We start from the raw sequence: 576,716 nt of genomic DNA, 5'->3' as shown, positions 1-576,716 counted from the left end.
CATAGTATTGGAGACCTTTCCACAGCAATTGGGCAAGAGAAAACTATGTAAGACATCCAAATCAGAAAAGAAGTAAAACAGTCACTATTTTCAATGACATGATACTATGTATAGAAAACCCTAAAGACTCCGTCTAAAAACCATTAGAACTAATCAACAATTCAGTACAGTTGCAGGTTACAAAATTAATATATGGCAATCTTTGGTGTTCCTATACACTAATAACAAATTATTAGGGAAATTAAGAAAACAATTTCTTTTACAATTGTATCAAAAAAATACCTAGAAGTAAATTTAACCAGGGAGGTGAAATACCTGTACACTGAGAATTATGAGACATTGATGAAAGAAATTGAAGAAGATATAAATAAATGGAAAGATATTCTGTGCTCATGGATTGGAAGAATTAATATTGTTTAAAATATGCATACTACCCAAAGCAATCTACATATTGAACGCAATCCTTATCAAAATTTCATTGGCATTTTCACAGAACTAGAACAAATAATTTTAAAATTTGTGTGGAACGACAAAAGATCCTGAATAGACAAAGGAATCTGGAGGAGAGCTCAGAAATAAACCCACACATATATGGACAATTAATTTATGACAAAGGAGCTGAGAACATACAGTTGAGAAAGAACAGTCTCTTCAATAAATAGTGTTGGAAAAACTGGACAGCCACATGTTAAAGGAATGAAGCTAGACCACTATCATACAACATATACAAAAATTAACTCAAAATGGATTTGAATTGAATGTAAGACCTAAAATTATAAAATTCCTAGAAGAAAACATAGGCAGCAAGCTTTTCGACATCAGGTTTGGTGATTTTTTTGTGGATATGACTCTAAAGCCAAGGAAAATAAAAGCAATACTAAACTAGTGGAACTATGTGAAACTAAAAAGTTTCTGCACAGTGAAGGAAACCATCACCAAAAAGAAAATACAACTTACTGAACGGAAGAAGATATTTGCATGACATATATTTGACAAGGGGTTAATATCCAAAACATATTAATAACTCATACAACTCAACAACATAAAAAGAACGACCTGATTAAAAAATGTGCAGAGGATCTGAATAGTCATTTTTCTGAAGAAGACATACAGATGGCCACTAGGCACATGAAAAGATGTTCAACATCACTAATTATTAGAGAAATGCAAATCAAAACTTCAATGAGATATGACCTCACACCCGTCAGAATGATTATTATTAAAAAGGCAAGAAATAACAAGTGTTGGAGAGGATGTGGAGAGAAGTAAACCCTCATACACTGTTGGTGGAAATGGAAATTGGTGCACTTACTATGGAAAACAGTCTGGAGATTCCTAAAAAGATTAAGAATAGAACTACCATATGATCCAGCTATTCCACTTCTGGGTATTTATCCAAAGAATACGAAAACATTAATTTGAAAAGGTATATGCACCCTAATGTTCACTGCAGCATTATTTACAATAGCCAAGATATGGAAACATCCAAAGTGTCCATTGATGGATGAATGGATAAAGAAGACGTTGTATATATACACAATGGAATACTACTTGGCCATAAAGAAGAAGGAAATCTTGCCATTTGTGACAACATGGATGGACCTCGAGGGTATTATGCTAAGTGAAATAAGTCAGACTGAGAAAGACAAATACTGTATGATTTCACTCATTTGTGGAATCTTAAAAAACCAACAAATGAAAAAACAAAACAAAAATAAACTCATAGATACAGTGAAGAGATTGGTGGTTACCAACAGAAAGGGGTTGGGGTGAGTGAAATGAGTGAAGGGTGTCAACTGTATGGTGCTGGATGGTAACTAGACTTCTATTGGTGATCACCTCGCAATGTATAGTGATGTCGAATTATAACATTGTACAGCTGAAACTTATATAATGTTATATATCAATTTTACCTCAATTAAAAAAATAAATAAAAGGCACACTAATTGGAAAGGTAGAAGTAACATGATCTCTGTTCACAGATGACACGACGTTATATGTTGCAAACTCTAAAGATTACACACATACAAAATTGTTAGAGCTAATAATTGAATTCAGCAAGGTTTCGGGATGCAAAATCAACAAACGAAAATCAGTTGCACTTCTATCCACAAACAATGAACAATCCAAAAGTAAAATTAGAAAACAATTCCATTTATAGTACCAATAAAAAGAATATACTACTTAGGAATAAGCTTTACCAAGGAGATGTATGATGGTTAATTTTATGTATCAACTTGAAGGCTGTTTTTGGATAAGAAACATTTAAATTGATAAACTTTGAGTAAGCAGATTGCCCTCCATAATGTGAGTGGGCCCCATCCAATCAGTTGAAGGCCTGAATATAAAAAAAAAGCAGCTTCCCCAAGCATAAGGGAATTCTCCATTAGACTGCCTTCAGACATCATCTGCACCATTGGCTCTACTAGGTCTCCACCTGCTGGCCTTGTATGTATATGTATACATCCAATTGTTTCTGTTTCTTTGGAAAACCCTGATTAATACAAGGTGAAAGACTTGTACACTAAAAACTATACAATGTTGCCTAAAGAAATTAAAGAAGACATAAATAAATGAAAAGACATCCTGTATTCATGGATTGGAAGACTTAGTATTGTTAAGATGGCAGTGCTACCCAAAGCAATCCACAGATTCAATACAATACCTATCAAAATCCCTGGAATGTTTTTTTTTTAGAAACAGAAAAACCAATCCTAAAATTCATATAAAATTTCAAGTGACTGAATAGCCATAGCAACCTTGAAAAAAAAGAATGAAGTTGGAAGACTGACACTCCCTGTTTTCAGACTTTACTTCAATATTACAGTAATCAAAATGGTAGTGTGATACCAGCATAAAGACAGACACATAGACCAAAGGAATAGAATAAAGAACTAAAAAAATAAGCGTTTGCATATATATTCAAATAATTTTCAACAAGTGTACCAATATCATTCAATGAAGGAAAGGATAATATTTTCAACAATTCATTCTGGGAAAACTGGATATCTGAATGCAAAAGAATGAGATTGGACACTTACCTTACGGTATATACAAAAATTAACTCAAAACTGATGGAAGACCTAACATAATTGCTAAAACTATAAAATTCAGAAGGAAGCATACAGGAAAATCTTCATGTCCTTGGATATGGCAATGATTTATTGGATGTGACATCAAAAGCACAGGTAACAAAAGATAAAAATAAATTAGACCATCAAAATTAGAAACTTTTGTGCATCAAAGGACACTATCAAGAGAGTGAAAAAGCAACCAAAGGATGGGAGAAAATATTTACAAATCATATATCTGATAAGAGATTAATATCCAGAATATATAAATAACACCTACAACTCAACAAAAAAACAAATAGTCCATTTAAAAATGTACAAGACTTGAATAGATATTTTTCTTAAAAAGATATACAAATAGCCAAAAAGCAAATGAAAAGCTCTTCAACATCACTAACGATTAGGGAAATGCAAATCAAAACCACACTGTAATACCATCTCATACCATTAGGATGGTTATTACCAAAAACATAGAAAATAAGTGTTTTTGAGGATGTAGAGAAATTGGAACATTGTGCATTGCTGGGGAATATAAAATGGTGCAGTCACTACGGAAAAGAGTGTGAGGGTTCCTCAAAAAAAAATTCAATTTAGAATTAGCACATAATCCAGCAATTCTACTTCTAGGTATATGCTCAAAAGATTTGAAAGCAGTGACTTGAGCAGACATTTGTACACCAATATTCATACGGCATTAGTCACAATAGCCAAAATGTGGAGATAACCTAAATGTATATCACAGAGGAATGGATAAACAAAATGTGGTATATACATAAAATGGAATGACATTTAGCCTTAAAATAGAAGGAAATTGCGATAGATATTATAACAAGGATAAATCCTGAAGACATCATAGGTGAAATATGTCAAATGCAAAAGGTTGAATATTGTATGATCCAACTATATGGGGTACCTAGAATAGTCAAATTCATAGAGACAGAATGTAGATTATGGGTTACCAGGGCTAGGGAAGGGGTAAAGGGGGCTTACTGTTTAATAGGTATCGAATTTCAAGTTGGGAAGGTGAAAAAGTTCTGGAGATGGATAGTGGTGATGGTTGCACAACAGTGTACTGAATGCCACGGAATTGTACCCTTAAAAATGGTTAAAATGGTAAATTTTATGTTATGTATATTTTACCACAATAAAAAACAAGATACAAAATTTCAGGGGCAAAAGATTTTTTTAATTTAAAAATTAAGGTGATGGATTGTGAGTTGTCAGAGGATACAATGAATGGATTCAGTGTGGGGAAGGGATGTGAGATTGGTACAGACTAGGAGATGTAGAGAGCAGAATGGAGGCAAGAGGTAAGTGGCTGAGAGATGACCTGGGAACCTAGACTTCCTGTGGTGATTGAGGTAAAGAAAGATGTAGGGAGCTGTAAGTGGGGAGGTGATCTGTGGGAAGGGTGATCTCCCTGAAAAAGCCTTGAGATGTCTGCGTTTTATTAAAGCATGATAGTCCAATAAAGGCAATAGAGAAAAATTGTTACTGTCATGGAATTTCTGACTTCTACCAAAACTAGATTTGAATCATGTTTCTGCTACTTACCTCCTGTGTAGTACCTTGGGCAAACTTTTGAAACTAGTTTTCTCAACTGTAAAACAGCAATAAGACCTAACTGAATGAACTGTATGGGTCCAAAGAAATTACGTAGCTAAAGTACTTAATACATTGTCAGTACTAAATAAAATGGTAATTTGCTTTGATTGTTATTGTAATTATTGCTATATTCACCATCATCTTCTTTCTCTTTTACAGAAGAAACATAACACAATAGTGTGAAAGACCTGGGAATCTTGAAGGGAAAGAGGAAGGCATAGGAAAGAAGTTGTTGGAGGTTAAACTAAATCCACTTACCCATTTTGATTTGAGCTGGCTCTGTTCATGTAATTGATGGAGAAAACATGGTCAGGACAAGGTTTAGACATGCAAATGGAAGAAATATGAAAGTTAAAGGCTTGTGGCTCCACACAGTTGAAGATTCTATTGTATCAAAAGAATAAAAAAGTGTTTTTATTCATTAATGTAAATGATAAAACACTGAGTATTCTAAAAATTCTTTCCTACATTGTAAGAACTGCATTTTCACTATTGACAGTTATAAATTTCAAGTAAGCAGAATGAAAAAATAAGAATGACTCATGATCCTAAAATCCAAAGATAACTACTATTTACTTTTGATGCATAGCCTTCCAGCTGTTTTCAACTCATATATAAATCTTTTATTAAAAATAAGATCCAACTCCATATTCTGATTTAAACTTGAGTTTTTCACTTAATACAAAATTTTGAACATCTTCTCATGTCAATAAACTAAAAATTGTGTTATTACTTTTAAGGTATGTAGTACCACATTGTATAAAAGTACCATAATTTCTTTAATCCTCTCATTGTACATTTAGTTTATTTTTGTTTTTCACTACTAAAAGCAACACTGTTTTAAACATCCTCTTAAGTAAATCTATCTACTTTGTATCATTTCCTTTAGATAAATTGCTAGAGAAAGACTTCTGAATCAAAAGCCATATAATGTGTTAAGGTATATATATATATATGTAAGAATGAAAAGAGGAGTGGCTTCAAGGCATTTGAAGTCAGAAAGGCATGAGTTGGAATTCTAGCACCTAATTTTACCAGCTGTGCAACCTTGAGGAAGTTTCTTGACCCACTGTGCTTCTGTTTCCTCATCTACAATAAAGAGAATAAATAACTTCCTGCCACATAAGTTGCTGTGAGAAAATACAGAGGAAGTGCTCAGCACAGTGCCAGGCACATAGCAAGTCCTTGTTGAAATATATATTAATATATTTAAAATGTATGTATTCTTACGTATAAACCACTATAGATACTACCATGCAAGTGGTCTTAGAAGTATCAGTGAGGCCCCTTCGAAATCCTAAATTACACTAATAAAGGCAACACACAGTGGATGAGCTCAGATATATGCAAATATCACAAAAGAAAGAATGTCTCACAAGCCAAAAGTTGGAAGAAAGTACTAGACTGCAGCTTAGTCAATGGTATTGACAATGCTAAAGATTCTGATAACAGAACGAGAGTGGTCAATTTTGAAATAGCAATATTGAGAAAGGGTATTATAGAGGTACAATCCAGGAGAAAGGGGCAGGTGAACTGACATGAATGTGTGTTCAGTAGCTCTACCCCTCCAGTGAAGGTGGGTGCATTACTATCCCAGCTGGATGACAATAGCCCTGAAAGCCCTCCAGCTCACTCCCCTTGCTCTATTCCCAGGGTTATTTAATCACTTTCTGATTATAATGTGATATAATCCCATGTATACTTTCCTGTGGAGAAGAGAATGCACTGACTAAATCTAAGTATTTCAGCCCGTGTAACCAACTAAATTAGTAAATCAGTATTGTGCTTTGTATCTCAGATTTGAGTTTTTTGTGAACTTGGGGAATGTGAGCTATTCCCCAAGATCATAGTTAGCTTTGAGAAAGTGTTAATTCTCAGTTTCTGACCTTGCAAGGTGGACTCTGGACCAAAATAAATTTATCAAGTTATGTATTAATACAGGCATCCATTTCCCACCCTCTTCCCTCAAAGTCATTTCTAAATCTTGGCGGACAAAGGCACAGAATAGGAGGAAATACAGCTTGGGTCATTATCACTTATCAATGCTTGATCCACTGACATGGATATTGTTTTCTCTAATCCTTGGTTTTCAATCCTCACAGATCATGCTGCTTTTGCCCTTGCTTCTTATGTCAAGGTCTCTTTAGTTCTGGCTTTCCCTCGGGTATCTTTTGCAGCCTCCTGGGATGCACTAGAAATGTTTTTTCTTCTGCTTCTGCGCCATGCTGTGAGACTCTCTCCAGGCCAATCTACCAAGAGACATCACAAACCATTTCCACTCTACTACTTCTCTCCCATGCTACATGTAGGATAACTCTGCCAGTCTCTGTTAGCTTATCTCTGCCAAGATGGGCTAGGTAGTCCATCCTGCTCTGTGCCATGCCAGAGTGTGAGGGAGTTCCCCCTTGGAAAAATGGCATGGGGCCTAAATCACCCCAACCTATGTGGACAGCTTATTATCCCTACTCCTCAGAACTTGGAACAGGGTTCAGGACACAGGGCTCCTTCTCAGAGACCTACCAGTTTCTAATTCCATTCTTCCCCTTTCTGAAACTTCTCTTCCCCAAGCCAAGGGACTCCTTAATTCCTCTAAGACAGGATAGAAAACTCTAACATCATACTATCTTCTGAAATTATTACGTATGACATAAACCCTATACCCCGAGACATAGGCTTCCAAAACCAAAAAACATTTTTATCTCAAACTTTTTGTATCTGCCCTGAGTTTCAAAAGTCTATATTAAAACATAAAAGCCAATGATTGCCTTTTTTTTCCCTCCCCAGTCTGCTGTAATAACACTTTATTGTTAGGCCTGTAATTTCAGAATCTTTCCAAACAAAGGCCTTTGCATCCTAGAAAATGGTATTGTGTAGCATCTGAGAGGCTGGGTATAGCACAGCCAATAACAGAGGGAAATACTGTCCATTGAGCTCCAATATTGCCCCAGATCACTGAAAGCATTCTTGCTTTTCATACAATACATGATGGTTTTGGTGACTTTTGTATGACACCCTGATAATTTATTCACCCTGCACTGTACTTTCTGTCCTTCCTTGTATTTTACTTCGACCTTTCACTAATTGCACATTCTCTAACTGCCTTTATATTGAGATAAAGATAAGTAAGTACCGACTTCTTCATATGAACCATGTGGACCTGTTCTAGCACAGGAACACAGCTATTTTGATACCTCTGATGCTTCTCCTCTCTGGAAAAATCATCCTTTTTGACTGAAAGCAAGTTTGGGTGCAGAGAGGGCTGAGGAGATGGATTTGCTAAATTGATCCTACTAATCAATGGGATGATAAATATGACAACAACCTCGTCCTCTTATTCAAGTACAACCTCCACTAATGGAAAAAAATACCTGAGATGTAGACCCACTCACAGAAAGTCAATAATATCTTCCTCCTACTCAAAATGACAGGACTCATCCTGGGATACATTTTTTTCAGCTTTATTGAGGTATAAATGACATATAAATTTTTAATATATTTAAAGTGTACAATGTGATGATTCCATATATGTATACATTGTGAAAGGATTCCCACAATCGAGTTAATTAACATATTCATCACCTCATGTGTGTGGTTAGAATGCTTAAGATCTACTCCCTTAACAAATTTCAGATATACAATACAGTACTATTAAGTGGAATACATTTTTAAAAACCAAATTCCATTAATCTTTTTGAAATAGGTAATACATATACATGGTACAAAATCCAAAACAAACAAATAGGTATTCAGTGAAAATTGTCTCCCCTTTACCCAGACATCCAGTTTCCCTCCTCAGAGGTAACTGTTAACAATTTCTTGAATATATTTTCTGACATATTCTATACATATTTACATTTTTTCATACAAATTACAAGATAATATAATGACTTTCTTCTTTACTTAAAACTACCATGAGGATTGTTGAATATCACTAGAGAGCTGTTTCAATTCCTTGATGGCAACGTGATATTCCGTTTTATGGATATATCACAATTCACTTAACCAGTCCGTTTGATGATCGATATCTAAGCTTGATTCAAAGCAGTCATATTATACCATTGAGATCTTCTTTTTTCTGCCTCCCTCTTCCTGGCCCCAAAGGTACTCAGTGCCTTCTTGCTGTTCTCTGGATTCTCTAAAATCTGTGTATCCTTCCCCAAATTGGCTCATCAATGGAAACATCTTTCCTCTACTGACTTTACAATTACCATTCATAGCATAGCATCTGTCACAATGTGCTCCATAAATATTGGCTTTATTTCCTCAGATTGGTTATATTAGTTGCTTTGTTCCAGAGGGAAAACAATCCGATTAACCAAATCACACTAATGTGTAAATGATCAATAACACATCTTCTTGTACTCCTTCTAGATATATTGCATTTTAAAATAAGACTTTAAAAAAAACAGAGATGAATCTCCTAGGATTTAAATGACAAATTAATGTAAATAAATCAGGCAATGTGGGATAGATACAAGTATCCTAAGGGTCATCTTTTCAACATATCTTAAATGTCATTAGACAAATTCTTATTCTGTTTATTGGTAACTCTTTGCTTTCAAAGGCTGGCTCTTTATTAAATGATCTCTAAGGTACCGTCCAGTTCTAACTTTCTCTGATTCCTAATTTCCATTACAGAGGAGCCATATTTGTAAACAAGATTTTAACATAAAGGATTAAGCCAATCACAGCCGTAGTTTGATTTTTGCAAAATTTATGCTAATTTAAAAATATCTCAATAAAACCACCTTTAAAATATATCAAAGTTTTATATTATCAATATATTAATAATTAATTAAATTGAAATTAACTATTGCTTTGCTAAATGAGACAATGGAGTCTACTCATTCAACAAGCAGAATTACTGGAGTACGTGAACACCATGAGAGTAACTGCTTATTTAAATTTTGTGCCCTAGGCACCAGACTTGCCTCACCCTAATACCAGGCCTAGTCTTTGCCATGAGGTAAGCTTAGCTCTAAGAGATAAAATAAGACTTTGCTTTCCCCTTAGTCCTAGGCCAGTGATTTTCAACTTGTGTGTCCATCAGACTCACTGGAGGGCGCTTGTTGAGACAGATTGCTGGACATGAGCCCCAGAGTTTCTGATGGAGTAATTCTGGGGTGGGGTCTGAGAGTTAGCATTTCTAACAAATTATCAAGTGATGCCAGTGATGCTTGTGCACATGCGGAGGAGTAGGGGGGACACACTTCGAGAATCACCGTCCAAATAACAAACGCCTAAGTGTCTTGCCCTGCAACTTCATGCTCTAAATTTCAAGGTTCAGGCCCTATCAACTGAAGGAAGTCTGCCTCAGTCTGTTGCTATTGGTGACTGGGCTGCTAATTTTATTTCTAGGATGAGTATTAGGAAGCCCACTTGCCCACAGAGATAAGTCACATTCTCCAATATCAGTTTTGTCAGTGGTATAGGCAATATTTTAGATTCCCATCTTCTGACTCTTGTGTCTCAATAGGTTCAGAACACCTGTGGGAAAGAAAAATGTCACTCTTTTACTGTCTCTTCCCCCAAGACCCTAACATACACCAACACAATATCAGACATATGAATCTTTTCTAGAATATCTCTATTACCTCTAAGTGGATATTTTCCAGAATTTGGAAATATACTTAGAAGTCTGTAGCTGAGGAAATCTACCAGTGGTAGGGGTAAGATTACTCTGTCAGCAAAAACAATTTTTGCTGTACGAAGTATTTATTCATACACTTACTTGGTTGTCAGTCAGTCTTTTTATCAAGAACAACAAAAAATTAAGTATATTATGCATGCCAGACACTTGTATGTGTTGAGGAAAAGTGACAAAAAATTAGACAAGGTCCCTACTGTTGTGGAACTTACAATAAAATAAACATATATGCAAATAAACAACAAAGTATGAAGTAGTGACAAGTGCTGCGATGAAATAAAATAGGAAGTGATTGGCAAGATATATTAAGTGGAGAAAAGACACACTAAAGAGTTAAACTTTAACCTGAGCACTGAATGATAGGTGAGAAAAATACAACCTGATACAACCAGGCAAAGCTGTGGGAAAAGAAAATCAGGGAGACCATTTAAAAGATTCTTGAGGTAGTTCAATGAGAGATGATGTCAACTAAGACTGTGAGAGGAGGGTAGAGGAAAGGGGATACCTTCAAGAAACAATCAGGAAGCAAAACCCATGATGGACTGGATATAGGGAGTAAAAGGGATGGAAGTACCAATCTATGAAACCTAGTTTCTGGCTTCAGTGAATGGGTAGTTGGTGAAGCCATGTTCAAGACAAGGAACAGTATAGGAGAAGCAACTTTGGGGAAAATGATGAGATCAGTTTTGAGTGCATTTGAGGCACCACGAGACATTTACCTGGAGACGTCCAAAAGACTGTTGGAGATTTATACATATATATGGATCTAGAGTTCAGGAGAAAGGTTTGAGCTAGCATTGCTAGTTGTCAGCATGGTAGACAGTCATTTAAACCATGTGTATGAATGAGATAGCTCAGTAAGTATGTAGAGGAGGGGAAAGGGCCCAGGTCAGAACTTGTAGACTAATAGAGAGTGGGTTAAAAAGTGTGTCTCAAACACCATTGAATTGTGAAAATGGTCATACTCTTCAGTTATAAGATTATCTTAAAGTAATACCATACAAAGCAGAAAAGAAACATTGTCTTTAATTAAATATTCCAAAGATCATTTCAAATCTGATGCAGTCATCTTTCCCACAAAACCAAGTCATAGACATATACCTATGTTTATGTGTTTATAGTTTGACTATTTTTCTGTATTATTGTATTTTTATGTTTAGTAATCCTATTAATTCTTTTTCTGAAAAGTCTCTCGCTCCCAAAAAACAATTCACCTGATAGTTCCTTCAAGCTGTGGTCAAGTATGTTGGTTACCATTATTTTCCTCATGCGTTAGTTCAGATATGTTGAAAAGTTGATACTAAGATGGGATTAGATGTGTAAGAGACTTATTGGGAACAGGAGAAGGGTGGGAGAGACTTCACACCACAATCCGGGTCTGACACTTGTGAAAGAAGAGAAGGAAGGAGCGAGATTGGGTAAGAAGAGTCTTCAGTTGCAGCACAGTTCCAATAATGGTTCAGCCAGGCCCATGGGGAGTCCTCAAGCCAAAGTCTCCATTGAAGGAGTCCTGCATCTCTCAACAATTGTCTTGCTTTAGCATGTCCATAATGCTTAGTCATTACCTGGGAGCAGCTCCCAGGAAGCATTACCTCATCATGTATGCACCAGTGAACCCAGAGCAGTCACAGTTGGAGCCATAAGTCACTTGTGCTCCTTGTATGTAGCAGGAGATCTGAATGACATTTTTACATGGCTGCCACACCTTGATAATACTTAGTACTGTGTTGTTGACAGATGCATTAAACATGGATTATTTTTTCACATTCTAGCTTCACCTAGGACTTACTAACTATATGACCTTCAAAAACCATTAAAACTTTCTGGTCATCAGCTTCACTATTGGTAAGATGTGAATGACAATACCTGTTCTCCCTGCTTTAATAGATTTGTAAGGATCAAATGAGATGATACATAGAACATTACCATAATGTTCCACACTGGCATAGTTCAATATGGTTGCCACTTGTGGCTACTGTGCTCTTGAATTGTGCCTAATCTACATTAAGATGTGCTTTAAGTGTAAAATACACAGCAGATTTTGAAAACTTGGTACAAAAAAAGAAATAAAATATCACATTAATATTTTTTATATTGATTATATGTTGAAATGACAATATTTTGGATATATTGGATTAAATGGAATATATTACTAAAAATAATTTTACCTGGATTTTAAAACCTTTGTTTAATTTGAGGAAGACTAGCCCTGAGCTAGCATCTGCCACCAATCTTCTTCTTTTTACTGAGGAAGACTGGCCCTGAGGTAACATCTGTGCCCATCTTCCTCTACTTTGTATGTGGGACGACTGCCACAGCATGGCTTAGTGGTGCATAGGTCTGCAACTGGGATCCGAATTGGCGAACCCTGGGCCACTGAAGCAGAATTTGTGAACTTAAATGCTGTGCCACCGGGCCAGCCTCTGCTCATTTGTTAATTGCGTTGTTAGTATTTTTTTTTGTTGAGATATATGAGTTCTTTATGTATTTTGCATGCTAACCTCTTATCAGGTGTATGGTTTGCAAATATTTTCTCCCAATTATTAGGTTATCTTTTTATGTTTTTGATGCATTCCTTTGCTGTGCGGAAGCTTTTCAGTTTGATGTAGTCCCATTTGTTTGTTTTTTCTATTGTTTCCCTTCCCTGTCAGACATGGCACTTCAAAGTATGCTGCTAAGACCGATGTTGAAGAGCATACTGCCTATGTTTTCTTCTAGAAGTTTCATGGTTTCAGGTCTTACATTCAAGTCTTTAATCAATTTTGAGTTAATTTTTGTGTATGATGTAAGATAATGGTCTACTTTCATTCTTTTGCATGTGGCTGTCCAGTTTTCTAACACCATTTATTGAAGACTTTCCTTTCTCCATTGTGTGTTCTTGGCTCCATGTTGAAAATTATCTATCAATAGGTGTGTGGGTTTATTTTTGGGCTCTCATTTCTGTTACATTGATCTGGTGTCTTTTTCTGCACCAGTACCATGCTGTTTTGATTACTATAGCTTTGTAGTATATTTTGAAATCAGGGAGTGTGATACCTCCAGCTTTGTTCTTTTTTCTCAGGAATCCTTTTGCTATGCTGGGTGTTTTGTTGTTCCATACAAATTTTAGGACTCTTTATTCTATTTCTGTGAAAAATGTCATTGGAACTTTGATAGGGATTTCATTGAATTTGTATATTGATTTAGGAAGTATGGACATTTTAACTATATTAATTCTTCCAATCCAAGAGCATGGAATATCTTTCCATTTCTTTGTGTTTTCTTCAATTTCTTTCATCAATGTTTTATAGTTTTCAGTGTACAGGTCTTTCACTTCTTTGGTTAAGTTATTCCTAGGTATTTTGTTCTTTTTTTTGCAGTTGTAAATGGGATTGTATTCTTAATTTCTCTTTCTGCTACTTTGTTGTTAGTGTATAGAGAAACAACTGATTTTTGTATGTTGATTTTGTATCCCACAAGTTTACTATATTCATTTATTCTTTCTAAAAGTATTTTGGTGGGTTCTTTAGGATTTTCTATATATCAAATCATGTCATTTGCAAATAGCGACCGTTTCACTTCTTCCTTTCCAATTTGGATCCCTTTTATTTCTTTTTCTTGCCCAATTTCTCTGGCTAGGACTTCCAGTACTATGTTATATGGTGAACATGAGCATCCTTGTCTGGTTCCTGTTCTTAGAGGGATATCTTTCAGTTTTTCTCCATTGAGAATGATATTATCTGTGAGTTTGTCATCTATGGCCTTGATTATGTTGAGATACTTTCCTTTTATATCACTTTTATTCAGAGTTTTTATCATAAATAGATGCTCTATCTTGTCATGCTTTTTCTGCATCTATTGAGATGCTCTTCATTTTGTTAATATGGTATATCATGTTGATTGATTTGCAGAAGATAAACCATCAGTGCATTCCTGGAATAAATCCCACATGATTATGGTGTTTGATCTTTTTACTGTATTATTGTATTTGATTTGCTAGTATTTTTTTGAGGATTTTTGTGTCCATGTTCAGCAGTGATTTGGGCCTGTAATTTTCTTTTTTGTGTGTGTTGTCCTTGTCTGGTGTTCATGTCCAGGTAAAGTTGGGCTCATAGAATGAGTTAGGAAGTTCTTCTCCTCTTCAGTTTTTTGGAAGAGTTTGAGAAGGATAGGTATTAAGTCTTCTTCGAATGTTTGGTAGAATTCACTAGGGAAGCCATCTGGTCCTGGACTTTTATAGTTTGAGAGGTTTTTGACTACTGTTTCAATCTCCTTACTGGTGATTGGTCTATTTAAACTCTCTATTTCTTCTTGATTCAGGTTTGGGAGGTTGTGTGATTTTAAGAATTTATCCATTTCTTCTGGATTATTAAATATTGGCATATAGCTTTTCGCAGTATTCTCACAATCTTTTGCATTTCTGAGGTGTGCATTGTAATTTTTCCTCTTTCATTTCTGATTCACTTGCCTTAAAGGACACATTAGACCAGATGGACTTAGTAGATATATACAGAACATTCCATCCAAAAACCACAGAATACACATTCTTTTCAAATGCCCATGGAACATTCTCCAGGATTGATCACATATTAGGTCACAAAACAAGTCTCAATAAATTTAAGAAGATTGAAATTATACCATGCATCTTTTCTGACCACAAAGGTATGAAACTGTAAATCAAAGAAAACCAGAAAAGCCACAAAAATGTGGAGATTGAACAAAATGCTACTGAACAATGATTGCGTCAATGAAGAAATCAAAGAAGAAATAAAAAAAATCCTGGAGACAAATGAAAATGAAAACAGGACATGCCAAAATCTGTGGGATACAGCAAAAGTGGTTCTACGAGGGAAGTTTATAGCAATTCAGGCCTACCTCAACAAAGAAGAAAAATCCCAAATAGACAATCTAAAAGTGCACCTAAAGGTACTGGAAAAAGAACAACAAACAAAGCCCAAAATCAGCAGAAGGAAGGAAATAATAAAAATCAGAGCAGAAATAAATGAAATAGAGACTAAAAAAACAATGGAAAAAATTAATGAAACCAAGAGCTGGTTCTTCGAAAAGATAAACAAAATTGACAAACCCTTAGCTAGACTCACCAAGAAAAAAAGAGAGAAGGCTCAAATAAATAAAATCAGAATCAAAAGAGGAGAGATTACAACGGACGCCTCAGAAATACAAAAGATAATAAGAGAATACTGTGAAAATTTACACACCAACAAATGGGATAATCTAGAAGAAATGGATAAATTCTTAGAAACATGCAACCTTCCAAAACTGGACCAAGAAGATGTAGAAAATTTGAATAGACTGGTCACCAGTAAGGAGATCGAAACAGCAATTAAAAACCTCCCAAAAAATAAAAGTCCAGGACCAGATGGCCTCCCTGGTGAATTCTACCAAACATTCAAAGAAGACTTAACACCTATCCTTGTCAAACTCTTCCAAAAAATTGAAGAGGAGGGGAGGCTTCCTAACTCCTTCTACGAAGCCAATATTATCCTGATACCAAAACCAGACAAGGACAACACAAAAAAGAAAATTACAGGCCAATATCACTGATGAACATCGATGCAAAAATCCTCAACAAAATACTAGCAAATCGAATACAACAATACATTAAAAAGATCATACATCATGATCAAGTGGGTTTCATTCCGGGGATACAGGGATGGTTCAACATCTGCAAATCTATCAATGTGATACACCACATTAACAAAATGAAGAAAAAAAATCACATGATCATCTCAATAGATGCAGAGAAAGCATTTGACAAGATACAGCATACATTTATGATAAAAACTCTAAATAAATTGGGTATAGAAGGAAAATACCTCAACATAATAAAGGTCATATATGACAAACCCACAGCAAATATCATTCTCAATGGAGAAAAACTGAAAGCTATCCCTCTAAGAACAGGAAGCAGACAAGGATGGCCACTGTCACCACTCTTATTTAGCATAATATTGGAAGTCCTAGCCAGAGCAATCAGGCAAGAAAAAGAAATAAAGGGGATCCACATTGGAAAAGAAGTGAAACTGTCACTCTTTGCAGATGGCATGATTTTATATCTAGAAAACCCTAAAGAGTCCACTAAAAAACTTTTAGAAATAATAAAGGAATACAGTCAAGTTGCGGGATACAAAATCAATGTACAAAAACCTGTTGCATTTCTATACACTAACAACGAAGTAGCAGAAAGAGAAATTAAGAATACAATCCAATTTACAATTGCAACAAAAAGAATAAAATACCTAGGAATAAACTTAACGAAAGAGGTGAAAGATCTGTACATCGAAAACTATAAAACATTGTTGAAAGAAATCAAAGAAGACACAAAGAAATGGAAAGATATTCCGTGCTCTTGGACTGGAAGAATTAACACTGTTAAAATGTCCATACTTCCTAAGGCAATCTATAGATTCAACACAATCCCTATCAAAGTTCCAACAACATTTTTTACAGAAATAGAACAAAGAATCCTAAAATTTATATGGAACAACAAAACACCCCGAATAGCCAAAGGATTCCTGAGAAAAAAGAACAAAGCTGGAGGTATCACACTCTCCGATTTCAAATTATACTACAAAGCCATAGTAACCAAAACAGCATGGTACTGGCACAAAAACAGACACACAGACCAATGGAACAAAATTGAGAGCCCAGAAGTAAACCCACACGTTTATGGACAGCTAATATTCGACAAGGGAGCCAAGAGCATACGATGGAGAAAGGAGAGCCTCTTCAATCAATGGTGTTGGGAAAACTGGACAGCCACATGCAAAAGAATGAAAGTAGACCGTTCCCTTACACCATGCACAAAAATCAACTCAAAATGGATTAAAGACTTGAATGTAAGACCCGAAACCATGAGACTTCTAGAAGAAAACATAGGCAGTACGCTCTATGACATTGGTCTGAGGAGCATATTTTCAAGTCCCATGTCTGACAGGGCAAGGGAAACAAAAGAAAAAATGAACAAATGGGACTACATCAAACTAAAAAGTTTCTGCACAGCAAAAGAAACCGTCAACAAAACGAAAAGACAACCTAACAATTGGGAGAAGATATTTGCAAACCATATATCAGATAAGGGGTTAATATCCAAAATATACAAAGAACTCATACAGCTCAACAACAAAAAAACCACCGATCCAATTAGAAAATGGGCAAAAGATCTGAACAGAGATTTCTCCAAAGAAGAAATACAGATGGCCAACAGGCATATGAAAAGATGCTCAACATCATTAGCTATCAGGGAAATGGAAATCAAAACTGCAATGAGGTATCACCTCACTCCGGTCAGAATGGCTATAATTAACGAGACAGGAAACAACAATTGTTGGAGAGGGTGTGGAGAGAAGGGAACCCTTGTTCACTGCTGGTGGCAGTGCAAACTGGTGCAGCCACTATGGAAAGCAGTTTGGAGTATCCTCAGAAAATTAAGGATAGATCTACCATATGATCCAGCCATTCCACTGCTGGGTATTTATCCAAAGAACTTGAAAACACAAAGGCATAAAGATACTTGCACCCCTATGTTCATTGCGGCATTATACACAATAGCCAAGACTTGGAAGCAACCTAGGTGCCCATCAAGGGACGAATGGATAAAGAAGATGTGGTACTTATACACGATGGACTACTATTCAGCCATAAGAAATGACGAAATCCAGCCATTTGTGACAACCTGGATGGATCTTGAGGATATTATGCTGAGTGAAATAAGTCAGAGGGAGAAAGTCAAATACCATATGATCTCACTCATAAGTAGAAGATAAAAACGACAAAAAAAAAAAAACAAAGCACATAGCATTAGAGATTGGACTGGTGGTTACCATTGGGGAAGGAAGGAGGGGGGAGGGCAAAAGGGGTGATTAGGGTCACATGTGAGGGGATGCACTATAATTAATGTTCGGGTGGTGAACATGATGTAATGTATCCAGAATTTGAAATATGATGTACATCCGAAAAAAATAAAAATTGAAAAAAAAGAATTTATCCATTTCTTCTGGATTATTAAATATTGGCATATAGCTTTTCGTAGTATTCTCATAATCTTTTGTATTTCTAAGGTGTCCATTGTAATTTCTCCTCTTTCATTTCTGATTTTATTTATTTCAGCCTTCTCTCTTTTTTTCTTGGCAAGTCTAGCTAAAGGTTTGTCAATTTTGTTTATCTTTTCAAAGAACTAATTCTTAGTTTCATTGATTTTTTCTATTTTTTTAGTCTCTATTTTACTTATTTCCATTCTGATTTTTGATTATTCCCTCCTTCTACTGATTTTGAGCTTTCTTTGTTCTTCTTTTTCCAGTTCCTTTAGATGCACTTTTAGACTATTTGTTTGTTGAAGTAGGCCTGTATTGCTATAAGCTTCCCTCTTAGTGCTGCTTTTGCTGCATCCCATAGATTTTGGCATGTTGTATTTTCATTTTCATTTGTCTCTAGGTATTTTTTGATTTCTTCTTTGATTCCTTCATTGCCCCAATCATTACTCAGTAACATTTTGTTTAATCTCCATGTATTTGTAGCTTTTCCGATTTTCTTCATATAGGTGATTTGTAGTTTCATACCATTGTGGTCAAAAAAGATGTCTGAAATTATTTCACACTTCTTAAATTTATAGAGACTTGTTTTGTGGCCTTATATGTGGTCTACCCTGGAGAATGTTCCATATACACTTGAAAAGAATATGTATTCTGTGGTTTTTAGATGGAATGTTCTGTATATATCTAAGTCCATCTGGTCTAATGTGTCATTTAATGCCAATGTTTCTTCATTGATCTTCTGTTTGGATCATCTATCCATTGTTGTTAAGTGGAGTGTTAAAGTCCCCTACTATTATTGTATTGCTGTCTATTTCTCCTTTTATATATGTTAATAATTGCTTTATATATTTATGTGCTTCTATGTTGGGTACATAGATATTTACAAGTGTTATATCCTTTTGTTGGATTGTTCCCTTTATCATTATTAGGGCCCTTCTTTGTCTATTGTTACAGTGTTTGTTTTAAAGTTTATTTTGTCTGATATAACTATTGCTACCCCAGCTTTCTTTTCAGTGTCTTTTTCATGGAGTATTTTTTTCCCTCCCTTTACACTCAGTTTGTGAATGTCTTTAGGTCTGATGTGTGTCCTGTATGCAGCATATATAGAAGGATCTTGTTGTTTTATACAATCAGCCATTCTATGACTTTTGATTGGAACATTTAGTCCATTTAATTTAAAGTATATATTGATGGGGCTGGCCCCGTGGCCGAGTGGTTAAGTTCGCGCGCTCCGCAGCAGGCGGCCCAGTGTTTCGTTGGTTCGAATCCTGGGCGCGGACATGGCACTGCTCATCGGACCTCGCTGAGGCAGCGTCCCACATGCCACAACTGGAAGAACCCACAACGAAGAATACACAACTATGTACCGGGGGGCTTTGGGGAGAAAAAGGAAAAAATAAAAAAAAAAATCTTAAAAAAAAAAATAAAGTATATATTGATAAGAATGTACTTATTGTCATTTTGTTACTTTTTTTCTGGATGTTTTAGTAATTATTCTCTGTTCTTTTCTTCTTCTCTTGCTCTTTTCCCTTGTGGTTTGATGGCTTTCTTTTTGTATTATGTTTGGCTTCCTTTCTCTGAATCTTTTGTGTATTTATTATAGGTTTCTGGTTTGTGATTACCATGAGGTTCATATATAACAATCTATGTATATAGAAATCTATATTAAGTTGATGGTCTTTTTAGTTTGACTTTTTGCTAAAAGCTCTACTCTTTTACTTGCCTCCTCCCACATTTTATATTTTTAATATCATATCTAATCTCTTTTTTTGTGCATGTATATCTGTTACCCTCTAATCATGGAAATAGAAAATTTTAGTACTTTTGTCTTTTGACCTTCATTTTAGCTTCATAGGTGGTTGATCTGCTACCTTTACTGTATATTTGCCTTTACCAGTGATTTTATTGTTTGGTTTATTTTTTTGAATAATTTTCTTATTCCTATTTGTGTTCTTCTCTTCTTCACTTAAATAAGTCTCTTTAGCATTTCTTACAAGGCTGGCTCTTGGTGACAAACTCCTTTAGTTTTTGCTTGTCTAGGCAACTCTTTATCTCTCCTTCCATTCTTCCTTCCATAGAGTATTCTTGGCTGTAGGTTTTCTCCTTTCAGTACTTTAAATTTATTGTACCACTCCCTTCTAGCCTGTAAGGTTTCTCCTGAGAAGTCAGCTGATAGCCTTATGGGGTTTCCTTTGTATGTAACTTGCTGCCTTTGGCTTGCTGCTTTTAGGATTCTCTCTTTATTTTTAATTCTTGACTTTTTAACTGTAATGTGTCTTGCTGTGTTTCTCTTAGGGTTAATCTTGTCTGGTTGTTTCTGTGTTTCCTGTCTCTGGATGCCTGATTCCTTCCTTAGGTTAGGAAAGTTTTCAGCTATCATTTCTTCAAATAAGTTCTCTGGCCTTTGTCTCTCTCTTCTTTTTCTTAGATACCAATAATATGGATGTTAGTGTGCTTGATGTTGTCCCTGAAGTCCCTTAGACTGTCCCTATTCTTTTCAATTATTTCCTTTATCAGTTCATCTTAGATAATTTCCTCTAGTCTTTTGTCCAGCTCACTGATCTGTTCTTCTGTATCATCTACTCTACTACCGAGTCCCCCTGGTGAAGTTTTCATTTCCAGTATTGCATTCTTCATTTCTGATTAGTTCTTCTTTATATTTTCTAATTCTTTCTTGAAGTTCTCACTGAGTTCATCCATTCTTCTCCCAAGATCAGTGAGCATCCTCCTGACTATTAATTTGTATTCTTTGTCAGGTAGATTGTTTATCTCTGTTTCATTTAGTTCTTTTTCAGAGGTTTTGTCCTGTTCCCTTACTTGGAATGTATTCCTTTGTCTCCTCATTTTGCCTCTTTCTCTGTGCTTATATCTATGTATGAGGTAGGTTAGCTATGTCTGCCAATCTTGAAGAGGTGGTCTTATGTACGAGATGCCTTATGAGGCAACACCAGCAGTGTGCTTCCCTCTCGTCGACAGTTCCAAATGTTCCATGAGTGTATCCTGTGTGGGCTATGTGTGTCTTTCTGTTGTGGCAGCATTTCTTTTACTGCAGATGCCCAGGGAGGCTGGGCTGTCCTCTGGCTGGCAGGTTGTAATGCTCAGGTCTATGTGGCTGCTATGGTCCCTTCAGTCACTTTATGGGTCATGGGGAGCCCCAGAACAGTAGGCTTCAGGATCTAATAACACATTCCTGTTGCAGTTTTTCTGTTAAGTGAATAACCCAGCAGCATGCCTGAGTGCTACGCTCAGGGGATTACAATAGATGTAGGATTCTAGCCTGCAAGGCTGTTGTCAGCTCTCTCAGGATTGCAGCTGTGTGGACCTGGCCCCAGGCTTGGGTGCACCCAATTGTTTCAGGCTTTGGAAGGTGGGGCTGACCCCCTCTATGTTGTTGTTTGAGAAGCACAAGTCTGCCGCAGCTGACCAGCCCCACCACTCACAGGTCCACATACCCTGTCAACATAGTCCTGCCCTATGCGCATGCCCTGATCCACTGAAGTAGATCCAGTTGCCCCACTGCAGAGGTCCCACACACTCCACTAATGCAGGCCTGCCCTTCATGCATGCCCTGCCCCACACAGGCAGACCCACTCACCCAGCTACAGAGGTTCCAGGCACCCAGCCTATGCAGTCCCAGAAGTTTACTAAGGGCTTGCTGTTGGGTCAGGCCAGTCCCTAGGGTGGGCTGCCTGCTCTGACTGAGCTGGATTAAATCGGTGCTCTAGTGGGTGGGACTGACCCCTAGGCCAACAAGCTAGGGGAATAACTCCAATAGCAGCTATGAGCATCTGGGTCAGCATGCCTGTACTAGGTCACAATAATGGCTGCCACCAATGTCTCAGTCCCTGGAGAGGAGGTCCCAGCCTGGGGAGGTTTCACCTCTCACCAAGATGTGCCTAGAGCATGTCAAGTGAGTCTCTTTTCACCAAAGGACTGTACACCTTTCTTTCTGGTGATTTTAGGTTACTTTCCAAAACAGGTGAAATTGTGCGTGGGCTCTTTAAGAGCAGGCTTTTCTTTCCTTTATGTCTGATAGTGTTTCTGGGGCATTCCCCATTGTAGTTAATAGCCAGCAAAGCCAGACGTTATAACACTCGTCTTCATCGTGCTGAGTCCAAAAGCTGCTTATTGTGGTAATGCTCCCCAACTCAAATCCACCCGCATTCCTCCATGGAAGTCTTCATAATTTAAGATTGTTCCTGGTCAGCAGTGGAATGCCATGGCTAGGAAGTGGCTTTTTCTCTCCAGAAAGGAATTTCTGCCTCTTCCACCTCAGTCAGCACTGTCCCTTGTTGTGGGGGTTCTTTTTATCCAGTTTTTAGTTCTCTCTCATGGGTAATTGTTCCAAGAGTAGCTGTAAATTTGTTGTGTCCATGGGAGGTGAGTTCAGAGTCCACCTACACTGCCATCTTGACACCATCTCTCCATTCACTCAATAAATAACATGTTAGCTGAATGTGTCTAAACTCTCCAACCTTCAGGATGTTACTCTCTCTTTTATCAGACACATAACTCTCTGATGAAGGACTTCTTCATCTTTTATTAGCTTCTGCCTACAAGTTCCAAATATCTGTATTTTTTAAAAAATAAAGATTGTATATGTTTAAGGTGTCCAACATAATGATTTGATATACATATACATAGTGAAATGATTGCTACAGCCAAACTGGTTAACAAAGGTGGAGAGGTGGGGGAAATGGGGAGATGTTGGCCAAAGGTAAAAAGTTAGTTATATAGGGTGAATAAATCTAGAGATCTAATGTACAGCATGATGACTATAGTTAATAATACTGTATTGACTGGAAATTTGCTAAGAGAGTAGATTTCAGGTGCTCTTATTACAGAAATCTGTCTTAATAGTCACTTATCACCTATTCCTTCAGCTGTCTTCTTTAGGTTTCATTACTGATAATCACTTCTTCACCATTCACCAGCATAATGGTGCTCAACCTGATCTTTTCCCCCTCACATGTGTACTCTCCCTTAATTTCCAACAAATACAAGGCTCTAGCTTTAACTAAAGGTTACTAGAAACCTGGAGGTAACATAAGGAAAATACTACATAGAAAAAGAAAACAGAAAACTGAAAATCAAATATGAATAAACACTTTCATAGGGGGTCCCCAGTTGGTCATTTCTTTTTCATCCCTTGTCAGCTGCCACCTGTCCTACAGGAGTTCCTTTTGACCAGTCCTCCCTCCTAGGTCTCCAAGCCCAGGTTTCCCTGACTTCAGAAAAGGATGGAGGTGTCTACACAGTCCAAAGTCTATCTCAATTCCTTCTGAAAAGTGGTCAACAGTGGTGATATACACTTTCTTCAATGGTCCTGCCTTATTGATTCAAGCAAATCAATGAAAAAGTCAAGTCTTAAGTAAAACTATATGCAAGACACAGTCAGGTTAGAACGAGATGTGCAACACTAAACAATCCAGTGCCTTTCCAGCATTTTCTTCAATATCAGTTGAAGAAAATATCAGATCTTCACACTCCTCTTGCCAGGGTCAGATCTGGTTTTTCTATCTCTTATTAGCAAACAAATGAGTAAAAATGATATTCCACCTCCTAAGCAAAAAAAAATTAATTCACAGATATAGTCCTGGAAAATATATATTTAGAAAAAATAAGAGCTCTGCAAAGGAAACAGTGCTCTTAAAAATAAAAACAGTTTATATTACTAAACAGAATAGCCATCTAAAGTATCTGCATTTGGTTTCATTTCATAGTCAAGGGCTTCCTCAAGAAAAATGAGAAGGCATTTGCCTTAGGTTTGTCTGACTAAAAGGATTCAACAAAGGAATCCCCCTCCCAGAATAAATGATGATCCCAACTTCTCCAAGAAACTCTCAATTTCTCCAAGAATGCAGAAATCACTTGTGTTCACCCAAATCAGATACAACTCAATCAAGTGTTGGTCAAAAGCCACTAACCCACCTCATTCAGTATGATTTTGCTAACGCATTACATTTTGGTGAAAGTAGAGCTAGAAATAAGGAATTATCCCTCCATGAATGGCATGTGAGCTGTGAAAAAGGGAGCATCACGCAATAGAGTTGCAAAACCCCCCAACACTTTAGGAAATTCTTTTTTAGAGAGATCTAGAAGGATTGCTGTGTTAGATATTTAGTTGAAGGACCACATTTAAAAGTCCAAATCAAGTGCATTGCACTTGAATCTCAATAGCCCTTATGCATTTTGAAATGGGGTTGTGAGTAAGCAATCTAGAAAGTTTAGGATGTAAGAAATGTTCTAAGGTAAAGAAATATACTATGTCTTAATTCCAAGAAGCGCTGGACTGTTTAGAAGGGAATTAGTGGTTTTCACCTTTAGATTTAAGGACAGTTTATTATTAGATTCATGTAGTTGAGAATAATATGGTGAAGATTTAGGATTTCTGCAGTTCAAGAGGACTCCTCAGGATCTTTCCAAGGCCTCAGTCATCTTTAGAGGCTTATTGAAAGGATAATAGAGAATTAAAACTACTTAGAGGTCCTTGTTTATCAATTGAATTTGGAAGGACTTTGAAAAAGGATTAGAATTGACTCTTTAAGGTGCTAGATATCATTGTAAGAAAGAAGATTTGCAAATATCCATTGATAAATGTCAATTTTATTTCAAATCTCTAATAAGGATATATGTTGTCTCAATAAGGGGTGAGCACAGACCCAGAGAAGCTTTGTTCACACACCCACTGATCTCTTAGTGCTAATTTCAGATAACTAAGGGCACTTTGTGATTTCAATAAATATAGAATGTTTTTTAAAGGCTCATCCCAGGGTGCTGAGCCCCTGACTGATTTGACTCAATGTTATTAGATCAAATCCAGGATCTCCTCTTGAGGGGCTGATGGCCTGAGTCATCCATGGGCACTAAGAGAGGGGTGGTATCTGCTCCTTGGGTTCAATATTGATGTTTTCTGATTCTAGAAAGTGTTTTATATTTCATCCTGACTCTCATTTGGAATTCTTGAAGATGGATAATATCAAGGTTAGAGAGAAGATAAACAGGATGTTTCTTCCTTCTCCTCCTCCCCTTCCACCTCCCCCTTCTTCCTCCTCCTCTTTTTTCTTCTTGGATTTACTTATTGGAGCCTATCCAAACAAGGTGGATATGCCATTCATAAACTAGTCTTAAGCACCCAAGTGGCTAGGAGTATGTGTATGGTGTATCCACCAATACTACCATATTTCTCCAGTCCATTCAGTATCTCACCTTCACATGTTTTCTGTCTTCTAGCCTCCAACAGGTGCTCCTCTATCTTCACTCTCAGTTGATAATCTTGTTTCTAATGTCACTAAGAAAGCGTCAGGAGAAACTTTGCAAGGCTCTCACCACATCTCACCACCTATCTGAATCTCTGCCTATATTCTATGACTTCTCACCTATTATGACAAATGAACTCTGTGCTCCTATCTAAAAACAGTCCTTATGATTTGTGTACTGGATGCCAACTGTTCCATCACAAGCCCAGCTGGGCTAGGAAGGCAGGGAATCATGCCGAGAGACTGAAGAAATGACCCAGAGACTGCAAACGAGACATATAGGTTTATTGGGACTTACAGGGACAGTGTCCAGTGGCTGCCGGCTGAACAGAAGTATGTACGTGCCCACACCCACCCCCTAAGAGAAACTTGTTTAAGTGGGCAGAGGAACAAAGGCTTTGTGCTTGCCAAAAGGCTGTCCTTGGCATGACCAGCGTTCCAAGGAAGAGTAGCTCACATGGAGGGGCTCTGCATCCCAGTAAGATGCAATGTTCTTCTCATGGGATGAGGGAGGATCCAGACTGGCCAGGTCCAGATCATTACAAATCCCAGTAGCTGGGCTGCCTGCCAGAAGGGAGCCAGAAGGACACATGGTTGCAATGGGCCTGGGGGTTTCCACTGAGCAAGCAAGGCCCAGGCCCTACACTCCACCCGCTATGTGTTCCAACATGTCCTTACAATCTTATCACGTCATTCTTCCGTGGAGTCCCTTGAGCCAGACACATAGAGGAGCATTTTAACTAGATACTGTAACAGCTATAGATAGTACAACACGAGAATAAAAGAAATAATAAAAAGACGAGGATACCAAAGAAAACATGTTGCCAGGTGGAGGGGAGAGAGTGGATCCAAGCGGATACTGGGTCAGTGGACAGGTTGTCAATGGCCCGTATGTGAACACTTAAGGAGGCCATTGCAGAGGAAACATTGTGGGCATAATCAGGATATATACACAGCATTCTACTTTTATTAGGACACAGGTCCCCCCTTGGGCTGCGGTAAGCATGTCCAAGGCCATTCTATTTTGTAACACTACTTGTCTCATCTGGGAGGTTTCTTCATTTAGTAGAGTTATTTCATGTCTGGCATTATTGAGGGCTGTTGCCATGTGTTGGGCTAAGGCAGACACTTGCCATTTTATGTTCACAACTGCAGCTTGTGGAGACAAGATGGCAAGAGGGTAAAACCATCTAGCAGTACGTCGCACACGGTGGCGTGCACAGACTGCCTCCACATTAGAAGGAAGCTGTTGAAGGGAAGACAGGATGCATGCAGGGATGTAGTGGGGTCCCCATGTGCATCTGCCAGTCCAATTATAGGGCAGATAGGGCCAGCCAGCTGTGGGCGCCACAAGCCCACAACCACCCTCAAGGAGAGGCATAGGCCCCTTTCATGGTATTGTTTTGTTTTCCCGTCCATATATCAGCAGTAATGATAACTGTTTGGTTACACATTGCTTTAGGTATCCACCCCATATTTTTTGAAATACTTTCATTTGATGGTGTGGAGTTATTATGACATTCAATGAACCAGGGAAGGAAACCCTTCAATTCTATTTGTACAGCAGTCATCCATCCTACACCATCAAAAACAGAATACCCTACCCTTGGAGTTATATTAGCTTGCTCATGCACAAGCTGAAAGATATACTTTCATGTGGCAGCATAAAAGGGTAAGGACAGGTTGCTTGACAGGAGGGGGGTAGAAATGGGAAAGTGGGGGGGCACTTTTCCACTCTTGCAGGGCTCTCCAGTCAGAGGCATTGGCAGCTTGGAGATGCCACGGTAACCCCGTGGTTGAAGAGAGAGGCAGCTCGCTGCATACCTAGCAGTTGGAGTGATTTTGTATATCAGCAAAAGTGTGTACCCAAGCAGCTACAAGGTTGGCAGACATTGTCCTAAGGATGAGGAGTAAGATGTTTATAGGGGACCAGAAAAGGGAGGTCATGACCGTCCAGCAAGACGCATCCAGTTGCAGTGTCTTGAGTCAGTATATTACCAGCCTGTGGTATCAAACCAGGCCGGCAATCATACTGCTTGTCCAGCTGGTGTGGGCACCACAGGGGCAGTAGTATAGGATAAGGGAGGAACAACAACACACCAGAGGGACAGGACAAATGTACCTTGAGGAATTGGAGGCCCTGGATTAGTAAGTTTGGAAGTTTTGGGTGACCCCTCCCATGATAAAAGGCTTCACTGTGATAGCCTGCTCTAAGCCTGTTCCCCAAGGAGCTAGGAGACCACACCAGCGAGGCCCCATCTGCCAGTCCCAGGGCCAAGTGACCACATGGGTACCGCTAGGGAGTTCTTGTGGCAGAGGCAAAAGCAAGTTGTTCTGAGTGCCTATCTGTGGTTGTAATTTCTCTCCTTGATTTGCTCTTGTCTATAGACATACTGTTGTATCAGGTCCTTGGGTCAACATCCAATATGCACTGGGACGAGTGCATCTCTCATGTTCATTTAGCTGGCATATTGCCATTGTCAGGCATCTCGTCCAGTGGGCCAGAGTCCTGTCATCTGTCCTTAGTTGTTGTTTCAGCAGGCTATTCATTCGTTTCACCGGTCCCGTGGCCGTGGGGTTGTATGGCAGGTGAAAATGCCAATGTATATCCATTTGAGCAGCCCACGTCTGTACCTGGTGGCCAGTAAAATGCGTACCTTGGTCACTGTCGATGTCCATGGGAACACTGTATGCAGCACAGAGGTATTCCAAGCCTCTGATGGTGGTTTCTGTGTGGTCCTTTTGCTGGGATATGACTGCAGCAGTCCTGTGTACGTTCCACACAAGTAAGGGCATACTGACATCTACCAGAGAGAGGCAAGGGCCCGGTGTAGTCCACTTGCCAGCATTGAGCAGGCTGGTTGCCTCTGGCTATTTGGCCTGTGTCTCAGGTCTCCATAAGGGTTTATTTCTGGGCCCTTCATTCTCTTCTATTGGTCTATGTGTCTATTTTTATGCCAGTACCATACTGTTTTTATTGCTATAGCATGTAATATAGTTTACAATCGGGAAGTGTTATCCCTTCAGCTTTGTTTTTCTTCCTCAGAATTGCTTTGCTTATTCAAGGTTTTTCGTTATTTCATAGTATTTTTAGGATTATTTTTTCTATTTCTGCGAAAAATGTCATTGAAATTTTGATAGAGATTGCATTGACTCTACAGATAGCTCTGGGTAGTGTGGACATTTTAATAATACTCGCTTTTCCGATCCACGAACACGGAATCTTTCCATTTATTTGTGTCTTCTTCAATTTTTTTCATCAGTCATTTAGCTTCAGTTGTACAGATCTTTCACTTCCTTTGCTAAATTTTTTGCTATATATTTTATTGTTTTTGATTCGATTGTAAATGGGATAGTTTTCTATATTTCTTTTTCAGATATTTCATTGTTAGTGCATGAAAATGTAGCTAATTTCTGTACGTTGGTTTGTATCCTGCAACATTAGTAAATGTATTGATTATTTCCAACAACTTTTTGGTGGAGGCTTTAGGACATTTTTATCTATGAGATTGTATTGTCTGCAAACAGAGACAATTTTATTTCTTCCTTTCTGATTTGGATGCATTTTATTTCTTTGTCTTGCCTAGTACTCTGGCTAGGATTTCCAGTACTATATTGAATAGGAGTGGTGAGAGTGGACATTATTGTCTTGTTCTTGATCTTAGAGGAAAAGCTTTCAGGTTTTGTCCATTGAATAAGATGTTAGCTGTGGGTTCATCATATATGGCCTTTATTATGTTGAGGTAGGTTCCCTTCTACACCAAATTTGTTGAGAGTTTTTATCATGAAAGGATGTTGTATTTGTTAAATGCTTTTTATTCATCTATTGAGATGATTTCTTAAATGTTTCATTATATTAATGTGGTATAACACATTTATTGATTTGCATCCTTGCATGACAGGGATAAATCCCACTTGCCCATGGTGTATGAGCCTTTAATTGTGCTGTTGAACTCAGTTTGCTAGTGTTATGTTGAGAATTTTTGCATCTATGTTCATCAGGAATATTGGCTTGTAGTTTTCCTTTCTTGCAGTGTCGTGATCTGACTTTGGTATCAGGGTAATACTGGCCTTATAAAATGGGTTTGGGAGTATTTTCTCTTCTTGAATTTTTTTGAAGAGTTTGAGAAGGATTGGTATTAATTCTTCTTTAAATCTTTGGTAGAATTCATCAGTGAAACCATCTCGTAGTAGGCTTTTCTGTGTTGGGAGTTTTGACAACTGTTTCAATCCCGTTACTTGCTATTGATCTGTTCAAATTTTCTATTTCTTCGTGGTTCAGTCTTCATGGTATGCTTCTAGGTTTGTTCATTTTTTTCCAAGTTATCCAATTTTTTGGTGTATAATTGTTCACAGTAGTCTCTTATGATCATTTGTGTTTCTGTTGTATCAATTGTAATGTCTCCTTTTCCATTCTGATTTTATTTATTTAAATCTTATCTTTTTTTCTTAATTAGTCTAGCTGAGGTTTTGTCAGTTCTATTTTTTAAAAAATCAGTTTTTAGTTTCATTGATCTTTTCTATTACTTTTCTGATCTCTTTTTCATTTTTTTCTGCTCCGTTCTTGGTTATTTCCTTCCTTCTACTAACTTTGGGTTTAGTTTGTTTTCTTTTGTAGTTACTTGAGGTATAAAATTATATTGTTTATTTATCTTTTTATCTTTCTTTTTTAACGTAAGCATTTATTACTCTTAACATACCTCTTAGAACTGCTTTTGCTGCATCCTATAAGTTTTAGTATGTTGTGTTTTCATTTTCATTTGTCTTGGTATTTTTTTATTTACCTTTTGATTTCTCCGTTGGCCTATTAGTTATGCAGGAGTCTGTTGCTTAATTTCCACATATTTGTGAATTTTTCAGCTTTCCTCCTATTATTGATTTCTAGTTTCCTACCATTGTGGTTGGAAAAGATACTTGACATGATTTCAATCTTCAATCTGTTAAAACTTGTTTTGTGACCTAACAGAGGATCTATCCTGGAGAATGTTCTGTATGCACTTGACATGAATGTGTATTCTGCTGCTGTTGGATGGGATGTTCTGTGTATGTCTGTTAGGTCCATTTGGTCTAAAGATTAGTTCTACCCCAATATTTCCTAATTGATTTCTGTCGGGATGATTTATCCATTGTTGAAAGTGGGTATCAGAGTCCCCTATTGTTTATGTATTGTTGTCTATTTCTCCTTTCAGATCTCTTAGTATTTCTTAATATATTTAGCTGCTCTAGTGTTGGATATGTATATACTTACAACTGTCATATCTTCTTGATGAATTGACCCCTTTATCATTATGTAATGATCTTCTTTGTCTCCTGTTACCATTTTTGGCTTAAAGTCTATTTTGTCTGATATAATTAGAGCTACCCCTTCTCTTTTTTGGTTTCCACTTGAATGGAATATCTTTTTCTATCCCTTCACTTTCTGCCTTTATGTGTCCTTATTCTGAAGTGAGTCTCTTGTAGGCAGCATATAGTTGGGTTCTGTATGTTTATCCATTTAGTCACTCTATGTCTTTTGATTGGAGAATTTAATCCGTTTACATTTAAAGTAATTATTGATAGGAAAGGAGTTACTAATGCCATCTTATTAATTATTTTCTGGCTGTTTTGTTGTTCCTTTGTCCTTCTTTCTCTTTGCTGGCTTCCTTTGTGAATGGTGATTTGTCCGTAGCTGTATGCTTTAATTCCCTTCACTTTATCTTTTGAATATCTACCATAGGCTTTTGTTCTTTGTTTACCATACAGCTTACATAAAGCTTCTTATAAATAAAACAGCCTATTCTACAATGATTACAACTTTGCTTCTATCACATCCAAATCTTTACCATTTTACTCGCCATCCCTTTTATGTTTTTGACATCACAATATACCTCTTTTTATAATATGTATTCACTAACAAATTATTGTAGTTATACTTATTTTTAATACTTTTTCCTTTAACCTTTGTACTAGTGTTAAATGGTTAACACATCACTACATTTCGGTATTATAGTATTCTGAATTTGACTATATACTTACTTTTACCAGTGTATTATATAATTTAATATGTCTTCATGTTATTAATTATCAAACTTTTGTTTCAACCCAAAGAACTTTTTTCAACATTTCTTGCAAAGTAGGTCCAGTGGTGAAGAATTCCCTCAACTTTTGTTTCTCTGGGAAAGTCTTTATCTTGCTTTCATTTCTGATGGACAACTTTGCCTAGTATAGTATTCTTGGTTGATGCTTTTTGTTCTTTCAACACTTTCAATATATCATCCCACTTTCTCCTGGCCCACAAAGTTTCTACTGAAAAATCTGCTGATAGGCTTATTGGAGATTCCTTGTATTGTGATTCATTTTTTTTATGCTTCAAAAATTCTCTCCTTGGCTTTGATTTTAGAAAGTTTTGTTATCATGTGTCTTGCAAAAGATCAGTTTGCATTGAAATTTTGATGTGACTTGTTAGCTTAATGAACTTAAATTTTGAAATCTCTCCTCAGAACTGGGAAGTTCTCAGACACTATTTCTTTAAATAAGCTTTCTGCCTCCTTCATCCTCCTTTCTCCTTCTCAAACTTCAATAATTTGAAGATTGTTTCTTTTTATGGTATCTCATAATTCACATAGGTTTTCTTCACTCTTTTTTCATTCTTTCTTCTTTGTTGTCTTCTGATTGGATAATTTCAAAGGTCCTGTCTTCTACTCCACAGAGTCTTTCTTTTGCTTCATCCATTCTCATGTTGACACTCTCTACTGTATTTTTATAGATTTTTCAGTTTTGTTCCTTTTTATAATTTCCATCTCTTTGTTAAATGCCTCATTTTGTTTATGTATCGTCTTTCTGATTTTCTTGAGTTGCTTTTCTCTTTTTCTTGTAGCTCATTGAAGTTTCTTAGAAGAGCTATTGAATTTTTCATTGGGTAAATCACAAATCTCCATATCTTTGGGTTTGGTTAATAGAAAAGTATTGTGTTCTTTTGGTGATGTCATGTATACTTGATTTTTCATGTTCCTTGAGGTCTTCCCATGTTGTCTTTGTATTTGAAGTACCAGTCACCTCCTCCAGTCTTTACTGACTGACTTTGGGAGAGAAATACCTTTGATCAGCCCTGTTAAGGATTCTGAGGTTTCTAAGACCTTTTCTATGGGTACTCCTGCTACATACTTTTTGTTCTCTCTTGCAGCAGAATTTTAAAGCTTGTATACCTTCTCTCAATCCTGCAAAGCCAGGCCAAGTGCTGAAAACCTCCCTTTTGCTCTCCTGAGGGTGGTGCTAAATGCACAATTTTGTTGTCTTTCCCAGGCTCACAGATTTGGTCTGGATTTTTGTGTGTACCCACTGCCCATCTGCATACTTGAAATTTTCTAAAAGGGTAGAGCTTAAGTGTTCTCATCACACACACACAATAGTAAATAGTAATTATGTGAGATGGTGGATATGTTACTTAGCTTGACCATGGTGGTTGCTTTACAATGTACACACATATCAAATTATCAAATTTTACACATTAAATATATACAATTTAAAATTTTCAATTATAATTCAATAAAGCTGGGGAAAAAAAGTGATACTAACAAAACCCCACAGGCTCTAAAATCAGATTGCCTGCTTGGATCCTGGTTTCACCACGTACTGGCTGTGTGACCTCAGGCAAGTCACTCAACTTCTCTAAGCCTGTATGTTCATGTGTACAAATGGAGACAATAATGGTATCTATTTCATAGAGTGGTTATGAAAAGAAAATGAGAAAACAGCACAGTGTTTGGTATGTGGCAAACAACTCAATATATGTTAGCTATTAGATATTATACATATTAATGAAGATTAATAACCAGAGGTTCAAGCATTTTCTTCTCCCATCCTTACACTCAACTTAGAAATCAAAATCAGTGTTGGGACTGGCTCCATGGCCGACTGGTTAAGTTTGTGCACTCTACTTCAGTGACCCAGGGTTGGCTGGTTTGGAACCTGGGTGCAGACCTACACACTGCTCAACAAGCCATGCTGTGGCAGCATCCCACATAGAAGAATTATAGTGATTTACAACTAGGATATACAACTATGTGCTGGGGCTTTGGGGAGAAAAAAAAGGAGGAAGATTGACAACAGATGTTATCACAGGGCCAATTTTTCTCACATACAAAAAAAATTGCTTGAAAAAGAAAGAAATCAAAATCAGTACAAAGGGAGAGAAAAGTAGACAAAAGAATAGAATAAAGTTCATATTACCCACATTTCACTAGTTGCATTTCCATTCAGTTGTTTTCCAGACCACCTTACTCTAGTTTGTCCATAAAATATGTATTATACCATAATTAGGCCAATATCATTGTATTCTCTCTTTTCCTTGGCGGGCGGGTTGCTTTCTCAGCAGCAAAACAAAAACTGCTTCTTGTGCTTCACTACTGTGTCCACAGCAAAATTGCAAGTATTTTTTTGTACCTGCACTGCTGTCAGTGGAAAAAAATAGAAAGTCAGGAACATAATTTCAGCACTAACACAAGTATCAGAATGATTTACCTGTCTGTTCTGCTTCACTTTCATCTCAGGTCTCAGAGCTTCATTCATCAATATTTTATTTACACACTCATATCTCATTTTTACACTGTTTCTATCCCCACTGCCAGATGGCTGTGTTGTGTGCATAGTGTTCATCAAGGAGAGTGAGAAAGATACACAGCTACATAATATTGGCATCAGGGTGGGGCTCAGATAATCACATTTTATGGTGTGAATCTCTCATGAATAGTGGGTCAGACTGAAGCAAACATTTGTTTCCTATTGAAGAAATACTGGGCAGTGACAAAACAAATGAGCAGCTTGATTCAAAAACATGAAGACCAGATATCAAGGTATACTATTAAAAATTTTAAAAACCTAAAAAACTGATGAGTTCAATTCCCTGTTCATATGGAGTTTTTTCAAGTGACACATAGTCTAGTGCTCTATATTGTCCACGTCAAATGACCAAGGGCATGAAGTTGCTACCACTTCTGGAAAGAGTCTAATAGATCTCCTGGCTGCGTTATTGTTCCTAACTGCCAGGCTTAAAGATGTCTTACAAAAGAAAAAGACATAGTAAGTTTGAATAAGTGTAGCTATTTCTTTGTTAGTCATAACGAATTTTCTTTTTTTTTCTTCTTTGAGCAAGATTGGCCCTGAGCTAACATCACTTGCCAATCTTCCTCATCTTTTTCTCCCCAAAGCTCCAGTACATAGTTGTATAGCCTAGTTGTAAGTCCTCCTAGTTCTTCTTTGTGAGATGCCACCACAGCATGGCTTGAAGAGCAGTATATAGGTCCATGACAAGAATCCAAACTGGCAAACCCTGGGCCACCAAAGCGGACCGTGTGAACACAACCATTATGCCACCAGGCCAGCCCCCGAATTATCTTTTAAAAAATTATATTAGAAAATCTGTCTAGCAGGAGTTGAGAACTGTCAATGTAAGTAATCTGTAACCAATCTATAAATCAAAATTTGGATGAGTTTATTATGAGCCAGATCTGAGGGCTAGCCTGGGGCTCTCCTTCCTAGGAAGGGCACCAAAGAAGTGGGTTGTACACAGTGGTTATATACCATCTTGGAACAAAGAGTATACATCACATATGATAGGGATGTCCCTTTTACAACAGTCACGAGATTGCCTAGCCAGCACATCTATTCACACAGCAGGTAGAAGGTCTACTGTCTCAATGGACACCACAGGTAGTAGGTCTGTTTTCTCGAGCTGGGTGGTCACAGGGTGGGCACAGCAATCAATACCTAACCTAGGGAGAGATGCTTATCTTTAAGGAAATGCCAGTGTGGGGGAAGTTGCGTTTTTATCTTAAGGGCATTTGTTCTTGTCTTAGGGACACTGAAAATGCTTAAAGCATATATACAATGCATGCTCAATAGCCATGTCAGGCCCTTTTGGAAAAACAAGGTCAGGCTGAATTAGTTTTACACTAAATGGCTTCCTCATATACTCCACTATATCCTATTGCTTGCCATTTATTCATAATTTTCCTCCTTTTGATCTAAAATCTTTTAATAGAAAGCGTTGATGATCAAAAGATTGTCCTGTGGTACCAGGTTGGTTGCTGCCTGCCCTAGGTCCATAATGTCCCTCAGTGCTAGGCTTTCATCTCATTTACTTGCCAGTTGTCCACTTTGGGGGGAAGGAGTTAGATTTAGTGGACAAGTATAGAGGTATATATATCAACAGAGGAAGCATTGCATAGGTTATACACTTTTCAGTTAACTTTAGATTGTTGCACAAACTTTGTACATATGCTTTTCTATGACTCCTTATGTTTACGTTGTTCACAATTACAGAACAAGTACAGCAAAAATGATAATTCAGCATATTTGAGAACATTAGTTTAAAATGAGCTCTTAGGCATAGTCCTCATCAGAAAAGGATATTTGTCCAAAGTTATAGGATTGATCAACCATCTCAAGTCACTGAGAAACCATTGCTCTAGCTTGTATGCCAGTCTTATAACACTGAGTAAAGAAAACAGCAATTAGTTTGAATATTATGACTAGTACAAGAATTCCAAGAAGTAATAGAAATAGGAATTGCAATCTAGATCAAAAGAGGGAACCGATACTGGAAGGGAGCCAACCGAACAAATCAAGACTGAGTATAGGCTCTCTTAAGGCATTCACCTGTCTTTTCATGTGCTTTAGCACAAATGACACATTGGAAGATTCATCACATGTAAAAGCATAGCATTCATTTTGAGTGATTGTATATGTACCACCTTGGGATGCAGTTAAAATACCTAAAGTCATTCTATTTCGAAGGACAGCCTTTTTTCATTAAAGAGAGTTTAGTAATTAATAAGGCTCTTCCTGCTGGATTACCATTAAAGGCTTCTGTATGCGATAATGGCATCTTCCAGTCCCAAAGAACTACTATAGCTGCTTGGTTGCCATACAAGTGGAACACCAAATGAACCCATCTGGCCTTAAAGAAAGAGAGATTGGCAACAGGTGTTAGCTCAGTGTGACTTCTTCCCTGCTTCCAAGGGAAACTCAGGGTACAGTGTTTTAGCCATCCAATCAGTAGCAAAAGCCAGAGATTTGTTCCACATAACCACTGAATTTCATTAGGAGCCACCTGATAAATGTGTGGCCTCCAAGACCAGTCTGTTCCAAATCAATCACTTCCCTTAAGTGTGATAGTATTTTGAAACCTTAAATGTAACAATTATAAAATATGAACACAGTTTAAGCATAACAAAGGTTTAAATGAGGGTATATAAATTTGGGGATACAGACCTGGTCCGGAGTCTTGGGACAGCTGTCTACAACAGATGCCATCTTCTTCTCATCCTGGTATGGTCTTTTCCAACAGGGCTACAAAGATTCTTTTATTTGATGCCTCTTCTGATAAATATATTCTCCAGGTTATAGTCCATGATCCTTAGGGTCTGGGAGCTCTCTGTGAAAAGAATCAGCTACCAACCTTTGATTTCTTTTAAGCACCTCGATGAGACCCTGACAACAATGTAATATCTCCCCTTAAGCAAAGTTGGCTCATATATTTACTCATCTGATGGCATGGGCTGTCCAATTATTATTTCAAAAGGAGACAGCTGATGTTTACCAAAAGGTGTGGATCTAAGATTAAGGAGCACTAGTGGAAGAGCTTTTGGCTGTGAGAGAGTAAATGCTTCTGAAAGCCTTGCCAATTGAATGTCAATTGTACCATCAGTTCTTTCCATCAATCCTGAGGGTCAAGGATGGTAAGCACAGTGGAAATGCTGCATTGTTGGCCAAATGCTACAAATAGATTTAATTATTTGTCTGGTGAAATGTGTTCCTTGGTCACTGTATAACTCAGTAGGAATTCCTTAAACTGGAATTATTCTTTAAAATCATAATTTGCCTAAAGCCATCGCTTTACTGAAGGAAAGGCCTCAACCCAATGTGAGAAGGCATTTGGATGAAGTCCAATTGCCATACCTCAAAGGGTCCCTTAGGAAGGGGAAAGTGGCCTTGCAATTCATGAAATAGTTTCCCTAGATTATATTTTGGGCATATAGCACAACAGGTAGAGCCTTTGTCAGCCACTGTGGGAGAAAGTTTCTAAAAGTATTGTTTTTCCCCTTTTGTTGCCACCTTTATTTTTTTCTTCCATGGTGATTTCTTGAGCTTGTAGAAAGAAATCTTTTACTGGGTTAGCAGAGTTAACAGAAAGTAGCAGGCATTCTTGAGGCTGGGCAGCATATCAAGTTTGATGACATCCTTACTCATTGTTTAAATAAGATCCACCTGTAAACCAATTAAATAATAGAACGCAGTCATGGTCTTTCCCTCATGATGTTGGAAGCAAGGTAGCAGGGTTAAAATAGTGAATAATATTTACCTACACAATATAATCTAAGAAGATTTTTCATCATTTACTTGACAATGCTTCTCATGCAATTTAGTATACCAAACAAGCCTAGTTAGTTTCCGCCCCCTCCCCCCTCCCCGGCCAGGCTTTATAGAAAGAGAGAACAAATTTCTTTGAGAAGTCCCGGGGGTCCTCTGAAAATTCTCAAATAAGAAGGTCAAAATAAAGACTTCATTTAGGATATGAATTATGGGGAGCTTGTCAAAAATATCAAAAGATTTTAAAATACTTGTGGAAATGAGATCAAGGGGTTGCTGATCTCGTCACCGTGAAATAAGAGTTGCTGTGAATCAATGCTCAGTTATCCATTTAACCAAAGTGACAAAAGAAACAGTCAAGGGCAGAGTTAAAACAGTCAAAAAAAACCTTAACGGTCTTTTTGAACATACGAAATTATTTTAACAACAATAGATGTTCTGTCTTTTAGGTACACTTACTCAAAAATAAAAATCTTTTATAACCCCTTTATAAAGAATATACTGAGAGTTTAATAAAATTATCCCTTTTAAGAGAGAAAGCCAAACTCTAATTCTTGTACCAGTTTACTTTTTATATTAAAACTCATTTACTTAATTATATTTGTTTCAATCTTAGCCAACTTGACCATGTGCAAAACTCCTCAGAGTTTTAATTGCATCAACCTTCTGTCACTTTCTTTTTACATTCAGAATTTGTCCTGTGCCTTTCTTTTTTCCTCTTAGTACTTTGGGACAAATTTAATTTTCTTAACAAAACAAGCAAAATATTTCCATTCTTTACTGAAAACATATATCTTTCCTTGAATACAAATATATTTTCCTTAATGTTTAGTAGCTTTAATCATATATATTAGAATTTTTTAACACTTAGAACCCTTAGTTTTTAGTAAAAACTAAGAAGTAACTAATTATAAACTTTCTTTTATATTAGCATTTTCTGGCTTGGTCAATTTATAAATACCTTTTATAGTTTCTAAAAACATGTTACTTCATAGTACAACCTTTTATTTTTTTTTAATTTTTATTTTTTGAGGAAGATTAGCCCTGAGCTAACTACTGTCAATCCTCCTCTTTTTGCTGAGGAAGACTGGCCCTGAACTAATATCCATGCCCATGTTCCTCTACTTTATTCGTGGGACGCCTACCACAGCATGGCTTTTGCCAAGCCATGCCCTGTCTGCACCCAGGATCCAAACCGGTGAACCCCGGGCCACCAAGAAGTGGAAGCTGCAAACTTAACTGTGCTGTGCCACTGGGCCGGCCCCAGTACAACCTTTTAATAAAGTACAAAACATATTTACTAATAGACCTAAACACCTTTTAGTTTTTCTTTAATAAGAAGCCAAGAATAGATAAACTTATATTTAATAGTTAATGTCTAATATTTAATCTTATTTAGAGATGATCTAGATAGTTAATGAATTTTTATCATTTAAATTAACCTAGCAAAATTTCAAAGTTTCAAATTACAAAAGAGATTTTAGAAGCTATTTTAAGTACATACACCATAACACATAATTATTAAAATATCACCCAACACTCATCTTTTTCACATCTATTTAGTTACTTGTTCTCAATAATTATTTAAATTGCCTATATGACTTCATCAGACAAAATTGGCCATCATTTTAAGCTGTCATTTTTGTGAACCAGTTTTGTAATAGAGGTAACATCAGCTTATTTGATCAATAAACATAGAATAAAGGCTTCATGTCTGCATCATATCCAATGTTGATAACTCTGAGGACAATCCTATTTTAGCCAAAGCAATGAACTTAAATAAGCTTTCATTTACCAAAGATTACTTCATATCACATTAACTTGAAAGACATTTGGGTTAGTTGCATTTGGAAGAAAAATTTTGTAAGCGCCTACTTTAAGTCAGTTGAATAGAGCTCTTTAGAAATTATACCATCCGGAGGTGAAATATCACACATTTATAACACACATGTAGCCACACGCATAAACAACAGACAAACATGACATTTTCTTTAGATTTTTGGGCAAGGGTGTTTGATAGCAGACCATGTCTGTAAAAACTTCTTTTCTCATTTTTTTCTTTCTTTCTTAGGAATCTGGGATGGAATATTCTCTTTTGTTAATCAATTGCAAGTCTCAGCATGAAACCAACCAGAATTTGGAGGAGAGGCCACCCATTCGAGAAATGGTTGGACTTTTTTAGAAGCTCGATTTCTTGACTTTCTTTTAGTTTTGTTTTGCTATAAAGTCTGAACAATTCCTATGGACAGTGTAGTGGGTCAGACGTGTGCTGCTTGTTAGTGTTATTCCCTAGAGAAAGGTTGTAAACACTTTCTTACATGCCTCGGTTTCTCTCACCAGCTGTCTAAAACCACTGTGGGAGCTTGGAGCTTGGACCAACCCTCATATGAGCTTCCCCAGATAAGCCTTTAGTTAATTAACATGAAAGATAGTGGAGTTCCCTCTGGGGCCACTATATGTCGTGAGGATTTGACCGTCCAAAACTCCCGCTAAAGTTCTAAGTCACCTGACAAGGTCTTTCGACCTGGAGGAGCAGTGTCCCTTTCCTTCAGAGCTGAATATGTTCAGTCTCTCATTTCTCTATCAAGCAGTTTGTTCAGATTTTATAATCACATCTTTTTCCAATTTAAAGCCAAATTAAAAAGGTCAGCCTGTCCCATTCACTCCAAAGTTCCCCCTAGGCTCCCCTGGCCTAGGAAATTCCCCATAGATTTCTCTTTCCTAGGAATTCTCCCCCTAGGTTCCTCTTACCTAGGGTATGTACCAGTACCCCCTTAAGTCTTAAGATATCTTAAGATACCCCCTTAAGATACCTAGTCTTAAGATTTGAAACTTCCCATATAAACTCTGGACCATCAACTTAAGGAAGCCCAGGTTTCAGGAGAACTCACCAGGGTCACCTAAAGAATGTAGTGATCTGGAGGGGCTCAATGAGTCCTTATTTGTACCAAATGCCAGTTCAGGGTAGATTCCAGGTGATCTCCAGTGAGTTGCTTTGAAATCTTGCTGACTAAACCAAGAAATGTTGATGAAAATAATCTATAACCAACCTATAAATCAAAATTGGGGTGAGTTTATTATGAGCCAGATCTGAGGGCTAGCCCAGGGCCTTCCTTCCTCAGGAGGTCACCAAAGAAGTGGTGTGTACAGAGTGGTTATATACCTTCTTGGTACAAAGAGCATACATCACATGTGATAGGGATATCCATTTTCCAACAGCAGTGAGATTTCCTAGCTGGCATGGCTATTCACACAGCAAGTAGAAGGTCTGCTGTCTTGATGGACACAGCAGGTAGTAGGTCTGTTGTCTTGAATAGGGTGGTCACAGGGTGGGCACAGAAATCAATTCCTAGCCTAAGGAGTATGCTTAACCTTAAAGAGATGCCAATGCAGGGGAAGTTGCATTTTTATCTTAAGGGCATTTGTTCTTGTCTTTGGTACATTGCAAATGCTTAAAGCATATATACAATGCATGTTCAATGGCCACGTAGGCCCTTTTGGAAAAACAAGGTCAGGCCGAATTAGTTTTACACCAAATGGCTTCCTCATATACTCCACTATATCCTCTTGCTTGTCATTTACTTATCAGAGCTGTAGTCAGGCAGGCCTGGGTCAGAATTTCAGCTCTGCTAGTTTTGAAACCTTGGACAAGTCTCAACTTCTCTAAGCCTCATTTTGCTCGACTGTAAGTGGGCACAACAACTACAACAACAGTAACAAAAATGCCACATATTTTGAAGAGGTTCATTGTGAGAATTAAATCACAAAACACAAGTAATCACCAGGACAGTGCCTGGAATAAACACTAAATAAATGGAAGTTATTTTTTTTGGCAGGATTGATTTCTGAGGTAACTAATGTTTTCCTTCCCTAGGTTTTTCTGCCTCCATGAGAATCTCCACCTACTGAATTGTTGGTTTTCAAAGCATCTGGAGACATTTTTCACCCAAAGGAATGAGGACACAAAGGAATCCAAAGAAAACGAAGCATTCAAATTTCTAAACAGATTTTTAAAAACTTTTAGAAGAGATAATAGCTTTGAAAATCAAGGCACTTATGAATTGCAAAAGCAAGCCTTCTGAGAAGGAAGAGTTGTTATATTTGTTTTAGTCTCAAAAGCTTTATTTTGAATCAAGAGCCTAAGGAATTTTACATCCTAAATAACTGCTGCGAGTTGATTCTAAAGTATAAGTGTTTATACAATAATATACTATACTATATAGCCATGGTTTTCTGAGTGTGGTCCCTGGACCAGCAGTATCAATATCACCTGGGGGACTTCTTAGACGTACAAAACATTGGGCCCTATCCAAGACCTACTGAAGCAGCAACTCTGGGATGTGGGCCAGTGCTGTGTTTTAAGAAGCCTTCCAATTGATTCTGATACATACTCAAGTTTGAGATATACTGGCATATAGTTTTAGTATAGATTAGGGATGCCTACATGACGAAGTTAGAACTAGCCTTCACACCCAAAATGAGCCAAAGTCAATTGGTGAAGCCAAACAGAGAATCAAAATACCCCAGACTGTATAGCTTAAGCAATAAAAATTTATTTTCTCACAATTCTACAGACTGGAAAGTCTAAGACCAAGGTTCCAGCAGAGTTTGGTTTCTGGTGAGGACTCTTTTCCTGGTTTGTAAACAGTTGCTTTGTTTTCGCATGGCCTTTCCATTAATTGCAAAGAGAGGGGAGAGAGTGAGCTCCCTGGCATCTCTTCTTATAAGGACAATAATTCTATTGGATCAGGCCCCAAGCCTTATGACTTCATTTAACCTTAATTATCTCCATAAAAGCCCTACCTCCAATTAAAATAACATTGGAGGTCAGGGCTTCAACATATGAATTTTGGAGGTACACAAACATTCAATCCATACCAGCAGATTAACAAGTTAATCATTGGTCTGAGACGAGGTTCTCTGCCTTATCTCTCCACTCTGTGTTGAAACCTGGCTGAGGGTCATTGTTAGAGGTAGCAGAGTAAGAGAGAAAACCAAAATACATTTGGGGGAGTGGAGGACTCAGATCAGAAGAGATCCATGTCTTGCTTTGCAAGATGTAGCCCAGGGAAACTGCAAGTCTTGTAGAGAAGCCTCAGGTCCAGTGTGGCATAGGATCATTAGAGTAATAATGATTGTGAAGTATCTTAGCAGATTGGCATGAGGACTGTCAAATGACAAAAGTAAAACAATTTAGTAATGAGTTTGATGTCCTTTATTCAAGGAAAAACAATCCATGGATTGGGAGAATACAGTGCCTCACAATCAGTGGAACACTCTTCCCAAGTGATTTGCGGCGGGAGCAAGTTTTATAGAACATTGGAAGAGGCAACCCGGAAACAGGGCATGACTGGCTAGGAGGTCGGGGATTTCCTCATAAGCTAGCAGGTCCTATTTTCTAGAGTGAGGTAAAGTAGCTAAAGCTGAGTTGGGGGATTGTGGTTAGTGTGTGCTAGGATTTCTTGACAGGTGTTTCCCATAAATGCAAGCTAACTTAGGTTAGATTTGTGACGTGAGCCGGGCCACTATGGTGGCCTCCACTTTGTGGGTCCCAATATACAAATTGGCTTTATCAGGACAAAATCCTTTTTGCTCCAGCAAGCAACAACAGAAACTGAGATTCCGTATCCAACACATGCACACAAGGGACACAGGAGGCCTAAGAAGAGTCCAGTGAACCTGAAGGGTCTCACTGTTGGGAAGAAGGATGCAGAATTAAGGGGCCTGCCAGGAAAACAAAATGGTGACACCACCGGCACCCAGAACATAATAGCAAGACGTGATGTGTGTATGTGAACATACCTGAGGACTAGACCCTCAAACTTCTCAGTGGAAGCCAGTATTTCAAAGACATCCGGAGAGAACCAGATGCCCTCCCTCAGCATGATATGTAAGTTCTACTACCTCTAGACCTTATAACATCTCTTAAGGAAAAGTGGAGAAGGAGGAGGGACAGACCATTAACTGACTACACTTAAATCTTAAATTGAAAGGGCTTGGTAAATATCAGATTAATTTTCTTGCTAGTAGGCAGAAAAAGAGCTCAGAGTCAAAAAATGAGTCATAGTGAATGAAAGAGGGTATGATTTTTGCACACCTGAATTTATGGCTGAAAATCACCAACTGCTAGATTATTATTATTACCACTAAAAGTAGTAGCAGCAGCAAGAGGAGTTCCCTCACATAAAAGTGAAGAAGTGCTGGACTTCACATACAATTGAAATAAATGCCATACAAATATATGGAGCAAATCACTGCTAATTTTTGTCAAGAGTATAACACAATTTGAACATACAATTGCAACAGTTTCCTCTCAGCTTTGCTTCTCATCTGAGAGGTTATCAGCAATTTCAGTTTTACACTTCAAGTTTTATGCTGTCAGTCACTACCAGATGCATATAACTGACATTACAAACACATTTATGATTTGCTATTCATATGTGTGTGTATACACACACACACACATATATATACACATATAAACAATTTATGTAAGTTAATGAAAAAAGTTATATAGTGCAATGATTTCTAAGCAATGTCTTGTAACTAATAACCATAGGTTTGAGTTTTCAACAATATCATAAAATCCATCAACATTATTTAGTCTTGTCCAGTCTCCTCCCAAGGTCTTCTGAGGCTTACCAAGCCTTTGCAACTGTGATTGTGAAGTTGTGTGGGACTTAACCTCAAGCCATAGTTCCAAGCCACTACAGAATTGATTAGCCCCTACTCATTTATACCTTATTGGCAAACCAATCATCAAAATGGAAGGGGAAATTATATTCGCTTACTGGATTTTCCTATTAGGAATCAATTTAAAAAATGTTTTATTTGGAAATAAATTCAGACTTAAAGATATGCAACAATAAAAATAATGCAAAGAACATCTGGATCCCATCTAATAAGATGTATCTGTTATTAATATTTTACCTCTTTTGTTTTGTATTTGTGTGCTCGATCAATAGATGGATATCAATACACGTATAGATAATATAATTTTTTCGGAACAATTGGAGGGTAAGTTATATGCATCATGGTCCTAAAAATATGATATAATACTTTTTATCTAATGTATGTTTCATATTCTAATGTTGTCAGTTGAACCCCGAGTGTCTTTTATAACACTGCTCCCCTCCAAATAAGAATCCAGTCTAAGCATGAAGTATCACATACCATTGTCACATCTTGTTAAGCTCCTTTAATCTGGAACAGTTCCACAGCTTTTCTTTGACTTTTGACCACTGAGTCAAGGTATTGCCTGATTTCTTCCTGGTAAAATTACTGTTTTTCTTTTCCTTTGTAACTAGTAAGCAGTCTGTGGGGAGTCACCTTAAGACCATGCAAATATCCTACTTTTCATCATGATTTCTCTAGAGATCCAGTCTCCACTGATAATTATTGCATATCCAAACTTTACTAGGATTGTTGGAAAATAATTTTTCACCTTCAATACTCCCTCTACATTCACCAGATAGACCTCAACATTCTACTTTAAGAAAGAGTCCTTATCCCATTTTTATTTATATATTTATCTATTATTATCAGCGTGGACTCATGAATTCTTATTTTTATCAATGGTTTACTTAATTCTGTTGCTCAAATTGTCTCAGATTTGGCCAGTGGACACCTTTTCAATCATCCTTGTGACACATTCCCAATAAAATAAAAAATAAACATTATATTTTTGGTATAGTGAGATGTTCTAGGTTTCTCTTATGTCTACCCTACTCTAGCCCTGGAATCAACCATTCCTCCAAATATCTGAGAAACAGTTTTTTGTTACTATAATTGTTGTATTGTTACATGTTTTGAGAGAGTTAAGGTCTCAGGATTTAGTTATTTTATTGGCAATCCATTTTCTTTCATCTTTTCACATTTTAATGACATTCCAGTATGAATGAGTCACTCTCACTGGGTGGAAAGAGACATTAACTTGGACATTCCCCACTAAAAACTTTCTTCTCACTCCTTTACGTAGATCTGAATTAGCACCATATCTAATTTGTGGGTGCAAGAATGTGTGTGCCAAAATAGACAAAATGTATCTATTTCACTTTCAGTTTGAGTATCTATATAGTTTTGTGTATGAATGCCTATTGAATGTATTTAAATATATATATTCACCAACATATATAATGCAAGAATACAGAAGTTAAATTAAGCTATTTCCTGTTTCCTCCAAATTGCATAGGATGACTTTTAAATGCTTGGAAGGAAGGACAAGACAAAAGCAAATGAGAGTGTGTAATTCTCAATGTTTAAAAAGCTTTTTCAGTGCAACTTTTACATCAAGAAATAAATGAATAACCTGAATGTTTTGTGGTACTGCCTGGGGCCCCAGGTATATTGTGCATCACCACCCTGGAAGAGAAGACTTGTTACAAACCAAAGCCCTAGACAAGTAAAGATTCTGTATGAAACCATTTAGTTATAGCAAACCCTTTTTCCTGGAGCAATCTAATAGGAGGTGAGGATGGCAGTGCATCACTTATGGGAAGGCAGAACAACTGTGATTTGGTTGATGAAGTGCCCTAATCATAGCATTTCTGGCTCCAAGAATAGTCCATGCTAACAATAACTATCCTTTTTGAAGCTAGGAGAGGCTGAGAAAATGAATATGAGCTCTTTACCACATAGAGATGAGGAAGTTCCATTTCTAGGGAATCATTTTTCTCTGTCTTGGAAGAGAATAGCCAGGCTATTGAGAAAGCAATGAAAAAGGGGAGGTTGGAAAGTTGCATGCACGCTGAAGTGTGCTCTGCTGCAGCCAGCCCTCTCTCATCTTAGGGAGGAGTGCAGGGTCATTCACAGGAAATTAAAATTTCAAAGGATGAATTTAGCTATGTAGTAGAGAATGGGCTTCAATCAAAGAAGACTATTGCCATCTGGCTGAGAATATCTTCATTATTAATTTCCCTTTTTTTGTTTCAAGACTTCTTGTGTAAAACAATGCAAGGTGAAATTCATAGAAAAAAAACGCCCTGCCAGCATTTGATGGTGTTATTTCTCCTGGTACCAGCATCTGCCTTTGACCTATGAGAGACAGCAATATCTCTCAAAGCAACTTTAAACCTAAGAAGTTATATTGCTTCTCGGCCTTTTGGCTAAGAGCAAGTGTAAACCTAAGAAGTTATGCCTTGTCCAAACCAAATCTAAGAAATAACTTCGGCATTAGCTAGGATATCAGATTGCAACATTGCACCTACTACAGAGGCCCTGAATAATCATGGAAATCTATAGCTGCTTCTCTGCAGCTCTGCATGAGAGATACGTTCTATGTTAATTTCCCAAATAAATCTTTTTTGTTCGTGACAGCAAATCTTCACCCTCAGCATTTTCTTCCTTGGAACATTTATTAAGCAACTGTGTCCTAGTCAGGATCTACCTTAGGAATTGTCATAGTAGAAAGCAAGTCCTTCATGGTTGGATTTATGGACACATCATGTGAACTGATATTTCATAACTACAGACTGTGCTTTCGGGCCCTACAGCATTTCCAACTACCTGCTGAAAGTCTCCATTTGGATGTTCCTCAGATACCTCACACTCAGTAAGTCCAAAAATGAACTCATCTTCCCACTGAAGCCTGCTTATCCTTTTGAATTCCTCCTGGGCTTGAAAACTTCAACATCTCAGTGTCATCTTTGACTCTTCTTTAAACCCCAAATTCAGTAAGAATACACATTCTGGAGATTCATCCTTTACAGTATCTCTAACACTCAACTCATGTTTTCAGTCTCCATTGCCATCAACTTGGCTTAGGCATTACCACTTCACCTGTGAATGTATGCCACTCCAAAATGTAGACTTAATACCACCCACTCCTGTGTCCTAGGAGGAAAGCTCTTAAGTCAATACCCTCTCCCTTTACCCCCACACAACTAACAGGGGGCTAAAATGTTGAGAAAGTCCCTGTATAAATATAGATCATGCTCTCTATTCTACATTGTGATATTAGAGTATTGCCTCTGGGAAGAAAGGCCAGCAGATTGTCTGCCAAAAGTTTCACAGGATAGTCTTCTTGGTGTGTCAGAAGAGGATTCTCTGTTTCCTCCTTTCATTTAACTATTTCTTATCCTCATCCATAAGTAAGGAATGAATCTATTAAAATTATGCAAAAAAGTTAAGCTTGAGATATGATCAGTATAAGAGAAAGGTTGTTTTGCCATAAGGATAGTCCACTTGAAGAATCCAAGAGATGTAAGTAACTTCTTCAGAGGACTATAAGGAACCCTTATTACCACACAGCAAGTCTGATTTTGTCAGTTGTATTTGGATGCCTTGTATCCACTGTTGGAATCTGAATAGCTCCCATCCAGGAATTGTGTATGTCAGGACGAATGACATATAGGCTCCTATCAATATGAAATAAAGTTACTACTCACATAGTAAACAGTAAAAATGATTCCCCAAAGAGAAGGGCTCAGGTTCACTGCAGAGTGAAACAGAACCCAAGAGGGGAGCCCATGGCTTTGGGTTTTTATTGTGCTTGGTAGGGGACAGGGTGAAGGGATCAGGTTTGAAATTTCTGCCAGTGTCAAAAGCTAGAGGGAGTGTGGGCATTCTTATCAGATACCCCAGATGTGGAGTAAAAGGGAAAGAGACTTGAAAACTGTCAAAACTTCAGTCTTCTAATTTACCACAATTCACCCATGATGGTTAACTCATAAGTTCCAAGTTTAATTGAATTGAGTTTAAATTTGCTTAAGGATGAGTTTTAAGAGCCTAATAACTAAATACCATATTATAATTAACATGAATAAACCTTGAAATAAATTTCTAATCAAATCATCTTATGCTGAAGAGGACAACCAAGAAAATAAGTCAGTGGGAACACATGACATTTGTTTAAATATTCTAGTAATATTATTGACCACTTTAATTTTTCTTGAATGATTTTAATAGAGGATTTGGACGTATCCTGATTGGCTTTAATAATTTTAGCTTGTTGTATGATGGTGTAAGTACCAAGAGCAGCTCCTCTTGTTAGAGCTAGTACATGAATTCAGCTAAGTTGCAGGATACAAAATCAACATGCAAAAATCAGTTGCATTTCTATACACTAATAAATGAACAATCCAAAAAGAAAATTAAGAAAACAATCCCATTTACAATAGCATAAAAATTAATAAAGTATTTAAGAATAAAATTAACCAAGGAGGCAAAAGACTTGTACACTGAAAACTACAAAATATTGCTGAGAGAAATTAAAGACACAAATAAATGGAAAGCTATCTTGTGTTCATAGATGGGAAGACTTAATGTTGTTGAAATATCTGTACTATCTGTATTAGTCAGGGTTCTCCAGAGAAACAGACCAATAAGTTGCGTATCTATACTTATATCTGTATCTATCTGTCTCTATAGAGAAAGATAAATAGATTTATTGTAAGGAACTGGCTCACATGATTATGGAGGCTTGTGAGTCCCAAGATCTACAGTCAGCAAGCTGAAATCCTGAGTTTGACAGGCTCTAGACTCAGGAACAGCCAATATTGTAGTTAAAGTCTGTAAGCAGGAAAAAATGATGTCCCAGATCAAAGAAAGTCAGGCAGGAGGAGTTCTCTCTTACTTAGCCCTTTTGTTCTATTCAAGTCTTCAACTGATTGGATGAGGTTCACCTACATTAGGGAGGGCAATCTACTCTACTCAGCCTAACAGTTCAAATGTTAATCTCATCCACAAACACACCCAGAATAATGTTTGAACAAATATCTGGGCACCCCATTGGCCTAATCAAGTTGAAACATAAAATTAACTATCACTCAACCCAAAGCAATCTATAGATTCAGTGCAATCCCTATCAAAATCCTAATGGCATTTTCTGCAGAAACAGAAAAAAAAATCTTAAAATTTATATGGAATCTCAAGGGGTCCAATATAGTCAAAACAATTTTAAAAAGAAGAATTTGGAGGACTCACAATTTCTGATTTCAAAATTTCCTACGTCTATAGTGATCAAAACTGTTGTATTGGCATAAAGACAGGCATATACATCAATAAAACAGAACAAAGAGCCCATAAAAAAATCCCTCATGTGTATGGCCAAGTGATCTTTAACAAGGGTGCCAAGACACAATAAGGAGAGTACAGTCTCTTCAACAAATTATGTTGAGAAAACTGAATATCCACATGCAAACAACAAAGTTGAACACTTACATTACATCATATACAAAAATTAACTCAAAATGGTTTAAAGATTTAAACGTAAGACCTAAAAATATAAAACTTCTACAAGAAAATATAGGGGAAAGACTTCATGACATTGGATTTGGGAATGATTTCTTAGATATGACACCAAAAGCATGGGCAGCAAAAGAAAAAATAGACAAATGGGACTATATCAAACTTCAAAACTACTTATCATAGGAAACAACAGAGTGAAAAGGCAACCCACGGAATGTGAGAAAATATTTTCAAAACATATATCTGATAAGAAATTAAATTTAGAGTATACAAAGAACTCCTATGACTGAACAACAAACAAAACCATTAACATGTGGGCAAAAGATCTGAATATAGATTTCTCCAAAGAAGATATACAAATGGCCAAAAAGCATTTGAAAAGATGTTCAACATCACTAATCATTAGAGAAATGCAAATCAACACCACAATGAGATATTACTTCATTAGAATGGCCACTATCAAAAACAAGCAAACAAACACAATACAGTAAGTGTTGGCAAGGATGTGGAGAAATTGGAACGCTTGTGCACTGCTGATGAGAATGTAAAATGGTGCAGCTGCAGTGAAACCAGTATGGGGATTCTTCAAAAAATTAAAAATAGAACTACCATATGATCCAGCAACACCATGTATGGGTATTTAACCAAGAATTAAAAGCAGAATCTCAAAGACGTATTTGCATGTTCATTGCAGCATTATTCCAGGCAAAAGGTGGAAACAACTGAAATGTCCATTGACAGGTGAATGTTTGAAGAAAATGTATTATATATATATATGTATTCAATGGAATGTTATTCAGCATTTAAAAAGAAGGAAACCTTGTCAATGTCCTCATGGAAGAACCTTGAGGACACTATGTTAAGTGAAATAATCCGGTAACAAAATGATACTGTATGATTCCACTCATATGAGATATCCAACGTAGTAAAATTCATAGAAATAGAAAGTAAACAGAAAGCCCCTGGTGGTTTCCGGAGACTGGGGAAAGGGTGAAATGGGAGTTGTTTTTTAATGGGTATATTGTTTCAGTTTTGCAAGATGAAACAGGCATGGAGACTTGTTTCAAAACAATGTGAATATACTTTACACTACAAAACTGTACACTTAAAAATGGTTAAGATGGTAAATTTTATGTTTTTTTACCACAATATAAATGAAAATTTTAAACGAACTTATTCTATGAAGAGTCACTGTGGAGGTTCAGGGGGTTTTGACAACCTCCCAGGAGCCCAGACCTAATTGGCAGATTATACAAGTTATATTGGGGAGGAGTGCCCTTTGGGATAGAGAGGGGTGGCAAAACTATAATCCTAATGGAGCTTTAATTTTAGTTTTGTTATTCATGGGTAATAAAAATTTAAAGGATTTACAAAATGCTTATTTGGGCACAATTTTAAGCCATCCTTTAATGGGGGGGTCTCATATTTTAAAGGGGAGACTTGGCATACAATTTATGATAATTGAACATTTGGGGATAACTATAAGGCAATGGAGTGAGCAGAAATATCTTCAATAAAAATTCTTGGAAGGTCAGCAGGGTAGTCAGTAATTAGAGAAGGCAGGGCCAATGAGGGACCATGGAAATCCCAACAATTTGCTTTATGAAGGATGTGGGCTGTAAACTTTGGGTGCAAGAGGAAAAGGAGGAGAAAAATGGGTCCTATAGATTGAATGTTTGTGACATCAAAAATTCATATGATAAAAACCTAATGTGATGGTGCTGGAAGATGGGGCCTTTGGGAGGTGATTAGGCCATGAATGGGGAGCCCTCATGAATGGGATTAGTGCCCTTATAAAAGAGGCCCCAGAGAGATCCCTCACCCCTTCAGTCATATGAGGTTACAGTAAGAAGACAGCCATCAACGAGGAAGCAGGCTCTCACGAGACACTGAATCTGCTGGTGCCATGATCCTGGACTTCCCAGCCTTCAGAACTGTAAGAAATAAATGTTTTTCGTTTATAAACCATGCATTCTATGATATTCTGTTATAGCCACCTAATAGTCTAGGACAAGGGGAAATTTTAAGATCTAATTTTGGAGAGATTTGAGGGGTAGTAAGCTATTTAGAGGTAAGGGTATGAAGGGAGAGAGGGGTTATACCTGTGGCAGAGCAAATGAAGGGGAAGATGACATGGGAGTCGCCCTTGGAATTATGTCTAATGATTGAGATGGATCTCGAAGCTGGATTGTAGTCACAATCAGGGATGAATCTGGAAGCTGGTCTGAGGTTAGGGATCTGAGAATACTCTTGCTCAAATTTGTAATATAGTAATTTTGAGCCAAATCTATAACCTATAGATTTAGAAACTTATCGGTCAGGGTGTCACAAAGAGATATGACTGCCATCCAATAGGGTGCACAATGTGCATTTTGACAATGGCGGTTATGTTACCTCGTAGATATAAGAAGACCTAAGGTTCCCCAAGTATTTGGGTAGTCATTTCTAGTATTTTAAAACAACTTTGCCAATAATATTAACACATAATGGAAAGAAAGTTAGAGGACTTGCATGGGGAAAATCTGTCAAATTTTGGGCTTTGTGTTGTAAAGTGCAATTTCACTTAAAATTTTAGATTGCTGGGAAAATGATGGCGTAGGTGAACTCTGAACTCACCTCCTCCCATGGATACAAGAAATTTGAAACTCTCCTTGGAAGAATTATGCCTGAGAGAGAACCGGAAATTGGATAAAAAGAACCCCTACAATAAGCAACAGTGCTGACTGAGGTGGAAGAGGCAGAAATACCTTTCTGGAGAGGAAAAGAACACATTCTAGCTACAATGCTTCACAGCCAGGAGCAATATTATAGTATGAAGCTTTTCCTGGAGGAGCCAGGGATCTGAGTGGGGTAGCTTTGCCACAATAAGCAGCGTTTGAACTCAGCACAATTGAGATGAGTGTCATAATATCTGGCTTTGCTAGCTATTAAAAACAATGGGAGGGCAAGCCCCAGTGGCCTAGTGATTAAGTTCAGCATGCTCTGCTTTGGTGGCCTGGGTTCAGTTCCTGGGCATGGACCTACACTCCTCTGTTATCAGCCATGCTGTGCTGGTGGCCTACATACAAAAAAAGTAGAAGACTGGCACAGATTTTAGCTCAGGGAAAATCTTCCTTGGCAAAAATAAAAAGAAAAAGAAAACACAATGGGGAATACCTCCAGAAAAGCTATTAAGCATAAGACAAAGAAAAGCCTGTTCTTAAAGGGTCCATGCACAAATTCACTCATTCTGGAAAGCAACACAAAATCACCAGAAAGAAAGATGCACACCCCTTTGGTGAAAGAGACTCACTTGATAGGTTCTTGACACATCTCAGGGAGGCGGGAGGTGGCTGAGACCACCCTCCTAGGGACTGAGACATTGGCGGCAGCCATTATAGTGACGTAGTACAAGCAAGCTGATACAGACACTTGCAGACACCATTGGAGTTCTTCCCTTGTCCTGTTAGTGCAGGGATTTGACCCACCAACTAGATCACTGATTTAATCCAGCTCAGCAAGGGCAGGCAGCCTGCCCTGGGGACTGACCCCACCGACTAGCAAGCTCTTCGCCAATGTGTGGGCCTGCAGAGGAAGAGTGTGTGGGACCTTTGCAGCAGAGGAAGTGGGTCTGCCTCTGTAGGGTAGGGTGAGTTCAAGGGGCAGGCCTGCACTGGTAGAATGTGTGGGGCCTCTGCAGTGGGCAAGTGGGTCTGCTTCAGCGAGGTGGGGCTTGTGCACATGGTGGGACTGTGTTGATAGGGTATGTGGGCCTGCAGGTAGTGGGGCTTGTCAGTTGCAGCAGACTTGCACTTCTCAAACAGCCATGGAGGAGGCCAGCCTCACCTTCCAAAGCATGAAACAATTGGGTGCTGCCATGCCTTGGGCCAGCCTCACTGAGATGCACTCCTTAGAGAGCTGAAAACTCCAGCAATTGTGAGTCCCTGGGAACAGCAACTAGCCATGCTGGGGACCTACTCAATTAACAATAAAACAGCAGCAGGTATGTGCTATTAGTCCTTGAAGCCAACTGTGCTGGGGCACCCCCAACCCAACCAAGAACTAAAGGAACTGTAGCAGCCACACACAGCTGAGCCTTATAACTAGCCAGCCAGGGAGACAACTTAGCTTTCCCATGCACCTGAAGTGAGAGCAACCCTGCCACAACAGGATACATGTAGCCCATACAGGGGCCACTCCTGGAACATTTGGAACTGGTGATGAGAGGAAAGCACATTGCTGAGCTTCATAAGGCATCTCTTACATAAAGCCACTTCTCCAAGATGAGGAGATGTAGCTGATCTACCTAATACAAAACTATAAGCACAGAGAAAGAGGTAAAATGAGGAGACAAGGGAATATGTTCTAAATAAGAGAAGAGGATAAATCCTCAGAGGAAGAACTTAATGAAACAGAGATAAACAATCCACCTGCTAAAGAGTAAAAACTAATAGTCATAAGGATGCTTACTGATCTTGAGAGAAGAATAGATGAATACAGTGAGAACTTCAACAAAGAATTGGAAAATATAAAAAAGAACCAATCAGAAATGAAGAATTCAATACTGGAAATGAAAAGTTCACTAGAGGGACTCAATAGCACAGTATATGATACAGAAGAATGGATCAGTGAGCTGGAGGAAAGACCAGAAGAAATCACCCAAGCTGAAAAGAAAAAAGAAAAAATAATTAGAAAGAATGAGGACAGTCTAAGGAACATCTGGGACAGAATCAAGAATACTAACATCTGTATTATAGGTGTCCGAGAAAGAGAAGAGAGAGACAAAGGGGCAGAGAATCTATTTGAGGAAATAATAGCTGAAAACTTTCCTAACCTAAGGAAGGAAATAAACTTCCAGGTACAGGAAGCACAGAGAGCACCAAACAAGATGAACCCAAAGAGGACCACACCAAGACATATTATAATTAAAATGTCAAGAATTAACGATAAAGAGAGAATCCTAAAAGCTGAAAAAGAAAGGCAACAAGGGATACCCCATAAGGCTATCAACTGACTTCTCAACAGAAACCTTACAGGCTATAAGGGAGTGGCATGATATATTTAAAGTGCTGAAAGGAAAAAACCTACAGCCAAGAATTCTCTACCCAGCAAGGTTATCAATCAGAATGGAAGGAGAGATAAAGAGTTTTCCACACAAGGAAAAACTAAAGGAGTTTATCACCAATAAACCAGCCATACAAGAAATGTTAAAGGGATTCATTTAAGTGGAAAAGAAAAGACCACAAATAAGAATAAGAAAATTATCCCCCAAAATGCACTGATAAAGGCAAATATACAATAAAGTTATCAGATCAACATCTATGAAGCTAATATAAGGTCAAAAGATGAAAGTACTAAAATTATCTATTTCCACAAAAAGAAGTTAAGGGATACACACACAAAAAAAGGTTAAATATGATATTAAAAACATAAAATATTCTGGGGGGATAAAAGAGTAGGGCTTTTAGCAAGAGGACAAACTTAAGAGACAATTAACTTAATACAGATAGCTATATACATAGGTTATTATATATGAACTTCGTGGTAATTACAAACCAGAAACCTATGATAAATACACAAAAAAAATTAAGAGAAAGGAACCCAAATATAATACTAAAGAAAGCCATCAAACCACAAGTGAAGAGAGCAAAAGAAGAAGAAAAGAACAGAGAAGAACTACTAAAACACCCAGAAAAAAAGGAACAAAATGGCAACTACATTCTTATCAATAGATACTTTAATGGACAAAATGTTCCAATAAAAAGATATAGGATGCCTGATTGGATAAAAAACCAAGACCCATATATATGCTGCATACAAAAGACATACTTCAGACTTGAATACACTCACAAACTGAAAGTGAAGGGACAGAAAAAGATACTCTATGCAAATGGCAGTGAAAAGAAAGCTGAGGTAGCAATAGTTGTATCAGACAAAATAAACTTTAAAACAAAAACTTCCAGAAGAGACAAATATAGGCACTACATGATGATAAAGGAACAATTCAAGAAGAGGCTATAACACTTGTAAGTATATATGCACCCAACATAGGAGCACCTAAATATATAAAGCAATTACTAAAAGACATAAAAGGAGAAATAGACAACAACACAATAATAATTGGGGACTTTAGCACTCCACTTACATCAATGGATTAGATGATCCAAAAAGAAGATTAATAAGGAAACATTGACCTTAAATAACTCATTAGACCAGACGGACTTAGTAGATATATACAGAACATTCCACGCAAAACCCACAGAATACACATTCTTTTCAAATGTACATGGAACATTATCCAGGATTGATCACATGTTAGGCCAAAAAATAAATCTCAATTAATTTAAGAAGATTGAAATAATTTCTGACCACAATCGTATGAAACTGGAAATCAAATACAAGAAGAAAACTGGAAAAGCCACAAATATGTGGAGATTAAACAAAAAGCTACTGAATAATTATTGGGTCAATGAAGAAATCAAAGGAGAAATCAGAAAATACCTGGAAGCAAATGAAAATGAAAATATGACATGTCAAACTTTATAGGATACAGCAAAAGTGTTACTAAGAAGGAAGTTAATAAAAATACAGTTCTACCTCAACAAACAAGAAAACTCTCAAATAAGTAATCTAACAATGCACCGTGAGGAACTAGAAAAAGAGGAACAAACAAAACCAAAATCAGTAGAAAGAAGAAAATAAAAAACCAGAGTGGAAGTAAGTGAAATAGAGACTAAAAAAATCAATGAAACTAAGAACTGGTTCTTTGAAAAGGTAAACAAAATTGACAAACCTTTAGCTAGACTCACCAAGAAAAAAAGAGAGAAGGCTCAAATAAATAAAATCAGAAATGAAAGAGGAGAAATTACAATGGACACCTCAGAAACACAAAAGATTATAAACGAATACTGTGAAAAGAAATACACCAGCAAATTGGATAATCTGGAAGAAATGGATAAATTCTTAGAATCATACCAAAACATTACAAACTTGAATCAAGAAGAAATAGAGAATGTGAGTAGACCAATCACCAGTAAGGAGATTGAAATAGTAGTCAAAAACCTCCCCAAAAATAAAAATCCAGAACTAGATGGCTGCCCTGGTGAATTCTACCAAACATTCAAAGAATACTGAATACCTATCCTTCTAAAATTCTTCCAACAAATTGAAGAGAAGGGGAAGCTTCCTAACTCATTCTACGAAGCCAACATTATCCTGATACCAACACCAGACAACGACAACACACAAAAAAAGAAAATTACAGGCCAATAGCAGTGATGAACATCGATGCAAAAATCCTCAACAAAATGCTAGCGAATCGAATACAACAATACGTTAAAAAGATCATACACCATGATCAAGTGAGATTTATGCTAGGGATGCAGGGATGGTTCAATATCTGTAAATCATTCAACGTGATATGCCACATTAACAAAATGAAGAATAAAAATCACATGATCATCTCAATAGATGCGGAGAAAGCATTTGACAAGATACAGCATCCATTTATGATAAAAGCTCTGAATAAAATGGGTATAGAGGAAAAGTGACTCAAGATAATAAAGCCCATATTCGACACACCCACAGATAATATCATTCTCAATGGAGAAAAACTGAAAGATATCCCTCTAAGAATAAGAACCAGACAAGGATGCCCACATTCACCACTCCTATATAACATAGTATTGGAAGTGCTAGCCAGAGAAATTGGGCAAGAAAAAGAAATAAATGGGATCCAAACTGGAAAGGAAGCTGTGAAACTGTCACTATTTGCAGATGGCATGATTATATATAGAGAGAACCATAAAGAATACACCAAAATATTTTTAGAAAGAATAAATGAGTACAGTAAAGTTGCAGGATATGAAATCAACATACAAAAATCAGTTGTGTCTCTATACACTAACAAAAATTTAGCAGAAAGGGAAATTAAGAATACAATCCCATTTACAAAAAGAACAAAATACCTAGGAATAAATTAACCAAAGAGGTGAAAGACCTGTACACTGAAAACTATAAAACATTGTTGAAAGAAATTGAACACACAAAGAAATGGAAAGATATTCTGTGCTCTTGGAGTGGAAAATTAAAATAGTTAAAATGTCCATACTTCCTAAATCAATCTACAGATTCAATGCAATCCCTATCAATGATCCAAAGACATTTTTTCAGAGAAATAGGGCAAAGAATCCTAAAATTTATGTGGAACAGCAAAAGACCCTGCATAGCAAAAGCAATTCTGAGAAAAAAGAACAAAACTGGAGGTACTATAATCCCTGATTTCAAAATACCCTACAAATAAATAGTACAAATAAATAAAACATCATGGTGCTGGCACAAAAACAGACACACAGACCAATGGAACAGAATTGAGAGCCTAGAAATAAACCCACACATCTATGGACAGCTAATTTTCAACAAGGGAGCCAAGAACATACAATGGAAAAAAGGAAGTCTCTTCAATAAATGGTATTGGGAAAATTGGACAGCCAGAGGCAAAAGAATGAAAGTAGACCATTATCTTACACTACACAGAAAAATTAACTCAAAATGGATTAAAGATTTGAATGTAAGACTGGAAACCATAAACTTCTATAAGAAAACCTAAGCAGGACACTCCTCACCATTGGTCTTAGCAGAATATTTTCAAACACCATGTCTGACCAGGCAAGGGAAATAAGTGAAAAACCAATGGGACTATATCAAACTAAAAAGCTTCTGCACCGCAAAGGAAACCATCAACAAAATGAAAAGACAACATTTCAATTGGGAGAAGATATTTACAAACCATATATCTGATAAGGGGTTAATATCCAAAATATACAAATAGCTCATACATCTCAACAACGAAAAAGCTAACAACCCAATTAAAAAATGGCCAAAAGATCTGAACAGACATTTTTCCAAAGAAGATATACAGATGGTCAAGAGGCACATGAAAAAAATGTTCAACATCACTAATCATCAGGGAAATGCAAATCAAAACTACAATGAGATAGCACCTTATGCCTATCAGAATGGCTATAATTAACAAGACAAAAAATAACAAGGCATGGAGAGGATGTGGAGAAAAGGGAACTCTCATACACTGCTGGTGGGAATGTAAACTGGTGCCGCCACTATGGAAAACAGTATAGAGATTCCTCAAAAACTAGAGCTACCATATGATCCAGCTTTTACACTGCTGAGTATTTCTCCAAAGAAAAGGAAAACAAGAATGCTTAAAGATATGTGCACCCTTATCTTCACTGCAGCATTATTCACAGTAGCCAAGACTTGGAAACAACCTAGGTTCCCGTCAAGGGACAAATGGATAAAGAAGATGTGGTATATATATATAATGGAATGCTACTCAGATAAAAAGAAAAAAGATGAAACCTGGCCATTTGTGACAACATGGATGGAACTTGAGTGTATTATGCTAAGTGAAATAAGACAGGTGGAGAAAGTCAAATACCATATGATCTCACTCACAAATAGAAGATAAAAACAACAGCAACAACAAACAAACACACAGATTAGATTGGTGGTTACCAGAGGGGAATGGGGGAGGGAGGAGGGTGAAAGGGGTGGCTGGGCACAGGGGGATACAGGGGGGATAGTGATGGATGGTAATTAGTCTTTGGGTGGTGAACGTGATGTAGTCTACACAGAAATTGAAACATGATGTACACCTGAAATTTATCTAATGTTATAAATGAATGTTACCTCAATGAAAAAAAAATTAAAAATAAAATTTTAAATGCTGTTAATTGAAAAATCTAAACAGAATTTATATTGTTGGAATTTATTCATTATTTTAGATTCTAAGAAACTATAACCCCCTGCAAAACATTGAGTAAATTGAATAATACTGTGTGGCAGTCATTCCAAAAGATGGCCCATTGAATACTGCAGAATTGGGTGGGATCTTCTCAGTGGGTGGCAGTATCTCAGATCTAATCTATAAATCAAAGTAAGCAGAGTCAAGCAAAAGGTAGTTAGAAAGTCAAATAGTGACATTTTTGGTGCAATGGCATGGGTTTGAAGACCTGAGAGCCGGGGACACCATAACTTGGAATAGATATTATTTGGGCATCTCATTTAATATCCACATACTCAGGAAGATTTCAGAGCATCTTCTATTGGAAGGCACTTTGTGATGTGCAAATTTTAATTCTTAACTTTTGTGATAGAAATTATTACTAATGTTAATTATGCATTTCATATTGTAGGTAAATCTTGCAGTATGTAGGTCCACACTGTGGGGCTATCAAAAACAAAGATCAAGCCCATTTGGAATTTATAATTAAGGGTTCATATTTAATGATATTCACCTTTGCTCTTGATCTTGTCTCCCTTCCTAAAGAGATGAAGTAAGACTGAAGTGTGGAAATTTCATCTGAGTCCTTTGCTCAAGAGCCTACCATTTTGTATTTTGTCAGGTTGAAATATGAATCATTTTTCACTGTGTATTAGAATGTTATGAGGCAATACATTTTGCAATGCTCTTTTTATAAGTGACAACCCATTGGCACAGCTCAGGAGTCAATAAAAAGTGTGGAAAATGTCCATGGTTGCCCAGAGTATCTTCTGATACTAAAACAAAAGCCTATAGTTCAGCTAATTTAGCTGACCCTTGGGTCCATACTTGGTCAGGGATGTCCTCAAGAGGGGATGGAAAACAGCTGCTCTCCAGTGGGCTCCATCATTTGTGATAGTGACTCTGCCCATCTGTAAAGTGTACAAACTCCTTTTGTTGTTCCCCAACATGTCCCATCCCTGCAAGTGGCTGATGGCTCCAGAAGAGGGGTGACATCCTTTAACATCATAGTCGTTGTCAAGGAATTGAAGACAAGAAGAAAGCATTTCCTCCTACAAATGAAAATCCCGTATAGCCCAGATCTGGCTTTGTCCTAAAGATGTCCTTTTTATTTTAGCCAGAGGACTTATGTTGCTGTACCAAGCTGATGGGCCACTGCCTCTGTGACTCAAGGCATAATGGGTAACTGGGGCCAAAGGGCCATTTGTTTAGGACCAGTGATCTTCAGTGTCCAATAAGGCCTAATATGTGGCCAGCAACTCCTAATAGAGTATTTCCAGGAGCTGAAGAAGGCAGTTTTTGCGCCAGAAACCTATGGACAAACAATGGCCATCCTGAGTAGTCCAAAAGCTCCAGGAAACATGAGTAAGGGTGACTAAGGCTTTATCTAGAAAGGTGTGGCCTGGTAACTTTAAAGAAAGTGTTCGTAGCATAGTACAGCCTCTAGGGCTTGTTGGTGAGTCAGGCTTCATTTATAACAAGCAGATGTATGAGTAATAAAATTTGTAAATGGGAATATGTCACCTCAAAAATCCAAATAAGCACTAGAAGTGTTCTTAGAAACCTCTTTAATGAGTATTTGGATGTCTACATAGAAAAAGTGTTATCAACAAAATGTCATACCTGGATTCTGGGAGGGAACTGCATGTGACTGAGGTCTTATCTGCATAGTCTACGTGATGGTATCATGGGGAGCCAAGTAAGGGTGTATTGTGCTCCTTGGAAGAAGAATGTAAATTAAGGCCGGGGGGCTCTTGAAAGAGGCACTGAATAGAACATTAGCAAAATCTATGATAGCAAAGTATTTTTCAACAGCTTACCTAACAGAATTTGTTATTTCAATAATGTTTGGAATTGGAGTTTTATAGGTGGCACTGTGATAGGAGGCATTATAATAATTCATAGAATCAATTCTTTTTTATTCTGTCTTAATATAGGTCAAATGGGACTTGTGAAAGGGAAAAACAATTGGAATAATTATAAACTTCTTCAAGAAGTATTAGAGACTGGTCTTGTTTGGTGCCCTTTATTAGTTGTAATTTTTGAGTGCTATGGCATATGTTTGGGGTCTCATTTAGTGAGATTGACCATTATAACTGAAGATTTAATTGTAGGTAATCTATTGTATATGGTCTGGACCATAGACATAAAGTCAATTATTCTCCCTTTCATTATTATGCAGTCTTATAATAAACTTTGAATTTTAGTCTAAGGACTTTGATTTGACAGAACAAAATTTGTGTTATTATGATAATGATTTCTTTTTTTACTCTTGGTAATTTTTCTTTACTTTTTGTAATTTAGAACATTTTAGGGGAATTTTGAATTTTATTTTAATTTTTTCTTCTCTGAGGAATCCCCCAATGTGGATCAGAATATTGGAACAGAATTGAGGCCAGCTACAGAAATATACGTACATTTGACTTTGCAGAGCTTTAATGAAACATCTGCCGTTGGAAGCATGGAGCTCTGAATGCCACATGGTAACTCTTCCTCACAAAAGCGACTGCTTGAGAGATTCCTAGCTATTTACAGGCAATATTCTGGAAATGCAGAGGTCACTGCCTAGCCACGATACAGACCTGTGGCTCTATCCTCTCCAACAAAAGGACCTGGCACCTCCTAGGGTATGGTGAGCGATCAGGTTCCTCAGCCTCTATTCCCTTTTATGTTCCCCTAACCCCATTTAACATCAGGCTCCTCATCCCTGTTTCCCCACTTGTAATGTCAGGCTTAGACATTAAATTTGAGGCAAAGTCTTGGTAGAACCCAGGAGACCAAAGCGGCAGCCCTCAAGTTGCTGAAATAGCACTACACTTCCTTCAGTCCTAAATGAATCAGGGTTGTGTTCTGCCCCGATTTGGGAAAATGCCTCTCTCCACAATTTGTGTTGTACTCTATTGCCTAAGCGTGAAAGTAGCTCTGCTTAAGCCCTAAATCCCCAAAAGCCTCTTTTACCTTGAGGCTAGGGCTCCACTCTCACTAATGCTTAAACACAGTACAGTAGTTCCCCCTTATCTGTGGTTTCACTTTCTGCAGTTGCAGTCAACCCTGTCTGAAAATATTAAATGGAAAATTCCAGACATAACCAATACATAAGTTTTAAACTGGGCACCGTTCTGAGTAGTGTGATGGACTCTCTTGCCATCCCGCTCCATCCCATCCAGAAGGTGAATCATAGCTTTGTCCATACTGAATACTACTAGCCAATGAGTCATTTAATAGCCATCTTGGTTATCAGATCAACTGTCATGGTATAGCAGTGCTCAAGCAACCCTTATTTTACTGGATAATGACCCCAAGGTACAAGACTAGTGATGCTGGCAATTCTGGTATAGCAAAGAGAAGCCATAAGGTGTTTCCTTTAAGTGAAAAGGAGAAAGTTCTCCACTTAATAAGGAAAGGAAAAAAATCATATGCTGATGTAGCTAAGATCTATGGTAACTTTTATTGCAGTATATTGTTATAACTGTTCTATTTTATTGTTATTGTTGTTAATCTCTTAACTGTGACTAATTTATAAATTAAACTTTACCATAGGTATGTATGTATAGGAAAAACATAGTATATATAGGAAAAAAATAGTATATATAGGTTTCCATACTATCTGAGGTTTCAGGCATCCACCGGGGGGGGGGGTGTTCTAAGAACATATGCCCCCATGGAAAATGGGGGACTACTATACATGAATTCAGGCTGGAGAACAAGTGTCAGGCATTCCCCTCCATGTTCCTGTTCCCTTCCACCCACTCAGCAAGTCTTTCAAGCAGAGCTCCTTTTCCCAGGCTCTTTTCTAGTACAAAAAGATGGTCAGTGCATCAGAGAGCCCAGACACTATTGTTTAGGCTCAGCCAGTATCCCTAACAACAGTCAAAAGTAATTCATTTTAAAAAATTGGTCTTTATTGCTGATGAAATGCCACATGAGCAACAAAAATAAGTAGTACTATTACTGCTGCTACAGTGTAGTTACCCAATTCTGTTAGCTAGCAAAAACTAAACCAAACAAAAAGTTTTATGAGCATAAGATCAGTGCAAGAACTGGTCATTCTTAGGATTTGATTAGGTGAATTTTCTCTTGGTTTCATTCGTCCTAACATCTATTAGTGATATCCCTTTAACCAGGTTTCAGGTTGTACTCGCACAGTGAAGAGAGAGTTTTGTGAGTACTATCCATAACTGAAATGAGTATAACCCTTTATGTCTTTCAACATCTGAAAGATGGCCCTGCTCATTGGCAGGTCATGAATAGACTTGGAGTTCAGGGAAAGATACAAAATATTAATTTTCTGAGTTGCCTTTCAGTTCACTCAGAGTCACCCCATATTGGCATCTGGGAATTCCATTTCCTTTTGGTCTCTCTCTCACTCTTCATTTTTAGCTCTCTTCCACCCTGCCACAGTTCCAATTCTAGTCCCTTGGTTACAGGAACAGTCATTCCTGACTCTTTCTTGGGAGGATTTTGGGAGATGGTCATAGGCCTATGTATGGAGAAGTTTAGTTCTTTCAACTTCTTTTAGAATTGAACTAGAATTACAGCAAATAAGGTAAAGGGGCTGCTTTCCAAAAGGGGGGTTTTAAGCTCTTTCATGTTGACTGTTTGCTAATATGAAATTGTTCTCTATATCACCCAAAATGACCACTGTTAGCGTTTTGAAATTTTGATTAGTTTTCACTCACTCAATAATCTGTGCATGTGTGTGTGTGTGCGCACAAATAATATACAAACATACATAGTTAGACAAAATTTAAAATACCTTTTTCTTTTCTTCAAGTATGAATGCTTTCCAAATATAACTAATCTTTGTTCTTTTCTTATAGTCAATGGGATGATTTGATGTTCACTTATCTTCTGTTCTTATTTCTCACCCAAAAATAAATTTTGTAGCCATTTCAATTTTCTTTTTAAAAAGCACAGCTCTCCACAAACATTATCATTAGCTGGAGAATAGCATTAAGGATCTTACGGGATTGCCAATGGAATATAGTGCTTTTGCTTCTACAATTACTGATCTCACCAAGCTGAACATCCTCAGCATTTAATGGTGAGCATGGAAAGCCCTGTAGGTAATTGCCAACATTACTACCTAACCAGCACTAGTAATTAATTTTATTGGAAACACCAAGGACTACTATCAATACCAGAGGAAACTAAGACCTCTTCATTAACTGATCCAATTCCTTTGGCTCAGATCTTCCTGTTCTAATTAACCGCTGGAAACATCGACAATACAGAAGTGGTAAATAAATTACCCATTGTTTGCCATGAACACTATCAAGTTGCCAAATGGAGTGCGTAATATTTTCTGAGATGATGCCTTTATGAAGACGTAAAATTTCTGGAAATATTGAAATCATGAAACAGGAGAGTGGGAGAATAAGAAACATAGGAGAATATATACAAAATTATATATTTTATATTATTCTTTACAAATGAAGTCACTCTGTTAGTACAGAAATCTAGAAATATTTGTAGCATAATTTACTTTGTCTATAAAAATGTCATGTTTGATTTATCTAGAGATATAAAGGCCCAGGTAAATCTGTCAGGATATTTGTGGAAAAGATTTCTCTTACTTTTTTTTCAAATCTTTTCTTTTTTTTTTTTAAGATTTTATTTTTTTCCTTTTTCTCCCCAAAGCCCCCTGGTACATAGTTGTATATTCTTAGTTGTGGGTCCTTCTAGTTGTGGCATGTGGGACGCCACCTCAGCGTGGTTTGATGAGCACTGCCATGTCCGTGCCCAGGATATGAGCCAAGGAAACACTGGGCCGCCTGCAGTGGAGCGCCCAAACTTAACCACTTGGCCACGGGGCCAGCCCGTCTCTTACTTTTTTTGAAATTGCAATGTCCTTGGTTTTGGGGGAGTTGAAGAAAGGGGATGATACTTTTGATCACAGATCTTTCTAGTTGCCTTGAATTCTTCACAACATATCTTGATTTTTGAGTTGGGGTGAATTGGGTTAAGGAAGAGATTTTCAACTTAATAAAGTGCTGAGGGGAGTCAAGGAAGGAAGAAAAAATTAATGTTAGTTGAATACCTACTGTGTGTCAGCAGTTCCCTAAATGTTTATCTCATTTAATCCTTTGCATAACCATGCAAGATCGACGTTACTTTCAATTTTCAAGTGAGGAAATAGCCTCAAAGAGAATGAGAGACTTGTCAGGGTCACACATATAGTAAATAGGGACATTTTCCCCAAAGCCTGTGGGTCTCAGATTTTAATGTGCATAAGAATGACTTGGGGAGCTTGTTAAATACAAATTCCTATGACAATACTGAGATATTCTGAATAAATACATTTGAAGCAGGGCCCAGGAATATGAATTTTTACAAGCACATCTCATATATTTGATGCAGAAGCTCCTTACCACAGTTTGAGAAATACTGTCATAATCCATATTTCCCCAGACAAAAGATAGTTTTCACTGAGAAGGCGTAGCCTATAGATGTGTTTCACCTGTTTGGAAGAGTACTCCTGGGCCTTAACAGCCAAAGCATATACTTCTCACTCTGTTCTACTTTTAATAAGAGCTTTTTACATCAAACAGAAACTCTCAGTCAAGACTAAGGCAGATAGAGATGATCTGGAGGATAGAAGGAATGTGTTTTCCCTAAGCTTCCTACGTCAACTGCCACCTACTCCTGCCTGGCCTTGGTTGCTTGAAATGAGATGTCCGACCCTAAGCAGCCCCCCATGCCAATAAAAGCCAAGCCCCAGTAATTATTCTAAAAGCTGTTCATGCTCACCAACTCCACCCCCAAAATTGGCTGCATACAAAAGATTTATAATCAAATTAGTGTCAGATTTTTCAGTAGCAACACAGAAAGCTAGAAGACAAGAGAGCAATAACTATAATAATAATAATCTGAGTGAAATTATTTTTCAACCTAGAATTTTATAACTGGACTCAATAAAATATGAGGGTATAAATAAGATATTTTCAAACATTCAAGGACTCAACAGCTATCTTCCATTGTGCCTTCTCTGGAACCTAAAAGAGGGTCTATTCCACCAAAAACAGAACAAACCAAGAAATTTTTGCTTCTATGTATGATGTAGTAGGTCATAGTAGACCAGTACCTAGAGTAAATCAAGGCAACAGTCAGAGAAAAAAAAGATAAAATTTCAAACCACACTTCAAAACGTAGGAAAGAGAATATATTAGTGAATAAGCCAGTCATAGCTTTGCCATTATAGAGCTTATAATTTAGAATGCTTTCCCCATATTCCTAAACACAAACTGCTGAGTCATTTTTCTCTAGATCTCCACCCACTGAGGTGCCAGGAACCATCCTTTCCTTTCTTCCTTGTCTCCTTTGAATTATTCGATGTAACCACACCATAGGTTTAAGTAAAGAAATTAGCATAGGATGTGAGTGTAAGACGTGGAACTTTGTGATATGAGCCATAGTTATCCAAATAAAACTTTTTCAAAAGGTAGAGTAATTACAATCATGGAATTTTATGTTAACATACTGACAAAAACTGGAAAGTGTCATGGATGAATGAACACAGTAACCTGTTGGAGTAATGGGATTCTGGCTGAATCATACCTTTTAATACAATATTATTTGCATAATAAATAAAGACATGGAAGAGGGGTGCGAGCAGCAAGGACCAGATAAACTGAAATTCCAGAAAGGGAAGAGCTCTTCCTGAGAGAGTTGATGATCATTAGCCAATTCTGTGTGGGGGATGAAGATTGTACTTGGCCTAGGCAGAGGGACTTCACTGGAGAAAGAGAAACTAGAAGAGCTTATAGTGGTTGTGCAATGCTAGTAAGACAATTGGAAACTGGAGGAGCTCGAAATGAATGAGCTTGTTTGAGGAGTTTGTTTCCCCCATAGGAATTTGGTAAGATTGGGGCAGTGTAAGTGGCTTAGGGGATGGCTTGGAAGCTTCTAAAAGGACACAGAAAAATCTACTGATGTCTCATGGTGCTTAAGAGATAAGGGCCTGTTTGGGAGTTGGCTACTACAAACACAGAGCAAATATCCCCTTCAAAACATTTGACAAGTTTTGAAGCTGTGTAGTACAGGTGACTAAACAGCTAAACTAAAATCCTCCAGTTGGTAAACCTGAATCTCTGTAAGTCTTTTGGGGCTGAGGAGACAAACTCTTGCCAGGTTTTGAATCAAAAGTCAAGAAGGGCAAGTCATAGGGAATAGAGATGAACCAGAGATGAACTGAATCTTACTAAAATTGTAACACACATACAACCTGGATCAATCTCTTATACTTACGTGATTAACCTCTCACCCTATCTGCCAAGGAAATAGAGAATCTTCTCTGATCAGTGATATCATCTAGATCTTCTACAGTCTTTTTATACACAATGTCTGATATACAATAAAACATTACTAGACAGAGGCAGGAAAATCTGGCTTATAATCATGAGAAAAAAATAAGCAATTGCATAACCACAGATTATCCAAATGCAGGAGATGATAAAGCCTGTAAAATATTTATAATTAACAGATGAAGGTAAATAGATAAAAAGATGGACAAAATGGAGGAGAATGTGCAAAAATTCATCAGATGGTTGAAATGTATAAAAAATCACATTGTTCCAATAAAGACAAACAGATGGCCAAGAGGTACATGAAAAGGTGTTCAACATCACTCATTACCAGGGAAATCCAAACCAAAATCACTTCATATCTGTTAGAATGTCTATTACTCAAAAGACAAGAATCGATAACAAATATTAGCAAGTATCTAGAGAAAAGGGAACCCTATTGGCGGGAATGTACAAACCCCACCTACACCTAGGTACTACATAGGTAGGTGTAGGAAAATTACACCTAGGTACAACATAGCTAAACTGTTAAAAAGTAATGAAAAAGGAAAAAAAATTGTAAAAGTAGCCAGAGGAAAAAAGACATATTCTCTTCAAAAGAACAGTAATAAAACTAACAGCTGATTATGTAACAGAATGTATAACCAAGAAAGAAAGTAGAATATCTTTAAAATGCAAAAAGAAAAAAAGTAATAAGCTAGAATTCTATACCCAATGAAAATATCTTTCCAAAATAAAGGTGAAATAAAGACGTTTTCGAACAAGCAAAAGCTGAGAGAACTCACTGCCAGTAGACATTCCCTATAGGAAATACTAAAGAGAAGTTCTTCAGACGGAAGGAAAATTATCCCAGAAGAAATCACAGAACTTCTGGAAAGAATGATGAGTCCAAGAAAGGGCGCATATGTGGGTAAATAAAAAAGAATAGTAATTAATTAAATCAGCAATAATAATTATGTTATTTGGGATTTATAACATATAGTAGTAAAATTATGGCAACAGTATCATTAATGTTGGAGGAATACTGGTGATGAAATGTTGTAAAGCTTTTCCATTTTTTGAGAAATTGTTAAAGTATTAATTTGAGGTGGAGTATAATTAGTCAAGGATGCATATTGTAGTGATAGGGTAGTTTAAAAATACAAGAATATATAACTAAAAGCTAACAGAAGAGACATAATAAAAATCTTAATTAGTCCAAAAGAAAATAGGAAAAGATAAATAAAAGAGCACAAAACACATGGGACAAGGTGAAGACAAATAGCAATATGGTAGATACGAACTACATACACCAGTATTCAATGTAAATAGACTAGATATTGCAATTAAAAGAAAAAGATTGCCAGACAAGATTTAAAAATATAATAATATGAAATGTACTTTAGATATAAGGACACCAATAGGTTAAAAGTAAAAGTATGGAAAAAATATACAGTGCAAAAAATAAACAAAAGAAAGCTGCTCTGGCAGTATTAGTATCAGAAAGTAGAACCTAAGACAAGAAGCAAGTTTAGAAATAAAGAGTGGCATTCCATGATGAAGTATAAATTCCAACAGGAAGCACAGGAGTCCTAACTTCACATGCCTATCTTCAAAAAGTATAAACCAAAAATTAACAGAAGAAAAACATAGGCAAATCCCAATCATTGTTGAAGATGTTAACACAGCTTTCAGTAACTGATAGATCAATCAGACAAAAACAAAGAAAGAATATAGAAGATACAAATAATAGAATGATAAAAATTGACCTGACATACATAGACACCAAATAACTGCAAAATAAACATTTTTTCAAGTGCATATGGAATATTTACCAAAATGAATCCTATATTAGGCCAGAAAGCAAGACAATAGATTTCAAGGGACTAAAATCATATAGAACATGTTCTCTGAATACAGTGAAATTAAGCTAGAAGGTAATAACAGAAAGATAAAAAGAAAATCCCCAAATGTTTACAATTAAAGTATATACTTTCGAAAAACCCATTGGTCAAATAAGAAATCATCATGGAAATTAGATAAATTTTAAACTAAATGGTAATGAAAATATGACGCATCAAAATTTGTGGGAATCAGATAAAACAGTGCCGGAGGAACATTTATAACTTAAAATGTATATGTTAAAAAAAGAAAATGTTAAAAATGAATTATTTAAACTTCTATACCAAAACCTTGGAAAAGAACAACACACTAAACCTAAATAGAGCAGAAGGAAGGAAATAACCAATAGAAGAAATCAATAAAATAAAACACAGATATAAGGTAGAGTCAATTAAAAAGCCAAAATTGGTCCTTTAAAAGGCTTCATAAAATCAACAAACCTCTAGCAAGACTGATCCTGAAGAAAAAGAGGGACAACACAAATTACTGATATCAGGAGTTAAAAGGGAGATAATACAGATTCTAGAGACATTATAAAGATGAGGGGATGATATAAATAACTTAAAGCCAATGAATTTTATAAGCTAGATGAAATGGACTAATTTCTTCAAAAATACAATTTGCCAAAATGGGACAAGAAGAAATTGAAAATATTAGTACCCTGTAACTGTTAAAACCCTTGAATTCATAAATTAAAGCTTTCCCATAAAGAAAATTCCAGATCCAGAGAAAGGGGAAATATTTAACAACTCGTTTTGTGACGTCAGCATAAACCTGATACCAAAACCCGATAAGGACACTACAAAAGAACAAATATAAAAATAGACATTAAAAATGCCAAACAAAATATTAGCAAATTTGAATCCAGAAAAACATAAAAAAGATAATGATCAAGTGAGATTTCTCACAGAAATAGATTGATTTAACAGAAAAACCTACCGATGTAATTAATCGTTGTATAGAATCTTGTATCTTTAAGCTACCCTAACACTACAACATGAATCCTTGACTAATTATAGTCCACTTCATATTAACAGATTAAGAAAAAAATCTTATCTTCATCTCAATAGATGCACAAAAAGCATCAAGTGATCAAGTTCAACAGCTGTTCTAACATGAACTCTTAGCAAAACTAGGATAAGTAAACTTCCTTATCCTTATAAAGGAAACTTACAAAAACCCTACAACTAGACTACTCAATTGTAAAATAGTAAATATTTTACTACTAACATCAAGAATAAGCATGTCCACTATTACCACTTTTAGTCAACATTGTGCAGGGAATGTAATACGGCAAGGAAAGTACATAAAATGTATAAAGACTAGAAAAGAAGAAATAAAATTGTCTTCATTTGCAGATGACATGATTATGTACAAAGACCAAAAAATAATCTACAAAGCAGCTATTAGAGTTATTAAATGAATTAAGGAAGTCCTCCAGATACAAGATGAATACACAAAAATCGATTGTACTCCCTATATAGTGACAATTGGAAAATGAAATAAAAAATAATATTTACCTTAGCATCAAAGCACTTCAAGTGACGATACAATATCTAACAAACTGGAAGACATTTACACTAAAACTATAAAACAGTGCAAGACTTCTATACAAAGAATGTAAAACTATATAATTTTGAAAGACCTAAACAAATTGAAAAATACATCACGATTTTGAATTAGAAAGCTAAAGAATATTAAGATGTCAGCTTGTCCAAACTATAGGTTAAATGCAATCCCAATCAAAATACCGCAAAGATATTTTTTATTGAGGTATAATTGGCATACAACAATATATTAGTTTCAGATGTACAACATAATAATTCTATATTGTGAAATGATCACCACCATAAGTCTAGTTAACATTCATCACCATATGGAATTAGAAAATTTCTTTTTTGGTGTTGAGAACTTTTAAGATCTACTCTCTTAGCAACTGTCAAATATACAATACAGTATTATTAACTATAGTCACCATGCTGTACATTACATCTCCATGGCTTATTTATTTTACAACTGGAAGTTTGTACCTTTTGACTGCCTTCACCCATTTTTCCCATCTCCCACCCTCTCTGCCTCTGGCAACCACCAATCCGTTCTCTGTATCTATGAGCCTGTTTTTTTTTTTAAATTCCATATATAAGTGAGATCATATGGTATTTGTCTTTGTCTAACTTACTTCACTTAGTTTAATGGCCTCAATGTCCATCCATGTTGTCACAAATGGCGAGATTCTCTTCTTTTTTGTGGTTAAATAATATTCCACTGTATATATAAAGGCCACATTTACTTTATCCATTCATCTGTCAATCGATACTTAGATTGCTTAATTTTTCTTGGCTACTGTAAATAATGCTGCAATGAATAAGAGGTTACATATATCTTTTTGAGTTAGTGTTTTTGCTTTCCTCAGATAAATACCCAGAAGTGGAATTGCTAGAAGATATGGCAGTTCTATTTTTAATTTTTTGAGGAACCTCTATACTCTTTCCCATAGTGGCTGCATCAATTTATGTTCTCACCAACAGTGCACAATGGTTCTCTTTTCTCCATGTCCTCACCAGCACTTGCTATCTCTTGTCTTTTTTTTTTTTTTTTTTTAAAGATTTTATTTTTTCCTTTTTCTCCCCAAAGCCCCCTGGTACATAGTTGTGTATTCTTCGTTGTGGGTTCCTCTAGTTGTGGCATGTGGGACGCTGCCTCAGCGTGGTCTGACAAGCAGTGCCATGTCCGCGCCCAGGATTCGAACCGACGAAACACTGGGCCGCCTGCAGCGGAGCGCGCGAACTTAACCACTCGGCCACGGGGCCAGCCCCCTATCTCTTGTCTTTTTGACAATAGCCATTCTAATAGGTGTACGGTGATATCTTATTGTGGTTTTCAATTGCATTTCCCTGATAATTAGTGCTGTTGAGCATTTTTTGTGTAACTATTGGCCAACTATATGTCTTTTTGGAAAAATATCTATTCAGATACTCTGCCTATATTTAAATAAGATTTTTTTTTTGCTATTGAGTTACATGAGTTCTTCACGTATTTTGGATATTAACCTCTTATCAGATATATAATTTGAAAATATTTTCTCCCATTTCATAGGTTGCCTTTTCATATTGTTGATGGTTTCCTTTGCTGTGCAGAAGCTTTTTAGCGTGTTGTAGTCTCACTTGTTTATTTTTGGTGTTGTTGCCTTTGTTTTAATATCCAATCCAAAAAATCATCGCCAAGACCAATGTCGAGGAGCTTACCACCTACATTTTCTTCGAGTAGTTTCATCGTTTCAGAGCTTATATTCAAGTGGTTAGTGTATTCTGAGTTAATTTTTATGTATGGTGTAAGATAGTGGTCCTTTTTCATTGTTTGGCACATGGCTGTTCAATTTTCCACAAACCATTTATTGAAGAGACTATCTTTTCCTCATTGTATGTTCTTGGCTCCTTTGTTATAAATTAATTGACCATATATGCATGCGTTTATTTCTGGGCATTTTATTCTGTTACATTGATCTGTGTGTCTGTTTTTATTCAAACAACATACTGTTTTAATCACTGTAGCTTTATAATATGGTTTGAAATCAGGAAGTGTGGTGCCTTCAGCATTGCTCTTCTTTCACAAGATTGCTTTGCCTATTCTGGGTCTTTTGTGGTTCCATACACATTCAAGGAATATTTGTTCTATTTCTGTGAAAAATGTCATTGAAAATTTGATAGGGATTGCATTGAACCCTTCTATTTTTTAGGTAGTATGGACATTTTAACAATATTAATTCTTCTGATTCATAAACATGGAACATCTTTCCATTTACTCACGTCTTCTTCAATTTCTTTCATCTTTTTCTTATGGTTTCTGGTGTGTAGATCTTTCACTTCTTTGGTTAAATTTATTCCTAGGTGCTTTTTTTCATTTTGATGCAATTGTAAATGGAATTATTTTCTTAATATTTTTCTGATTGTTCATTATTAGGGTATAGAAACACAACAGATTTCTGTACATTGATTTTATATTCTGCAACTTTACTGAATTCATGTATTACTTCTAACAGTTATTTGGTGTAGTCTTTTGGGTTTTCTATACATAATATCATGTCATCTGCAAATAGTGGCAGTTTTTCTTCTTCTTTTCCAATTTGGAAGGCTTTTATACTTTTTCTTGCCTAATTACTATGGCCAGGACTTCCAATACAATGATGAATAAGAGTGGTGAGAGTGAGCATCCTTGTCTTCTTTCTGATCTTAGAGAAAAAGCATTCAGCTTTTCACCATTGAGCATGATGTTTGCTGTGGGCTTGTCATATGTGGCCTTTAAAATCTTGAGGAACATTCCCTCTATACCCACTTTCTTGAGAGTTTTTTATCATAAATTGATGTTGAATTTTGTCAAATGCTTTTTCTGCATCTATCTAGATGATCACATGATATTTATCCTTCATTTTGTTAATGTGGTATATCACACTGATTGATTTGCAGATATTGAACCATTCTTGCATCCCTGTAATAAACCACACGTGGTCATGGTGTATGATCTTTTTAATATTTTGTTGAATTCAATTTCCTAATATTTTGTTGAGGATTTTTGCATCTGTGTTTATCAGGAATATTGGCCTGTAATTTTCTTTTCTTGTGGTGTCCCTGTCTGGTTTTGATATTAAGGTAATGCTGGCCTTGTAAAATGAGTTTGAATGTATCCCTCCTCTTCTGTTTTTTGGAAGAGTTTGAGAAGGAATGGTATTATTTCTTCTTTAAATGTATGATAGGATTCACCAGGGAAGTGAACTGGTACTGGACTTCTGTTTGTTGGGAAGTTTTTGATCACTGATTCAATCTCCTTACTGGTAATCAGTCTGCTCAGATTTTCTATTTCTTCATGATTCAATCTTGAAAGGTCGCATGCTTCTAGGGATTTATTCATTTCTTATAGTTTGTCCAATTTGTTGGTGTATAATTGTTCATTGTAGTCTCTTATGATTCTTTCTATTTCTGTGGTATCAGTTGTAACATCTCCTTTTTCATTTCTAATTTTATTTACTTGAGTCCTCTCTCTTTTTTTCTTGGTGAGTCTAGCTTAAGATTTGTCGATTTTGTTTATCTTTTCAAAGAACCAGGTCTTTGTTACACTGATCTCTTCTATTGTCTTTTTAATATCTATTTCACTTATTTTTACTGTAATCTTTGCTATTTCCTTCCTTCTACTAACTTTGGTCCTCATTTATTCTTCTTTTTCTTGTTATATGAGGTGTAAAGTTAGATTGTTTATTTGAAATTTTTCTTATTCCTTGAGGAGGGCATTTATCACTATGAACTTCCATCTAGAACTGCTTTTGCTGCATTCCGTGAGTTTTGGTATGTTGTATTCCCATTTTCATTTGTCTCAGAGTATTTTTTTATTTCTCTTTGATTTCTTCATTGACCCATTGGTTGTTCAGTAACATGTTGTTTAATCTCAAGATATTTGTGAATTTTCCAGTTTTCTTCTTTTGATTGATTTCTAGTTTCATGCCATTGTGGTTGCAAAAGATGCTTGAAATTGTTTTGATATTCTTAAATTTGTTAAGACTTGTTTTTGTGGCTTAACATATGATCTATCCTGAAGAAAGCTTGATGTACACTTGAGGAGAATGTGTATTCAGCTGCTTTTAGATAAAATGTTCTGTATATATCTGTTAAGTCCATCAGGTCTAATGTGTTGCTTAAGGCTGATATTTCCTTACTGATTTTCTGTCTGGATCATCTATCCATTGATGTAAGTGGTATATTAAAGTTCCCTACTATTATTGTATTGATGTCTATATCTCCCTTTAGATCTGTTAATATGTGCTTTATATATTTGGGTGCTCCTATGTTGGGTGCATAAGTATTTACAAATGTTATATTTGCTTGTTGGATTGACCCCCTTTATCATTATGTAATGCCTTTCTTTGCCTTTTATTACAGCCTTTGCTTTAAAGTTAATTTTGTCTGATATGAGTATACCTATACCAGCTTTCTTTCAGTTTCCATGCCTGGAATATCTTTTTCCATCCCTTCACTTTCAGTCTGTATGTGTTTTTACATCTGAAATGAGTCTCTTGGAGGCAGTAGAGAGATGGGTCTTGTGTTCTTTTAATCCATTCAGCCACTCCATATCTTTTGATTGGGGAATTTAGTCCACTTATGTTTAAAGTAATTATTGATATTTTACTTATTGTACTTATTGTCATTTTGTTAATTGTTTTCTGGCTGCTTTGTAATTCCTCTGTTTCTATATTCTCTTGCTCTCTTCCTCTGTGGTTGGATGACTTTCTTCAGTGGCATGCTTAGATTCCTGTCTTATTATCTTTTCCTTATCTATTATAGGTTTGTGCTTTGTGGTCACCAAGAGGCTTACATATAACAACTTATATTTATGAACTGAATTTTTAATAGGAAATTGACAATATAATTCTAAAATTTATATGGAACTGCAAAGGATCTACAATAGCCAAGAAATCAACCCAAATGTATAACAGCAGGAGGATTGATAAACAAACTGTGCTATATTCATACAATGGAGTACTACTTAACAATAAAAGGGATGACTCATGACCTGATGAGTGAATCTCAAAAATATGTTGAGCAAAAGAAGCCAGCCACAAAAGAATACATAGTCTATGACTTAATTTATATAAACTTCTATAACAGGCAAAAGAAATCCATAGTGATAGCAATCACAATAATGGTTGCCTCTGGTGTGGAGAGTAATTTACTGGAAATGGGTATATGGGAACTTTCTGGGGGTGATCGAAATGTTCTGCATCTTGATTTAGAAGGTAAGTAAATGTGTACAAATAGCTGTCAAAACCCATCAAACTATACGTTTAAGACCTATACATTTTATTTTAAGTAAATTATACCTCACTTTAAAAAGAAAAGAATCAAGAAAGAGGAATACATAAGACCCTGGAAACAGGGGATCTAACATAACCAAAAAGGTAAGAGAATTTCTAGCATGATGCCAAAGAGAAGTCCCAGGATGATGGCTGAGCAGAAGGCCCAGAGAGCAACCAGTCCAGATTGAGCAGGAGAGTAGTGGTCTCCAGGAGAGAGGCTTCCCAGGAAAACTGAAATTGGTGTATTGCCTAATGTATTTGATTACTTGGAAAATTATATTAATGTGTAACAGACCTGACAGAGCATGAAGAAGTAATTAACAATAGATACACAGATGACCAAACAAGTAAAAATATTGGGCAATTACTATCTCTAGAGGGAGACTATAAAAGACAGGAAACATAATTACAGTACATTACTTGGCCTCACAGATAATGCTTAAATATTCATAATAATGTAAACACTGGCTAATAGTTTTTTGAAATGTGAGATAGCTATATTTGGAGGATGAGGGCAAGGGAGGTGTGTGTGTATGTGTGTGTTGAAAGACAGCTAAATTTCATCTACAATAATATGAAATCAACAGTTGTTGAAATGGAAACTTTAATAAATAGTATATTATTTAGATATATAAATTTAGAACCCCCCAAAAACAGCTAAAATAGTGAAAAATTGTTGCTTTTGGGGAGCAGGTATTGGGGTTGTAGAGGAATAGGCAGGGTTTTTATTTAATTATAAGCCTTTTAATAATAACTACGCATATATTTTTAGGTTGAAAGTGCAAGTTAACTTTAAAAGAAAGGTGACTGTTGTATGGAGAATAATGCCACCAAAGATGTCCACATCCTAATCTCCCAAATCTGTGAATATATGTTACATGGTAAAGAGGAATTAAGGCTGCAGATGGAATTAAGGTTGCTAATCAGTTGACCTTAAAATAGGAAGATCATTCTAGACTATCTGAGTGGGTCCAATGTGATCACGAGTGTCCTTAAAAGTTGAAGCGGGAAGCAGGAGAGAGATCAGGGTGATGTGATGTAAGGACTCAACTGCTATTCTTGACTTTGAAGATGGAGGAAGGGGAAACTAGACAAGGAATGCAGGTGGCCTGTAAAAGCAGTAAAAGGCAAGGACATGGAGTCTTTCCTAGACCCTCCAGATGGGAATGAAACCTTGCCAAAACCTTGATCTTAGCAGTGAGACCCACATCAGACTTCTGGTCTACAAAACTGTAAGGTAATTCGTTTGTGTTGTTTTGAGCCACTAAGTGGTGGCAATTTGTTGCAGGAGCAATAGAAAACTAACATAGTGACAAGGTAACAAAAACTCCAGAACAAATATCTGTATATTTATGTGTATATTTTCTTATGTACATTAAATGATCTTGTCTTTTCTTGTATGTTTAGGATTGGCTTCCAAACACTATGTTACACAAATGCCATTAATAAGAACAATGCTGACCAAAGCTATTAAGGCAGTCATATACACATCTGTTTCATAATGACAATGATATTTTACTCCATAGATGTAGTCAATTATGGCATAAAATTATTCCAGATTCATAGACAAGATTATCCCACAATGGTTTCTAATTTACTTAAGCACCTATTAACTAATGTAATAATTCACTAGTGATTTATGCTATTATAATGGGTGTATTATGAAAGAAATTATTATTTCTACATACTTACCAAACACATTTGTTAGATCACTGCTTTTTCATTAAGGTTTAGTGCATCATCACCAATATATTATTAAAGAAGGTAATGAAAGACTTTTCTAGACCTCAGTGTCAAAAACACTAAAGGATTCATATTATCCTTACATAAGAAATCTTATCTCTCTCCTGTGTAAAGTCTTTCCCTTTCAAATCTTTTCCAGTTCAAGGGCTAGAGAAATATATGAAAGAGGTTGTCTAAAAATACTATATCTAGTCAAGCAGATGAGAAAAATTGAAACTTTTAAGATGCATTGTTTATGGTTACCTTTTCAAGTAAGAAATACAGATAATAATACGATTGCTCAGAGCTGTGTTTTATTTCCAACTGAAAAGATTCAATTAACGTGTAATGTATATATACATATATACTCTGAAGTGTGTGTGTGTGTGTGTGTATATATATATATATATATATTCTGAAGATTAAATCAAAATGTACGTTTAGGCTGTTTGTCATTATGGTTGGTGAAGAATTCTAGCAGTGGCCTGTGTGGTTTGGGGAGAAAAATCTCCTGGCAAGGTTAGTAATTGCCTCAAAGGATGCCTTGTGTTTTGATGTCCCCTTTTTTCAGAAATGATGAGTGGGCTATATATTATTAGTTATTATAGTGTATATAGTTATTATGAGTAGAGTCATATGCTTATGATGTCATTAGCACTGACAGGGATCATAGAGGTCATGTAGTTCATTAAAGATGAGCGTACTGAGCTTCCAAGTTTCTGGAAAAAAATTGAGCAGACATTTTTGGCATTTCTTCAGGCTCTCTGACTCGTTCATGAAGGGCTTTCTTAAAATAGATCTCCAAGGTGCCAAATAGTTCAGGGCTCTAATGGTCTTGGGTAGCTTTGGAGGTCTATGAATCATTCTAGATTCTAGTATTGTGGACTGGAGAGACACTGGCACGAGTACCAGCAGGTTTTAAAGGGTGCACATTGGCCTCATATCATACTGTTTGATGGCAAGGATTTATAAACTCCAATGCTGTCACACCCCAGGGGTATCAGAATTAATTCACTTTTTTCTTCACTATGTCATTGTAGCAGGGGATAATAAGATCCTATGCTAACCAAGAAAAATTAGGCCCCTCCATCTCCAGCCCTGGAAATGGTAGTAATCTTGAAAAGTGCACCTTTTGACCTCCTCAATGAATCACTCGGCAGCACACAAATAATATACCAGTGAGAATTTAGCTTCTCAGAATGAATCATCTCTATTTTCAGCATTAGGAATCCACATCTCTGACCCTCTCCAAGGTAGCATACTAAGAGCCAGCTTGAAAAAGGTGGGCTTAGGATTTTATTTTCTTTCAATTTTGTCTAACTTCTGTGGTGTGCTCTTTCAAAAGATTACTATTTTAAGTAGCTAGAGAATGGCAAGGACATATGTTCATTCCACAGCTCACACAGGCATGAAACTATTCTTTATATGTCTATTTAAATCCAGACCAAAATACATAAAAGGGTTCATTCTTGGATAGTTAGCTTTGGAAAGGCTGTCTCCTTAGGAGCCATCACTGCAATTGATATTCAGATGTGGGCATCAGTTTGAACAGATCAGATGATAACTCTCTCATACTTTACAGGATAGCTGTTAAGTAAGACTGCCCAAAATAACCTCTGGTGTAAATATATGAAAATGTAGGCATTTCTAGTGGATTCATCCTTCTTTTTATTTCAAAGTAAGTTTTAATCATGTCATGACATGCATGAGAAAATTTATGTATTTGGTTACTTTGGAAGAAAAAGTTATTCAAGAATGCTTCATTTTATGCCATATATGCTTTCTATAAAAACATAGAAATTGTATCTTTAATTTGGACACATTTTTTGAATGAAAAAATACACGATTTCAGGGCCTGGCCAAGTGGTGAAGCAGTTAAGTACGCACATTCTGCTTCTGCTGGCAGGGGTTCACCAGTTCAGATCCGGGTGCACTCATGGCTCCACTTGTAAAGCCACGCAGTGGTAGGCATCCCACATATAAAGTAGAAGAAGACGGGCACGGATGTTAGCCCAGGGCAAGTCTTCCTCAGCAAAAAAAGGAGAAGGATTGGCAGTGGATGTTAGCTCAGGGCTAATCTTCCCCCGCGCCCCCCCCCCCAAAAATACATGATTTCAGTGCAACCTGGACTGAACATACCATTTCAAGATTATTGTGAAGTGAGATCTTCAGGGCTTGAATAAATTTAGAAATATGGAGAAATTTTCCACGACATCATTAAGCCAAAATTTAAATCAATTATGTGTTACATAGGCACCTAAATTTGCCATTTGACTGAATTTATTATTCCAAATTAATATAATTCAATGGCAATTTATTGAATATATATAGAATGTTTTCTGTATCTCTCTCAATCCCAAATAAATTGATCCTTCCAAGGACACATCATCTTTTTAGGTAAAAATCTTCTATAAAGTACCATTTTCTTACTAGTATCACTCTTCTAAAGTAGCTATATTTTAGACCAGCATGGACCAGGATATGAAGATAGAGCAGGCAAAGAACCAAGATGAGGTAAGAAATAAAATGAATTTCTTTCCATAGTGGCTGCACCAGTTTGCACTGCCACCAGCAGTGAACAAGGGTTCCCTTCTCTCTACACCCTCTCCAACATTTGTTGTTTCCTATCTTGTTAATTATAGCCATTCTGACCGGAGTGAGATGATACCTGATTGTAGTTTTGATTTGCATTTCCCTGATAGCTAGTGATGTTGAGCACCTTTTCATATGCCTGTTGGCCATCTGTATGTCTTCTTTGGAGAAATCTCTGTTCAGATCTTTTGCCCATTTTCTAATTGGATTGTTGGTTTTGCAGTTTGGAGTATCCTCAGAAAATTAAGGATAGATCTACCATATGATCCAGCCATTCCACTGCTGGGTATTTATCCAAAGAACTTGAAAACACAAAGGCATAAAGATACTTGCACCCCTATGTTCATTGTGGCATTATACACAATAGCCAAGACTTGGAAGCAACCTAGGTGCCCATCAAGGGACGAATGGATAAAGATGTGGTATTTATACACGATGGACTACTACTCAGCTATAAGAAATGACCAAATCCAGCCATTTGTGACAACCTGGATGGACCTTGAGGGTATCATGCTGAGTGAAATAAGCCAGAGGGAGAAAGTCAAATACCATATGATCTCACTCATAAGTAGAAGATAAAAATGACAAAAAAAAAAAAAACACATAGCATTAGAGATTGGACTGGTGGTTACCATTGGGGAAGGAAGGAGGGGGGAGGGCAAAAGGGGTGATTAGGGTCACATGTGAGGGGATGCACTATAATTAGTGTTCGGGTGGTGAACATGATGTAATGTATCCAGAATTTGAAATATGATGTACATCCGAAAAAAATAAAAATTAAAAAAAAATGAATTTCTTGAAAGCTCTTAGAAAGAAAGGGCTATTTCACATACTTTATTATAGTCACAATGCAAGTGATCAGTAAATGTGACTGCATTATTATAATATTTAATTTTCCTGATAACCCTATGAGGTCAGAATATCATTTATCCTTATTACCCTCAGTTTACAGATAAGGAAATTGTGGTTATTTCCAGACACTTACTCTTCAATATGAATTAAAACTCATTTAGTTCAGTCCCAAGGAAAGTCACATTCAGGTTATGGTTGGAACTCAATTAACTTAAAAATTAGTGATTTGTTATTGCTAGTATAGAGAAAGAGTACCACTATGTAAGGATGCGTATATCAGGATGTGATATGCAGCCTGACTTTTAATAGTACAAAAACAGTAGTGATCTGAATGACCGTCAATAGAGGAATACATTATGGCATACCCAAATTACAGATTTTTGTGATCCTAGTAAAAAGAGTGCATTATATCTCTATATATTGACCTGGAGGGATGTCCAAGATATTTTATTAAGTGAAAATGCAATTTAAAGGGCCATGTGTGTAGTACGATCCCATGTTTGTAAGAGAAAGGTGTGGAAAAGCATATACCAGACTGAGGACATTGGTTACCTCAGTGGAGTGCACATGGTGAGGAGTTGGTGGAAGATTATTGTTTATTGTTTATATTTCCTTTTTTATACAGATTACAATGACCATATGTTACTTTTGTGATTAAAAAGAAATAATAATAATGTCTTTTTAAAAACTAGAGGAAATAGCAAAGTATTATAGTGATTTTCCCTAAGTAATGGAACATGGCTGCTTATATTTTGCATATTTTTTTACTTTTGCAGCATGAATAAAAGTTATTTTATTGAAGAAATAATACATATCTCCTAGGATTGTTGTGAAGATTAAATGAGTAATGACTATGAAGCCCTTTCCAGATAGAATAATCTTAATGATGATAGCTGCTTGCTCAGAGGGGTAATAGTTCAGTAGAGAAATAATTTGTACTTAGTTATAGAGATAAAGAAGGTAGAATTTGAGATGGCTAAGATTTGAAGAATAAAGTAAAATTGAAGAATGGGTAAGATTTCCACAAGTGAATGTGGGGTAATGGGTAAGGAGATAACAAACATAAGATGCATTGAGGGAAATTGATTGGAAGAACTGTGTTTTAAAAAATTGACGTGAAAGAAAATAAAAGGTGATAATGGTAACTCAAAAGAATTACTGGGTCCAGGAAATGTATTTTTGGATAGGAAGAAACTGAGAATGTTTGCAAGCAGAAGAGAAACAGAGATTGAAGATCAGATTTGAGAATCAATAACTCCTTGTTGGAACAAGGTATAGAGGATACAGATAGGGATGGAATCAGGACATGAGTAGAGGTCCAGCTTTGGCAAAGGGGGATATACTTTATTATAAACACAGAATAAAAGTAAAGTGAGGATTCAAAGTAATTTTTAAGATGGATAGAAAGAAAATTGAGAGAAATTCATATTGGAAACCTTTACTTTTTTCAAAAATAAGGAGGCAAAAAAAGAATAAGAAGGCTATAGTGAATTTTGGTACTTTGAAGAAAACCAAGAAAGCTTGGAACAATTACAAGGGAGAAGACCATAGAGAGTTACTAAAGACACTTAAAGGGACTGGTAATCAGCAGCAAAAGCCTAGCTGAGATCAAAGCACATAATCAGCATGATTTAGCAATTCTTTCACCAAAGCCCTATTCCTAAGAATTAAGAGTGAATGACAAGCATCATCCACAGCTGGAAATTAGTGTGGCAGTAACTGCTGGTGGCCCCCCAATATCCACTCCCTTCTTTTTCTATAGTAATAGAGCCCATGGATTTTAGCTGGACACTTTGATACTCAGAATAAATCTATGTTTCCTAGTTTTCTTTGCAGTTAGGTATGGCTACACGACTCTGTTCTAACTAATGAGATGTGAGCAGAAGTGATGCACACAAATTCCAGATTGTGTCTTTAAATAGAAAAGATATGCCTTCCCCTTCCTTTTTACCCACTTCGAGCAGGTACTAGATGGAATGCAGATATAGGATGGGTCATTATGGACTCTGTGAATGAGGAGAGCATCTTAAAGATGATGGACCATGAAGATAGAAATAATTTGGACCCCTAATGACTTTACAGAGCACAACATACTAACTGAAGGGAATTGACATCACCAAGATGGTGACATAGGTCATTCTTGACTTTGCTCCCTTCACAAAAAAGCAAACAAACAAACAAACAATTATTCAAGAACAAGTCACCATTAAGAGAATCCTAGAACATGAGAGTAAGTCTGAAGCAGCCTCCTGCACCACAGAGACCAAGACAGACTGCATTAGAAGGGTAAGAGAAGTGGCTAAACATTGACCACTTTGCCCTTCCCCTAGGCCAGTGCAGCACCATAAGGAGAGGTCTCCCCTGAGCCTCCAATTCTTCCAATGGGAAAAGGGAACCCAGGGAGGCAACAAGCAACCCCCAGCATTGTAGATCACTTTGTGACAGTTTCTACTCTGGTCTCACCCCACAGAGATTGCAGGGAAAACTACAAGGCTTATAGACTAGGAATCTAACTGTGATGGAGAAGAGGGGAGAGGCTTGCAATAACCAGCACAGGATCTTGGCAGACTGAGTTGATAACTGCAGGTCCTAAGTAGTAATCCCAATCAGTGGCTTTGCTCATCAGCAGAACCGAGTCAGTGGTGCACTTTGACCAGGGAACTTAGTGGGGTGCAGATCTGCCTGATTTGGATTCTCAAAGGAGGAGTTTTATCAGTCCTAGAGCCTGGTTTGCCCACACCCAGGCAAGGAGCTAAGTCATAGTCCCATCCAGTGTGGAGAGTGTCTCCCAACCACATCTGACCAGAGGGGTTATCAAAAACACCTGGAAGCTATGCAGCCCAGCAATGTTTGAGTTGAGAGATAGGCAAGCAGAGCTGATCATCCCCAGAGCAAAGCCAGTACCAGGAACAAAGGATTCCCCTGCTATGCACAGGCAGGGGGAATAACTCATAGCCAAGGTTAAGAGTAACTCCTGGTCCCTTCCAACCAGAAAGCCTATTTGGGAAATTGAGTTGCCTGCAGTGACCCTACCTTTTCCCACCCAGGCAAGGGAGCTAACAGATAGCTTCACCCACTGTGATTCTGGCCCCGTCTGACCATAATGGCTGGTGAGAACACCTGGAATCTGTGCAGCTCAGCAGTGTTGAAGCTGAAGAAGAGAGTCAGAGCTGATAGTTTGCAGAAGGAAGTCAATGGATCTTTTCAGCCAGGGAATTTGAGGTGCAGGTTGGCTTAATTAAGAAAACAAACACAAAGTTTTTGCCAGCTTTGGAGCTACTTCTGCCACTGCCCATAGGCAGAAAAACTAATTCCTAGCCCCACTCATTTATGAATACAGCCTCCAACTTTCCCTACCAGGGAACCTAACCAGAGCACACAGGGAGCTGCATAGCTCATCTAAGAGGCATGCTTACAGGAGCATTTGAACAGAGAGCACAGCCTGTGGCTTTCCTTCTCTGCAGAGCAAAACCAGTGGCCCAAACTGATTAGGAAATTCAGGGCACACTCTTATCTGATTCAGGTCCCCAAACAATGAGCCATATAGGCTCTGGCTCTCATCCTGTTGCCCTGCCAGGGCAGGGAAGCTAATTCATAGTCTTATCTAGTACTGAATATAGTAACCAATCCCAGCCATCTAGTAAGCCTGACCAGAGAATCTGGGAAATGGCAGAGCCCATCCTACAGCCTCACTTGTGTAGGGAACCAAGCCAGCAGTCCTACCCAACTGTTCTCAGCCAGTGGCACACAGCTTCATCCCTGACCTCAGAGCTTGAACAGTTGCCTAGCCCAAAAATAGACCCTAATAGCAGGCCCCGCCTGCTTAAGGACATTAGCAGCAGACACTCCTTGAAACCAAACTGAGCTGACAGGTGAATATCTGTCTCTGACAAAGCAAACCTGCAAAGTTGGTAAGAGAAGACCACTTACTCAAATGTGCAGATACAATATAAGTAATCAAGGATCACAAATAACCAGATAAATATGACACCACCAAAGGAAACTAATAAAGTTCTAATAACTAATCTTAAAGAAATGAAGATCCATGAACTATCAGACAAAGAATCCATAATAATCCTCTTAAAGAAGTTTAGTAAAATACAAGAACACACAGACAGACAACTAAACAAAATTAGGGAAACAATATGTAAACAAAATGAGAAGTTCAGCAAAGCAAGAGAAACCATTAAAAAAACCCAAAACACAGAAAGCCTACAGTTGAAAAATACAATAAGTGAACTGAAGAAGTTAATAGAGAGTTTCAAAAGCAGACTTGACCATTCAGAAGAAGGAATCAGTGACATGGAAAACAAGACATTAGAAATTATGCAGTCAGAGGAGCAAAAAGGAAAAACAATGAAAAAGAGTGAAGAAAGTTCATGAGACTTATGGGACACAATAAAAAGAAACAATATTCACATTATGAGAATTCCAGAAGAAGAGAAAGGGACAGAAAGTATACTTAAAGCAATAATGGCTGAAAGTTTCCCGGACCTGAGGAGAGAAATGGACACCCAGATCCATGAAGCCCAAAAGACCCCAAAGAGGTTGCACTGGAATAGGACTACACTGAGACACATTATAACTAAATTGTCAAAAGTCAAAGGAAGGAAAGAATTTTAAAAGCTGCAAGATAAAAGAGAAAAGTTACATACAACAGAGCCCTCATAAGATTGTTGGTGGATTTCTCACCAGAAACGTATCAGGCCAGAAGAGAATGGGATGACATATTCAAAATATTGAAAGAAAAAACTGTCAACAAAAAATACTATACCTGGCAAAGCTGACCCTCAAAAATGAAGCTGAAGGAATTCATTACCATGAGAACTGCCTTACAAGAAATAATAAAGGACATTTTTTAATGGAAATAAAAGGATGCTAATTAGCATGATAAAAACATAACAAGGTAGTGTAAAACTCACTGGTAATGGTAAATATATAGTCAAAGTTAGATTCCATAATTTGGTAGTGGTGGTGCATTACAATTCTAGTTTAAAAGTTAAATAAATGAATGTAGTAAAAATAACCACAGCTACAATAATCTGTTATTAGGTACACAATATAAAATGTATGTAAATTGTGATAGCAATAACTTAAAATGTGAGAGGGAAGAGAAGTAAAAGCATAAAGTTTAGGACTTATATTCAAGTTAAGTTGCTATCAGTTTAAAATAATGTGTTACAATTTTAAGATATTTTATGTAACTTCATGGTAACCACAAGGGAAAAACCTGTAGCAATTACACAAAAGGACATGATGAAGAAGTCAAAGTACACTGATACCAAAAGACATCAAAATATGAAAAAAGACCACAGGATAAGAAACAAGGAATAATGGATCTACAAAACAATCAGAAAACAATTAACAAGATGGCAATAATAAGTACTTACTTTAAATGTAAACAGATTAAATTCTCCAGTCAAAAGACATAGAATGGCTGAATGGATAGAACAACCCACAAGATACAACAATATGCTGCCTAAAGGGACTCATTTTAGCTTTAAAGACGCACCTAGACAAACTAAAGGGATGGAAAAAGTCATTTTGAGCAAATGGTAACCAAAAGCAAGCAGAGGTAGCTATATTTATATCAGACAAAATAGACTTTAAACTAAAAATGGTTAAAAGAGACAAGGAAGGTCATTACATAATGATAAAGAAGGCAATCCATCAAGAAGATATAATAATTGTAAATATTTGTGCACCCAACATTGGAGCACCCAAATATGTAAAGCACAAACTAACAGAGCTACAAGGAAAAATAAACAGTAATATAATGATAATTGGGGACATTAATACCCCACTTTCAACAATGGATAGATCTAGGCAGAGCATCAATAAGGAAACCGTGGATTTGACCAATACTGCAGACAAAATGGACTTAATAGACACATATAGAACACTCTATCCTACAACAGAATAGGTATTCCTCCCAAGCACACATGGAACATTCTCTAGGATAGACCATATGTTAGGCCAGAAAACAAGTCTTAGCAAATTCAAGAAGATTGAAATCATATGAAGTATCTTCTCTGACCACAATGGCATTAAACTAGAAATCAATAATGAGGAAAACTGGAAAATTCACAAACACATGGAAATTAAACATTCTCCTGAACAACCAATGTATCAAAGAAGAAATTAAAGGGAAAATAAAAGTTTCTTGAGACAAATGAAACTGGAAGCATAACATAGCAGAACTTATGGGATACAGCAAAAGCAGTTCTAAGAGGGACGCTCATAGCAATAAATGCCTACATTAAGAAGCAAGAGCAGGGCCAGCCTGGTGGTGCAGCAGTTAAGTTCTCACATTCCACTTCTCGGCAGCCCAGGGTTAACGGGTTCAGATCCTGGGTGTAAACATGGCACCACTCGGCAAAACCATGCTGTGGTAGGTGTCCCACTTATAAAGTAGAGGAAGATGGGCATGGATGTTAGCTCAGGGCCAGTCTTCCTCAGCAAAAAGAGGAGGATTGGCAGTAATTAGCTCAGGGCTAGTCTTCCTCAAAAAAAAAAAAAGAAAAAGAAGTGAGAGAAATCCAAAATAAACAAGCTAACTCTACACCTTAAGGACCTAAAAAAAGAAGAACAAACTGAGCCCAAAGTTAGCAGAAGTAAGAAAATGATAAAGACTAGAGCAGAAACAAATGTAATAGAGAACAGAAAAACAATAGAAAACATTAACCAAACAAAGAATTAGTTCTTTGAAAAGATGAAATTGACAATCTCTTAGCTAGACTAAACAAGAAAAAAGGCAGAGGAACCAAATCAGGAAAATTATAAATGAAAATCAGACATTACAAATGATGCCACAGAAATACAAAGGGTCATAAGAGGCTATTACGAACAACTATATACCAACACCACACTGGACAACTAGAAGAAATGGAAAAATTCTTAGAAACATACAACTTACCAAGACTGAATCTGGAAGAAATACAGACATGCACCACACAACAATGTTTTGGTCAACAATGGACTGCATATAGGACAGTAGTCCCATAAGATTATAATGGAGCTGAAACACTCCTATTGCCTAGTGATGTAATAGGCATTGTAACATAACAATGCAATGCGTTACTCATGTGTTTTTGGCGATGCTGGTGTAAACAAACCCACTGTACTGCCAGTCATTTAAAACTATAGCACATACAATTATGAACAGTACATAATACTTGATAATTGTAATAAATGACTGTTACTTGTTTATGTATTTACTATGCTATACTTTTTATCATTATTTTAGGGTGTAGTCTTTCTACTTATAGAAAAAAGTTTACTGTAACACAGTATGCCTTGTTACACCGGCAGCAGTCTCATATATCTCATGTTTACTGTTTCTTGATTGCATCATGTTCTCTCGTGCTTGACTTAATCTTGTGGTTTTTTGTTCATCATGGCCCCTAAGTATACAAAATTCACTGCTAATGTTGCCAATAAGAGGCCACATTGAGTGATTGATTTGGAAACAAAATTAAAAGTGATTAAGGACTGTGAAGGTGTAATGTCAGTGAGGGTTATTGTTTGCCAGTCAGGCACGTCCTATTCCACCATAGCTATGATCTTGAAGAACAAGAACAAAGTGATGGAAGCTGTTAAAGGATCTGCTTCATTGGAGGCAAGAAGGCTAACAAAAATTTGAGAAGGGCCTATATCAGACATGGAGAAACTTCCAGGGACCTCGATTGAAAACGAGACACAGCCCTGTATCCCTCTCAGCACCATGATGATCACAGCCAAAGGAAAAAGTTTGTTTGTGATATTGAAAGAAAATGCTGCACCCAACTACAATGTTGAATTTACAGCTAAGTGTGGGTGGTTTAAACAATTCAAGAATTGTTATTCATTACATAATGTGAAAGCGAGTGGTGAGTCTATAAGTGCTGATGTGAAGGCAGCTGAAGAATTTTTGGAAACTCTGGATTAGCTGATTATGGTGGGGAATTTCTTGCCAGAGCGAATCTTCAATATGGATGAAACTTCCCTATTCTAGAAATGGATGTCTCAAAGGACTTTTACCCATAAGGAGGCCAAGTCAATGCCAAGTTTCAAGGCTTTTAAGGACAAGATAATAGTCTTCTTTGGGGCAATGTTGTACGCTATAAATTGAAACCCTTTGTGATCTGGCACTGTGAGAACCACAAGGCCTTCAAGCATATGAATAAGCACACACTGCCAGTGTACTACACGAGCAATAAGAAGTCATGGATGACCCACCTCCTCTTCCAAGATGCCTTCCTGAATTGCTATGCCAGCAAAAAGAAGTACTTTTCCATAATACCTTTCAAGATTTTTGCTTATTGTTGATAAAGCTCCTGGACATCCTCCTTTTATTGGTGATCTTCATCCCAATGTCAAATTGGTGTTTTTCTCTCCAAACACCACCTCTTTGACCCAACCAGTGAATCAAGGAGTTATAGCTGTTTTTAAGGCCTACTACCTGATAAAGCTATTGCTGCAACTGAGGAAGACACTGACAAGGCACTGATGTGGTTCTGGAAGGATTATAATATCTATAACTGCATCAAGAACCTTGCTTGAGCTTGAGGTGATGTCACCAAGGAGTGTATGAATGGCATCTAAAAGAAGACACTCAAGAGGTTTGTCCATGACTTCAAAGGATTTGCCAAGGATGATGAGGCCACAAAAATCAACAAGGCTGTGGTTGAGATGTCAAACCACTTTAAGCTGAATGTGAATTTCAAATGACATTGAGGAGCTCCTAGAGGTGGTTTTTGAGGAAATGACTAATGAGGAGTTGTTGGAACTGGAACAGGAGTGCATAGTTGAGAAAGAGGCAACAGAAAAGGAAACTGCAGGAGAAGAAAAAGAACCCCCAAGAAAATTCACAGTGAAGCATTTAGCAGAAGCTTTTTCAGATCTCAGCAATTGCCTTAAAAGTTTGAAAACATGGATCCCAACACCAAAATGTTTTCAATAATAGAGAGGAATGTCCATGGTGCATTATCTGCTTACAAGCAAATCTATGATAAAAAAAAAAGAAACAAACCACCATGGGCATATTTCTGAAAAGAGTGACAGCTCCTCAAGAAGAGCTTCAAGCGGATCTTTCAGGATGTGTTCTCAAAGAATGCATTGTTATAGTAGGCGATGACGGCTCCATGAGTTTTATTGCCCTTGAAGACCTTCTAGTGGGACAAAATGTGGAGGTGGAAAACAGCAATACTGATGATCCGGAAACTATGTAGGTCTAGGCTAATGTGTGTGTTTGTGTCTTAGTTTTTAAATAAACTTTAAAAAGTTAAAAAAAATGTAAGTAGACAAAAGCTTACATAAAAAGGATGTAAAGTAAGAACATATTTTTGTACATCTATACAATGTATTTGTATTTTAAGCTGAGTTATTACAAAAGAATTAAAAAGTTAAAGAAAATAAAAGTTTATAAAGTAAAAAAGTTACAGTTAGCTAAGGTTAATTTATTACTGAAGCAAAAAACATTTTTTTTTATAAATTTAGTGTATCTTAAGTGTACAGTGCTTATAAAGTCTACAGTAACATACAGCAATGTCCTAGGCCTTCACACTTACTCATCACTCACTCCCTCACTCACACAGAGCAACTTGCAGGCCCACAAGCTCTATTCATGGTAAGTGCCCTATACAGGTGTACCTTTTTAAATCTCTTATAACATTTTTACTATACCTTTTCTATGTTTATTTATGCTTAGATACACATATGATGACCATTTTGTTACAATTACCTACAATATTCAGTACAGTAACATGCTATACAAGTTTGTAGCCTAGGAGCAATAGGCCATACCATATAGTCTAGGTACATAGTAGGCTATTCCATCTAGATTTGTGTAAGTACACTCTATGATGTTCACACTATGGCAAAATCACTTAGTGATGCATGGCTTAGAACATATCCCCATTGTTAAGTGACACATGACTGCAGAAAATCTGTTTAGATCAATTACTAGTAAGGATATTGAATTAGCAATCAAAAATCTCCCAATGAAGAAAAGCCCAGAACTAGATGGCTTCACTGGTGAATTTTACCAAAAATATAAAGAAGAATTAACACCAACCCTTCTCAAACTCTTTCAAAAAATTGAAGAGGAGGGACTACTCCCCAATTCATTTGACAAGGCTAGCATTATCCTGATAACAAAATCAGAAAATGACATCATTAGAAAAGAAAACTACAGGCCAAAAGCCCTGATTAAACTAGATGTAAAATTTCTCAATAAAATACTAGTAAACTGAATTCAGTGGCACATTAAAAGGATCATTCACCATGGTCAAGTGGGTTTTATCCCTCAGGTGCAAGGATAGTTCAATATATGCAAATCAATCAATGTGATACAACATATTGATAGAATGAAAAAAATCATATGATTATCTCAAAAGATACCCAAAAAGCATTTGACAAAATTTAACAGCCTTTTATGATAAAAAAAAAAAGCTCCTAACAAATTAGGGATAAAAGGAATGTACCTCCATGTAATAAAGGCCATATATGACAGGCCCACAGCTAACATCATACTCAATCGTGAAATGTTGAAAGCTTTTCCTCTAAGATCAAGAAAAAGACAAGGGTGCCCATTCTCACCACTCCTCTTCAACATAGTAGTGAAAATACTAGCTAGAGCAATTAGACAAGAAAAAGAAATAAAACATATCAGAATTGGAAAAGAAGACATAAAATTGTCTATTTGCAGATAGGATGATTTTATATATAGAAAATTCTAAAGGGTCAACCAAAAAACTACTAGATTTAATCAATGAATTCAATAAAGTTGTAGAGTACAAAATTAACATTAAAAAATTAGTAGTGTTTCTATACACTAACAACAAATCATCTAAAAAAAATAAGTTGTTTCCATTCACAATAGCATCAAAAATGATGAAATACTAAGGAATAAATTTAACCAAGGAGTTGAAAGATCTCTACTCTAAAAAGTATAAGACATCCATGGAAGAACACGGAAATAAATTAACTGTATCACGTATTCATGGATTGGAAGAATTAATACTGTTATAATGTCCATACTTCCCAAAGCCATCTATAGATTCAATGCAATTTCTATCAAGATTCCAAGGGCATTTTTTGCAGAAGTAGAAAAAGCACTCCTAAAATTTATATGGAACCACAAAAGACCCTGAATATAAAAATAAATCCAGAGAAAGTAGAACAAAGCTGGAGGCATCACACTCCCTGATTTCAAGTTATACTTCAAAGCTATAGTAATCAAAATAGTAAGGTACTGGCATAAAAACAAATAGACCAATGGAACAGAATCGAGAGCCCAGAAAAAACCAAACATGTATGGTCATCTAGTATTTAACAAGGGAGCCAAGAATACTCAATAGAGAAAAGACAGTATCTTCAATAAATGGAGCTGGGAAAATTGGGTATTAACATGTAAAAGACTGAAACTTGATTATCTTACACCACTCACAAAAATTGACTGTAAGTACATTAAAAACTTAAATGTAAGACCTGAAACCATGAAACTCCTAGAAGAAGACATAGGAATAAAGCTCCTTGACAAGGGTCTTGGTAATGATTTTTTTTTGGCTATAATACATAAAGCAGAAGCAACAAAATGAAAAACAAGTGGGACTACATCAAACTAAAAAGTGTTTGCATAGCAAAAGAAACCATCAACAAAGTAAAAAGACAGCCTATGGAATGGGAAAACATATTTGCAAACCATATATCTGATAAGGAGTTAATATCCAAAATATACAAAGAATTTATACAACTCAATAGTAAAAAAACAAATAATTCAATTAAAAAATGGGCTAAAGACCTGAACAATTTTCCAAAGCAGATACACAACCTTAGCAAGTACATGAAAAAATGCTCGACATCACTAATCATTAGGGAAATGCAAATTCAAACTACAATGAGATATCACCTCATGCCTGTTAGAATGGTCATCACCAAAAAGACAAGAGATAACAAATGCTGCCACGGATGTAGAGAAAAGGAAACTCTTGTGCACTGTTAGTGAGATTGTAAATTGGTGCAGCCACTATGCAAAATAGTATGGAGGATCCTCAAAAAACTAAAAATAAAACTATTATAGGATCCAGCAACTCCACTTCTGGGAATATATCCAAAGAAAATGAAAACACTAATTTGAAAAGATAATTGCACCCCCATGTTCTTGGCAGCATCATTTACAATAAACAAGACATGGAAGCAACCTAAGTGTCCATCAATGGATGGATGGATAAAGAAGTTGTCATATATATATATATATATATATGTGCAAAGGAATATTATTCCCCCATAAAAATGAGGAAATCCTACATTTGCAGCAACATAGATGGACCTTGAAAACATTAAACTAGGTGAAATAAGACAGAGAAAGACAAATACTGTATGATCTCATTTATATGTGGTGGAATTTTTTAAAAATCTCATAGAAAAAGAGAACAGACTTGTGGTTACCAGAGGTGGAGGATCAGGAAGTGGGAATCGGAAGGAGGTAGTCACATTGCCAGTTATAAGATAAATAAGTACTAGGGCTGTAGTGTACATCATGATGACTATAGGTAACACTGCTGTATGATATATGGGAAAATTAAGTTGTTAAGAGAGTAAATCTTCAGAGTTTTCATCACAAGGAGAAAATTTTTTTCCTTTTTCTTTTCTTTTTTTTCTATCTATATGAGAAGATGGATCTTAGCTGAAACTATTATGGTAATCATTTCACAACATATGTGAGTCAAGCCATCACGCTGTACACTTTAAACTTATATAGTGGTCTATGTCATTTATTTCTTAATAAAACAAAAAAGATACTAACTTACATTTTTACATTAAGATGAAATAAACTTCTATCTCTTTTAAGTTGCTATTATTTTGGGTCTCTGTCACAACAAACACATTTATATACTAGAAAGTTAGTGAGCCAGAATTTAAAAGATATTCTATAGTTGAAGTGATAATAATGATGACAGTGAGGCAGTATAGTTACTTAATCTTTCTGAATCTAAATTCTTTAATCTTTAAAATTAAATAATATTAGTACATACCTCATAGTGTTGAGATAATTAAATGAAACAATGCATATAAAACTCCTAACACAGTGTGTGCCACATAGTGGATAATAAATAAATGGTAGCTCCTCTTATTATTGCTGGCATAGAGAAGATTAAATCAGATAACATGAAATATGCTTAGCACATCGTAAATAGTAAGTGGTAGATTTGTTTCTGATGTTGTTTTTATTGCTACTATTATTATATTTATTGTTACTGTTATTGTTATTGATGACCATGGGATCCATATTGCATAAGAAAGCAATTAAAGCCTGAATTATTTTGAGATAAAGGAGGGATCATTGGAACAAATGTCACAATGAGTACAAAGATCAGATTCAGGTGTGAGTGAATAGCAGCAATAGAAAAACAAGGAATTAAGGTCAGAGAGAGAAAGAAATTTACAATGGAATCTGAGTTTACACAAGCCCCACCAGTTATGAGTGCAGATGATGCATATTAATAATAATACTTGAACTCTACCAGCTTTTGTTCCCATCTACTCATGTGTAGTCTCAGTCCCCTCTAAAGTGCCACTACCACTTTTTCTCCCAAGCGTTTCTAGAAACATATAGGTAGCATTTTACATGGTGCTTATGAATACACATACTCCCTCTCAGCACTGTTGCTACCAGACATTCCACTGGGCTGATGCTGGGGATTTTAGTCTCTACCAGACCCTGTGGTCTCTGCTGAGCGCTGCTATTGACTCTATCGGGCACCACAGCTTCCCCTAGGCATCATCACTGAGAAACTACAGTACTCAGTGCCAAAGCTCTACAGAAGTCGGTAGAGCTCATGTAGAGTCTACATGAGGTAAAGATTGCCTTTCTCCTCTCCTGTGTTGTACTTTCAAATGGAAGAGGCAGTGCTGCTTTCGCCCTAGTTGTCTTGCAGGATATTTAGTAAAACAGCCTTTTCAGTTTTATTAATATCTCTCCTGCTCCCCTTAGGCCCCGGACATGAGTATTTTAGGGGCCAGCCTAAGAAACAATCAGAATTAGAACCACTATATTATACTTAGAATTGTTTCTCCCTCCAGGGATTAAGGATTCATTCTGGGTCAAGGAATCATGCCTGGTTCTCTCTTCCTCTAGGCAGGGTTACCCAAGAAAGACTTGGGTTTCTCTGCAAATGTACTTCTGTCAGGCAATCACACTTTCATCAAACATGTTCAGAAAAATCTGAATCACAGCTTAATTTAAAAATCTGGTCTATCTCTTCACTCTTTTGCAGATAAGCTGGGGCCAGCCCACCAGACATCTAGTTAGGATGGAAGCAGTAGTTGCAGCTGAAAGATGCCCTGGGATGAAAGGGAACAACCAAAACAGTGGGTGATGCCAGGGTCAGAAGGGTAAGCTAAGCCTAAAACCATGCAGGAAATCTGCAGTCCAAATTACCAGGAAGAGAATAAAGAAGTGTGCTATTACCAAGAGAGACCAAAGACAGGTTTTAAAGCCAGAGTACAGAGCCAAGAGTCTGGCAACAGAGAAACGAGAGCAAGTACAGGCAAGTTCATCTCAAACAGGCAGTATCCTGAACAATTGTCTAATGTCAATTTATGTATGCTGCTTCTTTCTGGGGTCTAGTGAGGGCAAGATGTGTGGGTGTATCAGTCTGGTTTGAAGCGCCAGAAGTGAGACCGCCACTCTTACTCCCCCAAACATCTTTCCTGGATGAAATAAGGCTAGGGTTGCCCTGTATTCACTTGATGGACATCCTTGACATATTCTCTGGCATTGAAAACAATTATACAACTTTATTAGTATGTTTTGAAATATAGAGAGATAAAAGAAGAAAAAAAAACAAAATAAAATCGTCCATAAACTCCCTAACAAACTAAATACATTGACAATTTTTTAAAGGAACATGTGAATAAACAGTACAGAAGGATTTTAAAAAGTACAGAAGGACATAAAATAAAAAGTAAAGACTCTGCTCACTCCCTCAATCCTTCTCACCAAAGGTAAGAATTGTTAACAGTTTCTTATAATTATCCCCAGAAAAATTATATATATAAATATTGCTTAGAATTGTTTTCCTTAGTCTTAAAAATAAATAAATTAATAAATAAACTTTTCTTGGAAACTTATTTACTTATTTATTTACTTTGTGAGGAAGATTGGCTCTGAGCTAACATCTGTTGCCGATCTTCCTCTTTTTGCTTGAGGAAGATTGTCACTGAGCTAACATCTGTGCCAATCTTTCTCTATTTTTCATATGTGGGATGCTGCCACATGTGGCTTGATGAGCAGAGTGTAGGTTTGCGCCCAGGATTCAAACCCATGAACCCAAGGCTGCCAAAGTGGAGCACATGAACTTAACCACTATACCACCAGGCCAGCCTCTTCTTTATTTTTTAATATTTAAGTATTTGATTAATCTGGATGTGCTTTCAGTGTTAAGAATGAGGTAGAGAATCAGTTCAATTTTCCCCAGTTATTGTAATACCATTTTCCTTTCCTTTCCCCACAGGATAAAAATGCAACTCTATTGTAAACTAAATTGCCATATACATTGGTTTTTTTTTTTAGGCTTCTCTATTCTGTTCCATTGATCTATTTCTTCTCCAGTATCAAGCCATTTTAATTATTATAACTTAATAATATGCTTTAATGTTTGGTAGGGTTTGTTGTCCTTCACTAGTCTTTTTTTCATATTTTTTTCTAACTATTTCCCATGTTTATTTTTCCAGATAAAACTAAATATCATTCTGTCATGTTCTAAAAAGACCTTGTTGATATTTTAGTTGGGATTATATTTAACTTTAGAGATTAATTTAGGTAGATTTATTTAGGGAAATTTATTCCTTTTTTCCAGCTTTATTGAAATATATTTGACAGTGATGTTGTGTAAGTTAAAAGTGCACAAAGTGTTGATTTGATACACTTATACATAGCTAAGTGATTACTGCCATAGTGTTAGTCAAGAACGCTGTGCCCCTTATCATCTATTTAAAGTTTCTTTTATGTGTTAATGGGGTTTTAAGGTTTTCTCATATGGCTCCTTCACATTATTTGTTTAGTTACTGCCTGAGTATTTTATCTTTTTGATTGCTTTATAAATTGAATCTTTTCTTCCATTATATTTTTTAATTGAGTTGATGGGCTATCACAGAGCAGTTTCGGGCCATCATATTTTGGAACAATAAACTATAGAATAGCTCCTCATGAAAGTTTATTTCTTTATTTCAGAAATGAAGTTCAGGTGTAGGCCCTTTGATGCTGGTATTTTTGCTTCATGGTCATCAAAGAGCCAAGCTTTTTCTATCTTATTGCACTGCCATCTGTAGCACATTTCTGTGTGCTACAATATGCTATACAAATGGTTCCAAATAACTGCACTAGCTACACTCTTCCCAACAGGGTGGTTTCATTGCAATTCTCCACATGGCATGTATTCTTTGTCTGCATTCTAGACAACAAGAGGATGAAAAAGGACAAGAACCATGAACCTCCTCCAGTCTAAGGAGGCTTCCCGGAAAACCATTACCTTTTCCTTTGTCTCATTGTTCAGAATTTAGTAACAAAACCGCTCAGAGCTGTAAAGAGGCTGAAAAATGTCTTCTCTTCAAAGAAAAGGTATGCCTATCTAAAAAAATTAGGATTTTGTTACTAAGAAAAAAGAGAAGAAGAAATGATGGGGGGGCAGCTAGCCATCACTGCCGTCCCTCTGCATCTACTCTTGTCCCCTTCAAGCTACAGCCAAAGAGTTTTCTGAAACACAGATATTATATCCATCTATTTGCTTACACCCTTCAGTGCCTTCTGCACCATAGTGTCAAAGACCCTGCATTGTCTTGATTCTACCTCCTTTGCAGACTCTTCTGCCCCTCTTTCCTCTTGCTTTCTGCACTCAAGCCTCTCTGGCTTTTTTAAAGTTATTTAACCATAACATGGATTCTTCTGCCTCATAGCTTTTACCCATGTTGTTCTCTCTGTTTTGGATGATCTTCCCTCTGACTAGCTCACCTAGCCAAACCTTACTTACCTTTCAGATCTCAGCTTAAAGGTCACTTCCCCAGGGGTCTTCACTGAGACTCCCTCCCAGAAGAGATCATATCTCTCTTGTTATATGATTTCACAGTATTTGTATTTTTTACATCATAACATTTATTTCAGTTTGCAATTTTATATTTGTGTGATTATTTTATTAAGTAATCTTTGTTTCCCCCAGGAGATAGTAATTCCACAAGATCAGAAACAATGTGTATTTAGTTTATTGATGTACCCACAGTGCCACACACAGTGCCTAGAACATAGTAGGTGATTAATAAACATTTATTGAATGAATTAATGAAATTCATCACAGTATTATACCTTGGATGTTTGGGGATTAGGACCCAATATAATGGTTCCTCTAGCTTTTCAGGTCCAGAATTTTAAGAGGTCACTGTGGTCAAAGAGTAGGATTTAGGAATTTAAGATTCAAGATCAATGTGGTTCTGGACAATAAATTTCAGGGTGTGGCCATGTTAATGAGTTATTAAAATTAAGTGAAGATGTACATGGTTGGAGTCAATCAGTTAAAAAAAATTAAAGCTCACTTACATCAATGGATAGATCATCAAAATAGAAGATCAATAAGGAAACATTGGCCTTAAATGACACATTAGGTCAGATGGACCTAGTGGATATATATAGAAGATTCCATTCCAAAACCATGGAATACAGATTTTTTTCAAATGCACATGGAACTTTCTCCAGGATTGATCAAATACTAAGCCACAAAACAAGTCTCAATAAATTTAAGAAGATTGAAATAATACCAACCATCTTTTCTGACCACAAAGGTATGAAACTAGAAATCAACTACAGGAAGAAAATCAGAAAATCCACAAATATGTGGAGATTAAACACAGTGCTACTGACCAACGACTGGGTCAATGGAGAAATGAAAAAGGGGTCAAAGGGGAAATAAAAGAATACCTGGAGACAAAATGCAAAAACTACATGCCATGGATCTATGGGACACAGCAAAGGCAGTTATAAGAGGGAAGTTTACAGCAATACAGGCCTACCTCAAGAAACAGGAAAAATCCCAAATAAGCAATCTAACAGTGCACCTAAAGGAACCGGAAAAAGAAGAACAAAGAAAGCCCAAAATCAGTAGAAGGAAGGAAATAATAAAACACAGAGCAGAAATAAATAAAATAGAGACTAAAAGAACAATAGAAAAAATCAATGAAACCAAGAGCTGGTTCCTTGAAAAGAAAAACAAAATTGACAAACCTTTAGCTAGACTCACCAAGAAAAAAAGAGAGAATGCACAAATAAAGGAAATCAGAAATTAAAGAGGAGAAATTACAACAGACATCTGGAAAATACAAAAGATTATAAGAGAATACTATGAAAAGCTATATGCCAAAAATTGGATGATCTAGAAGAAATGGATAAATTCTTAGAATCATACCAAAACATTCCAAACCTGAATCAAGAAGAAATAGAGAATTTGAATAGACCAACCACCAGTAAGGAGATTGAAACAGTAATCAAAAATCTCCCCAAAAATAAAACTCCAGGACCAGATGCTTCCCTGGTGAATTCTACCAAACATTCAAAGAAGACTTAATACCTATCCTTCTCAAACTCTTGTAAAACATTAAAGAGGAAGGGAAGATTCCTAACTCATTCTACGAAGCCAACATTACCTGATACCAAAACCAAACAAGGACAGAACAAAAAAAAAATTACAGGCCAATATCACTGATGAGCATTGATGCAAAAATCCTCAAAAAAATACTAGCAAATCAAATACATCAATACATTAACAAGATCATACACTATGACCAAGTGGGGTTTATTTCAGGGATGCAGGGATAGTTTAACATCTGCAAATCAATCAATGTGGTACACCACATTAACCAAATGAAGAATAAAAATCACCTGATCATCTCAATAGATGCAGGGGAAGCATTTGACAAGATACAGCATCCATTGATGATAAAAACTCCGAATAAAATGTGCATAGAAGGAAAGTACTTCAACACAATAAAGGCCATATATGACAAGCCCACAGCTAATATCATTTTCAATGGAGAAAAAATGAAAGCTGTCTTTCTAAAAATAGGAACCAAACAAGGATGCCCACTTTCACCACTGTTATTTAACATAGTATTGGAAGTCTTGGCCAGAGCAATCAGTCAAGAAAAAGTAAGAAAAGAGATCCAAACTGGAAAGGAAGAAGTGAAACTGTCACTATTTGTAGATGACATGATTTTATATATAGAAAACCCTAAGGAATCCACTAAAAAAACTTTTAGAAATAATAAATGAATACAGTCAAGTAGCAGGATACAAAATCAACATACAAAAATCAATTGGATTTCTATACACTAACAACGAAGTAACAGAAAGAGAAATTAAGAAATACAATCCCATTTACAATTGCAACAAAAAGAATAAAATATCTAGGAATAAACTTAACCAAAGAAGCAAAAGATCTGTACACTGAAAACTATAAAACATTGTTGAAAGAAATTGAAGAAGACACAAGAAATGGAAAGATATTGCATGCTCTGGGATTGGAAGAATTAACATTGTTAAAATGTCCATACTTCCTAAAGCAATCTACAGATTCAATGCAATCCCGATAAAAGTTCCAACATTTATCACAGAAATAGAACAAAGAATCCTAAAATTTATATGGAACAACAAAAGACCCCGAATAGCCAAAGGAATCCTGAGAAAAAAGAACAAAGCTGGAGGTAGCACACTCCTCGATTTCAAAATATACTAAAAGCCATGGTAACCAACACAGCATGGTACTGGCGCAAAAACTGACACACAGATAGATGGAATAGAATTGAGACCCCTGAAATAAACCCACACATCTCTGTACAGCTAATTTTCGACAAGGGAGTCAAGAACATACAATGGACAAAGGAAACTTTCTTCAATAAAAGGTGTTGGGAAAACTGGAAAGCCACATGAAAAGAATAAAAATAGATCATTGTCTTACACTATACGTAAAAATTAACTCAAAATTGATTAAAGACTTGAATGTAAGACTTGAAACCATGAAACTTTCGAGGAAAAGATAGGCAGTAAGCTCTTCGACATTGTTGTTAGCAGCATATTTTCAAGTACCACGTCTGACTGGGCAAGCGAAACAATAGAAAAAATAAACAAATGGGACTACATCAAACTAAAAAGCTTCTGAAAGCAAAGAAATCCATCAATAAAACAAAAAGACAACCTAACAACTGGGAGAAGATGTTTTTAAACCAAATATCCGATAAGGGGTTAATATCCAAAATATATAAAGACTCCTACATCTCAACAACAAAAAAACCAACAACCCAATTAAAAAATGGGCAAAAGATCTGAAGAGACATTTCGCCAAAGAAGATATACAGATGGCCAACAGACACGTGAAAAGATGTTCAACATCATTAACTCTCAGGGAAATGCAAATCAAAACTACAATGAGGTATCATCTCACTCCTATTAGAATGGCTCTCATTAACAAGACATGAAACAACAAGTGCTGGAGAGGATGTGGAAAGAAGGGAACTCTCATACCCTGCTGCTGGGAGTCCAAAGTGGTGCAGCCACTATAAAGAACAGCATGGAGATTCCTCAAAAAACCAAGAATAGATCTCCCATATGATCCAGCTATTCCACTGCTGGGTATTTATCCAAAGAACATGAAAACACGAAGGCATAATCACCATAGCCAAGACTTGGAAGCAACCTAGGTGCTCATCAAGGCATGAATGGATATAGAAGATGTGGTATATATACACAGTGGAATACTACTCAGCCATAAGAAATTAGGAAATCTTGCTATTTGTGATAACATGGATGGACTTTGAGCATATTATGCTGAGTGAAATAAGTCAGAGGGAGAAAGTCAAATACCATATGATCTCACTCATAAGTAGAAGATAAAAACAACAAACAATTCCGTAGAGACAGAGATTGGATTGGCGGTTACCAGAGGGGAAGGTGGGAGGGAGGAGAGTGAAAAGGGTAATTAGGCACGTGTGTGTGGTGATGGATTGTAATTAATGTTTCAGTGGTGGACGTGTTGTAATCTACACAGAAACCAAAATATATGATGATATACACCTGAAATTTATATAGTGTTATTAACCTATGTTACCACAATAAAAAATAATAAAAATAAAAGATAAAACAAAACAAACATACAAAAATTTAAATCTGAGTTAAGGCTTTTGATAAACTGCCATCAATGTGTCCATCATGTCCATGACGATGACAATAATGGAGACAGAAAGATTGAATCAAGTGCCAGAGTCTCCAGGGAATATGAAAGAGGGATCAGGGGTTTGATAAAGGAAGAGAAAGAAGATGGGGCAGGGTCCTATAGTTAGAGTTTCAAAAGAGGAAAGGCTTTTGAAGAAATATGGCAGCATAGCCGCCTGCAAGTGGCAACAGGGAGAATGTTAACCCTGTCTCACAGCCACGTGATATGTGTACTATAAGACAATAAGCAGCTTTAGCACAATAGGGTTGAACTGAAAGTGATGTCTTCTGGATAGCCAAGTTTCAGTCAAGACCCGGAGGCACAGACAGGGTTTTGAGAAGAGGAAGAGAAGACAGGGGAGTTTAGTTATAATGAAAAGGGAGATTTCAGAGCACAATAGAAACATGAGGAAGGAGGGGAGCAGGGGGAGGATGAGACATAGGAGAAGAAGGAGAAAAGGGAATAGGTAGAAGAGAAATGCCTTTAGAGGATTTGTATCTGGATCAGTGGTCGAGTGGGATTGCTAAAAGGTATTTTGGATGACCTAACTTCAAGACTCTGAGACCTGTTTGGTATCAGAGGAATGATGAGTCTAGTTGGCTGTGACTTGAGCATGAGTCTGTAGCTTTTCCTCAGAGACCAAACCAAAAGTTTGAGAGGAACTGTTTTGATATCCCCAAAAGAGTTGAAGTGAGTCCAGCTCGAGTAGTTAGGAATGAATACTTACCAGCTCAGAGAAAGATTGTCACAGAGAGAATCTTGTTTTACAATAAACTCTCTTGCTGACTATACCTCCCATTTATAATGCTGAAATATTACTTCATAATCATCATCAAAGAACTGAATCAATTATGTCTGCTTTCCTCCCAAATTTTAATCTTTGTTGTAAAATCATGTGACCATAGTCTTCTTTACTGTCCATGTAGCAGTTTCCAGCTTATGCCTAAACACTTTCCCCCCATAATTTGGCAAGTTTATAGTAGTGGCAGGGCTGTTTCTTTAGGTATATGCCATGCTTCATCAGTCTAATATACCACTGGCTGTAAGTCACACCATTATTTTAGGTACCACTAAGAAAGAAAAGATAATGCTTCCTATGATACAATGCTTCCTTATCACTTATGAGTTGCATTTTACACTTATTTTAAGAACTCTTTTAGGATCATTCAGACAGATTTTTATTATATATCACTCTTTTACATACATAGAAATGAAAATATAATCAAAACACATAAGTAAGGAATTCCTGAAACTTCTTCACATTCACAATCTAGCTTTTTTCAGTCATATTTTGACTCAGAGTTACTGATGTCCATGTATTTTTCTCGCAGAATCACTCTCTATGTCATCAAGAGCATTGATGATAAATCATTCAAAAACAACAAAAAAGACGGAGAGGTCCTTTGTTATCTCAGATTTTCTTCCAACCCAGTGACACTCATTTTGCAAGTCTTGATGCTGGCAGTTACTCCTCCGGTGATACATATTTGCTTCACTAATATAAAATTTACACCCTCCTCTTCCGTTTCCATACCTTTCTGCTTCCACAATCACATTTTGTTCAGATGCTTAATGGCAGTGTAATCTTTTTGAAGATATTTTAAATGGCAATTAACACACGTAGTACCAACAATGCATATAACTCAACTGGAGTGTTGATATGATGAACAGCTATGACAAGGTTTCCACACGTATATGCGATGACAACTACATCACAATAGCTACCCAGCCAACATTGGCTGTTGAGACACATTTGTTAAATGTAAATCCTAATGTCAGAGACATATAATTTGTTGAAGGTAAATCCTAATTTCAGAGATTTGTCACAGAGAAAATGTGACAAATAGTGTGTCTTAGAACTGATGAAATAAGGCATTTACATGAGAATTGATCTTAAGAAGAGAAAATTGATCCTAAGAGGAGAGACCATTAAGGTTTACTAAGTTGTCCCAAGGCAATGAAGTAAGTTCAGAGGGAAGCAGTGGCTTAGAATAATAAGATGACTCATTCCAAATGTTCTCTGGGCCAGTAACCTTGGACTCTTCCTGAATCTCAGGGTAAGGGAACTACTCTCAGTGCAAACATTGGTGGGCATCAATCTATTTGATGAGAATAATCGCACCGTCATTGGTGGTGACAAGAGACATTACCACAACAGGCCTGAGTAGGAGAGACATCTCATTAATTATCTAATCCCAACCCATCCCCAACTTGCTTCCCATTATAGAAGCTGGAAAGCCAAAGACTCAATTTCTCATACTCACTTACAGATAGATAGAGTGACAATGTCACTCAGTTCTGGTAGTGAGACACTAATCAGAAGTCCGCTGACACTGACCCTTTCCTCTTCCTTCCTTCTCTCTGCCTTGAATGTAAACGTGATGTCTGGAGCTTCAGCAGCCATCTTATGACAATAAGGCAACAAGCATAAAGATGAAAGTCAACATATTAAGGTTAGTGGGTCAGGAAAAAATAAAGCTTTCTTGAGTCCAGGTGGCTCAAGAACTAAATCAACACCAGCAACAACCTACCTCTGGACCTGTTTTTATGTGAAAAAAATAAGCCCATTATTTGCTTAAGCCCTAACTGTTCGGTTTGTAACTTGCATCTGAACATATTCTTAATTAATATAGAGGCTAATGGCAGCTGCCACTGAGTGGCCAAAATTTCTAATTTGTGGACCATATGATATACTACCCACTCTCCTCACCCCTCAGTCTCTACAGATACAGAGTACTTAGAGAGAAAATGATGGTCTGGAGTTCATGCAGAATGTTCATGCATATTATTTATGGATTCTGTAAGGAAATTTGGAAAGGCATTATGCTAATCTGTGTCATTCAAAAACACAAATAGGTCTATATAATAAAATAAGTTTAAGTATGGACTATGCAAATAATAAAAGTATTTGCAATTATACAGTATTTTTTTCTGAAATGGGGCCCTCAAAAACCCTCCAAATGCTTTCACAAATAAGAATACCTATGATTTACCTAATGTTTCCATTTTCAATTCTCTGAGATAATTTATTGTTTCAGGAATATGTTAATTACATGGTGCACGGATTTGTATTTACAATTCAACAAATGTGCCAGCAATCTTATTACCTAGTGAGCTTTGAAAATGTAGCTTGTAACATGCCTCAGAAACTGAGGAGCCCTGCTGAGCTGGGACCATTTCTCCCAACTATTACCTACAGGGGCAAGAGAATGAGTTTAATGACATTCTGCAACATGCCACTACCAACGGAAAAAGAAGATCCTGATTCTTCTAGATAAAATTCTAGCTTGAAAACACCCAAAATTAGCAGATTAATATTCCATTGTAGACCATCATGCAGATTTATTTTCAAAGTATCTTTCATATAAATTACATTTGAGTCATATTAGTTCTCAAGATATAAAAGCCTAGGGATCCTATGGTCTTAATCCATTCTGTAGCACAAAAATTTCAAACATCTAAAAGTTGAGATAAAACAGAAATATAGGAGAGAAATTTAAAATTACAAAGAAACAGAAAGCTTTAGAGTTCCGGATGTATAAACATCATCACTATGATCATGCTTTTCTTTTCTTTTCTTTCCTTTTCTTTTCTTTTGCTGAGGAAGATTAGCCATGAGCTAGCAGCTATTGCCAATCTTCCTCTTTTTTTGCTTGCGGAAGATTACCCCTGAGCTAACATCTGTGCCCATCTCCCTCTATTTTATATGTGGGACGCCACCACAGCATGGCTTGATGAGCAGTATGTAGGTCTGTGCCTGGGATCCGAACTGGCAAACCTCTGATCACTGAAGCAGAGCACACGAATTTAACCACTACACACCTGGGCTGGCCCAGAGGATCTGCCTTTAAGGAAGAGATAATAACTTCATGTTGGACATGTTGAGTGTGAGGTGTCTGGTGAGACATCTAAGTCAGAACTTTGTCTGAGACAAATTAGTTACAAGACATGGAGACTGATTCCCTCAGCCCTCAGCATGGCTGGGATTTTCCTGGGGCAGCTAGAGTCCTCATCTGATAAGGCTGCACACCTCAGGCTGTACACTGCCCCATGCATTAACTTCAATGTGTTGTATTGTATAATTATTTCCATTTTCCACGTGTGCCATGCCATAATAGAATTTGGGAAGCATCAGTCTAGGTGATGGTGCCCAGTTGGCTGCTGAATATATAAGTAAAACTTAGAAGAGCTATCAGGGGTGGAGATACAGCTGTAGGCATCATCCACGCACAGATGCTTGTTAAATCCAGAGAAGCTGATGAGGTAAAGAGATGCACAAGAAAGAGTTGATAAGGAACTAGTCAGAGAGGTCCAATAGAGTGAATTCAGTGTATTTCTGTTGTGCAAATGGTACATTAAATAATAAAAACAATAATGGCTAACATTTTTGAGCAGTTCATGTGTCAGGCATTGTTCTGAGCACTTTGCACTTATTTGATTTACAGCCATCCCGTGATGTAATAAGCATTATTGTTATCCCCATTTTACAGAGGTACTGAGAAGTTAAGTAGCTCCCAAAAAGTCCAGTAACTAGGAAGCAGAAGAGCCAGAGACTAACGTTATTAGCTAGTCAAATCATGCAGCTTTCTCCACTTGTTCAATATCTTGGCTCAACAAGCAAGCTTTTGATAATGTTTTGACTTCCCATATAAGCTACTGGGAGAGGATGGGCTGATCAAAGAATGAGTGATTATGATCCCTTTGACAATTATAACTATCATTATAAAATAATGAGCCAATGTTCTGATTTAGATGCCAGTCTTTGGTGAAGTTGCTGAGTGTTAAGTCAGCACTTTAGAGACTAATCACCTTTAGAATACTCACAGGATTGAACATTTGGCCTTGAAAAGCTCATTGCCGCCTCTAGATTCTGAAAAGTATCAATACAAATGCTACCCATTAAGGTCTCTAGGCAGCTGAAAGACTTCTGGTAAGGCCTGACATAATTTTCTTTTGCATTTCAAACTATAGAAGCAGGAAAAAGGAAAAAGAAGGCAAACTAAATGAAAGAGATGTGGGTGTAGCTTTCTTTCTTTCTTCTTTTTTTTCTTTTTAAGATTGGGACCTGAGCTAACATCTGTTGCCAATCTTTCTTCTTCTTCTTCTTCTCTCCAAAGGCCCCCGGTAAACAGTTATATATTCTAGTTGTGAGTGCCTCTGGTTGTGCTATGTGGGATGCTGCCTCAGCATGGCTTGACGAGCAGTGCCATGTCCATGCCTAGAATCCGAACTGGGGAAACCCTGGACTGCCGAAGCAGAGCATGCAAACTTAACCACTTGGCCATGGGGCCGGCTCCTGGGTGAAGCTTTCTGTATGCGGAACCCATTGGTGTAGTGATCCTACTCACCAGGATCTACACAAGATGAGGAGGAACCCAGGCTTTGGCTCAGTAAATAGAGCAAATTGTTTGCACAGGTTAATACTAGAAATACTGCATTCAGAGCCAACTATGTCGTTGACAAAGAGCAAACCCAATACGATTACACATGTAGTTTGCATTTGCTTTTTTACATCTGTCAATCAGGTTTGCAGTCAGACTGGAAGGCCAGGAACCCCAGTCAAAGAAAAGTAAACGACAAATGGATTGAAACTCAGAAAAAATGCCATTGTTAATTGGTGAGTTGAGTAGCTCAGAATTGTTTTTCCTTTCATCTGAGAATGAAGAGGATATTTTCCTCTTGGCAATGATGCAAAACTCTATGCTGTCTCTGTTATACTTTCTTAAGTAAACATACTTTCAAGTAATCAAGAATCAAGAACAAGAGTACTAAGCAAAAAGGTCAAACTTTATAAAGAAAAATAAAGAAATGTTAGATGGGATTTTGTATCTTATGCATAAATATTACCTGCAGAGCAAATTACTTAAACTCTTTAAACCTCAGTTTCCTCACCTATAAAATTTGAATAATGATAGTTACTTCACAAGATGGAGATTAAATGGAATAATTTGTGTATATAAGTATCCAGCACATGCTGCCTGACACATGTTGGACAATCAATAAAAGATGAATATAATACACTCTGTGCAAATCTTCCCACACATAATGTGATTAGAGTTTTCCTTTGAAAATGTAAGTCATCTCACTGTTAACCACATACAGTGATGACTTCTTAGAAGTATTTAGAACAAAGTTTTCAGGGTGTATTTAATCTCAGTTTTCCTTTAAAATGCTCTGTGGCCGCTGCCTGGTAAATCTCACGCTGGCGACCTTGTCATATCAGTGCCTATTGTTTGTATACAGGTTTTAGTTGGTGACATCATCCCATCTTGAAACTACTCCTATGCAATGAAAAGTTACTTTTCTTTCATTTTTCAATTTTCAATTCCCTTGAATCCAGACCTGCCTTATACTGCCATCTCCTGGAAGTGTCTGGTCTTGAAGACCGTCTCAATTTACTTAGTGATGTTTTGCTGGTCAGTGGCTTGCTATCAGAGATCAGTGTCTACACGTTGGTTTTGATCTCCCTAGTGTCCCTTCTTTTAGATTACAATCTTAGTGATCACTGGGCAATAAGCGTGCAGATTTTCTAGAGTGCCTCATGACTTGATCCTTAGGCAGTGGTATCAACAGAGGCATTGTAAATGAAAATGGCCAATAAAGATTGAGCTTTTTTTTTTCTATAGCAATTTCTGCTGGCTATAAGGCCGAGTGAGATAAACACAATTTTATAAATTATCAAACGTAATGCAGCTAAAATCTACAAGATAATTTCTTTAGAGGATCGTTGGGGGAAAAAAACTCAATGAAAACTTGAAACTAAATATTCATTCCAATGGACCTTGCTTTCAGATGATGACCCCTAGCAGTATGGCAAAGTAAAAGAATATCAAGACTAGGAGTCAGGAGACTGAGATTCTAGGTCTTATCTTAATAGCTGTGTAGCCCTGTACAAGACAACTCCTCTTCCTGGGCCTCAGTTTCCACATGTTGTAAAATAAGGGAGTAGGATTAGGTAATCTATAAGTTCATTACAAGGATCTCACATTCTGTGGTTTCATGATAGGTCCAGATGACATTGCGCTGAATCATATCCAGTGTAAGGAGACTGTTTTATCAAAATGGTGTTGCTGAGTCTTACTGAGACGGGGGGAGTGACACATATATGTTTGCCCATAACTGCTATTGCAAGAAAAGATATTGGTAATAATGGGTGTATGTAAGAAATTTGACTGTGATTATGTCTTACATCGAATACAAGTTTTCTGGTTCTCTTTAGATGTTACTACCCTTTTTGTTGCATTCTAGTATCAGGAACCACAGTTCTGCTATCTGAACACAGGTCAGCTTACACATTAATAGCCACCTAGGAGGCAAGATTCAAGAATCACAGGTCTAAGACACCTGTGGGTTGAAACACCATTGGGCCCTGATAAAACGTGCTTACTAACAAGGACACAAAGTCTTTATTGGTAACTAAAGCCTTGATTTGAGAAAATTTATCGTTTCCCTAGCACGGCAGGGTTCTACTGAAATTGGGACATTAGACTATGAAGTTCGAGAGCCAGCAGGAAGACAAGAGCAGTTCAAGGTACACTGCCATGGAGGAATGAAAAAAATGACTACAATCAACTAGTTGTAGAGGTTAGAGGAGACAAGATTGTGAGTATAAACAATTGTCATTTCGTGAACCTTGACTGTGAAGGGAAAGAGAGAAGCTAGACTGCCAGGAACAATGGATAACGCCCCATTTTTTAAAGTCATCATGCCTTAAGACCTTTACAGTCATTCAACCCCATGATGTAACATGGACAGGAGACTAATAAATCTGTGTAAGACCATCCAGATGAGATCCAGATCCACTAGAGGGAAGCACTGAGAAGATGTGTGCTCCACATTAATGGACTCTCTGTGTCCAAGCCAGCTGTGCAGTTGAGTGCATCGACTAGTGCACAGCCTCTGCAGTTGGACATTGCACCTCATTCAAAGAATTGGACCCAATTCACAGGGACTTTTGATGGCCCAATGTATTAGCTTCCTAAGGCTGCCATAACAAAGTATTACAACTGGGTGATTTAAAAGAAGACAAATTTATTTTCTTACAGCTTTAGAGGCTAAAAGTCCAAAATCAAAGTGTCAGCAGTCATGCTTCCTCTGAGACTCTGGGTAGAATCCTTTCTCGCCTCTTCCTAGCTTCCCATGGTGGTGTTAATCCTTTGTGTTCCTTGGCTTGAAGCTGCATTACTCCAACCTCTACCTGTGTCATCACATGACATTCTCCCTATGTGTCTCCCTGTGTGTCTTCTTCTCTTCTTATAAGGAGGACAGTCATATTGGACTAAAGGCCAGCCATATTTGAGTAGGACCTCATATTAACTAATTACATCTGCAACAACCCTATTTTCAAATGAGTTCACACTCTGAGGTACTGAGAGAGGTACTCAGGTCTTCAACATATCTTTTGGGGGCACACAATTGAATTCATAGCACCCTACATGAAACAAGACACTCTCCAATAGGAGACCATTTGCAACAGAAGATTGGCTTCTTTTTTCCAGTTTTATTGAGATATAATTGACAATTAGAAATTGTATATATTTAAGGTGTACAAATTGATTTGATATACTGGAAGTTTGGCTTCTTCATCTCCCAGTCTCTCAGTGTTCCTGGGACATATTTTGTGTGTACATTTCATCTCTGGCTTGCTCACTATCCCTCATCATTTCCCCCAACACACACACACACATACCTCCTCTAAAATCCTCCCCTAAGGGTGGTGGATGCCCTTATTCAAATGGAAGACTTCATCTCCTAAACTGACTCCTGGTCTACTTTAGCCACCAGCATCCTACCTGTCAATTCCATTGCCACCTACCTAATATCTGACTGTCATTTCCAATTTGTTCTCCGGTTCTGGAGGGCATTGTTCAAGTTCCTAAAGTCCAAGTCTACATAAAATCCACTCACTACTCACAGACCTGTGCCCAAATACAGTGTAACAAGCTGATACTTGAGAAATACTCCCTGTCATCTCCTACTGAAAACACTGCTGGTGTTTCTAACTACAGAAAAATGCATTGGTAAGAATTGCTTGTATTTCTCCACCCAGAGCACCCCCTACTACAACAACTATGGCTGCCACTCCTGCTTCCTCCATATTCTTGACAGCGTTTATGACTGAGCAGCTAGGAAGTATGTAGGAAAGCCTGTTGAATAGCTGTTCAGCAGTTGAGAAGAAACTCTTGGACACCACTAGAGGGTTGTTGTAAGAATTTCATGAGATAACGAATACAAAATACCAAGTACCTTACCTGGCACACATGGTAGAAATTCAATGAATGATAATATTTAAGCTATTATTATTTCTCTACCTTCATATAAAAATACCTCCTCTGAGGATCATCTCATCTAATTATACCATGTCGTTGCAAATGGCACAATTTCCTTCTTTTTTATGATTGAATAATATTCTATTTTACATATGTATCACATTTCTTTATCCATTCATCCTTTGATGGATGTTTAGATTCTTTCCATATCTTATTTTTTGTGAATATTGCTACAATGAACATGGGAGTGTTTTCTACTGTAATCTTCAAACTTCCAGGGCAATCCCAACATTCATTGAGGACATTAACTTTCTCTCCATATCTTTTCTTGACACCATCCAGGACAACCTCAATGTCTATGCAGATTATTCTAGTCAACCTTCTAGCCTTACCTCTAGCCTTGATCACTTCAACACCAAAGGATTTCATTACCACTTCTCATCATTCACCCATTTCTATGACTATCACTTAAATCTTATAGTCCAATATTGCTTCATCTCTGAAAATTTAAACTCCAGTATTCCATGTTCTGACCACAATCTTTTATTGTCCCAGTCATCTCATTCCTTTATTACCACCTCATTTAAGCTTCTGCCTGGACCCTCCTTTCCCTGGACCTGGGTCCCCATTGATCAGCTCACTTCCGAATTCACTTCTGTCTCTATCCAGTCTAAATCCTATAATCTTAATTTATTCATTCATTAAACAAATATTTTTAAAGGTGCTTACTGTATGGTAGGCTCTGTTCTAAGGACGTTGGATATAGCAGTGAAAGCAAAAATCCAAAGCCTCATAGAAATTGCATTCTACTAAGAGAAAGCAAACAATTAAAAAATAAACAAAGGACAATATAATATATCAGGAAATAAGTGCTATGGAGAAAATCAGGTAGCAATGGGTACATATGGAAGGTGGTAAGTTGATATATGAGAATGACTTAAAGGAAATGAGGGAATAGTGTTTCCAAATTCCTGATAGATGTTAATCTTTGTAATACAGGATCAATAAATTGGAATTCCTGGGAATTCTCAGAAGTTTCTGAAATCATAAGATACTCAGTATTTTTCATATCATTTACTTCCATGTTTCTAATTAATTGGGATTTTCTATTGTAATAAACAATGAATCATTTTTCTCTGTTAACAAGTTTCTGTAAAATAAAATCTCATATAATATACATGAATGCTTTATTATTATTATGAACCAATATATTGTGAAAATATTATATATTTTATTACATGCAAAAATTCTCTCTACTTGATGTAGACAATTTATAATAGAAAACATTAAAAGAAAGTAAAATTAACACAAAAATGCCAAATAAAAATCATTTAAAAACTTGAAAGATAATGCCACAAATTTTAGTATTTTAAAGATTGCATTCTTATAATAAAATTTAAATAAATATATTGCACTAATTTTTTCCAGCTTTATTGAGGTATGATTGACAAAAATTGTATATATTTATGTTGCACAACATGATTTTTTTAAGATGTACAGCATGATGATTTAATATATGCATATCAAGTTAATTAACACATTCATCACCTCACATAGTTATCTTTTTTGGTGTGTGTGGTAGGAACAATCTACTCTCTTGGAAAATTTCACGTGTACAATTCATTATTATTAACTATAGTCACCATTCTGTACGGTAAATCCCCAGAACTTATTCATCTTATAACTGAAAATTTGTGCCCTTTGAACAACATCTCCCCATTTCCACCACTTCATAGCCCCTGGCAAACATGATTCTACTCTCCAGTTCTATGAGTATGACTTTTTTAGATTCCAGAGACAAAGAGAGAGACTATGAATTTGAGGAGTGAGAGAAAGTAGTCATAAATGATACTGAGGTTTTTGGTCTTCAATAGGAAGAATAGAATTGCCATTAACTGAGATGGGAAAGACTGCTGGAGCAGTAGGAATTTGAGGGGACGTAAAAGTGCTGGGAGGATCTGGGGTAGTTTTAGGACATGTTAATTTTAAGATACCGGCAATACATCCAGGTGGAGATGTTTAATAGATAGCTAGATGTTTAAGTCTTGAATTCTGGGAAGAGGTCTAGGCTACAGATATAAATTTGAGAATCATAAGTGTTTAGATAATATTAAAAGCCATGCAACTGGATGAGCTCTCCAAGGGAACAGGTATAGAAAGAAAAGAGAAGATATCTTAGAACTGATTTCTGGTACTCTGTAACATTTATATGCCAGGTCATAAACAACAGTGGCTAGAGAAGTCGGAGGAAAATCAGGAGAATGTATTATCTTGGGAGCCAAGTGAAGAAAGTATGTCAAGGAAGAGGGAGCAAACAAATGTATCACATGCTTCTAATTTTTCAGGTAAGATGAGGACTGAAAATTGATCATTGGGTTTAACACCATGGTGACCTTGACAGGAACAATTTCACTGGATAGGTAGGGACAAAGCCTCCTTGGAGAGGGTTTAAGAGAGAAGAGATGGAAAGGAAATGAATATAGTGAGTATAGAAAATTCATTCAAGGATTTTGGCTGTAAAGGGGAGCAGATAAATAAGATTAATTCCTTTCTACTTCCATTCCTTTCCATTGACACCCACTCATAAACTAAAATCTTAGAATAATCAAACTATTCAAATACTGTTTCTATACAAGAGCTGCTGGATCAGTTGGAGACAACCACACAGTCATGTTGATTGATACCACCAGATATTCATGGTCTTCAACTTTAGCTGGAGTCCAAATGCTTCAAGGCATCCTTTCTACACACCCTAAACAGCTTTTACTTCCATTATAAAATTTTACTTCTTTCCTCAAACTCCCCCAAACCATACTCCTCACTCTCTACTTAATCCCCACAGGTAATCAGTTACCAAATATTGTTTGTTCTACCAGTGCAGACCCACTGTCACCTCCTTAATGATTTAGTTCAGTCTAGTTTATCATCTGGTTTATAACAGTAGCTCACCTGCCTTCAGACTGTCTCATTTGTGGTGCATTTGTCCCACTGCTGCCTGAGTGGGCTTCTAAAACACAAATATGAGCATATCACTCTGTTTAAAGGACCTCAATAGCTCCCTGTCATGAATAGGATAAAGTTCAAACTCTCAAGTTTAGCATCTAAGTTCCTTCAAGATATGACACATGCTGTTCATTCATTTATCCATTCAAAAAATATTTCCTGGGAGTCTGTTCTGTTCCAGGTTCTGTGTCAGTTGCTGGTAACACCAAAGTGAATACATCCTGATCTCAATTTCAGTGAGCTCACAGTTCAATTTCATTTCGGTATCACTCTTCAGTACCTACCATTACTTACAGTCAGACTTTACTACTTAGGGTTCCTGAAATATGTCTTACTGCTTCAAAAGCCTTTGCTTTTCTCTACCTAAAATATCATCCTTCTTTCTTCAGATCCTGGTTAACTCCTTTAAAATTCAACTCAAGCATCTCATCTTCATGAACACCGTTCTCATTTAAAGGCCCTTCCTCTGTCTTTCCTTAGCACTCAGTGCTTACCTCTATCATACTATTTATCACACTGGACTGACGAAATTGATTTATCTGCCTCCCCCAGTGAGACTGTGAGTTCCTTGAGGAAGTATGTCTTGTTTATCTTTGTATCCTCGTCACCTAGCCCAGTGCCTAATATATAGTACATGCTCGATAAATGTTTGAAAACTTGAATGAATTAAGGAAAATGTAGCATGCTTTGCTTAATCTCATTAAACTTTTACCCTGTAGAGAGCTTTATGGATCCTGATTCTTTCATTTTGCATTTTAGCTTTCTTTCCAAGTTTTGTATAACCTGCAAATCTGATCTGCATGCATTTTAGTAGTGTGACACTGCTAGAGACCTCCCTCTAAACTTAGCATTCGTCTGTTAATCACCACTCTTTGGCAAAGGTCTTCCAGCTATTACCCTCCTGGGCAATGCTGTTACCCAGATTAGGTTATCCCAGGACCTTATCAAATACCTTGCTGAAATCCAGATATTTTTTAATCTACAGAATTCTTATCATCTTTCTGTCTAGTGACCTGATGAAAGGTGAAATGAGGCTAAACTGACCTCTAAATTGGTTACCCTTACTAAAGCCTAGATTTCCCTCCACACTCCATCTCCAGTCCATCCCTCTCTTCCATATTTAAACACAGGGAAGATCATGTTTTCCCATCATTCCCTCATATGCATGCCTTTTCTCACACTATTCCCTATGTCTGCTATCACCTTCCCTCTTCTCCACTTGTTAACGTTATTATTCAAGATCAATTTCAAATTCGACTTCCTCCCAGAACTCCTCTAAGAATCCCACCCCTCATTTCACCTTTTATAATGAGGTGAAATGGGATTTTCCCTGTTATTTTTCTGTAGTCTGGGAAGAAAATGAGAGATTTGAGGAAAGAAACTTGGTCCTGGTGTCCTTTACAGTCAATTATGGAGCAGGGAGTAGGACAAGAATCTCTTAGTATAATAGAGTCAAAATTAATAGTCCACATAAAGTATGTTTAAAACTTTCAAATTTACCAGATAGGCCATATGGGGCTTGGGGGAAGAAGACTCATTTTAAGGTGTCAGATATGATCTACATTAAATTTATTAGGAGAGAACATACTTATAACCCTACCCCTATGCTTACCCATACCCACAGAAGATATCTAGAGATGAATTCTGAAGGACATAAAAGAGTGATAGAAATCTATTGCATGGATTCTAATATATCATGTATCTTATAAGCTGCTTTGCATTATAGTAAGTCATCCTTGTGTTAATTCCACATCATACCACCCTACATACACTAGAATATGTACTGCTTGAGTTTTAAGACTGTCTCATAATCACTGTTGTAGAATTAAATTCTTTTGTTTCTGAACATGTTTCCATGAGAACCTAATTTCTAAGTAATTCTTAAAGCTTACGTTAAAAAATATCTGACAAGTTTTCAGTTTGAAAGATTCACTACTATTCTGTCTTCTGTGTTGGTGGCGATGTCTATAATTGTCTAATCAAACAACTAAATAAAGGACCAGGGTTTTTTCAATCTTTAGGAAAAGTTCTTACCTCAGTTTCTGCCTGATAGTGCTACCTTCATATGTCCTTACATGTTAATTTAATACCTTGAACTTTCTTCCTTTAAGTTTAAATCCTGGGTCTACCACTTATTAGTTGTCTGCCCTCTGGCAAATTAGTTATCTCTCAGTCTTGGTTTCTTTATCAATAAAAGCAGGAGCATAATTCTTACCTCAAAAGATTTTTGTAAAAATTGAATGAGATAATATATGTGTAACAGGGTAAAAAATATTTAAACCTCACCTTAAATATAACTTCTCTTGCCTCCTAAGGTGTGTGTGGTGGGGGAAGGGCGTTGGTGGTGACATACATTTTCATCAATAAGAAAATTTGTCTTTATTCTCTTCCAATCTGTATTAGTTTCTTGTGACTGCTGTAACAAATTACCACAAACATGATGGCTTAAAACAATATTATGTAATAAAATGAGAAGCATTAAGTTTGGAGAGACTGACTCTGGTGGAGCCTGGCAAACAGCTTAGCAGGAAGATGTAAGGGGAGCCTTGAGGGCAAGAGGGCTGAGCAATATGGAAGCGTCCTGGAGCCTGGGAAAAAAGATGACCAGAGAAATTCCTCATAGCAGTATAGCCAAAAGGCTTGCAAGAAGTGGCATGTCTAAAATTCAGTTTCAAGTTGCTCATTTTGAATCAGTATAAAATCTCTCTTTGGTTCCAAATTGCAAGTAAGGTGTGCTCTTTACTATACATTGCTTGTATGAGCAGTTAAGGAGAGAATCAATGGAAAAGAACAGAGTACCCCAACTGGCTAGGTGTCAAACAGAAAAAAAGAGAGAAACTGAGATAGAGAGACTACTGGAAGCAGGAGCTCAAAACCAGATTTGACTGAGACCATAATTCCCTGAGGACTCACAGAAATCACAGGGAGAGCATTGGACTTCTCTGCAATGTGTGCCAGAAGACTTGTGCCAAAATTATGGAAATCTCCAAGCACTAATATCAGCTGACATCTGGGTAGCACATGCAAATTTCCCAGTACAGTGCCTGATGTTTAATAACCACCTAGAAAGTGATGGTTTATTTTTCCCTTTCCTCTTCTTAATACTGATGAGGATGAGTGGGTCTATCTAAGAGTTGAAATAAAAAAAACTTTTCAATAAATTATGGCTGGATAAATATTCGGCTTAATCTTTTGTGTAGTATCTAATACTTTAGTGTTCAGAAAGAAAAGTGCGCACTATTTAAAAATAATGAGCTTCAGGGGCCCCAAGAGCAGTGTGAACATTTTGTAGGTTTTAGGTAAACTAGCAGAAGAAAAATAATACTCTTTTTTGGCATAGTAATTTAGAACCCAAAATTTAGAAATCACCCCAAAACCATAAAATGAAGGCCTGCCACTGGAAAGTTCTTGAGGCTTCCTTTTTCTCTGTTTTCAGTAGCTCAGCTACATACTACAGGCAAGAAGTAGGAATGCATTTTTTCCAAATTTGGCAGAACATGAAGCATCTTCAAAAATGATATAAATCAATCATATGTATTTAGGCTCTTTGAAGTTTTGCAGCCATGAAAGCCCCACAAACTTACAGATTGTGGAAGTTAATAACAAATTCCAGAAGCCTCAGGTACCCTCTAGAATTCTATTGAATAGGAAGACATGCACAGCATCTCATATGAAGAATGACAGTCCAGCATTTGGGGAATGTTTTTCTAGCAAAGATTCAGGGAATCACAGCCAGCACGCCTATAACCTCAAGGAACGTCAGTACAGATAATTAAGTCTTCCATAAGAGCCTAGGTCTTCTTTGGACAGTTACATGGATGTCACTCAGCACTCCTATCATTTCAAAGATTCTGCCTTCTCCTCACCCCCATCCCCACAGAAATGGAAATCCTTCCAGCTATTGCTAAGTAAAGTTTTATTACAGAGCAGAAAATTACGATGAGCTCCTCCAACATAACTACTGATGAGAGAGATGGTTCTTAACTGAGTCATTACCCCCTGAAGGAGTGAAGCAAATTCTATTTCTTTAAGCTTAGTTTCGAAAATTATTTCAGGACTGCTGAGGGCAGCAGAAAGAAGATCACTTGCACTTGGGAAGCTCATACCTCCTCAATACTTACATTTTTCAATTGACCAAAATCAGTTCTATAGTGGCCCCCTAGTTAAGTAGCATAATTGTCTGATTGCAGATATTGCAGCTGACACAGAATGAAGTTTCCAGCAGGCAATATGAAAGGATTCCTCCAGACCAAAGCATTGCATGAAAAAAATTGGATTGGAAAGTAACTTTGTAAAAAGAAGCATTAAAGATGCTTAGAACTTTTATGATGGAAAGATATGCAAGACATAAGTGGAAAAAAACAGAGAACCATGAATAATATCCAATTTTTGTTAAAAAATATATATATTTATTTATATACACACACATACACACACATACACACACATACACGAATAAAATGTCTGGAAGTGCATATACCAAATTCCTCACAAATATAATCTCTTGGTTAAGTAATTACTGGGGATTTTTTTCCAATTTGTATTTTATACATTTTCAGTAATGAGCATTATATATGCAATAATAGAATAGTAATAATATTTTTGAAGAAAGAAATTCAACTATTCAAATCCACTTCACATTTCAGCATCCAGGTGTTACTACAAAATTTATAAATTTGTAGTAAGATTTGTAGTAAAATTTATAAAATTTATAAGCTTTCTATAGGATTTGCATGCCTTTTTCCACAGAGGACCACACTTGTCAAACCCTTGGCTCCTTTCCCCACTTTAAAAAGTAAATTTGGTTCGTCAGTTGAAAAATATTCACTGAAGATTTGGTCTACCATCTTGGTCTAAGAAGTGGACTAATTCTCCCTACTCTCATTGCCTTAAACACGGGATTTTTTAAATGGAGACTTCCTTTGCTCAGTAGGATAGGTCGGTGCACCAATTACTTTGAAAGCTGCTGTCCCAGTCTCTAGAAGAAAGGTTTTAACTAGAGTTTTAAAGTAAAAAAGGGGCATTGATTTCAGGGAGAAGAAAGGGCTTTTCAGGATGAAATGGTGTCTTTGAATAATGATAACTAGTATTGATTAAGCATGTGCCACGCATTTTATATGTTTTTTACTTTGAAACCCTCAAAATAATGTCTTTGATGTAAGTGCAATTGTCCCTATTTTCCAGGTTAGGAATTGAACCCTTACTCTATACCTTTCTTATCATGATAAGTGAGCACCAGAGAGGGAGCAAGAAACACTGGATTTAATTTCCAACGACTCCAGGGACAAATTTGGGGTGCTTATCTCATTGTGCCCTGGAAGGTAGTCTAATTAAATCATTCCCGTTTTCCAGCTGAAGAAACATATACAGAGGACATTGCTGTAGAGTTAACAAAGCAAAAGAAAAAGAGAGAGAGAGAGAGAGAAAAGAATTGATTTCAATATATTTAAAGAATTGTATAACAGGGACAAATATCAGTTTGCAAAGTATATATTATATACATATACATATATTAAGTCTGTACATATTAAGGTCTCTGGACATATGTAAATATAAATAAGAAAATTTAAAAATTCTATGATGTAGTATTAATTTACATGCTTTATCCTCAAAATAATGCTTTTGAGGTAAGAACAACTGTTCTTATTTTCCAGGTTAGGAATTGTGGCTTAGAGAGATTAAGTGACTTGATAAATAAATAAAATGAGAAAAAATAAAATACAAAATAAAAATACAACAAAATTTGAAAAATAAAAATAGAGAGATGACATCAGCAAGATGGAGGGCTAAGAGGTCCCAATGTTCATCTCTCCCACAAAAACTACAAAAACAATAAATAAACTACAAACTGACAAAAATAGCTTTAGAAAGCTCTGGACTACAATGAAGAATCAGCAGAAACCCTACAGAGCTCGAAAACTGAAGATGGTCACATAGAAAAGCATAGGAAACATTTTTATGCACCCCAATGTTTATTGCAGCATTACTTACAATAGCCAAGACATGGAAGCAACCTAAGTGCCCATCAACAGATGATTGGATAAAGAGGACGTGGTATATATATACAATGGAATACTACTCAGCCGTAAAACAGAACAAAATTGTCCCATTTGCAACAACATGGCTGGACCTTGAGGGAATTATGTTAAGTGAAATAAGCCAGTTAGAGAAGGACAATCTCTGTATGACTCCACTCATATGAGGAATTTAAAAATGTAGACAAGAGAACAGATTAGTGGCTACCAGTGGAAAGGGGGGGTGGGGGTGGGCACAAAGGGAGAAGTGGTGCACCTACAACACGACTGACAAACAATAATGTACTACTGAAATTTCACAAGATTGTAATCTATCATTAACTCAATAAAAAAAAAAAAAGAAAACCATAGGAAACATTTTACCTGTGTCACCCCAGCCCCCAGTCCAGAGTAGCTTGGCACCAGGAGGGATCCCCTAGGAGGAATTTCACTCCGTGGGGGAAAAGGAGAGCAAGAGAACCCCAATAAGCCTCACCACCATGGATGTTTGCAGCCTTTGCTACTGAGGATTCCCAATGTATTCATCAATGCTGAACCCAGCTGATGGAGCTGCCTGGAGTCCCTGCTGGCTGCATCTTCTTTCTGGGGTTGGAGCTATTGCTGCAGTGAGACTTGCTCCCAGGGAGCCCAGTTGCTGCTGTGCCCAGCTCTCTGGCATCAGGACACTACAGAGCCTCACCATATACAGGACCAGAGTGTCACTGCTCTGCACTTCACCTCTGGGGCCCAAGTTGCAGCTTTGACCCACCACAAACAGGACTGCTTATGCTGCTGCTCTGGACCCTTACCCCAGGTACTAAGTCAGGCCCATGACCCACCATTACTGGGGTCACACTGCTGCTGCTTTGCACCCAACTCCTGAGTGCTCCTTACATGCAGCTTTAATGGGACATCATCAGGCTGAGCTGCTGCTGACCTATGGCTGTCCCCTGGGGCCATAGTTGTACTTTGACCTACTTCCCTGGGGTGTGTTGCTACTGCACCCTGTCCTGTGGACCCAAGCCACCACCACACTTACCCATCTTAGGGTCTCTGCCACTGCTGCATCTCCACTCCCCAGGACTGAGTATTTGTGGTGAGACTCAGAGACTCAGGTCCTTCTTCCACGGGAGATTTGTATATTCCTGCATCTCAGACATTGGTACCATTATTGTAGCAAGTGCACCTGCGACCCAGGACCCAGGGGCTGTGGTAGTTCCACACATGCTTAATTCCAGAACCCAGGTTCTGCTTCCTTTCAGAGTGCAAGCATGCAAGATCTTCCACCAACACATATCTCCTCAGCTAGAACTTTCTCCTACAGACAAAAAAAGAGAACAGGAAGACCCCAGCAGCCTTTGCTTCCAAACATCACAGCAATCTTAGCCACCACTGCCACCTGCAGGATCTCTAGTGTCTTTATCACAAAAGACCTCTGCAGTCTTTGCTGATGTTGACCTCAGCTGATGGAGATTCACGGAGACTACACCATTGTGTCCTCCCAGGAAGCAGAAACTGTGTGTCACACAGCCCACATTTCACATCAGGTGAAATTCTTTGTCTATCAAAACCAGTTTTAAAAGGCTGGAAGAGGTGACTGCCCCTGTAAATGTGCAGTCATCAACACAAACCCATTCAAAAAAGCAAAAGAACAAAACAGAAATTCTCAAGCTAAAGAACTGAATAAAGGAGATGAAGAAAGCATTGGAAATAGAGCAGATCATATGGAAGATAGAATTAGTAATTGAAGATAGAAACCTAGAAATAATGCAGGTAGAAGAAGACAGAGAACTAAGACTTTAAAAAAATGTAGGAATTCTATGAGAATTATCCAACTCCATTAGAAAGGCAAACATAAGGATGATGGATATCCCAGAAGGAGAAGAGAGAGAGAAGGGAGCAGAAAGCTTATTTAAAGAAATAATAGCTAAGAACTTCCCAAACCTAAGGAAGAAACTGGATATACAAACCCATGAAGTTAATAGAACACTCAATTATCTCAACACAAAAAGACTTTCTCTAAGACACATGGTAATAAAACTGTAAAAAATCAGTGACAAAGAAATAATGTTAAAAGCAGCCAGGGAGAAAAAGAAGATAACCTACAAGAGAATCCTCATTAGGCTATCAGCAGATTTCTCAGCAGAAACCCTACATATGAGGAGAGAGTGGAAAGATATATTCAAAATATTGAAAGATAAAACTGTAAGCCAAAAATACTGTATCCGGTAAAGTTATCTTTCAGACCTGAAGGAGAAATAAAGGCTTTCACAGATAAACCAAAGCTGAAGGAGTTCATCGCCACTAGACATGCCTTAAAAGAAATGTTGAAAGGAGCTCTCCATTCTGAAATGAAAAGACAAAAGTATACAAAGCTTTGAGCAAGGTGATAAATAGACAGAATGAGAAAATTACAAATCTGTATCAGAATAGGATATCTTAGACATAATTATAACAGGTTAAAGGGGAAAGAAGCATTAAAAATAACTCTAAACACTTCAACTTGGTAATGAAGTCACGATACAAAAAAAGATAATCAACAACAAAAAATATAGAAGAGGAAGATGAAAAGAATGGAATCTGCATAAGCAAATGAAGATAAGATGCTATCAGCAGAAAAAGGACTACCTATGGGACCTTTTGTACAAACCACATGGTAACCAGAAAAAAAATTCAGAGCAGAGTCACAAAACATACAAAAGAGGAAACTGAGAAACACGTCACAGAAAACCAGCAAACTGAAATGGCAGATAGAAATCAGAGGAAAAAGAAACAATGGAAATATAGAGCAATCAGAAAGCAAAAGATAAAATGGCAGTATTAAGTCCTCATATATCAATAATCACACTAAATGTACATGTATTGAATTCACCAATAAAAGGACAGAGCATCTGGATGCATTAAAAACTGAGAACCAGGAGCCCAGCCTGGTAGCATAGTGGTTAAGTCCATGCACTCTGTTTTGACAGCCCAGGGTACACAGGTTCAGATTCTGGACATGGACCTACACACCACTCATCAAGCCATGCTGCAGAGGCATCCCCATACAATGCAGAGGGAGATTGGTGCAGAGGTTAGCTCAGGGACAATATCTTACACACACACACACACACACACACACACACAAAATGAGACCAACAGTATGCTGCCTCCAGAAGACCCATCTCAGCTCTAAAAGACAAATGCAGGCTCAGAGAGAAGGGATGGAAGATGACACTCCAAGCAAATGGCAACCAAACTAAAGTGAGTTTAGCCATATTTATATCAGACAAAAAAAACTTCAAGCAAAAAAAAGGAATAAGAGACAAAGATGGACACTATAAAATGATAAAGAGGACATTCCACAAAGAAGACATAACATTTATTAATATATGTGCACCTAACATAGGAGCACAAAAGTATATAAAGCAACTATTAACAGACCTACAGGGAGAAATTGACAGCAACACAATAATAATAGGGGACTTTAATACCCCATTTATATCAATGGATATATCATCTAGACTGAGGGTCAACAAGGAAAGATTGACCTTAAATGAAACATTAGACCAGATAACTTAATAGATATATATAGCATATTCCATCAAAAAGCAACAGAATACACATTCTTCTCAAATGCACATAAAATATTCTCAAAGATAGACCATATGTTGGGAGACAAAACAAGTCTTAATAAACTCAAGAAGATTGCAATCAAATCAAGCATCTTTTCCATACAATTGTATGAAACTAGAAATCACCTACAAGAAGAAAGCAGGAAAAGTCACAAATATGTAAAGACTAAACAACATGCTACTGAACAACAATTGAATCAATGAAGAAATCAAAGGAGAAATCAAAAATTACCTGCAGATAAATGGAAATGAAAACACAACATACCAAAATCTATGAAATGCAGCAACAGCAGTACTAAGAGAAATGTTTATAATAATATAGTCCTACTTCAAAAAACAAGAAATATCTCAAACAATCTAACATTATACCTAAAGGAAATAGGGGAAAAAAGAGCAAATGAAGGCTAAGATCAATGAAAGGAAGGAAATAATAAAAATCACAGTGGAAATAAGTGAAATAGAGACTAAAAAGACAATAGAAAGGATCAATGAAACCAAGATCTGGTTCTCTGAAATGATAAACAAAATTGACATACCTTTAGTTAGACTCACTAAGAAAAAAAGAGTGGAGGCTCAAATAAATAAAATCAGAAGCAAAAGAGGAAAAATTATAATGGATACCACAGAAATAAAAGGATTATAGGAGAAAATTATTAAAAGCTATATCCCAAGAAACTGGATAACCTAGAAGAAATGCATAAACTCCTAGAATCATATAACCTTTCAAAACTGAATCAAAAAGAAATAGAGAATCTGAATAGATTGATCATCACTAGCAAGGAAATTGAAAGAGTAATCAAAAATCACCCAAAAATAAAAAGTCCAGGACCAGACAGCTTCCCTGGTGAAGTCTACCAAATATTCAAAGAAGACTTAATACCTATCATTCTGATACTTTTGCAAAAAACTGAGGAAGAGGGGACACTTCCTAACTCATTCTATGAGGCCAACGTTACCCTGATACCAAAACAAGACAAGGACAACACAATAAAAGAAAATTACAGACCAATATTGCTGATGAACGTAGATGCAAAAGTCCTCAACAAAATATTAGTATATCAAATACAACAATGCATTAAAAGGATCATACAACACGATCAAGTGGGATTTATTCCAGGGATGCAGGGATGGTTTAACATCCTCAAATCAATCAACGTGATACACCACACTAACAAAATGAAGAACAAAAATCACATGATCATCTCAATAGATGCAGAGAAAGCATTTGATAAGATTCAGCATCCATTTATAATAAAAACTCTCAATAAAATGGGTATAGAAGAAAAAGACCTCAACATAATAAAGGCCCTATATGGCAAGCCCATGGCTAACATCATCCTAAATGATGAAAAACTGAAAGCCACTCTCCCAAGAACAGGAACAAGACAAGGATGCCCACTTTTACTCAACATAACATTGGAAGTCCTATCCACAGCAATTAGGCAAGAACAAAAAGAAAACATACCTCAATTGGAAAGGAAGAAGTGAAACTGTCATGATTTGTGGATGATATGATTTTATATATAGAAAACCCTAAAGAATCCACGAAAAAAACTATTAGAAATAATAAATATAGTAAAGTTGCAGGGAGCAAAGTCAACATACAAAAATTAGTTGTTTCTGTACACTAACAACAAACTACCAGAAAGGGAAATCAAGAATACAATCTCATTTACAATCATAAGAAAAAGAATAAAATACCTAGGAATGAACTTAACCAATGAGGTGAAAGACCTGTACACTGAAAACTCTAAGACACAGTTGATAGAAATTGAAGAAGACACACAGAAATGTAAAGATATTCCATGCTCATGGATTGGAAGAATTAACATAGTTAAAATGCCCATATTACCTAAAGCAATTTACAGATTCAATGCAGTCCCCATCAAAATCTTAATGACGTTTTTCCAGAAATAGAACAAAGAATCCTAAAATTTATATGAAACAACAAAAGATGCCAAATAGCCAAAGGAATCCTAAGAAAAAAGAACAAAGCTGTAGGTATCACATTCCCTGATTTCAAAATATACTACAAAGTATAGTAATCAGAACAGGATGGTACTGGTAGAAGAAAAGACACACAGATCAATGGAATAGAATTGAAAGCCAAGAAATAAATCTGCATTTATGAACAGCCAGTTCTCATCAAAGGAGCCAAGAGCATACAACGGAGAAAGGAGAGTCTCTTCAACAAATGGTGTTGGGAAAACTGGACAGCCACACGCAAAAGAATGGAAGTAGACCATTATCTTCCATCATACACAAAAATTAACTCAAAATGGATTAAAGACTTGAATGTAATACCTTAACCCATAAGACTCCTAGAAGAAAATATAGGCAGTAAGCTTTTTGACATTGTTCTTAGCAGTATCTTTTTGAATATGTCTCCTCAGGCAATGGAAACAAAAAAAAAATAAACTAATAGGACTACATCACACTAAAAAGCTTCTGCACGACAAAGGAAACCACGCCAAAATGAAAAGACAACCTACCAACTGGGAGAAGATATTTGTAAATCATATATCTGATAAGGGATTAATATCCAAAATATACAAAGAACTCATACAACTCCATAACAAAAAACAAACAACCTGATCAAAAAAATGGGCAGAGGATCTGAACAGATATTTTCCAAAGAAGACACACTAATGGTAAATAGATACATAAAAAGGGGCTCAATGTCACTAATCATCAGGGAAATGCAAATCAAAACCACAATGAGATATCACCTCATTCCTGTTAGAATTGCAATCATCAAAAAGACAAGAGATAACGAGGGTTGGCATGGTTGTGGAGAAAACAGAACCCTAATACACTGTTGGTAGGAATGTAAATTGGTACAGTCATTATGGAACACAATATGCAGATTCTTCAAAAAATAAAAAATATAACTACCATATGATCCAGCAATCCCACTTCTGGATATATATCCAAAGAAAATGAAACCAATATCTCTAAGAGGTATCTGCACTCCAATGTTCATTGCAGCAACATTCACAGTAGCCAAGACATGGAAACAATCTAAATGTCCATCAATTGATAAATGGATAAATAAAATATGGCATATATATACACAATGGAATATTAGTCAGCCATAAAGAAGGAAATCCTGCCATATGCAGCAACATGGATGAAACTGGAGGGCATTATCCTAAGTGAAATAAGCAGACAAGAAGACAAATACAGTATGGTGTTATATCTGGAATCAGAGGAAAAAAGGTGATTTCATTGAAGCAGAATAGAGTGGTTGTTGTCAGGGGCTAAGGAGGGAGGAATAAGGAGATGTAGTTTAAAGGGTACAAACCTTCAGTTACAAGGCAAATAAGTTTTGAGGACCTAATGTACACAGGGTAACTATAGTTAATAATAAGGTATTATATACTTGAAAGTTGCTGAGAGTAGATCTCAGGTGTTTCACCCCTCGTGAACAAGTTAACTATGTGAGGAGATGAATGTGTTAATTATCTTGATCTTGGTGGTCATTCTTCAATACATATGTATATCAAATCATCTTGTATACTTTAAATATATACAATTATATTTGCCGAGTATTTCTCGTAAATTTGGAAAAAAATATTCTGATAATATCAAAAAGTACGAAGGGAGATCTATATTTGAATGATAACCTAATCCTCTTCCAATACTTATTCAATTCACAAGGAAAATTCTCTAATGTATACAAATAAGGGAATAAAAACATAATAATGCTTCATTCTTATGAAGCACTTCTCTTGAGGGCTCAAAGCACTTCCAAATCCATTCTCTTCCTCCCCACACTGACATGTAAGCAAGTATATATTTTTAAGAAGTTGTAAAGAAAAAGATCGTTAAAAATTGCAGAGCGAATAGGGACAATAGTTAAATTTCAACAGTAGGTGTTGCTGCTTTCTGAGGCGGGATCCCCAGCAGGAGTTAACGAACACTGTGGTCTCATTTCAAACTTAAGAAACCTATTTTTAATTTGCCATAAACTTTACCAAAGAAAAATGATTAGCTCAAAATAATCCCCCTCAATTATACCCACAATTACATCTCGTCATCTGAGAGATTTGTAAGGTAACAGCTCTTGGCTGATCCTGTTTTTCGGTATAAGGCAAACAAGTGAAGTCAGCAACTACTGTATTCAGTAGTGTTGTATATTGACAAAAGGCGTCATCATAAGTGTCAAAAACCACATGAAATTTCTCATTCATTCATTCATCTGGTTTGAATCTGAAGCAAGCCATACCTACCCTGCATTATATATATCAGGGGATACTCTGATTCCTTGCTCTCCCCCAATCCCATTTCTCCTTGAGCTCCTTAGTTGTTCTACAGTCATTTGACACGGGTTTAACCTACCGCAGTTTTTGCTCTATTAAGGTACTGTTTGTTCAAAGCCTGTCTCTCCCCTGCTCTGCCTAGCCTTTGTTTGAAATCACTAGCTGAACCAACACAAACACCTAACAATCAAAGGTCCACTGTGGCTTAGGGGTGGGAGAAGGTGCAGGTGGAAGAGGGTATTGTAAAGGTTTCAGTTCTTATAATTTAAAAAGTGACTTTTGACGTTCTGCCAAAAGAGGCCCCTACCTCATGATAAGTATTGCTTTGATAAAGCTCTGTACAAATGTTGGAAATGGCAGAGAAACCTTGCTCACAGATTCAAGTACATAACAAGTGAGGGTAAAGCCTGAGCTGCACACAGCATAGTAGTTTCTGGGAGGTTAACCCAGACCTCTCTCAGGATCCAAACATGCTCTGGAGTGAGCAGCACAGTCAGCGCTTGCATAGGAGTAGAGCTAGATTTACAATTTATGTAGATCCATACAAACGACTATATGAGTGATTGTGCCAAGCACATCAAATGAAAGCCTTTAAAGGTTAGAATGGACTTTGAAGGGCATCTGGTTCACCTTTCTATCTCTAACCAGGATTATAGCAGAATTATCTCACAAACTCACAGCTATTGTTTCTTGTTTCTTTAAAAAATCTCCGAAGAGTTGTCACAAACACTTGGTGGTATGTTCCAATCTTATGCTTCTCATGCAAATATCTTAACCCTAATAAAGTCAGAGTTATCACAGTAAATAATTTCCATTTCCATCACTTTGTGCAGTGAGCAGGGCAAACAACGCTATCAACAAGAGGCCTTGTACATGGCATGCACCGCTGCTAACAAAAGAACAGATTATATGCACATTTAGCTCTGAAAAGATTCTAAAGCATAGAATAATCCTTACACAGACACACACACCAGACTAATCAGCTAATAATGCAGAAGCTAATCATGAGGATGTCTGTAGGAGTCGTTCACATTTATAATGTTTAACATTGTAGCCTTTGTTTCAGGAAATGTCCCCTGCTTTTAAAATGGGGCTGAATTCCTACTCCTTCTTGCAGCAAAATTCAGACCTTGCTGGAAGATCACAGCTCCCACCAGCCCAGTTCTGCCTAAAGGGAGTTTCATCCCAATGGTCTTTGCTTCATAGAAGCCACTTCCCCTAATGCATCTGCAAGGATTAAGATCTGCAAGGATTAAGACCAAATGGCAGCCCTAGATTTAACTGGGATTAATAGCCATAGGTCCCAATCTAAATCATTATGAAGACGAGAGCATTTAAGCAAGCATGCACACGACACCCTTTCAGAATTGTTTCCACAACTTGTGAGAGGCTTGGGGGTTTATATTCGCAACAGAAGAAACTGAATCTATGTGTAATTTAGGGGACTACTTTGTGAAGACTGTGTATCAACTGAGGGGCTGCTCTGTCTCAGACTGATGTCTGAGACATTAGCACCTCTGAAGAAAAGGGCTGGCTTAGCCAAGGCCATTGCTTCTGCTTAATTTATGTCCCACCATTGTTGGTCCACCATATGCTATTGGGATTGCCATTCCCTTACTCTCCAGGGTTCCAGGGCAGCTGCCAGGTCCTCTAATAATACACCGTGTTTCTCCTGACCAATGTGTTTCAAGAGACTTAACACTACCGCAACTGCTCTTTTTGTATTCTGATCCTAAATACTGTTGAGCCTGACCTCCTCTAGCTAGAACTTTGCTCTTTGCTAGGGTGTTTTAGTTTGGCTTTAAACTGCCAGACAGAGGCCTTTCTTCTCAGAACTGCTTTTCAAAACATCAGTGTGAGACAGAGCAGCCCCTCAGTTGATACACAGTCTTCACAAAGTAGTCCCCTAAATTACACATAGATTCAGTTTCTTCTATTGAGGATATAAACCCCAGAGCCTCTCACAAGTTGTGGAAACAATTCTGAAAAGGTGTAGTGTGCATGCTTGCTTAAATGCTCTCATCTTCATAATGACTTAGATTGGGACCTATGGCTATTAATCCCAGTTAAGCCTAGGGCTGCCATTTGGTCACTGACTCTACTGTTCTAATAAATGTCTGCTCTCCAAGACAGAGGTGTCTTAACCTGGCTACATATTCAGAAACTCCCAGGAAATTATGAAAATGCGTATTTCCAGGTCCTACCCCAGTCCTCCTTAATCAGAATACTCATTTTTTTAAAAAACTACCTGGGCTAGAGTTTGGAATGACATAACCAAGATGGCAAACTAGAAAGCTCCAGGCCCTCATTCCCCTACAGAAATACTGCAAAACAACTAGATACTGACTAAAATAACTTTATAGGCGCTCTGAAAATCATTGAAAGATGTACAGTAACCAAGCGAACATCAAATGAAGAAAAAAGCCACATCCAAAACGGTAAGAAATTTTGTGACGTTTTTACTTGCTCTTGTCCACCCTCTCCCTGGTGATGATTCCAAATCCCTTTCCGAGAACTGGAGAGCACAGAGCAGACCAAATTTATAATTTTCTGACCTGTCTGTGGGCTACCTGAGAGATTATTCTCTGTGTAACCTAACTCAAATGTCGGACAGGAAAAGCCACAGGAAGCAGCAAGCATAGCTCCAAATGTCAGCTGATGTATGAATGGATAAACAAAATGTGGTATAAACATATAACAAAATATTATTCAGCCTTGAGAAGGGAGTTCTGACACATGCTATATCATAGATGAATCTTGAAGACATTATGCTAAGTGAAATAAGCCAGTTACAGAAGAACAAATACAGTATGGTTTTACTTAGGTACTTAGAGTAGTCAAATTCATAGAGACAGAAAGTAAAAGGGTGGCTTCCAGGGACTCGGAGGAGGGGGAAATGGGGAGCTATTGTTTAATGGGGACAGAGTTTCAGTATAAGAAGATGAAAAAGTTTTGGAGATGGATGGTTGCACAACAACGTGAATGTACTTAATACCACTGAACTATACACTTAAAAATGGTTAAAAAATGGTAAACAAACTTCCGAATGATTCTGAACCAGTCAGATTTAAAAATCACTGCTCTGAAGTTATCCTTCTTAAATCCCCTCTCGTCAGAAACTTAAGTGAAGAGTGGAAGATCCTAAAGAGTGGCAGGAGTGAGAGGGTTAATAGGTGAATGTGAAAGAAAGACATCTTTTGCCACCAAAGATTCAAAGGAACGTCTTCTGTCTTAGAGCCACTTAGTGCTCTAAAAGTCACTGGTAAGCAGGCTATCTCAGTCAGAATGGAAATTGACATTTTGTGTCTTGCGGTACTGGTCAGATCTGAGAGATGCCATTTTGGATTTCCCAATGAAAGCCATTTGCTATTTCCAGCTCTGTAGATCCTGATTTTGGCCTGAAGCATTCTCTGAAAAGGTAGTATATGGCTTGAGTCCAAAATTGTCTACTAAGCCCTTTGAAAGCCAAACAGTGATTTCTCTGCCAATTACAAAATATTTTCAATGATGTTAAATACTGTCCTTTTCAAATCACTAACTTACATAAACTAGAAAAGCTTTTAACTCTAATCAACAAATTTTGCATCAAATAGATTAGTAAAGACCTGACACACAATAAAACAATGTGAAGACAAAATCAGTTTTTTTTTTTAAATCACTGCCTCGAGCATTCTGTCTAATTTAAAGAATCTATTAACAAGTTTACCTAACACCAAGAGCTATCCCTAGGCAAAACTGAAAGTAGTCATCAATGCAATTTTATTTCTGCCTCCTCTCCTTTTCTGGGTTGTTTCCTCCTTTTTGAGGTCCCTCAACCCCACCTGTTTCATTAGTACCTACTATTTAGAGTGCCATGTCTTTTCACAACTGGCAAAACTATTTCATGTTACCATGCACTCAGGAGCAGTATATAAAATTAATATTTGAAACGAGACTCTCTGGACACTTTAATTAACTGAAAGAAATGACTTACTAAATGGTTGAATTTTAGGTACCTGAAGAAGTCTCCAGGAAAGGAGAGAGTTAAGGGATGAGAAACCTTCGATTTCTCAAACCATACCAGGTACCAAGCAGCCTAACCATAAAGACGGCCCCACTTTCACTTTCTTTAACCACAATTTTACGTATCTCGCACTCATTTAAGACGAGCAATTCTCTGATGAAGTTCTCACATGTTTTGTTTCTTAGAAGTCTTTATTAGCCGAAAAAGACACCAGGAACTCCTTTGACTGTCGTTCTGCTTGATTCACGGGGAAAAAAACATGTTTTTATCTCCTCTCCCACTTATTCTTTTCAACCTTACATCCTAGGGAGAAGTTATTCTTTTTCAAGATAGTTAAGAGGCAGATGGATGGACCAACCTCAAGGAGTTGTTGAGTCTCATCAAGACTCTATGTGCCACTATATTTTTGAAAACCCCAGTATTTAAAATTGGCGACAGAATTTTAAAACTTAGTGTTTATACGCAGTTTTTCGCCTAATATAATGGTGTGTTTATGGGATTCCTAATGTAAAAAATATTCTATTTTTTTGCTTTTGATGCTCTGCTCTGGAGGGTTCTTCCAAAATCAGGCAGCATTTAACAAATCATGATTACTTATGAAATGGACATTCCTTTTAACAATGCCTCATTGATACAAGAATTTTATATCTCTCAGCATTGTCCCAAGATTTACTCTGAACAATAAAAAAAGAATTGATTGTTCAATTGGAGCTGTATTATTCCCCCCCCAAATCATTGGCTCTCTTGCTTTCATCAAACTCTTTCCTCCCAATAATTTAAATTTTGTTGCCATTTGGTCCGTGGAAAATGGAACTTATAACCACTGTTAATGTACTGATTATTAATAATGGTAAGGAGAGAAATAATTTACTTGTGCCAAACCCAAAACTCAGACTGCTCACTCAGGGAACTTATTTTGGTATATTACAGGAAGCAGGTTACTCCACTTAAAAATATCTGTTAGAGATCATTTAGGTAATTAGACTAGTTGGCAAATATTTTCATTCTATGCCCATTTCATAATTATTTTTTCTCTAGAGTATCTACCATTCCTCCTTTATTCAGTTTATCTTTTCTTTTGTAATACTGTTACATTTTTCTAGGGCACTAAAAAGAACTACAGATTTAATTTATAACATAATAGAATCTGATAAAACTGTGATGCCAGAAGGTTTAGCAAAAATCCAGTTAAGGCACGCAGTTGAACCACATACAAATCCTCATTTTCTTTGACAGAAATTTTAGTAATGTCAATAAAATGCAAGGAAGAACTTGTTTAGTTCAGAATACTTTTGATATCATTGAATATATATTTTAACTGCTGGTAGGTCATGCAATATTTTTCCAATAAATCACTTTATTAATATACCTTATGTTTTGTAATATTTCTGGCAGCTAATGAAAATCTTGATGCCACTTATTCTCTTTTTAAATTGTTCTCAATTGTCGGGGTTTTTAATGTAATTTTTGAGGTATAATTGACATACAACATTATATTAGTTTAAGGTATACAACATAATGATTCTATGTTTGGATATATTGCAAAATGATCATCACGATGGGTCTAGTTAACATCCATCACCACACATGGTTACGTAACATTTTTCTTTTGATGAGAGCTTTTAAGATCTATTCTCTTAGCAACTTTCAAATATACAATACAGTATTATTAACTATAGTCACCATGCTGTACATTACATCCACATGACTTATTTATTTTATAACTGGAAGTTTGTACCTTTTGACTCCCTTCACCCATTTGCCTACTCCTTACCTCTGGCAACCACCTATCTGTTCTCTGTAGCTGAGCTTGGGATTTTGTTTGTTTTTTTAGATTCCACATATAAGTGAGATCATATGGCATGTGTCTTTCTCTGTCTGACTTATTTCACTTAGCATAATGCCCTCAAAGTTCATCCATGTTGTTGCAAATGGCAAGATTTCATGCTTTTTATGGCTAAATAATATTCCACCATATATATATACACATACATATACATATATATATACACACACCCCACATTTTCTTTATCCATTCATTCATCAATGGACACTTAGGTTGTTTCCATATCTTGGCTATTGTAAATAATGCTGCAATGAACTCAGGGGTGCATATATCTTTTCTAATTAGTGTTTTCAGGTCTTTTTGGATAAATACCCAGAAGAGAAATTGCTGGATCATATGGCAGTTTTATTTTTAATTTTTTGAGGAACCTCCATATTGTTTTCCATAGTGGCTGCACCAATTTACATTTCTACCAACAGTGCACAAGAGTTCCCTTTTCTCTACATCCTTGCCAACAGTTGTTATGTCATGTGTTTATGATAATAGCCATTATAACAGGTGTGAGGTGCTATCTCATTGACATTTTGATTTGTATATCCCTGATGATTAGTGACATTGAGCACCTTTTTGAGTCCTTATTGGCCATTTGTATATCTTCTTTGGAAGATGTCTATTCAGATCCTTTGCCCATTTTTTAATCGTGTTTGTTTTTTGCTTTGAGTTGTATGAGTTCTTATATATTTTGGATATTAACCCCTTATAAGATACATGATTTGCAAATATTTTTTCCCATTCAGTAGGTTGCCTCTTCATTTTATTGGTGGTTTACCATTTATTTTCTTTATGTACTTCTAGATCTCCTTTGAGGCCGAACTTGCTAAGTGACAGGAGGAAAATATCATGAAAGGAAAGTAGTAACTCCCTTCAACCCCACAGGGTGAAAGCTCTCTTAAGATGCCTCTAAAATAACATAGCCTAACCTTTTTCTTCTTGCAATTTTATTATTTGATATCTGTCTGATATACTGTATAGTGGTTGCTCCCAAATAACAGTTTATTATTTGACCAGTGCCAGTCCAGCAAAGTGAGAAAAATGAGGGCCATATATTGCATTTTTCATAATACAAACTGTATCACATTTTTCAATAGGCTGTCTTTTATTCTAAAATTGTGTCATTTTTACCTGTGTGAAATAATAAAAGTGAGTTATAGTTGTAATGATCTTAACAAGTAAAATAAAAAATTGGCGTGGTAACCATATATTGGTCACTATAATTTTGGGGGAAATTCTACTGGTCCATGAAATCCCAGAAACTCAAAACCATTTCAGAAAATTACATTCACATGGTTTTTGAGAATATGATTTTTTTCTTTTCCTTTGGATCCCTGAAGAACATTACATTTTTGTCAGTGATTTATTTGTACCTGATCCCTTATGTCCCATAAGTGTTTTCTTGTAGTTGTCATTGACCCACCCAGACTCTCAACCTTATGTTCCGTTTACTCTTTAAATTTTTCAATTTTGCTTGGTTAAAATTCCAAATCTCTTGCAATCATTGTACAACTGTGTTTTTTCTTAAAAAATATTTTTAGAACATTATTTTCAAATATTTCAAAATAGTTCCTAATACTAACAGTAGATGGTGCTAGTGACTTTCTAACAAAATAGTTTCACCCTTAAATTTACTACAAAATGGGGAAAAAAATGGATGAATCACAACTTGAACAAATGTCCAAAGTTTTAGGACTTTATAAGGAGTCACGGCTAAAATACTAAGTTAATTGGTTAAAGCATCAACATTTGTTACGTGGAGTACAACAAAAATTGTCACATCAAATCTCTTTTCTCTGACTTCAGCGCCATTTTATATCCGAAAATGCCGTGAAGGTATTTTCGAGGTAAAACATGAATCTAAATGTAAATTCCTGACTATTTTTATAGAGAAAAGGACTTTTAGAATATCGCTAAGGTAACTCCCAAAAGGACCCTTTGTGGCATGTTGAAAAGGGTACATTCAAATCGTTAGGATTGCTCTGAATAGAAGAAGTAATACATACGAGTCACAAGCATTTGCAGTTTGGTATGGCTACTGAGAAATAAGCGAGTTACTTTTTTTTTCATGTGAAATGGCTAACAAAAATGTAACTTTCATTTATTGTTATCCTCAGGAATAACCCGTTTAAAAATTGTGAGCTTTCAATGGAAACGCATCACATGAAAAAGAAACACCTTTGGGATTTATAATGCACCTAGTTTGTGTGATAATGTGATATTGGCAATGAAGTTACCATTCAGTGATCGTGCTTCTGAAAGTATTTTTGGCCGAGATATATTATAAAAGGGTCATAAATTACAAGCAATCTCACTCTTCCAATTTTATTTTGATTCACATTTTTGGAACCTGGATTTCACAATGCATTTCTAAAATTAAACACATATTGTCCCGGGAGGTCTGAGCTGATCTAGGCTGGGAGAGGAGGGTGGAGAGGCTTGAAATGACTCGTTATTTTGTTCCAGTGTTTGTCAGCATTAAATGTTGAACTGTTTTTGTTCCCCCTAGGGAAAACTAAAATAATGTGCCTCCATGGAAGCAGTAGAATGTGAATCATGTCAAAACTATCTAGCGAAGCTTTTTTAAAAACCAAAGTTTTTACATGCACCTTTAAAATGATCATAGCCCATCAATATCCCATCCATGTCTCAAAAAGGTACACTTATGGAAACTATTATAAGCTGATTCTTGCCCATCCACAAATGCTATACTCATTTTTTTTTTCTTTTTTGGTGAGGAAGATTTGCCCTGAGCTAACATCCTTTGCCAATCTTCCTCTTTTTTTGCTTGAGGAAGATCAGCTCTGAGCTAACATATGTGCCAGTCTTCCTCCACTTTGTATGTGGGATGCCTCCACAGCATAGCTGATGAATGGAGTACGTCCATATCTGGAATCCAAACCTGCGAACCTGGGCTGCCAAAGTGGAGCATGCAGAACTTTTAACCACTCAGCCATGGGGCCGGCCCCATTATAATCATTTTGAGAGTGAAAAAAATGAAGGAATACATTTACACAAGTTTATTAAAATGAACTAGTTAATTCTCTGCCATAAATCACTTGCTTCACTGAATTCAGTTTTTAAGCTAGTAAGTTTAAACAGTCAAAGAAATCCAGGGTGCCGGGCTCACGGCCGAGTGATTAAGTTTGCAGGCTCTGCTTCAGTGGCCCAGGATTTCACCAGGTCGGATCCTGGGCATGGACCTAGCACTGCTCAGCAAGCCATGCTGAGGTGGTGTCCCACACAGTGGAACTAGAAGGACCTAAAACCAGAATATACACCTATGTACTGGGGGGCTTTGGGGAGAAAAAGAAAAAAAAGAAATAAGATTGAGAAGATTGGCAACAGATGTTAGCTCAGGGCCAATATTTAAAAAATGTAAAAACATAAAAAAAATGAAAAGAAATCCAGATACTATAGGCTATCTTAATTTGTGAAAAATCACTAAAGCTTTTTCCACATAAGAAGAAGATCCATAAGGACATAACTTGTCAGTACCCTAGGGACCTTAAGACTGTTTTTACACTGGCAAAGTGAAGCATTCAAATTTATAAAACTCGGGAGAATGCCAACTTTTCTTCTTAAGCATTTTGTACTATTTGCAAAATGAAAGCTCTACTCTCAGACACTTTTGCAAATAATCCACTGAGCCCATATGGAAAGCATCATGCATTTTGGAGGTGTTGCATATAATTTATTTTAATTCACCATTACAGAAACCACCACAATGATTTAATTAGAATACAGTTTTTTTGTCTTGTGTTCCTCCAACTGTTTTACCTGAAACCCCTAGTTCCAGACTAATTCTTGAAATTGTCTTGAATTGTAATGTGAAATGGAGTGAATTAAGTGTACAATTCCTCTTGTTACTAGAAAATATATAGTTTTGTGTGAGAGTTCTATCAGAATTGAAAGTTCTCATTTTTTTCTAATTTACAAAACTGATTATTGTATTTAAAGCAGTAAAACCTCCTTTATTTCAGATTATTATCTATCTGTAGTCTCTAAAATTCTACATTGGAAATGTAACCCAGAGGGAATAAGAATTAGCCCAATTGTTATCATATGGCAGTCAACGCAGACACTATACCATTACTGTTAGGTGGTATGACTACGAAAATTTCAAGGCCTCAATATGTAATCATTTACTCGAAATGTTAAAAATAATAATAGTAAGAATTTACATTCTAGCCTTGTGCATTTTAAGCAGGAAAAAAATAGCCAAATGTCATGCTGCTGCTTTAACATGAATGTCACCCAGGAAGCACATCCTCATTCTATGTTATTATTGCATTATTAATATGAAAATATATTTGAAAAGAGCAGGGACAGGATGAATTAGAAAAAAACCACATTTTTACTTGGACTCATTTTGATAAATCATTCCATTTAATATAGCACCTTAAACATATTTACTTAATTTCATTTATGGATTTGGAAAAAAATTGTAATACAATAGGGCAAAGATCCCTCATTAAAGAATGGGAGGGAATGAACATTTTCTAGCACTTATTGTGTGGCAGTTTCTTTGCTAGGTGCTTTATATCTATTATCTCCCTTATAGATATCTATGATCGTTGTTAGTGGAAAATGATCCCCTGGAAGAGTTTGAGATAATTGATTTTTATGTTCCTGTTTTTAACAGGAACCTCAAATACTGGTAGGGTACAGGATAAATGGGATCTACCTTAAAACTAGAGTATCAAAATAGCTAATCGGAGTTTAAAACAGCTATGGTTTAAGATCAGAAAATAATCACCTTGGTGAATTATATGTTTTATATGTGTCAAATCTGAAAGATAAATCTTTGACCTCCCCAGGAATCTGAAGATGTGGGCATACTTAGATCCGATGGGATACATTCTTGGGTATTAACTATTTACATATAAGTAACTGTCCTCTATGTAAAGAAATATTTGTGATCAACAAGTGTTATAAAATCTCATGACAGTGCTAAAGCATGCAGTCCTGCCTCTGGTTAGTGGAATGCAAGATTGAGTTTAACCAAAGCAAATGGTGTTAAATAGAATTATACCACAATTCCTTTAGTGCAACTGCTGTTGAGCTGGGTTTAATAAGTGAAGGGGGAAAGGGAGAAATAACATATATTATTTTCTTTTTGTTCTAAGGGAGCATTTACAGAAGGAGCATTTTAATGTAGGTCATCACTTTAAGCTAGTTCAATGAGCCTAACCAAAATATGAATGCATAAATTTCAAAATGTCATTAAAATTTCTATACTACTGAAAGTGATCTACAGACTCAATGTAATCCCTATCAAAATTCCAATTTTTTACAGAAATAGAAAAACAATCCTAAAATTCATGTAAAATCACAAAAGACCCTAAATAGCCAAAGCCATCTGGAAAAAAATGAATAAAACTGGAGGCATCACCCTTCCTGATTTCAAACTATATTACAAAGCTATAGTAATCAAACAGTATGGTATTGGTATAAAAACAGACCCATAGATAAATGTAACAGAATAGAGAGCCCAGAAATAAACCCATACATTTACTGTCAACTAATATTTGACAAAGAAGCCAAGAAATACTCAGTGGAGAAAAGACAATCTCTTCAATAAATGGTGTTTGGAAAACTGGATAGCCACGTGCAAAAGAATGAAACTAGACCCTTATCTTGCACCATACACAAAATCAACTCAAAATGGATTAAAGACTTGAGCATAAGATCTGAAACTGTAAAACTCCTAGAAGAAAACATAGTGGGTTAGTTCCTTGACATTGGTCTTAGCAATGATTTCTTGAATTTGACACCAAAAGGAAAGGTAACAAAAATGAAAATAAACAAGTGGGACTACGTCAAATTAAAATGCTTCTGCACAGCGAAGGAAATCAACAAAATGAAAAGACAACCTATGGAATGGGAGAAAATATTTTCAAATCACATATCTGTTAAGGGATTAATGTCTAAAATGTACAAGGAACTTATATAACTCAATAGCAAAAAAGTCAAATAATCCAATTAAAAAATGGGAAAAAGACGTGAGTAGAATTTTCCAAAGAAGACATACAAATGGCCAATAAGTACATGAAAAGGTGCTCAACATCACTAAGCATCAGGGAAATGCAAATCAAAACCACAATTAGATATTACCTCACACTTGCTAGAATGGCTATTATTAAAAAGACAAGCTATCGATAACAAATCCTAGCAAGAATGTAGAGAAAAGAGAACCCTTATGCACAGTTGGTGGGAATATAAACTGGTACAGACACTATGGCAACAGTATGGAAGTTCTGCAAAACAATAGAAATAAACTACCATATGATACAGCAGTTCCACTTCTGGGTATATATCCAAAGGAAATAAAATTATTATCTCGAAGAGATATCTGTACTCCATGTTTACTGCAGTAGTATTCACAATAACCGAGGTATGGAAACAACCTAAGTGTCCATCAATGGATGAACAGATAAAGAAAGTGTGAGATACATATATATACATATAATGGAATATAAATCCGTATATAGTGGAATATTACTCAGCCTTAAAAAAGAAGGAAATCTTGCCATTTGTGACAACAGGGATGAACCTGAAGTGAAATAAGGCAGACAGAGAAAGACAAATACTGCATGGTTTCACTTATATGTAGAATCTAAAAAGAAAAACAAGTTGATCTCACCAAAACAGAGAGTGGAATGGTGGTTGCCAGGAGCTGGAGTGTGAGGGAAATAAGGAGAGGTTGGTAAAATTGTACAAAGAAATTAACAAATCAAAATGTCATTTTAGTCTTTGTGTTCTTATGCACACTTGGGCATATAGTTAAACGTAGGTGGAGATGACAAGGAATAACATTCTCACGTAGTGAAGTCACCATTGAGATGCCACTTTAATTGTGAAATTATGTCTCACCCTTTCTTAACTATAAGTCAATAAGTCCTAAGGGCATTGTTTAATGGACTAAAGCTGACGCCAGATAGGGCCTCTCAATTTGAATTTAAAGTAGCAAATGGAGAATGTAACGATTGTGACTGATTGTGTTGAGGCCCAGGGTGGAAATTTTACTAGAAAAGCCAGGGCTGGTCCAGGCTTTATGTCAGCTGTAGACCTAACAAAGGAGTAATGGCAGGTGCCTTTGACAGAAGATTTTGTTGATTGCAAAATCAACATTTGTAACATCCTCTTATTTGTGTGAATTCTTGGCTCTGGCCTGTAGTAGAAAGGGCAGCACTGAGATGTTCCAGAACATGGGAGAGAAATAGGAAGTCAAAACCAACTGGCTAAGGCGGGTGTCATTTCAGGATTCTGTGGGCTATAAACTCTGCAAGGACAAGGACCATTCTTAATTTGTGATTTGCAACCCCATATTGCCTAACACAGGAATCTACACCAAGTGCATGTGCAATAAGCATAGGCTACTGATGATAATCTTGATGCTAAAGGGTTAAGATGATCTGCAACACAGTGAGAAGCAGTTGGACAACCACAAACTTTGAGAAAATGGAAAATAACCCTTTTACCGAGTGACGTGACCTACTCTTTAAATATTTGTGTCAGGTATCATTCAAGGCTGCTGTCCTCTAGGAGTCAGTCTGCTCAAATAGTAACACACATTACACAAACCCAACCAAACATTTATTCCAGCCCTCTAAGCAGTATCCTTAGATTTAACAAATTTGAAGTGGGTTATCAGAGTAAGGGGAATTCTTAGAAAAATTTCAGGGAAACAAAAGTATATTCTAGCGTCTTAGTGAGGGAAATATCAGTATTGTATTTATTCTTAATAAATGGTGAATATCCCAGCAATAACAATTGTTCCAGAAACTACTCTTCATGATGCACAGTGAGGTCAAACGTAGGTAAATGGAAGAAATGACAAGACAGTGGGCTCTATTTCCCCTCCTCAAACATCTAATCATCAATGATGTAAACCCAGTTCATGTCTGGCCATTGAGTAGAGGAACTGTCGTAATTTTCCAGAGAAGTCTCATCAGGAAAAGCCAAATTGAAAGCAAGTTTTCCAAGACTTCCATCTTTTTTGAAGATGGCCAATTCTCATTATAAAAATACTTACCTTAGGGTTTGTATGAGATGTTAATACATTATGTTGTTACTCGACTATGCTGTTTGAAAAATAATCTAAGAGAATAATCAAAGAGGCTACATTAATAGAAAAATATAAAAATAGCATTTAGAGACCAAGGAAAGCTTATAGGAGCAAACCTTGATGTAGATGAAAAACAGAAAGATATCACAAGGAAAGAACAGCTACAGGAGAGAGTGTCCTTCTTGGAAAGTAAGCAGGACTTGGGTAGAAGGGAAGTCTTGCTATATTGTGGGTATTGTGGGAATCACAATTATGTGGTTAAGGAAAAGTCTAATCTTTGTTTATACTAAAGTAGTAGAGACTTTAAAAAGTCATTGCCATAGAAAAAATATTATTTTAAGGTGCTAGTATACTGTGAAATAACCAGTTATGCACAATCCTTTTCTAAAGCTAATTTTAGAGAACATCTCATAAATAGAGACAACTTCTCTGCAAAGGAAACTGCAGGGAAATAAATGTTACATTCTTCCAAATCTACAGAAAACCGTCTTCTGTTCTTTCTCCTCTATGTCTGAGGAAGTGGTGTTTCTCCTTTCCAGGCTTTTTCCACTTGTGCTCTTGATTCCATTTCTTCTCAACATCTCTGGGGCCTTGCTCCATCAGTTGCCCTTTCTCTCTGTGTGCGATCTTCAATTTCATCTTTTCTACCCCTTCCTTTCTCTTGACCTACATGCATGCTCTGGTTTTCTTACCCTCAAATTGAAATAAACAAACAAAGACTTTTTTCTTGATCCTTTGACTTCTTTGAGCTCTATTTCTCTTCCTCTGTTCTATAGATAAGCTTCTCAATAATCTGCACTTGCCATTTTGCATTTTGGTTACTATCCCACTTCATTTTGCTTCCAGTCATTTCTTGCAATTGAAACTACATTCTAAGCAGAGGTTCATAGCCTGGCATTCACACACAAGAATTCAGGGTTCTCAGAACTTGCATCAGAAAAAAACTAAGTTTAATTTTCATTAAACTCTAACTGAAATTTGACATTTCCTTCTCCATGAATATAGGCAGGAAACCACAGTAGTATTAGCAGTACCTGTGACTCTGTCACCAAGAGAAATCACAGATATATTCATATCACATAATTATCATTGCATATTTCTTAAAATGCCATTTACACTCGTCACTACTTTGGAATTAAGGTAGTTATTAGATTATACATAATTGCAATCTTCCTGTCTACAGAAGCTTAGTCCACATAGACAGCCAACTATTGGACAATTCCTCACCTGCTTGTCATTCAGCCACCAAACAGTGAAGTCAAATGTTCTCACAATGGTGATATAGGCATATAAATTACCTTCTGATAGTCCCTATCTATAATCATTAACTGATCAATACACAAAAGGAGGTGAGCCAAAGATCACTCCAGAGTTTAGTGTCTTCATTCAATCTAAGTAACAACCACCTTCACATCGATATGTCTTTTGAAAAATAAAACCTAACCTTAAATTGCCTGTATTTTAAATGTGTTATCTTATTCAGTACATCGATAAATTAGACATATGTTACTATATAATCAAGTTTTAAAATATTTTGATAAGTAAATTTCTCTTAAAAGCCTACATGTTTTATTTTATGCATTTAAACACATCATTCTGAGAGGGATCTATAGGCCTTACCAGTCTGCCAAATGGCCCATGGAACAAAAAAGGATTAAGAACCACTGCTCTGTAGGGTTACAAATAATGCTTCAGCCAATGGCTTTTTCTCCCAGTCAGTAACGAGAATTGTTCTTGTTCTTCTGAGATTTCAGCTAAATTGAAGAATAGCGAAAATTTATTCTTTCCTCTTCTTATTTTTAGAACTTTTTTCTTCCATAGCCTCTGGCACTGTTGCTCACCCCCTACAACTTGTCAGCCTCTCCTCCACTGGCTCACATGATATCGTAATGCCCCGATTCTCATCATATTTCTCTAGTTGCTTCTCCTTAGTCTCTCACATAGACTTCTTTTCATCATCCTATCCTTCAGTTTTGAAACCTCAAGGTGATCTTTGACTTTTCCACCTCTTGCAAAGCCAATATCAAATCGATTTTGAAGACCTGTGAATTCTTTCTTATTAATAGTGTCTCTCATACATATCTCTTACCTCTCATTATCACTGCCACTGCTTTAGTCTAGGTCCTCAGTACTTGGTTCTTAAGCTACTATGACAGCCTCCTAACTGGTAGCCTTCACTTTATTCTCTCTCCTTTCTAATTCATTCAGCATAGTCTTTCCAGAATACTGTTTTTAATACCTCAGTTTGATTGGATAATTCCCCTTCCTTAACTTTGCCTTCAAAGTTTTTTTTTCAGTGTAAAACTGGTTTACTTTCAAGCTTTCATCAGGTTCTTTGGTGTAAACAACAAAATTGACTGGCTAACTGAAGAAAAAAAGGAAAAAATGAAATACTTATTGGAAGGACATAAGGTAGTTCACAGAACTGAAGGATCAACTGAAGAGACTAGGCTTAGAAGGAACATAAACTAGGAAAGATCCAGGATTTCAAGTAGGAGAAGAAAATGAATGAACCAAGCAATAATTTTTCTCTAATTATTTTAGCCTGCTCAAAACCCAAAGTCCAGGAGAACATCAAATGAATCTAGCTTGGTTTACAGGTCCACACTTCAGCTAGAGAGAGCAAGACACTTTCATTTACATTTCAAGACTATCCATGTTAGAGAAAAATTAATTCCACCATAGAACTTCTAAAAGAGGAAATATTTACTGGACAGTCCTACACAGTAAATGTCTACTTTAAAGGTTCTTTTCTTTTATGGCCACAACATATTTTCCAGACTTATGTCTACTTTCATGCACGCTCAATGCTTTAGTCAAACTGCTCCACTTACTTTTTCATGGGTCATTCCTAGTACTTTTCTGTCTTTGTAACTTTATACATATCATTCCTTTCCTTAGGAAAGTATTGGTCTTTCCCCTTCTTCTGTTGAAATCCTGTTCACCCTTTAAGATTTAAATCAAACATCTGTAAAGCCGATCTGGTTGAATTTAGACAAAAAACATCTCTCACTTTGTTAGTATCATTTTAGGGTGGTTATCTCATACTGCCTGTATTGTAATTATGTTTGAACAAGGTTTCCCCCCTACTAGAACATAATCTCAGTGAGGATTGAGAAACACAACATTCACCACAGTGCTTTAGATAGAGTAGGTGTTCAGTAAATAGTTTTGTAAAGAATAAATGAATAAGTGAGTAAAAAAGTGAAAATAAATCTATAGTTTTGGGCTCCTGGAACCATATCAGCAATATTGTATTGAATTTAGTAACATGAAATGTACCTCTATCTACCACAAGTGTAGAAGAGACATTTTCAAATTTGACCAATAAATTAGTGTGTTTTGTTAAGAAGCACTAACATATCTATTTGAATGATTAAATTGTTTTTCTTAATAAATCAACTTATCCCCCCAATCCACCAGTTACTTCACTGCCATCTCCCAAAACCTAAGAGTAATTCTAAAGAACTTCAGAACGAACATTTCACTCAGTGAGAATCTGGAATCTCAAAGCTGTAATGTTCCAAACAGCAATTACAGAAAATATGAAGCTACCTCCTCACTAAAACAATTACAAACCTTCTTTTGTAATGACAGGTGGGGATGGTGATATGAGTATAACAATCCCCATCACTGCAAGAATTTGTGACTTCTGAATATGACTATTGACTTCCACCTACATTGCTCAGTCCAGAACTGTGAATTGTAAACATCTAAATAGATGAGTGAGGCTAAATTGAGTCTCCAAACAAGATTTTACAAAGGAGTGTCCTTCTAGCCTATAGAAATGTTTTCCCCATACTCCCTGAAATACTTTTAAGGCTCTCTCGTACTACACAAACTGTTGGAAGTTTTCAACATCTATGTTTTTAGATAGGTGTTGTGTTGTGTACTACTATGCTTATGACTGGATTTAAAGGTTCCACTTTTCTCTGAGATTTGTGTAGAACAAATATCCTGCTGTAGAAACATATTTTACAATGTTTGAATTGGATGTTTTATGTTAAGTTGTTTAGCCTTTATGTTTTCTTTTAATTGGTAATAATCTCTCTATCTCTTTGTCCTGATGCCTAAAAAGTTTCCTATTATGAAGGGTTAAAAAAGACAAGGGAGTTTGGAGCTGAATTGCAATTGCCTATTACCAGAGGAGGTACAGGGAGGGACAGGGAGGTTCCCCTAATCATAGCAAGAATTATGTAGCAGCAGAAATAACACTGAAATAAACCTTTTGTAACAAAGATCATTCTCTCAAACCTCCCCAACTGGTTAGAGTTGGTTTCGGCTGAGGTGGAGCCAGCTCTGCCATTACATTGTTGTTGTTATTACTGATAATTATTTTTATTGTGCATGCATATCTACATGGTATTTTATAGCTTCACAAATAAAGACCAGGTCTCTTCCTTTCAGTTCTTGAAGTATTACTTGGGGGAAATACTCAACTGTGTGGGCTTTTAAAAAGTAGGATTTAATGTTAATTTTATATGCATCTTATTTCCCTGTTGAACTCCATAGATATTTACTAGAAACTTTTAATACTTAAAATGAAATATGTGACAAGACCTCTCAACACAAATCTAACAGCTGCCCTTGGCATACATCTCACTTGAGGGAATCAGTCTTTCTTCCTCCATTCCATTAATTCATTTATCCATTTACTCATTTATTCAAAATTTTCATTTGGTCTATTAGAAGAAAATAGAGGGGTCTATTTTGGAAGTTTCTAGATTGCAAAATGTTTTTTCAAATGACAACCATTTGAGCAATATTCACTTATATTAATGGGGGGCTTCAGTCAGTTGCTTTTAGGTAGTGCTTGATATGAGTAGACAATTGAGAGAAATATAAAATATAGCCATTTATATGAAGCCATCCATGATCCACAAGGCTTTTCTGATATTTACATAGACAAATAAATTACTTAAGACCAAAGTATTTCCATCTACTCAGCATCAAATTAGAAATATTCCAAATAGAAATGCTGAATCAGTGAGCAAAATACCTATCATGAAACCTAAACTGACTCTAAGAATGTTACCAAAAAATATAAGGAAACCCCATACGTGGAAACACTTCAGAATGGTTCATCACAAGATTGCCATTTTTGTGGGTCAACACAGCCCTGCTTAATATGGAAGAATAAAGACCACAGCATTACATTTTCCATGTTTGGCTTATTAGAAATGTCAAGATGCTTTTGTAGTGTGTATGTACATATCTATCATGTTAAGAACAATCAAATTTAAGACATTTATTGCTTCAAGACTGTCTTCCATTTTTTTCTCTCTCCATAGATAGATAGATAGAGATGTAGGTAGATAGAGAGAGAGATACATAAATGTAGATATATATACATGTAATTTGCTAGTGAGCTTATTCGTTATTTCCTAGGTTTTCACCACATATTATTCTCTAAGCATATAAAGCCTAAAACTAAGTACAAATTACAAGGTTTTCGATATCCTTGTTTTAATCTCCTTGATGAAAACATCTAAATTCTCTGAAATGATTTACGTTTTCTTATAGCACTTTAATGCCTCTAATTAAATATTACAGGAGAATTGTATACTATACCAATATATTATATATTAAAAGTTTGTTCATTTATATTTATTATGCTATTTTTTCCTGTGATATACTTCACATTATTTATAAATTAGGATTTTGAATCTACGTCATTGGGTTCAGGTGTTAAAATACAAATTTTAGCTTGATGATTTGATTTATAATGCCCTGACCAAATTCCCCTATGGTGTTCTGATTTACCAATGTCATAGGTAGAAAATAATGAATTCTAGAAAATATAGCGGATTTTTCATAATATTTTTGGATTAGATGAGGTAAATGTTGAATTTTTATAAATCCTGGGGTATTTCATAAGAAGTTACATCCACAGTTTTCTTCGTATATTATAGTGAAATTTAAATTATTATTGGTAAAAGAAGAAGCTTTTTATTTATGATGAAGATACTTTACTAAAACCTTATTCACAATACTGGTTCCCATCACAAGATATTTAGACTCAAGATTTTAATTTCATTGCTCAGCATGTGAGTAAAACCGTTTTCATGAATGTCAGACACACCCAACTAAACCAGCTTTAAATTTGTACACACTTGCATTGCTTAGATTGACAAGTCACAGCATGCTACTGTCTAGTACATTTGTGAGTCATGAAAAATTTTTGAAAAAGGCTTCTGGAATTCCACCTTGTCAACACTGATGACAATTAGAAAAGAAATGCAATTGATTTATTCAAAAGTAGAGTCACTTAAAATTACATACCATCTTTATCATCAGTTACACTACTTCAAGTATGCTGGCCTGTAAGAAATAAAATGTTTTTATCTCCCGCAGTGCCAAATGGTTTTACCATTAAGTGGGATAATTGATTTCAACAGTAGACTTAGATGTCACTCTTATCCTTACCAAAAAAATTTTCATTATATAGTTAAACTAAGCAGCTAGTTTTGAAGCCTAAATCTTCTAAACCACTCAGTTTGGGTTAGCTCTACAAGACATGGTGAGTACAGGACAACTACACAGAAAGGAGCCAGATGAATTGAAAAATGGTTAACACAGTCACAAGTTTGTGTTCACCAAGTTGTTTTGCGACTGACAATTAATTGGAGTACATCATTGAAAGGATTATCCATTTATTTTTACTGAGAAAAAAAGATAGCACAAAATAATGCGATAAGCTTCTCAGAGGTCTGGGCACACTCCATCCATTAATTCATCTGTTCATTCATTTATTCATTTATGCAGCTAACATATTGTGTGCTCCATCTCTGTGTGACTCCCTGTTGTTCTAGGTTTTAAGAACTCAACACATTTACAATGCATTGTGATAAATGTTATGATGGGTTTAAGTACGGGGTGCTGTTAAAGTATGCAGGAGGAGAACTTAATCCAATCTTAAGACGTCAGGAAAGGCATTTTAAAGGAAGTGACATGTAAGCTTAGATGTGAAGCCAGGAGAAATGAAATGAGTTGGGTGTTTCAGATGGAGGAGCAAGCAGTGTATACACAGGACTGTAAGAAATGATTTTAAAACCTAGAATTCATTATTTTCTGCGTTTTCTCCACATATTTGTAGTCTCTAATAATGCAAAAGCCTCTTTCTCTTTTCCCCTTGTGGCAGAGCTCAGCCAGGTAACTGTATTTGTTTCGGGTTTTCTTTAAACATTAAGATGCAAATGCAATTGCAACAAAATGCCCGTATACAGAATACAGAGAAAGTATTTCAAGAGCGGCAACCAGTATTCATGGAACGTGTATTCTTTCACAAAGTTTCCTAACCCGATTAACTATGTGGAATACACAGGAACCTGACTGTGAGAAAAGTTGATTAAATCAGAGAAGCTGACTTTTTAGACGAGATATTAACCAGATCAATTTTAATGCTCCTGATTCCATTGTCTAGTATGCCTTCAAACAAATTTCAAGTGACTGATAAGATAGCCTCTGTCTCTTGTCTAAGTCACCTAAGCATTTCCATTTTCAGCTATGTTGGCTGTTAAATAGCTTCAGAATGACTTTAGAGAAGAGGCTGAGAGGATAGAGGACAGGGAAAGCATCTGACACAAGTACATTCAATCTTTAAATTTGAGTCATTCTATAGGGTGTTTCTATTGGAGTTTCTATAGATGTTTTTATTGGGAAATGAAACATTGTTCCATGCTCTATCTCCCTGATAAAAATCATGTACTATATTTTTATGGGAATGATACTTGTTAAATGTCAGCATCAGCTTAAGGCTCAGTCTTAGCCCGAATAACTTTACCCCTAAAGCTTGAATCTTTCTGCCACATAGTTTCTGTAACTGAGTGCCTAGAGCAAAAGCTGCATCAATGGCTCTATTGTCACAAGATAGTCCTTTATCCTCCAAGCGTCTTCTCACAAAACATCTCCTTGTTCAGTAGTAAAACACTAGCTACTTCATTTACTTACCATTAGAAAATCTTGTGCTGAACTGTTTGAAATCTCCAGGGAGGGAAGTAAATGCTATAAATGGAATTTGTTTTCTTTTGCATAAAGTGGGACCCTCTGGGAAGGGCCTGTGGTTATTGTGAGGAGGCTTTAGGAGATCCAAGGTGTTATATGAGTTATTTTAAATTTTGGTCCCTAATTTTTTATTTATATTATGGATGTGTGCAGTTAATTTGGCCCTTCGCATTCCTCAAGTAGTGTTAAGACAATGCTAAATGCTGAGGCAAATTTGAAAAAAAAAAAAAAGATACAGTTTGTGTTTTGGAGGGGTTGTTAAAGTAGAATGAATTTAGTTAGAATCAATCTTATCTATAAATCAGACAAGTGCATTTTTTTCTTTATGAGAACCTTGATGAAGAATTTAATACCATGAACAAGTAATCAAATTGCTGTCTTTCCACAAATTATCATAATAACACTTTCTACCATAGAGACATTTCCCTAGATACGCAAACTATACTGATATTATCTAATCTAAAATTTGAAAACTCCTTTGACACATTGAGCACCTGAGAGTTAATGGTGAAATAACTCTTTGTTCAGCTTTCATAAAGATAGCCACAGAAAGGGGAGTTCAGGAAAAATCTGGGAAAATAAATTTTGGGAGAAATTTCAAACCTCAAAATTGAATAGCTATGAGGCAGCAAATTGTGGTATAAAGAACTCTAAATAGGAGCCAAGAATGCTGGGTTCAAGTCCTGGCCTTGCCACATATCAGCTGGGTGAATTTGGGCAACTCACTTAACTTCTGTTGATCTCTGTGAATCTATAAAATGATAAGATTGGAATAGATTATCTCTAGCGTCCCTTCTGGATCTAATAGACTCTGATCAATCCATTACCTTTTTTGAGTGCTTGAATTTTTCTAATTCTTCTTGCAACATCAAATAAACAAGGTTTTACTTACTACCATGTTTTATGAAGTCTTAGAAGGGGTTTCTGTCCTGAGAATGGGTAGTGAGGCAAAGTATAGTTTAAGGGACATTGCTTTATTCAATTTATATGAAATATGACATTGGAATATAATTCTACATAAATCAAATTTCCACACAGTTTTGGCTTATTTAAATCCTTTGGTATTCCAGATTTGAGTATGAGAAGATTAAGAGTGAAGGCAAACCTATTCCTAGTTTGTTGACTAAATACCATCTCTAACCCCTTCCTCCAGCAACCACTAAGGAAAGGCTGGTGTCACTCAGATTTATGCCCTATTAATACACACACGCACATGCACACGCACACGCACACACACACACACACAGGCTTTGGCATCCAGATTTGAATGATAAAGCTTTCTCTTTCTCCCTCCTCTCTCTCTTCTCTTCCTTCTCTCTCCTCCCACCTCACCCTTCTTACCAAGCACACATCAGGTTTTGTGAGGGTAGGGGAAGGGTAAGCCAACTGATGAAGCAACAGGGGAGCAGTGCCCTCAGATTAGTCACTCAGGTATCTGTTTTGAGGGTGACATTAACCACGATTAGAACTTGACAGGGGCTGGCCCCGTGGCCGAGTGGTTAAGTTCGCGTGCTCCGCTTCTGGCGTCCCAGGGTTTCGCCGGTTTGAATCCTGGACGCAGACATGGCACCGCTCATCAAGCCATGCTGAGATGGCATCCCACATGCCACAACTAGAAGGATCCACAACTAGAAATACACAACTATGTACCGGGGGGCTTTGAGGAGAAAAAGGAAAAGAAAAAAGAACTTGACAGAAGTGTCTGCAGAAACAAAAAAATGCAGTCTTTGGCAACAATTGGTAAATATAGAAAATAGAATGAAATATTTGGTTTTTCACAATAAGAGCAAAATAGCACAAGTTGAAATGATCAATTATCCTCACTAGAATATATCAAAAGAATAACAGCATGGTCTCAGAAGATAATCTAGTCTGATAGGAGTTGGGAAATTTTTCCCTTTAAGTCTGAACTTGTGTTGAATGCCTGATGGGAAGGGATAAAGAGTAGAGTTCTTTATTGCGTCTAAGAATATATTTCAGTAAAAATGTTAATAATGGATTTTAAACTGAGATTTGCTAAAGAAACCTGATTCCCACTCTTAGAAGTAAAATATTGACAGGAAACCTTGAAAAAAATGTATCTGTAGCAGCGAGACCAATGCCTTGAATGCAGTAGGCTTTCAAATATGTATTAGTCAGTGGAATGGTTAAGTTTTAGAAGTTGGAAAAATAATGAGAGAGTCTAGTCTAGTTCAAATTTTCTCATTTTACAAATGGAGAAACTGAAGTTCAGAGAAATAAAGCAACTCGCCAACGTTCGTGTAGCTGTGAATAAGTTCATGCATTGAATTTCTTATGTGAAAGATACCAAAGGCAGTATTCTATCAATATCGGTTGTAAAAGATGATTGTATAATTAATAGGTACACATTGTAATTATGGGAAATTATGAGGAGCGTTGCTACAAAAGAACCCACTAATGCAATTATATAATTATTGGGATAAGTGTTTTCTAGTGAGAGTTTCTTAAAGAGAGAGAGAGAATGTACTTGTGGTTAGCAACAGCTCTTTTGAACAAAATCTTTTTTTTTAACTAGAAATGGAAACAATAAAATTAAGCTGTATAATTGAACATATCTTTCCATTAACTGCTATAAAACCTTTGCTTTGATTAAGTAATTCAATTTTAAATCAATAACCAAAGTTTTGATCCCCAAGAAAAGGTGGGAAGAAAAGGACTAAAACACATTTAGCAACAACCTGACCTATGGTTCTGAGGTCCTCAAAGTTTATTACTAATTAGCTTAATTTGCCCCATTGTCTATCCACCACCAAAATGTGCATATGTAAACTTGAGTAAAATGATAACAGCTAACATTTCTCAAGTGTTTACTGTGTGTCAGGCACTATTCCATATGCTTTACATGCATAACTTTGTTAATTCTCACATCAGTTTTATGAGATTAAATACTATTATTGTCAACTTGTTATTACATAGGAGGAAATTGAGGCACCCAGAGAATAATTTGTCCAAAGTTACACAGCTCATAACTAGTGGCGCTCAGAATTAAACCTAAATAGCTTGTCTCCAGCACTCCACGTTTAATTATTTATGTGAATAGAGATGAGTAGAAACTAGCCTTTATTTTCTGCTCACTTCCTAATATGATGGGTTTTCATGATAAATTAAAAAATAAACAAATTTATATTTAAGTATTCATTTGCATTGTAAATTTTGAAAAGGGTAAAGAATCATCATCAAAGAGAAATATTATCTTCCCCAAAAATGACATTTTATCATGAAAAGAGTGAAATTGTACATTTTTTAAAAAGTGAGACATTCACCTCTTCATCTACTATGAATCTCAAAGTTTATAAAGGAGAAAAATATCTTCAGTTAAAAAATGATTTATTCATCTGGATGAGAAAAATAAGGTAGAATAACGGAATACTTGGTCTTACTTAGTGAACTAAGCTAAATCAAAGCATCAGACACTTAACAAGATTGCATAAGAAATGCAAAGAGAAAACCTCAAGCCTCACAAATATAGAATCTATGATCTTTTACATTGGTCTTTGGTTACAGTATAAGAGAAAAATACACTAAGAAAATTAACAAAGAAAATTTCTCTCCTTGCAATCTTAATTATGCCAGTTAGCACAAAATATTCAAGTATGTTAAAAGCACTCATTTACATATAACGTATTTGTACTAATTATAAAATGTTCTCATTTATTCATTTAATTAAAGTTATATAGACTAATGCATGATAAAGCACATTGCAAGATACAAATACATTACAAAATATAAGATTTTAAAAATAAAACTGGAGGGGCTGGCCCCGTGGCCGAGTGGTTAAGTTCGCGCGCTCCGCTGCAGGCGGCCCAGTGTTTCGTTAGTTCGAATCCTGGGCGCGGACATGGCACTGCTCATCAGACCACGCTGAGGCAGCGTCCCACATGCCACAACTAGAAGAACCCACAACGAAGAATACACAACTATGTACCGGGGGGCTTTGGGGAGAAAAAGGAAAAAATAAAATCTTTAAAAAAAAATAAAATAAAATAAAAAATAAAACTGGAGACTGGACCTCTTCTTAGTAACTTTGTTGAACAATCTATTTGCATGCCTGAGATTAGGAGCTAAGATAAAATTGTTCCTATTATCTACTACATTCAGGAGCCAGGGGAAATAGATAGCTGTCCTTTCCCCTTCTCCCACCTTTTTGTTGGCATTCTGAAGCACTTTAGACCTAAGGCTTTGGTCTATCCGCCCAAATAACTTATTCCTCCTGTTTCCTCTACCTGAAGTGTTTGCAAGTGAATTAAGATGATTAAATACCTGTTAAATGGGAATAAGATACTTTCCGGCTGCATAAGACCCCTACAATTCCCTTGGGCAGCTCGTATTTGGATGCTACTCTAACACGTGGTTCTTTCTTTCAACTTGTCCTCGCCTCCCACCTGGGACCCACACAATGAATAGAGGCTGCAAAGCCTGTGAGAGGTAGCCTGATGAGAAGCTAAGGCACTAGAGACAGACCACTGAGGCCTCAAACCAGCTCTTCATGTAACTTCTTCAGCTTCAATTTCCCTATCTGTAAAATAGGGATCTTGATAATATCTCCTGAATGGATTTTTTTGTGAAGCTTAAAAATGAGATGATAAATGTAAAAGCATTTAGGATCATGTCTGGCACATTGTAAGCACTCAATAAGTTTCAAGTAAAAATATAAAATAATAAAAAAAATAAGGTGCAGATCTCTGCTGACAAGGAGTTCATAATCTACTAGGGAGACAACTTTGAGAACAGTGTTCATAAGATAAAAAATAAAAGTGATAGCTGAAGCAAGTATAAAGTATACTTTTGGGGTAGTAGAAGAGGGAGTGACGAGTATTTTAAATTATAAGTAAGCAAACGAGTTTTTGAAAATCATCAAAATGAATTTGAGCATTCATATTTTGTTCATCTATTTTCCCAGGCAAATTCTTTCTTCATAAATCAATTTCAGTCCAACCTCCACATGAATCAATGCATATTTTGAATTTGATGAGTATAAAATAAGGTGTAGCTTTATTGTATTTTGAAAGCTGGGACTTGATTTAATAATATCATTTTCTTATGGTGTTACCTTAAACTCTTCCTAAAAACAGAACGAAGTAGTGGCAGAATTATCTGAATATGCCATAGGCATACAGAAAATAATGCCGCTAACTGAAACGTTTTTTTCCCTTGAACTAACTCTTCAACAAAATATCAAATTTTAAGCACTTTGCCAAGGCAGTTTCTTCATCTAAACATACGGATCACATCCAGATTAGAATAGCTGAAACCTAGGATTTGGTGCTTGATTTGCAACAGAATTTTAACTGTGCCTCTTCTTTTGAGATGTATGTATGTACAATATCTCTTTGTATGGATGACGCATATATTTATTTTTTAACTGATGCTATTGATTCACTGAGTAGGCCAAAAACAAAACACAAGAATCCTTTTGTCATTTCATTTACTTTTAACTAGAATTGTTGACTTTATTGTCTCAAAAAAAGGTGGCTTAGAGAAAGATGATAGTGACAAATTGAAATTATAAAATGTAACATTTTATAGCTTATTTTGAATTTGTTTGGGAAACAAGAAAAATACATCAGTTGGTAAACATGGAGCTGAGAGTGAATCTCAATGTTTAAACACATTGGAGAAATGGTGAAAGATATTAACTAATACATTGATGATTTATTGGGTTTCCTTGTATAGGAAGAACTGTAGTTCAAGGAGTGACCCTTTGCTTAGTAAATGGGCTTTTTGCAGGAGTACTTCGTATGTGTCTTGGGCCATTAATCAACTATCTGATTTGATGCTACAATTACAGCCCTAAATCCATAACAGCTGGTCTGCACAAGATCCATACTTGAACACTAGAGGCTTTATTCAGAACAGTTGACCTTTGGAAAGCATTGCTAAAATTTCCAGTCTAGTGTTGCATGTTCCTCTTACTAAAAACGAGAGAACAAATTTTTCAAAGTTAACAAATAGCTCTGAAAAGACCCATTTTCACATAGTGGCTGGTCTTCATGACCCTTCCAATCCTGAGCTCACCTGACATTACTATAGTGAGACAGTAATTTGGCATGATGTCCAATTAGTCAAAGGTAAAAAATTATGGGTGGGAAATAAGAAATCATGTTTCTGAGACCACTCCACTAAATCAATCTACAAGTCGTTTAAGCATAAAAGTGCTTGAAAAAAATAAAATAAGTGTTCCTAGAAAATAACGTGACAGTCACAGGTAACCAAGACACTAACACTCATTTTCCTTTCTAGATACAGTGTTAACGTGTTATTTTTATTTTTGCCTGTTAAAGTTATATTCCTTAGATTTGACTATTAAACCATTCTATATTTTACTGCTATCACTTTCATACTTACAGTGAATAAAACCATTTGCCTGTTTGTATCATAAGGCCCGGTTTATTTTCTTGAAATTGACACCAAGTAGGAGTCCATACACCTTCAGGATTTGGGCCTCAGTAAAGCAGTTTAGCATGGATAATAAGACATTGGAATAAAAATTACAAGACTTGAGTGCCTGCAGACTTTGCCAGTGATTTATTCTGCAACCTTAAATAAATTGCCTAGTTACTTTTAGTAGCTTGAAAGTGAAATTCCTCTTACGTATCTAACGTGATGCCTTGCTATTTAAACAGAAAGTGTTGCAAAGATCTTTGGGGAAAGTATCTTGTGAATGCACAGGATAAGTTTTGTTTTTCCCTTCCTCTCAGCTCCATTAGGCACAGCCAGCTGACTCCAGTTGCTATTGGTGGGTAAATAGCTAGGGGATTTTTATAGCTAACATTTACTGAGAACTTACTCTTTGCAAAGCCCTGGGCTTGGTGCTTTACATGCATTATCTCACATCCTCCCAGGATAACTTTATGAGATGGCTATTTAATTACAGGTCTATGGCAGCAGTCAAGGAAGAAATAGCTCCAAATTGCAATATATTGCAGAGTAAAATTGTGAAGAAAGATCTCTATCTTTGATGACTTTTTGTCTTTTTTCTTTTAGATAAGCAACATCTCCCCAGACTCTAGCACCTAAAATACCAAAGTATAAATGACAATTAACAATTTAAAATGTTACCTTATCCCAGAGAATGTCCATTTTAAAGGGAATAAAATTTCACTAAAGAAATGACACTCTACCAATGAGACTTTCAACATCATATAGTATGGACACTTTGCAGTAGATATCAGGAAGTACAGGCAGATCAGAAATCACATGACATCAGAATTACCCACTGTTGTTGAGATTAATTTCTCAGGGAAATTTCTATAAATATTCTCTCTCTCTCTCCCTCCACAGTAGCCAAATAAATCTTCTCATTTTTAACTACTGAGTTGTTTAAGAAATGTGGGATGGACATCAAAGGGTTGATCTCTTAATAGTTAATGTTGAGGCATGCCTCAGGAAAGATTCCTATCTCTTAGGAACACATATTCCAAGAAACTTGTTTCCTCACATTCAAAAACCTTCAATTTAGGTAAAATCTCAAAAGAGCATGCACAGTCCTCAGCCCTGACTAGGAGGGAAGTTGTAGCAGCATCAAGCCATGAGCAGCAGAAAAGTTGTATACTACAACTTCCTTAGGAAGTCTTTCTCTGTACTCACTCACCATGTTCTCCAAATTATTCTCCACCTGCCCCCGCCTTCAAACTTTAAACTTCTGTCCATAGTCTAGAGAAATAGCTTTTGCATGCCATGACGGCATCTAATGACTCAATTTATCTGTTACAAAGTCATTCATATGTAGGTGCATCCCAGGCTGTAAACATACCTAAAGAATCATTTTAAATGATTGGGCCATTATTTCCCACTTAAAGTACTTCCAATATACACATTCACCAGGACGTCATTAGATTTCAGGGCCGCATATTTAAAATCTCTGTTTGCACAGTTGATTGTAATAGCCTGAAAAATTTGATGTGCCTGTTTTGAGAGTATTACTGAAATAAAGTGTTTAGATTTCATATTGTCTGCTCTTAATTATGGAAATATTGTGGGGGTTTTTTTGAGGAAGATTAGCCCTGAGCTAACATCCACTGCCAATCCTCCTCTTTTTGCTGAGGAAGACTGGCCCTGAGCAAACATCTGTGCCCATCTTCCTCCTCTCTATATGTGGGCCGCCTACCACAGCATGGCCTGACAAGCAATGCCATCTCCACACCCGGGATCCGAACCGGTGAACCCCGGGCCGCCGAAGTGGAATGTGCGAACTTAACTGGTACGCCACCGGGTCTGCCTGGGAAATATTGTTTTAAATTCACTTTAGAAAAAGCAAAGAGATAATCAAGATGATTTCATATATGCTAACTAATAGCATTGGCTACTAACATATGTCATGTGGTTATCACAGGCAAAGAACCTGCTTGAAGTTGCTTCTACTTTAAAGCGTTTGTCAGTGGAGATGCCCAGAAAAATACTGAATTTCAGAGAACTCCATTTAACCACTATCTTTGATTACAAAATCCACATATATAATTTAACAACCACTTTGTAACAGAAACAGTAGCATAACCATTCAAGAAGGAAAACAATTCTGATTATGAGAGAAGTGCCATTGTGTCTTCTTGAATTCAGAAACAGACACAGCAAGTCAGAGAAAACAATGGAATATAAATATTGGTCATTAACTGGAACAACGTCCACATCATGACACTCAGTCAGTCTTCCTCATTCTGAATAGTGGTTAGGCCTATTGTTATTTAGTGTTAAGCGAATTGATGCCCTCGTGTCTTTCATTTGATTCCATCATCAGAATCATCAAAATAACATGGCCAGGTGTTGTCATAAAAAAGATAGAAATAATTCATGGAGTGCTTAAGTGGGAGTCAGGTTCTAATAATGGTAGAATTTGTCCATTGTATAGCACATTTCAGTGAAAAAGAGAACATTTATGTGAATTATCTCTTTTAATCTTTGGCACAATTCTCTAAGGTTTGTCTTATTATCTTCCCTGTATAGATAAAGAAATTGGGGCTCAAAGAGAATAGGAGACTAACTGGAGAGCTATACTTCAAACTCAGTTCTCCTATCTCCAAGTCTAAGACTTTGTCTCTTACCCTACAGCTCTGCCTTCCTGTCCCAGTACTGATGCCAACTACCTCAAATCACATGGTCCCTTTGAACCTAATTTTTTCCACCTGCAAAATTGGCCATGGGGTGTGGAAAGTAAGGATTGAATCTCAGTAGTTTTGAAACTGTGAACGAAGGATTCTTTGTGGTAGTAGTGGGGAAGGACTCAAAAATATTTCAAGGTGTACATTAATTCATATGTCCATTAAACATAGTCTTTACAGTACATAAATAACCTATATTGCAATATGTGTATGTAAATGCTGTTGAAATTAATAAAATACACATTCACTCAAAACCGATATTAAATCCATTGCAGCTATTTGTTATCATGTATTTTCTCAATCAACGACTACTAAAAGTACCACCATTATCTTGGGAGAGCCACCAAATTTGCAATGTTAAAAAGAGTCTCTTTACTGGAAAGATCGGGAATCTCTAAACTAGATGATCTCCAAAACATCTTTGAGCTTGAAAACTCTATGAAATTGTTATTCAAACCAGACCTTATTCAGTCATTAAGACAGAATAGGACTGATTAATTGTGATCCAATTGGCTCTGTGGCGATTGACTCATAGTACAAATGATCTGATTAATCATGTAAAACCAGCTCAAGTATATTTTCATCTAAGAAAGCAATCAGGAGAGGGTGAGATATTTGATAGAACAGTGGTTTCAAAAAGAAGAATATATCATTATCTTCATAATTCTCATCTACACTTATTTTCTTATGATTCTGAGTTGTAGTTGGGATAAGACCACTTAACTATATTGGGGCTTGAAACTTCTAGGGGCTTGAAATATAAGATCTTTATTACTCTACTGCTCCCTCTCATGTCTTTTGAAATATTTCTAGAATATGACCAATTCTCACCACTTCTTGTGGTCCAAGCTGCCATAATCTCTTGCCTGTAGTATTACATCACCTTCCAAATTGATTTTCTTCAGCCCTTGTCCCCACTATAGTGTATTCTCAACACACAAGCCAGAGTAATCTCTTTAAAACAGAAATCAGATCATGTCATTCTCACTCTCACAACTCTCCAATGATGTCTCATATCATTCAAAGTAAAAATTGAAGTCTTTCAAATGGTCAGGTGCCCTATATGATTTTCCCCTTACCTTCTCTCTCTCTGTTATATTAATCTCTTCTACTTGATCCTTTCATTTGAGCTGTGCCTGCTTCCATTTCTGGAACTAAAATTTCCAGGGGGTGGTTTTTACTTTGTGCTACTGGTTCTCTATGGCTACCTTGCAATAAATTATGGTGGTATGAACAAGTGAGGTCACTTCCTTAGTGCAGCAGCTCATATCTTGGGGCAAGGCGTTAACACTTTGATAAGAAAGCTCTATTTGCGATGGCTTGACTAGAAGTGAATCTTGATTCCCCAGGTAACCAAGTAGTAGTAAAAGTAGCTAACAAGTCCCACCTGTTTGTTTTATCTGGTATTTCCCAGGCACCTTTGACTTTTATGTTTTACATTGACTTTTATTGTTTTATGACTTGAGGATCACAACTACTCTTAAACTCAGGGAAATTTGACAGACATAATGAATAATGTAAGTCTTAATTTTATGCATGGATATTACACATTGTTCAAACTGGAATGGATGATAGTCAGGAACAAGTTACAACATGCACTTAATTATGTGTCATGCAAACACATTACCAGGGCAGTTTCTGTAGGCACAGCTCCAGTAACAACGTGAGTTCGTGCTAAATCATATTTACTACAACACAGCGAAGTGTGAGAAAGAAACTCCTAAACAAAGATTTTTTTCTATTAGCATTTTTGCTACTATCATGAGCACAATAAAATAGAGATTTCATTCCTTCTCCAAGTTCACAACTCTAACCTCAGAGAAGAACTCTTGAGTATTCAAATATCAAATGATACACCTCTCCGATAACGTATAGTACAGAGCACCTTCCAAAAACCAATGAGCAAAATATAATTTAAATATATAATTTAAAATATAATTTATATACAATATAAAACATGAAATAAGGAGGAACTGAGATGGAGTGGTTGGAAAACTCAAGAATATATGTAATGATACAACTCTGAAGAACCTGTTTTTACATGAGACTTGATTTGAATCATCAAAGCTCAGCTATATTTAAGGGGAAAAACGTAATGGCAGGAGATGGTGAGAAAAAGCTTGGGTAAGGAAGGAGCCAGCTTGAATGTTATGACTACGTTCTTGTGACTCTCTGTATTCAGAAACGGATTCACGGGTATAGATCCCTTAAAAGGGATATTTTATACAATTTCCTCAGAGCCAATTAAAAAGAATACAAATGCTAGGACAAAGGAAAGGAGGAATTAAGCAAGAGATGGAAGGCAGGATAAAGGAGGGAAAGAGGGAAAGAAGAAAGAAAGAAGGAGGCAGAGGAAAGAACGTAATATTTATTTTCTGCTAAATGCTGGGTACTTTACATACATGTTCTCACTTAATGTTCACAATAACCCAACAAGGTAGGCATTGTTCATTTATTTTGAGAAGGGGAAACTGGGGCTGTGAAAGGTTAAGTGATTTGTCTAAGTGATCTTGCAGTCACTAAGTGACTCAGTTAGAATTCAAGCCTAGGTTTGCCTGACTCCATGTCCATGTGATCATTAGAGTATGTCACACTTTTGTGATAACTCTGACACAGAACTCTGGTTTGTAAGTTGTGGTCCATATTGGCCCTCCAGGTGGCCCACAGGCTATTGTATACCATTAATAAAAATGTACATTACCTATTCTTTAGTTTCTGTTATGCATTCAGAGTTTCTGTTTTTAATAAAAAGGCAGACATAACCTCATCGCGTCTCATCAAAAGTAAGGCTTTCCCTAATTCTGGGGACATTTGGTTGAATTTTCTGCAGAAAGGCAGGAACAAGTAGAGTAGGTGGTCCATGAAGTCTTTGCCCATCAATGGACTTAAAATCTTTTACAACAACTTACCCAGGTATATTTTTAAACCAGATAAAGGAGTCGCTTTAAGCTCTGTAAGTATTTTTTAGAAATGAGGGCAAACGTACTACTGAAACAGTAGAATTTGACATGGTGGGACAAGTCTTAAAAGTATAACTTTGGGTGGTAGCATTGGTATGGAAAGAAGTAGTCATAGTTTATTAATTGACTCCTAGATTTGCTACCATATTCTCCTTCATTATATTTTTTTCTCTATTGATCTTTTAAAAGTTAAAAACAAATAAAACATGCACATAAAATCCAAACTATAGAAATGGGTATGAGGTTTCTTTTAGGGAGGATGGAAATTTCTAAGGTTAGGCTGTGGTGATGACTGCCCAACTCTGTAAATTTAATATAACTCGTTAAATCATACCCTTAAAATAAACAAATTTATGGTATGTGAATTATATCTCAATAAAGCTGTATAAAAAAGGATTGAATGTAAAAATGTCCAAATTACACAGAAGAGTACATAATAAAAAGTAAAAAACTACAATTTAAGATCAATTAATAAATATACTAAATGACAGCCTTAAAAAGAATGAAAGAAAAATATTGCTATATAATGCTATGAGACACAGAGATTGATCAGTTCAAAATTTCTTTTCATCACAGTGATAATCTAAATAGAAATAGCTAAGAGTATCAATTATGTACCATATACCTGGGACTGTTCTAAGCAGTTTACAGGTACTATCTCAATTTATAGCCACCACAATTTTACGAGGTAAGGAGTATTATTAATATTTCCATTTTACAGATGAGGTAATTGAGGCAAAATGATTAAGTACTTTCCCAAGATCACAATAACCAGCATATTTTGAAATTAGGGTGTGTAATCCAGGTAGTTTGATTCCAGGAACTTTGCTCTTAACATTTCTAATAAGCTAATTAAATTCTATCTAATTTCAAGACCTAGCCCATGTGCCATTGCCTCTGTGAAGCTATCTCCAGGTACCTCTTTCACTTCAATACTCAATACCACACAGTTTTGTTTTTAGCTTGTTTCATGTATTTGTGTGTCATCTTACCAGCTAGACTCGTTGAGGACAAAGAGAACATGAATAAGTCATTCTTTTATATCCTCCACAATGCTTAGTTCATGACCAAACATACAGCACATGCCTAATGAACACATATTTATTAATTGGCTGTTCAGGAAAATTCACTATTATGAATATATAATCTGTCTATAAAAGACCAGTAAAGAAGAGGCTTGAGGCAGTTTTGTAAATTCATCACACCAAAAGCTCAGCAATTGAGGGATTAAAACATTTAATTTGAGGACCAACATTAGTAGTGACATTGATTAAACTCATTAGATAATTACTCTTCTACACTCTGCCTGAGTAGACCTACTGAGGAGAATATATTTCTGGTATCAATCAAAAAGATGCATTGTGCCCACTTCATGCAGAATATGTGTGTTGAAGCCTTTAATATCCCACTGTTCTTCTGGATCCAAATGAGATAGCTTAATAATTAAAACACCCTTCTATGGAGGTCCTCTCGGTACTTCGTTGCCTGAGAAACTAAGAAGAACATGTCTTATGCAAAATTCCTCTGCAAAATGAAACAAAAAGTTTTACAATAAGATTGCAGTGTATCAAGTTTTGGGTAAAAATAAAAAGACATGTAAACATGGTCCTTGCCCTTTGGAAGTATATATATATATATATTTTATATATATATATATATAATATATATATTTAAGATTAAAAAATGTTCTCTAGGGGCCGGCCCAGTAGCACAGCAGTTAAGTTCTCACGTTCCACTTCTCGGCAGCCCAGGGTTCGCTGGTTCGGATCCCGCGTGCGGACATGGCACCGCTTGGCAAGCCATGCTGTGGCAGGCGTCCCACACATAAAGCAGAGGAAGATGGGCACAGATGTTAGCTCAGGGCCAGTCTTCCTCAGCAAAAAGAGGAGGATTGGCAGTAGTCAGCTCAGGGCTTATCTTCTTCTTCAAAAAAAGTTTTCTAAAGTGGATGGGAAAGATAAACACGAAACTGTTAGCAATAGCTACTACTGGGGAGTAGATTGGGATGGAAGTGGGCATGTCTAAACAGACCTGCCACTTTTTATTGCATATACTTCTGTAGTGTTTAAATTTTCTACAGTAAGATGCGTTCATGTATTATTTGTGTGACGTTAAAAAATTAAACCGGTCATTTAAAATAAAAAAAAAACTTTCCAGCTTTGTGATTGTTATTTTAAAAGGTGACAGATTTCGATGAAAAGGAGTAGGTAGAAGGTATTGCTAGGAAAAAGTGAAGAGAAACCCAGCTACCCCAGCAAACTCTCTCTCTCTCTCTTTCACTTTCTTCATTAAACACCCTTCCTTCTTCTCAATCCCTCCCCTCAGATTATCCGCACTTTGGAAAAAAAGAATTGAAACAGATTTTGCAAGTCCAAAGTCTTGCTGGTTAAATAGCTGAACTTTTTTCAGTTGAACCAAAAACTTAACACTGAGTATTGTTCTACTGTTTATGTATTTTTGAGCTTGAAAAATGATGTTTAAATAAATCGAGATTTGCAGTCAGAGAAGGAATCAGAAATTTTTCCAAGTAAAAATTTCAGGAAGAGACTTTTTAGTTTTGTTTTCTGACATTAAAAAAGGTAGAGAATCTGTACTAACAGAGTAATCAAGATGCCAAGGTCCTATTGTTTTCATCTTTTGAATGTATTTATTTATATTAATTGGTCTTCTCTGCTGGAATAATTTTTATGGACGGATAGAATCTGCTATTTTCTAGCCCCTGGTGAATACTTTCTATGTGGTTTTGTAAGAAATCTTCACTTCAAGGCCTATTGGGTTAGGGCACGAAGCCAACTTGAGGCTTCAAGTTGATTATTTTCAGATGTTCTTTCCAAATAATGTGATGTGGCCAGGAGCAACAAAAAGACAGAAAAGAAACAAGACTATCCTTATTGTAGCAAAGGTACGCAATTCTAACTTCTCTTTTCCTAAACAAGATAAACAAACGACTCTGTCTTATTTGCTTTCCAGAAATGAAAGAGTTAAAACAGTCATTCCCTTCCCCTCTGATTCCCACTGTGTCTATGACCTGCCCGTAAAGGATATCATGACATATTATGGGCTTTGTTTGTTAGGCTCTTAGATGTGATCTTTAACCATGTTTCCTAAAAGCTTCAGGGCTCTTAGCTTAGCTTAGGAAACTTACTTTAAATATTAGTTTGCATTAATGTTAAAATGTGAGAAATGCCAATCACAGAATAGCCATGTAAAATGATAGAACGAACTACAAATATAGGCCATCATATCCCACATGAATCATTCAGTACACTTTGAAACCAATCAACATAATGACATCCTGGATTAGGAACGTTAGGAACCCAGCTAAGACTCCCTAGCCCTTGCTGGAGGGAGATAAAGAGCAGGCACACTCATCTCTCCAGACCGGAGGATGACTATTATGTTACATCTCACACGGCACATTTTTGCTTGCAATATGCTAAGACCTTGCAGCTATTACCTGTCTTGGAAAAAGACTAAATTAAAAACAAAACATAACAGCAAGAACAACAACACTGAATAAAATTTGTATCTCCAAAGGTGTCCTTTTCTCCAAAATACTTCTCAGCACAGTCCCACTCATAAATTTATGATAAAAAGCACATACATTATGTCTTTTGAAGGCAGTGAAAATTCAACTTTCTTCTCCAATTGAGTAATTCAAATAAAGCTCACACTCTGAACAAACATCTACTAGGTTCTATGCTTTTTAAGGACTCTACTACTTTGTCTCTCAGGTTACAGTAAAACTGAAATAATAGGATGGATGAATTTAACTCTTTCTTTCTTTCTCTTTCTTTCCTTTTCTTTCTTTCTTTCTTTCTTTCTTTCTTTCTTTCTTTATATTTTCTTTCTTTCTTTCTTTCTTTCCTCTCTCCCTTCCCTTGCTTTCTTCTTTCTTTTATTAGTATAGTAAATAATTATTAAGTACTTACTATGTGTCAAGTACTGGCTAGGTGACAGGTATATAAAATAAACCTGACCCTTGCCCTCTAGGAGCTCACAATGTATGGGAATTTCCAGACTAGTAAATCTAATAATTATGATATAATGTGATAAGTACCAGGATAGGTAAAGTATGAGATGTTCTATAAGCATGAAAATTGTATTTATCCAAAGTCAAAGAAAAAGAAGAAAAAACCTGAAACCTGGTGGATAAATATGAGCTGGTCTATAGGCTATTGTATGGTAAAATGTTTTTTCAGTTTATTAATTGAATGTTTCAGTTTAGCTACAAATTGGAGAATGGATTTGGGGAGAGACAAAACTGTAAGAAAGGCAACCTATTAAGAGATTGTTGCAGTAGTCCATATAAGAAATACAGGTAACTTGATCTAAGTCAGTGACAATGGGTTTGAAAAGAAATCGATAAATTGAAGACCTATTAAGAAGATAGAATCAACCTGATTCAGCAGTTGATTAAATGTATGAGATAAAGAAGAGGGAGGAATCAAAGATGACATCCAGATTGTGAATTGGGCAATTAGGTAGGCGTTGGTGGTATTTGTTGGGTCAGGGAACACAGAAGAACATATTTGAGAGTTATTTTGAAGGTGAGTTCAAATATGGATGTGTTCTACTTGAAATGGTTGGGAAACATCCAGGTGGAGATGCTCGGTAAGCAACTGGATATTTGGTCTGGAACCTAAGAGAAATATCTGGGATAAGTGATAGAGATTTGAGAGTCATCAACAGAGATAGTTATTCCAATCATGAGCATATATGAGATAATCTATGGAGAATGGGTATGGTAAGAAAAGAAGACCCAGGATACCAACATGGACCCAACTAACAGACTAGCCAATTTACAGGAGGTGGCACATCTATCATAATGTATATGTTCATCTGAATGCTTATTAGGTTATTTATGCATTCATTCAATGCGAATTTATCAAGTGCCTACTATGGGCCATACATAGACAAGTATAAAAAATGCACTTGCTGTCACCATGACAGAACATATGGGTAGTGAGAAAACAAAACCAAGACCTATCATGAAGGTGCCCATTTGCCTTTAACAAAAGTGCTTGACAAGTAGCCTAAAATAATCCTTTTTTAGAAAATCAAATTTTGCATTCCAGTTCTTTTATGAAAATTAGTAAAGAAAATGAAAACACAAAAATGGTTTAAATCACATTGCCTTCAGAGGAATATAGAGATTTCATGATACGATTCTTTGTAAAAGACAAAACTTGACTCAGGTCTTATATCAGAATAAGTAGAGAAAATGAAACCTAGCTCTTCTGTGGCCTTGTATCAGATTGCTTATGACTCCACTCATTGCATCCTTCAGGTCATCATAGAGAGTGATTGAAGAAATCTGCACTGATTAAGCACTATTCCTCAAGAAATTTCCTGGAACCATCCTACAGAAAGATGATGATAATGATAATTTAGCCTCCAACTGATGACTCAGAATCATTATATTAATCAGGTCTAGGAACCCCGCTACACTGTGCTGAACTTTGTTTAGAGAATTTTGTCTTTTATTTATTAGTTAGGATGTATACTGTTAGACGGAAAAGACAAGGAGACAGTTGGAAGTATTGTCAGCAATATTCAATGTTATCTTTACATTTATTATGCTAGGTAACCACTTATGAACATAAATATTACATTGTACCTCAAGTATAAGACTTGCTCTGCTACAAAATATGCAAGAAATAGAAAAATTAAAAGGTAGATGCATGTACAAATTAAAGAACATAGACATTTTCCTGAAAAATATAGGTGATTCTAAGGAAATCAAGGAGAGTTTAGTTCAAGTTAAAAATTAGAATTGGTAAAAAAAAGTATAAGCAGATTATTCTTAATAATGCTTTTTTAAAAAGTATAAGTAGGACCTTAACGAAAGGTACATATTGTTGTTAATTTAGACACTTTACTGTAAAAATTTTGGAATTCTTTTGTTTTGCTCCTTAATCTTTTCGTAGACAGATTTTATCCTAAAAGGGAAGGAAAGCATATGGAATAGGCACAGTCTTACGATGAGATCTCTATACAAATCTAATTTGGGTACTTATAAGAAGAGGAAGAAAGTTTCTGAGATAAGATGAAACTTCAGTATTTACTGCTCTGAAGAGCTGGACCGTGACTATAAGCAATACCTAACATCTGAGTGGGTAGTTTGGGTGAGGTTTTGCATTCCTCTATAATTTAATTACTTGGTGTCAGTATTATGCTAAGAAAATGATCTCTTTGGGGTCCATCTATAGTAGCATCGTATACAAGCACCAAAATTTAATTTAATTATTCTCTCATATGAGATCTGATTTTTCGGTATATTGTCCCAAGTCTCAGATGAATCTTGGTTTGAATTCTAGCTCTGCCATTTTAAGTCGTGTGGCTTAGGACAATTAATTTAACCTTGCTTACCCTCAGTTTCTTTATCTGTAAAGTGCAAATAATTACATTATCTACCTCATATAATTGTTTTGAGGCTTAAATGAGGCAGAGTATGTCAAGGTTATGCATAGCACATGAGCCTGGAATAGAGTAAGCATTCAATTCACCTTAGCTTTTGTATCATCATGTGTGATCTCTGTCATTTCTCTTTTCAGGGAGCAAAGATTTCTGAGAGTTAACACAGTTTTAATCAGTAATTTTTCTATATCTACGAAACAGAGACTTCATCTAAAATGAAGTAAGATCCTACAAGATTTAAGCCCTGAAATCAAGCAACTTAATACAGAAAATGAGACAATGGATGAGTTGGTACAATGATTTCTGATTCCTATACCGGGACTTATACTCAAGTGTTAAAATTATGACACCTGCTCAGTATTCCCAGTTGTTGCCTCCACTCAATATTTTTCAGGCATTCCCATCATGAAATATCTTTGACAATTTGACCAGGTTTATATTTTAATGTGAAAACCCATGGTGAGCGAGGGAGCATCTAATGGAGACTCCAAAGCTCTAAGAAAATGTGTTAGAGCCTTCTGTAATTCGCTTTTTGATATTTTGGGCAGAGATGGGGAGAAAATGATTCTGGGGAAAAGCTAATAGTTCAGATATTTTAAATGTCACAATATGAGTTTAATGGGCTGGCAAAAATGTCACCTGGAATTCTCATGATCACAGAAGAAGCAGTAATTAACTGTTTCACAATGCTTGATGCAGACACACCTTTAATGTCCTTGTTTTCTGCACTGCCTCTCATTTCCTAATGAGGTCTAGGCAAGACGTTCTGCATGTGGAAGTCCATTGGTTGTTTGTTGAGGAAAGCTGAAATCTATCTGGACAAACTTATGACACACATACCTTTTGTGCTACAATTCATAGCCTTTTCTTTCCCTTTTGGAAAACTTCCCTCAGGTAGCCCGTCTTTTTGCAGCTCTTTGGCTTTTCATACTCCTGAATTCTGTATTTCCTTCCCAAGGTATTTCTCAGCTCTGAACCTCTATCCTCCCATTAAAACCATCCATCAAAGCTTTTTATCTCTCTCATTCCTCCAGAACCCTGGTAGATGAGAAAAATAAAATCTTTTACCACTTACTGTTAATGTCTGCTAATGAAATACTTGTCTACAGCATCAAATCGCCTGGGTTTCCTGGCAAGTATACAGATTCCAGGGCCCCATGGCAGACACACTGAATCAGGTATGTGTAGACTCTGCTAGAGTAGAGTCTAGAAATTTGTACTTTAAACAGATTCCCCAGATATGTCTAATGTGCAGTCATGAGAACCACTGTGAATACGTTCATGAAATCATGACTTGTCACAGGAGACTTCCAGAAAAAATAATGCTGTAAGCAGAAGGAATAATTCTCAGGTGGTAATACTTGGTGTATGGTGGCAAGCTGCTAGAGAGGATGTATTCTGGGTGGGAATGTCACTGAAATGACATTCCTTGAGTCACTTGTACTTCCTCTTATAGATGGTGCCTGAGTACTTTTCAGCCTTTTTGAGCTATTAGAACATTTAGTCTCTCCTTTCCTCAATCTTCCTGGTCCCACTCAGGAGATGCTTTAGCCATCAATTGTTCTCTCTTCCTACCACTTTCCTGAGAACGTAGCTAGTGACAAGATCCATATTTGCCCTCTGTAGCACTCTAGTTCTGTCAGAGACCTCACCATATGAAACTAAAGAACACTCTATACTCAGTGTAGATCTCACAAAAACAGCTCCTTTGTTGATTAGGTCTTTTTGCTTTCCAAAGTTTCCACCTCATGCCACAATTACTGTGAGGTAAATAGCATTATCATAGTTGTTCTAGTGAGAGAAATGGAAGTTGAAAGACCAATGGATCAGTGAAGGAATACAGAAAAGACTTGGGAGTCTCAGTTCTCTCTAGTATGCAGCTCATACTACATGCTTTCTCAGCTTCAATGTGGTTTCTCAGCTTCAATCAAGAGGATGTTGAGTGTTATATTTTAATACTTATATAGACATGTCCATAATTTCAGTCTTCTAGTAGTTACACAGGATTAATTGATATTATTTTACATTTGAGGGCAAAAGTTGAAACACTGGCAGGCAAAAATGTTTGGATCTGATGACATTTAAAATTGCCCTAATGCCATGCCTTTCATAATTGCCAAAATTTTGATTACAGATGAGAATAAACAATATAGTCATTTTTCTTTTCCCCAGTACAAGACTGATTTCAATTACCAGGCTAAATGAAAATTCCAAATATCTTGGAGAAAGTATCTAATTCAATGCTGTTTTATAATAATCTATTGGGGTTTTATCTCAATTTGAGGATTTTTCAAGTTACTGTGGTTTCCATAAGTTGCTTATGTTATTATGATTCTTCCTTTCAGCTCATTTCCTTTTTCAAATATTGTAACTTTTAGCTGTTTACTATCAATAAACCTAACGCAAAGAAAGAAGGCCACTTCTGATTGAAGAACTTGTTTTAAATGACATTATTATTGATTTAGAATGTGTTCGTATATTGAGTTCTTTCAAAGTCACATCATTTCAGTAACTATAATAGAAAATTGATCTCAGTGAGAAAAATAAGACTCAGAACATAAAGTATAAGCCTTAATTTGTAAATCGTTTACTGAGTGTAACAAGTACATAGAGATCCAAGTCTTTCATACTTGTCGTTACTCTTGTGCCACTAATAATGTAAATAGAGCTATAAAATGTTGTTGTAATAATGATAGTAAAGATTTCTAGTTATGAGTCATTGCATGAGTAACTTTTTAATGACTTAAGCTTCTTTTGGAGGGAATGGTTTCATTACTCAACAGCAACAAACTTTTACAGGTTGCTTTTTTTTTGAGGAAGATTAGCCCTGAGATAACTGCTGCCAATCCTCCTCTTTTTGCTGAGGAAGACTGGCTCTGAGCTAACATCCATGCCCATCTTCCTCTACTTTATATGTGGGACGCCTGCCACAGCATGGCGTGCCAAATGGTGCCATGTCCGCACCCAGGAGCTGAACCAGCGAACCTTGGGCCGCGGAAGCGGAACGTGCGCACTTAACCACTATGCCACCGGGTAAGCCCCTACAGGTTGCTTTTCAAGTGACTCATTTTTAAGAATATAGGTACTTGGGACAAATTATATCAAATAAAGCAATTCTATGTAGACCAACTTAGCATGCTACTACAGCAGTAAACATAATTATTAATAACTAAAAAGTGTGGCTTGGAAAAAGCCTACATTTTACAGTAAATTAGAGATCCATCAAGGATTTGAGAGGTCCCATTATTTCTCTGCACCCTGTTTCCACTCCAACCACAACGATGATAGGATGAAGCTCATCTTATGTTGTTGCATAAAAATGAATTTCTGGGGAAAAAAAAACTATTTATTTTGTCTCAGTGTAAATGAGCATAGATCCCTCTATGTGCCCATGATCTCCCAATAATGCAATCATGTGATGACTAGCAAAACTGCAATACATTGAAAGGCCATTTCTCTTCCCATCTCATCCACAGAATTTCTCTTCCCTTTTCTACTTTTTTCTTACAAAGCAGTCATGACTTAGATATCGTAACAATTGATATGTCGTCTGGTAAACCATTAGAGCTCATTCTGTGGGAAAACAGGCGAAGCAAACAAGCAAGCAAAGGCTGAGCTTTCTGCAAAATTTTATCTTTCAATATCTAAATAAAATCTTCAATACCAATCATTAACAGCAAAATAAACTATCTTCAGACCATGTCAGAGATTGTAATTGGTTTAATTCTATTACAGATGAACACACACACACTCGCACCACAACTCTTACAGTACTATTCTGTAGCCCAATGAGAATGAAAGAGGAAGATTCTTTTCAATCCATATTTAGTACCTGTGTTTTTCAACTTCAGGGGTCATACACCAAAAATTGAAACCGTGATAAAAATTAAAGAAAGTAAAGTCAATGGTTGATAGAAATGTCTTAATTTGCATTGGAAGTTCACTTGTTCATGTTACAAGTTAAATTCCAGAAATTAAGTTCCGGGAGAGATCCTACAGTAAGGCTGCAGCTCCTTCTCCATCCTCAAACTAAATAAGCCAAAGCCAGTTGCTAACAATGCAGAGTATGAATGCACCCTTTCTCCACTTCCATTTTGCCATCTCCATTCTCCCACGGTGCTCTTCTCTATTCATTTGTTCTGCAACCTGAAGTGGGCCTAAGTGCTCCCAATGAATTGTCCCTTTGCAGAGCCCTCATTACTGCTCTGTTTTCATATCTTTAAACAGAGAGGCTAGGAAGAGGGAAGAGCATTATATCAAACATCAGAAACCCTGGATTTGAAGCCTTGTTTGATTAAAAATATTCACTTTTCATTTTTCTATAGACTTCAAGTTTTCTCCTCTATAATTAGATGTGGTGGTTTATGATTAAGATTCAGCGCTCTCACCGCCATGGTCCAGGTTTTTTTCCTGGACAGGGAACCACACCTCCTGTTTGTCAGTTGCATTACCATGAGGTTGCATGTTGCTGTGATGCTGAAAGCTATGCCACCGGTATTTCAAATACCAGCAGGGTCAAATACCAGCAGGGTCAGGTGGGCAGGTTTCAGTGGAGCTTCCAAACTAGACAGACTAAGAAGAAAGACCTGGCCGTCCACTTTCAAAAAATTGGCCATGCAAACTCTATGAATAGCAGAGGCGCATTGTCTGGTATAGCACCGGAAGGTGAGAAGATGGCACAAAAAGACTGGGCAGGCTTCCACTCTGCCGTATACAGGGTCACTAAGAGTTGGATTGACTCAAGGGCACTAACATAAACAACTAGATTATTTAGATAATTGCTATGTTTCCTTCAGATTCTAGTATTCCATGATTCACAAGTGTTCGTTTGCCTCCTTTGCTTATTGTGATTTTATTTCCAGTTTTCTCCTTTTTTCCCACTTCACAAATGGCTAGGTTAAACAATGAGATATCGAGAATTGAAAGCCCACTTAGTTGCTTAATTATGAAGTCAGCAGAGCTCATAATCTAAATATATGAATGTGCAAAATGGACAACTTCTCTGCAGAGTAAAATAATACATCACCTCAGTAAATACAGTAATAAGGATAGTCTTCAATTCGTGGAGGCTGTTCATTAAATAGCTCACAAAACCAGCACATACACACGCACACTCACTAACTCACAAATATGAATTATAACAGCTAATGAATGTAGCAAGAAAATGTTTCTTAGGAAGCAATTGAACAAATACTTGACGCTCGTGCTGTTTGAGACTGTCCCAGGACAACTTTCATCCAATCTACTTTTTACTTCTTGTTAGAAGAGAACTGTGGTTTTAAGGACAGGGTAGCTGTCATAGTGGCCATTATAGGGGGGCATCCAGGTATTTGGTGATGATGATGGTGATAGCAACTACCATTTATTGAGCTATTGTGTGGTAAGCAATACGTTACCATACCAGGTAGATGGGAATGTCAACCTGATATAAAATAATGTAAATGTAAATGTAATGTAATATAAAATCTGGAAACGAAAGCTCAAGAAGACTAAGTAAAGTTACTGAAGGTTATAAAACTAGTAAGTGGCTCTGCCATTATTACAGGTCAGGAAATTAGTGATGTGCTATTTCTGGTCTATATCTAAGGCTCAGAATGAGGAATGCACAAAAACATAAAACAGCCAATTGTTCCTCAGGAATCTTCCCCATGCCCCTCCTTTTTCTCTCTCAACATCCTTTACATTATAAAGTTCATCTGTTTTCTTGAAGGTTTTCATGTAAAATTCTGCATGAACCTTTCCAATCCATCTCTCTCTCCTATCACTTTTTATGTCTCTTTGACTATCCCTCTCTGTCAACATGTCTCTGTGTCTTTCCTAGTTTCTTTCTCTCTCTCTCTCTCTAAACTTCTCTCTAGTGAGAGAGAAAAATAGAAATCACTAGGCTAAAAAGAAAAGTAAATTTGGAACCTAACACTACACTCTATACCCAGTGGAAAACATCTGTGGACATGCAGCTGTGTGCAACGTGCTTCCCATCAGCAATTTAAAACTCGTGAAAACAGAGAGTAGAATGGTGGTTGCCGGGGGCTGAAGGTGGGGGAAATGGAGAGATGTTAGTCAAAGGGTACAATGTTTCAGTTATGCAGGATGAATAAATTTGGAGGTCTAATGCCCAGCGTGGCGACTATCTTTAATAATACTGTATTGTATAATTGAAATTTGCTGAAAGAGTAGATCTTAAGTGTTCTCACCACAGAAAAAGGTAACTGTGTGAGGTGATGGATATGTTAATTAGGTTGATTGTGGTAATCATTTCACAGTGTATACATGAATACACAGTGTACACCAAAACATCGACTTATACATCTTAAATATATACAATTTTTACTTGTCAATCATACCTCAGTAAAGCTGAACGAAAAAGTGAAAACAGAGAAACAAACAAACAAAAGGTGGTCAGGGAAGGCCTTTCTGAAGAGGTAATAATTGAGCAGAAACCTGAAAAGGGAGGGAACAAGCCATGCAAATGTTTGAGGGGAGAGCACTGACAATATAGAGGGTAGGGGGTCAAGAGCAGAATCAGGGAGACCAGTGAAGGGCTAGTGCAAGTATGTAAGCAAATCCAGGCAAGGGTTGATAGTGGCTTGGACTAGGAATATAGTAGTAGATATGGTGAAAGATGTTTTGATTTTGAATAAATGTTGAAGGTAAAACTGACATATCTTGTTGACTAATTGGACTGAGGGAGTGAAGAAAAGAGAAGGGTCAAAAATGACTCCTAGATTTTTGACTCTAGGAGCTTAGTAAATGGGAGTGACATTTATTGAGAGGGGAATTACTGAGGGAGGAACCAATTTGAGATGAGGAGAATCAAAAGTTCTATTTTGGCCATGCTAAGTTTGAGTTGCCTCCAAGCGGAGCTTTCATAGGCAGTTGGAATGTGAGTTTGGGGAATAGGGGATGAGGTCAGGGATGGAGATGAATTAAGCAACCACTTTGTGACAAACTTTAGAATAAGAACCATGAAGTACATACTAGAAAATATGATAATAAAAGGCACTATCATGGAAATTTGTAATATACAACATATGCCTGCAGGACATACTCAGTAATGTTTACAAATAGAAAGGTTTGTACAAGTGATTATAAATTAATATAAATTAACATATTGCCAAAATATCCGAGTAAAAAATAAATATTTATTTGAGGACAAGGTGGAGCTAATGCAGAGTTCCCTGAAAGGTCTGGGAAAAAAGGATTAATGAAAAGGCATGATTTGTTTTCCTCTTGATAAAGACTTTATAACTAGGTTTGTATTGTGTAGATTTAATTTAAATATTCGCCATTTCATATTTGTAAGATCACAAAAAGGAAGCGAGTGGTACATTTAGTGTTTTTTAAAAATGTACTTACCATTCTGGTTTCGCTGCCTTTGTTAGGGGGAAAGAAAACCAATTAGGAAACAGGTAGCTCACGCGGTCCTACTGCAATTTTCCAGATTCACAATAAGCTAACTCAGGAAACCGGAACAATAAAGCCTGTCACTCATTCAGTCAAGCACATGAGATCATGGAACCAAAAGAGAAGCATGGTTTGAGCAAGAGGTTGGGAACAACACCAATTAGATGGAACATGCTTTATATTAAGCACTATCCCACAGTTTTACTTAAAAGTGGCTACAGCTGCAACATAAGTGTTTCCTATGGGAAGCAAATTTGCTCCTTTAACTTTGCCTTTGTTCTCTCTCACTCATGTCATGGTGCAGATAAGTATGGACATGTACAAAGATATCTCTAGGACACATAACAAAAATAAAAATAATGTATACTAGAAAGTGCTTTAGTGTGTTGAAATGAAAATAAGAAACCTCTTGGGATTTACAGATTCGCAGATGCCCGAGGGTAACATGCATTTCAAGAGATTAAGGTCAGGAAGGATGTCACAGCACCCCTGCACCTGGGGCTTTTTTTCTTTGAGGGGAGGGTGGCAAGGGGTGGGTATAAAGACTAAAGGCTTGAGAAACCTTAGCGTAACACCGGGCACCACTAATCTGTTTCTTTGGTAACCATTATACCTCAGCAGCTATGGCTTAGTTTTTAGTTGCTATCTTAAATTACAAGGCTCAGAAATATTAAGCAAAACCTGGGAGAAAAGAGAAAGTCAATGAAAATGGGAAACTCATTTGGATGACTGCAAATACCTGCAATTAACTCTAGGCTTGTTTTTCTTTTCTTTCCTTTTTTTTTTTTTTTGGCTTGGAAAATGAATGCAGATAAAAGAACACTAAGAATGTGGATTTACTCCTCAGGGCAAAGATTTTGGAAAGGTCAAATCATCCTACTGGAAGGATTAAACAAATCCTGTAAAATGATTATTTTATGTAAGTTTTAAGGGCAGTTTTTGCAGCTTTGGCTCTTCGAGGAAAAGTGATATTTAAATAGAGTAGATGCACATAGGCACTTCATGTTATTGTTTTCTAACATTGTGAAATATTGTCATCTGATCTCCCATCCTGTTTTCATTGCCTGTTGGTATTATTGAATGGCAAGGCAATAGCCCAATCCATGGCCCAGAATTTTACATATTTGCAAAGATCTGTTTAGGGTGATCTTTGAGAAACCAGGCAGATTTTACACAGATTGTCAGAAAAAGAGGCAAAAGAAAGACTTAAACAAACTCCCAAAGTCTACTTCGTTTTCTGCCATTGTCGGACAGTGTACCTGTCTCTGTGCTCCTCTTGGTTCCTCAGTCTGGCAGTTGCTGCTGCTTACAGTAGGAACCACTCCTATTCATCTTTGTAGCTCAGGCACTTAGAACAGAGCTTTGTCTTGTCTTGAGTCCTACTTTGTGCCAGGAATTTTTCTAGGTCCTATGAAATAAAACAGTGGATAAGACAGACAAAATCATTATCCCCAAAAAAGCATAAATTTCAGGTGGAGGGTGGAGCAAGGGGAATAAACAAAGAAGTAAATATAAAATATCTTTGTTAGTGATAAGTGTTATAAGAAAAATAATGCAAGATATCAGGGTAGAGAAATACAGAGGCTTATAATTTTAAGTAGGCTCATTAAGGAAAGGCCTCTCTGAGGAGAAATTTTAGCAAAGACTTGAATGAAGTAGGGGGAGGAGTCATGCAAGGATGGGCAGAGATGGTCATGAAGTTGCATTAAGGCCCTAAGGCATGCTTGCTGTGTTCAGAACAGCAAGGAGCCCAGTGTGGCTGAAGCACAATGAGGACGAGAAAAGTGCTAGGTGCTAAGATTGAAAAGGTTGGGGTCAGATCATGTAAAGACTTACAGGTAAGTAAGTGTAAAAGGAAGCCAGTGGAATATTGGGTTTTGAGAAAAGGAGGGAGGGAATGTGATCTCATCTAATTTACACTCTGGCCAATGTATGAGGAGCTGACTGGGATGGGGTGGGGAGTGAGCATAAGGGGAAACTGAGAGCTCAATCAGGAGGCTAGTGTAAAAGCTGACGGTGGGTAAAAGTTGATGGTGGCTTAGATAAGTGGCTGTAGTGGAATTGGTGAGAAATGGGCTTATTTGAGATATATTTTGAAGATTATCTGACATCTATTGAGATTTCACTATTCTTTATTTTCCAGTTCTCTTTTATTGCCTCCACATGTGCTGATCAAACCATGGATTCATCTTTGCTTGGAAATGCTTGACTCTTGAAATTTTAAACTTTACTATCCCACTCTCTGACTATAATAATCTCTAATCCTTTCCATTCTCTCCTTCCTTTCTTTCTGCAACATTCATATTCCACCTTATGGATATCTCCCAGTAGCTTTTCTATCAGGTTGCCAGACCCCTTTGGTCTTTCCTTTCTCCATCAATCAGCCTAGACTGCATCATCCACCATGTCATCTACTACTGACATCCATCCACAAGACTGTTCCTTCTATTTACCTCTCCTTTCAAGTCACCCACAAACTCCCATGTCTCCAGTCTCACAGACTATCTCACCTCTTTTACAAGCCATTAGGCTAGACTCTCTAAGCACATCATTCTATACGTATAAACTTATCTACATCTATACCCATCTTTCCCTGTTTTCCATCTTCCTGTTCCAGTCTAAATAATTCCTTTGCACATGCTCTGTATATTATTCTCTCCCATTTTTTTAGGATCCAATGTCCATCGCATATCCCATCCCTCAATTTTCCTCAAAGAATTTCCCCCTGAATCCTCTATTTTGTTTTCTTTCTTTTAGTTATTTATTTTTTCTTGGGGTAACATTGGTTTACAACATTATATAAATTTCAGGTGTACATCATTATACTTTGAGTTCTATGTAGATTACATCATGTTCACTACCCAAGGACTAATTACAATCCATCACCACATACATGTGCCCAATCACCGCTTTTGCCCTCCTCCCTCCCCACTTCCCTTCTGGTAGCCACCAATCCAATCTCTGTCTCTATGTGTTTGTTTGTTGTTGTTTTTATCTGTTACTTATGAGTGCGATCATATGGGTTTGGCTTTCTCTCTCTGACTTATTTCACTTAGCATAATACCCTCAAGTTCCATCCATGTTGTCACAAATGGCCAGATTTCATTGTTTCTTATGGCTGAGTAGTATTTCATTGTGTGTATATACCACATCTTCTTTATGTATTCATTCCTCAGGGGGCATCTAGGTTGCTTCCAAGGCTTGGGTATTGTAAATAATGCTGCAATGAACATAGAGGTGCATGTATCTTTACGAGTTCATGTGTTCATGTTCTTTGGATAAATACCCAGCAGTGGAATAGCTGGATCATATGGGAGATCTATTCTTAATTTTTTGAGGAATCTCCATACTGTTTTCCAAAGTGATTGCACCAGTTTGCACTCCCACCAGCAGTATATGAGAATTCCCTTCTATCCACATCCTCTCCAACACTTGTTGTTTCCTGTCTTGTTAATTATAGTCATCCTGACAAGAGTGAGGTGATATCTCATTGTAGTTTTGATTTGCATTTCCTTGATAGTTAACATGATACACCGCAATAACAAAATGAAGAATAAAAATCACATAATCATCTCAATAGATATAGAGAAAGCATTTGACAAGATACTGCATCCATTTATGATAAAAAGTCTGAATAAAATGGGTATAGAAGGAAAGTATCTCAACATAATCAAGACCATAAATGACAAACCCACAGCTAATATCTTTCTTTCTTTGTTTTTTTTTTTTTTAAAGATTGGCACCTGAGCTAACAACTGTTGCCAATCTTCTTCTTTTTTTTGTTTCCTGCCTTATCTCCCCAAATCCCCCACCCCCCCCCCCCCACCATACAGAGTTATATATCTTAGTTGCGGGTCCTTGTAGTTGTGGCATGTGGGACACCGCCTCAACGTGGCCTGACGAGCAGTGCCATGTCCGTGCCCAGGATCCAAACCAGCGAAACCCTGGGCTACCGCAGTGGAGCGCGCGAACTTAACCATTCGGCCACTGGGCTGGCCACAAGAATGGCCATTTTTGACCTAAAATATGGAATGAGCAAAGATGCCAAGGCAGAGATACATGTGCTATGTTCAGGGAACTGGGAATAGAAACATCTGATAAGAGTGAAAAGTTCAGGGCATAGTTTTACCATTTTCTCACTGTGTGATCTTGAGTTTCCTCACCAGTAGAAGGGGGTTATAGTGCTGCCTACCTCATAGTGCTGTTGGAAAAGTCAAAATTTAAAAAAATGTATATATATATATATATATATATATATACACACACATATATATGTCTGACCCATAATAAGCACTAAATAAGTACTATCTTGTGGCTGTTGTTATTACTATTAGGAAGGAGAGAGAGATAAGAGAATATAGGTTGAAACCAGATTCTAGATGACTGTAAATGCCAGAGTGGTTTTTACTTTGTCCCCTAGTTCATGGAATATTCTCCCTTGAGCAGAGGAGTGTCCCATATAAAATGTTGCTTTAGGAAGATTGTTCTGAGAGTGGTGTATAGGATAGATTTAGAGGTAGAAAGACCAATTAAGGAGCAATTGCAGTAGTCCAGAGATGAAGTTCTGAGACTCTAAATAAGATGGTTATCATGGGAATGAAAAAGATAATGAAGCACTGCAAAGAATTTAAAGGAGACATTGGAGGTAAGGGAAAGAGATGAGTCAGTGGGCCTCCAAAATTTTTAAGACTGAGTGGCTAACCGAGTGGTAGTGACACTGACAATATTGGCTGATCCATGGGTGGGGAGTGGTGGGGAATTGGTTTTCAGAAAAATAAGAGAAATTTGTTTTTTGAAAATGCAACTAACATGCATTGATTGAGGGTCTATTTAGGCTGATCATTGGTCTGAGGATATGAATGATACAGAGATAACATCCCTACCCTCAAGAAGTTTGCAATCTAGTTGAGTAAATGAGACTTAATACATAACACAATAGAGGGCACTATAAGCTAAATACTCAAACTTTGAGGCCAGAGAACCTGGGGAAAAAAGCTGCAATATATTTTTAAATTTAGAGCATATTTCTTATTTACAGAATTCACTTTTTAAAATGTTTTTTAAGAATATGTTTTTGCGAAATTACAAAATATGTTCATTATAACAGATTTGGGAAATACAGAAAATATAAAGCAGAAAATTAAAATCACTTATAATTTCACCACCCAGAGAAACTGCAGTTAATATATTGGTGTATGAACCCTCACTTTTCTCTCCAGAAGGTGTATACATCAGCAGTATATTAGAGTGTCCATTTGACAGTACCATTACTAGTACTAGGTGTTATCATTTTTTTCAATTTTATTAAGTTGATAGGTGAAAAATAATATCCTATTTTTGGTTTAATTTTCACCCCTGATTTATAGTGAGAATAAAATTTTTTCAGATGTTCACTAGATATTTGTATTTTTGTGAAGTATTTGTTCAAGTATTTTACCCATTTTAAGTGACTATTACCCTATTTTTGATGCTTTAAATCAAAGCCCTTTTTAAAAATCTCATCAACCAAAGTTTCAAAACTGATAACCTATTCCTACAGTCTCTGTGGAGGAGGAACACACACTGCTGATCTTCATGTTATGTGTCATTTTATAACCTTTTAAGTATTAACCTTTCTCATTTCTGTTGGCCATGAAGCTCTATGTGGCTGTGACTGATTATACTCCCTTCTGTTTGTTTACCATTCACTCAAGGAGGCAAAGTTATGCCAGTACACACAGGACAGCTCCATTATATCATCCTAATATTCCTCTTGGAACAGAATGATGGCATCATTCAGTCCTTCCTTCAAGGGACTAAATAAGAAGCAGTGTTAAGCCACTTCATTTTGTTTTATGTTAGAAAGTTCTGTTTTGTTGACTTATTTAAATACTTCTAAACTGATAACCTTTTCACACTGTTGCCTCTTTTAGAAATGATGACATTATAGATATTGCTGAGTTGATATGAACGTATACCCAGTTTTAAAAATGTATTAGAATAGGGGCTGGCCCCATGGCCGAGTGGTTAAGTTCGCGCGCTCTGCTGCAGGCGGCCCAGTGTTTCGTTGGTTCCAATCCTGGGCACGGACATGGCACTGCTCATCAACCCACGCTGAGGCAGCGTCCCACATGCCACAACTAGAAGGACCCACAACGAAGAATATACAACTATGTACCGGGGGGCTTTGGGGAGAAAAAGGAAAAAATAAAAAATCTTTAAAAAGAAATGTATTAGAATAGACTTGCAAAGTCACTCAACCAGGGAAAAGGACAGCTTATTTCAAGCAAGTAGAGAAAAATGACAATTGACATTATTTTACTATTTATGTGTGTGCTGCATAGAAAATGGTCTAGGGGTGTGGTGGGAATGGAAGGTGTGAACTGTTCACAATATTTTATATTTATTTTAATATCTTACACTTACCTTAATTTTTGTTAAATTTCTTACTTGGCTCCCTTTAAAAAAAACATGCCCCAACTTACAAACTACTTCTCTCTTCTTGGGAATAAGCAGTCTGTCCAGCTGTTTCTTCATCGATTATTTTTGTCAGTCTTATCTCTGTGCTATTCTGTTGCTACTAAGGTATTTTGTAGTGAGTGAAAGCTGCTCTTACTGATCGTCCAGTGCCTTGTGTGTTTGGGGCTTTGAGAGGGTTTTATTTTGTTTTGTTTTGTTGGCTAGGAAGTCTTGGACAAGTGATTTGTTAATTCAAGTGCTTTTCTGTTCTAGTACAGCAAGACGCTTCTGTGACGTAATTATGAAAGAGGCATGCTTTTCTTGACTAGCAGAGATGGGTGAGATGTGGCACAATTACATTGTTTATTCAATCAAGGTCAGGTTAAAGCAGTTAGTGGATCTGGCAGCAAACGTTGCTGACAGCAGCAGGGAGAGTACCTTATCTGGAACACAGAGTGTGAATATTGTTTTTATGATTTCCAAGCTAGCTCTCCTTTTACAGGGAGTAAATTTCTTTGTTCTAACATTGTTTCCAAAATGGATTTCTCCCAGCACACTATATTCTGGTACACTTGTTACACTGAAATCTCCTCATAGTGTTTCTAAAAATGTTTACATTGAAAAGAAAATGCCCTTTCAACATGAAGCATTGCACAGCTTCAGCAAAATCTGAATTGGAAACTATGGACAGGCCCTCTGGCTCAGCTGAGTTGTGAAAAACAGTCACGCTGCTGAAATGGCAACATCTTCAACTTGATGTGATTCATGAGGCATTGGTGTCTAGCGCAGACCATAGACTAGGATAGCAGATATTTACTTTTACAGTAAGTGATGTTAGGGGCTGTTGGGGTGGGGAGCAGAGGTAGGTTCTAAGAAAAATAGTCCCTACATGGAGCTTAGGGATCACTCTGTGAAAGCTTGAGACAACCTGTTTCACCAAAATCATGTAATCATTGACTTGGAAAGAACCTTAGATGTCCACCAGAGTTTGTCAGAGTGCTGATCAGTAGTAGGGACTCCTTAAGTAATTGTCGATGAATTTAATATATAATATAATATATATATTATATAATAATAATATCATGAATTTAATAAATGGGTGAATGCATAAATACGCCGCATGCAAGAATTCCTTCTACAGAGATTCCTGCCAGGTAGTCTTCTAGCCTCTGCCTGAACACCTTAAGTGACAAGAAATTCACCACCACCTGAGTAATCCAGTCCAATTTTGAATAGTTCTGATTGTTAGAAAGTTCATTCTAACAGAACTAAGATGAGTCGCCTTGTGGCTTCCACCTATTTATTTCTCTTATTGGTAATGCTTAGAGTCATGCAGAGTAAATTTAATCCTCCTTTACTAACCCTTAATATTTTGGAAGACTACCATTATCTCATTTTTCCCACTCCAAGTTTTCTCCAGGCCTAATATTGTTTCCCATATTTCAGCCCTCCTCAGTATCCTCCACATAGACATACTCTTCCAGATGTGATTTGACACAAGTAAAGTAGGAGTATTTTATTTCTTGTTAATAATACTTAGTGTATTGAATGTTTGCACTTAACCCAGTGCTAAATGTTTTACACGGATTTTGTCATTTAATCCTTACAAGAGCCCTACAAGGAAGGTTTTGTCATCATTATTTTGATTTTACAGATCTGGACACTAGGCTCTTACTAGTGCCAGCAAAGATTGTATTGGTCTTTTTGCTTTGTTGCATTTTGTTGTATTAGTTGGTTCAAAGGATGCTTGTGGTCAATAAAATTCTAGATTTTTCCTGATAAATGGCTGTCAAGTCTTTTTCTCAGTTCTCTGATTTACTAAAATAAATACAGAACTTTACATTTGTACCTATTACATTTCTTATCAATTTCATACAGCTTTTCTTTCTGTTCTTGTATTCTGGATGGGGGTGCATGTTTAGAAAATTCTATTTTGATCTAAATAAACATTCAACATCTTTTACAACATTGAGTTTATCACTCAGAATGTTAACTACCTTTCCCAGCTGTGTTTCTTTTACATACATGATGAACTTGCCTTCTGCATCTTCATCCAAATAATAATAAAAATGCTAAAGAAAACAGGGTGAGGAACAAAGTTATGTAGCACAACATTCAATAGCTCTTTCCAGAAAAGCAAAAATCAACACTGTTGATTCAGGTTCCATTGTTCACTCCATCTACCCACTATTCAGCTTTCATTTTCTCATCTTATTGACCGGGAAATTATGAGACACGTTGTCAAATGACTTGTTGAGAATAACATATACTATATCTCGGACATTCCCTTTTCTACCTATCTAGTCACCTCATCAAGAAAGGAAATGAGACTCATTTGGTATGACTTGTTACCAAAAGACCTTTGCTGTCTCTTAGATCTCTTCTAAGTATGCATAAATCATCCACAATATTATATTCTTAAATTTTTTCAAGGATCAGGGTTAAATCTACTTGCCGATGATTTCCAAAATCCAACTTGCCAGTCTTTTGACATCTTTACAGATTTTCACGATTTACTCAAGATTACTGACAGTGGTTCAGCAACCCTATCAGTAAATTCTTTCTTTTTAATTTGTCTGAGTTGAAGAGTTAAACCTGCAAAACAGGGCTGAGTGATATCTTGCTATTGTCTACCCTATCTCAGGCTTCACTCTTTATTTACTTCAAAGATATATATCAGATGTATTGAGTTTTGGTATTGATCCCCCAGTTTCCTTTCTGTCCTGTCTTATTTCTCACTGGCCAAGACAAACAAATACGCCATTGGCAATTATCTGAACAAAAAATAATTCTAAACAAGAATGTTCTCAAGATAAGAGCAACTTTATATTTAGACAGTGTCATCATCTCTCACTTTTATTTACAATCAAGATAGAATAAAGCGAATTTGATCCTGTGAAGAATTGTAAATCAAAATCTAGTATATTTAGGGGAGGAAAACGTTGGAGTGGGGGAAAGTCACCAAAGCAGAAAGTGAGACACCAAAACTATATGAAGTAAATCCACTAAAATAACAAAAGAAGTCTCAAAACCAAGCAAGAGAAAACTATGACACATAATAGAGATAAAGATCTTACAATTGATGACGAATGGACACTAGAAGGAGAAACTCTCTAGTGAATTAAGAATCAAAAATAATTAAATATTAGACATTTCAGAAATCAAAATGATGAATTTGGGAAACAGGAATTGCGGGAAAACCAGAAGCTACATCTTTGACATGCAGTTTCCATAGTAGTAACACTACTCCCTATAATCCCCCTCTCCAAATTCTAAAGTGATGAATAATGTCCTATATCTGCAAATGATTTTATTTATCTTGTGCTTAATTTATCTGCAAAAGAGTCTCAATCAAACAAGAATGTGTTAGGATTAATGACTGCATCATATGGATTAATGCTTCAAGCATGAAGAAATATATATTGAGGTAGAGGTCCCAAAGCTAGGTAGCAGGCAATTCTATTTCATTTGGCCCCAGATCACAGTGAAAACTCAAACCATGGTGTCTTAATCTTTCTGACACACACATACACCCATATATCTATTACCAATTCCTCCCTGACTTCCAGGGACCTTATCACCTTTTAGTCTCAGATACCCTACATCCAACTGGTTGATGTTTACATTCCTCACTGGTTTCTTAAAATTGTCTTACCATAAACTTCTCACTAATGGAGAGAAGCTTTGATTATCTTCTATTTTTTTGAATCTGCATCATTATTTTTCTTCCATAAACATGAATATTTGAGACCTGACTGCACTATTTAACTACTAACCTAACTTTGTCTCCTCCCATCTAAGGCTCTAGTTTCACAGGACTTCTTTAAAGAGCGCTGATATCTGATAATCTTTAAAAACAGAGACTTGTCATGACCTTTTATAAAATACAGGACTATGGTTGTACCTATCTGAGACAAACATCTGATGTGTGACTGTTTGCAGGAACCTAGAAATGAACCAACTGAGAACATACTTGGGTGTGGTGCACTATCAGCTAGTAACTAATTATTTTTTCTGGAAGTTTCCCTTAAGGTGGTAAAACTTATTAGTTGAAAACAAATTTCTATTAAAGTGTTTGGTAGGACAAGCCAGTTCTTACATTTAGGAACTTACCCTAAAAATAGTGCCCAGCTAGTTCCTTACTAAAAGATTAACTTGCTATTTCTTATGCAAGTTATGTGTTAATCTTTTGACTAGTAAAAGAATATGCCACTTTCTTAGAATTTGGTGAGTTGTTCCAGGAACTATTCTGAAAATTGAAGAAACATTATGCCTTAGTCCAAAATTTAGGGAAATGAGAAAATACCTAGATATATAGAAGAAATTGAATGACCTGTAGTGTTAACTTCAATAGTATCTGAGTGAAAGATAATTTCTTAATGTTCGGTTTTCAGTATCCTTGTTGGCAATCATTCTACTCAATACATGCCACTGTAACAGACAAGAATCATTCCAAAATAGCCTCCAGTCAGCTTCCTTTTTCAAATCAAACAGAAACGTTAATTAAAAATAAAACATCTTTCACCCATCTGTGAGGTTGAATTTTATATTTTAGAATAGATTTCTTTCAAGCTCTTTCTGACTAAGCACAACATTAGATTACGTTTGTGCCTTTAATCTGTGTGTCAGTGCTGAAATGAATCAAACAGGCCTTTGGCCTCTTTCAAAATAATTGCCTTTGCAGTGATTTTTAGAAGCTAATAAAACCATGCTAGAGATAAGGCACTAGGAAAAAGGAGAGGCTAGATAAATACTATCTTTAGAATTGAGTTCTTTCAGCAGTACCTAAAAACAGCAACATTCATGATGAGGAAAAATTAATAGATAGTCATTTATTTCCTTTCTCGTTAAGTAAAGCACATGAAGCACTTAATTCAACAGCATGTGCCTGGTGGCTACTTAGGTAAAGATGGTGATAATAATGACTATTGCTTATGCAGAAAGCTTTCCCTGCAGTAACCTTCAAACCAAGTTTCATCTTAGGCCATTTCTCCTAGTGAACACATATTATTAACATAGATTACTATATATGTTTTTCTCTACACATTGTGCATATTAGTATCTCATTAACTTGTCTTTTTTAAGATTATAAAAAAATTATGAGAAGAGATGCTTCATATAAAACACATTCAACAAATAGTAGCTATGATTAGTAGTATTTATGCCTGATGGAGTAGCATCCAATTCAATCTGTATGTTCTCCTCAAAGAACAAAATCTGTGTTTCTTTTCCTTGGTGAAAGTACAGTGAGATGGGCACACCTATACACTGATGGTCGATGTACAATTTTGTATATTTCCAAAGGGTAAATCAAAAACATTTTAAACAAAATAATATATACTGCTTTACCCACTTTAATCTATTCTAAAGATGTAATTATGAAAAGTGTGAAGACTTCTTTACAGGAATATTTGTCAAAACTGTGTTTATAATATCAAAGTAAATGTTTAACAATAAGAGATCTGTTGATTAAAGTATGATACAATTTTATTACATGGCTATTAAAATCTTGAAATGTAATATGTGTTGGCATTGAAATATTTATGGAACATTGCTAGTTGTAAAAGCAAGTTACAAGAGAACGTGTTCAGATGATATTGTTTGTTTTTAAATTTCTATGCATATGCATAAAACAAGACTGGAATGACATTTGTCTTTAGATAGTGGGATTATGGATGATTCATGCTATTTTTTTCTTCCCTTGTTTTCCACAAAAATCAGGTATTATTTTAGAAATTAGGGGGGGAAATAGCAATTGGTACCTTTTACCAGTGAAAGCATGGGCATGGAAGATGCCCGGAAGAGCTTTTACTCCAGCTTTAGCAATCTCTAGCTTCCCTTCCTCTCCTTCATAAAGGGTATCAAGGAACATTAGGTGGAATGGGGAGAGGAAGTAGCTTAAAGCTACTTGCCTTCTCATATGTCTGTTGGAGGGTTGCTACCCTAAATCTCTGGTGCCCTCATTCAAGCCAGGCTCCTGAGAAATGCCTCACTGGCTACCCCTCTGCTAAATGCACTACCTGTTCCTGGACAATGATCTTGGTTCCAAGATCTGCCTGTTTTCCTGCCCTGGTTAACCGGGTTAGTCAATAAAATTCTTTTTACTGCCCTAGCTAAAACCTCTAGAGCTTAAGGACAGCTCTGGCAAGAAAGCCTTGCTTTCTTTCCTCTCGGATCCTCCCTTCTTACTCTGGAGAGTTAAAGGAATGTACCTGACAGAATAAACCCCAGGCCACCAAATTAGCTTCTGTCTGTATAACCACTAAAACAAATCAGGAGAGTAGAGGAGGAACAAAGCTTTTTATAATTCTTTTGTTGTTCTTACCATAAGCACAGAGAGGAGAGGTGGGCACACACCACATCACAGTTCCCAAATTTCTGAAAGTTTTGTAACTCTTAGAAATGTGATGTATGTATCAAAAGTACCTGAAATCAGGTACTTAATGTAAATCATCCTTCTATTTGTTCTGTGAGAGTGTGAAACTCACATTTTCAATAAGATAGAAGATAAAAGCTGAGCACTAGGACATCTGTGTAATCAATAAGTCTAACCATTTTAGCTACACCATGCATGTGTCACACCACAAAATCTGTACTAACATATCATGTGTTGTACTAACTTGGGGAGGAAGTTGGGTGTGAAAATCAAGGGATGTCTGTTACTCTTTCTGACCCATCAAATGGTATTTTCCACCTCCTGTTACTCTTTTCATTACTATGGTGGCTTTTTAAAGCTGCCTACTTTTTAAGTCTTTGATGCATGTGCCAGGGCCCCTGAGGGGGTTGGAACAAGGACAGGGAATATGGGGCCAAGAAATAATTCACTCAACATGTTAAATCTCTGGTAAAAAAAAGAATCCTAAAACTATATCTTTCAAGTTCCCAGTTCAAATAGAACATGTTCATCTAAACCATAAACTCATAAAATTTAATAAATATTTGGCTTATTTCCGCCTACTCTGTATTTTCCTAGACTAGAAAGAATCTTTATGTAAGTCTTTATGCACTAGATAATTTTATTTTATCATCTTCCCTATAAGTTTTCCTGGACATTTTTATTCTATTTTGCTTGACATAGAGTGATTAAACTTAGACACAGTGTTCCAGGTATATACATTATGTTTTTGTACTAGACAATGTTAATGCTTTGTGGTTTTTTCCTCATACATTTCCTATTTTTTAAGACAATCCATTCTTATTTTTTATTGAGATGTAATTGACACATAACATTATATTACTTTCAGGTTTACAACATAATGATTCAATATTTGTATACAGGCATACCTCAGAAACATTGCAGATTTGGTTCCAGACCACTGCAATAAAGCGAATGTCACAATAAAGCGAGTCAAACACATTTTTGGTTTCTCAGTGCATACAAAAGTTATATTTACCCTATACTGTAGTCTATTAAGTGTTCAATAGTATTGCCTAAAAAAATACCCAATGTACATACCTTAATTAAAAATACTTTATTGCTAAAAAATGCTACCATCATCTGAGCCCTCAGTGAGTTGCAATCGTTTTGCTATTGGAGGGTCTTGCCTCCATGTTGATGGCTGCTGACTGATCAGGGTGGTGGTTGCTAAAGCGTGGCTGTGGAAATTTCTTAAAATAAGACAATGAAATTTGTTGCATTAACTATTCCTTTCACAATTTCTCTGTAGCATGTGATGCTGTCTGATAGCATTTTACCCACAAGTAGAACTTCTTTACAAATTGGAGTCAATCCTCTCAAACCCTGCTGCTGCTTTATCAACTAAGTTTATGTAACACTCTAAATACTTTGTTGTCATTTCAACAATCTTCACAGTATCTTCACCAGGAGTAGAGTCCATCTCAAAAAACCACTTTCTTTGCTCATGCATAAGAAGCAACTTCTCATCTATTAAAGTTTGACCATGAGACGGCAGAAATTCAGTCACATCTTCAGGCTCCACTTCTAATTCTACTTCTCTTGCTATTTCCACCACATCTGCAGTTACTTCCTCCACTGAAGTGTTGAACCCCCTTAAAGTCCTTCATGAGGGTTAGAATCAACTTCTTCTAAACTCCTGTTAATATTGCTGTTTTGACTTCTTCCCATGAATCACAAATGTTCTTTTTTTTTTTTGGTGAGGAAGATTGTCGCTGCGCTAACATCCCTACAAATCTTCCTCTACTTTTTGTATGTGGTACACCACCACAGCATGGCTTGATGAATGGTGTGTAGGTCTGTGCCCCGTGAATCCCAGGCCACCAAAGTGGAGGACAGGAACTTAACCACTATGCCACCAGGCTGGCTCCACAAATGCTCTTAATGGCATCTAGAAAGGTGAATCCTTTCCAGAAGGTTTACAATTGTCTTCTCCCAGATCCATCAGAGGAATCACATTCTATGGCAGCTGTAGCCTTATGAAATGTATTTTTTAAATAATAAGACTTGAAAGTCAAAATTACATTTTGATCCATGGGCTGCAGAATGGATGTTGTGTTAGTAGGCATGAAAACATCATTAATCTTGTTGTACATCTCCATCAGAGTTCTTAGGTAACCAGGTGCACTGTCAATGAGCAATAATATTTTGAAAGGAATATCTTTTTCTGAGCAGTAGATCTCACCAGTGGGCTTAAAATATTAAGTAAACCGTGTTGTAAATAGATATGCTATCATCAAGGCTTTGTTGTTCCATTTACAGTGCACAGGTGGAGTAGATTTGGCATAATTCTTAAGGGCCCTAGGGTTTTCAGAATGGTAAATGAGCTTTGGCTTCAACTGAAGTCACTAGGTGCATTAGCCCCTATCGAGAGAGTCAGCCTGTCCTTTGAAGCTTTGAAGCCAGGCAGTGACTTCTCCTCTTTAGCTATGAAAGCCCTAGATGGCATCTTCTTCCAGTATAAGGCTGTTTTATCTACGTTGAAAATCCGTTGTTTAGTGTAGCCACCTTCATTTATTACCTTAGCTAGATCTTCTGGATAACTTGCTGCAGCTTCTACATCATCGCTTGCTGCTTCACCTTGCACATTATGTAATGCAGTTGGCTTCTTTACCTAAACCTCATGAGCCAATGTCTGCTAGATTCAAACTTTTCTTCTGCAGCTTCCTCATCTCTCTCAGCCTTCTTAGAATTGAAGAGAGTTAAGGTCTTGCTCTGGATTAGGCTTTGGCTTAAGGGAATGTGGCTGGGTTTGATCTTCTATCCAGATCACTAAAACTTTCTACATATCAGCAATTTCACTTTCTTATTATTCATGTCTTCACTGGAATAACACTTAATTTCCTTTAAGAACTTTGCCTTTGCATTCAGAACTTACCTCATTGACTGGTGCAGGAGGCCTAGCTTTCAGCCTGTCTTGGCTTTCGACATTCCTTCCTCACTAAGCTTATTCATTTCTAGCTTTTGGTTTAAAGCGAGAAACATGCGACTCTTCCTTTCACTTGAACACTTAGAGGCCATTGTAGGGTTATTAATTGGCTTAATTTCAATACTGTTGTGTCTCAGGGAACAGGAAAGCCTGAGGAGAAGGAGAGAGACAAGGAACGGCTGGTCAGCGGAGTAGTCAGAACACACGCAATATTTATTGATTAAGTTTGCTGTCTTTTATGGGTGTGGTTTATGGTTTCCCCAAATAATTGCAATAGTGACATCAAAGATCACTAATCACAGATCACCATAATAAATATAAAAATAATAAAAAAGCTTGAAATATTTTGAGAATTACCAAAATGTGACACATTTTGTGTCATGAAGTGAGCAAATAGCGTTGGAAAAATGGCGCTGATAGTCTTGCTCGATTCAGGGTTGCAACAAACCTTCAATTTGTAAAAAATGTGGTATCTGTGAAGCACAATAAAACAAGCTATGCCTGTGTATTGCAAAATGATCACTACAATAAATCTAGTTAACATCCATCCCCATACATAGTTATAAAAATTTTTTTCATGTGATGAGAACTTTTAAGATCTACCCTCAGCAATTTTCAAATATACAATACAGTATTATTAACTATAGTCAGCATGCTGTACATTACATCCCCATGACTTATTTATTTTATAACTGGAAATTTGTACTTTTTGACCCTCTTCACCCAGTTTTCCACTCCCCACCTCCTGCCTCTGGCAATCACCAATCTGCTCTCTGTATCTATGAGCTCGGTTATGTTTTTTAGATTCCACATATAAATGAGATCATATTGTATTTGTCTTTCTCTGTCTGACTTATTTCACTTAGCATAATGCCCTCAAGGTCCATCCCTGTTGTCTCAAATGACAAGAGTTCATTCTTTTTAATGGCTGAATAATATTCTATAGTATATATATACCACATTTTTGTTTTATTTTAATTTTTTATTTTCTTGAGGAAGATTAGCCCTGAGCTAACTGCTGCCAATCCTCCTATTTTTCCTGAAGAAGACTGGCCCTGAGCTAACATGCGTGCCCATCTTCCTCTACTTTATATGTGGGATGCCTACCACAACATGGCGTGCCAAGTAGTGCCATGTCCGCACCCGGGATCCAAACCGGCGAACCTTCGGCCACCAAAGCAGAACGTGCACACTTAACCACTGTGCCACCGGGCCAGCCCTATACACCACATTTTCTTTATCTATTTATCCATTGATAAACACTTAGGTTGCTTCCAACTAATACATTTCTTAATGATGTCTATATCTGTATAATGGATCTATAATCCTTTACCAGAGTCGTATCTAATATTTTGGATGTTGAATGATTTTATTGCAAATTTATTTAGTCTTACTTGCCCATGATGAAACTCATTCATACTTTTCTATTGGCTTAGCCTTGGGAAAGTCTTCTGAAGTTTTCACCATAGGCTTGGCAGTACATCACCTAGATAGAAGTTAAGTATCCCTCACAAATATGGAGGCACAGAGGCAATGTATTGTGGAAGAAAGAGTCAACTAAGGGTCAAGATGTCACAGTTCTTATCACTGACTCTGTTGCTAACTAGCTGTACGATACTGAGGAAATCACCTAGAGTCTCTTTCCTCTTCTGCTAAGTAATTTCATCATGGACTCCCTCTTCCATGTTTATTAAATTCTCTGGTAGTAGAAAGGAGAAACATTGCCTCCATCTCTTGGATAGTCCCAAGTTCTCAGTCTCCTAATGAATAAAAAGCACTTCTCCTTCAAAGTGGGATGTGTGTCTTTGGCTGCAAAATAATATAAGGTTTAACAAAGAATTCAGAAAATGAATCACAATTAAGCATAAGATAGGATGCAAGGAAAAATTTAAACTCTTGCTTGAATTCACATATTTGCATGATTTTCTGTAAAGAGAACATGAATACAGGGTAAGCATGATTAAATTCATCAAAACCCACACAAGAATATATCTACTCACTTAGAATACTGGGTAGACCAATCTAGGTAGATTTTTACCCTGATGGGCTGCAATCAACTATAGAAGGAAAAAAATCTTTGTCTGGAAGTTCATCTTTTGTATTTGAAAATGTTGTTTCCGATTGTGTATTTTCTTTGACAGACGCATAGTCAACAGCAAGAGTTACAACTGACTTATTTTTATTATTGGCTCTTATATTTTCCATACTGAAAAATTTCCGCCTATAACAATATTGCTCTAAAGCACCCCTTATTAGCCAGTTTTTAGAATTAGCAGTTCATCCCCCTTAGAAATAATGACACAAACAGTGACTCTATTCCCCAGCTAGTACACAAAAGTCAATTTAATTCATGATGTGGCTGAGGTATATTATCAATAATTTCTTTAAAATTGTAACAGAGAACACTTTTGGGAGATGGTTCAGAAAAAGTCAGTCGAAAACCAGAAGAAATTTTAGTCGAAGCCAGGATTTGGAGAAGCAAGTGGTCTGGAGTGGTGTCTATGGGAGTTACCTAATAGACAACAGGAAGATAAAGTCCATTAGGCAAAGACAAATTTAAATTTACCTCAGAATGTTTAAGAGGAAGAATTTCCAAGAAAGTAGGGAGAGAAGGGGGAAGAAGCAAAGAGAAGGAAAATAGGTCTTACTTATTAACAATCCAGAAGCTAGGCTATCTTCCTTGCCAAATGAATTGCAATATGATAGCATAAACATTATTATTTCAGGTGGCATCAGCATGGTAGTAAAATAGGGTACTTTGTTAAAAAAAAATCTTTGGATCATTCACTAAAAGTCTAGTCCTGGAAGTATCCTCTTTCTGGTGTCTCTCTCTTGGGGAGATTCTTGAGGTATTTTACATTGCATTCATAAATCACAAGTGCCCACTTTTACAGATGGTTCCCACCACTCTATCTGCCTCTCCTACCCTGGTTCTTGATCACCTGAAGCTTCTATAATACCCCATGAAATCACCTTTCCGAGCTATTGATACCTTTCCACTATTTCTTATGCTTCATTTAGATGGATAGCCAGGGTTTTATTTAACAATCATGACACTGAAGTGAGGGAGAAAACTTCCTCCTTCATTTCCTACCCATCATCTGCTCTGTTACAAGGCCACAAAGCAAAAGAACCTCATGCTTTCTTTTTCTAGTCTACTTTAAGAACTTAAATGTAGACCTTTTGTTTCATTCACTCTTGAGTCAGTTACCGACCACCTTGCCCTAGGGATCTGTCACAGTTTCCCGAGACAGGAACATAAGTCATCACCATCACATGGCACTGACTGACACCAACATTATTGTACTTACAGTCATTCTTCACCTGTTACCCCCACCACACTTCCAAACCAAGTTTGAATATCTTGACTGTTCTTTTCCTCAGTAAGTGCCTTCACTATTAAGTCAGCATTCTGAAAAAGCACAAGTCAAGAGGTCACCCTTATTCCCTTACATATGTGTGTCCTTAGTCTGAGGAGGCATTTGTTAGCCCCAATTCATCCAACATGAAGATTGTTAGCCCTGATCCAAATAAACTCCAGTTGAGAGACACAGAGGCCCACAGTACTTTTCCTCAAGTCCTGGAACTATATTTTCTAAATAACTGATTCTTGACTTCTGGATGCAGAGAAGACAGATTTCTGGAGCTTTAAAAAGCTATTAGAAAAGATGTTCAACATTATAAGTCACTAGGGAATTGTAAATCAAAACCACAATGAGATATCACTTCACACTCACTAGAATGACTATAAAAAAATCAAACAAAATGATAAGTGTTGACAAGAACGTTGAGAAATTGGAACAGGTATGAATGAAAAATGGCGTGGCCACTTTGGAAGGCAGTGTAATGGTTTCTCAAAAATTTAAATATAAAATTACCATATAATCCAGCAAGTTCACCCCCAGGGCTCTCCCCAAGAAAAATGAAAACATAAATGTTCACACAAAATTGCAAACAAAAATGTTCATACTAGCATAATTCATGACAGCCTAGAAGTGGAAACAACCCAATTATCTATCAACTGTGTGAAGAGGTATGAATGAATGGATAAGCAAAATGGGATATATTCATAAAAAACAATAAAAATTAATGAAGTACTGATACATGCTATAATATGTATGAACCTTGAAAACATTATTATACGTGAAAGAAGCTAGACACAAAAGGCTTGTAAGATTCCATTGATATAGAATGTCCATAATAGGCAAATCCATAAATATAGAAAATAGATTCATGGTTGCCAGGGGTTGGCAGGGCTGTAGGGGGAGTGACTATTAATGGGTATGTGTTTCTTTTTCAAGGTGATGAATGTGTTCTGGAATTGGATAGTTGTGCTGGTTGCCCAACTCCAAGAATATGCTAAAGACTATTTGATGGATAGTAATTAGTCTTTGGGCAGTGGACATGATGTAATCTACACAGAAGTAGAAACATATAACGATGTACACCTGAAATTTACATAATGTTACAAACCAATGTTACTGCAATAAAAACAGACTACTTTATTGTATACTTTAAATGGGTGAACTGTATGGTATGTGAATTATACCTCAATAAAAAGAAAACCTATAGAGACACAGTAGGTTGGTGGTTACCTGGGACTGGGAGTGGGAATAAAAGGTGTCTGCAAATGAATGGAAGATTTTTGGGGGAATGATGGAAATGTTCTAAAATTAAATTGTGGCGATAGTTGCAAAACTTCATAAATTTATTAAAAACTACTGAATTGTACACTTCAAATGAGTGAATTTTATATTATGTAAATTATACCTCAAGAAACTCTTTTTTAAAAAGACATGAATATCTGGTCTCCTCCTAGACTAATTAAGTAAGAATCTTTGGGAGTAAGTTCTGGTCATCATTAGTTTCCAAATGTTCCCCAGGTGATTGTAACGTGTTGCTAGAGTTGAAACGATTGTCTTAAATCATGGCTTCCAGATTAAAGAATTGATTGATATTGGAATGACAATTCTTATGGCTTATAAAATGTCTGGTACTCTCACTAGTACTACACCCTCATCTCACCCTACTTGCTCCTTACATAGGATTCATTCATGCATTCAACAAGGATTTATTAAGCATATATTGTGTGCTAAGTGCTGATCTCATCACCAAAGACACAGCTTACATTCCAGTGGAATAGAAAGATACATAAACAACAAATTGTCATATAATGTGATAAGGGATAACTGAGATATATACTAGGTTCATAAGTCCAGGGAAGGGATAACTAATTTGTCGAGACACTCTGCTAAAAGCTTACAGTCAAGTGATGAAGTAGACATGCAAATGAGTAAAGTGCAGTATCATAAGAATTGTTATAGCTTACTCATTCACAAAAGGCAATGTGAGCACAAAGCCTACCTGGGGGTCTTAGAGAAAGCTTTACAAAGATGACATCTGAAATTGATCTTAAAAGAAGAGAAGGAATTTGCGAGGAGAAAGAGGTGGGAAGTAAGGGAGAACAACTATCATTCACTGAGGGTTTACCATGGACCAGTTATTGTTTTGAACTTTTTATACATATTCTTAGTGAGCTTCATAAACTTTTGCAATACTACATAATTAGGAGATTGTAAGGCCAAACTTTGAACCCATTTAGTCTGAATATAGATCCCCAAATCGTAACCACTACACTATTGTAGACTGGGATTCTGGTAGCTAGCAAGACAACTACAGTGGAAAAGCAGCTAAAGTATGAATAACTTTAACAAACACCAAAACACCCACTTAAGATGTGACGTTATCTCAAATTGAAGGTTGATTGGTCTGCTACATTATGAGTTTATTAGTGAGTGACAAAGTTAGTCTTGTATAATTTCTGTAATTCCTGTATTCTTTTGTTCCTGTGGTTCCAAAGATAATAAACCAAACTGGTTGAAAAAAATTAGGACATAGAGCTGAGTTACCAGAAAAGAATCTTTATGTTAGCTCTCAGTGGAATGTACTGTCCTTTGAATCGCTTACTTGAGAAGCTTGACAATAGGATACACTCCATAAATTATACCTAAAGAAGGAATAATAGTCATCGGTATCTATAGCAGGAAAGATTAATAGTAAATTCATTCAAATATTGGTACTGATCGCTGGAGTAATCCCTTTTTAGGAGCTGGCTACCTCCTTAATTTATTACTCTTTCATTAGACCTTTTTCCTTTTGGTTATTATATTGTCACCTAAGTTAGTTTAAGACCATAAGACTTAAAATCTGGCTGAACCTACTTTATTATGAGATAGTCATCTGAACTTACGTGCAATTGCTACTTGTGAAATGTAAGAATATGACTGACTTTTAGCAACATAATTTAAAAGGATTGTCGAAAGAATTTTGCATGAGCAGTCCATATAAAAGTTATGACTACAGGGGCCGGCTGAGTGGTGCAGCAGTTAAGTGTGCACGTTCCACTTCAGCAGCCTGGGGTTCACCGGTTCGGATCCTGGGTGCAGACATGGCTCCACTTGGCAAGCCATGCTGTGGTGGGCACCCCACATATAAAGTAGAGGAAGATGGGCACGGATGTTAGCTCAGGGCCAGTCTTCCTCAGCAAAAAGAGAAGGATTGGCAGCAGATGTTAGCTCAGGGCTAATCTTCCTAAAAAAAAAAAAGTTACGACTACACTCAATCTGAAAGAAAAGGATCCTGTGGCTCACTTTCTCTTTGGAGGCCTGTGTTTTTATATGCTTTTATAGATATATTTACAGAGACCCAACGGAAGGATTGCTCTTTTTCTCTTGACTGGACCAATTTGACAAGGCAGGCCCAATTCCAAGCCAAAGTGAAGACTCCTATAATTATGTCCACTTTCCTTTTCTGCTGTTGGAATATATTCAACTTTCTTGGAGTAGTAAGAGACTAGAATCCCTTGCTTCCTTTTTGGCTCGGTGAAATTAGAGTTCGCCTTTATTTCACTAATACTGTGTAAGTCTATGTTTTCTGTGTAAAGGCTCACTCATTTAGAGGGAAAACAATCTGCTATTCCACTTTGGAAGTTAGAAATCTGTTTTAATCAGATTGAGATAATCCATTAATGCGCTATTCACATTTTGGTGGGACTCTGATCACTAATTTGCATCGAAAACCTGGATAAATATCTGACACAAAGTTGAAGACCCTCAATAAATATTGATGGATTGGTTTGATCAGTGAATATACATTTAATTGATAACCTACTTTGAGCCAAGGCTTGGAAGAAGTCTCACGGAAGACTGAAGAGAAAACAATGACTGGATCCATCTTGTAAAGAAATTAAAAACTTGCTTGGGCAGAAAAGACTGACACATTTTCAAATAATTGATTAACAGCTATACAAAATAGCATGCAATTAGCATAAAATTAAATTTCACAGGCTAAATGTTCTAAGTATAATTAGGAGCTTTGAGTAGTTTTTGAGTAAATGGAATATTAAATTATTCATATTGTCAATGAATTAAATATATATTTGCATGTTCACAGAAACATTAGACCATGCTACTCTTTTCAACTATAACTGAGGCTCAGTCAATATTTTTCTTCTAACAGATAATAAGCAAAATCTTTTCTGGACTTGTGGGAGACATGAATCTGAAGATATGAAAAAGATTATAAATCATTTTCAAAGAAATGCAGTTTTATGGCATGCAATTTTATAGCCATTAAATAAAGCAACAAATTATACAGTACTTCATATAGAATTTGCTTTAGTTAATAGACTTTTAAATGAGAGTTTGAAATTAGCATAGCAAACTTTTGAAAGGTAGTTAGTGCTTTTAAATCTCACTTTGTTCTCTGAGGGTAGCTTAAACATTTTCCAAAAAATGTATTTACATTATTAACTTGCATAGCAAAAGATTTCCTACATAAATATCAAGAAACTAAACTTAATCAAAGGCAATTTCTCAATTGTAAAAAATTTCTAAATTAAAACAACCTGAATTATTCATGCATTAAAGAAATATTTTATAGAGAACCGAATAAGTGCCGGGCAATATTCCAGGTACTTGGGATGCATCAGTGAACAAAGCAGACAGAAAGTTTATGACCTCCTGAAGCTTACATTCTGACATGGAAGGTTCATGAGATTTTAACTACGCTCAGAAATGGAATGAGGATGAGAAACATTTACTTAACCCAAAGGCAATAGCCTTTCAAATGCCTATGTTACACATAATTTAGTAAGATGTTTTGGCTGTTATATTTCAAAAGGGTGCAAGACAGAAATATTAATTCTTGATTCTGTGTCGCCCTTTTATTCTCTTTGTTTGACTTTACATACACTATAACGCACTGTGTGTGTGTGTGTGTGCGCTTGGCAGAAGATGGAAAAGGAATGTTTTGTAACTGTAGCTCTGGTCTCCCTCTTGTTTCTTACAATTTCTTTCTGTTTGTCTCTTTTTTTATCTGCTTGGGTCTGTCAGTCTATGCTATGCCTCTCAATGTAGTCTCTGCTTCTATCATATATCTCTAATCTCCCAACAATGCTTTGAGATAAATATGTTTATCATTTCCATTTTACAGCTGAGAAAGTAAGACACAGAGTGGTTTCTACTTTACCAAGATTATCCAATAAATAAGACAAAGCCTAGGTATTCTGACTGTAAATCATGCAATATTTTCACTCCACCACAATGTTCCACATTTGTCTCTTCAAAAAAAAAGACAAGGAATCCACTTCTAGGTAAATGGAGTAAACACACAGAAACCATTTTCTCCTATAGATGCAACAATAAGATCTGCAGAGAATACATGGTGCAGCTATTTGAGGTCTCTGAAAAGTAAATGTCAGCAGGAGAATCAGGAGAGAAGACCTGAATTTGAATTGTTACTAAACCAATGGTGAGTTTACCATTGTTTTCCTCTGGTGTCCTCTAGCCTGATTTCAATGTTGTCTGAAATGGAAGTGAGCACTGAGAGAGAGAGAAACAGACAGAGAGATAGAGGCAGAGACAGAGAGATCTAGGAGAAACCTGCTAGTTCTGGCTCAAGAAGAAGAGGAAACTCCTAAATTTCAGAGGCAGTAAGGAAAATCCTTCAGGTTTTTTTCCTCTCCTTTTTCTCCATTTACTTGACTTAACCAGGTCAAGTGCTTGCTAAAGCAAAAATATAAATATCATTGATAGACTATAAATAAGAGAAAAAAATCTCATAATGTCCTATTTGAGATGCCTAAAATACAAACCAAAATTACTTAGCATATAAATAACCACACAAATCTCAATTCATGTCAGGAAAAACAATGAACAGATGCCAATGACAAGGTAACCCAGATTTTGGAATTATATGAAAAGATACTTTAAGCAGCTATTATTGTGATGCTCTAACATTAAATCATAAACGTTCTTGAACCAATATAAAATAGAAAGAATCAGCAGAGGAAAATGAAGCATAAAGAAAAAGCAAAGGGAAATTTTTGAACAAAAAATGCAAACCAAAATAAAATATCTCAATGGATGGGCTCAATAGCAGAATGCAGATAACAAAGAGTTAGTGATTTTGAAGGTAGATAAATAGAAATTATCTAATCTGACCAACAGAAAGAAAAAAAGATTGAAAAAAATTAACAGCCTCAGGGACCTGTGCAACAACAAGAGGAGCTAATGTTCATGTCATTGGAGTCCAGAAATAGAGAAGAAAGCGTGTGGTGCTGAAAAATAATTCAAGAAATAATGGCTGGCATCTTATGAAGTTTGATGAAAGACATTAACCCACAGATTCCAGAAACTGAGAAAACTCCAAACAAGATAAAACCAAAGAAATTGATATCTAGACACACCATAATCAAACTGTGGAGAACTAGAAAGCAGCCAGACAAAAATGACATATTATCTATAGGGGGGAAATGATTCAAATGATTGTAGATTTCTCTTTAGAAAATGTGGAGATCATAAAGAAGTGGCATATAATTTTTCAAGTGCTGAAAGAAAACAATTGTCAACCCAGTATTCTATATCCAACTGAAATATCATTCAGAAAGGAAGATGAAATAAAAACATTATCAGATGAAGGAACACTAAGGGAAGTCATAACTAGCAGAAGTGCTCTAAAAGAATGGCTAAAGGAAGTTCTTGAAATAGAAAGGAAATAATACAAGGAAATTTCAAACATCCAGAAGAAAGAAAGAACAATGGAAAGAGTAAAACTATGGGTCAATACAATAGACAGTTCTTCTTTTGAGTTCTTCAAAAAATATTTTACTTTTGAAAGCAAAAATTATAGCATTGTCTAATGGGGTTGTTAATGTATATAGATGTAATATATATGAGAACTACAATATAAAGGGGGCAGTATAAAGGAAATGCATAATGGTAAGTTTTCTACATTTTACTATAGTAAAATATTGATTCTAGACATACTGCGAAATAGGTGACTATGTATTTTGTAATTCTTAAAGCAACTACCAAAGAACTTATATAGAGGGATATAGTCAAAATTACAATAGATAAAATGGAAAACTAAAAAATATTCAGATAATCCAAAAGAAGACAAGAAAGGGGAAACAGAAAAGAAAGATAGTACAAACAGAGAAGAAATAACGAAGGGGTAGACCTAAATCTTAACATTCCTGGGTATTCATTCTAGAGAACTAAAAGCTATGTTCACACAAATACCTACATAAAAATGTTTGTAGCAACTCTGTTTATAACTGCCAAAAACTAGAAACAGCCATGATGTACTGCAATGGGTAAATGGATATACAAACTGTGGTCCATTCATACAATGAAATTCTAGTTAAAAATAAAAAAGAAAGAACAACTTAGACAAATCTAGAAGATATTATGCTGAGTGAAAGAATCCAGTCTCAAAGGATTACATGTCGTATGATTTTATTTATATGACATTGTTGAAAAGATAAAACCATAGGGATAGAAAACAGATCAGTGGGTGCCAGAGGTTGGGAATTGGGGGAGGATGTGACTATAAAAGGGTAACACAATGGACTTTTGGGGAGTGATGGAACAGTTTTGTATACTGATTGTTGTTGTGGTTACAAAAATATATATGTGTGTTTAATTTTATAGAACTGTACACCAAAAGAAAAAAGTCAATTTTACTGCATGATATTAAAAAATAAGCAAGTTGTAACTTGCTACTTATATGGCCCTGATGTTTATTTATCTGCTAGTAGCCCTGAATGGGCTAAAAATCATCCTCAATACTGGACAGTCTTAAGCTGACCAAAGAATATTTTTTTTACAAACTACAATCAATGTCATGGATTTCCTAATTATTCTTCCCTCCTAACAATAAAAGATTCTGTTCAGTCTTTATGTGAGAAATAGCCTCAATATTTCAGTATGACACTGTACACTATTTGGTATGTTTCCATTAAGTAATCAATTGTCTACATCACCTCCATAAAGGAGAAGTTTGTATTTCAGCACATATTAGGATCGCTACCTAGAATTTAGTGCTTTTGCAGCCATTAAGATGGGTGGTTATTAACGTGGAGATAGCTGAATGGAAACCTGTGCTTGCAGGCAAGTGGGAGCCCCAGCTGTATTGCTTTTAATTTGCAATGTTTACGACCTTTAACCAAATGCAGAGCTGTTCTGTTTGGGTCCCCTTCTGAAAGCACAAAGATGGTAAATAACATAGTGGCTAGTAATTCTCCTGAGAAGGTTGTGTCTGCAATAGCATCTAATAACTAGAAATCTTTGATTCTAGTACCACAATAATCTCACTCTCTATCTTTCTTCTGTTAAGCCCTGGCTTTCTTGGGTACCTATCTTTTATTAAGAGAGAACCATTTTGGCTGAGAAACTATGTATATATATTTAAAACCACAATAAAATAGCCCCTTCATTAGATCTTCTGTTTGAGAACAGGGACTTCCACCAGACTTGTCTTATGCACTTTTCTGATAATAAGTGCATTATTGATTTGAGTTAACTGCAGCCATTTACGAACACTAATAAAAAGCTGATTAAAAGTCTCAGCCCTGATCAATAAGCCTGTCAAGAGTTCTCAGTGGTAAGGGTGGAAGGTGTTAAGACTGATGGAAGCTGAGACTGGTCCAAGATGGAGACTAGGGAAAGAATCAGGGCAAAATGACTAGCCACCTTTAGAGAAAAACACAGTCCAAATCACCAAGTTCCAGGAATGTGAGGGAGTACATTGCTATCTGGATCATCATTCATTTGTTTGATCAGTCAATAAATATTCGTTGATCACTATTCCATGCCATGCATAATTCAAGTTGCTGGGGATACTGCAGTGAACCAGACAGCCAAAACTCTTCTTCTCATGGAACTATAAGTTTAGTAGGAGGAGAGACACTAAACAGGTAAATAAGATACTTTCAGATAGTCATAAGTAATATCAAAGAAATGAAACAGAGTAATGTAATAGAGAATGACTAAGGATGAGAATAGAGGTGGAGTTGGGGAGGCTATTTTACATAGGAAGATCAAGGGGACATTTCAACTGAGACCTAACTGATGATAAGAAGGCAGGCACAAGAAGATCTAGGCTGAACGAACAGCAAATGCAAAAACCCTGAGATGAGAACAAGTTTGGCCAACGTGGCTAGGGCATTAGAGAAGCAGGCAGTGGAACAGATCACTTAGGGTTTTAGGAGCCATAGTAAGTAGTTTGGATTTTATTATCGGTCCAATGGCAAGACACTGGATAATTTATTGTGAACAGGGAATGATCTGATTTACATTTTTAAAACAATTAGGATTTGGTTATTGTGTGGAGAGTGGTTTTTAGGGGGTAAGAGTGAAAGCACAGAAATCAGTTAAAGGAATAGCACATTTATCTAGACAAGAGAAGATGGTGACTTGGACCAGTGTAGTGGAAGTGGAAATAAAGGGAAGTGGGTGCACTCAGAATGTATTTTGTAGATGTTACTGACAAGACTCAGTGATGGATTGTCTGTGGACTGTGAAGGAAAGTGGAATCAAGAATGACAAGTTTGTACTATGAGCAATTTTATTGAAGATAGAAGCATTTGCAGAGATGGGAAGTATAGGTTCTTTTGCTGATGAAGGAAGGAGACGAGAAAGAGTTCTGTTTTGAATTTTTGTGTGTGTGTGAGGAAGATTGGCCCTGAGCAAGCATCTTTTGCCAATCATCCTCCTTTTGCTTGAGGAAGATTGTTGCTGAGTTAACATCTGTGCCAATATTCCTCTATTTTACATGGGATGATGCCACAGCATGGCCTGAAGAGCAGTGCTAGGTCTGTGCCCAAGATCCAAACCTGCAAACCCCAGGCTGCCAAAGCAGAGCGTCCGAAATTAACCACTACACCATTGGGCCAACCCCTTTTTGGAATATTTTTAATTTGAAATGCCTATTAGACATCTAAATAGATGTACCAAGTTTGCACTTGAATATACAAGGCTGGAAATAAGAAAAGAAGTTGGGGCTTTAAATGTAAATTTAGGAGTCATTAATATAGAAATCATAGATGAAAATGAGACCTGGTGTAGGAGATTAGAGTGCAACAGTGAAGAATTCTAAGAAAAGCATTAGTCTAATGTTAAGCAGTTGTGACAACTGTAGATCAAAGCACTCCACCTGAGTTAATACAGTAATAGAAAAACTATGTCCAATCTATGTTGGAGGTGAGGAATGAAGGTGTCAATTTTACTCCCAGTGCAATAGGAAACTATTGGAGTATCTGATTTACGTTTTTAATAAGTCTCTTAGGAGAATCATGTACTGAATGGATCATATGAGGACAAGAGAAAAAGCAAGGTGTGCTAGGTAGAATTCTAACATGGCCTCCAAAGATTGACAGTCTCAGAATAGACATACATTCTCTCAGTTACTCAATCAAACTCTAATCTAGGTAATGTTGTGAAGGGGTTTTGCAGACATATTAAGGTCCCAAATCAACTGACCTTAAAAAAAAGAGATTATCTGTGTGGGTCTGATGTAATCAAGTGAGCCCTTTGAAAGCACAGAGTTTTCTCTGGTAGAAAAAGAGAAAGTCAGAGAGATTCAAAGCATTTGGGGAGAGGGGGAGCGTTATGTAGCATCGCTCGCCTGAAGATGGAGGTCCCACATGGAAGGGAATGAAGGTGGCCTCTAGGACCTGAGAGCAGTTCCTGGCTGACAGCCAGCAAGGAAATGCGCACCTTAGTCTTACAACCAAAAGGAATTGAATTCTGCCAACAAGAAGAATAATCTTGGAAGTGGATTTTTCCTCAAAGCCTCCAGACTAGGATTCACTCTAGTTGACACTTGGATTTCAACCTTTACAGTGCTCTGAGCAGAGAACCCAGTCACGTCACACCAGACTTTTGATCTACAGAACCATGAGCTAATAAATGGGTGTTGTTTTGAGCTGCTAAATTTGTGGTGATTTGTTATGCAGCAACAGAAAACTAATACTCAATGTGTTAGTTTGCAAGGGTTGCCATAACAAAGTACTATAGCCTGGGTGGTTTAAACAAAATAAATGTATTTTCTCACAACTGTGGAGGCTCAAAGTCTGAGATTAAGGTATTGGCTGGGATGGTTTCTTCTGAGGCCTCTGTCCTCGGCTTGTAGATGGCTGTCTTTTCCCTGTGTCTTCACATGACCTTCCCTCTGTGTATGTCTGTGGCCTAATCTCTTCTTATAAAGATAGTGGTCATATTGGATTAGGGCCCATCCTAATCACCTCATTTTAACTTAGTCACCTCTTTAAAGACTCTACCTCCAAATATTGTCATATTCTGAGGTACTGGGCATTAGGATTTCAACATATGGATTTGGGAGGGATGACATTATTCAGCCTATAACACACAGGGAGACTAGTTAGATTTTTGTGGTAGTCCAGAAGAGAAATAATAGTGACTCAGACAAGGACAATAGAGTTGGAGATAGAAGTGAATGAATTCAAGATATATTTTTAATAAATTGCTGACAAAGACTTGCTGATAGATTATACATGGACTGTGAAGGAAAAAGTGAAATTATGAAAAACTGAAACATTTCTTTCCTAAGCAATTTCAAGGAAGGTCGTATTATTTACTGAGGTGGAGGAGACAGGAACAAGTATGGGATTTTTCACAAGGAAATAAAAGTTTTGTTTCGGTTATGTTCAGTTTGACATGCCTATTAGATTCAAGTAGAGATGCCAAGTAGGCGGTGGAAATATGAGTCTGGAATTCAGAGGAATGGTTGGAGACATAAAGTTAAGGGTTATCAGCATTTAAAGATTTTATTTTTTTGTCTCCTTTTTCTCTCCAAAGCCCCCCAGTACATAGTTGTATATTCTTTGTTGTGGGTCCTTCTAGTTGTGGCATGTGGGACGCTGCCTCAGCGTGGTTTGATGAGCAGTGCCAGGTCTGCGCCCAGGATTCAAACCAACGAAACACTGGGCCGCCTGCAGCGGAGCGTGCGAACTTAACCACTCTGCCAGGGGCCAGCCCCATGGGCTATCGGCATTTAGGTGATATTAAAGCCACGAGACTAGAAAGGAGAGGGAGATATCTTTCTTGAAAGTGTAAAAAATGAAATGTCAATGTTATTATAAAATAAGTAAAAAAAGAACTCTACATATTTGTTAGATCCAGCAAGTAACCTCTTTAAAAGAGATAATTATTAACCTATGTTAGAAATAAGTGTTCAGATTTCTTTATAACATTCAATAGCCATAATAAGGCATCTATGGGCTGGAAGGTTCAGTGTGGGGGAGGGGGAAGTTAGAGGGGGCACGTGTGAGTAAAGACCAATTTCAAAGTACCAGGTACTTGAAAGTAAGGCTAAGGAGTTCAGACTTGATTATGCAGAAGAATGGTGAGATACTAAAGAGTTTTGAGCAGATGCCTAGCCAAAAATATATGGTGTTTTGAGAAGATTAAAGTCTGGTGCTGGTACAATGGATAGTTGGGGAGAGTGAAGGTGGGGTTTGGGGGACATAAATTTAGAAGTAGAGAGGCCAATTTAAGATTATGATAAGAATTCATGCAGGATCATCAGACACCAAGGATTCATGGTGTTTCAAAAGAGAGGTAATATATTTTTCCTGATTAAAAAAGTGTCCAGTTCAACACAGAGTAGGTCCTTAAAAAAATGCTAATTTCCTTCCTTTTCTCCTTTGCCAGAACTCCAATTATTGGGCCCATGAGACACAAATTAAATTCTTCCTTTAAGAGTGGAGTAAGATAAGGAAATTGAATCTTTACCAGTGTCTCCTGTGTTTCAGGGTTTGATATGAGACAAGCAATTAACATTCTTGAACTATGTCTTAGTAAATTATCCCTGAGAGAATTTTTTTTTGTGGACTATGCACCTCCTGGAGTAAATGTTACTTCATAATGTCATTTTCTTTATTTGATCATCAGAATCTTCCATAAATTAATTGAGGGTATAGTCCTGATACATAAAACTCACTAAAGCAATTTTTTTGTAAAACAGAAGTTTGAATTTAAGTACCAAAGCTAAGTTTGAAATATAAGTTTGTACTTGGCTTCTGGATACATGATTTAAAAGGTTGGTGGGCTTATTTTATTCTGGCAGTCAAGTCTCTTATTGCCTGGCCACTCTCATTAATTGTCAGTAAGAGTAAAGACTTCATTCACCGACCCTGTAAAGATGAGGGTACAGTGTCTCTCTAGGTCAGCTTGAAGCAACAGATCATGAATCTAGTGGGGCTACTACTGTATCCCTAGTGGAGGTTCTACTCCCCACCTTCCCAAACACACACAAATAGATATGAAAGGTCTGAATTACCTTGGAAACTCTCAGGCTAGCAGAACAACTCCACCATTCTTTACCACAGGATATCCCATAGGCTACCCAGCGTGGTGAGGACTATAACCCCTAACTCAGCTATGGATTCTTACTTTCTGTCTTCACTGGGTCTAGGGCAAAAAGGAAGCAGCCATTTAAGATTGCTTGTGATTTACCTTCATGGTGTGAGTCTTTGTGCTCTTGGAGAAGCGCCATTCATCTATCAGAAAAGGAATCCAATTCCAGCCAAACTCCTGGAAAAAGAAATGTAATTAGACACAGTTGCTACCGTCAAGGAATTCTCAGTCAGTCTAGATCATCAAGTCAATCTCCTGTTTTATGTATGGTATATGCCTATGTATGATGGTGGTTGTTTTTGAAAACTATCTTTCATGAGAGAATATATCTGTAGTGTGATTGTATCTAGTATTATATTTATTTTGGGACAACGATGGTAACACTACCATTTGATGAATATCATTTCTCGTTATAAAAGTATAAGAACATGGTCAATATATTCTCCTTAGGTGTGTTGATAATTTTTTTCTCAATGTTCTTTTCTCTTCTCTTACCACATTTATATTACACTGTTGTAATTATTCTAGCTTTTATCAGTCAACTGCACACTGTTTATTGGTTCTATGAAACTTGAATACTCTATATAGTGCAATTTTTCATCGTGCAGTTTTGCCTTCAGTAACTTGGTCATCTTCTCCTCAGTAGCATGTTTCAAATGGTCTTACTCGAATTAATAGTTTAGCTTTTATTCTTTAACACTTTTATTTTTGAACAAAATCTTGTTTATGAAACTTAACAGTACACAATCAATATTTTTAGGCTTAATAGTTTTATTTACAAACATCCCTCAGATTCATTTTCTTCACCACTTTCAAGGATTTTCATTGATATCATTTCATTTAAGTTATATATTTAGTATGATACCAGAGATTTAAAATATAGCCATAACTAGGGAGAATGTTGCAACATTGCTTGAAATAGAGAAAAAAAAACACAGGTCCTAAGTTAAATATTCATCTGTATGGAGGTTGATTTACAATGCCTCTGTACATTGGAATATTATGTAGCTTTTTATAAGAGTGAAAATTTTCAACATGCTATTGATGTAAAAATTACCCATGATAAATTATTTGGAGGAGAAAGCACATTGCAGAATATTTGTATATGTGTCTGTGTATGTAAATATACATTTATTAAAAGTAAGTATATATACAAAGTAAGTTTGGGGGAAGATCAGGAGGATTTCTGTTTTTACTTTATACCTTACTGGATCATTTGAATTCTTTAAACAAATCTGTATTATTCTTGCAGTTTAATAAGTAAATATTAAAATAGAGAGAAAGGAAGGAAGGAGGGAAGGGAAAGGAGGGAGGGAGGAAGAGAAGGAGAAGTGGCCATATCATGCGGGAACATCTGGAAATCTGATCACAAGCTTCTCAACTGAGGAGATAGTAAATAGTTGAAATAATCAACCAATAACTCATTCAATGAAATTTACTGAATATCAAACTTTTGAGAAGCTCCTGAACATGATGGCATAGAATGAGGTGATGTTTAGGTTCCTTTCCAAATATCAGATTGTTTTTCCTAGTTATCTTTTTTTTTAATTATTTTATTCAATCATAATTGTTTATAACAGTGTAATTTCAGGTGTACATTTTTATTTATCAGTTTCTATATAGACGCATCATGCTTACCAGCAATAGTCTAAGTTTTGTCTGTCACCATATACATGTGCCCCTTCCCCCTTTTGACCAACCCCAATCCCTTTCCCCTCTGGTAATCTGTTCTCTTTATCCACATGTTTGTTTGTCTTCCACATGTGAGCGAAATCATGCAGCATTTGTCTTTCTCTGTCTGGCTTATTTTGCTTAACATAATTCCCTCTAGGTCACTTCATGTTGTTGCAAATGGGACGATTTTGTCTTTTTAATGGCTGAGTAGTATTCCATTGCATATATATACCACATCTTCTTTATCCACTCATCAGTTGATGGGCACTTGGGTTGCTTCTATGCATTGGCTGTGGTGAATAATGCTGCAATGAACATAGGGGTGCATAAATCTCTTTGAATTCCAACCCTCAGATTTTATTATCTTAACTACCAGCACTCTGCTAGGTGCCAAGGGAGATATACAAGTAGAATAAAAGTCTTGTATTCAAGAAACTATCATTTATCAAACACAATTTGTTATCTTTGCAAAAGAGGATCATAGGTTCTGTGAGACATATGACGATGTCAAGACATATATAAATGATACGTTTTTAAAAATACATTAATAAACACTGTTGGTTCATTCTCTAATAATCCTTCTCCCTTTTCTCCTTTCTAAAACAATCTCAATCTTGTTTAGGTGTCCACCCCTTTCAATTGCAGTTCACATGCTTCAAGGAAAACTGATCTTACCTCCATCTCCAGAGGTTGGTCTAATAGATCCAGAAGTGAGCATATGACCCAATTTCGTACAATTAGACTGAAAGGCTTCCAGTCAACTTATTCCTCAAGATTGTGTGAGGGACTGGCCCGGTGGCACACACATTAAGTGCACACGTTCCCCTTTGGCGGCCCAGGGTTCACCAGTTTGGATCCCAGGTGCGGACATGGCACCGCTTGGCATGCCATGCTGTGGTAGGCGTCCCACATATAAAGTAGAGGAAGATGGGCACAGATGTTAGCTCAGGGCCAGTCTTCCTCAGCAAAAAGAGGAGGATTGGCAGCAGTTAGCTCAGAGCTAATCTTCCTCAAAAAAAAAGAAAAGATTGTGTGAGAGAGACCTGATTTTGCAGCTGGATGCGAATGAGGCAGCCTGTAATCCTGATTACTACAGGCAACCATCATATAAACATAAGGGGAAATTGCTTTAGGATGAAATTGATGCTGTGGAGAACAGATTAGATAGATATCCCCCAAATTGGCAACCCAATGACATCATTGAGCTGCTGAATCAACCTTTCTGAATCTCATACTAACTCTGGGCTCCTTATTAAGTAAGATAATTAGTATTCTTATTGTTTATGTTAGGTTGAGTCAAGTTTTCTACTACTTATGGATGAAATCATCCTAATATATAATGTGCAAACCTATCTCCTATGGTGGCGGTATTACAAAGGCTTTATTTCTTTTTTTATACTTGCTAGCTTTTCCAAATATTTTATTTTTCTCTTTATTCTGTTGTTCTTTTTTTAAAAAATTATTTTATTGTGGTCATATTGGCTTATAACATTGTGTAAATTACAGGTGTACTTTACTATATATCAGTTTCTGAATAGACTGCATCATGTTCACCATTGTGTTCACCATCAATGCACACAAATTACTGCTAGAATTAAGAAAGAGAAATAAATGTTACTTTAAATTATATTTCATGTTACAAAACAAATATATGCTCATTGTAGGGAATATGGAAAACAATAAAACACAAATAAAAATTCTTGTAAACACATTATTTCAAAATAATCATATTTTGTTGTAGCCTTCTAGTCCCTTTGTCTATATATGCACATTTTTTCTTTACAAAAATGAGATCACACTTTAAATAACCTGCTTTTTCACGTATTAATTTATTATTTTATGAACATTTTCCATGAAATTAAATAAATTTCTATAATATAATATTAATGGTTGTGTAATAGTTAAAATTATGGATAGAACAATGAATTCTTAGGTATTTAGGTTACCTTGTAACTATACAATTCTTTATTGAAATATATTTGACATATAACATTGTATAAATTTGAGATGTACAGCATGTTGATTTGATACATTTATATATTGTAATACGATTGTCATTGTAGCGATAGCACTTCTACACGTCACATAATTATCATTTCTCTTTTTGTGAACAGAGCAATTAAGGTCTAGTCTCTTAGCAAGTTTGAAGATTATAATATGATATTGTTATCTATATTTACTATACTGTACATTAGATCTCTGGGACTTATTTACTGTGAGTTGGAAATTTGCATCCTTAAACAACATTTTTCATATTCCCCCACTCCCCGGCGCTTGGTAACCACCATTTTACTCTCTGTTTTTACAATTTTGGCTTTTTCAGATTCCACTTATAAGTGATATTATGCAGTTTTTTCTTTCTATATCTGACATCTCACTTAGCATGATGTCCTCAAGGTCCATCCATATTGCTGCAAATGGGAGGATTTCCTTCTCTCTCATGGCTGAATAATATTCTTGTGTGTGTGTGTATCATATCTTCTTTATCCATTCATCCTTTGACAGGCAGTTAGGCTGCTTCCATTTCTTGGTTGTTTTGAATAATGTTGCAATGAATATGAGAGTGTAGATATCTGTTTGATATCCTGTTTTCATTTCCTTTGGGTATATACCCAGAAGTGGAATTGCTGAATCATATGGTAGATCTGTTTTTAAAATTTTGAGGAAACTTCATATTGTTTTCCATACTGGCCAAATCAATTTACGTTTCCACCAACAGTGTATGAGGTGATATCTCACTGCTGTTTTGATTTGCGTTTCCCTGATGATTAGTGACGTTGAGCATCTTTTCATGTATCCGTTGGCCATTTGAATGTATTCTTTGGAAAAAAGTCTATTTAGTTCCTCTGCTCATTTTTTAATTGGATTGTTTGGGGGTTTTTTGTTATTGTTATTGAGTTATAGAATTTCTTTATATATTTTGGGTATTAAGCCCTTATCTGATATATGGTTTGCAAAATTTTTCTCCCATTCTGTAGGTTGCTTTTTCATTTTGTTGATTGTTTTTTTTCTGCTGTGCAGAAGCTTTTAAGTTTGTTGTAGTCTCACTCAGTTTTTGCCTTTGTTGTTTGTGCTTTTGGTGTCATATCCAAGAAATCATTGCAAAGACAGAAGTCAAGGAGCTTCTTCCCTACATTTTCTTCTAGGAGTTTTATAGTAACAGGTCTTATGTTTAAGTCTTCAGTCCATTTTGAGGTAATTTTTGTGCATGGTGTAAGATAGGGTCCAATTTCATTGCTCAGCATGTGTTTATGCAGTTTTCCCAGTACCATTTGTTGAAGAGACTATCCTTCCCCCATTGGGTGTTTCTGGCTCTCTTGTCAAATATTAGTTGATTGTATATGCAGGGGTTTAATTCTGGGCTGTCTATTCTGTTCCACTGGTCTGTGTGTCTATTTTTATGCCAATACCATACTGTTTAAACTGCTATAGCTTTGTAATATAGTTTGAAATCAGTAAGTGTGATATCTCCAGCTTTGTTGTTCTTTCTCATGATTTCTTTGGCTATTTGGGGTTTGAGGCGGGGTTCCACACAAATTTTAGTATTGTTTTTTCTATTTCTATAAAGAATGTCACTGAAATTTTGATAAGGGTTGCATTGAATCTATATGGCTTTGGGTAGTATGGACATTTAAAAAATATTAATTCTTCTGATCCATGAACACAGAATGTCTTTCCATTTGTTTGTGTCTTCTTAGATTTCTTTCAACAAAGTCTTGTAGTTTTCATTGTACAGGTCCTTTACTTCTTCAGTTAAATTTATTCGTAGGCTTTTTATTGTTTTTGATGCTGTTGTGAATAGGATGGTTTATTTCTTTTTCAGCTGTTTCATTATTAGTATATTATAATAACACAACTTATTTCTGTATGTTGATCATGTCTGTGGATCGTCCACAAATAATGACAATTTTATTTCTTCCTTTCCAATTTGTCTTTTACTTTTTTGTTTTGCCTAATTGCTCTGGCTAGGGCTTCAAGTACTATGTTGAAAAAGAGTGGTGAGACTGGTCATTCTTGTCTTGTTCTTGATCTTAGAGGAAGTTCTTAGAATTCAATTTTTCACCATTGAATATTATGTTAGCTGTGGGTTTGTCGTATATGGCCTTTATTATGTTGAGGTATGCTCCTCCTATACCCACTATATTGAGGGTGTTTATCATGAAAGAACACTGTATTTTGTTAAACGCTTTTTCTGCATCCTTTGAGATGGTCTTGTGATTTTTATCTTTCATTCTATGCATGTAGTGTATCACACTCATTGACTTGCATATGTTGAACCATTCTTCATTCCAGAAATAAATTCATTTGATCATGGTGTTTAGTCCTTTTAATATGTTCTTGAATTCAGTGTGCTGATATTTCATTGAGAATTTTGCTTCTATATTCATCAAGGATATTGGTCTATAGTTTTCTTTCCTTGTAGTGTCCTTATCTGGCTTTGGTGTCAGAGTAACGCTGCCTTCATATAATGAGTTTGGAAGTGTTCCCTCCTCATCTCTTTTTTGGAAGAGTTTGAGAAGGATTGATCTTAATTGTGCTTTAAGTGTTTGGTAAAATTCACCAGTGAAGCCGTGTGATCCTGGAGTTTTCTGTCTTGGGAGGTTTTTTTTTTTTTTTTTTTAAAGATTTTATTTTTTCCTTTTTCTCCCCAAAGCCCCCCGGTACATAGTTGTGTATTCTTCGTTGTGGGTTCTTCTAGTTGTGGCATGTGGGACGCTGCCTCAGCGTGGTCTGATGAGCAGTGCCATGTCCTCGCCCAGGATTCGAACTAACGAAACACTGGGCCGCCTGCAGCGGAGCGCGCAAACTTAACCACTCAGCCACGGGGCCAGCCCCTGTCTTGGGAGGTTTTTGATAAATGCTTCAATGTCTTTACCTGTTATCAGTCTATTTAGATTTTATATTTCTTCCTGATTCAGTCTTGGTAAGTTCTGTGTTTCTAGGAATTTGTCTATTTCTTCTAGGTTATCTAACTTATTGACATATAATTGTTCATTGTAGCTCCCATGTATTTCTGTAGTATCAGTTGTAATAGCTCCTCTTTAATTTCTAATTTATTTGAGTCTTCTCTCTTTTTTATTCATTAGTCTAGCTAAATGTTTTCAATTTTTTTGTCTTTTTGAAAAACTAGCTCTTAATTTTGTTGATTCTTTCCTTTTTTCCTCTGATCTCTTTCATTTATTTCCACTCTGATCATGATTATTTCCTTCCTTCTACTAACTTTGGGCTTAATTTGTTCTTTTTTTTCCTAGTTCCTTGAGGCTTACAGTTAGGTTGTTTCAGATCTTTCTAATTTCTTAATATATGCATTTATCACTGTAAGCTTTCCTTCAGAACTTCTTTTGCAGCATCCTGTAGGTTTTGGTAATTTGTTTTCATTTTCATTTGTTTTGAGGGCTTTTTAAATTTCCCTTTTGATTTCCTCTTGACCCATTGGTTGTTCAGAAGTATGTTATTTAATTTCCACATATTGTGTATATAATATTGGACAGCTTTTGTGTGACCTGTGGAGTGTGGTGGAAGTGACACTATGTGACTCTCAGATTACGTCATAAAAGTTGATGCAGCTTTACTTTGTAGGAGTTCTCATTCTTGTGGCCTTCAGCCATTAGGAAAGCTGTCTAACTGCCGTGAGAATTCTATGCTATAAGGAACCCCAAACTATCCATGTGGAGAAAAACATGCAGAATTCTTGGCACTTCTTGGAGAGGGACGCAGATCCAGCCTTGATCTGCTCTCACAACTCAGTGTTCCAGCTCCAGCCACTCTCTGACATGCAGCTGCAGAAGATCGTAACACAGAGCTACCTCACCAAGCTCATCCTACAGAAACTGTGAAAGATAATAAAATTATTACTGTTATTTTAAGTCCCTATGCTTGGAGGTAATTTGTTACAAATCAATAGGTAATTGAAATGTCTTTTTCATTCTTGAAAGAGATTTTCACTGATAATACAATTTCAGGTTGGCAGTGATTTTCTTTGAGCATATTGAAGATAGAATTTCATTGACTTCTTCCTTTTGTTATGTGGCTGTAGAGAAGCCAGCTGCCATTCTAACTATTGTTCTTTTAAACATGTTCTTTTTTTCTGACTGACTTAAAATTTTCCTATCTCTTAGATTTTATGCACTTCCACATGATGTGTGTCAGTATTTATTTGTTTTTATTTCCCTAATTGGGATTCATTGGGTGTTTTGATTCAGTAGATTGATTCCTTAAATCAGGAAAATACTAAGTCATTGTCTTTTTTTTTTTAATTTTGGAAATCTTAACATATTCAAATTAGTGCTTTTTTTTTAAATTTAGACTTTTTTTTTTACTGCAGTAACATTGGATTATAACATTATATAGCTTTCAGATGTACATTGTAATATATTTTGAATTCTGTGTAGATTACATCGTGTTCACCACCCAAAAACTAATTATAGGCTATCACCACACATTTGAGCATAATCACTGCTCTGTTGCTATGTGCTCATTTGTCATTGTTTTTATCTTCTACTTATAAGTGAGCTCATACAGTATTTGACTTTCTCCCTCTGACTTATTTCACTTAGCATAATATCCTCAAGGCCCATCCGTGTGGTCACAAATGGCTTGATTTCATCATTTCTTATGGTGGAGTATTCCATTTTGTATACATATCACATCTCCTTTATCCATTCATCCCTTGATGGGCACTAAGGATGCTTCCAAGTCTTGGCTGTTGTGAACAATGCTGCAATGAACATAGGGATGCATGTATCTTTATGCGTTTGTGTTTTCAAGTTCTTTGGATAAGTCCCCAGCAGTGGAATAGCTGGATGATATGGTAGATCTATTCTTAATTTGGGGAGGATACTTCATACTGCTTTCCATCATGGCTCCACCAGTTTGCACTCCCACCAGCAATATATGAGGGTTCCCTTCTCTCCATATCCTCTCTAACACTTATTGTTTCCTGTGTTGCTAATTATAGCCATTCTGACTGGAGTGAGGTGGTATCTCATTGTAGTTTTGATTTACATTTCCCTGATAGCTAATGATGTTGAGCGTCTTTTCATATGCCTGTTGGCCATCCGTATATCTTCTTTGGAGAAATCTCTGTTCAGATCTTTTGCCCATTTTTCAATTGGGTTGTTGGTTTTTTTGTTGTTGAGATGTATGAGTTCTTTGTATATTTTGGATGCTATCCCCTTATCATATATGGTTTGCAAATATCTTCTCCCAATTGTTAGGTTGTCTTTTCGTTTTGTTGATGGTTTCCTTTGCTATGCAGAAGCTTTTTGGTTTGATGTAGTCCCATTTGTTCATTTTTTCTTTTGTTTCCCTTGCCCAGTCAGACATAGGACTTGAAAATATGCCACTCATACTGATGTCAGTGAGCGTACTGCCTGTGTTTTCTTCTAGAAGTTTCATGGTTTCGGATCTTACATTCAAGTCTTTAATCCATTTTGAGTTCATTTTTGTGCATGGTGTAAGATAATGGTCTACTTTCATTCTTTTTCATGTGGCTGTCTAGTTTTCCCAACACCACTTATTGAAGAGACTCTCCTTTCTCCATGGTATGCACTTGGCTCCCTTGTCCAATATTATCTGTCCATAAATGTGTGGTTTATTTCTGGGCTCTTGATTCTGTTCCATTGATTGGTGTGTCTGTTTTTGTGCCAGTATCATGCTGTTTTGGTTACTATGGCTTTGTAGTATATTTTGAAATCAGGGAGTGTGATACCTCCGGCTTTGTTCTTTTTTCTCAGAAATCCTTTAGCTATTCTGGGTCTTTTGCTGTTCCATATAAATTTCAGGATTCTTTGTTCTATTTCTGTAAAAAATGTTGTTGGAACTTTGATAGAGATTGCATTGAATCTACAGATTGCTTTAGGAAGTATGGACATTTTAACAATCTTCTTTCTTCCAATCCAAGAGCACAGAATATCTTTCCATTTATTTGTGTCTTCTTCAATTTCTTTCAACAATGTTTCATAGTTTTCAATGTACAGATCTTTCACCTCTTTGGTTAGGTTTATTCCTAAGTATTTTATTATTTTTTTGCAATTGTAAATGGGATTGTATTCTTAATTTCTCCTTGTGCTACTTCATCATCAGTGTACAGAAATGCAACTGATTTTTTTTTTAAGATTTTATTTTTCCCTATTTCTCCCAAAGCGCCCTGGTACATAGCTGTGTAATTTTAGTTGTGAGTCCCTCCACTGTGGCACATGGGACACCACCCCAGCACAGCCTGATGAGCAGTGCCATGTCCACGCCCAGGATCCAAACAGGTGAAACCCTGGGCCGCCGAAGCAGAGCCCTCGAATTTAAACACTTGGCCACGGGGCCAGCCCCACAACCGATTTTTCTATGTTGACTGTATTCATTTATTATTTCTAAAAGTTTTTTAGTGGATTCTTCAGGGTTTTCTATATATAAAATCATATCATCTGCAAAGAGTGAACAGTTTCACTTCTTTTCCAATATGGATCCCTTTTATTTGTTTTTCTTGCCTGATTGCTCTGGCTAGGACTTCCAATACTATGTTAAATAAGAGTGGTGACAGTGGGCATCCTTGTCTGGTTCCTGTTTTTAGAGGGATAGCTTTCAGTTTTTTCTCCATCGAGAATGATATTTGCTGTGTGTTTGTCATATACGGCCTTTATTATTTTGAGGTATTTTCCTTCTACACTAATTTTATTTAGAGTTTTTATTATAAATAGATGCTGTATCTTGTGAAATGCTTTCTCTGTATCTATTGAGATGATCATGTGATTTTTATTCTTCATTTTATTAATGTGGTGTATCACCTTGATAGATTTGAGGTGTTGAAGCATCCCTTCCTCCCTGGAATGAAACCCACTTGATCATGACGTATGATCTTTTTAATGTATTGTTGTATTCGATTTGCTAGTATTTTGTTGAGGATTTTTGAATTGATGTTCATCAGTGATATTGGCCTGTAATTTTCTTCTTTTGTGTTGTCCTTGTCTGGTTTTGGTATCACAATAATGTTGGCTTCATAGGATGGGTTAGGAAGCCTCCCCTCCTCTTCAATTTTTTGGAAGAGTTTGAGAAAGATAGCTACTAAGTCTTTGAATGTTTCGTAGAATTCACCAGGGAAGTCATCTGGTCCTGAACTTTTATTTTTGGGGAGGTTTTTGATTGCTGTATGGATCTCCTAACTGGTGATTTGTCTATTCAAATTCTCTACTTCTTCTTGATTCAATTTTGGAAGTATGTATGTTTCTAAGAATTTATCCATTTCTTCTAGATTTTCCAATTTGTTGGTATATAGCTTGTCATAGTATTCTCTCATTATCTTTTGTATTTCTGAGGTGTCCATTGTAATTTCTCCTCTTTAATTTCTGATTTTATTTATTTGAGCCTTCTCTCTTTTTTCTTGGTGAGTCTAGCTAAAGGTTTGTCAATTTTGTTTATCTTTTCAAAGAACCACCTCTTGGTTTCATGACTTGTTTCTAGTTTTCTAGCCTCTATTTCATTTATTTCTGCTCTGATTTTTATTATTTCCTTCCTTCTACTGATTTTGGGTTTTGTTTGCTCTTCTTTTTCTGGATCCTTTAGGTGCACTGTGGGGTTGTTTATTTGGGATTTTTCTAGTTTTTTGAGGTAGGCCTGAAGTGCTATAAACTTCCCACTTAGAACCACTTTTGCTGTATCCCATAGATTTTGGCATGTCGTATTTTCGTTTTCATTTGTCTCCAGGTAATTTTTGATTTCTCCTTTGATTCTTCATTGACCCAATCATTGTTTGGTAGGATTTTGTTTAATCTCCACATATTTGTGACTTTTCTGACTTTCTTCCTGTAATTGATTTCTCGTTTCATACCTTTGTGGTCAGAAAATATTCTTGGTATTATTTCAATCTTCTTAAATTTTTTGAGACTTGTTTTGTGGCCTGATATGTGATCAATGCTGGAGAATGTTTCAGGTGCATTTGAAAAGACTGTGTATTCTGTGGTTTTTGGATGGAATGTTCTATGTATATCTACTAAGTCCATCTGGTCTAATCTGTCATTTAAGACCAAGGTTTCCTTATTGATCTGTTTGGATGATCTCTCCATTGGTGTAAGTGGAGTGAAAAAGTCCCCTACTATTATTGTCTTATTGTCTATATCTCCTTTTACGTCTGTTAATGATTGTATTATATATTTAAGTGCTCCTATGTTGGGTGCATAGATATTTACAAATGTTATATCCTCTTGTTGTATTGTTCCCTTTATCTTTATGTAGTGCCCTTCCTTGTCTCTTGTTACAGTTTTTGTTTTAAAGTCTATTTTTTCTGATACAAGTATTGCTACCTCAGCTTTTTTTTCTTGGCTATTTGCATGGAATATCTTTTTCCATACCTTCACTTTCGGTTTGTGAGTTCCTGTAGGTCTGAATTGTGTCTCTTGTATGCGGCATATATACAGGTCTTGGTTTTTTATCCAATCAGCCACCCTATGCCTTTTGATTGGAGTTTTTTGCCTGTTGACTTTTAAAGTATCTATTGATAAATATGTACTTATTGCCATTTTGTTCCTTCTTTGCTGGGTGTTTTAGTAGTTCTTCTCTGTTCCTTTCATCTTCTCTTGCTCTATTCCCTTGTGGTTTGATGGCTTTCTTTAGTATTGTTTTTTGGTTCCTTTCTCTTAATTATTTGTGCTTTTATTATAGGCTTCTGGTTTGTGATTACCATGTGGTTCATATATCATCATCTATGTATATAGCGGTCTATATTGAGTTGATGGCCTCTTTAGTTTGACCTCTTTGTACAAGCTCTACTCTTGCTTTCCTCCTCCCACATTTCATGTTTTTGATATCATATCCAACCTCTTATTTTGTGTGTGTGTATCCATTACCTTCTTACCATTTAAATAGGTAATTTTAGTACTTTTGTGTTTTGACCTCCATATTATCTTCATAGGTGATGAGTCTGATATCTTTACTGTATTTTTGCCTTTACCAGTGATTTTATTGCCTTTTCTTTTGAGAATTTTCTTATTCCTATTTGTGGTCTTCTCTTTCCCACTTAAATAAGTCCACTTAGCATTTCCTGTAAAACTGGTTTCTTGGTGATAAACTCCTTTAATTTTTGCTTGTCTGGGAAACTCTTTATCTCTCCTTCTGTTCTGACTGAAAACCTTGCCAGGTAGAGCATTCTTGGCTGTAGGTATTTTCCCTTCAGCACTTTAAATATATCGTGCCACTCCCTTCTAGCCTGCAAGGTTTCAGCTGAGAAGTCAGCTGATGTCCTTATGGGCCTTCCTTTGTATGTCACTTGTTGCCTTTCTCTTGTAGCTTTTAGGATTCTATGTTTATCTTTAATTTTGGACTTTTTAATTACAATGTGTCTTGGTGTGGGTTTATTTTGTTTGGTGCTCTCTGTGCTTCCTGTACTTAGATGTCTGTTTCCTTCTTTAGGTTAGGAAAGTTTTCATCAATTATTTCTTCAGAAAGATTCTCTGCCCCTTTGTCTTTCTCTTCTCCTTCTGGGACACATATAACACAGATGTTAGTGTGCTTGACAGTGTCCCAGAGTTCCCTTAGACTGTTCTCATTGTTTTTAATTCTTTTTTCTTTTATCTGTTCAGTTTTGGTGATTTCCTTTGGTCTTTTGTCCAGCTCCCTGATTCGTTCATCTGTATCATCTACTCTGCTATTGAGTCTCTCTAGTGAATTTTTCATTTCCAGCATTGTATTCTTCATTTCTGATTGATTCTCTTTTATATTTTCCAATTGTTTGTTGATGTTCTCACTGTGTTCATCCAATCTTCTCCCATGACCAGTGAGCAACCTTATAACATTTTGTTTGAACTTTTTGTCAGGTAGATTGTTTATTTCTGCTTCATTTATTTCTTTTTCTGGGGTTTTCTCCTGTTCCTGTTCTTGGAATGTATTCCTTTGCCTCTTCATTTTGCCTAATCTATGCTTATATCTATGTGTTAGGTTGGTCAGCTATGTCTCCTGATTTTGAAGAAGTGTCCTTATGTAAGAGATGCCTTTTGAATCCCAGCAGTGTGATTCTCTCTTGTCACCAGTTCCACATATTCAAGCAGTGTCCTCTGTGTGGGCTATGTGTGTCCTTCTGTTGTGGCAGTGTTGCTCTTGCTGCAGGTGCCCAGGCAGGCTAGGCTCTCCTCTTGTCTGGCTTGTTGTAATTCACAGCTGCATGTGGCTGCTATGGACCCTTCAGTCACTTTATAAGGTGTGTGGAACCCAAGCACAGTAGGCTGCAATGTCTAATAACACATTCCTGTTTCAGTTTTTCTGATAGGTTAGTAGGCCCACATTGTTGCTGGCTACTAGGCTCAGGGGCTTAAAATTGCTGCAGGCCTTTGGCCTGCAAGACTGTTGTCTGCTCTCTCAGGATTGCAGGTGAGTGGAGGTGGCCCCAGGCTTGGGAGTACCCAACTGTGTCAGGCTTTGGAAGGCGGAGCTGATCCCCTATGTGGCTGTTGGTGAAGCACAGGTCTTCTGTTGCTGATAAGCCCCATGTCCCACAGGTCCACACATACTGTCAACATAGTCCTAGCCCATGCACACAGAGCATACGCAGTTGCCCCACTGCAGAGGCTCACACACACTCCAATAATGCACTACTCACTCCACCTTTCCTCACACGTGCCCTTCCCTGCAGAGGTGGAGCCACTTGCCTGCCTGCAGCAGATCCAGGCACCCAGTATATGCAGGTCAAAAAGTTGCTGGAGAGCTTGCTATTGGGTGGGGCCATTTCCTAGGGTGGGCTGCCTGCCCTGGCTGAGCTGGACTAAATTGGCACTCTAGTGGGTGGCATAGACCCCTGGGCTAACTGGCTAGGGGAACAACTTGGATGGCATCTGCCTGTGTCTGTGTCTGTATGCCTCTACTAGGTCACAGTAATGGCTGCCACCAATGTCTCAGTCCTCGGAGAGGTCTCACTTCTCACCAAGACACATCCAGAGCCTATCAAATGAGTCTCTTTTCACCACCGGACTTTGCACCTTTCTTACTGGTGATTTTAAGTTGCTTTCCAAAACTGGTGAATTTGAGTTTGGGCCCTTTAAGAGCTGAATTTTTTCAGCTTATGTCCAATAGTTTTTCTAAGGATATTCCCCCATTGTAGTTAATAGCCAGCAAAGTCAGATATTATAAGACTCATCTCAGTTGTGCTGAGTCCGAGGGATGTTTATAGCAGTAATGCTTCCTCGTTCAGTTACCTCGCTCCTCCAGGGAAGGCTGTGTACCTTATAGTTGCTTCTGGCTGACTGTGGAGCACCACAGCTTGTGAAGATGGCTTTTTTCTCTCCAGAAAGAATTTCTACCTCTTCAGCTTCAGTCAGGACTGTCCTTTGTTGCAGGGGTTCTTTTTATCCAGTTTTGACCTCTCTCTCTGGGGTAATTGTTCCCAAAATAGTTGTAGCTTGGTTGTGTTCATGGGAGGAGGTGAGTTCAGAGCCTGCCTACACTGCCATCTTGACATCCTTCAGCTGTTCTTTTTTTTTTTTTTAAGAAGGGAATCTTTTTTTAAAGATTGGCAGTTTACCTAACATCTGTTGCCAATCTTCTTCTTCTTCTTCTTCTTCTTCTCCCCAACCCCCACCCCCCACCCAGTACATAGCTGTATATTCTAGTCATAGGTCCTTCTGGTTATGTGATGAGGGACTCTTCCTCAGCATGGCTTGATGAGTAGTATTAGGTCTGCACCCAGGATCTGAACTGGTGGAGCCTTGGGCCACCAAAGTGGAGTGTGCAAACTTAACCACTCACCACGGGTCCAGTCATTTCTGTTCTTAATCTCATTGATTTCAGTTTTTATACTTATTATTTTCTTTCTTCTGTTTGCTTTGGGTACTTTTGTACATATATTGTAAATAATTTGGTTGCATTAAAATTACTCCTTATAATTTCTCTACAACACAGATACCTAGAACAGATATCACAGGACTTTGCCTTGTAATGAAGCTCTTTCATCTTGGCCAAGTTCTTTAAATTATAAATGACTGTCTTACAATCAAAGTTTATTCTGCCTTCTTCTTTTTGTTAAGTTGATTGAGCCTTCTCTGTGACTACGTCATCTGGCATTTCTCCTCTTCTCTTGTTTTCCCCTTTCACAAGTCAGGCCTGCCTCATATGACACTTTCTGCTGTAGTCAGATTTCTATCTGTAAAGCCATGGCAAGCCCTTTCTTCCTTTATCACAAGCCAAATCTAGTGCATAATGTTAAGAACTACCATTTATTGTGGTACCAGATACCATGCTAAACACTTTATGCACATCTTATCTAATCTACACAACAAGCCTTTTGCTAGGGGCTATTATCCATTTCATTGAGAATAACAGAAGCTCAGAGAAGTAACATGATTTGCAACACCATAGAACTAATATGTGGTCTAGCCAAAATTTAAATCTAGGTCTGTCTGACTATAAAGCTACATTCATCAACACTACACTATATAGCCTTCTGGTATACTCCAATATTCTCCTTTTATTAAAATAAAAACATTTTATTTTTAGTATCAGAGTATCTCAAGTAGCTATACTTAATGTCCTATACTGTAGTTCGTTCTCATCCTAACTTCTCCATAGATGTAGAACAGTTTCACTCTTACCCAGCATTGTAGCTCATCTCTACCTCCTCGTAGACTTTTAGTCATCCAGTCCTGAGTTGCTTACAATTTTTTACCCAATACATTGGAAGTCTCATCTCTCTGGCACTACCATCTTCCTCTTTTGTCCTGCCCCCAACGTACTGGTATAATTAGGGGATTTTCAAACTTTAGTGTGCATCAGAATCACCAGGTGGGCTTGGTAAACAGAGTGCTGGGCCCCACTGCCAGAGTTCCCGACTCAGTAGATCTAGGGTGGGGCCCAAGAATTTGCATTTCTAGAAATTTTCCAGCTAAAGCTGATGATTCTCGTTCAGGGACCTAACTTCAAGTATCACTGGTATAGTGATGAGGCTGATCAAATGGTCTTTGGTATGTTTTCATGATATTGGTAGAATTATAAACTAGATCTGAATTCCCACTTTGTGAGTTTGGTTTAAAGCATATGAAGGAAAAAAGCATAAAGAAGAAAAAAGTCTGAAGAACACAAGCCACAGAAGTTATTCCACACAAAATACATTTCATCTCCAACAAAACTTGAAAAATTCTACACATCTTTGACCCATTTAGAAGATCACAGGGTACATTAGCTTATAAAAGGCTATGTGAATTACGTCAATAAAGCTACTTCTCAAATTATATTTAACCAAGTATTTCTTGAACTCATTTAGTTGCAAAACACTTTTCTAGGTATAACACACTGTAGACTAGTGTTATTCAGGACACACTTTGAGAAATGCTTCTCTAAAGTAATCTTTTTTACAGGAAAGGTTAAGCATCCCTGGGGATTTTCCAGAATCACAGAGGCTTGGTGCCTGTTCAACTGCATTCAAATCATACTGAAGAGTTATTTACTCTGTCCAGAATCCAGGTCTGATTTTCTCTAGTGTGGCTCTTGGTACATTGGAATCAGTTAGTTCTGAGCAAAATTACACCACAGTTAAAATTTATTTAGAGATTCAGAAACCAGGATAGAAGATACCAAAGGTCTTTCTGGGATCACTTATCTCTTTTCTAAGTATATGTATCATCAGACATCTGATATAGACTTTTTATTTGAATTGATGTCAGACTAAACTGTTCAGTTTGTAAACTTAGCTATTCATTTTTTCAAATCAAGACAATGTTTTTTCATACCTGATATTCTGCAACATTGCCCAGTGTAAAGTTTCCCAACAGCAGTCAAGCAAGCTCCACTTTGCGTTCTGTCAGAAGGCTGGAATGGAGTTCTGCTGGGTCAAGTGACTTAGACTCATTTAGTAAAACATAGGTGCTTTCATATAATCATCTCAATACCTTGGACTTCAGCACCCTCTGACCAATGCCTGTTGACCCTTTCCATATGAACATACTTCTCCTTGATCATAGAGAAGGCCTAAGTAAAAAGACCTGAGTAAATTCTCTTTAACTCTCTATCCTTTGCCATTACACCACTAACCTAAAGCAGTGGGCCAGGGCTAGAGATAGATTTGAGCGTCATCTCCATTAAACGAGAGGAGGAGTACAGGATTGGGTATACACATAACAACTCAACTGCTGATGCTGATGAAATTCATTTGGTGTTAAATTTATTTTTACTTATATTGTTTAATATTCTAAGATAGCTTTGTACATCAATTTTGATAAATTAATTACTGATATTTTACCTTAATAGTTTTAGGTAGCTAAGCTTTTAAAAAACTGGGCCTGTAGCCTCCATGGGACATTCATATTGCCTTTTCAAAGCTTATGATTTAACAAAAATCATACCACACCTTCTGTGAATAATATGTTTTAAAATCTTATATCTGGATAGTGTATTACAATTATCAGGCACTTTCATGTTTGATCCTAAAAACCATTTTATGAGGTACATAAAATCAGAACTTTTTCAGATGACCTTCAAAACAACTCAGTCAAAATGTAAATCATTGTTGTTTTTTTTATTTATTACCAACAATGTATACGACAGACCTTCCTGATCCTTACTCCATTCCTGACTCCCACCTTCAATATGGGAAATTTCATTTTCTACTTTATTCGTGTCTTTAGTTGCTTGAATTTTTAAAGAATGAATTATTTTTATTTTTATTTTTTTTGAGGAAGATTAGCACTGAGCTAACTGTTGCCAGTCCTCCTCTTTTTGCTGAGGAAGGCTGGCCCTGAGCTAAAATCCGTGCCCATCTCCCTCTTGAATTATTTTTATAGTCAGAAGCAATAAAGATGTTTTTAAATCTGTTAGAACTGAATTAGCTTCTAAAAGGATATCAGTTCTAAGGAGAAATCAAATCTATCATCATAAATGAGTTTTTTTCAGTACTAAACAGACAATATACATATTACTAAGTTAAATAAAATAACTACCAGAAATATAATTAAGGATTCTCTGAACACGTCTGGGACTGAGAACAAAGAATAAACTCTTACTATCTCATCCACCAAAATCACAAAGCTTGCAGAATGCACAGTGTCAATCCCTTGGGTTTTCAAGTAGGAAACAGAGCAAGTATCATTATTAAACAGTCAAATATATTTATAAACATTTATTAATCAAAAATAGGTAAGTTTTAACATCATCTGCATGAAAGAGAAATAAAACAATTGGAGATACACTTCATTGAATGCACAAGTGAATTCTCAGAGAAGAAGTAGAAACTTTGGTGAGAATGATTGATAAACCTCTCTCAGGTGAACAAGAGTGGTCAACATCTGCTTCATAGTTAGATGTGGTGTGTCTGCCAGATAGTGCCTAATCTCATTTCTTATAAAGTATCCCCGAGCATCGACTCTCTTTCCCTCATACCCAGAGATGGGAAACAGTGATGGATGAGGCTCAGTGATTGGATGAGGGTGTCAGTTTTACACATTAATTTTTGCCCAACTGCATCAAGATGGCTGCCTCAAAATACCATATATTCAAGAAATGTGGAGGGCAGGTATGGTCACCATTTTATGAATGAAGGAATTTTTATTCTTCATCTTGATGTCTTACTTTATTTACTAGGTCAATTCTTGGCTGCAGGTATTCACAGCACTGTGTGTATGTGTTTGTGTGTGTTTTAAATTCAGATTTGAACAATCAGAGTTGACTGGATGACCACACTTAACACCCATTCCCTGTTCATACATAAAGCTTACTCAAAATGATACTGATGATGATATTAATAAGTTATTGATCTGATAATTTGCCAGGCTGTTTGATGGGTCATGTGCTCCTAATTAAATTTTCATTGATTCTTAAGGAACAGCATTAAAATGAACAAGGATTAGATTTGAAAGCTCTGCACGCAGCACATAAATACAAATATAAATACACAGTAAATCATTTTAAAGAGTTTTTAAGGTCTATTTTCAGCATTTTGCATACCTCTCCTCCATGAAAAATTCAAAGATTCCTTTTAAAGTCACTTACACGCCAGCAATTCAAAAGTTTTTTTTCACCCAGAAGATTATTGTATGGCCAGATACAGAACATAATTTTAAAATTTATCTAGAGGTATAATGTAGTAGATAAGAGCTTAGACTCTAAAAAGAGTTTTCCTATGTTCAACCTCCAGACTCATCATTTACTGGTTGTTTAACTTTGGGAAGTTTTTCAACTTCTCTGTGTCTGTGCCTCAGTTTCTCACCAATAAACCCTCATAAAGTCGTGAGGATGACAGATAATCCATGTAAAGTTCTTTGCGTAGTACCTGGTCATAGAAAGTGACCAGTAAATCACTACCTTTTGTTCAGTCAGCAGACGAAAAGCTGGCTAGTCAGCTTGACGATCTTCTCTTCCTCTCCAGAATGGTGACGATGCACTAGGTTCTATGGTGTATAGACACACTAGGAAGACATCCCTTTTCTGAAGTCACCTTCAGTGAGTATTCTAGAGTTCAGTGGTGCTGAAGCATCTTGCAAGGCAAATTCTGATGGGTAAGTAGGCATTACTTACTAGGTAAGTGCTAAGCATGTGTAAATCTCATTACATCGGGAAACCCACCTCTCAGGACTTGCAGCTCCCTTTACAACTAGATATTAAAAAGGCAATCTTGGGGCTGGCCCTGTGGCCAAGTGGTTAAGTTCACGCTCTCTGCTTCGGCAGCCCAGGGTTTTGCCGGTTTGGATCCTGGGCACGGACATGGCACCACTCATCAAGCCATACTGAGGTGGTGTACCACATGCCACAACTAGAAGGACCCACAACTAAAAATATACAACTATGCACCAGGCAACTTTGGGGAGAGAAAAGAAAAATAAAATCTTAAAAAAATGGCAATCAAAACTAATGTTTCCTAGGGCACAAATAAAGTCAGGGTACATTTCTTTGTAAAAACACAAAACAATAGACATAAATGCTAAAATGCAGAGCATTTGTGAAATGCTTAGATTTTTCATGACCAATCCCCCATGCATAAACAGTGCTTCAATCATTTAGACAAATCTACTTCAGTGTATGTTTGAAAGCCATACTAGACCTGGAGCAAGATAAACAGGTCCATAAATTAGAGAGAGTTGCTTGAAGGAGACCCCATAGCAATATCCCTTAAATGCAGTTACCAGGTGTGTTTTGCAAAGTATGCAAATTTATCTGTGAAAATTAGTGTCCCTAGGCTAATACCTGTATTTTGGCCTAGGACTCTAGAATGATAATACTCATGCTCATAACTACCTTTCCTAAACTTAAGATCCATGGGAAAGCCACTTTCGTGTGACGTTTGTGACTTTTTTTCTCTACTAAGTCTTGATATGGGCATGTCTTTGTCTGCCTATTTACAGTTAAAGTGAATCTCCAAGTCTGTGGACTTGGAATATCTGGCCTCAGCCCTGAGATTCTGCATTTCTGCTCTTTCCAGACTTCCTTACCTACTCTGCAGCCTTGTAGCTATCTCTGCGGCAAAGCAGAGCCTTTCCTGGCAGGTAAACCTGCCCTGTGAATCCGCCCCTCAAGGGCGTGTCAGTACCATTTCCTGGAGCAATCTCACAGGGTGGTTCCACTTTCCATTTGTGCTCAAATACTTTGCTGCTTCCTCTGCAGCTGCCAGACCTGCTCCTGCTGCTGCTCGGTAACTCTCCTCTCTCCCTGGCACCACCATAGGCAGAGGTGGTTGATAAATGGCTTCTACGTGTGCCTGCCTGCCTGCCTTCCTACCTTTTCTTTCATGATCTCTCTCTCTCTGTTCCATAGGGAGAGCATCTGGGAGCACCTTGCTGACCACTGAGAAGACGATGAGCTCAAGCTATTGGAATGAGACAAGCAGCAGCAGCTGTGGGACTCAGCAGCCCCCAGAGGTGCTGCAGGGCCAGCCCCAGCATTACCACTGCTACCATCAGTCAAGCCAAGTCCAGCAGCCACCAGAAAAAAATGTAGTGTATGAGCGAGTGAGGACCTACAGTGGGCCTATGAACAAGGTGGTTCAGGCCTTGGACCCCATCAGCTCACAGGAAGTGCTCTCCCCTCTCAAAACTGCCTCCTCCTACCAAAACTTGGTTTGGAGCGACCATTCTCAGGTACGGCAAAATCAGGCTACTAGAGAGGGAAAATGTCGACCTCATTTCTTTTTTTTCAGCTTCTTTGCCTCCGTTCTATAAGATATTATCTCTTGGCAGATTGCAGCTATATGTGTAATGTACAGTCACCCAAATTCTATCTCTTGGCTGTTCTTTCATTTACTAGTGCCTGTGGTTGTTTTTTTACCAGTTCCAATGATTTTCATAATCTAACTAGAGCATAGGATGGCTCATTTCTTGTTGGATTTGATTGGAATATCCAATCTGAGGTATTCTTTTGCCCCTAATGCAAAGCAATCCTCAACTCAAATACAGTAATTTTTATAGAATAATTTCCCGCTGATTCACTTCATGTCAGAAGTAAACAGGTTTTTTGTATTAAATATGGTGGTGTGGGGACAATGGCATGTACGGAGCGGCGAGCAATTGTTTCTGTTCATCAAACAGTATGCTGCTCCAGGTTAAGCGATAAGCACAAATGTCTGTTTGAATTGTCATATGTGTTTCTTCTGAAAATGACACATTGGTTCTTGTACAGTCAAGGTGAATAACTTATGAATATTGATAGAAAGAGTATTGAAAGAGCGGATATAGGATTGAGGAAGGAAAGACATAAGCAATTGTTATAGGAAAGCTAAAACAGGTGAAATTCTAAGACAACCTTTAATATGAAATAAATTTATTTTTATTTTTTTTTTAAAGATTTTATTTTTTCCCTTTTTCTCCCCAAAGCCCCCCGGTACATAGTTGTGTATTCTTCGTTGTGGGTTCTTCTAGTTGTGGCATGTGGGACGCTGCCTCAGCGTGGTCTGATGAGCAGTGCCATGTCCGCGCCCAGGATTCGAACTAACGAAACACTGGGCCGCCTGCAGCGGAGCGCGCGAACTTAACCACTCGGCCACGGGGCCAGCCCTGAAATAAATTTATTTTTAAAGGAGTTATTTCAGCATCAGTGTCTGTGCTAATAATCTTGCCAATGAACGGAAAGGAAAATTGCAAAACTACAAAAAATTGACAGCTCTATGTCTGTTTTTATTCTTTGACTTTCTTTATATTAAATTTGTATGTCTTTAAGCTTTCCAGAAACTTCTGTCGAAATTGGAATTTTATTTTCAAGATACAACTTGTACTGTGAAGAGCTCAAAAAATGATTCAGATGATATTATCCTATGTTGCATGATTATACCAATCTGGAATAATATGGATTATTTTCCCCAAAACCACAATTTAAAGTATGATATGAAGCAACATTTCCAAAGCATATAATAAAACTATTTTAAAAAAATGTTTAAAGGTATAAATAACCCAACGACTACAAAGGCTAGAGTTTTACTCTTTTATTCCACTCCTAGCTTAATTTGAGGGAAAAAATATGAAGAAAAAAGTCCAGGATTTATTGTTAGCAATTTCCTAGTTGAGAAAAACCCTACCTATATTGAAGTCAAAGGAAAGAAAAATATAAAGTTCAAAAAATACTAGTTTGTATAAGTGATAATAATAATGCAAATGTACATTCCAATATTCAGTATGGGGATGTTAATGAACAACAAAGTGGGTGCCACCTATGTTCCTTAGTAGTCCAAAAACAATGCGACGGTCAAAAACAACAATTACCAGTATCATAGGAATGCTAAAATCACCCTATCTGTTATAGTTATTTGAACATTAACTCCTTTTCTTGTTGACTTGCTAGTAAAAGAAAGATGAAGAGATAAAAATTTAAAAGCAGAAATTTGGCAAGTTATAAATATTGACTACAGAACAATTTTTAGGATCAAACTTTATTGTACGCTCGTTAATTTGACTTTCCTTTTTAATAATCCCAGGACCAAGCTAATCAAGTTTTTTACAAGACTTTCCTTCTTTCTTCCTGATATTTGCTAAAGTGATCCTTGCAAGACTCTCTCCATCCTGAAAAGTAGTTTCCTGTAGAGGAGTTTAAAAAGAACCTTAGGGATAGAAAGTATGGCCACAGAAACTGGGATAAGAGATTGGAATGGAGGGTGTTGTGAAGTCCGAAGCTATTTATTTGAAAAGAAAGAAAAGGAAGGGCTGGGTGAGGATGAAGGAGGTGAGAAGCAGATACGTGATAAAGGAAAAATATAAGAAGGTTTTCCATTCCCTAAGTGAAACAAGAAGAGAGAAAATTTGTCTATAAAATTTCAAACTGAGTTAGATGTCAAAGGCATTCACAAATCCACCAAAAAATAATTTTGCAGAAAAGCTTTTAGATAGCTGCCGCAAAGAATGTGACTAGGAAACCATTCTATTTTATTTTCCTGTATCCTTGTTTATTGGTAGGACAGCATTGGGTACAGTTGGATCTAGATTTGATCTGAAATTATCTTCACGCTAACGAAATGGGTAAGATGTGGAAGCCACTTTATTATGTACCATACCAAGAACAAGCAAGCAGTACATATTACTCAAGCTCTTCTTACTTTTCTGGTTTGGTTTATGTTTTAATAAAATCTCTCCTTAATACGCCATGTTGCAGAGACATTTTGAGTTGATATGTAGCAATTACTCTGATGCTAGAGTTTGTGACCATGGCAGCTAGGAAAATGGATATTATAATCAATTGTTGGTTATCATGAATTCAATTAAACTTTTACTTTATATGTTTTTAGCACTTTGGATGACATTCAGAGAATTCATAAGATTTAAAAAATACATATAATCGTCAGTAGTGAAATATGTTCCTTTTGAGAAACCAAAATTGATGGCATTCTGCTTTGCTTCCTGAATCTTAATTTTAGCTTATGTAGTAGACATTTTAGATTTAACCAAATGCTTTTGCAGCACTTTAGTATTTTCCATTTCCGGCTTTTCAGTACATGTTTTTCCTCTATTTTGTTCTTGTGCACTAAAATGGTGTTTATAGACCTAAACATATTCTAAATTTCTCGAGATATAATGTTGCTTTGTTTCTTGTCTATAATTGATTAGATATGTTTTATGATTCTCGCGGTTATTATTTTGTCTGATTGATAGAGTGCTTCTCGGAGAAAATCAAATGTACGTATCAGTTGTTGGTGAAATTGTCTAAATTGACAGTAGAATTAAAATTAATAGGTTTATCCATATGAGCAAGTAAAATCAAACACGGGTGTAATCAAGGTCATAGATGCATTTTAGAACTGAATGCAGTCTTGTAAATAAATGGAGTTCCAGAAACTACATAAAACAAAAGAAAACAAGAAACCTTAGAGCTCAAGCTTTTAAAAAGCTTAAATATTAGCCTACCATCATTGACTCAAAATGAAATACTGTGTTAAATGAACAGCATTGACATGAATTATTGATTGGAAATATGTTTGTCCCTTCCCTTAATTTAGCTTCTCATGAAGCTCAAGATATTTTCCATGTATATAGAGGAGCTCTGTTGTGTGATAGAGAAATGAATCAAAATAAAATATTTTTAATACCAGTGATTCATTGAACATATATTTATAAAGTGCCTATTATGTAGGAAGCACTCTGATTACCTGTATAAATACCATTTGCTTATCCAGGGACAGCCCACATTGAGGACAGATATATAGGACCTAGTCCGTAGGTGTCCCATATGTCTATATTTCATTTTTAAATATTATTTTATGCTTTGTCCCTCAATATTTTATTGAATAAAACAAGTGTTGGTGCAAAAAGAGATCTCTTAACATATGTGTTATATGGGCTACCATTCTTTTGAATTTGAAACTTGCAACCAAATTTAGCTCTATAGAGAGCAGCCCAGAGGAGAATGTGTGTTTATGAATGGCCTCTGCTCTCAATAATTATTCAGCTTGGTCTTATCTTTGTTTACATAATTTTTTTTCTTTTTCTTTGGTACAAAGAATGTAGATAGCTCCCTTACTATGCCAGTATTTCATTTCACTAGTAGAAAATTTTCCTCTTCTGTGGAGAGGGGTGTGTTGCTTCAATAAATTGTTGTTCAAGGGTGTGGTACTAAAGTGAATGATTGTTCAAGGAAGTAGGTTGCCTGAAAAAGGAATAAGGTCATAGGATAAAGAGACCTATGTTTTCAGCTTTTGTCTTCTCTTTTGTGCTTAAAATTAAATGAAGCTATAGAAATTCTGAGTGCAACTAATTGTGGGGTGAAAATGCCCATGCCAATTGTTTCTTGTTTAAGGGAGGTCTGATAAATTGCTGGGCCTGTTTTCAGTCAATGGCACTCACAAGCTGTCATTATGTATGTGTGTGGCAAGGTGGGGGGGGGGTGAGGAAAGGGGAAGAGACATGAAGTTGTCCTTTAACTGTTGTGATCCAAATTTCTTTTCTCGACAATTCATGGTAAAACAACTGGGAGATTAGCCATGCTCTTAAACTCCATTTAAAAGTGAAAACCTTTCTAAACAAATATATTTGAGTTAATTTTTTCTTCACACCAGCAGCTATCTCAATAGTGATCTTTTTTTGACTTCCGGTGGAGCATATATACTTCTAGGTTTTAAAGGCAAAAAGGATGTACTGCAAAAGGACGGTATACAGTCACGCACCATATAACGACGTTTTGGTCAATGACAGACAGCATATATGACAGTGGTCCCATAAAATTACAATGGAGTTGAAAGATTCTTATCACCTAGTGATATTGTAGCCATTGTAATGTCATAGCATGATGCATTACTCATGTGTTTGTGGTGATGCTGGTATAAACAAACCTACTGCATTGCCAGTCATATAAAAGTACAGCACATACAATTATGTAAAGTATATAATACTTGATAATGATAATAAACGACTACATTACTGGTTTATGTATTTACTAAACTATACTTTTTATCGTCATTTTAGAGTGTACTCTTTCTACTTATAAAAAAGGTTTACTGTAAAACAGTATGCCACGTTACACTGGCAGCAGCCTTATATATCTCATGTTTACTGCACTCTTGATTGCATCATTTTCTCTTGTGCTTGATTTAATCTCATGTTGTTTTATTCATCATGGCCCTTAAGCATACAAAATGCACTGCTAATGTTGTCAGTAAGAGGTTATGTTGAGTGATTGACCTGGAAACAAAATTAAAAGTGATTAAGGACTACAAAAGTGGAAAATCAGTGATGGTTATTGCTCGCCAGTCAGGCATGTCCCATTCCACCATAGCTGTGATCTTGAAGAACAAGAACAACATGAAAGAAGCTGTTAAAGGCTCTGCTTCATTGAAGGCAATGAGACCAGCAAAAATTCAAGAAGGGCTTATATCAGGCATGGAGAAACTTCTAATGACCTGGATTGAGGACCAGATACAGAAGCATATCCCTCTCAGCACCATGACGATCATGGTCAAAGCAAAAAGTTGGTTTGCAATGTGGAAAGAAAAGATTGGACTCAGCTACGATGTTGAATTTTCTGCTAGCTCTGGGTGGTTTAAACAATTCAAGAATCGTTATTCATTACACGATGTGAAAGTGAGTGGTGAGGTTGCGAGTGCTGACTTGAAGGCAGCTGAAGAATTTTTGAAAATTCTAGATAAGCTGATTGCGGAGAAAAATTACTTGCCAGAGCAAATATTCAATATGGATGAAACCTCCCTATTCTGGAAACTAATGCCTGAAAGGGCTTTCATCCATAAGGAGGTCAAGTCAATGCCAGGTTTCAAGGCTATTAAGGACGGGATAACAGTCTTGCTTGGGGGCAGTGTTGCAGGGTACAAATTGAATCCTTTGTGATCTGGCACAGTGAGAACCCCAGGGCCTTCAAACATATCAGTGAGCACACACTGCCAGTGTACTAGAGGAGCAATAAGAAGTCATGGATTACCCAGATCCTCTTCCAAGATGCTCTCCTGAATTGCTATGCTAGCGAAAAGGAGAAGTACTGTTTGGAGATTAATATACCTTTCAAAATTTTTCTATTGATAATGCTCCATGACATCTTCTTTTTATTGGTGACCTTCATCCCAATAGCAAAGTGGTGTTTCTCCCTCCAAACACCACCTCTTTAATCAACCAATGTATCAAAGAGTTAAAGTAGCTTTTAAGGCCAACTATCTGAAGAGAATCTTTGCCTAGGCTATTGCTGCAACGGAGAAAGAAACTGGGAAGACAGTGATGTAATTCTGGAAGAATTGTAACACTTATGACTGCATCAAGAACCTTGGTTGGGCTTCAGGTGATGTCACCAAGGCATGTCTGAATGGCGTCTGGAAGAAGACACTCAAGAGGTTCATTCATGATGATTTCAAAGAACTTGCCAAGGATGAGGAGGTTGCAAAAATCAGCATGGCTCTGGGTTGAGATGGCAATCAACTTTAAACTGGATGTGAATGAGGATAATATTGAGGAGCTCCTAGAAGTGGTTCCTGAAGAACTGAGTAATGACGAGTTGTTCGTAGTGGAATAGGAACACATAGCCGAAGAAGTGCAAGAGAAAAGGAAAGTACAGGGGAAGAAAAGAAGAACTCCCAAGAAAACTCACAGTGAAGAGTTTAGCAGAAGCTTTTGCAGACCTCAACAATCTCCTTAAAAAGTCTGAAAACATGGACCCAAACACTGAAAGGTTTTCATTGAGAGGAATGTTCATGATACATTATCTGCTTTTAGGCAAATCTATGATGAAAAAAAGAAACAAACCAAGCAAGCCATCATGGACATATTTCTGAGTATGACCTCAGGCAGGTCTTTATGAGATATTCCAGAAGAAGGCATTGCTATCGTAGGAGATGACAGCTCCATGAGTTTTACTTGCCTTAAAGACTTTCCTGTGGGACAAGATGTGCAGGTGGAAGACAGTGATATTGATGATCCTGACTTTGTGTAGGCCTAGGCTAATGTATGTGTTTGTGTCTTCATTTTTAACAAAAATAAAAATAGAAGAAAGCTCATAGATTAAGGATATAAAGAAAGAACATATTTTTGTACAGCCGTACAATGTGTTTGTGCTTTAAGCTGTGTTATTACAAAAGAGTCAAAAAGTTATAATGTTTATAAAGCAAAAAAGTTATAGTAAGCTAAGGTTAACATTATTAGAGATAAAAAATATTTTTTATAAATTTAGTGCAGCGTAAGTGTGCCATGTTTATAAAGTCCACAGTAGTGTACAGTAATGTGCTATGGCTTCACTTTCACTCCCTACTGACTCACCCAGAGCAACTTCCAGTCTTGCAAGCTCCATTCACGGTAAGTTGCCTATACAGGTGTACCATTTTTTATCTTTTGTACCGTATTTTTACTGCACCTTTCCTATGTTTAGATATATTTAAATACACAATATTTACCATTGTCTTACAATTGCCTGCAGTATTCAGTACAGTAACATGCTGTACAGGTTTGTAGCCGAGGAGCAATAGGCTATACCGTATAGCCTAGGTGTGTAGTAGGCTATACCATCTAGGTCTGTATAAATACACTCTCTGATATTTGCAAAAGGATGAAATCACCCAACAACACATTTCTCAGAATACATCCCCGTGGTTAAGGAACACATGACTGAACTTTATTTTCTCTCCTAGTTTCCTTCAGGAAAAGAAGAAAAATAATACAGGAATGAGTCTCTTAAATGAGGGATTTCCATTGGAGGGAAGGGACGAGGGGAAGGAGTTCTATTACTAGTACACTCTAGTACATTTTCTTGCTTTCATTACATGATAATAGAATCACAGGTTTTATCTTAAATTAAAGAAGTGTTTGTTTCATCTAAAGAGAGATCATTATGATTTTCATGTTTCTTCCTGTACAAAGTTCAGAACAACATCTCAGCAATAACCTATGGCAGGTGTTTAACCATGTTACTGGCTGTGATAGGTTCTAACAAAAACATCTCCCATACTATTCAGGGAATTTATTCAAATGGCAGTTTGCCTTGGCAAATTCTGCCAGCTCAAGCGTCAGGTGGTTTTCAGAGATTTTCAGAGTCATTAGGACTGACAGCAACATCCGTAAAGCTACCATGGTTTTCCTTCTTGGAACATTGTATTATCTATTAGTCTTTAGGTAAAGTTTTAAAATTTAAATTAAACAAAATGAAAGAGTTCCAAGTCCATTCCAACAAGCTTCCAAATATTTAGAGAACAAAGTCCTGTACTATGTATGTAATCTTCTCTATTACTTAATTCTCATTCCCAGCAACCTCACTGTCTCTCCTATCTGTTGCACCAAGGTCTTGAACTCTTTGATCAGAGCTATCAATAGGAAAATGAAAGCTAAGAGGTATTGACTGAAGAGGTTCATATTGTGCAATGTCTAAAGATCAGTCACAGAGAACACAGTGTGGAGAAAACACCCACACAAATAAATCTATGTGGAATGTCTCAGGGAGAGCTGCAAATAATAAACAGGCAGTAATGAGGTAGACTTTGGCAGAGCCAAACTATGAAACAGTCTAGTGTAGTGGCTAAGAGTGTAGGCTTAGGTTTTAAACTTCTTGGGTTTAATTCCTGGTTCGGAGACTTGCTAGCTATACGACTCAGTGGCCTCATTTGTAAAACGTGGCAATAGCAACACCTAACACGTAGGATTGTTGTAGAGTCAAATGCTATAATATATGGTGGAAAACATAGTACAGCAATTGACACGTAGTAAATGTTAATGCTGTATTATCTAGAATAAATTACTTGACCTCTCAGGACCTCAATGCTCTCATTTGTAAAGCGGGACCATAACACCTTCCTTCAGGGTTGTAGTGAGTATTGAATGAGGTAACATGTGAAAGTGTCCAGCACAATGTCTGGCACAGAGTTAGCACTCAATAATTCTTTCCACTTGTATTACTGATTTATAAAAGTATAGCCAACGAAAGCTCCTACCTGCACAAACAAAATAAGATAATAAAATAAATAAATAGACTATAAAGTAAGAGTTCCTTTGACACTGGAAAGATTAGGTAAACATATGCTTGAAAGGCTTATTAGGGCTCTACTAGCTGAGAGAGACTAATGAGGAAAAGCATTAAAGCAATTTTCTAAAACTCATAGTATATGATCAAAAGACTGGAACAGCAGGAATGTATTTATAATGTTTACTGGCATAAATATCTTTTAGAAAGAGTAATTTCGAAGTTCCCGTGCTCTTAGAGTCTTTGAATTTGAACATCAATATTTGAGATGGAGCTTTTTTATTTTGTGGAACTTTTCTTTTTAAAATGTAGTAACAGTGAGCATTAAAGCTCGCTTGCAGTCTACCTCTTACCTAATGTTTCCTTTACAGCTGCACTTCTAATAGGGTAGCATGTGCCTATTTACATTTACACTTAAATTAATTAAAATCAAATAAAATTAAGTACTCAATTTCTATGTCTCACTAGCCACGTTTTACGTGCTCAACAGCCTCATGTGCTTAGTGGTTACTGTATTGGAGAGCACAGACACAGAACGCTTCCACCATTGCAGAGAGTTCTACTGGACACTGTGGATCTCTATATTCAAGCTACTCTTTTAAATACAGAAATACTTCTAAGATCATCACATTTGAAGAAATTGATGGTGGCACAAATGTATGATCAAAGTGCTGCCAATTTACACCATCAGCTCTAATGGGCACCTAGGAATGGAACAAAAAATGAAGGCACAAACTGTCAAAGTATAAGTTTAGAGTGACTATTTCAGTAGAAGGAGAATTAAATTCATAAACCTTTAAGAAAAGACCTGAATAAAAGATTTTTATGTATACATGCATGTATCTATCCTTCTGTCTATCTATATAATTTTTCCAGAACATCACTTTTCGACAGAGCAAATGCTTAAGTAGGAAAAAGATGAAAAATAACCCCCCTCAATCAAAACGCATCTTCCTTCTTTTTTTTTTTTTTTGAGGAAGATTAGCCCTGAGCTAACTACTGCCAATACTCCTCTTTTTGCTGAGGAAGACTGGCCCTGAGCTAACATCCATGCCCATGTTCCTCTATTTTATACGTGGGACGCCAACCACAGCATGGCTTTTGCCAAGCAGTGCCATGTCCGCACCTGGGATCCCAACTGGCGAACTCCAGGCTGCTGAGAAGTGGAATGTGTGCACTTAACTGCTGCACCACCAGGCCGGCCCACGCATCTTCGTTCTTTTGGGCACATAATCTGGGTTTCATAGCATTACTGGAACTGCCTATCTCTCTTAACCTACTGAAGTAATTTTAAATTTTGGTAAGTAAAGTTCAAATATCATTCCCATTCTTGTAGATGAGGTGACCAAGGCACAGAGACATTATGTGACTCGCTCAAGTTCATACAGCCACTATGTGGTAGAATTGGGATTTAAATCTAGCAATCTAGTTCCAGCTGTGTTCTTATAACCGTCATGCTCTACTGTATATACCCAATCTACACATTTGACTCTCACGTTACACAGTCTCTGATATCCGATTCCTATTTATACTTCACGATCATTTTCTTTTACGCTCCCATTATGAACCACCTAAAATCTTTTGGGACACAAACCAGGGCAAAAATAAATAATAATTGAATATTTCAATAATTTTTAAATATGTTATTTACCAAGAAGGCAGATTTTTTTTGTCACTGTTCAGAATTTTTTAAATATTTTTCTCATAAATTTTACTGATTGTTTCATGTCAGAATATACAAGGCTCCAGCACTGAGTAATAAGTTGATTAATTTTTAGTTATTTAAAAATTCATAAATGCTTTGGGAGAACTTTGCTAGAAATATTATGAAGAAATAAAATCAGCTTGTATCTTATTGTCGAATTTATGACCTCAGCAATAAAATGGCATTGGATTTGTAATTTAGAATCTTTTCAAAAACTTTGATAATGAAGTTCCAAAGTTAGGTTCCAACTCCTCGCCTTAATGATATTAAAGACCCTCCTTAGGACAGTCCCATCCTACTTTCACAGTCTTATCTCCCACTACACATCTCCTCCCACCTTGTGTTCTAGACACACTGTACTGTTCTGTTGAACAAACTGAGTATTTTGCCTCCCTCCCATCCCCGCCTTTGTTCATTCCTCCTCCACTCTGGCAACATCCCCCCTTCCCTCACATTTCTGCTGGAATTCCACCTATCCCTCAAAATCCACCTGGAAAGTCATCTTCTTCAAGACATCTTCTCCAACCCGGAACCTTCTTACCCTCTCCTTAATGTAGTACTCCAATCGCACCTCCATTCCAGATGTGGTCTCCTTTTAAAGCTAATATCACTTTTTATTATTTAACTGTAAGTATTATAAGGTACTTATAATACTGAGTAGTATATTCTTTCTGTGATCCTTCTTTCCCTCCACCACGGACTGTAAACTTGTTGAGGGTTGAGATTTTTTAAATCAAAACTCGAAGACAAATCAAAATAAATGTTTCGGAGAATGGAATGGAATAGGAAATTCCCTCTCTCTTTCTCTCTCCTCTCCCTTCTCTCCCCTCTCTTTGTGATTACAGCTTACAAATATGCCTGAATGTGGCTGTCATCAGGGGCTTTAATAAAGACATATGACTAGGATTGTTTGTGGGTTTCACTCTCCTATGCTTTCTCTTTGAACTGAAAATGGAAAGTAGGACACAAATTGCCTCTTTAAAAAAGTAAACAACATAAATTAAATATTAGAAAGCTATTTAATAAGTCAATTAGTTTTCTATTCTAGTTCTTGGGTCCAATTAAGCATCTAGATTTGACTTCTTTATATTTGATTTACACTTTTTTTCCTATGGACAAATATTTATCATTACTTACTATGGCAAATGCTGTTAAAGGGCTAGTGATTCTGATCTGTCATCATATCATTTCCCTAGGATCTTGTTGTGATGCTTCCTTTAAACAAATTAGCTTGAAGCTGCTAATTAGTCTACTTATACAAATATTCCCTCGACCCCCCCCCCCGCTACTGAAATTTTGTCTAGATGAAGTGCTTTTACTTATTGAGTCTTACTCTGTTACCCTGTAACTGGTTGAGCATATCAGTTATGTGCCCTGAGAGTCCCTCATAAAAACTACTACTACTGTTCAATACTCAGTCACACACTAAAATACATTTAGAACTTTCTGAAGAAAGATTTTTATCCTCAAACACAGTATTTACCCATTTCTCTTCTACACAGACTTTAGCTTGGATGCATAGGTTCCTGCATAAAATTATCTAAAAATCTTTACATATCTAATGTATGTAAGATGTAATCTAAGAATATGTTCTCTAGAAAAGTTGCATAGGGGCCGGCTCCGTGGCCGAGTGGTTAAGTTCGCGGGCTCCGCGTCAGCGGCCCAGGGTTCAGATCCTGGGTGCGGACATGGCGCAGCTCGTCAGGCCACGTTGAGGCGGCGTCCCACATCCCACCACTAGAGGGACCGGCAACTGAGATATACAACTGCGTACAGGGGGGGTTGGGGAGATAAAGCAGGAAAAAAAAAAAAGATTGGCAGCAGTTGTTAGCCCAGGTGCCAATCCTTAAAAAAAAAAAGAAAGAAAGAAAAGTTGCATAAATTCCCTACAAACATCTTATATCACTCTTCTGCCCAAAAAAACTTCAATGCCACAGCGTCTATAAATTTCTTAGTCTGACTTTCAAAGCCCTCCATTATCTGGCTTCTAGGGACCTTACTTCCTGGAACTCCCCTTCTAGTATTTTGTATTTCAGCCAAAATGTAAACCACCGTTCTCTAAATATAGCCCCCAGTTTCCCACTATTATGCCTTTGTTCACGTTGCTCTTACACCTGAGATACCCCTATGCCCCCCCATCCTCACCAATCTAGAAATGCTGACTCGTATCAATTTTTCAAGACTTTCTTCAGCTGTAACCTTGTGATGAACTCTCAAATTGTCCCAGGCTGAAGATGTCTCTTAGCCCTCGAAACTCCCATGGTAAGTTCCTTATAGCTCTTATGATACTCTATTTGATTTTTATTTACAATAATAGTTTCTACCCTCTAACTGATTACAAGCATGATGAAAATAGAGAGTATATTCTGTCTTTCATATCTCTTTCAATACCATTGCATAACAAGTACTGAAGAAATAATTTAGTTACACATGTAACCAATCCAGTAAGAATAATGCCTCATATTAATAAAATTTTTATCTTTCAAAATTCTTTTACATAAATTATTTACACAACAGAACTCCAAAAATTAAGGAGGAAAATAATTACACCCATTGTACAAATTTTACAGTGTACAAATGAAAATGTGCATTATATATGATTTGTCTGTTGTACAAATAAGGAAATTGAGGCTCAAATAGCTCAAAATAACTTGTCCAAGTTTTAACAGCTAGTTAATGAATGCCCTGGGTTTAGAAACCAGCTCTTGATATTTCCACTGTATCAGCTATCTCCCTTAATTTACCTTAGTTAGATACTAAAATATTTTTAGTTTAAACAAGTTTGTATGCTTTGGTTTCAGTAAATCAATTGATGACTACTCTTCCTGTATGTTTCCCATTCTAATGTTCCATTATCAGAGTGGAAAGTATCAAAAATATATTAGAGGACAAAAATAGTTTGTCATTTAATTTTCAAGGTTTTGTCCTGAAATAATCTTGGAATTCAGAGTCCCAAGTTTTTAGTTTCCCTTCTACCTAAAGGAGAATAATGCCTCTCCTGCTTCTGCTTTCCCTTCTTTCTCCACTGCATTGAGCTACTCAAAAGCTCTCCCTGAGGTAAGTAGCTGAGAAATTAGGGCCATTTGCAGTTCATATGATTTGTTAACTCTGAAAAAGATGCTATTTTAACAAAGAGTTCTAAATAAAATAGAGTTTTGTGACAACTGAATTCTCCCTAGGGCAACTAGGGTTTCCCAGTTCTGATTTAAGGCGTACTAAGGGGTATGGACAATTATCTCAAGTGATGTAGTGAAATTATCCCCCAAAGCAGACTGATTTTAATCTACTCTGATCTTAAAATTGGTAATACCATAGGTACTTTACAAAAGGAGGAGGAGGGGGAGAAGGAGGAAGAAGGCTACTACAAATTTCCCAAAACTGGAAATCATTACTTTAGGCAGTGGGAGAAAAATAGGCCTGGATTTTATACTAAGTATGAGCCCATCTAATTATAAAGAAAATTATTTTCACCAGAACTCTACCTAAAGAAAGTTGCCAACAAGGCAATATTTGTGTATTTAGCAAATTTGAGCCACAGGAATAAACGGCCCAATACTATGCTGAATATTTCGTCAGAAAAAGTAGGGCCTTCCAGCAAAATTGAAGGGTGCAGATGATATGAGTATTAAACAAAAATTCAATGATTTTCAAGGTTAGAGGCCTGTGAGTGCACTCTGTAAATATATCATGCAGTCTACTAAAAAATCCCTATTAAATTTGTAGAAGTTTAAATTATTTAATCAAGCCGATTCTCTCACACAGTAACTTTTGGGTGGACCTCTTGTTTCAAGCGCCCAAAAGTTGCCTTTGACAGTAAATAATTTAAAAAAGACAAATATCTAGCCTCCTATTACAAGCACTAGTCAATCTAACAGTAGAATTATGTTCTACAACTTGAAAAACAGAAACTATAATGAGGCAAACTATAGATATGGCAAATTATAGTGATTAAGAGCATGAGTTCTGGAGCCATGCTACTTGAGTTGGCATTCCAACACCTTAGTATTAGCTGTGTGATCTTCAGCTAGTTTCTGAACTATCTTTGTCTAACTTTACTCATATGTAAAATGGGGTATAACAGTAACTTATTTGTGTGGTTGTTTTGAGTGTTAAATAAGATAATCTGTGTAACATATTGGCATAGAAAGATCTTAATAGGTATTAATTGCCATCATCATCAAAGGAAAACAAGACTGGCAAGTTTAAAGGATTTGAAATTGTTTGTATGGAAAAATAAGTTGGGGATGATCTCTTATATTGACAGAATGTCAGAAATAGAAAGGTGCTTAAAGATCCTCTAATCCACACTCACCCACACCCACATCCCGTTTATCACACAAGGAAATCGAAGCTCAGGGAGATGACGTGAGTTGTTCAATATCAACATAGCTGGCTGGTAGTACAGCTAGAAGTAAAACCCAGGGCTCCTGACTTCAAGTCCAGAAGTCTTTCCACTATATTATGGTAGTCATCACCATCCCTTCCCCAGCCTTTAATTATTTTGTTATAAGGAATGTGGGGCTGTGGCACAGAGGGCATAAGCTCAGAATATTTAACTATTGATTAAATTTAGTGATTTCAACATGAAGGATTTAAGTAAGCTATATACAGATGAGTGATACTGAAAATAAACACTGATATAAGTTATCAAGAGGGAAATTTAGACTCCTATTCCCAGGATGCCTTTAAAACCAAGACATCTTCATTCATTGATTCATTCACAAACATTTTTGATCACTTCTTATGGAATAGGCAATGGCTATTTATGGCATGACTTGCTGCAATCCTGCCTAGAGCTAGCTGCCACGGAACGTACCTTTCATCATCAAGATAATGTTCATTTTGGACGTTTACTCAAACTACCTTACCTAATTCTGTAGACTTCCAGGGAAAAGGGACTTTCTTTAGCAAGTCTTTCTGAAATTAATAAACCTTATATTCAGATAGGTCTTTTCCACCTTATAATCAGCCTAATACTGCTACAATTTAAATTCATGCTGGTCAACACCATACGCCTGTTGGCTGAAGAAAAATCACTACAATTTAAACAGCAGATATTTATTTGGGCAATCGGAATTGCAATTTGGGAAACACAGATTCAGACAGAAAACCAAAATGTGCTCCAAGGAAGACAAAGAAGGCAAGGGTTTATAAAGGTAAAAAGAGATAAATTAGGGGCCAGCCCGATGGCGTAGTGGTTAAGTTCACGCACTCTGCTTCAGTGGCTCAGGGTTCACAGGTTCAGATCCCAGGCATGGACCTACACACTGCTTATCAAGCGATGCCGTGGTGGCATCCCACATACAAACAGAGGAAGATTGGCACAGCTATTAGCTCCGTGACAATCTTCCTCATGCAAAAGGAAGAGGATTGGCAACAGATGTTAGCTCAGGACCAGTCTTCCTCACCAAAAAGAAAAGAGAGAGATAAATTACACAGGTTGTTTTGCAAGATTTGTGACTGGTGCTGGCAACAACTGTTACTTCTTGGCTATACGTGTTTGGTTGCTAAGGCCATCTCTAAGGCAAAAAGTTCTAATCTATGGGAGTAAGCATATTTCTTGAAAGAAGGTCAAGATGACAACAGTGAAGCACAGTTCAAAAGTTACATTTCATCTGAGTAGAGAAGTGATATACGTGCATAAACCCCATTTCCTTAATGGCTTCCCAGCTCCATTTTAGAAGCCTCGACATATGCCACTCCATTTAGTTATTGCTGTCCACATGTCTTAATCTCTTTGACTCATATTAAGCTACCATCTTAATATTTTATTTTTGAAGCTATTTCATTTGTCCTCTGTTTTCATGAAGGTTGGATGGTAAAAGCCACATTTTCCTAGATAATTCTAATAATGAAGGCTCAAAACACTTAAGTAAATTATAATCTATGGAATCAATGTACCAGCCTTCCAAATATAAGAAGATTGAATAATTTATTCATTTTAGGACTAGACTAGTCTGTGTGCAAATACACTAATTTGCCTTTTAAATATCTACTATCTTAGCACCTGAATAAAGTAACCCTGACTATACTACTATAAATAAATGTCTTAAGGGTATGATATATATATATATGTGTATGTGTATGTGTGTGCATGTGTGCACGTGTGTGTGTATGTGTGTATGTATTTCTACTTGGGTTAATATCTGCAAATTTATAAAACTTCTCAGTACACTCTTTTATCTTAAAAGCTAGCCCACTTGACTGGTAAGTTTCATTCTGTTTAATTTGCTGATGTCATCAGATTTGGATTGGTTCAAGCGAGAGGGAAAGAACTACCATTTATAGAACACCTACCAGGTGCCAGGCAGTGTACACAGAGTGACCTCTCAAAATGATTCTAGTATTACTAGCCTCAGCCTAAAAAGGCTAAAACATGCAGAAAAGCATTCTTTAGATGTGGGCACCTTTACACACTGCTGGTGGATGTGTAATTGGCATAGCCATTTGGGAAATCAATTGGGGGGTATCTGTTAAAATGAATAATGTACATACTCTGTGTCCCGGCAATACCACTCCTTTGTGGGATCTTAGAGAAATACTCATGTTTCACAAGGATGCTTATCGCAGCATAGTGAAAACCTGGAAACAATTTAAACATTGACTAGTAGAGAAATAGATAAGCTATCAAACAAATATTATGGAACACTATATATTAATTTAAAATAATGAACTGAGACATATCTATAATAAAAGATATTGTTTGGTTTACATTGCAGAATAATAAAAGCAATAAATATTATTGCTTATACATATATCTTTATGTAAAATACAATTGACAATAATGGTTACTGCTGGGTAAGGGATCTGGATGGAGGGAGGATAGTTAAGGGAAGATCTTTAACTTTCTCTGTTTAAATTTTTATATTAAGATGTATTCATGTACTATTGCATAACTAAAAAGCATCCTTTTTTTTCTTGTCTCTCTAAACCCACTCCTGTTGGATCTGTGGGCCAAATCTACCTGCAGTGGGTTGTATTTATAATCATCTTCCTAAACTGAAGAACATGTACCTGTTGGATCTGCAATTTTTAATTCTCTGCACTTGTCTGAGCAATTCTCCTGAGCTACCAGCAGGAAATCTGGGAACATATTCAAAGGCTGCCTTGAAACATTAAGCTTGAAGTATTGCTGCTGATGTAATGGGGAGAGGGGATGAAAATGTTACAAGTTGAACCAAAAAGAAAACCACAGCACAGAACATTTGGCAGTTTGAGTAAACCCATAGTCCTGTTTTAAGAATAGCACATTACACCTACATTATAGCTATACTTTCGTATGAGTCTGTCAGTGTTTCCTTTGGAAGTCCATGATTCTGATTTTTAATAGCGTCCTTGCTCTAAATAAAAAAATATTTTTATCATTGTGGGAACATATCCTGGAGTTGTGTCAATTGGTTGTAAATTATAGTAACGTATGAAGAGATTGGGTAATGCTATCAACTCTTTGCACACTAATAAAACTATGCAGTTTTGCTGATTTGGGAAAAAATGTAAAGAATGCCAACATAATCAATAGAGTGATCATTTTATCTAGTCACTATTAAAAATCATACTCTCACATTTATAGATCATTTTTTTAACATCAGAACCTACACTTTGAAATTAAACTAGAAGCAGATAACACAATTAAGAGTCAGAAGGGCAGTAGTCTTAGCTGAGTTTTCAAAGGTGCTTCCCTGTAGTATTGGTTTGAGAATTTTTACATTTAATGTTTTTGTTTGCTAAATTTTGCATCTTGTTAATTGCAGCCATATAATAACATTGGAGTGTATATGAGCAGAGTTCTCAAAAAAGAAAAAGGAATGCAATCTAAAAGTACAAGAAGAATGTATTGTAATGAAAGCATTCTAGAAATTATTTTATCATTAGGCTACTTGCAAAGCTGACAAAGGAATTCAGTAATGTGCTTTTAGGAAAGATGGACATCATTTAAGAAAGCACTAAATAATGTTCTTATTTCTGACAAATTGGGTTATTATAAAAATAAGGAAATAAAACCTCAAGAATGTAAGACATTCAAATGACACTGTTCAGGAACAATTTCTGAACCCCCTTTTGTTTCTCTCAACAGGAACTCCATTCTCCAACTCTGAAAATATCCACTTGTGCCCCAAGCACTCTACAAATAACCCAAAACACGGAACAGGTAAAAGAAATTACAGATTAGTCTAGATTCTTTTCCTTTTAAGTAAGTCTTGCTCATATGTTTAAGCAATCTGTAGGCCCTCATAAGGCTTTATACATTCACAGAATGTCAGGAACATAAAAATGGAAAGGGGATTCTCACATATGAAAATCAGTCCAGCCCATTAAAGGAATGTGAAACAAGCGCTGAAACAAGTGCTGTGAACTGAGGTTTTTCAGTTTCAGTGTCTGTTCAGTCTGATTGCTTTTAGTTTGAGTGCAGTTTATTTTTAGCCAAGGATCTCCTATGATTATGTATATTTTAAGGGTCCTTGATTTGAGCACAAATAAAGTGCCTAGGTCTTGGATTGATTGAGGATCTGACTTCGTGAGTGACAGCACTGTAAGATTACATTCAGAGAGAATAACTTAGAGAATCAGATTTAGCCCTTCTCAAAGGTACATGATTTGAAAGACACACGGGCCTAATTCCCTTAGCCTTTATGACCTAATAATACTACTTTTAGGATTATTCTTGAATCCAGGCATTATATCTCCAAAAGGTAGCTATAATAATAATGTAATACCATATTATCAAATGTGTTTAATGAGCTAGTCACCATATATCTAAAAGTAAATTCTAAGAAAATAAAACATAAAACATCCTAAGTTTGTTACTACATAGGAGAAGAGTATAAAAGATATGCGATTTGGAGGATAGGAGAGAGAAACATGATGTTCTAAGAAAACAGGCCTGCCCAGATGAGGTGCCAGGATGTGAATTTGGACAGTAAGGTGACAAACGGACCAAAACTGGCCTCTAGACCTTGGGCACAATAAGGAAATGGTGATATTATGCAGAACAAATAAGATTATCAAAGAAAAGTTTGCCTACCACTTCCTAATTTGGCCTAGCCTAGAGCTAGGTCAATTAGAGTCATGCGTTTATTCAGCAAGGATTTGCTGAGTGCCCAGTATGTACCAAACATTGCACAGAGATAAATTAGACCCAATCACTATTCTCAAAGGGCTCACAGACTAGCATGGGTCAGTCACATACATAACAAAACAGCACAGCGGGATGAAGGCTACAGTTGAGTTAGAAATGGAGCCCTACAAGACCACCAAGATAGGATTACCTCAGAAAATTAAGTCCACTTAAATCACAGAGCTGTTCATCAGACTCAAATCCGATCAAAAAATTGCATTAACTGTTATTTTTTATAATGAAGGGCTTTAAAATTGAGTTTATTGTGTGCTTTATTTCTGATAATAAAATTGTGTTTATTGTAGATAATTTTGGAACTATAAAAGGATTAAAGAAGAAAAAATAAAAATCACTCATGATCCCCTCCCCTACCCAAACATGCTACTCTTGGCATTCTGTTGTGTTTTCTTCCATTCAAATAAAAAATTGAGATCATACCATATATGCAGCTTTATACCTTCATTTCTCACTTAACCTTATATAATATTGTGAGATTTTTTCATGTAAATTTGTATTACTCAAGATTATTATTTTAATGGCCGCATATTTCAGCCTATGGACGATTTTTCAATCTTTCCCTTCCCCATAGGAAAGTGCTCCTCCTACTGGACCCTCATTGGCATCATTATTTTAAAATTTTTTCCAGTTAAAATATGGTATTCGTTTGTTATGTTTATTTGATTCCTAGTTTGGTTGAATACTTTTTGTTGTTTATTAACCATTTACTTTTCTTCTTTTATAAACGTTCGTGGTCTTTGCTCGTTTTTCTATTAGTATGAAAACATTTCTCCTATTGAGGTATAAAAACTCTCTTTATATTAATGCTATCTACTCTTTTTCCATCAAAAGTTTATAAATGACTTTTCTCTAGTGTTTTGTCTCCCTTTTAATATTCTTTACGGCCCTCCCCCCACCACACTGAACATTTAGTTTAAGTATACACACGCTCACAGATATTTTTCTCTTTGCATCTCCTTCCAGTTTTTAAAATATAGGATGTCCTTTTCAAACAGAAAAGCTAATAAAAAAATATTAAGCTATATTTTCTTCTAATCATTTAGGGGCATTTACAGTGAAACAAATGTTTTGAAACTCTCATCAAATGTTGTTTGGAATGTGATGAATTACCATGAAATGAGTATAATAGAAATACCTAGCACAATGCTGAGCACACAAACACATGCTTTCACATATGTTTTTGAGACTGAAATTAACTAGAATATAAGTTCATACGTCATCATTTATGCAAATGACTTTAAAAATTTTACTCTGAAAATTGCTCCCTGTTATCATGGCTCCAAGGTCACTAAATGACTATGATTATATGCAGAATTTATCTTTTCTTCACAGGAACTCCATTCTCCCACAGTGAAAGTCACTACATATCCACAGACCACTATTAGGAGATACATAGTACAAAATCCTGAACAGGTAAGCTCTGTCACGCGAACTCTTGTCCCAACCTGCAGTTGTTTAGAAACTGATAGATTAAACAAGAAGGATGACTCAGTTACCAGATCCCTAAAATCAGATTGTTGGACTTTCTTCCAGCCACAAAGTTAATTTATAATCATTAACATAAAGAAGTCATGTTTAATTCCAGACAACAATGTACCCATACATTCTGACTCAGAGATGCAATAGTTCCAAGCAGCATGGAAATTCCTGGGTTATAAAGTTTTTCTACTTCTATAGCCCCATCCTTGTGCTACAAAGGATTTTTGTGCACTTTGAACCAAAGAAAAAGGCGACAAAGTTCTTTCACAGGGTTCATATAAAAAGTATCAGCTGTTCCATCAGGGATTGGAGTCTTTAGTCTATTTAGATTTGCTATTGAGGTATGGGCTAGGAAAAAGAAAACCCAAAGTTAAAAGTTCAAAAGTGTCTCCATGCCTTTGTTGCCTAGCAAGGTGTATAAATCTTTGTGCCTAGCAATGGGCTCTTTTGAAAATTACATAACCTTATATTTTACAAAGTAGGATATTATTCCTTGCCTTATTTTGAGAAGAAAATTAAGAAAGATTTTTCTCACAATAGTAAGCCTTCCTCAACACACATGCATGTGCACACACCCACAGAGCCCTTCTTTAACTGCAACAGGAGGTTCTTCTACGAGGTTATAAGGACAAAAGTTTCACAAATAGAAACAGTGTGCCTCAGATAATAATACAGCAATTCGTTGCTTTGTTCTTTATTTTATTTCTCCACTATTGCGGGAAACAATCTTCCCCTCTCTCACAAAATAAAATTGATTATTTGCTTCAGGTGTGGAAAGCAAATGGTTAAATCAGGGCAGCACACTTGGTGTTATTTTAGGTGGATGAGGAGGATGTACTTTTCTTCTGCTTGTATCTATCTCTCCTCTTGCTTCTTTCTTTATTTTAAAATCATTTTTCTCAAGTGTCTTTAGCTAAGGAGGCTGTTAGTTGTGCATGTGTGCTTCTGTGAACCTATGAGCATGCAAGCTCTGTGTTGAAGGGGGTGATTTAGACATTTGCTTGAGTTTTCATATAGCTATGTATATGTGTATTTAATATCAAAAGTGAATGTGATTACAGTAAAGCAGCTGCTTGCTCCTTCTTTTACAGAATCATCTGTTTAAGCAACAAATCTGAAAAGTGTGTGGGGGTGAGAGGGACATAACGAGGGCCCAGGAGATGAGAGTGTGCCTCTTTCTATAACTTGGCTGATCACTTTATGCTTTCCCCTCTTTCCTCCCTCTTTTCCTTTCTTTCACACAGAAACTGGGGGATATGCATACTTGGATTCATATCACCCTTGATATCCTTGGCTTTCAAAGAATTAGTTCTAGATAGCACTTTTCTTTTTCATGATGTGAGAATTACTATGTTTGTCTAAGATATATCCACAAAGAAATTTTAAGTATCAAATCATTCGGATTCCAACCCACTTTGCCAGTGATTCTTATGTGACTTCGGATGAATTCTTACTCTTTAGTTAAAGGGGAAAAGGAAGAATTAATATTTATTGGGTATACACTCCATGCTAGGCAAGTTACACATTTTATTTCATTTAATCCTGAGAGGTGAGAGAAAACGGAAGCACGGAGAAGTTCAAGTCATTTATCAATGAATATTTATTGATTGCCTACTGTGTGCCAAAAATTGCCCCAAGAACTGGGGATAGAGGAGTGAACTCAACAATGTCCTAACTTCCTTTAAACTTAAGTTCTTAACTGGCCCCAAACCATTCAGTTACAGCGGAGCAGAGTTGGGACTGAAATGGGACAATGCAGATGTGGAAGAGAAACATTTACAAATTACGGACAATTGATGATGTACGTGGATTAGGAGCCAGAGACTCACTTACATACCACCTTCCCCTTCATCCTCCCCAGCCACAGTATAATTACAAAGGCAGAGAAATTAGAAGTATGTATGCAAGTACATAACATACTTGTAACACTGAACCTGCCCCTGTAAAGGCTTATTGTTATGGCTGTGTTCAACTACAAAGAAGCAAACGGTTTCTCAGGGAGAAGACTCAGCAGAGAGTTAAAGAAAAATGATCACTTTGACGCTTTTAACTCTTTTGATTATTGAGGAATAAAATAAATTTCAATCCCCATGCTTTGCAAACAAAAATAATCTGACTAGTTTTGCAGAGCAGCTTGAAAATCCTGTCTAGATATATTCCCTATTTTATTTATCTAAGTATATGCCTTTTTGTTTGCTCTTTTAAATTCCCCCAGGAGAAGATTCTGGCTTAATTACAATATTTATAATAAGCTGAGCTTCCTAAATGGCAACTTTACCCTCTTTCACCTCCCAGCTTGTCTAATCTTTACTTCTCCTCCCTGTAATTAAACTGATCTCAATCTACTTCTCTCATTATAATTTCCTTAAACCTCTGTTCAGCCTTTTTATTTTTGGCTGCTCCTAATCTTCCTTATTCTCCATTTATTGTCATTTTAGTCAAAAGATTTATGCGTTCTGGTATATAACTTGACCCAGAAATGAAGGAAATATTTTTGTTCCATCAGTATATAGAATCCAATTGATATTAATCAGTTTCATTAATTTTCCAGTTGTGGAGCTCCTGCTGTGGGGAGGGCACTGTACAGTCTTCAAATAGAAAAAAAAAAAAGGAAATAAGACATAATTCCTGAACCAATGGAGCTTCTAGTTCCTCTCAGGAAGAGAAAAAAAGATGTCCACAAGTAGCTGCATAAGATACACGTGGGGTGTATGATAGCCGCTATGAGAGAAATACAGATGAAGTCTTATTGAAGTTCAGAGTTTGGAGATAATACGTTCGTTTGGGGGAATCAGAGAAGGACTTATTGTGATATTTAAGGCATTATTACAATTAACATTGTTATTAGTATCATGTTACTAATGAAGAAACTAAAGCTTAAATAAGTATGACTTGCTCAAGTCTTCTGACTCCAAATCCATCACTCTACCTTTTCTGACAGTTATTCTTGGAGTAGTTTTGACAAGATTTGAAAACTTATATTGCACATGGGGTTAAAAGAAGAAGAAAAGTCAAATATGACCCTAAGCTTTCAGTGTGAGATACTGAGAGTATCGCAGCCCAGTTAAAAGGATTAAGAAGTGAGGGGGAGGAGAAGCTGATTTGGGAAATGGGGAGATTATGAGATCTGTTTGAACCAGCAGCCTCTGAGGTTCATGGAAGGGAAGACGCCCAACAGGCAGTTAAAAATGACTCGGAGAAAGGTCACATTTGAGATAGAAACATGGGAGTTATTCCTCTTAAAGTTATCATTGTAGTTGTGGGAATGAGTGAGATCACTGAGGGGTAATGGAGAGGACTGGGGTCAGAACCTTGAGAAATGCCTACTTTAAGGAAACAGAAGGAAAGAGCCATTTTCACAGGCAGAGGAGTTGTCACAGAGATTTGTGAACACAGAGTAACTGATGCAAATAGAGAACGGGGCTGGTCAACGGTCTCAAATGACCAAAAGGCCAAGAAGGATAAGGTTTGAGAATAGAGTTTGACCATGAAGAAAGCAATGGTGATAATCAGAGAGAGCAGTTTTGGTATACTTGTGGAGGCAATATCTAGATGCAAAAGGTTAATGGGTGATTAACCTTCTTGAATAGATCAAGAAGTGGAGGGAATAAGTATTACTCTTTGAAAAAGGATATTGGTCAAAGGAAGGAGAGATGGGATGGTAGCTAAAGGATAAAACAGGATCTTGGAGATCTGAGAGGTTTGTAGACAGAGGGAAAGAACTAGTAATAAGGAAAACTAAAGATGCAACCGAGAAAGGGACAAATGGGATAAGACTCTGGAAGAGACAAGACAAGATAGGATTCCAAGTATAGACAGAGAAATGACGTCAAGAAAAAAAAGAGTACGTCTTTCCCTGTAATAAGATGGAAGGAGCAGAAACTGAGAGATTTTTGAGGTGGGGAGGAAAATGGAGGAATCTCACTGGATAGATTATCTTGGTTTTCTCAATAAGTAGGAGAATGGCGGAGCATGAGCACAGGGGATTGAGGAAAATGAAAAGATTTGTAACCACAGTTATAGAGAATTTGATGAATACAAGTATGACCGTGAAGGTTGGAAGGCCTCTTAAAATCGGATAACTTGAATTTGCACTAAGCCAAACCAGCAAATCTTTTTTTTTTTTTTTTAATTTCTCCAGCAAGGTTTCATGGCCTGGGAACAGTAAAGTAGATGTTGAGGACTATGTACTTTGTTAGTTGTGAGAACTACTGCCAGAGGCTCTAAAAGTAACAATTAAAATTATAAGATCAGCCATCTTTGAAAACACCTGTTAATTTTTAGGGTGGATCTGGAACCAATTCAAATGTACAGATAGAAAAAAATAAGCTGCTAAAATAGTAAAACTGTCTAGCAGCTCATTTATGAGAAATCTGAGTTCTGATTAAATTTATTATGTTGACATATTACTTGTTTTACTCAGAACGATTTATTCATGGTAATATTTGGTTTTACTTTCTTGTAGATTTTGGAAAAATAATAGTCCCCTAAATTTGGACTTTCTTTTTTTCAGTAAGTCATTTAAAATAATAAGTGTGACACACATTTTAGAGAGAATCAACACTGTTAGCATCTAAGTGATTTTTCTTCTTCAAGTTTAGCATTTATAGTGAAGTTTAGTTCACCGAGAAGAAAACTTGATGCTTTTGCTAAATTTGTTTTACCCTCTTAGAAGATGCTTATATCCTTAAGATAAAGGTTCATGTCATCTCTTCTCATTCAATCATCTGTTCATTCACTATGGGGTATTCAAGATGGATAAAGTCCCTGCCCTCAATAAGCCTACTTTTATGTATTTTTAAATTTGATATCCTAGAAAATATCTAACAAGATTCTCATAAATTATTTTAAAGGCATTATGGATTTTAAATATTATATCACTATATTATTAAAAACCAATGTCATTTTAACATTAAAATTACAGATTAAAAGTACTTTAAAATACATTATTTTGCATGATATAAAGTACCCAGCATTACTATTCCTGTGATAAGGAAACCGAGCCTCAGAGAAGGTAAATGACTTGCCTAAGTTCCCACAGCAAGTAGGTGATAGAGGCAGAACTGAATACGGGTTTTATGACTCCAGAATTTTTTTCCATTGCACTTTCTTCAACTAATTTTAGTAGTCAAATCCAATGGATTTGTTGTAGTCTAAATCCAGTCCAGTTCGTAATTCTCACCGATTGACCTCTCTGAAGCATTTACACCTTCACTCACTTTCCTACTGCCTCTTGAAATGTTCTCTTAATTTAGTGAAGTTTTTCTCTTCTGATTCTCATACATGTAAAGGCTTGTCTAGTTCTGTCTTTGATCTTCACTTGCCTTTTCAGCAATTGTGTGATTTTAACTAGAACTTCTAAGCATAGGATTCTGAAATCTAGAACTGTAGCTATGAAATCCCCACTCAGTTCCAGACATGTGTTTTCAACTGTGTGCTCGACATTTACACCTGAATGCCCACCTGTACATTTTTTGTAAAAGAGTCTCTTTGCTAGTTTTTTGCAGGAATTTAATACATGTTTAAGGGATTACTATGCACGATATACTTTGCTAAGTGTTATGAGGAATAAAAACATGAATCAGACCTAGATTTTTACCAGGAGCACATAAAACTCAACATGTCTCAACTTTTTCTTTTTTGTTTTTGGCACCATTGGCCAGATAGTAGATTTCTCAGGTTCAATATCTCAGTCATCTTTGAAAAGTACTGTCCTTGATGATTTAGGATAATCTCATAACTGGCCTCCTCGCCTGTACTCTTCCCATTCTCCAATTAATCTTCCTGAAGTAGACTTATGTTCACCTCATATCTGTTTAAAAGCATTCAAAGGCTTCTTACTGCTTGCCGAACCAAGCTCCATCTGCCAAGTGTGTCCCCTACATATAACTTACACTTTTCCAACCTTGGTGTCTTGACTAATTTTGTTTCCTTCACTTGGAATACCATTTCCTTCCCTCTCCTCATATCCGAAGCCCACCTTAACCTTCTGTCAAGTGCCACCTGACCCAAGTAAACTACCTGAGCACTGCCAGATGGAACTCAGGTTTTCTCTCTTTTGAATTCCATATCATAAATTATTTCTCTGTACGTCTTAAGGGTATTTACCTCTTTCTACCTCGTATTATAGATGTTTGTGTTCATATATCATCTAGATCAGGGACTAGCAACATTTTTCTGTAAAGGGCCATATGGTAAATATTTTAGTCTTTGCTGGCCACATAGGGTCTTGGTCTTCTCTCTCTTTACTTACAGTCCTTTAAAACTCTAAATACTATTCTTAGCTTGAAGACATTATAAAAACAGGCTGCTGGCTATAGGTTGATGAACCCTGATCAATATTCGATAGTCCTGGTAATAATCTGATTCATGCCCTATAACCCTTAACAAAGTATATTGTGCATAGTAATCACTTAAACATGTGTTACATGATTGCAAATAACTACCAAAGAGGCTTTTTTACAAAATTAAACACAAAATAGCTTCTAGGGAAATCTTTCTAAATATATCTATCTTTAGATTTAATAATTCACCAGCTAGTCAACTTTAATCACTTAAATGTTTGTTTTACCAAAGTATCCCAGGAACATGTAGTTAAAGCACCCTTTCTTCAAACTTGAATGAAAGAAGTGCATAGCTGTGAGTTCAAGAGTGTCTTGCCTTTTCAACAGCCAGCGTTTTAGTCCACTTGTTCTAAGAGATTTTACAATAGCAGACTACAAAAATGCAAGCACATTTTGTTGACTTTGAAATGGTCCTAAATACATTATCTGGTAACAGGCTTCGTCAATCCCCTTCTATACTGTTCCCTTGTATTACAAAAATAAATGAATGCAATTTTCGGTTTATAGCAAAACATCCCCAATTCTCCCCATACATAAGTAAAGACTCATATGAAAACCAAAAGAGGGGAAATAAATATAGTACACATTACATTTATTTTAGACTCCTGGTCTGATTCTTAAAAGCTCTTCCTTGGTTTCTTTCAGATCTTGGACTTGTCACCAGCCCTTATTTCATTGGCTGACATCTTCTAAGCACTTGGATAACCCTGTATCAATTTCGTTTATTATATGGAGATACAGTGGCTCCTACAGGCTCAACTCTGTTCTCAATATTCAAAACATATGTTTGTACTGAGAGACTTACCTTTGATTATAGTCACAAGTAAAAATTTTATACTTCAAGGGCACCCAAATTGAGTTTCAGGAAAAAAACTCTTTATGGCTCAGTGGTGCTGAATTATGTTTATTTTGCATTTCATGGATAATGCTTTTACATAGACAGAAACCTGCCAGTGAACCCAATTTAGATGAGGTTGACCTCATGCCTGTCTGCCTCAAAGGAAATTCATTATATCTTGCCTTAGGAACAGAAAAAATATATATATCTTTCCCACTCTTCCAGTTTCCCCAAAACACTGTGTTAGGCCTAGGAAAATGTAGTAGCTGAGATCCAGATTGTTGTTTGAGAAACTGGACTATCTTTATTACTATTTCCTTACATCTCTCACAACCTTATTGGGATATCATTCCACTCTCCTCCTAATGTCTGCCACTACCTCAGAGTTCATTAGAGACTGGGTATTTGCTTAAATTAAGAAAGGTACCTTTCAAATCAAAACACTGTCTTTACTGTCTTTATAGGAACCACTGTCTCCATTCTTAAGAGGAGGCCATTTCTTCCCAGGAAACAATGTTATTTATGAAAAATCAATAAGAAAAGTGGAGAAGCTAAATACGAATCAGGTATGTAAAATTAGTTTTAAGGCTTATTTTTTGTGTATACTTTTGAATTATGAATATTTTAATAGAGCTAAAATGACATTCAGTTGTCTTCAGCACTTTATATCATCCTTAACTCTTCCAAACCCATTTTCTCATGTGAAGTATTATTGTCCCTGTTCTACTGAAAGGAAAACTGAAGTAGATATGTCAAGTCACGTAGAAAATTAATGGTAGAATCTGAACTTAATAGAGATAGCCCAATCATTTGTATGTCTCTTTTAAACAGGTGTCACAAAAATCACAATTTAAAAAATTATATTTGTCTTAATTTGTTTAATATGAAATGAATTTTTACATGAACAATATGCATAAACAGATATGTAAAATATTGCATACTGTAAAAGATCTAGAAAACTAAAGCTTCAAGTCGCATTTTAAAAATTCCATTAAGCTCACTTGAGAGACCAAGTCCAGAGCATAAAACTGCAGCAGGGGAATGGTAATTTCATGGCATCTAGGGTCCCCAGTCCTTCAAGCAGAGTTGTTACTGTAACCAGTAGAGGTTTCACATTTATCTGCTCAGTGGATACAAGCATGTCCAGTCCAGACAAAGTCTGGGACTTGTCTCTTGGACATTCTTGAACCAGGACAGTGTATTAGTTTCTTACGGCTGCTGAAACAAAGTACCACAATCTGGGTGGTTTAAAACAGTAGAAATTGATTGTCTCACAGTTCTGGAGGCCAGAAGTATGAAATCATGGTTTTGGCAGAGCCATGCTCCCTTTGAAGCCTCTAGGAAAGTAACTCTTCCATGCCTATCTCCTAGGTTCTGGTGGTTTCAGGCATTCTTCAGCTTATAGATGCATAACTTTAATCCTCCATCTTTCACATGGCATCCTCCTTGTGTGTCTTCCCATCGTCTTCCCTTTGTGCATGTTTGTCTCTGTGTCCAAATTTCTCCTTTTTATGAGGACATCAGTCATATTTGATTAGAACCCATTCTAATGACCTCATTTTAACTTGATCACCTCTGTAAAGACCCTGTTTCCAAATAAGGTCACATTCTGCGGTATTGGAGGTTAGGACTTTAATGTAGGTCTTTTAGGGAGCGCACAATTTAACCCATAACAGAGAGTTAAATAATATCAAATGAATTTTGATCACAAAATCATTTTCCTCATATACAAAAGAAACACTAAAATATATTAAATTCTCCTTTTTAATTTCCTTGGCATGAGAACGTCTTATTTTTATGAGCATTTATAGGTAAGTGTTATTAGATTCCTGAAACTAATACATTATTACTTATTTGATGCCCAATAAAAATGAAATAGAGTAAACTCTCAGAATCATAAGCATGCAAGTTTTTACGATTCTGGTCTCTTTGGAAAGCTGGATATAGTCTGAAGGATTTGGTATGGTATGTATTGAACACATATATTCAAGAGGACTGGCAAAATATTTCTGGACATTGTGATACCAAATAGAAAAATTTAGTCAAATATGTCAGTTCTTCAAGGGGCACTTTCCTCAAGCTATCAAATTATAACATTTGTCCTTTATCCAAGTGGACTGCCAAAACAATAAGTTTGACACATTTTAAATAGTAAGGAATGTTCAAGACACGTCATTTCATGCTGCTCTAGCTTCTTTTTTTTGAAGAGAATAAACAGATTTTGTAAATCTTGGTCCCTAGAGGAAAAGATTGAATATCCTATACATTATTACTGCTATGCATCTGGAACAATTTAAGAAGAATGCTTTTAAGGGAACACTGCTGCTACTGACTATTCACTTGAATATTTACTGTTTCACATCCATTTTTCTTATTAGTGACTTAAATGACTTGGGAATTTTGGAACTGCCATGGGAGACTGTCTAGGATAAAAGGAACTATGTATATGAAACAAACTACAACTTCTTTGACCTACTTGAGTTTCCTCAGTGGTAGGGATACAGTAGGACAAGCTGGATAAAGCCAGGGTCTGGAGGAACCTGCTTAATGTCACATGAAACTAGTTCAAATAGGACTAGCTCTTAAGAAATGGGATCTGTCCGAAAAAGATGTCTTTGTTGTGGAAGTGTGGTAAAGTGGCGCCAGTTGCAAGATAATTATCCAATTCACATGAACTTTACTGTCTTTTTGTCTATCAAAGAAGACAAACTATATGATAAATCAGAAATGTTTGATCTTTTCTACATTAAAAATTCAGCTTGTGGTATGCTTCAAAAGTATGAGTAACCTATGAATATCTTGCCATGGAACAAGAATTTTAGTAGTCAGATGTGAGAATCGAAAACTGAAAACCTGCTCAGACTTCAGTGGTACCAATAAGTGGTTCAGAGGCCAAATAGGCTCAGGGAAACCACGAGACACCCCAGATGGACAGACTGTCAGCATTCTATTCAAGAATCAACTGATAAATTAATAAAGAAAGATGATTAAGAAATGGGTTTTGTTTTCTTTATTGTCCTATGTTGATGTGTGCTTTCAAAATGTTTCCTAACTTTCTTTTTAAGGAACACATTAATTTTTTTGGAGAAATCCTATTTCAGTAGTGTACAAGCTCCCCACTGGGTGAAGGTTTTCTCAGACTGTCACTGACTTTATCCTAACCCCGTATGTGAAGGGATTTTGTAACATAATAGATAATACATTCACCCCCAAAATTTGTACAAAAGTTGCTGATAGTACACAGTTGGACTTCTAAACTGTAGACATTTTAGTGCTAGCATATTTTTAAAGTGAGTGAAATTTGAAAAGAGCCTAGAGAAAATGATTCTGTGAACTGATTCTATGACCTTTATTATCTAGATGTCTATCAAGGCAGTTTCTATTTGTAAAATGTATTTCTTTATATAGTTTTTCTTTCTTTAAAACTATTTTTGTATACATGAAAAGACAATTTGTACACATGGTAAAAAATTTCAAAGCATAAAAATTATAAAAAGAGAATAAAAATGTATACAGAGGAAAAAGACCCCTCTATCCTGAGCCTTCTGTCCTTCAGTTCGTCTTCCAAAAGTCAGTCACTCTAAAAGTTTTTTGCTCTATGCATTTAAAAGCAGTTGTATACGTTTGTAAATATACATGTATGTACATTTTTTAAAAAGTCACACAAAAAGGAGCATACTATAATCATTCTTATGCATCTTGCTTCTTTCATTTTAGTTTGAAAATTGTTACATATAAATGATTTAAAATTTGAAGTGCTTTATTTTATTAATATAGGTCAGCTTTCCACAGTCAAATGGAAATATAGCACCAAATATATACTTTCAAAGTTAATTGTATGTGCATGAATGTAGCATTATGATTAAAAATAGAGTATTTTTTCTTTGCAAACTGGCTTTCAGATGCCTGTTATAAATGTAGAACAATAACAAGATAATATAGGAAATTCAAGTGCAGATCTTCCTTGACTTATGATAGGGTTACGTCCTGATAAACCCATTGTAAGTTGGAAATACCCTAAGTCAAAAATGCATTTAATACGCCTAATTTACCGAACATTATAGCTTAGCTTAGCCTACCTTAAATATGCTTAGAATACTTATGTTAGCCTCCAATTGGGCAAAATCATCTAACACAAAGTTTATTTTATAATAAAGTGTTGAATATTTCATGTAATTTATTGAACACTGTACTGAAAATGAAAAACAGAGCAGTTGTATGGGTACAGAATGGTTGTCAGTGTATTGGTTGTTTACCCTCATGACTGAGAGACTAACTGGAAGCTGCAGCTTGCTGCACTGTCCAGCATCACGGAAGAGTATCTACCACGTATCGCTAGCCCGGGAAAAGATCAAAATTTAAAATTCGAAGTACAGTTTCTATTGAATGTGTATGGCTTTTGCATCATCATAAAGTTGAAAAATCATAAGTCTAACTATAGTAAGTCAGGAACTGACTTATACCTGAAATCCCCCAAACTGAAATAACCAGATATATTTTCTTATTCTGTGCTCTATGCTTATCAAAAAAAAAAAGTCATGACAAATAAACAAGCAGATAGCAAACATTTAATTTAAAAACAAGTTCTAGAATATTTTGAGGACAGGACAAATTCAGCTTCATGCTTTGAAAGAAATCTGAGCTAGAAATCATGAGTTCTAGTCCCAATTTTGCCATTCATTAGTTGTGTCATTATAAATAAATCATCTCACTTCTCTGGACCTCAGGGTTTTTTTTCCACCAGCAGAATTAATGGGGGGGATGAAGATTAAGTTGATGATGACGATGACGACGATGATGAAATAATACGATAATAATAATAAATGTTTATTACCTACTTTGTACTAGGCACTTTATAAACATTAGTTCATTTACTCCTCACAGCAACCCAATGAGACACATACTATCTTCACTTTTACAAATGAGGAAACTGAAACTCATAACGGTTGCATATACAGTTTCCCAAGATCTCAGAGTAAGTGGTAGAATCAGTTAGAATCCATGTTTTCTGGATCTGAAGCTTCAGTCACTGTTTTCCAAACTTTTTTCTTAATTCATGCTTGATTTTCGTAAGCATAAGAACTTTGCCCACCCCCACTGTGATTCTAATATGCTTCCTGACATCGCAAATCACTACATTATATTATTTTCTAATTTTATATCTGTCTACATCTTCAGTATCATAGTATTATTATGTCATTAGATCCTGAAGTGCCTGTTGAATCATCAAAGAAGATTAGTTAATATTAATATTCATTATAGTGAGTGTTAAGTATAGTTGGAATATTAATTTAATCAAAGCATGAAATTCCCAGGCCAATTTAGGTAAGTATTTGGGTGGTCACAGCCGCCTGATCAAATAAAAATAGAATTCACTATAACTTCTTCCAATGGAATAATTTGAGAAAATAATATATCACTTACTAAAACTACACATCCTAGGGCTTGAATTATCTTGTGAAAGGAGATTTTAAATTTTAAAGTTTTAAAAATGAATTCAGTTGGCTTTTTCTTGATTAGTAACTTTTATTCTCAGTGACTGTTTTTGGCGTGTGTGTGTGTTTTAGGAATGCTATCCTCAGGTTCAATGCCATCATCACATTGTCCAACAGCCTCAGATCATCCATTGTCCACACTGTCAGCAATCCCATTCTAGCTCGCAAATCCAAACCATCACAGGAAGTGATTCAATTTCTATACATGCTGGAAATGAACTGTGCCGTGGTGGATCAAGCCAAACACATGAGCAGGTAAGATCAGTCAGCTGATTCTTTATAAAGCTGAAATAACGCTGTTAAATCCTTCTCACACCAGTGTACAGATACTCACATGAAATTTTCATCAAAATAAGGAGTAAAATCACTGGTATTTGTGTTTTGTTATGGCATTTTTAAAGCAAAATTTTCAACCTCTTCTCAGAAGACAAAATAATTCAAGTCTATTAATACATTAAATCCATGAGGGAAGTTATGAACTGATTAATGAATACCTAATTTTTAGCTGACTCTCAGTTCTAAAATGGGTCAAATGGTTGTGTGACATTACATATGTTCATGAGGTATGGTATTTAAATGAATGATGAATTGGAAATGTGATCTAAGATGATTGTAATGGTCACATTTCACGAGCTGGTAATTACTTCCTATATGTCTTCTTTGAAAATAAGGTATATTAAGTCAGAATATGTGTACATTTCATTGTATAGTACATCAGCAAAATAGAAACTAAAACTTAATTGCTAAGGAGAAATCTCTTGGGATACAATCGTCAGTGACTAATTTATGTTCTGTAGACTTTGGAATCTTGTAAACATCTGTTAAACAAGTGCTAAAGGAAAAAAGATTTTCTTGTATCCTGATAAAACTAACAATTATAATAGGAACAATGAGGAATCAGCCATCATTTGTATTTTTTCAGATCTTTTTTCCAATGAGGAATAACTTGCTCAAATTGACCTCTCTCATAGGCAACTCTCACTGAAAGAATAAGAAAAAATAAAGAAGAAGCCTGACCACATAAGAATTTGATTGTTTATATCAAATATATGTGAGATTATGTTTAAGGACTGAAACTCTGAAATACGTGCTTTGGCCATATTGGCCAAAAAGAACAACAAAATATTTAAAACCCAGGTTTCTCCAATCTAAAGAAGCCTAAAATTATCTTTTCTCTGAATATCATGTATGGAAATATTGGCCTCTAGAATTACTCTAAATCATGGTCCAGATGGTGTTGAATTTTTTACGTTAAATGGATTAGTAATAATCATTAAAAAGCTATTTTATTAGGTTAAATCATTTGAAATGATCGTTTTATAGGTCAAAGTTGGTCAAATAGCAACAATTTCATATGGTTTAATCTGATACTTAACTTTGCTTCAGTTTCCTCATTATAAAATAGAGAAACATCATCCATTTCTCACAGGATTATTGTAAGAATAAATTATGTCTTGTATGTTAAGCACTTGCCATTGTTGAGTGCTGATGGTAAATACTTAACAAACGGTAATTATTAGTTTTCAGTAGTAATTATTATTCATAAACATTACATCTTCATGCCAGGTACTATGAGAAATACAAAAGTGGGTAAGATATTGTCACATTTCTCATAGGTGCTTACTGTCTAATAGGGGAAAGTGGCAAAAACACAAAACATAATACAAAGCAAAGTGTTGTCTGTCATAAAAGAGGGAGAAGCAACATGCTTTGGGAACAGAAGAGAGAAGAAATTAATTTCAGCTGGGAGATCATGGAAAGCTTTGTTGAGAAGGTGGGAATTGACTTGGGCTTTGAAGAGTAAGCAGAATTTTCATATGTGGTATTGCCATGTGGCGTGGAGATGACATCCTAAGAAGAGGGACTCACATGAAAAAAGTCATAGATTTGGGAAGGTACATTTTGGGTTTCAGAAATAGTTAGTGGTTGGGTTTGTATGACAAGGAAGACATAGGATGAGGAGTACTAGAGTGTAGGGTTAAAATGATACATTAAAGACAGATCATGAGGTCCTTGAATTTTAAATTTAAAATTTTGAACTTTATTTGGTAGGTAATAGAGAGTGAGGGAAGGTCCTTGAGTAGGAAAATACCACACAGGTATGCTTTAGGAGGTAAATCCTAGCAGCTTTGTACAAGACAGATTGGTATATTAATTAATTTCCTTCTCACAATGATCAGATGAGGATGGTGTTATTGTTGGCCTTCTTGTTCAGATAAGGAAACTGAGGCTCAGAAAGGTTAAGTCACTTGGAAAGGCTTGTACAGCTAACATGTGGCAAAGCCAGGATTCATACATAGGTAGTCTGACTCCAGAGCTTGTTGAGAGTTCCCTCTTGAAGTTGTCAGTAATGTGGAGAGTCCGTGATCAATAGTGTAAACGTGAATAGAGCACTGGATTAAGAGTCTGACAGTGGTGAGGTATTGGTGGTATAACAGAGTGTGGACTAGCTTCAGGTTAAGAAGACCTGGGTTCCAGTCCCAGCTCTGTCCCTTTCAAGCTGTATGCTCTTAATAAATACCAAATCTCTCAAAAGTGTCCGTATCCATAAAATTTAGGTAGTAATGTCTACCTCACAGCGTTGATGTAAAGATTAAATGAAAATATACGTTGAAAGTGCTTCATAAACTATAAAGATTACAACATGAAAAAAATGCCATGGAGAAAGATTTGCAGAGAGAAGATTATTAGAAGCTATTTCAGTAGTCTAAGTATAAAACTTAAACTAGAATAACGACAGCAAGAATGGAGTGAGGGACAATTACCAGAGTTGGGAACAATATAACAAGATTAAGAATCTTGTCTGGTGGCAATGGTAATGCTACGATATCCTTTCACTAGCTTAGTACAATTAATAATATATTTGATCAGATTAGATATTGTCTATTTAGAAAATGAGCAGAGTTGGGTAACTAATATATTGCTTTCTATTTTATTATTCATACTTTAGTTTGAGATTCCGATTTAGCTTTGTTATAGACTGGAGGCTTTTGGTATAGATAAAATTTTTTCTTGTTTTTCAATATTTTATGAGGATAAAGTTGAAGTGCTGCTGAAAATAGAATAGTGTCCTGGGAAGCTTAGAGCTTGTAATTCCACTTGTATGGATAACATAGGACTGGACCCATTCCTGGTCAGAGTGAGCTCAGGGTTACCTGTTGTGCAGATCCCATGGACAGAGGCAGAGTGAGTTCTCTCACCTAGGCTCCTTCGTGTTTACACGTCTCTTCTACGTGGGTGGAAGAGTCTCTTTTCCAGGATAATAGAGCAGACGTAAGTTAGATTCTTTTAAAACTAAATGTTGACCCATTCTTAGTTTGTGTTCAGAGTTAAATTGTAATTTTGAGGTAGCATAATAAGATGGAAAGAATATAGATTTTCAGTTAAATTATCTGAGTTTATAAAACCTGATTCTGCTGACCTGCATGATCTTAGCTAATTAACTGGACTGAACTAATTGACTTAACTGGACTGAACCTTAGTTTCCTCATCTATAAAAGAGGGAGAATCATACTCAATGTGCAGTGTATCATACAACAGGATTAAGTGAGATAAAATATGTAAAGTACCTCCCTTAGTGCCAAGCACATAGTAGACACTCAAACGAATGTTCATTTCCCTACCTTCTTCCTCCCCCAACCCCAGCCCTCAAATCTTTCAAGCACCAATATAAGACACTGGTTCTTATTGTAATGATATTTCTAAATGAAACTAAACAGACTTTAAAATGTTTTCCACAATGCAAAAGGCATTAAAATATTTTTGAAAATCAGGTGTCAAAAAACCTGGTTTCAAAATATTTTTTATAAAACTAATTTATGTATGTTTTCCATGGTTCTCCCTAGAGACATCATCATTTTGGTTTCAAATTCAAACATCACCGATCACATTTCCTTCCCTGGGGACAATAGGAGTAACGTGCTATGATCATTTCCCTGCCGTTAGCAAGGAATAGATAACTTCACATATGTTAGTGACAAGGAAAAGCTCAGATGAACTCATTTTACAAGTTATCATACAGGTGGTGTTTATAAGAAAGACTCAATAATTATGTATATTGCGTGTGTAACTCTTTTCCACTTGGCTTGAGGCTTCCAAGAAACCTTTTGGAGTAAAGGGAACAGTCCTGCTCACTTGGATATTGCTATTGTCAATGGAAAATACTCCAATTTGTGATGACTTTCTTCTGTCATTTGAAAATTCAATTTTTGTCAACATCGAGACAGTACAGATCTTAGTGCCAGGTGCTTTTTCTGGCAAGTATCCAGGAAGCTTGCTCTAATGTTTATGTAACATAAGTCATTCACTAATGGTGGAATCTCTGGGCTGGTTAGCTCAATAAACTCAGCAGTTCTGCCTGTTCCTTCACCCATTAACATGTGGCTCAAGTCCCTTTCCATATTTACTGCCTTCTTCATCACCGTTATTGAAAATGGGTGTCTTTTGTGCAAACCTCTATCCCCTGCTATCCCTTCCAAAAATTTAATTCACATCTGTTTTGGGCCCATCTTTTCCCAGCACCACCCTTATCTGTCTCCTGCTACCTCCTGCTATGATGCCCTTTGAATTCTTGTTTTGTGGCAAACAAGAATTATTTATTTTTTCTTCTAAAAAGTACTTTTTATTTTTTTAAATGAAAGTAATGTATGTATATGGCTTAAAAGGTCAAATAGTACTAAAAGTCATATATAACAAACAGCAATTTCTTGCCCCAATCCTCTTCACATACACTTGATCCCCAGAGGCAACCATTTTCAACTCTTAGCTTTTTTTTTCCTGGTATTTACCTCCATATAGCTAAATAGTTTGTATGTACATATGCTGCTATTTCTTGATTTGTCAATGTTGTATATTATCTGTTTGGTTCTATTAATCCCCCATCCATCTGTTTCCATCCCTTCAATCATCCCAATATAGTTAAATCCCCATTTTTTTTTTTTTGCTAACTCAATGTTTATATGATTATTGCTATGAAAGTATGATTTACTGCTGAACCAATTTGTGCACTATTTTGCTTCTTTATTAGTACAACTATTCTTTGTTGGTGTTAATAATTCCTTTATTTTTTCATTTGTTTGGTTTTCTATGTATCTATTGTTAATTCTTTTCTCAGTAAAATTTTTCTACAGTCCAATGTTCCAGTTTTTGTTGATCAACTATCTACTCTCTTTAAAACCCTGCAATCCATAAACACCACCCTTCTTAGCTTGTATTTTTACTATCTACTGACCTTCTAGTCACTCTCCCCATCCTTCAACAATTTCATTGGCAGGCTTACAATCTTCTCTCCACTTCCCACTGACCCCCACCCTGGAATCATCTATGAGGAATTACCATTCATATCAGTGATCTCTCCCCTACTCTGCCCTCATGGCTCTTCATCACCCTCAGCTGCTTCATTTCTCTACATCTTCAGCCCTCATAGACTTTGGCCACTCCTTGAACCTCATCATCCCTTGAAACTGTTTAATCTGGAATGCTGAATGTCTCTCTTATCATCACTTTCTCACTTCACATCCTACTTTCTCATTCCTACTGAACCCTGCCCTCAACAAGCTCTCCAATTGTCAGTTCCAAGCTAGGCTGGTCTTCACTGTCAGCCAATTCAACAATGCTCTTGCTATAAAATCTTACAATTTTTGTTGCCTTCTCTGATTATTGTCTTCTCCTTGCTGGTCCCTTACTGTGGGTAGACTACCATCCACTTTCTCTGCCCCTATATTTTGATTTCTTTGTGTGCTAGAGATAGTCTACAAACTAGGCCAATTTAGTGTGGTACAGATTGTCTCTATCTTGCTGGATTGCCCATGTCGCTGGAGTCCTTTTAATTAATTCTAATTGACTTGCTACCATGGTCTTCAATATCTAATCTTTATCTTTCCCACCCTCCTCACACACTGGGTCCCAGTTCTATTCTCTCCCTCTCCGCAGTTGGCCTTGCCTTCTACTGAGAATGGGCAGCAGAATTCAAATTTTCTTGTGCACCACAATCAGTTGGAAGGCTTGTTTAAATAGAGAGTACTGGGACCTGACAATTTGCATTTCCAAGTTCCCTGGTTATCCCAATGCTACGGTCCAGGGATCACAATTTGAGGTCACTATGTGAACTTCTTCAACGCCCCACTTTACTGAAAAATTTCTCGGTACTTTCAGCAAACTTCCGATTCTTTCAATTTTCAAGAATTAAGAATCTAACTTTGCCTTCAACGTGACTCTCTTAACAACACTACCATCTTTTTCGTTCCCTTCATCTACTAAATTCTAGAAGGAGGAAGGCATGCTCACTACTGCCATTTCCTCACTACCCACACATTTCTTAACACTTTGAAAACCAGGTTCTAGTTTGAGCATGCTCCTGAAACTTCTTTTTTTTTTTTTTTGAGGAAGATTAGCCCTGAGATAACTACTGCCAATCCTCCTCTTTTTGCTGAGGAAGACTGGCCATGAGCTAACATCCATGCCCATCTTTTTCTACTTTATGTGTGGGACGCCTACCACAGCATGGCTTTTGCCAAGTGGTGCCATGTCCGCACTGACGATCCGAACCTGCAAACCCCGAGCCGCCAAGAAGTGAAACATTCAAACTCAACCACTGCGCCACCGGGCCGGCCCCTGAAACTGCTTTTATTGACCTTCAAGTTGCAAATTCTACCTCCTTTTATTTGTTCTCATCTTATTCCAGTCCTATAGCATATGACGCTGTCAACCCATTCTATTCTTGATATTCTTTCTTCCCATTATGCTATACTGCTGCTTCTACGTTTTCTTCTGAGGCTGCTCTTCCATCTTTCATCAGGAGATCTTCCCCAGGGCCCCATCTTTGACCTCCTTCTCCTTTCTTACCCACTTTCCCTTGACTATATGATACAAAAGCTTGACTTCTGAGGCTTTTACATGGACACCGTTACATGATCACCTTTACATGGACAGCACCCAAAACTTTCCTTCTCGGGTCTAATACATCATTTTTAATGGACTAGTTGACATCTCTATTTGGCTGTCCTACAGTCACCTCCAACTGACCACATACTGGCTTTTCATTCTAAGCCCTCTATTTGTATTAATGATATCTCCAATGCCCTAATTACCAGACAAAATTTAGCACTATTTTTTACTTTTCCTCTCCTTCGCCATCCCACACCTAATCAGTTGTCATAGTCTGATGATTCTTTCTACATATAACCTCTCTCATATAGTTGAAAGTTAGGTTTCCTTCTTGTAACTTTCTTAGCATTTGGTCTGTGCCTCTCTTTATAGCCCTTATCAAATGGTCAATCTATTCCTTACGTTAAATTTATTTAGGTACATATCTTAGCTCTTCTAAAAAACCATAAAGTCTTTGAGAGAGGAGACAGTATCTTATGTGTCTTTTTTTCCAATAGTGCTTAGAACTATGCCTTAGACAGTGCTTAGTAAGTTCTTAATAAATGTGTGCTGAATGAATGAAAGAATCACGCTCCTGAGACCTTTTAAATCCTGCATGCGGCTTTTGGATATAGATGTTAGCCTTTGGTGTAAGAAAAAAGTTAGAATATAAGATAAATTACATTAAAAGAGCTACTGCATATGTGTAGTAAGTTCTTCCATTGGCTTACCTTACATAAAGAAGTGGTTCCGTTCCTTGAATAAATTATATACTAAAGAATGGCAGAATAGAGAAATGACAGAGAAGTGGAGAGGAGGAAAAGACAGCAACAAAAGTATTACCAATAAGTTACATATTAAAAAATACATATTCATTTAAAATTAATTTCTTTGGTGTATATATATATGTGTGTGTATACACACACACACACGTACACACACACACATATATATGTGTGCATATATATATATATACTTATACCTGCCACTTCATTACAAAAAGGATTTGGAGTGGCTTAAGAGAACAAATAAGATGTAATAGAATAGAGAAAGAAATGTCAGGGACAGTGTAAATATAATGGAGTAATAACAATAGAAGGAAAAGAGAGTACACAGAAATGCAGGCCACAGAGTTCTATGCCATTAGCAAAACTGGGCTAAAAACTTAGCTCTGAGCTTTCTGGAAACATTAGAAAAAAAATGTAAAACATGATTAGTAACATAATTCCTGTTGTCCATGAGAACAAGCTTCATTAATTCTTGATATTCACTTGTATTATAGGAAAATATTATCCATTTTATTTTCCAGTCAGAAAGACTAATTTAAGCTGTTACAAATGTTACAAATTCAATCACCTGTATTCATTATAAAGTAACAATCCAAGCCACCTACTTTTGTTTTCACTTGGTTGAGAGTGGAATAATCATCTTATTTTATAACATAATGTCAAAAGGTACACATACACCAAAAAGGAGTGAGAACAACCTTGGTTAGGTCTTAATAAAGCCCATTTCAGTGTGCTTTATTAAAGCATCTCTTCCAACTAGTGCTTTTACATTTATTATACTTAATATTTAGCCCCAGTTACATCCTTTATTATAAACAACTTCTTCATGACTTACCTTGCAACAAATGTTTACTTAACATCTACTGTATTCAGGCCCTGGGCTAGGTACTAGAATCAAAAAAATACATGAAGACGATGTCTCTACTCTCAGGCAGCTGAGAGTCTTGTGGAAAATTTATAGTCATCTTCCACGCCTATCATTATTCCAATAGCCAATTGTCCATATGTCTTAAGTTAAATGAGACCATTATTTATGTAATGGTTTTGCATTATGGCTTAACAATTTACCAAAATATATGTGATATCTACAGCAACTTCATAAAATAGGTATTAAATTACCTGTATTTTACAGTTGAGGAAACTGAGGTTCAGAGAGGTTATGCAGTATGCAGCATATGTAACCTACAGCTAGGAAGCGGGAGCTCCGCTTTTGGCTCCAATTTCCATTCTTTCTTCATTGAAACACTTTGCTGCCTAGCTTTACTCACATAGAAAATTAAATTAGGCCTTTATTTTTAAGAACAGAACTGTTGTTATGAGTAAAGTTTTCATTTTAGAAGTGTGATTATTGTAAAGTGCATTCAATTCAGTGACAGCATTTATTGAAAATCTTCTACGTACCAGGTACTGTATAATGCAATATTTCTTTACTAAAATATCTATGGAGGTTAAAAATAGCAGTGAGGATTTTCAGAACCTAAAATTCTGACACTTTCTCTCCTGCTAGGATTTCTTCTTGTCGTACAAAATAGGAAGAGAGCAATTATTTCTTTTACCCTATTAGCCAAATAACGCTGGTACCTAAAATGCATTTAATTTCACAGGGATTAATGACCACTTGATTAACTATGGTTTCAATCAGTCTGACAGCTATTAAATGTCCCAAATCAAAGCAAAATTAATGAAGCAGTAGCCTCATTTACCTACAAATGTCACTATATGATTATGAGCTGTGCAGTAAAATAAGCTATACATTGTAACCTTTTATTAATAGTGATGTTTTCTGTTGTCATGTAGCAAAACGTTTCTACCCAGTAGGGTCTAAGCACAGCAGACCTTGTTACTTAACATGTTCGTGATATTTTAGAGGGTTAGGCATTTATGTATAATCTCTTTTATATAACATGGCATTTTAAGCACTTTATAAGCTGCTAAGCAACCCTTCTAAATAGGCGAAACATGCACACATTTAAGCCAGTTACCTAGCGGGAATAAACTTAATTAAGCCAACGACCTGTACTACCGGATTGTGATTTATGCCTTGATCATGAACTATCCCGAGTCCTGAGTAGCATTCTCACAAATGTATGCCCTTAAGCTTGAGGGGGGCCAGGCAAGAAAATACAGGTAGCTCAGCCAGAATTTGTTACTACTGTGTGTCTACCGTCTCCAGGGCTCTATAATAACTACCACTGACTTTTGTAAATATGGTCATCAAAAGTATCATCTTTGAACATCCAAGTTTATATAATGTAGACGCTAGCAAGAAAATTTCACTCCTAGAATCACATAGACCACAAACAAGAAACAAAACCCAAAATTGGAACCAGGACAAGAATCTCCAAGGCAGTAGTGAGGTGAGATCCATGGTCTCCCTTTACAAGGTACTTCCTTTCTACAGATTTTCTGAAAAATGACCACTAATTTACTCCTGGTTTCACACCTAAACATTTTTGCCTTGCCTTGAGTTTTCAGCAGCAATTCTAATCAAAGATTTTTTTACTACAATCAGAGACAAGGAATTGGACTCTTGGCAATTATTATAGTCAAATAGTGATCTGATTAAAGGTACTTGATTGACACATGCTAAGGCTCTTTAATAATTTTTGTAATTTTTTGGAGAAATATCACATTTTGTGTATCTGGGATAAACTATTCTTAGCACAGTTCATATTCTTGTCCTGTTTATATGTTCAGAGCTAAAGCTATTATCCAAGATTGAGACTGGAGATAGCTCTCATTCATCAGGCGGAAGAGTAGGTATGGGGTACACCTATATCTCAAGTATCCTATCAGCTCGATATTGTCACAGAGAGAAAATTCCACCCACTAGATTTATCATTATTCTGATCCCAAACCTTCATGTTTCCTTGGGTAGCTCCCTATTTTGGCTCTTTCAAAGCAAGAGCATGGCTTTGAGACAACTCTAAAAGATATGTCAAAACACACCTCTAGACAGTTCCAATAAAACTAAGAAGCTCTAAGGACCTGTGATTTACTAATGGGAAGCATTGCTACCTGGCACATCACAGTTTACAGTTAGGAAATTTCATTTTATTGTTGAGCATAGTCCTGTCAAAGACTTAAAAGTAGATGAGAATCTGACTTCTGTCTTCTCCTCTCCAAATTTTTGAACTCAATTGGGTTTTGGTTTTTACTGAGTGTTACTCAAATGTTATTGTAAATTGTAGACTGTACAAAACTGAGAGGAATATAGATACAAAGGAGTAAAATTTTGCTTCCTGCTTTGTCACCTTGACGTCTCTTTTGCCAAAAGAACCCATTCTTCAGTTCTAATGCTGTTCCCTTTTCTCTAGCTGATTAAAATTTATTACATGAACTTTAGGCATATTTTGCATAGTTTCACACTAAGAAAATCAAACTCTTACTATTTCAAGTCTTAGCCCAACTAACCTCCAAAATAATGCAGTTAGGGACGGTATAATTTCAAAGTAGCTGAGAAAACAAACACAAGAGGTCACCTGGGAGGCAATATGGTGTAGTGGTTATAAGATAGCATTACCTCATTTTATCTTTACGTAAAGTTCACAGCATAATGGCTGGAACACAGTCAGGGCTAAATAAATATTAGTTATTATTATTATTTCTCAAAATAAAATCACTTCCCTTTGCTAATTTTTAACACCTCTTTCTAGCTGTGAACACAGACACAATGTTGATGTAAATAATTCCTTGTCCTAGACTCTCTGATTCTTTGTTTGGGTGCCTAAATCCACCACATAGAAATCACATGAGCAAAAGTTTTAGCAATGGCACTAAAAATCCATGTGGGCAAAGAATTATGTACCCAAAACGTCTATTAGTGTGCAGTGCAATGACAGGAGAATATTTGTGCAAAAATAAAAAAGAAATAAATATTTTAAGACAATTTGAAACTATGAAATTACTCTGTAAAAGGAATCAAATTGGAAGGAAAAACCATGATTTTTACAGCATTATGAGGGGATTATAATCAGTTAAGTGAGAAAAATATGTAAAATATAAACATATCAAATCAGTAGTTTGGAGATTCTAACAGGGGGCTTAGTACTTGAATATCCTTGGCTAAAGAAATGCCCTCTTTTATTTGGGAAAGTTACAGTTTTGGAAAGGACACACATAGAGAGGTGAGGCAGGAAGAAGGTATCTATCTGGCCAGCTACAGCACTGAAATAACCTGAAGACCCATGGAACGACATTGACATGACAGCTAAATTTTCTTCTTATCCAGTTAACTCTGATTTTTAAAATCATATTTGAAACCATGTTTTTAGGCCACTTCCAGTTTGGTGAATATATAAGTGGTGTATAAGGGAGAAATGCATGAATAAAATATGAAATCAAAAGTATTCATGGTTATTTTGAATAAAGACTTGCCTAATTTTGACCTTCATTTCCTGAGAGGAGACTGTCACTGAGGAGCTGACTGCCAAGATCTAGAAATCTAGATAGAACTGAAATGTCAGTCTCCAACACTACAAGGAGTTCAGTCTAGTTGCTACTATTAGACTTACCTGAACTTAGGAAGAGGGTGTAAGGGCTCACTGTGGTATTCTTGAGGAAGTGCTGCCTATGCTCTTTTTGGCTTCCTTAACCATTCTTGGTTAGTTGCTTTAAAAGAGAAACATGTAAAAAAATTCTTTCCAGAAACAGCTGGAATTCGGGGTCTCTCCTAACCAGGTAGATGACTTCTTTCAATTCAACAAGTACTTACTGAACAATTATAGGGTGTTCAATCAGTATTGTGCTAGATACTATTGGATATACTATAAACAATGACATTCTTTACTCAAGTTTGTTTATTTCTTTTGGGTAAGGAGAGGATGCTAAGAGAACAAGATTTACATATGTAAAATAATATGAAAACAATTCAAGATAATTGAGCACAAAGAGCTAAATTCAATTAGCTCATTGGCTGGCATTATTTCAGTTTTCATGATGGTGGTAGATCTTGAGAGGGATTTCAAAGGATAGGTAAGATTTGGATACACAGCACGAAGGAGAGAGAGTATTCAAAGGAGTCAAAAATGTGAGTAAAAACCAGAGGCAGGAATAACAGGATGTGTGGCCAGGACAGTGAAATTTACCATGTCTGGAACAGAGAACACATTGGGAAATAGAAAGTGTTACTATGTTTATGTAAGCATTTAAAGGTTTTATGCGGAATATACACAATTTATTAATTCCATGACGTTTAAACATACTGTGTGATGATATTCACTTTACCAGCTTATCCATCTACTTATGCCTTCATATAGGAGACTGCTCTGTTTAGGAAACAATCACTACTTCTCTAGGAAAGCAACTTCCAAGGGTACATGGATAAGATAGCATTGTGGTATGTTCATCTAGACTTTTAAAAATGTGAAATATATATATATTAATAAAAGCATGATGATACTATATTTTATGTTGAATGTGGCTTTTTCCATTTATCTGTATTTTATAAAATGGCTTAGCATATCACAGACACAATTATGAAAGCCCATCTCTGCTTACTTTGCAATCCTTCCATTTGCCTCAGCATGCATGCTTTTCTGGGATCTGCATTCAGAGGACAAGTTGAAAAGGAAGTATCCAAATTTGAAGTCTATTTATCATATAAATATATATATATATATATATATATATATATTCTCAGGAATAAATGTGTTTATAGGACACCTTTGGTTCCACGTGTAATATCAAAGGTAGTATGGAATGCAACCTAAGTTATTAACCTCCAGGTAGTGTTGTTTTGAGGATGGGAAGCAAGGTAGTCAATAATATTGAAAAGATTCATACCAAAGGATATGAAGCCAATAGAATAGGTCTTATTTAGGACACTATTCACAGTAATTTGTGTTTAGCATCTCAAATGTCTCTGAGGTCTATGAATTTTCTACACTTGGCCCTGAACTACTCTCTTTCATGTCAGATTGACTAGATATTCAGTCCAGACAATAAATGGAGGGAATCCAACAAGAAATACATAAAAACACATTGAATTGAGAAGGTTTATTTAATCTAACTTCAAGATACACTAATAAATCAAGATGACTTTCACTAAGAAAATGCAAATCCAAATGAAATCAATTCTTCTAGAGTCAGTAAAATTCAAATAATTCACATTTTCTTTTCCAACAGGGGACAGATGAGTGAGCCATGTTGTGATAATGGGCAATTCAGGGATTTTGATTTACTTGTTTTACTGTTTTACTTAAGTATCTATATTCAAGAATTTTTATACAAATTATTCAAGTTTTGCATTCATTAGGTCATTTAGACTTGAGTGAAGTGAAATTGAAAATGTTATTGCAATGCTGCTTTTCCTTTAAATTCCTCCCACATTGAAAAATGTATATTCTAGATACAAAGAAAATTTAGTGGCTTGATTCATGTGATGACTTTGTAATGAGTTATTTGTATTAATGGGTTATTTCACTTTTTTCATTTCTCATCAAAGCATTTGTGAACTTAGAAACACTTAATATTATTTATAATTGTGGCTGATGCTTTCTTCAGGTGATAATTCAAGATGATGGCCCTGAAAAATTGGACCCCAAATATTTTGGAGAGTTGCTTGCTGATCTGAGCCGTAAAAATACCGATCTATATCACTGCTTATTAGAACATTTGCAGAGAATTGGAGGAAGGTACTGTAAACATATCATTTGCCTTGATGTTGTAGCTATCAAACATTTTACAATTCTCTAGTATTTTTTAAATTGACTTTTTAGAGCAGTTTTAGGTTCACAGCAAAATTCTTGTACTTTTAATGGGGAAATAGGGCAACTCTATGAGCAAATCTCAGCAAATGTCTCATTTTAAGAGTTTATGTACTTCATGAAAATCATCAAAAAGATCACACCAGCCCTTTTAGGATCAGTAAAGAATTCTGTGTACCTTCTTTCATAATGTACTTTGATGGCAAATGCAACCTCTTGGGCAAGGAGCTCAAAAAATGCATGGCATACTATGACTTGTTTTAAGATATAGGATACAATCCCACTGCTAACACACTGTTGTTTATCTTCCACTAATGTGCACTCAACGTATGAAGGCCAGAGTTTAATAGTTACATTTACTGTTATACATTTAGTGTTATATATTATTATATGTTTATATTAGTTTAATAGTATATATTATATTACATATAACTTGTTTAACAATAATATATCAAATGTAAATTATATAAATATCTATTTATAAATCAATGTAAATATAAATATGTATATTATATAATATCTAATAAGTAATATATATTTAAATATATATATACATAAGCAATTTATCAACTGTTCACGTATAGATGAGAGAATATTATGTCATGAAATGAATTCCATAAGCTACACACCAAAAGTTGCCTTCTACTATATAGTCACATCATATATGGTCCACTATCAGGCAAAAATCTGGGAAAGCTCCACAAATTCAGAAAAATCTGGAGGATAAAGGAAAGTCGGTAGAATTTTTTTCTAGTTCAGACTTCACTAACTAGATTCTTCTACTTCTTAGAGCTCTTTAATCTCTTGTCCATCTCTTTTCTCTCAATTTATTACATCTCTTTCTCTCCATTTATTAGCTCCCTCCTTCCTGACTTTTCTTGCTTTTATATTCATGACTGAAACCATTCTCTTACCATCACCCTCAACTGCTTTGCCTTCTTACCTTATTATCTCTCCCACTTAGCAAAATCCCAACTCTGGATTAGTCTAGCTTTTTGCTTTTTTTTACGTTTCTCTTTACCACCATCTCCTCCATCCAATACCCAGCAATAACTACCCCTAGAATTCAGAGGGCTCCATGAGAGCTGTTTTATTTACCCTGGTTTCCTTGGTGCTTAGTGTGGTGACTGGTTTAGTGTGGTACTCAAAAAAATATTTGTTGAATAAATGAAGGCTTTCTTTACTGCTACATCCATGCAGTTGAACACTGTTAGAGAAAAGCACAGCCATTTATTAGAATTGGAGTCAATTCAATTCAACACGTGAATAAACACATGACTTCAATCTTCAGCTAGGCCTTCATCATTGTTTTATACTAATCAACACCCTCTCCCATTACCCAAATGACTATTTCACATATTCATCCATTTGCATAAGGTCACTACCTTAAAATTTTTCCCGTCATTTTGAGTTGTCAATTATTTATTGAGTGTCCACTATGTGCCAGACACTGTGTTAAATGCTTTTTTTACATTATCTAATTCACACAGTAACCCTAAAAGGTTTCAAATGGAGACCCAAAGGGAGTAAGCTATTAACTTAAGGTCGCACAGCTACTAAGTGCTTGAGATGGATTCAAACATTCTGAGTACTCTTTTACATATAAACCATGACAACTTTTCTGGAAAGCCTTCCCTAGATACTCAGTTTGGTCTAGATGTTTCTCTTCTGTGCATTAATCAGCCCTGAATATTTCTATCAAAGTATCGCATTGTAAAATCAAGAGCATATGGAGACAAAGTCTTAAGTACCCTGATTCTAGATCCAGAGTTCACAACAGCGTTCATGTCCCAGCTTTGGTTACATACTGGATGTGTAATATCAGACAACTTATTTAACCTCTCTGTGCCTCAGTTTCTTCATCTGTAAAATAGGGATTATAACAGTAATCCTTATCTCATAGATTTGTTATAAGCAATAAAAGACTTAATGTACTTACAAGCAGTGTCAGAATCATGTGAGAGCTCAGAAATAAACCTACAGAATCAGAAACTCTGGGGGTAGGGCCCAGCCACAAGCCCTCCAGAGGATTCTGATACATGCTCAAGTTTGAGAACCACTGACCTAACGCCACAAAAGTGGCAAAATCTGGGACTAGAACTCTTACTCTGAGAACCTTTTCTCCTTAGGCAAATCACTTAACCTTTCAAAACTAGATATGTATCTCCAAATTATTTAAGATATTGCAGACAAATTAAAGAAATCATAAAATTTTTGAATCATCAAATTTGGAAAAATCACAGGATTGACATTGTTCAAATTTTGTCTTGGGACAATTATGTTTGTATGAAGTACAGGACAAGATAATATTTGTGTTTTGTATTGCCCCAAAACACTTCAGAGCACGTGGCCTTGACACAATCTACTTGATAAAGTTTATAGAATGACAGTTAAATATATTCCAAATTTATTAGTCTCATACTAATAAACGAAAAAACTAAAAACTAGAAGTAGAGAAAATAACTGAGCAAGAGAAGTTAAATTATTTCATAATGATCATCCAGGTAAAGGTGTAATCCGGGGTTTTGAAATAACTTCCTCTCATCGAGGGGTTTTGATAAATATACATGGGTGACCTTAATGTGTAATTGAGCACTGCAAAGCCTTGAATTTAATTCGTAGAGTAGCTAAACATACCAAAAAGAAAATAGAAAGCTAGTGCCTCCACCTAAGTAAACACTCTAGAGTGGAGAGGGTCTCATAAAATTTTGGTGCTTAAGAGTTTCTGTTTGTCAGAAGGTTGTCAGTTTCCTTCTTTTCATTCCTTCCTTCTCTCCCTCCTTTCTTTTCTTTTTCCTTACTACATTCCTTCCTTCCTAGGAGGTGAGATGGTGTATAGTGAGTGCTACTCTTTTTTTTTTTCTTCTGCCCAATGTAATTCTAGTCACCACCCTCCAGTGCTGAATGGAGATGTAATCCACACTGACCTTTCCACCTCCCTGCTCTGCTCTATTTGTTTGCACTCTCTGCCTCTCTCCCTCCCTTTTTGTTTCCACTTTTCTTCTCTTTCCAAATTGCAGTTCAGCAATGAGTGGGCTGCAGGGTAAGAATTGAGGAAGGTTGTCTCATGAAACCATTCTGGTTATTTTTAAAATTCCAGTATTAAGTGCCGTTGATTGTCCCTTGTTTTGTTTCTTTGTTTTGTATTCTTATTTGTAGACAGAAGTAAGTGACTAGAGACATGTATAGTAGGTTGTCATTGGAATCAAAATTTTAAAGATAAAAGGTCTATTAATACAGTGATAAGTCCAGTTAACAGTAATGCAAGACTACTAAAATTGCATTGTGATTCATATTTTTAACTTGTTTTAGCTTCCAATATATGTATGCAGTTACTTTAGTAAAACATTTAAAAAGTAGAAGATATTTCTTTTTTTTTTTTGCTAGGGCCTCTCCACAATTTCTATTTTGGGCAACACAGGAAATACCACATACATACAGACAGACGATTGCACATATGCAGTTATGCTTCGGGAAATGGAATCTTCAGTTCTCTTTCTCCACATTAGCTTGTATATTTTTATAAATGCATGCAAGAGGTTTTGCACAGTGAATGACCCACTTATCTCTGTAAACAATATATTACTCATAAGCACTTAGAACATAAAGATAGGAGCTAATGTACTAGCTTATATCTCTAAAACATTTTTCTGTTATACTGAGGATATGGCAATCATATATCTATGATTTTCTAAGACCGTCTTACTTTAAAATATTCTGTCTTTCTGTCAGAACATGCGTACTGGTTTCTCTTTCAGAAGTATGTTCGCCATATGTATTTTGAGCCCATTTCTTCCACTAAGTGCAGAGAGAGCAAGTAAGCAAAAATAAAGGCCTGTCTGTTGCCGCTGACAACACTAGAATTGTATCCTTCCCAGCTTTCACCATTCCCCAAAGGAGCGAGTGCCAGACTGGTATAATGACTAACAATTCTCTCGCAGCATTTGCCTGCCTAACATGGTTCCACAAAGGGCTTTCCAACCCTCGAAGCCAAACCCTCATTTTAATCCTGGAAATTCTATTATCCCCCTAGAATTTTGGTCACGCTGCTTAAGGCTCTGTCCCTGTGTAAACATTCAAATACCCCTTAAGCTTCATCACTGCCATACACACTGTAGTGTAGATTGAATGAGTTACTCAGTCTTGTCTTGCAAGTTTTGATCTTGATAAAAAAGAGTATGAATAACTTGAAGACACTGTAGAGAGAAGCTGGAGTCAGCACTGAAAGAGGGCAATACAAGGAGAAAAGGGAGGTGAAAATAGAGAGAGAACAACTATTATTGCTATTTATTCACTGAGGTAGCATTTATTGCCAAGCACCGAGGACCTCTATATTGTAGCCACAAATGGACTGGTGCAAATGGATGGTACTAGCCAATTCTGCATATTCTATCAGCTTGTTATTTGGATATTGTTCATTTTTAATAGATTAGCTGGCTCCAGGAAAATTATCTTTATTTTTATCGTGTCATTGTCATTTTAGTTTTAAACTTTTCATTTGGATTATAAAATGAATCAGTGCTATTATGATATATCAAAAAGAAAGATAAAGTAATTGGAACACTAGCATTTATCTATGACCAATATATACATTTTCCTAAGGTTGTGTATCTTTTTTTTCATTCTTGCAGCAAACAGGACTTCGAGTCTACAGATGAGGTAAGTGCAAAAACAGATGAAAATCAAATATAAAGCAGATTATGATATTTGTACTAATAACATTGTTTTAGTTTGGTACCTTTATTAGATTGGAAACATAGGTTAGTGAAAGAAATAATGATCATTTTGCCTTTAAAATGATATAACCATTAGATCTTTGTAATGGCTGTAAAAGTAATAATAGTAAAAATAATAATCATTCACACAAAAAATGTTTTATCAGCTGCCACCTAATGATTTAATTTGGCCTTGCTTATCAGAACATTTAAAATTTCATTGACCACATACTGTCTGCTTTAGAAAAGTGAAATCTACGTTAATAAATAGCAAATTTAGTTTAATGTATTTTGAAACCTGTGTCCCGTGCCAAATAGCCAGCAACTTGACGTAAATTTTTTTCAAGTATTAATTCTAGTATACATGCACATTTTATTAATAATTACTTTTAATGGAATAAACCATCAAATAGAGAAATGCCTGATTTCAATGCAATATGTAAAGCACAATGGCCTCTTTTGTGTTACTTTTTATCTTTGTTTCCAATGTATTGATATACTGCATTCATTACCATAATTCAGTAAGTCCTAAATTAGGGAAGTACTGACTTCAATTCAGCTTTTCACTTAAAATTAGTTGAAGCTTCTCAACGTTGCTGTGGCAACATCATAATCTTTCAAAAGTCACCACAGCTTTATGTAAATTCTCCATAAACAATTTCATTTCCCCCAATTTTTGTTATTTAAAAAATTAGCCTCTAAAATGTCATATTTACCACCCAACAAAACTTTCAGTTGTTGAAAGATACACTGAAATGAAGTATTTAATGGGATTTAAGAGACCATCTTTTGTTCTTAAAAATAGGAATAGAACACCTGATTGGCTGCCCCAAGCTTTTTCTTAAAATGCCTGGAATTCAGGGTTCTTTCCGTAGTGTATGTAGTATAATTGATTTTTCAAAAGTAAGAAAGAACTTATAATGCTAGAAATGAAGTTTGTAGCAACTCTTGCCCTAAAAGTGGAATAATCTTTTGATGTCTCTAAAAATATGCCCTGCTGCATGAGTCTGTGGACTGCTGACCGTAAGATTAACATACTAACGTGTATCTGTTCAATGGATAAGCCTCTCTTTTCTTACAGTCAGAAGACATTGAATCTTTGATTCCTAAAGGATTGTCAGAGTTTACCAAACAGCAAATTCGCTATATTCTGCAGGTGAGATGAGGTCAAGAGTGGGCATGAGATCAACACTTAACAAACCACTACTCTGGGATGCTTCCTTTAATTAAGAACAGAAAGTTTCGAATAAAAATCCTGTTTCACAAGAGTTGATTATACTTCAATTAAACAGGTTGCATTATATAGTTTTTCAAAGTAGTCCATTTAATCTAAACTGTCAAATTTATATGTGTACAGTTGTCATAGTATTCCCTTATTATCCTTTGAATGTCTGCAAGGTTTGTATTGCTATCCCCTATTTAATTCCTGATATTAGTAATTTGTGTCTTCTCTATTTTTTCTTTGTCAGTCTTGTGGGAGGTTTATCAATTTTATTGATTTTTTTCAAAGAACTTAGATTTTAGTTTTATTGATCTTCTCTATTGTTTTACTGTTTACACTTCTATTGATTTTTGCTTTTGTGTGTATTATTTACTTCCTTCACTTCCTTTTGGTTTATTTTGCTCTTCTTTGTCTAGTTTCTTGATATAGGAAGTTATATTATTAATTTATGACCTTTCCTATTTTCTAATGTAAGCACTTCATGCTATAAATATCCTCTCAGCATGGCTTTAGCTATGTCCCACAAATTATGATATGTATTTTCATTTTCTTTCAGTTCTACATGTATTTAATCTTTCTTTAGATGTCCACTTTGACCCATGGATTATTTAGAAGTGTATTGTTTAGTTTCCAAGTGTTTCGAGATTTTCCTGCTGTCTTTCTGTTATTGATTTCTAGTTTGATTCCATTGTGGTCAGAGAACACATTTTATATGAGATCAATTCTTTGAAATGATTAAATTTTGTTTTATGGTCAAGGATATGGTCTATCTTGGTATATTTTACATGGACACATGAAAGGAATGTGTATCTGTTATTGGATGGAGTGTTCTATAAATTCTGATTAGATTCTTTGGTTGATGGTGTTGTTGATTTCTTCTATATTCTTGCTCATTTTCTGCCAAGTAGTTCTATCAGTTGCTGAGGAAGGGGTATAGAAGTCTTCAGTTACAACTGTGGATTTATCTATTTCTCCTTTCAGTTCTCTCAGTTTTTGTTTTATACATTTTGTAGTTCTGTTGTTTGGTGCATAAACATTTAGGATTGCAATGTCTTCTTGGTGAATTGGCCCTTTTATCATTATGTGGTGTTCCTCTCTGTCTCTGGTAATTTTCTTTGCTCTGAAAGTCATTCTTGTCTAATATCAATATAGCACTCTTGCTCTCTTTTGATTAATGTTTGCATGGTCTTTTTTTCCAACCTTTTACTTTCAATATATATATTTTAATTTTCATTGTATTTGAAGTGAGTTTCTTGTAGAGAACACACAGTTGGGTCATGATTTTTTTTTCACGCTGCCAATCTCTGTCTTTTAATTGGTGTATCTGGACCAAGTTGTAATTCCTGATATATTACAGCTAGATCTGCCATTGTTATTTTTTGTCTTCTGTTTGTTCTCTGCTTTTTGTTTCCCTGTTTTCTTTGTCCTGCTTTTCTGTGGATTACTCAAACATGTTTTAGAATTCCATTTTGATTTATCTCTAGTGCTTTTGAGTGCATCTCTTAGTATAGCTTTTCTAATGCTTGCTCTAAGTATTACATTATATATAGCCATAACTTGTCCCAGTGTACTGGTATCAGTATTTTATCAATTTCAGCGAACTGCAGAAAATTTTTCTTCCTTTCTCTCTCTATACCCTCCACATTTATAATATAATTTTCTTAAATAGGTCCTCTACATACATTGAGAGACACATCAGACAGTGTTATAATTTTTTGCTTCAGGCCTCAAATATAATTTAGAAAATGCAAAAGGAGAAGAAAAAACCTATTTACCCATATTTTTGCTTACCATATCATTTCTTGATCTTTTAAATTCCTTCTTTTATCATTTTCTTTCTCTTCAGAGAACTTCCTTCAGCCATTTTTTTAAGGTAGGTCTGCTAGTGACAAATTGTTTTCATTTTTCTTCGTCTGAAAATGTTGTGACTTCCCCTTCATTCCTAAAAGATATTTTCATTGGATACAGAATTTGCAGTTGACAATTCTTTTCTTTCAGTGCTTAAAAATGTTGTGCCACTTCCTTCTGGTCTCTATGGTTTCTGATGAGAAATCTGCTGTCGTTTGAATTGTCATTCCCCATAGTTAAGGTTTCTCTTGCTGCTTTCAAGATTTTAAATTTATCTTTAGTTTTCAGAAGTTTGATTTGTCTAGACATGGATTTCTTTGGGTTCATCCTATTGGGGGTTTGCTCAACTTCTTGAATCTGTATATCTATGGTTTTTGTTAATTTGGGAAAGTTTTCAGGCATTATTTCTTCAAATACTTTTTCATCTCCATCTTCTTCCCTTCTAGGACTCTGATGACATAAATGTTAGATATGTGTTACACTCCCACAGGTCTCTGAGGCTCTGTTCAATTTTTTTCCAGTCTATTTTATCTCTGATGTTCAGATTGAATGCTTTCTATTGTTCTGTCTTCAAGGTCACTGATTCTTTGCTCTGTCCTTTCCATTCTGCTTTTGAGTCCATCCATTGAGGTTTTTTGGTTTTTATTCTTTAGTTATTGAGCTTTCAGTTCCAAAATTTCCATTTAGTTTCTTGAGATTTTCTGTTTTGTTGCTGAGACTCTCTATTTTTCATTTGTTTTAAGTTTGTAATTTCTTGTTGAGGCATTTTTATGATGGCTGCTTTAAAATCCTTGTCAGACAATTCTAACATTTCCGTTATTTTGATGTTGGCATCTATTAATTGTTTTTTCTTATCAAGTTGAGATATTCCTGGTCCTTGGAATGACAAGTGTTTTTTTTATTGGAATCTGGACATCTGAGTATTATGTTATGACTCTGGCTCTTATTCACATCTTCTGCTTTAGCAGGACCCCTCTGATACTGAAACAACAGGGGGAGTGGGGGCACTGCTGTTATTGCCAACTGGAGGTGGAAGTCCAGGTTCCCCACTCAGCCTCTATTAATACTAATCAGGGGAGGTGTTCCTTATTCCTCCTGGGCATGTGTAGGAACTATGGCTCTCTAGCAGGCCCCCAGTGATACCACCTTGGTTTGGATGGGGAAGAGTGCTTCATTACTGTTCCCCACTTGGCTTCCACTGACACTGCAAGGTGAATGGCCTCATTTCCATTGGGCAGTGATGGAAGTCCTGACTTTCCAGTAAGAATCCTCTAACATCACCTCAGCAAGGAGGTGAAGCAGTATTTCAATAGTGCTGGATAAGGTGAAAGCCTAGGCTCCCCTCCTAGTCTCAACTGACACCACAGTACTTGGGGTCTCATTTTTGCCAAGAAGGGATGAAAGTCCCACTTCTCTACCCTGCTTTCTCTAACACCAACCTGGTGAATGGTGTTGGTATAACTTTTAGAGCCTGGTGAGGAGGAAAGTCTAGCCTCCTTTCTTGGTCTTTGATGGTTTGGATGGGAGTAGAGTTGTAGGTTTCTTTTCTGTGGTGCTGGAGTAGAGTGGTTATTATTTAAAAGTTCTTTGCCTTGGGGCTGGCCTGGTTGCATAGTGGTTAAGTTTGCTTGCTCTGCTTCAGCGGCCCAGGGTTCACCAGTTCGGATCCTGGGTGCAGACCTAGCACCACTTATCAAGCAATGCTGTGGCAGGCATCCCACATATGAAGTAGAGGAAGATGGGCACAGACGTTAGCTCAAGGCCAATCTTCCTCAGCAAAAAGAGGAGGATGGGCAGGGGATGTTAGCTCAGGGCCAATCTTCCTCAAAAAAAAAAAAGTTCTTTGCCTTACTAGGCTGCAATTTTCATGGTCCTTTGGTTAGAGAGAGCAGGCTTTTCTAAGGACTTTTGTTATCTGTATCCATTGTTGTTTCTGGGTTACTAGTTCCCCAACACCAGTCTGTGATATATGAAGCAAAAAGAAAACCCAGGAATTCACTTCTGTGTCATTCTTCAGATCTCAATATTCCTAACCAGACTTCCTCCTTCTTTTCATCTTTCAGAGTCTTTTAATGTTTGGTTTATACATAACATTCCAGGCTTTTAGTTATACCTACCAGGAGGAATAGGGAAAAGTATTTCTACTCCATCTTTCCAGAAATGGAAGTTGCCTGCTTTTTAAACCATTTTTATTTGAAGAAATGAGTTTAATCTAGTGAAAGGGCTTTTCTCCCTCCTCTTTAAAATTTGAGATGTTTCTATACTTCAAGGTTAAACTTAATTTGTATTATATTCTTCTCACCTCAGCCAAAATCTGTGCATTTGGCAGCATTCATATGGAGGTGCATCTTATTATTTGAAGGTTGACTGCCTCACTTTTTCTAATCTTTAAATAAAAGTAAAAAGTAAATTTGAGAATTTGCTCATAGATTTCTGTCTTGTGAGAAAGATGATACTTCATTATGGGAAAAATAATAGACCCTTGTTCTAATCACATAGCTATGATCTCTTCAGGAATATTGCTTGGATTACTTATGCATATTATTCACAAAATGCCCCTGTATCACTATTCTAATACTGCCATATCAAAAATAAAGCTGTTCATAAGTTTGCTTGTAGGAACAGAAAAATAAGATTACTATCATTTATATTGCCTGTTTTTAAATGTTAGTAAAATAAATCATCAATCATTTTTTTCCTCCAGATGAGGGGTATGTCTGATAAATCACTCCGGCTAGTGCTGTCCACATTCAGCAACATACGGGAGGAGCTTGGACATCTTCAAAATGACTTGACAGTAACATTTATTTTGATTTTTCTTTCCAAAGACTTTCTAGTTCCTAGCTTTGTAATGTAGAAATCAAGCCATTCAGTCTACATTTTTAAAATTTAATACAAAACAACAATGTTATGCTCACTCAGACATAGTTACTATCTTGAAAAAGTTAATTGGGGTTGAGAGAGGAGAAAAGAGCTGTCCAATGGAAAAGTGAAAGAAAGTTGAGTGTGTTTTTATTATTTAGTTTACCACTAAGGTAATTCAATGCTTAAAGCCAGGGAGTAGCTTGTAAAATTGGAATAATATGACTCATTGAATGGGAATTTCTCCCTTTTCTGTAATAATAAAGCATACTTTGAGTTTCTTTGAATACAAGAAAACTTCTTTCTCCAAGCACTTAACCCTTTCTATTTTAATTGATGTTCTTGGTGCCATCAGCTAGATGCATTCAGAATACTTTCCATATAATGAATAACTCCTTGAGGACTTTGGAGTGGTTTTTTTGTTTGTTTCTGGGTTCTGACGAACACATTTAGACTCTAATTTGAAAATTCACGACCTGCTGGCATTAACAAGGAGTCTTTGTAGATTGGGGGAAATCGTTAAAATAATTCAGAAAGTTCTGCCTCATTGCCCTTAGAATTAGTCAATACATCAAAATGTCTCTTTCAGTGCGGGTTTTTAAAGTTTCAGTCCTTTTGTAGTCCACATTTTGCTTAACTTTTAAGAATTCTGTTTTATTAACCAACTATAAATGAAACCAAGTGTGTATTTAAACCTTCCAATGTAAACAAGTCTTTGTATTATGTGACTGTTGACAAATTTCTGTAATTCTGAGTCATAACAAATAATTTTGCTTCTAGTCACTTGAAAATGACAAGATAAAACTTGAGAAAGACCTGGCATTCAAAGAAACTCAAATAAAAGAGTATGAAGAACTCTTGGCATCAGTGAGAACAAACAACCGCCAGCAGCAAGTAAGCTGATATTTTCATTGATGATAAACTAGATTGTTAGCTTTTCATATGCACATGGCACATTGGAGTTATGAGATACAATCCAGACAGAATTAAAATATGATGGACCAATTTGTTCATATGAGAAATGAGTGGCTTTGAGTGTTTCCAACGACTGAAAGCTCTCTCAAAAAAACAGATAAACTTATGTATTTTAGATATAAAGTATATACGGTCCACAATTATCTGTATTGTTGGGTGACAAGAATTGTATAAGTATTGGAAATCTAAGTTCACTCATTTATTTAATCTACTAACGTGTTGATGAAAAGGTTTTTGTAGATCTTAACACATTTGTGCAATGAATAAATGAATGAACAAACTCTAGAAGTGTTCTCCAGATGTCTGAGCAGAGACAATTCCTAGGAAATTGTAATGAGTCTCTAAGGCTGATCCCTTCCTAATCTTCACTCCCATGAAGGTCTTCAATTTTTTCTGTTTCCAGTTGTCACATAAATAATCTGGCATGTGGTCATTTTTGTGCCTACTAAAGGGCAGGATACAGTATGGTCAAAGAGTTGCAAGAATCAGATTGCTAAATTAGTACACGGAAAATTCATCTAGTCTTGATTCCTTCTCACTCAAGATAGGCAAGTCAGACTAGGAGCAAGAATCTAATAACTTTCATGGCTGATTTAACTTACCATTTAAGGGTAAATATATAAGAAAACTGGGCATAGAAAAATATCTGCTTTATTTCACTAATTAATCAACGAAAAGAGCACTCTTACCCAAAAAGTAGAATCCATTTGTCTTATTTATTTGTGTCTTCTTACAGCAAGGACTTCAAGACTCAACCTCAAAATGCCAAGCATTGGAAGAAAGCAATCTCTCTCTTCGACACACACTATCAGATATGGAATATAGACTAAAAGAACTGGAATACTGTAAGCGTAATTTAGAGCAAGAGAATAAAAATCTTAGAACACAGGTATTAAAATTTTGTTTTAAATATGTTATTGCCTTGGTTATACTATTGTAACCCTAGCCTTGGCCATATATATATCCTATTCACCTTGAGAAAACAGACTGCTTTGACTGCTTTCTGATGATCTCAGATGCAATTAGGTCTTATTTCACTGCCGTTTGAGCTGCATAATGAAATTCCTAAAAATCTCTCTTGTTATTTCAATGTCTCATTTAATCATGTGGTTTTCACCTAATAATGTCTTGTAATATAATATGTATTTCTTTCATAACAATCCAATTACAGAAAGTTATTTTGTCTTGTGTAGGTTTCTGAGACTTGCACAGGCCCGATGCTGCAGGTTAAAATGGATGAGATTGGCAACCATTATATGGAGATGGTAAAAAATTTAAGAACGGAGAAAGATAGAGAGATCTCCAAGCTAAGGGTATGTTGATCCCACACTGCATAAATGCACAGGTCAGCACAAACTTTCTAATAGGATAATTATGATTTCAAGTTCAAAGCTACAAAGAAAAATCAACTGAAGGTAGAGTTTTAGGAATATACCACAGAACCTTTTGTTTAAATACATATATATCAGTGTGTATAAACTATTGTTAAATTGTTTTCTAATTTAGCTTAATCTTTTCTAGGAAAGCAAAGGAAGACATTAAGTTCAGGGTTTTGGTATTTAACTTTTATTTATTTTTTTGTGGCAGGAGAAACCCTTTATGATCTTGCCTAAAGTATGCTTATGCAGGCAAGAGATTCCAGCAAAGCCACAGGTGGATTCATAAAAATACTCACTTGACTTTGAGAGATGATACATAGCAAGAACTTTGTCAAGCACAAGGGTAAAAATGGTGTTGAATTATATACCTGTAATTGGCATCAAAATTAGGGTGATATTTGTGAGAATAAGTATACATTGCCTTATCTTGTAATTCTGGGTCAAATAGACAAATTCTTAATTTACTGGTTCTTAAATGTAGTTAAAGATACTTAAACATTTTAATGGAAAAACTGACCACAGATTTTTCTCTCCAAATATCACTGTACACTCTCTACCAAAAATCAAAATGAAACAAAATATAATTTGTTCAAAAGCCTACTGATTTTTCTAGCAGATTTCCTCCACTGGTTTCTCTTCCATCCCAACATTACCAATAACACTTTAACCCAACAGTCATCTATGCACACATAATGCAGTAAAGAGGAAAACGAACAGAAATTGGAGTCAGAAGACCTGTTTTGGAGTTGCAACTATGTTGTTTATTAGCTGTGTGACTTTGTGTTATTTGACCTCTCTGGATTTCATTTACCTGTTTTGTAAATAAGGATTATAATACTTTTTTCACAGGGCTGCTGTGAGGACTGAGATAAGCCATGCAGGAGGAATATTTTGTGAACTGCAAATCTCGATAAAATATTAGTTACTATTATTGTTTTCCTTAATTAGTATTTGAAGGAGTCTAAAGTGCCTGTTTTCTTAGCTTTATTTTAATTCTTGTGGCCTAGGACTGTTACTTAGGTAATGCCAAGCCCTAAATAAATAGTAAAGGCACTTTTAAAAAAAATGAGAAATTCCTAATTGGCATTTCAGTTATATTTTACATTCATAAAACTCTATAAATGTTTATAACTATTAGTATTTTGCTCTTCATTTCATAACTAGCTGTATGACTTTATGTCACTTCACCTCTCTGGAACTCAGTTACTCATTTTGTAAATGAGAAATTCTTATTTCTTTTTAAATACTTAGACTCAATTAAATCAGTACCAAAAAGATGTTTCAAGAAGAGAAGGAAGTTTCAGTGACTTCCAGTTCAAGCTTCATGAACTGACAAGCTTGCTGGAAGAGAAGGATGCTCTTATAAAGCGTCAGTCAGAGGTAAGAAAGGAAGGAGTAGGGGTGGAGAGGAACAATACAACTCAGTCCTGTAGGACAAATGCTTCCTATGAACTAGAAAAAGACACATTTCCAGGACTCACTTTATTCAAGAAGTAGAATATAAGTGCCTGGGAAAAAGTAAAATATTCATATTTCAGGAGAAATAATTCAAATGAAAGCTAGAATTGAAGCAAAAAATAAGTTCTATTGTGCATTTAATATTTTTAAGACTGATTTTATACTTCATTAGGAGTGAAACTCTCAATAAGACTGTGAGCTCCTTACTAGATTATTAGCTGCTTCAGCAAGAGGCTGTGTTATAGTCCTCTCTACCTGTAGCATGTAGCCCAAGATCTTATAAAATAGGTACCGAAGGAAAGAACCACCAAAAATGGTGCTTAACATTGTATTGCTGTTATTGAACAAATGGTACTTGTAACCTGCAGTGATGGACTTTCTGTTAGGAAATAATACCTGCTTCCATATTGAAGTTTCAATACTTTTCTGCTAATGGCTATACTTTTAAGCATTTTAGAACAAAATCTTTCATATCTTCATCTTGAGAACCATGCCCATTCAATCTCATGTTATCCCTCAAATATAGAAATCCTATACCAGTTAGTGGATTCCTGCACAGTCATATAATGTAACTTATTAGGTACCATGAAGCAAGAATATATGGTATTCAACAAGTGGGATTAGAACATTCTTATTTCAAGGCTAAAAAGAAAAGAAAAAGGTAATTATTCTTAGTAGCCTTGTTAAATGATCGAACATACTTCTTACCTAATGTTTCTACTGATTTCAAATGATTATATTGTCTTTTATTTGTAAGGAACTGTCGAAGTTGAGACAAGAAATATATTCATCTCATAACCAACACTCCAGTGGTGGAAGGACTACTATTACCACTAAAAAGTAATGTATTTTTAAATGAAATTTGAATATGACTTTGGTTATTATACAAGTTACAGCATGTTTAATTGATATATATACCCCTAGACAAAGTTTGGTGTTTTCTGCAGGCCCATAATTCTATTGAAGAATGAATATTCACAAAAAGACATAGCTACTATGGTCAATAAAATTCTGTAGCAGACCTTTCCTGTATTTACAATATATTAAATACAATGAAAGTGCAAAGCAAATAATCAGTTGTTTAATCAACCATGTTAGTCAGGACTCTTTCAGTTGCACATGCTAGAAACCCAACTGACTGGGAATTAGTTAATTCACTTAATTGGGATCACTCAGTGTCCAGATGCATTTGTGTGCTCAAAATATGTCTTCAGAAATCTGTCTTTCTCTATCTCTTGGTTCTGCTATAGATGTCATTCTTAGGCAGGATCTCCCCTCACAGTAGCAACGTGACTACAGTTTACATCCTAGAAATTTAGCAAAACCAAATAGAAAGTGACTCTTTATGAATAGCTCCAGCAAAAGTCTAGATTGTTTATTTCATATAAACGTAATAATACATAATGTGGTCTTTTGTGACTGGATTCTTTCACTTTGCATGATTTCAAGATTCATCCATGTTTCTATGTTTCAGCATGTGTCAGTACTTTACTGCTTTTTCTTACTAAATAATATTCCATTTTATGGATATACAGCATTTTATTCATCCATTCATTAATTGATGGACATTTAGGCTGTTTTCAATTTTTGGCTATTATGCATACTGCTATTGTGAATATCTGTGTACAAATTTGTGTGGACATATGTGTTCATTTCTTTTGAGGTTATACCTTGGAGTGGAATTGCTGGGTCACATGGTAACTGTATGTGTAACTTTTTGTTAAAAGTTTTCAAAAAGTGTTTTTGAACTGTTTTCCAAAGAAGCTGCACCATTTTACATTCCCACCAGCAGTGTATGAGGGTTCCAACTTCTTTCCATCCTCTGCAACACTTGTTATTGCCCATCTCTTGGATTATAGCCACCCTAAGGGGTGGGAAGTGGTATCTCATTGTGGTTTTGATTTGTATTTCTCTAATAATTAATGTTGATTAGTATTTATTCTTGAGCTTATTGGCCATTTGTATACCTTCTTTGGAGAAATAACTATTCAAATTCTTTCTCCATTTTTAAATTGGATTATTTTCTTTTATTCTTGAATTGCAAGAGATATTTGCATATTCTGGATACAAGTCCCTTATCACAGATATGACTTGCAAACGTTTTCTTCCATCTCATGGGTTGCCTTTTCACTATCTTGCTAGTATCATTTGCAGCACAAGTTTTTAATTTTGAGGAAATCCAATGCATTTATTTTTTCTTTTCTTACTTGTGCTTTTGGTATCATATGTAAGAAACCATTACCTAATTCAAGATCGTGAAGACTTACACCTATGTTTTCTTTCAAGAGTTTTATAATTTTATCTATTACGTGTAGATCTATGATCCATTTTGAGTTAATTTTTATATAGTGTGAAGTAGGGTTCCGAGTTCATTCTTGTGCATAGGGATATCCAATTGTCCTAGCATCATTTGTGTAATATACTATTCTTTCCCCGATTAAATTGACTTGGGATCCTTGTTGATAATCAAACGACCGTAAATGTAAGGATAAATTTATAGACTTTCAATTTTACTCCATTGATCTATTTGTCTGTCTTTATGCCAGTACCACACTGTCTTGATTACTGTAGCTTTTTTGTTAAGTTTTGAAATAAGGAGTGAGTCTTCAAACTGTTCTTCTTTCCAAGACTGCTTTGGCGATTTTTGGTCCTTTGCTTTTCCATATGACTTTTAGCATGAGTTTATGAATTTCTATAAAAAAATCCTATTGAGATCTTTGTAGGAATTTTTGGAATATGTAGAAAACTTTGGGTATTATTGCCATATTAGCAATATTGTCTTCTAATCCATGAGCACGTGTTCCTTTTCCATGCAGATCCTCTTTAATTTTTTAAAGCAGTACTTTGTAGTTTTCATTGCACAAGTCTTACATTTCTTTTTTAAAATTTGTTTCTAAGTATTATATTCTTTTGATGTTATTGTAAATAGAATTGTTTCCTTAATTTTATTTTCAGATTGCTCATTGCAAGTGTATAGGGTTAAAATTGATTTTTGTGTATTGATTTTGTATTCTTTAACCTTGCTGAGCTCATTTATTAGTTCTAATGGTTTTATTGGATTACTTAAAAATTTCTATATACAAGATCATGTCATTTTCAAATAGAGATAGTTTTTTACTTCATTTCCAATTTGGATCCAGTTTATTTATTTTCATTGTCTAATTTCTCCAAAACCTCCAGTACAATGTGAAATGGAAGTGGCAAGAGTGGATATTCCTGTCTTATAGTTTGTGTCTCTCAAGGAATTTGTGCATTTCATCTAAATTGTTGAGTTTTTTGGCATAAAATTGTCATAATATTCCTTTATTACGATTTCAACACAAGGGCTTTTTTTTATGCTTTCAAAACAAAGAATCTCTTTTAAATTTTTTTATTGAGATATAATTGACATATAACATTATATTAGTTTCAAGTGTACAATGTAATGATTTGATATATGTATATATTGTGAGGTGATCACCACGGTAAGTCTAGTTAGCATCCATCACTATACAGTTACAATTTTTTTCCTTGTGATAAGAAATTTTTGTTGTTGTTGGTAGTGGTGAGGAAGATTGGCCCTGAGCTAAGATCTGTTACCAATCTTCTTCTTTTTGCTGAGGAAGATGAGCCTTCAGCTAACATTGGTGCCCATCTTCCTCTATTTTGTATATGGGATGACGCCACAGCATGGCTTGATGAGCAGTGCATAGGTCTGTGCCTGGGATCTGAACCTGCAAACCCCAGGCCACCAAATTAGAGCATGCAAACTTAACCACTATGCCACAGGGCTAGCCCCAAGAACTTTTAAGATTTACTCATTTAGCAACTTTCAAATTTAATAGAGTAATTATTAACTATAGTCACCATGCTGTACAATATATCCCCTAGACTTATTTATTTTATAACGAGAAATTTGTACCTTTTGACCACCTTCACCCATTTTTTCCACCCCCTAGCCCCCACCTCTGACAACTAGCCATCTATTCTCTGTATATATGAGTTTTTGTTTTCAATTTCACATTTAAGTGAGATCATATGGCATTTGTCTTTCTCTGTCTGAATTATTTCACTTTGCATAATGCCCTCAAGGTCCATCCATGTTGTTGCAAATGGCAGATTTCCTTCATTTTTATGGCTGAATAATATTCCATTGGGTGAGAGTGTGTGTGTGTATGTGTATATATACGTGTGTGTGTGTGTGTGTGTGTGTGTGTGTATAAAACACATTCGTTTTCTTTATCCATTCATACACTGATGGACACTTAGGTTGTTTTCATGTGTTGCCTACTGTAAATAATGTTGCAGTGAATATAGGGTTGCTGATACCTTTTCGAGTTAGTGTTTTCATTTCCTTCTGATAAACACTCAGAAATGGAACTCCTGATTATATGATAGTTCTATTTTAATTCTTTGAGGAACCTCCATACTGTTTTCCATAGTGACTGCACCACTTTACATTCCTACCCACAGTGCACAAGAGTTCCCTTTTCTGCACATCCTCACCAACATTTGTTATTTCTTGTCTTTTTGATAATAGCCATTCTACAAGTGTGAGGTGATATCTTCTCTTTCTTGATATTAGTAAATTGTATGTTCTTTCTTTGCTAATCAGTCTGGTTAGAGCTATATCAATTTTAGTGATATTCTTGAGGAACCAGTTTTTGCTTTGCTTTTTCTCTACTATTTTCCATTTCATTGATTTCTTCTCTCGTCTTTCTTTCTTATGTTTATTTTCCAGTTAATTTTCTCTTTTTTCCTAATTTCTAACCTGGAAACACAGGTCATTGATTTTAGACCATTTTTAATACAAGCTTTTAAAGCTATAAATTTCCACTTAAGCCCTGCTTTAGCTGCATCCCTCAAATTTGATAAGTTGTGTTTTCATTTTGCATTCAGTTCAAAATATTTTTTAATTTCCCTTTTCATTTGTTCTTTGATCCATGGGTTATTTAGAATTGTATTTTCTAGTTTCCAAATCTCAGAGATTTTTCTACATATGTTATTGATTCCTAATTTATTGCCATTATGGTCAGAGAACATACTTTGTATTGATTATAATGTTTTTAAATTTATTGAGACTTGTTTTGTGGCCCAGAATATGGGCTCTCTTTGTAAATGTTCCATGTGCCTTAAAAAATATGTGAATTCTGTTGTTGATGGGTGTAGCATTTTATAAATGTCATTTAGCTCAATTTGGTTAGTAATGTTGTTCATGTCTTCTATATCTTTACTGATTTTCTGTCTACTTATAATATCAATTATCTTGGAAGGCATGCCAAAATCTCCAACTATAACTGTGAGTTTGTTTATTTCTTCTTTCATTCTATCAGTTTTTTTGCTTCATGTATTTTGAATTTCTGATAGGAGGTGCATGAACATATAGGACTGTCATGTTCTATTGATGAATAAACACTAAGGATTGTTACATCTTGTTAATGAGTTGACTCTTTTATCATTTAAATGATCCATTTTATCTCTACAAATGCTTAATATTCCAAAGGTTACTTCATCTGATATTAATATAAGTACTCTAGCTGTCTTTTGATTACAGATTGGATGACATATATGTTTCCATTCTTTTAGTTTAATCTATTAATTTATATCTAAAGTTGTTTTTTAAATAAATAGCATATATAGTTGGGACTTGTGTTTTTATCCAGTGTAACAATCTTTGCCTTTTAATTGGAGTGTTTAGACCAGTTGTATTTAATGTGATTATCTACATGGTTGAGTTTAAATTTACCAGCTTGCTATTTGTTTTCTCTTTGTCCCATATTGTCTTTGTTCTCCTTTTCCTCTTTTCTTTTTTCCTTTTAGATTAATTGATCATTTTTCATTATTGCATTTTATCTATTTTATTAGCTTATTAGGTATATTCCTTCTTTATGATTGCTATAAGGCTTACAGTATTCTTCTTTATCTTATCCAGTCTACCTTCAAGTAATATTATACTTCATCACATGTAGCATACAAACTTTATGATAGTATACTTCCATTTCCCCTTCATGATCTTTTTGCTATTTTTGTCATATATATTTACTTTTACATATATTATAAACCCCCAAATACATTATTATTTTGCTGTCAATAATCAATAATTTTTTAAAGAAATATTGACAATAAGAAAAACAATGTTTTAAATTTACCCACATATTTATAATTCCTGGTACTATTTTTTCTTTTACTTAGATCCAAATTTCCATCTGATATCATTTTCCCTCTTCCTGAAGGACTTTAACATTTCTTGTCCTACTGCTTTGCTGGTGAAGACTTCTCTTGACTTTTTATGTCTGAAAACAGTCTTAATTTTGCCTTCATTATTCAAAGCTATTTTTACTGTGTATAGAATATTAAGTTGATAGTTTTTTTCTTTCAGTACTTTAAAGATGTCATTCCACTGTCTTCTGATAAGAAGTTTGCTGTTAATCTCATGATTTTTTCCTCCTTAAGTAATGTTCCTTTTTCTCTGGCTGTTTGTAAGATTCTTTATCACTGGTTTTTAGCAACTTGATAATGGTTTGCCTCTGTTTTTCTTCATCTTTCTTTTCTTTGAGGTTCACTGAGCTTCTTGGATCTCTGTGTTTATAGTTTTCATCAAATTTGGAAACAGTTTAGTCATTAGTTCTTCAATTATTTTTTGTCTCCTGCCAATCCTGTAAGACTTCAATTACACCTACATGAGGGCACCTGATATTTTCTATCGCTAACTCATACTCTGTACATTTATTTCAGTCTTGTGCTTTATTTTGGATAATTTCTCTTGATGTCTTCAAATTTAATAGTATCTTCTTCAGAAGTGCCTAATCTGTTGTTAATCCCATACAATATAATTTTCATCTTTAGAAGTCAAATGTAGATCGTTATATACTCCACTGTTCTCATCAAGTTCATGCTTTCCTCTACCTTCTTGAGTATAGATTTTATATAATTTTTATATTTCTAATAGGTGCACCCTTGCCTACTTTTTTTATTCTGTAATTTCTTGATCTGTTTCTACTAGTTTATTTTTGTCTTCATTATTAGTCATATCTTCTTGCTTCATTGCATGCCTACTAATTTTTTATTGAATGCCACATATTGTGATTTTACATACTTGAGTTCTGGATTTTTTTTTGGTATTACTCTTAAGTACTTTGGGGTTTTGTTCTGACATGAAGTTAAGTTAAGCTACTTGGAAACAGTTTAATACTTTCATGTCTTGCTTTTAAACTCTGTTAGAACAACCTGCAGTCTAGAACTAATTTCATCCCATTACTAAGGCAATACTCTTCAGTAGTCTCTGCCTGATGCTTCCTGTATTGGGCAGTCTTTCCACTCTTTATAGTGGAATACACACTATTCCCTTCACCATGTGAGCTCCAGGGATTTCCAGATTGCTCCTTACCAGTGGTTCTTTCCTCAGCCTCGGTAACTTTTTCACATGCATACACTGAGCAGTACTCACCCAAAGACTTGTGGGGAACTCTCCGCAGGTCTCCTGACATCTCTCCATCTACGTAGCTCTCTTCTGTCTGGTATTCTGCCCCACAAATTCTGGCTGCACTGGCATACCTTTACTCGAAATTCTGTCACCTCAACTTGGTAAGACTGCTGGGATCTGTTTTGGCTTTCATTTCCCTATCCTGTGACCAAGAAAATCTCCATGGAGTGAGCTAGGCACTTGTAGAGCTTATGTCATTTGCTTCCCTTCTCTGGGATCACTGTCTTGTTCTGCCAGTGGTCCATCATTGACAGAGCAGAAGTACCTCCCTCTTGCTCTCTTGAAAATAATAGTAGTAAATCTTTGCACATTGAGAGGGGATTTTCTTTTTAGAAAGAGTTAAAAGTCATTCAGAGCCAAGTTAACTTAATAAGGAGAATCAAACTAAGAGTGACTAAAAAAGAATAAAAGTTATTTTCTTGTACAGCTTGTAACTAACTTTTTTTCTGTATAGGTACAGGACACAATATCCAATCCTAGGCCTCCTGTATGATGACTATGAATATATACCACCAGGTAGTGACACACAGACTATTGTGATTGAGAAAACAGAAGACAAATGGACTCGTGTAAGTTCACTTGTGCATTTCTAGTCCTTCTAGGACTACAAATTTACATATATTTTCTATATGACAGCCTTCAAAAATTGTGGTAAAATATCAAAATGAACTAAAATCTTAGAGTTTATTTTTTCCTTTTAAGACTATTCCATGCTTCCCTTGCTGAAATATACTAGGAATTAAGAAACTTTGGAATTCTTCATACATAGGGCAATATAATTGATTATGTAAACTATAATAAATTAGCATGAGTTTTACTCCAAAGAAGAAGATGATTAACATTGGCAATATACTAATTTTATTTCCTTGCATATCTTAGGAATTATTGAACCGATTCCATTCCAATTTCAAAAAAACTCATTTTTTCTAAAGCAGGTAGAAAATGTTATAGACAATTATGGAGGGGAATGGAGGATGAAGAGGAGGCATGTTTTAATAGAATTTGTCTCGCAATCTTGAATGTGGTATTTATTACTGTAGATTATAAATTTTTAGGATTTTGAAAGAGAGGAGCTGTGTCTGTCTTTCTCACTAGATTGTAAGATCCTCCAGCTTTAAATCCCACAGTTATAATGAGGCTGAAGAGCACTTTAAAGGTCATGCACTCTAATATCTATCTTCTACAACATCCTCCAAGATAACCAGTGACACGGGCCTTAGCATCTTTTTAAGTAGCCCAATACATTGTTAATTGTAATTAGCAATGGGCTGATTAATAAAACTCTCTTCTTATAAAGGACTGAAAGCTACATTCCTAAAACTTTTAATTATTGACCTATTAACTTTTAAAGTGGTAAACGTTAAAACAGGGGATATATATTTCCCTAGCACAGTGGTTCTCTACCCAGGGCAATTTTTCCCCCTAAGGGACATTTAGCAATGTCTGGAGACATTTTTGGTTTTCACAGCAGGCAGATAGGTACTATTGGCATCTGGTGGGTAAAGGCCAGGGATGCTACTAAATATCTTACAATGTGCAGGATAGTTCCCCACAACAAAGAATTATCCAGCCCAAAATGTTATTAGCATCAAGGTTGAGAAACCCTGCTAACACAACAGAATGGCCTTGGGGTTTTTTTCTTCCTAATTATACACTCCTACACTACTGCCAAGAGATTCTAATAGTAAGCCATTGATAGTGATGTGAACTATGATATCCTTCAGGTGCAATGGACAGAAAAAAGGTTGAGAATCTCAGCTCCAAAACCACACGGAATCTGACTTTAACACTGTGAAAATGACAGCTTTGTTTTCTTATGTTAAAAACTGCTTAGGTACTAAAAGCAGGTAAAACTAATCTACAATTATTAAAGTCAGGAAGTGGTTATTCTTGAGGGTGGGTACTGACTGACAGGGAGCATAAGGAGGACTATAGGGTACTAATAATGTGATGTTTCTTCATCTGGGTGATGGTTGCATATGCGTGTTCAGTTTGGAAAATTCATTTAGCTGTATACTTATATGTGCACTTTTTCTATATGTTTATTATACTTCAGTAAAAGTCTTAAAATGCTTAAGTATACTGTGATGAACAATAGATAAATATACAAATGTCAGTCAATTATTCTGCAGAACCTTCTGAAGAACTTTTAAAATTGCAGATTTATAATTAATAAAATACTGCACATGTATAGCTAATAAAATTAATCATCTGTTAAATAATTCATTTTAAAAATTATCTTTTGGTCGAACAAGCTCAAATATTTGAGTAAACAAAAAAAATTAGGAAGTTTTTAGCTCTGACGCCCTTCTCTAACAACAATCAAGCCATCAATCTTTTATAAATGGTTGTCTATCATCAATGAAAGGGACCAACATTTAATAATCCCAAAATAATTTCAGCTTTGACATATGTTGTGTTTATTAGGTCATTAATTAGTTGAGAATTACTACTAATTATTAACTCATAAAAGGTACTTGATGGCCCAAGAACCAAATGAGCAGCAAAGGAAAGTCAACATATGATTTAAAATTTGTCCTTCAGAAATGATTTGATGCTCAACTTTAAGACTGAGAAGCAACTGCTGCTACTAATCACATGTGCCCCAGAGGTGGCATCAATGTGAGGACCTGCCAACTAAAAGGTCTACAGAATAGTAGTCATTACTTCTCTCTCAATTGCAAATGGGCAGCAACAAAAATCAAACCTGGTATCTGAAGGGACTAGATACTGATAGCAAATTCAAAATATATTTAAGTATGTTCACAGATGATACATCTATGTTAATAAATATTTAGAGACGTTTAGACATATTGAACCTCTAAATATGACACCAAGGAGGAAATCCACTCAATCCTCCCTCTTTCCTGCTAAAAATCATTTGAAACATATACCTTGACTAAAGTCAGATAAACAACTTTTCATTGAATATACATATAAAAGAGTACCACAAAAGTGCAGTACATTTCCTTTGGTTTTATATATATCAATTTAAACCATTTTTCACAACTGTGTGCATACAACGTCTTAAATAAATTATGAACCAATTATAAACTTTTTTTTCTTTTCTAGCCATGAATGAATCTCCACCTAAAAGGAGTTTTTATGTGTCTGCATTAGTACTTTGTTATTTTTCCATAACTAAAGGCCAATCAAAATTTTGAACCATGCTACGACCCAGCAAATATAATGGAATGAATGAGTTCTGCAGATGACAGTTCCTCCAGCCATTTATGAGGCCTGAATCCTTTCCATCACATTTTGGTATTCAATATAGCAACAGACGGTTTGTTTAAACTTCAATTGCAGACACTGTAGGACATAATCCACTACTTTTCAATAGAGTGCTTCTTAGACACTGAATTAATTTGTTGGGGTAGAGATTTTACAAGTTATTCAATTAGAATATTTTCTCTTATATTAGATGTGCAATTCAGCTACTGTTTTTAACCACAAAAAGAGGCGGAAGACTATTGAATTTAAAAAAAAGACAGTTTAACTAGTGCATGGTACATAGGTATATAAAATATAAAAGCATATATTTGCTTTTCTCACATTAAACCTTGTGACTAAAATAGATGCTTTATTGCATGCTATTTATAACTCTTGGAGACATAACTAAATCAAAGGTGATGGTTAATTTCATTTAGCAGAGAAGTGGGATAATATGTTTTTAAATAACTAAATCCACTATAGTGTACATTATGCTATTATAGTTCTAAGGACATATCAGTGGCTTGGAAAATCTGTTCTTTCAAAGCATATCATCCCCAAATGAGCCCACTCATTTCCTTAGAAACATATAACACTATATTGTAGTAGTGGGTGGAAGGAAGGTGGGCTTTTTTTATAGCGGTATACAAAACATAACATTGAAATATTGCATAAGGCTTAGGGAATAAAAATAGCAACAACAAATACTCGATATCTATATCCTACTTGGGAGAAAGAAATTTTATAGTAGAGTATTTGATTTACTTAGAAGATGGTTGATTAATTGGGTTCTAATGATGTTACAAAGTGAACACAAGTATTTTCTAAATACTATAGTAGATAAGAAGGAAATGTCTTAATTTCAACTCCTCTGGTTAAAGTTAAGAATTAAGTAAAAATGAAAATGTTTGAATTTTACACAGTATAGATTAAGGCAACAAATATATTTGGGTGACATGTGAATGAGGTTTTGCACTGAAATATCTCTGCAAATATCTATATAGAATTCTGTCATGCTTTGTAATTATATTCTAATAATTATTCATTATACCAAGAAACTGTTAAGATAGGAACAGATGAGGCACTACACTAAATCAAACCATAAATGAGGAGAAAAATGCTTTTAATGCTCTCCTATAAATAATCAAATAAGTCTGGATATGAAGCTAAAAGCGTTTTTCTTATCTTAATACTTTGACTAAAATGTTAAGCTCTGATGTGGGCTGATACATTTTCACTTTCATCAATATTTTGTGATAGAAAATGTTAATATTCTTCATGAGCTGTATAGTCCTTACATTTTTTCCCTTGGTGTAGGAACAGGGCACTTTCTCCTCCGCTAACTACTCATGTATGTGACTGTAACAAAATCATGCCATGTTATCTACCCATTACGTAAGATATGAATGGAAGTTTTTAGTAGCCTAATAGAAAACTGCCACCCTATCTGTTTGAAAATTAGAATGTGTGATTTTCCCCAAAATACTCTTAAATAAAAATAAATGTCCAAAATTGGGGGCAGTTAAGAAGTCAGCACTTCATTGGCTCACTTGATCCATGCATACTGAGTGAATGGGGGTCATAACAAAGTGATTATAGTTAACAAATGGAAATGAGTGTATTTTTTTTTTCGAATTTGTGATTAAGATCAATAGAAATAGTAGTGATGTTTTTCCCTCTCACAAGTTTCACACAGCTTCTCTCTGAAAATTGCAAAGATATTGTCAGGTGAGGAATGCCTGTTTATCTAATTTCTATTCCAATATGTTTCACTTTAGATGTTGAATAAAATAGAGACTGTGCAGTGACATGCAAAGTAATTTAAGTGTCTAAATAAAATATGTGAAGTATCTGTATGGTCTTTGTGGAAGTCTTAATAGGAAATATGCAGGATGGATTTTTACCTTAGCTGTATATTTTTGTCAGGAAGTTATCATCATGTGAATGCTTATGTTAGAGTTAACAAGCACTAATTTAAAAAAACCAACTTCCTAATGTGGAATACTATAGACAACACTTTAACGTAGTTGGACCTCAGGTTACATCAGGTTTCTGCTTTAAATGAAAATTTATTTGCTTACAAACCTAGTCTTCTAAGTTCTTTACTCACTTGTTTCAAACCTGATTCCATAAAGCGTTCTTCCCATCCTTATAATGGTGCTTTAATTGTAACACTTTTTCTTAACATAAACAGTACAAAAGGAACAAAGTAAAGCTTGAAAAATTGCATCTCACCACCCAATTTAGATCACCTTAACAAAAAGCCATTCTCACTTTGTTCTCATTATTGTAATCTACAAAGATGACATGTAGACATAATTCTTTTGAAAAGTAAATAATAAGATGTGAAAAGACTTCCCTACAAGGTACCACTCCCCCACCACACACCATCACTAAATTTATTGGATTACCATAGTACTTTTTGTCCAATAAAAAAATACAAAGCATTTCATGCTCATCCTAGGATAAAATAGTAAATATAATTTTAAAAAATGAAGAATGTAATAACAATTACATCTCTCCTAATAAAACTTTTAATATTTAGTGACAAAATAGGACATAGTACTTTTGAGTCTTCAAAGGAACACTGGAATTGTTATGACATAATTACATAATAGCCAGGCAGTCTTGGTAATCTCCTTGGATTGGTCTTTTGTAGATGAGATGCTAAGTCCAGGGTCTTTAGGTTTGGTTTCTGATCCCATTACATTAAAATAATTATTAAAGTTTATGTTCCATAAATCATTTATGTTGAATACTCCTAGCTCATGTGTGCCAAGATACAACAAACCAGACCAATTTCTCAAAATGGGAGAATACATAGACTTTTTGAGGTACTCCCCTTTAGGGGTTGATGAGCCAGGCATTTTATGATGGGTAGGTGGTGTTCGGATCTAGGATTAACAGAGTTTTGGAGTCAGATGGGAGGTGACTGAGACTTACATTATGGGTTAAATGGGATAGTTTCAATAATGCCAACTGGTCTGGATTCAAAAATGTAGCAGAGTTCCCTTTGGAATAGTTACTTGGGTAATGCTCAAAGAGAAAGGCATAGTAACTCTAACAAAGCAGTTGAAATCATTTTTAGTTTGGGCTATCTAGTGCTAGAGCCTTGACCCTACAAATTCAGTTTCTTCTGTGGGGCCTCCAGATTGCCACTAACAGTAGCCAGTTCTTATCTAGAATTCAAGGTTCTTAGAAACCTTTCTAAACCACCTATCAAATACACAAGCTAATTCTTTTGGAAGGACAGGGTGGAGCTAAACAAAGTTAGGAGGATTCTCCTATCCAATGATATTCTAGGGTTCTAATCTAGTTCTGTATTTTCTCTAAATGGACCCTTACTAGTCTTAAAAACCTTATTGGACAGAATTCCAAGTCTAGCCACTTTTTTCTTGATTTTCACAAGGAGAAACAGAAAGATGTGAACAAAAGGATTTTTTTGTTCCTCTGCCTTCACGGGAGTCAAGTTTTTTTTTTCCTGGAAGGAGGGATATTTAAGATTAAGAACTGTGCTGTATCTTCCTTCAAAAATTCATAAAAAGACGTCTGGGATTTACTTCAAATTAAACCAGTGGAAGAAGGGGGCTTCCAAATAAACCAATCAAGGGCAGGTGGGTGAAGGGAGCAGTGAAGAATATAAATGAAACAAAATTGGTCACGGAGTGACCATTGTTGAAGCTGGGTTATGGCTATATAGGGGTTCACTATATTCTTCTATTTCTGTATGTGGTTGAAAATTTTCTGCAATAAAAGTTATGTATCTATCATACATATCTTTAAGAGCTCAAGGTTCAAACTCATGGTTGTCCTGAATGATACACGAGTTCAATTTGAGAACTCTGAGTAAGAATTCCAAATACTTCCCTCTCCATCATGGTACAGGCCATTTAGAGGTGGCAATCATACAAATCCATCTCCACATAATGGCCCTGAACTGTTCTGGAAAAATGCTTTTTTAGCAATTCCCAAATTACTTCTTCTTGTGTAGGTACTTTGACCTGCATTTTTAGGTGAACTATGTTTTGTCATATAAGGCAAGCCTGTGCTGAGAAAATCCATTTTTAAGACAATCTTTTGTTTGTAACATGGGCTGAATTCTTATCTGTTCTATCTTGGCTGAGGTTTTCTGGATCCAATTTATAAGTAAGAGAAAGAAAATTTATCTACTTTTCTCCAGCTCCACTGTAACCATGGACAACTGGAATAACCTTTTCACACAGCTCCCTACTTCCCTTGGCTCCCCCACAATACATTCCTCACACAGCCTCCAGAGTGATCTTCAAAATGTAAATATTACATTACTCCCTTCCTTAAAACCCTCTGATGTCTTCCCATTTCAATTTCTCTCAGGTCTTCTCTCTTATCAGTCCCCACTCACCATGGTCTAGGCAAAGCTTGTCCTATCTCAGGTTATTTGCATCTGCATGTTTCTCTGCCATGAATGCTCTTCCACAAGATCTTCACATGAGTGGTTCCTTCTTGCCACTCATGCCTCAGCTCAAATGCCATGTCCTCAATACAGACTGCCTCTACCCATTCACCCATAGCTATCTGTTTAAGCAAAGTTGCCAAAGTGCACCAGAATTACACTGGGGGCTTTGGTCTAACACCTTATTACTCCTATGATGGTAACATGAGAGCTTGCTAAGAATGCAGTTGTAGGCTCCACCCCACACCAACTGAATCAGAATATGTATTTTAACAAGATCCCTAGGTGAACTCTATAGACATTAAAGCTTAAAAAGCACTGGTCTAATATGTAACGGTTAATAGATTTCTTCTTTTTCTGTTACTGATCATTAAAGAATAATTAACCCAATTGACAAAGAGTCTTAAGCAATAGAGCTATATATCTAGGTACATGAATTCTATTGAATACTGGCTAATTTGAATATAGCAGGTTATTTTTATGCTCATTTGCAGAAATCTTTCCCAAATACTTGATTTAATACTTTTTCTTCTGAATGTATATTGGTCTACTGGGCACATAATTAGATTCATTTCTCAGGATAGTGTTACTTAAGTAGGTTAAGAACTTTTAGTTTTCTCTATAATACTAAATCTCAAGTCTTAAGATGGGCACCTTTAGAGCATCTGTCATGGTTTTAGCAAAAACATACATTTTTGAGAAATAATCATGGCATAGTCATCATAATTGCTTAAATTCCTAGCTCATGTTGTTGTTAATGCACAAAATTCTACAAGACATTAAATTGCGGACCAAACTGCATATGAGCAATTTCAAGTGAAAAGTCTTTTAATATAGAATGAACATTACAACACTACTTTAAATAAACTCATAAAACCTTGAAGTGCAATAAATGCTTTTTATTGTATGCTCATTTCAATGAGTAACATTTAGAAATAATAATCCCACGTAACAGTGACAATTTTATTTTACAGCGTGTACATCATTTACAGCCACATAACACACAATTTTAGATTTTCCAAATTTAGTATTCTCAAGTTAAGAAAGATAAAAAATTTATTTTCAAGGAACTGATTCTTATCTGGTGCAAAAACAGAAAGGTGAACATTATTTGAAACACAAAGCCACAATATAGCATGAAGTAAAATTACATTTAATTATGTTGAACAGCTGAGTGTAAACATGAAGCAACTAAAACTTAAAAGTACACGTCATATGCATTACGTTTATGAACATAATTTTCATTAAATTTCCCTAAACCAGCTTTTTATATTAAGCGCCATTTTGATTTGCAGCATGCTAACACAAAGCGTTGTTAAAGGGATGCATATTTAAATTTATACACTGTAAACTGAATATCCACCTTCAAACTCTATTGGCAGCATAGTGTTTTGTTAAATACCGCATAAATACTGTCTCATATTGAAAATGCATGTTAATAATATGGTATATAGATTTTAAAAATCAAAATCTTCAATAATGGCATAAAATTGCACCTTTAAACATTAGAGCAAGTAAGAGTAGAAGAATCATACTTGCTAAGACTGTCCTAAAAAAAAAACCTCTAAACATTATAATATTTAAGAAAACTGTGTTCTCTCAATTTAATCTTTAGATCATTAAGAAATATAGTGCTAACTTTGTTTGCAACACTACTGTTGCATCTGTTTTAGAAAGCCACATTTGACTCAAATATACTTTTGTCATATATGCCATACTGAACAACAATCAACTTGAACATCAGAAAAAAAGGGAACTTCAATCCTTAGACTTCAGCACAGAATGCTCTATTTTAAACATCCTATCCTGTGATAAAATCTTAGCAGCTTTGAAATTCTTTTTAATAGTACTGAATTAATCTAACCTGTTTTCTGGTGAAATTCTTTTAATGAATACACAAAACTTTGCCATTTCTGGAATTCAATTTCCAAGTACCATATAAAAAGGCTCAATGACGAAATGATTGATGGATGACTACATTTTATTTCTCCACCCCATTTCTAAAATTGCATAAAAGTGAGGCTTGCTTGCCATAGCAAAGCATTGCTAAAGTCCTCAATTATGTATAACCTTTTCAGGAACATTTGTCTCTAGTATGATCAGCCAAATAAAGTCATTGTCTTTGCTCTTCCCCTCTGTAGTTTAATTATGCATATAAGACTATTAAATAGACACTTAAGAAGTTTTTACACAACCATTCTATGGTGTTTCTTAAATTCTTTAAGTAATTTTCAAAGGGCTATGAGATCCCCTGTTAATTCAAATATGTTAAGATCTTTAATACAAAGAATGTAAAGTTATGATTTAATATCAAGCTTTGTAACCAGATGAAATAGTTTGTGAAAATTTCCTCCCATGTAGTTTATCATATTTTCTAAATAGGTTCTTTCTTTATACTGATCTTATTACATAAGAGCCTCCTTGTGGTGCCTCATAATATGCTGATTTTTTTCTGATGGTCTTCGGAATCCCTTCTTGCAGAATTCACACCTGTGTGGATAGTCTTTTGTATGTATTGATATTACGTGTCGTTTAAAGCCAGATGCATCTGTAGTGCTGTATTCACAATACTCACATTGGTAAATCTTCCTTCCAGTGTGTGTTTTCATATGCTTTTTGAGCTCATTTTGTTGTCTAAATCCTCTCTTGCACCTTTTACACTTCAATGACTGATCCTTAGTATGAACTGAAAGGATATGACCACTAAGAATAAATGGATCTGATGTTTTAAAGTCACAGTGCCTACACTGATGAATCTTCCTACCCTTATGGATATCACTATGCTTTTTGAGCTCAGAAGGACGATGGAAACCTTTATCACAGACCTCACATTTGTGAGGAAAATCCTTAGTGTGGACAGATATGATGTGCCGCTTAAGGTCACTTGAGTTGGTGCTCTTATGGTCACAATGAGGACACTGGTGTGTCTTATGTCCTTGAAATAAATCCAGATGGCGCTGAAGCTCCCTCTCATCACCAAATGCTTGGGGGCAATGCTCACATTTATATGGCAAATTGTTACCATGCTTAGACTTAATATGAGTTTTCAGATTTGATTGATCTGCACACCTGAAGACACAATACTGACACTGATATGGCTTCTCACCAGTATGGGTTCTCATATGTTTCTTGAGTTCAGATGGATGTCGAAAGCCCTTCCCACACTCAACACAAACATGAGGAAAATTCTTGCTGTGAACAGCCAGTAAATGTCTGTTTAACAGTCCTTGTTCTGCAGTTTCATAGTCACAGTATTTGCACTTGTGCATCTTCGGCTCCTTGTCTCTTAGTATAAGTTTATTTGAACTCAGTGGGCTAGCCTCTCTGTATCTTCGTGTGTATTCTGTAAATTCATGGGTTTTGTCAACTTTGTTTATAAGCTTATGGCTTTCTAAGTGGTTATGGAAACTCACTTTCTTGTTAGTTGTAAAGTCACAATCTGTACACTGATATTTTTTCCTTATCAAATGATCAGGATGATTCTTCATGTGTCTTTTCAAGAATCCCCTGGATTTAAACTTTTTTGTGCAAATATGGCAAGGGTATACTGTCAGGGGCTGTCCATCAGGGCCTATTATGACAGCTAGAAAAAAAATAGGGGAAGTTGTGACATTTGGCTGAACTGTTTTAAAGGGTTTTACAACAAAGGCGCCAAAATCAGCTAACATTCACAATGTGAGAACTTTACTAGTGGAATAAAATCCTATAAGATAAAATATACATTAAAAGCAATTTATGATGAAGTAGCTCACTAAAAAGTAATGAACAGCACTCTACTAAAGACTACTTACCTCCCAAAATGTTCTATCACATGCACTTTGTAAACTAGAAACAAGACCCTTTATTGTTAAACCAACTGAAAATTCTCTTTACAAACATCATTTTGGTAAAGAACAAACAAGCATAGTTTTATTAAGTATCAAACACTTAAAAAGATCCAACTATTTAGATCAAATACAAACAGGTACATGGGAGTAGACTATACTATAAACCACCGACTTTTTTTCTTTGATTGCAAAAAAATACTTCTACATTTCAAATCGTTATAATATTCATAAAGCAAAATATTAATATTTTACCTGTTTGCCACTGCCTGGTTTCTCCCCTTCTCCTCTTCTTGGCTTTTTGTTTAAGTACTTTATTCGTATTAATGCTATCGCAAATTTGAAGGTACTGTGTAGCTGTACTACTTCTGTTTTCTAATGTTGAGTCTAAAGTATTTCCTGAAAAAAAAAATCAATATAGAATTAAACTACATATATTTATACTTTTTTGGTTTTGGTTAGACGAATTACCATAGATGACATAGCTGCCACTGCAGTACTAAATTTCACAAAGTATACCCATTTTCTCTTTCTCTCTCCTTTACACTCATAAACACACACATGTGCATATGCAAACACTTTAAATAGGATATCACATGAAAACAACTTCAAAATATCCTAATTTATTAACTCTAAAGGAATAAACTGATAAGGTGAACATAATGTAAGAAACTGAATTTTATGACCCTAAACAAAGTCTCGGCATCCAATCAATTTCTCACCAATGAAGGCTGATTAATTTAAAATTAGAGATGTAGCAAAGAAATATACATGTCTCAATGAACCAATATAGTCGTGGTGACCATATGTAATGCATAACAAACAACAGATCTGTTGTATACATGCCTTAGAATAGTTTACCTAATGTGAAAAGTATTAAGATTGATTTTAAAGGTTAAGATAGATGTAGCAGGCAATTCACCACAATTTCAGTGGGATCAGTGTAAATAGAACAAAGTACTTAACAAAATCTCAGTTCTCATAAATCTGTTGTTATGCAGTTTAGTTAAAAAATGTAGACCTACAAAATTTGTTTAGCTCATATGCTGTGATAAATGCCTTTTATCAATTCCTCTGAAATCTACATTTAAATTTAGAGAGTCAAATACCTTCAAAGGGTAGAAACAGAGCAGTCAGACACTTTATCATGAGAAAAAGTCTCCTCGCTTAAGAAAATAAAAAGAACTATCAACCATGGAATTACACTATACGGAGTGTATTAAAACTAGAAAAGAAAAAGTTAAGCTGACACATGGTTTTATGTAACAGTTATATAAATCTACTGGTTGCCATAGAAATTAAGAAAACAGTTCCTCCCCAAGGAAGACATTAACAAGTGGTTGATATCATGGATAATTTTTACTTTTCTGTCAAAATAATTTCTATTTTATAATTTTTTCCATAGCAACCTTTTATGGCACATGTGGTAAGTTTCCCAATATTTGTATCTTGAGGTAAATCTAAAATAAACTGCGTTCACAGAATAACACACGTTATGTCTGTATATAAATTAATCAATTCCCCAAAGAGGCAAACTCTTATGTAACTAACTAGATCAGATATGACTAGGCAAGTAAGAGTCCAACATATGTGTCTATATACACAAACTAATACTTTTCATTTACTGAGCAATATACAAAACCGGCTATTTAACCTACATCTCACATATAATGCTCTCTCACCTGATGCTTGACAATCTTCATACCTTCGGGAAACTCTTCTTTCATCTCCTAAAAAAAGAAAGAGTAATTAAAAACTGATATACTAAGTATAATGAGTACTAGTGGATCACATCTTAATCTACAAAATCTTACTTTGACCACCGTTCCTTGGATTAAAATTTTTTTTGTTGAGTTCTTCCACTCTCATAGATTAGATAATTTCACCTACTGAAAATAAGGGCTGCTGTCAGCATCCTTGGAACTGTTAACATCTAGAACAATCTTACTTTTTTTGGTGAGGAAGATTGGCCCTGAGCTAATGTCTGTTGCCAATCTTCCTCTTTTTGCTTGAGTAAGACTGTTGCTGAGCTAACGTTTGTGCCAATCTTACTCTATTTTGTATGTGGGATGCTGTCATGGCGTGGCTTGATGATTAGTGTGTAGGTCCGCACCCAAGATCCAAACCTGCGAACCCTGGGCCGCCAAAGTAGAGTGTGTGAAATTAACCACTATGCCACTGCGCTGGCCCATAGAACAATCTTACTTTTAAAATAAAAACTGGGTAGATATTTCTGCAGAGTACCCTCAAATTTGAAGATGCTCAATAAATGACTGTTGAATGAATGAACCTTTGGAAAAAGCAAGTTAAGATTAATGCATTTGAACACCAAAATTTTTCAAAGTAAAGAGCATGCCTGGACCACCTTGTAAATTAAGTAGGAATGAGTTAAAATATAAAGGAAAAAATAACTTGATAAATTTACCTTGTATTACATATTTTCTAGAAGAGCACCCCTGGATTTCTGTTCCTTTTCAAAACCCCAAAATCTTATTATTTGTGGTGTTAATACATGAAATAAGTTTTTCCAAAAGGGGAAGGATCAATTTTCAAAGGAAATTTCTATTTTAGAAGAAACTTTTTAATGGCACTCACTTCTACAGGTAGGATTTAAAATAAATCCTTCTGAAAAACACAATGCATTAAGCAAGGTTTATCTTAAGTAACACAAGATATGTGATAGGAAAATCAGGTAAGTAACTAGAGATCAACCAGTCCACAGCAAAACATTTTATAATATTAGCCAACTCATGGGGGGCATCAGCACAGCATATTTAATGACCTAAAGGCTGATCAAATAGATATGTTATGTACTTATCAGGTGAAAAAATGCCAGTGTCCTACCATATGCCGCAGACCAGACAACAGGGACAACTGTTTTATTAACATCAGAGTCCTCAAGCTGAGTCTCAGGGAGAGAAGTTCCTTCCTCTTCCCCTACAATGACTTCCATGTAAACTTCATCTGCTATTTCAGCGCAACCTAAATTTTAGAAATAATTGCTTGTTTATAACCCCCAATATTTAATAAATGGGTAAAAAATTCTAAACAATTTAAATCTTTCAACTTTCGAGATTTCAATTTGGTTAACTTAAAAATAACATTAGGCACTTTGGAGGCTAGTGCCACTAGGAGACAATGATTTATTAAAATTCTTCTCCTCTTATAACTTAGTTCTATGAAAATGACTTTAAGATTAGACAAAACGTGCGCTTGAAATATACTGACTGATTTTACAGTCTATTGGGCATTACAAATTTATTAAAAGGGTTGTATTCCATAATTCTGCCTGATAGTTCTTTGGAACTCAAAAAGCATTTCCCATAAAATCAATACTAGAAAGTGGCCCATGCTATCCCACATACTGTAACTTAAATGCAGAACTGTACATGCAACGAAAAATAGTCAAAAATACTAGCAATTGAAAAAAATTTAAAAATAAAAATAATTAAAATTATATATATATAAATAATATATATAATGCTGGAGCTCAAGAATGTGTGGACACCCTTTAATTGGCAGAGTTTTCAGACCCTACTGAGGAAAAAAGCATTAAGTGAGACTCATTAAAAAATATATAGTAGTAGTGTAAAAAAATTTAAACCTAGAGGGTTACTCAGTGTATGTTATGTGAAATAATCCATTTAGATTTAACCTGTTAAACAGAAAATTGGTTTCAATTTATGCTTTTCCTTTGATTCACATACTGGGGTCTTCTACTCGCTATAAAAGAAACGTGGAAAAAATGTGGAGAAAAAATGTCCCTCTTCTCCTAAGTTTCCTTTCTTTCAATTAACTAGAAAGAGATATTGGTTTAAGTTTTCAACATCCCCATGGAACTGTGGCTTCAGCTAAGCTAAGCCTCAGCCTCCTACCTTCTACTGTGCCCCTTTTACAGACCAACGAGTTAAAAAAAAAAACAAAAACTTAGAGACCAAATAGAAATTATTTCATTTAACTCTTTTCCTCTCCAACCAAACCCTCCAGACTCACTTATTTTGATATTTTCAGCTGTGGTATATTATTTATGTTTGGGATTGGAACTCAGCTCCCCATGGCTTTTAGGGAAGAAAATTTGAGCGTGGGGATCAGAGTGCAGTATAGGTATAACCGAGCATTGTCAAGGTAATGCACTGAAATAAAGACTCTTGCTCTCATAGAGCAAAACAAAATAGTTTTTGTCTCAGCATGGCAAGACGACAGAAGAAGACTTAGAGAAGGACTGCACTGCTACACTGAGGTAAGGAGAAATTAGGCAGAGAATAAAATGACTTTGTTATGTCACTGTCTGGAAATGGGTACTAAGAGCAAGAAAAGAATCTGAGAAGCTTTTTTACCCTGTGGTACTCAGTCCCAAGAAACCTTAAGCAGCAACTACTTAGAGATCATCAAAGGATATAAGTCAAGATCCTGGCAGCTTGACTTGGAAGAATACTTACTCAGCTAATCCCTCAGTGCCAGAGGGAAAACAACCATTTAGCCCTTCCACTGCTAAATCCAGAGAGGCCAACAGTGTTCACTGCCATGTGAAAAGAACACTGGCAGTAGAGTTAGACAGATATGAGTCCAAATCCTACCTTACTCATTTAATATTGGAATGATCTCGGGCAATTACTTAACTTCCCTGAGCATTTCTTCCTTCCACAAAACAGGGATAATACCACCTACCTCAGAGATGAATTGTGAAAATTAAATGAGGTAATATATGTAAAACATATCCAATAACACACACAAAGTAGATTCTCAATAATTCCCTATATATCTGTGGGCTCTACTGAAGTCAGGAAGCTTGTGTTGCTGATTTCTGTGTCCCTAGTATGTGAGAGACAGTATTTCATGTTTGCTGATTTGAACAATACATGTATGCATGAATGTTTAAAAGAACCCTTCTCTTTTAAATTAATTACAGCAAGGGGTCAGGCTTATTTTATTGACCTGTGTTCCTATATAGTGCTTTTATCTCTGAGATTGCTTTATTTTTTAAAAAGAATGCATGATGGCTACTGATAAGTCACTACAGTGCCCTTTTTTTCTTACTGATATCATCTTCTTCCTGAGAAGAATCTTTAACTGCCATATAAACCATCTTCTCCCGCTGCATTCGGCTCTGGTCAAGCACTCCAGATACAGAATGTCCATTGGTGTACTCGCTCTCTGTGACAATTTCTGTTCCACCTTAAAAATTAAAACACGTATCAAAATAGAGAAGTATCATGGAATAATTCCCTAAATTAATAAGGAGGATATATAAGAAGTATTTTCCTTTAGAAAACTATTCCCCCAAAGTATTCCAATATAAATTTCTAAGTGTCACGGGAATTTTCTTATAAATTACACTTTAAGTTTTCAGTCATCACTGAGAAATAACACATGTTAACAATAATATCACACTTACATGCCAAGCACTATGTAAGTCTTTTACTTGTATTTACCTATTTACTCCTCACAACAGCCCTATGAGGTAGTTGCTATCATTATGGCCATCTTATGGAGGAGGAAACTGAGACAGAAGGAGGTTAAGTAACTCATCAAAAGCCAGTCACCTAAGCGGCAGAACTAGGAAATACTACTCAACTATAAAAAAAGATGAAATCTTGCCATTTGTGACAACATGGATGGACCTTGAGGGTATTATGCTAAGTGAAGTAAGTCCGACAAAGTCAAATACTGTATGATTTCACTCATACAAAACAACAACAAACACACAGACACAGAGATTACACTGGTGGTTATCAGAAGGGAAGAGGGGAGTGAGGAAAGCAAAAGGGGTGATAGGACATATGTGGACGGTGGCGGATGGTAATTAGCCTTTGGGAGGTGAACATGATGCAGTCTATGCAGAAATCGAAATATAATGATGTACACCTGAAATTTATATAATGTTATAAAGCAATGTTACCTCAATTAAAAAAAAATCCAAGCAGCCTGCCTCTAGCCTGCCCTTAAATACTCATTATAATTTCCTACTCTAAACCAAACCCTCTCCACTCATTTGATATTTCAACTGTAATATTCTACTCATGTTTGAAAGAATCTAAGAATGACATATTCTGCATTCCTGTTTTATATTCATGTACATTTTTCTATATTCCATCCTCAAAGAAACTTATAAAAAATCTGCACTTTGAAGACAATTTTAGTCATCAGAAAAGAATAAATTCTAATTCCTATTATAGCAATAAATTAAAATTAGTCTTTGTACCTATTTCAACATCATCTTCCGCCTCAGCTTTAAAAATATACACTTTTATTACTTCTGAACCAAATCCATCTTCTTTAACATCTTCTTGTGAACCATCACTGCCGATTTTTAATGGTGTGTTCCCCATATGCTCTAATTTTTCCCCAACATCATCCACTGTAAAACATAAAGAGGAAACTACTGCATTCAAAAAGTATTATTGACATTTAGTGGGTGTTAAGCATAAGTGCAACATGAAATAATGTGTTAACAACCTACCCACTATATTCACTTAATGAACTATAATGCAACCATTAAAAGTGATATGTTTCATGAAAAAACAGTAGACGAGATCGGATATACTACAAGATCACAATTATATAAAGAACCTATTCACGGATTTGACTTTACATATACAAAATACTTAATAACCGTAAAGCTTTAATTAATGGTTTGGGAAAAGATTAAATAATCTTCCATCATGTTCAATATTTTAAGTTAAATCCTGACATCAAAATTAATAACAGAAAAATCAGAACACAAAACACATAGTACTCATTAAAAAAGCTCACGTAAACAATAATTCCTCAATTAAAGAGCAGTATTTCTAAAACCAATTAACAAATGAAATGTAAAATTAAAACAAAACAGGTAACAGGGGCCAAACCCGTGGGTGTGGTGGTGAAATTTGACATGCTCCCCTTCGGCGGCCCGGGTTCGGACCCCAGGCACGGACCTACACCACTTGTCAGCCACGCTGTGGTGATAACCCACATACAAAGCAGAGGAATATTGGCACAGATGTTAGCTCAGGGCTAATCTTCCTCAGCAAAATAAAAAAGGGGGCGGGGGGCTTTTCAGAAATCACTATAGAAATAAAATCTTAGTAAATACTCAATTTCTGTTGAGTCAATGGAAGACAACTTCAAACAGAAATTTTGTATATTCTAGGTTTACCAACTTATGCTTTACTTCAAAATCATATACAAAAGTAAAGCAACAATATTTGAAAATATATTACTTAGATTTTAAGCATATTTTAAAATTTTGATTCTCTGCTATGCAGTCTTTAATGATAACAATTAGTTTCAAATGAATACTATGCACAAACTATTAATGAATATATTAATAAACTTTGTTCTTTGACCATAAATATTAAACAACATATTCTCCCTAATATGCACCTACCATTTTTTATTTCAGTGCTTGTCCCTATAAAAACTGAAATGTAATCTAAATAAAAAAACATGCTCACCCTATTACAAATACCTATTACAAATACCATAGAATCATATATGAAACAAAATCCTGAAGCCTCTGACGGCATGTAAACAATTCAAGAACTACTGAAAACAGAATAAAGTGACATTAAAAAGTTATTAACTCAGTACACTTAAAAAACGAATTTCGAGAAGATCTAAATGGGTCAAAGTCTAGATTTTCCCTATCTCAGTTTCAAATTTGAAACATACAACTTCAAAAATATTCTTTTGGTCCTTCACAATGGTGAAAAACAACACATTTCAGAAGTTCTTTTCACAATGCAAAGCTACTTTAACTTTGTGATTAAATACAAATGATTCCATACTATTCAAGAATTCAAATAGTCTGTCCACGAAAGAAAGCACCTAAATGGCCAAAATAAATAGACTAAATATTTTCATTCCATCACAGACCCTAATTCTATTACTACATTTTTGGGCAAATATTTTTTTGACGAGATACATTAAAACGAAAGGAAAAAAGATGAAGTATCTAATATCACTGGTTCAATAGCTTCTCTTTAAAATATGTCGAATAAAACAATGAGATCATAGAAAAAGTTGAAAGAATCAAGTTTTCAGACAAAAAGTACTTTCTTATTCTTGGAAATAAAGACATAGGATATACAAAAACCTCAACAAGTGTCCAAAATATGAATTTCTTAGTTTGGAATAACTTACAGTAAGTTAATGAAATAATAAAAATACTCTCATTTGATAAATACTGCTTCATTATATTTGAATGGTTTAAAGTAATCACAGATCCTTCTGGGCTAAACTGGATTAAAACTGTAATTCACAAAATTAAAGCTCACGATATAGAATACACATTTTTTGTCACTTCTCAATAGTTTTGCACCATAATTTTCACTTTAAGTATTTAAATTAGTTGCTATTTTGATTCCATTGATACTTGTCCTTAAGGTCCATAGTTTAATGTATCAATTATTTTCTACTTAGATTCCTGAGAATGAACAATTTTGAAATGTACTGAGGAACTAAACTTGTTCTGCATTTTAAGTTTATAGAAGATGACAAAGTTATTAAAGATGTTAGTATGCAGTTTTAAGAGATAAACCATCAACTTCACCAGGATTTAGGCTATATCTTTTGTTATAGAAAGTACAAAGTTAACAAAGACTTTATGGGCAATCAACTCAGTTCAGAAATATATCCTCAAACATTCTTCTTAATGCAGATAATACTCAAAATACCCAAAATTCAAGTTTAACCTTTTTGCTGGTTGTACGCCTTGCAATACTCAAGTCCCACAGTGTTGTTTCTCAACCCACATGACATCCCCGGTAGTAATAAGCAGATAATATTATACACACCACAGAATCCTACTGGTGCTAAATATAACATAAAAGAATAAACCACATTGTTTGCCAACATTGCAAAGTTTGCTAACTCTTTTATAGCCCATGGGCACAATTTGATTAAAATTTCATTGTAGCAAAATGTAAAATATAATATTCCTTTTTAAAGCTAAGTAGGCTTTTTACTGTACCCTTTTTTTAATTACCTTTACCAAAACTATATGGTGGATATGATATTATCAGAATAGAGTATATTGATGTACCACAGGGATGGGGTTAGACAATGTGGAAAGGATCTGTATTTCACAATGATGAACCAAACAAAAATTAGTAACATTTAAATTATAAAGGTGTTCCACTCCCATGTATATACCCGAGAGATCTGAAAACATATGTCTGCACAAAAATTTGCACATAGGAGCATTATTCATAATAGCCAAAAAGTGAAAACAACCCAAATGTCCATCAACTGATGAATGGATAAGTAAAATATATATGTATATAATGAAATATTACTCAGTAATAAAAAAGGAATGAAATACTGACACATGCTACAACATGGATGATCCTTGAAAGCATTATGCTAAGTGAAAGAAGGCAGATACAAAAGGCCACATATTATATGATTCCATTTATTGAGAACAGACAAATCTATAGAGACAGAAATTGGATAAGTGATTGCCTGAGGTAGATGGAGGTGGGGGAGTGATTGCTAAAGGGTACGGAGTTTCTTTTAGGGGTGAAGAAAAAAATTCTAAAATTGATTGTTGTGATGGTTGTACAATCCTGAGAATCTACTAAAAACCTTAAGTGGGTGAATTGTATGGCATGTGAATTATATCTCGATAAAGTTGTCACTATATTAAAAAAAATACAAAGGTGTTAACTTTTCTCTTTTATCCCTGAAAGCGGCGAGGTTTGATGAGATCTCCCCTAATGACACTACCAAGATATTTTGCTTTATACAAAATTGTTCCTGAATGAAATATAAACTGATTTTAGAGGTTAAAAAAATAATTTGAATGCATTCTATTGGTTCATTATTTAAAGGAACCTCCCTCCTTCAGTGAAGCTTTTCATAAAGGAAATCATCACCCATAAATGTCTTATGGGTGTTAGATATCTTTAAAGAAGAGTGCGCCTAGGATAACTTTAGACAGATACAGTTATCCTATATTAATTTCCAAGTTACTTAGCACAAGTGGGAGAGCCTAACCGTCCGCTAAGATAAAGAATTTGTGAGATAAAGAATTGTGACGTTTGGCCTGAAAGCAGAAAAAAACTCAGACACACCTAAGACACTGAGCAAAGACAAACTCCTACCTCTAAGACTCAGCTATTGATAAGATTTCCTTAGAGAAATATTTAGGAATTGAGGAGGAAGACAAAGGTTGGTTTGAAGTCCTCAACTTTATCTCTGAGATGTTTTGAAAATCTCTATCTTGGGGAAAAAAACAGGGAAGAGGGCTTTTTAAATTAACACTGAAGCCTTTTAAAGCAATTTTTTTTCTGAAAGATGCAATGGCCAACAGAAACGAAGAGGTAAAGAAAATGAAAATTAAAAGATGAAGGAAAAAAGGAAAAACTAAATCAATATAGAATAAAATAAAATAAACGGAAGTGGTAAAAAGACTAGTCCCAATTTGAGTATTATAACCATTATAAAAATGGTCAAGGATCTGGATGGTGGAAAAATGGTTGCTATAAAACAATATTTAATTTTTGAATAATTGTATATTCCATTTTAAACAATAAAACAAATTCCTTAAGTTTTAAGGAGACTTTACAAAATTTTTGCTGTTTCTCTACTAATAATTAAAAAGTTAATTAATTCTGAGTCTAAATTCCCCCTAAAATGACCACATAGCAGTTCCAATATTATTCAAGCAATACAGTGTTCTTTATAATTTTCAGTCTAATTCTATTAGACTAGAAAGAAGTCCTTTGAATTTGACATATATGGTAATATCAAGATAACTATTCTAAATTATATTATTCTAGTAACTTTTTTTAAAAAACCTTTTGCAGAATCAAATCACAGAAGATAAGTTAAGGTGTGACTATTCACAATACATATGATGTCTACATTTTAGACCACTTAAATAACAAAGAGTTTAATTTGACAAGTATCCTTTTAAAGGCATACTGAATTTATTTTGGTACAGAAAGACTACCAACTTTTGCCACACCATTTTATATAAGCATAGCCACAGTTTTGTTTTTTTTAATGTCAGACTAAGATATAAATATGGAGTTGCTTTTGTAATCCACGTCAATTTAAAAAGAGGTAGTAACATTTGCAGTCTTTTAGTGGCTTAAATCATTCTCTTAAAAACATTGTAAATATTCACCTTCAAAAATGCTTATAGAGGAAAAAAGTTAACATGCTAGACTTCAGAATCATATTTACAAATTAAATAAATCTAATTTGTTTTTAGTTTTAAATTCACTGATACACACTTATACAATCACTCTATACACAAATACACATATTCTACCTGGCAATGCACTCCCCAAACATCTAAGAAGAAAAGATCAAAATTCCTCCCTGGAAAAGTGAAATCTTTATTTAATCTTTACTACTTCCAGCATGAGCCCTTCAAATTTTCTAAAGAATAGAACCACTTCTTCCTCAAGCTCCATCAATAACTTATCATGAGATTTTTATTACTGTTGCTCTTCAGGCAAACCCACCACTTAAATTGAGAACAAGATATTTCTCTCTTCCTCTTTCAGACAGAATGTCTTAAGGACACTGTAAAGCAGTCTGAAATAAACATATTAAAGTGTTTTTGCATAGAATATACACACATATTTAAAAAGAGAAAATAAACACAGGGAGAACTATAAAACACAATCTGAGCTTATGTTTTACTTTTCAAGTATTTAATAAAAAAACTAATTATACATTTCTTAACATAGCATACTTAAATTCCTAAGCAAAACTGAACTGACAACTCCAGTACCTGCCATATTAAAAAGAAAGCAGCGGCTGCCTAAAATAAACTTCTCATTTTGAAATATATATATTTATCATTAAAATTTAGTATCAGTTAATATTCTTGTTGAACCTTCCAAATCTATGTTTCTAGTCTAAGATATTAATAAATTGCATTATTTTACTTAATTTTGGGCATGAATTTTCATTGAGTAAATTAAAAACATCAACAAATTCAAAAAATCATCTCAACACAGCTTTGAAAAAATTTAATTTTCAAAGACTACCCTCATGACTTTTATTGAATAGATGCCCCATCCCAGAAACCCTTTCCAGGTTATATATAAATCGATCTCCCAAGTAATTACGGAATTTGTTTCACTTACAAGATATCATTAAGTAGTCTTCAGAAGCACTCTTGACATCGTCATCATCATCATCATCATCATCATCATCATCTTCAGTTTTAATAGTAACTGTGGAACCAGGAACACCACCAGCTGCTTGAATCACAGTTTCTGTATCTGAATTAGTTACAAGAACCTCCTCTGATACCATTGTGGGAGAGTCAACTCCTGAAACACAATCTTGGACCACATGTTCTAAGTGTCCATCAGGACCAGTAACAAGGTCAGCCACGAAAACTTGCTCAGGTACTCTAACAGTTTCTGTAATTAGCTCAGAAGTCAAGATGTGATCACCATCATCTTCCTCTAAATCTTCTTCAATGGCAACATCAGCTTCAAGTACAGCTTCAGGAACAATAACACCTTCTGTTACTACATCAGTTTCGGTGATGATATCAGGCCCATGGACAACTTCAGCTGCAAGGCCATGATCAAGAGTTATCCCATCATCTGTGACAACATCAGAAACTAATACAGCCTCAGGAACTGAAACAACAATATGGTCTCCATCGATATGCGCAGTACCAGCCATTCCAGCCACTATAATACAAACAATTAACCAAAAAAAGTAAAGTTATTTTATTAATTAAAAGTACTGTAGATGGAGAAAGACAAACAGTATGATTTCACTCACATGTGGAAGATAAAAACAACAAATAAACACACAGACACAGAAATAGACTGGTGATTACCAGAGGGGAACGGGGAGGGAGAAGGGTGAAAGGGGTAAAAGCCCACATGTGTATGTTGATTGATGGTAATTAGACTCTGGGTGGTGAACATGATGTAGTCTACACAGAAATGGAAATATAATGATGTACACTTGCAATTTATATAACGTTATAAAGCAATGTTACCTCAATAAAAAATTTAAAATGTAAAAACATACTGTATTTAATATATTACATGCATAAAATATTTTTAAAATATGAAATAGTACTGGCCAAACTATTATTTTAAAAAATCACTGACAATTTAACTGCAATAAGAACCATCACCAACCAGCAACTGGGGTGGAGTTGGGTAAAAACAATGTTAGTAAAATCTAAATTAAGACCTTAAAAATAATGTACTTTACTTTCAAGTAAAACATAAAAGCTACAGTGAGATATCACTACACACCAGTTAGGATGGCTAAAATAAACAAACAGTGATAACACCACAGGGTGGTGAGGATGTGAAGAAACTGGTTCTTTCATACTTTACTGTTGGGAATGTAAAATGGGAGCAGGCACTCTAGAAAACAGTTTGGCAGTTTCTTTTTTTTGGCTGAGGAAGATTCACCCTGAGCTAACATGTGTTGCCAATCTTCCTCTTTTTTAATTGTTTTAATGAGAGCCACCACCACAGCATGGCCACTAAATGATGAGTGGCATGGTTCTGCGCAAGGGAACTGAACCCGGGTCTCCAAAGTTGGGTGTGCCAAACTTTAACCACTAGCCCATTGAGTTTGGTCCAGTTTGGCAGTTTCTTACAAAACTAAACATGCACTTACCACACAACCCAACAATTGCACTCTAGGGCATTTTTCCCAGAGATATTAAAATATGTTTACATGAAAAACTGCACATGAATATTCATAACAGCTCATAGTAGCAATGACTTGTAGTAGCAAAAATTGAAAACAACCCAAATGTCCTTCAGCAGGTGAATGGTTAATTAAACCAACTCTGGCACATTCTTACCATGAAATACTACTGAGCAATAAAAAAGGGACAAATTCAACAACCTGAATGAATCTCCAGAAAATTATGCTAAGTGAAAAAAGCTAATTACTAAAAGTTACAATACTGTATAAATGGAATCATTTATATAACATTCCCAAAATTATAAAACTATAGAGATGGAGAACAGATTAGCAGTTGCCAAGGGTGGGTGTGTATGTGTGAATATATTGGCACAGCATATACATGGTGATGTAACAGTTCTGTATCTTCTTTGTGGTGGTGTTTACACGAAGCTATATATGGGATAAAACTGCACAGAACTACATACACTCACACACATACAAATGTATATAAAAAAATGGTGAAAAGTGAATGAGGTCTGTAGTCTAGTTAACAGCATTGCGCTGATGCTAACTTCTTGGTTTTGATATTGTACTACACTTACATAAGATGTCACCACTGGAGGAAGATGAGTAAAGGTACGGTACATGGGATCTATGTACTATTTTTTCTACTTCCTGTGAGTCCAGTATTTCAAAAACTTAAAATTAAAATTAAAAGGATACACAAACATAAAAGGGTGCTAATATATTAAATTAAGTGAGTTAATAAAATAAGACCAGCTTAATACATTAGAAAATATGTATCATAAACACAAAAGTCCTTGAACTACTTTATCTTCTAAGAATTACTACATTTAAAAGTGGAAGGCATCTGTTAATACCTGATTTGGGGGGAAGAAAAGCACGACTCATTTTAGACAAAGATTTGGTTTGATTAAAAAATCCTACATATGGACTCTAAATTGCATTAAATTCTAAATTAGTAAAACTGCAGAAACAAAGCTTTAAATAACATTTTTCCTGAGCATCCTGGTAAACACCAACTCCTACCCCCATTGTAAATATTATAAGAGTGTAGAATCACTTCATGAGGAACTCTGTTAAATTCCGCCTCCCTGAGGAGGTAAACAAGTTAGTAAGAGTTTGTGGACCAGGTTATAACAGAATTACCCATATGAAATAAAATACAGTACAAAGCCTTTTCCACATAATGATCACTTTCTATAAAGTAATACCTGAAAGAGTGCCATTTGCTACACAGTGCTCACTATTACTAACCAATTCATTATGGAAGTTAGTTAATGAGTTAGAATGGAGACCAGTGGACACTATATTAATATCCTTACCCGTCAAAAAATAAGGTGAGAGGGGAAAGCTGCCTTTCAGGATTATCTTCCTTTTAACCCTTTCGTATCCTTCCCACCATTCTCCAACTCTCACTTAAACCACCAAATTACCCCAAAAGGCAAAGCCTCAATCTTGAAAATCTGGTAGACAAAGTAAGTATGTACAAAACAAGTACTTTCTATTCACTTGTTACTCCACTGACCATTTTAGAGACACCGAGAGGGTGGGAGTTCAAATTTAGCTTTCAACCAGACTGGAAATGTGGTTTTTACCTAGAAAAAATTTAATGTTAAGCCTATAAAATTCACAGTATTGGATTTCTATGCATATAAACAATAAAATTAATATTTTATAAAATCTTTTCACAAGTCAGACTTAAAACATGGGACATTCCATTTATTTTAGAGCATTGCTGGAGGTTACTATTTGGTTCTAGAGAGTAGACACTAGGGAAGGATAGAAAGATGGAATAATGCTAGTGCTGGCCTGGGTTCAGATTAACTTGGTTGGGAAAATTCTAAGATGAAAGAAGTGCTTTTCAGTTCACCTGGCCTCTACTCTAGTAGGAACTTATAGATCAAAATAAACCAGATATAAACCAAAACAAATCCAAATATGCTTGTTTACCCTGAACTAAATAATCACAAGGATCCTAGACCAAGAATTGACGAGTTCCCCCATAGGGTACTGGCAAATTACTCACACCTTGATTCAAAACGTCTCCTGTTAATTTTTGCTCTTTTCTCTTATCAGTTCAGCTCATGTGTTAGATTCCACTGAATTTCTAAACAAAGTCACTTATTTAGCTATACACCAGCTATAGTTATTTAGCACTGACTGTGCTCCAAGCAACCTGCTAATACTTTTACATATGATATCTCATTTAAGCCACAGAAAGACTGTACAATAAGATGAGTGTTATCATCTCCGTTTTAAATATGAAGGAACTATGGTTTAGAGAGGTTAAATAAGCTTGCCCAAGGATCAAGCTGGGGACTGAACTCATTGTTTGACTCCAGACTGGCTTTCTTCTATTTAATTTACTTACTCTAGACTGTTTTTAAAGAGATTGTTAGAATTAACCAAGTGAGCTGCTACTAAAGGAATAGTCTGAGAAAGAGTAAAAAGACCTATCATATAGTCACTCATTTAAATTTTAAAGCATTTAGTAAGCAGCATTAAGTGGCATTAAAAATTTCTCTCACTAGGTAGCAAATTATAAATCATAAGAAAAAATCATTTAAAAACTGTGAAATCAATTCAATAACCAGATAACAGTAAGAAACAAGTCATCATTCCAAGCATTTCCCATTTTACTAAAGTTATTTCATTTAAATGCAAATACCTAGAATTTCACCAGAGGCATAGCATAAAATTTGGTATTTGTTGGGTGTGTCTTGGTCCACTATTTAAGGCTGTTTTGCTATTTAAATTCCAAAGCAACACAGAATTTTTGCAGCAATAGAATCTTAAACGACTGTTAAATTCAACGGCAGAGAGATTCCACAGATTCCAAGGACAACCACCATACTGAGACATGAGCAAACTTATTACATAAAGCATAATGTTGTAAATCTAAAAATCTCAAATATCCTTCAAAAGAAACTGGTCTAATGAATTTCTGAATTAAATTAATGTTTCAGATTCTTAATATAGTAGCCATCCTGTTCCAACCAAGAACCTTATAGAATTTAGAGATTCTGTGCCACATTGTACTTGGCTAGTTCTACCTGTGTATGCTAAACTCGATGTTTCACAAATATCATCAATTTACGGGACTGCAAATACGTACATCTTGATGTTAGCTAAAAGTGAAGGAATGTATCTAATTTATAATGAAATTTTATAACTCAGAAAGTTTAATTGGTGGGGGGGACTAATCGTAGGGGGGCTGCTTTCAGAAGAAACCTAAATTACCAGGGCTAAAATTGTCACTGTCAAAAATCCTCCCAATAAAGGTCCCTTTAGGGTCAGGGTGTAGTGGTTAAGTTCGGGCGCTCTGCTTCAGTGGCCTGAGGTTTGCGGGTTCAGATCCCGGGCACGGACCTACACACTGCTCATCAAGTCATGCTGTGGTGGCACCCCACATACAAAAAAAAGCAGAGGAAGACTGACACAGATGTTAGCTCAGGGACAATCTTCCTCACCCCCCCCCCAAAAAAAGTCCCTTTAGGTTTAGACCTATTTGACACTTTTGTATTTTTTAAAATAGCACACAAAGAATGAAAACATCTATGTACGAAATTGAGCTCAAAACTGCACATCAAAAAAATATAGAGTTCCTGCCTTCTAAGAGTTCAGAATTGATTTACCAAAAACAAATGCAAACCTAAATACTTTAGGTCAACATCATCCCTAAACACAAATGAGTGAACATTTCCCATATTAACTATTTCTGATCTAACTGGATATTCAGCAAAATAACCTTACCAAAAATGTAGAAACAATTTGGTTGCTATCTGTTTATTTGCCTAAATTTAAAAGAGCATAAAAATTAAATTAAAAAAGAAATTAAAAAGAATGCATCCTTTCAAAAACCAATAACCTCAAAATACTACTTGGCAGTTGAATCATGAACAGCTGTATAAGAAAAAACTGTGGCTTCAAACTCTTTGTGGTATAAATAAGTTGACTTACTCTATTAAATTCATTTTAGAAAGGCTTTAAATGATACTATGAAAACACCAATAAAAATCTGGAAGTAGTTCTCAAACTTTTCCATTTTATTATTCACAAAAAGACAGGGAATAGCAAATACAAATTTTGCTTTCTATCCAATAACATGTTTACATGAGTATAATAGTGTCTATATTTGTGTGTATGTGTTTTTCCCCCATTCAAATGAAAGGTACTCCAAGAAGATGTGCTGTTTATCCTGTGGTTTCAGGTACATCATCACATGCTTCCAAGGGTAATGATACTCCAGTCTAAGACACAGAGCTTTAGGTCAAACAAAAAAGTGTTATAGTGCATTAAAAATATTTCAACAACTCAAATGTCTGTCAACTGATGAAACATTATGCTAAGTGAAAGAAGTCAGACACAAAAGGCCACATATGGTATGATTCCACTTAAATGAAATGTCCAGAATAGATAAATCCATAGACAGAACAATTAGTGGTTGTCTAGGTCTTGGGGAGGGGGGTAGGGAGTGATTGCTAATGAGTGTGACGTTTTATTTTTATGATGACAGAATGTTCTAAAACTACATAGTGGTGAGTACAAGTCTGTGAGTGTACTAAAAACCATTGAATTGTATTCTTTAAAATGGGCAAATTGTATGGTATACGAATTATATCTCAATAAAAACTAAATAAGAATGTACATAAAAACACTTCAATATGCATGTCCTATTTCCCTAGCAACTAAAAGATAATAAAGTATTAGATGTAAGAAGGGATTAATTAAACCTCAAGACACTGAGGAGGAGGATGGAAAGGCAGGTAAGACGAACACCAAGTAAATGTTCACCAGCACCAATCAGACATTTTTTTCAATCTTTCAAAGGAATCATGCTTTACTTGTTAACAGGCAACTTCTTCAGGAGTGAAGGGGGTTCTGGAACTTTACCAAATGCTATGGGGTAGGTAACATTTTGTAGTAAACAGAGAAAACCTGTATTACTTCCATTTTTAAAATACCTTATTTTTAAAAGGTAAAAATTAAAGTTCACATTTCAAACAAAACTTATTTACCATACTGAAGTTCAAATGTCTCAGTATTTTAAAAACTAACTCTAGCAAGCATTCACAAAATTCTTTGTGAAATCTCTTATTCTTCAGCCCTTTGTGCTTCTTCTAGAATTTATTCCTGCACTGTTTTTCACCCCAAATCACTTCTAAGTTATCCATAATCAACACGACTCACTTCTGACTTGAGCAGAATAAATCCATGATTCCTTTCTATTTCATCAATTAACTACACAGTCATCTCGATCTCCACCACATTCAATCTTGACCTACACACCACACCTTCATTCATCAGACAGAAATGTCAAGGAATCACAGAACTGGAGAGGACCTTAAATGTTCTCCAGTCCAATCCCCTCATAAAAGTGAATCAAGTAACTTTCCTAAGTTTACACAGACAGTTAATAGGACTGTTAAGACTAGAATCCAGTTCTTCTGGCTCTCATTACTGTGGGCTTTACAATGGGGGTCAAAATAACATATTATCTGAAAATAGTAGTAGCATTTCCTTAATTGAGCAATGTATGTAGTTATAATTCCCCATCTCTAACTTAATCCTTGGCAATTCCATAATACCTCATGTTTTCTGTTTACTTTTTATCCCAATTTACCATTTGTCTTTTCTACTCTCACTCTGATCTTTTCTTCAATTCTTACCACCCCCAGCCTGCCTCTTACACTTCAGATACCTCTGCCTCTTCTATAACCCTCACTAACCTTGCTCAAATTCAGTTTCTTTGTTGACTGTCAATGGAGTCTCAGCATCTTCATCAAAATGACTACGAAAAACTTGGCCACAAAAGTAGGGAATTTTTTTTAAAAAAAAAGAAAAATGTAATGCTATTAGTAACAACTTTCTGAGGATATAGCATCAGAATATAATCACCCAGTGAATGATTTTCCCGTATCACTATATAAGCATCTAACTTCTTTGAAATGACTAAATATTTCCTTTTCGAGCTTTATTAAAAATGCAACTTAAAATGTATTTTAAAAAGCCAATTTACTATTCCTACATGCAAGAACTGAAGCAGTTATTTATGCAAATTGAGTTCAACATTTTCAGTGACATATCACCACTATATTCCAAGTTTCCTTATCTCAACCTTCCCACAAAATTTTAAGAATGATTTTAAGTAGACTGCTGACATATCACTTCACTTTAAGAAACTAAGCCCTACAAGTGTATTTTCTTAGCAAAAGAATTTTTCATTTTAATTCTACCCTTCTTCAATATAGTTTTGATATTTAGCATGTTCCGACTTTTAAAAAAGAAAGAAAAATACAACAAAGAAAATGCTTTACCAAAATCCTGCATAATCATGGTATGGGCCATTCTAGAGTCTGATGTGTGCAATCCAAGACTTCCACCACCTGAATCCATACTTAGCAAAGTTTATTCACAAATCTCTGTAAAAGAAATGGTTTTAAAAACAGTTTAAATACATTAGGCCAAAGTCAGTCGTTTTGAGAAAAAAATGCCATTGAAAATATGCCTCTCAACCAGGTGTGCAAATCTCAATACAAAGGAAAACAAAACAAACAAAAACCTTGATTAGATGTTTTATGTGGCAAACATAAATAAAAGAAGGGCCAAGTGGAGGTAAACCAAAGATAATGAAGAATAAGACACAGTAAGGGTGACGAGCCATAGGGAAGTGATAGAAGCAAGCAAAAGGACAAAACCATAGCACTGAGGTTCCAGTTAAAATATAGGTTATAAAATAAGAAGAAAAAGAGGAACAAGATGACAACAGACAATAGTTGGGATATTTATACGTTACTAGAGGACTCAGGTGTCTAGCATTAGTGAATTTCATCCAGTGGTTCTCATCCATTTCTTCCAGACCCAGATCAGCCCTGCAGCGGAGCTCTGCAGATAAACTTGTATTTCACCTCTGGCTCCCGGGGTTCTACTTATAATGTAAAATGTTCTATCCCAGTTTCCCTGGAGTTCTTTGAGCCAGTAAGGACTTCTGGCCTCACTCTACTACATTCTCTTGTCTCACAGTTTTGAGGACTCATGAAACATGACTGCTTCCTAAATATGGTAGAGATAAGATCAATCACATACAAACATTTAGCAAATTGTTTCTTTCAGAATATACCTTACTTGTAACTGTACAACTGATTTTTTCCATTAATGATTAATAAAGACATGTTAGCCTCATGCCAGTTTTGAAAACAAGAGCTCAATCTATTTCATTTCAAGTGACTTATCCTATATTTAAGATCACCAGATAGTACAGAACCTAAAGTCAGATGCTGTCACTCAACATATCTCTTACAATTAACATATGTGTATTTCCCCTTCAAACATTAGATTTCAAGTAAATCAACAAAAACATCTGTTAATTTTAGAAAATATTCAACTCATTTTTAGTTAGGGGTGTTTAATAAATTGAGCTATATTGCACAAAAGATGAGGTTACATCATTAATGAAAGTTTTAGAAAGCTGCTGTGTAAAACAGCTTAATTCATCCTTAAGTGCAAGAGATCACTAAGATTTTTTTTCCTTGCCTTAAAGTTCTTTAGGTGTACAGGAGGCAGGAGAGTTTCCCAGAGTAACCTCTATTAACATTTGAGTCATGTATATAAAAACCCTACAAAGTAGGTGACATTTCTGAGTACCAAATGATTCAGACGATATTACTTTATGTGTGAGCGAAATTACAAAATTTTAGAAATTCTTAGCTGTATTTTGTTATCTTTTTTCAAATACCGCATTGTTTTCTGCCTTCAAAATGAAGTCAGGAGAGGCCAAGAGAGTTCACAATAAACTACCTGTGTGTTCACAGAGATAAAGTAAAATGCCATAAGGACTTATTTTTAACATTAAAAACAGTGTACTATTTCAACTTTAATTAGAGTAATTGCTTGCTTTATCACATAACTCAGAACAATTAGAAATGTATTAAAATGTTTTAAACACTTAATTTTGTTTAATTATTAAATAAGGTAAAACATTAAGTAATATGTTATTCACCTTAATATGAGAGTCTTGAAGAAACTGTAGATTTTCTTACATATTGTAAAACAAAATCTGCAGCAAATTCTTTTTGTTATTTTTCTTTCTGAACTATGTTATTTTCTTTGGAAAACGTTCTCTTTACCTAGTGTAAAAATACATTCAAAATTAGATATTTCAAAACATTTTAAACCAAATCTCTTACACAACCTGAGAATTTTTCTTTACACTTTACCGTGCAGGGTGAGGTCGGGAAGGGCTCATATGCTCAAATCTGTTCATCTAAAAAGCACCCGAAGGGAACCCAACAGAAACAACTACCTACTGCGATATTAGCAACATTATTGAACTGAGAGAGAATTCGACCACGTAATTAAAGCATAATCTTCCCTAAAGCACGTTTTAAAAATCACTAGCAACATCTTATTTTGGAAAGTGAAAGAGACCCAACCAAGGGCAAGCTTTATCCTTGCCAAACCCATAGAGAAAAATCTGCACGGGCACTTAATGAAGTGTAAAAATTTTAACACACAGTGCAACTATTATGGAAAGTATCACCCTGTAGGAATACCAAAGAAATCAAATGGAACGCCTTTTCCCCATACAGGAAGTTTCAATAAGATCAATAATAAATGAGGTAAGAGAACAGCAGTGTGTTAAGTATTCAATAGCCAAAAGACAGCGAGGCTTCTCAGTCTCCTCAAAAGTAAATCTCACATCGCTATCGAATGGAGGTGATCACCAAGTAGGCTTCCAGTAAACACCTTTCCTGAAACGTACGGGGGCAGCAAGCAGAAAAAGAAAAGCGAAAACATTTTACTCTTATCCGTCTCCTCGAAACCCAGCTCCTTCAGGATCAAGCTTTTGGTGAGGTAAATAGGGTGAGGGACAGAAGAGAAATCCTGAGGCGGCCGAGCAAGAGAATGCGAAAGTAGTATTTGCGGAGACAGGAGACAAAGGAGCCCTGGCAAGTAGCACTATTGCAGCTTTGGACGCAACCCTCTTCCCGCAGAAGTCGCCCTCTCCCACGACCACGCCAAGTTGCAATCGTTTCGAGCAGAACGCACACACGTGCCCTCTCATCCAGCAGCCTCCCGGCTGGATCTTCAAGCGAACAAGAGCAGCTCGGCCGCGGAGAGGCCGAGCGGAGCCACAGAACACCCTCTCCCCTCCTCCCTCCTCTCACTTGGTGCAGCGGTCGCCACCGCTGCTGCCCATGGCGGGCTGCCCAGCCCCTCAACCTCCTCCCGCGCCCGCTGCCCCGCTCCCTGGGAGACGGCTGCGAACCAAAATGGTGGTGTTTTCGCGGAGGCGACAGTTGCCGCACACGCCCCCCCACCCCCCAGGCTCTGACGGCTCGCGATCCCCTAAAATGCCCGCTCCGGTACCACCTTGTCGCCAACGCCGCCATCCCTCGCGCATTCCAAGGTTACCCTCCGCGGCGGGCGGGGGCGCGGCGGGCGGGAGCGAGGGAAAGGCATATGGGGGGGTCGCCGAGAGAAAATGCCAGGGGGCCGCCGCATTCTTCACTTCACCGTTTTGTTTTCCGCCATTTTCCCGTCACCCTAAACCACCGACGGCCTCAACGACGGCTCTCGCCCCCAGGGGCTCCGGCCTAGGGGAAGGCGACGCGGCTGAGGGAGAAACACTCCCTCCCCTCAAGCCCTCCGGCACCCCGCCGCGGCTGAGGAGAAAAATCGTGCGCCCGAGGGGGAGGGAAAGCTTAGGGACTAGACGCCACTTCCATTGTTCCCTTCGCCCTACACTCCACGCTGGGTGTGAGCCTCTCCTCCCCTCCCACAGCGACACTGAGAGCGGCGGCCCCGAGCGCCTCCACTTTCTGCTCCGGAGTCGCCTTACCTGCCGCCGCCGCCGCTGCCGCCGCTGCCAGGGGGCCGCGCTCCGGATTTCTGCGGGGGGCGGCAGCTGTGGGTCCGTAAGGTCCTCCTCGCATTCGGGTTTCCGAGGTTCCGCAGCCCGAGCCAATCACAAGCTACTCTGCGTCTGGGAGGCGCGCCGCCTCGTCCTCCTTTATAGCGCTGCTGACATGCTGAGGTTGCATTACGTCACGCTACCCTTGCTGCAGGGTAGGGGGCCGCGGGGGGCCGCGCGCACGCGCGTGCCGGGCCGAGCAGCCCGCGCTGGGCTGGTGCTCCCAGACCCCGCGGACTCGCAGTGGGGGCTGCAGCGCCGGGCGAGTCCAAGTGCGCCAGCCTCCATCTCCGAGTGCCCCTGAGGAGTTTCCGTGGGAAGATTGTCTGTTTTCCAGGTTTCCCAAGGGAGACGAAGAGGGGGAGGGGGGAAATCAATGACTGAATAGCCGCTCACTGAACCCGTAATCGATGTTGGACGACGTTAAAAAAAATCGACCCTACCCTCGAGGATTTGACCAATTAGGCTGGCCAGAGTGGTAAGAGGTATGCCTCTCCCCAATAAAACCTGTGTGTGTTTTGCAGTTTCCTTCCCTCCCTCCCTCCCTCCCTCCCTCCCTTCATTCCTTTTATATTTCGTAATAGTAGACAATTCGATGAAGAAAGTAAAGAAGAGTGAAGAAAGGCACAGAAGGGAAAGGTGGAGAAGGGACCTAAATGAAGTGAACGCTAAATATCTTTTGAATGTGTCATTTTTAGCTTGTGTCTGTACAAAATTGGAGAACAGTGAGAAATTCGGTGGTGACTGGTGGGAAAAAGTGATGAGATGTATCCAGAAGGTTGCATTTGCAAAGGGCCTTAGATTCCGAAAATTTAGCTTTAGTACTATAAGCATTTGGAATGAATAGCAGTGTTTAAGCAGGGAAAGAATACGGTCCTTTGTTTTTTAAAAAAGAAGGTAACTCATTACCTTTGCCTAAATAATTTGAATATTTTACAAATAAGACATGTGACTGTTCTCGATTAGCTAGATAATTTCTCCAGGTCTCTATAACTTAATATACTATAACTTGATATACTAAAGGTTTTGAGAAAATTAGAGGACACATGACGTGGAAGCCCAGCACAGTCCCTGGCTCATAGTAGACAAGGAGTTGGCGAACTTTCTCTGTACCGGGCTGGGTAGTAAATATTTTAGGCTTCGAGGGCTGTAAGGTCTCTGTCACAACTATTCACAACTGCTTGCAGTTGTAGCCCCAAAGTAGCCATAGACAGTATGTACACAAATGGACGTGGCTGTGTTCCAGTAGAACTTTATTTATGGACACTCACATTTGAATTTTATATCCTCTTAACATAATAACAAAAATTATTCTTCTTTGAATTATTTTCAACTATTTAAAAGTGTAAGAACCATTCTTAGTCGCAGGCCATTAAAAAAACAGGCAGCCGTCCAGATTTGGCCTGTGGGCCGTACTTTGCTGACCCCTGTAGGTGTTATTTATTTCACTATTTTCCCTCCTAGATGAAAAAAGAGTATTTTTATGAGCGTATTCCCATAGATGACACATCTCTATATTGGAAACCCTGGAAAATACTGCTTGAAAAGTCTTCTCCCAGCGACAATTTCAGTAGGACACTGATGGAAGAAAGCTGAGAAAGGTGTGGGGTTTTTACATCAGTCACCTTTGTGAATGGTACATTGTGGTAGATAATTTTTAAAACCTGAAGTTGATCCTTGCTCTTCCCTCTTTCTGCAAATATCTTGTCCATCAAAATGTCCTGAGAGGGGCTGGCCTGGTGGCGCAGCGGTTAGGTTCACACGTTCCGCTTTGGCGGCCTGGGGTTGGCCGGTTTGGATACTGGATGCGGACATGGCACCACTTGGCAAAAGCCATGCTGTGGTAGGCGTCCCACATATAAAGTAGAGGAAAATGGGCATGGATGTTAGCTCAAGGCCAGTCTTCCTCAGCAAAAAGAGGAGGATTGGCAGTAGTTATCTCAGGGCTAATATCATCCAAAAAAGAAAAATGTTCTGAGAATTCCACTTCTTTAATATCTGTGGAATTCATCCCTCTTTTTCCATTCCTAATATCATTATCTCATTCAGGTTCACGTCCCTTCTTACCTGGATTACTGCAACACCTTCCTAACTAGTTCCTCTGTGTCCGTTTGCCCATCAAATCCTGAAATCAGAGGTCACCAAATCAGAAAAATATCTCAAATCAAGCCTCCCCACTCCATTTTCACTTCAGTTGAAGCCCCCAACAGGTGGGACTGTGCAATAGCCTCCTGACCCATTTCTCTGCTACAAGTGTTTCTTTACCCCACTCCATATCTTCTACAGTGTAGAGTCTACACGACCACAGAGATCACTTGCATAACAAAACAAACAAACCTGGTTATCTCACGCCCCTGCTTAAACATTGCTGTCAATTCCCAGTAGAAGTCAAGGATGACTTGTCCCAGGCAAGGACAGGAGGACACTTGTGGACATCCCAGCAGGACAACAATGTGGAAGACCATCCCCCATATGTCTTTTAGATATTTGGTCCATGTTTATTTAAAGGAGTAAATTGAATACCATGTTAAAGATGGCTGGCTGTGTTATTATTTTAAGTAGTGTTATTTTTGTATTCATGCTTCAGTGTTTTTACCGTTTCATATTAGCCCCTAGACCAATAATATTAATTAGGTGCTTTAAATTCTTTGCAATTTGTAGCTTGCTTTGTTTTATAGCTTGCTCATTTCACTCCCTCTGCTTCCTCTGGTAATCTTGGCCAACTAATAGTGTTTTGCTGTGGTACATTTAGAAACCGTATATTGCCGTCTCTTCTTCCTCATATGCCTTTGAAGTTACAGTTTGTCGTCAGCTATAGTCCCTTTAACCTCAGCCTCTTCTATGAAACCTCGTAGCCTTCTTGCTTTACCTGTAACCTGACCATCTCCCAAGGAAATAATCTAAAATAAATTAACATAAGCATATTCTGGGTCATCTAGAAGACTACCTTCTAACTGAACATTGTCATACGTTATAACACTTACATGTGTATTTGTATTTACAAGCATATTGACACCAGATAGTAAAACTTTAATTGTTTTGGGTTGATTTGAAATGAAGCAGTTAGACTTTGTTTGTAAATTATATAGTCCTCATACCAGGTGTGCTGTACATAATACAATTTCTTGGTAGTTAGAATGAAGTGGTGGGAGAAGTGAGTCAGCCCATGGCATATAGTAAGACAAGCTGCACTCAATATGCTATTGCAGAATCATATTTATGTTGTGAACTGTAATTTAGTTTCAGCAAAACAATATAATGCATAACATTAAATTAGTGCTGTTAATTTATTAGTTTGGTTGTTTGTTGTTGTGTTTTATAAGTGTATAAGCATCGTAAGCCTAAGGCATTTATTTATACATGGCTCTACTGTCGCTTATGTTTAAGTAATATTATAATAAAACTAATTTAAATCAATATTGAGAGTACAAATTTTTTTTCCTTTAAATTAGTGTACAGTAAAAAAATACAAAATGATGCACAAAAGGTCTCAAAATACTATTCTACATAAAAAGTATCAGGACTTCTTGGGGGAATAGCTAATTCCAGGTTTGAGATAAGAAATAAATAAGATGAGATTATCTTATATTGTTTTGTCAGTGAGCAAGAAAACCATCAAAGAATAATTGGATCATGTCAAAACTACACAAGAGCATCAAAAAATGTTAACTGCAAGTGATGAAACGCATTGAATATATAAAAAATCGTGAGTTGATTAAGCATATTGAGAAAGAAATAAAGGTTTCCTCCCGCACTCCCCCCAAAAACCTCATTGGATACCATTTGAGGTAAATAAGCCATCAACTTCTTACTCTGAGAGTTAGCAATTAGAAGAAAATAACTCAGTATTTTATTGTACTTTTCCTGTACAAACTATTTCAGGACAACCAAATAGCCATAGTTTTGGTAAGGGAAAGTTCTTCTTTTCACAAGAAGTACAATTAATAACTATAGAAGAAATATAGAAATAAATGTAGAACATCACCATTTTACAGCCTCTAATGAGGTAACAGATCAGGCAACGATCATTGGTGGGTGAAACATTAGAGGAAGGACTGACGGAAAACTTTATAACGGAGTTCAGGCTGTCATCACCTGAACCCTCTAATCAATTTCTCCAAATCCTCACCGGCATTTGGTATTATCACTACTTTTTATTTCTAATAGATGTGTAGTGCTATCTCATTGTAGTGTTAGTTTACGTTCGTCTGATAGTTAATGATGTTATACGTCTTTTCATGTGCTTATTTTCCATAACTTCTTTGGTGAAGTGTCTGTTCAAGTTCTTTGCCCATCTTTTAATGTGGTTGTTTCCTTATTGTTGACTTTCAGAGTTTTAAAAATATGCATTGTGGGTACAAGTCCTTTATCAGATGTGTGATTTGCAGATATTTTCTACCCATTGTCACCTGGTCTTTTTTTTTTTTTTCTTTAAAGTGTCTTTGACAGAGCGAAAGTTTTTAATTTTGATAAAATCCAATTTATCAATTTTTTTCTTGTATAGATTGTGCTTTGGTATGGATTCTGAGAAGTCTTTGCCTAGTTTCACCTCACAAACATTTTCTCCTATTTTTTTTTCCTAAAAGTTTTCTTGTTTTAGGCTTTACTTTTACATCTGTGATCTATTTCGTGTTAGTCTTTGTATAAAATGTGAGATTTAGGTTGTGGTTCATTTTTATGCATATGGATGACCAGAAGTTCCAACAACATTTGTTAAAAAGACTATCCTTTCTCCAGTGAGATTTTGCACCTTTGTGAAAAATCAAGTGGCCATGTTTATGTAGGTTTATATCCATCCTATTTATTAGGTTCCATGGATCTGTGTGTGTTTATCCCTTCACCAATACCACACTGACTTGATTACTTTGGCGTTTTAGTATTCCTAAAATTGGATTCTTCTAACTTTGATTTTTTTTTCAAAATAGTATTAGCTATTCTTGTTCTACTTAGTATCACCTTATCTATCTATAAAAAATTCTGCTGAGATTTTGATTAATATGGTGTGAGTCTATAGATCTCTGAGGAAAATTGACATCTTTAGTATGTCGATTCTTCTAATTCATGTAACACAGTATGTCCGTTTATTTGAGTCTTCGTGGGTTATTTCATGAGCATTTTGTAGTTTTCAACATTCAGATTCGATATATGTTTTGTTAGATTTATACCTAAGTATTTCATCTTTTTTTGGAACTATTGTAAGTGTGCTTTTTATGTTTTTAATTTCAGTTTCCAGTTGTTCTTTGTCTTTAGTTTTAGGCAGTTTGATTATAATGGGTCTGGGCTTGGATTTCTTTGAGTTTAAACTGTTTGGGATCCACTCAGCTTCTTTTTATTTGTATATTTATGTCAGTTAATTTGCCAAATTTAGGACATTTTCAGTCATTATTTCTTTGAATACTCTCTCAGCATCATTATCTTTCTCCAGTCCTTCTGAGACTTTGATTATATGAAATTTAGACATTTTGTTGGAGTCCTACAGGTCTCTAAGGATTTGTTCATTTTTACAGTCTTTTTTCTTTTTGCTATCCAGATTGGATAATTTCTGCTGCTCTAACTTCAAGATCACTGACTCCTTCCTCTGTCATCTCTATTCTGCTATTGAATCCAGAGAGTGAGGTTTTTGTCAGTTTTTAATTATTTTGGTTATTGTATTTTTCATTTCTAAAATTTCAATTTGATTCTTCTTTGTCTGTTCTATTTCTTTACTGATACTTTATTTTAATATTTTATTCAGGAGTGTTCGTGATTGCTTATTTGAGCATTTTTGTCATAGCTGATTTAAAGTCCTTGTTAGACAAGTCTAAGCTTTTGTCATCTCATCATTAGCATCTGTTGATTGTCTTTTCCTATGTAAATTGAGATTTTCATGGATCTTCATATGCTGAATAATTTGGTTTGTGTACATTTTGCATAATATATTGAGACCCTGGGTCTTGCTCATATCCTATGGAGTATGTTGATATTTTTAATAGATGCTTGACTTGATTAGGTCAACTGAATGGAGAAAAATGAGAGAGAGAGAAAAAAACAAATGGTGTTTTCCCTTACTCTCTTTGAGCTTTAGGAATTCTCTTTTCCTCTCCTCCAGCCAGAACTAGTGGATTTCTCATGGCTCTCTCTGCCTACCCCCCTCACTCACTCCTGTGCTCACTTTTGGGTTTCAGGTTACATCCAGTTCAGGCCAGGGAATACTGGAGGGGGAAAGAAGGGTAAATTAACCACTGGTTCAGTGGTACTTTGAATTCTGGTTTTCTTTGCTGATCCTCCTGCTGATGTTTACTTTTCAGAGTTCTCAAACAGCTCTCTGTGCAGTCTGTCCTTGTTTTATATTTGAATTCAGTAGGAGATAAAGAGAAGAACGTGTTTACTCCATCTTAACTGAGAGCAAAAGTTTCAAGGTAAACATTTTCAATTGTTTGAAATTTATTTAAAAATCATATTTTTAAAAAAATTTTTACCAAAAATGTGATGAATGCTCAACTGTATCAAATGCACTTGACAGACAGTTTGAGTACAATAACAGTTAAAAACTGATCATTAGATTTGGGAGTGTGAAAGTTATTGGCGATCTTGACCAAACGTCTTTTGGTAAAGCGGTGGAGACAAAAGCCTGGTTGGAATACGTTCAAGACAGAATTGGATGAGAAAAAGTGAATATAATGACTAGAGGAAACTCTTGAGTTAATAAGTTAAGGCTTTAGAGACCTGAGGCATAGAGGCCTAGTATTAGTCATTCATTCAGTCAGACAGTCATTCATTCATTTATCACCTATTTGTTCAATAAAGATTTAGTACCAGGCACTTCTAGACACTGGCAATGAAGATGAGAACAAGACAGTCTCTGCCCTCATGGAGTTTACATGCTTATAAAGATCTAATGTTTAAGTCAAAGAAGGAGTGAACTCACACGGGCCACTCACCACTTTAGGGACTATGGCCAAAACTTTAAAACTTGCCTCAGTTTCCTCATTTGCAAAATGAGAAGTTAAAGCGTACTTCACCTCATAGGATTGTGAGAATTGATATGAGAATTAAAAGAGGGAATCCTTATAAGCGTAGTCAAATGCTTGATACATAGTAAAAACTCAATAAGTATTAGCTATTTTTAATTAATCTTATTATCATCTTTACTAACAGAACAATTTGAATATGTCTCTTCCCTACATTCTTTTCTGGGAATCTCAGATGATGTACTCAAGGCTAAATATCTATGAGTAGCCATAGACTTGCTTAAACTTTGTTTGTGTGCTTTAGAATAGTCCAGTGATATGCTGATAAACAGTCTGGGGAAAGATGGGAACTTTGATTTACAGTGTTTCCTGATTTCCGTGATGTAAAATACTCCCACCATGGACAATTTTAAGCTACCAATGTGACATCATTGAATACGGACGTTGAAAGAGATGCACACGATTGGCTTTAGTGAGTCAGTACATATAGCTCTAACATGCCATTGCAATACCCCTGCTATTTCTTGAGTTCCTGTAATAGGAATCTACCTCACATCAAACTAAGTAAGATTTAGGCAACTTGTGACTGTTTTCTGTAATGTTACAACTACTTTGGAAAAGGCTCTGGCAGTATCTACTAAAGCTGAACATACGCATACCCTGATACCTAGCAATTCCTCTCCTGTCAGATATGCATACATAAACACAACAACAACTACAATATGTATAAGAACCTTTGCAGCGGCATTATTCAAAATAGCCAAAAATTGGAAACAAACCAAGTGTTATCAAGTCATTCATTCATTCATATTCTTTGGGGGCCTACTATGTGCCAAACACTTGTCTAGTGTGTCTCTGCCTCTTGAAGCTTACATTCTTAGTTGAGGGATACATATAATAAAACTAACAAACAGATGCATACAAATTGTGGAAAGTGTTATGAAGGAAAAGGAGTGAGCGCTCAGGTAAAGCCTCTCTGAGGAAGTGATATTTAGGCTGAGACCTAAAGTTTGAGAAAATTTTAGTCAGAAGAAGAGTTGAGTAAAGAGCGACACACACAGAGAGAACAAGCATATCTGAAGGCTCTGAGGCCAGAAAAATCTTTATGCATTTAAGAAATTGAGAGAAGGCCACTGTGGCTGGATCATAGTAGGTGACGGGGAGAGCAATGCAAGATGAAGTTCAAGGCAGAGCTCAGATCATTCAGGGCCTTGTAATGAGTTTGGATTTTATTCCATTCATAATAAGAAGTCATTGAAAAACCCTATCAATTCTACCTTCTAAATATTTTTTTTCTATTCTCCATCCCCAGGGCCTCTATCATATTTCAGGCTGTTATCATCTCTCACCTGGATTGCTACAGTAGTTTCCTAACAGATCTCTTAAGTGGTTCTGTCCCCTTCCTTCAGTCTATCCTTTTCACACCCATAAAAGAGATCTTTTAAAAATGCAAATCTAATCATTCTGCTATCCTCTTTAAATCCTTCAGTGGTTCCCCTTTACTCTATAAGATAAAGTTCAACTCCTTAACTAAGCTTGTAAAACCTAGTGTGAAAGACTACATCATGACTTTCATGGGCCCTAGGCACTTTTGCCTTCCTCCATAAGAATATGCTAAAAATTCTGTTTTATGACTGTGTTGGTATAAAGATTAATATGATTCAGACTGGATTCATTATTATATGTTCATTATTATTATATTCCTTTTTTCCTTCTGATTTTAAAATAAAGTTAAAACATTTTCATGACCTTTAAAGGTCCTAGGCACAGTGCCCGTTGTACTTAATGGATATGTCAACCCTGCTGGTGTGCTTTAGCTCCAGCCTAACTCTCTAGATTCATTTACTGATTAATTTAAAAAATATTTATTGAGCACCTCCTGTATGCCAGACACTGTTCTAGGAACTGGGAGTACATCAGTGGGGAAAAAAAGACAAAAAGCCATGACTTCATATTGCTTCCATTCTATTGAGGAGGGAGGGGAACAAAAGGTAAACAATTGATTAAGTAAAATGAGGAGTGTGATAGACAGTGATGAAGCAGGGAAGGATAAGAATTTGGAAGATGGTTTGCAATTAAAAGTAGAATGTTAAGGGAAAACATTATTGAGAATGTGTTATTTAAGCAAACACTTGAAAGAGATGAGGGAGTGAGCTAGGTGGATATCTGGGAGAAAAACATTCCAAGTAAAGGGAACAGCAAAGGTTCTCAGACAGGAATTTGGCTAGTATATCACTCAGTAGCCAGGAGGCCAGTGTGGCTGGAGTCAGAGAGATAAACGTGGATCAGATTGTGGGCTTTTTACCATTATAATAACTTTGACTTTTTCTCTGATGGAAATGGAGACCTAATGGAGGATTTTGCCTATGGAAGTGACATGATTTGACATATATTTTTAAAAAGATCATCCTGGCGGCTGTGTTGAGAGTGGACTACAACAGTGCAAAGGGTGAAGCAAGGAAACCATTTAGGAAGTAATTACAATAATCCAGATGAGAGATAATGATGGCTTTGACCATGGTGGTAGCAGTGGGTGCTACCCACTGCTTGGATTCTAGATATATTTTTAAGGTAGACTTAAAATGTTTCACTGATGGATTGGATGTGGGGCAGAGAGAAGTCAAGGATGACTCCAAAGTTTTCAGTCTTGAACAACTGGAAGGATGGAGTTGCTATCAACAGAAATGAGGAAATCTATAGAAAGGAAGCGTGTTTTTTATGAGTTCAGTTGTGGATCAGTTAAGTTTGTGATGCCTGTTCAATATCCAAGTAGAGTGCGAATTTCAGGGGAAAAGTCCAGGATATAGATATAAAATTTAGAGATGATCAAGAAAGAGTGTAGATAGAAAAGAAAAGGACTGAACTCTATGGAAGTGAATTGTTTAGAGATCAGAAAAGTGAGAATAAACACCAAAGGAGACTGAGGAGATAACAGCAAGGAAGGAGGAAAACTAGTAGAGTATGTTATTTTGGAAGCCAAGTGAAGAAAGTGTTTTGAGAAGGGAGTGATCAACTGCATCGAATGCTACTGATAGTTCAAATAAGATGGTGACTGAGAATTGACCACTGCATTTAGCAACATCGAGGTCAGTGGGAGTTCCAGTGGAGTGGTAGGAGTAAAAGCCTGGTTGGAATGGATTCCAGAGAATGGGATGGGAAGAATTGGAAACTATGAATGTAGAACATTCTTTTGAAGAGTTTTACTCTAAAAAGACAGAAAAATGGGGCAATAGCTGGAGGAAGATACAGGGTGTCTTTAATGTGGAAGATTATAGCATGTTTATATGTGGATTGGGGCTGACCCAGTAGAGAGGGAAAAATTAATAGTGCAGGTGAGAAAAATGAGAATTACTGGAATGACATCTTTGAATAGGTAAGAGGGAAGGGGTTCCAGTGCAGAAACGAAGGGATCTGCCTTACCGGGGAGCATGAATAATGGCGAGAGGGAGGCAGAATATGTGTGCACTGTTGCAGGTAGGTCAGTAGGATGTTCTCTTCTGATTGCTTGTGGAAAATCTCTCTTTTTAATACTTCTTCATTATGGAAAAGCTCAAACATATATAAAAATACATGGAATAGGATAATGAACCTCCATGTTCCCATCACCCAGCTTTAACAATTATCTGTTCGTGATCTATCTTGTTTTTCCTATAGCCCCGCCCATACTCTCTCCTTTCCTCAGATTATTTTGAAGGAAACCCCACATGTCATATTATTACAACCATACATACTTCGTTATATGTCTCTAAAAGGTAGCTCTTTAAAAAATATAACCACATTACCACACCTAAAAGATTACTTCCTTAATATCATCAAATTTCCAGTGTTCAAAATTCTCCAATTGTCTCTTAGCAATGTTTGTTTGAAACAGGATCCAAATAAGGTCTATGCATTGCAATTGGTCGATGTGTGTATTCAGTCACTTTTAATCTATAGATTCTCTTTCCAACTATTTTCCCTTATTTATTTGTTGAAAAAAACTGAGTATTTTGTCCTATAGAATCTCCCACAGCCTAGATTTTTCTGCTTGCATCCTCATGGTCACTTTTAACATGTTCTTCGTTCTCTGTAATTTCTCTTCTAGAAGTTTAGTGAGATTTGGGATTTTGCAAGAATACTTCGTAAATGGTATTGCATACTTCCATCAGGAGGCACATAATGTCCAGTTGCCTCTCTTGTTAAGATGTTAGCAGCAATTGATGACTTTTGCTTAGACCTATGAATTCATTAAGAGTTTCTGGAATTAACTGGAATACTTCTAAAATGAGAAACTTCCCCTCATTCCTGATAAGGTTACACTACTGTACAGTTGGAAGTTTTATTTTGATTGCTTCAATTTTCTCAGAGTAAAATAGGCAGGAAGGTCATCAGCTAAAGTGAGGAGAGATAGGCGATGTTGGAGATTTGAAAAGGAGAAGATATGAAATCGACATGTAGGAGAGTGGGAACATGATTGGACTAAGGAAATTTAGTATGATTGCTAGGTAGTAGTAAGAGCACAGGCAAGGTTCATGGTCAAGAATCTGGAGACTAGTAAGTGTGATTGTGTGCTTTTCTCATGCAACTTTCAGCTGCATGAATGCAGGTAAAAGTAGGTAAAGAAGTTGATTTAACCAGGATTGAGTTTTGGCAGATGAGTACAAGCAAGGAAAGGGCAAGAATGTTGATGGTATGTGCCCAGAACTGATTATAATCATGAGCCATGGAATTTGAATTAGGTAAAGGGGGAAGTGAAGGCATGAGAATGATGAGGAACAGTGAAAAGCTGATAGGGTCAAAGGAGTGCATATCCTGTGAAGACTGAAGAATTTAAAAAGTCAAGGTGCTAAAAAGGAGTGTGCTGCCGAGATAGGAGGTGTTGATCAGATAGTGGAATGTTTAAAAATTGAGATTATGGAGAGGATAATGACTAGGGCTAGGGAAAGACTAGGGGAGTAAATGGCTGAAGTGAAGTGAGGGACAAGATCCCTGGAAGAGAAAAGATCAAGGAAATGAGAGGCCAAGGAATTAGAAACTTCATTAATCTAGATATTGAAATCATTAAGTGTTATGACAGTTAGTGGGCCAGAAGCTAATCTTCTCAAGAAATGACTGGTATAACTCCAATAAGGAGGGGTAGTATATAAGCTCCATGTAGGCAGGGATTTTGAATGTATTTTTTTCCATTGTATCCCCAGCTCTTAGAATAATACCTATCATATAGTAGGCTTCTCAATAAATGATTATTATATGAATGAATATGTGAATGAATGAATAAATGAATGACTTGAAATTCTAAGCTGGGGAGTGTTTAGGGAAGAGAGTGAGTGTATGGTCTTGAAGTGACAATAAGGTGTAAGTAGGACATCTAACCCACCTCTAGGATTTGAAAGATACAGGAAAGAAAACAGTTGCTACTTGATAGGACTTTCTGGGAAGCATTGTCTTCATGAGAGCTAGCATTCCTAGATCAAGAAGGTAAAAGGAATGTTCAGAAAAGAGGTTGAGTATATAGAGAATTTTTCTGGTGATGAACTGTAAGTTCCAGTAGACACTGTAGAAGAGACTTAGGAGGTTGTGATGAGTGGGGAAAAGGGTCAAAAGGAGAATGTGCAGAGTTGTATGCAGATTAGAGTCTCAGGATTTGGAATTTCTGGACTTCTTTAGGTGATTGAAGTAAACAGAGATAAAAGGTGTAATGAGCTGATCCTGATGATCTCAGAGCAAGTAATGGTTGTGAAGCTGTGAGTGTTGACTGTGAGAGGGAGAGAGATGAGGATCCTGCAAGGATCACAGAGAGATATGAGGCTGATTCTTCATTCATGTAATGAAAAGGTAGAGATCAGGTTAGAAGGTGTGGCTCCTTCCTAAATTCCTGGAGAACAGAAAGCTCTGGGGTTCCCTTTTGATTCTTGTGTATCATAGTGTTGAATGCCAGGGATCCTTTTTGACTACTGCTAAAGTTGAACATTTCAAGAAAAGAGATATCTCCTGCATATGCTCTTTATGTTTCAGCTATACTTGAATTACTTGCAGTTCCCTCAATCCAGCATGCTCTCTCAGATCTCTTTGTCTGCTAGTCTCTCTTCCTGGAATATCCTCTATATCTGTTCTCCATCTAACCAAAGTGTTCCTACTCATTCTTCAAGACTCAGGTTAGATATATCTTTCAATACAAAGTCTTTCCCCTTCTCAACATCCAAGGCAGGTTTAGGTACTTCCTCCTATTGTATCCTTTAGCCCTCTATAAATATACAATAACACTGAAGTTTTTATTGAAACTTTTGTTGGGATAGTGTAGATTCACATGTAGTTGTAAAGCATAATACAGAAATATCTCAGGCACCCTTCACCCAGTTTCCCCAATGGTAGCATCTTGCAAAACTGTAGTACAATATAGCAACCAATATAGCAATTAATTGTATTAATTGACATTAATACAATGCACCAATCTTATTTGTATTTACCCACTTTTATTTGTATTTGTGTGTGTGCGTGTGTGTGAATTTAGTTCTATGCAATATTATATGTGTAGGTTCTGTTATCCACCACCACACTAAAGATACAGAACAATTCCATCACCACAAGAATCCCTCTTGTTGCTCTTTTATAATCACGGTAAACTCTCCCATCTCCTCAACCCCACCCCTGACAACCACTAATCTGCCCTCTATTTCTAAAATGTAGTCATTTCAAAAACTGTTATGAAAATGGAACCATACGGTATGGGATTGGCTTTTTCACTCAGCATAATTCTTTGGGATCCATCCAGGTTGTTGCATGTATCAGTAACTGATTCCTTTTTATCATTGTATTACATCATATAGATGTATCACAGTTTATTCATTTACCAGTTGAAGGATGTTGGCTTTTTACCCCCAATTTTGGCTACTATAAATAAAACTTCTATTAATCTACAGGTTTTTGTGTGAACATAAGTTTTCCTTTCTCTTGGATAAATATTCAGGAGTGGAGTTCTTGATATAGTGTAAGGACCAGGGAAGTCTGTCTCCTCTTATCAGGAAGGCAAAAACTTTCCCAGAACCCTCTCCCCATCATACTCCCCCTTCAATCTCATTGGCTGGAACTAGCTGCAAAGGAGGCTGGAAAAACAGGGACAACCTTAGATGTCAAAAACAAAATTGGGATTCTCTTAGCAAAGGTGAAGGGGATATTGGTTATGAAATTAACAATGCCTGCTAAAATGTCAATCTCTGAGAACAAAAGAAACTGAATAGGAGAAAGTGTATCATAGTAGTTGTAGTGTGCTGAATGGTGGGCCTCAACGAGGTATGTCCATGAGCCAATCCTTGGAACCTGTGAACATTGCTTATATGGCAAAAGATGTCATTAGCTTAAGGATCTTGCTTGTCTGTTAAGGTAGACACAGAAGAGGAGACAGAGACACACACAAAGGAGAAGATGATGTGAAGATGGAGGCAGAGATTGGAGTGATATGGCCACAAGCCAGGGAATCCCAAAGCCATCAGAAGCTGGAAGAGGTAAGGAATGGATTCTCCCCTAGAACCTCTGCAGGGAAAGTGACTGTGCCGACACCTTGAATTCATGGTTTTGTATTCCAGATCTGTGAGAGAATATCTATTGTTTGAAGTCACTCAATTTGTGGTAATTTGTTATGGCAGCCACAGGAAACTAACACAGTAGTTGAGAGCACTGACATTAGAGTCAGATCTGAATTCAAGACCTTCCTCAGCTACTTAGGACTATGACCTTAGAGAAGTGACTTCACTTCGCCATGTTTGAGTTTCCTCATCTTTGAAATGGCAACACAACATAAAAACATTTAGCACTGTGTGGCACATAGTAAGAATTTATTAGCTTTTAACCAATAGCCAGAAGTGGAGCTACAAAGGAAGGCAAGAAAAGCACTGAAATTAGTAAACAATCTTTCTCTCTCTCTCTCTCCCAGTGTTATCGTTTCCATAAAGAACACTTCATTTTCATTTTGTAATCTGAAAGCAGTAGGCAGTATACTCCCTACTATGATTTGTGCCTGCATTCATCCTCTACATCCAGAGGCATAAAAGTGTATAATGCCTTCTTCATTCCTATACTTAAGAATATATTCTTTTCCTCTGGATCTGAATACATGATTTTGCAGTGTTTACAGAGAAAATATCAGAATGTTAATGTAGTGACAGATCTGGTTATATCTGTTAAGATAAGGCTCTGGGCATTGAAATGCTAGCCTACTACAGCTACCAAGGGAGTTCCACAATATCAGTAATGAGTTCACTAGTGATAAGTACTGTTGCTTCAAGGAGCCCTGGGCAATAAAGTAATTTAATATATAGTAGAATACTTCAGTTTAATTATGTGATTCAAAAACAGGTAATATACGTGTGTTATAGGTCTTTTTTTGTTTGTTTTGAGGAAGATTAGCCCTGAGCTAACATCTGCTGCCAATCCTCCTCTTTTTGCTGAAGAAGACTGGCCCTGAGCTAACATCCATGCCCATCTTCCTTAATTTGTGGGATGCCTACCACAGCATGGCTTGACAAGCGGTGCGTAGGTCCACACCCTGGATCTGAACCTGTGAACACCGGGCCGCCAAAGCAGAATGTGTGAGCTTAACTGCTGCGCCACTGGGCCGGCCCCTGTTATAGGTGATTTTAAATGGATCTACCTAAGCAGATACTATACAGTTAAAATTTGGGGTTCCCATCAGAAATCTTAATATATTCACCAGTCCTGTATTTGAAAAGTGAGCATGCCATTGCCAACTCTCAGCTTTCTTAAAAGGAAAACAATTCTGTGAATTTCAGGCTTCTAACTAACACAGAAATTTTTGTCTCTTATTTGGGGATAATAACTGGTCCTTTTTCTGACAACACAGAAGGGAAAGCCTGGAAAGTGTATCAGGACTACAGAGTTTCAAGAACTTTTTGAAAAGACAAAACATGTTCTGATTTCTTTACGAATGTTGAAAGCTCCAGACTTTTCAAATTCATGCATAATGGCCCACTACAAAATTGGATGCATTTTAAGAACATGAAAATGTAAAACGTCTTGTAATATATCTCAATAGAAAGTCATTGCTAAAAGAAAGAAAAGTGTTTTCTTTCTAGAAGTAAGATCTAGTAATTTTTCAGGCTTTGCATAAGTCACTCAGGAGATAAGCTTTAGGTAGGAATTTTCCTTTTGAACTCATCTCCAATCTATGACAGAGATAATTACTATGATGGCTATTATCTAGATCAATCTTTCCCCCTGTTCTTCTAGCCCCTTTCTTCGGACAGTCACTTCTACTTTTGTGTCTACAGATTCAAGCCTGCACCTATGTTGAAAACTATTTTGAGTGACCCTGGGCAGGAGGCATGTAGGAAGTTCCTGCCTAAAAAGGTGTTTGGCTCAGTATCAAGTGTCTCTTTTGTTGCTGATCCCTGTGCCTATCACTTAGATCCCATAATTAGATAGCAACTTTTTGTGGCCTGATTCTTTGGTCTAGGATTTTTGTTCCCCAGTCAGCAAGCCTGGGTTTCTGATCTCTGGTCATTGTCCTCCTAGATCTGACCCACTTTCTGGACCTATTCTCCTTATCATGGCTCATCCTCCAGGATTTGGATGATGCGACATAATGACTGGAAGGGAGCTGAGAGGTCATGTAGTCTAACCTCTTCATTTTATAGAGAAAGAAACTGAAAACTTGACCTCTCTTTTCTCTCTGGCCCTATCACGTCTACCTGCATCTCTTGGTCTTAGCTGACTTCCCTGAAATTCTCTTTTCTGCCTTACTCAAAATGTTATCCCTCTTCCAGTCTAATAAAACTCCCAGCCAGGCACTCACCTAATCCTACCAAGTCTCCAGATTACAATTGTCATAAAACAAACTTTGTGATCAAGGACATGGCATAATTCCTAAGATAGAATATTTTTACTGTCACAGTATCTCAACCAGATGATGTGAAGGCACAAAACTTGAACATGTACTACCTAGACTAATCATAACTAAATATACAGTGTACTCAAAACATCTATCAAGATAAAAGCTTAACAGTAGAGGAAAAATAGAAAATTCCTCTGAAACAGTTAAAAATCCCAGAAGGGATGAATAGTCCTTCAGAAAACAGCATGAACAACTTTGTAACCAAGACTATAAAGTTGTAGCTGTTTCAAGGATAACTAAAACAAGAGCTATTGTGCATAAACTTAAAAATAATCTTAGCTAGAAATTTCTAGTTAAAAAAGTTACGTAAGTGGAATCTTTTATTCCTTGAGAGTTCAGTAAAAAATTCTCTCCTGGTTGAGAACCTATTCATGGGGGTACTTACTGTCTTAAACTGTTACCTGTGCTATTTTTTTGTCTCTCTTTTAGTCATGAGGAGTAAAGAATATAAGGACTTATGATTGTTGCTTGACAGGGTCAGAAAGACAAACCAAAATCGTCTTTGGAAAAAAAGGAAGCAATTAAAAAACAAATTGCCTTTGTCACTATGAGGTAGTTGTAGGAGTCAACAAAACAGACCTGACTGTAATTTCATAATTAGGTAGTTAAATCAGACAATCCAGGTGGCATACACCAGAGAAACAGACAGGATTGAAAAGAGTAAATACTGTATTTGTGTGCAAAATTTGGAAAGGTCAGCTAAGGAAGGTGTAGTTAAGCATATACTGTACATTCAAACGTGATGTTTATTCCTTGGAGTGCCAAGAGCATAAAGGATAAGTCATTTGCCCAACGTCCCACAGCTAGTAAGTGGAAAAGCTGGGATTTTAATGCAGCAAGCTGATTACAGAGTTATCTAGCTCGTTAACCACTGTGCTATATTATCTCCTGTAAATACACTATGCCTTTGACTATCCTGGGTCTTTTCCTGCTGTGACTCTAGCACTTACAGTAGAAGCTTCTGATGTCTTCAGTTTATACAGACAAAATCTCTAACTACCCAGACTATGTTCTTATGCCATCCTCATCATGAGGGGACCAATACTCAACATCCAATGTATATTCCTGCTTATATCTGCAGGAGCCAGCTAGAGCTTGCTCTTTCGTTGTATTAAACATCTACAGAAATCCTACCACCCAGGGTCTGGTCCTACATGACTCTCAGGATGAGTAAAGGAAGCTTTCATCAACCTGAATCTTGTTCCTATCCTGGACGCTGTGGCATTTCATACAAAACTTTCAACCTCTCAGGAACTCTTTCAGGTCCAGCATAACTTAGAGGCTTTTTTCCAGGATGGCCACATCTTCCACAGAAGAAATGTCTGAATGTCACGGACTTATTTTTGATTAGGTTATCCATGTAATGGGCGCTACACATATGAAGGCCCTAAAAGAGAAGCTGAAAATCCAGTATGACTAGAGCAGAGAGAAAGATGGATAGCGGTGTGTGAAGAAACTGGAAAGAGTATACTGCAGTAGTAACAAACTTTGGAGTCAGGCTAGTTGTGTTTGAATCCTGGCTCTAGTACTAATTGTGTAGCCTCAGGCAAGTTACTAAACTACTTGAAGCCTCAATTTCCTTATTTGTAAAATGGGAAAAATAATATTACCTATGTCATAGGCACTTTGTGAGGACTGTGTAAGATAATGCATGTAAAGCATTTTGCACTTACATCTTGGTACGTGTACCATAAATCTTACACGCTAGCACACACTTGATAGATATAGGTATAGATGTAAATATATATATAGAGAGAGAGACAGAGAGACAGAGATCCTAGGTCTTGGAATCTTGGAGGACCTTATACAGTATGGTAAGGATTTGAAGCTTAATTCTAGAGTAATTGGAAGCTATCGAAGGGTTTTAAGGAAAGAAGTAATAATATTAGATTTGCATTTTAAAATATTACCCTGGCTGTACTGTGGCAAAAGGATTGGTTGGAAGCAAGTAGTTATTGGGAGCCCAATTAGAAATCTGTTGCAATAGTCCAGGGGAAAGGTGGTGGTGTCTTAGACTAGGTTTGCAGCAGAGTGCTTAGATAAAGGTGGAAAGGGGAATATATTTGAGATATACTTAGGAAGCAGAAGGGATAGGGATTGGAGGCCAGATACATTGCAAGTGAACTGACACTCGTCAGCTACTTCTTCTCTTTTTCTTCCTCCTCGCTTCCCTCTCCGCCAGGGATTGAGAAGAGATGACTGAAGAACAGGACCAATAGTTGACAAGTTAGTGTAGGACACTTTGTGATGTATCTTAAATCTAGGAAGGGACAGTTGCTCTCTTACCATAATGTTAGTTCGGGTGGAGAAATGTGTTTGATTTTAGATACTCTAAATAAGAAGTAGCTTCATTGTAGCCTAGACTAGAAGACTTCTACATTTTCTTCATTCCCACTCCATCTATGGAATCAGAACAGATGTTACATTCAACACTGGAGGCCATGGAATTTGAAAAACCCGAAAGGGGTCTTAGGACTTGATCATTTCTGTAGGTCTCTTTCCAGGAGAGACTGACCCAGAAAGTTGGCCAGTGAGGAAAGGGGCTGAAAGGGAAAGGGGTGCTGAAAGACTGAGTAGAGCAAGAGAGTAGTGGAGACAAAGAGACAAAAAGAAACAGAGAGATTGAGTAATTAAGGAATAAGGGTGGTCCATTTGGTTCACTCTTCAAAGTTTTAGAGAGTAGCTACATGCTTCTACCTCCTCTACAAAGGAGGCCTAATCAGATCTTACCGCTTATCCAATGGAGAGAGTAGAGTAGCAGCCAGAATTACTATGCTAGATTCTTCCTCCTCCAACTTTGGAACAATCATATTAACCCCATTTTCTCTAGCTATTGACAAGAATGGCAACACCTTTACTGTGGAGTACTAAGCGGCAATTTAACATTTTCTTGAGACAACAGCCTAGCTGGAGAAACAGTTAAGTCAGTCTCCCATCTACTCATCCCCGTCTACCTTTCTGTAAGAGAAAAAAAGTACTACATGGGTTAGCATTATATTTGGGGCAAGTGGCATACACTTCTGGATACCATTCCAATATCCATTCTGTCCTTCCCTCTTGCTAACAAAACCTGCATTGTGATCAGAGCAACTTACTCATTTATAAATTTAGAATACCTTGCAATTAGGACTGGCCATATGACCAGTTCTGGCCAATGAGATATAAGGGGAAATTGCTGAGTAGGACATCCAGGAAAGTTTTCTAAAAGAGACAGATAGCTGACAAGTGCTCTGTCTCATTCCTTTACTCATTTGCCATTACCCTTTCCTCCTGAACTTGGATGTGAAGCTGTAGGTGAAGCAGCCACTTTGTAACTATGGATGGTTGTGACATGCTGAGGATGAAAGCCATTTGCTGAGAAGAGTGGACTAGAAAGATGCTATTTTTGAGTTTCTGCACCAGCACTAGACTGCCTACTTCAGGACTTCATATTATGTGAGATAAATAAACATATGCGTTGAAGGTACTGAATCCAGGTTTCCTCTTACTTGCATACAAATGTAATCTTAAAAGACACAGGGTGCTAAAGAGATTAAACAGTAAATGGTGACTCTCAAGTTTCTGACTTGAACAATGCAATAGTCAGAATAATGCCCCTCCTTCAAAGATGTCCATGCCATGATCCCTGGAACCTGTGAATGTTAGCTTAAATGATAAGGGGAATTAAGATTGAAGATGGAATTAAGGTTGCTAATTAGCTGACTTCAAGATAGGGAAATTATCCTGAGTTTATGTAGGTAGGCCCTATGTAATTCTTAAAAGTGGAAGAGGGAGGCAAAAGAGGAGTTTGGAGTGATGCTGTATGAGGATTCAACCCACCATTGCTGCCTTTAATAGGGCCATGAGCCAACAGATATGGCTAGCCTCTGGAAGCTAGAAAAGGCAAGGAAATGGATTCTCTCCTAGAGCAGGGGAAATGCAGCCATGCCCATATCTTGATTTCAGCCTGGTGAGAGTCATGTCAGAATTCTGACCCACAGAAATCTAAGAGAATAAATTTGTGTTATAAGCCAACTAAGTTTCCAGTAATTTGTTACAGTAGCCATAAAAAACTAACACAAGCCGCTAGATAGATGACCTCACTTTCAGAAATAGTGAGTTTTCCATGCTTTTGAGATACCCAAGTGGAGATGTCCAATAGGCAGATGGCCACATAGGAAGGTCAGGAAGATGTTTAGATATAGAATTGAGAGTTATTGCAGATGATAATTAAAATAATGAGGTCAAATTAAATTGCTTATGGAGAATGAACAGGGTTAAAAGAAAAAAGGGCCTAACTCCAATGGTTAGTGAGTTGAGTAGAGGGAGAAGCCAGCAAAAGATGCTGAGCAAAGAGTTAAGTATAACACAAGGAGAGCATAGCCTCACAAACCAAAGAGAATGTTTCAAAGAGGATCATTGGTGATGAATTCTGGTGACTGGTAAAATAAAGATTAAAAATCATATATTAGATTTTGTGACCAAGAGGCGATGGGTGACCTCAGTAAGAGTAATTTGGATGTGGTAGTAGGTATTGAAGCTAAATTGGTGTGAATTGAGGGATGAGGCAAAGAGAAGGAAATGAAGGCAGAGAGTAAAGACAATTCGTTCCAGAAGCTTGACTGTGAAGGAAAGAACAGTAAAGTTGAAGGGGAAATTGGTGTTAAGGGGGTGTGTTAAATAACTAGGCCCTCCCAGAAGCAAACATCAGGGTGGGATTAGACTGTGCAAGGATGTTTTGTTGGAGGAAATACCTGTTGAGAGAAAATGGGGAGGAATCTGGAAAAGACTGAGAGTCTGACTGAGTGGAGGAGAGAGGAAAGGAAAGTTGGGAGGAAGTGTCCAAGACTGCTGTGCCATCTAAGGGGAGTTCAGCAAAGCCATTAGGGAGTCCTCAAGCCAAAGCTATCAGAGGGGTCCCGTAACTCTCAGAAATGGACCAACATTAGTATCCCTCCTTCTCTCTGGCATAAGCTAGGAGCAGCCTGGGGGAAGCATAGTCTCCAGGCAAATGCAGGGATAGATTTTGGGAGCAGAGTAGCTTGGGCCCTTTGTTAGATGTTGTGACATACATTCTCATGGCTTCCACAGAGGGGTTCTCTGTCTTTCTTAAAGTTTAGTGTATTTTTCAGCTTATGAGATGGAGCCAGTAGAGAGAGAAATTGAAGATACCCAGGAGAAAAGGAAGATAATTGATGCAGCGAGGTCCAGGTAAAGGCAGGCGAGGATGGGATTCAGAGAACAGGTTGCCCTTAGATGGGATGTGAGACAGCTTGAAATAAGAGAGTGAATGCGTGACCATTTGTAGGTTTGGGAGTTCTCATCTGATGGGTTCCATTTACTCTTTAAATTACAAGGTGAGGTCATCTCCTGAGAACGGGATTGTAAGAGTAGGGAATGAGTCAAAGCTCCAGGAAAGGTGTAAACTAATCACTGTGGGGAGTTGGAGAGTGACCTATCTCGTGGTCCGATGGCTGGGTGATATTAATGGCCCAGTTGAGTCTGGAAGTTATGGGTTTACAGTGGCATTAATCTGCCCCTACATGTCCAGCTCTTTCCTTCTCTTACTCCCACCCAGCCTGCTCACTGACCTGTTGACCTGTTAACAGGAGGTAAACTTACCTCCATGAATAGTGCCAACATCCTTTCAGACATAATAACTTCTTCCTTCCATCTGTGACATCTCATGAGCCTCCAGGTCTTGTCAATTTACTTCCAAGAAGATGCTTCTATCTGTTTTTCCTCTCAGTTTTTTTTTCTCACTTCTCCAGTCATAGTACTCATCATCTTTGCCTTCTTAATAGTCGCCCTGCCTCTCATCTTATCTCCTTCAAATCCATCCTCCACACAGTGATCAGAGTGATCAGTCTAAATCATAAAATCTGATTATGACTATTTAAAAACCTTCCATGGATGCACATAACCAATAAGATTTAGTCTAAACTACTTAACAAGGCATATGAGACCCTCCGTGACCTAGTCTTTGGCTAACTCCTCAGCCTTACCTCTTCTGTTCTCTTCCTCACTTTTACACTCCAGCAGTACTTGAAGTTCCCTGCATACTCCATGTTGTTTTTCACTTCTGTTTTCTTTTTCTTTCTCTCTCTTGCAAAAACTCTCTCCAAACCTCCTTTCATAAAGCTAACTCCTACTTAGCTTTATGACAGCTTAGGCATCACCATTTTTTGTGGCCTTATTTCTCCACCATTATCATCACATTTCTCCCATGCTTGGTTAATTGTTCTTTGATTTCCTACTTTCTTGTATACATTTCTATCATTGTAATGATCACATTGGATAGTAGTAAGTGATTTTTGTCTCAGTCTCTTCTACCAGTCTGAGCTCCAGGGACTACCTTAGATTCATCTTTGTACCTTAGAAACTAACCAATGCTTGGCACATAGTTGGTGTGAAGTAAGTCCTTTTTAAAAGAAGGAGAGATAATGGGAGAGAAGAAGGAATAAGGGAAGAAAGAAAATAGAGGAAGGAGGAACCAAGATCTTGGGATCATTCCACTGCACCACTCACTTTACAGAAATCATTTAGCAATTCTTAGTTTATTTTAAGAAATTAATTTATAATCAAGTTGTACATTTCAAACAAAATTCATTATTTATATACTGATGCTTTGGTGCAATTCCTTAGATTTATCTGGTAACTAAAAAGTATTTAATATTCTCTATAAGTAATTTGCAACCAACCTTCTATGCATTTCACTGAGCACTTTATAGAGATACATGTCATAAATCAGTAAGCAAGTGTTATGCTGAATTTTAGAGATAACAAGTATTTGCCATCCCTGCTGAGTTAATGAAGTTGGATATTGGAAATGAAAGTTTTTCTCTGTGGCCATGGGGGTGGGAGGAAAAGTTACAGGTATAAAGAGATAAAAATTGATGGCATAAATACAGAAAGAAAGGTAAAGTATAGTTTACAGCATAGGTAAATAATACTCATAGTGTTTTCTTTAAGTATTTTGAGTATGCTTTTAAAATGATTAGATGATTATATCTATCTATATATATAATTTTTCTGCAGGAAACTTTTAATAGTTGAATTTCATTTTTGCACGTCCTATCCTATAAGGGATTTCTGGCTCTTCAGAACTTGGATATCCAATTTGTTGTCTCTCTCTTTGAATGTGGCTTGACTTTGGAACTCCTGGTGTGGAAGAACTCTGCAAGGAAGTTAAAAATATCAAACATAATTAAATGGCATTTAATAAAATTTATGTTCTTGTTTAGATACACTTATGTATTAGAAAATTGGGCATATAATATCTGAGTCATTTTAAAAATCTGTTTAATCACCATTATAAATTTTAGTGATTTAAAACAACACACAAAAATATTTTCTTTTAGCAAATGAATTGTTGGCTGCTTTTGAGTAACCATTAAACACTGTACGTGTAATACAGTTCCTCCAGACAAGTTTAGATATTGTGCAATCCAGAATGTCTGTACTAAAGTAAGAAGCAAACATTACAGGAACAAATTTACGTAAGAAAAACAAATACCTCTTTTTTCTGAAATTATAGTACCAAAGTTCACACTCTAAGCTTGCACAGTGATGACTGTTAGTACTGTATAACTGCAAAATTAAATTTGTTGCTTTTACGAACTATCCCACTTTTATTGTATGATCATACGCACATACGTTATATTACATCACTAGTGTTTTAACGTCATATGTTATTATAACAACATTATTTATGTCGTACTAACCAGAGTTTTGTCACTGCTATAGAATTTTTTTATAATAGGGATTCATGATAAAACTTAATTTTCTCAGCATAACATGTTACTTTTTGACAATTAAAAATCTCTACTCACAGATGGATTTTCTATTGCGGAGATCCTAAGGAAACATGTTCATGAGCACTTAAAAATACCATTTTAAAACAGATCTGAGAAAGTATGACTATTGTAGGCCTTTGAGAATTCTCTATTTTTATTGGAAAACATTGTGCTGATCACCTTCTCCATTTGTAAGAGAATGGTTCAGAAATAAATACACACACACACAGACACACACACATATATCTTGACCAACAGTCTCTGGCAGGCACTGTGTGCTTGGTACTAAGGATATAAGAATGAGTAAGAGATGGTCCCTGATCTGGATGAATTAAAAATCAAGTGGGAGAGAAAGACTAATAGACAGGTAGACAAATAATTATAACATGATACCTTAGTACAACAATGAAGGCATTAACATAGTGCTGTTGGGAGGACAGAGTGCTACCTCTGCTTAGAGATTTGGGAAAGGCTTCATGAAGAATGTGATATTTTAGGATGACTAAGAGTTTTCCAGGCATGGAACCATAAATGCTTGGCAACCATATACTTGGGAAGCTGTATATTTGGTATGGCTGGAACATAGGGTGCAAGGCCAAGATCAGCAAGAGATGAAGCTGAAGAGATGAGGGGGGCTAAAATATGAAGAGCCTTTTATGCTTTCTTTAGTTTTGACTTCGACCTATATGCAATAAGGGTTGAGTAGTGTCTTTTAAACTGGACCACAGTAAGATCATATTTGGTTTTAGGGTAATAACTTTGGCAGCAGTGTGACAGTTAAACCTGAAATAGAGAGACAGGTGGCAGGGGAGTTAGTTAGCAATAATTTAGAAGGGACTGATGAAGACTTGAACTTAAGTCAGTGGCAGAGGTAATGAGTTTCCCAGGACAGGGGGTTCCTGGGATGTGGGATTTCAGTTTTAAAACCAAGACTGTCCCAAGCAAACTATAATGAGTTGGTCACCCTAGATTTAGGACAAAAATCCGTATGACTTTGTGCATGATTATATTTAGAGAGAGCACTAAAGGAGAGAAAAGAACCTTCTAGTGTTCACAGACTTCAGGCTTAGATGATTGGGTAGATGATACCATTCACTGAGATACAGAATATGGGAGAGGAGCAGGGTGGAGTGAAGAGATAATGACTTAGGTCTTTAAGGAGCCTGCTAGAAATATAAATGTGCAATATTCTGTAGACTATTAGAATCGCTGGTCTAGATTTAGAAAGACTTTTATGAGTTGAAATTAGTTTTGAAATTCACCGACAAGTTGGAACCCTGGAAAATAACACCATTTAAGCTGTGGACAGAGTTGGAGGTGTTTCGGGAGGAGTTTGAGGATTAGTAAAGAGATATGCATGCAACCAGGACAGTGGTCCCTGGTAGTCAAAGGAAGAGTTCAGGAAGCAATGAGTGTCAAATGCCAAGAGAGATGTCAAGTGAGGGAAAGTCTTAAAACAGGCCTTTAAGTTTGACAACTAGGAAATTACAGATCTACTCAATGAGAGCAATTTTAATAATATGGCTTGATAGAATGCTGAGCTTGGTTTCTATGTGTCCTTTAAATCACAGTGCAATGAGAGATTTCTTGAGAAAAAGATAAGTTCAAGCTGTCAGAAGAAACTCAGATGAAATTTTCCTTCAGCTATTTCCTAAGGAGCTCTGGGCACATTCTGTCTTGTCTGGTGCACTATCTTCTACCCTTATCAATATCAACTTGACTTCAACTTTTTCTTTACTTTGTCTTTTCCAATTCCAATCTTGCCCCTAATTCTTGGAAATTATTGCTAGTACTTTTTGACTGAGGTAGTCATGACAGGGAGCTATGGCCCACTTCTTCCCTTTTAAGTCTCTTCTCCATCTCTTGTGTATTATTGCTTTTCTTTTAGTGGCTATCATTAAGAGTAATACTGGCACACACACTGCACTGAAGGTGATTGCACCACCCTTGTTATTTTCTCTCACCACTCTCTGAACTATTCCTCTATAGCACTTGTCACAATTTGTAATTCTGCATGTGTTTACTTGTTTGACATGTTTCCCCCACTGTGTTATAGCTCCATGGAGCAAGGGCAGTAACTTTTCTTTCATCATTGTTTAACTACCACAACAGTGCTCGGTACATAACGAACAATCAATTGGTTGAATGAGTGAAAAATGTCACGTTACTCAGTTAACTTCACTTAGTTTTAAAAGATTAATCTGTCTATCCCAAGATTCCTATAACCCTGTAAGCTTTAATGCTCACTATATATATTTTTTTTCCTGGTCATTTTGCCTTACAGTGAAAAGCTGAGCTATTTCATTTAGTACCATTTTAGTCCCCTTTAAGGGGTAACATGCTGTTTGTCTGGACACACCCTAATGAATGACCCCCAGTGAGTCATGTCCCTTGCATAACGCCCTACCCTTGAGTGTGAGCAGAACATGTGACTTGCTTCTAGCCAATAGAATATGGAGAAAATGATAGGGAGCATCAATGGGATAGTTACTTCCTTCAATAGGTTGCATTGTATAAGACTCTATCCTAGCAGAATGAAGCTAGATATTTTTTTGCTGGCCTTGAAGAAATCTGCAATGTTGTGAGAGGATCTGCCAGAGGGCTACGTGGCAACTGTAGGTAGCCTCTAGGAACCGACAGTGATACCCTAGCTGACATCTGGCAAGGAAAGAGATGGGGTGGGGGGTGGGGAGGGAGGAGACAACCTAAGTTCTACAGCTGCAACGAACTGGATTCTTCCAACAACCATGTGAACTCAGAAGAGGACCCAAACTCCAGCTGAGAATGTGGCCTGCCTGACATCTTCATTGCAGCCTTGTGAGACCCTGAACAAAGCCCCCAGATAAGCCATATACAGACTCCTGACCCATGTGAACTGTGGCAGAATAAATGTATGTTGTAAGCTGCTAAGTCCATGGTAATTTGTTATGCAGCAACAGAGAACTAATACGCAGATCAAAACTGATCCTGAAGCAATCTGCATTCAAACCCAGCCAGTTTTCCCTCTGTATTCTCAATATTAGCCTTTGCTCTTTTATTACTTAGATTTTTCTCATCTTGCATTTCCGCATATATTGACCCACAGTGAGTTCAGTACCAATCTTTCTTGTTTCCTTCTCTTTCTGATTTCACATGTCCCTAAAAGTTCCCAGTTTCTTCCCAGTTCTATCTTCCTGGATCACTGGTCCACATAGATGGTACCATCTATTTAATGTATGCTAAGCACATTAGAAAAATTAGTTTTTATTCCATCACACATCCAGTATTTTGTCTTCATCTTGCACAAGTAACATACTTAAAACTCCACATTTACATTTCCTTAATTTACCTCCCTGAGGTCACCCATCAATTCACAGTGGGTTCTTTTTCCAGTTTTATTGAGAAATAACTGACATACATCACTGTATAAGTTTAAGGTACACAGCATGATGGTTTGATTTACATATATTGTGAAATAATTACCATAACAGGTTTAGTTAACATCCATCATCTAATATAGATACAATAAAAAGAAAAACAAAGTGTTTCCTTGAGATTTCTTAGGATCTACTCTCTTAACAACTTTCCTGTTTGTTATACAGCAGTGTTAGCTATAGTCATCATGTTATACATTGCATCCCTAATACTTGTCTTATAACTGGAAGTTTGTATATTTTGACCACCTTCTTACAACCCCCCCTCCCCACACCCCGTGCCTCTGGTAACCACAAAGCTGATCTTTTTTCTATGAGTTTGAAGTTTTTTTTTTTTAGATTCCACATATAAGTAATATCATACAGTATTTGTCTTTCTCTGTCTGATTATTTCACTTAGCATAATGCCTTCAAGTTTCATCCATGTTGTTGCAAATGGTAGGATTTCTTCATTTTTTATGGCTAAATAATATTCCATTATATATATGTATATATATATATATACATGGAATACATATATATGTGTGTGTATATATGTGTATATATAAATGTATAACAGAGTTTATTTATCCATTCATCCATTTATGGACACTTAGGTTGTTTTCATGTCTTGGCTATTGTAAAAAATGCTGCTATGAACATGGGGGAGCAGATATTTTTTCGAGTTAGTGCTTTTGTTTCCTTTGGATATACTCCCAGAAGTGAAATTGCTGGATCATATGGTAATTCTAATTTTAATTTTTTGAGCAACCTCCATATAGTTTTCCATAGTGGTGGCACAAATTTACAATGCCACCAACAGTGCGCAAGGGTTGCCTTTTCTCCACATCCAGGCCAGCATTTGTTATCTCTTGTCTTTTTGATGATTGCCATTCTAACAGGTGTGAGAGGATATCTCATTGTGGTTTGAGTTTGCTTTTCAATGCATTTAATGACTAGTGACGTTGAGCATGTTTTCATGTACTTGTTATCCATTTGTATATCTTCTTTGGAAAAATGTCTATTCAGGTCCTTTGCCCATCTTTTTAATGAGATAATTTGGGTTTTTTTGCTATTGAGTTGTATGAGTTCTTCATATATTTTGGATATTAACCCCTTATCAGATATATGGTTTGCAAATATTTTTTCCCATTGTCTTTTCACTTTGGTACTGGCTTCTTTTGTTGTGCAGAAACTTCTTAGTTTGATGTAGTCCCACTTGTTTGTTTTTTATTTTGTTTCTTGTGCTTTAGGTGTGATTTCCAAATAATCATTACCAAGGCCCATGTCAAGGAGATTTTTTCCTATGCTTACTTCTAGGAATTTCATGGGTTCATGTCTTACATTTAAATCTTTAATCCAGTTCAAGTTAATTTTTGTGAGTGATGTAAGATGGGGGTCAAGCTTCATTCTTTTACATGTGAATATCCAGTTTTCCCAGCATCACTTATTAAAAAGACTGTCTTTTCTCCAATGAGTGTTCTTGGCTCCCTTGTCAAATATTAGTTGATTGTATATGATTGAGTTTATTTCTGGGCTCTTGATTCTGTTCCAGTGATCTATTTGTTTTTATACCTGTACCGTACTGTTTTAATTACTATAGCTTTGTAGTAGAGCTTGAAATAAGGAAGTTTGATGCTTCCTGCTTTGTTCTTCTTTCTAGGGCTTTCGTTGGCTATTTGAGGTCTTTTGTAGTTCCGTATAAATTTTAGGAGTGTTTTTTGTATTTCTGTAAAAAATGTCATTGGAGTCTTGATAGGGATTGCATTGAATCTATAGATGACTTTTGGTAGTATGGATATTTTAACAATATTAATTCTTCCAATCCATTAACATGGGACACCTTTCCATTTATTTGTGTTTTCTTTGATTTCTTTCATCAGTGTCTTGTAGTTTTCAGAATAGAGATCTTTCACCTCCTTTGGTTAAATTTATTCTTAAGTATTTTATTGTTTTTGATGCTATTGTAAATGGAATTGGTTTCTTTATTTCTTTTTCAGAAAATGTATTATTTTTGTATGTCAATTTTGTATTCTGCAACTTCACTGCATTTGTTGACTAGTTCTGACAGCTTTTTGGTTGAACTTTTAGGATTTTCTGTATATAGAATCATGTCATCTGCAAATAGAGACAATTTTACGTCTTTTTTTTCCAATTCTGATGCCTTTTATTTCTTTTTCTTGCCTGATTGCTCTAGTAGTACTTCCAGTACTATGCTGAATAGGAGTGGTGAGAGTGGGCACCCTTGTCTTGTTCCTGTTCTTCAAGGAGTAGCTTTCAACATTTCACCATTCAGTGTGATGTTAGGTGTGGGATTGTCATATATGGCCTTTATTATGTTGAGATATGTTCCTTCTATGCCTAATTTGTTAAGTGTTTTTATCATGGACAAATGTTGAACTTGCTCCTCTGATTGGATCATTTCAAATATCCCATCCTCTAGGTCACTGATTCTTTCTTCTGCATGGTTGAGTCTGCTTTTGAAATTGTCTATTGAATTCTTCAGTTTAGTTGTATTTTTCAACTGTAGGATTTCTGGTTTTTTTAAATGGTTTCTATTGCTTTGTTGAACTTCCTCATTTTGCTCATGGATTGTTTTCCTAATTTTGTTTAGTTGTCTGTCTATGTGTTCTTGTAGTTCACTAAACTTCCTTAAGATAATTATTCTGAATTCTTTGTCTGAAAGTTTGTAGATCTCCACTTCTTTAAGGTCAGTTATTGGAGCTTTATTATTTTCCTTTGATGGTGTCATATTTACCTGATTTTTCATAAAACTTGATTTCTTACATTGGTACCTGCACATTTGTGTAATTGGCTCCTCTTCCAGACTTCACAGATTTGCTCTGGCAGGGATAGCTCTTCACCAGTCAGCTCAGTTTGGGTTTCAGGGAGTGTCTGCTGGTTATGTCCTTGGAAAGACTGAGCCTGCTATTAGGGTCTATTTTTGGGCAAGGTAACTGTTTGAGCTCTGAGGTTGGGGATGGGGATGTGTGCCACTGGCTGAGGACAGTTGGATAAGACTGCTGGCTTGGTTCTCTACCCAAGTGAGGCTGTAAGATGGGCTCTGTGGTTGCCCAGATTCTCTCGTGAGGCTTACTAGATGATCAGGACTGGGTACAATGCTCAGTAGTAGATGGGCTATGAATTAGCTTCCCTGCCCTGGCAGGGCAGCAGGTCAGGACCCAGGCCCTGTGCAGTTTGTTGTTTGGGCACCTGAATCAGGCAAGAGTGTGCACTGAATTCCCTGGTCAGATGAGGCCGCTGGTTTTGCTCTGCAGACAGAGAAAGCCATGGGTTGTGCTCTCTGTCTCAAGTGCCCCTGTAAGCTGGGCTGTTGGATCGGCTATGCAGCTTCCTGTGTGCTCTGGTTAGGTTCCCTGGTCAGGCAGGCTGGAGGCTGTATTCAGCAATGAGCAGGGCTGTGAATCAGTTTCCTTGCCCGGGTACAGTGGGAGAAGCAGCTCTTAAGCTGGTAAAGCTCTTTGTTGTCTTAATTCAAGCCAACCTGTGCCCCATGTTCCCTGGCCAAACAAGGCCACTGGCTTTGCTCTGCAGACTATCTACTCTGCCTGCCCATCTCTCAGCTAGTGTTTCTGGGTTATATAGCTTCCAGGTGTTCTTGCCAACCCTTCTGGTCAGATAATGCCAGGAGACACTCTTCAAATTGTGTGGGGCCATGTCTTAGTTCCCTTGCTGGGGCAGGTTGGGGAGGGGCCACTCCAGGCCTCCCCAACCTTTTCCCAAACAGACTTTCCAGTTGGGATGGGCCAGGAGCTACCTTCATCCTTGGCTATGAATTAATCCTCCTGCCTGGGCATATCACTTGAGCCCTCTGTGCTTGGTACTGGCTTTGCCACGGGGGGCAGTCAGCTCTGCCTGCCTGCCTCTCTGCTGATTACACAGCTTCCAGGTGTTCTTGCCAACTCTTCTTGTCAGATCGGACCCAGGAGCCACAGTGTGTGGGGCTATATTTCAGCTCACTTGCCTGCTTGGGACAGAGAGAGGCCACTCCAAGCAACTCCCAATTTTTTCCAAGCAGGCTTTCTGGTCAGGAGGGGCTGGGAGCTACCCTCAGCCTTGGCCATGAATTAATCCCCCTGGACATAGCAGGGAAACCCTCCATGCCTGGTACTAACTTTGCTTTGGGGGCGATCAGCTCTGCCCGCCTCTCAGCTGGAGCATTTCTGGGCTACATAGCTTCTAGGTGCTCTCACAAACCTCACTGACCAAATGGGGTTGGGAGATACTCTCCCCACTGAGTGGGGCTGTGACTCAGCTCCTTGCCCAGCGTGGGCAATCCAGGCTCTAGGGCCAGTCAAACTCCTCCTTTGAAGACCCAAATCAAGCAGATCTCCATCCCAATCAGTTCCTTGGTTAGAGTGCACTACCACCTTGGTTCTGAAGATGAGCAAAGCCGCTGGTTGGGATTACTATTTGGGCACTGCAGGTATGAACTTGGTCTGCCAACATCTGTATGCAGATCTGTGATTGTTGCAAGCCCCCACATCTTCTCTCTCACAGTCAGATTCCCAGTGGTTGAGCCCTGTAGATTCCTCTGCAATCCCCATGGGGCAAGACAAGAGTAGGGGCTCCCATGAAGTGCCCCACAATGCTGGGAGCCTGGTTGTCCCCCTGGGCTTCCTTTTCCCACTGCAGGAACCAGATACTCAGGGGAGACCTCCCCATGTGGTGCTGTGCTGGCCTGTGAGAGGGGCAATGCAGTCATTGTGTAGCCACTTCTCTTACTCTTCTAATGCAGTCTTTCTTGGTCTCTGTGGTGCAGGAGGGGTGCTTCATTCTCACCCCTATGTTCTAGGATTATCTCAGTGGTGTCTTGTTCATGAATAGTTGTTAGTGGTTCTTGTGAAGGGGAGTAATGTCAGGAACGACCTGTGTTGCCATCTTGGTGACGTCACTCTCCCCACAGTGGGCTTTTGGGGGAAGGTTATTTTGTTACGTGGTCAACTCAACTAAAATGCCCCCCCCCCAAAAAACCCCTCAACAAACACCAGGTATTAATTTTTGGTGAATCAGTTTGGTTTTTCTATAATTCATTGCATTTATCAGGAAAATTCATACAGATGACTTTTAGGTGGCAATCCATTTCACTTTTTCTCTGATCATCTATTTTTAAACACTGTTTGTACAAAGAAACACAGTTTGCACTTTAAGTTAATTGTTAATATGTCTTGTAACTAGAGATCAACGATTAGCTAGTGTTCAGCATTAGCTTGAGCAATGTACTGTTTAACGTATTAAGTACACTAAAACACAAAATAGAAGTTACCTTGTTAAATTATGACAATTTAACGATTATAATAACACAAGACCAGCCTGACCTCGAGTTAGTCTCATGGCATTTAGCCAGTCTTCCTTTGATCTCAAAGATCTCAAATCTCCTTTCTAAAGATTTCAAATTTAAGTAAGATATATATATATATATATATATATATGTGTGTGTATATATATAAAGTATATTAATACCTATGAAGTACTATATATTCTTTACCTTTGACTCATATTTACTAATCCCATTTTATAAAATGAAATAGTAGTGATAGTAGGTCTTATAAGCTAAACTCCATATCTTTATCTTAACTGCTTCTGTCATATCATTTTGCTATAGCAAGGTATTAGTATTCGTTGTGTTACCTGTACTTGAATTATAGTGATGATAACCATATATAAAAATGGAAATGTATGATACATACGAAGAATGGCTTCATGTGCATGGTTGAAGAATACTTGTTCCCATAATATGCTTCAGATTTAGCTGTTTCCAGAGAGCTATCCCAATTATAAGATGGATTGATGTAAGGATTGACGTCCTTGGGCTCATGAATCATAAAGCTATTTTAAATAAAAAAATAAACATGAAATGTTTTAGAATACTTACAAAAATCAAACATAGTGTTAAGGTTTATAATGAAATAGATTATCACTATATTCCATAGGGAGCAAATAAATGAAATCATCCAGAAGTCACATTACATTGATCTAGCAGATATAATAAAATAATGGCATCCTCATAAAACAAAGAAAATAATTCTCCTTTTGTCCTACTTCTCACTAAAACTAGAGTTTTCTTTATGCAATATTTCCTTTTTTCTTGCTCAAAATATCTGAGAAATTACTATGATAAATGAAGGAAATCCAATTTAAATAATCTTACAGATTAATTTTTGTCAGTGCTGACTTTTTCTCAGAAAATGTGTTGCAGAGTTATCTTGTACTGTAGCATAAACACAGTTATGTAGGCATTCATAGTAGAAACATTGTTATCTCTAACTATGCCCCTTCCTCTCTGCAACCCCACCTCCTACTGAAAAATACATAAAACTCTCAGATAAAATTCCAAGTAAGATCCTGCTTGCTTTCTTTTCCAGTATTTACAAGCTTTAACTTTCCTTTTAAGAGACAGCTTACTTGTAATTTCTTCCAGAGAACTGTGGTGGTGGAGATATAGGACTTCTGGGAAGGACACTCTGAAGGGATGGGCTCCAGGGTTTCTGCACATAGATTTTTTTTTTTAAGGGAGAGAGGAAAAGTTTAGCCATTATTTTAAGGAAATTTGAAATAAAATAGCACACACTGATTCTACATGCTAAATATCTAAATGTCAAGATATCTCTAGGCCTGATTCTGAAATATGACAAATAAAGGTATTGCTAAAAGGCAAATATTTAAACATTATAGTGATAATGTAGCTAACTTACTCTATTTCTATCTATCTATCTATATATGTATCTATCTATCTATCTATAATGGGGAATGGCTTACTGAAAGGGAAATGCAATGGAAGATTCATTTCAGCTGCCACCCTAGGCTGTAAGTGACTCTTCCAGCCAAAAGGATTAAATATAAATCCCCCTTCATATTGTCAAAGTGTGAAAAACACTTATCCCCAGAGAAAACAGTTGACAAAAGTAACTCACACACAGAATTCTTAGGCTGAATATAGAGGGAAGCATAAACAGCCACAGCATACAACAGAGAGTTTTGGAAGGAAGGTCATATGTACAAATCAATTGATAAAGACTTGGTACTTGAAGACTGTACTTTGAGTCAGTGCATAAGTGAAGAGTAGATTGTGGTAATGTGGGCATTGAAGCAAGAAAGTGGCATTTTAACACAGACATGGGGCATATAACAGTGGATCCAGACCAGATCTGCACAGAGCCTATTCTTTTTTTTGTTTTTAGGACGATTAGCCCTGAGCTAACATCTGCTGCCAATCTTCCTCTTTTTGCTAAGGAAGACTGGCCCTGAGCTAACATCCATGCCCATCTTCCTCTACTTTATACGTGGGACACCTACCACAGCATGGCTTTTTCCAAGCGGTACACTGTCCGCACCCGGGATCCAAACAGGCAAACCCCAGGCCGCCGAGAAGTGGAACGTCTGAACTTAACTGCTGCACCACCGGGCTGGCCCCAGAGCCTATTCTTATAGCCACACTGGTTATGTGTAAGTACATAACATTGTGACATGGCTATTTTGATGGAGCCATATTGAAATCAAGGGTATTTTTACACAGCTACTTTGATAGAGATGTTTTGACATGGGGAAATTTGATGCAGATTATAAAATAATCCACTCCACTTCTTGATTGAAAAAAGATTAAGTACTATGTGAAATATACACCATGACTCATCCCTGACTTTCAGCTCATGTCCACATCTACCCCTGGGGAGTGGGGAATCTTGAATTGGTAAAAATGTCAGAGATGAAATAAAGGTTAGGTATTATCTGGAAACACAAACTGATTACAAACAGGAAGAATGAGACAGATTCAATATTTCTCCTCCATTGTTTAAATAGCTTTCTTTTGTCTTTGGGCTTTCCTTTTCTACTTTGTTTTTGCAATCTTCTTTGCCAAAAAAAAAAAAAAAAGGATAACAAAAAAAAACATGACTCTTGGAAGTGTGATTTCAGTGAAGCTTGACAAGAAAGCTTCACTTGTGTCTATAGCCAGTCCCTCTGATCTTTGCTCCCTGATGTCATAGTAGACAGAATCAAGGGTTCCTGCCCATTTCGTACATCAGGTCTTAAAGGGACTACCTTTCTTTCTATGGTGGACTTAACTTCATTAGTCCAGGCCACTTTCTCTGGCAGGCAAGAGACAGTAGTATATCTGATGTGATGAAAAGTAGCTTATCTAAAATTTGGATTTGGGGGCCATAAACCAGATTCTCTAGTTCCAGAAGTATGGATAAACTGGGGAGAAAGATCCCACAGGAAGCAGTAAGAGGAGTCTCAGCATGTAGAGGAACTACTATGTACCTCCCACTTGTCCAGATTGGGCCCAACTTAAACTCATTAAACCAGACCTAGCCCTTAATTCAACTAGATGGATGTAGAAGTGTTTCAGGCAGAACCTAAGAGTAGAACATTATAGAGTAGAAGGCAGGGCTAGATGGACACGGTGAGATTTCTTTTTTGAGATCAGGCCCTAGGGGCGGTGGTGATAGTAGTGTTGTACTCTACTCTTATGAGTACATGGGAGTCCAGAAAGAATAGCATCTAGCTGCTGAAGACAGTTTTCTCCAGAATCAGTGACTGTATCAAATTCTTGAGGTAGGGTGACCACATAATTTATTGTTCAAACCAGAACAATTATGAGAGTAACAGGGAACTCTTAATGTTTACGTTGGAACAAGGGAAAGAAAGTGGGATTATCCTGGTCACCATACCTTGAAGTCACTGTTGTTGGACCCAAAGCTGAGTCTTCCCCTGTTTTTTAGAAACACAGTCAATGTAGCTTTCCACTTTCTTCCATATCTTATTTCAGAAAATCTTGAAACACCTTATTTGATATTGCATAGGCACAATCATTGATTTCGTTGTTCAGCACCCTCAGTGAAGTTGATGCTGTGAGAGTGTGGGACAGATGTGTTCAGTATAGCATTAAGCCACAGTTCAGCTTAACGACTTCAAAAGACAAAGAAAAAGTCATGTGGAGGGGCCCACTAGGACATGATAAGTGTAGAAAAGTCAGCAGATTCCCATTTAAATTCATAATCAAAGAGCAAAATATCATCTGAGCGTTGGGAAATGTAAAGAAATCGAGAGAAGTTTCTGGAACTCTGATGACATTCCAAAAAGCAAAAAATATGTGTGCAAGAAGACACACAGGTCCATCGAATCTATCTGGGACAGCCTGACTAGGTGCCCCATGTATTGGAAGTCACAGGTAAAGTAGCTGTCCTATTCATTTCCCTCTCCAATGCCAATACAGTTTTTTCTAATTGTTACAGATTAAGGCTCTATCTAAAGGCAGCAGTACCTGGAACCAGGAGTAGTCTGCACCATGGACGGTTGGATCTGAGTTTCTCAGAGAATTTCAGGTTTTAGAATGTATGGTAAGAAATCTCCAAAAGGCCCAACAGCACTGCCTATCCATCCTACAATTCCCTAATTAATTAATTCTCCTACTCTCTGAGACAACTATTTCACCACCCCCTCTCTCTCCACAAACCTCCAGCTTCTCCTCCATGTTCTTTCTTCCCAGTTGATGACCTCGCTTCTTATTTCACTAAGAAAATAGAAACAATCAAAAGAGAACTATTTCATCTTCCCACCACCAAATTTTCCAATTTACCTGCATCTGTATCCACATCCTTTATTATGGATAAAGTGTATCCACTTGTATCAAAAACCAAAGCCTCCAAATGTGCTCAGGACCCCCCTTCTTCTGGGCCTCTCAAGGACTTTATTCATGCAGTCATTCCCATTCTATTCTATAGCATCGCTTTTCTCCCTTTCTACTGATCATTTCCGGTAACATACAGATTTACATTACACAAAACTCTCTTAACTCCACATTATTTCCTAGCTGCTGCCTCAATTTTTCTGCCTCCTATCACTGTAAAACATCTCAAAAAAAGTTGTCTACTCTCATTGTAGCCACTCCCTCACCTTTTTCACTTTTCAGTCCATGCAAGATTGCTTCTCTCCCCATCGCTCTGCTGAAACAGCTCTTGTCAAGATTACCAACCATCTCATGTTGCCAAATCCAATGTTATTTCTGTCTTTATCTGACTTTATCTCTCAGTAGCATTTAACATAGTGGGCCATTCCCTAATTCTTGAAATACTTTCTTGTTTTTCTTTGCTTCCATGATACCACACTCTCCTGGACTTTCTCTTATTGTTCTGTATGATCATCCCAGTTACTTTTGCTGGCCCAGCATCTCTCTTGCTACCTGATCTCCAAATGTTGGAACACCTGAGATTTGTTACTAACCTCTCTTTTCCTCTGTATCTATACTCTGTCCATAAGTCCAGTAACATGACTTTAAGTAGCACCCATATCCTGATGACTATCAAATTTAAATCTCTAGTCCATACTTGTCTCCTGAGATCCAAATTCGTATATCCAACTGCCTATTTCAGACTTCAGTAGACACCTCCAACTAACCATGTCAAAACCAAAAATTTTGATCACCCCCCGTGAAAACTCTGCTCCTCCTCCAGGGTTCCTCATCCACCCAGTTGCTCAAAACAAAATCCTGGGAGTCATCGTTGGTTCCTCTCTTTCCCTCATGACCCATGTCTAATCTATCAGTAAGTTTTGTTTCTTCTACTTATAAAATAGTTCACTTCTCTTTACCTCCACTGTCACCACCCTAGTTCAAGACGTCATTAGCTCTCTCTTGGACTTCTGTCAGATTATGAACTCTTCTTCCTTATTCCAATTGTGGCCCCCTCCAAACCACTCTCTGCACAGCATTCAGAATCATTCCCATGGAAAAGTCCTCCAGTGTGACTGTCCACTTAACTGACAACAAAATCAAATGTCTTACCATATCCTACAAAGACCAGCATGATCTGCCTACCTCATCAACATTTCAGCCATGTTGAATTTCTTTCTTTGAACACATCAAACCTGTTTTTCCCTTAGGGTTTTTGTACTTTCTCTTCTCTCTGCTTAGAAATTTCTTTCCCTGACTTTTTGTGTGGAAGAGTTTTTCTCAGCTTTTAGTCTCAATTCAAATATCACCTCTTCAAAAAGTCTTCCCTAACTTTCCTACCTTTGTTCACCCCTAAGTCACTATTGCAGCATCCTGTTTATTGTACTTATAGAATTTATCACAATCTGAAATTATCTTATTTACATACTAATTTGTTTATCGTCTGCCTCCTCTCCCTTCCCGTTAGCTCACATGGAGCTAATGTAAGCTCCATGAGGACAAGGCTTAATCTCGGAGACCACCGTATCCCTAGAGCATAGAACTGTTCCAAGCATATAGTAGGCACTCAGTAATTTTTTGTTGAATGGATAAATGAATAATGAGATATAATGAACACCACTGAATAATTTTTTATGCTAAGGACCAAAGGGAATAACATTGGTTTCTTCAATCCTTTTGGTGTGACCCTATACTTTAGTGGCCTCTTGATAAATCTATCTTGAAAGAACACCAAGTCCAGATGAGGAGTAATCTGAATAATAAATAAGGCGTAGTGGGCTCTCAAATCTGAACCTGTCTACTGATTATCCAAGTTCCTTAATTCTCTGTCCTTCTGATCGCCTACCTTTTGGTACCTTTGTGCCCTCATAAGAAGGAGAAGAAAGAGAAATAAAATTTGATACTAAAACTCATCAATTTGGTTTCCATTAGCAGCTTTAATCAAAAGTTGGTAGAAGGAAAAATATTCTGAAAGGAAATTTGATTAATTTTTTGTTTAGAGATTTAATATATCCACATTTCCTCTTGTCTCACTTCCTGATTAGAACTAAAGATAAAAAAGCATTGGATATTTAAGATCTGGTGAATAGAGGTCACACATCCAGGAAATAAGTGAGTCAAAGATGTGGAAGAAAGGAAAAGAGTAAGTAGTCTTCAACCTCCTACTTTAGGATTACTCCAACAATCAGAAAGGAACAGTCTCTTTCTCAGCTACTGCCCCAAATAATAGCCTTGTCCACCAAAAATAGAGGCTCTAGGCCCCCTTTGAGTTCTTTTGGATCAGTTGTGAATTGAATTTTAATTTTCTCTGTGTTCTTTAATTCATGCTAGACTGACCTGTGAAACTCAGAGAAAAGGTTCACACCCATGACTCTTCAGTCAAACAAACAAATCCATAAATATACAGAAAGTAGATATAAATGGAGTCAACTCATTGAGAGCACAACGTAAAACATATCAAATATGTATTAACGCACAATACAATCTATCAAATGGGCTTTTAAAACTAGCATAATAGAACTTTAATCTCCTTTAAAAAATCATGTTAATTAACACTCTCCTAGGCTATGTTTATGTTCTCTCTAGCCAGAAGCACAGAAGTCTAGTGAAATTGAGTATTTTTATGCTCTGAGTAAAATTTTTTTCTTACTTTTGATCTAAGGCACATGTACACACACACACACATTTATGTGAGTGTATTAGAAGCTGTATTATAATGCAGTCACCTTCCTTGAAATTTAGAACCATGAAACAGTACCCTAAGGTATTGTAGACCAGAAAGAGCGAATGCATCTGCCAAAGGTACACGTTTTACAACTGTTGAGTAATTTAAATCTTGAGAGAATATGACTCATGTTATTCACAGTTTCCTCCATTGGCACTACACCTAATAGAGAGACCATATGTCTTAAATTTTTATAGGGACAATACTGACTTCATATAACTTTATTTCAATAATAGAAATTTGCTAAATGTGTTACTTAAATATGATGCCATACCTATGCAAGAAATACACAGATTAAAATACACAGATTAAAAAAACTTTTTCAGACCATATGTCTTGATTTTTATATCATGTCCTCATTACTATTCATGTATTGTCTCTTATTTTAAAGAAATTCCTTCATGAATTAGTGATGTGTGAAAGAACTTAAAATTTAGTGGGATGAACCTGAGGATCAAGGCAAGGTTCTATAGTTACTCCCTTTTTTTATCCATGTGCTCTCCTTGGGTGATCACATCTACTCCCAGCGTTTGATTACCAGCTCTGCATTATTTAGCCTCTTGGATCCTCAATTTCTTCCTTTTACAATGGGAATAATAACAATATCTGCCTCATACATTTTTGTTATAAGCATTAAATGAGACAATGTGTAGATGTGCTGAGCCCAATGCCTGGTAAGGCATATCTTTTTATTGGGTCTGTCTGAAGGAAAATATTTAATATAGGGATATAGCTTCTTCAATTATTTATGCCATAATTTTTTATTGAGCATCTTCTATGTATCAAATATCTGAACATAGAGATAAGACACAGATATTATAGTTTAGGGGGAGGGGATGACAGATGAGTAAGTAGTCTAGCCTCTGTCTCCAAAGGATGTTGAAAGGATTAAGGGGGAGAACATGCATGAAATATTTTAAACATGAAGAGTGCAACACTATAGTAATAGAATCCTTGTCATTTACACTTACTTTCTTTTTTAAAAAACAGTTTTTTTGAGATATAATTCACATACCATAAAATTCACCCATTTAGAGCGTACAACTCAATGTTTTTTAGTGTAGTCACAGAGTTGCGCAACCATCACTATAATTTTAGAACATTTTCATCACCCCCAAAAGAAACTCTCTCCACACAAGTAGTCATTCATCATTTCCCCCAGTCTCCCTCCCATCCCTGCTCTGGGCAGCCGTCAATCTACTTTCCGACTGTATGGATTTGCCTATTCTAGATATTTTAAAGATTTTATTTTTCGGTTTCTCTTCCCAAAGACCCTGGTACATAGTTGCATATCTTTAGTTGTGGGTCCTTCTAGTTGTGGCATGTGGGACCCCGCCTCAGCATGGCCTGACGAGCAGTGCCATGTCCACACACAAGATCCGAACCGGTGAAACCCTGGGCTGCCAAAGCGGAGCACGCGAATTTAACCACTTGGCTACCAGGCCAGCCCCTAGATATTTTATATAAATGGAATCATACAAAATGTAAGTCTTTGTTACTGGCTTTTTTTCACTTAGCACAATGTTTCCAAGGGCCATCCATGTTGTACCATGTATCAGTATTTCATTCCTTTTTTTCACCAATAATATTTCATTCTATGGATATAACACATTTGTTTATCTGTTTATTAATTAATGGACATTTAGAGTTATTTCTACTTTTTGGCTATTATGAATAATGCTGCTATAAACATTGATGTACAAGTTTTTGATTGGATATATGTTTTCAGTTATTTTGGCTAAATACCTAGTAGTGGAATTGCTGGTTGTATGGTAACTCTACGTTTAACTTTTTGAGGAACTGCCAGACTGTTTTCCAAAGTGGTTGTACCATTTTACATTCCCTCCAGCAGTGTAAGAGGGTTCCAGTTTCTCCACATCCTTGCTAACACTAATTATTGTCTACCTTTTTGGTTATAGCCATCCTAGTGGGTGTGAAGCAGAATCTCATTTTGCATTTCCCTGATGACTAATGATGTTGAGCATCTTTTCATGTGCCTATTGACCATTTGTATATATTCTTTAGAGAAATGTCTATTTAGATACCTTGCCAAATTTTTGATTAGGTTATCTTTTATTTTTGATTGTAGAAGCTGTTTATGTATTCTAGATACAAGTCTCTTATCAGACATAGGACTTACCAAAATTTTCTGGGCTGTCTTTTTGCTTTTTTAATCGTGTCCTTTAAAGCACAAAGGCTTAAATTTTGGTGATTTCCAGCTTACCTATTTTTTTCTTTCATCAGTTGTGCTTTGGGTTTCCTAATCTAATAAACCATTGCTTCAACCAAAGTCAGGAAGATTTACACCTGTTTTCTTCTTCTAAGAGATGTATATTTTAGCTTTTACTTTTAGGTCTTTGATCCATTCTGAGTTAATTATTGTAAATGGTGTGAGACAGGGGTCCAATTACATTCCTTTGCATATGAACATCCAGTTAGCCAGCACAAGGAGAGGAATCTTTCCCTCATTGAATTGTATTGGTGCCCTGTCAAAAATCATTTGACTGGAATGTGAGGGTTTATTTCTGAACTCTCAGTTCTTTTCCATTGATTTATATACCTATCCTTATGTTGGTACCTCACCATCTTGATTTATAGTAGCTTTTTCTTTTTATTATTATTTTTTCCCCTTTTTTTGCTGAGGAAGACTCACCCTGAGCTAACATCTTTGCCAATCCCTCTATTTTGCATGTGGGTCACGACCACAGCATGGCCACTGACAAGTGGTGTAGGTCCATGCCCCAGAACTGAACCTGGGCCACCAAAGTGGAATGCACTGAACTCAACCGCTAGGCCACGGGGCTGGCCTTTGATTTATAGTAGCTTTGTTGGAAACTGTGTGTACTCTAAATTTGTTCTGCTTTTTGAAGATTGTTTTGGCTATTCTGGTTCCCTTGCATTTTCATATTTCATATTTTAGGGTCAGAATGTCCATTTCAGCAAAAAAGGCAGTTGAAATTTTGATAGAGCTTGCATTGAATCTGTGTATCAATTTGGGCAGTATTGCTGTCTTAAAAATAGTAATTCTTCCAATGCATGAACGTGGGCTATCTTTCCATTTATTAAGATCTTCTTTACTTTGTTTCAACAATGTTTTGTAGTTTTTAGTTTCATACTTCTTTTGTTAAATTTATTCCTAAGATTTTATTCATTTTGATGCTATTGGAAATGAAATTAGTTTCTTAATTTCCTTTTAGGATTGTTCATTGCTAGGGTATAGAAATACAGTTGATTTTTATATGTTGATCTTGTATCCTGTTCAATTTCAGCTGCAGGCTCAATATGCCTTGAGGTTATATTCAATCTCATGGCCAGTGTGGGCTTGTAGGAACGTGTTGGGAATGCTCTACTTCTTCCTTTAAGGGCTAAAACCCTGTTGTGTTGTTTTTCCAGCCTTGAGGAATGCACACATTTTGAAATAATTTAACTACCTCCAATTTAATCTTCACATGTTGTCATAGTAATCTTTGTAAAATGCAATTCTGAATATACCCTCAACTCTCTGAGCCCCCACAGACAAAATTATTTTTATTCAGACCCGTCTTTACCTGCTTGTCTCCAGTTTCAGTGGAAAATATGTCCTTCTTTCTGAATCCCACCTCTATCATCAGCTCTTTGATCCTAAATTTTCTCCAGGAATAACACTATCTCTTGAGCTCTTCACAGTCAATCTTCTTTTTGGTTTTTTTTTAAAGATTGGCACCTGAACTAACATATGTTGCCAATCTTCTTTTTTTTTTTCCTTCTCCCTAAAGCCCCCCAGTACATAGTTGTATATTCTAGTTGTAGGTTCTTCCGGCTCTGCTATGTGGGACGCCGTCTCAGTATTGCTTAATGAGTGGTGTTAGGGCCATGTCCAGAATCTGAACCGGTGAAACCCTGGGCCACCAAAGTGGAGTGCACAAACTTGACCACTTGGCCACGGAGCCAGCCAGCCCCTCAATCTTCTTAAAAGTGTGAACCACACTACCTATACTTCTTTACTATCCACTCTCTTCTCAATCTACTACCATCTGCCTTCTGTCCTCCACTAATCCACTAAAAATATGTGCTCACTCTGATTCTAGAGTCCAGAAGAAAAGCCTTGGCTAAAAGCAAAGATTTGGGAGTCATTTATTCTATGGTTTTAACTGCTATCTCTATGGTGATGTCTCCTGAATCAATATTTACAGCCAAGACCTTTCTCCTAATCTGCAGACCTATATATTCAACTGTCTACTGTATGTCTCCACCTCATGACCCACAGGTCCTTTATACTTAACAGGATCAAAACTGTTGTCTCGAAATCTGTTCTTCCTTCCTTATATCCAGTACTCAGATCAGTAACCCAAATGCCCAGTAATCCAAATCAGAAATCTAAGACTATTCTGGACTCTCCCTTTTTTTAAACATGCACATCCTATCAGACCTGTCAATTCTATGTTTTAAATATCTTTTTCACCTCCACTACTACTAAGTCAGTTTAGGCCATGATCACATTTTGCCTTGGATATAAACGTAGTCTCCATCTCTGATCTCGTCAACTGTTTCCTCCACTCTCATCCATTCTGCACGCAATAACCAGTGATATTTCTAAAATGCAAATCTGATCATGACATTCTTCTATTTAAAATTCTTCAGTTATCCTCCCCAATTCCCCACCCCCTGTCACAGTCTTAAGGATAAATTTCCATGCCATGACTTAGATATGTGTTTGAACTGGACCATGCCTGTTTTAACCCTGTGTCCTCTGTGTTCTAAATATATTGAAACATGCATATACTATGTGCAATTCTTCAAATAATCCACACTTTCACTCACTTCCATGTCTTTTCTTGGTCTCCTATGCCTGGATTATCTATCCTGCATCTTTTCCTGAGTAATTCCTACTCATCTCTAGGAAGCCTTCCTTAACATTCCCTGGGTTAGGCGCATAGGAGATCATATAGCATCCTGTGAGTGCTTCTCTATTACAGAATTGATCACGTAGTATTATCATCATTTTTTCTCCCCATTAACTGTGACTTTAAGTACTGTGTTATAATCATATCTTTATCTGTAGCACTTTGTACAGTGCCTGGAATCAATTAAGTGCTCAATCAATATCTGTTGAATGAATGATATCGAATATACAGTACTATTATCTCTAGATGTTTGCATATCTTCCAAAAGTACATAACTCCCACTAAAGTTACAACCATGGCTTACCTATAACTAAAACTGTTATATTATCTTCAGTTTGATTGCTCTACTCTTTTATAGTAAAAGCATGAAGAATAGAGTACAGAGGAGGTCAAATACTTAAGATTAAAACTACTGCCCATGATTTTTAAAATACACATATGTGTTTTACTTGTGGTATATTGTCTATAACCCATTTACCAAATGCCATATATAAATATAGTCAAAAAATCGTCTAACATATAATTTTAGAGAACTTACTAGCTTCTAAGCATTCTGCTAAACACTAGGGATAAAGAAAAGAATATAATACAGTTTCTGCCCTCAAAAAGCTCAAAAACTAATGGGGAATATAGGAGTACAGGTATATCCTTATAATTCAATGTAGTTTACCTTACAGGGGCAGTGTATGTGAGACACTGTGGGAGCCAGTGGACAAGGAAAATGACTAACTTCAGTGAAGGGTTCTACAAAGAATATGTTTTTTGAACTAAGCTTTGAAGGATGAGTATGAGATTTTCAGGAATGTGGAAATAGGGGTCAAACAAAAGGGAGGGCATTGGAGGCAGAGAAAATAGCATGTGCAAAGCATGGAAAGTAAGAATATATAGGCAGTGTTTGTGGAACTCCAAGTACCTTGAAATGGTTAGAACATAGGATGATGAGTAGAAGGGAAATCATAGAAAATGAGGTTGACAAAGAATGCAGGGAGCCTATCAGGAAAGGCTTTATGAGTCGTGCCAAGGAATATGATATTTATCCTATAAGCTACTAGGCACCGTTAAAAAGCTTTTAGTCATGGAAGTAACAGGATTTTGTTTCTGTTTTGGAAAGATCATGCTAGATCTACTATGGGAAATGGATGGTGGGGATTGGAGTGGGGCAAGACTGGAAGCTGATAGACCAGTTAGAAGACTGGTAATAGGCCAGGTGAAAGATGATGGCTAGTTGAACTAAGACAGTAGCAATGCAGATGGAGGCATTTGATGCATTTAAGAAATAAAAAGAGCTAGCAGGTGGGATTTGGTAATTGATATGGCAAGTGAGCAAGAGGGAACAGTCAAGGATAAAGTCCGTGTTCCTGGGTTGAGTAACATGGGTGGTGATGGACTCTTACTGAGACAGATTAAACTATCAATGGATTACACCGTTAGGTGTTTATAGTGGATATATCTTATGTTGGAAGATCATTGAGCAGGGGTTTTAAGGATAATGGAGCAATTAGCTTGTTTCAGGGAATGTAGAAGAGAAAATACAATAACAAATCCCTAAATCACCATTCTCTCATTATATTCTCCTACATAACTTGAATAAGTGCCATAAATCTGACCTATTGGGCAAGAGCTCTGGCACTGACTAGTCCCAGCTCTATCTCTGCCTCAGAAGTCAAACTGTATATTTCATAGGAGTATTTCCCACAAGGTTATAACCCTCATCATAGTCAAGGCTTGGCCACTCAGTGACCCCACAACATTGTGCCCAGATCATCAGCTTCATTCTGGAGAACGTCATGTTACTATTACTTGAACCTCAAGTGATACATTCACATTTTAAAAAGGAACAATTAACCTCAATTGAGGCTGAAAAAATATGCTTGCTAAGGAAAGAATGATAACATCACTCAGCTGTGCTTGTAATACTGACCTTGATTCTGATTCAATTCAATACTTGAGCAATTCTCTTATGACCCATGTCAACATATGCCACATTATGTACATTTGGTTTTAACTTTTTTCATGGTAGTGCATGCCTTATACTAGTTGATAGATCATTTTTCTTCTGGACCTGCATGCATAAGTGTTCAAGTTTTATCTTGTTAAGCTGGAAGTGATTTTCTTTTTAATCTACTATATTAGTCTGTAAAATGGAAAGAGAAAGCTCAGATCAGGCACTCTATTCAGGCTGAGATTGTAATCTATCTGTACTTAGGAAAAGAAAAAGCACCACATACAATACATGCATTTGACATTTTAATTTTTATAGATTGATCTAGAGCTTTTGCCAAGTAAGTTACAGCGATTGATTATTGACACATCTGTCATAGGGTGATCCTCTAAGAACCAACTCAAGTATTAACTTCACCATGATTAAACTAACTACCCTGGCCTACATTGATTTCTTTCTAACCTACTATTGTTCTTATTGTCAATTTAGCTTTTAACTGTACTTAAATGTACATATGTTGCTTTAGTCTTTCCAACTTTATAAGCTTGTAGAGATGAGGAAAAACATCTTGTAATTACTGATTATTCCATACAACATTTAGCATATAAGTATTCGGTTGGTTGATTGAAATATCATATGTATAGAAGTCCTGCCTACTAGGGTACATGAATTGCCTATATAGTTGACATTATTCTAACAGTCTCAGTTTTCACATTTGCATCAGCTCTTCTGCCATAGTCAGAATAGGAGTATGATAATAATTTAATGAGGCTGATTTTTTGTTTAGCTTATGAGGACTGGCCTCATTATTTTATAGTAGAATTGTGAACTCATGAGTGAACGATAGGGTCTAGTGATAACACAATTAAGTAAAACTGCTAACTGAATAAGTTCCATTTCTTTATTAATTTTATTAAATAGAAAAATATTTGTTCTAACATCTAGTATATCTTTTAGTGGGTACAATTATCTAAGATATTCTGTCATTCATTTTAATAGTTTTTTTATAGCACATTTGCTAATCATTAATCTTAAGCATTACTATGCCTGTTAGGGGAATAATGCAAGCTGGTCTGATTTCCTTGATAAATAGGGCCATCACCTTTATCCACCTGGGTTAGATGCCAACATGTGTGGATTCACCATCTGTAGATAATCATGAGTTTTTAGTATTATTACTGTATTTTATTTGTATATCAGATGACTATGACTTTAACTTATTCAAAGAAGACAGATACTGCTAGATACAGACATTGGTTTTTAGAATAGAATTTTCCTGGTGAGACAAAAAGTTTTTTATTTTATTTTATTTATTCATTTTTGTTTGTTTCGTTATTTTATTGAGGCCATCATGGTTTATAACATTGTGTAATTTCAGGTGTACATTATTATTTATCAGTTTCTGTATAAATTGCATCATGCTCACCACCAATAGTCTAATTTTTATCTGTCACCATACACATGTGCCCTTTGCCCCTTTTGTCCATCCCCCAACCTCCTTCCCCTCTGGTAGCCACTAATCTGTTCTCTTTATCCATATATTTACTTATCTTCCACATATGAATGATATCATGTGGTGTTTGTCTTTTTCTGTCTGGCTTATTTCGCTTAACATAATACCCTCAAGGTCCATCCGTGTTGTTGCATATGGCACAATTTTGTCTTTTTTTAATGGGTGAGTAGTAGCTTTTTGGATACTAATTTTTATTTCTATCTCTAAATTTTACTGCTGTTATTTCTAATTTTATGTATCTTACAGACTAGACTATTTTGTTCTTAGCTCATTATAACCAATAGAGGCACTATTGGCCATGTGTAGCTGTTTTATAACCATAATTTTAGAATAAATATGTTTTAAAATAATTTTATTAAATACAAACCTGCAATAACTATAAAGGCTGAGACTGGACATTATATTTATTTGTAATTCAATAAAAGAACATATTTAAGCACGAATAAGTGAATGCTCAAATTTTTAAGTTTTTACATTTTTAAAAAGGAGCTTGGCAATCATATTTTTCAATTTAGTAATAGATTGGTATGGGAATAAAGTAGAACTCATCAGCAAGGAAATGATTAAAGAAGAGATAAGAAGTTGTTTTCTGTGTGTATTCACTTATTGAATGCTGCTGTTAGCTATTCTGACCGTGCTGTATAGCTAGCAGTTGTCTGGCTCCAACTGTGCAATATCCATATTAGAGCGATACATACCAATTGAATATCAAATCCTGCCAAGTAGCATTCATAGTTTTGTATTACAGATGTCTTTCTGTGCCTGATTTCTGAAAACTCTATATATGATTCAGGTGGGTATTAGCATTAATTTCATAGAGAACTTTTACCTGAGAAGGGAGGTTTTGAAGCAATAGTTACACAAAGTGGCTCCCTTTTTGGGTGTCATGCAGCTGTCGGGAAATCTTATGTGATTACATTTAAGCCTTGAACCGCGGGGAAGCCAAAAACCATACATATTCAGAATTCACCAGGTTTCAATGCTGGAACCTGGTTGAAGATCTTTTGATACAACAAAATTGCCACATTAAAATTTTGTCTGCTTTCAAAAGGAATCCCCTTTGCAGCAAGTTTTCTGGGATGTCATGTTCATAGAACCAGGATAGAAACTTTCAAAGATAGAACATTCTAGCAAAACTAACAGAAATGAAACTTCAGTTTTTATGTTTGGCATATATGACTAAAATGACTGGAGCCTAAATAATTTGGTATGGTTATTTTGATCAGCCTAATGGCTGAATTATATTGCTGCATGGGTGATCTAATTAATTGTGTGATCAACAGTTCATTCTATACACTGAAATACAAAATCCAAGAATATTGTGACCAATTTGGTAGTCACATTTTGATGTAGATAATGCTTTTCCCTTAATACAGTATGAGAACTAGAAATGAGAGGTGAAAAATGAGCATTGTTTACTAGATATCTCTGTTGTTTGTTATTAAATAATATTAATTGAGCATTCATGAGGTACACAGCACTCATATAAGCATAAAGGGATATCATAATGAGTGTCACATCCTGTTTATTAAGAAATTTGCAATTCAAGTGAAAAAGTAATGAAGATATTTCCTCCCAATATTTTATAGTATCTCCTTTTTGAAATGTACTGTTTTGCATGTACAAACATGTTTAAGAAACCTATCTCTCCATAAAAAGGTTGTGGTTAATTTATGCTAACAATTACTTTCATTTAAAGTTTCCTTTTCATAATTTTAACTATTTTTACTTCTTACCATAAAACACATGCATGTACACACACAGGCACTTACACACACACGCACCTTTTCCCAAATTCCTCCTTAAATCCCTTCACTTTCCCACACCCTGCCTCAGTCATGAACATTTAAAATGATCTTGAAACCCACACCAGCTTGAAAATTTGATAGTTAATTATTTTATGGAATGTATGGAAAGCAAAGTAGCATATCTCCACCCAATTAAAACATTTTTTTTTGCATTTTCATGTGTATATTATGGCCAAATATCTTTCAGTGTGCTACATCTTTTACATACAAGAAAGATAAAACTATTTCCAAAGAGGTAATAAATGGTAGAATATGCTAAAAATATATCAGAGACCTTTCACAAAATCGTAGTATTTTTTAGACAAACAAACTAGAAACTATTTGAATTCTGTGCTAATTTGTTTTCTTTTTGAAATGATAGAGTAGAGGTTATAAATTTCCAGGAAAATTTAAAAGGTTTAGAACTTTTTAAAAATGATGTCTTGCTTTATTTTGAGAAGTGTATATTTTAAATATCAAAAAAAATCCAGAAAAAATGTACACATTATTTTATTGCTTAATGCTTAAAAACACTTTTGCCTTTTCCCCTATAATAATATGTTACTTTGTGTAACAATTTTGTGTATTTGAAGCACTTTACCATTATTGCCTCATTGAATATTCCTAAGAGCCTTGTGAGACAGAGACAGGACATATTCCCATCTCCTTTTTTACAGATGATGAAACTAATATATATAGCTGTGATCTGACTGTATTCACACAGCCAAACCCATAGCTCTATACTCTTTCTGAGAGATCAGGATCTTTGAAATTATTTAAGGGCTTGCTTTTACAAATTATATTCAGATTTTGCTTTCAGAGTTAAAGGAGAGGGACTGGTGACTAAGACTCATAAAATTCTGTCCCTTTCTCCAAGCAAGTTGGATTTGAGTCTTCTCTGGAATGCTGGAATGCTCCCAGGGCTCTTGACTTATACTGAATCCTCCAGCTCCCTCCAAAGTACAATTGAAAGGCTAGGTTAAATAATTGGGAACTATCTCAAGTCTCCAAGAGTAGGCATCCTGAATCACTTTCGACTTCAGATTAACCTTTGGTTCTTCCCCAGACTGAACCAGAAACGGACTACCAAAAGAGACAGGGAAGAAAGCAATATTTCCCTGGGCACTCACTTAGGTGAATTTTTCTCAGTATTTAGTTCCAGGAGGGAATTATGTATACATACATACATACACACACACACACACTTAGATTACACCCAGCTATTTTTTACTTATTTTTTCAGGTTGAGCTATTTAATCAAATAACAAATTTTACTCTTATTAAATGATTTTATGAGCTTGGCCAGCACCAGCTCTAATCTTTCCCTTAGATTGTACTTAATGTCTCCTAGAGCAAACAAGAGAAATTAAAGAGAATAGGGAAAAGCACCATAAGCCTGAAAATGTCTACAAATACACTTTTGAGAGAGTTATTATAAATAAGAGATCTGAAAGAGGAACATTGAAATGCTTGAGACAAGGTAAAATATCTAAGTGATGAAACAGAATAGGAAAAACTGGATCAGGGATTTATAAACAAGAAGTAGCCTCTTACATCACTGGTACTTTGACTCCAGTCTAAACAGCCTTAAACACCTTCCACCTTGGCCCTACCTATTTCAATATAATTACAATACGACTTGTACTAGGAACCAAATTTGTAATAAATAAAAATTATGTATCACTGACTTTGCTTTCAAATTGAATACCTTTTGGTAAATTTTATAGAATTTGAACAGGGCAAGGAAGGGATACTAATGAGAATGGAAGAGCAAAAGACAATCTGGTTTTATGTATCTTTGCAATGTGCCCACTCTCCCCAAGCATAGTATAGTGCTTTGTACATGGTGAACACTCAAGATATATTTTGAAATTGAAATGTAAAGAAGACCTCAAACCAGTAAATTACCACGCTTGAAGAAAAATGAGGATAGTACAAAAGATGACTCGTCAAATCCTCCTTGACCTCCCTAAAGCATTTGAACCTGCTGATTTAAAGTTATTTAACCTGTGTTTTATAGTTTTTTCTCTGTAAAACTCATAGAGTTGTAGTGAGGATTAAATGGCAATGTATGTAAAGTATTTAGGATACTTCCTGGAACATAAGTACTAACCTATGCTAGTTATTATTACTGTTTTTTAAAAATTACTTAGGAGGCAGCTGTGGTTTAGTGGAAAGAAGATTGAACTTAGACTTCAAAGACCTGGTTTTGAATCCTGGTTCTGTTGCTTAGTCCCGTGGCTGTGTGTGAGTCACTTAACCAATCTTATTCTTGATTTCCTCATTTTTAATAATAGGGGTCATAAGACTGTGCAGGGCAGTCATTAAAATTAAAATAGATATCCTATGATTAAGGAAATGCCTAATATATGGGAGGTGTTCAATAAATGTTAGTTCTTCTCTACTCCATTACCTACTCATATCCCAGAGTACCTTGATCACAGTAATGGCTTAATGAATACTGAATGGATGGTTGATTGGAAAAAAATTCATCGGAACTACTCACTGATTATGATTCCACAGATTCAGATTTTATAAATTAAATATGTAAAACAATCAGGGTCACAGAACCACTTCTCAGACTCTGATCACGATTCCAAACTCTGAGCTTTTTACACTGTATAACCCAAAGATGAAAATGAGAGAATAGACACAAAAGCGACTCTTAGAATTTAAAAAAAAAAGATTATAAAAGAGACTACATGAATTATTTTCATTGATTTTTACTAAAAGTAATCAATAACAGTGTTTACCTGAACGTATTCAGTAAAGCAAATAGGTCAGGGGTATCAGAGAAAATTATTTTAATGTGTAGGATGGTCTGTACCTGTTCTATCCAATATGGTAACAACTAGCCAGATTTGGCTATTTAAATTTAAATTAATTAAAATAAAATAAATCCATTCCTTAGCCAAACTAGCCCCATTTCAAGTCCACTATAGCCACATGTGGCTGGTGGCTGACTCATCGGAGAGCATAGATTTACGGAACTCTTCTGTCACTGCAGAAAGTTCTGTTTGAAATCGTTGTCAAGATTTAATCAATGTACTTGGTGTAGGAGAATGATAAGGGCTGGAGAGCATCTCCTGAACAGTTTGAAGGAACTCAAAGTTGAAAATGTGGACTAGTGACCACTAAGTGCTAACTGTGATCCATAAGAATAGAATCCTGAGAACTATAGACCAATAATTCTTATTCTCCCATTGTGAGTGAGGTGGCGGATTAATAAAGAGCAATGTCATCAAATGCTTAGGCAAACATAACCTACTAGGTAAAAGTAATCATGATTTCTGTAAAGGAAAATTATGACTGACAAAATCAACTAAGATTTTCTGGGCATTTTTAATATGGGGGTTGAAGTAGTTCTAACTTATTTAGATTTTTAAAAAAACCTTGACAAGTGTCCACACCAAAGGCCTTTTAAAATTTAGGTCACTATTGGGCCAGAGTGTCTGTCATTAAATAGATGTTCTTTAAAATTTCTTCCCAACTAACATTTGATGCTGGCCTTCCTGAAATTAACTGCCTGCCGAGCTGACAAGGATAATCTGCATGGAGATCTCCCAAGGCTGTGTGAGCGAGTAGAACTCAGCAGATAAGCGTCAATGAGCTAAATGTTATTTATTAGAAAATGAGCTTCAAAGAATAACCTTGGCATTTAACAACTGAGAACACAGAGTTGAAGGATAGCAAAAAAACAAGAGCTCCTTTTACTCTTCAAATATGAAGGAAGCTGCAGCAAATTTCAAGTTTATATGCCAAAAAGGATGCAGAATCTTACAGTTGACTATCATAGAATCTTAGCTGTTAACTAGTCTGCTCTCCCACCTGAAGATGTCACTTCTGTACATCCTAGCCTCTTCTGGAATACATCCAGTTTTGAGGAGTACACCCCCTCACTGGAACAATCTATTTAATTATTCGATTGTTCCAACTGTTAGAAAATAAATGTATTACATTAAGCTAAAATTTGCCTCCCGTAATCCTCACCATTGGTTTTGGTTCTGCCTTTTGAAACTATGGAAAATAAACATAAATCCCTCTTCCACTTAAATGCCCTATATATGCTTCAAGACACCTATCATGTACAGTTTGTGCATACATTACCTTGCTCCTGTTAAACTTAGAGTCTAGTGGGGAAGCAGACATTAAAAAAATAGCCATCCAAATGAGTGTATAGTTGCAAAATGAGATGTGTTACAAAGGAAGAAACATCTTCCTACAAGAGCATATAGCAAAGGAACCTGACCTAGACTTGTCCATTGTTTCATACATCTTTATCATATCCCTGGGTACCAGAGATAGTGAGGTTCGCCTGTCTTCCCACACATCTCAGCAGGACTGGAGACAAAAGAGGTTTTCAAACAATGCTTATTTTAAAATAACTTTTTATTTTGAAATAATTTTAGACTTACGGACAAGTTGCAAAAATCGTACAGTGAGTTCCTCTGTTACCTTGACTCAGCTTTGTCTAATGTTAACATCTTACACAACCATAGCACATTATCAAAATCAGCAAAATAACAATGGCACAATATTGCTAACTAAACTGCAGACCTTAGGTGAATGTTAACAGTTTTCCCACTAATATTTTTCTGGTCTAGGATCCAATCCAAAATCCCACAATGCATTTACATGTCATCTCTCCTTAGTGTCTTACTATCTGTGACAAACCCTCAGTCTGTCTTTATCATGACCTTGACGCTTTTGAAGAATACTAGCCAGTTATTTTGTAGAATGGCTCCTTAAATGAGTTTGTCTGATGTTTTCTCATGATTAGATTGAGGCTTCTCATTTTTGGCAAGAAAACCACAGAATTGATGTGCCCTTCTTAGTGCATCATATCAGAAGGTACATAATGTCGATATGTCTTATTACCAGTAATGTTAACCTTGATCACACGGTTTAGGTGGTGTCTGCCAGATTTTTTTAAAAAGATGGTTTTATTTATTCCACTATTAAAAGCAAAATCCTCTGAACATTTTTGAGTGAGTAATAATTTAAACAATGAAGTTTTTTTTTCCTACCTCTGTCCCCCAACCACTCAGTTCCCACCCCCTAGCCCTCTAAGCAGTAATCACTTTTATAGTTGCTTGTGTATTCATCCAGAGTTTCTTTATATAAATATAAGCAAATATGAATATATATTCTCATTTCTTCTCCTTTCTTACACAAAAAGAAGCATACTATACACACTCTTTTGCACGTTTTTTTTTTTCACTGAACATGTCATGGAGAGCTTTTCATATCAGTACAGAGATTACTTTCTTCTTCTTTTGTAAAGTTCCATAGCATTCCCTTGTATGGATGTACTATGGATTGTTTAACCTGCCTCTCTTGATAGGCATTTGTGTTGTTTCTAATCCTTTTCTATTACAATCAATGCTGCAATAAACATCTTGTAAATACATCAGTTTGCACCTTGGGAATATATCTGTAGCATGTACTCTCAGAAGTGATATTACTGGGTCAAATGATATATGCATTTGTAATTGCCAAACTGCCTTTCCACCAGTCATTTTCCTCATAGCCTTTCTGATAGAATATATTATCAAGTTTTTGGATATTTACTAAAATGATAGACAAAAAAATGGTATTTCAGTGTAATTATAGTCACAATTCTCTCCTAATAAGGAGAGAAGGTAAACATTTTTTGATATGTTTAAGAGCCACTTGAATTTCTTTTTCAGTGAAGTGTCAGTTCATATAATTTGCCCATTTTTTTAATCGAGTTGTTGATCCTTTACTTCACGATTATGAAGAATTTTTATATATTAAGGAAAATTAGCCCTTTGTAATATTTATGCTGGATATCTTCTGTTTGCCTCTTTGGATCTACTCCCCATCTTTCTCCTCCTTGTTCTCTGCCCCAGAATGCTGACCCATATTGTATCAATGGGCTCCCTTGGCCTATAAATGTGTTTGGTCAACAAGAAGTCTCATTAGGAGATAAGAGGGAGGGAGGAGTGAGAGTGAAGCATTTATTCCTCCAGCACCTTCACTACAGGGTTGACCTGAGATGACTGCATCCCTTGACCAAGGTGGCCTCCTCCACATAACTCTTTCTGTCCAGTTCCAGTAACCATTCACTCTCCTCTCTCCTTCAAGCCTAGGGGTGGCAATAGCCCTGATGTTTCTACCTCTGGGCTATTACATTATCCTTGTGGTTTCCTTATTTACCCTGTCCACACTTTTCTAAATAGTTCCTTTATTAAACTCTCCTTGAATTAATCATCTCTTTCTTCCTGGGACCCTGATTAGTACAATACAAGATGCAAAGACTTTTTCCTAGCTGTGTCATTTGTCTTTGGTCATGGTGATTTGACTACGTAGAAATTTTTTGGTTTGGTTTGGCTTGGTTTTAATGCAGTAAAATTTCATTGGTCACTTTTTATGGCTCCTGTATTTTGAGTCATAGTTAGAAAGAACTTCCCGATTCCATGTTATAAAGGATTTCTCTAATGTTTTCTTCTAGTAGTTATATGGTTTCAATTCTCTGAATGTAAATATTTTATCCTTTTTATTACTGTTATAAATGGACTAGTTTCTTCCATTATATCTTCTAAACTCATTGTTTGTATAATGAAAGCTACTGATTCTATGCAAAATTTTCTTGGTTTTTCTATACACATGGTTTTACTATACATAATGATAGCTTTAACTCCATCTTTCTAATTTTTGTAACCCTAATTTTTTTCTTTGTCTAATTGTGTTGGCTGGTACCTAAAATATTGTTAAATAATGGTGGTGATAGTGGGCATGTTTGTCCTGTTCCATACTTTAGAGGGATTGAGTCTATGTTCCTTATGACTGATGCTGGCTTTTAGCGTGGGAGAGAGAGATCTCATTATGTTAAAGAAGTATTCGTCTATTTCTATTTTTATTAAGTGCTTTTTTCCATAAATTAGTATTAATTTTTATCAATTGGCTTTTCAATATTTGTGGAGATGATCATAAAATTTTTTCCTTAGATATATTAATATGATTAATTATATGATATACCCTTGCATTCTTGGCATAATCCCACTTAGTCATGATGGGTTAATTTTTAATGTGCCGCTAGATTCTATTTGGTAATATTTTATCCAGGATTTTAGCATTTATATTTATAAAGGTGATTGGTCTAAGGTTTTCTTTTTAAATGCAATCTTTTTCAGATTTTGATATCAATGTTATACTCACTTCATCAAAAATTTGGAAGTTTTCTTTCTTTTTTATTCTCTGAAATAGTTTAAATGTCATTGGAATTCCTCATCGAAACTTCTGGTCCTAGTGCTCTGTTTGTGTATATGTGGCAGGGTGGGGGCACATTCTCTATTAATTTCGTGGAAATCAGTCTGTTCAAATTTGCTATCTTTTCTGGAAATAGATTTTCCTATAAAATTATCTAATTAATCTCTTTAAATATATGTGTATAGGGCTGAGCAAAGATGTCTCTTGTAATTCTTTTAATTCCTTCTGTTTTTGGAGTTATTTCCCTCATCATTTATTTTGTATATTTGAAAATTACAAATAATTATTAATTTGGAATTTTGCAAAACATGGAAAAATGGAAATAAGGGAGAAAAAAGCGCTTATAGTCTCCTACCTAAAAGAAGTATAGTTAATATTTTGGTAAATGTATTTCCATTGTTTATCCATACTTTAGAAAAAGGATAGCTGTGGTCCTTCAGCATCTACAGTTTTCTATTTTCCTATTTTTTACTTGACTGATTCTTGCTTTACAATGCTGTTAGTGTGACACAAATCAGTTAAAATTTTATCAGAATTGCCATAATATGATACTAGTGGTACAGTCTTCTGAATAATTTGGCCCTGAGCCCTTCATTACAGGTTTTCTGCTTTTGAATGTTTAGAGGAAGTTCTTCCTCTCCAAACCAGGAACACCAAGATGATATAATGGTTAATCACTGCCATCTACTGGTAAAAAGGGAAAATTTCATCCAGTGATTTTTCCTTATGGCATGGATATTTTATTGTTTATGAACATATTTTAAAAAATGGTTCCAGAAAACTTGGAGGCATCATCATCTTACATAAAATGACAAGAAAATAACTTGGGCCGGCCCCGTGGCAGAGTGGTTAAATTTACGCACTCTGCTTCGGCCGCCCAGGGTTTCACCGGTTCGAATCCTGGGCGCGGACATGGCACCACTCATCAGGCCACGCTGAGGCGGCGTCCCACATGCCACAACTAGAAGGACCCACAACTAAAAATACACAACTATGTACCGGGGGGCTTTGGAAGGAAAAATAAAATCTTAGGGAAAAAAAGACAAGAAAATAACAAAAAATTAAGGAAGCTTAGGAGTTTATTCAAAACATTCTTTATCTTGGCTTTTCTTTTCAATATAGATGTTCATCCTATAGATGTAAAAAACTAATCTAATCTTACTGCTCCCAAACTAGCTGATAACTCTGTAAGCAGGTTCTTTACATTTACCATTATCTATGGTGCCATACAGTCTAGGCAATATAAGAAGAGTGGTTTAACATAAGGTAGAGATTGAAAGTTGTATTTTAGTTATTTAGTATTTTATTGTTGATTCATGTATTTGTGTATTTATTTTGCTTAGGGCATGTCTATATAAAACCTAATTAAGACAGCCAGTCTACAAGGTACAGAGAACGTGAGGAGAGAGGATAGAATGGTCAAACACTTGAGGCATAGAATAAATGAAAGCACTTTCCTTTCCCTTTTGTTCTGTTACATGTAACATTTGAACTCTCCTAGCATTGCTCTCCTTCTGAACAATTATTGCAGTTATAATTTCACATTTATTTGTATGATTATTTGATGGATATCTGTCTTTTTTACTAGACTAGAAGCTCCATGAGAGACAGAACTGTTTGTTTTATTTGACATTACATCTCTAGTACCTAGCAAAGTGTGACATGTAGTGACTCAATATCTTTGAATAAATATTTATGTGAATAAATGTTATGGTTAAACACTACATATCCCCCTCATACATGTATATATTCCTTTTTATATAAATTTCCACATATAGACTTCTTTTTTCTCCCAGTAAAAGTTCCAGAGAGTTTGAAGGAAAGGTGATATAAGATAATTGGTTGATAATTTCCTTTCTTTCCTTTTAACGTAGAAGTGAATAATTCAGTACATTGTGGCCACATTGATCTCTTCAAAAGTAATGTAAGAGATATGCTTTTAGGTGCAGATAATTACGTATTAAATGATATATCTCCTTTCAACTTCCATAGTGCCAACCATTAGAACCGTTTATTTGACTTAGACATCGTTTTTAAGTCATTAATGCTCACAAACACATGAGAGAGGATTTATTTACCTAATACAATCCTCTTTTGAGCAGAACATGTAGAAATATACACAAGAGGCTTTATTCTCCATATCATAAGCAAGATAATGCTAGCTATAGCCCTCGTTTATTGAATGATTTGTTGCTGTACATAGTTACCCCAAGGGGTATGGTTTTTGTCCTCATGTTTTAGATGTTAAAACTGGCACTTGGTAAAGTTAAGTTACTTGTCTGAGTTCACACAGCTAGTAAGTGTTGGAGTTCCTCATTCTAGATCCTCCTCTCTTCTCACTCTATATTCTCTCCCTAGACAATCTCATTCACTCTTGTTTATATACCAGTGACTTAAAGCTCTTCTATCTGGTCCACCTCTCATCACCCATTAACTATAGATTAAAGATCTAGCAGTAGCCTGTTAGAGAAATATCCTGGAAAAGTCATAGGATGCAGGCCTTAATATCTGCCATTATTGAAAATTAGAATCATGTGGTGATGCCCAAGTTTTATTATATGCTACAAAGTTTTCAGGCTAGAAAATTTCTCAGGGTAGGACAGCCTCTACTGCCTTTTAAAAATTCTGGCTGATGAGACACAGAGCCTGCCTAGTGGTTTTAGCTGCCCAGTATGAACATGATGAAGAAAACTGGCTAATTGAAGATAGTGGTTCTATTTGTTTGACACGGGCTGCTCTGGGTTGTGGTGTTGGAAGCACCACTTCATGGTACCAAGCCCCTTCAAGGAAGTCCTCCAAGCTTTAGTGAAGTATTGATAGCCCACAGCTTTAACCCAGTACGGAAAAAGTGCCTTCTAGAGAAGTAAACATGGAGATGATGGGGTAGCTCCAGGGTTTCCCTGTGACAGGATAGCCTGCCTGCTCCTTGGTCCTAGAGGCATTGGCCCCAGAGCTACCAATCTCTTGTCTGGCATTATGGGAATTCCTCGGTTGAACAGGGCACAATCTACCAAAATACTTAGGAAACAGATGATCAACAGATTTTTTTCTCACTGTTTTGGTTGAATGTTTCCAAAGAACTGTCTCGGGAGATAAGCTCTCAATGCCAAATTCTTGTATTTAAATAGCAATAAGGGAAATAAGTAAATCAGTTTTGAGGACAGATTTAAAAAGAAGAAAATATCCAAATGTCACATCATATGTGGCATTAATAATATGCTGTTTTTTTCTTTTCAAACTTCTCTTGTCATCAATTCATGTCTAATAATTCTTATGGTAAGCCCCGACAAAGAGTAATCTCTTTTCTAGTGACCCTTCTGATGAAGGAATCTTTAATGATAAAGTTTCGGAATGTGAGAGACACTTGGTCTCTTCTTTTTTAAGGCTTGGGGTATTTACACTCTTACGTGTATGGGCAAGAGAACACAGATTTTCTTATCATAGTTTGAAGACAAGAGTTGGAAGGGGAAGATTTTCTAAACATTAAAACATTTGAATGATGTTTCAGATTACAATTATGTATTCATTAACTGTATTTCAATAACATCCTTCGAATGAAAATACCAAGAAAGTACAGGAGGGAAATAATGTGTTGATGCTATTATAGAAATAAATATTCATAGTTAAGCTCTAATATTATCTATCGATTTAATTTTATGAGATTAAACAGTAAGCAACAAAAAATAAAAGAAATGTTTAGTTCTAATAAGATTACTAATTTACGTTTAAACAGTGTACTGCCCATGTCTTGTGATCACAACACAGAAATGGAAATAGGCTTACTCTGATTTATGCCAACTCTCATGTTTGGTCCCCTTGTAACCAGTGGCTTGCATTTGAGGTTTGTAACCATGAGAAACTGTTATTCTATCAGTATTTCATAGTTTCAAGTCACCAAATATGCAAGATTTTCTTGACTCCAAAGGTCCCTTTTTTGGTCACCAGGTCATCAACATATGACACACATGATAATATATGACAATTTATACGTGTAGTAGAATAAAACTCATGGGGTATATTCATTTACTCATTCATGCTTTCATTCATGTATTCAAGTTCTCATTTAGCTTCTGTTGTATGCCCAGTGCTTGTAATAGGCAATGTTGACGATAGCATGAAAAATAACATCACAAATGATCCTCTGCCTAGGCCTCTAACAGAGATACTTCTTTCCTTTTATATATTGTTTCTTGATTAAAACTACTATTATTTTAACTGCATCTGCATGTCACAAATGTTTGACTTTCACAGGTTTTGCATTTTACACTAGAATACAAACTCAGTTAACACTTTCATATGGAAATTCCTGATTTTCTCAAGGCATGAAACCTGGCTTTATACAAAACAGAATAAAAACTTTAAAATGAAAGAGAAAACTGAAGGATAATTTGTGACTTTGCTAATTGTTCTTTCCTGCTGTGGACATTAGTCTAAGATCATAAGATATACTATATACTTTTCATCAGTGCATAAGATTGCTTTCTATCATCTTTTAAACCAATTGAACTAATATTTAGTGGAAACTAAGTGTTACCACTGCTGATTTGAAGAAAACAAAGATAAAATGCTGAAGAATAATACTGCCTTTTCAGTTACTAGGGTTCCTTTAGTGTTTCTAGTCAATAGTTTTTTTTTCCTAAGCAAAACATTGGACTGTTGAAAAAAATAATCACACTAAAGATGTTGTTTCTACTTTGCTGATTTCTGGTTCACTTTACATAACCAGTTGTCTTGAACAATTAATTTAATGAATTAGGTAAGTGCCATAACATAAGGCTTTAACTATGCAAATACTGTGACTAGTCCTTTACTGATAAGGTAGAGCTAATGTACATATCCAATGATAGTGCATATTGAAAATGTAGCAGTGATCTGGAGATTATCACAATTTGCACCGTGCCATCTGTAGTGAAGTTCTTGATAACTATTTGAAGATGATATTAACAGCTTCTAATGAGAAATTTTTTAAATTATGATAATATTCTCAGAAATGTTGAGAACACTTTATTGGATATTATTTTCATTTATTATCTAAGAAGAATAATTTTGTGTATTTAGTAAATGGATAATTTAAACCTTAGCTCATCATCTCCTCCCACTTTCAATTTATTCTATTTGAAAACACAATATATCTAGCTATTTGGTAAGTTTGTGATTATCACTGCCAAATTTAGAAAATCTTATTGTTAGTCAAAGTATTCTTCTTTTTCAGTGAGTATTTCTCAGTATTTTTTGCCTCTATTATATGATTTATTATATGCTTTTTAAGCCATATCAGTATTTATTTCTATGCTGTTCAGATTATGCTCATTATCTTGGTCTCTAACAAGTGTAGGATTTTTTTCTCCCCTGACGTAGTTGCTGTATATTTTCACTAGGTGAAAATAATTCAGACATGCTATATCCTGTAGAAAGGGCTGAACCATGCCATGTAAGCTTCGTTTTAAAGGGAGATAAACTTTAAAATCATGTTTATGATCAGAACAACCACCAAAAATAAATAACAAAGGCAATGGTGAATTCTTCTCACAGGACTAAACTACGCAGCACACTTTTCTGCCAGAGATTCACAGAATATCTTGGAATTTCTAATTATATGCTCATGCTAGGATTGTAACAACTTTGAAAGCCACAAGCTATGCTGTGCTAAATGTAAAAGTGGGGTGAGGGTGGGATGAAGAAGAGGTAGCAAATATGTAGTCTTACCTCCACCCACTCATATCTAATTGTTAAGTCAATTAGAAAAGATTAACGTTGACAATTCAAGAGTGAACTCAGGCTCTGCTTATTAATTCCTGGTTCTTGGTGTGTGAGCTAGCTGAATAAAGAAAATAGTGATGAATTTGCATGAAAAAGCATTATTCAGTTCTATGGAGACTTGATCTGGGCATTAGCTTCTGAGAAGTCATTACATGCCAAAGTCAATATTTTAAATGTACATTCAGAGCACAGCACATCGGGACACCTTTCTAAAGTTTAACTCAACTGGTAAGTTTCCTAGTTCTCTATTAAATTGTTAACCTGTAGTCCATTTTTGTTTCTTAATTCCTCCGACTTTGGGAAACAATCAAGAAGAGAATATGATAGATTGAGACCAGGCATGGTGGTTCACCTGTGGTGTGCCTGTCAAGGGAAGTTTAGGAAATGGTCACAGAACTGAAGAGAAAGGGTCTACAGTGGAAGTATTCAGATGGATGTAACAGGAACTCAAGCAGACATTTAGCATAGGAAGATTGGGACCGAAGAAAGGGAGAGTAACATTTATTGAACACAGCACAAATGACTTGGCTTTCCTCGTGAATTTTATCCACAATTAGAGCTTGTATAGCACTAGGTTAAAAAGGATCATGAGTGGAGAGAAGATGAGAAGGTCAACTGGGAAATTTGAAAAAATAGGTGGGTGGTAGAAGTAACTAGGGAGGCTAAGAGTAAGTGAATTCTTAGAAAAGGAATGGCACCCCTAACTCTTAGGGTCCATCTACAAAACAATTGGTCACTTCAAGAGAAAATTTGACAGCCCTAGAGTTAGCCTTTTGGAGACGTCAACATTAATCACCACAGTATATTCGCCCAGAGTACCTTAACCTTCTTTTCTTTTTTGAAAAATTATGTATACACATATATATATGTATATGTATAATATACACACACATAAACCCATCATACTACAATTTAAGTCCAAATATTTAACTGTTCTGACTTTAGTAGAAAATATCTGACCACTGTCCTTCATTCATCAACCCTTTATCAACTTTTTATCTCAACCTTTTCATGAGTTTCAGTCTTAACTGACCTTGATATTATTGAGAAAGTACCATATCAGGTACATATGTAGAATTGTACTGAGGCTGGAGTTCTGTAATCTCAATGTTGGTCTTCCTTAAAATATAGAGATCATAATTGGGCATAGTCTAAGACTTAATATACCATAACAAAAAGATGATTTTGTTGTATCTTACTAATTATTTATTTGATTTAAAAACAATAAAAGTATTGCTGCTGCTTTCGATACTTGTGGTCAAATATGACCCTCAGACCTTTTTCTGTATTCAGAGCTGTTCCTAAAGTACAGTGAATTGAAGAGATCCCCACAATTCTTCTGTTTTAGAGACTCTGTGCTACTGAGAACATATTATTAGATAAGAAGAGATTTTCAGCTAGTCCAAAAAGAAAAGCCACGTGGCTCAAATCCTTGTCCTTTTATCCACATCTTTCTGGCCCTGTTTTAGTGATTTCCTTCCCCTTTGATATGTGTTTTAACTTTCCCCAAGTTGTCTTTGATATGTGTTTTAACTTGATTTTACCTGGAAACAAATGATGGAAAGAAGTAGAGAGCACTCCCAGTGTAATTTGCCCCAGGCCTGGCCTGTACTTTACTGATAAATAACCTGTCATCTCCCATTCCATATTTGTGCAATTTGATCTTCTGATAACACTTCATTTTGTTGTCTCTGACTACGTTTTTAATCTCCCAACGTTTTTGTTTTGTTTTGTTTCTCCAAGGCAATTCTCTCTTTGGTGTCTTCTATAAACTTCGTTTATCTGACAAATGAGTTTTAGTGTTTACCTGGCCTTGATCGGGTTGAGAAGGTCTCATAGCAGTATCAAAAGTATATGCAGAATTATGCTGAAGTTGGAGTCCTGATAAACTCTTCTGTCCTCTGGCACATTAATTTAAAAAAAAAACATAGTTAGCATAGAGCATTTGTTTAATTGACTATAAATTACCTTTTTGATAAACTCATTTTTGACAATACAGAATGAGTGCTCCCATCTTAAGACTCTATTATTATATGTAGCCAAGAGAAAGAATAATAATGGCTACCATTTGTTGAATGTTTTCCATGTTCAAAGTGTTTTGCTTAACATCATCTAATTTTTTAACAAAAATTTTCAAACATATAGCAAAGTTGGATTTTGTGGTGAATGTCCATGTATCTACCACCTCGACTTTATCATTAACATTTTACTATACTTTCTTTAACATATATCTGCCTATCTATCCATCCATTAATCCATTTTATTTTTTGATCCAACTGTTCAGACATCAGTTTATTTCACAAAATATTGTATTATCTTATTTGAATATTTACAAAAAGCCTGAAAGATAGGTATTATTAACTCCATTTTGCAGATGAGAAACCTGAGCCTGAGAAATTTCAAGGAAATTCCCCAAAGCCACACAGTCAGTGATTTAGAGAGCAGGGACATGAGGCCCAGTCTGTCTGGCTTTATGCCCAGACTTTTCCCACTATACTAGGGAATCTCCCAGATTATATACAGAATCACTCTGTCAACTCACAATTCAGAGAATGGCAGAGAGGAAAAAAAGGAGCTCAAACTAAATTATATTTTAACTGGAGGAAAATAAGGCAGCTTAATTCTTTACCCAAGAAGCCTATTAGTAACCCCAAATGCTTTGAATGCTACTACTATCCTGATTTATAATCAAGCTTTTTGTTTTGTCTTTGCTTCTCAATGCAGTTTTCCATTAATAATTTCATCTGGTTCTCATAACTATGGAAAAGTAGGATATGTATTACTCAACTCCCCACTTAAATGGAGGAAACTGGAGCTAAGTGATCCACTCAAAGTCATAGCCACTTACTAGAAAAGAGAGGATGAGAATACAAATCCAGTATTCTAGAAAGCTTTGGAGTAGGAAAGTTATGGAGAATGTTTAAATGGTGACTTGTTTACAGGTATGATTTCTAATTATAATGATTCTTTAAAATCTCAGGAGGTTTCCAACCTAAGTGGTAATAAGAAATTCTCCATATTAACTTCAATTTACAAAGTTAATGTTGGTTAGCATTGACTTTATGCATATGTACATGTGTACCACATGATACTTTAAAGAGTATGGAATGATGGTGCAAACAAAAATTAGGATTTTGAAACAACAGAAAGGTCGGAGAGTTTATCTCACCCCTCCCAGAGACAAATATCTGAGCCTGCTCAAATTGTTGATTTTATTGCAATTTGTAAGCCTGTTCTTAGAAGTGCGAGGCTCACAGTAGCAGCCACTTCCAATTTTAATGTAATATTTCAAACTATCCTCATATTACATAAAGGGTAACATTATCTTGACACTGGAGAATGATACTTCAAAGTAGATGCTAATTTGAATTAACTGATATAAAAATTGATGAGATTTTACCTTACTGGTATTTACGCCTCATACCTCTATCATTCAGAAGCAGTGCAAAGTATAAAGGCTACTGTTTGCTTTTAAACAAAGAAATAAAAGGCATGGAGCAGGACTTCACAGCTTTCAAAGCACTGTTTTATCTCATGAGATTCCATTAGGATAGCATGGGGGTTAAGAGTTTAGGCCTAGGAGCCAGATTGCCTGGGAACAGACTTAGCCCTGTAACCTCAGCCAAATTATTTGATCTCTCTGTGCCTGAGTAATCTCATCTGTACTTTATAGGGTTCTTGTGAGGATTAAATAAATTGATATGTATGAAACATTTATAATTCGGCCTGACACACATAGTAAACTCTCAGTAAATGATTGTTATTTCAGTGTCATTCTCACCATCTCTGTGAGGTGGGTAGGCCAGATTATAGTAATCTCTATTTTATAGATGAGGAAATTGAAGCTCAGTAAGGTGAAGAGATTTACCCAAACAGAGTCAGATTATGGTCAAGTCTATTGGATTCCTCTTTCCATTTCTCTGACATTGTTGCTGGGGGTTGGGGGTGAGTAGGAGATACTGGTACAGCAGCACACCCACCCCACTCCCCCCCCCCGACTCTTAGGAGAGTATGTGTGGTGCACACAAATACTGCCTTGGTGGAAGGAAGGCACTGAAGTAGGACAATTCTTTAATGAATTACACTTGGCTTTTATCTGAGGAAGGGGCTTTCCAGTTTTTTCTGTATCCAAATCCTGAACAAAATGTATTTGGTTATCCAGACTTTTGTTTGAATTTAATTAAACGTTGATGAATATGAAAGAGAACATACCAGCTGTAGGCATGATAAATGATATTCATTATTTCTTGAGTCATTTGCTGATCTCACAAGATATTTCCCATCATTCTCAGAGGTACTTAGAAATTTCTTACCGGTGATCATTTATATTCTTCTTCGACTTCTTTTTACAGTAGTGGATAGTCTGGATTGTTACACCAACTATTAAAGCCAGTCCTATTCCAGGCAACACTGCTACTAAAATCAGGTCCAGAGTATTCCAGAGTTGGTCACATTTCGCCCCCATGTACCAATAATTTCCCCATTGACCTCTGAAATTTGGACATCTAGATAGAGATAATAGAGATAGAAAAAGCTGACAAATTAGAAAAAATAAGTCTCCCCTGAATGAATGAAATCTTTCATTGTTACTCAACCATGAGGTTTCCCTTTAAGGCCCTCAAGAGATTTATGTTGTCCCATTTTCCACTTAAGCAAACTCAAAAACCTACAGGTTTGAACACGCTGAGTCAGCATACAGAAGGCTGTCAGGATTTCCCAACCATTAGCTAATGAAGATGTGGCACTTAGAAATGGAAAAAAGAAGGGATCACCCAGAAGGGCTGTCTCAAGACTGCTTTTAAAACTATCCGCATTTTGCCCGCTGCTCATATCTCTATTCACTCTGGCTACTTTAGTTCTGTCAGTGCTATAAAAATAGTTCGAAGGAACCTAGTCTACCAATTCTGTAACTGCAGGCTGGGTGTTCCCCCTACCCATTCCTACCGCGATGAATGCAGTTTAACAGACTAACTCTGCCACTCTACAGTGAATACAAGAAAAAACATGAGGAGGTGAGGACAGAATATCTGCCAGCAAAATCGGCCTGCCCCCATCTTTCCCATGGCTCCAGATTTTCCTCCTCTATGTTTATAGAAATACGTGACTCATATACGAACTTCTAGTGTGTTTTTATGAAGCCTTAAAACTCTGCCAAATAACCTGAATGTAATTCTCTGGAGCATAGACTGAACTGGCATGGCATACACCCACGTAGAAATGTCTATGTGTTTGTGGAGAGGAATAATATGACTTCTCACCATCCTCCAAGGGAATGACTAATGGGGAGGTTAGTTCATGTAGTATCTTTAGAGGTTGCTTCATTGTCTCCTATAGAATTGATAAAGGATTACCCAGTTGAATAGTAAATGTCAGATCCTCAGTAAGTTACTCTTGGTTTGTATTGTTCCAATATATTAAAGAGTACTGTCATGGATGACATGAAGGGACTGATTAAATCATTACTATAATCTTTTATAGCTCTGGTTGTCTAGGATTCTGTAGGAAAATGCATCTACCAGCTTCAAATAAGTAGTAATCTACTCAATAGGACATGGCTTCTAATATGTAACATAATGTCATTCATTTAAGGATGTCAAAATATATTTGAAAAATATGTCTTATCAAGCCTCATGGATTTCTTCCTAGAAAAAAGGCTTTTGCAAGGGTATATTTGTTGTTTAGCTTAGAAATGAATCACAAAGGAATAATCTATTAAGCAACAACATTTCATTCATTTATTTAACAACATTTATTGGGTGCCTACTACATGCCAAGTACTGTTCCAGACACCTTAGATCGAACAGTGAATAAAACAAATATCTATGTCCTCAAGTAGCTTAAAATGTAGCAAAGGAAGACAGACAACAAAAATAAGCATAATTAGTACATTATCTAGAATGTTTAAAGGTGATAAATGCTAAGGAAAAAAGAAAAAGTAGAGCAGGGTAAGGGGGATTGGCAATGTGCAGGGTAGGATAGTGAGACAGGTTGCTGTGATATAATAGGGTAGTAAAGGGCAGGCCTCATTGAGAAAGTAACATTTGAAGAAAGACTGAAGGAGGTGAGGAAGTTAGCCATAGGATATTTTGGGAGAAGAGCATTCCAAGCAACAGAAACAGCAAGAACAAAGGCTCTTTGTTCTGAAAACAGGAGAGAGGGTGCGTACATGTTTGAGGAACACAAGGAAATCAGTGTGGCTGAAGCACAGTGGGTTAGAGGAGTATCGAAGACAATAAGGCCAAAGAGAGAAGGAGACTAGACATGAAAGACCTTGTAGGTGATTGTAAGGACCTTGACTTTTACACTAAGTGAAATGAGAAACAATTCCAGGGTTTTGAGAAGAAGAGTGACATGATCTAGGTTGTTTTAAAAAGATCACTCTGGGGGCCGGCCCCATGGCTGAGTGGTTAAGTTCGCGCGCTCCACTGCAGGTTGGCCCAGTGTTTCGTTGGTGCGAATCCTGGGCACGGACATGGCACTGCTCATCAAACCACGCTGAGGTTGCGTCCCACATGCCAAAACTAGAAGGACCCACAACGAAGAATATACAACTATGTATCGGGGGACTTTGGGGAGAAAAAGGAAAAAAATAATAAAAACATCTTTAAAAAAAAATATCACTCTGTTTTCTACAGTACTGAAAACAGACTATAACAGACAAAGGCAGAAGCAGGGAGAAAGGCCACAAAGCTGTTCAGTAATCTAGGCAAGAGATGACCAAAATGGCTTAGACCAGAATGGTAACAGTGGGGGAAATGGTAAAAAAAATGGTTGATTTCTGCTTATGTGTTTAAGGCAGAAACAACAGGATTTCCTGATGGACAGGAAGTAGAATGTGCAAGAAAAAGAGGACTGAAGAATGACTTTAAGGTTTTTGGCCTAAGCAAACAAAAGGATGAAGTTGCCATCAATTGACATGGAAAAGATGGCAAAAAGAACATGTTTGAGGTGGTGATGGGAGTTGAGGAGTTCAGTTTTGTACTTGTTGATTTTGAAATGGATGTTAGATATCAAAGTGGAGATGTTGAGTATGCAGTTATATATCTGAGTCTGGAGGTATGAATTTTCCCAGCTTGCATGGTATTTAAAACATGAAACTGGATGAGATCACCAAGGGAGGAAGTATAGATAAAGAGGATGAAGAACTAAGCTCTGGGACACTCCAACACTAAGTAGGTGGGGGCAAGAGAAGAGACTAGCAAAGGGAATTGAGAAGTGGACAGTGAGGCAGAAGGAAAAAAACAGGAGAGAAGGATATCCTGGAAGCCAAGTGAAAATTCACGGAGGAGAGAGTGATCAACTATATTAAGTGCTGCTGATGGGTTAAGTAAGATGAAGACTGAGAATTGACAATTGAGCTGAGCATCGTAGAGGCTAGGGAGAAGAAATGAACTAACTTTTCGGAGCACCTCTCTGAGCCAGTTACTATGCAAGGAATTTTAAATATTTTATCTTATTTAATTCTCATAGCAATCCTGGGTGGTATGTAAATGTTTTTTTTTCTTATCATCAATGGGAAATAAAACTGTTGTATAAAATACATTTAAAATGTAGTCTACGTTTTTTTTCTCAATGACTAGTAAGTATGTGAGAAATGTGAACATTGGTTGAGAGATAGTTTAACTGTTCCAAATAAAAATAGTCAAACTCATAGAAGCAGAGAGTAGAATGGAGGTTGTCAGGGGCTGAGGGGAGGGGGAAATAGGGAATTGTTTTTCAATGGGTATAAAGTTTCTGTTATTCATGATAAAGAAGTTCTACACATCTGTTGTACAACATAATACCTAGAGTTAACAGTACAGAATTGTGCACTTAAACATATGTTAAAAGGATAGATCTCACGTTAAGTATTCTTACAAAAAAAGAGAAAAGATATCACAAAAGAACACATGGAAATAAATTTTTGGTGGTGATGGATATGTTTAGTGCCTTGGTTGTGGTGATGGTGTCGTTGGTGTCTGCATATGTCCAGACTCATCAAGGATGTGTACATTAAATGTGTGCAATTTTTGTATGTCAATTATACCTCAATAAAAACAACAAAACCAGATTCGAATTCTGTTTAGATCTCTTACAATACTGATTCTCATTTTTGTTACAATTATGGAGGTAGGGGATCAGAGTTAGTTGAATTTTTTTTTAAATCTGAAATTAAATAATTTTTACTCTATTTGTAACAATGTAAAATGTAGTTCTTTGAAATAAAACATGACTGAAAATTTTAAAAGTATATGTCAGGCTTGTGTTCTTAGTTTGGCCAGTTTTGTTTAGTTTTCTATCTTTTAAACAAATTTTGAGTTTGGCTTTTGTTCATTCTTTATTTGAATGAAACATTTGGAACGTGTGTGTGTATGATTTGCCTGTAGTGGTGTGGACAGTGTTTGGTAGTATGTGTATCCTTAGACAATTTCAGCAATGCCATCAAAATGTTTTAAGAACTTAAAAGTAATGATTACATCATTTAGCTTGATACATTCAATTCTGATTTGTTACTGCCTAACTCTGATTAACAATGTCAAAATAACTGACTCAAACTGTGTGGTGCTAAATATATTTAGTAATAAAAATGATCCTTGATCATCAGGTAGACATTCAAAGAACTTGACAGATACATATATATATATGCACAGGCACACCAAGTCCAGAGCAGTTATGCTCCACATTGAGATCCACCAGTAAAATAAGTTGAGGTAACTTGTTTGAATCAACTTGATGGAGAAAAATTTCGAAAAAGGGATAATGTCAACGTGATGTGGCAATTGTAAAGACTTGTAAAACAAATGAGGCAAATGCTTGTAATAAAGATTATAAAGATAGGTAAAGGGTAATTAGCATTTAGCCAAAATGTTGATTAGATGCCTCCAGAACTCCTCTAACTATAAGTTTGCAAATAACATTATAATCGTCAAATGACATATATATTTTTTTCATTGCTGTATAACATTTACTTCCCACTCCTTGAATGTAATTTTGCAATCTGGCTTGTATTCTTATCTCAATCTTGGAACAATATTTTCAAAGGGTATCACCAACAAATCTTAAATGCTAAATCCAATAGCTTTTTAAAATCACTTTTCGTCTTCAAAATTCTTGCAATATTTTGCACTATTGAGCAACCATTCCCATTGAATGACTGATTCATTCAACAAATCATTGCAGAACACCTTCTATATGGCAGGCATTATGCTAGATGCTGAAGAAAAATAAGACTAAATTCTTGTTTTTGTGGTGCTCTCACAAAGGAAACATAAAACCTACATTCAAAGAAATTGCAGCAGAGCGGTTTAAGTGCTGTGTTAGCAGTATGATGGAGCTTCGTCTAGAAGGTTAGGTAGGAATTTATCAAGGGAAGAAGAGCTGTGGTAAGAGGAAGGACGGTGAAGGAAGAGTAATAGAGAGAAGTTGTAGTACATGTGAACATCCAAAAGTGAGAGAGAAAATAGTACACTTGAGGAACTGAAAATACTATCATTTAGTATGTGCAGAGCATGGTGTGCAAACTATTCACATTTCTCCAAACATAAAATTCTCTCAAACCTCAGTGCTTTTGCCCATACTGGTTCCTTTGCCTACACCTGGTTTTCTTACTATCTTTTTTCAAAATTCAGTTCAAGAGGCATGGACCCTGGAACACCTTTCACTATTGCCCCCTCCCCACCTATCCTCTGTTTCTCTCACATATGCACTCTTTATTATTCTTATATTATCTTCTTTCCTAGGTCTTCTTCTCATTTTCTACCGAACTAGTCTCATTTTTATGGTCAGAACAAGTAAAAACTCTGCCTAACTTTTAAAGGAAAAAATTATCTATGACTCAAAGAACACAGTTTTTATAAAAAGTAAACCTGGAAGCAAAGAGGGGGAGTCACAGTGCATTTAAAGTATTTCTTGATTTACAAAAAACTTCATTCACACATAAGATGTCAGGATTATTGCCATTGCATAACATGAGGCACACCTTAAACTTTTCTTCTTTAGAACAGTAAAATCGTTTATTTATGAATATATGTAACATCTTTAAAAAATCTGTCTGAGGAAAGCAGTTTTGAATGGTGCTAATCTCTTAAGTTAAAATAAATCGTCTCAGTTAATGTTTTAATTTTTATTATATTGTTTTTAAAACAGTATATTAAAATAGTTTAGGGTATCTACAACAATAGTGCTGTATGTATAGGAGCCATTTCTGATTAAAATATCATTTTAAAACAAGTATTGCATCATTGAATACAGCAAACAGGCAAAAACAAAGTGAATTATTACTTACAATATGTTGTGCTTACTCTGCTTTTACAGCATATATAACCACTTACTTGCAAAAAGGCTCTCCATCTTTGCATGTACAAACAATGTTCTCTGGACAAAAACCTGTTGTATTCCCTGGACAGTCATCAAAGTCAGTCACAGATGTACAATTGGCTGTAAATGACAACATTCAAAAAAGTCCTCAACAATATAGAACAAATGTTTCAGAGTTGGCTGATACACATGTGAGAAGTTCTGCATGTTAGAAAAACTATTCATGTTAAAGAATCTTAAAATATGAAATTGAGGATAGCTTTGTGGTACTTTGGGAATATTCAAATATATTTTCAAGTACTAGTTTCCAAAAATCAAGACGAACAACAAACGTGATTTCATTCTATTATTTTGTACCTGGTGATTTTCACAGCATGGCTTTAAAAACAGTCAATACACAGCATTATAGCCCAAAGGACATCCAACATTTGAAACAAAATTCTTTTGGACTAAATTTGAGTATCATCTCTGGCAAAGGGAAGACAAAACAGTATATCTAAAGATAAAGTCAACATATATCGTGGTAAGCTAGAACAGTTCCAGTTTACGCCTGTTGTCCTGGAATAATTATTACTACTGCTCTCTCCAGTCTCAAAGTGCCCTGATTGAGACAAATAGTAGTACTAGTAGGCTACTGGGGGTAGCAGGCACCTCAGCCTCAACCCTTAATGGTTTTTTAATATTTCTAAGGCTACCCTGGAGAGTCATTCTGCCAATAATATGGCTACAGTATTCCTTCCAGCAATCTGGACTGAGAAAAGGTATTCTAGAGTCTGAAAATCAGTGAGTAGGAAATTTATTAGGAGTCACAAAACCTCTAAACATGAACAAAAACTCTAATTCCAAGAAAGGGAGAACTATTTTGACCTTCTGACAGCCTAAACACAAAGAAGAGATAATATAGTGTGAGATTTCAGATTGCCTGAGTCTCAGGGCTCTGAGTATCTGTTTGAGGTTACTGTGGTGAGCAAGAAGGGAAAATGTCTCTGATAAGATCAGCCCTATAGAATCCAAAGAAAAACTGCTTGCCTTTTGGATAGCATATTTTTTCCCTAACGTAAAATATGATACACTGATTTTGCTACATAAAAGAATTTCTAAAAGAAATGAAAGGGTGACATCAGAAAACACAATGGAATTTTTTTATTTTTTATTTTTGGTGAGGGATATTAGCCCTGAGCGAACATCTTTGCCAGTCTTTCTCTATTTTGTATGTGGGACACCTGCCACAGCATGGCTTGATGAGCAGTGTATAGGTCTGCACCTGGGATCTAAACCTGCGAACCCTGGGCTGCCAAAGTAGAGTGTGAGAACTTAACCACTACGCCACTGGGCCAGTCTCATAATAGAATTTTTAAGTGAAAACATAGTACAGTACTTTAAAACAGTTTCACTCTAATCTTTGAATAAGGAAACAACTTCAGTTGATCAAAATGCTCCACTGACTATCTAACTGCCCAACACTGCAAAAATCCCTCACCAGACTAGTGGCTCAAATGGTGTTGCTTGGAGAAATTTAAGTCACATCTGCTTTCAGTGGGCAATGTTTTGAAAAAGAATTGTACTTCTTGGCTTGGCAAAGATTTTAGGCTATGTTCTATAGACGGATGTGATTATATAATTTATTTCTTTAGATATCTATTTCCTTTTGTAGGGATTCACATGGTTTTTATTACATCAAGTAAGTATATGTTTGTATTGAACACATTGCAGAGCCAAAATTCTATGAAAAATAAAGTACAACCTTTATATATTATGAGAAACAAAGTGTTAAATATAAGTAGCCTAAAACAACCACTATTATTGACACAAGTAAAAATTTTAGTTGGTAATCCATAGAATTTTTTATATTTACCTCAAAGGACAGAGACAAACACATTAGCTTCAAGAGAAAACAATTATTTATCCATTCTAAAAATAAACACACAAAAAATCAGATACTTTCAGGTTTGTGAATTTTTAACAACAAAACTTTGCTTGGAATACTGTTTAGTCCCTTAGCTACCTACTGCAGCCTTGATTCCCTCTCTAATTAAAATCTAATTAATTCTTTACATCTGCAACCTATGGAAATAAAGCAATTTAAAATTTTCTTACGTTGTGCACAATGTACAGTCAGAAAACAGCAGGAGATGAGCAGAATTCGAGTCAATATAGACATGCAATCCACCATCATGAAACACAAGCAGTCCTAACAACTGCGCTTAAAGACTACTGCGATTATGAGAGGCGATCAGTGAACAGATTGAGAGTGGTTTATATACGAGATAAGTGAACATGGATTTTGAACTTTTCCCCTCCAGCCTGAGCAAATTACTAGTTAACTTTTTGGTTGTACACTTGCTTCTCTATATCTCCAGTTCCTATATATAGAACATACATGACTTGATGAGCTGTATACTGCTGGAGTTTAGTCAAAGCTATTTGTTACTTACAAGAACTATTTGTTCATCTTCGTGCTAGGTTTCATAATGTCTTATCATTTGCTCCCCCTGCAAAAAAACACCTCATGCTTGAAATATGCTGCTACGACTGCAGTTTTCAACCCTGTTCAACATCAGCGATCTTTGACTTTACAGCCACCAGGACTGCTAAGCAATAATCTGAAAACATTATTGAGTATTCTTGGCAAGGAGAAGAGGTGAAAAAAGAGTAAGAAAAAAAAGGAGTGGAAGAGGGCAGAAAGAGAGAAACAGAATTAAGGATAGTTGCCAAGAAGAGAAATAAAGAGGAGACAGGGAAGGAAGTATTAGGCAGGGCAACAGACACAGACGTAATCCAGCTGTACAGCAGACTTTCATTAGGATTCTCTCTCCCTCATTCATTTTCTCTCCCTGTCTCTCTCTCTCCTCAAGTTCACATTTGTCAGGATGTCAGTTCACATTCTGCTAATATTACCTACCATATATTTTCCATCTGGGACATTTTGATAAGTTGTTAACCTTGTACCTCCTGTGTATCTCAAAATCTACTATTTCCTCTACCTACTGGCAAGTGTATTTTATGTTCTATTTCCTGCTGGAATTTATCCATTATTGTACTTTACTCTACACTCCTTCTTTCTGCCAAACAATAAAATGGTAGTTTCATGAGAGTGCCAGGTTGAATCTTCATGCCACCTGTTAATACAGACAATTTTTTATCTACCTGGCCCACATTGACCCAGTATAACTTACTTGTTTTCAATAATTCTATCTCATTTAAAAATAATCTCCTTGTTTTACAATACTTATAGTAGTAAAATATGTATTTAATCGCATTAGTACAATATTATGAGAATATATAAACCCATTTTTGAAAAATGGAAATTTTATGTTTATTTCTATTGCCATGAGAACCAAGTCTTTAGAGTGTTTATTAAGAAATAAGATACAAATGGTTATGAACCACAGTAAATAGAGTCTAACTCTCTACGTAACCTCTGCCTGAATCCCCTCTACAAAATTACCCTGGCTTTAGAGATGAATCTCAGTTTCCTTTGGTTCAGAATTTATGGATTACTATTGTCACTAAAGTGCTCTGCTTAAACATTCTGGTGACAGGTAACTCAGACCCTCTGGAAGCAGCCAGCTCTGTCAGAAATAGTCTTTCTTTTATTAAACCAAAATCTACTCTCCTGAAGCTTCCAACCAATAGGAAACAAATTCACTGTGGCCAACTTGGAAAGTCCTGCCATATGGTGAGTTTTCAGAAGCACAGTAGCAGACAAGTTGTGGGAAGAAAACATGTCAGCTAACATATCCTGTTTACTATGGGAGTAGATAGTATCTTCCTTCTTCATCGCTACCTTTCTAAGACATTAAGGTTAACTATAAATTATCTATGTGAGGCACACATGGTGGTTACAAATCCAACAGTAAATTATTCTCCCTCCCCAGCCCAACGAACACCTTCTTTTATGTAGGCAAAAGCCTTTTTTCCCCCCAACAAGGGCTGAAAGTGCCAGTTATTGCTATCTTAGCCTACCTTGCAGCTGGATGTGGCCATACGAAATGATTCTAACCAATGAGACATAAAGAGAAGTCTGCTGGGGTTTCTCAGGAAATATTCCTTCTTAATGAAAAGAAAAGGGCTATTTTCCCTTGCAGCCCCCTTTCTTCCTTCTTTGCGTACAGGTGTATCAGGATGTGATGCTTGGAATGGCTACAGTCATCTTGCACCCATGGGTAGAGCCATCCTAATACACTGGAAGCTACAGAGTGGAAAAATGGAAAAAAACCTAGGTCCTTGATGGCCTTATTGAACTACTAAGGTAAGTCTGGGGTTACCTAACTTCAGACATTTTTTTATATGATATTTATTGATAAACTTCTGCTATTTAAGCTATGTTTAGTTGGGTGTTCTGTTACTTGCAGCCAAGAGTGTTCTAACTGATACACTATGTTAATGAAAAGGAACAATAATATGGATCAATTAAAGTGACATTTTAAGAATTCTAGAGATATGAGGTAAATATTGCAAGCCTTGGTGGTCTAGCGGTTAAGAGTCAGTGCTCCCATCATTGTGGCCCAGGTCTGTTTCCCGGTCAGGGAACCACACCACCCATCTCTTGGTTGTCATACTGTGGCAGCTTCATGTTGCTCTGTTGCTGAAAGCCATGCCACCAGTATTTCAAATACCAGCAGGGTCACCCATGGTGGACAGGTTTCAGCAGAGCTTCCAGACTAAGACAGACTAGGAAGAGGGACCTGGCCACCCACTTCTGAAAATATTGGCCATGAAAATCCTATGACTAGCAGCAGAGCACTGTCTGATATAGCACCCAAAGGTGAAAGGATGGTGCAAAAAGACCAGGCAAGGTTCTGCTCCGCTGTGCACAGGGTCGCTAGGAGTTGGAATTGACTTGATAGCACTAACAACAACAAATGTAAATATTCTATATTCTAATGCATTGGGGGTAATGGCTATAAACCTGTTATTCTGATTACATGAAACAGGATGCAATTAAATCCAAGGAGGCTAACAACAGATCCTAAATTTTGAAGTAATTGTATAATAGAGAATCCAGTGTGACCTTCAATTAAAGTATAATTAGATGTAATAAGGTATACTTAAATAATTCAGTAAAAGTAATCTTATAATAACAAGAGCTCATATTTATGAATTGGGATATATCAGCTTGATCTAGATATGGTCAAACATACTATATTTCACAGGACCAAAAAATTTACTCCAGTTGTGCCACTTGCTAACTGTGTGACCTTGGGAAAGTTAACTAACCTCTCTGAGCCTCGGTTTCCTCTTTTGAAAAGAAAGGATGATAATAATAGTACCTTCCTCATAGCCTTGTTATGAGGATTTAAAAAGTAGCATAGCAGTTATTTGGCACATGATAATTGCTCTATAAGTGAGAACTATTGTTATTATTTATAATTTTATGACATAAATGTAGTTCAAATAAAAACTCAGAAGAACAAAGAAGTGGTCATTTAGGTGAATAGGAAATGATATAATTTTAGCTTTCATCCTTGAATGAGTTGGAAAGAACATCAAAATCAGGCAATAAATATAAAGATTGTTAATGGAAGTAGGAGTGAATTTAAAAGGTGGGTTGGATTTAAGTTCAAAAACATAAAGCCGATAGTGGTTAACTTTGGGAGAGTAGTGACTGAGAGTTGGCAAGAGGGGGATCCTGGGGTGCAGATAACGTTCTGGTTCTTAATCTGGGTACTAGTTACATGGGTGTGCTCAATTTGTAAAAAGTTATCTAACTGTGCACTTATAGTTTATATATTTTTATGAATGTAATACTTCAACAAAAAGTTATTTTAGGGGCCTGCCTAGTGGCATAGTGGTTAAGTCTGCATGCTCTGCTTTGGTGGCCCAAGGTTCACAAGTTTGGATCCTGAGTGTGGACCTACACGCTGTTCATCAAGCCATGCTGTGACGGCATCCCACATACAAAATAGAGGAAGATTGGCACAGATGTTACCTCAGTGACAATCTTCCTCAAGCAAAAGGAGGAAGATTGGCAACAGATGTTAGCTCAGGGACAATCTTCCTCACCAAAAAGAAAAAAAGTTATTTTAAAAAGGGGAGTCAGGGTTGCTCATAGAAAGGTATAACAAGTTTAATGTAAATTAAAGTCAGATCCTTTACTTTCAGAAAAGCATATATGACTTCTCTTTACATATTTATGGACAAAGGCAAATCCACAAATAATGAGTCATAAGAAAGTGAAACTCATCTGAGAGGTCTTTCTGAGATTTATGAGGATAGGCCAAGACACTGAAATAAAGAACTAAGCTTGCTTTCTTTTCTTTGGAGACTAAACTAAGCTCAGTAAACCTTGCGATCTTCACCACGGCCTTGAATAAATTCTTGTTCAGAAGACAGGAAGAACACTGTGGTGGGGTTAAGTACACAGACTCCAGAGCCCAATAGTTGAGGTTCATAACTTGGCTCCCCCATTTATTTGCTGTGTATCTCTGTTTCCACATCTGTAAAATGGGAATAACAGTAGCATCTACCCCATTCAGTTATTGTGATAATGAAATAAGTTGATATATGTAAAATGTTTAGAACAGTGCTTGGCACATAGTAGATGCTATTAAAGTCTTAGCTATAGTCATAAATTCTAGGCTCCCCTCATTTTAAAAACATCATCCTATACACTGAGGGACTCTTACTTGTTTGTAGGATTAAGACTCCATTCTGGTCTCCAAGCTATGATTTATCCAAGGGAAAGGCTGGTTATGATGGCGGTTAGCAAAGGGCTAGAAAATTCTACATGGAACAGTAGAAACAGATTCATATGAATCAGGAAAGCCAAAGGGCATTTGAACATTTGTACTGACAGGAATAAAAATAATAATAATAGTAACAATAACATTTTTAGTGATAGTGATAGTGAGATCATTGGTATTATTGGTTCTTATCCCCTCTTGCCCACTTAAGGAGTTTGCTCAGCAATTCTTCCCTCTCTCTTGTGCATCAGAATTTTTGGTTTTCCCTTGGATTATTCCCATTAACAAACATGCTCTCATGTCATGCATATCAAAAACAAACAAAAATTCCTTGACCCCACATCTTCCTCCAGCTATTTTCCTTTACTCCCAGTAACAGTAAAACTCCTCAAAGCAGATGTCTAGACTTACCTCCAATTCTTCTTCCACATTCTGTCATGAATCGACTTCGATCAAACTTTCTTTGCCATTCCACTAAAACTTCTCCTGTCACGCTCACCAATGATCATCATGATGCTAAATCCAATAGTCAATTCTCAGTACTCATCTTACATGACCTATCTTGGTGACCAGATGTCCCAGTTTGCCACGGACAGTCAGTTTTTGCCTGTTTTCCCTATGTGATTATTAATAGTGTTCTCTTTCACTCTCAAAAGTGTCCCATTTTGGACAAGTTACATGATCACCTGATCTTACCTATTTGACACAGTTGCTCACTCTCTATTTCTTGAAACACTTTCTTCACTTGGGTTCCAGGGCATCCCTCTCTTTTGCTTTTCCTCTTACTATATTGGCCACTCCTCCAGAGTCATCTCTGTTGGCTTGTTAATTTCTAAACCATGGCGTGCCCTGGTCTAAATCCAAACCTCTTCTCTTCTCTATCTCATTTCATAGGAGATCTCATCTCATCCCAGGCCAATGACTCCAACATTTCTATCTCCACTCCAAACTCCAGACTCATATATCCAACAACCCACCTGACATTTCCGCTTGGTTGTGTAATAGGTGTCTCAAACTTATTTCCAAAACCATCTTCTGATATTTCCCCTTAAATCAGCTCCTCTCAGTCTCACTATAGCCTAAAGATCCCACATAATCTAGCCATATCTCCTTCTAATTGCCTCCTTGCTTACTGAGCTTCCAACCACTATACTGGTCTCCTTACTGTTATTCCAAAACGTTAGGCCTTTGTTCTCTGGGACAATGTACTTGTTGTTCCCTGAGCCTTGAATGCTCCAACTCCAGATATCCAAATGTCCCACTCTCTCACTCTTTCAGGTTTCTGCTCAATTGTAAGCTTTTAAGTGATGCCTTCTCTGGCCACCTTATTTTAAATTTGGATTACCTCCACAACTCCAGCTCTCCCAAATCTTTCCTGCTCTATTTTTCTGCAAACTTATAACCATCTGACATTCTATACATTTTGTTATTATTTCTGTCTCCCTCAATTAGAAGGTAAGCTTCATAAAAACAGGTGATATTTGAGCAGAGACTTGAAAGAATTGGAGGAGGGAGTCCCATTGCTTTCTAGCTGAAGAGCATTCTGGGCAAGGGGAACAGGGTGACATTATATATCTTATATTTAAAAAATATCATACTGGCCACTGGGTGGAGAAAATACTGTGAGGGGAAAGGGAAGAAGCAGGGGGGCAGTAGAAAGCTAATTACACCCTTCTGGTTTCAGCTGCAACATGCGAAGAACTTGGAAGTCGTCACTCCATCTTTACAGCAAGGAAAAAGCTGAGCAAATGGAAGATCAGTGATTTTTCTTAGACCCTTCAGAGAATTGAGGTCACAGGGCAAGTCACTGCCCCCCAAAGTGGAGAGGCAGATGAACATAGAGAATAACAGTCCAGATCAGCTTACCTGGAACAGAAGCCACTGGAGCTAGTAACTGGTAGGAACACTTAAATGGTAATTGAAGAATTGCTGGAAGCTGAACATGGACCAGCTTGAGAGTAAACTCCTGGGGGGGCCAGCCCGTGGCCAAGTGGTTAAGTTCGCACACTCTGCTTTGGTGGCCCAGAGTTTCGCTGGTTTGGATCCTGGGCGCGGACATGGCACCACTCATCAGGCCACGCTGAGGCGGCATCCCGCGTGCCACAGCTAGAAGGACCCACAACTAAAAAAAAAAGTACAACTATGTACCGGGGGGCTTTGGGGAGAAAAAGGAAAAAATAAAAAAAATCTTAAAAAACCCACAAAATTCCTGGGGCTGTCCATCTTAGGGGAGGCATAGTTTCATTAATTTTATCTCCAGGAGCCCCACCAGGTTCTCATGGTGAAGATGAGAGGAAAATCCCTCATGCTTTGGGCAGGGGGAGGGGAAAAATAACCATATTGAAATATGACCAGAGGAAAATAACGACTTTGAAATGGCCAGAGTGTTCTGTTGTCAGTAACAAAGGCCTGCCCTCAAGGGGAACTACTTTACCAGAGCCTTATCTGACTTAGGGGAAAGGCAATTAATTCCAGCCCCCTTTAGTTTTCATTTTTCAGATATAAGGGGTAAAAATGGCTAAGAAATGCCTCTGAAGGTCATAGCCCGAGAACTCAGGCCCGCTAACAAAATGAGATGTAATCACAAGATTATACAACACTCCTCCTCCATACCTTACTGCCACAGCAAAAGGCCTGCAGTAAAATAATAGTGGATTACAACTGAGAGAGCTGCAAGACACAGACTCTATTTATGGCTCTAGGAAAATCCAAAGACAATAAGGGAGGCAAAAACAAGGACCTAGACGACATTTTAGCCACTGACACCACAACTACAGCAGTCAATAGAGCCTAACTCTGGATAAACATAACAACTCGGTCTGTTTACCTTAGGTCCTTCTACCTGATACATCATGTCTGGTTGTCAACAAAAAATTATAAGGCTTGCTAAAGGCAGGGGAAAAAACAGCCTGAAAAGACAAAATGAGCATCAGAACCAGACACAGATATGGCAGAGGTTCTGAAATTACCAGATTGGAAATTTAAAATAATCGTGAATAATATGCTAAAGCTTCTAATAGAAAAAGTGGACAACATGCAAGAATAGATGGGTAATGTAAGCAGAGAGATGGGCACTCAGTGTCAAAATGGAATGCTGGAAACCAAAACACTAACAGAAATGAAGAATACATTTAATAGGCTTATTAGCTGACTGGACATGGCTGAGGAAAGAATATGAGATGGAAAATATGTCTATAGAAACTTTCCAAACTGAAATGCAAAGAGAAAAAAAGAATTAAAAACCCCTCGGAACAGAATATTGAAGAATTGTGGGCCAATTACAAAAGGTGTAATCTATGTGTAATGGGAATACCAAAAGAAGAGAGAAAGGAGCAGAAGAAATATTTGAATAATGGCTGAGAATTTTCCAAAATTAATGACACACACCACAGATCAGGAATCTCAGAAAAAATTAAGTAGAATAAATACCCAAAACTCTACACCTAACTATATCATATTCAAATTGCTGAAAACCAGAGACAAAGAGAAACCCTTGAAAGAAGCCGAGGAGGAGGGTGGGGAGGAGAAAGCCATTACAATAATCAAAGAGAAAGATGATGATAGCTCAGACGAGGGTGGTGGCAGTGGAGGTATAGAAAAATGGTTGGGTTTAGGATGTATTTTGAAGATAAAGCTGAGAGAATTTCCTGATGGATTGGAAATGGGATATGAGAATAGTAGAAATGAAGAGCATGGCACATTCATGGCCTCTGTCATCAGACAAACCAGGAATTCTTCTTAACCCTAGTCATCTCCTTCAACCATTACCTTCACCTACTATTCCAGACTTTCACCACCCTAAATAACAGTTTTCACAGGGTAAACTTGAGGTTATGATGTGATAACTCCTCAAATTCTTGGCCCTTGCCATTGAGCCTTGACAGATATAAACTTCTCTGCATTGGCCTCCTTCCTTAACTTTCATTCCTATCTCATTGAAAGAGGTATTTCTCATTCTTAACAAATCCCATCCTTCCTTTTGTGTTCCAGATCACATCCTCTTATTCCTCCTTATTGTCCCTCCTTGATTATCCCCTCTTTCTTGAATCTTCGACCTCTTCCTTTCTGTTGGTTCCTTCCTATCAGCATTTAAACATAGTCAAGTCTTTTCAGAGAGGGAGGCAGGGAGGGAGGAAGGGAGGGAGAAAGAGAGAGATCTCCATCAAGCTCATTGCCCCTTCTGTTATCACTATTTCTCTCTTCTTCTTCATAGCACAGCTAGTTGGAAGAGTAATATTCACTCATTGCTTCTACTCCTTCACTTCTTATTCACTCAGCCTACTGCAGTTTGGTTGCATTTCCTTCATTCCACTGAAATTGAAACTGTACTCAATAAGGTTATATATAACCTGCTTGTTGCTAAATCCTGTGGGTACTTTTCAATCTCTCTCTCCTGTGAACATTTGCAGCATTTGACAGTGGGGACCACTCCTGGAAACTCTACTCCCTTGGCTTCTGTGACATCACTATCTTTCTGACTTCCCCCTCCCTCTATAGACAATTCTTTTCAGCTTTCTTCACGTGCTCCTCTTCTTCCACTTAGTTCATAAACATTGGTACTTCTTAGGACTCTATCATTGGGGCTCTAATCTTCATCTCACTTTTTTCTACTCTCTGTTAAGTGACCTCGCTGTAATTGTGTTGCAATTACCGTCTCTCTGAAAGTAGGCCTAAATCTATTTCGAGCCCAGATGTCCAACTGCTAACTGAACATCTCTGCTTGGAAATTTCAAAGATACCTCAAATTTGACATGCCTGAACTCATAATTTTGCCTCCCTACCTGCTCCTTCCCCTCCCTATATGCCATATTTCATTAAACTGCTCTCTCTTCCATCCATTCACCAAAGCCCCAAATCAAGGGTCTTGCTATATGCCACCATCTCTCCTGTCATCACATGTAGTCTATCACCGAGTCCTCTCACTTCTACCCCCTACATAATTCTTGAATGTGTCCCCTTTTATTCTCTACCTCCATGGCTTTATTTCAGAACCTCATTTTTTTTAAAAAGATTAATGTAACAACCTCTCGACTGGTTTTGGCTCTTTCCCCTTTTTATTAAATTTATCTCTAAACCATAAAACTTATCATGTCACTTCAATTCCTTCAATGACTCTCAATCACTTCAAGATAAAGACAAACTCCTTAGCAAAGTTGTACCGAGGTCTTCATCTGACTCCTGGCTACCTCTTCAGATTCATCTATTGCTACTCCTTCCTTCACACTCTAAGCATTGAGAAAGTTGAAGATCGCTGGAATCCTCCTTGCTTTTTGTTGTGTCCAGACTTTCATAAAAGCTTCCTCCACTACCTGGAACACACCCCACTCTCCTTTAATATGAATAACTCTTATTTCTCACTTACAACTCAGCTCAGACTATCTCCTCCAAAAAGCTTTACTTGATCCTTCAATTTGAGACAGATGTTCTTTTTGCCTGCTCCTTTGGCACCCTCTGCATATCTCTAGCACAGCACTTACATTGACTTGTAATCCATCCATCTATCTATCTATCTATCTATCTATCATCATCATCATCATCATCTAACTATTTATTGGTCTGTCTCTCCAACAATACAGAAATCTTAGAGAGCAGAGATTTATCTTATTCATCTTTGTCTCCTCAGAGCCTGACATAATATCTCCTTGGCACATAGTAGGTGATCAGTAAATGTTTTATGAATGAATGCTTTTCCCCTTTCTTCAATCTAATCTCCAAATTTCTGCATTCTTCTCCATTTATGCCTCCTGTTTCTTTTTTGTTTTGTTTTGTTTTGTTTTTGTTTTTTGAGGATATTAGCCCTGAGCTAACTACTGCCAACCCTCCTCTTTTTGCTGAGGAAGACTGGGCCTGAGCTAACATCCATGCCCATCTTCCTCTACTTCATATGAGGGATGCCTACCACAGCATGGCGTGCCAAGCGGTGCCATGTCTGCACCCGGGATCTGAACTGGTGAACCCCAGGCTGCTGAAGTAGAATGCGCGAACTTAACCACTGCACCACCGGGCAGCCCTACCTTCTGTTTCTTATGAATCAAACATTTCTCAATTTTGGTTTAATGTGCCTTAAAGACTTCTGTCTTGAAATTTTCTATCTGCAGAAAACTTAAAAGTGTGCATGTGTGTACACATACATACATATATATATTTGTATATTTTATTACTGGAATAGAATACTCATTAATTGGAGTTCATATACTTTTGGTGTGTTAATTCTGAGCACAGAAGAAATATCTTTATCCAGGTGCAAAATTATTTTATTTTATTTACTTCAAGAGCTCCCTAAAATATATATTTCATTTTATTTTTGAATAATGCAAATAGAGTAATTTTCTCTTTTCCATATAAAGTAATATATGTGTAGCATTTGATCTGTCATCATTTATAATTATGAAAAACAGGAGGAATTAGAATAACTTATTCATGCAAAAGAGTTATGTAACCACTAAGTGGCAACACAAAGCAATGATATAAAATAACTTACTTCATGGCATGGTAATCATTTGAGTTGAAAATTTCAGTAAAAATTCAGCTTTTTTTTAGTATTAGATTTTTTGTTATTTGCCAACAGGATATGGAATAAATTAAGATTATTAGATTACAAAATGTTAAAACTGTAAGCTGCTTCATTTTACAAATGGAGAGAATGAGATTCAGAGAAGTTAATGCCTTCACCCAGGTCATACAGTTTAGATTAGAGGCTAATCTAAAATCTAAACTAAAATTTCTTTGTTCTCAGATGTAGTAGTATGAGTAATAATAAAACCTACATTTGTATAATGCTTTAGTTTAAAAAGTACTTTCAGATGCATTATTTTCTTTGATCCTCAAAACCATCTTTAAGGTAATGCAAATATTGTTCCCAATTTATAGATGAGAAAGCAATTGTGGGGTGAGATGGCGGCGAGGAGGGGTCGGGATGGGTGGGAGTGGGTGGGCAGGACTCAGATTAAATAAATTAAATAATCTCTCAAAGTTATATAACTAGCAAACTGGGACTAGGATGCAAGTCTTTTGGCTCTAAATCACACACTAAATCACAATAAACTATATAAGAATCTGAATCAGCAAGTTAGTAACAAAAATTAATAAGCTTTTTATTTTATTTTTATCCTCTCCTTTTTGTAAAATACCTCACTAAAGAATTATAAAATGGCAGATTTTGAGGAAGTTGAATTGATAAATTAAAATATTCCCTGAGTCAGTTTTCCAGTGTTTCAAAATAACTTTGAACTTTGATTCATGAGTCATTTTAACTATGTTGAATAAATTTCCTATAAAGGTATATAGCAGCTTAACCAAAACAGGAGGGTAAAACTTGTAATGAAAGGAATAAAGGCCATCATTGGGTATTTCAACCCCTGAAGGTTTGTTCAAGTCTTGGGCAAATTATTAGTTGCCTGGCCCTGTGCTAGTCTTTCTGAGGGCTACAGAACTCAAATAAGACAGGGTTGCTGCTCCTTGAGAATTTTATACACTGATTGGGTTGTCCAAATCAATAAGCATTAAACAATAACGTAAAAAGCAAGTATGAAAATGGTGTAGTTTGTAAGTGCTGAAGGAATTCATGGAAAAGAAGACCAGTAAGGCCAGAGGAGCAGGAAGGTGTCTCATTAAACTGAGAGCAGCAGTATAGGATAGTGGTTAAAAGCATAGGCTGGTGCTAGGCTGCCTAAATTTAAATCTCAGTTCTAGAGATTGGATTGGTGGTTACTAGCAGGGAAGTGGGAAGGGAGGAGGGCAAAAGGGGTGATTAGGCACATGTGTGTGGTGATGGATGGTATTTAATCTTTGGGTAGTGAACATGATGTAATCTACACAGAAATTGAAATATATAATGAGGTACACCTGAAATTTATATAATGTTATAAACCAATGTTACCGCAATAAAAAAAAACCGCTCAGTTCTATCATTTACTAACTGTGACCTTGGGCAAATTACTTGACCTCTGTTGTGCCTCAGGGTCCTCACCTTTAAAATAAGGATAATGATATTACCTAGATCATAGGATTATTGGTAATATTACCTAGATCATAGGATTATTGGGAACATTAAATGAATCAATGTGTTTATAATGTTCAGAACAATTCCAGGTACCTAATGCTATACATGTAAATAAACCATAAAATAATGAATAACCTGGATACATGGAAAGGGTAGGCTAGAGGGGTAAAGCTGAAGCTAGGGAGACCAAATGAGAAGCTGCTGCATTGATCCAGGCTGAGGTGATGCAGGATGGGGAGGATGTGACAGATATAAAATTCAAAGGAACAATGGGCTCCTTTGTGATGGATTGGACATAATGAAGGAGAGGGAGAGCCTGAAATCTATTATAGTCATGGATTGCCCCTCAGATTAATTCTTGGGAAGCCAGTCAATTCTGGGACGTTTGAGACCATTTAGGGTTTCCTGGGTCTGTACTGAAACAGTCCGGAAAGCTATTTGTTGTCCCTGAAGAGATCTTCTGGACCAGGAGTAACACAGGAGTACAATGAGTGAAACATACTTGAACCTCCTAAGCTACATCATTGATCAGGTAATCCTTTCCCTTCAGAGTTCACTAAGTACCTTGAGCAGGCAGTTCAGATTTAAAAAAAAAAAATTAAGGAGATCTCATCAAGATGGTGGCCTAGGCAGACTCTGAACTCATCTCCTCCCATGAACACAACCAGGTTACAGCTATTTTTGGAAAAATTACCCTGGATAGAAAACTGAAAACTGGATAAAAAGAAGCCCCACAACAAGGGACAGTCCTGACTAAGGTGGAAGAGGCAGAAATTCCTGCTGGAGAGAAAAAAAGCCACCTTCAGGAGCGGCAGAGTTTCTCAGCCAGCCAGGAGAGATCCACCCTAAGGTACACAGCTGTCCCTGGAGGAATGAGGTCCTGAGCAGGACCTCATTATAAGCATCATTCAGATTCAGCATAACTGAGATGAGGGTCTTATTATCTTCTTTTGCTTGCTATCAACTGCGGTGGGGAATACCTCCAGAAAAGCTAACGGACAAAAGCCGGAAAGACCCGGGTCTTAAAGGGCCCACACACAAACTCATCCATCTCAGCAACCTAAAAGCACCAGAAAGAAGGCTGACAGTCCTTTGGTGAAAACAGACTCACCTGGTAGACTCTGGGTGCATCTCAGTGATAGGAGAGATCTCTCAGGAGACTGAGACATTGATGGTGGCCATTGTTGTCATCTAGTCCAGGCCTGCTGACACAGACACTGACAGACGCTGTTGAAGTTCTTCCCCTGGGCCTGTTAGCCCAGGGGTCTGCCAAACCAACTAGAGCACAGATTTAATCCAGTTCAGCCAGGGCTGGTAGCCCACCCTATGAACGGGCCCCACCCAACAGCAAGCCCTCAGGCTACATGTTGGCCTACATTGAATGGGTGCCTTGATCCTCTACAGGGAGGCAAGTGTGTCCTTCTATGTGGGGCAGAGCCTGTGTGAGGACCAGGTGAACTGTGGGGGCATTGGTGGAGAGGTGGGAGGCACTGCAGTGCGGCATTTGGGTACACTCCAGGGGGTTTGGAAGTGTGCATGGACCAGGACTGTGTTGATGGTGTGTGTGGTCCTGTGGGGGGTGAGGCTTAGCAGCAGAAGACCTGTGCTTCACAAATAGTTATAAAAAGGATCAGCCCCACCTTCCAAAACCTGAAAAAATTGAGTGCTCCCATGCCTAGGGCCAGCCCCACTCAGCTGCACTCCTAAGAGAACTGACAACAGCCTTCTAGGCCTGAGGCCTATAGAAACTCTAAGCCCCTGAGCCTAGCAACCAGCTACACTGGGCACCTACCCAATTAACAGGAAAAATGCAACAGGACTGTGCTGTTAGACCTTGTAGCTAACGGTGCTGAGGCTCCCCAAACCAGATTTGTAAACAGCTGCCCATGGAAGGAAAGACTAGACTCCCTGGGTACCTTCATTAATAGCAAACCTGACACAGCAGAAGGACACAAGTAGCCCACAAAGGGGTCACTCCTGGATCATTTGGACTGGTGATGAGAGAGAAGCACACTGCTGGGCCTCAAAAGTCATCTCTTACATAAGGCCACTTCTGCAAGATCAGGAGACATAGCCGACTCACCTTATACATAGATATAAGCACAGAGAAAGAGGCATAATGAGGAGACAAAGGAATACATTCCAAGCAAGGGAACAGGACAAAACCCCAGAAAAAGGACTAAACAAAACAGAAATAAGCAACCTACCTGACAAAGAGTTCAAACAAAAACTCATAAGGATGCTCACAGATATTGGGAGAAGACTGGATGAACACAGTGAGCTCATCAACAAAGAACTTGAAAACATAAAGAAGAACCAATCAAAAATGAAGAATACAATACTGGAAATGAAAAATTCCCTAGAGGGACTCAATAGCAGAGTAGATGATACAGAAGAATGGATCAGTGAGATAGACAAAAGACTAGAGGAAATCACCCAAGCTGAACAGAAAAAAGAAAAAAGAATTAGACAGAATGAGAACAGTCTAAGGGAACTCTGGGACAATATCAAGTGCACTAACATTTTTATTATAGGTGTCCCAGAAGGAGAAGAGAGAGACAAAGGGGCAGTAAATCTATTTTAAGAAATAATAGCTGAAAACTTTCCTAACCTAAGGAAGGAAACAGAAATACAAGTACATGAAGCACAGAGAGCTCCAAACAAGAAAAGACCAAAGAGGCCCACACCAAGACACATTATAATTAAAATGTTCAAAATTAAAGATAAAGAGAGAATCCTAAAAGCAAGAGAAAGGTAATAAGTGACATACAAAGCAAAGCCCATAAGGCTATCAGCAGACTTCTCAGCCAAAACCCTACAGTGGAGAAGAGAATGGCATGACATATTTAAAGTGTTAAAAGGAAAAAACCTCAACCGAGAATACTCTATCCATCAAGGTTGTCATTCAGAATGGAAGGAGAGATAAAGAGCTTTCCAGACAAGCAAAAATTAAAGGAGTTTATCACCAAGAAACCAGTTCTACAAGAAATGCTGAAGGGACTTATTTGAGTGGGAAAGTGATAACCACAAATAGGGATAAAAAATTATCAAAACAAACCCCCCAAAAAAACAGGGAATAAAATCACTGGTGAAGGTAAAAATATAGTAAAGGTAGCATATTAATCACCTGTGAAGATAATATGAAGGTTAAAAGACCAAAGTACTAAAATTACCTATTTCAATGATAAGAAGGTAATGGATAGACACACACAAAACAAGAGATTAGATTTGATTTCCAAAACATAAAATGTGGGAGGAGGGGAGTGAAAAAGTAGAGCTTTTAGAAAGAGGTCAAGCTAAACAGTCTATCAACTCAGTATAGACTGCTATATACATAGAATACTATATAGGATCCTCATGGTAATCACAAATTAGAAACCTATAATAAGCAAGCAAATAAGTAAGACAAAAGAAATCAAACATATTACTAAAGAAAGCCATCAAACCACAAGGGAAGAGAGCAAGAGAAAAAGAAAGGAACAGATAAGAACTATTAAAGCATCGAGAAAAAAAAGTAACAAGATGGCAATAAATATATATTTATCAATAGCTACTTCAAATGTCAATGGACTAAATGCTCCAATCAAATGCCATAGGGTGGCCAATTGGATGAAAAAACAAGACCCATATATACGCTGCATACAAGAGAAACACTTCAGACCTAAAGACACTCACAAACTGAAAGTGAAAGGATAGAAAATGATATTCCATGCAAATGACAAAGAAAAGAAAGCAGGAATAGCAATACTTATATCAGACAAAATAGACTTTAAAAGAAAAACTGTAACAAGAGACAAAGAAGGGTGCTACATAATGATAAAGGGAACAATCCAAGAAGAAGAAATAACACTTGTAAATATCTATGCACTCAACATAGGAGCACCTAAATATATAAAGCAATTATTAACAGACATAAAAGGAGAAATAGACTTCAACACAATAAAAGTAGGAGACTTTAACACTCCACTTTCACCAGTGGATAGATCATCCAAACAGAAGGCCAATAAGGAAACACTGTCCTTAAATGACACATTTGACCAGATGGACTTAGTAGATATATAGAGAACATTCCATCCAAAAACAACAGAATACACATTCTTTTCAAATGCACATGGAGCATTTTCCAGGATTGATCATGTATTAGGCCACAAAACAAGTCTCAATAAATTGAACAAGATCGAAATAACACCATGCATCTTTTCTGACCACAAAGGTGCAAAAGTAGAAGTCAACTACAGGAAGAAAACCAGAAAACCCACAAAAATGTGGAGATTAAACAAAATGCTACTGAACAACGATTGGGTCAATGAAGAAATCAAAGAAGAAATCAAAAAATTCCTGGGGACAAATGAAAATGAAAATACAACATGCCAAAATCTATGGGATACAGCAAAAGTGGTTCTAAGGGGGAAGTTTATAGCAATTCAGGCCTACCTCAACAAAGAAGAAAAATATCAAATAAACACTCTAACAGTGCATCTAAAGGTTCTGGAAAAAGAACAAACAAAGCCCAAAATCAGCAGGAAGGAAATAATAAAAATCAGAGCAGAAATAAATGAAATAGAGACTAAAAAAACAATAGAAAAAATTAATGAAACCAAGAGCTGGCCCTTTGAAAAGGTAAACAAAATTGACAAACCCTTAGCCAGACTCATCAAGAAAAAAAGAGAGAAGGCTCAAATAAATAAGATCAGAAATGAAAGAGGAGAAATTACAACAGACACCTCACAAAAGATAATAAGAGAATACTATGAAAAGCTATATGCCAACAAATTGGGTAACCTAGAAGAAATGGATAAATTCTTAGAAACATACAACCTTCCAAAACTGAACCAAGAAGAAGTAGAGAATTTGAATAGACCAATCACCAGTAAGGAGATCAAAACAGCAATCAAAAACCTCCCAAAAAGTAAAAGTCCATACCATATGGCTTCCCTGGTGAATTCTACCAAACTTTCAAAGAAGACTTAATACCTATCCTTCTCAAACTCTTCCAAAAAATTGAAGAGGAGGTGAGGCTTCCTAAGTCATTCTAAGAAGCCAACATTATCCTGATACCAAAACCAGACAAGGACAACACAAAAAAAGAAAATTACACACCAATATCACTGAGGAATATCAATGCAAAAATCCTCAACAAAATACTAGCAAATCAAATAGAACAGTACATTAAAAAGATCATACATTGTGATCAAGTGGGTTTCATTCGAGGGATGCAGGGATGGTTCAACGTCTGCAAATCTATAAACGTGATACACTACATTAACAAAATGAATAATACAAATCACATGATCACCTCAATAGATGCAGAGAAAGCATTTGACAAGATACAGCATACATTTATGATGAAAATTCTAAATCAAATAGATATAGAAGGAAAATACCTCAACGTACTAAAGACCATATATGACAAACACACAGCAAATATCATTCTCAATGGAGAAAATTGAAAGCTATCCCTCTAAGAATAGGAACCAGACAAGGATGCCCAGTGTCACCACTCTTATTTAACATAGCATTGGAAGTCCTAGCCAGAGCAATCAGGCAAGAAAAAGAAATAAAAGGGATCCATATTGGAGAAGAAGAAGTGAAACTGTCACTCTTTGCAGATAACATGCTTTTATATGTAGAAAACCCTAAAGAATCCTCCAAAAAAACTTTTAGAAATAATAAATGAATACAGTCAAGTTGCAGGATACAAAATCAATGTACAAAAATCAGTTGCATTTCTATACACTGATGACAAAGTAGCAGAAAGAGAAATTAAGAATATAATCCCATTTACAATTGCAACAAAAAGAGTAAAATACCTAGGAATAAACTTAACCAAAGAGGTGAAAGATCTGTACACTGAAAATTATAAAACATTCTTTAAAGAAATCGAAGAAGACACAAAGAAATGGAAGATATTCTGTGCTCTTGGATTGGAAGAGTTAACATACTTAAAATGTCCACAATCCTAAAGTAATCTATAGATTGAATTCAATCCCTATCAAAGTTCCAACAACATTTTTCACAGAAATAGAACAAAGAATCCCAAAATTTATATGGAGCAACAAAAGACCCTGAATAGCCAAAGGATTCCTGAGAAAAAAAGAACAAAGCTGGAGGTATCACACTCCCTGATTTCAAAATATACTACAAAGCCATAGTAACCAAAACAGCATGGTACTGGCACAAAAATAGACACAGAGACCAATGGAACAGAATTGAGAGCCCAGAAATAAACCCACACATTTATGGACAGCTAATATTGAACAAGGGAGCCAAGAGCATACGATGGAGAAAGGAGAGTCTCTTCAATACATGGTGTTGGGAAAAGTGGACAGTCACATGCAAAAGAATGAAAGCAGACCATTATCTTACACCATGCACAAAAATCAATTCAAAATGGTTAAAGACTTGAATGTAAGACCCGAAACCATGAAACTTCTAGAAGAAAACATAGGCAGTACACTCTTTGACATCAGTCTGAGAGGCATATTTTCAAGTCCCATGTCTGACTGGGCAAGGGAAACAAAAGAAAAAATGAACAAATGGGACTACATCAAACTAAAAAGCTTCTGCACAGCAAAGGAAACCATCAACAAAACGAAAAGACAACCTAACAATTGGGAGAAGATATTTGCAAACCATGTATCAGATAAGGGGTTAATATCCAAAATATACCAAGAACTCATACATCTCAACAACAAAAAAACCAACAACCCATTGGAAAAAGGGCAAAAGATATGAACAGAGATTTCTTCAAAGAAGATATACGTATGGCCAACAGGCATATGAAAAGATGCTCAATATCATTAGCTATCAGGGAAATGCAAATCTAAACTACAATGCGGTGTCACCTCACTCCGGTCAGAATGGCTATAATTAACAAGACAGAAAACAACAAATGTTGGAGAGGATGTGGAGAGAAGGGAACACTTGTCCACTGCTGGTGGGAGTGCAAACTGGTGCAGCCACGATGGAAAGCAGTATGGGGATTCCTCAGAAAATTAAGAAAATATCTACCATATGATCCAGCTATCCCACTGCTGGGGATTTATCCAAAGAACTTGAAAACACAAATGCATAAAGATACATGCACCCCTATATTCATTGCAGCATTGTTCACAATAGCCAAGACTTGGAAGCAACCTAGGTGCCCATCAAGTGGCGAATGGGTAAAGAAGATGTGGTATCTATACATAATGGAATACTACTTAGCCATAAGAAATGATGAAATCCGGCCATTTGTGACAACATGGATGGAACTTGAGGGTATTATGCTGAGTGAAATAAGTCAGAGGGAGAAAGTCAAATACCGGATGATCTCACTCATAAGTAGAAGATAAAAACAATGACAAATGAACACATAGCAACAGATATTGGATTGGTGGTTACCATAGGGGAAGGAGAGGAGGGCAAAAGGAGTGATTAAGCTCAGATGTGTGGTGATGGACTATAATTAGTTTTTGGGTGGTGAACATGATGTAATCTACACAGAATTCAAAATATATTACAATGCACATCTGAAAGCTATATAATGTTATAATCCAATGTTACTCCAATAAAAATAAATAAATAAATAAAATTAGGCATTGAAATTTAAGGCATTGCTTAGCAAAGGATCATATATCTGGTGAGGTCTTCAATAAAATGATTCATGAATGAGTTCACTGCATTGTGGAAGAATGGTTTTATTATTGCAAATTTCATGGCATTGATGCATTGTGAAGAAAACTTATAGGTTGCTAATAAAAAGATTTTAAAAGTACTTGAGCATTCAAGCAAGACTTTTTTCCTACAAGATCTACACCTATCTATTTATCTATATGGTTTTTTTATCTGAATGTTATGGTACTGTAGATATTTAGTTAAGCAAATTCTTATAGGCTCATTACAGATCAACTTTGAGATAAGTTCTCGTGTGTGCAGAGTTCAGAAGTGCTATCTTCTGTTTATATAAGGCACTGGGCAATTCTGTTTTATTTTTTCACTTCCCACACACAAACACACACACACACAAACTTTCCCATGTTTATCTACTTTCAAATGGAAGGAAGAAAACACTTGCTTCAGATTAAAACAATACAGGGTTCATTTTTTTAACTTTGCCTTCACTATTTGCCTGGCCAACACCTACTCAGTTTAATTGTCACTTCCCAAGGAAGGTACTCACCTTTCCACATTATAATGAAACCCAACAAATTAGATACCCCTGTGATAATCTCTCATAGCACCCTGTAGTTTTTCTTTACAGTACTTATAACACGTTTTTCTCTAGGCAGATAGATAGATATAACTTAATGTCTGTCTCTTCCACTATACTCTAGCTCCATGAGAGCAAGGACCATGTTGGTTTTGTGCGTCAGTGTATTTCCGGTGTGTAAAATGGCATCTGGCACACAGGCGCTCAGTACATATTTGTTTAATGAACAAAATGGAGAAGAAAGCTGGCATTTATCAAGCATCTAACCCCATGCTAGAAATTTACACATAAACTCACACTTGTTTTTTACAATAGTTTTGTGAGGAAGATATTATTAGCACACTTTAAAGAGAGGAAACTGAAATTCAGAGAGACTAAGTAACTTTTCTAACGTCACATTAAATAGCAGTGCCAGGATTCAAACTGAGGACAGTTTGGCTTCAAAGCTAGTGCTCTTCACTCTACTGCATTCTTTTTAAAAAATTGAGATATAATCAACATATAACACTGTGTATGTTATGTATTGCAATATGATCACCACAGTAGCATTAGCTAACACCGCTATCACATCGCATAATTATAATTCCTTTTTTTTTGTGTTGAGAACAGTTAAGATATAGTCTCTTAGCAACTTTGAAGTTTACAATACAATATCATTGACTATAATCACTATCCTGTGCATTAGACCTCCAGAACTTATTTATCTACTAGTTGCAAGTTTTTACCCTTAAACAACATCTCTCCCATTCCCCCATCCCTCAGCCCCTTACCACATTGCTTCAATATCTGCTTAGTGTGACTTCTCCAGTGAATCAATGATGTAAGATATGTACTCTGGAGCCATATTTAAAAGTGACAGAACATAGGAATAAGGCAAATATTTGATGCTAAATACTTCCACTTCAACCCCAAATATCTAAATATCACAGGGAAAGTTAGATTATAAACAACTATCCAAATGCATTTTTGTAGAGTAGCATATTGATAAATCATGGTGTCAATAGCACAGCCCTTAAATTTTTAAAACAATTATTTTATTTTTGGTAATTTTTTAATTTTCAAAGGTAATATGTGCTTCTATTTTAATAAAAGCAAACAAAACAGAAGTATATAAAGTAAAAACCAAAATTCCTTACCTTCCTTCCCAATCCAACTTTCAGGATGTAACCAGATTTAACAGTTTGCTGTGTTGTGAACATGACTTTTTGATTTCTGAAAAATCATCTACAATTTCCATTAAAAGACTGTTATGAAACTCATAGTTGGCAGTTATCATGACAGTGAATCCAGGCATTGGTAAATGTTTTGCATTTAGTGTGCATGTTCTTACAGCATGTTTCTTTGAAGTAATTGACATGCAGGGTTCAAAGGGCCACGCAGAGTTCATATGGTTCTTCTCACTTTAGGAGACCTGTTCTTTCCACTTCTTTTCTTTCTTTCATATAGTTATTTATTTGTTTGTTCCCATATGTATCAAGTGCTTATTATATGCCACGCACTGGAATACAATTGTGAACAAGACAGACAGCATCCCTGCTCTCATTACAGGTTAGAGGGAAGAGACAAATATATAATTTTAACGTAGGGTGATGAGTAGCATGACACATGTGGCTCTTAAACTTTAGCGTGCATCAGAATCATTTGGGATGCTGGTTAAATTGCAGACTGGTCCTATTCCAGACCCACTAAATCAGAACCTCTAGAGGGTGGATCCTAGGAATTTGCCTTTCAGTAAGTTTCCAGGTGGTTCTGATGTGGGTATTTTGGGGGGGCAATGTATAGAGGAAGAATGGGGTACAATAGGGAGTACATGGAGGACAAGTTAGTCTAAAGGTAGTCAGGGAAGACCTCTGCAAAAAGTTATGTCTGAATTGACACTTGAACAATGAGTAAGAATTAATAGGCAATTGGAAGTTGGGGGTTGGGAAGTAGGTAAGAGCATAACAAGACGACAGACACACCTGAATATGAGAGGGAGAGTGCCTGCACTCAAGAAGTGAAAGAAGTTTAATATAGCTAAAAAGTAGAGTTTGAGGTAGGTAGGGTAGTGGCAAGTGGATAAGAACCTCCATGGAAAGGGTAGCTTGAGGTGGTAACCAAGGCTGGCAACACAGGGATCGTTAATATTTAAGGAAAATGTGAAGGAGGAGGTCAAGAAGATTAACAAGGACCATTCAATTATTTTCTGTTATATCCTTGGTCAGTCAGCCATTTCTTGTTTTTCAGTTATATATATCATTCTCTCTCTAAATATAATGATAATCCCTTACATTTGTACTTTATTATACATTTTTTTCATTTGAAGGGACCCTCACAACAAATCTGTGAGATAGGTTGGGCAGCTGTTATTATTTCCATTTTACACATGAGAAAACTAGGGCCCGTGGAGTTTAGGTTTCTTAAGCCCTCAAAGTTACTAAGAAGCACAGAACTGATTTTTGTACTAGGACTTTTTTATGTTTGTTATGTTTTGGTTTTGGTTTTGTTGATGCTGAGTTCAACGTTCTTCTGCTATCTCTTTCCCTACCTGTGAGAGTATTTTGAATTCTGAGCTTATCCTCCAAACTTCTCTACACTCCAGCCAACTGAAAGCCATTACAATGTTGAGAATATCGTCACCAAACCAGTTTGATGGCACAGGGTTCAGGGTCAACTTAAGCAGGACTCATTTTTTTTTGTCACCACTCTCTATGATGGTTAACTAATTTTTTTTGGTAACAGATAGGCTTGCAGAAGAAAAAGAGTGTGTCTTAGAGTATATGTTGCAAAAGCACTAACCTCTGATGAGTACTTATTAACTAAGCACAATGTTCATGGTAATAACCTTATCCACAATAGCCCTAGATATTACAGAAGGTAGATTATTGTTATGATTTTTCCAGTTCCAAAGTTCAAATGAAGCAGAACTCTCTCATGAAACACAATTGACACAAAGTTTCTGGAAATGTGATTCCTTTATCTTTGCTTCCTGCTGTCTTGAATAACTGCAAGGTAAACTGAAGTCTCAATTTCTTGAACCTTTATAGCCTTTTTGGTCTGCTTTCCCCCCAGAATTATGTCTTTCTTAAGAGCTTCTAATCTCACCTCTCATTTTCTCCAAGAATGTCACTTCTTGATTGGAGGTGGAGAGAGACTATCCATTGTTCCTCTTTTGGAGCTGGGATTTCCATTTAAACTGGGGACATTTCAGAAAGACAATAATTAAATGGTTAAAGGTTATTAAGATTAGTGAGTACAAATAAGGGGAAGAGAATATAAAATTTCTCTGGGGCCACAGCTGCACCATCAGTCCCCTGCCTCACCTCCACTGCGCGCCGGAGAGCGAGGCTTTCCCAGAGCGTTAGTGCGGGAGCAGGAATATTTGAAGAGACAAGAAAAGGAAGGTTATAATAATATTTAGCTGGGTTATGAGGCAGTTTAAAAGGAAGATTATTTGAAGGGCAAAAAGCAGGATTTAAATTACATTAAATTTCTTAATAACTAAGAATTAAAGTGGGTATAATTTATTCAATAAATACTTCCTGAATTATTTTATTCTAGTACTTGGATTTTTTTTTCTTTTAGTCTTTTATTCACTTAATTTAAAAATATCTTTATCCTGATTTTATTCTTTGTTATTAAAATAAAATGGAAAAGACTAGAAATGTTAAATATCATTAATTGCTGCTAATGATATCCAAAACTCCTTTTAAGGATAGCTTTTCTCCACTAGTTTCTTCTGATTCTCTTTAAAATATCTGAGGAGTTAGAGTAAAAACACGTTTTTTTAACACAAAGAGAATGTTCTAACTTGACGCTTATTAGGTATTTGCTAACACTTGTATATTGAGGGAGATCTTTTAACTGTGTCCTATATATCAAATGAAAGGTATTTAAACATCTTAAATAGAGCTTTTGTCTGGGCTTCATCTACTGCTATTTTTGCAAAAAGTTTCCAAGTTTTCCAGGAATATTTAAAGTGATATTTATTTAAAAACTTATTACACAAATATGCTCACTGGCACATTGTTTGATACCACAGAACTGGAAACAATTAAAAGCACATCAAATATGGATTGGTTAAATAAAAGAGAACACATACATAAACAGTGAAGTGACTCAGCATCTGGTTCAGAGTAGTGGGTTCAGAAGTCACACTAGTCCTGGGTTTGAATCCTGGCTGAACTATTTCGAACTTGTTTGATCCCAGGCAGGTTAACTTCTCTAAGCTTCAATTTCCTTCTCTGTGAAATCAGGATCATTATGCCCACCTCAATGTGAAGATTAAATGGGATTATGTATATCAAATATTTGCCATAGTACCTGGCCCTTGATAAATGTTCAACATGGCCTCAAACAATTTCGCACATGGTTGGTGTTTAATAAAATATTTGTTAAATGGTAGCAAATTTTTTAAACGTTCCATGTAATGCTACAGTAGCTGGGGAAGACAAATGATATGTTAAGTAAAAAAAGATAGTTACTATGACGTCAATTTAATTAAAAAAATTATATATATATATGTGTGTGTGTAGAGAGAGAAAGAGTAGAAAGATAGTCATTGAAATGTAGATAATGGTTATCTCCAGATAGTATTCTGAGAGATTTTTCATTTCTATTTCATGCATTTCTTAGGTAGCCCAATGTCTCCCAGTCTTCTGGAGTCACTTATTCCTGTAAAAACCAAATGTCTTGAGTTCCTACCCCAGGTAACAGCAGGGTCTATACTCTTTACCCATCCCTCCTTCTCCAGGGTAAACTTCTTCTTATATATCTGTTCACACATCAGTCCAATCTACAGTCTGTTTACTAAGTCCCTCGGTTCAACTCCTACAGCTGCTGTCTTCTTTCAGCACCTCTGCCTGGCATGTAGCCTTCATCCCTCCACCTTCATGACCAAAAACTACTACAAATACCAGGCTAGTGTGTGGTAAGTGACCTCCACTAAATTACTGGAGAGGAGGGAGGCATATGTCCACGCAGCATCTAATATGAAACAATTTAAAACAATACTAACATCTTAAAGAGAACCTTTACTGGCTGTCTTGTGCCCTAGGACTCAGCCTACCACCATTTTGCCAGGTTGTGCTCCACAAGCCAAGAACTTCTCCTGTTCATTTAACCTTTCTTTTCCTGGTTCCTGGAATTTCTCCAGATTGCTCCCTGAAAATAATCTAAGTTCTTCTTTCTTTTTTGGTAAGGAAGATTGGCCCTGAGCTAACATCTGTTACCAATCCTCCTCTTTTTGCTTGAGGAAAATTGGCCCTGAGCTAACATTTGTGCCAATCTTCCTCTATTTGTATGTGGGTTGCCGCCACAGCGTGGCTTGATATGAGTGGTGGAGGTCCGCACCCATGAACCCTGGGCTGTGGAAGTGGCTCCTGCCAAGTTTAACCAATATGCCGCCGCTGGCTGGCCGCTAAGTTCTTTTTAAATGCAAAGCAATTTAATTCCCCATCCCAGATCATGCTCTGGACCCATCTTGCCTTTCATAAAAAGTTGCTGTTGGGGAACTTTTCTAAGCAAAAAAGCCGTGTATCCCTGATCTGCCTCTTCAGCTAAGCAAAGAGACAGCATAAGCAAAGTGATGATTTTCCCTTAATTGGAAATTTACTAATGATGTCTGGAATGGAAGAAAACTCAAATTCTTAGGTGTGCTAATTTCCAATCAGAGCAAGGTCTAGAGGTAATTTTTTTGTCTGTTACAGGTATTTTCCAAATGTTTTACAATGAGTATGTATTCTTTGATAAACTAGAATACAGCAAATATTATAAAAGTATTAAGTGCTGCTTATTGATGAATGACTCTAAAGTACTTTAAGTTTTTATTTCAGAAAATACTCTATATGTTAGCTCTGTTCCAGTCTAGCTCTTTGCCTTAAGCCCTCTCCCCTCACTCAATTTTCTGCCTTTTCATTTTCTTTTTTTCTCTTTGTTTGTTTGCATTTTACAGGGGTAAAAACAAAAAGCTCGTAAACGTAAAAGGGACAGGAAAAAGATACTGGTTCCAAGCTATAGAGAGATTACAACAAATTGAAACTCTGCTTGCTATAGATGAAAATTACACAAACGACTTTCTCAGTTGTGAATATTCATTTAAATGAAACCAAGCTGGAGTCAGAATTCAGAATATTGGATGTTACTTAGCATCTTCAGAAACGGGGATCTTATATATTGTAGTCATTAGAGTTTAAATGCATAAACATATCCATATTTTCAGATCTATGGGGGTGGCTTTATATATTATATTAAATTAAAACATTTTGGTAGAGCAGACAATGCATGCACATTCTGAAGTCTTAGAAAGAGAATTTGGCAGGTCTTGACTTACAAAATTCACTACCTAGACTAGATCTGTAATAAAATAGTGTGTTAAGACTGAAATTATATTTTTGGAAATTTTCTGATAAGATATGAAAGTGATAAAAGCCTCAAATTCAAATAATTTATTTGAACTTTTATTAAAGTTTTATTAAATGTAAACAAACTATTTATCATTTAGACTTTTGGTTCTTCAACTGGATAACACTGCCACCTTGTGGCAAAGACTGATTATTGAAGGTTTTGTTTAAATGCTAAAAAAACCCTCTATTTTTTCCCTGATGGTGTATTAGCTACAGTGGGGAGAGATTTACATGGCTGATGGAGGCAATTTCATTCTGTGCTTCTAAGATGAGACAAGTTGCGTTAATGTGAGAAAGAATATGCATTTTGGTGTATCCTCTTAAAATCACAATCACATAATGTTCAAACCCAACATTCTTTAAAAAGAAAAGCACAAACTAATGCTGAATGGCCTTCAAGTGATATAAATTTTCATGAACCAAAATAAAAAAGAAACTTGTTAACAGTTCTAGATCACTAAACTGTAATTTCTAATTTTACCCCTTTAAAGCATCAACCAGAAACCTAACACATGCGTCCTCCTCTAAAAAAGTAAAAAACAAACGTCATCCATCCCCACAATAAGTTATGCATATGGTTTTATTTGGAAAGCAAACATCAAAATTCATTCACCTTTTTCCTGGCATTTCAGAAAAACCAAAATGATAACTGAGTTTTCCTTATTTTGTCTCTACTTTTAGTTGTGTGACCTAAATCAAGTTACCTAACCTTTCTGAATCTCAATATCTTTACCTGAGAAAAGGGCATAATAATATCATCTACCTCACTGGTAGTTTGATTGTTGTGGGGATTAAATGAGTTAATACAAGTAATTTGTTCCTTAGAACCATGCCTGAAACCACGGGAAACATTCATGAAATTTTAGCTCTATTATTACAAGTGTATCAAGATAAAAAATGTACCTACATCTAATTTGTGTTAGTTTTGGTATAGTTCTGTGATGTGGCTTGATTTGCTTGTCATGCTAAGAAGGTGGGCTCTCTAGGTTCCATTTATAGCCAGTATATGCTGAATGGTGATTGTGCTCTATACTTTTATTTGAACCCTTCTGTCTATGGGATGGGCCTTAGGCTCTGTCCCCATTCTGGCATGTGTTAGACTTGGGAAAATTAATTAATGTTTCTAAGTTCCAGTTTCTTTATTGATAAAATGGGGAACAACAGTACATATCTCACAGGGTTGCTTCAATGGTTAAATGAAATAATGCATATATAAAGCCCTTAGCACAATGTGAGACTCAGAACAGCCTCAACCAAGGTTCTCTGGTACATTTAAAAAGTAAGAGACTCTCCATCTACAATAATATTTATATTGGTTACAGAATATACATTGTTGAGGAAATGAGCCAACAGATACAATGATGGGAGAAGGAATTCTGCAAGGCAGGATAGAGTGAAAGGACAATATACCTCATCTCACAGATATGGGGGTGGGGAATAAGTATAATGTGTGTAAAAGGCAGGAGAGTATGATAGTAAAAGGCTTGGAAATGGAGTTGGATAAACCTGGGTCTGAATTCAGGCACTTCACCAACTGTTGGGGCCTTGGTTAGGTTATCAAATCTTTTGAACCAGTTTCCTCAGAATTGGGGTTAATAAGGTTGCTATGGGATTGAATGAGAAAATGTAAAGTGCTTCCCACTGAGCCTAGGTCATAAAATAACTCAATGAATAGTAACCACAGTTATTCTTAATTATTTGTAAAGAAATATTTTCTGCACAAGGTCCTTGAGCACCTCATTAGGACAACCCTTTTAAGCATTCTAGTTTCTATGCCTACAGAAAAGAGGTAGTAAGTTGAAGTCAGGACAGAAATAGGAAGTGAATTAGTTCAGGACTGGGGCATGGGGAAGAAAGGGTTAGGGCAAGTATCTTTGAATTGGTTGGTTAAAACAGCATGCACTCTTAGGGTGACTGCCAAGCATAAGCCCTGAGACTCCGTCCAGCTTCTTGCTTCATCTTCTTAAGCTCTTGGAGAGGAGGAAACAGAGCTGTGGTGAAGTGGGCCCTGCTTTGCCCCTCCTTCACCACATGGGGGAGCACGTAGGCGCGTAGATACGGGCATTGTGACCTCATCACTATGACGCAGTGACTGTGCAAGGGGGTTAGACGGTAACAGTCCTCCGGGGTCATTTTATTTTTCCCCTCACTCAGGGCTTGTTGATGGGGAAGGGCCAGATGACAACCTGAAACAGCCAAGTCTACAGCTGTGATTGCTGGTGAGGTCAACTCCAGCAAATCGGAGGCATCAATAATCTTCTTCCGGTAGCCCTCCTTTATTTCTCCCATTCTCATCTTGATATAGGTCTACCTTGAAGTACGAATCGAGTTGAGAAAAACCAGAAACATCCTATAGCCTCCTGCCACAGCACTGTAGTCAAGGGCTCCTGTTCCATCGAGAGACTTAGTCATTGGTCAACCAGTTCTCAGCCAACCATTCTGAAGTCAACCAGTCCTCAAAACAACCAGGCACGAATCAACTGGGCATGAACCAATCAAGCTTACCACGTATGAATCAACCAGGCACCAGCCAGCCAGGCACAAGTTTACTTGGTATGAACCAACTGGACATGAACCAACCAAGCACAAGCCTACCCAACACCCACCAACTGGGCATGAAACAACCGGGCATGAGCCAATCAGGAATGAGGCAACCAGGTATGAACCAATTAGGCCTGAGCCAACCAGGCCCAAGCCAATCAGTCCTCTGGCAACAAGTCATGTGCCAATCATGCATGAACCTGTCAAGAAAGAGTCAACAGCAACCATGCCCGAGTCAAGCCGGCACAAGTCAACCAGGTAGGAAGCAACCAGGCCCCAACTACTCAGGCCTGAGTGATCCAGGCATGAGGCAACCATGCCCAAGCCAACCCAGCACAAGCCAACGAGGCATGAGGCAACCAGTCCCGAGCCAACCCAGCACAAGTCAATCAAGCGTGAGTCAACTATGCCTGAGTCCACTAGACTGGAGCCAATCAAGCACGAGTCAAACAGGCCAAAGCCAATCAAGCATGAGTCAACTAGGCCTGAGTTCACTAGAGTGGAGCCAATCAAGCATGAGTCAGCCAGGCTCAAGCCAATCAGGCCTGAGTCAACAAGGCCCAAGCCAATCAGGCACAAGGCAAACAAGCAGGAGCCAACCAGGCCTGAGCCAACCAGGCCTGAGCCAACCAGGTCCGAGCCAACCAGGTCCGAGCCAAGCAGGCGCGAGGCTATCAGCCTCCCGGGAACCAGGCATGAATTCTTTCCGAATAAGACCTGCGGAGGCTCGAGACTGCCCAGAAATCCTGCGCCTAATTAAAGTAAGCTTTTTTCTCCTTATTCCGTGGCGCTTCGTGGTATTAGTTCAGGGCTGAGGGTAAGGAAGGCATAGGCTGGGTGTGAATCTTACCTCTGCTAATTATGACCCATGTACGCGACTTTCTGGAAGTTACTTAACCTCTCTAAACTTCAACTTCTACATCTAAGATCAGGATCATAGTACTATCAATATCCAAAGGTGGTTGTAATGATTCATTAACATAAAATGATTACACATAAATTGCTTGACTTATAGTAGGGCTCAAAAAGTCATAGGGGAAATAATTCATGGAAATTTCAGGGGCTTAATGTGTTGTCTCTCCTGGGGAAATTTTGACTTTAAAAGAGGATCTTTGAAAAAAGGAATGCTGTGATACAAATGACCTGTGATAGAATTTTAGGTATTGATAGCTAAGATTTTAGAGTACGGAATCTTGTAGCTTTTAAGACCACACTCACTTGTAGAAGCTAATGACTGACTACCCAGCAAACAATATTCATCCACAACAAATTTTCCGTACAGTTCTTTGACTTCTGAAGTCCATCCACAGACAGCCTCGAGGAGTCCAAGGAGCTGGATTCAAAATTTCTGATTTAAAAGTTCATTTGAATGGTTTTATTGGAAAGTAAAGGGAGCAAAGTAACAGCCGTAGTTCCTGTGATAGAGTTCTGTGGCACTCAAGGCAATCATTTATGTGATGCACAGCCTAAAGAATTCTATAGAAAAGCCAATATGAAAGCAGTAGCCTAGATTTTTAATGGAGTAAATATGTGGCTGGAACAAGGCACAGGTTATAGATAAGGAAACCTTATAAAAGAGTTTTGTAATGAAAATGTTGACATCTACTTATATATATAAATCTCGTTTAAATCAGGCCAAGTTTCTGTTCCCTTTGATTAGAGAATGTGTCTTAATGGCCAAAATAAAATAACAAAAAGTTTTCTAGTTTTCAACATATCCATCTGTTGAAATGATGCAAAGCCCCATTACAGATCTGTAAGAACTGGGTCTCTATCCTTCCATGCCTTTTATTCTATTCTATCCCTACAAGTTCCCACATCATTTCTCTAACTGGCATTAATTTGCATGATTAGATCATCAATCAGAATACTATGCCCAACATGTTAACTATTCCAGAAGTACATTTTTCCAGGTAAAAAATAATTTTAAAGTTTTTTGTAGCATAGTATCTGACACCCGGTTGGAAATTAATACATTTATTATTGAATGAGAGTGAGTCTCTCTATTTCGAAAATTTACTTTCCTTAGCTTTCCAAACAGTGCCCATTACTATCACCAAGGAAAAAATATATCACTAGACCCTCCCACTTCCGTGAACCTGTATCTGTACAGTTCCCGACCATATTTACTTCCCAATCTGCCTCATGTACCTGAATATACACTAGGAGTTTTCTGGGAATAATTTTAATGAATATTCACGGTAGAAAAATAATAGGAAAGCTAAATTACCTACTATGCATCATAGACATGAATGTAATGATTAATTAGCTTTGAGCTTTATGTTTTTCTCTAATATGCATATGTCCATTTGTCTTTACTTCTGTTCATTGCTAAGTTTGCAAAGCATTCTCTTTTTGCAAAGAAATTTTTGAGAGTTTGCCATCATAGTAATTTATTGCTTAGCTGAGTACTTTGCAGGTTTTATTTACTGTCCTGCCTCTAAAATTCTTTCAATATCCTCTGTACGCACCTGTTTCATCCTATTCTTAATCACCACATCACAGCATTATTGGGGATCTAGTTATTTCATAGCTAGGCAGTCATAACTTCTTGTTTACCAGACTTTCCATTCAAGGCCTTTTATCATGGTGGTTCTCAAAGTGTGGTTTTTGGACCATTGGTGATCCACGGATAAGAGCTGTGTACTACTACTATCTGATTTTTGTTCATTATACAAACATTGAGTGCATATTAGAGGAAAGGCACGTGATAAGTACTATAAAGGATACAAGGCTTACTGAATTATAGTCAGTGCCATCAAGCAGCTTACAAAGTCATAGGGGAGGTACTCCACACAGCAGCCCAAATGCTCAAAGCTCCATTGGGTTATGGTTACATTGAGAATAAAATTCAAATTTCTTACCACCACTCTACAAAATCTGGCCCTTGCTATCTTCTTTAAATATATTAAAAGCCTTTTTTCATTATAAATTTAATGCAATTCCAGTCAAAATCCCCAAACTTTTATGTGGAAGAATAAACATGTGAGTATTTCTAGAAAAATTCCAAAAGGAAGAATAATGAGGGGAGATGATCCCTACCAGATGTTATAAAGCTGCAAGTAATTAAAATATTGTGGTAATCTATTACCATAGATGCAGAGATGGATCAATGGAACAGAATGGAGAATCCAGAAGTTCTCTTAAACATATATGAGAATGTAGTATATGATAAATTGGACATTTCAAATCAGTTAATAAAAGATGAGTTATTCAATAAATGGTGTAGGGACAATTGGGGGAGAAAGATAAAGGTGAAATTCCACCTCACTTCTTACATCAAAACAAATCAATCAATTATTAAGATTGAGAACTTAAAATAGATTGGTGGTTGCCAGAGGTGGCAGGTGGGGGGGGGGGGTGGGGAAAATGGGTGAAGGTGATAAAAAGGTAAAAACTTCCAGTTATAAAATAAATAAGTTCTGGGATGTAATTAACGTATAGCATAGTGACTATAGTTAACAATACGGTAATGTATATTTGAAAGTTGCTAAGAAAGTAGATCTTAAAATTTTCATCGCAAGAAAAAAATTTACAACTTTGTGAGATGATTGATGTTAACTAAACTTACTGTGGTAATCATTTCACAATATATACATATATCTAATCATTATGTTGTACACCTTGAACTAATACAATTTCAAATTATATCTCAATAAAACTTGAAAAAATAAAATTAATAAAAAGAAATTAAGAAGAGAACAAGAGTGATTATTTTTATAATCTGAAAGTGGGGAATGCCTTTCCAAGCATGAGATCCAAACCATGAAGACTTAATTTGAATGTGTAAAAAAATCATACATTAAAAAGCCAAATAAACAAAGTCTAAAGTTAACTGGGAAAAACACCTCACAGGCATACATGACAGACTTTTCTGTACAGTTTGTGAGCTTTTTTTTTTTTACATAGACTTTGTGACATCTACCTTGAATGCTCAGAAACTCTTCGGGCTTTACTTCCTCATTTCTGGTTGTATTTATTCAAGGCTAGTTAACCTAGACAATTGAGCTTCATAGAGTGAGGTATAGACGGAGTTAATCCTCTCTCTACATATTCTGTTGTTGCATGTACTGTTTTAGATTTTAATTTTCTAGATGACTGGGGTTAAGTCTGACTCACTTTTATTACTGCCCGGGACATCATGTTAATAAATGCTCAATAAAACCTTCATGATTATCATCTCAAGAATTTCTTACTAAAGCAAAAACTGAAAGTTGTCTCTAATTGACAGGAATTGGCTGCCTGTGAAAACATGCTAGATGCAGTGAAGTTAACAGCAATGGGTAAGATATTTTACGGTATTTTCAGAGCTAGAAAAAGAAACATGACATAATATATGCACACAATACTACTTGTACCTAGATATGTGGAAGCTGCTATCCTTGGTACACAAAGATGATGCCATTAATAGTATCTACATCTATAGGACATAAGTTTGATAGCTTTGTCAGTGCTCCACTATTTTATATTTTCTCCACTTTTTAGTATGAAATTGATAGAGCTTTTACATCTTTACAGCTGCAATAGACTTCAACTAATTTTCGAATTGTAGAATGAGATGTGTAATTGGTCAAAGTATAATTTAACGCCGAATATGTTGGTAGTAGCTTGATAGGATGAAATGGATAAAAGCAAAATGACTCACCTATTTTCAAGATATTTACCAGCAATATTAATAGGATAGGTTTTATGATGAATTAGAACTACTGTTTTATGGTGAATTAGAACATTTTAAGCAGAAAATATGAAAATTAAGAGAAGAGATGATTAAAGTTAGAATTCGAAATAAATTACTTGGAATTCCAAATAAATTTGAGGATCAGCTTTACCATTTCTGTGAAAAGGGATGTTGGAACTTTGATAGGGACTACATTGAATCTTTGGATCACTTTGGGTAGTACTGACATCTTAACAATGTTAAGTCTTATGTATTAACACATGATGTCTTTTAATTTATTTAGGTCTTCTTTAATGTCTTTCAGCAATGTTTTATAGTTTTCAGTATGCAAGTATTTCACCTCCTTGGTTAGACTTATTACAAGGTATTTATTTTAGGGGTTATTGTAAATGGAATTGCTTTCTTAACTTACTTTTTGGTTTGTTCTTTGCTGGTATATAGAAACAAAACTGATTTTTGTTTGTTGATCTTGTAGCCTGCAACTTTGCTGACTTCATTTATTAGCCCTAGTAGCTTTCTTTTGGATTCTTTGGGATTTTCTGTCAATAGGATCATGTCATCTGTGAATACAGATCATTTTATGTCTTTGTCTCTAATTTGGATGGCTTTTGTTTCCTTTTCTTGTTTAATAGCTCTGGCTGTAACTTGCAGTACAATGCTGAATAACAGTGATGAAATTCGGCATCCTTGTCTTGTTCTTAATCTTAGGGGAAATGCTTAGTCATTTACCATCGAGTATGAAGTTAACTTTTTTTTATAAGTACCCTTTATCATGTTGAGAAATTTCCTTCTGTTCCTAGTTTTCTAAGGGCTTTTGTCATGAAAAGGTGTTACATTTTGTTAAACGCCTTTTCTGCATCAATTGAGATGATCATGTGGTTTTTTCCCTTTGTTCTGCTAACGTAAAGTATTATACTGATTAATTTTCTTATGTTGAGGCATCCTTTCATTCATAGATAAATCAAACTTGGTCATGGTGAATGATCCTTTTAATATGCTGTTGAGTTCAATTTGCTAATCTTTTGTTGAGAATTTTTACATCTATATTAATAAAGGATATAATTTTCTTTTCTTTTGATGTCTTTGGTGTCAGAGTAATGCTGACTTCATAGAATGAGTTACAAAATGTTTCTTCTCTTCAGTTTTTTTGGAAGAGTTTGAGAAGGATTGGTGTTAATTCTTCTTTAAAAGTTTGACAGAATTTACCAATTGGTGGTCTCTGACTTTTCTTTTTGGGGAGATTTTTGATTACTGATTCAAAGTCTTTACTTGTTAGAGGTCTGCTGAGATTTTATTTCTTCTTGAATCAGTTTAGGTAATTTGTAAGTTTCAAGAAATTTGTTCATTTCTTCTAGGTTATCTAATTTATTGGTGTACAACTCATAGTACTTACCTATAATCTTAATTTTATCTCTGTAAGGTCAGTAGTAGTACTGTTTCATTTCTGATTTTAATTACTTGGATCTTCTCTTTTTTTTTTGCTTTGCCAGTCTGGCTGCCAATTTGTTGATCTTTTCAAAGAACCAACTTTTGGTCTCATTGATTTTCTCTATTGTATTTCTATGCTCTTTTTTTGTTTATTTCTGCCCTAATCTTTATTACCTTCCTTCTGCTAGCTTTGGACTTAGTTTGCTCCTTTTTGTAGTTCCTTAAAGTGTGAGGTTAGGTTATTTTGAGGTCTTTTTTTCTTTTTTTTAATGTAGGCATTTAAGGCTATAAGTTTCCCTCTGAGCACTGCTTTCACTGCATCCCGTAAGTTTCGTATGTTGTGTTTTCATTTTCATTCATCTCAGTTTTCTAATTTCCCTTGTGGTTTCTTCTTTGGCCTATTGGTTGTTTGAGTCTGTTGTTTAATTTCCACATATTTGTGAATTTCCTAGTTTCCTTCTGCTGTTGATTTCTAGGTTTATTGTGATTGGAGAAGATACTTTGTATGATTTCAGTCTTTCAAAATTTATTAAGACTTGTTTTGTGGCTTATCATATAGGCTATCCTAGAGAAAATTCGACGTGCACTTGAGAAAAAAATGTGTATTATGTTGTTGGGTGGAGTGTACTGTATATTTCTGTTAGGTTCAATTGATATGTAGTGTTGTTCATGTAATCTATTCTTATTTATCTTCTATCTAGTTGTTTAATACGTTATTGAAATTGAGGTATTGAAGTTCCTACTATTATTGTAGAGCTGTCTCTTTCTATCTTCAGTTCTATCAATATTTGCTTCATATATTTTGGAGCTCTGATGTTTGGTGAATAAATGTTTATAAACGTTTTATCTTCTTGGTGAATTGACCCTTTATAATTATATAATATCCTTCTTTGTCTCTTATAAGAGTTTTTGACTTAAAGTCTATTTTGTCTGATATTAGTACAGCCACTCCATCTCTCTTTTGGTTACTATTTGCATGAAATATCATTTCCCATCATTTCCCATACTATCAACTTTTATGTGTGTTTTTTTTAATCTAAAGTGAGTCTCTTACAGACAGCATGTAGTTGGACCATGTTTTTTTTTTAATACATTCTGTTAATCTCTCTTTTGATTAGAGCATTTAAATTACTTTACATGTAAAAATGTAAAGTAATTAGTCATAAGGATGGACTTCTGCCATTTTTCTATTTGTTTTCTATGTGCCATATAGCTTGTTTGTCCCTCATTTCCTCCATTGCTACCATCTTTTATGTTTATTTTTGTAGTGAAATGTTTTGATTCTCTCCTCATTTCCTTATGTGTGTATTTCATGGATATTTTCTTTGTGGTTATCATGGGGATTACATTTAACATCCTAGTTATAACAATTTAATTTGAATTTATAGCAGCTTAACTTCAATAGCATACAAAAACTCTTCTCCTACACATCTCCATTCCCCCCTTCTATGTTACTGGTGTCATAGATTATATCTTTATACATTGTGTAAATAAGGAGTCTACTGGAGGAATCTGGGAGTTCAAAGTGTAATGGCTTTTTCTTGGCTGACTTGTGACAGTCTCTCATTGGCTGAGCTTCTTGCTAATTAAGAAGTCGTCTTTCTTCTTCCTGTTGGGCTCTGCACTTGATCTAGGGCATGAGAGCTCCCCCATTTGGCTTCCTGACTCCATTTTAATATGGTTTCTGTTTGTTAATTCTCACATTTCCCCTTCTGATTGAGATCTTTAAAAGCATAGCTAATCAAGAGTCATTTTTTTTTTTTCCAGTTCTAGCAGCCTTTTGTCCCTTGATGCCAGGAAGGACATTTCCTGAGCATCATGTCCCACATTGGAGAGAAAGTGCATGGATTAGAAACCTAATGTGGCCACATCGAGTACTAAGGAGGCATAGAATAGGAGAACTCTTTCTTTTCTAAAGTCCATATGTAATCAAGATCATAGGCATTAGAGATCGTCCGAAGAGTTACATCATCATCAAAGATTTGGCAGACAACCTTCCAACAGGCCTGGTCCGAACATCTTGGGAAAGCTGTCTCATCAGGTGTCGTCTGCTTCAATTCTGGGAAATCTTTACTTTTAAGGCACCAGATGATGTGCAGGTCCAGTCAGGGTTTCATGCTATTTTTAGGTATGTCACATGAATCCAAGAGATTATTCCCTTGAGTTTTGCGGCACAAGGGTTGATTAATAGTATCTGATAGAGGGCCTTTCTGGTGAGGTTAATAGTATCTGATAGCGGCCTTTCCAGCAAGGTTAAACAGAGTCCTTCTGGAGGTGTCTTTTCCAATAGGTGAAATCTCCAGGTTGCAAGGTGTGATGCTTAAAAGTCTTTATCTCCCTGGAGCACACTGTGAAAGACTACTCCACCAAAACATGGTTATTGTTTATAGAAGCAATTAGGCCATTGCAATATTGGAGTATATCTCCTTTTATCAGCTGTGAGTCCAAAGAGGCAGGAGCCAAGAATATTGGTGTCCTGTGACAATCTCAAAGGGTGAGTTTTATGAGTTCCAAAAAGGGTGGATCTGAGATTAAGAATGACCAACAGGAATGCTTTTGGCCAAGGTAACTGCAGGGTCTCTACAAACTTTGCCAAGCGAGTCTTAATAATGCTGTTAGTGTGTTCAACTAAACCAGAGGATTGAAGGTGGTGAGTGCAGTGAAAGTATTGTAAAACCAGCCAAATAGTGCAGACTTGCTGAAGTACCTGACCAGTAAAATGGGCTCCTCGATCATTATGAAGTTCAAGAGGAGTTCTCCAAGAAGGGATAATCTTTTCCAAGGACTTTAGCCACAGAAGAGGTAGTGGCCTGTCTGCAAGGGAAGGCTTCAGTCCAGTCAGAAAACACACAGGCCATGACTAAAACATATTTATCTCTATGAGATGGGGGAATGGTATCAAACCCATTTGCCAAACCAAGAGTGGTTCATCAGGAAGTTTAAAATATCCAGGAGCAGTTCAAACAGGCTTCTCTTGGCTGTATTTTGGAAAAGTGGGACAAGTGAGGTAGGTACTTTTTATGGTCTTGTTAATATTCCGTCACCAATGTTGATTCATGAATGCTATCATTTTGTCAGTAGACCAGTGGTTTAATGCATGTGCAGTGGTTAGGAGTGGAAATTTTAGAGTCTCTGGTAGGACTGAGTTATATGGTCTGAAGCAGAGCTTTCTCTTTTTATCAAACCAACAATTGTTGAATTTCTAATCTTGTTTTTCCCTCTCTGAAACAAATTGTTGGGCTTCTCTAGCCAGTTTTCTAAGTTGTCATCTGGTGAAGTATCCCTTTGCAGCATGACAGAGGTTTGGCTGTTGTTGGTTCATTTAAGGGTTGCATTCCTTGTGGAAATGTCAGCAAGGTAATTTCCTTTAGCTTCCAGAGTCAAGTTTAGAGTGCTTCGGAATCTTAATATTAGCTAAAGCAGCAGGTAAAAGTATAGCATCCAATAATTCCTAAACATAGGGGCCATTTAAATTATATTTCTGCTGGAAGAAAGGAAGCCATGTTGCTTCCACAATATTCCAAAATCATGAGCTATTCCAAGAGTGTATTTACTGTCAGCATAAATGTTGGCAGTTTTGCCCTTGGCTAAAGTACAACCCCGTGTAAGAGTGTATAATTCAGCCTGTTGGGCTGAAGTAGCCACAGGTAAAGGTGCTGCCTCAACCATATCAAAAGGAATTGCAATAGCATACCAAGCACAACATTTGCCATTGTCACCTTTTGAGTAAGAACCATCAGTAAACCATGAGCACTAGGTGTTACCTAAAGGAATTTTCCTGCAGATCATCACAAGGATAAAGGAGGTGATCCGTCAGCGTCAAGCGGTCATGCGGGACTTTGTCGATAATGGAGGAGAGAAGAGTAGCAGAGTTCAGGCTATTTTATAAAAGAGTTATGTGAGGAGCAGTTAACAAAAGGATTTCATAGGAGGCTTGGTGGCTGACTGAAAAATGCTTAGTGTGATGAGAATTCACGAGGGCTACCACAGCATACGTACAAAAATGTTTAAAGGAGATTCCACAACAGTTTTCTCGGTGGCTTTAACCAAAGGCCAGTGGCAGTAACGGCTTAAAGGCAAAGGGTAATATCTCCTTGTCACGGGGTCCTGCTGGTGGCTGAAATACCCTATGGGTGAATGGCAGTCCCTGTGTTTTTGGGTGAGTATCCCAAGGGCATTCCCTTCCTTTTCATATACAAAAAGGAAAAAGGGAATTTGATAATTGGGATGTCCAAGGGCAAGTGGGTTCATCAAACTCTCCTTTAAGGCCTTAAAGGCTGTGTCATCCAGTTCTTCCCATAAAATTTGGATGAGGTTGTTGTTCTTTAGTAAAACATATGGAGGTTTGGTCATAAGAGAGAAATTTGGTATCCAATTTTGGCAATAACCTAAATTTCGAACCTTGGTTTGGACAAACAACAATTTATCTTTGGCAACCTTGTGTCCCTTTAAGGCTAAAAGCTTTAGCAAGTGGATGTTATCTTTCTGTGAGGAGACATGGGAGAGAGAGCACAGAAGAAAATCACCCAGGTATTGCAACAAAAAGAACCTCAAGGGAACTTTATATCATCCAGATCAGCCTTCAGGATTTGTGAGAAATAAGAAGGGCGCTCAGTAGAACCCTGAGGCATTACTCTCCAGGTGAATTATTTTTCTTCCCAAGTGAAGGAAAAAATGGTATTGGCTAGCTTCATCAACTGGAATGCTGAAGAATGCATGGCATAAAGCAGTTACCATAAAGAATTTGCTTCCAGTGGGAATGGATGTTAGTAGTGTACAGAGGTTAGGAACAACGGGGTTTTGAGGGATAACGATGTTGTTTATTGCTTGGAGGTCCTGGACAAACCTCCACCCTCAGGCCTTGGGTTTTCTCACAGTTAAAACAGGAGTATTACAGGGACTAATACGAGGGATAATGAGGCCCTGAGCCTTGTAATTCTCTATTATGGGCTTTATAACTTGAAGAGCTTCCTTACTTATAGGGTATTGATTAATTCTGGGGAGAGGTTTTGAGGGATCTATTTGAATCGTGATGGGAGGTGTGCTCTGAACTTTACCAATATCAGTTGGAGATTTTGCCCATAAGGAGGGTGGTAGCTGGTTCAACAAGAACAAATGATCAGTGTTTCCAGAATCAGCTCTGGTACATCAGAGATGGAGCAAATAAAAGATGTCAAAGAGTCATTTAATTTACTTGATTGGCTGTTTTGATGGCTACTGTCAAATTCTAGAATTATTTCCCCCTTTCGGAAGAACTAAATTCTGGCATAGTTTTCCAAGACGTCTCAGCTTAACAGATGGATTGGGCCAGAGGAACTAAGGAGAAAAGGGTGTGTGTCTCTGAAAGAGCCGAAACAAAAGGCAGTAGGTTCAGAGACAGGAACCCATTGAGGTTTACTGGAAATTCTCACTATTTGAACTGTGTTTGTTCTCCAAGGCAGGGGCTGCTTTACAGTAGTGGGGTTGAGTATCGAGAGTGTGGCTCCCGTGTCAATTCGGACAAAAAGAAATTTATCTCCAACCTGGAGAAATGTTCCTCTGAGCCAGTTAAGAAGGAGGATTGGGAAGAGCCCCTGTGGCTCCTTGGAGCCCTGTCACTGAGAATTTGGAGGGCGCTGGAAAGGCTGGTTAGAGGGCTGAAGGCACTTGAAGCACTTAAATTTGTAACAATTTATTTTCCAATGTCCTGGTTCTTTGCAATAATAGCAGAAGCCAGGGGGGGGTTTTGATTTCGGTTAGGGGACTTCATTTACTGGAGTTGAAGATTAAGAGTTTTGGTGGTCTTTCTTTTAGGTGACTCAGCTAGGGTGCAAGAGAGTTGGTTTGCCAGGTTAACTAAATCTGGAGTGGACATAGATTCCCATTCCATCCTGGTCCTTTTTACTAGGAGGGAAAGGTCCCAGTTCAGCTCATTAATAACATAGAGTTAAAAGCTACCTGGGTGGAAACATCTGAAAGAAGACCAGAATATTTTTAAAAAAACAATCAAGTTGATTTGAATAGGCATAAACAGTTTTATCAGGTTTTTGTGCACAAGGCTGAATTTTGTTCCAATCAACAGGCTTTGGGAAAGCCCTAGGAATTGTCCAATGTAGTCATCTAGTGATTGCCTGAGCCTGATTATACATACAAGTCAGCAGGCTGGTCTCCTGGTTTTAATTCTAGACACCTTTCAGGATTTTCCCAATTAACAATTTTCATCCAATGCTGGGCCTGGCCTTCACCGACAAACACATGAACCGGCTGATGTAAGTCAGAGAACCCAGGTTGGTAAGTTTGAATGACTATATTAAATTCCTCAGCAAATCTGTGAGGATATTCGGTTACTATGGGAAAATCTTTGTGGCTCACAGTTCAGCTTTAGTCCAGGGAGTATAAGAGATTCGAAGTTCAGCCTTTGGATCCTCAGAAGGCTTATTTTTAGAGGGACAGGTTCTGATAGGTTCAGAGGACGAGGGAGTGGGGAGAGTTTCAGGGAAAAGGGGAAGTTTGGTGAGAGTTAGTACAGGGAAACTGAGGGTATAGAGGAGGTGTAGGCATTAGAGAAGGTGAGCAGGCAGAGCCAGAGCACGAGGAGCCAGGGCAGAGGAACAAGAGGCTTCGGGAGCCGTTTCATCTTTCTTTAATCATTTGTTTGCCTCAGTTAATCTTAACATTTTATTTTGCAAAGAGGCAATTTAGGCTCCTGGTAATGTTTGGAAGCCTCAAAATACCAATTAAATTAGGCATTCCATCTAGTTTTGCAAATTACAGAGCTTTGATTGTCCAATCTGGTTTTAAGTAAAGTATGTTTGGGAGTTCAAAAGTTCACCACAAGGGCCACTGCTATTCTAAATTACTTTTGGTTAAGTTGGTCCATTTAGTTAGAAATGCGCATGAGGAATGAGTGCATAAACATAAAATCATAATCAATTTTAAACATAAAATCAGCCAGGGTCCCTGTAGGGGGCGCACCCTCAACATATTTAGATAACTGGGATCCCACTTCTTAGAAATTTTTCTCTAGAGCCAAGGAATAATTCTCAAACAGCCTAAACAGCTTACACAGCTTGCAACTCAAACAGCTTGAACAGCTCAAACCACCTGCAAGCTTAATGCCAGCCAGTCCGAGTAGGAATAGTCTGATTTCAGTGAGGCGGACCAAAAGTTGAATCAACGCAGCTCCAGTGGAACAGTTCAGTTCCAAAAGGAGTCAGACCAAAGGTTGATCAACAAAGTTCCTATGAAACAGTCTGCTCCAAAGGGAGTCAGGCCGAAGGCTGGCTCAGCACAGTTTCAACTGGAACATCCAGCTTCCAAAGGAGTCAGGCTGCAGTGCCAGCCCAGTTCCAAGTAGGAGCAGTGTGGTTCCAAAGGAAGTGGACCGAAGGCTTAGCATAGTTCTGGTAGAAACAGCCTGATTTCAAAAGAATCAGGCCAAAGTGCCAACCGAGTATTCACAAACAAGGCCTTAAGCAGAACAAAGCCTTAAAAGAGATCTCAAATAAAGCCTGGAGAGCCTCAGATGCAAAGAGGGTGGAAGCTTGGATCCAGGAGAAGAGACTTACCCTCAAACTCCAGGGTTGGCGAGAAAAGCAGCAAGCTCAATGGGCTCTGTTGTGGGTACCACACCTGTTTGCTCACCAGCCTCGGAATCATCTGGGTCTTCTCTGGATCCCTGTACAGGCCACCAAAATGTTGACCTTAAACAAACAGACATCCAGTTATTTCTCCAGCAAAAATAGGTTTATTCAAGATCAGCAAAAAATTGCAATTTGGGGTCTGCAACCATGGCAAGCCACATGCAAGTCCCGAGCAGAAAGGGGAGGAGAAACTCTTTTGTGAAGGGCAAGATGAAGTTGGGAGGGCTATTGTAAAGAGTCCGTTGGAGGAATTGAGTGTGCTAAGTGTAGGGGCTTTTCATTGGCTGAGCTTCTCACCTGCCAAGACGAGGAAGTCTCTTCTTCCTGTGGTGCTCTGCTATCAAGGTAGGGTGTGAGAGCCACCCCACCTTTTGGCCTCCCAACTCCATTTTAATGAGGTTTCTGTTTATTAATTTCCACCATGTCTTGCATCAAATTGGGGAAGTTTTCAACCATTATTTCTTCAAATATTCTTTTTTCCTCTCTCTCTTCTCCTTCTGAGAGTACCATAATATGTATGTTGGTCCTCTTGATGGTGTTCCATAGATCCCTTACTCTGTTTACTTTCCCTCATCTTTTTTTTTGTTCCCCAGACTTGATAATTTCAACTGTCCTATTTTCAAGCTCACTGTTTCTTCTGCTTGCTCAATTCTGATTTTGAACCCCTAAAATGCATTTTTCATTTCACAGTTATACTTTTCAGCTTCAGAATTTTTTGGTGGGGGTTCTTTTTCATAATTTGTTTATTGATTGATATTTGTTCTGTTCATACATCTTTTTCCTGTTTTTGTGCATGTCTTCCTTTAGCTCTCTGAGCACTTTTAAGGCAGTAGTTTTAAAGTCTTTGTCTAGTAAGTCTGACATCTGGGCTTCCTCAAGTATATTTTCTGTTGATTCACTCTGTTCCTTTGAATGGGCCATGCCTTCCAATTTCTTTGTATATTCTTCTGATTTTTCTTGTTATCATTGAAAAGTAGACCTTTGAATCTTATAATGTGTTAAATCTGGAAATCAAATTATCCCCTTTCCTCAGGGGTGGCTGTTTTTTTATTGTTATAAAGTGTCTGTGTCAGAGATAAGCCTGAGTTGACTGTTTAAGGTGTTCTGAGGTCTTTTGCTTGATCATGCATAGTGGCTTTCTAGATTCTGTTGTATACATAATTGTGTTTGAATATCTAACAAAACAGATGTGGCTCCTTTAAATCTCCTGGAAGCTGCTTTAGTTGATGGAGGTTGAAAATATAGTGGCCAGCTTTCAGGTCTTCACCTCAGCGTTCAGAGCAGCAATCCACAATCAGAACACAGAACTCCAGTATTTGGAGGATAAGTCCCTTATTGCCTACCTTGGCTCCAGCAAACCACTTCAGAAATTCAGGTTGCTGTCCCCACAGCTGTCTGCCATGAGGCAGAGGTGGGCAGGCTTGGAAGCCACCACTGGGCTGACGGCTGAATTTGACCAAAATTAACTGCAATTTACCACCCAAGTTGTCCTCTGAAAGTTAGTTGCAAGTGTTCAAATAAACTCTAGAGTTCCAAAATATTCACTTTAGGCAGTGTCTGCCAGTACATCTGTAGAAGTGAAGAGACAAATTCCTGGTACTGCCCACTCTACCATCTTCTTTCTCTTTACTGTAAACTTTCTAACATATTGTATGTGAATTGATATTTCAGATTTACTCAGGGATGGCTTTGGGGACAGGCCCCTTTTCTACTGCCTGATTGCAGAAGTACCAACAAAACGAAGTCAACAAAGACCATTAGGTAAAATAAATCTTCCGCCTCCAATTTAATTTGGAGTATATTTTCTCTACCCTGAAAACAAAGTACAATTTGATAACATATAATTACTGTTAAGCAGAGGAGGAGATATTAAGTACATAAACTCAGTTTTGTTTTTCAAAAAGAAAATGTGTGATATGTACTTATGTTTTCTATATGCATAGAAAAAATCTGGAAGAATATACTCCACAGTGTTAAAAGATGGCTTATCTCTTAAAGGTTGTATTATAAAGGACTTAAACCTTCTACATTATGCATTTCTGTATTGAAATTTTGTCCAGTGAGTTTTTTTATGTTGGTAGTTAAAAAAATAACAAAGATATTCCATTTTGGAGGAAAGAACATTCTAAGACTCAAAGCATTAACCTCTTTATTCCTTCTCTTCCTTCTTCCTAGGAAAAGTAACCGTTGGGTTTGCCATGTACTACTTTACCTACGACCCCTGGATTGGCAAATTGCTTTACTTAGAGGACTTTTATGTCACAGAAGCTTACCGAGGTCAAGCTACATTTATAATATTACTTATAATTTAAAAATTAAAATGGTATATTTTAGTTTAAGGAGATAGCGCTTTCATATAAATATGCTGTTTAAGTCAGTTTATGTTACCTAATTTCTATTTCATGAGCCTAATCACTGTCCTAGTTATCTTTGCATATGGTGAAGACTCAATCATATTAGAAAAGGATTTTCTTATTATTTCCCATCAAGGCTTGGATAAGCCAAATTATCATAGCTCTATTTGTATTTTTAAAAAATGCTTTTATATTTTGGGTTGGTCTATCTAGAAAAGAATAAGAAATATACTCTGTGAAAGGATGTTAGTGACAGGGATTCGTTTCCTTTCCACTGATCTTTAAAATAAATCCAAAATCCTTTCCATTACCTTTGGAACCACATTTTAATTAGGAAAAAGAAGTATGACAAACATTCATGAGTTGGATTTCAACACAAGCTGTTAAGAATACATAACAACCAGATACAGGGTTTTATATTTTATTTCTTTCAAACTAAAGCAAATAACTTGTTAAGTGGAAATTTTCAACTTACAGTTTTTCATTCTGCATTATCTATTTAAAAGGTCTAGGTATTGGAGCTGAAATGTTGAAGAGGCTAAGTCAGGTATGTGTTACTATTACTATTGGTATTCTATACGTTATCTTTCTTTCATCAAATATTATTATTTAATGGCATAAATTAGATGAATTATCTCACCATCTGAATATAACCTCAAAATGTACTTAATTTATTCCAATTAAACAATTTTCAAATCAGATACTCATATAGGTTATATTTGAGCGTTATATTTAATTAAAAATTGATTTCTATATAATCCACAACCACACTATCCACCTATTTGCTATAAAGCAGAAGTAAGCAAGAGGAAGATCAGAAGGCAATTTTACCCATAAAATAGGTCCACAGTATGAATATGAGAATAGTATAAAAACCAGATCCTTCTGTATTTTGGAAATACATATGAGAATTTTAGGTAAACTTTTTCTATAGAACAAAGAAAAAACCAGTGAACTCAATTTATAGAAAAACCAATGAGTGGACTTTGCAAATCAGTTTTGGATTTTTAAAGAAAGGGTTTTAAAATTGAACAGTAGAACTTGTTTCTTTTTATAGCTTTAGAGAAGTCCAAAAGATAACTATTGTATTATTATTTGAAAGTATTATACACACAGTGCCCTGAATATAGTAGATCTTCAATAAAATAAACATGTTAATGAAGCCTATACTTTCAAGTAATAGTAATCTCTGTTTTTAAACAGATAGCCATCATAAGCCAATGTAACTGCATGCACTTCCTTGTCGTCATTTGGAACCAGGCGTCTACTGATTACTACACTCGTCGAGGGGCTTTAGACCTTTCCTCCGAGGAGGGCTGGCATCTGTTCAGATTTAACAGAAAAGAACTCATGGAAATGGCATGGGAAGAGTGAAAGAGGACTCATCATAACTTGTCCCAACAACAGAGGCTCCAACATTTGAATGTCACCTGAGCCCTACAGCAGTTTGACTTTAAGTGTTGTACAATACAGCAAGTGACCAAACTCTGGTTTGAGATCTCTTACTTTGAAACAGATTTTGCAGATACAGTCAACTCTCCATTATCCAAACTAATGTACTAATGTGTTGTAGCTGAGCTGATGATCCAAAAGAGTAGAGAATTCAAAAATCACTTATACTTAGCTTTAGGATATTTATTTTTTTACCTACCATCTCTCACTAAATTTAAGATGATTATATTTTCACATCTTAACATGTCTGAAATTGGGATAAGTATAATGATCAACTGGCAGTACTTTTTTCTTAGAGGTAAATAACGTGTCTTAGATTTGATGAAAAATGAGTGTGTTTGGTTATAAACAGAGCTGAGGTACCAAAAATTTACTTAAAATACTGAAGCCAAATTTTGAAGAGCTTACTTATGAAAAACTAGTAAGTGAACTGCTTCCCCACCTTGAGCAGCTCAAGTACCACTGCCTCCTTAACATCATCCCAGAGCTACATTCCATCTCTGAGCATCCATGGCTCTTTGGCTGTACTTGTCTTAGGGCAGATACTACACACACCACTGTATCTGTATATGTTTCTATCCTTTCTAGTAGAATATAAGCCCTTTGATAGAATTACCTTTGCATCCTGTGTTATAACCAGCATGGTAGAACATGTAAGTTTCCAATATGTACCAGGTATTTTATGGGCACAAAAGCTACAGAAAGATGATTCAGTCATACTCACAAGGAACCCTGTCTGTGAAAAAATACTAAACTAGTTTTAGTTTTATGGTAAATTGTATGGGCCATCACAGCTATAAATACCAAATGTGAGGGAATGTAGAGGAGAGCGCATCTAAATCCCACCTTGGAGAACTGAGAAAGGTGACACTGGAATTGGGTTTAAAGGATGAACAAGAAGTTGGAATATAGAGCAGGATGACATAGAAAAAAAATTCTAAGGTGAGACACAAGCATAGGCAGAGAAAAAGGAACATAAAAGAACAAAGCATGTCCAAAAAGCAAGTTGTAGGTTATAGATAAAATATGACATACATTGGCAGTAGGGTGGGTGGGGAGAGAAGACAGGATTAAAGTTGAGCTGGGATCATATATGAAGGGCCTTATATGTCATACAGGAAGTCTTGATGTGATTCTGTAGGCAATGATGAACCACTGAAGTTTCCAGAAAGACAACCAACCACAATGGTTGTTAGTAAGACAACTATTTCATCATAATATGACAGATGGGTTAGAAGAAGAGGGTAGCAGGCACTGGATGTTAGCTCAAACTCACACCCATTCCAAATCCCTTACCCCTTGCCTTCCTCACCATAGAACCAAATATGTTTTGCCAATCTTCCTTGCACTAAATGTGGCTACATGACAAGTTGTGGTCCAGATATAGACAGAAGTCTTTTGAGAGGGGTTCTAGGAGTGCATTTACTTTTCTGATAAAAGGGAGTCAGAAGCATCTGGTACATAGTTTGTCCTAACCCTTCTTCCTGCTTTGAATGTGTATGTGTCCCCCACAGGTACAACAGCCATTTTCTGCCTATGAGGTGATAAATTAACACAGTAAAGAGCAGAGTGGAAAAAGTCTAGGCCCTTGATGGCACCAATGAGCCACTGTACCAACCCTGTAATACTTAATTCCAGATTTTAAATAGACTCTTATTTATTTAAGCTACTGTTAACTGGTTTACTGTTACTTGCAAGCAGAACACATTCTGAAGTGACAGAAAACAAGACTGATGGCAGGCAGATCAACCAGAAGGCTAGTGTAATAATCCAGGAAAGTGATAATAAAGAGGTGAATGAGAACAAGGATTAGAAAAGGTAGAAAGGATTTGAGAAACATAGAAATAAGAAGAGAGAGGTAGAGGGGCTGGCCCCGTGGCGAGTGGTTAAGTTCGCGCACTCCGCTGCAGGCAGCCCAGTGTTTCGTAGGTTCAAATCCTGGGCACGGACATGGCACTGCTCATCAAGCCACGCTGAGGCAGCGTCCCACATGCCACAACTAGAAGGACCCACAACGAAGAATATACAACTATGTACCGGGGGGCTTTGGGGAGAAAAAGGAAAAAATAAAGTCTTTAAAAAAAAAAAGAGAGAGATAGAGACAATTTAGTTTTAGGCATAATGACATTGGGGATATCTATGGGATGTAAGGTAGATATGACTAATAAATAATTAGAAAGAAAGGTCCATAGCTCTGGAGAAATACAGGAGCTGAAATAGAAATAATAAGGACATATAAATGGCGGCTGAAGTCAGTGAAGTACGTTGAATGAAAATGAGAGAGCACACAGAATGAGAAAAGAAGGCTAGGAATGCAGCCCGGGGAGCCTCAGCATTTAAGGCATTCAGAGCAAGAGAAGAATGAAGAAAAACAAGAGAAGCAGGAGTAACAGAGAGCAAAGGGAGGAGTGAGTTTCAAGGAGGGAGTGGTCGAGAGTCAATAATTGCAGAAAATTCAAGCAGATATAGAGACCAGGGTGTCCCAAATTAGAGAGGAATTGAAAGCGAGGAAGTAAGAAAGTGACATTAATTACTTCTTTAAGAAGTATGGCAATTATGGGAAGGACAAAGAAAAGATAGCTCTAGAGGAAGAGGCAGGGTTAGGGAAAGGGTTTTGTTACTGTTGTTTTTGGATAAAGAAGATCTGAAGCTATTTAGATGTGAGGAAAATTAAATGAGTGAAAAGAGAAACCAAAGACTGAAGATTAAACAGGATAGACCATGGTACTGGGAAGGATGCGGAGGAATGAGATGAGGAACACAAATAGAAGCACTGACCTTAGAAAAGGGGGCTGCATGGCTGAAAAGACATAAGACTTTTGAAGGTAAATGGGAAGAAGTTGGGAATGGTCATGTCTAAATAACATTCTTGTTTCTCTGAGTAATAGGAGACATGGTCATCTTTGGCAGGAATAAGAGGCTTGGAAATAAAAGGTCTGTAATACCTCTCCTGGGGAACAGAATAGGAAACCACCTAGGAACCAGCAGGACTGCTAAACAGCATTGGGGGTCCCACGTAGCATATGGTCCTCTTGAATAGAGGTGTTTGGGGACACTTAAGAGGAGTTAACACTAATAAAACAAAGAGACAAAGCCAAGCCCAAGTGCCTTAAAGTATGGATATTTTATTCCAGCTCTGGGAAATGAAAAAAAAATGGGAAGAAGGGAACACATCCTTCCACACACCATTCTAATTTAGCTGACATTAATTCAGAAAAGCTAAAGCAAATATGTATGTGTATACGTATAAATATTTATATGTAGACATAGTTTTTCAGATTTTAGTCTCATCAGTGTTCATATATTTACTGTTTTTGTTTTTTCATAAACATCCTTAAAAGTCACCAAATGCATCCTAATACTTCTACCTCTGCCTCTTCATCAATCATTTAATATTGTTTGGATTTTGTTCATAGTTGGTGTTTTAATCACCTATGTGATTGGTCAAACGGTACGTTAGAAGATGTGAGGGAAAACATGGTTGAACTTATACTCTGTGCGTCGCAGTTACCCATCACGATTGTTTTCATCATTATTTGCAGCTTCACACATCTGGTAGTTCTCTACGCAGACATTTCAGCTTCTAGTGCTGTACATATCTGCATCTTCTGGATGGGACTGCCCGTGATCCATGAGCTTGGGGTCAGGCAGAAACTGTGTAGCACCTGATAAAGTATTAAAACGAAAAAAAATTAGTCATTCATTTAACAAATTTATTGTTGGCACTGGGAATACAGTAGTGAACAAAACAAAAATCTCTGCCAACATGGACCTAACATTTAAGTTGGGTGAGACAGACAGTAAGTTAAGTAAAAGATATGAGATGGTGGTAAGTGCTATGCAGAAAAATCAACCAGGGAGGGGCATATGGAGTGCTTGGGTAATTTGCAATTTTAAATACAGTGGACAGGGAAAGCCTTCCAGAAAGGTGATACCGAGCAAGAACTGAAAGAGGAGAGGGTGTGAGCTGGTAGATATCTGAAGAGCAGGCAGCAAGTATAACAGGCCTGAGGCATGTCTGAGGAAACACAAAATGGCCAATATGGCTGGAACAGAGTCGGCCAGATGTGGTGATCGTGGGTACAGTGAGAGTGACAGGAGACATCATCAGAAAACAGGTGAAGGCTAGGCCACACAGAACCATGGTAAGGTTTTTCTTTTTTATTTTAAGTGAGATGAGAAGCTACTGGACAGTTTTAAGCAGAGGAGTAACATGATGTTATGTTTTCTAAAAGATCACTTTTAGCTATGGGAAGAAGAGACTACAAGGGAACAAGGCCGGAAGCAGGGAAAGCAGTGAGAAAGCTGCTGCAGCACTCCCAGAGCCACACGCTGATGGCTTTAACTAGGGCAGCAGCAGTACAGGCAGGGAAAAGGGAATGGATTCAGAATAACTTCTGAAGGTAGAATGGACAGGATTTCCTAAATGGATGGAAGATGTTGTGTGAGAGAGACTCTTTAACTTGAGAAACTGGAAGAATGGAGTTTACATTTACCGAGATAAAGAAAAATGTGGGAGAAGCATGTTCAGGGGAAGGCAAAGGAAGCGTTAAGTTTTGGATGTGTTAAATTTGAATTACTAACTAGACATCTGAGTACAAATGTTTCAGTAGGCAGCTAGAAGTCTGAGTCAGTAGGGTTGAGGAGAGGCCTGGGCTGGTTTATAAATTTTACAGGCCTATCCTATACATGGCACTTAAAACTATGGGACTATATGAGATCATATAGAGCGCCAGAGAAGAGGCCAAGGAATGAGCCCTTTGGATACTCCAACTTTTTGAAATTAAGAAGATTAGAAGAATGTAGCAGAGAAGACTGAGAAGGAACAGCCAGTCAGTGAGGTAAGAGAACCAAGAGCAAGTAGTATCCTATAGGCCAAGTGAAGAGATTGTTTCAAGGAGGAGGGAGTAATCACTTGTGGTAAAAGTTACAGATGGATTGCATAAGATGGAGACTGAGAATGGACTCCTGGATTCGGCAATGTGTGGACCAGTGGTGATCCTGATACGCTGACTGTGTGCCAGGCGAGGTGCTACATTATTTTCATGCACTGTCTCACAATACCACCATGAGACAGATGATATTTTTCTATTATCCTTGTTTTACAGATAAGGAAATTTTCATTTAGAGAGGTTATGAAAGTTGACCAACGTCACTCAGTTGATAAGTGATGGAGCCAGGATTGAATCCAAGTTTGTCTGACCTCCAAGAGAACAACCCTGGCTCTCCTGTAAAATGGGGGTTAGAGTAGTAACAACATCATACAATTATTTTTAGTATTCAATATAATAATGTGCACAAAGTGCTGCATATAATACCCTGTGCACGGCAAGTAGGAAAGGAACAACTATATATTTACTTCATGACATAAGACTAAAACTATTTTTTCAGAAATTTGTTTTTATTTTAAATATGTTTTTCAAAATCTGATTCATTTTAAAATGATTTTATTACATTTGGGAGACATACCTTTTTTTCCACAGAGGAATTTAATTTCAAGTTTTATGATGAAAACAAAGGGGAGAAACATTTATATACAATGATTTATTTTACACCTATCTTTTCAGAAACATTTTTTATAAAGTGTGATATACCTATATGCAAATTCAGCACCAAATATACTAAAAAACAACCAGATCACAAGTAATCACTACTCATGACACTAATATAGTTCTCCATAGGACAGAGATTCTTAACCTGGGGTCTCTTTGGGGTCTGTGGATAGAATTCATGTGATCTATGAATTTGAATGGGGAAAATTTGTCTTTATTTAATTAAACTCTGACTAAAAATGAACATTTTCTTCAATAATAAATGTAGGCAATAAATCAAAATAGTATTAGTGGTACCTTAGATTTTGTCACTAATAGAAATCACAGATATTTTCCTATCACACTGCAGTTGCAGATATCTTGATATAGTTACACTTACCACTATATCAAAACCATGGCCTTTATTAGATCTGCTGTTAGATGTTGTTGTTTAATACATTTAAGGAAGCTCATATATCACTATGTATTTTATTTGATGCATTTAAAAACATTATTCTGAGAAGAGGTCTGTAGCACACAAAAGAGGTAAAGACAGTGGTTCTGCCGGCCCTTTTCTCAAATGTACTCTTGCTGCCACCTGGTGGAAGCCTTTGCTCAGTACAAGTGAAAAGTGTCCTACAAAATAGTTTTCTTCTTTATCAGACAGACGTACTACTTGCATGTGGCAAATAATTATTTTATATAAGTCTGAATGTGTCTAATTTGCTTAACAATGTTAACCAACTGACTCAGTTCTCTAACGCTTCTACTCATTTTCTTAATTTATATTCTTGTCCAAACTCTGGTCAAAGATACAGTTCATCCAAATGTGAAAGACCCCTTGCCTTTAGATCTCCACTTCTCAAAATTTCTTGAAAGGCTTCAAATTTTTAATTGATCCCTAGCTCATGTCAGACCTTATGATTAGAGGAATATGCACAGAGAATTCCCGGTGGAGCTTTTCTTACAATCCGCCTGCTTGGAGGCCTCCCCTCTGGAGATCCTAATTTATAATTCTTGGGTAGAGTGAATTTAAAAAAAAACCTCAAGTAATTGTGATGTGGATCCCTCTGGTTTAGAATCACTTAGCCTAGGTCATTTGATTTCTGCCTTTTCAAAAAGATTCATCTCATGCTTTTCTGAGTAATTAAGGATTATATCATTCCTCTTAGAAATTTCTTCACCCCTTGAGCTGATCAAAGATTAGCAGTCATAAAACTCTTCTTGAATCTCAATCCCCTAATAATTATAATGCTTTTCTTTGAGCTTTGTCGTGTTTTTAATCTCTAATAAAAAACATTTTATGCTTAAAGTTTTTATTGCAGACTTTTAAAAAAGATGGTGTTATAACGAACAGGAAAGGAAAGGAATAAAGATGTTTAAAGTCATAAAACAGCAATGAATTATTGTCTCAAATAGCCATTAGGTGGTATCTGTTCACTGATAATTTAGTTCACACATTATCTCATTTATATTTCAAGCAAGTTAGGTAGAAAAAATGGGACAGATCACTAATTGCTGAGTGAAGTTAGGATTGTTAGAAATTCTATTTTTGTTTCTTTTGTATAAAATTGGGATGATATTCAGCATTCAGCTTCTCAATAATCGAAACACTTAAAGATACTAGTCACTGCAAAGGACTTCCTCACACTTTGTTCTATTCTTTTCTTTCTTTTTTCTCTCTGTGCTTCAGTTTGGCTATTTTCTATCAAACAATATTTGAACTCACTACTTCCGTCCTCCTTTGTATATAGTCTGCTGTTACACCCATCTAATGAGTTAATTTCAGATACTTTTTCACTTCTAGAATATCCACTTGGTTTTTTAATAGAATCCAATTTTTTAATGAAATTCTCCATCTTTTCATCCATTTTGTTCATGTTTTCTATTTAATATATTAATCATAGTTAGTTAAAGTCCTTTTCTGCTAAGTTCAATATTTAGATTACCTGTGGGTCTGCTGTTATATTTTTCTCTTTTGATTATGAGTCCCATCTTCCTGCCTCTTTGCATAACTAGTATTTGGTTTGCTTGTATGGTGTATTAAAAAAACTGTAGAAGCTCCAGACGATACCTTCTACCAGAGAGGGGGACCCTCTTCCTCTTTTAGGAAGGGTGAAGTGCTTATCATCTCAATCCAATCAGGCATTGACCTGAGTTGCAGTTTTGGTAAGAGTAAGCCAACCTCTGCTTTCTCCCTGGTCCTCAGCCATGGCACCCGCAAACTTCTGACTGAGAGCCTGACAATTTTCTGTCTCCCTTGCACTAAAAGACAGTAGGAAATTCAGTTCTGCCCTTCAGAGGTTTTGAACTTGGCTATTTAGTCTCCTGACCTGTAAAAAGTCTCGCAGATATCATGAAGGGAAGTCATGTATGTGTGGCACACCTCATCCCTCTAGAACAGGAATCAGCGGACTTTTTCTGCAAAGGGCCAGAGTAATATTTTTGACTTTGTAAAACATAAGGTTTCCATGCTCAACCCTGCCATAGTAGCATGAAAGCAACCACAGATCATACAGAAATGAATGAGTGTGGCTGTGTTCCAATAAAATTTGTATGAACACCGAGATTTGAATTTCATTTAATTTTCACTTGTCATGAAATATTTTGTGGTTGCTTTTTAACCATTTAAACCATGTAGAGACCATTCTTGGCTCATGGAATGTACAAAAATAGGCGGTGAGCCAGCTTTGGCACAAGCGCCATAGTTTGCAACCTCTGCTTTAGAGGGACATTAATCCTGTGAGACTGTGAGAGATTTTATTCTGTTTTCATCAGATTTCAAAAAGGTCCATTTCACCAAATTTCCAAATTTGTGATCCCCAAAATAACATATTTTTTCACCATAAATGTATATCGATGATAGAGAACAATCAAACTCATATTCAGAGGCATGATATACAGTTGGACAGTACACCCAATCTATTTTGTATCGTGGTAAGTGGTGGCCATGGCTAGGCTCCCCAGCTAAGTAACATGCTCTCAAAGTGTGCTCAAGGAAAATAAATTTATTGGAAAAATGGCTAATTAGGCAAATGATAATGTTATCTTCTAACGCTCACTGAGAACTTAGTGTGTGCTCGACATTGTACTTTGTGCTTTACATGTAGTCTCTCATGTAATCCTCACAACAACCATGTGAGAATAACACTATTATTGTCCTCCTTACATGGATGAAGAGACTAAGGCTTAAGGTATTACATAACTTGCCCCAGACAATAGAATTAGTAAATGTTGGATGTAGGATTCAGATCCAGGTCTTATTCTAAAATCTGTGCTCATATTCACTACTGTTTCCTATGTCTTAGACCTTTGGGACTGCACGTGAAATGTAGAAATGGTGAATCCCAAGGCTCTACTGTATAATCAACTCTGAATGATACATGATACAGATGAATAGTACTAGCATCTCTCTCCCCTCTACATGTCTCCTTAGAATTCTTTTCATCTATCACATTACCCATGACAGGTGGGTAAAGGGTTCCAGAATCTAGATGTGTGAAGAAAAGACATTGGCTAGGGATGGTTTGGTCCCACTATTGAGCTATAACATGTTTCATCTCCACAAAGATACTTGGAATTGACAGACATTTAGGAAAATGACTGGATATATTATATACTTGTGGGAATGTGGTCAACTGTTGATTAATCAGAGAGAGTCTAAAAACTGCACGACTTTTCTTGATTAGAAAGGAGAGGTAACAGAAGAAAACAGTAAAGCTCAGACTGGGTTTGTTAGTCAGTGACAACCTTAGAAAGATTAAGTGAGAAAGGAGGAGGCTGAAATTAGATAATCTATACACAACAGAAAAGAGGTGGGACTTTGGTGTTAGGAAGATCCAGACTATAAACACAACTCTGCCACTCATAAGCTGTATGATTTTGGGCAAATTACTTAAGCTCCCTGAGTCTCAGTCTCTTCACCATAAAATGATTATAATTACATGTATACACCAGAGTCCTTTTTGTTTGTTTTGCTTTTTGGGTGAGGATTGAATAACATACTTACTGCTCTTTGCACCAGAGTAGGTGTTCAATAAAAGGCAGATATTATCATTATTTCCTAATTCTCTACCTCTGAGTTGGCCCTATTTCCTTTGCAATAAGACAACTTATGGGTAGTACCATTCACCTTGTACAGAAAGACAAACCTATGCAAGCCAGTGACTGGTGGGTTTATGTGAATACACTATTGAAGTGGTATTAAACACTCTGTTACCTTCTTTTTTATCACAGTAAAACCATGGTATATTTGCCTAGACAGTATAATTGTCGCTATTTGGTCCCACAAGATATTAATTGTGAGTATCTAATACTAGCAAAGTTATTAGTATTATAATTGGTGCTATTTTTCACTATTTAATGTTGGAAGTTCTCCCGGTATCTAAACTAAATAAAACTGAGAGGGGTAAATAGCACAAGAAATGGAAAGCTGATATTTCTTCTAGGTAGATGTGATGCATACTTAGATCCTGCAAATTGATAGAATCCAGAAAGGCAGATTTTCCTCCACCTGATGAGAAAGCTCACATTTATAAAGTAATATTAAATGCTTCACTCACTCAACCTGCCAGTGCTACTCTATACCCCCATATGCAAAGATCTGCGTTATGAACCATGTGGCAATCAGAAACAGCCCCAGGCACCTCAGTACTTCATAACCTAAAAAGAAATATAGACTACAGACATTAGAAAGACAAAACATTTACGAAGAAAACATGTAAATAAGTTCAAACTACTAATTATAACACTATAAAATTATTTAAGAAAAGAATGAAAACAAAATTGAATCATTTCAAACAAACCTGAGGGGGATTCCAATTTGGTCTTCGTTTCAGAGCTGAATTCTGTTGGCAAAGGCACTGAGTGTTTCAGGTCGTGAGGCGTTTTTGCAGGTATTTCTATTTCAGCAGGGCTTCCTAGCTGTATACCAAAAAGATTTTCCTTCATAAGTAAATCAGTTTACTAAAAGAATAAAATATCCTAAAAAATTACAGTATGCGAAGGGATTAGGCTCCTTCATCTCCTTTCATTCTATTCTTGACCTCTGTCTGGGACACGCCGTTACAAGCCAACAGCCACCCAAACAAAACTCAATGTCTACTTTTTTAGTCCATTTAAACTCTACCTTAGTTTTTTCTTTAGGTTCAGGAAGTGACTCTTTTTTGTTGTTTTTTGTCCACAATGATTTAACTGCTTCATAAATTTGCTGGCTTGTAGCATATGCCTTTCTCCCAGTTACCTAATTAAAACAAAAAGTGAGTCAAATAACATATATTTTTAAGAGTTAAAATAACAAATATTTAAAAACTTATGTCAGGTATTTTATATGAACACCCAGGTCAGAATCAATGGTAAAGATATAAATCTCTAGATCATATAACACAAAGCTCCATTTTCTGTCTTATACGAAAATTCGTTTCATGTAAAAGGCTAAAAAGTGTACAGTTAGTACAACACCAAGAGTGAATCCTGATGTAAACTGTGGACTTTGGGTCATAACGACGTGTCAGTGTAGGCTCATCAACTGTAACAAATGTACCACTCTGGTGGGGACGTTGATAATGGAGGAGACCGTGCATGCATTGGGGCAGAGGGTGTACGGGAAATCTCTGTATCTTCCCCTTAATTTTGTTGTGAACCTAAAACCGCTCTAAAAAAATGAAGTCTTTAAAACATGTATAGTTTTCAATCATACGGTAAAATGTAAATTGAAAACTATGTCTGTTTCACAGGAGTCTCGGAAAGATAGTTTGAGATAATAAACAGCTGACTGAGAAAATGAGATTTGAAGATGCTACAAAGTTAATGATTTGCTTTAATTTTTATAGTGCTTTCTCTGGTCACAAAGAAAAAGCATCAGTGTATTTCTCCAGAGAATAATACTGTTTTTTTGGTAGAAACCTGAAATAAAAAATGAACTACAAACACACTAGGGTAGAGGCTATGATGCTGACTGAATTCTTGAAGCTGCTGTTACTTTCATGCATATCTCTTTCTCTTTGAAAATCTTCTTCTGATTCCTTCTTTCTATTCTTTTCCCATCCTTTTGTTCATTACAGTAAAAGTAATTTCAATAGCTATTGATTTTTCAAGTTTTAAAGTGGTTTTGGGGAACTTTCCAGGATTATGCTTTCTATGAACTTATTTATTTTTTTCCTGAGGAAGATGAGCCCTGAGCTAACATCTGTTGCCAATATTCCTCTTTTTTGCCTTGAGGAAGATTAGCCTTGAGCTAACATCTGTGCCACTCTTCTACTTTATATGTGGGTTGCCACCAGAGAGCATGGCTGATGAGTGGTGTAGGTCTGCACCTGGGATCTGAATCCGTGAACCTGGGCTGCTGAAGCAGAGCATGCTGAACCTAACCACTATGTCATGGAGCCGGCCCCTAAACATAAATTTTTAAAAACTATGTTTTTCTTCCTTAAATAGAAATATTTCTATTGTTTTTGGTAAGGATATGCCTACACTTAAGAAAAATCAACCAATCCACTATTATAAAGACAGTCCTCTTCCTCCCTCCAAGTAACCTTTGTCACCAGTTGTATGGATATTCTTTCTCAATTTTTACTCTTATATGTATATTATATACACACATGCATAGTATTTTAAAACAAATGGAATGCCGATACTTATAGATCTACCAAAAAGGATGAAGTAGATCTATACAGACTAACATGGATAGAAGTCCATGACAAAAAGAGATTAGAGAATAATAGATTATACACTACAATCTCAGTTATGTTTTAAATTAAATTTTAAAAGAAACTACACACATATATACTTAGCTTGGTTTCTTTTTAAATACAAATGGGATCACACTATACATATTATTTTGACATCTGATTTCTTAAAAGCTTAACAACATGTCACAGAGATGTTTCCATATCAGTTTATATACCAATAGATATGTTTCTTTTTTAAGATCTGCATAGTTAGTATTCTATAATGGATATACCACAATTTGTTTAACAAATCCCCTACTGATGGGCATAAGGGCGTTATGATTTGTTTAACAAATCCCTTGTTAATGGGCATATGGGATGTTTCCCCTTTTTTGGGCAATTATGAGCATGCTGTGATTAGCATCCGCACACATACAACTGGGACCGTATACCTTTGTGGTGTTTCCTTGGAACAGGTTCCTAGATGTGAAATATGTGGATTAAAGATTACATACATTTTAATTTTTGATAATATTGCCACATTGCCTCCAGAAAGTCAGGGATATACTGCAGCAATTTACACTCCCACCAAAAGTCTGGTTTTCCACCCATTTACCAGTAGCAGTATTATGAATCTTTTACATCTTCATCAAATTGAAAGGCTATAAATCAATTATCTAAATGATCTTTTAAATTTGCAATTATTTGATTGTTGATGAAGTTAAACATCTTTCATCTATTAGGCCATTTATGTTTCTTTTTTTTTTTTAAGATTGGCCCTGAGCTAACATCTGTTGTCAATCTTTTTTTTTTCTTCTTCTCCCCAAACCCCCCCAGTACGTAGTTGTATATTCTAGCTGTAGGTCCTTCTAGTTCTGCTATGTGGGACAGCACATCAGCATGGCTTGATGAGCGGTGCTAGGTCTGCACCCAAGATCTGAACTGGTGAAACCGAAACCCTGGACCAATGAAGTGGAGTGTGCGAACTTAACCACTCAGACACGGGGCCGGCCCTCATTTATGTTTCTTATTTTGTGGATTGCTTCTTCATATACTTTCTTCATTTTCTTAGAGGGCATTCATCTTTTTCCTATCAATTTATAAGAGCTCTTAATATATGAAGGATATTATTTAGTCCTTTGTTATATATGTTGCAAATAGTTTTACCAGTTTCTCATTTATCCATTACTTTTGTGTATGGTATACTGATCAACAGAAATTTATTTATTTTGATGGAGTAAAAAACATTTTTTTCTTTGATGGCTTCTGGATTATGTTTTAAGAAGGCCTTTCCTATCTCAAGATTACACAAATACGCCTCTTTTTTCTTCTAATATTTTTATAGTATTATGTTTTATGATTAGATATTTATTACACCTGGAATTTATTTTTGCACGATATTTGGGAAAGATCTAAGCATTTTTCCAAAAAGTCAATTATTCCAACACATTTCTTGAATAATCCATCCTTTCTTTACACGCTGATCTGAAATGTCACCTTTACCATACCCCCGCAGGTCTCCCCATAATGTATACAAAGACATACTCGATACATTTGTTTTTGGACCTTCTTTTTTGTTCTCTTGGTCTATTTTATTGTCTATGCTATAGCTTAGTATAGTTACTGACACATGGCAGATGGACAACAAATACTGCTTGAATCAATGTCATGTTCCCTCCAAATCCAGGAATTTTCTAAGAACTGAATTTGTAAATTTGGAAACATCTGTCATATTCCATATTGAGTCCTTTCATCCAGAAACAAGATGTATCTCTCAATGTATTCAGGTTTAAGAAAATGCCCTTCAGTAAAATTTAATAGTTTTTAAAAAAACAGGTCATAAAACATTATTTGATAAGTTCTTAAATATTTTATAGTTTCCAAAACAGATTGCTTGTTACTCTTTATATAAGTTAATAATGAAAATATTGTAAAGAAAAAATATAGAAAGCAAAGAGTAATTCCATCTTGAAGTGTATTTCCAAACTTGTGAATAATGGGAGTGTGACTTTTATTTTTCCAAGGACCTTCTGGACTATCGTTTTGTAACCTATTTTACATCATAGAACCCTTGGAGAATCTCTTGAAAAGAATGGGCCCTTTCCTTCAGAAAAATACACATTCAGTAGAAGAGCTCTCACCTGACATCCTTTTAAGAGGCTTGTCTGATTAAATGAAGATGTTTAAAAAATTTATAATAAATGATTTTCATAGAATGCTGAATATTCATCGTTAGTAGGCACTGTCCAATATGCTCAAGTACTGTCTGTCACAAGTGATCCATATGCTTACCAAGAATAAGTTGTGTTCGTTTGCAAGTCTCTACATCAGTTTTACTATAATTCAACAATTTAAATGTACCATAGTAGGATGAAATATGAGTGTGAAGATAATTGTTGTGTCTAGGAAAATTAAGTTAAATGCTTTGTAAAAACTCCAAAGTAAATTACTAAAAGAATAACCACTGCCAAAGGTGGGCAAGACAACTGTAAAAGGCTGGGGTAAATAATAAAAATCTAAGAGGATTCCGCACTCAGATTATTTTAAAAATGTTTTTAAGTGTTCATTCTATTTTTTTTTTAGAGATTTTATTTTTTCCTTTTTCTCTCCAAAGCCCCCCAGTACATAGTTGTATGTTCTTCGTTGTGGGTCCTTCTAGTTGTGGTATGTGGGACGCTGCCTCAGCGTGGTCTGATGAGCAGTGCCATGTCCGCGCCCAGGATTCGAACCAACGAAACACTGGGCCGCCTGCAGCGGAGCGCGCGAACTTAACCACTCGGCCACGGGGCCAGCCCCACGTGTTCATTCTATTTTAAAGAAACCTAAACTGAAAACAGTAAAAGACATATTACATATATGGCTAGCGATAAGAAAGATGCTGTGGACCTTCAACTAGTCGTCCCATACTCATAGAAAAGCCCTGCTTCAAAAAGAGAGAAAAATGAACACACATTTATGTTTTAATTTGAAATAAAATATTTAGGGTAAATATTTATTATTTTTTAAAAACTTCCTGCTTTACCACTTTGGATTAATTGTTAACTACTAGTCCTGATAATATCAAAGTAGAAGGCATCTATTGTATACATACAATTTTTCACACAGTTTCGGGTGGGGGAGTCACAGATTCTGTGAAGTCCATCATGGATCTCAGGTTAAGAACCCATGTTCTATATATAGTACACATACATATACATATATATATATATATAATACATGTATATATATATATATATATGAATCCACCAATTATTACATATGACATTGTTATATGACAGTCAAAGGAAAAGCAAGGGTCTCAACTCTAGAAATTTAAGTAACAAACATTGTTTAACCATAGAAGAACTTTTAGGAACTCATATTAATCCCTCTTTTATCATAAAAATTTTTATTTGAAGTTCAGCAATTCTTTATTTTCCTTCTGTTAAAGAAAAATTAAAAAATTTTGCTTCTGTTAAAGCAAAATTAAGTTTAATACTTTATTTTTAAAATTAAAAATAAGATGCATACTATAATGTGATCCTGTTTTTATGAAACTGTATCTGCATATTCACCCATCAATCTTTCTATCTCTATGTATGCAGGGAGAAATGTTTAGAATAACATTCTATCAAATGTTAACACTGATATTTTTATGGATAGAAGAATTTCAGGTGGTTAGTTGGCTTTTTTCTACACTTTTCATTAATGTTTAAATTATTTAAGGATGAGTAGGTACCAATTCTATTAAAAAACATGAAGTCATTACTCTAAAATGAACAAAAAGAATCAGTGGCAGCATCACGCACTGGCAAGAAAAATGGCCAGGGAAGCAGGCCCCCTGAAGCTGAAGAGAACTCTGGACAGATCAGTCACCGCAAAACTGCTGGGCCATGGTTTCCTTATCAGCAAATGAGAAAATGAGGACGTTGAATTTAATGAGCTCAAAGGTTTCTCTCAGCACTAACATCATAGGAATTTAAGTGGCTAATTCCTATGTAAATTCTTAGGCAAGATTTTTAAAAATAAGTTTCTTATTTTATCCATCAATTACCTCAAGTATAACTAGATTTAAAGAACAATGCTCTCTTCCTTTGCTATAAGCTTTTATAGCTTGATCACATCACAAACTACATAGGGGACTATATGCTTTACGTTCTCAAAATACTGAATAGGCAATTCTATCTACCTCAGCAACTGAAGAGATGCAGTAATGAGAACACAAGTACAGAAAATCCTTCTGGTAACACTACACATTGCTTCAAGTATGAGGGGAAATGTTAACTGTTGGAAATTAAGGAAAGAAGGAAAGGAAGAAAAAACTGCATATCCGAAAGCTCTCCTCAATCTGAGTATGTGTTAAAAATAAAATAAAATACTGACACAAACTGTTCAAATCATTAGGAGAATCTGAATTTGTAGGTCAGCTCACAAGAAAATGACAAAACAACGATAATGCAGATTCATGGAAAGTGTTGCTTAGTTCCAGGTGGTTTCAAAATTGAGTTTGTATATGTGTGTGTATTTTTTTTTTTACCTTCAGAAACCTCTGTTATCTATCAGTTGGTTGTTTCTTGCATTAGGTTAATCTGCTGAAGTGACAGCTGCGAGCAGGTGGAATTTCCTGTTAGTTACAGATTGAATTTTGCATAGCTCAACAAGGGAGTGGTATTTCTCCTCATAAATTATAATTCAGTGTCTCTGAACTTAATCCTCAAACCAGCATTTATATGGTTAAATTATATTTAAACAAAGTCATCCTATTTATTTGTGATCATGTAATTAAGAATGGCATTTACCATGCTGAGATGCTAATGTCATTTTGCCAACGTAAGAGTTGATACCAACTATATTTCTCCGAAAATTAAATGTTGCAGGTGCTGTATGACATTTAAATATTGTCACACTGAGAGTTTAAACAAATACTGAAATGTAGCTATCACTTAAAAAGAACTTACCTTTGCAATTATTACTGACTGAACTGGGTAGCAAACAGATGCTCCTAAAGTGGCCAGCCCCAGTGGATAAGCAATTTTCTTAAACCTAGAACCTATGAAATTCAAACAAACTATTAAACTGCAAACAGATGTTACCAGAGACTTGATAGTTTTATAACTTTAATGTTTGCTTTGTTCCCCTTTAAGCTATCGTCCTCTGTTAAATTACTCTTTAGGTAATAAGACCAGCCAAGATGGTAGCTCAAATGTCCTTAAGGATCACAATTCCGTTAATACTCCTCATTTGTCATGTCCAATTTAAAAGTATTCTTAATCTAATATTGATAATTACCTACACAAAGGGAGTTGATGATTTTCTTCTTTTTTAAAAGTAGGTATTTTTTCATGTCTTAAGAAACCCAAAGTTGTAAGGACATTTTTTTCAGGTATCTAATAAAGCATGATAATATAAAGAATTAATCAACTACCATGTTGAACTGAAATGGACTGTCTTTATATATCCTTTTTGATTAAGTTCCTAGGAAGGTTAAAGATCCAACTAACTAATCAGCTAAAGAATTTAAAAGACTTTAACTTCTTCATGTCAATGATTTAAAATACTGAAGTAATAATTTAATAACTGCAAGTAACTTGAGATAATTCATTCATTTCCAAAAGTGCTGTAACTAAGCATCTAAGATTCATTTTCAAACTTTTTGACACCAAAATCCTTTTCAAAAGAAAATCTTCCAAAAACAATTTCACGAGGAACTTGATATATAAAACCCATAAACTTGAAGCTACTCTGATTAGCCCAGGGGAGGGAGGCTCAGTACTGAGCCCCACCTGCATGGCTTTTCCTTTATCTCTCTATCACCACCAAACACTTCCATGGAACGCCAGGTTCTGGAGAATAGTCTGAAACTCACCAGTCTAAGCCATAGCTTAGTTCAAACAGACTGTTGGTTCAAGAAAATATGTACCTTAAATGCTTGTCTGGGTACACTGGACTCTGTAAATATGATCTGGGCAATTCGATGATGGGATTTCTAATTGGGGTAAGTACTTTCATTGTCTGGAACAGCTCCTACAGTCCTTAATTTAAAAATGAAACAGCCTATCTGGTATATCAATAAAGACTAAGGCGAAAAATACCTGGCAATGTTTGCAGGCGACTTTACAGTTTAGGGAAGGTGAAAACAAGAGGCATTTCTCTGTCCCGTTTAACTATTAGTACGGAGGCCTTCTACAGTCATGTCTACCATAGACTGAGCTTGGGGGAGGTGGGTGGGTAGGTTGATTCAGCCTCTAATTTAGCTTTCCTTTAGATTTAGATTGGTTTTTCTCATAGTGGGAAAGAGGGTCTATGCATTTTAAAATATGTCCTAAGTTGCTCCTTTACTCTAGTCCTACTCATTACTAGTCTAGCATCTATAGTTTGCTTCTTGATTTTACTGACCGAACATTTCCTGTTGTAGGTTTCCTTGACTCAGCCAAATTCTCCTAATTGTGCTGTTCCTAAACTTGAAAGGTGGCAGTTTTTCCTTGACATGTCATTTTGAATATTAAAAAGACTTACATTCATCCTCTCTTTACTTGATATGAAAGGTCAGTCTATAAGAAAATAAATTTCATTTGGGTTCAGTAACCCTACTCCCATAAGTAGGAACGACTCTAGACACAGTCAGTAACTAGCTATGTACTATGAAATCACTGAGAGATTTTCTTTCTCTGCACCTCTATTTGTAGCATAACAGGATTAGACTAAACCAACAGCTTTCCAACTTTTTTGACCATGACTCATATTAAAGAACAAACTACATCATGACCTATGACCTATCCCACACACATACTCCACTGAGACAAAAGTTTAACAATATTTACCCATACTAAGTACAAAACACTTTGATATTTGCTATTCTCCTCTATTTTATTTTTTAATAAAATGTTTCCTAAGATCCACTATGTTTATTTTATTACCTACTAATAGGTTGAAATCTGAAGTCTGAAAAATACTGGGTTGGATTATTCTAGCTCTGACATTTGGAGACACTGTGAAAGACCTAAGAAACATTTTCTCTTACAATTGGGATTATGAGTTTCTCACTGAGAATTAAGTAATATGTTTTGGCCAATTTCCTTCAAAATTTAATTCTTTGAGTCCTATTGTTACATATGGTGATCTTGGTTTTCAATTTTTTTCCTAATGAATAATTTATCATATGTATTCAATAGAAGTTGCTCACAGTGTTAGAATAAAAGACGGGATATAAGGAGCCATTAATATTAGCTACAGGGAAAGTGTTAAGTTTATTGGGATGAGATACCTGGGCTAGAGTTAGAATGCTGGAATGTTCTTATAATTCACAGAGGTTTTGTATCTGATTAGGTGTACTTGAGTTGAGGTTACTTTAAGAACTAAAGCTGGGAAAACCAACCATAAGGTATCTGACATCAGATTCCACACTGGTTCAGAGCTGTACTTCCAACCACATGTACTTTAGTTTGGGGACAGTGACTGGCAACTTGAGTTGTGGAGAGAGGATGAATGGAAGGTGATCAAAATGGCTACTGACCAGAGAACTGCACCAGCTTAGAAAGGGCTTGAGTGAGGAGGAGAGGCAGTAATGCCTACTGAGAGGGACTTCCATACCAGAGAGGGAAGATGGGCAAAGACAAAATTCACCATGTGCTTATGAAAGAAAGTTATTTAATGGTGTGCAGAAGAGAGTTAACATAGTATGCTCAAGTCTGCCATTGTTAGAAAGGCCTGCTTTGAAAGCTGGCCCTAGGCTGGCATATGGGAACCCGAGTGGTAGGCAGTTCCCTACACTGTTAGAAAACATTCCCTGAATCATAAGAGTGGTGCATTGTGCCTAAACTGTTTATGCAAATAATGCGGTTTATGCTGAACAACTACTTTCTTCCTGGGAATCTGGTACATGCTAGATAGACAGTGCTTACGTGTCCAGCCCCCAATAATAACCTTGGCCACTCAGGTTTTAATGAGCTTCCCTGGTTGACATCTCACACATACTGTCACAACTCATTAATGGAGGAATTAAGTGTATCTTATATGATTCCACTGGGGGAGGACTCTTGAAAGCTTGTACCTGGTTTCCTCTAAGCTTTGTTCCATGTGCCTTTTGCCTTTACTGATTTTACTTTGCATCCTTTCACTGTAATAAATCTTAGCCAGAATATGACTATAGGCTGAGCCCTCTGAGTCTTCCTAGCTAACCATCAAACCTGGGGGTGGTCTTGGGGAGCCTTTACACAAGTGGTATAGTGAGAAGGGGAGGACAAAGTTGGTAGAGACATACGAGGCAAAAAAGGGGAAAAGAAATCAAATATTCCAAGCCTCATGTGCTGAATGAGAGTACTGAGTGAGTTGTCTGTCCATTTCATAAACTCCATTCTGAGCTGGCTGATGTCACTTCTAGCAACCTTGGTCAGGATGAGACCAAGAGGAAATAAAACTTTTTCTGAGCCATCATCATCTCTGCCTCAAATCCTTAATACAGCCCTCAGAATATGGGTGGTTATGACTAAGCAGAGAAAAGTAGTTTGAGTGGTTAGTATACATTTTTACATTAACATAAAATTTTCAAGATCTTTTTTTTGATAGCTAGAGAATCTTAAGATCTTTTAAAAAATAAAATTATCTAGAAGATGAGAAACAAAATGATAAATTACAATTTTAATAGGAACAGCTATATATTTTTAAAAATTTACTTTTAAATGGTGATACCGGAAATTCAACTTTTTTGGTGTACACTTCTCTCAATTATAATATATATATAGAGTCATGTAACCACTGCTACAATCAGGATATGGAACAGTTCCATCACTCTTTGCAGTCACACCTTCTCCCCACTTCTAATCCCTGGGAACCAATGACTTGCTCAACGTCACTATAGTGTTGTCTTTTTGAGAAAGTCATATAAATGGAATCATACGACACGTAACTTTTTTAGACTGGCTTCTTTAACTCAGATTCATCAAGACTGTCACATGTGTCAATGGTTCATTCCTTTTGTTGCTGAGTTGCATTCCTCTGTATGGATATGCCAAGGTTTAGCTAATTGTTGAAGGACGTTTAAGTTGTTTCCAGCTTTTGGCGATTATGAGTAGAGTTACTATAAACATTTATGTATAGGTTTTTCATTTCTCCAAGGAAATACCCAGGAGTGGATTACTGGGTCTCAGAGTAAGGATATGTTTAACTTTATGAGAAACTGTCAAATTACCTTCCAGAAGGGCTGTACCATTTTGTATTCCCACCAGCAGTGTATGAGAGCTTCATTTGCTCTACATCTCAACTACACTAGGTCTGATCAGTCTTTTTAATTTTAGACATTCCAATAGGTGTGTAGTGGTATCTGTGGCTTTCATTTGCATTTCCTTAATAACTAATGGTGCTGAACATCATTTGGAATAGCTATATTTTTGAAAACACAAAAAGTCTTTATAAAAGTAAACATGCTGTGCTACAGAATTAAAAAATTTTTACGACAGCCTGTCCTAATAATATTCAATAAAGGATATGAGGTTTTCCTGTGATAGTAAAATTCAGAAATTAATATAAAGGCATTGGAAAAGGGAATATATATGTTTAAAGCCTACCTTTTCTCGCTGAAACCAAGCCTGCCAACCCTGAGACTGTAATGACTCCAACTTTCGGAAGAAAATCTCGAGGTGGATTCTTCAGATAGATATAGGCATCTCAAGAAATCAGTTAAAAATTAATATAAATGACTTACTACAATTGGGCTTTATATATAGATATCATGCAGAAAACTTAAAGAGATTTGCTAAGATGGTTTAAACACTCTTCAAAAGAGCCACACAAAATAATGATTTGAGCAGCAACTTAAAAAGCTGGTTACAATAGTTACTTGCTACAAAATAAAATCTTCCTTCCATAGCTGGTTTAATGATATTTGTTTTCTTAATAATAGAGGTGATTATCACTCTTTAATAAAATATGATGCTAGAGTGTACATCTTAATTGGATTACTATAAAGTAAATTCCTGTGTAATGTATTATATCTCCATAATGGAAATGCTCCTGGCCTTATCTGTTCAAACATTAGTAGGATCAAATAATAACTGAAATAGATACTTCATCAGGGAACTTTGAACAATAGTCTAAGGATACACAGAGCTAGCAGACTCTGCTTGACACTACTCCCCAATAACCTCAGAGCAGCTGCTGCTTTTGGTTAAAACCAATGATCAGGATGAGAAGTAAACCTAGACAAAAAGTAGATGGAGGGTGGGGAGAAGTACAGATTTCTTGGCTTTTTATATATTTAAATTGCTTCTGGTTCCATGCAATCCAAAAAGACACATAATTATTTAATGGCAATCACTTATATTCCACAAGATTGATGAGGACTCTAATTTGGAATTAACTAATACATACATTAAATAATGATAATACACATACAGGTGATCAACATCATGGAGACATTTAAAATTTTAGCTGATCTTTCTGTCTCCCATACACATTTATTTTGACAACAGGCTTAGGCCAAGACTAGTTGGAAGCTTTATCTGCTGCCAAACACTATTATCAAACTAAAGAGTCAAATACAATTGCTTTACAACATTAGCTCAAATATTCTAGGGTGACTGATAGGTATAGTGTTTCCCAGCAATCTATAGCAAAATACTATACATTTTAAAAGCAAACAGTACTTATTTAAACTAATTGATAACAATGGAGGCAAGTTTCCAATTTATGTTTTATGAGTATATAATACGGACTTTGTAGCTAAAACAGACCTCGGTTTGAGTCCAGGTGCTGCCATTTACTAGCTATGTGACCTTGGTAACCTGCTTAGCCTTTCTAAACCTCAGTTTCCTCATCTGTAAAATGGGAGTAATTCCAATATTAACACTCATAGAAATGCTACAAAATTAGATAAATTACATAAAATGCTTATCACAAGGCCTTAGCATATAATAATTGCTAAAGAAATGATAGATACTATTGCTTTATTATTATCATAAACTGCTATACAAAGCATCTTCTGAGTTGGCAAAATATGATAATGAATAACATACCATGTTTATTTTTCTCACATTTAAACCTTGCAAGTTAAAAAGACAATAGAACATTTCTAATTACGGATGGTTCACTCACCTACCTTTTCCAAATTGTACTGTATCCATTATCCCATTTTTCACAAAGTCATAAACACCCTAAACAAAAAGGGAGAAAAAAGAACATCTGCATGTTTGAAGATGTTTGATGATTAGATCAAACAGTCCACATCTCTGAGATTAAATTAAAACGCTGACTTCGCATTCCGCCCAAATCTAAATCTAGCTTTGCTATTTATTCACGATGGGGATACTTGTTGAACTTGGCTTCTCTTCATTTCTTACTTTTCAATCTATTTAACATAGATAATACTTGTTTCCTCATATAAATGGGTAAAGTAATACCTATAAATTAAGCAGAGCAAGTCAAAGAAAAGTTATTGCAGAAATACAAAGATTTATCATCTTATTTTATAATGGCCTAGGAAAATGAATGAAATTTAAATAAAGCATGAAGAAAGATATATTTCAGCCTAGAAGCAATATCTGATCAATAAATAGGCAGCACAAGAACATAATGATTTGTGGAGAAAACAAAAACAACAGAAAGCCTAAAGAAAAGTGCTTCATCTTCTCTTCTTAGTGTGCATTAGAACAAGAAAAAATTGAAATAAGACATTTATCTCAGGATAGAAATCATCCTACACAGACTAGTGTCCATCTTATTTTTAAATAGGAACATAAATTCTTTGCAAATTAAGATTATATTAACCCACTGGAGGGATTAAAGCTTTAACTCACATTTTTCCTTTTATCTGTTTCTAACTAATTTATTTTAATGCAAGAAATATTCTTATACACATTTGTTGACAGGTAATATCTCAATTACATCAGAAGAAAACTGAAGGCACACAATGATTTACCCATAGTAATTGCCCATAGTCATGCAGCACTTTATTGAAGGAATCAGAAAACATAATCCAAATACATGATCTCTTTCTCCGACCTAGCTGCTATGAAATCATGGGACAAAAACAACAACAAAAACTAGCTGCTATGAAACCACGGGATAAAAATAACAACAAAAGGGATTTTCAAAGCAAATAGAAACGATTATATTAGACAAGAAAGAAATAAGTTATTGCTATTGAGATATTTTGGTTAGTATCTTTGTCTCAGATATTTGCATGGTGATCAGAGATGCAGAGCTTTATCCTGTTCATCCTGGTTTGAAGCTATATAAACCAGCACAGACCCTAACTGCCTCTGAGCTACCTCTCTTCTCTTTAGGGACTGTCCCTTGAGAAAATTCCACCTTCAAAGTTATAATACCTAGTGACGAATTGATTGGGGATCGTGTAACTGTTGAGGAAGAAAACTAGTCACTTCTTGGAGGAAATTTTCCTTAGCTGAGGTTAGGAATCCACTTTTACCAGTGGGGGTCACTGCTACCTAAATTTCAAAACACTAAGGAGTAGGAGTAGGAATAGAACGTGCCCTACATGATTCTAACTTTAATGTAGAATGTAATTTGAGCCAGAAGTAATTTTTAAAGAATAGATTATGTTTTTAGGGAAAAATTAGAAAGCTGTTTACCCTGAAGATGAAATGCATTCAAAAGTGCCCTTCTTCAACCTATTCATTTCAACATATTAACAGAATAAAAAGTTCTTAGTCTTAAATTGGGTGTTAGTAACAACAGCAATTTAAAGATCTCTCAGGAACAATTTACCTCACTGAAAACAACTTCGCGAACCTATGGAAAATTAGGTCTTAGGAGACTTAAGTCTGAATCATCCAGCTGTTGGCATAGCCTCAGGGGCATGATTCAGATTCTAATTAGTTAAGATATTTCCCTCGGAGATCAAATTATTAAGAGTGTGTAGTATAAACTAGTACTATTGGAATTGTTTGACAGGTACAAATTTTCAAAAAATTACACCTTATATTCATGAAATGTTTGAAATATCATCTGAAATGACCAGAGTTCAAAGATTTGTTCTTTCATAAGATCATTAGAATTTCTTTTTAAAAAGAATGTATTACAAACAAAAAAGCATAAGGGTTCACAAGTAGATAGTTTAGAATTGAGGAAAAGATGTGTGGTTACTAGGTCAGAAGGATGACAACAATAATACCAACATTATCTTTATGACACTGACATTGGACATACTGATGCTAACATACCTATGTTGATGTGATGATAATGAAACATCAATATTGTATCAGCGTACTCCATCACTCTCCTGCTGGATAATGCTGACTGAAGGCTAAGTATTAAAATAAGGTGAATTTTATTTTGCCCAATAGCCGACTGTATTCAGAATGGTATTATGGGCTAAACTCAACAAGTGAATATTTTGCTTAGCCAAATAAGGTACAAATCAGAAGTAATCTCAGAACTTCATGTATAAGGGCAAACAATGTTTTGTACACACTAGGTGTCAAATGCTTGCTGAACTACTTTAATCTATGTAGTAGTGGTATCTTGGGTTAAATATGGCCACAAATTCTTTGCTGCTACTCATACTGAGAGGTCACATCTAATTCCCCTCCCTTTAAAACTGGGTTGGCCTTAGTGACTTGATTTAAAAATAGAATGCTATAGAAGTGACATTCTTGGACATCTGAGGATAAGACAAATTCTGCCTAGGGTGTCTTGTAACATTTTCTCTAGGAGCCTTCAACTGCCCATGTAAGTTATCTGACTACTTTGAGACCACCATGCCTGAGAGGCCATGTGTAGAGCTTCAGTCAACATTCCCAGCTGAGCCCAGCCTTCTGACCATCTGTGACAAGGTGCCAGAGATGAGAATGAAGCTGTCTTGAACTCTCTAGATTAGCCCATTCACCTGATAAATACCACTGAGTGACCTCTGCCAACACCACAGACAACAGAAGAATCACCTGTCCAAATTCCGATCAAATTCTTGACTCACAAAATCATGAAATGTAATAGAATGGTTGTTGTCTTAAACCACTAAGTTTTCAGGTAGTTTGCTACACATCAATGGGTAAATGGAACAACTGGTATGTAATACAAACCAGAAACCTCCAATATTAAACCACTATTAGAATTGACTTACCTTGCACCAGCCAATATAACGACCAGTTGTAGCGCGGATGGACGCAAAGCTCATTTGTAAATTACCAGGCTGCTCTTTAACATACTTAGATCGGAGAGGTGGCGCAGTATATATGGGGAGCTAGAGGGAAAAAGAAAAGTCATGTCAAAAATGTAAAACAGCTGGACTTCTTTTCCCAGCAATATGGCAGAATAGGAATCCTCATCAACTTTCCTGCTAAAAACAACTAAAAATGCTGATAAAATATTTTTAAAAACCATCTTAAATGCAGGAATGATCTGGTAAGCTGTTTATAAAGACTGTTCAGAAGCCAGAAATTAAGTGAAGATAGAAACCCACAGACATGAGCAATAAAACCAGCTTTTACCTTGACATCATTTGCTATAGAAGAGGGTTCATGGGGTATGGGACCAGGAAACAAAACCCAGAACAGACTTGAGGTAGGCAATCTTACTGAAGACTCTATAAAGGTAGCATGTCAAGATCTTACCTTTAACATGAGGGTGAAGTGGATTAAACAGTTCACTCCAAGGGACTGTTAGAAAATTGACTACCTCAAAAATTGGGCACCGAGTAGAGAGGAAGGAAATATTTCCTAAGAATTGGCAAACACAAGTGAGAACTCATATAATCTGCAGCATAAAACTATCTGGGCAATCTTAGAAACCTCAAACCAACAATACATTTAAAGTGCTTCCAGGCTGGTAGCCCCCAAAGATGCTTGGCAAAAGCAAATAAATATCTTCTCGTTGGAGGAAGCTACTCAGACTTCAAAAAATTACAACAAAGTTCCAAAAAGTATGAGACCAAAATTTTTAAAAATTAGAAAACACAAAGAAGCATCTGGACAAGAGCTAGCAAAAAAACAAAGAGCAGACTCAGATCCATAGAGAATGTAAGTATTATTACATATATATATATATATATATATATCTCAAATACATATATTTTTATTTTTAAAGAAATAAAAGGGGGAAATATGAGTTAAGAGCGAGATTACAAAAATTACCAAAGCTAATGAAAATAAAGAGAGCGAGAACTAGAACTGGAAATCGAAAACAAATCAAGAACTCAACTGATAAGTTTGACAGATAGGATACAGTTGCTGAGAGATTTAGTGAACTAGAAGACCCAAAAAAATATGCAAAGAAGTGAAAAAAATATGAAAGAGATACTTCAGATAGAGCAAGAAATACCAACATACATCTAATCAGAGTTCCAGAGGAGAGGAGAAAGAACGAGGCTAAGGTAATATTTGAAGAGAATGGCCAAGATTTTTCCAGGACTAATGAACTGTACACTTGACAGATACAGAAATCCAACATATCACAAGCAGGATAAATAAAAAGTAATCCAAAATTAGACAAATCATAGTAAAACTCCATAACACTAATGACAAAGAGGGGATTTAATAAAATAAAAGCCAGAGGGAAAAGACAGATTACCTTCAAAGGAATAATAATTAGATAAACTTTGACGCCTCAAAAATAACACTGGAAGGCACCAGATAGACTGGAAGGCACTAGATGATATAATAATATCTTCAATGTGCTAAAAGAAAGTAACTCAATTGAGAATTATAACTCAATAAAATATCTTTGTTTCAAAAATGAAGGTGGAAGTAAAGACATTTACATAGACAAAACCCAAGACAGTTAGCAACCAAATAACCCTCACTGAGAAATTTTAAATCATGTACTTCAAGCAAAAGAAAAATATTCTCATTGAGAAGGTCTGAGATGCAAAAAGGAACGATTAACAAAGAAAGCGGTAAATATGTGGGTAGATATAAACCAATGAATATATAAAATACTAACGTTTTATGTTTGTGTTTTTAAACTAGAACTAAATCCTGGAACATCAATATAGTATAAGTTAGGAGGGGATGACAGAAATTAAAATGTTCTAAGTTCTTAATATTGCTTGGATGGAGGGTAAATATATTGATGAGATTTGAAATGAATGCAGGTTATAATTTCTAGGGTAACCAGTAAAAGAAAATCAACAGAAGGCATAATTACCAAACTTTGTTGTGGAAAAAATAAAAAGAGAAAAAAACAATCCAAAAGGAAGAAAGAAAGGAAATAAAAGAACAACAGAAGAGGTAAAAGACAAAAGAACACAAAAACTTGCAGAAATAATTCCAAAGATTTTAGTAATTATAATAAATGCAAATGGATAAAACGATCTATTTCAAAGCCAAAGATGATCAGATTACATTTACGAAATACAGTCACATGCTATTTATGAGACATTCCTAAAACAACTATTTAGAAATGGAGAAAAAGAAAGGAATGAAAAAAATGCATATTGAGCAAACAGCAACTAAAAAGAAAGCTGCTATAAGCTATATTAACATTAGACAAAATAGACTTTAAGACAAAAACCACTACTACCAGAGATAAAGTGACTAAAGACAAAAAGTTTAAAAAACTAGAGATATTATAATCTTAAACTTGTATGCATCTATTAACATATCTTCAAAATATATGAAACAAGGAGAAATAGATAAATGCATCATTATAGAGGGAGTTTAACTTATTCTCCAGCAATTGGTTGATGAAAAGCAAATTTTAAAAAAACTAATAGAGCAGGGGTGGGCAAATGACAGTCCATGGGCTGGTCAACTGTTTATGTAAATAAAGTTTTATTGGGCGAGAGCTATACTTATTCATTTATGTACTGTCTGTGGTTGATTTTGTGCTTCAACAGCAGTTGAGAGACAGAGTTGAAAATGTTTAAAGTATTTACTATATGGCTTTTTAAGTAAAGGTCAGTTGACTCCTGGTACAGAATATAATCAACAAGCTTGATCTAACGGACATATATAGGAGACTGCATTGAAGAACTGCAAAATATACATTACTCTCGTATAAAAAATTGACTGCACCCTGGGCCATTTCAGAAATTGAAAATCTTAGGGAATTTCAAACAATTGGTATAATGAACCATTATCTCTCAGTATAAAAATCCCATAGCTAAATCATACTTAATGGTGAAAGACTGAATGTTTTCTCCCTTGTATCAGGAAACATACAAAATGTCACTCTCACCACTTCTATTCAGCATTGTACTGGAGGTTCTAGCCAGTGCATTCAGGCAAGAAAAAAAGAATAAAAGGTATCAAATTGGAAAGGAATGAATAAAACTATTTCTATTCACAGACGACATGATCTTGTATACAGAAAATCCTAAGGAACCACAAAAAAACCTTATCACAAAAAATAAATGAATTCTGCAAGGTTGTAGGGTAAAAGATCAATATACAAAAATCATTGGAATTTTTATTTATTTTTTTGCTGAGGAAGATTCGCCCTGAGCTAACATATATGCCAATCTTCCTCTACTTTGTGGGTTGCTGCCACAGCATGGCCGCTGACAAGTGATGTAAGTCTGCATCTGGGAATTGAACCCAGGCCGCCAAAGCAGAGCATCAAACTTAACCACTAGGCCACAGTGCTGGCCCCTCAACTGTATTTTTATGCACTAGCAATGAACAATCTGAAAATGAAATTAAGAAAACAATTCCATTTACAATAGCATCAAAAAAATACTTAGGAATAAATTCAAAATGGTGCAGTTGCTCTGGAAAACAGCCTGGCAGTTCCTAAAAGGTTAAAGATAGAGTTACCACATGGACCAGAAATTCCACTCCTAGGTCTATACCCAAGCGAAACGAAAACATGTCAACACAAAAACCTGTACACTAAAGTTCATAGTAGCATCAGCAATAATAGCCAAAAAGTAGAAATAACCCAAATGTCCATCAACTGATATACAGATAAACAACATTTGCTATATCCATAGACTGGAGTTATTATTCCATAATAAAAAGGAATAACACACTGATACAGTCTACAACATGGATGAAACTTGAAAACATTATGGTAATTGAAAGAAGCCAATCACCAAAGGCCACATATTATATGATTCTATCTATCTGAAATGTCCAGAATAGGCATATCCATAGAGAAAGAAAGGAGATCAATGGTTACCAGGGGCTGGGGAGAGAGCAGAATTGCGAGTGACTGATAATGGGTACAGGCTTTCTTTTTGCAGTGATGAAATTGTTCTAAAATTTGTAGCAACGGTTGTACAACTAGGTAAATATACTAAAAACCAATCAATTGCAAAACAACCCGCCATTAAAACACGAATAAATATTTGTGACTTTTAATTTCTTAGACATGACACCAAAATCATAATTCATAAATTCAAAAATTAATAAATATTACTTTATCAAAATTAAAATCTTCTGTTCCTCAAAGACACTGTTAAGAGGAGGTAATGTGGGCAAAATAATGACCTCCACCCAAAGACATTCATGTCCTAATCTCTGGAACCCATGAATATGTTATGTTACATGACAAAGGGGAATTAAGGTAACATTAATCAGGCGACCTTAAGATAGAAATATTTTCCAGGATTATCTGGGTGGGTCCAAGGTAATGATAAGACATTAAAAATAGAAGAGGGAGGTGAAAGGGTAGAGTCAGGGGGCGATGTGACTAGAGAAGAATGGTCAGAGTGATGCAATGTGAAAATGACTTACACTACTTTTCCTGCCTTTGAAAATGGAGGAAGTGGGCCACAAGCCAAGGAATTTGGGCCAACTTCTATAAGCTAAAAAAGGGAAGGAAATGGATTCTCTCGAGAGCCTCCTGTGAGGAATGCAGCCCTGCCAATATCTTGATTTTAGCTCAGTGATACTTGTGTGAGAATCCTAACTTACAGAAACTGTAAGATAATAAATTTTTTATTATCAAACAGCAAGGGAACTAGATTTTTTTTTTTGAGGAAGATTAGCCCTGAGCTAACTGCTGCCAATCCTCCTCTTTTTGCTGAGGAAGACTGGCCCTGAGCTAACATCCATGCCCATCTTGCTCTACTTTATATGTGAGACACCTACCACAGCATGGCGTGCCAAGTGGTGTCATGTCCACACCCGGGATCCAGGCCCGCAAAACCCGGGCCACCGAAGTGGAACGTGCACACTTAACCACTGGGCCACCAGCCGGCCCAGGAACTAGATTGTTAGTGGCTTTGGACTTGATCTTCTACCAGCAACAAACATGAAACAGTGTAGGTTTGGTAAAACTTTACCAGTAATGGGTCACAAAAGTCTTGTTTTACATTTAAATGACCCTTTACTACTCACACCAAGATTAAAGAGTTAATGTTTCTCTTTCCAGACTAATGCTTGAATTTTAAATCCACCACTTTGGCAAGTACGTATAATTAGGAAGGTCAGGTGCATATTTTATATTAAAGGTGCATTTGATGTATAGACAGCAGGTACACAGCAGGTAGGGAAGTGTTCCAGCTCCCCTAGAAAGGGAGCATGCATGTACGTAGATACATGGGTATCAGAATGGACAAAATTATTTACTTATATGTTTGTCCATCATGTCCCCAAGCCTCTCAATTCTTTATGCTCCTCAATTCCAAACTTTATGAGTCATTAAGTGTTCTTACTCTCTCCTCTATCCCAACCAAAACCTACTGATTCTTCATTTATACTCCAGGAAAAATTAGATTAATAGTTTAAGGAACAGGTTTGTTATCTGTGGTCTGTTGTAAGTAAAATTTTGTATATGCACTTTTCTAAGGAAGAGCATCCAAAGTTTTCATCAGATTCTCAAAAGGGTCAAAATGGTTAAGAACCAGTGCTTTAAAGTATTTTCTTTCTTAGGTATGGGCATTCAAGAATACTTGAAAAGTTTATGATAAAAGTATTTACTGAAATGATAAAAAAAATTGACAAATTCTTAGCTAGACTAATAAAAATAGAGAGAAGACAAATAAAATTAGAAATGAAGTAGGAAACATTAAAATGGGTACTTCAGAAACAAAAAGGATCATAAGGCACTATTATGAACAAGTATATGCCAACAAATTGTATAACTTAGAAGAAATGGATAAATTCCTAGAAACATACAACCTACCAAGACTGAATCAAGGAGAAATAGCCTGAACAGACCAACAACCACTAAGACTGAATGAGTAATCAAACCGCACCCCCCCCCACCCCCCAAGAAAGAAGAGCACAGGACCAGAAGGCTTCCCAGGTAAATTAAACATTCAAAGAAGAATTAATAACTTGCAAAAAACAGAAGAAGAGGAAACTCTTCCAGACTCATTTTATGATGGTATCACTTTGATACGAAAGCCAGACAAAGACATCACAGGAAAAGAAAACCATAAGCCAATATCCCTAATGAACATTGATGGAAAAATCTTCAATAAAATACTAGTAAACTGAATTCAACAGTGCATTAAAAGGACTACACAACACGAATAAGTGGGCTTTATCCCTGGGATGTTAGGATGGGTCAACATCCTTACAATCATATCAATGTGATACACCATATTAACAGAATGAAAGATAAAAACCACACAATCATTTCAATAGATGCAGAAAAATCATTTGAAAAAATTTAAAAATCTCAACAAAATTGGTATAGAAGGAGCTTACCTCAACTCAATAAATGTCATGTATGAAAAGCCCACAGCTAACATCATAATCAAAGGGGAGAAACTGAAATTATTTTCTCTAAATCCAGTACAAGGCAAGAATGTCCACATTTGAAACTTCTATTCAACACAGCACTTCAAGTCCTAGCCAGAGCAATTAGACAAGAAAAAGAAATAAAAGGCATCTAAATTGGAAAGGAAAAAGTTAAATTATCTGTTTGCAGATGATATGATCATACATGTAGAAAACTCTAAAGACAACAAAAAATTGTTAGAACTAATAAACAATTCAGTAAATCTGCAGGATACAAAATCAACATACAAAAATCAGTGGCTTTTGTATACACAAACTATCCAAAGAAGAAATTAGGGAAATCATTCCATTTACAACAGTAATAAAAAGAATAAAATAGGAATAAACTCAACCAAAGAGATGAAAGACCTGTCCGCTGAAAACTATAAAACCCTGATGGAGGAAATTAAAGAAGACACATGAAAAGATGAAAAGACACAATGAAAAGATGTCCTGTGTTCATAGATTGGAAGAGTTAATATTGTTAAAATGTCCATACTACCCAAAGTGATCTACAGGTTCAATGCAATCCCTGTCAAAATCCCAATGGCGTTCTTTACAGAAACAGAAAAAAAAATCCTAAATTTCATATGGAAACACAAAAGACTCCAAATAGCCAAAGTCTTGAGTAGGAAGAACAAAGCTGGAGGAATCACACTCCCCGATTTCAAAATACATTACAAAGCCATAGTAATGAAAACAGTATGGTACTGGCATAAAAAAAAGACATATAGACCAATGGAACAGAATAGATTGTGCAGAAATAAATCCATCCATTTATGGTCAACTGATTTTTGACAAAGTTGTCAAGAACACACAGTGGGGAAATGATAGTCTCTTCAATAAATGTTGCTGGGAGAACTGGATATCCACATGCAGAAGAATGAAATTGTATCCTTATCCTGTATCTCACATCATAAGCAAATAGAAACTCAAAATGGGTTAAAGACTTAAGCATAAAAACTGAAATGTAAAACTACCAGAAGAAAGCATAGGGAAAAAGCTTCTTGACATTGGTCTTAGCAATGATTTTTTTCAATATGATCCCCAAAGCACAGGCAACAAAAACAAAAATAAACAAGTGGGACTACATCAAACTCAAAAGCTTCTGCACAGCAACGGAAACAATTAACAGAGTGAAAAGGCAACTTACGGAATGGTAGAAAATATTTGCAAACCATACATCTGATAAGGGGTTAACATCCAAAATATGTAAGGAACTCACACAACTTAATAGCAAAAAAGTAACTGGATTAAAAAATGGGCAAAGGACCTGAATAGACATTTCTCAAAAGAAGACATACAAATGGCCAGCAGGTATATGAAAAGGTGCTCACCATCACTAATCATCAGGGAAATACAAATCAAAACCACAATGTGATATCACCTCACACCTGTTAGGATGGCTATCATCAAAAGACAAGTGAGAGCACATGTTCTGCTTCGGCGGCCCGGGGTTCACTGGTTCAGATCCCGGGTGCCATGCCATGGTAGGCATCCCACATATAAAGTAGAGGAAGATGGGCACGGATGTTAGCTCAGGGCCAGTCTTCCTCAGCAAAAAGAGGAGGATTGGCAGCAGATGTTAGCTCAGGGCTAATCTTCCTCAAAAAAAAAAAGACACAAGTGATAACAAGTGTTAGCGAGGTTGTAGAGAAAAGAGAACCCACATATACTGTTGGTGGGAATATAAATTGGTACAGCCATTATGGAAAACAGTATGGAGGTTGCTCAAAAAGTTAAAAATAGAGGGGCTGGCCCCGTGGCCAAGTGGTTGGGTTCCCGCGCTCCGCTGCAGGCGGCCCAGTGTTTCATTGGTTTGAATCCTGGGTGCGGACATGGCACCGCTCATCAAACCATGCTGAGGCAGCGTCCCACATACCACAACTAGAAGGACCCACAACGAAGAATATACAACTATGTGCCGGAGGGGCTTTGGGGAGAAAAAGGAAAAAATAAAATCTTTAAAAAAAAAAAAAAAAAAGTTAAAAATAGAAGTATCATATGATCCAGCAATCCCACTTCTGGGAATATATCCAAAGGAAATAAAATCTGGATCTCGAAGAGATACCTGCACTCTCATGTTCTGCAGCATTATACACAATAGCCAAAATATGGAAACAACCTAAATGTCTGTAGCAGATGAATGGATAAAGAAAATATGGTGTATGTTTGTGTATTTGTGTGTGTATGTAATATTAAATAGTGCAAATTTCATGGTTTAAAAAAATGTATACATGGAATATTATTCACCCTTAAAAAAGATATCCTCCCATTTTGACAATATGGATGAACCTGGAGGACGATATGCTCAGTGAAACAGGCCAGACACAGAAAGAGAAATACTGTGTAATCTCACTTATATGTAGAATCTAAAATAGACTCAGAAGTAGAGAGCAGAACAGTGGTTAGCAGGAGTGAGGTGGAGGGGGAAATGGGTAGGTGTCTGCCAAAGCGTACAAAGTTTCAGTTATGCCAGAAGAATAAGTTCCAGAGACCTAATGTACACCAGGGTGACTATAGTTAACAACACTGTATTGTATACTTGAAATTTGCTAAGAGGGTAGATCGTGTTATCACCACACACGTGCACACACAAGAAAATGGTAACTACGTGAGGTGACAGACATGTTAATTAGCTGGATTGTAGTGATCATTTCACAATGTAGACATATGTCAAAACATCACGTTGTATACCTTACATATATACAATTCCTATTTGTCAGTTATACCTCCATAAAGCTAAAAAAAAAAAGGATTTCAACTCTCCTGTGAGAATTCTGTCTCAACTGAGGGAAGAACATGCTCACTACAGATTGGAGGCCCTGGGCTTAAATGCCACTTATTGTATAAAAGCAAATTGTTTGTACTTGATTAGAAACTACAATTAGATTCAGTAAGCTATAAAACCACATTTAAATTAAATTGAGCCAAAGTAACTAGAACTCACAAATCAATATTTCCTCTCTATTATTTTTTCATGAAAACAAGCAAATGACAAGAAAATAAGTCTAACTCACATCACAGAATAAAGAAACATCCAGTGATATCTATGGCTAACCATATACACACAGCCCAACTGCCGGTAATTTTATAGATCTGAATACTGCACATTTCTTGGTTTACAAAAATGATCACTGCACGGCTCTGCAAAGTTTTCTAATAAAGAAGAGATTTAATTATATTCACTAGATGGTATTTAATAAGGCAGGAGTATATTGATACTTAAAAAAAATGTTTAACAAGAAGAGTTGAACTAAAAAAGAATTTTCTGGTTAGCCACAAGTTTACTAGAAGATTCAAATAACCAGAACACCTCATTCATAAAGTGCTTTGGTTTAGTAGAGCCTTTATTGTAAATAGATTTAAACAGAGGCATAACTGTTTAAATAATAAAGTACCTAGAAATGTTGGATGCAAATCACATTTTCATTCCTTCAGAAATTCTAAGTTTCTCAAGAACTGGATCCTGGCTTTGTGAATAGTCCCTACCACTTAGCCAGCAACCAACTTTGTTTAATAAGTAATTCAATTAAATTCTATTTAAAATGTACTGGGGAATACAATAAATACCAAGGAATCCTGTGTTTTTCCATAACGTAGTAAAGGGCACAAATTTATGTTAAAATTCAGAAATATGTAAATCCAGCTATTAGGGACAAATGCTAGTTACTTATCTTCCTACCTAGATTTTGAGCTTTCCAAAGATGGGAGTGACAAGATAGGCTAAAAACGTCATCTAAGTTTAATAAAAAGGATAAAGAATCCTGAGAGTTAGCAAGTATGGAGGGAAGTGAACCTATCCTAGATGGCTAATGAAAATTAATAAACCTTTACCCAGTGCTTAGAACAGTGCCTCACACACTTACAAGAGGAGTTCAGCAAATATTTTTTGTTGAATGAATGAATGAATACCACCATGTCGGTTTGGCAATGTAATGATATTTTTCATGCCTTCTGACCTACAATTCCACTTCTAGAAATTTATTTTAAGAAACTAGCTATAGATGTACATGAAGATTTATGTACAAGGTGTTTTGACAAAGCACTGATTACAACAGCAAAATAATTGGAAATATGCTCAATTTCCAAAAATGTATGGAAATTGTACATTTGGTAATGGTACATTCATACAACAGAATATTTATACCACCATTAAGAATGCTGGGGGCCAGCCCAGTGGCGCAGTGGTTAAGTTCATGCTCTCCACTTTGGGGGCCTAGGGTTCGCAGATTCAGATCCCAGGTGCAGACCTACACACTGCTCATCAAGCCATGCTGTGGCGGCGTCCATATACAAAACAGAGGAAGATTAGCATGGATGTTAGCTCAGGGACAATCTTCCTCACCAAAAAAAAAAAAAGAATTCTTTCCAATGTCATCTAACTAGTCAGCGGTGGAGTCAGGATTCAGATTCAGGCCTGTCCAACCCAAGCACACATTTCTAGGTATGCAGATAAATCTTACTGGTGACTTGAGGCTGGAAAGGATAAAAAGTACAATGGTGAATAGAATCAGTAACTACAATTAGATATTAACATGCTGACACGATAGACTACATCAATAAGATGAAACTTAAACAGGCATACATATATCTGCAACTGAGCCCAAAAGGCCATACATATAATTACAGACTGGGAAAAAGACATAGCTTACCAGTAGCCCATGTAAAAATGTTTAATGAATTTTAAAGAACTGCAAGTTCACTATGTCATGGTCAAAGGCTGATTATAGGCAAGGGTGATTCTGAGGACTCAAAACAAAAATAAATATAAAAAACAAATGTGATCTTAGGCAGCATTAATAGAAATATATCATCTAGAACAAGAGGAGTCAGAGTCTGACTCTAGCCTACCATGGTCGAAATACCTACACCTGGGTCCGGCCCGGTGGCACAGTGATTAAGTTCGCATGCTCCGCTTTGGTGGCCCGAGGTTTGCCAGTTCACATCCTGGGTCGGACCTAACACTGCTCATCAAGCTATGCTGAGGCGGAGTCCCACACAGAAGAACTAGAAGGACTTACAACTGGGATATACAACTATGTACTGGGGCTTTGGGGAGCAAAAAAAAAAAGAGGAAGATTGGCAACAGATGTTAGCTCAGGGCCAGTCTTAAAAAAAAAACTTATACCTGAAGAAAACTCTAACCATTCTGAACATGTTTGGCAGCGAATGATCATGATAGTGAAGGAACTTAAAGCTATGACATATGAGGAATGGTTAAAGTTACTAATAGACTTATCCAGGAAGCAAAACTACTTAAAGTTTAACTGACATCTGAAGAGTGGTTTTGTGGAAGAGAGACGAGAACTTTTCTGTATGGCACCAATGCAAGAGATACAGGGCCAACTGGTGGAACTTATTATGAGACAGGTCTGTGTTTGCCATAAGGAAGGACCTTAAGTTCAATAAGAGCTGTCAGAAAATGGAATGGGCTGCCTTAGGTTCTTTTTTCCAGAGTTTTATTCATGTGGAAGATAAATAGCCACTTAGCGTGCCTATTGTAAAGGGGATTACAGTACCATACAGAAGGTTGAACTAGAAAACATCTAAGGACACTTTCAAAGCTGAGATCTTAATGAATTTCTTAAACTAAGGCTTCCAAATATCAGGGGTACCTGTACACATTTTTCAAGAGAGAAAAGATCAGACTGCTTAGAAGTACTAAGACCCTGTACTACTCAATGATTATTCATTAAGAAAAAAATCACCAACTGTTTTTCATTTGAGTTAGGATTTTAGATGTTTAGGTTAATTATAATCAGTGCTTATTTTGAGACACCTTATAACTATTTCTTTTGACTTATGAAATGTGCCTAACTCTTATATTTCAAAGACATTTTTGATGAATAGAGGTTAGTAAAAACAAAACCTCATAGTTTTTGCATCATATTTATGTTATACAAAATTCACCAACTTTTGTAGGCAAGTTACCTGCTCTGGCTTCACTAGCTGCTTTTTGGAGTCCTCTTCTTTGGCTGCATACACGGTTATAGATGCACATATCAGACCTGTAGGCATGGTTGTCAGCTTTCCCATCTGAGAAAGATATATCAAACAGATATTTTTAATTGAAAAACTCCCCATCCTCCATTTCCAGATAAAATTTTAGGGCATCGGAGGGACACCATGGGTTTCATTTAAATTTATTAAAAACTCAAATACTCTAAATTACTTTATATATTTTTAGGATATAATTCCTAAAATTCTCTTCTCATACAAGATAGTAGAGCATTATTTTTACCAATTTGTTAACTTCCTACTTCATATGGAATATAGTAGTATAATAATTACCAGGAAGGAGTGAATTCAACATCTGAGGGATGGAGTGGGATAGATCATGGTATTCACTCAGCCCACAAACATACATTGAGCAACTACTAAGTGCCAGACCCTGGTCTTAGTGCTGAGGATACATCAGTGAACAAAACAAAGATTCTTGCTCTCATGGAGCTGATATTCCAGTGGAGCAGAAACAGGCAATAAAAACAATAAATAAATTATATGATATATTACAAATTGATAAATGCTATGGAGAAAGTAAAGGATAAGGGTGATCTGGAATACTGGGTAACTCAGGCTGCATCTTGAAATATAACTTATATTTATATTTATAAAAATAATTTTCTTCCATTACAAATCCTTTGCCCCTAACTTTCCCAGTGCATTCTTTTTTATCTGTGTCATGCTTAATCTAAAGCCAAAAGTGACCTTTGTTTTGGATATAACTTGATTTGAATTAAGAAAGCAGAAAAATTACTGGCTCTAAGAACAAAGTGTTCCAGTGTTTATTCAGGTGTCAAAATAATTCCGGAAGATTATCCATTCAACAAGGCCAAATGAAAAGCTTTCCAAGGATCAAAAATTTTAAGAGCTTAATTCTTTGGAGGGGAAAGGAGGCTTGCTGAAATCAACAAAGGACATCTGGACGGAAGAGGTCTCTTTGTCCTACACATAAGCGGAATTGTGCAAGAACTGGAAAAAACACTGGCCAAAGGATTCTAAATGCTCTCTGATAACAGTGATGGTGCCTGCACCTCATTTCTGACACATTTTTTAATATCTCCTGAGTAGAGCTACAGACACTATCTTGTTTAAACTAGGCATGACTCTGATTTAGACTGAGACTCCAGAAATACAGGGTAAAATGAAGACAATACTAATAATAGAAATTTTGTTCACTGCTTCTCTCCATTCAAGCCTCCCTCTAGTGCACGTTAGCATCACAGAATGATTCATCTAGGCCTGCCTTCCCAAAAAACATCACTTTCGATTTCTTATATCCAGTTGGTATTCACTAACAAAATAAGATTTCTACTCCATACCTATGTCAGGTATCAACTAAAAAACATTTTAAGACTGATGCCAGCAAACATGCTCTCCCATGTTCCTGAGAAATGTTGTTAATAAAGCTCTGAAGTGATTATTTGAAGGATGTCAATTCTGACAACATTTAAAAGCTATTTTTAAAACACCTGATTAGACCTTACTTTCCAGATATAAAAAAAATACTTTTGAACTTCAGGTTAATATCTGAAAAATGTTTAACCTAATGTTCTCAGAGTATAGTCATCTTACTCCACATAAGGCAATAATAATTTTACCAAGCAAGGGCTCGCTACCTGACGTGCATAGAGGCCAATACTATGGTACTGGTTTTTGAGAAAAGAAAGAGCTTTATTGTGAGGCCAATCAGAAGGAGACAGAAGGCAAGGCTCTCAAATCTGTCTCCCTGATCCAGGGTTCCGGGTGAAATTTAAGGAGTTAGGGGCAGAAGCTGATTGGCTTGTCTCGAATCTGTCCCTATATGGTAATCAAGTTGCTCAAAGCCAGATTTCCCTTATTAAAGGACTTCTCGCTTCAAAAAAGGTTCAGGTGGCAACATTTCTGAAGATTTTTTGGCTCTGGGATCATCGTGGGGCTACAGGTTCCCACCTGGCACATGTGCAATGTTGTCTCTGTTATTGAGCAAGGTTTAATCAATCAACAACCTGTTTGAAGGAAGCAAAACCAGTTTAAGCTGGTCAATGTTTGATGTACTGTTTCAATAATAATATGTAGACTATAAAATAAATTTATAGGTATTGCTTGATAATTATGATTAATGCTTCAGAGTCTGGATTGACTAACTGAACTAGTGGCCTAAAAAGTGAATATACCTTGAAAAAACGCCTAAGTATCTTCACTACATTTTTTACTCAGTAGGGCAGAGTCCATCCATCTTGACTTTTACTGATGAGGCAGCGTGGCATAACAGAAAAAAACATGAACTTAGGAGTTGCATAGACCCGGTTTTGAATTCCAGTTGTGGAATTTAGTATGCAAATCTCGGCAAGTTTCTTAAGCTCTTAGAGTTGAGCTGCCCAGTATGGTAACTACCATCTACATGTGGTTATTTAACTTTAAATTCATTAAAAATAAATCAAATGTAAAGTTTAGTTCCTTAGTCACATTAGCCCCATTTCAAGTGCACAAAAGTGTACTGTAGTGCACAGATATACAATAATTCCATCACTGAAGAAAGTTCTACTGGACAGTACTATCTTAGAATCTCAGGTGATATATCTGTAAAAAATAGTAACACCTTCTTTTTTATGATTATCATGAAGATTAATTATATTAAAATGGCTTGCACTTGATAAATGGGTAATTATCTTTAGCTCCCCATTCCTTCTGATTGCTGAATAAAGATTTTTCTTCTCACGCGTATTTGATGTTAATCAGGCTCTAGTAAGAACCATAATAACAATAAAAAATATAGCAAACTTATTGCCTCTAAACAAAAAAGGCCAAAATTTTGACAAAAGAAAACAAGCAGAATGGCACACTCAGGCATTTTCAAAACAAAGGTTATACTGATGAAGAAGGCATCACCATCCAAAGAAAGGCAGCTGACTGTATACGGCACTAAAAATTTAGAATTGGGATTGGCAAACTACAGCTATAGGCTAAATCTGGCCTGGACTGTGAGCTAAATTCTCTTTCTAAATATGTAAAGATTTGTAAAAGCAAAAATAAAAAACAAAGAAGACTATTTGATCTTATCTGTCCTGCAAAGTCTAACATATTTACTATCCGGCTCTTTACAGAATAAAAATTGCCAACCTCTGATTTAGAAAATAAAATATTTAAAAAGTATCGGAGGAGCCAGCCCCATGGCCTAGTGCTTAAGTTCAGCACACTCTGCTTGGGCGACCTGGGTTTGGTTCCTGGGCGTGGACCTACACCACTTGTCAGCAGCTATGCTGTGGTGGCGACCCACATACAAAATAGAGGAAGACTGGCACAGATGTTAGCCTAGGGCGAATCTTCCTCAAGCAAAAAGAGGAGGATTGGCAACACATATTAGCTCAGAGCCAGCCTTCTTCAGCAAAACAAAACAAAACAAAACAAAACAAAAAAGGCTTGCCTGAGCTCACCAGGCCACCACAACATGAGAGGGAGTGGCAGAGGCCACCATAAAAGAAAAAAAAATGTATCATGGCTTGGGGGGTATTACAAAAACTTATAAGCTCATAAGGTTGTTAACTAAATAGCATTAAAATTGAGCAGAGGCAATCCTAGTTTGCAGAAGAAGGTAAGACCTCGAGTTAAAACTACTTTTAACTTTAAAATAATGATGTCAATTCAAAATTATAAATGACTTGTTTAAAATCAACGAGAGATAAAAACTGGCTCCCTCCGAAAGCTAACAGCTCCTAGAACAGAATTCTATCATATAGAGATCTACAAATAGCAAGACCAAAGATGAGCATCAGGTAACTCTCCCACAAGACTCAAATCTTCTAAGTGCCTCTGTAATCAAAACATAGTTGATGGGCAATATTGGCAGCAGTTACATTCCATAAATTAGCCTTGAACACTGATTTAGGGAACACTGAACCACTGCTCCTAAGGAAAATACAGGGTTAATTTCTTGTGAACCTCTGGTTACATTTTTATCAACTGATAAATACATAACCTTGTTTTATATGTGTTCCTGTTTAAATACAACTTATTTAATATATATTGTTGATTCATTAACACTGAACTCACAGCAACAGCATTATAACTCATGCCCTGAATGAAGTTTATCGAACGTGTATATTTTCTCCATAAGGCATATCACAGCTTTCTTGCACTTAAGAACACTACATATAGCACTTTCAGCACTATGCATAGGAGCCATTTTAAATACCGGCATTACCAAAAAAAAAAAAGTGAAAAGATGTAGCACTAATTCAACCATAAAAGGGACACTTGTTCACAGTGTGAGAGCTGAAACAATAAGGCAGAGCACTGATTTATTCAACTTCACTTGGTGTAGTGTAAGCCTTGACAGTTATTTCTTTTCCTTTTTTGTAATGCAAGTGACTGACTGATGCTTTGGACTGTGGAGGAATCCATTTCAAAGAGGCATCCACTTCAAAGTGGCTATCTTTCAGAAACACATTGCTAGCCACAGGACTAGATAAAGAGCCAGGCCACAGCTTCCACTGACTGAGGCTCCTTTGTTTTAGGGATCTTGGTTGATTTCAATAACTGACTATTTATGCTACTTCTTTTCTCTTCCTGTGCTTTAAATGCTCACTCTTATGTTTTAAATTCACCCATAAAGAGTGAGCCCGAGAAACCCTAGGCCCCCACCCTCAACCCCAATAAAGGCAGAACCCCTGGCCTGTGCACACTCGCTCTGTCTACCAGCTATCTCACAGTGTCGTCCCAGGTGTGCTGTGTAATTTCCAGGTCCTGTGAGTAATAAGCCTTTATTTTTTCAAAGTCTCCTGACAGTTATTGCTGACAGGTGTCTTGCAATCATAATAAGAACTACAAGGGTCGGTCTAACCACAACATTCGTTATTGATAGGCTGAGACTAGCACAAAACAATTGGTGTCATCAGCAGGATTGCATAATTGCCCATGCAAGTAACTGAGGTGAATGCCCTTTACTTGCAACTTGTTTACTAACCACCTAAGTCAGGAAGATAACACTATCTTGGAAAGGAGCACCGCTTGCTGGGAAGGTCTGTCTTGCTGCCATGTGCTTTTGCACATTGCCTTTGTTGTGTGTAACCTGAGGTATCCAACCCAAAAGGTCATGGCTGCCAAAATAATCCAACCATCTGCCCAGAGTGGACCTCCCTAGGGCAGTGTGATCAAGGCCATATGGCCTAAGGAGACAATTAGACCACTAATTATGAAGGACTTAATTGACTATTAATATGCGTAAGGGTCCTCCATGCCTCAAGGCCAAGCAGAGCTAAGGAGGACGGATTGGATCACACGAGGCTATTGTCACTGCCCAAAGAGAGGCTCTAGGCTAAAGGCAAGAGAAAAAGATTCAGGTAGGTGAGGAGGATGGGAGACCTCCACCTGCGACAACTGACTCAGTGGGTTGTGCCCTGGCTACATGTCATAACCTACAAGAGTGAAATAGCCCTGCAACTAGAAACCAATGGCACCACCAGAGGAAAAATTCAACAGAGGCCTGCAGTCTCTGTGTTACCACTTCACTCACTACTGTCATTCTTCATCCCCTGACCTGATGGGATATTATGGGTCCAATTCCTGGCGTGATATCACTAAAAAATTATTGGACAAATATAAATGTCCTGAACATCTGGTGCCATCACCTCCTAAGAAGCCTGAGGAGGTACACCAGCTCTTTGATAAGTGTAAAACCTCATGGAAGCTTCCCGGGCATTGCACAGTGCCATGGCATACCAAGATGCCAAGACTCTGGTATTATGCTCCAGAGGTCTACGGGCTTTTCTCAAAGACCCTGTATGTATCACGCTAATGGAAGCAAACCGCAATCCCAGAGAGGTCTCTTGGGACACCGTGGAAAAGAAAATGGCCACCTACAAAGAGGGCTCATAGTGACGTCATCCAAAATTTTCCAGTGACAACACGTAAGATTACGCTAACAGGAGAAAATCAAGAAATAGAAACTAAGATCAGAAACTATACCTTAATGAAATTCAAACCTTCCTTAAAGATTTAATGCAGCAGGAAAGAGACAGGGGGATGAATTGGCTATGGTGGGAGGTTTCTTCAGTTGGTTTGTTTGGAATGGACTCTAAATTGCTATTCATGGCTGCCAAAATGCATCAACTGGCTGGTATTGTAATCACAGACCCTCCAGAACCAGTTCAACTGACCCCATATTATCAACAAAGTGATTAAGAATTGCCTTTCAGAAAATTTGCGATGTCATGTAGCCAGAGCATGTGCAGAAGAAATGTTGACATGAAATAACTGCCGAACCAAAGATTCTCCTCCCCACAGAACCAAAGGACAAGGACATGACTGGAACTTAAAAGTCGGACTCTAGCAGAAGCGAGAGATCCCTCGTTCAGGAAGATCTGGTGTTAAAATTCCTTCCCCACCTCATCATAAGCGTTTAGAACCCTACCATAAATGTTTACAACCTCATTATAAATATTTAGAACTCTGTAATAAATGTTTAGAAGCCCACCAATCAAAACCTGTCCTGCTATCATTTCCACGTGCCAGCCTGTTCTCCATAAGCTCTTAAATTTTGCCACAAATCCTGAACTGGGGAGACATATCTGAGGGCACACACCCCATCTCCCTGCAGATGGATCTTGCAGAATAAAGCTGATTTCTCCCCCAAAAGCTGATGCCATAATTAATTGTTTTTTTATGTGCATCAGGCAAGAGAACCCCAATTTTTTTTTTTTTTTTAAGATTTTATTTTTTCCTTTTTCTCCCCAAAGCCCCCCCGGTACATAGTTGTGTATTCTTCTAGTTGTGGCATGTGGGACGCTGCCTCAGCGTGGTCTGATGAGCAGTGCCACGTCCGCGCCCAGGATTCGAACTAACGAAACACTGGGGCCGCCTGCAGCGGAGCGCGCGAACTTAACCACTCGGCCACGGGGCCAGCCCCAAGAGAACCCCAATTTTGTGCAGTAACTGTATCTTTAAAGACCCTAAATTCCATAACTTTCTTAAAGATCCATCAATGGTACATGCTTCTTGCCGTTGAGATAACCAGAGATCCTAAGCCCCCTCGGCTTCCCCCTGAACGAGGCAAAACTAAAAAACACACCTCAGGAGGCATCCCTGCCACCAAGGGAAAAGTCGACAGCGTTATCCAGGCCTCTAGCGAGGAGGAAGAGGGAGAAGGGAAGGCAAAGGCCCCTAGAGCCACCAATATTCTTACCAGGGCCCTCCTTCTCCTCGCCAGAGTATTTATTGCCTGGAGCCACGCCCATCTTTCCTGTCGCAGTGACCACTGCTAAGGCTCACAGTGAATAGAAAACACTAAGATGAAGCCCATCTCCTGCTGTGCAAAACTGCCATGATCCAATGGGTTTACCATTTCCATGACCACAGTGAGCCAAGTGACTCCTCTTCATTTCCAGCCCTGAAGAGGCTCCATTTCCAGGTGGCATTACATTTTAATTAGGGCTGCCAAAACCACCCAAAAGGCACTGAAACTTCCAGGAGAAAACGTACATTTTCTTTCTCTGTCCCTTGAAGATGTAAATCTTACCATGTCTTTGAAATGTAAACACCCTAGGAGGTAGTTAAAACTTTGCCCAGACTGAAGGGAAAAAAAAGAGGGAAAGAAGCCTTTTTCAAATACAAACTGCTATAAAGGCTCCTTTGCCACAGCCTCCATAAGATTACTTCTCAAGGGCAAACACAAATCTTAAAAGTCTTCTTCACAAACAGTAAAACACCTCAGCCATCTGAGCAAGTAAACGATTTTTTCCAACTATTCCTTATAAACTAGTGAGTTTTATATTGTTTTAAAATCGAAGCTATAGGGTTGTGTGTCTGTGGATGTATGTTATATGTATGTGAAACTGTTCTACCTCTGGATAGTACTGCCAAAATTAATTTGCGAAGAATTTTATTCAATTGGCTTAAAGTAAATTAAACATATACAGTCATGCATTGCACAACAATGTTTCGGTCAACGACAGACTGCACATACAACATTGGTCCCCTAAGATTAGTACCATATAGTCTGGGTATATAGTAGGCTATACCATCTAGGTTTGCATAAGTGCACTCTATGATGTTCACAGAATGATGAAATTGCCTAATGATGCATTAAAACGTATTCCTGTCAGTAAGCAGCACACGACTATAATAGAAACTCACACAAATGCTTTTCATGTTCACGTGATCTAGAAAAATATTCAGTATTAAAGCTAGCTTGTTGGTTTAATTAATACAGACATGTCTTCAGCGTTCTTAGCATTAAATATAATGCAGATAACTTTTATTCTACCCTGGTTGACTAGTCAAATAAATTCATGTCATCTCTATTACAAAATTTGTCAACAAGAAAAACAACTTTGGATGATGACTGACGACTGACATCTAATGTCTAACGAAGTTTCTGTAGGTAATGTAGGGGAGGAGGACATTTCCTCTCCCCAAATGGGGGTTCGTCTGGCCGGAGAACGAATTAAATTCACATGAGACAGAATAGCAAGAGAAAATTAAACAAAGCTTTATGAGGAACCATGGCCCGGGGCCTTTCTTCCCTGAAGGAAGAAAGGGCACCGAAGAAGTGGGGTGCACAGAGTGGTTATATACCCCCAAACAGGGTGTTTCACATGTGATTGAAATGTCCCTCCCACAATAGTCACAAGATTGCCCTGTCGGCACAGAGCTTGATGGACACAGCAGGTAGTGGTCTGCTGTCTCAGAGGGCGTAGCCGGAGGCAAGTGGATTGTCTGGAGCTGGACAGTCACAGGTGAGGGCAGCAATCAGTTCCTAGCCTAGGGAAAGATGCTCAATCCTTAAGAAATGCCAAAGTTGGGAGGGGGAGGGAAGTCAGTTACAGGAGGTTACCAGACTAGCACAATAAAATGCAGATTTAAGTCCTTGCCTTTGGTATTGATTAAGAGTTTTTAGAGAGAAGGTCATCTCCTTTCTTCTTCCTGGTACAGAGAGGGAGGCACCTTTTACAGATAGAGATTTACCTTACAAATGTAAACGTGTCCTAACAAAGGGCAAGTTCCATTCCTCAGAGCCTCCTTCCCTGTCCCAGTTTATCAAAAGCAATCAGCCTCAAATAATCCTCATGCCAAAGAGACATATCTTGGGGTGGCCATTTCTAGGTCCCCACAGTAATCTAAACATGATTGTTAAAAACAAACAAAATAAATAGATGTAATTAAGAGTTTTTAGGTGAATTTTTTAGCAAAGATTGTTTTATGATACATCTATTTAAAGAGTCTCCAAATCTCTTTGTAACTTCCACCCTTGGAATTTTTTTTGCTAAGTTAAATGAAATGGTCAGAATTCACTGAATGTCTAGATCATTTCCAAGTAAGATAAAATACTGAGATAGTAATTGCTAAACAAGTCTAAGTTTCCCTACTTTTGACCTCGTATTTCAGAGGAACTGAAGATATTTGGATCTATTAGTAAACACGTTTGGTGCGACATTGGAAAACTGTACTATGAGGAAGCACATGTCTAGAAATTACAAAATTTACTCATAAGTTTGCACATCTAAAAAAGGCAGGTGTGGCAGACAGTTCACAATTACTTACTTCTTAGTTTTCACTGGAAATTAAGGTGTCTTAGGGTTGAAAATTCTATTTAATATATTTGATTAAAATGACTGGAAGTAATAAGGGAAACATCGCTGCATGCAAAGAAAGTAGAATATGTTTTTGAGTAAAAAAGGTATGAAGTATGGAAATGCACTTTTCTTAAAGGAAGGGAAAATGATATTGTCCTAAAGTGAGGCTAATTGTTTCAGATTGGAAAGAGGAAAAAACATAGGACAAATAATCTGAATGTAAAAAGGAGCGTTATGGAAGGTTTGTGGAAAAGGAATCTTGGGAAAGGAATTTTACGTGTGATCAAGCAGGCTAAAATTAGAATGGATCTGATTAAGTAAAAGAAATGAATGAATATATTATAATATCAAAAGTACACTGGTACAAAATTAGAATTTAGTTTATCTCTCTGTTGGGAGGACAGCTTTCTTGGATTGTTGGTCTGTTTTTTTTTTTAACATTGGCACCTGAGCTAACATCTGTTGCCAATCTTTTTTTTTTCCTTCTTCTCCCCAAAGCCCCCCAGTACATAGTTGTATATTCTAGTTGTGAGTACCTCTGGTTGTGCTATGTGGGATGCCACCTCAGCATGGCCTGATGAATGGCGACATGTCCGTGCCCAGGATTCGAACCAGCGAAACCCCAGGCCGCTGAAGTGGAGTGCATGAACCTAACCACTCGGCCATGGGGCCACCCCCCTATTGGTCTGTTCTTGATAAAAGATTATGAAGTGGTTTTTTTCCCCTTTTGTGTAATCTATCTAGAAAGTAAAAATTTTTTGTCTTACCAAAACAACTTAGCGTGCTTCACGTTATCTTTACCATCAGATCTTTGATTACTTACATAAACTGAGTCTTCTCAAGATTAAAAGAACTAAATTTTGCTCAGAAGCACGTAACTTTCTGTATTTGTCTTTGAAATCTTTTATTGTCACTTACGTTAAATGGATAATTAAGTAGCATTTCATAATGATCTCTGATCCTTTTTAGTCAAGTGTCCAAACCTTTTGATGTTTCTGACAAACTTCCTCAAATCAAATTCTAAATGAAGTCTTTTTGACCTGAAAATAACACTGGGATTTTTCAGACAGCCCCTGGAAAATCACAAAGATTTGTCCTCTCTCCTTATAAACAGAGAGAGATTAAACTAATTAGGCTTATTTGATGTGTTAAATTATATGGGAAGCATTGTCAATTAAGAAATAATGCTACATCTTCTGTATGGATATCCTTGTATGGTTATGTTGTTAATATAAGTGTTCTAGAAATTATAGAAAACTCCTAAAATTCTGATATGTCTTGGTATAAAATGATCAGTTATAATTCTAGCTATTATTTTGAAATGTGTCACAAAAATAAGCAAATTCCCTTGTTAATTGCTCTGTCTCATCAGATCATTAGCTATAGCAATTTTTAAGTCTTTTCATTATTTACAGAGTTATTGTTTTACTCATGCTTTTTGCAAAAGTGCTTCATCTTCAAGGAGACGCATGGAAAATACTTTAGAACACAGGTTTCTGATAACTTTAATATAACAAAACTGAACTGGGTAAGAATTTCCAGTTCTAATGGAAAAACTGGATTCAAGCAGAACAAAAATTAATCATGTGGGACTGAATGAACTGATGAGGATGATTACATTTATCTTTTTCTCCCTATCTGATCCTTCCAGAATTCAGAAACTCTTAGTGAGCATTCTTATTTTCATGGCAATATAGCTATTTACATAAGTTCAATAAGAATCTGTTCTCCTCGTGAGAGGACTCAATTGGAAACACTGGTTATATTACCAAGGCTTTGACTAAAACGTCATATTTGAGAGAGACATACCTAGACTCAGATATGACCATCAGCTTTAAGGAACTAAGGTTAACTTTATGGAGCCAACGAAATCCCTTGGAAAAACTGGCCTGGTACCTTGCTTATAAGGTTCCCAGCTGAATTACCAGGTGAGTAAAGAAACTCACTTCCTGGCAGGTGCAGGAACCTCAAGATATTTGGGGGACCTTGGGAAGAGAGTCCTTGGCTTGTCTTTCCTGGCCTCAAGAGGCCTTTAAAAGTTCAATCTGAGATTCCTTATGAAAAGTTCCAGCAAAGTATATTTACATGGTCAGTTGCTATTCTTGCTGTACTTATGTAAATAATCAGGCCATGTTTACTGAAACTAGACTTATTTTGCAAACAAATTAGCCTTACTTTGACTATCTTTGGTAAAAATGGAGGGTGATTTTTGAGAGAAAAAATGTATTTCAATGGAAAATTATAGTATACCCTTGTGGATATCAGATTCTAGTCCTATTAATTGTCTTTGAGGCTTTGTTTCCCACCTGTAAACTGGACTGGATGCTGAATTATTCTCGTTTCCTCCAATATCTGCCTACAACTCTCCAAAATGATGTTTCCATTTTTTCTCCCAGCCGTCTGACTTAGAGTCATTAGGAACTAAAACTGGCCTTTTTCCAAAGCCATGCAAATTAAAGTTGGACAACTTGATATAAACTTCAAAGAAATCACCACAACAGCTCATGTACAGACAATCTTTGTGCCTGTTGCTGTATAGGGCACTCAGAAAGCTCACCAGAGAAATTCAAACTGCAAACCAGGAAAATGTGTCAGATTGCCACTGCCTGCCCTCATTTCATCTGAAGATTCTTTGAGCCCAGCATCTAGAAATCTCAACTGGCTGCCTTCAGAACTCAGAAACTGGCATTATAATATGATCCAATCATTAACTTTTGTGGGTTTTTTCTTCTGTTTCAAAAGAAATGCCTCTTATTAAATACCTGATTATTTGTACCATATAGTCTTACCTTAGGGAACCATCACCAGCTCCCATAATGAAGCACAACCCTTTAACTAAACTGAACTATTCTCAGGACTAAGAGACTAATTTGAGGAGCTATGGAGCAATCTATCAACTCAGGACAGGTTCAAACCTACTTATACCACATGGCCCAAGATGTTAAAATATTTCACAATACCCAAGTCCTTTAATAGATTCCTAGGCCCAGTCCCTAAGATCACTGACCTATTTGCATGGCTGGACCATTCAAGTTTGGAATAATAGATCCAAGTTTGGATTTCGGACTATTGCCTGTATAATTATAGGATTTGCTACTATAATCCTATTTAGATGTGTACTTTCTAGGTTACAGTGTACCCTCTCCCTGACTTTTAGCATATGAGCTACCCAGGCAGTCAGTGTCCTCACCATTGATTCTGATGTCTGGGCATCACAGGGTAGATTGTAATGTGAGCCCTGACAGGTTTTTTTTCTCTTTTTTGTAATGCAAGTGCTTGACTTAAGCTTTGATTGCTGAGGCATTCATCTCAAAGAAGCTATCTCAATAGTGGCTTCAAATATCTCTTCGAAGTGGCTACCTCAAATAAACACACTGTCAGCCATACAACTAGATAAACAGGAAGGCCACCTCCCCTGACTAAGGCTCTTTTGTTTTAGAGATCTTGGTCGATTTCAATAACTGACCATTTGGGCTACTTTTTCTCCTCTTCCCACTTATTTATTTTTTTTTTTTTTGAGGAAGATTAGCCCTGAGCTAACATCTGCTGCCAATCTTCCTCTTTTTGCTGAGGAAGACCGGCCCTGAGCTAACATCTGTGCCCATCTTCCTCTATTTTATGTGGGATGCCTGCCACAGCATGGCTTGACCAATGGTGGGTCGGTCCACATCCAGAATTCCAACTGGTGAACCCGGGCCACCAAAGCAGAATGTGCGAACTTGACCACTGTGCCACTGGGTCGGCCCCAAACCACTTATGTTTTAAATTCACCAATAAAGAGTGAGCCCAAGAAATCCTATGCCCTCACCCTCAACTCCAATAAAAGCAGAACTCCAGGCCTGCTCCCACTTGTGTGCTCTCCCCCCACCCCATGAACTTGTTGTGTGGCCCAGTGTACTGTGTAATTTCCAGGTCCTGTGAGTAATAAACCTTTATTTTTTCAAAGTTTCCTGATAGTTATTGCTGGAATATGTCTTGCAATCATAATAAGAACCACAAGGGCCGGTCCAACCACAATATTTGTTATTGATAGGCTGAGAAGGGCACAAGACAGTTGGGAACATAAACATATGGGTTTTCTCTTCTTTACTAACAGAATTGGAATTTAAATTTCTCTTCTGTAAGAATTTTTGTTACCTATTTTGTAATAAAGAGCATATATTTATTATAGACTAATCTAAAATCAGTCCTAATTATTAGTTCTGCTTTAGAGATGTATCATCATGTAGCAAAAGTTGTTTTATTAAATCAAGAGTCCTGTGAAAAGTGTAAAACAAAATTAAAATTTAAAAAGGTAAGCCCTAAAAACTAAAAGAAAAGTGAAATAAACCATGTAGAGGTAATGATCACATAGACAGGAACAATTCAAAGTGAATTTACAACTAAGTAATTGCCCGTCCCTAATGGGCTATACTCAAAGGACTTACACAAACCTAGATGGTATAGCCTATTACACACCTAGGCTATATGGTACTAATCTTACGGGACCACCATCATATATGCAATCCATCGTTGAACGAAGCGTCGTTATGCAGTGCATGACTGTATTTTACTGCTACTCTATCCTTAAGCACAAAAATGAAGTAGTTTATTGTTTATGTCTTTTGTTTACTCTTTATTTTCTATTCCTTCATTCAAGAAACACTGTCAGGTGCCTACTTTATATTAGGTGCTGGGTTACGAAGATGATTAAGATGTGATCCATGTTCTCAAAGAACCACTGTCTAGCGGAGGAGACAGGTATATAATACAAAAAGAGCCCAAAGTGATGAGTGTCATAATACAGGTGGGTGCAGAGTGCTCTAAGGGCCACCAACCTACACCAGGCCCTTACCATCTGTTTCATAAAGCAGTGGAAAGAGGACAGACTTCAGAGTTAGACCTAGATTCAAATCCTAGGCCTACTACTTACTAGTGGTGTGGCTTTGGGCAAGTGATTTGACTGGGTGTCAATTTCCACACATGTAATATTACCCATCTCACAGGGATGAGCACAGAAAAAGGGCTCATATATATTAACTACTACCATCATCATTGTCATCATCAATCTCCTAGCCAGTGGCCAGCACTCCATTCTCATCTAATTTCAACCAAATGTAATTACTGCTGTCGAACCAAAACAATTCTTTGGTCAGTCAGGTTACTACCTTGCTGAAGAAAATAAATTGGCCTCCTCTTTCCTAGTACACTGTTTAAAACTATTTTATAGTTTCCAGGCCCTCCATAATCTGTTTCCAATCTATATAGGTAGTCTTATTTCCCACTACTCCCCAACACTTATCCTTAGCTTCTTATGGTACTTGCAGCTAGCCAAAGGTATTAATATTTTCTCCCCAAGTAGAATGCTAACTCCTTGGGAACAGGGACGCAATATATACTGGTTGATGAGATTAGTTCCCTGGCACTGATGAGACCCTCTGCTAGACATGTAAATTTAAACATCAATCACCGGGCCTGGGAAGTTCATAAGTTTATGACTGTGTATACTTCCCCTCTGAAGCACCACCACTTCATTTTCAATGTCAGTCTAATAGTAGCAGCAAATGCCGTGGCAGGCTAGAGAATTGCACTGTTGCAGGAAACTGAAGTAAAACACTGCCTTTCAGTCTTCCAGTCACCAGTCTGGCTTGTGCTATATCTTGGCCTCATAGCATTCAAACCCACGTCTGTCCTTTGACCAACACAGTTCATCAAAGTGACTATGCTTTTTCCACTTCACTGAAAGAAAAGGTAACCATATTTTTGACACTTGTGGGGTGGTTACAAGCCTCAGCAGATGCTGGCATATTGGAATATAGCTATACAACAAGTACCCCATGCAAACAGCCAGACAGACCTTCAAACTGAGATTTGTAAGAAAATTCAATTGTGCTTGCAATATTGCAAGTGTAAATTGCTTTCAAATATTTGGCTCAAGAACTTGGTGAGTCTGTTTCCAGCACCTAATGAACTGTGACAAGTTGAGATTAGTCATCAAAATTCAGGACAGCCATTAGCAGCTTAACAGAACTTTTCATGCAGCAGTGCCCTTTGATTTGTTCACTTGTGAAGATCTGAGACGCAATAGTGATATAATGGAAAGAACATCAGGGCTCTGCTAATAACTCACTATGCCACCTTTAACAAGTAAATTCCCCCTCAATGTACGTCAGATTGCCCATTTGTGAAAGGAGGTGGCACTACAAAATGTCCAAAGTTCCTTCTAATTTTGACAATGCACCGTTCTGACGTTCAGTGATAATTTCCAAGTGTATAATTTACTACAGATAAGATATTGCCACTTGTTCCTCTAAAAACCAGAAGGGAAGTCACCAACAAATAATTATCTTAGGTTAAAATGATAGTCTACACGATCAGAATCACTTTTACCCACACTGAACGTCTTGAACGTGGAGACCACACAGGGAATTTTAAGAATTTAGAAGGGAAAGTCATTTGAAAACACAAACAATTAAAAATTACTTCCTAGTAAAATAAATGAATTTGAAAGCTTTGTCTTAAAGACAACTTTTTTTTTTATGGAGATGGTATAGGTGTGTGTGAAAGATTAGAAACAGTAGAAAGGATAGGAAAAATGGTTAATTATTACTAAACACAATAAACGGAGTAAATGTGATAATTACAATTTGATTAGCAACTTACAAATTTCAGCGTTCTGATCTAGTAATACCACTGACTTGGGCATCAGGACACCTGTGTTTAGTCCTAGCTCTGTTCTTGAACAACTATGTAAACTCTGGTTAGTCACATCACCTCTCTGAGCCTAAATTTCCTTATTTGTAAAATGAAAAGACCTCAGGCAGATAATCCCTCAGTACCCTTAGAAGTGCAGTGTCCAATATGGTGGCCACTACCCACATGTGCTATTTAAATTTATATTTCAATTAATTAAAATTAAATAAAATTTAAAATTCAGTTCCTTCATCCCCTGGCCACATTTTAAGGCCTCAACAGATACATGTGACTGTAGTGGCTATCATACTGGACAGCACAGAAACAGAAGATTTCCTTCATCAAAGAAAGTTTTATTGGACAGCACTGCCTTAGAGCTCTAACCTTTAGGGTTTCCTTATGATTCTATCAAAAAGAAGAGATTAAGATTTTGATGAGATATATGCATTCCCATGTTTATCATAGCATTATTCACAATAGCCAAGATATGGAAACAACCCACATACCCATCATGGATGAATGGATAAAAAGGATGTGGTACATATACACAATGGAATATTATTCAGCCATGAGAAAGAAGGTACGCTATCCTGTCATTTGTGACAACATGGATGAACCCTGAGCACATTATGCTAAACAAGATAAGTCAGACAGAGACAGAAAACTACTGTATGATATCATTCATATGTGGAATTAAAAAAGTTAAACCTGTAAAAAACAGAGAGTAAAACGGTGGTTATCAGGGGATGGGAGGGAGAAGATTAATGATGTTTAGGGGTACAAACTTGTAATGAGTAGTAAATAAGCCACAGAGATCTAATACACAGTATAATGAATACAGATAATAATATTGTACTATAATTATGTAATGTGATAAATACCACTACAATGGCAATCATATTACAATAAATAAATATATCAAAGTGACACACTGTACACTGTAAACTTACATAATCCTACCTGTCAAATTTATTCAATAAAAAAAGATTAAATTATTTACATGATTTTTGGTTTCAAACATACCAGTTTTAATTCTATACCCATCCATTCAGGGCATATATGCTGACCTAAAAATAGCAATTTTGGGGTCAGCCCAGTGGTGTAGTCATTAAGTTTGCATGCTCCATTTCAGCGGCCCAGAGTCTGTGGGTTCGGATGCCAGGTGTGGACCTACACACTGCTCATCAAGCCATGCTGTGGCAGCATCCCACATACAAAAATAGAGGAAGATTGGCACAGATGTTAGCTCAGGGACAATCTTCCTCAAGCAAAAAAAGAGGAGGATTGGCAATAGATGTTAGATCAGGGCCAATCTTCATCACCCGAAAAAAAAAAAAAAACCCAGCAGAAGAAAGATCCAGACACTGTTTATGCCACTACAGAGGAATATAATGGCACTACACTTTCAAAAAAGTAAAAGGAAAATATGAAAATGAGAGACTTTATCCTTATGTTGGATTGGTTCTGAAAGACGGTCTGAATCTACAAATCAGAGAACAGTCTCACAAAATCATAAAAGCAAACATAATACACATTTAATTTACATTTTTCCCATTCTTTAAAAAAAGATTAGTCAAACACTCTGCTAGATACTAGGGATATAAACACAAAAAACGACATGCTCCCACCTCTCCCAAGTCCCATCTCTGAGGAAATTCACCTTCACTTTTCTAGCCTCATCTCTGTTCACTATTCTCCTTCAGGAATTCTTCGATGTAGCTAAACTCAGCTGGTTGCCTCCATGTCATTACCCCAAGGGGTACCCTCTCTACTAAAATCCTGGCCATTCTTAAGAACTACTAGATATGGCACTCTTGATGTAGTATTTCCTAACTCTCTAATTAGATTTGTTTTCTTGCTCTATTTTGAACCACATAGACTGAATTTTCCTTGAAGACAACGACCAAATCTTCACAGTGTTGTAGACACTCTATCCCAGCCTTGTCCCAAGTACATGTTTTAGTATAAATTAATGATACCAGTTACCTACCCTTGGACAAATGTAAGATCCAAGGTCTAAAAAATGAAGTGATCGTATCATCTTTATCCATTCTTTAGATTTTCATTTGACCTACAAATCATCACCACTTTTCTAAAGTGTTAAAACTTACAGCAGGGGGTAACAATCAGCATATTCAAGGAAACCTCTCCAGTTATAAATTATTGTATATTATTCCACAAGTTTAAAGTTGAAATAATCTAGCTTTATGCCTCAAACAGGTCTCTTGTCTTGAAATTTTGAAACACAATGCTTATGAAATACAAACATGGTTTAATTTATTAATGGTCATCAAAAGTCTACGAATAAAACCAAAATCTATTAGAGACCCTTTGTTGGCTTATTTGGCATGAAAACTGTCAAATCATGAATTTGCTTATTTTTCCCCTCAGTCCTGAACTGACACTTTTGTTGAAAACAAAAACAAAAAAGTGTCACCTGGGAAAAATTATCAAGCCTGTTACTTGCATTCTAAACATAAGGCTGCTTTCTATGATAGTTACCCACTATCACCCAGCATTTTCCTAAAATAATATTTATAAAATATTTGAATCGCAGTTTTATTACTCCTAGCCTAACAACAGTATAGGGACACAGGATGATCAAGTACAAGCCCAAACTGAAATAAGGGGCGGGGGAGACATTCTGCAAAAAAGATATTTTTTTCCCAATGACACCACACTTGGATAATGTTAAGACTTTTTTAATTTAAAAATATACATGGTATTAATGGATTGAATGTCTGTGTCCCCCGCAGATTCATATGTTGAAGCCATAACCCCTAATGTGAAGGTATGAGGAGGAGGGGCCTTTGGGAGGTGATTATATTTAGAAGAGGTCACGATGGTGGAGTCCCCATAAAGGGATCAGTGTCCTCACAAGAAGAGGAAGAGACAGGAGAGTTCTCTCTCTCACTCTCTCATGCACAGAGAAGACATCACGTGAGCACACAGCTTGATGGTGGCAGTCTGCAAGCCAGGAAGAGACCCTCATCAAGAACTCAATCTGATGGCACCTTGATCTTGGACTTCCCAGCCTCCTGAACTGTGATAATGTCTGTTGCTTGTCCTGTCTATAGTATTTTGTTATAGTAGCCAGAGCCGACTAAGACACATGGTGTGACTCCAAAATAAGGAGATTAATTCTCCTGTGGCTTTTGGAAACCTGTCTTACACATCATGCTTATTAGAAGGTATAGTATGACCTTAACTACCAGAACTTTTAGGCATCTAGAGGATTTCTAAAACCTGGGGGTGGGGAGAGAAACAAGACCTCATATTTCAGAATCTCTTATGGCCAAAAAGCTGTGCTTCCTGAACATCCAGCAACCAACAAAAAGGGAGAAGAACCAAAGAGCTAAGAATTAGAGACAAGGGTATTCCAATTGGCTAGCTGTGCCTGTAAAAAGCTAGATTTATCATACACAAGCCGAGAAGTGGAAGAAGTAACAAGAAATACAAGAGATAATAAAGAATAAAAGCAGAATGAAAGATAGTAGCAGAGGTACACACTATGGCTGGGAAAGAACCAGCAATGAAGTTACAAATGAATGATGGAACAGCTCTCCAATCTGGTAGTGGTACCTGTGCTGTACCTTAATATAATGTCTCTGAAAACATAAGGGATCCCTAAAGACAGGATGTTCTGTGTTAAAGGATGCTCTATGTGCCCGGGGCTTTACATACATTGAGTCTTTTAATCTTCAAAACAATCCAATACAGTAGGAATCATTTAGGATTATTTTGGCTAAAGTCTGGAATCCCCAACTCAAACTGGTTTCAACAATGACAAAACATTATTCTCTCATATAAAAGGAAGTCTAGAAGCAGGCAGAACTTCAGGATTGATTGATCCAGCGACTTCTCAAGAACCCAGGTTCTTCCATCTCTCTGCTCTGTTGCCCAATTAAAAATGCCATTTTAAATGGTGCATAGCATCTGGTCTTTTCTTGGAAATTAAATATTAAGGAACACTAAGAGAAGGTAGTGACCTGTAGCATATCTGTAGAAGTGAAATAATCTTAAGATGAACGTGCTGGCAAAATAATACTTGTGTTCTAATATATTAGTAACAGGAAAGGGGTACATAATATTTTTTGAATGCCCACTATGCATCAGAAACTATTTTATGTTAATGATGCAGAAAGCATAGACAATATTTAAAATGGGACAGACAAGTAAAAGGACACAAGTATCAGCAGTGACCTTTGGAGGGCAGAAAAACACTGAGAAAAAGGCTGCCTGTCATTCACTGAGCATATTACACTGCCCACAAAGCTAAGAGGTTGTATATATTTTATTTCACATCTATGGAAAAAAAGCAAATGACACCAGAAACCTTTTCAAGATAGCATATTCTAAGGCTATTTCTGTGTTCAATATCCATTCAGTTTCACCATCTATATTTGTATTTTCATTAAGAATAACAGCTATAGCATATTACAATTGCCGAAGTTAAATATTGAAGACACTGAACGATGAAGAAGGGGTTAAGCTCTCTGGTTTAAGATAGATGGGAAGTGCATGGTACATGTGAGATATAATCTTCATCAAAATTAAGGCTCCAGCACTTAAAAGGCCAATCTGAAGATAGCCAGAATAAATAACTGCACAGCTCAGTGTGGCTTAGATATGGTCTTTACTGCATTATTAAATTCTAGAACATTAATGTCAAAGGATTTCTGGTACCAAGTGCTTTAATTATGATGTTATATGAAAGAACAAAATTATTTTGGAATTTCTGAACACTCAAGAATTGTAATTATTACTAGTAATACCCAAAAGTGTCAAAAGTTTATCTTAGGTAAATAAAAATTTAAGAAGTAGAAAATTAAAAGTAAAAACATATGTAGGGAATATAGGAGTTACACAAATAAACATTTAAAAAACCCTCTAGAAGTGGCACAACAGATTGGTATAATTCAACTTTAGTCAGTTTACGGTAATCAGGGTCAAACATTAAAGTCAAAATCAGTAATTGAATTTTAAAAACATCTACCAGCTCCCTTTTACACATACATATATACACACGTGTGTGCTATATGTAGGAAAGAAATTGGGCTATATCTACCTGTGGGGACGTGGGAAAGGAATACTGAGAGCCTTCTGTTTCCTTGAGAAGACAGTAACACTCCAATAAGAGATGATTGTCAAGGTGTTGTCAGTTTAGAATTCAGTCACTACGAAATTTCAAAGCAAGATTAAATAAACTATACAGGAAAGCTAAATTAATCTTTCTAAAATACTGCTTTGTTCTCCTGGCACAACAAACAACCTTTACTCTGCCCCTCTCTGTATACATCCTCTAGCCGAATTAGTCTTCGTAGGCCCCAAACATGTCAAGCACATTCCTCCCTCAGTGCCTTCACTCACTTCATTTTCCCTGTTGGAATGTCTTCCCCTCTCCTGCACCTAACAGTGCATGGCACATAGCAAGTACTCAAAAAATATTTGTTGAATGAATACACTTACCTAAACCCCGCCCTTCACTGAAGGCCTAGCTCAAGTCTCACTAGCTCACTCATGGCCATCTCTCTGAATTCATATAGCTCTTATTTGTGTAAAGCGCTAATCTGGTATTAAACATAATGTTATATTATTATTTACCTTTTAAAATGCATGTAGCCTACTTTTCTACTAAAATGTGGGCTTATGCCTCTTGTGAATAGCCTTATGCCTCCTTGTATCCAAAGGGCTTTGTAGGACTTAGAACCTCAAAACTAAGTAATAAAATAATTCATAGGTTTAAATAAGACAGTATACACAGGTAATCTAGCAAGTCTTATGGAACATTTACTGAATGCCTATGTGCCAAGCATTTGTAGAGGCAAACGATAACTAAAGGTCCTAAGGCTAATCCGAAATTGTAACACAGATTCCGTGGTCATAACTTTCTGAGAATCTAATGAAAATTATGAACTATAGTCTCCCAAAATGAAGTTACTCTCAAAATTTTGCATATGTTTGCAGGCCTCTCCATGCGCTGTGAAGCATTTGAGGATCCAATTAATCCAGCCCCCCACAACTAAACCTTATCAGAAGTATATTTTATCCTGATACACAAATAAGTACCTTAGAGAATATTTCTCTTATTAAAAATTCTCACAGTAATGTTCTAAGAATCAAATACTATAATAGATTAAAATTTTAAAACTGTTTAGTGCTAGATAAATGGAAGGTAGTATTCTTATAACACATTTCTTGACTAAATTTCAACCTTTTATATCCAAGTGAACAATAGAGCAAGCCTGATTCTTTCTTACTGGAAATAGCATTCTACTTTGCATGTGCCATGAGAAAATTTCTTGGTCAAATTAATGTGAAGATTATTATAGCGTATCAAATAAATACTTTAAAATGTAATGCTGTCTATCCAAATTAATGCATTTTTAGCTAGAATGATCAATAATACCTTGATTAAGGAATCTCTTAGGGAAAAATATTCCTTTATCTATAATTGCTTAAATACGTAGTTTTAAAAGGCTTCATTTTGTGGAGGTCAAAAGATCCACAAATAGAGGGAGTTCGAAAGATATGAAAAGAAGTTTCCCCTTCCGTGAGGGGCTGCTGTCTGAGGAGCTGTTCACAAGGAAAAACTCATCACCAGAGGGCTGTTTATGACTCCAGTTCACGAGACTTGGGTGGGGAGGAGAGGCAAGTTATGGAAAAAAACAATTCGAATGACAGCAGATTTCTCATCAGAAACCATCGTGGCCAGTAGGAAGTGGCACAACATTTTTGATGAAAGAAATGAACTGTTAACCTATAATTCTATACCCAGAGAAAATATCCCTCAGACATAACAAGGAAATCAAGACACTCTCAGATGAAGAAAAACTAAAGTTGTCACCAGTAGACCAGTCCTAAAGGAATGGTTAAAGTAAGTTCTCTAAAGAGAAAGAAAATGATAAAAGAAGGAACCTTGGAACATCAGGAAGGAAGAAGAAACAATGGGAAGAGTAAAACAGAAGACATTCCTAGAAAAAAATCACTAAAATACAGAGATACTTTAAAAGATACTACAGATAAATCAAAATGGAGTTCTAAAAAAGGTACCAAAAAAAAAACATAGGAAGGCAGGAAAAAGAAAACACAGAAAGGAAAAACAGAACAAAGAAAAAATAAAACAGCAGTCTTAAACTCTAACATATTAATAATTGCATTACATGCAGGTTGTGTAAACATACTAATTAAAAGACAGATATTGGCAGAGTAGATTAAAAAACATGACCTGTCTACAATAAACTCACTTCAAATAGAATGATACAGGGAAGCTGAAAATGAAAAGATAGAAACAGATATACCACACAAACAGTAATCAAAAGAAAGCAGGAGTGGCTATATTAATATCAGGTAAAGCTGAATTCAGAACAAAGAAAATTACTAGTGTCAGAAAGCTCTACACAACGATAAAAGGATTGTGGTAGACTGAACAATGCCCCCCACAAAGATTTTGATGTCTGAATCCCCAGAAGCTGTGAATATGTCCCCTTACATGGTAAAAGAACTTTGCAGAGGTGATTAAGTTAAGGATTTTGAGATTATGGTGGATTATCAGGGTGACCCCAATGTAATCATGACTATCATTATAGGAGGCTGAGGGAGACTTGCCTACAGAAGTTCCAAAGTAGTGCAGCATGTGAAAGACTTGACCAGCCATTGCTGGCTTTCAATATGGAAGAAGTGTTCATGAGACAATGAATCCAGGTGGTCTCTAGAAGCTAGAAAAGGTAAGGAAATGGATTCTCCCCTAAAACCTCCAGAAGGAGTGCAGGCCTGCCAACACCTTGACTTTAACCCAGTGAAACTGATTTTGGACTTCTAACCCCCAGAACTGTAAGGTAATAAATTTGTGTTGTTTTCACCAGAGTCTGTGATAATTTGCTAAATCAGCAATAGGAAACTAATACAAGGGTCAATCAACCAAGAACCAGTTTTTTAAAAAACTAAAAATAATTACCATAGGACCCAGCAATCACACATCTAGGCATTTATTCCAGTGAAATGAAAACATATCCACACAAAATCCTGTACACAATTGTTCATGGCAGCTTAATGTGTAAGAGGAAACTTGCATTTGGTTCTTGAATGGCAGTGTGAAGAGCCTGGTGAAATCTCTCCCTCAGAGGGACATCTATTAAACTAGTCAAATCAGTAAATTCTCTGGATATGGATGAAAGGGCTTAGAACAAATTGCGATGCCTTTATATTCAACAAAATCTACAGAACTTGGTAAGAATAGGAGGCAGTTGCATTCAAATTAGGGCCTGTACCCATCCTCTCCAGTGCTGTGTTATGGAAGAGCTATTTTGGAAAGCTCTCCAACAGAGGGGTAACTCCCATCTTTCCCATATTCCTGAGCTAAAAGAGGTATTCTAGGTGGATTTGGCAGCTGGTGAAAACTAGCAGATACCATATACGTTGATTCCCCATCCCCAGTTCCTGCTCCATAGAGCAGATTCAGGAAGGCAGCTGGTAAAATTTCCAGTCCTGTATCCCCTTAGATCTCTATCTTGTTAAAGAGCTGTTCTGAGAGAACATCTGATTGGAGTCTCCCAAATTCACCAGGTTGGTGGTACAAAAGAGCTATTCCAGGTACATTTGGCAGGGGTTCTACTGAGGGGAGAATCTCAGAGCAAGCACAGACTGGAAACATTCTGCTGCTGCCAAGGGACTAGACTTTATTTGGACCAGACTGCAAAGTGATTTATTACTCAGAGTGTTGTCAAAAACAACAAAACTATCAGCTAGCAATCAGGGGAGACTAACAGCTTGGTATGATACCCATGGAAACAAAGAGCCAAAATTTCACTGGAGAGATCATGGAAAGAGACAGAGAGCCCTGATAAAACCACAATCATTCCCAGTGGTCCAGTATACGGGGCATATACCTAAGGCTTCATTGTCTGAGGAACGATTGGAGAGAAAAATACTGAGCCCCAAGTGCCTGGCTGAACATGAAGCAAACTCCTAAACTCCCTGAACTGTGAAAGCAGTCTACAAGCCATAAACAGGCTCACTGGTAAAGGGTGAAAGCCTTACTGGTTTAAGGTGCTTAAGCACAACCTCTGGCCAACCACTGGCTGATCATTAAGCAGTGCAACCTCTAAGAATCTAGGCTTAAAGATAAAAATAGGAAAAAGCATCTGGGTAAGGATATCTAAGACTGCACACTATGGGAGAAACAGACATCACAGAGCTAGTCCAGAAAAGTCACCCAACAAATAAATAAGTGAACAAACAAGCAACAACAATAACAAGCCGGGGTGGGGGTGTGTGGCAGAAACCAGAGTTGCTATATTATCTACAATGTATAGTTTACAACAAAAAACATATAAAAATGCAAAGAAACATGAAAAAATGGCAAAAGAAACTCTTTTTCCCTTTCCATTCAAAGGAAAAAAGGCAATAGAAACTTTGTTAGAGTGAACTTGAATGATGAACATAGCAGAGAAAGACTTAAAAGCAGCTATTCTAAATATGTTGGGAGAACTACAGGAAACCATTCTGAAAGATTTAAAAGAAGGTATGGTAATCTCATAAAACAGAGAACATGAGAGCAAGCCCTGAGGGCCTAGTGGTTAAAATTTAGCACTCTCACTGCTTCAGGGCCTGGGTTCAGTTCCCAGTCGCAGAAATACATCACACGTATGTCAGGAGCCATGTTGTGGCAGCAGCTCACATAGAAGAACTAGAAGGATTTACAACTAGAATATACAACTGTGCACTGGGGCTGTGGGGAGGGGAAAAAAAAGCAACGATGGACATTAGTAAAGAGACAGAAATTATTAAAAGAACCAAAAAGTAATTCTGGAGTTGAGAAATACAATGACTGATATTTTTTAAAAATCACTAGAGTGACTAAACAGTAGATTTGAGAGGGCAGAAGAAAGAATCAGTGAACTTGAAGATAGATCAATAGAGATTATGCAATCTTAAGAACAGGGAGAAAAATGAATGAAGAAAAATGAATAGAGACTCAGAGAAATGTAAGCCAGCATTAAGTGCATAAACATATGCATAATGGGAGTATCAGAAGAAGATGAGAGAAAGAAGAAATGTTTAAGAACTACTAAATGAAAACTTCTTAAATTTGATGACAACCATTAACTACATCTATGAAGCTCAATAAACTCTAAGTAAGACAAACATGAAGATAGCTAAATCCAGAGACATTACACTCAAAATGTTAACAAAGACAAAGGGAGAACCTTGAACACAGCAAGGGAAAAATGACTTATCACATACAAGGAAACCCAATAAGATTAACAGCTGACTTCTCATCAGAAAGAAAGGAGACCAGAATGACATTAGAATGACATACTCAAAGTGCTGGAAGTCCAAAAAAAGTCAACCAAGAAATTTTATATGCAGGAAAACTACCTGTCAAAAATGAAGGTGAAATAAAGACATTCTCAAATCAATAAAAACTGAGAGAATTTATTGCTAGTGAACCTACCTTAAAGAAGTACTAAAGGAAGGTCTTCAGGTTGAAAGCAAGTGACATCAGACAGTACTTTGAAGCCACATTGGAAAAAAGAAAAGAGCAACAGTAAAGGAATTATGTAGGTAATTATAAAAGACAGTATAATTACATATTTCTTCTTTCTTCTTTCAACTGATTTTAAAAGAAACAACTTAAATTTGTATTGTTGAGTCTACAACACATACAAATATAATATATTTGACAATAAAAACACAAGAGAGGGATGAAATTAAGATACATTAGACTAAAGAAATGACACCAGATAGTAACTTGAATCCACAGGAAGAAATGATGAGAACTAAAATTATTAAATAAGATATGTGTGTGTTGGGGCTGGCCCCGTGGCCGAGTGGTTAAGTTCGCGCGCTCCGCTGCAGGCGGCCCAGTGTTTCGTTAGTTCGAATCCTGGGCGCGGACATGGCACTGCTCACCAGACCACGCTGAGGCAGCGTCCCACATGCCACAACTAGAAGAACCCACAACGAAGAATACACAACCATGTACCGGGGGGGCTTTGGGGAGAAAAAGGAAAAAAACAAAATCTTTAAAAAAAAAAAAAAAAAAAAAAAAGATATGTGTGTGTTGGTGGTACATGTTTGCATATATATGTGTGTGTATGTATACAGACACACTGAACCACACATACATACTATCTATAAAATACTTGTGCTCTCAGCTTCTTTAAAAGACATTAGATTATAAAATAAATAATAATAATAATATAGTTTGGGGTTTATACCATATATAGATATAATATATATAACAAAAATGGCAGAAAAAGAAGGGGAAGAAACAGAGCTATAAAGCACTCAAGTTTCTATATCTTACAGGTATTAAGTTAGTATAAATGTGGAATAGAGCCTGATAAATTAAGGTGTATGTTGTATGCCCTAGAACAACCACACAGAAAATAATTTAAAAGTATAGATAGATCATCAAAAAATTACAATGGCATACCATAAAATACCCAGTGAATACAAGAAAAGGCAGTAAAGGAGGAAAAGAAGGACAAAAAAGACATGACACAGAAAATGAAAGCAAAATGGCAAATATAAATCCAATCATATTGATAATTACATTAAATGTGAGTGGGTTGAACACTTCTATCGTATCCACCTGTGCCCCTATGTGTCCCTATAACCCATTTCTTCTAACTGCTATATATTACTACATGATGGACCCCCACCACATTTCACCTATCCACTGTCAGTGATGGACACCAATATTGCCTCCAACTGCCCACCACAGTAAATAACACTGAAACGAACATCCTTGTACAAGTGCCCTCATGAACTTGTATATCGTTGTGACATACACTCAGTAACAGAATTACTGGGCCATAGGATGTGTATATATACTCAATTTCACTAAATAATATCTGATTGATTTCCATAATGGCTGTGCCAGTCAACATTCCCACCAGTAGCACATGGGGGTGCTTATATTCCCATATCTCTACCAACATTTGGACTTAGCTGGCATTCTATTTTTTTCCTAGCTTAAAAAAGCACTGTCTCATTGTTTCAATATGCAATTATCTGATAATTATTTTAAGCATTTCTTTACATGCTTGTTAGTTTTAGTGTTTTCTCTTCTATATACCTCTTGTTTGTATCTTGTTGATCTTTGTATCCTCAATGTTTATCACCATCTCCTGCTCATCATAGGAACCAAAATGAATGAATGTCTAAAAGAATGAACATATAAAAGAATAAGAATGTATGGAAGAGCTAGCCCTGATGGCCTAGTGGTTAAAGTTCAGCATGCTCCCCTTCAGTGGCCTGGGTTTGGTTCCCAGTAGTGGAACCACACTACCTGTCTCTCAGTAGCCATGCTGTGGTGGCAGCTCACATAGACTAGAAGGACCTACAACTAGAATATACAACTATGTACTGGGGCTCTGGGGAGGAAAAAAAAAGAGGAAGATTGGCAATAGATGTTAGCTCAGGGCAAATCTTTCCCAGCAAAAAAGTAAAATATAATAATAAATAAAGTATTCACAAGACTTGTTAACAGTTTGGATACGTGGGATACTTTAAGATGATCCCAGGATCACATGTTGACGTTCTCAAATGAAATAAGGAGAATACAGAAGAAAATCAAATTTGGTAAAGATAAAGAAATTTTGAACATGTTGAATTTGATGTACCTAAGATATCAAGTAGGAATTTGCAAATATGAATGAATGAGGTGAACTATGGAGCCAGGCTGAGGAGGCGATGTGGCAGTGGCAGTTTGCATACTGATATGAAAAGCCCCTGGTGAGTTTCAGAATGACTGAGAGAAAAGATCCAAAAACAGCCAAGCCAAATCTACATTAAGTATGTAACTCATGCCTTGGCCTAGAGTAATAATATCTATCAAGTTTATATAACAGATGGTCTCATTCAGGAATGGGTTATATTTTTTCCCTGACATGTTCAAATTATATTAACCAACTTTCATTATCCACCAGATTGCTACTTGTACTGGTTGTCGTAAAGTGTTTTTTATCCTTGAGGAACCAATTTCCCAATTTAAATTACAAGATCTTAATAAGTTAGCTTTTAACAGCAGCTCTAAAGTATTCTACCATATTTTCAACAACTTTCTTACTTACTTCTGGAAAGCATTCAAATGTAAATCATACCAGATAGACCATGAACCCCAAAAGTATCCATCCATTGCCTTACCCCTTCTAAGAAGCCTCAGAGCATCTGACAATGATATTGCTCCTTTCTGTGATTCCTAACGTAGGTCGCTACACTTTGAACTACAAGACTGATGCACAGGCCAAAATATACTGGACTAGAGAGATTGGTACCTCAGCCAAAGGCAGCCAACTAGAAACTGTCTTATAAAGGGGCCTGATTGCAACTTCTTCCCAAGAAGGGTACTTTGTAACAGTTAGGGACTAGCTAACCCCATCAGATGCTCTCTCTAGGAAAGTCTGGATGTGAAACAGAGTTAGCAGAAGAACAGTTCAGTCGTGATAATGGTAACAACTAGAGTTGCTATGGTATCCTGAATAACTCTTCTTGAGGTTTATTAAACTGGTGAGACAGTTTCCTAGACTTTCTTCCTAATCTATGTATCCTTCCATTAAACTGCTACTTAAGAAAACTGGAACATGTCTCTGTTCTTCATAACCTGCAAAAGCCTAATACTCTCTTCTCTAGAACCTGTATAAAAGCCACATATTCCCTCCCTAAATCATTGGTTCTCAAACCTAGCAACACATCAGACTCATCTGGTGGGCTTTAAAAACATTAAAATGCTCCATATGGGATGGGGCTCAGGCATCAGGACTTTTTTTAAGCTCCCCAGATGTTTTTAATGCACAGCTCGGATCAGGAAACATTAACTTAGATGAGCCCAATGTGCAACAATTTTAGGGAATCTTAGAATTCATGACAAGCAACCTTTTATTTCCATATTCAGCGACATTCACAGAACACCTAACAGTTGTCTGTGAGGATGGCATCACAGGGAACAATTCGGTCATATGGGTGTGGGAGGAGGCAAGGCACAGATCATTTTCATTTTATGGCATGAAGCAACATGCTGGAACTTATACCAAACACAGTTAAATAGGCTGAAGGTTTCAAAGCATAACTTTCAAAGTTACACTGAAAATAAAAAATATTCAACAATGCTGAGTGGAAACAGAAAAACCTATTTCGCTGTAGATAACCATCAGTCTTTCCAAGTACAAACTTCACTTTATTAGATTCCAACTATCTTCTGGTACCACTCAGGTGAAACAAAGAAGAGGAAAAAGACAAGGACTAAAGTTGATACAAAGGAACGTCCGGCTGGTATTACCAAGGCTTCTGAAGGCTTAAGGCCTGTAAGATCCTTTCCTTCCCAGACTTATCATCCTTGGTCCAAGCCCAAAAACATAATCTCAGGGTCATGTATCATCTCCTGTATTCTAATTCCTACAGTGCCCTGCATTTTCTCTCCACTGACCAAACTTCCTGCTACTTCCCAAAACCCCTTCCATTGTGCCTAACGTCTCCTCTCCTTGCCTGAAATGAAACATGACTGTCCCCTGAGGTCACTGCTTCCCTTGTAACCCTCAGGTGTAGGCTATTCAGTGTCTCAGGGACAGGAGGTAGACTTTGTCTTCTTCCTGATTCTCAATGCTGCTTCTAAGCCACGAGTCCGCTGCCCTTTTGTAAACATCTGTTCTTGTTAGTGAGGAAGTGGAACAACTGGAATCCTCACAAATAGGAATATAAATTGGTACAACCACTTTGGAAAATTATTTGGCAGTATCTACCAAAGCTGTACGCCATATGACGTGGCGATCCCATTCCTAGGTATACACTTAACAGAAATGTGTACTTATGTGCACCAAAAAGACACATACAAGAATGTTCATAGGAGCATTATTTGTAATAGCTCAAAACTGAAAATAATTCAAATGTCCATCATTGGTAGAATGGATAAATAAATCATAACATATTCACCTTATGGAATACCATACAGCAATAAGAATGAATGAACTAGTGTTATGTGCATAACAGCTGGATCTCAGAAACATAATATTGGGTGAAAGAAGCCAGATGTAACACAGTAAATACTATAATCCCATTTATATGAAGTTTTAAAGTAGGCAAAATTAATCTATGGTGGAGGATAACTATGCGGGGGAACGAAGGGGAGAGCTTCTGGGCTGCTAGTAATACTCTTATTTTTTTTTTAATTTGGGTGTTGGCTGAACCCAAATTATGATCAAAAGTATGAACCCAAAAGTATGATCATTTTGTAAAAATTTACCAATCTGTTTATGATTTGGGTATGCTATACTTCAATAAAAAACTTAGATAAAGGAAAGAAAAGTAATTCTGCTCCTTTGAGGCTAATTATCATCCATGTATTCAACCTTAGCACTATCGTCTACCTGGCTCCTGGTCACTTCATCACATCGAAGATTTAGGATCCTAGGTAACAGTCTTCTTCTAGACTCTAAACCCTGTCATAACTCTGAGTGACTTTAATGTCTGTGCGGATGAAAAATCCCACAGTCTCCCCTCAGTGTTCTTTGACCTCACCTCCATAGACCTGCACATTCACTCCACTGTGGCTGTTCACTCAAGGAGCACACCTTGAATTTCCCACTACCCAGAACATGTTAATAGCTAAAATCATAAACTCAACAAGCTTTTCTCTGACTACAAACTCCTACTGCATCTTTGATTTCCTTACTGCTCTATTCCTGTTCTTTGAGCTAATAAAATTACACACCTTAGAAAACTTTTTGTGAGAATTAAATGAAATAATGTGAATCAACAGCTTAGCACAGTGTCTGACACACAGGAAGTACTCAATAAATGGCAGCCACATTTTCATATTCAGGACCCAAATTTTCCTCAACTTCTGGCATTAATGAAATGTGGCTTTTGTTTGACACTCCTACATTCCTCCCAATCCTTTTAAGTGACGGCCAGTCCTCCAGCCATTCTGTTTCAAGAAGTCAGAAGAGATCGGCACAGTCCTTGTTTCTCAAGGCTAATTCCACATCAATATTCCACTATCACATCTGCTCAACAAATTCTTATATTTCGAGATGTATATAAACTATTTTCAGAGTTATCTACCAACCTTTAGGACTCCTTTCTACCTTACTCCTTGTTATCTAGCTCTGAGGCTTCAAAACTAATAGTGATCACCCTTTTGGTATGTTGGCCTCCCAGATGCTCCCTCAAGCTTAAGCTCCACAATCTGGACTCGGATCATGTGATTCCAGCTCTACTGCTTACTACTGTGTGACTGTGGGCAACTTACTCAATCTTTCTAAGCTTCAGTTTCCTTACCTGTAAAATACTGGTAATAACAGTACCTACTCATAGGGCCACTGTGAAGCATAAATGAGAAAATTCACATAAAGTGCTTAGCGAAATGCTTAATAGAGTAAATGTTCAATAACATAATAACTATGTTTACTATTCTTAATTATCGTTCCTCTATACTATTCTCTGCAAATTTCCCCTTGCCTTCAAACCTGCTCAGGTCTCCTGACCGTTTTTCCCAGTTTTATTGAGATATAATTGACAGAGAATCTTCTTTTTTTAATGAAAAGACACTTTTTCCGGCATTTGCTACCCTCATCCCAAGATTTCTTTCCTTTCTTTCATCACACACTTCTCTAAAGAGTAATATACACTTCCCTTTCCAGGAAGCAAGGAGTACTGGAAAGATCATGGACTTTGGAGGGAAATATTACTTGTGTTTGAACCTGGCTCTTCCACTTAGCAGCTGTATGACCTGGAGCAAGCACTTTTTCTAAGCCTCAGTTTTTTCATATGTAAAATGAGGATACTACTCATTTTTTAGGGTCACCAAAAGGATTAAACTGAAATAATATAAGTAAAGCAGCTGGCCAAAGTAGGTGCTAGATGAATGCCAGTTTCCCACCCTTATCCTCTCCTTAACCCTACAATCTAGGTTCTCCCTCTACCACTTTACTTATCACTTTATCTCACTTCAGCTTTATTAGCATAATGACTTGGGGCAATTTACTTGACTTCTCTAAACCTTAGTTTTTCATTTGTAAAATGATGATCGTAATATCTACAACATAAAGCTGTCTTGAGAATTAAGTGAAATAACAGGTCTAAAGTATTTTAGCATTGTGCCTGGCCTTGTAGCCAGTAATTTATTAGTGGTCAAATCAAAAGACTGTTCGACTCTCCTCCTCTGTGCTTCAGTGACAACACACTATTCTGGTTTGCTTCTTACCACTGACCATTCCTTCTGTCTCTGCACCTCCTCCATGAAGTCTCTTTATTTTCTTCAATGAGGTGTGAGCTCTCTCTTTTGAACCTTCAGATCACTTCATACTTCTCCTGAGCCAAGGCACTTCCCTTACTCTGAGTCAGTCATTTGCATTAAATGTTGCATTCATTGCCTGGCACTTACTTATTCAAGTAGAATTTATTGAGTACCTAATATAAGCCACACCTGTGCAAGGTACTAAGGATACAAAAATTAATGTTTTAATTACTGTCCTCAAGTAGCTTATAGTTTAGGAGGGTAGGACAGACAAGCAAATAGTCTGTGTTATTTGCAGTGTAATAAGTCCTATTTATTGTAAGGGTATGCCAAAGGTCCCCTGGGAACACAAAGAGGAGATATTTAAATTAGACTGGGACACCACCTTGGAAAAGGCATTCTGTGCTTAGCATACGGGGAAGCAGTACACAAACATCTGTTAAATGAATGAAAGAACTATGAACAGGAACTAACTGGTTGAGGATGGGAAAGGACACTTCAGGCCCAGAAAAAGGGCAGATATTAGGAGAGTTCCTGAGGGACAGGAGATGAAGTTGGAAAGCCAAGGCAGGGTCGGGTATTCTAGACGTAGGAGTTGGACCTGACCCCAGAGAGCAGAAGATGGAGTGCCAATAAAGGTTTTTAAGCAGGGAAGGGGCATAACCAGAGTTGCATTTTAGTAGAAATACTCTCGCAGTACAGAGGAATAAGTATTCCATATGAGCCAGGCTAGAGGGAGTGAGTCCTGTTAGAAGGGTGCTGTGACAATTCAGATAAATTATGAGAGCCAGAATTGTAGAAATGGAGTGAGAGTGGTGAATCAAGACAGATACTGAGTCAACTTAAACATAGGCTGTACTGAATTATTCATGTTTGTATCTCCTGCAAGCAGTGCATTTTACACTTCAAACCCGCTAGATATTTATCGACTACTGTTACTGAAGTCCACTTAGAGAACTGCAGCTAGCAGCCAGCTGAGTCACTTCCTGTACACAGATTCCTAAGTAAAGGCACCTTTTCCCATTACAGAACTCGAAAGAAACTCAGGTTTGTTACTCAAATCCGGGGAATAACAACAGTGAATACAAAGCCGTGCACTGCAGAGAGACTCTGAGACGTTTCTATCCTGGTCTGTTTCACCCCAAATAATGATTGAACAAAGTCCTTCAAGGGTCATCAGGCCCCGCCCTGTGCACCCAGACAAACGTCCCGGATTCTTTTCTCTTTGTTTCGGCTCAAGACCCAGACGTTTGCTGTTGCTCGTGGCCCGGCCGGCCATTTTCACCTAGTCATTTCCCAGTTGTCACTGTGCCGCTGTATCAACCGTCAACCGCAGGATATTGAGGAGAGAGTATTGTCCCAGGCTGAGAACACTAAACTCTAAAGGAAACTAAAGCCCCAGGTGTCTTGAGGCTTCAAATGTTAAAGATTCCCTGATCTTGCCAATCCTCTCACCACCCCACCTCCACCCCGCCTCTTGCTGTGGGGCTCCCTTCGGAAGTTCCGATGATTCCTTCTATAGTTACCAGAATGCTATCTGCGCCCAGAGAAACTAAGCAAGGGTTTTTTTTACTCACCCTAACGGCCGCCATATCTGTGACGCTCTCCGCCCCAGTTTTCTACGGAGAGCCGAGGGGGACAGAACAGTTCGATTCGTCTCCCCTCGCCACAGCCCCGCCCGGTTACGCCCCTTGTTTGCTAGCTCCCGCCCTTTCTCCGCCCTCCTGGAGCCGCTTTGGGAAGCTGCGACGGTTGCTCAGCTGTCTTCCGGAGAAAGGATTCATCCTTAGGTTGATCCCCCTATTCCTGATAAAGCCTTTCAGAGTATTCTCCTTAGTCCAGTTGAAAGCTATTTTGCTGGGTGCAGAATTATCATTATTTTCGTCGTTGAGGCATATATGATTTGTCTAGATAATGATTTAAAACCCAAGTCCAGCTGCCTTAGTAAATAACTAGGAATATAGTGACAAAAAGGACATGTTACCTCTGTAATACATGGGCAAGTTCATACATTCTAGGGCAATATCACCAAGAGCCTATATATGCCGGGCACTTGTTCAAGGTACGGAACAAAACGTAGTGCCTTCCCTCTCGGAGCTTAGGGTTCCAGGAGGAAAAGTGAGACAAGTAAATGTTAGAAAATGCCAAATGCTATGAAAGGAAATAGTATGAGGATGGGGTGGGAATTTACTGGTTTCGATAGGCTAAGGGAAGGCTTTCTGATAAGGTGACATTTGAGAAAAGTTCTGAAGGCGTTTAGGGAGGAGCATTCCCTGCAGAAGAAACTGCACTGAAAATGGGCAGCGTGGCTGGAGTGATAAGTTCAGAGGGAGTGAAATAACACACTGTGTAGGGGCTTTTCGTGTCACCTTATGGACTTTGGATTTGATTTTTAATAAAATGGTAAGCCAACGGAGGATTTTGAACAAAGATGTGGCATGATCTAAGTTAAATTTTAAAAAGATCATTTCGGTGCTGTAAGGAGAATGTACTGTGGATAGCTGCCATCTCAACAGGAGCAAGATCTCCCCTAGGCCTCCAATGAATGATTCTAAGGAAAGAAGATGCTACAATCTGCCCATCAACATGCCAAATATTAATTCATTTATTCATTCAACAAATATTTAAGTGCAAACTATATGCCAGGCATCAGTTTTCTTACCTAACATATTTGACACTAGAAACAGATCATTTTTTTTTATTTTTTTTATTTATCCTTTTTCTCCCCAAAGCCCCCTGGTACATAGTTGTGTATTTGTAGTTGTGGGTCCTTGTAGTTGTGGCATGTGGGATGCTGCCTTAGCATGGCTTGATGAGCAGTGCCATGTCTGCGCCCAGGATTCGAACCACGGAACCCTGGGCCACAGAAGCAGAGCACATGAACTTAACCGCTGCGCCACAGGGTGCACCCCTAGAAGCAGATCATTTTTTAACAGCCTCCTCCTCTTTATGACAAAATTATTTTAGGAAATAATGATGAAATTAAACTAATAATAAAGGCCATAAAAGCAACAGAGTAAAATATTTCTTTTATTGAACTTTATATCTATAATGCCAGTATAAAAATAAATAGTACAATACCCAAAAGGAAAAAAGTAATGGGTCAACGTTTTTCTAATTGCATTAATGTATTTTTTAAAGGAGAAAGAATACATACATACATAGGGGTCTACTGCAGTAATGAATAATAATACTACAGTTTCTGCTTTTGAGCTTTAACATCTGCATATTTGTCAATGACTTCATCAAAATCTACTATTTCCACCATCAGTAGATGGTATAGGTATATTTGTCACTCTATCTTTGTTCATAGTTGATAGATTTTAATTAATTTTAGTATTACTAAAGTTTGTTTCATATTAAGCAACAGATATACAAATAGGAAAAGTCTTAAAATTGTGAATAAGTTTGGAAGAGAATCATAAAAATCCTATTTCACAAAAGTTCCATGAATTCCAATACCAGCCTTGTTTTTGTTTCTTCAAGATCAAATCCAGAGGCGTTCAAATTTTCCACAGTTGAAAATTTCAAGGAAAACGTTTTACCAGAAAATCACAAATTTCTATAATAGTTGGTAAAAATTTCAGAAGTTCTTCTTCTGTAAAAATCAGTGAAAATGTCTGAATGCAAGGGAACTTTGACATCATTTGATCAATTGTTTTAGAACAAGTGTCCAGTGCTTGCTGCAAATAATCAAGGCATTTCAGATACTGCCTTTTTGGTTTCTTCTGGCAATGTCAAATGAACATCTTAGTCGTTTCTCCCACTATGGTTTTTTAAAAATTAGATTATTTTTTCTATGTAAATATCCATTTCCTTACATTGTGTTGTTGTTGCATAGTAAGTGACTTCTCAATTTCTGTGACCCTATCTACAAGAAATAATTTAAAGCTTAGTTTTTCACTGTGCATTGCTCAAGGCTAATTCTGGCTGTTTCCACTTATTTTTCTGTCTAATTAATAACCTCATCTAGAGTTCCAAACCTGTAAAATCCAAATTCAGTAAAATATTCAATGTTACAGTTTACAAACAACACTTTGTTTCAGTGTTTTAAATTTTAAACACAAATAAAAACACCAAGTGGTCACATAAGCTGGCAGAATTGAAGTAACCCAGGTTCAGTTCCTCTAGCTTGTACAAACACTGTGCTATCATTGTTTATTTCTAATCTACTGTTTAAATGCAGGGGTATGTAGTACCACAGGGCATGGAGACACAAACTGCACCAAAGCTGAGCTCCAACAAATCGAGAACTTCGTGAATTTATGCTCTAAAAGAGTACGTGTAGCTCAGTCAATACGTTTCTGGAAACCAATTGTATAACTGGGAATTCTCCAAATTAACATTCATGAAGAATACAATCTTTGCTAAAGGATAAGTTATCAAAATGAGCTAATTCAAAGGTTACACATGTAATGTTAATACTCAGTGGTGGGGCTGGCCCCGTGGCTGAATGGTTAAGTTCGCGCGCTCCGCTGCAGGCAGCCCAGTGTTCCGTTGGTTCGAATCCTGGGCGCGGACATGGCACTGCTCATCAAACCACGCTGAGGCAGCTTCCCATATAACACAACTAGAAGGACCCACAACGAAGAATATACCGAAGAATGTACCGGGGGGCTTTGGGGAGAAAAAGGAAAAAAAAAAAAATCTTTAGAAAAGAAAAACAATGGTAACCACAAAATTTGTTTAGAACTTAGACTAAAGCAAGGTTTTCTAGGGGAAGGAATACTTTATCACTGACATTGCTTAGAATTGCTAGCATGTGGCGATAATAAAAAGCAGAATGATTTTATTTTGTTTAATTATTGATTTTAAATTCTCTACAGAGAATTCATTGCCTTATTGCCTGCACTCAGTGCCTGCACTGAGGTCAGCCTACTCCCACTCCTGCCCACGGGGCGCCACAGCCTGTCATTGTTCTATGTGCTGCATATGGAGCAATGAACAAAACAGACACAATCTCTGGTCTGGTGGAGCTTAAGTCTAAATTTTTGACCAAAAAAAACAACAAATCCCAAGGTCATTTTGAGTAGGGATGAATACTATAGAAGGTGAGTGGGTTGGGGTGGGAATTACTTTATTTGTTTTTAACTGAAGTGAGAGCCATGTAAGGCTTTTTTTTTTTTTTTTTTTTTTCTGGGAAAGATTCTCCCTGAGCTAACATCTGTTGCTAATCTTCCTCTCTTTTTTTTTCTCCCCAAAGCCCCAGTACATAGTCGTCATAGTTGTATATTCTAGTTGTAAGTCCTTCTAGTTCTTCTATGTGAGCTGCTGCCACAACATGGCTACTGACAGATGAGTGGTGTGGTTCCATGCCTGGGAACCAGCCTGGGGCCACCAAAGCAGAGCATGGCAAATTTTAACCACTAGGCAAACAGGACTGGCTCAGGGTGGGAGTTACTTTAGATTGGAGGACAGAGAATACTTCTTCAAGGAGCAGATACTTGAGCTGAGACTCAAGTAACAAGAGGGTCCACTCACCTGATTATCTGAGTGTCCAGGCAGAGAGAACAAGTGCAAAAACCCTGAGGTGGGAACAAACTTACTGGAGCATCGTGAGTGAGGCAGAAAGTGGTAGAAGAGTCAGGCAGGAGCCAGTTCACATGTAAAGAATTTTCATTTCCTTTTCAAAAGAAATATTTAATAGAAATATTATTTAAATAGCATTTGAATTATTAGTGTAGATGTACTGGTTGCTACCGATTGCTTTGGGCACAAAAGGCAGCCTTATACAAGAAAATATTAGAATCAAAACAAGATCTTGGCCTCTAAAAAAGGAGTCATAAAATAAAGGAGTTGAACTAGATCAGAGGTGCTGAAAGTTAATGTGCATAGGAATCACTTGGACAATTTGAAAAATAAAGATCCCTGCATACCAGCCCTTCATATTAACGTTCATTTGTTCTAACGTAAGGAAATCTTGCAAGAATTCTTCAGTTGTTTCTAATGTGGGTATTCCTTGGGACACACTTTAAGAAATTAATTAAGTCCAATTAAATGGACTAGGTGACTTATAGTGGCATGTCATTTCTAGCACCATCAACCTAGGATTCTATAACGGTTCAGTTCTAATGGTATTTGGGGATCCTTGGTAACTTCAGGATTCTTGTGGACACATGATATCCTCCTCTCCAGTGACCTTTTCTCCCACTTCTCCCACTCCACTTCAGCCACTTCCACAACAATGATTATACACTTGACTTTGTTATCACTACAAGAACACTTTCACCTCTGAAATTTTAAATTCAAACATTCTCTTCCCTGGCTACAACTACTATCCTTTATGCTCTTTGACTCACACCTTTTCTTTGGTTTTGTCAAAATCTCTAGGCGTTGATGTGTGTATTAGCTGTCTTTGGCTACATAACAATTTAACACAAATTTAGCAGTACAAAAAACAAACATTATCTCACAGTTTCTATGGATCAGGGATTCAGAAGTGGCTTAGCTGTGTGATTTTGCATCCAGGTCCCCCAGAGATTCTTGTCAAGATGCCAACTGGCTCATTCACTTATATAACTGGTAGTAGGAGGCCTCAGTTCTTTGCCACATGACTCTCTCCATAGGGTTGTTTAAGTATCCTCATGACGTGACATCTAGCTTCCTCCAGAATGAGCAATCCAAGAGAAAGAGCAACAAGGAAGCTACAATACCTTTTAGGTCCCAATGATGGATGTCACACATTGTCACTTCAAACACATTTTATTCTCTTAGAAATGAGTCAGTAGTAAAGCCCATACTCAAGGTAAGGGAAGTAGGCTGTAGCTTTGAAGGGAAGAATATCAAAGATTTAACATACATATTTTAAAATCAACACCTCTCTCTTTTTTCATTATCTAGTAGCCCCTTCTGGCCTCATTTTATTTTCCAACCAGGCTAGACATCATGGTACATTGATGGGGTTGAGGGCAGGCCGCCCCAAGATGCACCACTCTGGTATGTGGACTATTTCGAGCTGAAGACAATAAAGGCTCAGACTCAGCAAGAACATTCAACTTTTCCCCTCTAACTGCCTAAAAGAAGTTTAAAATAATGGCCTGTCCCCAGGACACCATAGATAACTTTGGGTTCCAGTAGACTGGGAGGATCCTTGCTAAGCCCACTTTTATCAAAGTTCTATTTAGCAAACATTTGCTTTTCCATTTCCATGTGAGTTGCCTTCCTCCCCTTTGAAGACCCAAACCACTACCCTAAACGTCCTCCTTGTCTGTAGCTGGAGATACTTGAACAGGTAACCTTGGCCAATTGGCTGAGTTGCTCAGTTTGCCTGAGCCTCTCCTACGTATACATGTTATAAAGCTTTGTGTAATTTTCTTCTGTTATGTTTCATGTGAATTTAATTCACTTTCCAGCCAGAAGGACCCAGAATGGGTAGAGGAAATGTCTTCCTCCCCTACAGTTTGGTGACGAGGATGGGATAAAATTTCACTGACTGGACACTGCTTGCTCCTGGACTGCTGCAGCCGAGAGATCCTGGGCCCCTGACGAGAGCCAGCAGGAGGTAAGAGTTCTTACCATGTCAGTCTCCCAGATCTCTGCCTGTAGGGTCCAATGGAAGCAAGAGTGGTGAGGGATTTTTTGCTTTTCTAAATTTAGATTAGCAGGAGAAAATTTTGGTGAGGCTAGCTTCTTGGATTCAGCGACTCTAGGATTTGGTTGAGTACTTATTGGTTGTAGATCCTTTTCCTCCCAGACATAGTACTTTCCTTGTCTCTGTCTTTTTCTGTTGTTTGTCATAAGACACGGGCATCTCTATAAGCCTGTTGACTGGGAATATGTGCACAGGTGGAAGCTGTTGCTAAGGGCATCTTGGAAGCCAAAAATGCCAGAAATTTGGTGGGTGTGAGTCAAGCAGTTAAGAGCTGCTTGGGTGCTCACCACCTCAAGAAGTCTCCTGTGAAAGGATAAGTTGGTCACAGAATGGGGTAGATGACACAGGTCCCCCGCCAACTTCAAGAAAATGTCCATGTAATGACAAGGTACTCTGTAAAGCACACATGATCCCCAACCCTGTGGCACCTCCCTCCTAGGTATTATTCTGGCTCCAAGAGACCCAAGGATTAGCTAAAGCTGTTAATGTGCATATTAGATGAGGTGTGTTATTTTATCTTGTTCTATGTCTTGAGAGCTTGGCTTTGTGACCTTTCTGGTCTCTACCATCGGAGGATGCATGTACGGACATGCATCTTCGTGGCCAGTCGAGTAGACTGGGGTTCCGGGACACACTCTCTTTGTCCGGCTGTGTCAGCTCTCAGGAGAATTTGTCATAAAGGGTCCCAATTGCTTTCATAAGGGACCTTTGTCATCTCAACCTTCATTGCTTGCTGTACAATGAAGGGCTTTACTGTCTTAGACTATTTGTGGGAATGAACTTTCTGGATCCATGGTTAAGCTTATTGGTTGAGTCGCTGTTAAGATCCTACTCATCAATGTGGCCAAACAATGGATCATTTAAATTGTGAAAACTTCTAAACTTGGGGAAAAATTTGTGAGAGTTCTCATCATAATTTTTATTGGTACCTATGAAAAAGCCAAATTAAAAAGGAAACACACATGCAAAAAAAATAATGACTAGCTTTAAGCCTCTGACTCAAGTTACAATTGAATTGATGAAATGTAAAAGTCTAAGTGTTGATAAGATTACAAAGGTTGGAATACTTAAGTTGATTTTCTTTGTAAAGAGGTTATATCAACTTTGCCTGAGTATGTTTTAAAATGTCTGGCCGGAAATACTTCCCTATCCAATATTATAAGACTAAGATCTATTAATAAAGTCCTGCCCACAGGTCCTGTCCCCATGCTGCAGCTCTTCACTGCCCGTGGGCCCTGTCCCCACACTATTCTCTGGATAAAGGAGCACTACTACCAGACCTTGAGAGTCCAAGAAATCTTTCTTTCAACTTCTTGGCTCGCTGAGCCTGCATCATTTCTTCTCGTGGCCTGTACCGGCATCTCATTTCATTGGCTTGTGAGCTGAAGTTCTAGTAAGTGCACTTTTCTTCCTTGTGCCTTTCCCTTTGTCAAGGATGGATCTAAATTCATTTCTTCATCAGGAACCTTCTCGGACTGCTGTATGAATCCACATTTGCTGCCCTTGGCTACTCTATGGGGCAAACCATGGCATTCAGCTCAAAGAGAACCAGTACCTTAAGCCTGAGGGTGATGAATAATGAATTAATCCATTCCTTCCTAATTCTATCTCTCATATATAAACTTTACATGGGCGCAGGTCGACCACTTAAGTCATTAGGATGGTCACCAATCTCCAAGACTCCCGAGGCAGGTTTCTTTTCCTAAGGCTGGATTGGAATCCCTCCCTATGGCTCCTGATCACACTCCAAACTGCAGGAAAGTCCCAACCAGGACTCGAGTTCAAGGAAAGTACCAAACTCGAAACTTTGGTTGAGTTTGGGAACCCCTACTTAGGAGAACGGCTCCAGGACGCAATTGGGTAGAATGTCCCCCAGACTGGTGGAAAATTCTTCACTGATTTTCTCTATTCTTTTATCTCTGGGACAATTCACCAGACGCCTATTACTGCGAGGCATAATAGGGAAGATATACAGGGGATGCAGTGCAAGGGGACGCCCCCCATCATCCCTTGCTATAGGAAACCCACAGGCAGAACAACAGATAGGATGCTGCCCTAGGTTCAGTGGGCATTTCAAGGTAGTGGACCATTTTCTTTCCTCTCTCTTAAAGTTACAGTTGTCATTTTTGGGCCCCTTTTGAGCTTTGCAACTGGGAAACAAAGAAATCTTTAAAGTGTCAAAGGCTCCACCCCTGGCAGCCTCAACTCTGGTTTCCCGGCCTGATCACCCCAGCAACCCCAAGTGGGGTGCCCTCTCTTGGAGGTTGACTCATTATTTTAGGCACCTAAGGAGTTGGTTATGAGGATAGGAGACCTGTGATTTATTCTGTGAACTGTCCTGCTGCTATTGTGTGCCTTGGCACGGGAACTGCTGTGTGACTCTTATCTTAATAACCCTCAGGAAGAGGCCATGAGGGCAAGGCCTGGTCTCTTCTTTTCCTTTCTTTGTGTGTTTCGTTTGTCACCTCCTCTGTTGTCACCAAGTTGAGGTTAAGTTCAGGCTGGACCTGAGCAGAACCTGGACCTTCTGTAAAATTGAAAACTTGAAACACTTTTGCCAGAGACTTAACTCTCAACCCAGGCACTGGGAGCCCCAGCCCCCAGCCAGCTCCAGGCCTTTGCCTCCTGCTTCCCTGACTTACCTTGTGCTGGCTCAGGGACTAAGTACCTGGGCTGAGTGGAACTTGACTACATCTTATAACTATATCCATGCCCACAGTGGGGCTTTGCATCCTTCTCTGGGCCCGCTTTCAGTCGGACACTGGCTTTACTGCCATGGGGAACACCCTAAGCATCCCTAGAGACTCACTCCTTGGGTGCATTTTAATTGGAAACACTCCAAATTGGAGAAACTCCATCTCGGAGAAAACTTGAGGGGTTTCTCTGTGCCTTTTTGATGTAGTTGGACAGGTGGTTGGACAGGTAGATCAACCTATACTGCCATTTGAGTTACAACCCAATTTCTGGGAAGTCAAGAGCAACTGTCCTTAAAAAATCCTTGTAAGGCTGGAAAAGCAGTTCTAAAGGCGGTTCAGGTTCCACCCATTTCCCTTATCTCAAAGAGCTTACAAATCCTCTGGGGACTATCTAGCCCATCACTAATTCCTAAGACTTAAAAAAGACATAGGGAAAGGTCAAAAAAAAAAAAAAAACCATAAGCATGCCCATGCCAAAAAAATCTAGCATCTTGGAATTCTTCTCCACAAATATTAGTAAAAGGCTCAAAACAAAATTTGGATTCATAACTAGTGAGCTTTGTATTACTGTACCTAATTTATGGCAGTAATTTTTAAAACAATAGCTGTGGAGACTCTGGGTATGTGTGTCTATATGTATGTTATAGATGTGTGATATTTTACCTCTGGATGGTATGGCCAAAATGAAGAAGTCTGTTTAATTGGCTTAAAGTGAGCACTTACATAAACTCTAAATGTAATAGAAATTAATACAATGTGTTTTAAGTTAAGATGATATACATTAATCTTTGGTTAATGAAAGTTTAATTGTGTTCATTTGATTAACATAGACATATCCTCCAGAGTCAGCATTGGGTATGATGCAGACATGCAGCCTGGGTTTACTAGTTAGGAAAAAAAAAAAAAGCTCCTGTTATCCCTGTTACAAATTTGTCAGCATAATAACTTAGAAAGATAGCTAATTTTGCCTAATGTCTCATAAAGTTTTTGTGGGTACTCTAAAGATCATTATTGGGAACAAATGATTTAGATATAAATGAAATAAGAGTTTATAGATAAACTTTTAGCAATAATTATAGTTTATGACATGCGTATTTAAAATAACTTCCAAAATCTTTTTGGTAACTTGAAACTTTGAAGTTTTGCTAGATTAATTTAAATGATAAAATTCATTGAGAACCTAGATTATTTCCAAATAAGATATTAGACATTAATTATTAGGTGTAAGTTTATCTACTTTTGGCTTCTCATTGCAGAGAGGCTAAAAGTGTTGGGTCCATTACTGTAAAGTGGTGAGTTTCTAGAAATTATTAAGTGTTTAGAATGCTTTTATAAAAGATAACTTATAATTGCTTACCTTTTTAGTGTTTACTAGGGTCTGCTGAGTTAAAAGTTCTAATTAATATATGTAATTAAAGCTACTGGAAATAAATAAGGAAAACAACTCTGAATTCAAGGAAAGTAAAATGTATGTTTTTGGTAAAGAAGGTATAAAGAATGGAAATATTTTTGTTTGTTGGGTTAAGAAAGATAAATTTGTCCTAAAGTACTAGAAAGGAAGAAAGAAAGCATGGGGCAAATTCTGAAGGTAAAAAGAAAGTTGTAGAAGTTTGTGAAGGAGAAATTCTGAAAGGAGTTTTATACTGGTCAAGTTGACTAATAGTAAAGCAAAAGAGTTTTAGTGTTAAAAATAAGCTGGTGCAGAAATTAAAATTTGGGTTTTCTCTCAAAGGATAATTTTCCTGAACTTCTAGTCTGCTCTTGGTAAAGAGATTATGAAAAATTTTTCTTTAAGTAGTCTAGCAGAAGGGTAGGAACTTTATGTTTTATCAAAATAAATTTCCTGTATTGTTTATCAAGTCTTTAATCACAGGTGCTAAGGTTTTACAGCTATTTAATCTTCTGGATTTGCCTAAAAATCTATAATTGTCACTGTAGTTAAATGGATAACTAAACATTGTTTCAAAGGGAACCGTGGTATCATGTGGGTAAATGTTATTGATATAAATGTTTTGAAATTATATAACATTCCTAAAATTCTGATCAGTCCTGGTTGTCAGCCACAATTCTAATTATAATTTTAAGGTGTTGTGTATCACAGAAATAACCACGTTTCTTTGTCAATTGTCATTTTTAAGTCTTTTGTCATTTACAGACAGTTATTGTTTTACTCTGATGCTTTTTGCTTTTGCAGGTATGTCTCAACTTCAGAGAAATTCATGGAAAAGGACTCTGACACTCTGGAATACAGGTTTCTGATAAACTTTCAGATCATAAAACTGAACTGGGCAAGAAATTACAGAAATGTAATGGAGAAACTGATGACGTCAAATCTACTAACAGAATATTAAAATCAAGGATCAATTATATGGGACTATATAAACTGATGAGGATAATTATAACTTTTTAATGACTTTTTCGTTTGAAATAATGTTGATTTTTTGATATTTTGTTTTCTCAGATTTAAGGAAATCTTTTCTCTTTTCTTATGCTAACTATGACTTACAGCAACTTGATGAAATTATACCTTCGTCAGCAGAACTGAAACATTTTTTTCTCCCTACCTGATCCCTCCAGAACTTGGAAACTTAGTGAGTCAGTGAGTATTGTTATTTTCATGGCAATATAGTTATTTGCATAAGTTCAGTAAGAATCTGTTCTCCTTGTGACAGGACACAATTGGAAATACTGCTTATCTTTCCAAAGCTTTGACTGGAATGTCATATTTGAGAGAAACAGACATAAACTCAGATATGACCAAACAGCTTTTGAGAAATAAGGATTGGACTTTACAGAATAAAGCTGCTTGGAAATATTGGCCTGGTACCTTGTTTACAAGGATTGCAGCACCCCAGGTAAGTAAGGAAGGTCACTTATCTGGCAGGTGCCTGGAACCTTAAAATATTTGGGGGAACCTCAAGAGAAGAGAGGAAATCACCAAAATCGAAGGTATTGCAGGCAAGGCCCGATGGTGCAAATCCTTGGCTTGGCTTTCCTGGCCTCAAGGGGCCTTTAATGTTCAATCTGAGATTCCTTATAAAAAGTTCCAGCAAAGCGGATTTAAAAGAGCCTATATGATCAATTGCTATTCTTGCTGCACTTATGTAAATAATTGGGCCAAGTTTATTGAAACCACACTTATTTTGCAAACCAGTTAGTCTTAATTTCGCTATCTTTAGTAAAAATGAGGGTGATTTTAGAGAGAAACATTATGTTTCAGTAAAAAACTATAATACACATTTGTGGATATAAGATCCTCTAGTTCTGTTAACTGTCTTCAAGGTTTTTTTCTACCTGTAAACTGGACTGGATCCTGAATTCTTCTAGTCTCCTGAAATATCTGGCTACAAATCCCTAAACTAATGTTTTCAATTTTTTCCCTCATTTTCATTTGGAATCATTGAGAATTGAACCTACCCTTTTTCCTGAAGCCTTGCAAACTAAAGCTGAACAACTTAATATAAACTTGAGAGATTCCTGTCTGCTGCTGTGTAAGCTGTAAGCCACTCAGAAAGATACCTCAATGCCCAATGACATCATCAGAGACATTTCAAGCTGCAAAAGATGCTTTGACTCTGACATCTAGAAATCTTCTTGACTGGCTGTCCCCTGGGCTCAGGAACTGGTTTATAATTTGCTCCAACCATTAGCCTTGTTTTTCGTTTTACTTCCATAGAAATAATTATTAAATACCTGATTGCTTGCTTCCACAATATAGGCCCAACTTTGGGAGCCCACCTGCATCACTGCCTTCCAAAGTCAATTTAACTGGACTCATCTGTTATCAGGACTAAGAAATGTGTTCAGTGAGATGAAATAATCTACCACTCAGCTTCTGGACTATAAAAGTTCTTAAAGTTTCAAAGGACTGTGAAACTTAAAAGTTTCAAGGGTGGGACAAATTACAAACCTGGGTTCCTTTGCTCATAAGATTGTGCCACATAAATGTGCCAGTTGGGAAATCGTGGAGAATCTGCTTGTATATCACAACTCCAAAGTTCTTTTCAACATTGAGAGTCTTATTCCCCAGCTTTGGAGACTACGAGTTGGAAAAGGTGATCTCAAATCTCTCCATGGTAATGAAACAAGAGTTCAACATGACCACACAAATTTTGAATACTCCAGTCAGAGATTAACAGCCTAACCTCTGTGGTACTACAAGATCGATGTGCTCTGGATACACTGACTGCCCAGCAAGGAGGAACCTGTGTAATCATCATTGAAAACTGTTGCTTTTATGTGAATCAAACTGGCCACCAGCTGAGCTTTTTATATGTGAAACTTCCAGGGAAGTTTCAGAGGAGGGAACTGATGGGGTTGAGGGCAGGCCGCCCCAAGATGCACCACTCTGGTATGCAGACTATTTCCAGCTGAAGACAATAAAGGCTCAGGCTAAGCAACAACATTTGTCCTTTCCCCACTAACTGCCTAAAATAAATTTAAAATAAAGGCCTGTTCTCAGGACAGGTCATCACCATAGATAACTTTGGGTTCCTGTAGACTGGGAGGATCGTTGCTAAGCTCACTCTTATCAAAGTTCTATTTACCAAACATTTGCTTTTCCATTTCCATATGGGTTGCCTTCCTCCCCTTTGAAGACCCAGACCACTACCTAAACATCCCCCTTGTCTGTAGCTGGAGATACTTAAACAGGTAGCCTCGGCCAGTTGGCCGAGTTGCTCAGTTTGCCTGAGCCTCTCCCATGTATACATGTTATAAAGCTTTGTTTAATTTTCTCCTTTTATCCTGTCTCATGTGAATGTAATTCGCTTTCTGGCCAGAAGGACCCAGAGTGGGTAGAGGAAATATCTTCCTCCCCTACAACATTTCTTCAACCACTTTGTTATCCATAAACTCAACTATCTAACCTCACTAGAATAGTTTCATTTTACCCCCCAAAAACTCCCATGCTGGATCAATCTAGATGACCTTAGTCAGCTCATCCTCCTCTTTTCCATTGTAGCTGTGATGGTTAATTTTATGTATCAACTTGGCTGGGCTAGAGAATGCCCAGATAGCTGGTAAAACATTATTTCTGAGTATGTCTATGAGAGTGTTTCTGGAAGACATTAGCATTTGATTCGCTAGTAAAGAAAAGTAAAGAAGTAAAGAGTAAAGAAGATCATCCAATCCACTGAGGGCTTGAACAGAACCAAAACATAGGGAAAGGGCAAATTTGCTCTCTGCTTGAGTTGGGACATCCATCTTCTCCTGCCCTCAGACATCAGTGCTCCTGGTTCTTGGGCCTTGGGACTCAGACTATGATTTACACCATTGGCTCCCTTGGTACTCAGCCCTTCGAGTTTGGACCGGAAATATACCACCACCAGTTTTCCTGGACCTCCAGCTTGCAGATGGCAGTTCATGGTACTTTTTAGCCTACGTAATTGTGTGAGGTGATCCCTCATAATAAATATCTTTCTATATACCTGTATATTTCCTTTTGGTTCTGTTTCCCTGGAAAACCTTCACTAATACAGTGGCTATTTTAAATCTTTTCTTATGAACTCAAACTGGTTGCTGTTGCATTCTCCTTTGGGGGCTTCTCCTTTTCCCGTTCACTGTCTTGATCAGGTTCAGGTATAAGTAACAGAAAATCCTATATATCAGTGATGATGTATTATTTCTTTCTTTTTCATGTAAATGTTGCTAGCCTAGGCTAATATAGTGGCTGCATAATTTACTGGAACCCAGGCCTCTTCTATCCTGTTGTTCCAGCATCTTCAACATGAACTTCCACTTCCTGGTTCAAAATGGATTCTGAAGGTCCAGTCATTATATCTACATTCCAATCAGCAGGAAGGAGAACAGGGGAACAAAAAGAGTATACCCCCTCACATTGAGGACACTTCTCAGAAGTAAAAGATGCACTGCTTCTGCTTATTTTTCTTTGGCCGCAGTGTAAACAAAGTGATTATCTGATCATATCTATTCATCTCCTGAAACACTTCAAATGCCTTCCATTGGTATTACGATGAAATCTAAGCTACTTAACAGGAATATATATAAATATACATATATTTATGTAATGAATATATGAATGAATGATTATACAAGTCTGAAGCTTGAAGATAGGTATAGGTTTGGGAGTCAACTCCATATAGTTAGTAATTAAAGTCATGAGAAGTGTGAAATTGTCTAGAGTCTATAAAGTAAAAAGGGCAAAAGGCAGTTGAAGAGACTCCAATATCCATTCTCCCCTTTTTCTGTAATAATAGAACTCACAATTTTTATCTGGTTGTATGGCTGCTCAGAATACAGACTTAACTTTCTGTCTCTGGGAGCACTGGGTGACAAGATAGCTGTGGTCATAGAATAAATAATTTAATGGGATGAAGAATTCTTAGATGATTAGGTAGGATTGTGTATCAATTAGCAATTTACTGTTTGACATACTAAACCTAAAACTTAGTGGCTTAAAACAGCAACCATTTTATTTGCCCATGATTCTTTGCATCCACAATTTGGTCTGAGTTCAGCTGGCAGTTTTTCTACTGGTCTCTCCCGGAGTCACCAATGTGGTTGGCAGTTGTTTGGCAGCTTGGCTGGAACTGAATGATCTAAAATGGCTTCACTCTCTTGTCTGGAGGTTGGTGCTAGCATATCTTTCCACACATTCTCTCATTCTTAAAGATGCTAGCCCAAGCATTCACATGGAGGTCTCAGGGATCGAAGAAGGTGAGAATGGAAGCCACAAGGCCTCATCATATCCTCACAGTCTATTCATCAAACAAGTCATGAGGCCAGATTAGATTCAAGAGATGAAGGAATAGACTCTGTCTCTTGATAAGAATAGACAAGTCACATTGCAAAAGGATGTACGTAGAGGAATGAGAATTCATGGCCAGAAAAGAGTCTACCACCGATGGCTACTTCTGATGGCACTGACTAATTTAACAGGAGAGGAAAAATATGTGCAACTTCCTAAATTTACCCCAAGGCATATTAATAAACCTCAGTGAGTTTTCATGTCCATACTGAAAAAAAAAAAAAAACCCTTTATTTCCTGTTGGCCAAAAAAGCTGAGATTCTTTAAAAGCAAACACAGAAATTGATTCTTTAGGTTTTTAAATTATTCGTTGAATTTATACCTCACCTTTTTGGATCATTTATGTAAAAATTTAGAGCTTTGAGAAGGAAAGAGTGATAGCCTGATATTTGAATGGGGCTATCTGGGAGAGTCTGGAACACTAAGAGAGTATTTAAAATATCTACACCCCTTCCTCTGAACTACTCTTCAATCCTGATACCAATTTCCGTATTGGTCAGCGTTCTTTGATTACAAGCAACAAAACCCAGCTGTGGGTAACATAAGCAAAAATGGAACTTATTAGAGATGAATAATAGGTCCAAAAGAAAAGCTAAATAATCTGATCTTTGAAAAGACAGGAACCAAGATAGCAGCAAGAACCTAGATAGGAGGAACTAATCAATGATCAATTCTGGGCCCCACTGTCTGAAAGCATGTGTTCCAACACTTTTTGATTCTTGTGCGATCTGCTTATGTCCATTGTGAGTTTTAGTTGTAAGCAGAAATTGTTAATGATTTTAGCTAACTTAAATATAAGATAATTTTTGAAAGATATTAGGCCATTAACCAACTTAAGAGAAAGGCTGGAGACTTAAGACCAGAAATATGAGCAGGCAACAGTGTAGGCTAGGATGCAGGCAGCACAGCTAACATTGCTCCACAGGATAATTATGCATCTTTCAGTTTTTCCCTCAAGATTCAAAGTTCCATATGGAAGCTTCCCACTTGGCCTAGACTAAATAAATGCCCATGTCAAAGTGTGGAGAGAGCAGGTTCCTTATCTTTTCTATTCTCACGTGGAAAGAGGGGTATGCCTCCTACAAAAATTCACAAAACTCAGGATTCCACCCGGTGGAAGAGGTTTGGGTCCTGGTGAACCAAAAAAGAAAAGAAAAAGAAAGGAACCAAAGCACCAAACAAAAAAACTGACAATGTCCGTTACACTGGTCAAAATTAAAATCCTATGGAAAGAGTGACTGATTGGCCCATCTTGGATTGCATGTTTACCCATTAGCTAGGGATGGTAGACCTTTTTAATTGACAATTTCAGAATCATTGACTGACAGCATCTGATAGATGTGACGTGGTTCCCTAGAGAAAATATAAAATGCTTTTATTGAAAGAAGAATAGAAGCTGAACAAACCAAAATAATAAATATCCACAACTCCTTCAGATCAAAGTAGATTGGCGAATGTAAGCAGCTCTAAATTCATCTTAGATGATAGATATTCCAAGGGAGAAGCCCAGGTAACTGAGTTTAGACTGCTTTGCTTGAATGATTTTTTTCAGTCTCTGAGAAAGGAAAGAAAGGCTCTATTAGCTATTGTTGTGTAACAAATTACCTCAAAACTTAGTGGCTTTAAAACACACACATTTATTATTCCACAGTTTCTGTGACTCAGGACTTTGAGCACGACTTAGCTGACTCCTCTGCTTTGGGGGTCTCTGACAAGGCTACAATCAAGGTATAGGCCAGGGCTGTGGTCATATCTTAAGTCTTTGCTGAAGAAAGGTCCGCTTCCAAGTTCACTTAAGTGGTTGTTGGCAAGATTCAGTGCCTTGTGGATTGTTGGACCGAGTGCCTCAGTTCCTCATTGGTTATCGGCTAGAGGCCTCCCTAGGTTACTTGACCTATATACCTCTTCATAGAGCATCTCACAGCTTGCTTCACCAAAGCAAGTAAGAGGACAAGAGTGTGTCAGCGAGACAGAGAATACTAGAAAGATGGAGGTAACTTAACACAGAAATAACATACTATCATATTCTGTTCATTGAAAGTGAGTCACCAGGTCCAGCTCACATTCAAAGGGAGGGAATTAGACAAAGGTGTGAATGCAAGGAAGCAAAATCATTTTGGGCCATTTTAGAAGTCTGTCTACCGTAAAGATATCCTTCTTCTATGAATGAGACATGGGCTATGTGATAGGGGAGTAGCAAAAATGATCACGTGACTCCAAATCATTTAGAGAAGAGTCTAGAAGGATCGCTGTCAGAATAAATGATTTGTCAGACCATATTAAGGAATTCTTAAACAGTGAGTAATTATAATCTCATTCACCAATCTACCAACTTAGAGGGTCCACACACATCCCAAGTATATGTGTTTGGAGGTCTTCTATAGCTCCTTCTCTCTTTTCCTTGAGTTTGTGGGTGTTCTGGGACAATTTATGGAGGGAGTGTTCACATGGAGCAAATCATACTGGGAGCAAATAAGTCTTGGTTCATGGATTGATGAGATTCCTGCTGGGTAGTCACTGGATGTTGATGAAGTTAAATCTTTACCAGATGCCACTGGGAGGATCAGGTAACCTAAATCTCTAGTTGTAGATGATCAGTAGATAGTTCTTGCTTAGTTGATGACTAGAAAGTCTGTGAATAATAACTCCTATGTCCTGGGAACTCCAAAAGTATCCCTCATTGTGCTCCTTACCTATAAACACTCAGTTTTTCATAGGTGGTGGGCGTGCTCCTTTCTAGGAAAACTTCCCTGGAGTTAACACCCAGATTCAGGAACTTGTTATGGCAACCCTTATTCTTTCACACTACCCTCTCCTTCTTATGACCTACTTCTTAATTTAAGTTCTTTTCAGCTTCATTGAGGTATACTTAATATACACAAAATTGCACATATTTAATTTATATATTTTCATGAGTTTGGACATACGTATGCACACATGATACCATCAATACAATCAAACAAATAAACATATCCATCACCTCAAAAAGATTTATGTCCTCTTACTTTTCTTATTTTTGTGATAATAGCACTTAAGGTAAGATCTGTCCTTTTAAGTTTTTAAGTATACAACACTGTATTGCTAACTATAGGCACTATATTGTACAGCAGATCTCTAGAACTCATTTATCTTGTATAACTGTAACTTTATACCCATAGAACAACAACTCCACATTTCTCCCTCCCTCTATCTCCAAGCAAAACCATTCTATTCTCTAATTCTATGAGTTAGAGTATTTAAATACCTTGTATGAGTGGAATCATATAATATTTGTCCATCTGTGACTGACATTTCACTTGGCATAATGTCTTCCAGGTCCATCTGTGTTGTTGCAAATGTAGGATTTCCTTCTTTTTTAAGGCTGAATGATATTCCAATGCATGTCTACACTACATTTTCTTAATCCACTTGTCTGTCAGTGGACACTTCGGCTGTTTTCATGTCTTGGCCATTATGAATAATGTCTCAATGAACATGAAAGTGTAGATATTTCTTTGAGATCCTGATTTCAATTCTTTTGAATTGAAATACCCAGGAGCAGGATTTGTGGAGCATATGGTAGTTCTATTTTTAAATTTTTGAAGCACTCCCATACTGTTTTCCATAGTGGTAGCACCATTTTGCATTCCCACCAACAGTGTACAAGGCTTCCGATTTTTCCATATTCTTGCCAATACTTGTTTTTCTTCCTTCCTTCCTTTCTTTCTTTTGATAATGGCCATCCTAGCAGGTGTAAGATCATTATCTCATTGTGGTTTTGATTTGCATTCCCATGATGATTAGTGATATTGAGCACCTTTTCATATACCTGTTGGCCATTTGTATGTCTTCTTTGGAGAGTTGTTTATTCAGGTCCTTTGCCCATTTTTTAATCAGGTTACTTATTTTTGCTATTGAGTTATAAGAATTACTTATATATTTTGCAAATTGACCCTTTATCAGATATATGGTTTGCAAATATTTTCTCCCATTCCATAGGTTCCCTGATACCAAAAGCACAGACAACAAAAGCAAAAATGGACAAGTGGGACCACATCAATCATTTGTTTTTGAAATTGAAGTATAACCTATTTGTAGATAAGTGTATAAATAAGAATTATTATGGAGTAGACCCATCATATGACAGCACACAGATCAAGGAATAAAATATTGCCAGCAATCCAGAGACCTTCCTTGTGCTCACTCTCAGTAGGTACTTAGTGGCCTCTCCAAAGATAACAACTACTATATCCTCTAGCACCATATATTAGTTTTGCCAGGTTTTCTTTTATTGAGTTCATAATAGTTTACATCATTGTGAAGTTTCAGTTGTACATTATTTCTTGCTCGTCACCATATGAGTGCTCCCCTTTACCCCCTGTACTCACCTCCCACCCTCCCTCTCCTGGTAACCACTGAACTGTTCTCTTTGTCCTTGTGTTTGTTTATGTTCCACATATGAGTGAAGTCATATGGTGTTTGTCTTTCTCAGTTTGGCTTATTTCACCTAACATAATACCCTCCAGGTTCTTCCATGTTGTTTCAAATGAAATGATTTTATCTTTTTTATGGCTGAGTAGTATTCCATTGTATATATATATATATATATATATATATATATATATATATATATATACCACCTCTTCTTTATCCAATAATCAGTTGATGGGCACTTGGGTTGCTTCCATGTCTCAGCTATTGTGAATAGTGCTGCAATGAACATAGGGGTACATAGGTCACTTTGGATTGTTGATTTCAAGTTGTTTGGATACATACCCAGTAGTGGGATAGCTGGGTCACATGGTATTTCTATTTTTAGTTTTTTGAGGAATCTCCATACTATTTTCTATAGAGGCTGCACCAGTTTGCATTCCCACCAGCATTGGGTGAGGGTTCTCTTTTCTCCATAATCGCTCCAACATTTGTTATTTTTAGTCTTAGTGATTATAGCCATTTTAACAGGTGTAAGGTGGTACATTAGTGTAGTTTTGTTTTCATTTCCCTGATTATTAGTGATGTTGAACATCTTTTCATGTGCTTATTAGCCATCTGTATATCTTCTTTGGAAAAGTGTCCATTCGTATCCTCTGCCCAATTTTTGATCAAACTGTTTGTTTTTCTGTTGTTCAGTTGTGTGAGTTCTTTATATATTACAGAGATTAATCCCTTGTCAGATATATGATTTGCAAATAATTTCTCCCAATTGGTGTGTTGTCTTTTTATTTTGATCCTAGTTTCTTTTGCCTTGTGGAAACTCTTTAGTTTGATGAAGTCCCACTTGTTTATTTTTTCTTTTGTTTCCTTGGTCTGCAAAGACATGGTATTCAAAAAGATCCTTTTAAGTTCGATGTCAAAGAGTGTACTACCTATATTTTCTTCCAGAAATTTTATGGTTTCAGGAATTATCTTCAAGTCTTTGATCCATTTTGAGTTTATTTTTGTGTATGGTGTGAGATAATGGCCTACTTTCATTCTTTTGCAAGTGGTTGTTCAGATTTCCCAGCAACATTTATTGAAGACACTATCTTTTCTCCATCATATGTTCTTGTCACCTTTGTCAAAGATTAGCTGTCCGTAGATGTGTGGTTTTATTTCTGGGCTTTCAATTTTGTTCCATTGATGTGTGCCTGTTTTTGTACCAGTATCATGCTGTTTTGATTACTATGGCTTTGTAGTACATTTTGAAGTCAGGGATTGTGATGTCTCCAGCTTTGTTCTTTTTCTCAGTATTACTTTAGCAATTCAGGGTCTTTGTTTGCCTCATATGAGGCTTAGGATTTTTTTGTTCTATTTCTGTGAAGAATGTCATTGGGATTCTGATTGGGATTGTGTTGAATCTGTAGATTGCTTTGGGTAGTATGGACATTTTAACTATGCTTATTCTTCTGATCCATGTGCATGGAGTCTCTTTCCATTTCTTTATGCCATCATCTATTTCTTTCAATAACATCTTACAGATTTCATTGTATAAGTCCTTCACCTCCTTGGTTAAATTTACTCCTAGATATTTCATTGTTTTTTTTGATTGTAAATGGAATTGTATTCTTGAGTCCTCTTTCTATAAGTTTGTTATTAGAGTATAGAAAAGCAACTGATTTTTGTAAGTTGGTTTTGTACCCTGAAACTTTACTGTAGTTGTTAATTATTTCTAAAAGTTTTCCAATTTATTCTTTAGGATTTTCTGTATATGAGATCATGTCCTCTGCAAACAGCAAGGGTTTCACTTCTTCATTTCCTATTTGGCTTACTTTTCTTCCTTTCTCTTGCCTAATTGCTCTGGCTAAGACCTACAGTATTATGTTGAATGAGTGGTGATAGTGGGCACACTTGACTTGTTCCTGTTCTCAGAGGGATGGAGTTCAGTTTTTGCCCATTGAGTATGATGTTGGCTACGGGTTTGTCATATATGGCCTTTATTATGTTGAGGTAATTTCCTTCTATTCCCATTTTGTTAAGAGTTTTTATCATAAATGGCTGTTGGATCTTGTCACATACTTTCTCTGTGTCTATTGAGATGATCATGTGGTTTTTATTCCTCATTTTGTTAATGCGGTGTATCACATTGATTGATTTGTGCATGTCGAACCATCCCTGTGTCCCTGATATAAATCCCACTTGATCATGATGTATGATCTTTTTGATGTATTGCTGTATTCAGGTTTCCAATATTTTGTTGAGGATTTTTGCATCTATGTTCATCAGTGATATTGGCCTGTAGTTTTCCTTTTTTGTGTTGTCCTCGTCTGACTTTGGTATCAGAGTGATTTTCACCTTGTAGAATGTGTTAGGAAGCATTTCATCTTCCCTAATTTTTTGGAATAGCTTGAGAAGGATAGGTATTAAATCCTCTTTGAAAGTTTGGTAAAATTCTTGAGGGAAGCCGTCTGGTCCCGGGCTTTCATCTTTTGGGATGTTTTTGATTACTGTTTCAATCTCTTGTGATTGGTCTGTTCAGATTATCGGTTTCTTCTTGATTCAACTTTGGGAGGTTGTAAGAGTCTAAGAATTTATCCATTTCTTCTAGATTGTCCATTTTGTTGGCATATAGCTTTTCATAGTATTCTCCTATAATCTCTTGTATTTCTGTGGTATATGTTGTAATTTCTCTTTCATTTTTAATTTTATCTGAACTTTCTCTCTTTTTTTCTTTGTAAGTCTGGCTAGGGGTTTATCACTTTTGTTTATCTTCTCAAATAACCCACTCTTTGTTTCATTGATCCTTTCTACTGCCATTTTTGTTTCAATTGCATTTATTTCTGCTCTGATTTTTATTATTTCGATCCTTCTGATGACTTTGGGCTTGGTTTGTTCTTATTCTTCTAGTTCAGTGGAGTTTGAGATTGCTTATTTGAGATTTTTTTTGTTTGTTAAGGTGAGCCTGTATTGCGATGAATTTCCCTCTTAATACAGCTTTTGCTGCATCCCATAGGAGTTGGTATGGTATGTTTTCATTTTCACTTGATTTCTCCTGTAATTTCTTCAATGATGCATTGGTTGTTCAATAGCATGTTGTTTAGTCTCCACATCTGTGTCCCTTTCTCAGCTTTTTTCTTGTAATTAATTTCTAGCTCCATAGCATTGTAATCAGAAAAGATGCTTGTTATTATTTCAATCTTAAATTTATTGAGACTTGCCTTGTTTCCCAACATATGGTCTACCCTTGAGAATGTTCCATGTGCACTTGAGAAGAATGATGTGTATCCTTCTGTTTTTGGATGCAGTGTTCTATATATATCTATTAAGTTCAATTGGTCTAGCTTTTCATTTAATTCCACTGTTTCCTTGTTGACTCTCTGTCTGGATGATCTATCCATTGATGAGAGTGGAGTGTTGAGGTCCCCTACTATTATTGTGTAATTATTATTATCTCCTTTTCAGTTTGCTAATAGTTGCTTTATGTACTTTGGTGTTCCTGTGTTGGTGCATAGGTATTTATAAGTGTTATGTCTTCTTGATGGAGTGTCCCTTTGGTCATTATATACTTGCTCTCTTTGTCTCTCTTTACCTCTCTTATCTTGCAATCTACTTTGTCTGCTATAGGTATTGCAACACCTTCTTTCTTTTGTTTGCTATTAGATTGGAGTATCATCTTCCATCCCTTCACTCTGAGCCTATGTTTGTCATTGGAGCTGAGATGTGTTTCCTGGAGGCAGCATATTGTTACGTCTTGTTCATTAATCCATCTTGCCCTCTGTGTTTTTTTATTGGAAAATTCAAGCCATTTACATTTAGGCTGATTATTGATATATGAGGGCTTAATGCTGCCATTTTATCACTTGTTGTCTGGTTTTCTTGCATTTTCTTAGTTTCTTGTTCCGTGTATTTCAGTCTATCAATTGAGTTATGTAGTTTTTTTATGTCAGGTTTCTTAGTTTTCTTCTTATTTATTACTTGTGTCTCTTTTCTTCTTTTTTGTTTAGTGGTTACCATGAGGTTTGTCTTCTAAATCTCATAAATAAGCTACTCCCTTTTCTGATGTTCTTTTATTTCCTTAAACTAAACTGATTCAATCCCCTTCCTCTTCTCCTCCCATGTTGTTTTTGTCACATCTTATTCCATCTTGTGTTGTGAGTTTGTGGTTAAAATGATAAGATTATCTTTGTTCTTGGTGTTTTCCTTTGCTTTATCTTTAATGTTATACTTGAGTATTTTCTAACCTGTTCTGATGTATAGCTACAATTTTCTGATTTTGTCTACCTATTGATCTCCTTACTCTGGGCTTTGTAACCCCTTTCTTCCTTTTTTTTTTTCAGATATGAGGGCCTTTTTGAAGATTTCTTGTAGGGGGTTCTTATGGCTATGAACTCCTTTAGCTTTTGTTTATCTGGGAAAGTTTTTATTTCTCTATCATATCTGAAGGATATTTTCTCTGGATAGAGTATTCTTGGCTAAAAGTTGTTGTCCTTCAAAGATTTAGATATATCATTCCAATCTCTCCTAACGTGTAAAGTTTCTGCTGAGAAATCTGCTGAAAGCCTGATAGGGATTCCTTTGTTGGTTATTTTCTTCTGCCTTGCTGCCCTTAGTAGCTTTTCTTTGTCGTTGATTTCTGCCAGTATTGCTACTATATGCCTTCCGGTAGGTCTTTTTACATCGGCATATTTAGGAGATCTGATAGCCTCTTTCTCATGGATTTCCATCTCTTTCCCCAGGTTTGGAAACTTCTCTGCTATTATTTCTTTAAACAAGCTTTCTACTTTGTTTTTCTGATCTTCTCCTCTGGAATACCTATAATTCTTATGTTGCATTTCCTCATTGAGTTGGATATTTCTTGGAGACCTTCTTCATTTCTTTTTAGTCTTAGTTCTCTCTACCCTCTCTGGAGCATTTCAATATGTCTATCCTCAATTATACTGATTCATTCCTTGATGACATCTTCTTGAGCATTCAGGGAATCCATATTTTGTTTTATCTCATCCATTGTGTCTTTCATCTCCAATATTTCTGATTGGTTCTCCTTTATAGTTTCAACCTCTTTTGTTAAGTGGCTTCTGAACTCGTTGAATTGTTTCTCTGCATTCTTTTTTAACTCATTGAGTTTTTTGATGATAGCTCTTTTGAATTCTCTGTCATTTAGATTATATATTTCTGTGTCTTCAGGATTGATTTATGGATACTTGTCATTTTCCTTCAGGTCTGGAGATTTAATACAATTTTTGATACTGCTAGAGGGTGTGGCTTTGTTCTTTTGCATTGTGGTATTATTTGGTTTTGGTTACCACGTATCGCCACTGTGTGGACGTCAAGAGCTGTGTATTCTGAGCCCTCTGCATTCTGCCAGAGTCCCAGGTGCTGGAGCTGGGCACTGGGCGGGTTGGGGGGAGGGACACTTTCTTTCTCCTGCATTTTCTGCCCTCACTATCTGCTCTCCTGGGGTTTTGGCTTGATGAAGTCACCCCTGTGACAGCTAGTCACTTTGGTAGGGGAATTTCTCCTATGCTGCAAGGGACCTTGTGGATTTTTGATGATCCTGTGAAGGGGTTCCCCCTACTCCCTTCCTTCCCTCTTGGATTGCAGTCTTTTGGGAAATCTTTCTCTTATCCCTTTCCACCTCCTCTGAGGGAGGCTCCAGCCTCTCCATCTTCTGAAGTATTGATGTGTGGGTCTCTCAGATGTCTTTTGTGTTGTGTGAATGTTCTCTGTTGGAATATGAATGTCTTTTTCATTGTATCAGGGATGGGAGAATTCACTTGGAGAGCTCACTCTGCCATGATGCTGACATCATTAGTTTTGACAACTTTTGGACTTTATATAAATGAAATCATACAGTAGGTATTCGTTTGTGTTTGACTTCTTTTGTCACATTTTTTAATCTACTATACTTTGATGGGCATCTGAGTTGTTTCCAGTTTTTGGATATTGTGAATAATGTTGCTATAAACATTCTTGTACATGCCTTTTAATGCACATATGTATGTGATTCTGTTGAGTATTTCCTTGGCCTGGGTTCCTCAGAAAAGCGAGCTTGAGAAAAACCTTATGTTCTATTACTTTATTAGGTAGCACGTTCCCAAGGTGACTAATTCTCAGAAGAAAGGAGAGTCAACACAAATGTGTGTTACTGAGCTGACCACCACTTGGAAGCAACAGAGCTGATTGTTCAATCTCACAATCAACTTCATCTTTGAAAGCCTATAGAGACAGTCTCAGGACAGTCTGGCAGTGGGAAGAAGGGGAAAAGTATTTATCCATTGGTCCCTGTCAGCCATTCACTAAAGATTCATGCCATGGAAGGTTGCCTGCCCTCAAGTTCTAGGCTGAAAACATGCAGGTGCTGAGTGGGTCCATAGCATCGCATGCCTCTAAGTCAACAGGGGAGCCCTGAGGTGCAATGCAAGAAGAGTATAGCATGAGGATGAGGCAAGGCATTATCAGATTGCCACTGAGTGAATTCAGTGGGGATCAATATACAGCTGGTATTTGCCTTGGCAGCAGGCACATAAAAATTGGCTAAAGGACAGAAGACAGAAGTGGATTTGCTGCATCATAGTGCATGTGTTCAACTTTAGTAGATACAGCCAAACAATTTTCCAAATTTGGTTGTACCAATCTACACTTTCACCAGTAGTGTTTGAAGATTGCATGTTGCTCAGCATCTTGATCAGCAAATAGTATTGTCTTTTTCATTTTAGCCGTTCTGGTGGTTGTGTAGGAGTATCTCATTCAAATTTTAATTTGCATTTCCATGATGTCTAACTAAATTGATCAATTTCATATTTTGATTGGCCACTTGTGTAAAGTGCTTGTTCAAGTTTTTTGCCCACTTTTTCTATTGTGTTGTCCAGTTTTCTCACTTATTTGTAGATGTTCTTTATAAGGTTGTATACAAGCACATAATACCTTCAAGATCCATCCATGTTGTCACAAATGGCCAGATTCCATCATTCCTTATGGCTGAGGAGTGTTCCATGGTGTATATAGCACATCTTTTTTATCCATTCGTCCCTTATTGGGCACCTAGGTTGCTTCCAAGTCTCTGCTATCGTGAATAATGCTGCCATGAACATAGGGGTGCATGTATCTTTATGCATGTATCTGTTGGATAAGTACCCAGCAGTGGAATAGCTGGATCATATGGTAGTTCTATTCTTAATTTTCTGAAGAATATCGACACTGTTTTCCAAAGTGGCTGAACCAGCTTGCACTCCCATCAGCAGAGTATGAGAGTCCCCTTCTCTCCACACCCTCTCCAACACTTATTGTTTCCCGTCTTGTTAGTTATAGCCATTCTGAGGAGAGTGAGGTGATATCTCATTGTAGTTTTGATTTGCATTTCCCTGATAGTTAATGATGTTGAACATGTTTTCATGTGCCCATTGGCCATCTGTATATCTTCTTTGAAGAAATGTCTGTTCAGATCTTTTGCCCAATTTTTAATTGGGTTGTTAGTTTTTCTGTTATTGAGATGCATGAGTTCTTTGTAAATGTTGGATATTAACCCTTTATCAGGTTGACAAATATCTTCTTCCAATCATTAGCTTGTCTTTTCATTTTGTTGATGGTTTCCTTTGCTGTGCAGAAGCTTTTTAGTTTGAAGTAGTCCCATTTGTTTATTTTTTTCTATTGTTTCCATTGCCTGGTCAGACGTGGTAGTTGAAAAAGTGCTGCTAAGACTGATGTTGAAGAGCATACTACCTATGTTTTCTTCTAGAAGTTTTATGGTTACAGATCTCACATTCAAGTCTTTAATCCATTTTGAGTTAAGTTTTGTGTATGGTGAAAGATAATGGTCTGCTTTCATTCTTTTGCATGTGGCTGTTCAGTTTTCCCAACACCAATTATTGAAGAGACTTTCCTTTCTCCATGTTATTTTCTTGGCTCCCTTGTTGAAAATTAGCTGTCCATAGATGTGTGGCTTTATTTCTGGGCTCTATTCTATTCCATTGATTTCTGTGTCTGCTTTTGTGCCACTACCATGCTGTTTTGGTTACTATAGCTCTGTACTATATTTTGACATCAGGGAGTGTGATGCTTCCAGCTTTGTTCTTTTTTCTCAGGATTCCTTTGGCTATTTGGGGTCTTTAGTTGTTCCACAAGAATTTTAGCATTCTTTGTTCTATTTCTGTGAAAAATGTTGTTGGAACTTTGATAGGGATTGCATTGAATATGTAGATTCCTTTACGAAGTATGGGCATTTTAAGTATGTTTATTCTTCCAATCCATGAGCATGGAATATCTTTCCATTTCTTTATTTCTTTCAATAATGTCTTATAGTTTTCTGTGTATAGATCTTTCACCTCCTTGATTCAGTTTATTCCTAGGTATTTTATTCTTTTTGTTGTGATTATAAATGGGATTATATTCTTGATTTCTCTTTCTGCTAGTTCATTATTAGTGTATGCAAATGCAGCTGATTTTTGTATAGTGATTTTGCATTTCTCAGATATTTTTACCATGAATTTTGTCAATGCTTTTTCTGGTATGTATAGGGAGGATGATATAGTTGTTCTCTTTTGTTCTGTTAACGTGGTAGTGAATTACAGAGTTTGTTTTTCAAGTGGCGAATCCACCTTGTGTTCCTCAAGTAAAGTTCACTTGTTTGTGGTATATTATCTTCTATGAACTGAATTGTGTCCCCCCCCAATTCATATGTTGCAGCTCTAACTTCCAATGTGACTGTATTTGGAATAAGGAAGTAATTAAGGTTAAATGAGGTCATAAGGGTGGGGCTCTGATCCAATAGAATTACTGTCCTTATAAGAAGAGACACTAGAGAGCTCATTCTTTCTTTCCTACCTGAGGACATGGTGATAAGATGGCCATCTACAAGCCAGGAACAGAGCTCTCACCAGAAATCAATACTGTTGGGCCTTGATCTGCAACTTCCAGCCTCCAGATCTGTGAGAAAATATATTTCTGTTGTTTAAGCCATCCAGTCTATGGCATTTGATTATGGCAGCCCATGCAGACTAATACATTAGTCTTCTTATATATTACTTTATTCTGTTTGCTGATATTCTCTTTAGAATTTTTACATTTATATTCATGACGGTTATTGGTTTGCAATTTTCTTTGCTTGTGATTTTCTCTTAAGATTTTGGTATCAGCATTATATTGGCCTCATAAAAACAAATTGGGAAGTGTTTCCTCTTTATTTTCTGAAAGAGTTTGTTTAAGATTGGCATTATTTTTTTCTTAAATGTCTAATGGCTTTCACCCGTGAATCCATCAGAGCCCAGAGATTTCTTTGTAATAAGGTTTTAAATTATTAATCCAAATTTTCTATCATGCTGTCAGATTTTCCATTTCTTCTTGTGGTTGCTTTGGTGAGTTGTGTACAGTCAGTTCTACAATGACACGTTTTAAAAAGGTGAATTTGTTCTAACACGATGGATATATTAGGGAACAATTTGAAAATAACACATTTCATGTTTGCTCATGCACTATTTCATCCATAAGAAACACCACGTCAATGTGGAGAATTGTACCCAGTCAACCCAAATGTGTAAAAATACACAAAACACACACACAGGCCCTTCAAACATCTGTCAGATACTTTGGGTCACTCCATGTGTTATTCTACAAAGTTGTGTTGGGCTATTCTTTTTCATTTGTGAACTTTTCTATGCAAGAAAACACTCATTCAATATTTCAGACTTGTATAAGCACCCTGGGCCAAAAACATCAAGTAGTGTATGAAAAAGAAAAGATTTAGGTATTAAAGTGAAGCTTTAAGTAAACAAACATTTTGAAAGAAATGAGAGAACATGTGATATCTCCTGAGCAGCAGGTATAAAGAACTCTGCATTTTGGACCATACTGTGAAAATAAAAGAAACATCTATGGCTGGAAGAACTTTCAAAATCAGTAACAACAAGGCCTAATATAATAGAAGAAATGAAAACATTGGTAAGTCTAAGGATTGAAGACTCAATAGTGAAAAATTTGAGAACAACCTTTCACACGATCAATGAGAAAGCACTATCTATTCACAAAGCCCTTACATGAAAATGTCAAATTCTGCAGAAGTGGCTCCTTTAATTGCGAGTAGTGGCTGGTTTGTTGGTTTAGAACATTGCTGCAATTTCCAATACTTTCAGCTGTTGGGTGAAGACATGATTGTAGATGAAAAATCTGCAGAAGAATTTCTAGCAGGGAAACACATGTTAACACAAAAATTAACTCAAAATGGATTAAAGACTTGAATGTGAGATCTGTAACCATAAAACTTCTAGAAGAAAACATAGGTAGTATGCTCTTCAACATCAGTCTTAGCAGCACTTTTTCAACTACCACGTCTGACCAGGCAATGGAAACAATAGAAAAAAATAAACAATTGAAGAAGAAGGATTAAATTGGATTACATTTGAATTTTAACAAAACAGGTGTCTATTATGTATGCATCCTTTGAAGGACCTACATCTTAAAGAAAGAATAATATAATCTAGTGTTTAAGACCATGAAAGATTGCAAATTTCGATAACCATGTTTAAAACTACTTCACAATAACTCATGAGCTGCAATTCTTCGTACACCCACTTCCATCAGCAAACTTCAGGTGATTTTTCCTATATATTGTACGTGGTATCTCTGTATTTCTTAACTGTTTAACATGCCCAAAAGTGTGCTATCCTGTTTATTAAGTTCCTATCTTTTTGTAATGTGTCACTGATGAAGTGTTTGGGTGCTGTATCCTTAACCTCATTCTTCCTCTAAACTCTGAAGTTTTTATTAAAAGATTTTACATGGTACATTGATTTTTAGGGATGCATTGGTTGAGTTACAGTAGTACTGACTTATTTCATCTTAATTGTCAAATACATTGGCACAAAATTATTCATAATCTGTTAATGTAAATGAGTGAAGCACAAGACATGTAAGAAATATATGGCTTTTTTGGCCTACGTTTTATTTTCGCCACTTTCAATAGAAATAAGGATACAAAGACAACACCAGTGTAATGATCAATGGCCACTGGTACTCAATCTCAGTACCAGGAAGACAACAGAAAGAGAGAGATACTCTGGCCAACATCAGAGCAGTCCCTTCTGATCATTTCCAAGATTTCAAGAGAAAATATTCTGATTTTTAAGTATTTAGGCCACACACATAGTTTGCGACCCAAACTCTGGAGGTTATGAGTGGTAGGAAGTGGCAGGAAGTCACAAATCCTGTGCTCATTTTGTGCTCAAGGCATTGAGGCACAATGTGGCAAGGTTCCTGCTCAAGCTGAGTGGCCTAATCAGGTGAGTCATCTCCGGGATGTGGTGCTGGTGTGAATTCACCACTTAATCAGAGATCCTGGACACTTGCACAGTACCCTTCATAGCAACTCACTAGCTGAACCACCTTTCAGACTACAGACCGCTTATGGGACTGCTCTTAAGGATATGGCCAGGCATCTGAACCTCAGGATACAGAGCCTCTTCAATCTGTCTTTTGCCCCACTGCTCTTAGCTACTTTTTCTTTAGGATTTTACTAATCAAAGTCTTCATTGTAAAATGTCTCCTCAATAATAGAGTCTGATCATCATGAAAAATAGCCTGTTGCCCCCAGTCCTTCACAATACATTAACTTTTTTTTTTAACATTTTCTTCAAGACCTTGGAAATATGATTTTCCTTGGTTGGAATGGTGGAATAAATACTTCATACTTTTTACAGTTAGTATCCCTCAATTTAGGATAAAAGAGGAGCTCATTGCTAAAACAGCAAAACAAAATCCAATAACTATTATGCCTTGCAACAGTTGGATTTCATGATTTTTTTTAAAGTTGAACAATCTTGAGTAAATTTCTGTTTCTTACAATCAATTGTGCCCAAAGATAGTTCTCTAGTGGAGTGGGGTAGGATGAGAGTGGGTGATGTGTTCGGTTTGGGATGTGCTAAGTATGAGATATGTGTGGGGCCTTCAATTGTGTACCACAGCTCAGACAGGAAGTCTGAACTGTCAACAAAAATTTTGGACTCTTGTATATAGGTGGTGAATGGATGAGGTTGCTCAAGGAGAGTATAGAATGGTCTTTCAGTTATCTCTTAAGGCTATTTGGAAGGAAAAGTATTATGAAATAATTTTGCTCACATATTCACAAATTTGAAATCTAAGATTAATATTTTTACAGAAATTCCATTATATTCTTAATAACAATTGTATACTCAAAGGTTGTGTGTGCACATCAAGAACATTTAATTTCATTTAATTTCTAACTGTTCAATTCTCTTGCTTAGAATATTTTCCAGCATTTGTATTTTACCTTTTAGATTTGTTAAATTTGCATTTTATTATTACTATTAGGTTGCCTTAGATCTTCAATTAATAAAAATGAATTATTGGTGGGAAAGTGTGTCAATAATATGTAAAACAATTTTAAAAGTAGTCTGAGTACTACAATGAGTAATCAAAATACCACAAGCCATATAAATATAAATATGGATAGTGAACATAACTTTCTTTTTTTTTTTTAAAGATTGGCACCTGAGCTGACAACTGTTGCCAATCTTTTTTTTTTTCTGCTTTATCTCCCTAAACCCCCCAGTACAGAGTTGTATATCTTAGTTTCAGGTCCTTCTAGTTGTGGGATGTGGGATGCCCCCTCAAAGTAGCCTGACGAGCAGTGCCATGTCCGCACCCAGGATCCAAACCCTGGGCCGCTGCAGCAGAGCACGCGAACTTAACCACTCGGCCACGGAGCCGGCCCCTGAACATAACTTTCATGTTTTTCTCTATTTCTGTACCAGTTGAACTTTTTTCTGATGAGGGTGTTTTCACATATTGCATATTTAATAGAAATAAAGATATCAGGGCTGGCTTGGTGGTGTAGTGGTTAAGTTTGCATGCTCCACTTCAGTGGCTGGGGTTCTTGGGTTTGGATCCTGGGCGTGGACCTATGCACCACTCATCAAGCCATGCTGTGGTGGCGTCCCATATACAAGGTAGAGGAGGATTGACACAGGTGTAAGCTCAGCAACAATCTTTCTCAAGCAAAAAGAAGAAGATTGACAACAGATGTTAGCTCAGGGCCAATCTTCCTCAGCAAAAATATAAAAGTAAATAAAGATATAAAAAGGTGATGAGTTGGTGAGGAATTAGCGGAAATAGTATAAAGAACTCTTTTCCTATGAACAGAGGTGAGACAGAGCAGCATCTAGAAGGGGAAAAAAGTAGTATTCTTTTTATTTTAGTATACTTTTTGGACAAGTATAGACTATTGATCATTATGTGCTTGGAGAAATGAATATAAGAATGTGATAATTTTGCATAAGTAGATTTAAAAGAAAGAAAAGAAAAGAAAAGAAAAGAATAAATGGTACCAGAAACTACAATGGTAAATGTCTAAAAATTAGATTTTTATTTGACCAGTGATGTGTTCACTGCAGTCCCTAAGATGTTGTCCATTATGAGAATTATACAAATAGTAGATTGAGTTCATTGAAACTTTTTTACCATGTTCAGAGTACATTCATCTCTCTAGTAAACAAGCTGAGTTTTTCTAAAACAAGTACAAAGTAATGATTTATAAAATAAAATTGATGATTTTTTTCTCTAAAAAGTGAGAAGAGACCAAAACAAAAAAGGCATCATTCAAAGTTGTACTTATCATCAGAAAAAGAGGGAAAGATGCTATTGCTAAGAACTGTGTAAAGCTAGCTGCTAAGCATTTATACAGAGAGAACAAATTGTTGGTAAAATTCCTCTATAAAACCATGCTGTTAGACATTGCATCATATCGAAGCTATGGACAAGGCAGGAAAGGAATTGTTATGAAGAAATGTGTGCAGAGCAAATCTTCATGACTGTGTGTTAGGCAATATTTCCTAGATATAATACCAAAAGTGCAAGCACAAAAAGAAGATTAAGTTAGACTTATCAAAATTATAAACCTTTGTGCTTCATGGGACACCACCGAGAAAGTGAAAAGGCAACATATAGAATGGGAGAATATATTCGCAAATCATATACCCAAAAAGGGACTTGTACCTAGAATATGTAAAGAACTCTTTCAACTCAATAATAAAAAGACAACTCAGGTAAAAGTCAGCAAAGAATCTGAATAGACATTTCTACAAAGGAGGTATGCAAATGGCCAATAAGCATATGAAAGGATGTTCAACACCATTAGTCATCAGGGAAATGCAAATTCAAACACCAGTGAGATACTTCTTTACACCCACTTTTTGATTAGCTATAATAAAAGTTGGACAATAACAGTTGCTGGTGTGAATGTGGAGGAATTGGAACCCTCCTACACTGCTGATTGGAATGTAAAATCATACAGTCTCTTTGGAAAACAGTTTGGCAGTTCCTCAACTTGTTAAATGTAAAAATAACATGTGACCCAGCAATTCTACTCTTAGGTATCTACCCAAGAGAAATGAAAAATATGTGCACATAAAAACTTGCACACAATTGTTAACAGTAGCATGATTCATAATAGCTAAAAAGTGGAAACAAGCCAAACGTCTACCAACTGATGAATGGATGACATGGTATATGCAGTCAATGGAGTATTATTTTCAATAAAAGAGAGGGACGTACTTATCCATGCTACAACATGGATGAACTTTTAAAACGTTATGCTATGTTAAAGAAGCCAGCCACAAACTGGAAAAAAAAAGCGCGAATTCTTGTGAAGTCTAATATTCACTTGTATGTCTTCTAAATGATGATTTAAAATTATTTATGTAACTGGAAAGTTGTATATGAAAAAAATTCATGTTTGGCTAGTATCCAACCATCCTTGTCACGTAGGAAGAACTGCATACCATTCCTTTAAAATGCATTGGGAATAAATGCAGTTTTAAAAGTACAGGAATGAATTGCAGTCATATTTCTCCAAACTGCCCATCTCAGGATTATTCATACACTTTTTTTCTTTAAACACACATCCTAGTTCACAATAATTGGTCACAATTATTTTGCCTTTCTGTATATGCCTGTTTATAATGAGATCTTCAAAGGGCAATAACTGTATGCACAAAATATTTATTGTCATTGTTTGCATATTATAGTTGTTCAAACAATTTTCTTACCTAAATAAAATAATGATATCTTCTCAAAAAAGGAAGCCATTCACAAAAGTTCACATATTATATGATTCCATTTATATGAAGTGTACAAAATAGGCAAATTTATAGAAACACAAAGTAGATTAGTGATTGCCTAGGGCTGGAAAGCGGGGGGAAAATGGAAAGTGACTGCTAATGGGCACAGGGTTTCTTTTTGGGATTATAAAAATGTTATAAAATTAGATTGTGGCAATTGTTGTACAACTCTATGAGTACACTAAAACCATTTTAAAAGAGTGAATGTTATGGCATATAAATTGTTTCTTAATAATAAGTTGATTTAGAAAGAATACATGCTAGAAGAAGTTTTCCTATGCAGTGGAATGATACCACAGATATGCAGAATGTGAACTATTTCTTGAAACATGTGCCATTCATATAAGAGAGAAATGCTCTACAACCTTGTTTGGTCCATCACTGAAAATGCATTACACAGAAGAGATATCTTATTAGTTAATTATATTGTGAGCTATGATATAAACTTGAAAAGAATCATCGGACTAGGATATTGGTGGCCACCTGAATCTAAATGTTTCCATATACTCTAAAACAAAACAATAAGATCAGCTAGGAGTGCAAATAAAACCACACATGACTCATGTCTTCAGCATTAATATGAAAGCATACCACGAACTTCAAATTCTAGTTAAGTAGAGAAATAAACACTAAAGTCTAACAGTTATTGCTGGAGCTCCATAGTCATTGAGAGGCTGTGGGTCTGTGGAGGTAGGGAGAATAGATTTAACAGACTCTGTGAGGAGGAAAGGGGCCCATAGTTTCTATAGGAAGCAAAGGGACGAAAATCATCCCTAGAAAGAGAAAACTGGGGCCAGCCTGGTGGCGCAGCGGTTAAGTGCGCATGTTCAGCTTCTGCGGCCCGGGGTTTGCTGGTTTGGATCCTGTGTGCGGACATGGTACCGCTTGACAAGCCATGCTGTGGCAGGCGTCCCACATATAAAGTAGAGGAGGATGGGCACAGATGTTAGCTCAGGGCCAGTCTTCCTCAGAAAAAAGAGGAGGATTGGCAGATGTTAGCTCAGGGCTAATCTTCCTCAAAAAAAAAAAAAAGAAGGAAAGAAAGAAAGAAAGAGAAAACCTAATACTAATCGCTGATTGCTGAAATCATTTGTAAGCCTTGGTTAGTTCACAGTATTGGCAATGTAGAAGGAGCTTGAAAGTGAGTATGCCCAGAATCTCTGAAGAAGTAAAACAAAACATTTAACAGACTATTTAGAAGTAGAATCTAAGAAAACATTTCAGAGTTAAGAGAAAACTTACATCTAAGTATTGAAAAGTCCTGCCAGGTACCTGGAAAAATCAATTTGTAATTATCAACTCTGAGACATATCCTAGTAAAATTATTAGACATTAAAGACAAAGAAAAAAATCCTCAAGGTCTCCACCAAAAAGACCAAATTATTTATTAGGGAAATGTTTTGTGTCAGTCTCAGCCTATCAGCAGTGATGCTATTGTCTAGAAATGACTGGACACTCACTTGGGCCTGTACTACTTGTGGGAAGCCCCCACAGATGTTTCCCCAGCTGGAACCAATGTTGTAGCTGGATGGCCCTTGTGGTTCTTATTATGATTGCAAGATATACCTCAGCAACAGGCATCAGGGAACTTTGAAAAGATTGGGTTTATCACTCCCGGATCCTGGAGGGTACACAGCACACCTGAGGGCACACAGCAAGTCTCAGGTAGAGAGAGAGAGAGTGTGTGCAGATGTGGGGTTTTGTCTTTATTGAGGTCAAGGGTGGGGTACTTAGAATTTCACAGGTTCACTCTTTATTAGTGAATTTAAAACATAAGAGTGGGAATTAAAGCAAGGGAAGGGAAAAGTAAGAAGTCAGTCAAACGGTCAGTTATCTAGGTCAACCAGAGCCTTCCAAAAAGGGGAACTTCATGGGTGGGGCAGCCTGGCTCTTTACTTAGTTGTGCAGCTGGCAATGTGTTTATTTGAGATGGTTGTCTTTGAAGTGAATGCCTTAGCAATCAAAGGCTTCATGTCAGGTTCTTATATTACAATAAAAAAAAAAACTAATTGTCAGGCACTTACACTACAGGAAAAGAAATCACACCAGCATCATATTTCTCAGAAAGAACATACAGATCAAGGCAACAGAGGAGCAACATTTTTAAGAAACTCAAGGAATGAAAGTACAAGAGGTTTTTCAGTTATCAAGGTTGCAGAAAACCACAGAAAATACCGAACACATGAGCCCTTCTTGAGAAATCTTCTAGAAGATGAGTTTTATCTGACTAGCAGATAACTGGGGAAACTTTGGTAAAGAGCTAATGATAATTATTTATTTAATCGTAGAACTGATACTAAAACAAGGGTAAGAGCAGGGGTGAAAGAATAATCTTCAGTTATGACAAAGTGAAAAGAATATTATTTTTAAAATGGAAGAAGAAAGAAAGAATGAGGGAATTAGAATACGATTATCAACTGCTGTATAAGTAATAGGTGGGAGTAAAAAGATTACATCTAAATATGACTAACTAGATTGTGAAAGGTAAGTTAGAAGGAAGAGGATTAAGGACACAATAAAAGATATAAATACAAAGGTACAGATCATGTGGATAAATACAAGACAGGCTATGTGGATAGAACATAAGGATATAAAAGATCTAAACAGCTGTGGCAGATAGATCCTAAGGTGGCCCACATGCTCATGTCCTCTATAATTCCCTCTTTGCAGTGCTGACCTGTGACTTGCTTTTATCAGATAGGATATAGTAAAGATGCAATGTCACTCTTGTGATTATGGTTATACTGGGAAACACACACACACAAAGACATATCAATCTTGCTAGCTGCACTAAAGAGATTCTGCTTCTTGCTGTCTTGATGAAGTAAGCAGCCATGTTGAGGAAACCCACATGGCAAGAAACTACGTGAGACCTCTAGAACTTGCGGGTGAACTCCAGGCAAAAGTCAGCAAAAAACCAGGTCCTGCAGTCATGCAAAAACAAGAAAAATAATTCTGCCAACAAAATGAATGAGGTTGGAAGCTGGTTCCTTCTCAGGTAAGACTCCATATAAGAAGGCAGCCTCACTGACTTCTTGATTGAAGTCTTATGAGACCGAGCAGAGAAACTAAGCCATACCCAAACTCTTGATGCGTGGAAACTGTGAGAAAATAAAATATGTGTTGCTTTAAGCTTCTAAGATTGTGGTAATCTGTTACTTAGCATAGAAAACTAATACCGCAACAAAATCAATAATGTAAATTTTAAGGATAAGTGTTGACCACTATAGCCTTATGATAGAGAATATGCATTCTGCTCAGTGTACATGGAATATTCACAAAAATTAGTCACATGTTAGGTCACAAAAAGTATCATTGTTTCATAAAATAGAAATATTACAAGCAACAGTTTCTGATCACAATGTATTAAACCTAGAAATTAAAAATGGAGTCATATGGGGCTGGCCCCGTGACCGAGTGGTTAAGTTCGCATGCTCCACTGCAGGCGGCCCAGTGTTCCGCTGGTTCGAATCCTGGGCACGGACATGGCATTGCTCATCAAACCACGCTGAGGCAGCGTCCCACATGCCACAACTAGAAGGGCCCACAATGAAGAATATACAATTGTGTACTGGGGGGCTTTGGGGAAAAAAATAAAATCTTAAAAAAAAATGGAGTTGTAAAAACAAAAATGCCCTTCCAATTTGAAATAAGAAACCTATTAAATAGCTCTTTGGTGAAAGGTAAAATAGAAGAGAAATTATAGAATTCCTGAAAAATGTATCATGATAACAATGTATATATCAGAATCTGTGGTACACACTTAAAGAGGTAATCAAGAAAAATTCACAGCTTTAAATGTTTTTATCAATAAAAATAAAATGATGAAATTAAATGAATTAAATCACTAACTAAATAATCTAGAAAGCAAGTAGCACAGTAAACTAAAACAAAGCACAAGAAAGGAAACAACATATTAAAAGCATAAATTAATGAGATAAGGAGTAGGAAAAGAGATCAAATTAACAAATCAAAATCCTAGTCCTTTGAAAAAATCAACAAGATAGACAAAACACTAGGTGATTCAATCAAGAAAAAAGAATGAGTACAAATCTACAAATAAGTAATGACAATAGGGAATGAACGATTGACACTAAGGAACTTAAAAATCATAAAACATAAACCTGAACATTTCTATTAAAATGCATTTGAAAGCCTAGATAATGTGAATAATTTTGTAGAAAAATACAGTATAACAAAATTGAACCCAATGGAGATAGAAAGCTTAAATATACTAATTTTTGTAGAAGAAATAGAGAATGGTGTAAAATAGCTAATCTACAAAGAAAAAACAAATTGTCATTGGAATAAATACCTATGAAGCACCAAATAAGCTTTTGCTATAGGAATGAAAGCGATTGCACCGAATGACAATCCACATAGTGCTTTATTCAGAATGAACAATTGGTGATAAAAAATATGCCTCTGGATTCTGATTCAGCATTGAATTAAACAGTGAAAATTGTAAATATGATCAAACTTCAACCATTTATTACACAGATTTTCAATGTGTTATTCAAAAAAATAGTGAATACATAACTGTATTTCCACACTGAAATATGCTAATTGTCAAGTTTTTTTTAAAAATGAAGGGAGATTTAAATTTTTTGATTTATAGATAATGCCAATAAAGAGACCATTTCTATTATTTATTTTGCTCAAGTAGCATATCTCAATAATACAGGCAGTATTTGGAATAACCTGAAAGTTCTTTCCTTTTTTAAAGATGTACTTTTTTAAAGGTGTAAAGATGACAGTATATATATACATCTTGAAATGATTTTCACAATCAAGTTAATTAGCACATCCATTATCTCACATCATTACTATTTCTTTTTTTATGGTGAGAGCATTCAAGATCTACTCTTAGGAAATTGCAAGTATAAAATACAGTATCATTAACTGTAGTCACCGTGCTGTACAATAAAACCCCAGAACCTATTCATCTTTTAACTGCAAGTTATACCCTTTGACCAACATCTCCTTATTTTCCTCACCTTTCAGCCTCTGTAATCACCATTCTACTTTCTGGTTCTATGAGTTCCACTCTTTTAGATTCTACAAGTGAGATCACGCAGTATTTGTCTTTTGAAAGTAGGCATACGTGCCTTGAGCCAGATCTTAGAGAAAAAGCTTACCGTTTTCCCCCACTGATTATGATGTTATCCGTGGGCTTTTCATACATATGACTGTTATTATAAAGAGGTAGATTCTTTTTATACTTATTTTGTTGAGAGTTTGTCCTCATGAACAGATTTTGAATTTTGTCAAATGCTCTCTCTGTGTCTATTGAGATGATCGTGTGGTTATTTTATCTTTCATTCCGTTAATGTGGTGTATCACATTGATTGATTTGCATACATTGAGCCATCTTTGCATCCCAGGTATAAATCCCACTTGGTCCTGGTGTGTAATCCTTTTAAAGCACTGTCGAATTCAGTTGTTAGTATTTTATTGAAGATTTTTGCATTTATATTCATTAGGGATATTGATCTGTAGTTTTCTTGTGGTGTCTTTGTCTGGCTTTGATATCAAGGTGATGCTGGCCTCATTAAATGAGTTTGAAAGTCTTCTTTCTTCCATTTTTGGAAGAGTTTAAGAAAGATTAATATTAATTCTTCATTGTCTGTTTGGTAAAATTCACCTGTGAAGTAATCTGGTCCTAAGCTTTTCTTTGTAGGAAGGTTTTTGAATACTGTTTTAATCTCCTAATTTGTTATTGGTCTGTTCACACTTTCTACTTTTTCTTGATTCAGTCTTGATAGGTTGCATATTTCTAGGAATTTATCCATTTCTTCTAGGTTATCCAATTTGTTGGCATAGACTTGTTCATGATAGTCTCTACGATCCTTTTTTTTTCCTGGGGCAGGTATTGTTATGTGTCCTCTTTCATTTCTAATTTTATTTATTTGACTCTTCTCCCTTTTTTTCTTAGGTAATCCAGCTAAAGGCTTTTTGATTTTGTTTGTCTTTTCAAAAACCCAAGTTATTTTAATAGATTTTTTCTATTGCTTTTTATTCTTCATTTGATCTTTTTCTGCTCTAATATTATTTCCTTCCTTTTGCTAACTTTAGGCTTAGTTTGTTCATCTTTTTATAGTTCCTTGGGGTGTAAAGTCAGGCTGTTTATTTCAGATTTTTCTTTTTTTTAATGTAGGTATTTATCACTATGAACTTTCCTCTTAGCACGCTTTTACTACATCTCGTAAGTTTTGTTATGTTTTGTTTTGTCTTTTTGTCTCAAGATATTTTTAAAATTTCCTTTTGATTTCTCTTTGACTCAATGGTAGTTCAAGAGTGGGTTGTATATTGTCCATGTATTTGTGAATTTTTCTTTTTACTTACTGTTATTGATTTCTATTGTTCTATTGTTTCATTCTATTGTAGTCAGAAGAGATACATAGTATGATTTTGATCTTAAATTTAAGACTTGTTTTGTGACCTAATATGTGATCAATCCTGGAGAATGTTCCATGAGCACTTGAGAAGGCTGTATATTCTGTTGATGAGTGAAAAGTTCCGTATATGTCTGTTAGGTTCATTTAGTCTATAGTGTTGTTCAAGTCAGCTGTTTCATTATTGATTTTCTGTCTGGATATTCTATTCAATATTGAGACTTGGATTTTGAAGTGTCCTACTATTGTATGGCTATTAATTTCTCCTTTCAGATCCATCAATATTTGCTTTATATATTTAGGTGCTATGATGTTGGGTGCATATATATTCATAATTGTTATGTCTTCCCCATTGAATTGACCCTTTAATCATTATATAATGACCTTCTTTGTTTCTAGATATAGTTTTTCACTTAAAGTTTGTTTTGTCTGATATAAGTATAGCTACCCCTGCTTTCTTTTGGTTACCGTTTTTATGGAATATCTTTTTCATCCCTTCACTTTCAGTCTATGTGTGTCCTTGAATCTAAAGTGAGTTTCTTGTAGACAATTTACAGTTAGATGTTGGTTTTTTTATCCATTAAACCACTGTATGTCTTGATTGGGGAGTTTAATCCATTTACATTTAAATAATAATTGATAGAGAAGGATTTACTATTGCCATATTGTTAACTGTTTTCTGTTTGTCTTGTATTTTTATTGTTCTTCTATTCTCTCTTGCTGTCTTCCTTTGTGTTTCGTTGTGTTTTTTTGGTATCGATAAATTTTGATTGCTTTCTCTTTTTCTTTTGTGTAACTTCTATAGGTATTTTCTGTATGGTTAACGTGGGGCTTACATAAAATATGTTTATAACAATCTATTTTAAGCTGATAGCAACTTAACTTCACAAAACTTCTATGTGTCCAAATCCCCATCTTTGTTCTTAGTGGCTCCCAGGAGGCTAGAGTACGCCAAGTCTCATCAGTGCCCTGAGATGGATGATATAGAAGCCAGTCCCTCAAGTTGTAGCCAGAAAAGTTGGGGCACTAGATGTTTGGTTCAATTCTTTCTCTCTTCAGGAAAAGCTAGGAGCTGGAGTTTATCATCCACTCACTACGCACTGAACCAGAGAGAGGATTTGTTGTAAATGCCTGCATACTTATTTAGACCACATGCTGTTTTAAACTGTTGCTTTGCTCTCTATCATCCCCAGGGGCCTAGTTAATGCTAGGTCATGCCAGCTCTTAGAGACAGGTCGGTTAGAAAACAGTCCATTGGGTAGCAAATAGATGTGCATGCAACTCCTTCTAAGGACATGCTGTAGGCTTGATTTTATTACTGAAGTGAACCACAGGGAGGAGCCTTGGGAAGTGCCCACACACACCCAAACTCCCAGTAGACTAATGATTTTCTGCTCTGTTGCCTCCCAGAGATAAGTGAGTTTGAAGCTAGACCCTTGTGCAGCAGCTGGAGAAATTGGGGCACTAGATGTGCACTCTAAGCCCTTCCAGGGAGAGGCTGGGATCTGGGCTTTATTTCTGAAGTGAGCCAGTTGCTCCTACTTTTATAATAGTCACTTCCTTAGGAAGCACTCAAAGTTTTAAAATTTGCTAGTGATTCTTAATTGGGGTTCCTGTTGAGATCAAGAACTTTGTTTCCAAAACATTCCAAAATCAAGGACAACCCCAAAAGCATATCTACTATCAGTATA

General features: G+C 36.6%; 5 protein-coding genes across 35 annotated transcripts; 2 read left to right on the top strand and 3 right to left on the bottom strand.

Annotated features, from left to right (window-relative positions):
• The first annotated feature begins 230,998 nt into the window (after positions 1-230,998).
• POF1B (POF1B actin binding protein) lies at positions 230,999-306,659 on the top strand. 4 transcript variants are annotated; one of them, XM_023634672.2, is made up of 17 exons: positions 230,999-231,096; positions 231,219-231,541; positions 250,100-250,174; positions 252,491-252,571; positions 260,284-260,385; positions 265,387-265,569; positions 279,471-279,601; positions 284,305-284,332; positions 285,470-285,544; positions 290,163-290,255; positions 291,101-291,214; positions 292,032-292,184; positions 292,489-292,608; positions 293,926-294,054; positions 294,890-294,972; positions 302,049-302,163; positions 304,667-306,659. In XM_023634672.2, the coding sequence occupies exons 2-17, from the start codon at positions 231,260-231,262 to the stop codon at positions 304,670-304,672; spliced, it is 1,770 nt and encodes a 589-aa protein (XP_023490440.2). In that variant the 5' UTR covers positions 230,999-231,096; positions 231,219-231,259; the 3' UTR covers positions 304,673-306,659. The 4 variants fall into 4 exon arrangements, with proteins under 4 accessions (XP_023490440.2, XP_005614367.3, XP_070113277.1 ...); XM_070257176.1 differs by having other exon boundaries at positions 231,049-231,134; XM_005614310.3 differs by lacking the exon at positions 304,667-306,659 and having other exon boundaries at positions 302,049-302,202.
• A 3,464-nt stretch (positions 306,660-310,123) lies between these two features.
• ZNF711 (zinc finger protein 711) lies at positions 310,124-336,862 on the bottom strand. Of its 14 annotated transcripts, XM_023635284.2 has the most exons (12): positions 336,546-336,842; positions 334,704-334,830; positions 333,501-333,757; positions 333,022-333,126; positions 332,434-332,505; positions 325,150-325,710; positions 319,266-319,421; positions 318,101-318,238; positions 315,908-316,045; positions 314,746-314,793; positions 313,319-313,462; positions 310,124-312,822 (listed from the first exon to the last, which is right to left on the bottom strand). In XM_023635284.2, the coding sequence occupies exons 4-12, from the start codon at positions 333,098-333,100 to the stop codon at positions 311,645-311,647; spliced, it is 2,514 nt and encodes an 837-aa protein (XP_023491052.1). In that variant the 5' UTR covers positions 333,101-333,126; positions 333,501-333,757; positions 334,704-334,830; positions 336,546-336,842; the 3' UTR covers positions 310,124-311,644. The 14 variants fall into 14 exon arrangements, with proteins under 14 accessions (XP_023491052.1, XP_070113268.1, XP_023490913.1 ...); XM_070257167.1 differs by lacking the exon at positions 315,908-316,045; XM_023635145.2 differs by lacking the exon at positions 332,434-332,505.
• On the top strand, positions 336,744-460,211 carry SATL1 (spermidine/spermine N1-acetyl transferase like 1). 11 transcript variants are annotated; one of them, XM_070256711.1, is made up of 11 exons: positions 336,744-337,102; positions 342,905-343,015; positions 350,927-351,048; positions 373,878-373,982; positions 414,566-414,702; positions 442,018-443,014; positions 446,485-446,536; positions 457,653-457,742; positions 458,157-458,258; positions 458,842-458,882; positions 459,539-459,820. In XM_070256711.1, exons 6-11 carry the CDS (start codon positions 442,199-442,201, stop codon positions 459,707-459,709), a joined length of 1,272 nt encoding a protein of 423 aa, XP_070112812.1. In that variant the 5' UTR covers positions 336,744-337,102; positions 342,905-343,015; positions 350,927-351,048; positions 373,878-373,982; positions 414,566-414,702; positions 442,018-442,198; the 3' UTR covers positions 459,710-459,820. The 11 variants fall into 11 exon arrangements, with proteins under 11 accessions (XP_070112812.1, XP_070112808.1, XP_070112818.1 ...); XM_070256708.1 differs by lacking the exon at positions 342,905-343,015 and adding an exon at positions 371,823-372,087 and having other exon boundaries at positions 336,899-337,102; XM_070256707.1 differs by lacking the exon at positions 342,905-343,015.
• Positions 359,971-436,509, bottom strand: LOC111771818 (uncharacterized). Of its 2 annotated transcripts, XM_070257177.1 has the most exons (8): positions 426,250-426,416; positions 419,003-419,258; positions 410,465-410,570; positions 404,468-404,659; positions 401,962-402,055; positions 371,047-371,129; positions 370,332-370,470; positions 359,971-360,609 (listed from the first exon to the last, which is right to left on the bottom strand). In XM_070257177.1, exons 2-8 carry the CDS (start codon positions 419,226-419,228, stop codon positions 360,478-360,480), a joined length of 972 nt encoding a protein of 323 aa, XP_070113278.1. In that variant the 5' UTR covers positions 419,229-419,258; positions 426,250-426,416; the 3' UTR covers positions 359,971-360,477. The 2 variants fall into 2 exon arrangements, with proteins under 2 accessions (XP_070113278.1, XP_023490428.1); XM_023634660.2 differs by lacking the exons at positions 419,003-419,258; positions 426,250-426,416 and adding an exon at positions 436,414-436,509.
• Positions 460,212-462,892: 2,681 nt separating the features above from the next.
• APOOL (apolipoprotein O like) lies at positions 462,893-533,754 on the bottom strand. 4 transcript variants are annotated; one of them, XM_005614308.4, is made up of 10 exons: positions 533,632-533,745; positions 525,269-525,325; positions 498,521-498,625; positions 486,040-486,159; positions 483,058-483,112; positions 481,529-481,627; positions 476,924-477,015; positions 470,447-470,560; positions 470,124-470,241; positions 462,893-463,452 (listed from the first exon to the last, which is right to left on the bottom strand). In XM_005614308.4, the coding sequence occupies exons 3-10, from the start codon at positions 498,623-498,625 to the stop codon at positions 463,364-463,366; spliced, it is 792 nt and encodes a 263-aa protein (XP_005614365.3). In that variant the 5' UTR covers positions 525,269-525,325; positions 533,632-533,745; the 3' UTR covers positions 462,893-463,363. The 4 variants fall into 4 exon arrangements, with proteins under 4 accessions (XP_005614365.3, XP_070113279.1, XP_005614364.3 ...); XM_070257178.1 differs by lacking the exon at positions 533,632-533,745 and adding an exon at positions 526,898-526,983; XM_005614307.4 differs by lacking the exon at positions 525,269-525,325 and having other exon boundaries at positions 533,632-533,754.
• Positions 533,755-576,716: the final 42,962 nt, after the last annotated feature.

Source organism: Equus caballus, chromosome X, assembly GCF_041296265.1.
Source record: "Equus caballus isolate H_3958 breed thoroughbred chromosome X, TB-T2T, whole genome shotgun sequence".
Classification (NCBI taxonomy): Eukaryota; Metazoa; Chordata; class Mammalia; order Perissodactyla; family Equidae; genus Equus; species Equus caballus.
The sequence above is the reverse complement of the archived record's forward strand: the minus strand, read 5'-3'. Positions and strand labels throughout refer to the sequence as shown.

Coding starts and splice junctions, on each gene's coding strand:
- POF1B (XM_005614310.3), top strand. CDS start 231,260: ATGAGCTCAAGCTATTGGAATGAGACAAGCAGCAGCAGCTGTGGGACT. Junction 250,175..252,490: donor TAACCCAAAACACGGAACAG/GTAAAAGAAATT, acceptor TTTTCTTCACAG/GAACTCCATTCTCCCACAGT. Junction 284,333..285,469: donor ACTTCGAGTCTACAGATGAG/GTAAGTGCAAAA, acceptor CTTTTCTTACAG/TCAGAAGACATTGAATCTTT.
- ZNF711 (XM_023635284.2), bottom strand. CDS start 333,100: ATGGATTCAGGTGGTGGAAGTCTTGGATTGCACACATCAGACTCTAGA. Junction 332,506..333,021: donor CATGATTATGCAGGATTTTG/GTAAAGCATTTT, acceptor TTTGTGGCCAAG/TTTTTCGTAGTCATTTTGAT. Junction 319,422..325,149: donor AGACTACTTAATGATATCTT/GTAAGTGAAACA, acceptor TATGTTTTACAG/TGGATGATGTTGGGGAAAAA.
- LOC111771818 (XM_070257177.1), bottom strand. CDS start 419,228: ATGCCGCCTCAGCGTGGCCTGATGAGTGGTGCCATGTCCGCGCCCAGG. Junction 410,571..419,002: donor TCCAGTGGCTTCTGTTCCAG/GTAAGCTGATCT, acceptor TGTCATTTACAG/CCAATTGTACATCTGTGACT. Junction 402,056..404,467: donor AAGAATATAAATGATCACCG/GTAAGAAATTTC, acceptor TTAATGTGCCAG/AGGACAGAAGAGTTTATCAG.
- SATL1 (NM_001433655.1), top strand. CDS start 442,199: ATGAACCAATCAAGCTTACCACGTATGAATCAACCAGGCACCAGCCAG. Junction 458,259..458,841: donor TGTCACAGAAGCTTACCGAG/GTCAAGCTACAT, acceptor TCTATTTAAAAG/GTCTAGGTATTGGAGCTGAA. Junction 458,883..459,538: donor TGTTGAAGAGGCTAAGTCAG/GTATGTGTTACT, acceptor GTTTTTAAACAG/ATAGCCATCATAAGCCAATG.
- APOOL (XM_005614307.4), bottom strand. Junction 477,016..481,528: donor CTTGGTTTCAGCGAGAAAAG/GTAGGCTTTAAA, acceptor TGAATTTCATAG/GTTCTAGGTTTAAGAAAATT. Junction 470,242..470,446: donor AACCTAAAGAAAAAACTAAG/GTAGAGTTTAAA, acceptor TTTGGTATACAG/CTAGGAAGCCCTGCTGAAAT.